The sequence below is a fragment of the Euleptes europaea genome, chromosome 8 (assembly GCF_029931775.1).
Source record: "Euleptes europaea isolate rEulEur1 chromosome 8, rEulEur1.hap1, whole genome shotgun sequence".
Taxonomy (NCBI): domain Eukaryota; kingdom Metazoa; phylum Chordata; class Lepidosauria; order Squamata; family Sphaerodactylidae; genus Euleptes; species Euleptes europaea.
This window is the reverse complement of record NC_079319.1, coordinates 2,387,364-2,857,220: the sequence shown is the minus strand read 5'-3', so window position 1 is coordinate 2,857,220 and position 469,857 is coordinate 2,387,364. Positions and strand designations below refer to the sequence as shown.

Genomic DNA, 469,857 nt, shown 5'->3' with positions numbered 1-469,857 from the left:
CCCCCTCCCCTTCAGTAACTTTCCCTTCGCCCTGCAAGGGAACACTCTGAACTGCTCAATAAGATAGGCTCCATTCATTAATGTAGCAAGGCTCACGCAGGCGCTGTAGAAACTAATGACGTTGCATTGACAAGCTAACATCGGATGTTAAGAAAATGTATCATTGTTGTATTGGAATGTCAAATGTCTATAAAACCTCTTGCATTTGCCCTGCTTCGGTGTGACAGGATTGCAGAGCTGTTTGTCTGGATCCTGACTCACCCGGTTATGACTCCTTGGCCAATAAAGCAAGCCGTAAGCTCAAACCAACCTCCTTGCCCTCATTGTTGCTCATTGGACTCTACGATAATGGGGGGAGCACTTCACTTCCTTCTTTAAATATATTGATTGATAGATATAGATAGAAAGGTCTGTCTGTCTATTGGGAATTTATTGCAGGTTCCAAGGAATGTTGCCCAATGATGCACTCCAAACAAAACGGAGCCGTTAAAGCAATCCTTTATTAAAAGCTCGAGCTGAGATCACCTAGTCTAAGTCACTTAAAAACAGGGAAGTTCTAATGAGCTCATTATGCATACAACTTTTATAGTTTTTAATGACATCACAGCGTTACTAGGGCAGAACTGCAAAAAAAAAAAAATCCCATCCAATTAGACAGAAGCAAGTACTGATGCATTCATGCAGCTTAAAAATTGTTTCTAGCTTCTTGTAGCTACGGGAAGAGTGAGTTCAAAATTCTCCTCTGTATCATCTTATCAGCACTCAAGGCCAGATGCCTGGTCTTCTTAGACAATTAGTCTTTTTAGCAAAGCAAGCAGGAAAACCTGCCAGAGTACAGAGGTTCATTTTTTTAGGCAGAGAGAAGAAGAGTTGGTTTTTATACGCCGACTTTCTTTTCCACTTAAGGAAGATTCAAACCGGCTTACAATCACCTTCCCCTCCCCACAACAGACACCCTGTGAGGTAAGTGGGGCTGAGAGAGTTGTGACTAGCCCAAGGTCACCCAGCTGGCTTCTTGTGTAGGAATGGGGAAACAAATCCAGTTCACCAGATTAGAGTCCGCCGCTCACGTGGAGGAGTGGGGAATCAAACCCAGCTCTCCAGATCAGACTCCACCGCACCAAACCACCACTCTTAACAGGGTTGCCAACCTCCAGGTACTAGCTGGAGATCTGCTATTACAACTGGTCTCCAGCCGATAGAGATCAGTTCGCCTGGAGAAAATGGCCGCTTGGGCCATTGGACTCTATGGCATTGAAGCCCCTCCCCTCCCCAAACCCCGCCCTCCGCAGGCTCCGCCCCAAAAACCTCCCGCTGGTGGCGAAGAGGGACCTGGCAACCCCAGCTCTTAACCACTACACCACGCTGGCTCTAGCAGAACCTAGCAGAAAACAAAGATGGCTCCACTTATGCCAAGTTAAAATTCACGCTGTCTGTCTGTCTGTCGTGCCACAGGAGCCTCTGTTTGCCCCCTCGATCTCTTTCTTTCTTTCTTTCTTTCTTTCTTTCTTTCTTTCTTTCTTTCTTTCTTTCTTTCTTTCTTTCTTTCTTTCTTTCTTTCTTTCTTTCTTTCTTTCTTTCTTTCTTTCTTTCCCCCTGAGCTCCCCACAGGGTAGCAGCGCGACGGGCTGGAAGGCGCACGCGCGGGCCGCGGCTCCAAAGCGGCGCCTCTCTCCGGGCTGGCTCTATGGTTCTCCTCGGCGACGCGCGCGGGGTGATGACGTTTACGGAAGAGGAGCCGCTCGGTGCTGCAGGGGCGCCCCTCTCTGGTGGCGGGCGCGCGGCTGATGCCGTCAGGAAGGGGCCGGTGGGCAGGCGAGCGCCGGCTGAGGAGGAGGAGGAGGGATGGAGGAGAACGAGCAGCTGCGGCGCCAGATCCGCCTGCTGCAAGGTGAGCGGGACCCAGGCGTCCGGGGGGGGGGGAGTCTGGCTGAGGGACCCAGGCGTCCGGGGGGGGGGGAGTCTGGCTGAGGGACCCAGGTGTCCGGGGGGGGGTCTGGCTGAGGGACCTCAGCAAGCCAGACTCCCCCCCCCGGACGCCTGGGTCCCTCAGCCAGACTCCCCCCCCCCTCCGGACGCCTGGGTCCCTCAGCAAGCCCTCCCCCCGGACGTCTGGCTGAGGGACCCAGGCCTCTGGGGGGGGGGGGTCTGGCTGAGGGACCCAGGCGTCCAGGGGGGGGAGCTGGCTGAGGGACCCAGGTGTCCGGGGGGGGTCTGGCTGAGGAACCCAGGCCTCTGGGGGGGGGTCTGGCTGAGGAACCCAGGACTCTGGGGGGGGGGGTCTGGCTGAGGGACCCAGGCGTCCAGGGGGGGAGCTGGCTGAGGGACCCAGGTGTCCGGGGGGGGGGTCTGGCTGAGGGACCCAGGCCTCTGGGGGGGGGTCTGGCTGAGGGACCCAGGCGTCCAGGGGGGGGAGCTGGCTGAGGGACCCAGGTGTCCGGGGGGGGTCTGGCTGAGGAACCCAGGCCTCTGGGGGGGGGTCTGGCTGAGGAACCCAGGACTCTGGGGGGGGGGGTCTGGCTGAGGGACCCAGGCGTCCAGGGGGGGAGCTGGCTGAGGGACCCAGGTGTCCGGGGGGGGGGTCTGGCTGAGGGACCCAGGCCTCTGGGGGGGGGTCTGGCTGAGGGACCCAGGCGTCCGGGGGGGGGTCTGGCTGAGGGACCCAGGCGTCCAGGGGGGGGGTCTGGCTGAGGGACCCAGGCCTCTGGGGGAGGGGTCTGGCTGAGGGACCCAGGCGTCCAGGGGAGGGGAGCTGGCTGAGGGACCCAGGTGTCCGGCGAGGGGAATTGGCTGAGGGACCTAGGCGTCCGGGGGGAGGGCTGGCTGAGGGACCCAGGCGTCCGTTTCCCCTTTGTATGAGGCTCGTTTTGGCCCCGGGGCGCAAACCTGGGCTGTTGAAGGGTTGCAACTTTTGAGGTGTCGAGTACGGATTTTGGATGCATATTTATTTATTTAGGGGGGAAAACGTCTGCTGCCTCTCCAGGAACCTGCTTGAGGTTGTTTGCAACCTCAAGCAAAATAGAATAAAAGCAAAACTATTCTTGATAGGTTTTTATTACCTCACCGCCCCCCCCTTTCCTTCCAGAGTTATGGGTTGTTGCAATGACCCTGTGAAATAAGGGTTGCCAACTCTGTCTTGGGAAATTCCTGAGGATTTGGGGATGGAGCCTGCGAAGGACAGAGTTTTGGGAGGGGGAGAGAGTGCAATGGGGTATAGAGCCCCACCCTCCAAAGTGGTCAGTTTCTCCAGGGAAACTGGTTTATGTTGCCGAGAGATCAGCTGGAAATCTGGGAGATCTCCAGGCCCCACCTGGAGGTTGGCAACCCTAGCTGAGCATTGCTGTTTAAGCCTGCCCTGTGATTTTTATGGCTGCATAAAGGGTTCGAACCTATGTGCTTCTAGTCCTAGTCTGCTATTATAGCTGCTGCCGACTCTGCATTTGTTTAGTATGTTTTTATCCTGACCCCACTTCCATCATGGAGCTCAGGGTGGTGTACGTTAGTCTCCCCTCCTCTCTTTTATTCTCATAACAACCCTGTGAGTTTTATCAGCGCTGAGGGTGAATTGCTCAAAATCACTCTAGGACAGGGGTTTCAAAACTGCGGCTCCAGAGCCGCATGCGGCTCTTTGGCCTGTTGAGTGCGGCTCTCCGAACTTGGTTCGGAGCCCCTGGTCTTGCGCCCGCTCGCGCCGGCAGCCGGGCTGCAGAGAGAGCAGGCGCGCTGTCTCTCCCCACCCCCTGCCGAGAATGGCCGGGTCCCCCTTTTCCTTGCCCTTAATGGTTGGGACGCTAAAGCCTCCCCTCCCCTCTAGCCGCGCGATTGCTGGGCGGGCGGCTCGGCGGTTCCTGGCTCCCCCCCCCGCCTATCAGCTGTTGGGCGGGGCGGGCTTCCTTTGGTAGACCTCCGGCTGAGTCCCATTGGGAGACCATGTCTACTCACTGGCTTTCTTGGAGGTAGACCTGGACTCCGAGGAGGGGGAAAAGTCCCCCTTCAGAGGCCAGGTCTACCAATAGGCTTTTATGGCTGTAGACCAGGCCTCCAGACGAGGACTCCGGACGGGGAGGGGGAAATGGCAGGGACTTACAATTTAATTTTTATCAATAAATAAGATCACTATTAAGTATGATATCAAGTTTTATTCTGTGTACCTATAGTTTAATTAAGACTTAAAACTTTAATTAAAGTTTATTAAGTTAATAAACAGTGTAACTACCTATATAGTTTAAGAAATTTGGCTCTCAAAAGAAATCTCAATCGTTGTATTGTTGATATTTGGCTCTTTTGACTAATGAGTTTGCCGACCCCTGCTCTAGGAGGAAGAGATTAGTGCCCAAAATTGTTTGGAATTACTATTCCTTGAGACATTTATCAAAATCATTCTGTGAGTTTTCACAGGAGAGGGCAAACCCTGCTTAGTTTGCAAGATCTGATGAGATTGGGCTAGCCTGGGCCATCCAGATCAGGGAAAGAGGTAGGGGCTGTTTAGTTGTAATGTAAGCTGATGGGATGTTATTTGGCTCTGAGTGGAATATTTTAATGACATTTTGTATGTTCTTAGGGACAGAGCAAGCTATACATTTCAATGAACAGGATCACATTCCATATGGTGTTAAAATATGCATATTCTATTGATCTATGTAAGATATGTCATAAGATGAAGAAAAAGCTGAGTTTACTTCTCGAATGGTGTTTGAATGTATGACTAACAGAAGCCCTTTCCCCCATTCATTTTAGGGCTTATCGATGACCATAAAAATGTCCATGGGAATGCACCAGCAGCCTCCCAGCCTGCTCCAACACCCAGGTGGAGGAATCCCCGGCCTCCTTCTTTTAGCAGCCAAACTGTTTTCTCTGCTAGGTATTCCCAGCAAGCCCAAAGGGATTTTCAGCCTCACCAGCATAATGCCTGGAGGAAGAAATACTCTCTTGTCAATGTACCACCTCGACCCCTGCTCAATCCTGGTGGCAGCGTTTCAGCCAGCGATTCTCAGACTGTCCCAAGCTACGGGACCAGCGAAGCAGTTGAGCCACGGCCAGTGCTTTCAGAAAGAAGAGTGGGCGTGGCTACAGATGGTAACATAACTGTTGGGTTGCAGACAAGCTCAGTCGTAAGAACTGTTGCTATCCCTTCATCCCAGGGTGGCTCCTCTGAAGCAGCAGAGGGCCCTTCTACTTCCAGGATCTCTGCTTTGACTCCACGTGTTGCCTCAAAAGAGAGCAAACAAAAGCATCTCTCAGCCGTGCCGCACTTGTTGCAAACCCGGACTGTTGCTAGGGGTAGGGATGACTCTCTTTCGGTGTCTTTCAAGGGGTCTGCGCCCTCGCGAGTAGTTCAGGGTGCATCATCTGACTTGGCCCCGGATTTGGGGAGGACGATCAGTGAGCGGGCCATTGCATTGAAAACTGAGCCTCAGCAGCCGCTGACCTTGCCTGCTCGTGAATTGGGGTGCCTTTCCGCAAAGAAGAAACCAGCATTGCAGGTGCCTGTTTGGCACACTCCGCAACAGGTCCCTGTGGCAATCAGCAAACTGAACCCAGTGCGGAAGACTGAGGCACCCAGTTTGCGTGCTAGTTCAGCTCGGGAAGCTTCTTCACCAGGTGGAATGAGCCTCTCTAAGGACAAATTTTCAGCACCTGCTCTCCAGACAGCCCCTACCTTGCCAGCCTCCACCAAATCTCCCAAGTTCAGGAAAACCAACTACACCTGGGTAGCCAACCCAGGTAAATGTCTCCGTGCTTCAAAAAGATGGTCTGCTTCCAGAGCCTCTGAAAGCAGCCAGAAGCTTGCCGTTGGGGCAGAGAGACCCTCCAAGTCAGTACCGAGGGGGGACTTGGGAGCAAAGCAAAAGAAGTCCAGCCCGCATTCGAAGTTGGGGGTGTCTTCCAGCAAGTACAAGTGGAAGGCATCCAGCCTCCGGCTTTCTCCCTCCACATCTGCTTCGGCATTTACGTGGCACTGCGAAGCACGTGGTGGGCCTGGCGCCCCCCACTTCTCAGGAGCCAGTTCTTCCCTTCCATCTGTGAGCCGAGTGCCCCTTGGTCATGGCGGTCTGAAACCAACCTTGGGGAATACCAGCTTTCTAAATTACAAGTTGAAGAGCCGGACCAAAATCATCAGAAGGAAGGGAAGTTCCAGGTAAGTGGAACTCCCTGCCCCAGGATGTGGTGATGACTGCCAGCTTGGAAGGCTTGAAGAGGGGAGTGGACATGTTCATGGAGGAGAGGCGTATTCATGGCTACTAGTCAAAATGGATAGTAGTCATGATGCATGCCTATTCTCTTGAGGATCAGAGGAGCATGCCTATTCTGTTAGGTGCTGTGGAACACAGGCAGGATAATGCTGCTGCTGCAGTGGTCTTGTTTGTGGGCTTCCTGGAGGCACCTGGTTGGCCACTGTGTAAACATACTGCTGGACTTGTTGGGCCTTGGTCTGATCCAGCAGGGCTTTTCTTATGTTCTTATGAAGAAAGGGTGATTCATGGCTACTAGTAAAAGTGGATACTAATGATGCATACCTGTTCTCTCCAGGGTTGGAAGAGCATGCCTAATATATTAGGTGATGTGGGACACAGGCAGGAGAATGCAGCTGCAGTCGTCTTGTTTTTGGGCTTCCTGGAGGCACCTGGTTGGCCGCTGTGTGAACAGACTGCTGGACTTGATGGGCCTTGGTCTGATCCAGCAGGGCTTTTCTTATGTTTTTAAGGCTTTTAGAGGGGAGTGGACATGTTCATGGAGGAAAGGGCTATCCATGGCTACTAGTCAAAATGGACGCTAGTCATGATGCATACCCATTCTCTCTAGGCTCAGAGGAGCAGGCCTATTATATTAGGTGCTGTGGAAGACAGGCAGGATAATGTTGCTGCTGCAGTTGTCTTGTTTGTGGGCTTCCTAGAGGCAGCTGGTTGGCCCCTGTGTGAACAGACTGCTGGACATGATGGACCTTGGTCTGATCCAGCAGGGCCTTTCTTATGTTTGTTGCCTGGAGTAAACACTGCCTCTTTTCTAAGTCTTTACTTAGAATTACATTGACTGCCCCAGTTTGGCATCTGGAATAAACAATGTGCTTCACCTTTCCTGAAGTTGCAAAGAGATACTTCATCTGCCTTGTAAAATGCAGCTTCAGGATGAGCAAAAGGAAATACTTCTTTACACAATGAGTGATTATAATGTGGAATTTGCTGCCAGAGGATGTAGTGAGAGCCGGCATGGTGTTGTGGTTAAGAGTGGCGGACTCTAATCTGGTGAACCGGGTTTGATTCCCCACCCCTCCACGTAAAGCCTGCTGGGTGATTTTGGGCTAGTTACAGTTCTTTCCAAACTCTCTCAGCCCCACCTACCTGACAAGAAGAAGCAGAGTTGGTGTCTGTCGTGGGGAGAGGAAGGCAAGGCAATTGTAAGCCAGTTTGAGACTCTTTACAGGTAGAGAAAACAAGGGTATAAAAACCAACTCTTCTTCTACAGGTACAGATGGCTTTAAAAGGGGATTAGACAGATACATGGAGAGTTCTATCAGCAGTCACTAGCCATGGGGACAAAAGGGAACCACCATGTTCAGAGGCAGTCAACCTCTGAACCCCAGTGCCAGGTGGCAACATCAGGGGAAGGCCTCTATACTCTGCTGTTGGATCTCCAGAGGAACTGATTGGCCACTTAGGCTTTTATCAGAAGAAGAGTTGGTTTTTATACCCTGCTTTTCTCTACCTTAAGGAGTCTCAAAGCATCTTACAATTACAATCCCTTCCTCTCCCCACAACAGGTATCTTGTGAGGTAGGTGAGGCTGAGAGAGTTCAGAGAGAACTGCGACTGGCCCAAGGTCACCCAGCTGGCTTCATGTGGAGGACTGGGGAGTCAAACCTGGTTCTCCAGATTAGAGTCCACCGCTCTTAAATATTTTACTATGCTGGCTCTCAGGGAAGGCCTCAGTCGCTGTGCCCTGTTGTTGGATCTCCAGAGAAACTGGTTGGCCGCTGTATGAGAAAGGAACATGAGAAAGGTCTGATCCAGCAGGGCTCTTCTGATGTTCTTAATGTGACTTCGTGGCAGTCAGATATCTGTGGTTGTCATAGCTGCTAATTCTTCCCTGTGCCTCTCAGACCCTTCCTTGACCGCCAGGCCCTTCTCTCCCTGGCTGGATCTTCTCCAATTCCAACTGTAGAGCATTAAAACGTAAATCAGGGTTTGCTCTGTTGGCTTTTGCCCTGGAAAGCAAGCTGCCTTTGGTCGCCTGACGCAAATTGGCTTAATCTCTTGCAAGCTGCAGAGTTACGAGGGTTTCTTTTTCATCCAGCCTTGTAGAGAGATGGCAAGATCCGGGCTGCTTGTTGCTATGCCGTTTATCGCTTAGCACCAAGAGAGTGCTGCTCAGAATGGGCAGAATGGCCTGTGCTTCTGTCTGACCAGGTTTGCTTACAGGATTAGAAGAAGAGTTGGTTTTTATATGCCGACTGTCTCTACCTTTTAAGGAGAATCAAACCGGTTTACAATTGCCTTCCCTTCCTCTCCCCACAACAGACTCCTTGTGAGGTAGGTGGTGCTGAGAGAGTTCGGAGAGAACTGTGACTGGACCAAAGTCACCCAGCTGACTTCATGTGGAAGAGCGGGGGACCCAACCCAGTTCAACAGATTAGAGTCTGCCTTGTGGTGTAGTGGTTAAGAGTGGTGGTTTGGAGCGATGGACTCTGATCTGGAGAACCGGGTTTGATTCCCAACTCCTCCACGTGAGTGGCGGAGGCTAATCTGGTGAACTGGGTTGGTTTCCCCACTCTTACACATGAAGCCAGCTGGGTAACCTTGGGCTAGTTGCAGCTCTTAGAGCTCTCTCAGTCCCACCTACCTCACAGGGTGTCTTGTGGGGAGGGGGAGGGAAGGAGGTTGTAAGCCGGTTTGAGTCTCCCTTAAGTGGTAGAGAAAGTCGGTATACAAAAACAAGCTCTTCTTCTAATCACTACACCACGCTGGCTGGAGAAGAAGGTGGGTGGGGGTCAAAGAGGGGCAGGTGGGGCAGCTTAGAGGAGGAAGATGACAAATAAAGAGGGCACGTTCCTTTTGAAGAACTGTGTTTCTTGGTATCAGAGAGCGAGAGGTACTTCTTCGTCTTAGTTCAGTGTGGCTTCGGGATTGTTTGAACCTGCTTTCCGCACAGGGCTTCCAGCTGCGTGGACTTTGTGGCCGTGACTGTTCATGCAGTTGTGGGCTTGTATAAATTGGCTCCCGGGGCAGATGTTTTATGGCGAAGGTCTGTGGTTCTACCTCTAGTGAGCATCTGTCTTGTGTCCTTCCAGCTCTCCTGCCGAGAAGAAGAGCCCCCCCTTCTCTACCTTGCTTCTGAAAAGCCGTTACTGTCTCAGGAAAAGGAACTCCCCCCGGGGAAAGTCCCCCTCTCCCGCCGCCAGGAAGGCTGGTGCCAAGGGCCTGGTCCAAATCGGCAAGCACAGGCTCCGCAGGCTGCCGGCGTCCAGGTGCCAAGTCGCTGCCAAAGAAGGTAAGTGCCGACCTGGACATGTACGCTTGGGTGGTGCATGAGCAGTGGCCTCTAGCCCTTTAAGGGAGATCCTCACACGCTGGTCTAGGTATATATCATTTTTAAAAATATGGAGATGAAATGTTTAAAAATAATTTGATTTGTTTTCTGTAATTTTGTTTGAAAGAAGTTTGAGAATGTTCTGAGGAAGTTAACCTTTATGAATCAAGTGAAACCTAGGAGCGAGTTAACACGGAATTAACCTGCTACACAGAGGAGGCAACTTGGTGCGCATAATACATGAAGAAGTGTTGTATAAAAGGAAGAAAAAGCAATATAGCCTCCATTTATTTTGTATTTAGTCTGGATTAAAAGGTGTTAATTTCTAAGACTTGTGTGACAAATGTGATATGTCCCTTTGTTCCTGTTGAATTGAATTTCATACATACAAATACATGAATACATTGTGAGTCTTTAATATAATTTCATACCATAGGTTGGGAGCAGTGGATAAACTGTTGGTCTGAGAAGGAGGAGAGGCACTCTTAAGAGGGCGAGGTAGCGTGGTAGAGTAGTCAGAGTGTCAGACGAGAATCCAGGTTCAAATCCCCACACTGTATGGTTTAACCTTGGCCCAGCCGCTGTGTCTCAATCTCGCCTACCTCAGAGGGTAGCTGTGAGGTTAAAATAGAAGCAGGGAGGCTCTTGTCTGCACCTCTGAGCTTACTGGAGGAACAGCAGGTTACAGAATGCGCCAGACAGGCAGAGAGTCTCCTTTTTTACTAGAGCCGCTCCACTCATTCTCAAGCTTTAAATTAAATTGTGGAACTCCCTGCCCCAGGATTTGGTGATGGCTTGAAGAGGGGAGTGGACACGTACATGGAGGATAGGGCTATACATGGCTACTAGTCGAAATGAATACTAGTCATGACGCATACCTATTCTCTCCAGTATCAGAGGAGCATGCCTATTATCTTTGGTGCTGTGTAACACAGGGCGGAGAATGCTGCTGCAGTCGTCTTGTTTGTGGGCTTCCTAAAGGCCCCTGGTTGGCCACTGTGTGAACAGACTGCTGGACTTTCTGGGCCTGGGTCTGATCCAGCAGGGCTTTTCTTATTTTCTTATGTCCATGCCTATTCTCTCCAGGATAAGAGGAGCATGCCTATCATATTAGGTGCCATGGAACACAGGCAGGATGGTGCTGCTGCAGCCGTCTTGTTTGTGGGCTTCCTAGAGGCACCTGGTTGGCCACTGTGTGGACAGATTGCTGGACTTGATGGGCCTTGGTCTGATCTGGTATGGCTTTTCTTATGTTCTTATGTTGTAATGTTCTTACGCTCACAAGGTTCTTTCTCTAGCCAAGGTTTCCCAATGGGTCACGTTCATACCTATCTATATCTGTACCTATACCTACCTACCTGGTGGCCTGGCCCACAGAAGCTGAGGAAGGTCTGCCCTCTAAGCAGGAGACAGGCCCTGAAAATCTTGCCACCCGAGCCCCTTCTGCTCTAACTGAGCTGAAGCTAGTGAAAGTGTTTGCCTCATCGATGTATTATTTTGGCAAGCCTGGAGGGTCCGTGTTTATGTTGCTCTGACTTTGGCCGTGGAAAGAGGACACTTGGGTCTCTTTGTTAGGGATTTTCCAAGGAACCTGCTGATCCATGTGGTTGGATGTGCCGCTAACTAGGTGCAAGCAGGCCAATTGCACAGGATGGGGGCTCAGCAGGCTCTGGGCAGAACCTCCGTACGTCCCCCTCACATGAACACATGAAGCTGCCTTAGGAGAGCCATAGTATTTTTCTATTTGATTCTTCCTTCAGTGGTTGAGGAAGTTGGCATGTAAAATCCGACTCTTCTTCTTCAGGTGGTGGCCAGGCCATATCCCCAGAGTGCATAACTGGCCTGGTGGAGTTGGTGGGAGGTGCCTGACGTGCCCCCACCTGACTGTTAAGGAGGGTCCACAGCTCAGTGGTAGAGCATCTGCTTGGCATGCAGAAGATCCCAGGTTCAATCCCCGACATCTCCAGTTAGGGATTAGATAGTAGGTGATGTGGAAGACCTCCTCCTGAGACCCTAGAGAGCCATTGCCAGTCTGAGTAAGACAAGACCGACCTTGATGGACCGAGGGTCTGATTCAGTATAAGGCAGCTTCATGTGTGTTGGATCACAAGCATCCTGCTGAAAATGGTCAGTAATTGCCGGCCGCAAAAAGTGGGCATGAGGCCCATACTCCGTTGCATCGTTCTGAGTTATAATCAGCCGTGAGCACTGATGTGTAAAGTAATAAACCGAATCCACTAATAATAAATACGGAGCCTGATTGGGGGGGGAGGACATTTTGTTGTCTCCCTCTTGTCATGCCATCCCCGACACTATACCGGTTTGTCTGCTAGTGGGGAGGGCTAGGGAACATTCTCGATGCCCCAGGAAAGAGGGAACCCTCTTTGTGTTTGCATTAACCCTTGCAAAGCTGTGAAGCCCCAGCATGTCCCCTCTTTTCGAAAGCAAGTCAACGTCATTCGTTACCGAAGCCAAGGCAATTGGAGCATGATTTGGTGTGCTTCATGTCCTATTTAATAATAACACTTAATATTAATACAGATAATTATTAGCTGTAATAACAGGAAAGAATAATGATTAAAGCACCATCAGTGTCTTTATTAATTAATCAATAATTAAGTGCCATCCATCAAGCGGCCAATGGGTCTGCGTGGTAGGGTGGGAGGGTCATCTTTGAATCTCTCGGTAATGGAGTAGTTCTATTAATATTTCTTATTTATAAAGTTCTGCAGAAGTCGCTTTGTGCTTAAACGCTGGTCATCCGTCGGCAATTTCGTGTGCTGAATTGCTGATGGTAATACAGATCTGGAGCTGCCTCCCAGCCCCGCATTTTTGAAAACATGCTTAGGCACAGCTCACGTGTGTGAATGTTGGGTCATGAAGGTGAAGAACGCTGCCCCCCCTTTCCCCATTTCTTTCCCCATTTTTCCAAGGACTTTTTGCCATGGAAAAATGGGAACTTTGGGTGTGCATCAGGGGGCAAAAACCTCTATGAAACCTTTTGTGTTTGGGAATCAGTCAAATGTGAGTTTTACTCGCAACATTTATTTATTTTATTTATTTACGTTATTTATAGTCTGCCGTTGTCTCTGAGCCTCAAGGCAGATTACACAGTATAGGCAGATGACCGTGTTTCTGATATTTATTATTTTCCATGTTCCAGTTTTAGTCTTTCCTTCCCTTAGAGTTTCCAAACTGAAGTACAGGTAGCTCGCTGACTAGTGCTGGCTGCTTTCACAGTTCTGCTTGCAGCAAATGAAGCCGTTTATGTTCTTCAATATCATAAACTTGTCAAATAGTGCAATTCCATATGCTAAATAAGCTATAAATGATCCATTTTATAATGCTAAAGCAGTACTTAAGGTTAGGCTTGATAAGAAATATATAATGTCCCCCTGCCCCTGGTTTTTTCCCATGGCTTCAAAACTGGTCCCCTAACCCGGTTTGAGGAGCCCCGTGGCTCAGAGTGGTAAGCTGCAGTACTGCAGTCCCAAGCTCTGTTTATGACCTGAGTTCGATCCCGACGGAAGTCAGTTTCAGGTAGCCGGCTCAAGGTTGACTCAGCCTTCTATCCTTCCGAGGTCGGTGAAATGAGTACCCAGCTTACTAGGGGTAAAGGGAAGATGACTGGGGAAGGCACTGGCAAACCACCCCGCAAACAAATTCTGCCTAGAAAACGTCGGGATGTGACGTCACCCCATGGGTCAGGAATGACCCAGTGCTTGCACAGGGGGGACCTTTACCTTTACCTAACCCGGTTTGAATTGGTCCCCTAACCCAGCGGTTGCCAACCTTTTTTTCACTTGCATACCCCTTGGAAGCCCATTTCCATAAATGATACCCCTCATATTACCAAAATGTTTGTAATTAATGTAGTCGCTGTTATTTCAAATGCCTTTTCCCGCCATTATTAATTCCCCCCCTGTGTACCCATAAATGTCCTGGTTTGTACTCCGGGGGTACCCCAGGTTGGGAACCGCTGCCCTAATCGGTCTTTGGTGATTTGGGCTTTGCTGTTGGACAGTGGGTGAGAAGCCAGCGTTGTCTGACTCGTGCTCTAGACCTTCCGAATCTGGGTAATTTCCGTATCTTTCCCAGGCTGCCCCTGATGGTTAAAGGCATAGTTAAATTGTGGAACTCCCTGCCCCAGGATGTGGTGATGGCTGCCAACTTGGAAGGCTTTAAGAGGGCAGTGGACATGTTCATGGAGGAGAGGGCTATTCATGGTTTCTAGTACAAAATGGATGCTAGTCACGATGCATACCTATTCTCTCCAGTATCAGAGGAGCATGCCTATTACATTAGGTGCTGTGGAACACAGGCAGGATAATGCTGCTGCAGTTGTCTTACTTGTGGGCTTCCTAGAGGCACCTGGTTGGCCACTGTGTGAACAGACTGCTGGACTTGATGGACCTTGGTCTGATCCAGCATGGCCTTATGTTCTTACAGCTGACCACCTGCAGTATAAGTGGCTGCCTCAGCATGGAGGGTCAGCAGCTCTGTCGTGTTCAGGGGTGGGGGGGTCAAATGTTTAATGCCTCCCTCCCTCCCTTCCTCTTGCCATTCTCCACCAGCTGCCAAAATGAGACATCAGGAGGCACCGCTAAGAGCAGATTGTTCCAGCGCTGCCAACAAGCTGTGTTCTTATTGGCTCTAGGAAGACATGTTTGGGTCTTCCACAAACTGGACATCTGCTTCCTCTTAAGCGTTGAGTGAGCTTGATAGCAAGCCCTAACTTCATATACGATCTCTAAAGAAACTTTAAGCTATCTGAACATTTGAGGGCAAGGTCTGGTGAGCGTTCTTAGAGAACTGTTTACGGGTTCCATCTTGCATGTCGGTTGCATGAGAGTTGAATTCGGGGTGGTGCTCAATCCCGCAGAGGGAGTCCTGGGGCAAAGGGGCTTCTATGCTGGATGGAAGGCAGATCATAGAGAGCCATATCTCGCATGGTGCTGAACACCCTCTCTGGCAGCTAAGGATTCAGGCCCTGTGAGGTGTTTTGTGCCTTAACGAAGGGGGGGGGAGAAAGGGAGGGTGATCAGGGACCTGGAGACCGAGCCCTGAAAGGAAAGGCTGAGGGAGCTGGGAATGTTTAGTCTGGAGAAGAGGAGGTTGAGGGGGGACATGATGCTCTCTTGAAGTATATGAAGGGCTGTCACTTAGAAAAGGGCAGGGAGCTGTTCCTGTTGGCAGCAGAGGATAGGACTCTCAATAATGGGTATTAATTATCGTAGGAAAGGTACCCGCTGGATATCAGGATTTTTTTTTTTACAGTAAGATTTGTTTGACAGTGGAATTGGCTACCTGGGGAGGTGGTGAGCTCCCTCTCACTGGCAGTCTTTAAGCAGCAGCCGGACGAACACTTGTCAGGGATGCTCTAGGCTGATCCTGCATTGAGCAGGGGGTTGGACTAGATGGCCTATATGGCCCCTTCCAACTCTATGATTCTATAAGGGAGGGAGGGTGAATGTTCACGCGGCCAGGAATTGTGTACCTTCCCTCACCCCTGTGAAATCAGTGCTGTTACATTCCCTCAGCTTCCCCGAGCAGCTGTGACCCCTATGCTTGCTGCATCCGCTCGGTAGGGTAGCCATGCCCGAATCTGCAGGATTCGCTTTTAATACCAGGTAGAACGCGTTGTTCGACCCTGCGTTCACCCTCCTTTCTCCAGCAGCTAATGCCAAGGGTGTCCCGACTGGCTGCCGCTCAGATTTGTTTCCCCAGCAGCCGTGTGCCACGTGGGTGCGGCCCCCCACATGGCACGATTCCAGACGCTAGGCCGGCGGCCAGCAAAAGCGGGGCTGCCCCGTTGTTCCCTCGGAGGCTCACGTGATGCCGCCTCCCGTCTGACCTGTAGAGGGCAGTCTTGCCCCTCGCATCCCTCCCCGGTTTACCTTTTTCTGGTAATTGATTGCCTAATTTCCTCTTTATGTGAAAGAAAGCAGATATCAAGTAATTTGCAGCAATAACCTGCTAATGCTAGGCCAGTATCAAAACTCCCATGTTCATTTCAAGTGGCAGATAAAACACTAATATATAATTATCCTTGCAAATTGGATTGTTTTAAATAACCAAAAGACTATGGCCAGGAGAAAACCATCCCATTTCCCTTGAGTTAGTATTGCGGCATAATTGCTGCGTTCAATCAATTTCCTTGGCATTAGAAATTCCATCACAATCAACATTAAGCTATATTCATTGTGATGGCTTAAGAGCTGGGCCATTTCTCCTCTTTTCCTTAACTGGCAAAATTAATCAGGGAAAAGATTTTAAACATTTACCCGTGCGAAAGAGGTCAGCTCTGCCACTATATTGCTCAGCAGATAAGGGGGCTAATAAAAAGAAAATTGAATTACTAATGATCGCCAGGAACCGAGTATATAAAACCTGGCAATCGCCCGCTTCAGGAGAAAAGGAGAATCAATTTTCTTCGGACAAGGTGCGCTCATTTTTTATTTTGGCGCATATTATCAGCAATTTAATTTGAAAGCGCATAAACAGGAGGAAACAGTTAGGAAATAATGAGCCTGAAGGTGTAAAGTGCTACAGGATATATGCTGTACACAATTTATTTGGCACAACAGATAATCACTTTAATTGAATTCAAAAGTGCATTGTTCAGCACTGTGGCCTGCCTCTCCATAGCCCGTGGGGATTGCGGAATATTACAAAAGGTGCGGAAAGAGCAGCCCGTTTGTGTCGGTGCGTGAGCGTCCTTCCTCGGTAATGTCCCCCCGCAAGGCACGGCTTGCTCCGCTCCGTTCATGCGTGGACGCGGGCCATCGGTGGTATAATATTTAAAAGGCAATAGGACTCTCCATTTCTTCCTTCAGGAACCCAGTTCCCTGCTTCAAAAGCAGGTGGGGTGTGGGGTGTCACCGAACAGGAGCAAAGTATCCGTTTTTTGCCTTGATTGATAACTTTGGTCCAACGCGGGGAAGCTTTCCGGCGGTGCAGCGGGACCAATTTCTGCCCTCCTCCCACCCACCCTGCGTGGCATGAAGAATGCTGAACTGGCTATCTTTCCAGCTGGGTGATGCGTAATGACTGGCAGCTTTCTGTCCTCATTGTGTTGTTTAAAACTGGCATGCAGCTATTGTGTCACCATTTCCTGAAGCCCAGGCATCATTCTTCCCCTTCCCCCTGCCCTGTTGCCAGTGGACGTTCTAGTCGAAGCAAATGGGATAACAGGAGGGGGAGGGCAGAGGATGCGTCAGCGTAGGAACCTTTCAGGATGGCTCTGTGGCCCTTCTGTTCCAAATAAATCTAAGATGTCTCACTGCATTTCCTGGCTTTTCTGTGTAGTGTAGGGTGGGGCTTCTTAAACTTTTTTCCACTCGCGACCCCTTTATGCCAGAGAAATTTTTTCGCAACTCCATGGGTTATAGATCAAGTCAAGCCTGAACGGACCCTAGAAGTTAAAATGTCTAAACTGAGGCTGTCGTACTTTGGTCACACTATGAGAAGACGAGAGTCACTGGGAAAGACAATCATGCTAGGAAAAGTTGAAGGCGGCAGGAAAAGAGGAAGACCCAGCAAGAGATGGATGGACTCCATAAAGGAAGCCACGGCCCTCAATTTGCAAGATCTGAGCAAGGCTGTCAAAGATAGGACATTTTGGAGGATGTTGATTCATAGGGTTGCCATGAGTCGGAAGTGACTTGATGGCACTTAACACACACATAACACATACAAATGAAACATTTACTGATAATAAATCATAAAAAAATGTATGCTGGTGGCAAATTTTTCGCCACCCCCACATTGAATTTTGCGACCCCATATGGGGTCGCAACCCACTTTGGTCTAGGGTAATCCTGGGCAAACCATGCTCCGACTTCAGCAATTTAAGCGGTTGCCTTTTCTCCTCCACGCACCTCTCTCCAACCTGCCTGCATAAAACTAGATTGCTGTGGCTGGATGGAAGTGTGTCTACACGTACACATAAAATAAAATGCTGTGTCTTGTGTACAGTTTTTTATTTGCGCTGCGCTCCAAAGAGTTCCCAGCCAGGCACTGAGCTGCCATTTGATGGGCTGGAGGTGGAAATACCACAGGAGAGCGAGGGAAAAGGAGAATTGTTCATGGGAGTCTTTATCCGAGCTGATGGCCAGATGTTTGCAACTCCGAGGGAGGCGGAGGAGGTTGGATCATGACCTGCGTGCGACCCATGGCTGTCTTCGTTTGGAGAGGCGTTCTTAAGGAAAGGCTCAGTTGAGGATGGAGGGGCAACCCGGCAGGAACATCTGCTGCTCAAATCTCACCAGACTGAAGGGGTATTGTGGCGGAGTACAGCTGTGTGTGTCTCTCTTTCCCTTTTTTTTGTTTTGTTTCGGTGGGCCTTGCAGGGAAGATGAATTGTGCCCCGTGTCTCAGTATTGTTAATTTCTGAAGTGAGCGCTTCCTCTCTGGAGATAGGTAGTAAAGTGAGGGCTGCAGTGCTTAGGTAATTACATTTTCACGCTCGTGTTTCTAAACCTGGGGGACGGAATGGCAAGATGGCTGGGATAATTTCTTAAAGTGGTGAGGCTCGCTTGTGTGCATCTGTTGGAAGGGAGCATATGAAGTGAAATATATAAAAGTGCGTGCTGCTGGTTTGCTCAGGAAGCGAATGGCGAGTCTGAATTCTACGCCCAATATTAAAAAAACCCCAACCTGTTTTATTATTCTTAGCCGAGTTTCAAGATTTGAATTCTGATCTGTGCTGACTTACCTGCAAAGATTTGTTTGATGATAGAAGGTATTCCTTCATCTCTGCTAGGATTTCTGTTGTCCAGATCCAGATAAAGAGATTTGCATGCTGGGCAGCTTATTTCACTAGGTCGGGGTGTTCGAGTGTACAGTTTGATCAAATCTAATGCACTTCCTCTTTCCCTTCTAACACAAGAAGTCGTGTATCAATGCCTTTTTTAATGAATATCCAGAGCTAGATCCAGGCATGTGTCTCCCTTGAAACTTTGAGAAGTCCAATTGCTTTGTCAAAAACCACCTTAAGCAGTAATTTTTTTTTTTTGTAGTGGAGAGGTGGGACATACATATTCATACTGAATTGGAAAACTTTATTTAGAACACAACTTAAAATATATTTGAAGAGCTGTTATATTAACCGGCAAGCCTTTAAATATGGCGTGTGCTTAGCTTTTAATTATTTTTGCCTATTCTAAAACTCTGTATGCACGTACGCACACAAAATATTTCTCTTCCTGAATCTTTCCAGCATTTAATTGTAGGCTAATGATTGTCAGTGTGTGTGTGTGTGTGTGTGTGTACACACACACACACACACATATATACACACTCATGTATAACACACACACACTGACAATCATTAGCCTACAATTAAATGCTGGAAAGATTCAGGAAGAGAAATGTGTGTGTGTGTGTGTGTGTGTGTGTGTGTGTGTGTGTATATTAGATCAATGTTGAGACTATGTTCTTTGCCAGAGGGTCTCAAATGGTAATGTTTCAGAGGGCAGTTGTGTTGTTCTTCCGCTAGATTAATTTTTTATTATTTATTATCAGAGAAAACACAAAACAAAACAAACACAACATACCCACATTTAACCATACATACAGTATATCTGACCTTCCAAGAAGTGCCATATGTTAACTGCCTTCTGTATCGGCTAGGATAGTAAAAATATCAAACTTGGAAAACCCCATTATAGAAAACTTCTGAATCTCCTAATTGAAACATCGTAAACAGCCTAATGGTTTATAGGATTGATCCTACTTATTTTGCTAGTCCTCAACCTGTAGTCTACATCTTCTTTAAATAACCGACTAGTATTTTAAGTGATATTTTTAACATCACTACCTGCTAAGGTCTGCCGCTAGATTTGATTCCAGTAGCACCTCAGAGAACAACAAGATATTTGGGATATAAACTTTTAAGATTCAAGGCTTTGACTCTTGAAAGTTAATACCCTAACAATTTTGGAGGTCTGTCAGGTACTGCTGGACTCCAATCTAGCTGTTCAAAGTGATTTATCTCCCCCACTTCAATAACTCAGCTTTCTGTAACCAAGCAGTAGTTGCAAGGAGACACACTTTAGGAAACTGTAAGACTTAATTGTGTGTATGTCTGTTCATTGGTTTGGAAGACTTGTTTGGAAGCTTTCTACCTGCATCCTGCCCCCCCCCCACAGTTTGGGAAGTCCTGCCTTAGGCAAGCCTGCTGTGTCAGGTGTAAAACGTGATAAAGATCCCCACGTATATGTCTGATCCCTCTCTTTCCTGTCCTGCTCTGTTCTTAGTCTCCTTTTCGGCTGCCTCGGAGCGTTTATGGAGGCTGTGGTCCTAATGCGCCCTACCAGCCGTGGCTGTCACATATTATGTCGATGGCCCCGGCTCATAAATCATTATGTTCTCAAGTCGCTCCTCTCACTTTCGTTGGTGATTTGGGGTGGGGGGAGGTGTGTGCGCTCATGTGCACGGGGAGATATCCAAAGTCAGTGAAACGGCTCCTTGGACTCCTCCGTAATTTTTGCAAAAGTTCACATACTTGGCCGTGGTCCCAAGACATTGCTGAGTGACGTCAGTCTTCAGAAGTAACAGTGTTCTATTTCCCTTTCGTTCTCAAGGCCCCTCCCGGTGGCGATGTCTCCGAAATCCTTCGCCCCAGGGGGGCTGGTATCTGATGGCCCCTTTAGGAAAAAACATCTCTCCCCGTTCTCTACCTCCTCCCCCTGCAGACTTTTCTCCCCCCTGCCCCGGTAATTCTAATATACCTGGGCATAGAGTTTAAAATGGAAAAAAGGTTAACATTTTTTGCTTTGAAATGTTTTCCACCACCCCCCCCTTTGCATTTATTTATCTATATGTATAGTCAGCCTTTCTGACTGAGGCCCAAGTAGGCTACCACCCTGTAAGTCACTGCAATTAATAGGAAGAGGAGGTATGTAATAAGCAATGTAATAGGACTGGGATTAGGGAAATTGGAAAGCAAAGTATTCGACGAGAGACGTTAACCAATGCAGGAAACGATGGTATGCAAATAGGAAGCAAAGCAATAACAGCAGGGTAATGCAGACGACAAACAGATAATGCATACTATGCACAGTGGTCTAGTCCACAGTAACATTCCCTTTAGAAGTGCACCTTCCTGAACCATTCTGTTATAATATGGCCCTTTTACCTTTGTGAAAATGACTTCCAAAAACGTTAAAAAAATAATTGGTTCTTGTAGGTTATCCGGGCTGTGTGACCGTGGTCTTGGTATTTTCTTTCCTGACGTTTCGCCAGCAGCTGTGGCAGGCATCTTCAGAGGAGTAACACTGAAGGACAGTGTCTCTCAGTGTCAAGGGTGTAGGAAGAGTAATATATAGTCAGAAAGGGGTTGGGTTTGAGCTGAATCATTGTCCTGCAAAAAGTATCAAAGGTAATGTGCTAATCATTGTCCTGTAAGTATCAAGATAATGTGCCAATGAGGGTGTGGTATGTTAATATGGAACCATTGTATCCTGAAGTGATCTGTTAATGTGTGAAATCCAAAGCTAATCTGCATGGCTATTGTGGACTGTAGTCTTTGTTAGTCTGGAGTTTTTCAGGACAGGAAGCCAAGCCTTATTCATTCTTAAACTCTCTTCTGTCAAAGTTGTGCTGATGTTTATGAATTTCAATGGCTTCTCTGTGCAATCTGACAAAATAGTTGGTAGAATTATTGTCGAAGGCTTTCACGGTCAGAGTTCATTGGTTCTCGTAGGTTATCCGGGCTGTGTAACCGTGGTCTTGGTATTTTCTTTCCTGACGTTTCGCCAGCAGCTGTGGCCGGCATCTTCAGATGGTGTCTGTTGTAGGGAGGGGAAGGGAAGGCGATTGTAAGCTGGTTTGATTCTTCCTTAATTGGTAGAGAAAGTTGGCATATAAAAACCAACTCTTCTGCTCACTTTCCAAAGTTGGTTTCGGAGGGTAGCTGTGTTGGTCTGCAGTAGAAGAACTGGATTTGAGTCCAGTAGCACCTTGGTGACCAACATGTTTTTCAGAGTCTAAGTTTTCGAGAGTTAAAGCTCCCTTTGTCAGATTTGACGAAGGGAGCTTGGACTGTCGAAAATGTAGACCCTGAAAATCTTGTTGATCACTAACTTGCTAGTGGGCTCGAATCTAGCTCTTCCTAAAGTTCTTGACTCTTGTTCTATTTCCCTGTGCCGCTCCGTACCTGAAGGAAATAATTTGGAAGCACCTCAAAGGCCCGACTGGGCTAAGCATTCGCTGTTAACGTAAGGTTGTTTCGGATGCAGAACTTGGATAATTTTGGGGTGTGTGTTTGTGCAGAATTCAATGCCTCTTAGACGTAGGCATGAAATACAGTGGGATGCCAGAAGCAGAATGCATCGAGACAACAGTTGGCATGAGTTTCTATCGGCATTAGAATTACACTTTCATGATTAGCTCAATTCGAGCCCAGTAGCACCTTAGAGGCCAACAAGGTTTTTGGAGCATGAGCATTCAAGAGTCAAAGTTCCCGTCGTCGGTTACGAAGAGAGCTTTGGCTCTCGAAAGCACACACCCTGAAAATCTTATTGGCCTCTGAGGTGTGACTGGACTTGAATCTGGCTGTTCTACTGCAGACCAACGTGGCTACCCTCTGAAACTTTAGTGTTTAGTTTTTCATGTTTGCGTGCATGTGTATGGGAGGGGGAGCGGGGGAGCAGTTATCAGCGAGATGAAACACACCTGAGAAAATGTGCGGAAATAATTTGCCATCTCCAGGTTTTGACTTCCTAAATTATTTACCGGGCTCAAAGTTAGGCTTTGTAATCAAAGAACCTGGCAGACGCAGGGGGCCAATAATACAGGCTGTTTCCCCAGCCTAGCCCGAAACATAATTTTCTCTTGGCTGGGTTTCACCATTGATTGGTGGTCTTAATTTAGTGACAGGCTCTAAAGTGGCTTCCGTGTAATGCAGCTGTTTAGGAAGATATTAGGGAGAAAGAAATGCCCCTGTGTTTTATGTGAAAGGAGCCGGTGTTATCAGCGAGAAATCAAGCGTGCAGGACGCGGCCTGGCGGGTGAGCTATGGGGGACATCATGGAGAGCTCAGGATTTACACCTCCATCTCCGTATTAACTGGGGTGTTTTACCATTTCTCCCCCTCTCGGTGGGCCGAGGGTGGGGTGGGGAGCCCAGCTCTCCATCCATCATCCCCTTCCCAGTGCCGTGGTGTCTGTTACGTTTTACTACCCCAAACACCGTAAAAGGGCATTAGAGCAGTTAAATCCCAGAGTCTTGCTTTCCTAAGGAGAAAAGAAAATGCTGAATTAGGCAACGGGGGGAAAAAGGCAACCACAGCGATACTTTAATCTTGCATAAATTATCAGAAGAGTCAGGGGCTAGCTGTTTTATGTATTGTTAGAGCTGTGCTAATTAATTATTCCCGAATAATCAATGTTTTTTGACTCTTCTCTCTTTTTTGGAGTGGTAATGGACCGTGGTATATTTACTTCCAAAATGGCAGCTGTACACGTATATAATTTTTCCCCCTTTGGTGGAACATGACTGTGTTTTAATCGTGCCCCACATGACTGTGGGTCTAATGAGCTCATTACATAGCTTATAAAACGGGCGAGCAGGAGAGAGCAAAACAGTCCACAAATTAGATGGAGTTTGTCTATGTTCACCCGGTTATGTGGAGTAAATACATCAGGTTTCTTGGGACTCTGCATGCTGCGGGCGGCCATTCGCAAAGTAGAAAATGGAAAGAACCCAGTGATAGTAGGCAGCGGCCTGATGCAGAGTCCGACAGTTGATCCTGTTATCTCTGTCTTGTCTCCTATAATGGCCCAGAGAGTCTGTAGGGAGCCTTTGCGTTCAGAGGCAGTCGACCTATGAATCTATGACTTCTGAATCCCAGTGCCAGGAAGGCAACATCAGGGGAAGGCCTCATCCTCTAGGCCCTGTTGTTGGACCTCCAGAGGAACTGGTTGGCTGCTGTGTGAGACAGGAGGCTGGACTAGATGGACCCTCACTGGGCTCATCCAGCAGGGCTCTTCTGATGTTCTTATCAGGGGAAGGCCTCGTCCTCTAGGCCCTGTTGACCGGTCTGATCCAGGAGGGCTCTTCTAACATTCTTATGAACTGGTTGGCTGCTGTGTGAGACAGGATGCTGGATTAGATGGACCCTCACTGGTCTGATCCAGCAGGGCTCTTCTGATGTTCCTGGATCTTTCTCAACACCTGGTACCTGTGACCCTTTCACTGAAGGTGCCAGGGATGAAGCCCAGAACTTTCTGAATGCAAATCATGAGCTCTAACCCTGAGCCCACACGGTAAAGGTTTTTTTTAATCCTTCCACAAAGGCGCATGGGGCAACACCATCAGATATAGCAAAGAGGAAAGAATCATGTTGGGATTTGTGAGCAAATGAAGCGCCCTTGTATGGTCCATCTAGCTCACTGTTGTCTTAGCTAGCAGCAGCTCTCCAGGGTCTTAGGAGGAGGTCTTTCATGTCATCTGTTTCCTGATCCTTTTGAAATTTGGAGATGCTTGTGGCCTACAGCCATTTCTCTTTGAGGTTAAATCGGATGACCATTCTGTCAAACTCCACGGGCTCATGAGCGATCCTGTTTATTGTTTGTTTATTTGTCTGCAGCAGCTCATTCAAATGGATTGGAATATCTGCTTGGTCGATGCATGCGTGCTGAGCAAGCAAGGAAAGCGAAAATCTAGTCCAACCACACTTAACCACTACACCACGCTGGCTCTCCCTCTACCTCCCACTGTGGTTGGGAAGAGAAAATGGAGCAGGCAAGAAGCCAGTATACCACACTGAAGTCTTTGGAGGAAGAGAGGGATAACAGTATACTAAAATTATTATTAATGCAATTATGTTTGACAAAACATTCTCCCTTGTTGGATCCATAGCACTTCTTACCCTTCTCCGGGTCCCGCTACTTTTCTCCTGCTCAGGGACTGGCTGGTGGCTCTGTGTGACCAGGGAGAATGAGAGTGCCTAAGGTAGTTATTTGATTCTCTACTAGAATTTTTATCTTGCATTTTGTGGTGTGGCTGTGGATGTGCACCTCTCTAAGATCAGATACAGCTATCTTAGGGTGTATGCGCACGTGCGCATTCACGCATGAGAATTGGTCGGCGGGCTGCTAACGTTTGCAATAGTCTTCCATTCTAGCAGAAGTGCAATAAAGGGCAAATGACACCTGTAGAACAGGCCGGTCTAAAAATGCGTGGAAGAAATAAAAATAGGGCGGCCCATTGTCATGTAAATACATCCCACACAGCCAAAGGTATTTCTATTAACTGTGCTCATTGTGGAGAATAACTAGGATGCGAGGATAACAGTGTGCTCTTTGCACACTGGAGAATGTATGTAATCTCTCTGTGTGTTTTAAAAAAAAGAACTCTGACTCAGGACAGCATACGCTTGACTTAAGTTTGACACCCCCCCCAACGTGCATGTTTATCTAAATTTAGAGGTCACTTAAGTCTTTAAAAAAACCTTTTAGAATAAGTGCTTTATCACAAAATCAATCATAAGATTTTAGGTCAGACCTAGAGGCCCATTTTACTTGGCAAATACAGTCTGTGGGTCGTGGCTGGCTGTTTGGAAGCTGTATCAGCTGCCCCCGTTTCCAGCAACTGGTGGTTTGAAGCGTACATGAGAGCCAGCGTGGTGTAGTGGTTAAGAGCGGTGGTTTGGAGTGGCGGACTCTAATCTGGAGAACCAGGTTTGATTCCCCACTCCTGCACTTCTATAGCTTCTATAGCTGGAGTGGCTGGGGTCGGACCTTAGGAGGAAGAAGAAGAGTTGGTTTTTATATGCCATTTTCTCTGTTTTAAGGAACATCAAACCTGCTTACCATCGCCTTCCCTTCCCCTCCCCACCTTGTGATGTAGGTGGGGCTGAGAGAGTTTGGAGAGAACTGTGAGTAGCCCAAGGTCACCCAGCAGGCTTCATGTGGAGGAGTGGGGAAACAAGCCTGGTTCTCCAGATTAGAGTCCGCCACACTTAACCACTACACTTTGTTCATTCAAGGCCAGTGCACACTCACTGAGTTATTGTTTCTGGCCGTGCTTCTTGGAAGGCCCTGTGGCTCTCTTGCGGTATAACTCCTGTCCCTGGAGTCTTCACTCCTGATGGCCGTGTAGACTCCCCTGCCAGTGCCTCTTGCCTTCTCATCAATCTTAATTATGCAGACTCTCGCTCGCAGCTCCAGGAAAGCGCTTCACATTCTGTGTACCTTTGGGATTGCAGCCTCTGGTCACTCGGTGCTTGTTTTGAAGTGTTGCTCATGATATTGCGTTCTCCCCCTTTCCCCACCATGTTCTCTCCTTCCTCTCCTTGCTTTGGAAGCGTGTTAGTGAAAGACCACGAAACATGCTTTGTCTGAATGTGTCTGCCTCAGTGGAGCTCACTCCAGGGGTGATGCGTTGCGAGAGCTCCCGGGACTGGTTTTGTGATGTGTGAAGCCTGTAGACTCAAACTTGTGCCGAGTTTTGGGCAGCAATCAGGTATGTTACTGTGTTTGCTACATAGAATCATAGAGTTGGAAGGGATCTCCAGGGTCATCTAGTCCAACCCCCTGCACAATGCAGGAAATTCACACACAAAACCCCCCCCCGCACCCCCAGTGACCGCTACTCCATACCCAGAAGATGGCAAAAAAACACAACCCCCCCACTCCGGGATCCTTGGCCTATCTGGCCTGGAGGAAAATCACTACCTGACCCTAAAGTGGCGAGATTGGAGAGAACTGTTTGTTCTCTACAGAAACATTGGGCTGGATCCGGCAAATCCATTCCACTAATGGTAGTTTTTTGGTTTTAGATAATTTTCACCATCCTGCCCGGCCTCAGTAGTGGGGAGGGGGAAGCAAGCATGTTTCTGTGATTTTAGACAGATCATGAGAGGAAGGGCATCTTGGCCATCTTCTGGGCATGGAGTAGGGGGTCACTGGGGGTGTGGTGGGGGGGTAGTTGTGAATTACCTGCATTGTGCAGGGGGTTGGACTAGATGACCCTGGCGGTCCCTTCCAACATTGTAATTCTATGTTGGCTCTAACACCTCTTCACACCCACCCCTCCGCCTCCAATTTCTGTCAGGGACCGGGAGGGAGGGGGCGTTGTGGCCTGCAGTGACTTGGGTGCCCCAGTGATGAGGCAGCTTTGTTGAAAAGCAGTTTAAACTCGATATCTTTGTTTATCGCTTTATGGCCCCGGGGCCGGCTGTCCTTAAGGGCAAAGGCAGCTGCCGGATGCCGTTCCCTGCAGTTGCTTCATCCCTCGCTGGTCGGGATCGCGGGGCCGGGCGCGAGCCTCCGTTGTTGCTGAAAGGTCAGGCGTCGCTCTGACACGGACAGAACCCGCCGGACTCCCCGAGGAGCTCCTCAAGTGGGCCTTCCAAAAAGGCGCTGAGCCTCTCTCGTCTGCCGGATAATTTTTACCCAGAGGGAAAGTTGCCTTTGCTCGATGAGCGAGGTCCAGTCTCTACTTCCTTTGCTGTTGCATCTAACTCTGTACATTAGTACTTCTTAAGTTGGCCATAGGCGGCCTTTGTGGGGTTGGCCCTGTTCTAGAAGAAGAAGAAGAGCTGGTTTTTATATGCTGACTTTCTCTACCACTTTAAAGGAGACTCAGACCGGCCTACAATCACCTCCCCTTCCCTTCGCCACAACAGACACCCTATGAAATAGGTGGAGCTGAGAGTATGTGACTAGCCCAAGGTCACCCAGCTGGCTTCATGTGGAGGAGTGGGGGAACCAACCCGGTTCACCAGATTAGCCTTCACCGCTCATGTGGAGGAGTGGGGAATGAAACCCGGTTCTCCAGATCAGAATCCACCACTCCAAACTACCGCTCTTAACCACTATACCACGCTGGTTGGTTTTTACACCATGCTTTTCTGTACTGTCTCAAAGCAGCTTACAATCACCTTCCCCTCCCCACAACAGATACCATGTGAGGTAATTGAGGCTGAGAGAGCTCCAAGAGAGCTGTGACTAGCCCAAGGTCACCCAGCTGGGTTCATGTGGAGGAGTGGGGAAACTAACCTGATTCTCCAGATCAGAGTCTACAGCTCCAAACCACCGCTCTTAACCACTACACCACCCTGGCTCTCTAGGGGGTGGCCGTCCTTCTCTCAACTCTGTAGCTTCTTCCTCATCAGCAAAGATGGTCACGGTCTGCCAGACAAGTCCTACGAAGAAAGGCCGACTGGCCCGCATTTGGCCTGGGAAAGGGAAGACTCAGGGCAAAGTGTTCGAAGGGCGGTGACATGAAGAGGGCGAAGAAGGCCTTTCCAGCTGATGGGGGTGGGGGCTGGGGCTGGGCCCCTCTGCCCTGCTCCTGCCCCCTTTTTGCACCTGCCTTTGAAGACGGAGCTTGTCTCAGGGTGTGAACCAAAGGCCTTTGGCTATTAGCCTGCAGCTCTGCCAGCTGGGATATGGAGTGTCCGAAGTTATATTGGAGAACCAGATGCCTGGGACAGACTTTCACCTGTAGGGTCTGCTTAAACTGTTTTGCCCGAACTCCTTGGGTCCATTTATCTATTTATTTATTTCATTAGTTTTTATACCCCACCCTCACTCCCCGACCAAGTCCGGTCTCAGGGCGGCTCACATCACAGTGATCGTACAATGATTACAAACACAATAAACCACCATAAAATCACAAAATAAGATAAAAACAATAATTTCCAGCCCCGTTAATATCCAATATAAAATTTACAAGATTAACACAGTGGTGCCCATTTTGGAGGACAGGGCTGCACAGGCTTGTGGACAGCCAGAGGCCCCCCAAAAAAACAATTAATACCAATCCAAAACTGAAGGTGGGGGAGAGAAATAGGGAGGCCAGTGCAGATGGAAAACTAAGGCTGTCCTAACTGTAGGCCTGGTGGAACAGTTCCGTTTTGCAGGCCCTGCAGAAAGCTCCAACGTCTCGCAGGGCCCTGATCATACCAGGAAGGTGCTGTTACTCGCAGAGAGTCAAGGAAGACTATAATAATTAACAACTGATGTAGACAATAAAAACTCAAAATACCAAATTAGAGGCCCCAAATTATTTTTGCTAGTACTGCACCTGGATCACATGGCTAACATACGGCTATACTATTTTGTATACTTCTATGTGTGTAAAGTGCTGTCAAGTCACAGCTGACTTATGGCGACCCCTTATGGGGTTTTCAAGGCAAGAGACGCTGACACTAACAGAGGTGGTTTGCCAGTGCCTTCGTCTGTATAGCAACCCTGGTATTCCTTGGTGGTCTCCCATCCAGTTACTAACCAGAGCTGACGTCCGTACTGTCCACTCTGACTGGCAGCCTCTCTCCGGAGTTTCAGGCAGAGAAAGATATTTCACGTTACTTACTGCCTGATCTTTCTAGCTGGAGATGCTGGGGATTGAACCTGGGACCTTCTGTATACCAAGCAGAGGCTCTTCCGCTGAGCTACGGCCCCTCCCCTGCTGAAACTTGTTCCCGAAGAACAAATCTTCCTAATGTAATCTCTCTCTCCCTTGAAGGATACATTTGCATTGTGTTTGGCTTTTCCCATTTGCTTCTTTATTTTAAATTGTGTTTTGCTTATTTAAATTGTAATTTTGTAAACTGCTTTGAGTCCCCACTGGGGAGGAAAGCGGGGTAAAAACACCAAACAAAATAAAACAAATGATACTCTCCTGTTCTGAGGGCCCGATGAGATCTGACGGGCTTAGGAGGCACTCCCAGACTATAAGAACAGCTCGACAATGGAACTAATTACCTTGCTGGAGGTGTTCTGGCATAAGAACATAAAGGCCCTGCTGAATCAGACCCAGGCCCATCAAGTCCAGCTGCCTGTTCACGCAGTGGCCAACCAGGGGCCTCTGAGAAGCCCACAAACAAGTCGACTGCAGCAGCATTGTCCTGTCAGCGTTCCACAGCACCTGATATAACAGGCCCGCTCCTCTGATCCTGGAGAGAACACAAGAAAGGCCCTGCTGGATCAGACCAAGGTCCATCAAGTCCAGCAGTCTGCTCACACAGGAGCTGACCAGGCGCCTCTAGGAAGCCCACAAGCAAGATGACTGCAGCAACATTATCCTGCCTGTGTTCCACAGCACCTAAGATAATAGGCATGCTCCTCTGATCCTGGAGAGAGTAGGTATGCATCATGACTGGTATCCATTTTTATTAGTAGCCATAAATACTCCCTCTCCTCCATGAACATGTCCACTGCCCTCTTAAAGCCTTCCAAGTTAGCAGCCATCACCACATCCTGGGGCAGGGAGTTCCCCAATTTAACTATGTGTTGTGTGAAGAAATACTTCCTTTTATCTGTTTTAAATCTCTCGCCCTCCAGCTTCATCAGATGACCCCCAGGTTCTAGTATAAAAAAGAGAGGGAGAAAAGTCATCTGTCATGGATGAAGCCATCTATCATGGATGGATGGCTTGAAGCCATCTTATCACGGAAGCTGTAGCTGTGGGGTCCCCAACCTTTTTGAGCCTGTGGTCACCTCAGGAATTCTGACATGGTGTAGTAGGTGCTACCACATAATGTCTACTGCAGGAGGCGGAGGCGGCCACGAAACAGCTGATGCAGCTTGCCTTTGGTCACACAGTGAAGATCCTTGTGTGGTGGTGGCAGCTGATGCCAAAGCAACGTTTTTGAAAACCTGCACAGCCAACCAGATCTCTAATAGTCAGTTAGAAGCCTTGTTGGGCAGAAGCTCCACCCACTCTCTAAAAGCTCTTGACAGCAGCCAGGAAAGGTGTCGGCAGGCACCAGGGTGCCCATGGGAACCACATTGGGGTCGTCTGCTGAAGCTGGAGGGCGAGAGATTCAAAACTGATAAAAGAAAGTATTTCTTCACACAACACATAGTTAAATTGGGGAACTCCCTGCCCCAGGATGTGGGGGATCGTTGCCAATTTGGAAGGCTTTAAGAGGGGAGTGGGCATGTTCATGGAGGAGATGGGTATTCATGGCTACTAGAAAAAATGGATACTAGTCATGATGCATACCTGTTCTCTCTGGGATCCGAAGAGCATGCCTATTAGGTGCTATGGAATACAGGCAGGGCAATGCTGCAGAGGCACTAGGTTGGCCACTGTGTGAACAGACTGCTGGACTTGATGGACCTTGGTCTGACCCAGCATGGCCTTTCTTATGTTCTTATGACCCTTGTTTTAGCTCTTCCATGCAGTGAGTGGGGTGGGGTTTGGGCCAGGTGGCATCTCTTATTTCAAATGTTCTTTTTGTGGGTTTATTTGTCTCTGGCACCAGCAGTTGCCTGGAATGGCATGGTGAAGAGGTCTGTGCTTGACTGACAGGAAAAGCTTTGGGGAAAGCGGTTGGATCTTGGGCATTTTGGCTCTTTCCTCTGCTTGCCCCATCTTGCTTGCTGGGGCTTTTGTGAGCAATGGCCACCCTCGGCTACTGGAGAAAGCAGCACCCCCACTCTTCCCTCTTCGTAACAGCCCCGTTTGGAGTGAGTTTTGAATGAAGCCGCCTTAATCCACGCCTGAATGCCGCAGTGGTCACATAAACAAGAGAGCCCTGGCTATAAAATGCAATGAAGAATATCAGTGTGAAATCAAGATGTTAAACTCCCACTCACTACAGGCTGTAAATTCCCAGTCCACTGCCTTCCGTTTAAGTGTGTGTGTGTAAGCAGACAGCTTGTTTTATGTTCTGTGTTTCACAGCTTCGTGGAGAGAAGAAATTCTCTCTCTTGGCTTTTGTTCTCTTCCCACCTTTTAGTCTGCGCTCAGAAGCTATCAAGACATTTTTGTTCTAGTCTTGATGATGGGTCCTGTAGGATTGCTGCAGGCGTGATCTGTGGCAAAGTTCTTTTCATCTCTCGCTGCAGTGAGAGAAGTGTAGAGAGCATGTGCCCTTGCACGTCTGCCCTGCCCTGGATGCTCCAGGCTAGACTCATAGAGCTTAGAGCATCCCTAACAAGTGTTGGTCCAGCTGCTGCTTGAAAACTCCCAGAGCTCACCACCTCCCTAGGCTGGTGATTCCAGTGCTGAACTACCCCCAGTGTAATGTCCAGCTGGTACCTTTCCTCCTGCAATTTAAACCCATTATTGCAAGTCCTAGCCTCTGCTGCCAACAGGAACAGCTCCCTGCCCTCCTCTAAGTGACAGCCCTTCAAATACTTCAAGAGAGCATCATGTCCCCCCTCGACCTCCTCTTCTGAAGACTGAACATTCCCACCTCTCTCAGCCTTTCCTCGCAGGGCTCGGTCTCCAGGCCCCTGATCATCCTTGTCACTCTCCTCTGTACCCGCTCCATTCTGTCCACATCCTGTCCATATCCTTTTTCCTTCCCCTTCCCTTCCCTTCTTCTCTTCCCTTCTCTCCCCTCCTCTGGCAGAATGGTACTTTTGGTGGGGACGTGGCTTGTGGGGACGTAGAGCATCTGCTTGGCATGCCGAAGGTCCCAGGTTCAATCCCCGGCATCTTTGGTTAAAAGGACTAGGCAGCAGGTGATGGGAAAGACCTCTGCCAAGGATCTTGGTGAGAAAGGCAGGCTAAAAATAAATACATTTTCACTTTGGCAGGTGTTTTCATAGGGGAGAGGCCACTTTGTCTGAATATGTATGGAAGAGATTTGCATTTAAGAACATAAGAAGAGCCCTGCTGGATCAGACTGATCTAATCCAGCATCCTTTATCACATAGTGGCCCACCAGTTCCTGGTGCCTCATGTGTGGCATAGCATCTACCATGTGGGGGTAAAACATGTAGAGGAGAGCATTTGCGTAAATTCAGCACTTGGTGGGTTTTTTTGTGTAGTGGGGGAGGGTAGATCATTTCTACCATTCTTGGGCACAGAGTCTTGCCCGTCGTTGATTGAATCCCCACTGTATCCTGTTCTGGTTTCCTTAAAAAAAAAAAAAAAAGCCCCCCCCCCCCGGCCATTTGCGTTGAACAAATAAAAACGCCCATAACCAGCATTTTTAAAGCTCAGCTGCCATGTTCTATTAGAGTCCACAGCTACATGTCAAGTCCCCTCTCGTACATCTCCAGCTCTTTCACTACCAAGCCTGTCCGGCTTCCGAGCCTCTCCTGTTCAGTGACCCAAATGCAGAGGGGAGGGGATGGTTTAGCAAATCGGTGAGAAGTAAACCAGGCGATGGAGATGTTGCCAGGGGGAAAACGACAGCCCTGGGCCCTCTTCAGTGCTGCTTTAGCATGGTGTGTTGTTCTCTTGCTGCCCTGTGTTGCGCTGTGATATGATGCTTGTTCCTCTGATCTGAGAATATCTTTTCCCTGAGAAGAAGGAGAGTTGGTTTTTATTTACTAGAAACCAGAACACCTTTATGGATCTCTACTCAAGAAATGCTGACACTGCGACCATTGAGGCCATCTCAATTTGTAACTTATCATGACCTTTTGGTATGGGAAGGTAATAAATGTGCCCTAAAAGATCAAGAAGAGCTCAAAGAACACCTGACTTGGTTTCAATATCATCAGATAAAATCTGTATATATACAGGATATGAAAATAGGATTTGTTAAGGATAAAACTATTTTACAACAAGTGTTACTGGATAATAATGATCATTTAATTTCAAAGATGTATAAGGTGTTGTTAATGCTATATACAGGACAAGATCAAATTAAATCAATGATGATAACTTGGGCACAGACATTGGGTTTTAATATTTCATTGAATAAATGGGAAAGACTTTGGTCAAGGGATATGAAATGTATATTATCACAATCTTTAAGAGAAAATATTTACAAAATGATTTACAGATGGTGCTTGACACCCAAAAAGTTAGCCAAAATGATTAAGACAATGTCACCAAAATGCTGGATATGTCAAGAAGAAATTGGTTCTTTTCATCATATATGGTGGCTTTGTGAAAAAGCTAAGAACTTTTGGGATATGATCTATAATGAATTAAGACTGAACATACAACAGAATATCCCGAAAATGCCGGAAATGATGTTGTTAAGTGTTATACCGGAAACAATATTAACCCAGAGATCATTTTTGATACATGCCACTACTGCTGCAAGACTGGCTTATGCAGCAAAATGGAAGCTTTCGGAGATACCGGACAAGACGGTTGGATAAACAAAATGCTGGAACTAGCAGAAATGGCTAAACTTACAGCATTAGTAAATCTAAAAGAGAACACAGAATTTGTGGCAGAATGGGAGGCATGGACAATATATTGTGAAAATGAATTAAAGCTGGGAAGGCTTAAAGGTTATATTTTGATCTAATTCAAATGAGAGAAGTAGAAATATTAAGGATATTGATTTAGATTAAAAGAATTGTAATTAGATTGATATAAGAAATATATAATGAATTAGAATTTAAATGCAAAGGGGATAATTAAGTTATCAAATAGATAGAGGAGGGGAGAGGGGAAGTCAATGAAATACTAGCATTAATTAGTTATTTGGTTAAGAAAAATAATGTTTATATCATATAACAATGTTATTGAATGATGCAAATTATTGAGATATAAAAAACTATTTTTTTATAAAAAAGAGTTGGTTTTTATATGCCGTCTTTCTCTACCTTTTAAGGAGAATCAAACTGGCTTACAATCTCCTTCCCCTGCCCTTCCTCTCCCCACAAGAGACACCTTGTGAAGTAGGTGGGGCTGAGACAGTTTGGAGAGAACCCTCCTAAGCAAATATTTCAGTCAAACTACTGAAATATCAGTTAAAATATTTCAGTTATCTACTCCTAAGCAAGTATTTCAGTTCAACTACTCACTATTGGAAGAAGACTCTTAAGGTTCTTGTGTAGTATGTATAACTTAGAAAGTTTTGTTTAATCAGTGTAAGTGAAAGATTCAAAGTGAGTTGTCAGTGACTTAGGGCATGACCAAACCTCTTTGCGGTTTTCCAGAAAGCCCATGTCGTTGGGCCCAAGGTTCTTGCCCAGAGGGGCCCTATTCTTAGTTTTGCTTGAGTCTCCCCACCACAGTTTTTTTTTTGGGGGGGGGGCTCTTTGTGATAAACTTTTTTTTGTCCCCCTTTGTTTTGCTTCTTTTAAAGCTTTTGGACTTGGAAGATTCCCCTATTCCATTAAGCAACGCAGCCACTCTCCTCCTATGAATATTTCAGAGAAAAAGCAAAAGTGCAGCATTAGTCATCCATTCAGGCTGGAATGGGCATTGATCCCTCCGAGCGAAGATACGGTTCTCATGCGAGTAATAGCAGCACTTACAACGGGTAGGCGGCTTCTTTTCCGGGGCTGCAACAGGCTGTGCTTCCTCCCTTCGCTTGTCTTTGCTGTAGCCGAGAATTCTCCGAGCATCTGGGTTCACAGGCTGTCATTGGAAGGTGGGTGGCCTAGGCTTGCTTGCTGAACGTATGAAACCGTCTTCTCAGAGGGAGACACAAGAACATAAGAAAGGCCCTGCTGGATCGGACCAAGGCCCATCAAGTCCAGCAGTCTGTTCACACAGTGGCCAACCCAGTGCCTCTAGGAAGCCCACAAACAAGACAACTGCAGCAGCATTGTCCTCCCTGTGTTCCACAGCACCTAATATAATAGACATGCTCCTCTGATCCTGAAGATAATAGGTATGCATCATGATTAATAGCCATGGCTAGCCATATCCTCCATAAGAAAGGCCATGCTGGATCAAACCAAGGTCCATCAAGTCCAGCAGTCTGTTCATACAGCGGCCAGCTAGGTTCCTCTAGGAAGCCCACAAAGAAGACGGCTGCAGCAGCATTATCCTGCTGGTGTTTTACATCACCTAATACAGTAGGCATGCTCTTCTGATACTTGAGAGAACGAGTATGCTTCGGGACCAGTATCGATAAGAACATAAGAAAGGCCCTGCTGGATCAGGCCAAGATCCATCAAGTGCAGCAGTCTGTTCACACAGTGGCCAACCAGGTACCTCTAGGAAGCCCTTAAGCAAGACGACTGCAGCAGCATTTATCCTGCCTGTGTTCCACAGCACCTAATATAATAGGCATGCTTCTCTGATACCCTGTTACTGTGGAGAGACTTGGTTCATCTCGCTCAGCATTGTCTGCCTTTCTCTGTAGGCAGAAAAGTGTCTTCCCCAGCGCCTGCTTACTAACATCCTTTGTAGGTAGAGCCTGATCTCACGACCTATGGCATGCAAAAGAAGTTGCTCTGCTGTGAATTTCCTGCACTGTGCAGTGGGTTAGGCTAGATGACCCTTGGGTACCTTCCATCTCAATGTATCCCTGATTCTATTTACAGTTGTCTCCTCAAAGGTTCCCGGGGTCTTGCAGACTGTTAAAAATGTTTGTTGTTGTGGAGCTTTCAGCTAGGGAATTGCAGACTGAGTTGTAGTGGCTTTGAAACCATTTCTTCCCAAATAGCAGAATGTGAAACAGAGGTTGTATGGCTCTTTTGGGGTGGGGGCGGGGGTGGAGAGAGGAATAGGAAGGACTGTGGGCAGAAGGAGGACAATCAGAGCTGCAAGCGAGTTTCAGAGGTTAGCCGTGTTGGTCTGCAGTAGCTCGATTGGAGTCCAGTAGCACCTTAGAGACCTACAAGATTTTCGGGGTATGATCTTTCGAGAGTCAGAGCTCTGAAGAGCTCTCTATCTGAAGAAGGGAGCTATGGCTCTTGAAGTCTTATACTCTGAAAATGTTTTTGGTTGCTAAGGTGCTACATGGGGCTTGAATCTAGCAGAGCAAGCAGAAGAACCCTAACTTCTGGCTGGAACCCCAGTTGAGGTCAAGCGTGCTCTCCATTGGAGCACGCAGGCTTTTGACAGGTTTTTTTGTCAAGCAAGGACTGCGTTCCTGACGGCTCTTCTTCCAGCGAGCTGAAGCCTTTGGATTTTGTTCTGGGTTGGATGATTTCAAAGTGATTTTCTCAGCCACCCCTTTAAAAGCTCTTCACGTTTGTCCCTCTCTCTCTCCCCCCCCCCCAATTGAGGGAAACTTGCTTAGCCAGCAGATTGTAGGAGTTGTTCAGATGCCGCTGCGAAGGGTAATTGTTTTTGGTCTGAAATATTTACTGGGTGGGAGCATCTCTGTGTCTCTCCTGTTGTCCTGCGAAACACGATCAGGGCACAGAGCCCGGTTTGTGCATCTGTGTGGGGAACCAGTCTTACACAACCGAGAACCTTTTGCTGCTCGCTCAGGATTAGGTTTTACACATTTCCTGGTGAAATGGTAGCAGCAGCAGCAGCAGCAAAGATTGGGTTTCCTTCTTTTGCAATCTGCATTCAGTAGAAATCTCCCCCCCCCCCCACAATTATGTTTTAGCAGAGCTCCCTGCAGGTCCTTCTGGCTGTGTAGGTAAGAAGGTCTCATGGATCAAGCCGCGTACAGCAAATGTTAGGATGCCTTGATTTAACTCCTGCAGTGTTGAAAAGGCCAGGAGGAATCTCTGGAGTTGCCAGGCAAAAAGATTTCGGCGCATCAGTGCTGGCGGCAGAAATGAAACATAAGAAGATAAGGAAAGCCCTGCTGGATCAGACCAAGGCCCTCCTTGCTCTCACACGCACATCCTGCTTGCGGAGATGGAGGACAGAAAGAAGCAGAAGAAGAGTTGGTTTTTATATGCTGACTTTCTCTCCCTTTTAAAAAGAGGATCAAACCAGCTTACAAATGTCTTCCTTTCCCCTCCCCACAACAGGCACCTTGCAAGGTCGGTGGGGCTGAGAAAGTTCAGAGAGAACTGTGACTGGGCCAAGGTCACCCAGTTGGCTTCATGTGGAGGAGCTGGGAAACCAACCCGGTTCTCCAGATTAGAGTCTACCGCTCACGTGGAGGAGTGGGGGAATCAAACCCGGTTCTCCAGATTAGACTCCACTGCTCTTAACCACTACACCACACTGGCTCCAGCACAACCACTTCTCATGGCAGCATGCACTTATATATGCCATGCATGGGGGGGGGGGGGCATGCGCAATGCTTCACTTCCAGCACCCCAGCTGACCCTGTTGGCAAAGCCCCCTTAGGCTTGCCCGGCTGTTCTGCGCTCTTCTTGCACCATGTTGGATGCCCTGAGTCAAAGCTGCAGAGCAGCTGGGAATGCTTCCGGGCCATCGCTTGGGCGTGCGCCTCCCCTCTCGCCTGTTTTGCCTGCTCTGCGATGCCCGGGGCTCCGCGGTCCTTTGGCTAGTTGGAACGAGAGTGTCCTGTTTCCTGGGAATGTGCCCGCTCCATTCCTTGGGAATACAGTTTGAGCGGTGATCTAATCCCCTGTAGCAAGTGAAGAGTCATTAGCAGGTTCTTTCTTACTGCAGTTGGTGGGTGGGGGGAGAGTTGCCCAGCTTGAGATTCTGCTCATTCCTGGGTATTTTCTCATGCTCCAAAATGCCAACAGGTGGCACCCTTGGCCACTGTGGGGCGGGTCACAGGGGGCGGGCAGAGGGTGTCTTAAATCATTCACCATTGCAGCGCTGGTCTCCCTGCCGTGCCTCCGAGACGTTAGAAACCGGCAGCCTCGTACACAAAACATTGTGCACAAAGAGAGGAACTGGGTGAGCTGCGGCCATGGAAGATTAGGGTCACGTTGTTACTGGTTTCATCTGCTCGCCTGGGACGTTCTAGGGTGTCGTTTCTAAAATTACTTGTTCTGCAATGCAAACCCGCCTAGAAGTTATGTACTCATGTGCTCTTAGCCCTCAGACCAGATCCAGTGAAGTTCCAGCGCATAGCCATGTTGGTCTTCGGTAGAAGAGCAAGATTCGGGTCCAGGATTACCTTAGAGACCAACGAGGTTTCCAGGGAATTAGCTTTTCGAGAGCCAAAGCTTCATTAAATCTGAGGAGGGAAGCTTTGACTCTCGGAAGCGCATACCCCGAAAATCTTGTTGGTCTCTCAGGTGCTCCTGGACTCGAATCTAGCAGATCCAGTGAAGTTTGTTAGAGTTCCTGGTTGGCTAGAAGATGCTCCTTTTAGGATTGTAAAGCAGTAAAATGCCATGATAGGGGGGGGATTGCAGGGGACCCCTGGGATAACAGCGTGTCATGGATAACCCAGAGACCGATGGTGGCCCCAACAGTGTGATCCTGTTAATGGAAGTTCGGCTTGACTCAAAATGGATAACAAGGCCTTGCTGATATTATACCAGTTTACTTTCGTCTTTTGGGGCCATTTTTATAATTATAGAATCATAGACTTAGAAGGGACCTCCAGGGTCATCTGGTCCAACCCCCTGCACAATGCAGGAAATTCACAACTACCTCCCACCTCACACCCCCAGTGACCCCTACTCCACACCCAGAAGATGGCCACGATGCCCTCCTCCTCATGGCCTGCCTAAGTTCACTGAATCAGCATTGCTGACAGATGGCCATCTAGCCTCTGCTTAAAAACCTCCAGGGAAGGAGTGCTTACCACCTCCCGAGGAAGCTTGTTCCACTGAGGAACCACTCTAACTGTTAGAAAGTTCTTCCTAATGTCTAGACAGAAACTCTTTTGATTTAATTTCAACCTTTTGGTTCTGCTCCGACCTTCTAGGGCAACAGAAAACAACTCAGCACCATCCTCTATATGACAGCCCTTCAGGTACTTGAAGATGGTTATCCTCTCAGTCTTCTCCTCTTCATCTGATTTATCACTGCAATCCCGTAGACAGCTGTTTTATATATAATCTGCCTCTCTCTTCCATTCAAATTTTGCAGTTTTGGTTAGCTGTGCGGATTGGAAAGTCCCAGGGCTGCCTTTTTTGGGTTTTGGTGACCCTTGGCAAGATCCATTTGGCAGGCTCCCTTTCATCTCTGCCTGTGGCGGGTCATAGATCGGCCCTGTTGCTTCAGCAGCTGGCCAGGGTACCGAGTCCGTGTTGCTGGCCATGTGTCACCCCTTCTCCTATGCAAGGGTCCCCAGACTTTTTAAGCCTAGGGGCACCTTTGGAATTCTGACATAGGGTGGTGGACACAAGAGGCAGAGCCAACGACATAATGGGCTCCACGGGAGGGAGAGCCACACACACACAGGAAGTCCAAGGGCAGGGTATAAGAATAGCATTTTTTAAAAAATGCAATGGGAAAGAGGAATGTGTGAGACAATAAAACCAGTGCTGTCTTGGCAGCTGCTACTGAAACATTGTCATTGTCCCAACGCTGCTTTCTGTCCCTGTCTGTTCCTGGCTGCCCCCAGCCCAGCCTTAACACCAACCTTCCTTGTCGTCTTTTCACACCCTGTATACACACGCGCACGCGCGCACACACACACACACACAGCAAATCCTTGTAGTGAGAGTGATGAAAATGACCCATTAACTGCCTGTGAGAAAGTGGAATGGGTGGCAGCTATGAGCCTGCTCTTCCTTGCCTCTGCCGTCACCCAGAGTAATCTTATCCCTCTCCAATTTGCCCTGCAAACTTTCCATTTTGGTGTAACAAGACAAAAATGCCAAGCAGGTTTTGTGTGTGTGTGTCTGTGCGGGCCCATGTGTGTCTTTGGGGGCCCGGAGGGAGGGCCGAGGAGGAAACCTTAGCTGCAGGTTTATTCTTGTGCTCGAGAGCTATCTTTGCGTCTCCTTTCGGTCGCGGGGAGCGCTGGCGTTCTCGGATCGCCGGCCGAAGCGTCCGGCTCGGCATCCGAGGCCCGACAGGCATGTCTCCTTCTGCTCGGGGCAGCCTGTGGGGGTGGGGGAGAGAAGGTTCTTTCTTGGCACACAGATGCCATTCCAATTTTAAGGGTTGATGCGTGTGGTTGGAATTCACAAATTAGATCTCTGCAGCCACTCGTAGTCACCATAAATCAGCTCATGGGATGGCAGCGGATCTTGGGTGGAGGGCAGGTTGGCTTGTTGTGGGAATAGCTTTGCGGGCCAGAGGGGAGCAGCTCATGCGCAGGTTGTTACGGCCCGGGCATTTCCGACACCCAGCAAATGTGCATGACTAGGAAGAATAAGATGAAACTTTTAAGGAGAGATGCCTGGTAGTTTTGCCCTTTTATTTATCTGTTTTATTTAAAAAAAATTATGCTGCCTTTCCACTCGATCAGGGTCCCCCTAGGCAGTGTGCATAAAAACATTAAATCAGGGGTGTTGAACTCAATTGTTATGAGGGCCGGATATGACATAAATGTCGCTTGGTCGGGCTGGTCCATGCCCTCCAGCTCAAATTGAGAAAGGGGGGTGGCTGGTTGGCTTGTGGGCCGGATAAGGGCTCTCAAGGGGCTAGATCCTGCCCTCAGGTCTTATGCTTGACACCCCTGCATTAAATCATTTGAACAATTAAAAACAACGTTGTAAATTATAAAATAATTCAATAAAAACACATAAACAATACCAGAACCAGGGAGGAGGGCCAATAACTGTTATTGGGGTGGTGGTGGTATGCTAAAGGCAAGTCTTCATCCCATGGCAGAGGACACCAATAGAGGGAGACCGGGGGAGGGGGGGAAGTTCCAAAGTGCTCCCCAAAATTTTCACCCCCGGTCCTCCACATCTCTAACAGTGATCCTTTTCTGTTGGAGCCGTATCTGTCGGTCAGAGTGTGAAAGATCTGCGTTTGAGCCTTCCAGAGCTCATCTTTTAGGAAAGAAAGAGCTGCGAGGGAACTTGTTGGCATGCTCACAATATTGGGAAATCCCCCCCCCCCCGTCCCAAAAAAATATCTCTGGGGTCTTCCTTGTCCCGGACCCTCTCAGTTATGTTAAGCCACAGGGGTCAGCAGGAACAGATGAAGCTGCCCTCTACTGAATCAGACTCTCGGTCCATCAAGGTCCGTATTGTCTACTCAGCCTGGCAGGGTCTCAGGCAGGGGTCTTTCACATCACCTACTTGCCTAGTCCCTTTAACTGGAGATGCTGGGGATTGAACCTGGGACCTTTTGCATGCCAAGCAGATGCTCTACCACCGAGCCACAGCTCCTCCCCTATGTCTTTAACTTCGTCCTGTCTGTCCACAGCCGCGTGCTGGATGTGTAAAGTGTTGCTTGTGCCACGGTCGCACCCTGGCTCCCAAACCAGAGAGCTGTGGCTCGAAGTGGCCATATCTTCCAAACGGAAAAAGAAACCCGGGACATGGAAACATCGAATTAACATGGCCAAGAGCCTCAGGATACCTGCCAACTCACAGAATTGTTTTCTGTTGCCCCAGAAGCAACAGCTTGAAATTAAATCAAAAGGGATCCGACTAAACATTAGGAAGAATTTTCTGACAGTCAGAGCGATTCCTCAGAGGAACAGGCTTCCTCAGGAGGTGGTGGGCTCTCCTTCCCTGGAGGTTTTTAAGCAGAGGCTTGATGGCCATCTGTCAGCAATGCTGATCCTATGACCTTAGTCAGATGATGAGAGGGAGGGCATCTTGGGCATCCTCTGGGCATGGAGTAGGGGTCACTGGGGGTGGGTGGGTGAGATAGTTGTGAATTTCCTGCATTGTGCTGGGGGTTGGACTAGATGACCCTGGCTGTCCCTTCCAACTCTAAGATTCTATGAGTCGGCAAGTATCTTGAGGCTCTTGGCCCCGGCCCGTGCCCGAGGGTCTTTGCGTTGCTTCGGGAGACAAGGTCTTAGCCCAAAGCTCACTGAATCCCGAGCTGCTCTCACAGCATGCCCAGCTGTGCGGGCCGTCCCAGCCGAGCAGTGTGGATTGTAACCGGCTGCAGCTTGAGAGGAAAGGAAGCAATAATTTTCTTCCTGTCCTGGGGGAATTGGGCGGACAAAGGGGGGTGAGTCGGCTGTGGAAGCGCAGGCATCCGATTAGCTACAGTTGGTTAAGAAGCAAATATTTCGGCATGCTTCTGATTAACTGTTGGCCAGCTTTCCCTGCTCCCCCCAACCGAGACCCAGGCATGTACTGCCAGCAGTTGGAAGAGCTGATGGGCTCTCGCACCTCCCTGGGAGCAGCTGCGTTGCTCGTCTTAACTGTGCATGCTCGATTGCATTTGGTCACTTTCAGAACTTGGCTCTGTAATTTTAATCAGTTATTTTAATAATGTTATTCTATTCTTCTGCCTGTGGCCATTTGGATCTGTGCATCTGTTTTGCTGCTACAGACAAACATGGGTAGCCACCAGGAATGATCGTATCATTGAAATATCATTGGGTTGACCAAGGGGGCTGGAAACCTGGAGGTAGGGTTGCCAACTCCAGCCTGGGAAATTCTTGCAGATTAGGCAACTCTTGTAGACTAGTTGGCCCCTTTTTTCCCCAGACCTCATTTGGAACAATCTTTTTGGAATGAGCTCAGTCAAAACACCTTCAGATGCCATTCGGGTGGGAAGACATGCATTTTTGTGCAGGTCCTTACCCATGTTGGTGCCATTTTCCTGACCTATGTGCTTTCGGCAGCCATCCCCACATACACACACCAGAAGGCTTAAAAAAGAGAGAGCTGGCAATAGCTAGATTGCTACAGCACCGTGATACTCAGTGACTCAGGAACCGCATCTTAATCTTTGACGTGCCGTCCACGGCTCTTCTGAGCACCATTTCCCATGGTACCTGCCCCACGTTCCAGGAAAATGTGCCTTTTCTTTAGAAATTGGGATGATGTCGTCATTACTGTGAGCCCAAGATAAAACTATTTTATTTTTATGGCACCCCACAAACGGGTCTGTGATTATATCCAGGTTGTGGATCTGTAGGGGTTCTGTGTTTGAGAATGGGTCAACACTTGTGGCCGAATGAAGTGGTGAAATTAGGCATGTGGCTGCAGAGTGCCAGTCCATAAAACAAAACTTGCAAGTAGAAAACTTAGCAGAGAGAGAGAGAGGAAGAAGTTCTCACCACTCTTTCTGCTGTAGAACCAAAGTAAAGCTTGAAAGGAGGCTTTAACACAGAGAAGTGTTTTTTTTGTTTTGTTAACATGCAGCCTACTTCAGTTCTGGAGATTTTGAGCACTGTTTCGTGTCATAACTCCAACTTGCAAGCCCTTCTCCTGACTCAAGATGCACACGGGCTGGCTGGGGGTCAACAGCTGTAAGGAGAGACAGCCCTACATGCTCAGAGGTGCTCCAGGAATTAAAAGGGTTCTATTTTAGTTACATATTATTGTTTGTGTGTGTTTGGGGTTCGGTGTGGGTCACATAGTGATCACGAGGCTATTTTAGTTGACAGGAATTGCAGGCTTGTTTCTTTTTGAACCACGGAGTAGGTACCACTGTTATTGCCTTACGGAAACCTATTGCAAGTCTCTAACCCTTTTCCTTGTGGAGTTGTAAATGGGAAGGTACAAGCTGCCTGTTTCTCTTTATAACTCTGCAACTAAAAGGGCCAGAGACTTAAAGAAAGAAATCTGGCAACTAGGAAATTGTTGCAACTGATGGTTATAATGTTCCAATGGTATTAGCCGTCTAGTGATTACTGATTTGGAAAAACACACACCAAAAACCATGACCTCGCGGGGGTGGGGGGGATGGAAGTCATGGAGGACTGAGGCAAGGAAAATATGGGGAAAACTTCCTTGTGGATCCTCCATTGCCACTGTGAATGCCTCTTCATTTGCCGCATCAGTGAGGGCTACACAGAGAATTATTTCCATGTGGGAGCAGACCTGGTGTCTGTAGAGGCCTCTGGCTCAGGCACCCTGTCTTGTAACCAGTGTGGTGTAGTGGTTAAGAGCGGTGAACTGTAATCTGGAGAATTGAGTTCGATTCCCCACTCCTCCACCTAAAGCTTGCTGGGTGACCTTGGGCTAGTCACAGTTTTCTCTCAGCCCCCCCTACCTCACAAGGTGTACTGTTGTGGGGAGAGGAAGGGAAGGCGATTGTCAGCCAGTTTGAGTCTCCTTATAAGCCAGAGAAGATCAACTGTAATTCCGGGAGATCTCCAGGCTGCACCTGGAGGTTGGCAGCCCTAGGAAGGGGGCATGAACCACCTGGCTCCCAGGGAATGCTGGGGTGGGGGGCGGTTGATTTCCTGGTTAGGCCGGCAGAATTAACCGGCTCCTATTCTGTGTTAGGATTCTCTCCCCCCCCCCCCACAGCTGGCTTAAAGCAGCAGCTGTGGGGAAGACCTGTAGGGGGCACAGCCTGCCTGCGTTTCTGCTGGAATGATGAACTTTGCAACGGATGTCGCCTTGAGTCTTTGCAGTGGGGTTGAAGGGGTGGGCTCACAAGAAAGTGGTTGGAACTGACTTTGAGGAAGACTGAGCCACAATAACCACAGCACGACACAGCTGGCCAAGAACGGTGGCTTCCCAGAGCCAGTCCTCTTGCGACACGGTCCGTCTTCACGCCTCTCCGTTTGTATTTTTGCTCGGTATATGTGGGTGCCAGCGTGTCGTAGCGGAGAAGAAGAAGAAGAAGAGTTGGTTTTCTATGCCGTCTTTCTCTACCACTTAAGGGAGACTCAAACCGGCTTACAGTCACCTTCCCTTCCCCTCCCCACAACAGGCACCCTGTGAGGTGTGTGAGGCTGAGAGAATGTGACTTGCCCAAGGTCACCCAGCTGGCTTCATGTGTAGGAGAGGGGAAACAAATCCAGTTCACCAGATTAGCCTCCGCCGCTCATGTGGAGGGGTGGGGAATCAAACCCGGTTCTCCATATCAGACTCCACCGCTCCAAACTACTGCTCTTAACCACTACACCATGCTGGCCATTAGAGCTGGCGAACTCTAATCTGGAGAACCGGGTTCGATCCCCTGCTCTTCCACATGAAGCCTGCTGGGTGACCTTGGGCCAGTCACAGTTCTCTTGGAACTCTCTCAGCCCATGTGGAGGCAGGCAATGGCAAACCACCTCCGAATGTCTCTTGCCTTGAAAACCCTACGGGGTCGCCATAAGTCAGCTGTGACCATGGCAAAAACAACCAAAGATACATGCATGCGCTTGATCATAAGAACATAAGAAAGGCCCTGCTGGATCAGACCAAGGCCCATCAAGTCCAGCCGTCTGTTCACACAGTCGCCAACCAGGTGCCTCTAGGAAGCCCACAAACAAGACGACTGCAGCAGCACCGTCCTGCCTGCACCTCATAGAATAGGCCTGCTCCTCTGATCCTGGATAGAATAGGCATGCATCATGACTAGTATTCATTTTCACTAATAGCCATGAATACCCCTCTCCTCCATGAATATGTCCACTCCCCTCTTAAAGCCCTCCAAGCTGGCAGCCATCACCACATCCTGGGGCAGGGAGTTCCACAATTTAACTATGCGTTGTGTGAAAAAATACTTTTTTGTATTTATTTATTTATTTATTTATTTATTATTATTATTATTATATTTTTTGTATTTTGTGTTTATTTTTTGTATTTTTTCATGTCTTGGATCCTTGATGGGTGGCCCCAAGCGTTGTCCTTGTGACTGTCAGATGTGTGTGTTGATGACAGCAAGGGACATGTAGTCTGCACATGCTCAGAGCCCCTACATCTCCTGCACTCACTACTAAATTTGCTCACCGCAAATGGCTTTTGGGATCCCTGACCCAACCTTGGGCTTCCCTGGCTGAACTTTTGGCAAATGCTTCCGTTTGCTTTCAGGGCGCTTCTTGGCTGCTGGAAGGAACTACATTTCCGAATACTCGCTTTTAAAAAATTTAAAACATTTTTAGCTGCCTTTCTACCTTGCAGGATTCAAAACTGAAAGTGTGTGGGGGGGTGCACCTGCCCAGGGGAGTTGTGAACTCGTTGGAGGGATGAAATCCTCTTGCTTCCACCTTCCACCACAACTGTTGCTCCTGGATTCATGTGTCAGGTTTTTTTATGTTATGTAGTCGCCTCTTCTCGCTCATTTTTTTTGTTTTTAATAACTATTCTAATTCCTCCCCCCCAATTCCCTTTCTAGTGTTGTGAATACAACAAAGACAAATGTTTATTAATACTAATTCAACGTAGAAGAAGAAGAAGAGTTGGTTTTTATATGCCGACTTTCTCTACCATTTAAGGAAGACTCAAACCGGCTTACAATCACCTTCCTTTCCCCTCCCCACAACAGATACCCTGTGAGGTGGGTGGGACTGAGAGAGTGTGACTGGCCCAAGGTAGCTCTCTAATTGATCAAAACAGATTAAATATGTAATTTGCGGAATTTTTGAATGCCCAGATGTCATTGTTCTGAATGCTAAACACAGAAAGGGCGTCGTTTCAGTTTTATAGCTTTCCTCAAAGTTCAGTAGCTGGCAGTGTTTCTGGCCATATTTTCTCCTGATTTGGAAGTCTCCCAGTTCTGGCAAGGTGCCTGCTCTTCTCCCCCCTCCATTTCCAAGATCCTGGAATAGGCAGTTCACTACTGTGCTTAGCACCCCTGAGCTTCCCTGGTGGCCTCCCATCCGAATACTAACCAGGACCCTGCTTAGCTTCCGAGATCGGGCTAGCTTTTGAAATACCCGGGTTGGCTTTAGGGTCGCTCTCCTCCAGTGACAATTCAGGGTTTAATCACATAGTAGCAGTTCATGCTTTCCTCAGTAGGAAAACTGTAAAGTGACACATTTTGTTGGCATCCATCCCCACATCCTGGGGCAGGGAGTTCCACAATTTAACTCTGCGTTTTGTGAAGAAACACTTTCTTTTATCTGTTTTGAATCTCTCACCCTCTAGCTTCAGCAGATGACCCCGCGTTCTAGTATTATGAGAGAGGGAGAAAAGCTTCTCCCTGTCCACTCTCTCCATACCGTGCATAATTTTATAGACCTCTATCATGTCTCCGCTTAACTGCCTTCTTTCCAAGCTAAACAGCCCTAAGCGTCTTAACCGCTCCCCATAGGGCAGTTGCTCTAGTCCCCTGGTCATTTTGGTTGCTAGTTTCTGCACCTTCTCAAGCTCTGCAATATCCTTTTTCAGGTGTGGTGTCCTAAAAAAGGATATTCCAAGTTGGCAGCCATCACCACATCCTGGGGCAGGGAGTTCCACAATTTAAGAAGAAGAAGAAGAGTTGGTTTTTATATGCCGACTTTCTCTGCCACTTAAGGGAGAATCAAACCGGCTTACAATTACCTTCCCTCCCCCTCCCCACAACACCCTGTGAGGTAGGTGAGGCTGAGAGAGCTGTGACTAGCCCAAGGTCACCCAGCTGGCTTCGTGTATAGGAGTGGGGAAACAAATCCAGTTCACCAGATTAGCCTCTTCCGCTCATGAGGAGTGGGGAATCAAACCCGGTTCTCCAGATCAAACTCCACCGCTCCAAACCACTGCTCTTAACCGCTACACCATGCTGGCTCTTCCTTAACTATGCGTTGTGTGAAGAAATACTTCCTTTTATCAGTTTTGAATCTCTCACCCTCCAGCATCAGCAGATAACCCCGTTTTCTAGTATGGTGAGAGAGGGAGAAAACCTCCCTGTCCACTCTCTCCAAACCGTGCATTATTTTATAGACCTCTCTCATGTCTCCCCTTAACTGCCTTCTTTCCAAGCTAAGCAGCCCTAAGCCCGAAGATTCCTCGAGCAGCCAGCAGAGAGAACTGGACAGTTCCTCCTTGTGTCGTGCAGGCCCAGCTGCCGGTTCAGCGCTGCACCCGAGTTGGAGGCAGCCCTGTTGCCTTTGCCATGGCACCCTGCGCAGCCCTCGGTGAAGGCGAGGGTGAGCTCTTCCGCAGCTGCTCGAAGCTTGCTCGCCGTTCGTCTGTTGGCACAGTAAATAATGCGGTGCGCGCCCGGGCTGCAAAGCTGGTAGCGAAGACGCTCGCCCAGTTCACTACATTGTGAAGTAATGAAGTGGAAATGAACTGCCTGCCTCGGGAGGAGAGCAGGGGAGGGGATTATCCTCTCCGACAGTCGCTCTCTGCGGCCGAGATTGATGGGATGTGCTGACGTCGGGCGCCAAACATGACCGCCTCACTTTGGGGAGCAATTAATCTGAGGGTTTGGTAATCTGTCATCCTCTTGAGCTCCCTAATAGGTGGAAGCTGAGAATGGGTGAGGGTTTTTTGGAAAAAGGACCATGGGTGCCCCCCTCCCGACGTTTGCTCTCCCCCCTTCTGTGGCTGAAACCTCTCTCAGGAGTTGCAATCTTTTTTAACGCATCCTCTCTTCCCAATTGCTTTTTGCCTTCCTGGGAAAGCCTGTTGCCGGTTCTGATCATATTGAAAAAGCACTTTCTGTACCCAGCTAAATGTTGTGTAAATAAGAACAGGAATTCTCATTGTAATCTCAGTAATAAATAGATTCAGAGGAAGTTAGGGTACCTAAGGGCATTTAGTTACCTGATTATTTCAGAAGAATTCATATTTGGCTCAGTGGCAGAGCATCTGCTTGGCATGCAGAAAGTCCCAAGTTCAGTCCCTGGCATCTCCTCTTAAAAAGGACCAGGCAGTAGGAGATGTGAAAGACCCCTGCCTGATATCCCAGAGAATCTCTGCCAGTCTGAGTAGACAATACTTACCTTGATGGACTGATGGTCTGACTCATTATAAGGCAGCTTCGTGTGTGTTCATGTATACTTTTTTGTCTTCCAATTGGAACTGTTGAAGCTGCTTTTGGTGATTTTTTTTTCCTCCAGTGGTGGGGGAAAGGGGCTTTTCTTTTCCGGCAGAAAAGCAAGAAGGGAGGAAAGAGTTTAACCCCTCCCCCATCATACCAGGAGATTGCGTTTAGAACAAGTACCACTGAAATCGGAAGGACTTGCACGGCCAACTTGTTTTGCTGAAAGTCTGTCACATGAACACATGAAGCTGCCTTTATACTGAATCAGACCCTTGGTCCATCCAAGTCAGTATTGTCTACTCAGACCGGCAGCGGCTCTCCAGGGTCTCAGGCAGAGGTCTTTCACATCACCTACTTGCCTAGTCCCTTTAACTGGAGATGCCGGGAATTGAACCTGGGACCTTCTGCATGCCAAGCAGAGGCTCTACCACTGAGCCACGACCCCTCCCCTGTCCTGTGGCCTTTACTTGCGCAAGGGCTTGCATAAGGAGATCTTGTGAGGGCCCTGTGTGTGTTTGTGTGTGTGATAGGGACAGAGTTTTAGCTGTGCAGAATGTTAATGGAGATCTTACCAGAGCCCTTCTCTTTCTGCCGCTTGTCTCCTGCTTTACTTTGGCATGTTTGCGATGATATATGGGTCTGTGGGTATGTGTGTGTTTTTTAAACTTTGTTTTTATAGTGGGATTACTCTGCCGCTTGCTAGTTTTATTTATCGATCTGATCTTAATTGCTGGCTGTTTTATTATTGATGCTTTTATTCGAGAAGCTGCCTGGGAAACTGTTGGCTGAGAGGCGGGGTGTTTTTTTTTAGTAGTTATAAAACTTTGAAACAAGAATGTCTGTTGCATTCACCTCCTTTGCACAGAGGGAGAAAGGGATGTGGAGGTCAAACATTTATTAACTAGGGCCAGACTGTGTTTAGTACAATGCACAATTTACGGAATTTGCTGCCACAAGATGTGGTAATTGCCTCAGGATGACTTTAAAAGGACAAATTCATGGAGGAAGGCCTATCAGTGGCTTCTAGGGAGTAGAACCTCCAGCTTCAGAAGCAGTCTGTTTGTGAGTACCAGATTCTTGGAGGCAATAATAGGAGGAGGGTTCTGCTTTTTATATTCTTCGTATGGGCTTCCAGATTCTCTTAGCTGGCCATGATGTCCCAGGAGCAATTTCAGCCAAGTAGCCCCGGGGGAATGCATGAAGCTGCCTTCTACTGAATCAGACCCTTGGTCCATCAAAGTCAGTATTGTCTACTCAGACCGGCAGCGGCTCTCCAGGGTCTCAGGCTGAGGTCTTTCCCATCACCTGCTTGCCTGGTCCTTTCAACTGGAGATGCCGGGGATTGAACCTGGGACCTTCTGCATGCCAAACAGATGCTCTACCACTGAGCTACAGCTTCTCCCCAAAGCTGGCCATTGGGGGTGGAGAAAAGTCTAGGCCTGCCTGTTGCCTTCTTCCATGCTGTTGCTGCCCAGTCTGAGCCCAGCAGCCCTCTGGGAACTTTCTGGATAAATTAAAGGGCCAATCCCCCACCCCTCCCTTGTGGCCACAACTGGAAATACTCTTGGTACAATCCAGCTGGGCTCCTCTTAAGTCAGAATTGTCAGGCAAACTGGCATAGAGGATCTAACAGTCACTGCCAGAGGATGCAGTGACGGCCACAGGCAGAGACCTCTTTCAAAAGGGACTGGGACAGATTTATGGAGGAGAGGTTCGTCAGTGGCAACTAGCTGTGGTGACTAAAGGGAACCTCCGTGTTCAGAGGCAGTAAACCTCTGAATACCTGTACCAGGAGGCCACATCAGAGGAAGGCCTCGTCCTCTTTGCCCTGCTGTTGGTTCTCCAGAGAAACAAGTTGGGCACTGTGCAGTACAGCATGCTGGACTCGATGGACCCTCACTGGTCTGATCCAGCAGGGCTCCTCTGATGTTCTTGGCATGCTGAAACACTGCTTCAGGAGCCCACAGGACGCTTTTGCATTCTGCGTGCATTTTGTCAGTTTGCTTTGCAGCGGTTTCACAGCAGTCTACAACATTGTGAGTTTGCAGCAACAGTTTTGGCTGGCTTGCTGCAATAATCTAAAACACTGATGAGTGACCCCCCCCCAACACACACGCTTTGTCTGCCCTAGATCTTAGAAGTAACTTTATTTTGGTTAAGCCCTGAAGTTATTTGTCATGCTGTTCTGAAAAGCCAGAGACTCTTATTCCTTCTCTCCCATCCCCAGCGTGGTGTAGTGGTTAAGAGCGGTAGTTTGGAGTGGTGGACTCTAATCTGGAGAACTAAGCTAAGTGTGGGTATCCTCGGCCCAGCGACAGGAAGGCAGGTTTCTCCCCCCACCCCCGGAAAGGGAGCCACCGTTCCCCCGAGCCAAGTTGTCGCTGTGCCCAGCTGTTTTTACAAGGGAGCAGCAGGGATGCTAGATCTCTGGAGCCCCACCCTGGAAAAGCCTCCAGACCCCAGAGGCTCGTTCCTACCCTTGATGCTTGGCGGGTTTGTGAGAGGGTGAATGGTAAGGCGGGCCTCTGAGACGAAGTCTGTGGCTGTCCCCCCCCCCCGACAGCCACAGGTGACGGGGCCGCATCCCTGCTTTGCCCAGGGGCCTGCGTGCATTTTGGGAGTGCAAGTGGCGCGACATGCTAATGTTCCGGCACGGACCCCTCTTGACAGCAGCGGATGCCTGAGATGATTAACCATTCTCCGCTTGGGGAGTTGACGGGGCCGCGGGGAGAGCTGCGGCCAGCTGCTTTCCCACATGCGGCCCTGCAGATGGACAGAATTATTTCGGTAAGCCACCAGAAAGGGAGAAATGGGAGGGGGGGCTCTCAGCTTGGCAGCCGCGCTCCCCAGGCTGAAGCTCCCTTCTTCTTCTTTTTTTAAATGTGTTTATTATTTTTTAATATAACACATTCAACTCTCATACAATACACACTACTCTTACTTCATGTCTATAACAAGATCCTTAGGGCTGTTTAGCTTGGAAAGAAGGTGGCTGAGGGGACACATGATAGAGGTCTTTTAAATTAGGCATGGCTTGGAGAGAGTGGCCAGGGAGAAGCTTTTCTCTCTCGCTCATAATACTAGAACGCAGGGTCATCGTCTGAAGCTGGAGGGTGAGAGATTCAAAACAGGTAAAAGGAAGTATTTTTTTCACACAACGCAGAGTTAAATTGTGGAACTCCCTGCCCCAGGATGTGGTGATGGCTGCCAGCTTGGAGGGCTTTAAGAGGGGAGTGGACATGTTCATGGAGGAGAGGGCTATCCATGGCTACTAGTCAAAATTGATACTAGCCATGATGCAAACCTGTTCTCTCCAGGATCAGAGGAGCATGCCTATTATATTAGGTGCTTTGGAACGCAGGCAGGATAATGCTGCCGTAGTCGTCTTGTTTGGGGGCTTCCTAGAGGCACCTGGTTGGCCGCTGTGTGAACAGACTACGGGACTTGACGGACCTTGGTCCGATCCAGCATGGCTTTTGTTATGGTCTTATGTTATGTTGATCCTCCTTAAATAAACAATAGAACGGTCCTCACACATTCTATACCATCTAATATTATTCCTTAGCTCCTTACAGACACTTCATTTAATTAATTTGCCGGCCTATATTTAGTCTGAATTAGTAATCGTATCTAAGCTTAAAATATTAATACCAACAATCAATATTTTTCTACTATCATTAAAACCAGATATTTCTTCCTCTCAGATCTACAGTCTAATATTGTATCTATTCATTGCAGCCTACACATCACAATCTCTAATAATAATCACGATGTATATGAGTATATAATTTTTTTTATTAATATAACATCTAGCATTATTTTTGATAATAAACATTTTTCTGTGTGCTCCTCCAAAGCTCCCTTCTGGATTCTGCCACCCTTTGAGGTCCGCTGGCTCCTGAGGAAATGAAGGGTGAGCAGGTTTGATACGAGGGAGGGGCCCGTGCTGAGCTCTTGCCAGCAGAGGACTGTTTCTGGGCCGTTGGTCCCTTCTGCAGAGCCTTAGTTATTAGACCGATTCTCTGCTGCTCCTGGTTCCTTGGCTGTAGGGTATACGATGGTTTTATGTCTGTTAATTGTTGGCTTCTGGTTGTGAAATGATCTGAAAGTTTAGCTACATAGCAATGTAAAACGTCTTGCAACATTTTAAAAAAGCCATTGAATCGGCAATCCTGCTTGTCCTCAGGCTGGAAATCAAAGGCTGGGCGAGCAATTCCCAGCTTCCACAAAAGCTGGTACCATGTCCAGTCTGAGCTGAGAATCCCCTGTGTCTGCCGCACCTCAGTAGGTGGCTTTTGGTGGGTTTGATCCCCCACTCCTCCCCATGAGCAGCAGGAGCTAATCTGGAGAACCGGGTTTGATTCCCCACTCCTACACATGAAGCCAGCTGGGTGACCTTGGGCTAGTCAAAGCTCTCTCAGCCCCACCCACCTCACAGGGTATCTGTTGTGGGGAGAGGAGGGGAAGGCGATTGTAAGCCGGTTTGATTCTTCCTTAAGTGGTAGAGAAAGTTAGCATATAATAACCAACACATCTTCTTTCTCCTCCTCCTCCTCTTCTTCTTCCTCCTCTTCCTCCTCCTCCAGCTCAGCCTCTGCAAATGGCAGGAGTTTCTTCCCAGCTGCCCTTCAACAGGCATCGGGGCTCAGCCGCAGACTCTGCTTTCAGGGCGAGATTGTTGCCCTTGAACATGTGATAACACAAGTGCTTCCCTTAACTGCAGCTTGCTTCGCCCAGCTACACCAAAGGGAAACTGCATCCACTTCCTTTTTAGGGGAGAGACAGAACTCCAGACCTTGGAGAGGAGGTCATGCTTGACCGGTGCCCCCGGTGATACGTTGCCTTGCTCACAGCGCTGCCATGACTGTGGACATTGTGGGCTGCTGCCAAGCTAGGTCAGTGTGGGCATCACGTGGAGTCAGGCTCAGTCAGGGAGTGCGATCTTGGGAACCACAAATGGAGCAGAATCCGCACAGGGAGCCAATTGCTGCCTCTCCCTTCCCACTGAAGCCCTCTGAGCCTGTCCAAAGGCCAGGGGAACAAATCCAGCTTCTTTGTAAAGAGGACATATTTTCAGTAGTTCACCTTGGGATAAGACTGACTTTGTACTAACTTGTATGCACTGATAGCATCTGGGAATTGTTGTGCAAATGTAACCCAGAAGCCATATTTCCTGTTCCTCATATTTCAAGTGTCAGCTACCAAAAGTATGTGCATGATGGTTGGGATCTTGGCTCGGATTGAAGAGGCTAATTTTTTTCTACCATTTTTTCTACCATTCTATCAGATGTCCTCCCTTCCCTTCGTTTCCCTTCCCTTCCCTCTTTGTTCTTCCCTTCCTTTTCCCCCTTCCCTTCTTTGTCTTTTCCCCTTATTCCTTGTTCCCCTTCCCTGCCCTTATTCCTTGGAGAAACTGGGACTTTCTGGTTCGATGTTGGTCTCCTGAGTATCACCTTAGACCATCCTCACTATCGAGGATATTCTTGTTATTTCTAAGAAGCGGTTATGGAGTTAGGAAGCCATCTTGTTAATCTAAACTGGACAATTGGTTTAAAATTGTGTGTTTTAATCTTACATTTATTGTAATACACTGAGAGTTGTTATTGTTATTAAGGAATTAAGAGAATTCCTCTTAACAGAGCTAATTAGAAGTTTGCACATATTCCCACAGCCCACGTTCTGTGTTTTTGTATCTGTTCTTTATTGCTTTTAATGTTACTTTATTTGCTGTGCATTGTGCTTAATAAAAATTCTTTTAAAAAAAACAAAGGCCAGGGGAACATGGGGAACGGTGCCACCATCACCTCTGTGAGCAGATTAAGGAGGCGGTTCTTCCTGTGGGACGTCTCCTGCCCTTCCTCGTAGCCCCACCCTCTGCACTCCCGGGACGTGTCCCATGCGCTTGAAGCAGAAGGCTGTTGTATTATTTCAAGTTCTTAAAAAATTAACTGCAAGAAACATATTGGAATGGTGCTAAAGCTTTCTTCAATGGTACAAATTTCTATTGTTTAACACCGAATATAGTGCAAATTACCCGACAGTACATTAGGAATGGCTCCCTGGATTGCTGTAAATTTCCATGTAGCTAAATATTGATATTCTGCTTGGGTTTTATTGATATGCATTCTCCTGGGCTGCCATATTGTTCCACTTTTTTAATGAATATGAAAAATAAAAGGCGTTTTATTATTTTAAATAGACCCCAGTTCAATTGTATTGTTTTATGTCCGAAATCCGTGGCGTTAATCAATGAGGGAGGGCTTGGTTGAATTTCTGCTGTCTTCCGGCGGGTTTTTCAAAATTAGGTAGAAGTAGGCTAGTTTAGCACATCTGAAAATTCGTGGGGAAGGGCGGTGCCTTGTTTTCAGTGCTGCCAAACGTCAGCTCAGGCAGAGAAGGATGTAATGTCAGAATGGACCGGATCTATGGAATCTGGAGAACTTCCACCTTTAAAAGAAGGACACACAGTTTCTGATGAATCCATAGAACTGCGAGATGTGTGGATTGAGAATCTGCTTCTGGGATATACATGTATTTAGGATTCCTTGGGACCAGAAGTGTTTTCTGTCTTCCCATCCCCTATTTTTCGGTGCAGCTGCTATCCATTTGTAATGTCTTATTGGTCACAATCTTTCTCCGTAATGTTTGGGAACCCTGTCTCTTACTGATGTTCATGCCCCAATTTCCTCTCCACCCCCCACCAAAATCCAGAGGATTTTTTGGGAGGCAGAGAAGCAAGTGGTGGTTCTCTGTTTTATGTGGAAAGGGTTGTTTGCAGGAAGAAAAACGGCAGTCGGGACTTGCTGGGAGGAAAATAAGTGGTTTGGGCTAGCTAAGTATCCCCTTTCCCTGGCATATACTATGGGACGAAAAGAACCATAATGAAGGGAAGTGCCCAAATTGTGGGTGTGAGCACGAGGGTATGGCTGCATTGGCCAGATTTAGCATGATTTAATCAAATTGCTAGTAATATAGTATTCATTGCTAGTAGTATTCATTGCTGGCAATATTCCTAGTAATTTAGTATTCATTTGTGCTTCTTCCAACATGGTGAAAATCCCACTGAAAATACATCCCAACCACCCTGTATTTATTATTTATTTATTGTACATTATAGGATCCCCGTGGCGCAGAGTGGTCAGCTGCAGTGCTGCAGTCAAAAGCTCTGCTCATGTCCTGAGTTCAATCCCGACAGAAGTCAGTTTCAGGTAGCCGGCTCAAGGTTGACTCAGCCTTCCATCCTTCCGAGGTCGGTAAAATGAGCAGCCAGCTTGCTGGGTGTAAAGGGAAAACGACTGGGGAAGGCAATGGCAAACCACCCCATAAAACATAGTCTGCCTAGTTAACGTCGGGATGTGATGTCACCCCATCGGTCAGGAATGACCCGGTGCTTGCACAGGGGACTACCTTTACCTTTATTGTACATTATCCAACAAGTACCATGTGGCATACATCTTCCATGTTATCCTCTCAACAACCCTGCGAGGTAGGCTAGGCTGAGATGGTGGGTTGGATCCTGTGGGAAGAGGTCATGGAAGGGGCTGGTGAAATTCTTGTTTCCCCCACCTTCTCCCAGCAGCCCCAAACTCCACTCTGAGGGTTGGGAGACAAGCAAAATGTGCCACATGATGGGGTTACCGCTGTGACAACGGGGAACGGTGTACAATTGTGCCTTTCTCTTCCATTTGAGACTTGCATCAGAGGAGAAGGGAGGGAGACAATTGTCCCGTATTTTTGCTCTAGTGTCCCATCCTATGGCATATGTTCTTGCAAGGCTATTCTCCCTTTTGGGACCAATGGTGAGGTGTTTGGGGGAAAGTGGGGGATGATCCGCTTTGCCAACAGCTTCTGTACACTTGGCGCCTGGATCTAACCCTGGGACTGGCCTGAGGTTACCCAGTGAGCTTTGTGGCAGAGTGGGGATTTGAACCTGGCTCTCCCAGAGAGCCAGCGTGGTGTAGTGGTTAAGAGCGTTGGTTTGGAGCAGTGGAGTCTGATCTGGAGAACCAGGTTTGATTCCCCACTCCTCCACATGAGCGGCAGAGGCAAATCTGGTGAACCGGATTTGTTTTCCCACTCCTCCACATGAAGCTAGCTGAGTGACCTTGGGCTAGTCACAGCTCTCTCAGCCCCACCTACCTCACAGGGTGTCTGTTGTGGGCAGGGAGAGGGAAGGTGATTGTAAGCTGGTTTGATTCTTCCTTAAGTTGTAGAGAAAGTCGGCATATAAAAACTAACTCTTCTTCGTCTTCTTCAAACCTGCCCCTGTATTCCTGAAGCGCCTTAGAGACCAACAACATTTTTGAGTCGTTGACTCTCAAAAGCTTAAACCCTGATAATCTTGTCAGTCTCTAAGGTGCTTTGGGACTTGAATCTAGCTGTTCTACCACCGGCTAACACAGCTGCCCTCTGGAATCAGCCTGATCCCGAAACTGCTACCCCTGACGGAACTAAAAAGTTCTGGTTTTAAACTTCTTCCTTGTGTCATCTCCAAGTGGGGCACATCTCATCTTCCAGACAGAGAGAGAGAGATGGAGAAAGAAACTTCTCCTTGCCTTGGGGATGAGAGCTGGAAAGTGAGGAGAAGAGCCAAGTAACTTCTGACGAGGACACCTCCCTGGTTCCCTCTAGAGGGTGGCTTTGATGGCAGCCCCGTGCCCAAGAGCTCTGCTTCGCAAAGTCCCTTTTGGGGGATTGCCAGTCCCAGATGTGCGGCGGTCTGTCCTGCGCTCCGCTGTCTTCCCTCACTGAATTTTCTTGGCCCCTCTAGCAGCTCAGTCTTGCTAGCGCTACGGGGCACCTGTCTTTTGTAGCACCCTCCTGCATGAACAGCATTCATGCGGAGACTTTTTTTTGGGGGGGGGAGTTAGAAGAGGAAACTGTCTCTTGAGCTTCCAAGCACCCCCTTTCCCCCTAGCCCTGGTTCTGTCAGTTCTCTCTGGCTGTCATGTTCCTTCTTCCTCCCTGGAGGGCAGAGAAGCATAGAGGGAACTCTGGCGGGGACTTCTGGGAGTTAGGAGCATGCATATGAAGCAGGAGCGGCTCACTTGCCCTTCTTCTGGCAAACGTAGAAGCTGTGTTTTTGCTGAATTTGCAAGAATTCAACTCTCTTCTCTAACTTCCCCCAATTCTTTCCCCATGCAGTTGGTGCTCTCTGCCAGCCCCCAGATCTTCAGAAAAAAGTTATTTTAAAAGTCCTGTACCTGGGATTTTCCCAGCCCTTCTCTAGCCAACTCTCCATTGTCTGTGCCTGCAGAACAAAATATATTCAGACCCAAAGACAGATTGTGCAACTACAAGCAAATTAGGTAAATTTGTTTGCACTGTTTGAAATTGGTTGTGGAATTTAAAACATTTCATATTCTCGTAGTCCCTTGTGAACCATTATTATTGAACATTTCCTGCAGCCATGAATGACACTGTGTAGATGGTAGTTTGTCCCTCCCCCTTTAAAAACCACAAAACCACTACTCTTGTTTGTTATTAAGAGTGGGAGTGAAGACTGCCTGCCTCTGAATGCTTCAGCAGCCAAGGGCAGATCTCACAAACTTCCCTTTTGGGGAGACTAGTCAGCGTGGTGTAGTGGTTAAGGAATTGGACTAGGAGCTGGAAAACTCTTCCACAAGCGCTTGATGGGTGACCTTGGGCCAGTCACACATTTCCAGTCCTGACTCTGGCTGATATTTGGATGGGAGACCTCCGAGGAATACCAGGGTCGTGACACAAAGGCAGGCAATGGCAAACCACCTCCAAACGCCTCTTGCCTTGAAAACCCTACAGTGGCCTCGTACGTCAGGTGTGACTTGACAGCAAAAAAAAAGGGGGGGGGAGGGAAAGTCAGGCTAGGATCTAGGAAGCCACAAAAACTATCCAGTTACCTTTGCTTGCCAGCCTTGGTCCACCAGAAAAGGAGGAGAATCCATTAGGATTATTCCTACAGAATAATAAAACCCCACCCATACTCCACATTCATCACTCAACACATGACCCCAAAATAGGGTTTCTGACCTCCAGGTGGCACCAGGAGATCTCTCTCATAATACTAGAATGTGGCTAACAATCAAACCGGCTTGCAATCACCTTCCCCTCCCCACAACAGACACCCTGTGAGGAAGGTGGGACTGAGAGAGTGTGACTAGTTCTCCAGATTAGCCTCCGCCGCTCATGTGGAGGAGTGGGGAATCGAACCCGGTTCTCCAGGTCAGAGTCCACCACTCCAAACCACCGCTCTTAACCACTACACCATGCTGGCTCCCAACTGTAACAGCGAGAGATCTCCTGGTGCCGCCTGGAGGTTGGCAACCCTAATTTGGGGGCATGTGTTGAGTGATGTGGAGTATGGGTAGGTTTTTTGGGGGGTGGGTGGTTGTGGTTGTTGACTGGCAAGATTCTTTATTTAAAAGAATTTTTTTTTTGGTTTAATAACAAGCTGAAGTGTGAACCTGCTCCTAGAAACCTGTAGAAATATCTCTGTAGCGCTGTCAATAAAAAGATTACTTGACAGCCTAGAAGGGAAAATTAGAATTTATCAAATATTGCGAAGCGTTGTCAAGAATTGCTTGTCAAACCGGGCGTCTCTTCCTCTCCCCCCCCTCCTCCCCGGACATCATTTTGGTAATCCCAAGGAACAGGTACAAGGGAAACCGTTCTGCCGACCTGTCACTCACGGTTTAGAAAATTAGAGGTTTATTGGTAACAGAATCGTGGAGCCTCCGAAGGTTCTGGTCTCAAAAACGAGGGAAGCTTTCTTTGCATCAAGGTTTGGGGGGGGGGAATGGTGGGGGGGGGAGTAAAAGGAACACGAGCAGATTGGACTTTGAAGATGCCCAAATATTAAGCAAAGCCCTTCTGACTGCAGTGGAAAGATCGGATTATTGGCTGGTTGGATAAAACGGCGTCATCTGCCTGGTGGAAACTTCTTTTTCTCTGGCTTGTTTGGGGGTTGTCACATGCAGGCTGGCTGGCTGGGGGTGTGGATTGTAATATCTGCCGGCTGGCATTTGCCCATCTCACTTGGAGAGCCAACGTGGTGCGGTGGTTAAGAGCGGCAGACTCTAATCTGGAGAACCGGGTTAGTTTCCCCACTCCTCCCCATGAAGCCTGCTGGGTGACCTTGGGCCAGCCACAGTTCTCGCTGAACTCTCTCAGCCCCACCTACCTCACAAGGTGACTGTTGTGGAGAGAGGAAGGGAAGGCGATTGCAGTCTGGTTTGATTCTCCTTAAAAGGTAGAGAAAGTCAGCATATAAAAAACAACTCTTCTTTCTTCTTGGTCCCACCCCCCCACTCCTGTCTCCTTGTCCTCAAAACAACGATCAAATATTAGCAAATCAAGCATTTGCAGGCAACAATAATTAAACCTATAGAACACACCCTACTAATTCAATAAATGGATTATCTGAAGGCTACTCCAAAACCAAAATGCATTACACACATCTAAATCTGGGGGGGGGGGGTTAGCTTTCCTAACCTCCTCTAGCAAAGCATCCTAAAAGGGAGGAAACCACGTAGAAAAAGTCCTGTTGTGAGCTCCTCCAAACCAGATCCCATGAGAGGAAGAGGGGATACTCAGCAATGCCTACTGACTTGACTTTCGTTGGCTACCCAATCCTTCAGAGGTAATCAGTAGCAGCCTGAGCTCCCCCTCCCTGGCAGTCTTTAAGCAGCGGCTAGACAAGCACTCGTCAGGGATGCTCTAGGCTGATCCTGCATTAAGCAGGGGGTTGGACTAGATGGCCCCCTTCCAACTCTTTGATTCTATGATTCTATGAATTAGTCTTCTGTCGTTGCCCTTTGGAAAATTGTTTCTTCTGCACTTGAATGTTTTATATATGTGAATATGCATTTTACTGCTCAAGGACCGTAACAATGATAAAAGTAAGTAAACTCCTTTAGCCTGGAAATGTCCCAGTGCTGAATGGTAAAACTTAAAATTGGGTAGGAGCTTCATACCCTCCCAGGGAGGTTTGCCCCTTAAAAACCCCTGAATAGCCTTTTTTGTATATGGGCTTTGGAGTTCCAGGCAGAGGTGGTTCTGGAGTATGTACTTCAGGGACACCCCCCCCCCCCTCTGGTTAACTGTCTCAGAGTCAGAGAGATCTGCTCTGTTATCCTGGGCTGGATACTTAAAAAAGAAAAGATTACTTTCCTAATAATTCCAAGTGCTTGTCAGTACTCTGCCATACGATGCTTGTATTTCTCCCACTCAGATAGCTAGATTTGCAATAGCTGCAGTTTGTGCCTCATAGAATAAAGTTTTGTTTAACTGTGAAAGAGTCTGTACAGAGACTGTGACGTGGCTGGATTTTGCCTAAAGTGGTGGAAGTGGCCAAAAAGGGGGGGGGATGGCTACTCTTGCCCCACAACTTGACAGAGACCACAACATGGTTGTTGAAAGCTCAGGCCCTGAAAATCTTGTTGGTCTCTAAGGTGCTCCTGGACTCAAATCTAGAAGAAGAAGATATGCCGATTTTCTCTCCCATTTAAGGAAGAATTGAACTGGCTTACAATCACCTTCCCTTCCCCTCCCCACAACAGACACCCTGTGAGGAAGGTGGGGCGGAGAGAATGTGACTAGCCCAAGGACACCCAGCTGGCTTCATGTGGAGGAGTGGGGAAACCAACCTGGTTCACCAGATTAGCCTCCGCTGCTCATGTGGAGGAGTGGGGAATCGAACCCGGTTCTCCAGATCAGAGTCCACCACTCGAAACCACCCCTCTTAACCACTACACCAATCTAGCAGTTCTACTGCAGACCAATATGGCCACCCTCTGGAACTATCTTCACTGGATCAGTTAGACAGAAGTCTGTTTTTAGGTTTGGGAGGGACTTGTGAGAACTTTCATCTTAGCAGTTCCAAGGGCAGCCGGGGCGGCTCTTGTTTTGTGGGGTTTTGCTTGTTTGTCGGAGGTTTGGATCACTGCACGTCTGAGAGTGTGCGGGCCTGAAAATATCGGTGCTCTCTCATGCACCTTTTTTTTGCTTCGTTTTAAACTTTGCAGTGCACGAGGGGGGGGGGTTGGAGAAAGGGGGGACCCCCACCTCCCGTAATCTATAGCAACTGTCACCCAGCAAACTACTCCCATTTCATACAGATAGGTTAGATGTCAGCCCGCGATCGATGGCTCTCGAACAATAATTATAAAAACTAGCAGGTTGTGTTGCTTGAGTGAGTTTAAGAAGAGTAGGGTCTCAATCTTCTCTCTAATAGGGCGTTGACAGTCCGCAGACGCAGAGGGCTCTGTCTTCGTCTGACAGCGCTGTCATTAAACACTAGGTAGCGTGGAACAAGGGAGAACAAGGATTCCACACTCGAGGGGAACATGCGGTGTTGACAGGAGTTATTTGTCATCGCGGGGCTGCCCAAACTCTTCAGACTCGCGGTCCGGGCGGTTGCTTAAAGTGACTTATTGCCCTTGTCTGCGGCTGCTGTTGTGATTTGATAATCGGTAAATGTTTGTCAAAGATGAATTCCCTCCCTGATTCAGTGCAGTGCAGGGGAAGCAAATGAAAAGTGGTGGGACGGGAAAAACACGTTGGATGGATTTACAGGGCTGGTCCAGTGGGCGCCCAAACCAGGCGTCTCGTGGGGACGTTGGTCAGCTCCAAGCTCCAAGCCTGCTGGGAAACAGCTGGAGCTGGAGCAGGGGAGGTCTACCACACGTGCTCAGGAAAGAGGGCGCCAAGGAGGCATTGTTCTCTGGGGCGCTCTGCTCATTCAGGGCTCGCAGTGGGGCCTGGGTATCTGGAGCAGACCTACCTTGATTCCAGAGACATGCTCAGGAGAAAGATGGGCATATAAATATTTTAAATTAAAAAGCACACATTTTGGGGGTCGCGTACAAAAAATTAAACCTTTTTTTAAAATGGGTAACTCAGCTTGTTAATAAAATGTTGCAAAAATATTTTCTTGCATACACACAAAATAAGAACGCATATTGAGCTAGCAAAGACACCCTCACTGGGCAGCAGGTTTTCATTTTGTAGGCATCTAAGGCACTCGCGCTTAAGGGAAAGGAAAACAAACCTATTTTCTCCTGTTTTTTAACGAGAACGGTTTCTTGTAAGAAGGACTTTTGGTGCTGAAGGGCTGTTGAGAGCTCCTTGCACATGTGTACAGTAAGAAAGAGAGATTCTGGCCAGATTTTGATAGGAACATCACTGATTTTTTAAAAAGTGAACAAAATCTGATGTTGTGATTATCAACTTCCACCAGAATTAAGACATGAAGCTGCCTTATATTGAATCAGACCCTTGATCCATCAAAGTCAGTAATGTCTACTCAGACTGGCAGTGGCTCTCCAGGGTCTCAGGCTGGGGTCTTTCACATCACCTACTTGCCTGGTCGCTTTAACTGGAGATGCCGGGGATTGAACCTGGGACCTTCTGCATTCCAAGCAGATGCTCTACCACTGAGCGATCAAAACCAGGAAGATCTGTTGACTTCACTAGAAGTTCTAGTTCGGTGCATTAAACATTATATATTTTTTTGTAAGCCGCCCTGAGCTCTGTAAGGAAGAACGATGGCTAATAAGTGTTTTAAATAAATAAAATAAAATTTTATCCATCCAGCCTAATCATAGAATAGAATCATAGAGTTGGAAGGGACCACCAGGGTCATCTAGTCCAACCCTCTGCACAATGCAGGAAAATATTTAGTCATAATCCAGTCCCACTGTGTTTTTAGAATATTGTTCTGCTGTTTGCACAGGCAAAGTGCGTCACATAAAGCCACTGTCTGTATTATACCGTAAACATCAAAAATTCCCCAAAGCCTTGCCTGGCCTTACCTTCTTTCTAAAAACACATCGAAGGTGCCAGAAAAGGTGCCAGCGAGTGCCCATGGGCACCATGCTGGGGACCCCCGTCCTAGTCTGATGCTCTTAACTGCAACACTGTGTTACATTTACCTTCTCTGCCCTCTGAGCCCTTTCTTTTTACCCACTCTGTCAAAACCTAGCTGTAAGCTTCATGGGGCAGTCACCTATTCTGTCAAGCACAGAGATGACACTCGGTAAATAATAATAGCAGCGTGGGTTTGCTTGTGTCATGGGAGGGCTTGTGTGCCCAAGCCCTGGTAGATTTAGGGAAATAAGGAAATGAAATGTTTGTTTGCAAATGATACAGGTTGTTTCCAAGGTAGCTTACAGCAAAAAAACCAAACAAGCAAAAATTTTAAAGCCTAAAAATATATATTTTTACCTAGTACCTGAAGTTTGGCAACCCTAATCTAACACTCCATTGTTATGGTCTCCCCCCGCCCAATCTGTATTCACTGTGCATCTGAACACCCCACAGCACGCTTGAACTCTTAGCAATGAACTTTTGGTAGTGTTTCTGCCACCTCTCTCAGTAGGGCTGCCAACCTCCAGGTGCTAGCTGCTATTACAACTGATCTCAGGCCGATAGAGATGAGTTCACCTGGAGAAAATGGCCCCTTTGGCTATTGGACTCTATGGAAGCCCCTCCCCTCTCCAGACCCCGCCCTCCTCAGGCTCCGCCCCTAAACCTGCCGCCGATGGCGAAGAAGGACATGGCAACCCTAGCTCTGAGGTTTGTGAACCTGGGACGAGTCTGTCCAAAATGGACCGCTTTGTTGCTTGCCCGTGGAAAAGTCGCCTGGTCTTCAACAGGAGGGGGTGCAGAATCTTCCGAAAAGTCCATTTCCCCCTCTCATTATTAATGAAAGAAGGATGCGTCTCCGTCCCTCCCTCCGCTGAAACTCCACTCTCCCTTTCAGGCCTGACGCGAGGAGAAAGGGCTGCTCCTGGCCGCTGTCTACCCGCGGCCGGTCTTCTGTACGAGATCCACGAGGCCGTTTGATTACAGCCCTGTTTTTTCTCTCCCCCCGCTGGTGTTTGAAGTGCTGAAAACGATGAAGAGCAGGAAAAGTGGAGTGATTTATTAGACTCATAAAAATTCATACTTTGTTATTCCAGTCATCTTACATCTGAAGCTTGTTAGAATGAAAACCCCTGGCGGCTCCCGCCGAGCGAGCGGGGAGGGGGCCGGGTTGCATTTATCACGTTTCCTCCTTGCTTGGGCTGCCGTGGCGGGTCTCATTTAGAGAAATGGACTGGGCGCCTGGAAATGCATTAATAATCATCCACCGGAGTTGGGGGGGGGGAGAGAAACCCCTTTCGTTATCATAAGGGTTATGTTTGAACAAGGCCCAATACGCTGGGGACCCATTTGCTCTCTTTAACTGGGGCTCGAGCGAGGAAATGTCTTCTCCGTGTGCAAACGGAAGCCACCTCTCCGGTGATCCCCGCGGAGAGGGAAAGAGCCTTGATCGGCCCTCATCCATCTGTGCCCTGCCGGCATCTCTGGTTTCTCCCCGTCGCCTTAGACTGGAGGCTCTCAGGGTCTGTAATCGTGAGGTTTTGTAAGCCTAGGAAAAAAGCGATACCAAGAAGAAGAAGAGTTGGTTTTTATATGCTGACTTTCTCTACCACTTCAGGGAGAATCGAACTGGCTTACAATCACCTTCCCTTCCCCTCCCCACAACAGGCACCTTGTGAGTTAGGTGGGGCTAAAAGAGTTTGGAGAGAACTGTGACTAGTCCAAGATTACCCAGCCGGCTTCACATAGAGGACTTGTGAAACCAACCAGATTAGCATCCGCCGCTCATGAGGAGGAGTGGGGAATCAAACCGGGTTCTCCAGATCACAGTCCACTGCTCCAAACCACCGCTTTTAACCACTACACTATGCTGGAGTAGGTGGAAACGGTGTTGCTATGCTGGCTGGTGGTGGAGCGTGCCGTCAAGTCAGTGCAAGCCAGTGCGGTGTAGTGGTTAGAGCAGGAGTGTCAAACATAAGGCCCAGGGGCCGGATCCATTCCCTTGAGAGCTCTTATCTGGCCTGCGAGGCAGCCACCCCTCCGCTCCCAATCTTAACACTGTGGCCTGTAAGACCGAGATGTTGCACCGGGCCTATGGCTAAGGGCAGCAACGGTTTCCATCAGGGCTGGCCCCCCTTCCCCTTCTCTCCACCTGATGTGAATTTTCTGCTTACTTTGTTGGGATCCTGATTACAGAATTAACTTCCCAAAGGTCAAGAAAAAATAAACATCCAAGGCCAAAAGTTATACGATCTAAAAGTTACGTCCGTACAAAATATGTATGTATTTATTACAGGCTAAAATCTAATAACACGCATAAAGGCCCTGCAAAAGCCTACCAAATAAACAGGCTCACGTAACACAATTAGACATAAAATCACACAATTAGACTCTGACCATACGCGCTTTGGCTACACAGTCTCCCTCAGTGGTCTAAACGATCTCCATTCCAGACTACAAATTGCATACATAAATTTCTAAAATTCTCCATGACTATATGTGCGTTGTGTTTGCAGGAAAACAAATAATATATAACTGCGAAACCTCTTCCTCTGTTTTAGGCTTCCATACAGATGGGAAACCAATCCCCCCGTGTGTGTTTCCCTTTTAAATGAGGGGATGTTCTATTTCAGCCTGCTATAAATAAAGTTGTCAACATCTCAGTCACAAAATAGTCTTAAAGTCTGAAGTAGTTACTTCTCCCCGGGCTTGCCATAGACCTGTGTGTCGATAAAGGGGCACCAATTTGATTTTATGTCAGAAATACTTGAACTATTTGTATATTGTTGTATCATGTTTTAATGGGTGTTACCCGCTCTGAGCCCAACTTCGGCCGGGATAGAGAGCGGGATATAAAAATTAAATAATATTAATAATATTATTATTATTAATAATAATAAAAAAACAGCAAGATGTCCAGAAGCATCTCACATTTTGTGGCCTTCCCCTCTTCTCCCATAGTAATAGGCGCCATAGACTTTCTGCTCAGAGAGCCGTAGAGGTGGTGTTGGTTGCTAAGAGAGAGTATAAAGTCCCCAGACACCCCCCAGAACCAGTTTGCACCGTTATTGCGGCCCAGGGGTTTTTCCTCTGGGCTCCGTTTTGCTTTTGTTAATTAACTGCTTAATCAGTTTGGTCCGTGCCTTCCGTGGGATTTCCGTTTCCCTCAGGCCTGCGCTCTCGGCAGTTTTAGGTTGTTTATGCATGGGAGTCTTACCTGAGGTTGGGAATCACTGCGCCAGCAGTCTCCAAACTCAAACCAAGTCCCCGCCTTTTGAAATGCTGCTTTGTAAAAGGCTTACTTTGTAGTGTTTAATGTGAGAGAAAAGCCCTCCCCCCCAAACCCAGTGGCAGCATAAAAAAAGCATTTTAAGAACAAAAAACAAAACATGGAGCAATCTGAAAGGGGGAGGGGAGAAATCCAAGCCTTATTTTTTAAAAGCCTTCCTTCTGCTCAGAAAGACCTTCAAGGAAGCAGAAAGCATTTGAATCCCTGCCTCTTTACACGCTGCTTTGTAATTGGCTGTGAGAGAAACGAAGCTTGTATGTCCCGCGCTTTGCCGTATGCACAGGGATTTCACCTGGGCTGAGCTCAGGGGAAAGGGAAGAATTGGATTAATAGAAGGACGGGAAGACCTGGGATTTTGTGAGGGCTGGTCGCGAGGTCATCTCTAATGGACAGAAAACTCATGCATAACTCCAAGGAACAACCGAGACAGACCGGGGGCGAACGTGAGTGAAAGTACCCATGCATAAATGACCCCAAACTATGCTTGTGGCCCTCGTTATTCCAGTTTTGATTTTTTCCTCCCCTGTTTCCCAAGCTAGGGGAAGAAGCGGGCGTAATGGGCCAGGTTGTGCCTTAGAAAGAGATTCAAAGCCTCTATTTTTGCCTAGCTGTGACATTGGCCTGGTGGTTGGGGCTGTAGCCTGGGGCTCATATGCTGTTCTTTCTAATAGCTGGCATGACTGCTCCTTGCCCCAGCAGGGTTCTCGGCAACACCAGCGAAGTTTAAAGGGCCAAGTTGCCTCCACTGGATCTTGTGAATATCAAAACACGCTGGCATGAGCGCTAAAAGCCACAGTGTGAGCGAGGTTAGGAGCTCACGCTGCACGCTCGGTAATCTGCTGACGATGGGAGCGTAATGGGCTACCAATCATCAGTAAGGATCTCGGGGTCTTAAATCAGCGTTAGCCTTCCTGGGCCTCAAAGCCAGATCTCGTGAATCTTTGGGAAAGGGAGGGAGATTTACATGCGTAATTTAATACTGTGGAAAGATTTCTGCAACAGAGTGTTTCTGTGGCCCGAGAGTAATTTATGGGTATGTTTTAGGGAAATCGGATGCAGCTGCTGCTGCCTCCTGCCTTTGCAGCCTTTGGGAAACACTGATGAACACATGAGGACATGAAGCTGCCTTCATGAACACACAAATCAGACCCTTGGTCCATCAAAGTCAGTATTGTGGGCTCTGATGTGGAGAACCGGGTTGGTTTCCCCACTCCTCCACAGGAAGCCAGCTGGGTGACCTTGGGCTAGTCACAGCTCTCTTCGAACTCTCTCAGCCCCACCTACCTCACAGGGTGTCTGTTGTGGGGAAGGGAAGGTGATTGTAAGCCAGTTTGATTCTTCCTTAAGTGATAATGTCAGCATATAAAATTCTCCTTCTCCTTCTCCTCCTCCTCCTCCTCCTCCTCCTCCTCTTCCTCCTTCTCCTTCTCCTCCTCCTCCTCCTCCTCCTCTTCCTCCTTCTCCTTCTCCCTCTCCTTCTCCTCCTCCTCCTCCTCCTCCTCCTCCTCCTCCTCCTCCTCCTCCTCCTCCTCCTCCTCCTCACTGGTCTGATCCAGCAGGGCTCTCCTTATGTCCTTGCATATTTTTTATTTGAAGAATATTATTATTTTTCTCCACCCCCTTTGTCTTTATCCGGGGTTGTTCCGCTGAACAGTACAAATGCAGATAAATAATTTAAAGGGAGCTGCTGGAAGCACCGGAACCCACTCTTTTCCCCGGGTCCGGGTGAACGCGTGTCCTGCTGCACATCATTAACTTGCCATAATGCCAGAGCTTGCGTGTTGTGTTAAGAGTTCCAGTGGCAGACAAATTTGAAATGACAGATTCTATAGACAGATGCCTGGATTGTACTATACATGTAGACAGGGCCCAGACAGATGGGTGCGGGAAAGTGCAGAGGGAGGTTGAATAGATTAAACAGATGGGCGGATTGATCAGAAAGACAGATAGGTGGGCCTGAGAGACTGACGGATGGGGCTTGGCTGTCCTCTCGCCTGGTGGTTAAAAGCACGAGGTCTTACAGGAAGGGCTGTGTATTTGTGAGGCTGGGTGTTTTAGGTGCCAGCTGACCCTTCTGGCGGGGCACCCTGTAGAGCCCCTGTGTTTTCTTCCTAGTTTTCAAAATGGGTTTCCAGATGGCGGAGAAGAGCTCGGGTGCCCCAGATCGGCCCGGGCAGAGCTTATGGGGATCTGGGACCCTAAATTCCCCATCTCACAGCTCCTCCTCCTCGATCTCCGTTGTAACTTTTGCTAAAGCTTGAATTGCATTTATTGAACACATGAAGCTGCCTTATACTGAATCAGACCCTTGGTCCATATAAAACCCTTCCCCTTCTTCCCCTTCCCCTTCCTCCTCCTCCTGGCACTGTTTCCCACGAAGCGTGGCCACAGCATTGTAGGAGGCATTCCTCTGTTGCCCTGATCTAGTCTGAACAGTGGGAGGGGGGCAGCGGCCAGGCTTGGGGGCCTTGTCACGCCGCACTGCCCAGAACTCTGTCACTGTCTAACGATCCGGCGCTGCCTTTAATAGTCTGGATGCTGAAGCCCAGTAATCACGTTCTTTTGCATTCGGCTCCTGAGCGTTATTCCATTAGCCTGGATTACAGCTGCGATTTCTTATATTGATGGCTGGAAATGCGTCGGCTCTGCTGTAGAGCTTCATTTTTGCATTATGGATCTTCGAGGCTTGCCGGCTGCTGGGCAGATGACTGATTTTTAGGCTAAACTGCAAATGATGTATACAACCGAGGCTTGATTTGCGCTGTGATTTCCCCCCCAACACGCTGTCTTTTTTTTTTTTTAATAAGGAAGAGAAGGGTGTAAAATTCAAAACGGAAAATATCAACGCTTTGGGTAATGAGGGCAGCTGAAGTGCCCGGGTGTGATCAAAATTCGTGGCCTAGCAATCAACGCCTCTGTTCCGGGGTGTGGGGTAGGGTTGCCAACCTCCAGGTGGGGCCAGGAGACCTTCCAGGATTACAACTGATCTCCAGACTACAGAGATCAGTTCCCTTGGAGGAAATGGCTGCTTTGGAGGGTGGACTCTATGGCATTAGACCCTGTGGTCCTTCCCCAAACCCTGCCCTTGGCTCCACCCACTCCAGGAATTTCCCATCCCCGAGGTAGCAACCCTAGTGTAAGGAGGTGTTTTTGGGGGGCCTCTCCCCAGCTCCGGGACCTTGTTTCTCCTTTGAAAAAGCTGCTTCCTCATGGCTGTGGAAACAAAAGAATTCTTAGAACCATAGAGTTGGAAGGGACCACCAGGGTCATCTAATGCAACCCCCAGCACAATTCAGGAAATTCACAACTACTGCCCCCACATACCCCCAGTGACCCCTACTCCATGCCCAGAAGATGGCCAAGATGCCAATCACCCACATAAAAGACAAGGGGTCTGTACATATTCTGGGAATCCCCAGAATATGCAGAGACACCCCCCCATCTTATCTGTGGGTGACTGGCATTGCTACGTTCATTACTGGCATAAAGAGCAGCCAGTTTACTATTAGATACAGTGATAAAGGGAAGAGAAAATAGCAGTGATTTACTGAATTATCATTAAGCTGCCTTCGAACACTTCAAGCTAGCTAATAAAACGAAATGGAGAACAAATCTCAGTAATGCAACAGAACCCCAGCTAGTAAGAGGGCGAGCAGATTGTTGTGTTCAACTATTAACATCTGTAATGTTTTTATCCTCCCCTCCCGCTTTCCTGCTAAGGTGGGTTAGCTAAAGTCAGAGGAACCAGTTTGATTCTGTATCAGAAGGGCCGGTCTACGTGCCAGACACCTTAGTGAAACATTTTTGTCCCTTTTGTCCAGTGGGAATAGGCTCATTAGTAGCTGCAATATCAATAGCAATGTGTTGCTTTGAAAATGGACTAGGGAGCTGCTTGCCATGGTAGACAACTGAGACCTGATAGTGGCTAATAGTGGTGTAGTGGTTAAGAGCGGTGGTTTGGAACTGTGGACTCTGATCTGGAGAACTGAGTTTGATTCTCCACTCCTCCTCCACATGAGCAGCGGAGGCTAACCTGGTGGACTGGGTTGGTTTCCCCACTCCTCCACACGAAGCCAGCTGGGTGACCTTGGGCTAGTCACAGCTCTCTTAGAGCTCTCTCAGCCCCATCTACCTCTGTTGTGGGGAGGGGAAGGTGATTGTAAGCTGGTTTGAGTCTCCCTTAAGTGGTAGAGAAAGTCAGCATATAAAAACCTCCTTCTCCTCCTTCCTCTCCTTCTTCTCTGCCCAAGAGTCTTTGTAACAGGACAGTCAAGAAGAAGAGTTGGTTTTTATATGCCGACTTTCTCTACCACTTAAGGGAGACTCAAACTGGCTCACAATCACCTTACCTTCCCCTCCCCACAACAGACACCCCGTGAGGTAGGTGGGGCTGAGACAGTGTGACTAGCCCAAGGTCAACCAGCTGGCTTCATGTGTAGGAGCAGGGAAACTAATCCAGTTCACCGGATCAGCCTCCACCGCTCATGTGGAGGAGTGGGGAATCAAACCCGGTTCTCCAGATCAGACTCCACCGCTCCAAACCACTGCTCTTAACCACTACACCATGCTGGCTCTGGTGTAGAGGCTGAATGGGGTGGGGTGGGGGTTGTAAGTAAAGAGGGTTGCTGAGTGTTTTGGGGGATCCCTTGGTCTGGGTGGCAGAGAACGGCTGGGTGAAGGAAAGGGCGGTCTGGTCAAGAGAGAGCTGCTTGAAAGGGGAGGGCAGGAGAGCTCCTCCTGGCTGCCCTGCCCCCCCCCCCGGGTTCCGCGCCTGCAGACTTTAATCACTGCCGTGCTACTCAGAGCATTTCTCGGGTGTAATTGGTGAATTACAGCTTTCATAAAGCTCCTGCGCTCTGCCCTGCGGGCCTGTTCCAGCCACTCCTTCCGCCACCTGCGCGGTCCCGAGTGTCGAATTGATTGGGTGCCTGGAAGACAACCCGTTCCGTGGTCGTAAGATGTTCTGTAACTTAATGGAGGTATTTAATAAGGAAAGCCCAAGTAGCCGGAAGCATTTCAGAGGGTCAGATTAAATTCTGGCATCGCCCAAATGGTGTAAAAACTAGTCCCGGGTGGTTCATAGGCTGGGAAACTGGAGCTTCAGAGAAGAGGTCATTCCAACGACTGTCTGTGGTCCTGGGGCCAAATTATTTTATATGTGTGAGATCAGAGATCTCGGTGTTTACTTTAAGGCTGAAAAGCACCCAGGGAGGGAAGGAGGGGGGTCAGGGATTTATCCTTCCCCACTGCCATTTCTGTAGTAGCAGTCTTCCATCTCCCTGCCAAGCTCCTGTTTGCCCTCCAGAGAGGGGAGAGTCTTTCTTATCACCGACTACCTGATCCTTTTTTAGTGGGAGATGCAGGGGATTGAAGCTAGGACCTCCTGCACACAAAGCAGATGCTAGGGGGAAAGACAAGCATGTATATTATTTCCTGACCTGGATGGCCCAGGCTAGCTTGATCTTGCCAGATCTGAGAAGCTAAGCAGGGTCAACCCTGGTTAGTACTTGGATGGGAGACCACCAAGGAAGTCCAGGGTTGCTCTGCAGAGGCAGGCAATGGCAAACTACCTCTGTTCATCTGCCCTGACCTGGATACCCCAGGCTAGCCCGATCTCATCAGATCTCAGCTGCTAAGCAGGGTCAGCCCTGGTTAGTGCTTGGACTAAAATTCAGGTTTGGGTTTATTGGCCATTTTTTTATTTGGGAAAACCCGAATACTGAATTTTCTATACCAGTAAAGTTAGGAATTCGGGTTTAAATTCGGGTTTCCCAAATAATTCGGCCATTTAAACCATTTAAACCCATTTGCTGCTTTTTGCTGCTCCAGGGGGGGCATTTTTGCAGGTAGAGGTCCCAGATTTTCAGAGCAACCCCCAAGGAATTCCAGGGTTGCTCTGCAGAGGCTGGCAATGGTAAGCCAACACTGTTAGTCTCTTGCCTTGAAAATCCTCTGGTGTTTCCATAAGTCGGCTGTGACTTGACGGCACTTTACACAGACAGATGTGTGTTGTACTTCTTTCCCACCCTTTTGCGTCTAACAGAGGGTCAAAGGGCTCCGGTTTCTATCAGAGGAAATGGCATGGAGGGAAAGGGTTAACTCCCACATCCCCAACCCAGCTCGCTCCCCTGTGGGTGGCATCACAGATCTCCCACATCACATGCCATTTATCTGTCTATTAAGCGCTGTGATTTTAAACTGCTGCAATAGAAACTTGCGTCCTGCCCATGTACAGTGGCTCAAGAGAAGATCAATAAACCTGTTTTGGCTACAAGGCTGCAGAGACAAGGGTGGTCATGTTGCCAACTGTCACGCACTGATTGTGTCACCGGTTGCCCAGGCCTGCTGTGGAAGCTGTCGCCAGCATCTGCGTTCTCTTTATTTAGAAGTCCAGCCTGCTTCCTTCCCGAAGACTGTGTGCGTGTGTGTGCATGTGTGTAATAAAAACCCTAAAGCTGTAAAATAAAATGTCACGGAAGCCAGTTGTATCTCCCCACTGTTTCTGGACTTAATTCTGATGCTCCCCAGACCATCTCAGACAGGTAGATCATTTCACAAACGTCTTCTGGTTTGAGCTTTGTAGAGCAGAAATTCAAAAACCTTGGGTGCTGGAAAGTACCAGGAATGCCTGTCTTTGTTGCCTGGGCCTGACCATTGTATTACGTAAGAAGGGATCCTCATTGGCGCATCTTGTGCAGAACCTCCCAGCTCAATATTTATGGTTCTCCAAGCCCTGGAGATGTCTATCTTTGAACCCACGGCCCCTTTCCCTGGATAATTGCTGCTAAGGACAGCTTGATTGAGCTCCTTGGTTGGCAAACGGCCCCTTGGCACTGCCTAATAGCAACTTGAACAATCAATTTAATATAAGAAGCTGTGGAGCGTGAGTTTCTCCTTGGATGCAGAATCCAGGAGTTCACCAGGCCTTCTCTTCCTTCTCTTGTGCAAGTCAGTGGAGTAATTTTGCTCCGGGGCAATTGACAAAGGCCTTGAGGAGGGGCTTGCCACCAGCTGCTATCAGTCACCCGCCCAGATATAGGGGGTGCATTCACTTTCTTTGGGGAGGGGCCGTGGCTCAGTGATAGAGCATGTGCTTTGCATGCAGGAGGTCCCAGCTTCAATCCCCAGGATCTCCAGCTAAAAAAGGATCGGGTAGTAGGTGATATAAAAGAGCCCTGTGGCGCAGAGTGGTAAGCTGCAGTACTGCAGTCCAAGCTCTGCTCATGACCTGAGTTCGATCCCGACGGAAGTTGGTTTCAGGTAGCCAGCTCACAGTTGACTCAGTCTTCCATCCTTCCGAGGTCGGTAAAATGAGTACCCAGCTTGCTGGGGGTAAAGGGAAGATGACTGGGGAAGGCAATGGCAAACTACCCTGTAAACAAAGTCTGCCTAGGAAACGTCGGGATATGACATCACCCCATCGGTCAGGAATGACCCGGTGCTTGCACAGGGGACCTTTACTTTTACCTTAGTAGGTGATATGAAAGACCTCTGCCCGAGACTCAGGAGAGTCACTGCTAGTCAGAATAGACAGTACTGACTTTGATGGACCAAGGGTGTGATTCAGTATAAGGCAGCTTCATGTGCATGTTGGAAAAAGAAGAAGAGTTGGTTTTTATATGCTGACTTTCTCTAACACTTAAGGCAGAATCAAACCAGCTTACAATCACCTTCCTTTCCCCTCCCCACAACAGACACCCTGTGAGGTAGGTGAGGCTGAGAGAGCGTGACTTGCCCAAGGTCACCCAGCTGGCTTTGCGTGGAGGAGTGGGGAAACAAATGCAGTTGGCCAGATTAGCATCCGCCACTCATGCGGAGGAGTGGGGAATCAAACCTGGTTCTCCAGATCAGACTCCACTACAACAAACCACCGCTCTTAACCACTACACCATACTGGCTCAGTGGTAGAGCATCTGCTTGGCATGCAGGCGGTCCCAGGTTCAATTCCCATCATCAGTTGAAAGGGATTAGGTAGAAAGTAATGTGAAAAACTTCTGCCTGAGACCCTGAAGAGCTGCTGCCAGTCCTAGTAGACAATGCTGACCCTGATGGACCAATGGTCTGATTCGGTAGAAGGCAGCTTCATGTGTGTGCTTGTCCTCATTTTTATCAGGAAGGGCTGTGGCTTAGTGATAGAGCATCTGCTTTGTTTGCAAAAGCTCCCAGGTTCAATCCCTGGCATCTCCAGTTAAAAGGACCAGGCAGTAGGTGATGTGAAAGACCTTAACCCGAGACCCCGGAGAGGTACTGCCTGAGTAGACAATACTGACCTTGATTAACTGATGCTGTCGAACACACCTCACCACCAGGAAGTTCTTCCTCAAATTTAGACGAATCTTCCTTTTCGTTAGTTTAAATCCATTAGTCCAAGTCCGGCCTTCCAACACAGATGAAAACATGCCTGCCCCATTCTCCGTATGGCATCCCTTTAAGTATCAGAAAGTGGCAACTGTATCCCCTTGCAAGCGTCTCTTCTCCAATGTAGAGATTCCCAACTCCTTCATTGCATAAAACAGATATTAAAACATGACCCCCACCCCCCCACTCCGATGTTGCTTTGCACAAGTAACAGCCCACCCTGTTTCCACCAGAGGATGCCTGACTGCACCATCCCTGGGGAGGAGGCTCTTCTGTCAGCCGGTGTCGCCTCTAAATCACGCCTCAGTTGTGGCCCTTTAGCTCCCTGCCCCTGTCCAATTTTTTGTTTACAAGAAAGCCCCTAATTGAAGAGGTTTCTGAGATGGCCCTCTTCCTTAGCATGTGCCCTGTAGCTAGGAAAATGTGATTATTTTGCTTAAACTTGGCAATAAATACTTTAAGAACATGGTGCTTTTATTTCAGGAAGATATCTTTTATGGCTTCTGTAAAATAAAATAGGACCGCTGGCACATTATTATTTTTTCCTTTAAGAAAGAAATTGTCACATTGACATTACAGTTTTTAAAAAGCAAGTAATGTCTGTACAGACAATTTGAGGTGTATTCTCTTTAACGTGTGTATCATGCATTAGTAAAATCACACGGTCGAAAGAATCTTGAGCTTGGTGGTAAAAATATTTGTGGGCCAGAGCCCAGCTGATCATGAGAACATAAGAAAGGCCATGCTGGATCAGACCAAGGCCCATCAAGTCATAGAATCATAGAGTTGGAAGGGACCACCAGGGTCATCCAATCCAACCCCCTGCACAGTGGAGGAAATTCACAACTACCTCCCCCCCCAGTGACCCCTACTCCATGCCCAGAAGATGGCCAAGATGCCCTCCCTCTCATGATCTGTCGAAGGTCATAAAATCAGCCTTGCTGACAGACGGCCCTCTTGCCTCTGCTTAAAAACCTCCAGGGAAGGAGAGCTCACCACCTCCCAAGGAAGCCTGTTCCACTGAGGAACCACTCTAACTGTTAGAAAGTTCTTCCTAATGTCTAGACGGAAGCTCTTTGGATTTAATTTCAACCCGCTGGTTCTGGTCCAACCTTCTGGGGCAACAGAAAACAAATCGGCACCATCCTCTCTATGACAGCCCTTCAAGTTCTTGAAGATGCTGATCATATCACCTCTCAGTCTTCTCTTCTTCTTCAAGGCTGCTCTTGGCTGTTTCGACCTCTGCCCCTTCTGGGTCACCAGGAAGGACATGCCCAGGTAAGGCTTCAGCATGAACCGGGGAGGGAGGCCTCAGTCTGGAGTTCTCGCCAGACCCCAACTGCTAAGAAATTCTGGCCATGACACCAATAGAACATCTCCTCCTCCCAATGCATTCTGTCAAGAGTTGTGGCTCATAAGTACTGTGGTGCCCAACCTTTTTGGGATGGTGACCCAGAAGTCCAAATTTTCTTGGTAGGGTGACTCACTTTAAAAAACAACCAACAACAGAGCATGCACAATTTTTTTTTTTAAGCCGCAAAAGTCTGGGGTCCACTTCCACTGGCTGCGACCCACAGGTTGGAAGACGCTGCAGAAACAGAACCCGTGTTTGACTCTTTTTGAGAAAAAGCGGATTATAATAGCTCTAAGATAGATAAATAGTGTTAAAAATGCTTTGCATGCAGAAATGCCTGGCATCTTGAATTAAAGGATCAGGGAATAGATGATATGTAAGACCTCCATCTGAATTCCTGGAGAGACACTGACGGTCAGGGTAGGCAGAAGTTGGCTCTGTATATGTGAGGCTGTTTCATTTAGATCTAGTTCAGTTGTGTGGTATGTGTGTCTTTGTGGCTGCCCCAGCCTCAGCAAGTGCCACTGGTGATGAATTGGTGTATCAGGATGGATAGAACCAACAAACAGCTTAAGGGGGACAATTGCTTACTCTGCGGAACCGTCTTCTCCCAGTCTCCGTTGAGCCCAAACTTTGGCTCAGCAGTTTTCATGCTGGAGTCTCCTGATGAACTTTTCAGGTGTGTTGCAGAATCTCCAGAAAGATAGTTTCAGAGGGTAGCTGTTTAGTTCTACAGTAGAACAGCAAGATATGAACTCAGGCTAAGAGCTGTAGGGCTTACACCTCTGCCCAGGCCTTACATATCTGGGAACAGAGGAGAGCAAACTCTGCCGGATCTTATTCATCTACTGCTTGCCAGCAGGCAGGCTCTTCCCTGCTTCCTTCTCCCACCATGATTGATGCAAGCCATGGTTTGGAAACCTGCTTCAGATCATGGTTTGAGATCCCAGTTTACAGCCACCCCGTGGTTCCAGGCATTCAGATTTTAGGCGTTAAACATAATTATCCAATCACGCCTGCTGATGTAATTTACTTGCTTTTGACATTTACATTGCCATTGGGTGTCTAATTCACTCTCCCTTACTTAAGGATAGATGGACTCACATTCTAGTTGTATCTGAAGAAGTGAGCCATGGCTCATGAAAGCGCCTACCCTGCTAGAAATTGAGTTAGTCTTTAAGGTGCTGCTGGACTTTTCTACTAAACGTAATTATAGTTATGGAAAGCAAGCCAGGGTTGGTATAATCTCTACCTCGGGCCAGAGCAAGTGATACGTGTTAGCCCAGTATTTCTTTCCCCTCCCTCCCAAATTGCATGTTGTGTGACTTCCTCTTGGCACTGCAGAGAGAGGTGGGGGTCTCCCAGTGTTAGTGGAGAACCGTCTCCCCCCACCCAGCAGTGCTGGTCTCAGCTAGCAGACTAAAGCTTGCCATGGAAAACTCCGCAGCTCCTTTTAAGAACGCAGAAGGTGCTTTGTGCCCACAAATGGCTGTCTCTGCCCCTTAACTTGCTTTAACGGAGTCCGGGGATTTAACGTCCTCGGCCAGAAAATTCTCTCGCTGGAGATGGAGCTGCTTTTTCCGCCGCAATTATGATCCGCGCTAAGCCCTGCTAGCTTCCATTTGGAAGTTCATTCTGCACATGGAATTAGCAGAGCTGATTGGAGACTAATTCCCCTCCAAACGGAATTTCCCCAGCGGACAGTGATTGCGCTCAGAGGCAAATATCCGTGCGCACTTGAAGCCCAATAAAGATGTTATTAGAAGTTTCCGGGCTCGGTGTTCGGTCATCTTCCGAAGGGAGCTGCCAAGTATCGGGGGCGGGTTGCAGGTAAAGTGTGTTTGATCCTGTGGATTTATTGCCTCTTAAGCAGAAGCTCATGATCATCAGGCATTGTTTAAATTCTGGCATAAGTAGATCTTTCTCCCTCTCCTCTTCCCTCTCTCCAAAGAGCCCTGAACTGAATAAGAGTGAAAATTAAATTCTCCTCTTAAACCAAAGGAAAGGCCGCCTTAGAAGCCGATTCTGGGAGCAATATAATTAACCTCTTGCTGTGCCATTCTGCGGGAACATATTGAGCAGCCTCTCTGCGCTAATCGCCCCATAATACGCGGGTCTGCTTTCACACTGGAATTGGTAACAGCATTAGAGTAATCCCGACTCCTTTGTGCTGGCTCTCGGGACCGGAGCCAAATGGGAATGCCGGAACACGAGCCTTGGAGTGGAGTGGCAGCACAGAGGCATCTGGCAAACGCTGCTGAGATTCCACCCGTGTCAGGGTTGTCCAGGGTGGGTTGGGAGCTCTGGCAGCCCCCCAAGAAATTAAGGTAAGTGGTAGAGAAAGTCAGCATATAAAAACCAACCCCTCCTCCTCCTCTTCCTCTTCTTCTTCTTCTTCCTCTTCCTCCTCCTCCCACCCCCACACCCCCAGTGACCCCTACTCTATGCCCAAAAGATGGCAAAAACAAACAAACAAAAAACCCTCCAGGATCTCTGGCCGATCTGGCCAGGAGGAAAATTGCTTCCTGACCCTATAGTGGCGATCGGCACTACCCTGGGTAACCTAGCCCTACCCACTTTCTAAAAACACTTGGGGGGCACCATGAAAGGTGTTGGTGGGCACCATGGCATCCACGGGCACCAAGTGGGGGACCCCCTGTGTTAAAGTTTGCTGTTTAACATACCCCTGGAGAATTCAAGGGTCAGAAATGGGAGCCTAATGCTGGATACTTTTAACTGATTTCCGAAATAGACTCCGTCATGTTAATAGAGACAAGTTAGGGGATTCTTAAACGGAAACCTTATAAGTGATCCAGTTGCTTGATCATGCCTCCTAACTCTTGTCAGGGAGAGTTTCCTCAGCCAGTGTTTCTCTGACCGCCAGTGGGCTGCCATGGGGTATCAGACGTAGCAGAGATTCCTTGCATTGAGGGCTAGGATAGCGCTTTCAGTGGTGGAATCCCTTCAACTTTCACTTCAGATACGTGCTTATAGGCGGACTTTAGAACTATGCCCCCCGCCCCGGTAATAGGATATAATAGTATTACAGGCTACCTTACAGGGCCGTTCTGTGGATAGAACATGAAGCATTTTGAGCAGTTAGGAAAAGTGATTAATAGACACTAACTGTATTCCATTATCCTAGGTATCTTTTTCTAGGTGGCTCATCAAATTAATAGGAAGGAGTGAGAGAAAAGATGTTGCCACCCCTTTTTTACAAGGCAGCAAAAAGATGAAGTAACTTCTGAATGAAATCTGCAGACCTATTCTTAGGATCGAGTCTATAGATGAATCCTGCTAGTCCATTGTCCAGAACATTTTTGAGACATAAACTGGGAATTCATTCTCCCCAGTATATAGAAAATATGGTGGAAAAATTGCCCCTCTGAGACTGTGGGGATAATTGAGTGTAGCTCTTTGCCGTAGCTCTTCAGGACCACTTGCCGGAATTGCCATGTTGTGCACACCGTTTGCTGGCTCAGCATGAAGTCTGATGCGCTGGATCGGATTGTGGTATCAAAACATCCCAGGGGGAATGTAGATGGTTCTGGGCTTTGCTTGGTGCAGTTGGTGTTTTGCGGTGGTAGAGGATGGGGAGAATGCATCTTTAGGACCTTCTGTGAACTTGATGACTGGAAGATGGTTGCAGTGTGAAGGTCTTGGCTCTGGGTCATTGATGATCATTTGATGATTTGTTCAAAAACCTTTCCCTGAGGACTTTTTTCATTTAAAGAAACTAGGTGTTTGTGCAATACCCCAATGCCAAATCTAGGCTGCAACTCCCTTCCCTCATCATGTGTTCTGTTTATGCCATGTTGAGCACCGTTTCCCTCGCAAGAAAATACTGAGGAAAAGTAGGAATTGAGCAGTTCTGCCCTCTTTTCATCTCCTGTTACAATTTCACTTTCTGGTCCCCGCAATGGGCTTATCTTGTCCTTGTTCTTATTCTTACTCTGCACATAGGAAAAGAACCCTTTTTTGTTAGGTTTAGCATCTCTCGCTAGCCTAAGCTCATACTGAGCGTTAGGTTTCCTAACACTCTCATTGTGTCTTCAATTGGAAAGTGCTGGTACAATTTCTTTAAGGGAGGGGCTGTGGCTCCATGGTAGAGCATCTGCTTGGCATGCAGAAGGTCCCAGGTTCAATCCCCGGCATCTCCAGTTAAAGGGAATGGGCAAGCAGGTGATGTGAAAGACCTCTGTCTGAGACCCTGGAGAGCTGCTGCCTGTCTGAGTAGACAATACTGACTTTGATGGACCAAGGCTCAGAGTCAGTAGAAGGCAGCTTCATGTGTTCACGTGTACAGCTGGCACGGCATCGGTCCCAGTGGAGGGTTGGCACGGCCTGCACTTCTCTATGGTGCTTTACTCAATGCTATTTTGAGAGCTGCTGGCAAAACGTTCCTTTCCTTTGCCAGACCCGCTGCGTGTTCTAGGATGCTCACATGTGCTGGCCTTTAAAAGCATCCTGGGGCCCCTCGAACGGTCGATGTGAAGGTCTCTGATTCTTCCACACCCTCCTCTCCCCCGTTCCCACTTTCCCCCTTGTCTTGAGTGTGGTTGGTAGGAATTGTTCATGGGGGAAGCATGCCTGGGAGCGAAAGCCCCCTCTCAGCAATGTGCCGAGCACTCCGATGCGCCCAAGCCGTGAGCCTTGGGCTGATAAATGGTGCTCATATCCCATTCAAATATGACGCAAGCAGTTTCTTTGTAGTTTGTCTTCCATTGCGGTAGTAAAGTTTTTAATTAGGAAAGCTAATGAGATCGATTAGTCATTAGAACTGACCTCTGGATCTCTGCGAGGAGCGTGCATGTGTGTGCTGGGCTGATAACGGGGGACGCTGGGGCATTGTTTGTAATAAAAGCGTAAAGTGTTTGATTTGAGTGAAATGTGCCACGGGGAATACATCATGCGGAGAAAAAAAATTACAACCCTGGGAGCCTGTAATGAAGGGAATTAAACCAACATCCTATCTAAATAACATGATTATCTACACAAAACCCCTCAGCTAGCAAGTAATAATAGAAAACCGAGCTGCTTCGGAGAGTCCCTTTCAGAATGCGGCTAATGCTGAGGGCTCGTGCACGGAGCCCTATCAGAGGAGAAGCCCCCTGTATGAATGCAACATCCAATTACCGCCGGCGAATAGAGTTTTAACCGGGCTGTCGCTCGTCTGTTTTCGGAGGGGAGACTGAAAGACCTCAATCATGTGGGATCTCTGCTGGTGCGCGTCTGGGTTGGCTGGGCTGTTTGTACCAGGAGCAGGGGGCGGGGGAAGAGTTTGATTGGGTTTCTGATTGATTAGCGGGTGACTAGCGCGGGTAAAAAGGCTGCAAATGGATGGGGAGGCGTTCCTAAATTAATAATTTTCTAAGGTCAAATGCAGGGAGCCAGAGTTGGATGGGAGTGCGTGGCTGCTATTCAGGGAGAAAATAGCCAGTTTGCGGGAATGCTCAAACACCCAGAGATGAATAAATGCGTAGCTGAGGCCAATTGGCGAGTGAATGTAAGCTACTTTGGGTCCCCACCGCAGGGAAAGGTGGGTATAAATGAAGTAAATCTGGGGAGGGACTGTGGCTCAATAGTAGAGCATCTGCTTGGCATGCAGAAGGTCCCAGGTTCAATCCCCGGCATCTCTAGCTAAAGGGACTAGGCTAGTAGGTGATGTGAAAGACCTCTGCCTGAGACCCTGGAGAGCTGCTGCCGGTCTGAGTAGACAGTACTGACTGATGGACCAAGGGTCTGATTCAGTATAAGGCAGCTTCATGTGTCCATGTGAAATCTTTGAGGGGCCGTGGCTCAGTGGTAGAGCATCTGCTTGGCATGCAGAAGGTCCCAGGTTCAATCCCCTGGCATCTCCAATGAAAGGGACTAGGCAAGTAGGTGATGTGAAAGAACTCCGCCTGAGACCCTGGAGAGCCGCTGCCGGTCTGAGTAGACAACACAGACTTTGATGGACCAAGGGTCCGATTCAGTATAAGGCAGCTTCATGTGTATGTCGAGGCTCTGCTTCTGGACTTCAGCCAAGAGATGTCTGGGCTGCTTCGTTGCTCTGCTGCGTAATCACCCCAGTGGGTCCCCTGCAGAGCTGGATGTCCTCTGGTGCCCTTTCTTTGGGCTTTTGCCCTGGCCTGGGTGGCCCAGGCTAGCCTGATCTCGTCAGATCCTGGAAGCTAAGCATGGTTGGCACTGGTTAGCGTTTGGATTGACAAAAAAACTAATAACAGACAGAATACCAATGGGTTACATACAAAAAAAATGAACAAAGCGTTAATATATTGTCAGTCATTAAAAAATTCCATTAAAACCAGGCGTGTTTTGGCCAGTAGGGCTTCCTCTGAAACGCATCTGGCTTTAATGTTAATTTAATGGAAATTTTTGATTGACAATGTATTAAAGCTTTGTTAATTTTTTTTGTATGTAGCCCATTGTTAGTCTGTCTGTTATTAGGTTTTTTTTTTTTTTTTTGTCAACCTTCTTGGTTACCTGTAGTTTCTAGGTTGAAGTTCGTTCTTCTCCTTTCGGTTTGGGTATAGTTAAATCGTGGAACTCCCTGCCGCAGGATGTGGTGATGGCTGCCAACTTGGAAGGCTTTAAGTGGGAAGTGGACATGTTTACAAAGTCACTTGAATAAAATGATTAGGGACTGTGGTCTATACTACTGTGTATAGCTTGCTGTAAGTAGGATCCTACTATGTAATTTTTGCATCGTTTAATGCGTCATGTTAATACTTAGGCTTTACTTCAGTTCTATTGTTTAGATTTCTGGTTGGCTCCAGACTTCTACAATCCTAATCCTATTTCATTGTTTATTGAATGTCCCAGGTTCAATCCTCAGCATCTCCAGTTAAAGGGACTAGTCAGGTAGGTGATGTGAAAGACCCCTGCCTGAGACCCTGGAGAGCCGTTGCTGGTCTAAGTAGACAATACTGATTTTGATGGACCAAGGCTCTGATTCAGTGTAAGGCAGCTTCATGTGTTCCCTGGGAGAACGTCTCTATGCATCATGTCCTAAAGATATAACATAAGAGGCAAAGTACAATGAGAAACATGGTAGGAAGCAGCCTGTAAGACATGTTGAATCTTAGCCATTTCTTTCCTCCTGTGTTAATTCCAGTACTTTGAGCTGTGAGTAGAAAATAGCAAGGGGTGGGGGTCAGTGCAGATGCTGGAGGCTCAGTTTTGTTGTGAGATCGGCTTTACCAGTTGGAGCTTGTGAACTGCCTGAAAGGGCTGCCCATGACACCTCACTGTGCAGTAGTCTAGTAGTTGCTGGGTGCTGGGCGGAGCTCCTGGCCACCCCTGCAGCCTGGTTTTGTGGATTCTGCGGTGGCCTCAGGAGCGCTTCAGGGTTGTGAACCTGAATGACAAGGAAGGACTGGACTTCTATGTCAAATCTCCAGATGTTCTCCTTCTCCATTGCATGACCAGCCAACCATCCGAGCTTTGGACTTCAAAGTAAATTGTAAAAATTATAGCTTTTACCCTGCCTTTCTCCCTCCCAACCAACCAGGACCCAGGATGGCTTTTCGTAAGTCACACCACACTTTATTACAGTGTGTGGGATTGTAACCTGCCCAGAGAAATAAATAGCACTTCACTGTTTCTTGGAGTTACGTCACACGTTAGAGGTGCTCCAACGCCTGGCTTTCATTCAGTCAGTAAGATAGATCAGAATCCTTTGCAAACAATCCTTAATTAACAGGGGAGGAAAAAGAGAAACGCGGCCGAGGGTTGATTAATTCCAGTTTTCTCCCTCGCCAGTGTGTGTTTTATTAGGAGGCAGCAGAAGGTCTTTAAGCCCAGGCTTACAGCTCCGACTTCCTGCCTTTTGTGGGAATTATGAGACTTAACATTACCTTAATGTACCCTTTTTTGTCTTTTAATATACTTTATAGCAGTTCTGCCTTTTATTAGTGCTTACTGGCAATGGCTCGGTAAAATTACGGCTATAGGCCGGCCGGCTGGGGAACTGGAAAGTGCGCACTCTTCTTGAACGCACTGTCGTGTCGATGGGTGAGCAGTGCAGGGAGCGTTCAGGACACATTGCGCAAGCCGGTGCATCCATTTGCAGACCTGGATCACAAGGAGCTTTCAAGATGAGCTCTACTTAAAAAAAACAAAAAGTAAAAATCCTAGCCCCTCCAGTTTGCAAACCTCAGGTTGAAAACATGGTGTTTCTTTCCTTGGTGGCCAACAGTTGTTTCTGAAATTTTTGAAACCTCCTTGATCCGTTTCTCTTAACTAATTGGTGCAACAATTTCATCTGTCTTTTTGGTGGCTTACTTTAATTGAAGTGTGATCCTAGCGGTTTTGAGCAACTGTTGGAGTTCTTATTTAGCTTTGTAGTTTTGAGTTGATGATGCTCAACCGGCATAAGGAAAGCAGGTGGCACTTTTTAAAACGAGCCACTTTTGAACAACTAGAAAAGAAGGGTAGAAATTATTTTTAATAAATGAACTGTTTATATAAGTGTCTGCAGTATTCTAAGCTCTGCACAGAAATCAAATCTAGCAGTTCCTTGTCTGCAGGGTCACAAAGGAAAGGGGGCTTGGAGGGGAAAGGGAGATCACATAGATGCCTTGCACATGTTTTAATGAAACGAGTAGAGCACATATATTTTAATTACAAATAAAATATTATTGGGCTTCTGTCTCATCTGAAAACAGTGGGCTGGGCAGAAATTGTCTTTGTCCCTGACCCCTCGAAGCCTGTTTGAATTAAAAATACTTTCTTGTAGAGTTTTTGGTATATCTAGATAGACAGGCTTCTGCAAATCTAGCCGTGAGCAAATTTCCAGCAGAAAAGCATTTGAGAGCTCAAGAGTGGCTCCTCAGAAGGAAAATGTGTGCAGATTGCTGGAGGAAATCACAGCATTATTGATTATGCCAATAGTTTCCCACTGCCTGGAGTTAGGGAGGTATGGGAACGTTAAAAAAAAAACCTTCCAGTCCAGGAGTGTTTGCTGGTTACTGTAAAGGCAGTCTGGGAATTATGATGCCTCCTCTTGGTCTGCTACCCCTGCTAATCTTCTGGAAAGAGAAGACAGGTCTTCTGTTCACTGCACAACTGAAGAATTCTCAGGTTGGATCGCATGAATCTGTTCCAGAAACGGTGGAACTTTCCTCTGGGAGAAGGAGCCTTCCAGTGATGCAAGATGGCAGAGTAATTCTCCTTGTGCTGGAGGAAAGCACTCCCGTTGGCAGAAGGGATCTCTCAGATGCAACCCCCCCTTTTTTTCCATTTCAGCATCATTAGTTGCTTGGTGGGTGAGATTGGTTTTCTGTTCCACATGTAAAGTGTAATTTAGTTCCAGTGTAAAAGTTCCACATGGAGCTCTGAAGGCCTGGTCAAAAGCTGGGAAGAAGAAGAATTGTTTTTTTATACCCTACTTTTCTCTACCGTTAAGGAGTCTCAGAGCAGCTTCCAATCACCTTCCCTCCCCCTCCCCACAACAGACACCTTGTGAGGTAGGTGGGGCTGAGAGAACTGTGAGTAGCCCAAGGTCACCCAGCAGTTTTCATGTGGAGGAGTGTGGAAACCAACCCGGTTCACCAGATTAGAGTTCGCTGCTCATGTGGAGGACCAGGGAATCGAACCTGGTTATGCAGATCAGAGTCCATTGCTCTTAACCACTACACCACGGTGGCATTTTTATTTCTGTTTTTTTCCCCTGGAGACATTTCAGTTTTTCCGATGGAAAAATTGGAAATGTTGCAAAGCCCCTTTGAAACATTTTATTTTTATTTTTTCCTACAAGTTCTCATTCATTTGTTTTCAGATAAACGACCCTAACTCTGGGGCAGGTTGCTGCCATCCAGTGGACTACCAAAACCTGGAGTGAGTCCATCCTGGTTCTGAACTTGGCCAGCGCTACCACCATCTTTGTAGCTGCCACCACCTAAGTTAGAACCTTACCAGTCCCCTCGAACCAGCTCTGTTTAAATAAGCGTTAAGCTCCTTGATACAATATGAGGCAGGTGAAAAAGGGCTGTCTCTCAGCCAGTTTGAGTTGCTGCCAAAAAGATTCCTACTCAGTACTGAAGTGACCAGCTAATCCTATACAGTAAGCAACCTAATACTTACATGTGCTAATATCCAAACCATTGCACAAGCCAAACGTCATGATATTTCAGATTTGTTTCTTGTCTAGTAAAGTCAGCTGTTTCTTTAAGGTCTAATACGGCTTCGGTCCATATTTCAAAGTGTGCTGTAGTTTTTGCTTTCCGCTTTTGAAGAATTGTTTGTTTAGGGCCTTACTAGAGCTCGTAAGATCCAGAGCCTTTATCCTTTTGAGATGTTCCAGGAAGAAGGAATGTACCTCAATATGACAGTGAGTGGATTCACATCCACTGAACATTCTCGTGTAAAATTATTAATTTCTAATCAAAATGTCATGATAATCAGACATAACCATTCGGTGTGTCAAATTTGCTCTCCAATACCTGTCCCTGTCTGATAAATCCCAGTTTAAGGAATGTCCTCAGTGTCCAGCAATTGGAAAAAATAATCTTTTTCGTTTTGCATTAATTGTAATCTAAAGTCTAAAGAAGTTTGCTTAATATTGTACAGTATTTTTGCCTTTCTCTCTCTCTCTCTCTTTTTTTGTGCTGAATTTGGATGTTGCATATCCCACTTCTGCCATAACTCTGTAGTTATAGGTTCGTGATCAGGTTTCAAGTAGGCATATTTGCGTTCTTTTGGTGATGAGGTATGAAACTGCAAGTGCGTTTGTTCCAAATTTGGTATGAAAGCAATAGGTTAATTGCATACTGCCTATGATTTGAGGGGGGGGGGGTTGTATTGAAATTATATGTCTCTAAAGGGTTTCACAACCACTTCCTTGCTAAACAGCTGTTTTAATGAAATGATACAAGATCCAGCTCATAAGAGCCATATGCAGATTTGCCTGCAATTTTAATCTTAGGGTTGCCCCATAGTGGCAGTTGTGCATGTGTAAATGGGTCAAAGTTCTAGGCTAGCCCAGTTTATTTCCAGGTACTTCTGGTTGCCAGAATTGTGGGGCAGTGCATGTTTGGGTTACGTAGATTGTGTGTGCCCAATGCCTATCCTATCCAGAGATAGGATAAAATAAAGCTTTTCCCTTTTGTGCAGTATAGGGTAAACAGAGTCTGGAGGGGGTTCTTGCCAGTTTTTAGCTTGACAAAGAAGAGTTGGTTTTTATATGCCGACTTTCTCTACCACTTAAGGGAGACTCAAACCGGCTTACAATCTCCTTCCCTTCCCCTCCCCACAACAGGCACCCTGTGAGGTAGGTGGGGCTGAGAGAGCTCTAAGAGAGCTGTGACTAGCCCAAGGTCACCCAGCTGGCTTCATGTGGAGGAGTGGGGAATCAAACCCAGTGATCCCGAGTCCACCGCTCCAAACCACTGCTTTATCCATGACCACACTGGCTCTCAACTATTACACTCTGGCTCTGAACTATTACAAAGGTCATATAACACATCCTTAAATTAGAGAGTCTAAGCCCTTCTTTTTCAGTTGGTAGATGCAAATTTTGTTTGGAGCTTTGAATCAAATATTTTCTCTTATGTAATGTGTGAATGCCCTGACCTGGATGGCCCAGGCTAGTCCTATCTAAGCAGGGTCGGCCCTGGTTAGTACTTGGATGAGAGACCACCAGGGCAGTCCACGCTTGCTATGCTATGTAGAGGTGGGCAATTGGAAACCACCTCTGAAGTCTCTCGCCTTGAAAACCCTACGGGGTCACCATAAGTCTGTTATGGCTTGATGGCACTTTCCACCACCCGTGTGTGCAGTGCTTTTTAAAGACAAGGTTTTACGCACAGAGAATGTGTAGTATGAAGATTTTTGCATAAAACAATCTACTGCATCCCTGGAGCATGATAGCTTGCAGTTATTGTAGATTTCCCCCTATGTTGCTTCGCAGGAGTGTAGCCGGAGGCAGAACCTCTGACTGCCAACACAGGCACAGAGTGCGAGACATACTCCCCCAGTTAGCAGGAGATAGCCTCAGAGTTGTTGGTGGCAGTAGGCAATACCAGCCTGGTTTTGGTCTCATCGGGGAGCCAGGGGAAGGAGTGGCGTCACTGAGTGGGGACTTGGGGTTGGCCGGGGAGGGGGGTTTCTATCTTCCCTGGGGCCAACGAGAAGGCATAGGAAGGGCTAGCGAGTCTGTTCCTTTGCAGTGGTAACCAGCTTTGAGATGTCTGCCACTTCCTCGTGGGCTATAAATAATAATAAACATAGGATGACCAAACAATATTAGAAAACACACCCAAGATATAACAAATAGGATATGCCAGTCCAGGTCATAAATAGGATATTTTATGTCAATCCTTTAGCTTCCATGTCCTTATAAGGTACAACCAAAACGAACCAAACAAATTATACAAACAAGAACTTCTGTAGCGTATGTATACAATGGTCACTACTTGCATGAAACTTCAAGCGGCATGGAGCCGGCACAGAGTTAACCAACCGAGTCAGCACACAACAAGTTCAAAGAAGACGCATAACACAGAGCCGCATCTTTCCCCAGCTTCTCGCATGGAGTATAAGCCGACAAGGAGCCAAGCAGGAAAACGCCTCTCTAGAGATAATTCGTTTCGTCCTTGGACTTCATCAGTTCCATACAGCTATAAATTCACATGTAAATCAGCTCCATATATACATTGTAACATACAAACATTTACAAAAATAAATACTCGGTTGGTTCACTCTTTGCTGGCTCCATGCCGGCTGAGGTTTCATGCAAGTAGTGACCATTGTATATATACGCTACAGAAGCTCTTGTTTGTATAATTTGTTTGGTTCGTTTTGGTTGTACCTTATAAGGACATGGAAGCTAAAGGACTGATATAAAATATGCTATTTATGACCTTGACTGGCATATCCTAGTTGTTATATCTTGGGTGTGTTTTCTAATATTGTTTGGTCATCTTATGCTTATTTTTATTTATAGTCTAACTTATCCATAGGAATGCTAATTTTGTATTCACTTCCTCGTGGGCAGCGTTTGGCCCTGGCCCTAAGCAGACGGGATTGTGTCCACTTCTGATCTATGGCCTTTAGAAGTTGTCCAACTTCGCTAGCAGGGGATATTACGGCTGCCTTCCCTAAGGCAAATGGGAAAAAAAAGAATCCAACAAAAATATGGGCCTTCCCTTTTCCACTTCCCACCTTGCAATAATTTTAATTAGAGGATTCCCAAGGGGGGGGGGAAGTCATCTCTTCAAATCAATTATAAAACCCGCAGACTTAGTCTCAGCATGTCGTGTCAGCTTTAATTATCTGGGCAGTTATAGCTGTATGTTATAAAAGTCAGGCAATTAGATGCATTCCTTAAAGCTGTGTGGAAAAAAAAATTGCTGGCTATCAAGAAGGGGAAGAAACAGAATCAAACATATAGCTGTTAATTGCGTGGAGCGTTCAGCAGAAAAAATGATGTGTATATCACATTGCAAAATATTGTGAAAGTAGAAATGATTAAATACATAAATCTGTTCAGGGAGTGTAGATGTCTCAGACAAAGGTATTCTTTCTAAATGAGTTCAGAATCTGTCCAAAGGCGCCGGCAGCTTCAGTAGGAAGGAAGGATCTGTAATATTCAAGGAGAAGCTTAGACCCCCCTCCCCACCCCCAGGGGTACTTTAAGGGTAGAATCACGGAGTTGCAGGAGTGCAGAAGGTCACCGTTTCTAGCCCCACGAGAACGGAGATGGCCTTCCACTGGCTGTCCCACACTATCCTGCAGTGTGCTGAAGTCCGCAAGCAGGAGAGGCATGGTACACCGCAGTTGCATGCTTGCAGCGCAGATTGCGGCAGGTGTCTCGAGCAAAGGAGCCAAGCTGTATTGTGTACTGCCAGGGAAGAAGAAGCTGATCTGAAGGAAGAGAGGTGAGGCTCAGTGCTCATTCCAGATTTTTTTTTGGGGGGGGGGGCTGGTCAGAGAGTGCCCAGCCTTCCCTCCTCTGCCCAGGCTCCTACTCATGCCACCCTTTGCACCCGACGACACAGATCTTTGTTCGTCCTTCCCCTCCTCCTCATAACCCTCTTACTGCCCATGATTGCAGATGCCTCCTCCACCCACATGCCCATTCCCTGACACGAACACTGCCTTATCCTGAATCAGACCCTTGGTCCATCAGTACTGACTACTCAGACTGGCAGTGGCTCTCTGGGGTCTCAGGCAGAGGTCTTTTGCATCACCAGCTGCCTGGTCCTTTAACCGGTACATTCATCAATAGTATCACATATCCCAGTATCAAAAGTATCATGAAAGCTGGTGTTGTGTAGTGGTTAGAGTGTCAGACTAGGATCTGGGAGACCCGGGATTGAATCCCCACCCTGCTATGAAAGCTCACTGGGTTTACCTTGGGCCAGTCACATACACTATAAAGCCCTGGCAAACAGGCAGGCCTTGCGGTGCCTCCTGAAGATCTCCAAGGAGGGACCCCTCTCACCTCTTTAGGGAGCCCATTCCATATAGCCGGAGCCACCATGGAAAAGGCCCTGGCTCTGGTCGATATCAGACAGGCCACCCTAAGCGGTGGGAAAGCCAACTGTTGGCTGCCTGATGTCCACAGTCGGCACACAAAGATGTGGGTTGAGATCCAGGGATATCGTAATCCTGTGCTGGTTATAAACACCTGCAGCGAGGTGATGGCCAAATTGACCAGTATTGTGAGCAGAAGACCGATGGGAGAATTCCAGAAGAATTGGTAGATGTATTTTGATTATATATCAGAATAATTCATAATTAGAAAAATTATTAATATACTAATTATGATAACAGCTTCAACAATAACAAAAAGTAATAACAACAGAAATATATATATATATAAAAATAAAAATATATAAAACAATAGAAATAGATACATATAAACAGAAATACCTAGAGTTTGATGATAATGTAGGTTACTATACATAGATATTGGAACAGACAGTAGATTTGATATGGAAAAATGTTTGGTTTGGAAAAAAGTAAATTATTAGTTATATTTAAGAGCACTAATGTTTTAAGTTAATATAATTATAGATTACAAATAAGATAAATAATATAGATTTAATGTAAGTTAGAGAAGAAAGGTTTATGTGTTTGTTTTAGCATAGAATATAATGGGCGAAAACGCACGGTCGCTTTATCCTCCTTTAATCCCGGTTTCAACCAGGTTCGAACGCATGCGTTTCGCCTAATGTGCGTTCGATCCTGGCTAAAACAGGGATTAAAGGAGGATAAAGTGACCGTGCGTTTTCGCCCAATGTGAGTTCAGAGGAATACAGAAACATATTAACTGTTATAGAATGTATTAGTTTGTTTCTCATTTGAGGAGGATCTTATCGTGGTTATGGAGTTGAAAGGGATGTATGAAGTGCATGGCTTGTATATGTTCTATAAAAAATAATAAAATTTTATTTTTTTAAAAATAAACACCTGCAGCGCGTTGCTCTGTGTGCGTTCGGGAGGCACTCTTGACTTCAGGCCGTTTTCTTCTCTGAAACGTGGAGTGGCCCAAAGACTGCAGTGGGGGCGTCACCCTCGTGTTCCTTGGGCCAGTTTTAATTCACCCCCTCCCTTTCTGTTCCAGGCTCCAGCTTCCTCCGCTTCACGAGCCCGCCAGCCAATAAAGTGGTCAACACTCGCTACAGGATAGTGAAGAGGGCTGCGACCGCTCCTTTGGGAGCCACAGCATCGTTGGGCAGCCCTGCTCTCGTCTGGAAAGCCAGGCGGCTCTCGGCATCCCGGTGAGTTTTTCTAAGGTGCTGGAAATAATTACTCTGGCGGCAGTGGGGATGGTGGTGGTGGTTGGTTAACTTCCTTCCACGAAAGCAGGGCCTGGCTTTCAAAGTTACTGCCATTCTCTGAGGCACAGGGAAGCCTTCCTGGGTGAGGGCAGCATTTTATCTTTGGCCATGAAGAAGGAATGCCCAGGAGGACCTCAGGGCAGTTCTTTGGCTCCTGTTGACCATCTTCCCCAGATGTTGTGGGAGTTCCATGCTCAGATCTTCATACATCCTTTTCTTACTTCAAAGCAGCCATGGTGGTGGTGGTGGGGCCTGCTAGTTTGTGGGTGTGCAGAACTCTGGGAGGATGTGTGTAAACCTTTTGTTGTGGGAGTTCTACTGGGGGGGTACAGATACCTGTTTTAAAAAGATACTTCTAGCCTGATCTTGCACAATTTTTCACAGAAGTAAATCCCACAGAGTTTCATGGTCCTAACTCTGCATGGAGTTGTAGCATTCAGTATCATCCACTTCCTCATCCGGTAGCATCCATTTCTTCATCTGGTAGCATTCATTTCAGTTCCTGACCTTGCAGCTGGTAAACCACGTGAGTGGGGAGGAGATGGGCTACATTAACCTTTTAGGACAGCAGCGGCTGAGCAGGCTGGCAGAGCCGAAGACGGGCAGTTGATCCCTGAGCAATTAGATGAAAAGCTGGTGGAATAAGCACTGCAGTCTCAGAAGCAATATTTATTTACTTCATTTATATCCCACTTTTCTCACCAATAAAACAATCCTGGTATAAGAGAGAAAAGACCAAACACTTTTCGACAAAGCTGTCTTGTGCTCAGCGGTCAGACATATATATTTTTAAAGATAAACTTATTTCTGTGTTGAAAAATACATATGAAACATGCAAACTATTGCACATACTATACCCCAGATTAAAACATCAATATTACAATGTTTTACATGTTACAATTAGTGTGTAACATTCACATGTTATAATAATTCTGTTATGCTTATTTATTAAATGAAGGATATTATTTATATCCCTCCTTTTCCCCAATGGGGACCCAAAGCTGCTTACATCATTCTACTCTGCTCAGTTCTATCCCCACAACAATCTTGTGAGGTAGTTCAGGCTGAGGGTGTGTGACTGGCCCTAGATCACCCAGCTGGTTTCCTTGGCAGAGTGGGGATTTGAACCTGGGTCTTCCAGATCCTAGACTGACACTGTAACTAACCACTACACCACACTGCTTCTCATGATGCTTTTGACACTGAGATATATGATACTATTGATACTGGTACTGGGAAACGCCCTCCTTCCTCTCTCTAAGCAAAAAAAAAAAAAAGGTTTGTAAAATAATTAGTACTGGCATCCATTTCCCCCCCTGCTGTCCCCTTTAGACTTCCCCAATTCCAGTCTCAATGCTGCATATTTTTCTGATGCTTTGTCAGGTGTTTCACGCCCCTTTAAGTTACAAGAAGCTCCCCCTCCGAGTGACTATTTGCAAATCGCGAGTAGCTTTAAGGGTCTTGAACTGTATTGTGAAATAGGGTTTGGCAGCTCGCTTGAAAGAGGGGAGGAGTGAATTTTGAAATCAAATAGAATAAAGTTCTTCAATTACTCGGCGAAATAAAAGAAAATGCTGATATTCTGTTTTAAAGCTGATTATTCAGTATTTGTTTCAGTTTGAAAACAGTTTAAAAATTAAGAACCAGATGCTTTATCTGGAAGCTTCTGTCACCAGCAATTTAGTAGCTATTGACTGTGTCAAAACAGTTGCTATTTGGGAATTTAAGAATGTGTGTGTGTTTACTACCTCCCTAAAACAATTGATTATGTTTTCTCTCCCCTCCCCCTGAAAAAAAGTAATTACTTTATCAAAATGAAGTCAGCATCTCTTTATGTTGGGTACAGACTCTGTTTATGAAGTCACAGGAAGGAAGACATGGTGCGCGTTGAGATAATGCGTACGTAACTATAAAATAGGTTTGGCTGTTACTTATACAATCATAGAGTTGGAAGGGACCACCAGGGTCATCTAGTACAACACAATGCAGGGAATTCACCACGATCTCCCCTACTCCATGCCCAGAAGATGGCCAAGATACCCTCCCTCTCATCGTCTGCTTAAGGTCATAGAATCAGCATTGCTGACAGATGGCCATCTAGCCTCTGCTTAAAAACCTCCAGGGAAGGAGCACTTACCACCTCCTGAGGAAGCCTGTTCCACTGAGGAACTGCTCTAACTGTTAGAAAATTCTTCCAAATGTCTAGACGGAAATTCTTTTGATTTAATTTCAACCCGTTGGTTCTGGTCCGACCTTCTGGGGCAACAGAAAACAACTCGGCACCATCCTCTCTATGACAGCCCTTCAGGTACTTGAAGATGGTTATCCTATCCCCTCTCAGTCTTCTCCTCTTTAGGCTAAACATACCCAGCTCCTTCAACCTTTCCTCATAGGACTTGGTCTCCAGACCCCTCACCATCTTTGTTGCTTTCCTCTGGACACGTTCCAGCTTGTCTACACCATTCTTAAATTGCGGTGTCCAAAACTGAACACAGTAGTCTAGCTGAGGTCTAACCAGAGCAGAGTAAAGCGATACCATCACTTCGCGTGATCTGGACGCTATAATTCGGTTGATACTTCCTGGAGGTCATCACATGCAGATTGCCGGCAGCTCTGAACACCCTCTGAAACTGGAATCTCTGACTTCCTGCGAAGAGGGCTGTCGACTGACTCTGGTTTAGTTTTAAAAACATGGCTTGGGTGTGAGTGCGATTTGTCGCTGGATGCATGAACTTCCTCCCTTGGTGACCACATATCCCACAGGTGCTGCCCATTTATTGGAGCACCAGAGAGGGGACTGGGTTTGTGTGTGTGTGTGTGTGTGGCCTTATTGTGGATGTGTGTGAGAGACTACAAATGTTCTGTGAGAGGCCTGGACATAAAGTGAGACAGGAGTGTCTCTTAGCAATGAAACAGAGGCTATGAAGAGAATAGCTTTCCACCCGTGGCTTGCCTTGGCTTCATCAGAAGAAACTGCTCCCATGCTGGTGAAAATCACATCATGTGCAAAAGGGGCCCATATTGGCAGCTGTGTGTGAAACCCTGAGTAACCAGTGAAGCTCTCCATAGCGCGCACGGTGGGTTTAGTTCTAGTTGAGTAGACGTCAAATGTGTCTCAACGTGTGGCTTTGCTTCTGCAATCATGCTGTTTTGGGACTCCAATCCGGATCCTTTGACTATAGTCAGCCTGTCTGTTTCTCCCTGTGTTGAAGCAGCTGCCTTTCTGCCCTTCCTTTGCTGTTGCCGCTGCCATGTGACCTCTCAGTGGTTCAGAGGGTTGCCAGCTCTGGGTTGGGAAATTCCTGGAGATTTTTGGGGTGAAATCTGAGGAGGGCAGGGTTTGGGGAGGGAAACAGGCCTCAGGGTATAAAGGCATAGGGTCCACCCTTCAAAGCAGCTATTTCCTCCAGGGGGGCTGATCTCTTTTTTCTGGACCACCATGTCCCACCTGAAGGTTGGCAACCTAGTGGATTGTGCTTGTGCAGATTTGGGAGGCCAGTCTTAAAATGAAGAAGAAGAAGAGTTGGTTTTTATATGCCGACTTTCTCTACCACTTAAGGCAGAATCAAACCGACTTACAATCACCTTCCCTTCCTCTCCCCAAAACAGGTAGTGGGGCTGAGAGAGCTGTGACTAGCCTAAGGTCACAGCTCTCTCGTGTAGGAGTGGGGAAGCCCACCTGGTTCACCAGATTAGTGTCTGCCGCTCATGTGGAGGAGTGGGGAATCAAACCTGGCCCTCTAGATCAGCTTCCACCACTCCAAACCACCGCTCTGAACCACTACACCACGCTGGCTGCTGTGGATTCCTTCAATGGTCTTCCAGCTCTTCTCTCCCTCTGCGTCTGCTACCTGTCCAATGGCCTGAGCTGTATCTGTCACTTGCATTTTCTATGGAATTTTCTCAGCAATCAATTCCAGCTTCTGCAGCTGCACCTTAATTCTGCTGGTGCTCAGCATGCGCACTCAGAGTGTGTCAGTGGTGACTTTGGATGCTTTTTGCTGTACTTCTTGCTGAGATGCAGAGAGACTAGTTGACGTTTTCTTTTACGTTCTGTCTGGATTAGCACCAGATCATTGTATGGCGCACAGGCTACTGGTGGGAAGAAGCCCTGAGTATCGCACTGTTTGCAGCCATCTTCGTATGAACACATGAAGCTGCCTTATACTGAATCAGACCCTTGGTCCATCAAAGTCAGTATTGTCTACTCAGACCAGCAGCGGTTCTCCAGGGTCTCAGGCAGACGTCTTTCACATCACCTACTTGCCTTGTCCCTTTAACTGGAGATGCCGGGATTGAACCTGGGACCTTCTGCATGCCAAGCAGATGCTCTACCACAGAGCCTCAGCCCCTCCCCTAAAAGGGACACATGAGCATATGAAGCTGCCTTACACTGATTCAGACCTTCGGTCCATCAGAGTCAGTATTGTCTATTCTGACCGGCAGCGGCTCTTCTGGGTCTCAGGCGGAGGTCTTTCACATCATCTACTTGCCTAGTCCCTTTAACTGGAGATACCAGGGATTGAACCTGGGATCTTCTGCATGCCAAGCAGATGCTCTACCATTGAGCGACAGCCCCTCCCCTAAGGAGTTCTCACCAACAGAGCTCTGAGGTCTGTGATGGATGACAGAGGTCTTTCATAAGATTTATGGGCTATCTTAATGGACTCCAGGTGGAAGATGGAGGAGTTTACCTTCCTGGTGGGGAGATCCTACAACGAGGACACTGTGGATGTTCTGTTTCTGTGTGGGAATCTCTTTTTGCCCCCCACCCTATTAAAGCAGAGTTTGGGCCGGGTCCCCAATATCAGTTTGAAAGGACGTCTTTCCCCATAAGACAGTTGTTTGGATACTGGGGTGGGGGGAAGCAAGGAACCTTCAGCAGCCTGTGTTCCTGTGTCCCCCCCTCCCTTGCCCGGTGTCTAATCCCATGGTGATGAGTTGCTTTCTCCCCTTATTGCTAGATTGCATTAAACCTCACCCTGGCACTGACTCTTCTGGAGGCGACAGATGGGAGTATATTTTAAATTAATTTTACTGCACTTTTGTAATATTTTTGTTTTAAATAGATTTATAAGCGACTTGGGGGCCATTTCTACAAATTTATGAAGATAATTTTCACTCTCTTGATAAGGTTAAATTTACACCTGCTATTTCCATATTAATTCGCATTGCTAAGTGGATCTAATTTTCTTCCGTTCCTCTATCTAGTGCACAAGGCCTTTCCTAATGCAATTTCCCCCCTCACTAAATCACTGTGATCAGGAGTCATGATCGAGTTAAATTAACTTAAATTAATTTACTTAATAAGAGCTCCAATGAGGTTAAGATTTATTGATTGTGCTCCGTTCTCACTCCTCCCCTTTTATCTCTTCAGAGAGGTCTCTCTCTCTCTCTCTCTCTCTCTCTCTCTCTCTCTCTCTCTCTCTCTCTCTCTCTCTCTCTCTCTCTCTCTCTCTCTCCCCCCCTCTCCCTTTTTGCATCCCTCTGTGGGGTCTCTGGGGATTCAGGTTTCCGAGGTTAGCCAGTGGTTAAAGAAACATGTGGCTTTCTCTCAGATGCTGGCATAGCCCTGGTGTTTGTGGTCAGTAATGACGGAATCATTGGGTGTGTGGGTGGGCGGGGTGGTGGTGGTTTGGCTGAAGAAGTAGAAGACTTGGTTTTTATATGCCGACTTCCTCTACCACTTAAGGAAGAATCAAACTGGCTTACAATCACCTTCCCTTCCCCTCCCCATAACAGACACCCTGTGAGGTAGGTGGGGCTGAGAGAGTGTGACTAGCCCAAGGTCTCCCAGCTGGCTTCGTGTGTAGGAGTGGGGAAACAAACCTGGTTCTCCAGATCAGAGTCCACCGCTCCAAACAACACATAGTTAAATTGTGAAACTCCCTGCCCCAGGATGTGGTGATGGCTGCCAACTTGGAAGGCTTTAAGAGGGGAGTGGACATGTTCATGGAGGAGAGGGGTATTTATGGCTACTAGTTAAAATGGATACTAGTCATGATGCATACCTGTTCTCTCCAGGATCAGAGGAGCATACCTATTATATTACGTGCTTAGGAACACAGACAGGGTAATGCTGCTGCAGTCGTCTTGTTTGGGGGCTTCCTGGAGGCAACTGGTTGGCCACTGTGTGAACAGACTGCTGGACTTGATGGGCCTTTCTTTGATCCAGCAGGGCTTTTCTTATGTTCTTATGTAAACCACTGCTCTTAACCACTACACCACGCTGGCTGACTCATCCGGTCTTTCCCTTGTAACCCCCTTCTTTTCATCGGGTTTGGTAGCTCTTTGGGAAGCAGACTGAGAGTTAGGTCAGTCTTGCGGTTGCGAGTTCTTGCTCTTTGGGGCAAGACCACCAGAGTACAAGCGGAGGAGCTTTGTATCAAACGGACAGCGGTGAGATCATTTCTTTCTCTTGCCATAATCCTCCACAAGGTGATTAGGATAAGTGACAAAATACTAGAACTCGAGGTCGTCCAATGAAGCTGAGGGGCAGTAGATTCAGGACCGACAAAAGGAAATGCTTCTTTACACAGAGAGGGGTTAAAACTGGGAATCCGCTGCCAGAGGATGCAGTGATGGCCACAGGCATAGATGGCTTTAAAAAGGGGATTAGTTACGAGTCATGGAGGAGAGGGCTGTCAATGGCTACTAGCCATGTTGACTAAATGGAACCTCCACGTTCAGAGGCAGTCAACCTCTGAGCCCCAGTGCCAGGAGGCAGCATTAAGGGAAGGCCCCCACCTCTGTGCCCTGTTTATGGCCCTCCAGAGCAACTCGTCCACTGTGTGAGTCAGGATGTTGGGCTAGATGGGTTGCTGGTCGGATCCAACAAGGCTCTTCTGATATTCTTCTTATGCTTATGTGTGCTGTAGCCTGATCGATTCCCCACTCCTCCACATTAGTGGCAGAGGCTAATCTGGTGAACCAGGTTGGTTTCCCCACTCCTCCACATGAAGCCAACTGGGTGACCTTGGGCCAGTCACAGTTCTCTCTGAACTCTCTCAGCCCCATCTAACCCACCAGGTGTCTGTTGTGAGGAGGGGAAGGGAAGGGAAAGCAATTGTAAGCCACTTTGATTCTCCTTAGGTTTGATTCTTCTTAGAAGGTAGAGAAAGTCAGCATATAAAAACCAACTCTCCTCCTCCTCCTCCTCCTCCTCCTCCTCCTCCGAGTTGCTCAGAGAAGCAACATGGCCAGTGTCTCTTCTTGTGGGCACCAGGATGCTAGGGGGCAATAACAGCCTGTGTCTGGGGCTCTTTCCTGAATAAAAGTGTACGGCTTCTCTCGCCACACTGATGCACGGCTGCGAAGGACGCTGGGCTTTTCTTTTGCTCTTGAGCAGGAGTTAGCAGCCCGTTAACATTTGGTGCCTTGGCTGCTTTGCTGCCCGAGGGGAGCGGGATGGGAAAAGAGAAGTCTTGCTGCGAGGCACAGAGGCTGAGGGTGGCCGGGGGTTAGGCCTATTAAATCACATTAGGATTTACGAGCAGGAGAGTTGGATCTTGGGGTGCTGGCTAGCCAGGAAGTGCTGAGAGCGCGTGATTCCAGCGTGCAATGCATCACTGAGACGTGGCGATCTATATTTCACCGGGGCAGCAACAGCAAATGCTCCTATTTGAAGAATATTGGGGGGTGGGGGCGGGTTCCTGAAAGGGCCTTCTTTTGGTGATGTCATTGAGCTTTCCGGTGGAGAAGAGCCGTCGGTGAACTCCGAGCCCCGTTTCGGCCATTTAGAAAAGGCTGGCCACCCCCCAACCCCTTCCCATTTTTCTTGCGCGGTGGCTAAAAGTCTTGTCATGTTTGGCCTCCTACATGCGGGCTTGTAGAATCATAGAATCATAGAGGTGGAAGGTACCCGCAGGGTCATCTAGTCCAACCCCCTCCACAATGCAGGAAATTCAAAACTACCTCCCCCCCCCAGCCCCAGCGACCCCTACTCTCTGCCCAGAAGATGGTCAAGATGCCCTCCCTCTAATAAACTGCCTAAGGTCATAGAATCAGCATTGGTGACAGATGGCCATCTAGCCTCTGCTTAAAAACCTCCAGGGAAGGAGAGCTTACCACCTCCCGAGGAAGCCTGTTCCACTGAGGAACCGGTCTGTTAGAAAATTCTTCCTAATGTCTAGATGGAAACTCTTTTAATTTAATTTCAACCCGTTGGTTCTGGTCCGATCTTTTGGGGCAACAGAAAACAACTCGGCACCGTCCTCTATGTGACAGCCCTTCAAGTACTTGAAGATGTTTATCATATCACCCCCTCAGTCTTTTCTTTCTGCAGGCTAAACATACCCAACTCCTTCAACCTTTCCTCTTAGGACTTGGTCTCCAGACCTCTCACCATATTTGTTGCCCTCCTCTCGACCCGTTCCAGCTTCACAGCTGCAAAAATGTTGTGTGTGTGTGTGTGTGTGTGTGTGTCCTGATTGGGGTGTGCGTTTCCTTGCCGCATTCTTGCCCCTCTTCCCAAGTCCTCTGCTTCCGGTGCCTTAATCTGGCAAAGCATTTAAATGTGACTAATGTCTTTAAAAAGTTCCTGTCAGTTGCTTTTCTCTCCAAATTCATTTGATAAGAAAGTGAAAAGTAAACAGAAACCTTGTGCTTAAGCAGATAACTTGGAAAGCCCTTTCCTTCAAATTTTTAAAAACGGCCGTGTCAAGGATTCTGCAGAAATTACTAGTTTTCATGGTTAGGGGGCTTGTAATTTTTATTACAAAAAATACATATATATTTTTGTCTGTGTGGAAAATGTTGTTTTAATAATCTTGACGTGCTTTTATAAGGTTTAGGAATAAGAATATATATATTTTTGAAGGGATGTAAAAACCATTCTCTAAAAATGACATCTCATTAAAGTGAAATTTATCTGCTGGGATTGGAAACGTTACAGACAAGAAGAAAACAGTGGGTTGTAGCTTTTAAAAATGTGTATTTTTCTATAGGAAGTACTTTTTAATCTTTTTAATGAGGATGGTGTGAAAAGCACAACCCGATATTGTTTCTGAGAAGTCCTGACACCGGGCCTAACATAATCCATTTTTCTGTTAGCTAGTTGGGGGGGGAAACCCAAAAAGCATAGCTGCTTTTTTGGCAAAGCTGTGGATTAATCTCTCAAATGCTCAATGCATTCTCTTTCCTCCCAGAGGAATGAAAGATACTTTATAATGCACACTCGCCTTTTTTTCCAATTGAAGCTGACATCTGGGTGCTTGTTTTGACCCATCCAAATGTACTGCCAAGGTACAGAAATGGGATTGTGGACCTCTGCTCTAGGCATACCTGACAGAGCTGTTCTCCAGCCCCTCTCCTCTCCCCCTGGCTGATGTCTTATTGCTATCATCACCAGAAATTGCCACCGGTAGAGGGCTGCTCTGGACAGGAGGGGCTGGGTTTGGGCCACATGGTCCACGCTTCCGAGGGGCTTGGATGCTACTCTGGGGAATGGCAGAGATGCTCAATTTCACCCAGGTGGCAACTGATTGTCACTGAGTTCCCCCATCCCACACCTCCACTCATTTCTTGTCTCTGCTAAGAGAAAAAGAAGCTTTGTAAGGTAACTGTCTTACTAATGGACTGGGTTCCAATAGCACCTTACAGATGTAATGGTATCGCTTTACTCTGCTCTGTGTACACCTCACCTAGAGTACTGTGTTCAGTTTTGGGCACCTCCATTTAAGAAAGATGTAGACAAGCTGGAACGTGTCCAGAGGAGGGCAACAAGGGTGGTGAGGGGTCTGGAGACCAAGTCCTATGAGGAAAGGTTGAAGGAGCTGGGTATGTTAAGCCTGAAGAGGAGAAGGCTGAGGGGATATGATAACCATCTTCAAGTACTTGAAGGGCTGTCATAAAGAGGATTGTGCCAAGTTGTTTTCTGTTGCTCCAGAAGGTCAGACCAGAACCAACGGGTTGAAATTCAATTAAAAGAGTTTCCATCTAGACATTAGGAAGAATTTTCTAACAGAGCAGTTCCACAGTGGAACAGGCTTCCTCGAGAGTTGGTGAGCTCCCCTTCCCTGGAGGTTTTTAAGAAGAGGCTAGGTGGCCATCTGTCAGCAATGCTGATTCTATGACCTTAGGCAGATGATGAGAGGGAGGGCATCTTGGCCATCTTCTGGGCATGGAGTAAGAGTCACTGGAGGTGTGGGGGGGGGGAGGTAGTTGTGAATTTCCTGCATTGTGGAGGGGGTTGGAGTAGATGACCCTGCGGGTCCCTTCCAATTTATGATTCTGTGATTCTATGACCAACCAGACAGAGACCAAGGAGCTCTAAGGTGCTGTGTGTGAGTGTGTGTGCCATCAAGTCACAGATGACTTATGGCGACCCCGTAGGGTTTTCAAGGCAAGAGACATTCAGAGGCCTGCCTCCATGTCATGACCCTGGTGTTCCTTGGAGGTCTCCCATCCAAATACTAACCAGGGCCAACCCTGCTTAGCTTCTGAGATCTGAGATCAGGCCAGCCTGGGTCTATCCAGGTGAGAGCTCTAACGTGCTGCTGGACTCAAATCTTGCTGTTCTACGGCAGACCGACATGGCCGCCCTCTGAAACTGTCTCAGTAATGATATAATTGATAGGAAGGATTTTTGAAACTCCATTACCCTTGTTGTTGGCCGACAGGAGATTCTGTTGTCAGGAGCTTGGGGGAAATGCTAGATTTATCCTCCCCCCCCCCATCCCGGTCTCTGACTTTCCCATAAAAAACAAAAGTGAAACACGTCCCCCAATCTCAGGCATCTCAAGAAGTGACCTGTGACTCACGAAAGCTCCTATCCTGCCAGAAATTTTGTTCGTCTTTAAGGTACTACTGGACTCTTGCTCTTTTCTGCTGCTACAGACAGACTAACATGGTTACCCATCGTGATCCGTCTCCAAAGCTCTGGTTATAGCATGCAGCTCTGGGTACCCCAACCACATCCGTTCACACTTGGTTCCAAATTCCTGGGACAAAACGGATTTGGGGAATGTTTAACCTCCCCCTCCCCATTCCTCCAACCGGCCGCTATTTCTTCCTGCTGCTTCTCCATCACCTTTGGTTTCAGGTAAGTGGTGGGGGCAGCCAGGCCAGGTACCAGGCTGGGGCAAGGTTCCTGGCGCGCCCCTCCCTCGTCCTTATTCCTGCCCCTTTTCAGTAATTCTGGTTTCAGACCGGAGGTGGCGGCAACCATTCGGCTGAGGCGGCTGAACCTTGCTGGCTCCAAGGGGAAAGGATCGCCTGGGGGCTCTCCAAAGAGACAGGGATAAATCCTGCCCAGGTTTCCGGGTCCGTCGGGGAGCAGCTACAGTAAATGAGCTCTACTTTGGAGGAACTAATGAAAACAAAATAAAACCGGGACTCAGAGGTTAACGACCAGCTTTAAATGCATATGAAAATACTTAAGAATAATGGGATTTTCTTTTTTTAATTTTGGTTAATGGAGTAGTAGATTTCTGAATTGATCCTATTAAAAATAAAACTGTCACTTCCAAACCTGGGGAAGCAATTATGGGTTATTTAGTTGACAGGACGTTTGGTGTTAATCTTGGGCCGCTCCTTCTCGGCGCATCTTTCTCCGGTGCGCGTTCCCCACTGCAGGGAGTGTGCAGAAGGGCTTCTTGGAGAGCGCCCTTGGAGAAGCAGATGTTTTCACTGCAGGCCTAATTCCAAAGGGTACGTGCGAGGTTGTTATTCTCCTGGTGTGGGAAAACCCAACCACTTGACCATGCCAGGCTACCTTATGCTAAATCAGACCAAGAAAATATGTATATAGCCAAGCACTGGCTACTCTGACCAGTCACAGATCTTCAGGGTCTCAGGCAGGGTCTCAGGCAGAATAGCCAGTGTGGTGTAGTGGTTAAGAGCGGCAGACTCTGATCTGGAATACTGGGCTTGATTCCTGACTCTTCCACATGAGCGGTGGACTCTAATACGGAGAACTGGGTTTGATCTCCCAGACCTTCATTTGAGTGGCAGACTCTAATCTGGAGAGTCCGGTTTGATTCCCCACTCCTCCACATGGGCGGCGGACTCTAACCTGGAGGACTAGGTTTGATTCCCCACTCCTCCACCGACCATATGGAGGAGTAGGGAATCAAACCTGGTTCACCAGATTAGCATCCATCACTCATGTGTACACATGAGTGCTGCCTTATACTGAATCAGACCCTTGGTCCATCAAAGTCATATAGTCTACTCAGACCGGCAGCGTTTCTTCAGGGTCTCAGGCAGAGATCTGTCATATCACCTACTTGGAGGAGTAGGGAAACCAACACGTTTCTCCAGATTAGCGTCCACTGCTTGTGTGGAGGAGTGGGGAATGAAACCTGGTTCTCCAGATTAGAGTCCTCCGCTCCAAACCACTGCTTTCAACCACTACAACACACTGTCTCTGGCTCAGTGGAGTGGTTGAATAAGGGTAGGGGCCACCCCAACGCCTCAGTAACAGCTGGGTTGGATTCCTAGCCTTTACTTCCACACTGTCATAAGGAAGCCTGGTGCTGGGAGTGAGAGGCAGAAGCCCTGCGAGCTGCGCAGATTAAAGTGAGGGAAGGGAGGGAAAGAGGTGGGGACCCCAAGGGCACCCAGACAGAGGTGGCCTGCTGACCTCTCCTGAAAGCAAGTTAGTCTGGTGGGCACACAAGAGAGGGCCTTTTCGGTGGCAGCCCTGCAATTCTGGAACAACCGGGATTTCAAAGGGAGATTAGAAAGAGAGACAGCTGAATTGCAACTAATAATGAAGCTCAAGACTATGCATTCTCCAGGACTTAATAGAGATCTGGAATTCCTGTCTCATTACCAATTCTGATTTCTCCACGCATACTACCTAATCCAGTCACACCTGCTAATGTCATTTAATTGCTTTTGTTATTTACATTGCTAATTCACTCCTCTCTACTTAAGGCTAGATGGACTCACACTCTAGCTGTATCTGAAGAAGTGAGCTGTAGCTCACGAAAGCTCACGCCCTGCCAGAAATTTTGTTAGTCTTTGAAGAGCTCCTGGACTCTTGCTCTTTTCTACTACTTTGGTTTTTATTTAGGACTGCATTTGACAGTCCTAATTGGGGAGGGGGGCAGTCATAATTGAAATTTTATATTGGGGTCTTTTAGGGGTTCTTTTTTTAAATTTTACATTGTAAAATTTAAAAGCCTTCGACAATATTTACATTGTAAGCTTCCTGAGGTTCCATAAAGTAGAAGGTTGGCTGATAAATGTTTTAAATAAATAAAATAAATAATGAAATAAATATGCTTTTAAATATTGGGGACTCAAAAATAAATGGATGAGATCCCCCGGCCCATTGAGTTCTATGTAATGAACTTCTGGAGGTTTTAGAAATTAACTCTCTTCCCCACCCCCCCACCAGCCTCTCTTCTTCTGGCCTGCTTTTCACCTGCTTCCCAGAGGGATTTAACTCCCATTACTGGAGCCCCAAGCTGCAAACAGGGCTGGAGAGAGCCTTCATCAGCCTCCCAGCGAGGCTGGCTTTCTTTTTGTTTGAACACACATGAACACATGAAGCTGCCTTATACTGAATCAGACCCTTGGTCCATCAAAGGCAGTATTGTCCACTCAGACCGGCAGCGGGTCTCCAGGGTCTCAGGCAGAGGTCTTTCACATCACCGACCTGCCTGGTCCCTTTAACTGGAGATGCTGGGGATTGAACCTGGGACCTTCTGCATGCCAAGTAGATGCTCTACCACTGAGCCACGGCCCCTCCCGTAAAACGGTGCTTCATACATGAATGCACATGAAGCTGCCTTATACTGAATCAGACCCTCGGTCCATCAAAGTCAGTATTGTCCACTCAGACCAGCAGCGGCTCTCCAGGGTCTCAGGCAGGGGTCTTTCACATCACCTACTTGCCTGGTTTCTTTAACTGGAGATGCCGGGGATTGAACCTGGGACCTTCTGCATGCCAAGCAGATGCTCTACCACTGAGCCATGGCCCCTCTCCATGGCTCTCCAGGGTCTCAGGGTCTTTCACATCACCTGCTTCCCTAACTGGAGATGCTGGGGATTGAACCTGGGACCTCCTGCATGCCAAGCAGATGCTCTACTGCTGAGCCATGGTCCCTCCCCTGAATAATGGGTGGGGGGATCAGATGATTGCATAAAGAGAGAGCCTGAAGCCTTGAAAACCAGCACGGGGGGCCTTGGAGGCTCATGACGCTTTGGGTGGCGCAGCGGTGTTTGTGCGCTTCTGTGGGCCCTGTGTGCCAACACAAATCTGGTGCAAATGAATGCTCTCTTACAGGCCTTTCCCAGCCATCCTGCTTTGCCGATTGAGGGGGGAGCAAGATACCTCCCCCAGCCTCTGAGAATTTATGGTCTCTGTGCAAAATCCCCTTCTGGCCCTTGATGGGCCTTGGCCTTATTTCTCCAGCTAGGCTGGGAGAGTCCCTTGGCGAAAGGAACGAGAAGGAATGAGCAGCCCAGAAGAGGATCCTAGTGAAAATGCTCTCTTTTGCTTTTTGTTCTTGTTTTGAGCTGGTGCTGGAAAGGAGGGCACGGGGGAGGGTGGAAGACGAGGCCCCCTCTGCCCTAGGAGACCGAAATTGCTCGAATGAGAGGCGTCGAGTTGAAATGGATTTGTTCTTTTCTGGGTTTGGGAATATCAACTCCCCTTGGGTCTGCAAGCACCCAAAAGGTTGGGTGAAATAAAATCCAATTAAACAATGAAACATATTTATTACAAAGAAGAAGAGTCGGGTTTTATATGCCGACTTTACCACTTAAGGAAGAATCAAACCGGCTTACAATCACCTTCCCTTCCCCTCCCCACAACAGACACCCCCAGAGGTAGATGGGGCTGAGAGAGTGTGACTAGCCCAAGATCACCCAGCTGACTTCATGTGGAGGAGAGGGGAAACATCCAGTTCATCAGATCAGCCTCCGCCACTCATATGGAGGAGTGGGGAATCAAACCCGGTTCTCCAGATCAAACTCCACTGCTCCAAGCCACTGCTCTTAACCACTACACCACGCTGGCCCCCTTTCCACTTCCCAACTCACTCAGGTAGTAGCAGTGGCTCATCCCAGGCATCCAATTGAAACAGCCAGCCTTCCTTGGAATCCTGGGAATTTCCCCACAAGCACTTGCTGCTCCCAGGAATTATACAATCATAGAGTTGAAAGGGCCCACCAGGGTCATCTAGTCCAACCCCCTGCACAATGCAGGAAATTCACAACTACCTCCCCCCCAGTGACCCCCCTCTACATGCCCAGAAGATGGCCAAGATGCGTTCCCTCTCATCATCTGCTTAAGGTTATAGAATCAGCATTGCTGACAGAGGAGAACACCTTAGGGCTGTTTAGCTTAGAAAGAAGGTGGTTAAGGGGAGAGATGATAGAGGTCTATAAAATTATGCATTGTATGGAGAGAGTGGACAAGCTTTTCTCCCTCTCATAATACTAGAATGCGGGGTCATTCTTCACACAACGCAGAGTTAAATTGTGTAACTCCCTGCCCCCGGATATGGTGATGGCTGCCAACTTGGAAGTCTTTAAGAGGGCAGTGGACATGTTCATGGAGGAGAGGGCTATCCGTGGCTACTAGTCAAAATGGACGCTAGTCATGCATGCCTATTCTGTCCAGGATCAGAGGAGCATGCCTATTCTATTAGGGCTTTGGAGCACAGGCAGGACAATGCTGCCGCAGTCATCTTGTTTGTGGGCTTCCTGGAGGCACCTGGTTGGCAATGGTGTGAACAGACTGCTGGACTTGATGCGCCTTGGTCTGATCCAGCAGGACTTTCCTTATGTACATGCCTATTCTCTCCAGGATCAGAGGAGCAGGCCTATTATCTTAGGTGTCGTGGAATACAGGCAGGACAATGCTGCTGCAGTCGTCTTGTTTGTGGGCTTCCTAGAGGCACCTGGTTGGCCACTGTGTGAACAGACTGCTGGACTTGATGGAACTTGGTCTGATCCAGCAGGGCCTTTCTTATGTACATGCCTATGCTCTCCAAGATCAGAGGAGCATGCCTATTAGGTGCCGTGGAATACAGGCAGGACATTGCTGCTGCAGTCATCTTGTTTGTGGGCTTCCTAGAGGCACCTGGTTGGCCACTGTGGGAACAGAATGCTGTACTTGATGGGCCCGGGTCTGATCCAGCAGGGCCTTTCTTATGTTCTTAAGATTTGTGTGTGATGTGCTTGAAATGTGCTTGACTATCGCGGTGGGGCAGTATATAAAAGTCTGTACATGTGGTTCATCTCATTTGTTTGTGACACCAGCATGGCCTTCCCAGAAAAAAATAAGGTAATTTTCCGTGGCTGGGGCTCCTTTATTTTACGTTCCTCTTCAGCTTCTGCTGTCTGCTGTCTGTCGAGCCCATCCATATCCTCTTGTCTCATTTTTGCCGTGTTGACTCATGGCCCGCGTCTCAGATATATTGGGGAATATCACTTAATTTGAATAGATGTTCGTCCTGCGGAGCATTTGCAGCTGTCAGTGAAGTTTTGGCTCGACTTTGTTTTTGGCTTTTTGCATTTATAAACGGTCATTTCCCAGGACTCCCATCCTTCTGTTGGATCTCCCGTTTGGGGTGTGTGTCCCTGGATCACGGGCATCTTGGGTGGTGTGTGTGTGTATGGCAGTTGGATGGATGCTCCAAATACTGCCTGTTCAGAAAAGTTTTATGGAGGTGCCCACCGAGTTTATTCTAGCAGCTTGGTTACCCGGCTGGCTTCGTGTGTAGGAGCAGGGAAACAAATCCAGTTCACCAGATTATCCCCCGCCGCTCATGTGGAGGAGTGGGGAATCAAACCCGGTTCTCCAGAACAGATTCCACCACTCCAAACCACTTCTCTAAACCACTACACCACACTGGCTCCCCTGTCACTGATAATTGGGCAATTTGTGGGGAGGTATTTTGGACTCATAGCTACTTTTAAATAGTTCAAATAAGCCCATCCTTGTATGAAAACATGCTCTCACTGTTATGCTGTGTGTGTGTGTGTGGGGGGTTGTTATTGATCTCCCCCCATCAGCAGCCCCCATACCCCTTTCTGCAGAACTCCCCCCACCCTCTGGACCTTACCTGATACAAGCAAAATGAATGAAATAAAAGTGCTAGCACTGAATGAAATAAAGCAATGAAATAAAGCAATGAATGAAATAAAGATGCCAGCAGTGAATGAAATAAAGCAGTGAATGAAATAAAGATGCAAGTGAATGAGTTGAATAAAGAGTTCCTTTCCCCCTCTTCCAGCCTTTCGTCTCCTCCCCATCTTTGCTGCACTAATTCTTCCCCGCTTTAATGTCTGGCTGTAAAATTTCTGTTCCACTTTTTGCCAATTTAAGAGGCATTTTGCGAAAATGCCAGCGTGGTGAGGGTGGGCGGGGGGAGATCTGGGCAGTGAGTGGCAGGGAGATGCCCTCTGAAAATGACCCTGGCGGCCGCTTCTTACCCGCCACAACATGCAGCCTGCCCAAGCCGTGTTGCGCTGGGCTTCCTCCAACTGCTGCTGGCATCTGGGCGGCCTCCCCACGAATCGCCCGCGTGCCACGGTTGACTGACAGGGTGCGTCTCTCAAGGCCGCGGTAAAAGAATGAGCCCCTTTCCGGGGGGCAGGAAGGTCAGCCCGCCTAGCAAATGTTTGGGCTGGATTTAAAATTGATTAATTCTTCCTTTCCCTGGCTAAAACAAACAGGTGGTCCTTTTCTGGGCTGAGGGGATGGATCCACCTGTTCCCTTCCTTGCGTGAGAAATATGCATGTGGAGAAAGCTTCCGTCCTCCTCGGGCCAGGCCTGGAATTGAAGTTAAGCAAGCCTTTTGGTGGAAGCAGCTGGCTTTTGGCATGTGGGATGGGGCCAGAGGCCGTAAATGTTACAGAGGAAGACCTTTGCGCTCTGCAAATCCCAAAGTTTCATCAGAGAGAATTAGGGAGCTTTTGATTTACTCTAAAAGAAATGAAAGTAGAAGGTACAAAGTCTGTTTTGGACATCTTAATAATTATTGGCACCCCTCCCTGTTTCTTGTATTGTTTGTTTATATGTTTTGATTGAATTATTTTTAAATTTTTAAATGTTGTTTTTAGTTGTTCTAGTGTTTTAATGTTTTTATGTGTGCTGCCTAGGGGTCCCTGATCGTGTGGAAAAGGCAGAATTACAATGTTTTTACATAATAATAATAATCTTATTTATTTGTTTTATTTATTTAAAGCATTTATTTTCCGCCTTTCTACCTTGCAGAACTTAAGGCGGCTTACAATGTAATTAAAACAATTATAAAATGCATAAAAGGCCACAAATTAAAATTGCAGTTAGGAGTATAAATACATAAATAAAAATTAAAGTAGCCAAATGCAATCTTGTTGCTGTTTTAATAACAGAAGATAGTGTGTGGGCACACATTTGTGTATGCATGCACGCACACGCATGCTGCATCTTAGCAATGCAAAGGTTCTTTGTAATTTTTTAAGTGGGTGGAATGTGACCCCCGCCCCTAGGTACATATGTAGCTCTCAGGCACCTGAGATCTCTGGGGATCTCTGCCCCAAGGAGTTTGCTTTCTACTTTTATCTACAGTCAAGAGAGGGAATGGAAGCAGGGGTGTATGGAACAGTGAACATGATCCATGGCTCCTGCATGCACTTAGGCCTTGCTGCAGTTGGGGATGAGGGCCTGGATCCTGCAGATCCCTTCTGCTAGCATCCCCCCCCCCCCCCAGCATAAGGAACATCTCCCTCATGCAAGAAGCTCAGCCTAGCTCAGGGGCCTCCAACCTTTTTGAGTCTGTGGACACCTTTGGAATTCTGACATGGTGGTGGTAGATGCAACCACAAAATGGCCACCACAATAGGCGGACCTGCACACACACCCGTAGTAGGGTTGCCAGGTGCCCGGTGGTGGCGGGCAAACCCCTGGCAATTTGCCCCTCTTTATCACTTAAACTAAGAGGAAAAGGCCCCTCCGAGGTGGCACTTCCGGTTTTAAACCGGACGTGCCATGCGCACGGTGTGTGCATGCACGTTTGCCCGCGCGCAGTCCCAGCCACAGCCCCAGAGCCTCCCGCCAGAGGAGAGAGGGGACCTGGCAGCCCTAACCTGTAGGCACTTCCACACATGCCAAATCGTGCACTTTCAATCCACTTTCAGTGCACTTTGAAGCTGGATTTTACTGTGTGAAATGGCAAAATCCACTGGCAAACTATTGTTAAAGTGCATTGAAAGGGGATTGGAACTGCATTATTCAGCATGTGTGAAAGCACCCATACAGAGGAAGGCCAGCTGCAGAGAACAGGAGGAATGTTTTTTTTTTTTTAAATACACTGGGAAAAAGTGACAGAGAGAATAAAACCCCACTGTGAGGTAGCTGCCACCCAAGCAAAATGGTTTTTAATCTGTACAGCTGATCAGATCTCCAGTGGCTTAATCAGAAGTCTTGCTGGGCAAAAGGCTCACCTGACCCCGCCCACTTTCTTAAAACACTTGGTGGGCACCAGGAAAGGTGTTGGTGGGCACCATGTAAGGTTGCCAACCTCTAGGTAGTGGCTGGAGATCTGTAATTACAACTGATCTCCCGCTGATAGAGATGAGTTCACCTGGAGAAAAATAGCCGCTTCGGCAATTGGACTCTATGGCATTGAAGTCCCTCCCCTTTCCAAACCCCACCCTCATCAGGCTCCGCCCCAAAAATATCCCGCCGGTGGCGAATAGGGACCTGGCAACCCTAGCACCATGTTGGGGACCCCTGGACTAGATGCTCATGCCGGAGGAAAGCGCCGCTTACGGATCGGCAGGATCCACCTTGGGGATTGCAGGGTTGTTGTGGCATGCATTTGGCATTCAGGAAGGGTTTGGAGGAGGAGGAGAGAAGCGGCTCCCTGCTGGCGATGGGGGGGGGGAGATCCAGGCATAAGGGGAAGGCAAGGGGGAGAGCACAAGGAAAGACCCCCCCTGCCCAGCTGCACTGAAGGAATGTTATCCGGGTGCCCTCGATCAATCACAGGCATAGTGGTGATTCTGCATTGGCACCGCACTTGGGCTGTTAATTGTCTTGCCCTGTCTCTCAGGTGCCAGTTGCGTGAGAAATGGAAGCCCTCCTGCTGTTCGAGAGCAGAGGCTCCTTGACGGAAACGGCCGTCCCATGAGCATGAGGTTGCTGAGTGTGCAGGGGTGTGTGGGGGGAAACGGGGGGCCTCTTCCCCGAATCAGCACTCTTTGAGCTCCGCTGACAGTTGAGCCCAAACCCGGCAAGCTGTTTCCTTTTAGTTTGGCGAGCGGCCTGACTTTCTGGAGCGAGCACCGGGGCCCCCTCGAAGTCCCTGCATTGCCACAAACATCTGTGGCTTATGCGTCTCTTCGACTGCCTTTGCATTGCAGTCAGCGGGCAGGAGAGGCTGGGTTGCTCAGCTGACCCTGGGAGCATCTGCCCGATGGCAGCGTCCACTCCGCATTGCTAGACGAGGCAGGAGGAGGTGGACGCAGGGGTCTCAGAGGTCACAGCTGCTGGACATGGAGAAGCGGCAAAGGGCAAGAGAGTCACGGAATTTGGCACAAGACTGGCTGGTTGCCGCTTGTGTAAAAGCATCTGGGGTTTCTGGGTTCTGAGTCTGTGTTCGGTGCCAGTTTTTGCTATGCTAGGAATTCCGGAAGGCTTGCTTCTGGCAGAAGAGGTTTGCAAGAATGTGCTCGTAAACTTCTTATCATTCTGTAGAGAAAGCTGGCAAAAGGAAGTGCCTCCTGTCATGCGCCGTCAACTTTTGAAATCTCAGGGTGGGCAACCGCGCACTTTACAGACAAATCTAAATGTAAGTTTATTTAACCTAGAAGAAGAAAAAGAGTTGGTGTTTTGGTTACATTATGAGAAGACAAGAGTCACTGGAAAAGACAGTCATGCTAGGGAAAGTTGAGGGCAGCAGGAAAAGAGGAAGACCCATCAAGAGATGGGTTGTCTCTCTAAAGGAAGCCATGGCCTTCAATTTGCAAGATCTGAGCAAGGCTGTCAAAAGATAGGACATTTTGGAGGACATTGATCCATCGGGCCACCATGAGTCGGAAGCAACTTGACGACCCTTAACACACACACTGGGCCAGCTCTGTGCCCTACTGACTAAAGAGAACCTCTGAGGGGCCAGAAGTGTTGCTGTGGCTGGCGACGTGTGGCTTATGCCCATCGTTGCCCCCAGTACCCCCAGTGGCTTATGCCCATCATTGCCCCCAGTACCCGCACAGTGAGGTGTGGCAAAGGTAGCATTGCTGGGACTCAGTGCGGTCTGGCCAGTTGCATCCCTTGTCCCCCTCCCTTTGCTTGGCGCCTCAATATTGTCACAGGCAGATGTCATTTTTTTTTGCAAGTCAGGCCAGGACGTTTGTCATCACCTGTCACGGGCAGAGAGTTGGCTATACTTGACCACTCGGTTGACTGGCAGGCCAGTCCCCTGAGGCAATCGAGCTGAGCAGAACAAATCAATGAGATTGCAAAGCATTTTGTGGAAAGCGCTGTTTTTTTTTTTTTTTGACTTTTTAGCGATCAGGTGCACTGAAGGGGCTTTCACAGATCTGGTCCGCTAACGGCAGAGCTCTCTTCCCAGAGCAAGGAGCCTTCCTCTGGCCCAGGAAGAAAGCGCTAGTTAGCAGAAGAGATCCACAGGATCCGGCACACAAAGCGCTGGTGGCGCTGAATTGCGGGCACTGCTGAGATGCGTGGTGAATGCATGCCTTGTACACTGTACTTAGTGTTCATAAAAGCACTTTAGAGAATCCCCAATTGCAATTTTGGCGATTTTAATGCGTCTAATATTTTAGCATCCAAAACAGGTTGGCTGCGTTCCCTAAAACTGTGTTTATGCGGTATCTATTAGATTTTTACTGGCTAACCAGCAAGTGCGCCCGTGGCTGTTTCGAAGCCCCAGAAGCACAATGGAAGTGTTTTAGATGGTGGGGACTGATAACTATGCTCTGGAGGATGCACATCTTATCTTCCTCTTGCCTTGTTGAAACCACACAGCGTGTTAGTGGGTGCTTCTGCCTGGCCTCTGGTTTCCCTCCCCCTTCTGCCATTCTGAAGAGGGGTGTGTGAGAAGGCTCTCGTTTGAATGTTGTTTTTATATTTGCACCTCCAGGTTCGTAGTCTGCAGCCTTCTCCTTAAAGTGGCTCTCTCTAAATTGAGCATTAAACCAGAGGGTTCAGATGGCAGTGGTATGCGCCCCATCGTCTGGAATGAGCAACTTGATGTGGCATAGTTCCGCTGTATACCGCATTGGTCAGGCCGCCCCTGGAGTATTGTGTGCAGTTCTGGGGGCCTTACTTCAAAAAGGCTGTGGACAGAATGGAGCAGGTGCAGAGGAGAGCGACGAGGATGATCCGGGGCCTGGAGGAATGGCCCTGTGAGGAAAGGCTGAGGGACTTGGGAATGCTTAGTCTGGAGAAGAGGAGGTTGAGGGGGGACAGGATCGCTCTCTTCAAGTATTTGAAGAGCTGTCACTTAGAGGAGGACAGGGAGCTGTTCCTGTTGGCAGCAGAGGATCATAGGACTTGCAATAATGGATTTAAATTGTGGGCGGAGAGGTACTGGCTGGATATTAGGTGTTTTTTTTTACAGTAAGAGTTGTTCAATGGTGGAATCAGCTGCCTAGGGAGGTGGTGAGCTCCCCCTCACTGGCAATCCTTAAGCAGAGGCTGGACAAGCACTTGTCAGGGATGCTCTAGGGCAGTGGTCGGCAAACTCATTAGTCAACAGAGCCAAATATCAACAGTACAACGATTGAGATTTCTTTTGAGAGCCAAAACACCTTTTAACAACCATTCATGCACGGGAGGTTTTGCCTTGGATTTGCCGCTCTCTAGATGCACATTTTCCCCATCTGCATTCTCAAAACTCTGCAGGGGGGCTTATTGTTGAGTTTTGAGAATCTGGATGGGGAAAATGTGCATCTGAGTGGCAAATCCAAGGCAAAACCTCCCATTCATAAATGGCCAATAACCCCCCATGCAGAGTTTTGAGAATCTGGATGGGGAAAATGTGCATGTAGAGAGTACAAATCCCAAATGAATCAAACATGGCTTCGGCCCCCGGGCCCCGACTTCCTCCTCCTCGCCGCCGCCTGGGCTCCTTCCTTCCTTCCCTCCCCGGCCAGCGTGCCATCTGCCCGTCTGTCCCTCCTCAGCGCCTCGGCCTCGGCCTCCTCCGCCAGCCAAAACCAGCGCGAAAAAACCTGCCCACTGATTGGCTGCTGCCGTCCGCCTTGTCGCCGCCGCCCCTCGAGCACCGCGTGCAAAACCCGGCCGCGCTGTGAGGGGAGGGAAAGGAGGGGAGGAGGAGGAGGGCGCTTTCCAGAGCCGCACTCAAGGGGCCAGAGAGCCGCATGCGGCTCGCGAGCCGCGGTTTGCCGACCACTGCTCTAGGGTGATCCTGCATTAAGTAGCGCTTTAAACTAGATGGCCTGTATGGCCCCTTCCAACTCTACGATTCTATGATACTCCAAAGGGAGGAGTTGTTTTGGAAAGATCCGAGCCGGAGGCACAGCTCCTGCCTTTGGAGAATGCAAAGTGCAAGAGGAGGAGATCTTGCTCCTGAAAGCCCTCCAAGCTGGCAGCCATCACCACATCCTGGGGTAGGGAGTTCCACAATTTAAGTGTGCATTGTGTGAAGAAATACTTCCTTTTATCTGTTTTCCTTTAATCTGTTTTAGTCCTGTCACTAGCCAAGAGGATGGACGCCAGCCTTGGCTATCCTTGGGAAGGGGACTGATGGGATGTAAGCACTTGGTCCATAAAAACCCAAAAACCACACCAGGAGACTTAGTAGTCAAAAAGAGTAGGTTTACTGGTAACAGAGGCAAGCAGAGCTTAGAAGTCCAAAGGCAGGAATGGAGGGGAAATGGCAAGCATTTGATTATATGGGAAACCAGAAAAGCAGCAGCAATACAGTCTCAGGACATAACTCCAAACAGTCTAGAAGCACCAAGGCTCCCACGGGCGCCTACTAGCTTCAAAGGGAATAGGAATGTGAGCGGTTAGATAAACAGTCCTTGAACGAGAGTCTGTGAGAAAACGAAACCATCTCAGATACAGCGAGCAGGCCTGACATGGGATGATTCAGTATAAGGCAGCTTGATATGTTCATGTATTCATACGTTCACATGATCCGCACTACATTGGGCCACATACTGAGAGCTGGAATAAGGAGGTCAGCCGCTTTATGGAGCCTGTAGAAGGAGGCCTCTCTGGGTGATTCAAAACTAGGAAGAAAAGGTAGGAAAGAAAATGGGGGCGAGGGGGGGGGAGGAGGAGGAAAGGACTGCCAGCCCAGTTAGTTGCTGTGGGAGGTGGGCACAGAATCATAGAATCATAGAGTTGGAAGGTAACCCCCAGGGTCATCTAGTCCAACCCTCTGCACAATGCAGGAAATTCATAACTACCTCCCCCCCACCCCAGAAGATGGCCAAGATGCCCTTCCTCTCATGATCTGCCTAAGGTAATAGAATCAGCATTGCTGACAGATGGCCATCTAGCTGCTGCTTAAAAACCTCCAGGGAAGGAGAGCCCACCACCTCCTGAGGAAGCCTCTTCCACTGAATCATACAATCATAGAGTTGGAAGGGACCACCAGGGTCATCTAGTCCAACCCCCTCCCCCCAATACCCCCAGAGACCCTTACTCCATGCCCAGAAGATGGCCTGTGTTGATGGCCTAGTGGAGGGACTTTGGACCTTTGAGAACCAGCGTAGTGTAGTGGTTAAGAGTGGTAGACTCTAATCTGAAGAACCAGGTTCAATTCCCCACTCCTCCACATGAAGCCTACTGGGTGACCTTGGGCTGGTCACAGTTCTTGCTGAACTCTCTCAGCCTCACCTACCTCACATGGTGTCTGTTGTGGGGAGAGGAAGGGAAGGACTCTGTAAACCCCTTTGAGATTCCTTAAAAGGTAGAGAAAGTGGGCATAACCCCCCCCCTCCTCCTCCTCCTCCTCCTCCCAAGAAAAGTGGGAGTGAGATCGAAGGCTGTACCACCAGTACTTGCTGGGAGACCCTTGCTTGCGGGAAAGCTCTCCCCTGTCCACAGTGTGTACGTTGCCCCCCCACCCCCAGACAGACACGTTGGCTTTGCCCGCGCTAAGCTTGCCGGGGCAGGTTTTTTGAAATTTTATTTTATGAGAACAGTCGGTTACGACTCCCCAAGTGCTGTAAAAGTTAATGTGATAGTCTCCTTGCGCCTGTGCTCATTTTTATAATTTTTTATTTTATGAAACAGGACAGGGAGCTTAGTGACTTATTACTATTCATTTCGTTTCAATGCAGTAAATATTGATTCAGTTGGGGGTTTTCAATTTAAACCACTCGGCGATTATATAAAATATTACTCGCCTCTGAAATTATGCTTACCGATCCCTTCGGCTGCTCATTAAGAAAGGAGAGCAATTTTTAGATCTCCCGGCTTTCATCATTCTAATAAATGGGCCCGGCCGCGGGTTTCGCACGCAAGGTACAGCGGAGACACAGCTAGCGGGAGCCTGACAGCTCGGCTGCGGCTCTTAATTTGGCACCGCTTTCAAAGGGTTGTGTGCGGGCGTGCACATTTATTTATTTATTTGGCGACGTGGAGGCTCCTCTCTGGCTCTTTTTTGCACGGCAGAGGAGGCTTGATAGACGTCTGGGATAAGTCGAGACGGCCTGCCACGGCTGAGTTGAAAGTGGGAGAAGCAGCCCAGCGTCTCTTTCCGCCGGGGCCTCAGCCGAAGGGCCCTGTTTACTGGTGGGGAGGGAGGGGGGGGACCCACGACACCTGACTGGCGTAATTAGCAACTGTATAATGACATCTTTAGCAGCGTCGCTACCGCTAGCAGCAGGCCACATGCCAGTGATCAAGATTTTGGTGACAAATCGCTACGTGAAACCACTTCAATCAACTCCAGAGGCGCTCTTCGGCGTTGTACTGAAACTGTTCTAAACAGTAGAGAGGAGAGTTCCGCTATGCTTTGCAGAGTCCCATGTGGCCGTGGGGCAATCCTGTTAGAAGAAGAAGAAGAAGAGTTGGTTTTTATATGCCGACTTTATCACATAAGGCAGAATCAAACCGGCTTACAATCACCTTCCCTCCCCTTCCCCACAACAGACACCCTGTGAGGTAGGCAGGGCTGAGAGAGCTGTGACTAGCCCAAGGTCACCCAGCTGGCTTCGTGTGTAGGAGTGGGGAAACAAATCCAGTTCACCAGATTAGCCTCCACCGCTCATGTGGAGGAGTGGGGAATCAAACCCGGTTCTCCAGATCAGAGTCCACTGCTCCAAACCACCGCTCTTAACCACTACACCATGGTTATGGGGGGGGGGGACTTGGCTCAGTGGTAGAGCATCTGCTTGGCATGCAGAAGGTCCCAGGTTCAATCCCCAGCAGCGTCTCCAGTTAAAGGGACTAGGCAAGTAGGTGATGTGAATAGACCTCTGCCTGAGACCCTGGAGAGCCGCTGCTGGTCCGAGTAGACGATATTGACTTCGATGGACCAAGGGTCTAATTCAGTATAAGGCAGTTTCATGTGTTCATGTGTTAGCTCTTTGCTTGTAAGAGCAGGTGGGGAGGGTGTTGAGGGGCTTTGCCAGTAGACCTTAAGTGCAAGAAGCATGTGACTTTCTCCTACTCCACGGGTCTCCACCATGACACCCGCCAACACCTTTCCTGGAACCTGCCGAGTGTTTTTAGAAAGTGGGTGGTTTTTTTAGAAAGTATAACAGCACCCCCTTCTGAAGCAGCACCTGTGTCCCTAGCTGGGGCCATAACATTTGCTTCATCTGAGTGGCCTCTGTGCAGTCCCACATGGGAACTTCGCATGCGCAGGGCAGCTGGTTCCCATGTGGGACAGCTGGTTCCCATGTGTGCCTGCACAGAGGACCACTGGATGAACAACAGTTACAGGTAAGTGCAACATTGTTTTTCATCTATGTGGCCTCTGTGCAGTCCCACATGGGAACTGCGCATGCGCAGGCCAGCTGGTTCCCATGTGGGACAGCTGGTTCCCATATGTGCCTGCTCAGAGGACCACTAAATGAACAGCAGTTACAGGTAAATGCAACATTGTTTTTCGTCTGTGTAGCATCTGCGCAGTCCCACATGGGAACTACGCATGCGCAGGGAAGCTGGCCTGCGCATGCGCAGTTCCCATGTGTGTCTGCACAGAGGACCATTGGATGAACAACAATTACAGGTAAGTGCAACATTGTTTTTCATTGTTTAACACAGAGGGCATCTAGGGCAACTCTGTTGAATACTCTAATGCGGTTCTGTTCGTTCTGCAAGCCACGTGGGTGTCAGGACCATGGGCATCGTTGAAGTGCGGCGCCATCCATTGGGGAGTCGGGGGTGTTTGGGCACAAGCCTGCCTGGAAACTCCGTGCACTAGACTGCAAAGCCCCACTAAAGGTTTTGCGATGATCTTACTGTATCCTTGAGGCCCCCTTCGAGAATGAACCCACATGAAGCTGCCTTATACTGAATCAGACAATCGATCCCTCTGGGTCAGTATTGTCTGCTCAGACTGGCAGCGGCTCTCCAGGGTCTCAGGCAGAGGTCTTTCATGTCACCTGCAGCTAGATCTTTTAACTGGAGGTGCCAGGGATTGAACCTGGGACCTTCTGCAGGCCAAGCAGAGGCTCTTCCCCTGAGCCACTGCCCCTTCCCATGACTGGAGCATGGGGTGCCGTTGACTGTCCCAAACTATCCGATGGGGGAGCCTTGGCAATGAGCAAATGTGTGATTCCCTTGCTAATTTCTCCTTAGCTGACTTTCATCATTAGACACTGTTTTAAATAGCACTTTGACTCTTATTTTAAAGAGAGCAGTAAACTTTCTGTAAGGTGATCAATAGAATATTAGGCTAGTGGCATATTTTAGAAGGCAGCCCCTAATCTCATCCAAACTGGGATTCCCTTCCTGTTGTCCACATGGTTCAGCCCAGGGGAACGCAGGCCTGCCCACTGCGTGGGGGGTGACCCACAAATCGGAGCCTCCCACAGCGAGGGTGGGAGGCCAGAAACCGCAGCAAAGATTCACGCTGGGGGTTTCTGTGAATTAATAGCACACTATCGGACGCATTTACACCCTGGGGGTCGGTGTGGTGTAGTGAATAGACTAGGACCCTGGGCGACCTGGGTTCAAATCCCCACTTCTTCCATGGAAGCTTGCTGGGTGACCTTGGGCTCATCACAAATTCTCATCCTGGCCTACCTCGCAGGGCTGTTGTTGTGAGAAAATGGAGGAGGGGAGAACGCAGGTCTGAAAGCTTCCGTGAGTCCCAGCTGGGGAGAAAAGCAGGATATAAATAAATAAAGTGCACCATCAGATGCAAATGCATTCTTGCAACAGCCCTATGAGGTCGGTGAGGCCGAGGGGGAATGACGGGGCCTGACATCTTTGGCAAATGAGGACCTGGACCCAGGTCTTTCTTTCCACTTGTATATTTTTGGAAGTGTACTTGTTTGATAAAGGTCTCATTATGCAAAGGTACACAAATAAAATGCCCGTGGAGCGGTTGTGAAGAGGGTACTTAAAGTCAGGATACTTTGGCAGCATGCTGAGGTGCACGGAAGAATTGATTCTCTGCCCACTCCCCCCTCCAGCCACTATATTTCATTTATTTATTTATTTCAAACATTAATTAGTTAGCTGGTGGAACTCAAGGCTTACAATGGTAACTAAAATGGAAATAATAAAAAAATGCATAGGAGACCACAATTTAAAATCTTCATTTGGACTTCCAATAAAAATAAAAATAAAAAACACCTAAATTAGTCAAATGCAGTCCTAAATAAAACTGCCTTCAGTAGCCTCCTAAAGATTGAAAGTGAGGGGGCCAGGCGCACCTCCAGGGGGAGATTGTTCCAGAATCGTGGGGCTGCCTCGGAAAAGTACCCACCAAACAAAGTTCTTTGATTGATGCTATGGTCAGGAGGGCCTCTTCCTCTGATCTTAATTCCCCAGCTGGGACTTAAGGGAGAAGACTCAGGTCTTTTAATGCATGGCTGTTTCACTCACCATCACCCCCCCCCCCATGGCTTCGGGTCTTTGTGTTGATTATGCATGCTGTTTCTGACCGTCAGAGGACGCCTCGCTCTCCCCCAGCGTTTCCTCGCGTTTTGCCCGTGTTTTCAGAGATCTGATTTATCTTGAGTATGAAAACGCAGCAAAACGTGTGGAAACACAGGGGGAGAGCGAGGCGACCTCTGACGGTCGGAAACGGCATGCATAATCAACACAAAAACCCGAAGTCGTCAGAGGGGTGACGGCGAGGGAAACAGCCATGCATAAAAGACCTCAGATGTATTCAGATACCCCAGTCCACAGCAATGTCCGACTTTCTGCTCACCTCAAATTGGTGCAGAGTTGTTTGCTGCTGCCCCAGAAGGTCAGACCAGAACCAACGGATTGAAATTAAATCAAACATTAGGAAGAACTTTCTAACAGAGCGGTTCCTCAGTGGAACGGGCTTCCTCGGAGGTGGTGAGCTCTCCTTCCCTGGAGGTTTTTAAGCAGAGGCTAGATGGCCATCTGTCAGCAATTGTCAGCCCTTGCCCTAGTCAGAACCAATAACCACGACAGGAGACACACTGGTCCAAGGAAGATGGCTTACTGGCAGCATAGGTAAACAGAGCATACAGGATCTAAGACAACAATGGAGGGTACTGGGGTACACTTGACTATATAAAAGCATAGAAAAAAGCATTCAGAAAAAAGCATTCAGCATTCAGCAGCCCAGGACAGGCTCAAGAGATTACTATTTCAACCAAGAACCAAGAACCACGACAGGAGACACACTGGTCCAAGGAAGATGGTTTACTGGCAGCATAGGTAAACAGAGCATACAGGATCTAAGACAGCAATGGAGGGTACTGGGGTACACTTGACTATATAAAAGCATAGAAAAAAGCATTCAGAAAAAAGCATTCAGCATTCAGCATTCAGCAGCCCAGGACAGGCTCAAGAGATTACTATTTCAAAACAGTCTAGAGATGCCTCCGTTCTCACGGAGTACTGTCTACTTCAAAGAGTTCAAGAATGCAAAACAATCCTTGGGCAAGTTGGTGGAAAAGCGAAACTGAGACACAGGCCTGACAGCAATGCTGATTCTATGAGCTTAAGCAGATGATGAGAGGGAGGGCATCTTGGCCATCTTCTGGGCACGGAGTAGGGGTCACTGGGGGTGTGTGGGGGGAGGTAGTTGTGAATTTCTTGCATTGTGAAGGGGGTTGGACTAGATGATCTTGGTGGTCTCTTCCAACTCTATGATTCTGTGATTCTATGAAATCATTTTGCAAGTGGTGTCAGCCATGTGTGCCAGGAAGGTGAGGAAAAGAAGCCCCCCCCCCCGACTTCTAAGGAAGCCTAACCAGTTTTCATGAGACAATGGAAGTACCATCTGCCCTTCTGTTGGCGGAAGAAGACTCATCTGGTGGAATGTTCTACAGCTTCCCTCTTCTGCCCAGAACCAGCAGGGGACACGCAGGCTTGATCCGTGGGTCTCCAGTCCAGGATTCACTGTGGGTTCAAGGCCTGGCACTGTCCAAGCGTCAAAATCACAAAAAATCACACAATCACACAAGGTTGGAAGAGACCACAAGGGCCATCAAGTCCAACCCCCTGCCATATGGGATCCCACAATCAAAGCACTCCCAACAGATGGCCATCCAGCCTCTGCTTAAAGACCTCCAAAGGCGGGGACTACCCCCCCCCCGAGGCAGCGCATTCCAACGTCGAACAGCCCTCACCGTTAGAAAGTTCTTCCCAATGTTTAGGTGGAATCGCTTTTCTCTTAATTTAAATCCATTACTCCGTGTCCTAGTCTCTGGAGCAACAGAGAACAAGCTAGTTCCCTCATTAACATGGCATCCCTTCAAATATTTAAACATGGCTATCATGTCACCCCTCAACCTTCTCTTCTCCAGACTAAACAAACCCAGCTTCTTAAGTCTCTCCTCGTAGGGCATGGATTTCAGACCTTTGACCATTCTGGTCTCCCTCCTCTGGACACGCTCCAACTTGTCAACATCCTTCTTAAATTGTGGAGCCCAAAACTGGACACAGTATTCCAAGTGAGGTCTGACCAATGCAGCATACAGTGGTAGTATTACTTCCCTTGATCTAGACACAATACTCCTATTGATGCAGCCCAGAATTGCATTGGCCTTCTTAGCCGCCATATCACACTGTTGACTCATGTTCAGTTTGTGGTCCACTAAGACTCCCAGATCTCTTTCACGTGTACTATTGTCAAGCCAACTCTCTCCCATCCTGTACCTGTGTCTTATGTAGTTTCTGCCTAAGTGACGTACCTTACACTTCTCCCTATTGAAATCCATTTTATTGCTTATGGCCCAGCTCTCCAGTCTATCAAGTTCATTCTGAACTCTGACCCTGTCCTCTGGGGTATTAACTACCCCTCCTAACTTGGTGTCATCTGCAAATTTGATTAGCAAGTCCTCTATTCCCTCATCCAAGTCATTTATAAAAATATTAAATAGTACCAGTCCCAGGACAGACCCCTGTGGCACCCCATCTGCATTGTGCCATCTGCATCGGAAGACCATGTTGCCTGGAAGTGTTGTCCTCAAAAACATTAAAGTGCCTTTTATTGCATTAAAATGCCTTTAAGTCCTTGGCGATAGAACACAGGCCCTGTTCTTCATAGGTATGTGAGGTCCCTGCCATACAAGGCTTTAAAGGCCCATCGAAAGGTGAATCAAGCCTGGGAGCAAATGGGAAGCCAGGTGTGGTCGTTCACACCTCCTCCTGAACTCCACCTTCCTCTTGGATTCTGTTGGAAGTGGCAGCAGAGTCCAAAACCCTGTTTCGGCCAAAAAGCCAATGGGTGAAAGGCAATATCAAAATGCTGCTGCCGCCTATAAGCCAGCTTGGTGCGCGTCATTCTCGCTCCGATCCCTTTCAGCCCAATTTAGAACCATGCTCTGCTTCTCACTAAGAACAGATTCATGATCTTACTGGGGACTTTGTCCCTGTTCTTGGAAAGCGCTCCCCCCTCCCCCTCGGTCTGACCTGAACATTTCCCCATAAGGCCGTTCTCTGAGGATCCCCTCCTGTTCCGTGAACACTCAGGTACAAAGCCCTGGCTCATGTGCTAATCTGTTTGACAGAGCCACAGAAATTCCTGGTTGCTTTAATTTCCTATATTGAGCATCACAGGGCATCGGGACATTCAAAGCATATTTTGCATTTTGGTTTAAAAATAAGCCTGCTCCAAAAACAGTCTATATCCTTCATCATGGGGAATTTCATAATGGCTTTTTCACATGCCAGCTTTGGAGGTGCTTTCCAAATCAGTGCAAAGGGTCACCGGGGACAAAAGGACTTGGGGAGGGGGACGCAGAAGCAGGCTCCCCTCCAAGAAAACCCCAGGGGTTCCTCAAGTTGCAGTTTGTCTGGGAAGGCTTGTGTGGCAGAGAACTGGCTCGCAGCCTGTCAGACTGGCATCCCCAGCAGGCCCTGGGGCAGCTGGGACTTTGTGAGCAAAGGTCTTCAGAAGAGGCAGTCACTGTGTCACCTGCTGCTGCAGGAAGGAGCTGAACTGATTGCTGACAGGTGCTCGAAATGGAAACCAGCGACGTTGGCTGGCAGAACCAGCGCAATGGCCGAGAGATGGCGTTGCCGTTGCACCCAGCTGTGGCTTGAGCCCCCTTGTTCCAGTTGGCGCATGGCTGCCTTCACATGAACTCATAAAGCTGCCCTATACTGAATCAGACCCTTGATCCCATCGAAGTCAATATCGTCTACTCAGACCGGCAGTGGCTCTTCAGGGTCTCAGGCAGGGGTCGTTCACATCACGTACTTGCCTAGTTCCTTTAACTGGAGTAGACAGGGAATGAACCTGGGACCTTCTCCATGCCAAGCAGATGCTCTACCACTGAGCCAAGGCCCCTCCTTTGGAAACAGGTGAAGGAAGGGGGCTCTGGGCTGTTATCAACAGGAGAGGCTCAGATGCTTGGCTGCTGAGACATCTGTGGGCCCGCAACCTCCGTTCTCCCCACTCCCGGAGTCCTTTCCTTTTTGTTTTCTGTTGGTTCCGCCCCACCCCCCACTCCCAAACCAGCAAGGTTCATCCTTCGGGCCCCGTAATACCACCAAGTGCAAGACCCCCCCTCCCCTGCCCCAGTTTAATTTGTGGTTAGATATCTGTTAAGATTGCCTCCACTTCCCCCCAGTCAGCACTTAATTGGCAAGTCACTTGATTTAACAGCGTGGGAGCCGGCACCGGAAAAATGGCTCGAATAAATCACCGCCTGACGCCAGAAAATAGATATAATCTCAACATTAACTACATTAATAGTAGCAGGAGCCGAATTAAGAAAGCCATAAAGTATAGGCAGGAGAGTATAAATTATCGCCACCTCTCTGTCTGCATGGCTCCCTCCTCCTGCCCACCCGTTTCCCCTCAGAGGTGGCTTTTGGGACCCGGACGCCGGGCTTGGAAGGACCCAGGCGAGCTGCGGAAACCAGACTTGCTCGTTAGATCACGGCGGAGCACGAGGAGAGAGGGGCCCGGCCCTTCCATCTCTAATGGCTCGGTATCGATTTCAGGAGCAAGAGTGGAAAGTGCTCTCGTCACACTTCTCGCTCCATCCCTCTTTCAGTGCATGCTGAGGTCACATCCCAGTGGTTCTGGTGGCCAAAGGGGGTTGGGGGGGCATTTGAGCTACTGTCAAATGTGGCTCAGTTTGTAGAGCATCCGCATGCTTGGCATGCAGAAGGTCCCAGGTTCAATCTCCGGCATCTCCAGTTAAAGGGACTAGGCGAGGAGGTGATGTGAAAGACCCCTGCCTGAGACCCTGGAGAGCCTTAGGGAGGGGCCATGGCTCAGTGGCAGAGCATGTGCTTGGCATGCAGAAGGTCCCAGGTTCAATGCCCGGCATCCCAGTTAAGGATCTGGCAGTAAGTGATGTGAAAGACTTCCGCCTGAGACCCTGGAGAACTGCTGCCCGTCTGAGTAGACAATACTGACTTGGATGGACCAAGGGTCTGACTCAGTATAAAGCAGCCTCATGTGTTCACGTGTTCACTTGACCCATAATACTAGAACACGGGGTCATCTGCTAAAGCTGGAGGGTGAGAGATTCAAAACAGATAAAAGGAAGTATTTTTTCATACAACGCATAGTTAAATTGTGGAACTCCCTGCCCCAGGATGTGGTGATGGCTGCCAGCTTGGAGGGCTTTAAGAGGGGAGTGGACATGTTCATGGAGGAAAGGGGTATTCATTGCTGTTAGTTGGAATGGAGCCTGGTCATGCGGCATACCTGTTCTCTCTAGTATCAGAGGAGCAGGCCTGTTATTTTGGGTGCATTGGAACACGGGCAGGATGGTGCTGCTGCAGTCGTCTTGTTTGTGGGCTTCCTGGAGGCCCCTGGTTGGCCACTGTGTGAGCAGACTGCTGGACCTGATGGGCCTTGGTCTGATCCAGCAGGGCCTTTCTTATGTTCTTACGTAGCAAGGTGGTATGTCAGTGTTAACAATAAACAGCCTTGTAAGTAAGCTCACAGTATTCAAGTCTATTAGATTGCTTACCAGCTCTATTTTATTTTATTTTATTTTATTTTTGCCATCAAGTTGCATCTGACTTTTGGCGACCCCATAAGGTTTTCAAGGCAAGAGTCGAACAGAGGTGGTTTGCCATTGCCTGCCTCTGCGTAGCAGCCCTGTATGGCCTTGGTGGTCTCCCATCCATCTACTAACCAAGGCTGACCCTGCTTAGCTTTCAAGATCTGACGAGATCGGGCTATCCTGGGCCATACTGGGCAAAGCAGAGATGAGCAGAGGTGGTTTGCCATTGCTTGGCTCTGCCCAGCAACCCTGGACTTCCCCGGTGGTCTCCCAGCCAAGTATTAACCAGGGCTGACCTTGCTTAGCTTCTGAGATTGGACAAGTTCAGGCTAGCCTGGGTGATAATTAAGTGCTATCAAGTCACAACTCAGGGTGACCCCCTCATGTGGTTTTCAAGGCAAGAGTGGAACAGAGAACAGGTGAGGTGCCAGAAGATTGGAGGCGGGCAAATGTTGTCCCCATCTTCAAGAAGGGGAAAAAGGAGGACCCAGGTAACTACCAACCCATCAGCTTGACGTCTATACTCAATTCAATAAAACAATTCAATAAAAACATATAAGCCCATAAACATGCAGGGAGTTCCAGGGGCTTCACAGACATTATTTCCTTGTGGGTGGGTCACTATTATCATCATCCCTGTAACTGGAGATGAGTGGCTGAAAGGAAAATGGCTGACGGCTGCCTAATGAGTGATATCTAAATGCTAATGTCTTATTAAAGATAATGACAATGTTAATTGTTATGAAGATACTTGTCGATGAGTTCACTAAGCTTTCCCCAGAGCGAAAGGCTACCCTGAGAACTTCTTTTGAGATGGTGTTTACCAGACATGGGTTTGGCTTCCTGGGCTCAGCTAACTTTGCCATGTGGATCCATGCTGCCATAGCCTCAAGGCTGGGCTACGGCAATGGGCACTTTGTGGGGCTGCCCTTGAAGATGACTTGGAAAATTCAACTGCTGCAGAAGGAAGCAGCCCATTTTGTAACTGGGGCCTGCAGATTTTAGCATGTAATACCAGCACATGTACACTGGATTCCTATTTATTTTTAGGTCCAAATTGAGGTTCTGGGATTGTCCTTGAGAGCCAGTATGGTGTAGTGGTTAAGAATCTAATCTGGAGAACCGGGTTTGATTTCCCCCTCCCCCACATGAAGCCTGCTGTGTGACCTTGGGCCAGTCACAGTTCTCTCTGAGCTCTCTCAGCCCCACCTATCTCACAAGGTGTCTGTTGTGGGGAGAGAAAAGGAAGACGATTTTAAGCTGGTTTGATTCTCCTTAAAAACCTGCTCTTCTTCTCCCACCACCTATGACCACATGCCTTTTTCCCTCCTCTCCCTGTTTCTCACCCAAAAGTATTGAGTTCAAATCCCTGCTTAGTGATTGAAGCACACTCTATTATGGCCTTGGGAAAGGCCATAGCAAAAAGGCAGATCACAATAGGCTGGCCTCTGAGAAGGAGCTGGAAAGAGAGCTTCTGGAGTGCTAATTGTACCTAATCGTGGAAGGAGATGGCACCTGACTGTTGTTGTTTGAGGAGGGTCTGCTTTGCCTGCGGGCTGACTTCTGGCTCCACCTTCTGCTGGGTGAGCCTTGAACTGGGTAAGGCCAAAGGCCTCCAGGCCAGATTGGCCAGTGATTTGCCATCTTGACATGGAGCAAGGGTCACTGGGTGTGTGTGAGGGGGGGAGGTAGTTGTGAATTTCCTGCATTGTGCAGGGCGTTGGACTAGATGACCCTGGTGGTCCCTTCCAACTCTCTGATTCCATGAAAGTCTCTGTTTCCCAGTCCACCCTACCTTGCAGGGGCTTTGTTACAGTAGAATTTTGTACATGTTTGCCAGAGCTCCTACTAATGAACAGCTCCTACTAATGGATAGGGGAATGGACATGTTCATGGAGGAGAGGGCTATCCATGGCTACTAGTCAAAATGGATACTACTCATGATGCATGTGTATTCTCTCCAGGATCTGGTGAGCATGCCTATTACATTAGGTGCCGTGGAACACAGGCAGGAGAATGCTGCTGCAGTTGTCTTGTTTGTGGGCTTCCTAGAGGCACCTGGTTGGCCACTGTGCGAACAGACTGCTAAACTTGATGGACCTCGGTCTGATCCAGCAGGGCCTTTCTTATGTTCTTATGAAGAGTCAGCAAAGTGGTTTCATTATAGTCATCCCAGAAGAAAGCATAAACATTGAACTCTGCCCTTGGAGGGATCTGAAACTCAGCAAGGTCTTCCTTGCCCTGAGATAAAAGGTCAAATGGACTTCGCGCACGCCTGGACCCAAATGCCAGCATCCTGAACATCTTTCTAGCAGAGGGAAGTTGGCTTGGATAAGGCTTTCTAAATCCTGGTGTGTGTGTGTGTACCGCGCCTCACTTTCAGGGAGCAGGTGGGTTGGGCTTCAGGGCTCTCTGTTGCCTCGTCTTTCTCCGTGGGTAGCAGAATCAACATCAGCCATGTAAAACAGGAGGATCTGCTGACTTTGCAACGTAGCTTTTGGTCGCCCGGACTTGGAACTTGGATCCTGTCACACAGAATGTGCATCTTGGTGTCTGTGAGTCCCCCAGGGGGGACTCCGCAATATTTTGTTCTCGTTGATGTCTGCTCTGCTTTCATTAGTGGGGGGTGAAAAATTGCCCCCGACATGGATGTGACAGGTTTTTTTTGTGTGGAAGATTCTGTGGGCAACACATCCCACGTGGAAGAACTGCTATCTGTTGTGGGTTTTCGGCGGCATTAACGTGCATCTTCCTTTCATGGTTTTGATACTGGCCAGCTTGGCTGGGTGGCTTTAAGCCAGTCTCACACTCTCAGCCTTGCCTACCTCACAGGGTTGCTGTGAGGATACGATGGAGGAGAGGAGAAGGCGATTTGGGTCCCCAACGGGTAGAAAAGGGGTATAAATGAAGTAAAATAAATAAAGGGCCAGTCTGCCCCTGAGCACAAGGCAGGCTGCAAAAGGTATTTCGTTGAAATTCTTCCTGTGTTATATGCCATTAAAGGTTTATGAATGAATGAATGAATGAATGAATGAATTCTTCCTGTGTTCCACGGGATCCACTGCCATTTCTAGCTTGGGCCGGTGGCCATTAAGTCTTCTCCTTGATCAGAGCAGGGGGTCTTTTGAACACACGAACATATGACACTGTCTTATACTAAATCAGACCCTTGGTCCATCAAAGTCAGTATTGTCTACTCAGACCGGCAGCGGCTCTCCAGGGTCTCAGGCAGAGGTCTTTCACATCACCTACCTGCCCGGTCCCTTTAACTGGAGACGCTGCTGGGGATTGAACCTGGGACCTTCTGCATGCCAAGCAGATGCTCTGCCACTGAGCCACGGCCCCTCCCCAAGAGTGTGTTTCATGTCTGGATAGGAGATTGTGTGGCCTTCTAGCCCCTGTGTCACCCCGAGAGAGAAGAAGAAGAAGTAGAGTTGGTTTTTATATGCCAACTTTCTCTACCACTTAAGGAGGAATCAAACTGGCTTACAATCGCCTTCCCCTCCCCACAACAGATACCCTATGAGGCAGGTGGGGCTGAAGAGCTCTAAGAGAACTGTGACTAGATCAGAGTCATCCGCTCCAAACCACTGCTCTTAACCACTACACCACGCTGGAGGAAACGTTTGCTTTCCATGCCTGCCCTCTTTCGCATGGCTTGCCTTGCACCTGTCCAGTTACGGGAGCAAATCTTAACGTCACTGTCTGCCCTTGTGGACGGTAGTCTAAGCAAAGATGGGGCTTGGGTCAGGGACAGGAAGGCTGCCGGCAAGCAAGCCCTCCGTTCGATTAGCGTGGTGTGCGCAATGTGGCGCAGCCCCGCGTGGTTGCGCACGTCCTCTCCCAGGGATCTCTCTCTGGAGGCAGCCGTGATGGATTCACCGCCCCGTTCAGCTGACTGTTCATCCTTCCTGGCTGGTCTCCCTTGGGTGCCTCCCTGGCAGCCCCAATTTCAGCGGCCTCGTGTGCTGCTGATTGCCAGCTCAGTGACTAACGCTGTCACAGATGCGACTCCTACCCAATTTTATGGTCCTGTTAATTTAGAGTTCCCAGGGACCGGGTGGGCACATTTGGCAGGGACTCTAGTGGAGTGTGCAAGATCGGGGGCGGGGGGAGGAGGGGAGTTGGCTGCTAATTCACTTTGGTTTTGAAATGCCTGGAATGCCCTTTGGGAAGAGTTGCCAGATTCAAAGCCTTCCCTCCCCCATTCCGCCATTTTTTATATGTGTGTTGTGTACACTAGCACCTTCCTTAGAGGGGCCGTGGCTCACTTGGTAGAGCATCTGCTCCGCATGCAGAAGGTCCCAGGTTCAGTCCCCGGCATCCCCAGTTAAAAAGCACCAGGCTGGTAGGTGATGTGGAAGACCTCCACCTGAGACCCTGGAGAGCCGCTGCCAGTCTACTCATTGTCTACTCAGACAATGCTGACCTTGGTAGACCAAGAGCTCTGATACACTATAAGGCAGCTTCATGTGTGCGCATGTTCTTTGAATGAATGCTCGCTGGCTGGCTGATACAGTGGATATTAGGAAAAAGTTTTTTACAGTAAGAGTTGTTCAACAGTGGAATCGGCTACCTGGGGAGGTGGTGAGCTCCCCCTCACTGGTGGTCTTTAAACAGAGGCTGGACAAGCACTTGTCAGGGATACTCTAAGCTGATCCTGCATTGAGCAGGGGTTGGACTAGATGGCCTGTATGACCCCATCCAACTCTATGATTCTGTGATTTTATGATTCTTCTTATTGGATGTCACAGCAGTGGGACTGTCCTTTTATGGATGGAATTCCCTTTGCCCTGCCCCACATTGTCTTTAGCTTGGCATCCCCCTTTATCAGGAGCACTCCTGCAGTGTCAGGACGAGCTGGATTCTGCCCCCTGTGCAAATGCTCACGTCTGAGCTTATTTCTGAATTCCATTTCTGGTAGACATGGAGAGTGGCACAGAGTCATGCCACATGCCACAAACGGATCCCGACCATAGGAAGACCTGGTTAGCGCACCTTCGGCTTACTGGGCAGCGCCTGCATGCTCTGAAATGCTTGGAAATCTGAAGTTTAAGGTGGGTGGCCATGTTGGTCTGCAGTGGAGCAGGTAGATTTGAGTCCAGGAGCAGCTTAGAGGCCAACAAGGTTTCTGGGGTGTGAGCTTTCGAGAGCCAAAGAAAGCTTCCTTCATCAGTATCTCATAAGCTACACCCTGGAAATCTTGTTAGTCTCTAAGGTGCTCCTGGACTCGAATCTAACCATTCCTGCTTGTATCTGATGAAGGCTGTTGTGGCTCAGTGGTAGAGCATCTGCTTGACATGCAGAAGGTCCCAGGTTCAATCCCCAGCTTCTCCCGTTAAAGGGACCAGGCAAGTAGATGATGGGAAAGACCCTTTTCAGCCTGAGACCCTGGAGAGCCACTGCTGGTCTGAGTAGACAATACTGACTTTGATGGACCAAGGGTCCGATTCAGTATAAGGCAGGTTCATGTGTTCATGTGTCTTTAAGGTGATATTGAAATCTTAAGGCTTCAGTCGTTTTCCCCCAGGCAGTTTGCCCCAATTTCAGTGCTTGCTTTTCCTGACTCCCCACGGCATTGTGGTGCTTCCGTGTCCCTCCTGGGGGTTTCCTTGGCTTTCCCCCTGATATTTCTGAAGTCTGCTTTGCTGTGATGCTTTAGGAAACAACACAGTGAAACTCCGGGGGGCTGGTTGTTGTGAAGATGGAAAAGTCTGGATTCTCCTGGCCCCGTCCACACAACAGCCATTTTTCCTACCTGTATCGCCACACAGTGGCTGCTCCCCACCCCATGTGCCTCCTGGGGGCGTTTTCGAGGTGGTTTTTTAAAAAAAACTAGCAATTAGCACTGTGATATATCACTATATCCATTACTTTAAAACACGCATACACAAACTTGGAAAATCCCAGGAATGGCAAGCCAGCCAAAAATCCTGTATTTCTCTCCTTACAATATTAAAATCTGGGTGCAAGGAAGGGGCATCAGGGATGGCTGCCACCGTCATACTCTCTCAGGAACATCTCAGAGGGGCATCTGGATGGCTGCGCTGAAAACAGGATGCTGGCACAGATGGGCACCTGGTGTAATGGTGGTGGAACGTGCCATCAAGTTGCAGTTGGGCTGACCCTGCTTAGCTTTCGAGATCTGACGAAATTGAACTAGCTTGGGGACGGGCTATGGCTCAGTGGCAGAGCATCTGCTTGGCATGCAGAAGGTCCCAGGTTCAGTCCCCGGCATCTCCAGTTAAAGGGACTAGGCAAGTAGGTGATGTGAAAGACCTCTGCCTGAGACCCTGGAGAGCTGCTGATTCAGTGTAAGGCAGCTGCTGATTCAGTGTAAGGCAGCTTCATGTGTTCATCCAGGTCAGGGCCAATCCATTATTTTGTGTGTAAAGTGCTGTCGAATTGCCGCCAACTTATGGTGACCCCATATGGTGACCCCCATAGGGTTTTCAAGACAAGTGACATACCAAGGTGGTTTGCCATTGCCTGCCTCTGCTTAGCAACCCTGGCCTTCTTCGGTGGTCTCCCATCCAGGTGCTAACCAGGGATGATTCTACTTGGCTTCTGAGATCTGATGAGATTGAGCCATCCTGGGCCATCCAGATCAGGGCACCGAAAGGGTACCAAGTGCTAATCAGCACATTTTTATCCTGTCCTTCCCCTGGGCAGCTGAGGATGGCATATATGATTCTCCTGCCCCTCATTCAGTCTTAACAACCGCCCCGTGAGGTAGGTTAAGCTTATGGAGACTGATTGGCATAAGGGCATGCTGGGAGGGGCCATGTTTCAGTGGTTGAGCTCCTCCTTTGCACACAAAAGGTCCCAGGTTCAATCTCCGGCATCTCCAGTTAAGAGGATCAAATAGTAGCTGATGCCGAATGCTCTTCTCTGCTCAAGACTCTGGAGAGCTAGTCTGAGTAGGCAGTACTGAGCTAGAGGGACTGGTGGTCTGACCTGGTATATGGCTGGGAGGGGATTTGAACCCAGGTGTGAGAGATCCCCTCTCTCTGAGTTTGCTTCTCCAAATCAAATGTTCAGACGGTGGTAAAGAAACAAAGGATTTATTGAAGACATCAGGAGATGAGACAGGCACAGGTAGAAAGTTGCAAGTGAGGGGCTATTCGGGTTTACAGAATATATTGACTCCAGGGCACTGGGGCACTGGGGTTCACACTTATTGTTATGGGAAGTTACAAGCTTGGCATAATACAAAACATCAGACGAGTCCCAGGAAGTCTGGTGAAGCTATCACACTTCCAAGGCCGCATCGGCCTGAGGGAGTACTGACAGGAAGAACAGCGGGGGGGAAGATACTTGGGGCAATCAGGCCTGGCGCCTGAGACCAGAAGGTGTGAACTGCTTTTACGAGTTCACTGATAACAAAGCAGGTGATGGGAAGCAGAGACACATAGACAGAGACCCTCACATTCTGCCCCCCTTAAGGCCCCCCTCCAGGGTCCTCGAGAGGGCGAGGCTTATCGGGATAAGCGAGGTGGAATTCTCGGATCAAGCGAGGGGCCGCCATGTGGGGTGCGGCCACCCACTCGTCGTGAGCGGACCCAAGGTTTTTCCAACGAACAAAGTAAAACAGTTTCCCTTTCTTCCATTTGGAATCTAAAACCTTGGATATTTCCAAATGGGTATCCCCCCCTACCACGGTAGGAATCTCGTGTGCGGGAGGGGGGTGGAACTGGGGAGCTGGCACATAAGGTTTGAGGAGGCTTATATGAAAGACTGGATGGACCCCCTTGAGGGTTTTTGGGAGTTCCAGTTCCACGGTAACCTCGTTGATTACTCTGGTAATGGGGAAAGGTCCCACATAACGGTCGCTCAGTTTTTTGCAGGGACGAAGAGAGCGGAGGTTTTTTGTGGACAGATAGACTTGCTCCCCCACCTTAAGTTCCCATCCCGGAGACCGGTGTTTGTCTGCCTGTTCCTTGTACTTGCTTTTTGCCCTCTCAAGATTCTTGAGCAGCCATGGCCAGGTAGATTTGACTACCTGAATCCACTCCTGAAGATCAGGGGTGGACTGGAGATCTGGCGTGACGGGAGCGGAACCGAAAGGACCGAATTCCGTCCCGTATATTACTTGGAAGGGACTAAAGCTGGTAGAGGAATGAGGCGCATTGTTGTACGCATATTCGGCAAATGGCAGCAGGTCGACCCAGTCGTCCTGGTGGAAATTTACATAGCAACGCAAATAACATTCTACCACCGCGTTTACTCGTTCAGTTTGACCATCCGTTTGGGGGTGATAGGCGGAAGAAAGGCCCTGTTCCTCCACCCCCATTAGCTTTAGGAAGGCTCGCCAAAATTTGGCAACAAACTGGACCCCCCGGTCGGAGAGGACCTTCCTCGGGATCGAGTGTAGCCTGAGGACGTGTGTGACGAACAGTTTAGCCAAGCCCTGGGCTGAAGGAAGACCTGCACATGGAACGAAATGGACCTGTTTGGAAAAGAGGTCCGTGATTACCCAGAGAACCGTCTTTCCCCGACTTGGAGGTAGGTCGGTGATAAAATCCATGGCGATGACTTCCCAGGGACGGGAGGGGTTCTCAAGCGGTTTGAGAAGCCCTGGGGGTTTTCCCATCCGTCTTTTAGCTGTGGCGCAAGTGGGGCAGCTGCGCACATACAGCTCTACATCGGATCTCATACCGGGCCACCAGAACTGCCTCCGTACCAGGTGAAGAGTTTTTATGAAACCGAAATGACCCGCCAACCTGGCACCATGTACAAGTCCCAATACCTCTTTACGAAGGGAGGATGGGACATATAGTTTTCCCCCTTGCACCCACCAGGTGTTGGTTCGTTCCAAGCCAGTGGGGAGGAGATGGTGCTCCTCCTCCTGTAAGGAGGCGTCCCGGAGTCGCTGTTGGAAGGCTTCCGGGATACCTTTGAGCGTAGGGGGGGTCTCTGGTTGTTGGGCTTGGGACCGGGTAGTGACGGCTAAGCTAGGAACCTCCCCTCGCTGCTCGGGAGTGAACAGGGAGTCGATTGGGCGATCGAAATCGTTGCGATACTGGGGAAGTCGTGACAAAGCGTCGGCTAGGGCATTTTCTTTGCCAGGGACATGCTTGAGGGTGAACCGGAACTTTGCGAAGAATTGGGCCCACCGAATTTGTTTGGCGTTGAGCTTTCTAGCTCCCTTGAGAGCCTCGAGATTCTTGTGATCGGTACACACTTCAAACGGCAGTTCGGCACCTTCTAAAAAGTGCCTCCATATGGTGAGGGCATGTTTGACCGCCGCCGCCTCCTTCTCCCAAATAGCCCAGTTGATTTCGGACTGGGAAAACTTCTTGGAGAAGTAGGCGCCTGGCCTCAACCGCCCCCCTTCATCCCTCTGCAATAGGGCCCCGCCCATGGCCACATCCGAGGCATCCACTTGCACCACAAAAGGCTTGGTGCAATCCGGGTGAGCCAAAACGGGTTCGGATGAAAAAAGCAGCTTTAAACGTTCAAAAGCTTGTTGGCACTGGGGGGACCATTGCAAACGGGCTGAGGGAAGCGCGGCGCTAGCCCCCTTGTCCTTGGTACGCAACAGGGCAGTGAGAGGAAGCGCAACTTGGGCAAAGTTGGGAATGAAGTTTCGGTAAAAGTTAGCGAATCCCAAAAACTGCTGAAGCTGGCGGCGGGTAGTGGGGGGTTCCCAATCTCGCACCGCCTGGACCTTTGCGGGGTCCATTTCTAACCCTTGGTGGGAAATCACGTACCCAAGAAATGTAATGGAAGGTTGGTGGAACTCACATTTGGATACCTTAGCATACAGTTTGTGCTCCCGCAGCCGCTGGAGCACTTCTCGCACTAGGCGCACATGTTCTTCCATGGTTTCAGAGTAAATAAGGATGTCATCGAGAAATACCACCACCCCCCGAAACAGCAAATCATGTAAAACCTCATTAATCAATTGCATAAACACACTGGGAGCCCCCGAAAGTCCGAACGGCATGACTAGGTATTCAAACATTCCAAAACAGCTGGAAAAGGCCGTTTTGGGTTCGTCTCCTTCTTTAATGCGAATGCGGTGGTATGCTTCCACCAAGTCCAGTTTGGTGAAGATTCGGCCCTCCTTTAATTGTGCTAGAAGGTCGGGAATAAGAGGGAGAGGGTAAGCGTTAGACTGGGTGACCGCGTTTAGCCTACGAAAGTCAATACACAGTCTTAGATCTCCCGTTTTTTTCTTCACAAAGAAGGCTGGGGCCGAATAAGGAGCTTTGGAAGGGCGTATGAAACCCCTCGCCAAGTTGGCATCCAGATAGTCCCGTAACACCGCCTTCTCACTAGGGCTCATGGGATAGACCTTCCCTTTAGACAGCTTGCCTTCCCCCACAATTTCGATGGCACAGTCCGTCTCTCTGTGGGGAGGTAGTTCGTCACATTCTCTAACATCAAAGACATCCGCAAACTGCGAGTATTCTGTGGGCAGTTGAGGAGGAACGGAGGTTGGGGTGGGGGACCCTACCAATGCGGCGGCCGGAGTCCTGAGTACCCGTTCCTTGTCATGCAACCCACAGGGGCTTTCGGGAAACGAGAGCACCCGTTTAACCCAGTCGATGGAGGGGTTGTGTCCCCGTAGCCAGTTCATCCCTAACACCACTGGGGTTACAATAGGGGCGATGGTAAAATACAAGCGTTCCCAATGTTCCCCCACAGACATAATCACGGCTGCAGTTCTGTGGGTCACTGGGCCCCGTTTAAAATCGCTCCCGTCCATTTGGGAAAAGCGGAGGGGTCCCGGAAGCCGCTTGCGCCGGACTCCCAGTTTCTTGGCAGCTTCCTCACTAATCATGGTGCGGGCACACCCCGAGTCAACCAAAGCGGGGAATTCTAAACTGGGACCCCCTTTGGGTAGGGACAGGTGAACACGCACATACACATTGTCCTCTTGGGCGCTTACCATCGGTGGAGCTCCTTGCACAACGACAGGGGCGGTCTGCTGCGGAGCCCCCTCTACAGCAGACCGACGGCGTTTTTTGCCGGCTGTTCCCACTCTTCCTCCTCGCTGGAAGAGGGGGACGGAGTGGTGGCGTTCGGGGATCCGTCCGAATCAAAAGTAGTATTTGTAATCCGGGACCCCGTTGGGCCTGTAGAGGTGGAGATCACATCCTGGGGGCGCGCATGGAGAGCGGAGGGTGCGCCGGAACGCCGGCCCGGTGGTCCGCTCCTGCGGCGGGGCTGGTCCTCAGCGGCCGCCTTCTGCGGTTCGGTCGGGGCTTGGCGAGGGGGGTTGGGACGACCCGAACGAGAGGGGCATTGCGACGCAAAGTGTCCCTTTCCCCCGCAGGTCAGGCAGACACCGGTCTCAAAACGCTTGCGGCGTTCAGCGGCCGAGGGACCCCCGCTCCCTCCCGGTCGGAAGTCTCGGCCCCGGTCACTCCGGGGTCTCGGGTCTCGTCCAACGCGTTGTTTGGACAAGGTCAGGAGTTGTTTGCGATTCTCGATGTCGGCAGCGTGGCGAACCCAACCTTCCACATCCGGGGGGTTCCCTTGCATAAAGGCCCAATGTTGGAGGTCCGGGTTGAGGCCCTCCCTGAAACACTGTACCAAAGTGGCCTCACTCCAGTCCAGGATTCGGCTGGCCAGTGACTGGAACTCACTTGCATACTGCGCCACCGACTTGGTCCCTTGGCGCAGTTGCATCAGGGAGGCTTTAGCCCGCTCACCCAGAGTCGGGTCCTCAAAGCGGTTTCGGAGTGCTACCATAAACTCGTCCAGGGTTCGCAGCACCGGCGAGCGGAGTTCATACTGCAACACCATCCAGGCGGCCGCCTCCCCTTGCAGTAAGGAAGCCACGTACTGCACCCGGGACTCCTCGGAAGTAAAGGTTCGGCCTTGTTCTCGCATAAAAATGTCCACTTGGACCATGAAAAAGGTCAACTGGTCCCCTGAACCATCATACGTGACTTTCAGGTCCCGACGGGACGGGAGGCTAGGAGGTGCGGGAGGGGCTGTCGGTGCCCCGTCCGGGAGATTGCCGGCGGGCGGTTGCACTTTCAGTGCGTCAAGGGCCGCTGCCATCTCACCCATCACACGCTGCATGGTCTCCATCTGCTCCTGCATAGCTTGGCGATCCTCCTGCCACTGCTTGCGTTCTTCCTCCATCAGGGCCTCCTTGCGTGCCGGGTCCCCTTCGAGTCCCGTGCTGGGGAAGGCTAATCGGCGATCCTTCGCCGCGGTTCGGGAGAGAGACCAACCCTTGGGGGAGTCCAGCCAATTGTTGAAAAGTCCTCGGGGACGTCCGTCCCGGCCTTGGTCGGGGATGGGATCCCTAGGTTTCTTTGGCTTGGCACCCTCCTCCTTGGGGTCCGGTTTCTCCGGCACCACCGGTTCCTTCGGTGCCACAGGGGTAGTAGGGGTGTTTTCCTCGTCGCCTTGCATTCTGTCCCAAAAGGTACAGCAGCAGTCCGAGAGGCAAGGACTTGCAACTTAATGTGAGAGATCCCCTCTCTCTGAGTTTGCTTCTCCAAATCAAATGTTCAGACGGTGGTAAAGAAACAAAGGATTTATTGAAGACATCAGGAGATGAGACAGGCACAGGTAGAAAGTTGCAAGTGAGGGGCTATTCGGGTTTACAGAATATATTGACTCCAGGGCACTGGGGCACTGGGGTTCACACTTATTGTTATGGGAAGTTACAAGCTTGGCATAATACAAAACATCAGACGAGTCCCAGGAAGTCTGGTGAAGCTATCACACTTCCAAGGCCGCATCGGCCTGAGGGAGTACTGACAGGAAGAACAGCGGGGGGGAAGATACTTGGGGCAATCAGGCCTGGCGCCTGAGACCAGAAGGTGTGAACTGCTTTTACGAGTTCACTGATAACAAAGCAGGTGATGGGAAGCAGAGACACATAGACAGAGACCCTCGCACCAGGTCTGCTCATTCCATACCAGTGTGGTGTAGTGGTTAAGAGCGGTGGTTTGGAGTGAGGGACTCTGATCTGGAGAACCGGGTTTGATTCCCCACTCCTCCACATGAGCGGCGGAGGCTAATCTGGTGAACCAGATTTGTTTCCCCACTTCTACACACGGAGCCAGCTGGGTGACCTTGGGCAAATTATATTTATTTATTTATTTGCATTTGTTACCCCGCTCTTCCCAGCCAAAGCCAGGTTCAGAGCGGCTTACAGAATATAAAAGTCATATTAATCAATAAAAGCATTAAAACATTTAAAAATAGCCCTATAAAATAATAATCATTATACTAATTTACCTAGATGCCTCTGACAAACGAGTCACAATACAACAACCCAGCTAGGTGAGCAGATGGAAGGCACCAGATGGAATAAAAGGTGAAAGGTGTTAACCACAATGGGAAGGTTAGGGAGGCCAGTCTTTATATATAGAAACCCTAACTGGCCTCAACCATAAGCCTGGCAGAATAGCTCTGTTTTACAGGCCCTGCGGAACTCTTTGAGGTCCCACAGGGCCCTGGTCTCGCTAGCAAGGCTATTCCACCAGGCAGGGGCCAGAGCAGAGAAAGCCCTGGCCCTGGTCGAGGCCAGCCGGACACTCCTCGAGCCGGGGACCACAAAATTACAGCTCTGTTAGAGCTCTCTGAGCTCTCTCACAGGGTGTCATCTTCTTCTTTTTCTCCTCCTCCTCCTCCTCCTCCTCCTGCTGACTGGCATCTTTAGAGATGGAGATAGAATCCCAGCTGACAAGACCTTGCTTTTTTCTCAAGGGGGCTGTCCAGGAAAATTGACTATTTGATCATTTTCAGGTATATTTGAGCCTCCCCCCCACAATTCTATAAGTCTGTGGGGTAAAAAAGAAATGGAAAAGAGAAGATTTAAAGACCAGACACTCTCAGAACTTCATTATTGCCGCCTTGTCCTGGCTGGCTACTTAAAGCCAAGTTAAGGCTGCTCAATTTCTGTGTACACCGTCATGTATAAAAATGATTCAGGGGCGCCCATCAAGGGCCAGGGGATTGGCTCGGCCATACTTATGGCGCTGCCGGCATTACAAAAGGATATCGCGCCGTTATTAAAGGGTCGGGGCTATTTTATGGGCTCACATCTATTCAATTGGTATTTCGATCAATGAACGCGTTACAAGCTTTCCCTTTAAGAGCCCTAATAAACAACAAGATGGAAAGTAAAATTCTCCATAAAATGACACTTTTAAAAATCCATTTCAGCCAGGGCTATTGGTTCTTTGCAAAGCAGGCTGAAAAACCAACAAGAAAGGGGAGCTCGGGAGGGGAGGGCGGAAGCGAGACATCGCTCTTCTCCTGAAGTTTAAAAGTTCACTGGAGAACTCTCTCTGCGCCTTCCAAAGGTTCGACCAGAGCAGGAAGTCCCTGTTTTTCATTCTTTCGGGGTTTCCTGCATTGCACAGGGGGTTGGACTAGATGACCCTGGTGGTCCCTTCCAACTCTATGATTCTATTCTACGACTAGCCCCATTTGACAGGGTGCCAAGAGTGGTTCCTCCCAAGTTCTAGTGTGTACCAAACACACATGCACATACACATGCAAAGGTGGCAAACTGCAAGGCATCGACCAGGAGTCCCCTGCCTTTTTGAGCCTGCGGGTCCCTTTGGAAATCTGACACAGCCTGGTGGGCGCAGCAACACAACGGCTACCGCAGAATGGCTCCTACAGGAGGTGGAGCCAGCCACGCATTGATTGCCACAGCTTAACTTCAGTCACACAGTGAAGATCCGGAACGATCAGGGGACTGGAGTAACTGCCCTATGAGGAGCAGTTAAAACAGGGCTGTTTAGCTCGGAAAGAAGGTGGTTAAGGGGAGAGAGGATAGAGGTCTATAAAATTATGCATGGTATGGAGAGAAGCTTTTCTCCCTCTCTCATAATACCAGAACGCGGGGTCATCTGCTGAAGCTGGAGGGTGAGAGATTCAAAACTGATAAAAGGAAGTATTTCTTCACACAACGTGTAGTTAAATTGTGGAACTCCCTGCCCCAGGATGTGGTGATGGCTGCCAACTTGGAAGGCTTGAAGAAAGGATTGGACATGTTCATGGAAGAGAGAACTATCCATGGCTACTAGTCAAAATGGATACTAGTCATGACGCATACCTGTTCTCTCCAGGATCAGAGGAGCAGGCCTATTATATTAGGTGCTGTGGAACACAGGCAGGATAAATGCTGCTGCAATCTTGTTTGTGGGCTTCCTAGAGGCTGCTGGTTAGCCCCTGTGTGAACTGACTGCTGGGCTTGATAGACCTGGGTCTGATCCAGCATGGCCTTTCTTAAGTTCTTAAGTTACAGTTATGTCCAATAATATAACTCTTTTGGAGTATAACTTTTTTTGGGGGAGTGAGCTTTTTACATCCATGTTCGTCTTCCTTTTGAGTAAATATGGTAGCTGTTTCACATGTGGAGCCATTCAGCTTAAACCAGATGCTGGGCCTGTGTACAGACAAGTGGTTGAGTTCTTTAGGATCACAAACATCAAGTTTAAATTGGACCCCAGACGGGTGAGTGGGAGGAAACCTGAGAATTATGGAGCAGCCATCGGTAAAATCCCCCTTCGTCTTTTCTTGCGGTCTGGAGGTGATGCGGAAGGGCTTTCGCGGCCTTTGCACAGACTTCTGGCATTTCTTTCTCCCTCTTCATGACGATCGGGTCAATCAGTAAATTGTTTCTCTTGTCACTGCAGTTTAGTTAACCAGTCCAGGCTATATTAGAAAAGGCGATTGCCATTAAGCAACTTGACATTAACAGCACTTTCAAATTAGCAGGGAAACTCTTCTTTGTTTTATCTCCCCAAATAATTAAGCTTTTGGTCAATATAGCTTTCTAAAATAACTCGCTCGAACGCAGTTCTTGGCTCAGGCAGATTGGGGAGGGGGCCGTGGCTCAGTGTTAGAGCATTCGCTTGGCACACAGAAGATCCCAAGTTCAATCCCCGGCATCTCCAGTTAAAGAGACTAGCCAAGTAGGTGATGTGAAAGACCTCTGCCTGAGACCCTGGAGAGCCGCTGCTGGTCTGAGTAGACAATACTGACTTTGATGGACCAAGGGTCTGGTTCAGTATAAGGCAGCTTCATGTGTGTCCATTTTCATATGTTCAGAAGCTGCAGCAAGAATCAGCTGACGTTCTCAAGGATTGTGGGTACCTGGAGAAGTGTTTAGAAGAAGAGTTGGTTTTTATATGCCGACTTTCTCTACCGCTTAAGGGAGAATCAACTTACAATCACCTTCCCTCTCCCACAACAGACACCCTGTGAGGTAGGTAGGGCTGAGAGAAGTGTGACTAGCCCAAGGTCACCCAGCTGGCTACATGTGTAGAAGTGGGGAAACAAATCCAGTTCACCAGAATTAGCCTCCGCCGCTCATGTGGAGGAGTGGGGAATCAAACCGGGTTCTCCGGATCAGAGTCCACTGCTCCAGACCACCGCTCTTAACCACTGCACCACGCTGGCTCTCAGCTTAATACTGGGGGAACCCCACAGTTTCTTCCCATGGGCTCACAGGCCTTTTGGAAGTGGCAGTGTTCACAGGCGGGGAGGGAATGAGAAGTGTCTGTTGCAGAGGCTTGGTGGGAGGGGAGATAAAGTCATTAGCGGAATGGTTACCAGGGGAGAACTTTGTGCTGAGAAGTGCTGGATTGTTCCAGAGGTGAGTGCTGAATAGGCTCGACTCTTCTGCAGCGGTTCAGGGGAATTGCCGAGAAGGGGGACGCTGCCGGGGAGTCCTTAATGGGGCTCCGTTTCATGTTCCGCTGCTAATGGCAGGTCTTTGGGGGCAACGAGAGGAAGGCTCCCTCCAATCATCTTCCCGAGCATCTGTTCTCGAAATCAAGCCAGATGCCTGGTGCAAGGAGCCAGAAAGCTGAGGAGGCCGTCTCTTTCTGTGGACGCCCTGCCAGCTGCTGAGCCTGTGGGGCAGTCCTGGAAGGCCGGTAGCTTCGCACCTAGGGGCTAGATTGGCCTGTGCCCACTTAGACACTGGTGGGGGTCTCTAGATTTCTAGGCCCAAGTGCAAAAGCCTGAGGTTTCGAAGGCCACATTCTGTGACCTGAAGCCTCAAATGCTGGAAACAGCTGTTTCTCTTTTAATCACCTGTAAGTACTTTGCACAGTAGAGCAGTTTTGTGTAGGCTTTATTATCCCCGAGTTTGGGATCCTGGGGACGGGGAAACAGGGGACAGAGTTGATTTGGGAAAGGGACAAATGGGGAGGAGGGATGCGTTAGGTTTGTAAGAAGAAAAGGCCAGAAGGGGAAGGAGATGATCTGAGAGAACCACCCCACGTTCTCGGTGAACTGCTTGGCCGCTTTTAGTAAATGTGCAGTAGATGCAGGAGGGACAAAAGGAAATACTTCTTTGTACAGGGAGAGATTAAAAGGTGGAATTCGCTGCCAGAGGAGGTAGTGATGGCCACAAGCAGAGATGGCTTTGAAAGGACTTTATGCAGATTCATGGAGGAGAGTTCTATCAGTGGCTACTAGCCATGGTAGCTCAAGAGAACCTCCATGTTCAGAGACAGTCAACCTCTGAATCCCAGTGCCAGGAGGCAACATCAAGGGAAGGCCTTGGCCGCTATGTCCTGTTTGTTGGACCTCCAGGGAAACTGTGAGAGACAGGATGCTGGACTAGATGGACCACTGGTCTGATCCAGCAGGGCTGCTCTGATGTTCTTATAGGGAACCTCCATGTTCTAAGGCAGTCAAACTCTGAATCCCAGTGCCAGGAGGCAACATCAGGGGAAGGCCTCGTCCTCTATGCCCTGTTGCGGGACCTCCTGGGGAACTGGTTGGCTGCTGTGTGAGACAGGATGCTGGACCAGGTGAACCCAACAGGGCTCTTCTTATGTTCTTAAACTAGCAGGGATTGTTCCCCCCTCTAAAACCTTGTGTGCTAGAAACATGAAAGCTATTTAAAAAAGAAAAGAAAAACTGAACCAGAAATGTGTTGGAATCCGGGACCTTAAGTTATGTCTCAAGATTGTAGCCCTGAGTCTTGGCTTTTGTTCCAGTGACGTGAAAGTCTCCTTCAGAAGTTAGCTGTGGCTCACGAAAGCTCCTACCCTGCCAGAAATTGTGTTAGTCTTTCAGGTGCTACTGGACTCTTGTTCTTTTCTACTGCTAGTGACAGACCAACACGGCTACACATGAACACATGAAGCTGCCTCATTCTGAATCAGACCCTTTGGTCCATCAAAGTCAGTATTGTCTACTCAGACCGGCAGCGGCTCTCCAGGGTCTCAGGCTACCCATCGTGATCCTTCAGCCTCAGTTTTTGCCAGCGGACGTCGCTTCTGGCAGCGAGTTTCACAGTCAGCTGCCGCGTTTTGTGTGCCGCGGCTGCCTTTAGGGCTGAATTTTCTCTGCCGTTCTGCCATCAGACTTGCTTGTGGCAGGAAAGGAGCAGACGGGGAGTGCAGTTGTGCTCCGGTGTTGAAAACGGAGAAGACCCCTCATCCCTCTTCATTCAGCCGGAGTGAAGAAGAAGAGTTGGTTTTTATATGCTGACTTTCTCTACCACTTAAGGGAGAATCGAACCAGCTTACATTCACGTTCCTTTCCCTTCCCCACAACAGACACCCTGTGAGGTAGGTGGGGCTGAGAGTGTGTGACTTGCCCAAGGTCACCCAGCTGGCTTCATGTGTAGGAGCTGGGAAACAAATCCAGTTCTCCAGATTAGAGTCTGCTGCTCATGTGGAGGGGTGGGGAATCAAACCCGGTTCTCCAGATCAGAGTCCACCGCTCCAAAACCACCGCTGTTAACCACTACACCATGCTGGCTCTCTTGAGTTCTTCATGATGATCTTGCAGTGCTCCAACAGTTAGTGGATCTAAGAGTGGATCTCCAGCAGGGGCCGTCAGCACTGCTGTTATTAACCTTCCTTTCAAGTTGTCAAATTTTCCTCCCAAAACAAAAGCTTGGACTTTGTGCCATGGGTTGCGTGGATGCAGCCGTTCCATGTTCTCCCGCACCATTCGATGTTGGCACTTAGAGGGACACAACACACTCACACACACACACACACACGTGTCTTGAGAAACTATTTCCTTCGCTCTTTTTTCCTTCCCTACCCTCCTTTATAAAAAAAATCATTTGAAATTTGCTTTCTGTCCCCACTTTGGGGGTGAGGGAAAGCCAACCCTCAACCTTGCGTAGTCAAGGTTATGGCGATAACTTCTGTTCCATTGTCACTTCCATTCGGAGTAAATTGGCTGGCCGCTTTCGGGCTGAAGGGAAGATAATTTGCTGTAGTATTTCAAATGGATTAGAAATGGATTTGAAGGGAAAGTTCATGCCTCCCATTACAAAGGCTAGAAAGAAGACTATCTTAAGGCACTGTTCACTCGCTGGCCTTCATTATCCACGCTTAATACCTTTCCTATTTTCCAGCATTAATGAAATTTCCTGTCGGAGCAGGGGCTTGCTGGACGGATGGGAGAAGCCTTTAGATTGGAGGGTTTGTGTTGTAGAAAAGGAATTACAAGCCCCTCGTGTGGAGGGCAGACGTATTCTTCTGGTCCTTGGCCCGGCTATTATCTCATTAATTTTATCCTCCCTTCTCAATACAGTTCATTTCCAAAGGCCGTCCTTTCCATTAGGATAACAATTTGGTGGAGTGCTGTGACACCACGCCGAATGAAAAGCTACAAGCTGTTTTTAGAGGCACCCCTGCCCTCCTTTTTAGAGGTGTCCTTCCCTCGCCTCCCCCCCCCCCCGGCCTTTCTTGGAGTTGAATGTCGCTCAGAGCAGTCTTAGGCGAGGATCGCCGAGCGTCACTGTGGCTGTTAGATAACCGTTCGGCGGCCAAGTGAACTGGGCTGAGATCTTTTAGAGTCGTCCGGAGAGGATAACGAGGCCTTTAGAAGGATACGACGGGGACAATTCAGTCCCAGGCAAACCCCCTCTTCCTTTTGTAGGGAAATGGCTTTGTGCACAGCCATGCGTAGGGTTTTCGCCGCCACCGCTCGATTGAGTACCAAGCATGACTGATCTTTTGCAGCCGGTTATTCAGACTCTTTTCTCCCATCTGGGGAAAGCTGCATTTAAATCTCCTTCCCTTTCACTGGAATAATTAATCCGGTTTGACTTTGGTTGTAACTGCTTTGTTTTGTCTCCTCGTTGTGATTGCTTCTCATTTGCACCATTTCCTTTAATTTTTGTGTTTCATGCTGAGAAAAACTGTCCTTTACTGCTTGTGAAGAGTCCATGAGAACAGTGTTAACCGGGTGTGCTATACCAGGTCGTCTCAGGTTACTGCTGGCTACTGGTCTTGAGAGCAGACTGTTAGTAGTTCAGGAATGCAGGAATGGGGGGGGGGTCCTGCCAGGAGCTGGAAATCAAGATAAAGTCGGCGTGCAGAGGCGAAGTCAAAAGTCCGGTCCACAGGGTCAGAAGTCCGTTTATCAATGTCTAGTAGCGTCAGCAACAAAAGTCAGAGATCTTTCTGCAACAATTGCTTTCGCAACATCTGTCTGTTCCAAGCATGGTTTTAAGCTGTTTCTCTTTGCCTTAGTTCTTATTCTCAGACAACTCACAGTCTTGGAGCTGTCTTCTTAGTGCCTGTAGGCGCGCACTTCTCCTTTTACTTTGCAACTTCATTCTCCCTTTTTGCCTGTTCTGTTGAGTGGCTTCAGGTGAGCTGGGTGGATCTTGCTTCTGTGGAGTTACAGCTGCATCCGGTTGTGCCAAAGGAGGTGATTCTGTGTTTACTTCCAAATCCTCAGCAGGGCTGGTGTTTACTCCTACCTGTTGTCCTTCCCCCTGCCCTGCATTCTCAGCTGCCTGAGGTGCAATGCAGGTTATTTCTCCCTGCTCTGGCTCTTCCTCTGATGATGCTTCGCCTGTTGATGTCTGGGCCATGACACCGGGGCCTGATTCACAAAAGCAGCACTCCCCCATAGCTGTTTCTGATGCAACTAGGGGAGCGTTGTACCATGTGGAAAAACATCAATGGGAAATGGTCTGCCTTGTGGTTTGGCTTGATTTATCTATTTGGTCATAAGTTGCAAGCGCATGGCTGAAACAGGCTTCACATGGGAAGCAGCTTCCACATAGCTGCGGATGCACAGTCCCACTGATCTGTGAGCCCCATCCCTGTCCACCCTTTGAGGGATCTGGGCACTCAACGGATGTCCTGAGTCTCTTCTCAGTGATCTGGCCATTTTTCAGAGCCTGCCTGACTCCAGAAGGGTCCCACCTCCACCAGCTGGTCAATTTCAGAAACTGCCCTCCAAGAGGACCTCCACTCTGGGCTTTCTTCCCTCACTCAATTTCAGGCTCTGCCTAGTCAGTTACAGGCTGGGTCTGACTCTGGCTGCCGCAGCATTATCCTGCCTGTGTTCCACAGCACCTAATAGAATAGACATGCTCCTCTGATCCTGGAGAGCGTAGGTATGCATCATGACTAGTATCCATTTGGACTAGTAGCCATGGATACTCCTCCATGAACATGTCTACCTCCCCTCTTCCAAGAAGGCAGCCATCCCCACATCCTGGGGCAGGGAGTTCCACAATTTAACTACTAACTGTGAAATATTGGGATGTGCGCCCAAGCATGTTGCTCTGCAGTAGAAGAGCTAGATCAGAGTCAGTATCGCTTTAGTGACTAACAAGATATTGAGTGGGTGAGCTTTCCGGAGTCAAAGCTCCCTTAGTCAGACAAAGGGTATCTGAAGAAGGGACGCTGAAAGCTTATACCCTAAAAATGTTTTTGGTCTTTAAGGTGCTCCTGGACTCAAATCTAGCACTTGTGTGGGCTTTGCCCACCACCACTTTAGCACCACAGAAGGAAGGGAGTCAGTCTTCCAGCAGTAACTTCTCATGATGCAGTTTATTAATCTTTTCAACAGAGCTTTCCTGTGTCCCTGTTTATTGATCCAGCGGTGTAAACCCAGCTGTGAGACATAGCCCAGCTCAATGCCTGGTGTGTGTGTGTGTGTGTGTGTGTGTGTGTGTGTGTGTGTGTGTGTGTAGGGAACGGCACTCTGCTTTGCCCTCTTCCGCCTGGGGGTGCCATTTCCAATCTTTAGTAGGGGTACAAAGAGTTTTTCTTTGGTTAGAAAATGTATAAAGGGCCTCCCCAGAGACTTGTCCAAGGCGAACACATGAAGCTGCCTTCTACTGAATCAGACCCTCGGTCCATCAAAGTCACTATTGTCTACTCTGACCGGCAGCGGCTCTCCAGGGTCTCAGGCAGAGGTCTTTCACTATTTGCCTAGTCCCTTTCACTGGAGAACCTTGGACCTTCTGCATGCCAAACAGGTGCTCTACCTCTGAGCCATGGCCCCTCCCCCTAACTTGTGAGGTGGCTCACAAGTTACAAGTGATACAGTAAAAATCCTAAAATTAACAGCATGAAACATCACCCAGCAGCTTAAAATGATGTTCATAATTCGGCCTCAGGCTAGCAGCAGACACACATAAAAAGTGCATAAAAAGTTGGAACCTCCTAAGTTACGAAGCCTGGCTAAAATGACATGTTTTGGCCGTCTGCCTGAAAAACACTGGCGTAACTGCTGTGCCCGCCTCAAGGGGAAGGGCATTCCTTAGGCATGGTGCCAGCACAAAGAATGTCCTGTCCCTGATCACCACCCACCTCACCTCTGCAGGCAGGGGCACAGGGAATGGGGTGTGGGATAGATTTAGATGAAGACAGAGCGAAAACTGGTGGAAGGAACATTAACAGATGGCACCACATGACTGACAGAAAATAGTGAAGACTTGAAACGACTGCTGGTGAAGGTTAAAGCAGAAAGTGCCAAAGCAGGATTGCAGCGGTTGAACCTGGGACCTTCTGCATGCCAAGCAGATGCGCTACCACTGAGCCACAGCCCCTCCCCTCCAGACAATACCAGATATAGAAGAAGAAGAATTGGTTTTTATGTGCCAACTTTCTCTACCACTTAAAGGAGACTCAAACCGGCCTACAATCATCTTCCTTCCCCACAACAGACACCCTGTGAGGTAGGTGGGGCTGAGGGAGCTCTAAGAGAGCTGTGACTGGCCCAAGGTCACCCAGCTGGCCTAATGTGGAGGAGTGGGGAATCAAACCCGGTTCTCCAGATCAGAGTCCTCCGCTCCTAACCACTACACCACGCTGGCTCCAGTATAAGGTACTACTTTCATTTTTCTTACTTTTGGCTTAGTAATCTCAGAGAGTTGTTTTTTTTTTATATAATTTTTTATTAAATTTTTAATGAAACATACAAAAAAGAAAAAAAAACATAAAATACAAACAAAACAACCAAACAAAAATACAAAGAGCACTAATTATCTAATAATTAAAAGATACATTCTCTTAATATATATCTCCATAGTGCCCTGAGTCCCAACCCCCACCTCAGTGCCCATCACCATTGGACTTCCGTTGGGGTGTTATGACACTACATAAAAAAAATTCTCATCTTATAGTTAATTAAGAATCACATAATACTACAATTCGTTAAGTACAGTTTCAAAATCCGTTTTTGCCGATTTATCCCAATATGCGGCGGCCTTTGACCATATAGATTTAAAATCCTCCATATCTTTATCATGTAGAAAAGCTGTAAGGTTGGCCATCCGCATATACAACCATAGTTTTTCTCTCCACTCTTTAATTGAAGGTTTATTTATTTGCTTCCATTTTTTAGCACTTGTGATTCTTGCCGCAGCAAAACTATATTGACATATGACTCTGTCACCTAGATCTAAATCTTGTTTTGAAATACCCAATAAACAAAAAGCAGGATCTCTCTTAATTTTGGACTTAATCAAATTATTTGTTTCATTCAAAACTAATCTCCAAAACCTCCTAATTTTTTTACAAAACCACCAAACATGCATAAATGTACCTATATCCGTACCACATTTCCAACAAGAGGCCTTACCATCTTTTTTCATTTTGCTTAATAATACTGGAGTTATATACCATCTATAAAACATTTTATATAAATTTTCTCTTATTTCATTTGAGATGGTAAACTTAAACTCTTTTTTCCATAACTTTTCCCATATTTCCAGATCTATATTATGCCCCAAATCTCGCATCCATTTCAACATCACTGGTTTAATCCTTTCCTGTTCTAAGTTTATTTCTATAAGTAATTTATAAACCCTACCTATCAATCCCTTGTTGCCCTTAGCTAATATAATCTCAACGTTAGATTTATTTTGATTATAACCCAACCTGTTGTCCTTATTAAAAACATCCTTTAATTTATAATACATAAACCAGTCTTTAATTTGAAGTTCTTCTCTCGATTTCAGTAACCACTTCCCATCTTTAAATTCTATCATTTCCCTATAAACCTTACCATCCAAATTTAAGTGTGCACCTCTTCTCAAAAATGCTTCTATAGGATTAATCCAACCAGGAGTTTTACTTTCAAAAGCTACTTTATATTTATTCCATATTTTTAATAATTTTTTTCTAATAATATGAAAATTAAAATCTTTATTTACTTTCTCCTTCTCATACGATAAGTAGGCGTGCCACCCGAATCGCAAATTGAATCCTTCTAATTCTAATAACTTCGGATTCTCTAAGAAGATCCAGTTTTTGATCCAGGTGAAACACGCCGCTTGGTAATACATTCTCAAGTCTGGTAATCCCAATCCTCCTTTTTCCTTTAATTCTATTAATTTATTTTATGCAATCCTATGTCTCTCTTTACCCCACAAAAATCTAATAATATCTTTTTTCCAATCTTCAAATATCTGTACACCTTTCAATATTGGTAGGTTTTGAAACAGAAAAAGCATTTTGGGTAGTAACATCATTTTGATTACCGAAATTCTTCCCCACAATGATAATGGCAATTTTCCCCAACTTATCAAGTCTTTCTTTATCTTTTGCCATTGATTTACATAATTGTCTTGAAATAAATTGAGATTGTTATTCGATATCCATATACCTAAATATTTAATTTTGTTTTCAATATTAAACCCCGTCTTTTTGATTAATAATCGTTGTTGTGAGAGAGTCATATTTTTGGTTAAAATCTTTGTTTTAGTTTTATTAATTTTAAAACCTGAAAGCTTTCCATAAACCTCCAAAATTTCCTTCCATCTGTCAATTTGTTCAATTGGATCAGTCAAAACTAAATTCTAACTAATTTTGCAAGTGGCGTTCTGTACACCTTTGCATCCTCAAAGGTCTTTAAAAATACTCCCCCGCCTCCCCTGCGCTGCTGGGGCTCCCTTGTGACTCCCCTTGCCCGTCAGGACCCTCTTTAGGCTTCTACTCCACCGTCCGCTCTCTGCTTCACCATCCTGGGGTGTGTGTGGGGTTTTGTTTTGCAAGCAGGCTGGAAAGAGCAAGAGCACCGAGAGAGAATGAAAACTGCTGAAGCAGGACTGCAACTTCCTGGCGCCGCTCCCCTCCGTCTTTCTGTCTCCAGCAGGGGAAACAGCTCTAAAGGTTACTGGAGCAGATTACAGGGACAGTTTGGGAGTGTGCCCCCCTCTCTGACTTTGACTCTTCCAGAGACCAGCATGTTCCAGGCAATAAGGCCTGGCTGGGGGTGGCAGTGGAAACTCCTGGGGTTTTTGGTGCTCTGAGCATGGGAGTGGGATGTCCTGAGCATTTGCAGGGAGGGGGATTCCAGGATACCTGAAGCCCCTTCCTTGTCATCTTGGAAAGGGTTTCTTGTGTTTTTGTTTTGGATCGGTTTCAGTCAAGAGAATGGCAATTCACGTTAGGATAATGGCAAAAGCTGACAACGGTGGGGATATCAGAACACAGTAGGACAGAACCACTTCCCCTTGGATAATATAGAAGAAGAAGAGTGAGTTTTTATATGCCGACTTTTTCTATCACTTAAGGGAGAATCAAACCAGCTTACAATCACCTTTCCCTTCCCCTCCCCAGACACCCTGTGAGATAGGTGGGGTGAGAGAGCTGTGACTAGCCCAAGGTCACCCAGCAGGCTTCATGTATAGGAGTGGGGAAACGAATCCAGTTCACCAGATTAGCATCTGCCTCTCATGTGGAGGAGTGGGGAGTCAAACCCAGTTCTCCAGATCAGACTCCACTGCTCCAAACCACTTCTCTTAACCAGTACACCACACTGGCTCATCAGTTAAGCAGCGGCCTCTCCCGCACTAACTGGACCCCCCCACCCCCGGTCCCTTGAAAGGCCAAGGGTAGAAGAGAAATGCAGCTGCCCTTATATTAATTTAGCTGGGAATAAATTTTAGGTGGTGCTCCCTGTAGAGAGTCAGTAGAAGCCCAGCTGGGTAATTGTGCCTGGTGGTCAGAGGGCAGGCTACAGAGGAGACTGATTTAAATCAAAGGCAACTCAAATCATCAAGAGAGAATGAGCCTGGCAGAAATAATTGATTTTCATCAGAACTTTCCATTATTACTTCCTAAATAAACATGCATACTTATTTTGTTGCTATAACCATAAAAACACACATTGATTTAGCTTCTTTATACAGCCCCAGAGTGCCATCCTATGCAGTCAGATTGGTGTAACTATGCATAGGAATGCACCGTTTGTTTCTTAAATGTTTAACGTAATGTTTCTACTCTTGGGGAGGGGCTCTGGCTCAGTGGTAGAGCCTCTGCTTGGTTCAATCCCAGGTTCAATCCCTGGCATCTCCAGTTAAAGGGGCTGGCCAAGTAGGTGATGTGAAATACCTCTGCCTGAGACCCTGGAGAGCCGCTGCTGGTCTGGGTAGACAATACTGACTTCAATGGACCAAGGTTCTGATTCAGTATAAGGCATCTTCATGTGTTTATATGTATGCATGTTTGGGGAGGGGCCATGGCTCAGTGGTAGAGTCTCTGCTTGGCATGCAGAAGGTGCCAGGTTCAATCCCCGGCATCTCCAGTTAAAGGGACTAGGCAGGTAGGCGATGTGAAAGACTTCTGGCTGAGACCCTGGAGAGCCGCTGCCGGTCTGAGTAGACAATACTGACTTTGATGGACCTTGATGGTCTGATTCAGTATAAGACAGCTTCATGTGTTCATGTGCTCTTTTAGGAAACTCTATACAATTCATTGTTGGTTTTAGATAACATAATGCTTCTGACACTAGAGAGGGTCTCTCTTTGTAACCTGCAGCCATGAAAGTTTTTTGAATGTGGGGGAGAGAGATGCTATCTGGAAGGTGCTTTTCTTTCCTACCTGCTTATGCCTGCCCCCACCCTTCTCCTTTGTCAGGAAATTGCCTTGGTCTGCCTTACCCCCCACCCCACCCCAAAGTAAATGGTCTCCACCAGCAGGAAGGGCAGGGAGCCCCTTACTTTGGCCAGTCAGGAGTCGGAGGTCTCCCAGGGGGGATCAGCGGGTAATGCCAGTTGTGACTTGCCACCAAACCATCATACATTGCTGTGTTGTGTGAAGATGGACAAGGACGTTTTTCTCACCGTTCTTCTTCTAAAAATAAAAGCAGCTTATTATGAATGCATAATAGTGTCATAGATTTTGAAGAGACTACATCTTTGGGTTAATTTCAGCATCCATTTTAAACCAGCTTGTTCCAGAACCAGCATTGTGGAGTGGTTAAGAGCAGTGGTTTGGAGCTGTGGAGTCTGATCTGGAGAACCGGGTTTGATTCCCCACTCCTACACATGAAGCCAGCTGGGTGACCTTGGGCCAGTCACAGTTCTCTTAGAGCTCTCTCAGCCCCACCTACCTCACAAAGTGTCTGTTGTGGGGGGGGGGAGGGAAGGTGATTGTAAGCCAGTTTGATTTTCCCTTAAGTGGTAGAGAAGGTCGGCATATAAAAACCAACTCTTCTTCTTTTTCTTTTTCTTCTTCTTCTTCTTCTTCTTCTTCTTCTTCTTCTTCTTCTTCTTCTTCTTCTTCTTCTACTACTACTACTACTACTACTACTACTACTACTACTACTACTACTACTACTACTACTACTACTACTACTACTAAAAAGATTCCTTGTGTGTTATGTGCTGTCAAGTTGCTTCTGACTTATTAAAACCCTATGAATCAATGTCCTCCAAAACGTCTGGTCATTTTCAGCCTTCGACAATATTTTCAGCCTTGCTCAGGTCTTGCAAACGGAGGGTCGTGGCTTCCTTCGTTGAGCCTATCCATCTCCTGTTGGGTCTTTCCTGCTGCCTTAGTGCCTTCTACTTTTCTTAGCATTATTGTCTTTTCCAGTTACTCTGGTCTTATCATAACGTGACCATAGTACGATAGCCTCAGTTTGGTCATTTTAGCTTTGAGGGAGAGTTCAGGCTTGATTTGATCTAGAGTCTCTTTGGAAGTTCACAGTATCTGTAAAACTCCCTTCCAACACCACATTTCAAAGGAATCTACTTTCTTCCTGTCAGCTTTCTGCACTGTCCAACTTTCACACCCATATATAGTAAGGAGGAATACTGTAGTTTTGCGAGGTGAGGTTTGTGGCTTCCTCGATTGAGTCCACCCATCTCATGTTGTCTTCCTCTTTTCCTGCATTCTTGTCTTTTCCAGTGAGTCTAGAGAAACCATAGCTGTAACTTTATTTTTTTTAAATCTGACTTAAGTTTTTTTTAATCTGCTTTATTAAAACACCCACACACACATAAAACATATTTTTAATTTTCCCAGGAAGCAGTACCATATGCAAAGGATGAGCTTTATCCTCTTCCAGTTGATGAATTTCTCTCTTTGACGGCTAAATTTGGTATCTTACCCAAACTGCTGGGCGCTGACCTGGATGGCCCAGGCTAGCCTGATCTCAGAAGCTAAGCAGAGTCGGCCCTGGTTAGTATTTGGATGGGAGACCACCAAGGAATGTCAGGGTTGCTGTACAGAGGAAGGCACTGGCAAACCATCTCTGTTAGTCTCTTGCCATGAAAACCCCCAAAAGGGATCACCATAAGTTGGCTGCGACTTGACGGCACTTTACACACACACACACACACCCAAACTGGCAATAATAGTAGTAGGTAGCCATCTTGGCTCACAGAAAAAAATAAGAGTTTTGGATAGGTAGACATATTAGTCTGTAGTGGCAGCACAAAATTCTAGTTCAGTAGCACCTGAAGAGACCAACAAAATCCCCCCAGGTATTAGCTTTTGTGAGTTAATCAGGAGGCAAGGAGGTCTCCTGGGCTGGGCCAGCTGCAGAAGGCTAATCGAAGTAAAGAAGAGAGGCTCGGCAGTATGAGATGCAGAACCGAGGACAGCTCCCAAGTAGCAGAGCGCTCTGTCTGGGCTCCCCAGTGGGGACCCAAAGCAGCTGACAACAGTGTTCTCCTCTCCTCTATTTTATCATGGCAACAATCCTTGGAGGTCCTTGAGGCTGATTGCGTGTGACTGGGCCAAGGTAACCCAGCAAACCTTTGTGGCAGAGTGGGGATTTGAACCTGGGTCTCCCAGATCCTAGTTCGACACTTTAACCACTACACTAATGATTCATACAGTGGAACTCATATAATCATAGAGCTGGAAGGGGCCGTAGAGGCCATCTAGTCCAACCCCCTGCTCAATGCAGGATCAGCCTAGAGCATCCCTGACAAGTGTTTGTCCAGCCTCTTCTTAAAGACTGCCAGTGAGGGGGAGCTCACCACCTCCCTAGGTAGATGATTCCATTGTCCAACAACTCCTACTGTAAAAAAATGTTTCCTAATATCCAGCCAGTACCTTTCCACCCTCAATTTAAGCCCATTATTGCAAGTCCTATGATCCTCTGCTGCCAACAGGATCAGCTCCCTGCCCTCCTCTAAGTGACAGCCCTTCAAATACTTCAAGAGAGCATCATGTCCCCCCTCGATCTCCTCTTTTGCAGACTGAACATTCCCACCTCCCTCAGCCTTTCCTCGCAGGACTTGGTCTCCGGGCCCCTGATCATCCTGGTCACTCTCCTCTGGACCCGCTTGATTCTGTCCACATCCACATGTAACCTACCTTAATAAAATAAGAAGAGCCTTGCTCGATCAGACCAGTGATGGTCCCTCTAGTCCAGCATCCTGTCTTATGCAGGCCCCAGATTCAACCCACGGCATCTCCAGTTAAGGATCAGGTATGAGGTAATGAGGAAGACTTTCTACCTGCGACCCTGGAGAAATGCTTCCGGTCTGAGTTGGCAATCCGGACCTTGATGGACCAAGAGTCTGATTCAGGATAAGGCAGCTTCATGTGTGTGAGAGTGAGCGAACACAGTTAAATGTGGTTCTGTTGAGGGCCTGATGCCATTAAGCTAAAGGCTTGCTTGGAGGGAGGATTTGGGGGAGGAGGAAGAGAGAGAGGGCTCAATGCCAGTCTTCTGGGAGGGGGTTCTGTCCACAAGGGCCAGCGGGTACGGTCATTTGATTACTGACATGCTTTTCTTTATGGCAGTGTATGTCTGGGATCAGTTAATTCATGCCATCATATTCCCTATTACTATGTATGGGTGTGAAAGCTGGACAATGAAGAAAGCTGACAGGAAAAAAGTAGATTCCTTTGAAATGGGGTGTTGGAGGAGAGCGTTACGGATACCGTGGACTGCCCAAAAAACAAATCAATGGGTTCTAGATCAAATCAAGCCTGAACTGACCCTAGAAGCTAAAATGACTCAACTGAGGCTGTCGTACTTTGGCCACATTTTGAGAAGACAAGAGTCACTGGAAAAGACAGTCATGCTAGGAAAAGTTGAGGGCATCAGGAAAAGAGGAAGACCCAACAAGAGATTTATGGACTCTATAAAGAAAGCCACGCCCCCCAATTTGCAAGACCTGAGCAAGGCTGTCAAAGATAGGACGTTTTGGAAGACATTGATCCATAGGGTGGCCATGAGTCGGAAGTGACTTGACGGCACTTCACACACACACATTTCTGGGCATGAGGGGATTGATCCACATGCAGAAGAACACCTCCTGGGCAGAAGAGCTGCCTGCTACCCTGAACATGGCATTTCCATCAAGTACCTCTGATAAAACAGACAACCCTCTTCTGTCATTGGTTTGCCTAATCCCTTTTTATCACCCCCAGGCACTTTCCACCATCCTTATTTCTCTTCCTGCTAGTGCGAAATCCTCTTTGCAAAACCCACATTTTTAAAAGTTCCCAATTCCAGGAAGGCTCAGCTAATGAGGTCCGACCACAGACGGACAGCGGAATGCAACCCATGCCGATTTTGCAAACATTTATAATTTGCTGTGTGTAATTTTGCATGCAATAGTCTTTACGGTTGGGGGGCCTTGTTGACTCTAGTTCCTGACTAGAGCTGTTGGCAAAGGTCTAAGAATTAAAATGTGTAATTAGTATTCATTTGTGTACTGTGACTAGGGAGGGGGGAGGCTGTCTGACTGTAACAAACTAGTCACCTGGTTTACGGGATTTCCTAAAATAGTTCTTTGTAGTGCTAAAACAAAACAAAACAGCCCTTCTGCATCAATAATACTAAGCAAGCTGAAAGCCAGCATGGTGTTGTGGTTAAGAGTGATGGACTCTAACCTGGAAAATCGGGTTTGATTCCCCGCTCCTCCACATAAGCGGCGGAGGCTAATCTGGTGAACTGGGTTGGTTTCCCCACTCCTCCACATGAGCGGTGGACTCTAATCTGGAGAACCAGGTTGAAACTGGTGGACTCTAATCTGAAGAACCTACACACACGAAGCCAGCTGGGTGACCTTGGGCTAGTCACAGTTCTCTCAGAACAGTCTCAGCCCCACCTACTTCACACGGTGTCTGTTGTGGGGAGAGGAAGGGAAGGAGATTATAAAGAAGAAGAGTTGGTTTTTATATGCCGATTTTCTTTACCACTTAAGGAAGAATCAAACTGGCTTACCATCGCCTTCCCTTCCCCTACCCACAACAGACACCCTGTGAGGTAGGTGGGGCTGAGAGAGCTGTGACTAGCCCAAGGTCATCCAACTAGCTTCATGTGTTGGAGTGGGGAAACTAACCCAGTTCACCAGATTAGCCTCCGCCACTCATGCGGAGGAGTGGGGAATCAAACCCGGGTCTCCAGTTCAGAGTCCACTGCTTCAAACCACCACTCTTAACCACTACACCATGCTGGTAAACTGCTTTGAAACTCCTTGAAGGCAGAGTAAAGCAGGGTATGAAAACCAACTCTCCTTCTCCTTCTCCATTGTTTTTCCAGGCTGGCTCAGAGCAGGAGTGTTTCCTTCACTTGCTCACCCTTGCAATGGGGTGGGTGGGCCACGGGTGGCCCGCTGTGGTTTCCCTCTTGAGATGGAGCCCGTGAAGGGCTGCTCCCGTGCCCAGACTCCAGGCCCACCTCCTCCGCCAGCTGCTCTCCATTGTGACTTTGCTTTTGGTACCTGCTTCTCGGGCATTAAATATTTATCTCTCACTCCCATGATTTCCATGCGGGAGATTCAGCAGTCCTAAGCACTTATTTCCTGCCGCTTGGTACAGGAAGAGGCCGCGGTGTCGGAAGGTATCCATTTTGGGGGATCGCTTTCGCCTCTTTGAGGTGTGGGTGGGTGAGTTTAGTTTAGATTTGCTGTTTCTGAATGAGGCCCCTGGAATTTGCCAAGACTCCATGCGTTACAGGAGGAAACCTCGATGGGGAAGTCAAGCCTGTGCAGACCATAGCTTAAACCAGAGGGAAATAATGCCTGTGGCAGGAAATCGAGGGGCTCCTTTCAGCAACCACAGAGCGTTCCTCCAAATTATTCACTTTGTGCTTCTAAATCAACTGACATGTTTTCTTGGGAGAGACCAAGCTATCACTTTACCAGTGTACCCGTGGTTAAAGGTTCAGATCCTTGCATCAGGTTCAAGAAATCAAGTGCAGCATTTATGCACGATTCCAGATGGATCGTCGTGTTCGTCTGCAGTAGCAAAATAAAATAGCAGTCCAAAGGTAACGGAGAAACTAACAAAATTTATTCCAGCCTGTGTGTGCATGTGTGGATATTGGGTTTTAAATATGTACGCACATACACACACATACATAGATATGTTTTTTCTTTCTCCAGATTCTTTTGCATCACGTTACATGCTAAAATGCTCCTCAAATTCTTCATTGAGCATAATTACACAGATCAATAAAATGCATCAAAATGAACACAAGAAGAGCCCTACTATCTCAGACCAGTGAGGGTCCATCCAGTCCAGCCTCCTGTCTCACACAGTGGTCAAACAGTTCCTCTGGAGGTCCATCCACAGGGCACAGAGGCCGAGGCCTTCCCCTGATGTTGCCTCAGGTTCCCAGGTGACAAAAGGTGACAAAAGAATTAATCTGTGGCTACCGGGGTGGGGTAGTGAGAATCTGGAAATCTATTCTGATTCCAATGGTTTTTGCAACCCGGGAGGAACTGGAAAAATCTCTGCTGAAGTGATTACTGTTCTGGAGCAATGGGTGTGTCCACTGCAAATGTCCGGGGATCGCTGCTGCATAACTGGAAGAGCGACTCATCTGATATCAGGATTACTGCTGATTGCCCATTAAGCTGCTGATGTTGCAATGGGGGGGGGGTGTTGGCACTGACTACGTGACTGTCTGCTTTCCATGACATGGCTGCGGCTGGAACAGGCTTTGCACAGGAACATGGAGTCACACAGGTTCGCTGGAGGTTGCCCCTTGCTTCTGTTTCCAAGCTGCTGGCTGCACGGAGCTCGCAGGAGCGGCCGTGTCAGTTTCAAAAGGCGCACGCAGTGGCCCTCCAGTAGCGTTTGGGGCGCGTGCGCAGCTGGAGCAGTAGTCGAGTGCCTGCATGTCGGCTGCCAGGTCCAGTCTGGGAGGTTTAGGCAGGCCGTATGCTATCAATGTGGTGATGGCTGCCAACTTGGAAGGCTTTAAGAGGAGAGTGGGCATGTTCATGGAGGAGTATTCATGGCTACTAGTCACAATGGATACTAGTCATGATGCAACCCTATTCTCTCTAGGATCAGAGGAGCATGCCTATTATCTTAGGTCCCGTGGAACAAAGGCAAGAGAATGCTGCTGCAGTTGTCTTGCTTGTGGGCTTCCTAGAGGCACCTGGTTGGACCACTGTGTGTGCAGACTGCTGGACTTGATGGGCCTTGGTCTGATCCAGCATGGCCTTTCTTATGTTCATGTTGGACCAACTGAAGTTTACAGGAAGTCTTCAAAGGCAGCCCCATATAGAGCGCATTGCAGTAATCAAACCTGGAGGTGGTCTGAGCATGGCTCAATTAACCTGTGTATACACATTTGACCTTCCACTAGGAGCCACAAAGCAGGGATTAGGAAAACCCAGCTGGAGCTCTTACCGAACCTTGTTGGTGTGTTTTGGTCCTCTCTGTCATATAATGAGGGTTAGAAGCTTTCTTTCCTGCAACAGTTCCCCTGTTTCACATGTAGTTTTGTGCAGCCGAGTTCAGAAGAGGATCGCTTCATGCCCTGTTCAACTCAAGCCCCCCCCCCCACATTGTATAAAACCGTCATCCTCCCCGTCACTTACACGCGAAGACGGACACGCAGCGTGGAACAGATTGTGCTCTGGGCGGCTCGGAGCACAGCCGAGCGCTTCTCGATCTGGTAAATTAACCCCAGTCACTTGCCAGAAAAGCTGAGCTGGGGACCGCAAGTGTTTTTCACTTAGATTAATGTGCTTTAAGCATTTCCGTTCCAGCTGGGAGGATGTGGCAAAGGGCGTGTGTGTGTGTATGTGTGTGTGCGTGTGCTTGTGCATATTTTTAAAAATCCAGTTGGGAATTGCCTGGTTCCCTGTCATTGGCTACTTCACCAGGGAGCTTTCATGCAATTTGCTGCCAGTGTAGGGGGAAAACTTCCCTCCAGCATTGCAGTGACTTTTCCGTATCTTTGCTGGCCATATCGGAGGCGAAAGGTCAGCTACGCACCCTTCTTTCAGAAGAGGAAAGGACCCCAGAGAGCCGGAGCGTGGGCAGGGGAGAGGAGGGTGTGGATCTGGGAAGTGCTTGGGAAGTGCTTCTGCCCACCCAACAGTACGGGCAAATGGCCGCAGGAGCCGTTTGGGGTGTGGCTCCACCTCTCGTGGAAGCCGTTTTTTGGGTGCTTCTCACCGCCCCCTCTGAAAATCCCAGATGTGCCCACAGGCTCAAAAAGGGTTTTTGGGGGGTGATCTAGTTGAATGAAGATCTTTCTAAACAACTTTATAAACAACTTTATAAACAAGGGCCTTAAATATTGGGAGATCAGGAAATCAGGTAAGAGAACAGCTGGGGAAGTGATCGGTACCATCCACCAAGTCTCTGGGGAGACGGTTGCAGCCACCTATTTGATGAACACATGAAGCTGCCTTATACTGAATCAGACTCTTGGTCCACCAAAGTCAGTATTGTCTACTCAGACCGGCAGCAACTCTCCCAGGTCTCAGGCAAAGGTCTTTCACATCACCTACCTGCCTAGTCCCTTTAACTGGAGATGCCAGGGATTGAACCTGGGACCTTCTGCATGCCAAGCAGATGCTCTACCACTGAGCCATGGCCCCTCCCTATGGCTCTCCAGGGTCTCAGGCAGGGGTCTTTCACATCACCTACCTGCCTCGTCCCTTTAACTGGAGATGCTGGGGATTGAACCTAGGACCTTCTGCATGCCAAGCAGATGCTCTACTTCTGAGCCACAGCCTCTCAGTGGTGGTTGGGAAGGGAGGTGTGTGAGGCAGAGGGGCTCCCTGGGGCACTCTCTGCCCAGGCCCCCCAAAACCTACAACCGGCCCTGCCCTGTATGATAACACTCTGGACAAGCTTCAGCATTACAGGGGAGAGTGTGAATCCTGACCAGGAGAGGGTCAGAAGAGCCTTCCGAGGTACCTGAAAAGGTGGATCTTTTGTGTCTCATCTTAAATCTGTTTAAATCCATGACATTGGAATCCCAGGGGAGCCTCTGTTTCTCCAGCTCAGATCAGCCGCTTGATCGAACGGCAATGTCCTCCCCCCTCCACCCATTTTCTCTCTCCCACTTTTCAGTTTCTTCGAGTTTCCGCTCTCCACATCTGTGGAAACTTTCAGGCACCAATACATCAAGGCTGGTAGCCAACGGCAACAACCATATTAGAATAAACTTGTCACGGCTAAGCACTAATAAATGTAATGATTACATTTCTACAATTCCCTTTTTCTTCCCCACACATCTTCATTGAAAGGTAACGGCTCCCGGGGCTTGCGTTCTGCTGATAGGAGTGCAGCCCCCTAATTTCCACCCATTCTTCAGTAAATGCTGCGTACTTTTCCGCTAATAGCATTATGAACAGAGTTTTTGAACTAATTCAAAATTAGATATCTCATTTGCATAAACAAATTACTGTTTGGATTAGAGCTAAATAGTTAAAGACTGCTGATATCGGAGCAGATTTGATGTGGTTGGAATGGTTGTGCGCATTATGGCGGGCGTGCAGAATTTGGAAGTGAGCAGGGATCGTGACATATGCCTAGCAAGCTGGGTGCTGTGAGGCCCATAGCGAAATCTTAACTGTTGAGTGAAAAGGAAAGAGTTACTCCTTGGATGGGAGACCCCCAAGGAAGTCCAGGGTTGGTCCGCACAGGCAGGCAATAGCAAGCCACCTCCGAATGTCTCTTGCCTTGAAAACCCTACAGCAGGGGGGTCAAACTCATTTGTTACGAAAGTGTCAGGAGCAAGCCAGGGGGATGGTATGCAGTAGTGCGATTGTGCTGCTCCCAGGTGCTGTTGTGCTGTTCTGTTCAAGGCCAATCTGTGCCCCGTGTTTAGCCTTCATAAATTCCCATACTGTGGGAATTGCCAAGTGCTCTTTCCTGCCTCTGGGAGGGGGGTTGTCTAGGTTACCAGTTATCTCCTGTTGCTTTTCCATATATGCTCTGCACCTTGCCTTTGCCCCTTACTAGTGTCCTTTTGAATATGGCTTCTGAAACCTGTCGATTCTACCAAATAAAACTGCTTTCGTGGACTTGCCGTCTGCTGGAATCTGTTTATGGTTTTGCCGCAGGGCTAGAGCTTACAGAAAGTTGGACATGATGCCGCTTCATCGGGCCGGGCCATGTGTATCATAAAATTTAATACTAGGTACTGGAGATACAAACTTTATAGAAGACACAGGCAAAGCCAATTAATGATGGGGAGGGGCTGTGGCTCCGTGGTAGAGCCTCTGCGTGGCATGCAGAAGGTCCCAGGTCCAATCCCCGGCATCTCCAGTTAAAGCGACTAGGCAAGTAGTAAAGTGATGGTATCACTTTGCTCTTGTTAGACCTCACCTAAAGGACTGTGTTCAGTTTTGGGCACCACAATTTAAGAAAGATGTAGACAAGCGGGAATGTGTTCAGAGGAGGGCAACAAAGATGATGAGAGGTCTGGAGACCAAGTCCTATGAGGAAAGGTTGAAGGAGCTGGGTATGTTTAGCCTGGAGAGGAGAAGACTGAGAGGGGACATGATAACCATCTTCAAGTACTTGAAGGGCTGTCATGTAGAGGAGGGTGCCGAGTTGTTTCCTGTTGCCCCAGAAGGTCAGACTAGAACCAACGGGTTGAAATTAAATCAAAAGAGTTTCCATCTAGATATTAGGAAGAATTTTCTAACAGTTAGTGCTGTTCCTCATTGGAACAGTCTTCCTTGGGACGTGGTGGGCTCTCCTTTCTTGGAGGTTTTAAAGCAGAGGCTAGATGGCCATCTGTCAGCAATGCTGATTCTATGACCTTATGCAGGTAATGAGAGGGAGGTCATCGTGGCCATCTTCTGGGCATGGAGTAGAGGTCACTGGGTGTGTGTGGGGGGAGGTAGTTGTGATTTTCCTGCATTGTGCAGGTGGTTGGGCTAGATGATCCTGGTGGTCCCTTCCAACCTTTATGATTCTATGATTCTAGGAACCCTGCCCCAACTGGCTTTTAAGTCTGACATCCGTGTTTACAAGTCCCTAAATAGCTTGGCTGGCTGTGAACGGTGTCTGACCATGGCCATGGTTCTTTGTCATTGCAGATCTCTAGTACTGAATCGTACCCGCCAGTCACCGCCGGGGAGCAAGTCCCCTGCTCTGCAGCAGCGATGGAGGAGCAAAGGCCTGCGCTGGATCGGAGGCATCATGTACCGGGTGTCGGCAAACAAGCTCGCCAAAACCTCCAGCTCTCCGGACAGGGGCAGTGAACCGGCCAGCAGGACCCCTGGCCGAGCAGGTAGGACAAAGGGCAGCTCAGTGGCTGGTTAGAGGTCTGCTCTTCTGAAGGTGGTTCTGCCAGTGTTCTCGGTGGGTGTGGGATGCTTCTGGAATGGAGGGCGGCCATGCTTTCGTTGGGAAAACTGGTCTCCCAGCTGTGTTGTTGTGGTCCTCTGGGCCTCTTTGGTGGCCGTGGCCACAATTAAAGCCAACACTTTCCGTTTCGCTGGCCCTTGGCTCATGGGCAGGATAGAGCAGGCTCTGCCAATCAACCTCGTGGTGCAGGAGGGGGGCACGGAGGACATTCACGCCCAGTTCCTAGTTAAATTGTGGGACTCCCTGCCCCAGGATGTGGTGATGGCTGCCAACTTGGAAGGCTTTAAGAGGGAGTGGCCATGTTCATAGCGAAGCGGGCTATCCATGGCTACTAGGCAAAATGGATACTTGTCATGATGCTGACCTGTTCTCTCCAGGATCAGATGAGCATGCTTATTCTATGAGGTGCTGTGGAACACATGCAGGATGGTGCTGCTGCAGTCGTCTTGTTTGTGGGCTTCCTAGAGGCTGCTGGTTGGCCACTGTATGAACAGACTGCTGGACTTAATGGGCCTTGGTCTGATCCAGCTTGGCCTTTCTTAAGTTCTTACGTTCTTTTGTAGGGCCAACAACAGGGCATAGAGGCCGAAGACTTCATAAGAACATCAGAAGAGCCCTGCTGGATCAGACCAGGGATCCATCTAGTCCAGCACCCCGTCACACCCAGTGGCCAACCAGTTCCTCTGGAGGGCCAACAATGGGGCACAGAGGCCGAGGCCTTCTTCTGATGTTGCCTCCTGGCACTGGATTCAGAGGTTGACTGCTTCTGAATGTGGTGGTTCCCTTTAGTCACCATGGCTAGTGGCTGCCGATAGACCCATCTTTCATGAATCTGTCTAATCCCCTTTTAAATCTGCCTCTGCCTGTGGCCGTCACTACATTCTCTGGCAGCAAATTCCACATTTTAATCAGTCGTTTTGCAAAGGAGTATTTTCTTTTTTTCCTGTCCTGAATTTGCTGCCCAAAAGCTTCATTGGATGCCCTCAAGTTCCTAGTATTTTGGGAAACGGAGAAAAAGTTCTCTTTGTCAACTCTCTCCACCCAGTACATAATCTCTCTCCACCCAGTACATAATCTTACAAACCTCTGTCATGTCCCCCCACCCCCAGTCGTCTCTTTTCTAAGCTGAAAAGTCCCAGACTCTTTAGCCTTTCCTCATAGGGAAGGTGCTCCAACCCCCTGATCATCTCGGTTGCCCTTTTCTGTCCTTTTTTCAGCTCTGCCGTTTGAGAGACAGTGACCAGAACAGCACACGGTATCCCAGAGCCCCCAGGGCTCAGCTCGGCTTGCACCTGGCCACCAGCGGACCTCCAGGGCAATGGCCGATGGGGACGGTTCCCCAGTAAATTAAGGGCCCCCTCTCCGCCCCTGCCTAGGCTTCCCCCCCTTTCAAATAAGCAAGCATCCTGCCTCAAGTTTCCTCCTCAAATTCTCAACCAGGTTTCTTTTTTCCAATGCTCTTGGGAGGCAGATTACCCGGAAAGGGCATTCCATCCACTTCACGGCCTCCCCGACCTCCCCGCCACCACATTCCCTGTCTCCACTATTATCTGCACACTTTTTAATTTCCCATCTGCAGCGCCTGGCAAGTTAATCCACGGTTTAAGCTAAATCTCCACCCTCCTCACCTGCTGCGATGAGGTGCCGTAAGCATTTCTTGCCGCTCCTCTTCCTTCTCCGTCTTGCCCCTAATTTCTCCCTCTCGGTTTCCTCTCTCATGCCTTTTACCAGCGATTTGGGGGGCGGGGGAGAGAAGGGCAGCTGAGGAGAATGTCAGGGACCGCTTGTTCTTCCATGAGATGTTGCTTAAAAAAATTTTTTGCTCTTAATTTCTGGCCAAGATTTCGAAAACTTCTCGAGCCCCCCTTTCCATGCCTTCTGCTGACTGGAGGTTTGCGTCCATCTCAGCCTCTTCCTAATCCCATTCTTTATGGTCCTGTTTAGCAGCGGTTTGGGCCACTCACATTCCTGTTAAATATTTTATTCGCTTTGGGGTTTTTAAAATTTTATTTTCTGTTTTCATTTGAGTTGGGGGTTTTTTTTTGAGGAAGTGTGGGCGATTGAGGAAATTAGATGCAGATTGATTTTTCTTCATCGTTAATTTGGACGAGAATCGATCCCAGGGCCTGCCTTCACCTCTTCTGCTGTGAAATTGGGGTGTTTTTTCCCCTTTTTCCAGGATCCTTACCGAAGCGTCTCAAATCTGATTAGGCCACAATTGATGGGCCCCAGGTGCGTGCACCAGCCTCTCTCTTGTTTATCACACCTGGCTTATTTCCTCTGAGCGGGCAGGCGGGAGAGGGCCGTCTGAGGGGAATCGCCACCTCCGGTTCTGGCATGGGCCCTCAGCAGGCTGGGAAGGCGTCTGTCTTCCTCCCTGTGGATTCTGCTGTGATGGAGGAAACTGCTCGGCCCTCCTCGTCCTTGGATTTCGGAATCTTTTCAGCAGTTTGCCACGGCTTGTACTCTTTTCAGCATCTCACTGCCTTTGCCTGCATTTGGTCTCTGAAACTTTTCCAGACCCAGGGCAGAGGCTGATGAACACGAATCTGCCAGCCATGAATCTGGGAGGGGCCGTGGCTCAGTGGTAGAGCATCTGCTTGGCATGCAGACAGTCTCAGGTTCAATCCTCCGCATGTCCGGTTAAAAGGGCAGTAGGTGATGGGAAAGACTTGGACTCTGGAGAGGAATTCTGGGGAGAGGCTATGGCTCAGTGGTAGAGCATCTGCTTGGTATGCAGAAGGACCCGAATTGAATTCCCAGCATCTCCAGTTAAAAGGACCAGGCAGTAGGTGATGTGAGAGACCTCCACCTGAGACCCTGGAGAGCTGCTGCCAGTCTGAGTCGACAAGACTGACCTTGATGGACCAGTGGTGTGGTTCAATATAAGGCATCTTCATGTGTGTGTTCGGGTGTGCACTTGTCCTCATTTTTGTTGGGAGGGCCGTGGCTCAGTGGCAGAGCATCTGCTTTGCATGTAGAAGGTCCCAGGTTCAATCCCCAGCGGCATCTCCTGTTGAAAGGATGAAGTAAGGAGGTAATGTGAAAGACCTTCAGTCTGAGAGCCAGTATGGTGTAGTGGTTAAGAGAGGTGGTTTGGAGTGGTGGACTCTGATCTGGGAGAGGCCATGGCTCAGTGGCAGAGAGTCTGCTTGGTCATGCAGAAGGTCCCAGGTTCAATCCCCGGCAGCAGTTGAAAGGATCAAGTAAGGAGGTGATGTGAAAGAACTCCACCGGAGACCCTGGAGAGCCACTACCAGTCTGAGTCTTGAGTAGAAAAGACTGACCTTGATGGACCAATGGTGTGGTTCAGTATAAGGCAACTTACGTGTGTGTTCAGGTGTGCACTTGTCCTCACTCGGGAGGTGGTGAGCTCTCCTTCCCTGGGGGTTTTTAAGCAGAGGCTAGATTGTCATCTGTCAGCAATGCTGATTCTATGACCTTAGGCAGGTGAGGAGAGGGAGGGCATCTTGGCCATCTTCTGGGCATGGAGTAGGGGGTCACTGTGTGTGTGTGGGGGAGGTAGTTATGAATGTCCTGCATTGTGCAGGGGGTTGGACTAGACGACCCTGGTGGTCCCTTCCAACTCTGTGATTCTATGATTCTAGGTTATTTTTTGCATTTTGGAGGTCCCCTTTTACCACAAGGCTGTTGCTTGACCCTCCTGCTAAGATGAGGGCAATCACCTGAGCGACTAGTCATCTCTTTTGGAAGGCTGGCAGGTTCCCCTTCTGACTCTTGAATCTGCCACAGCTGCCTAACAGGGGCCCTAATCCCCTTAGGGTCAGTAAAAGTACAAACGGCACTAAATGTGCCGGGGGGGGGGGAGGGAGAAACACTGGCAGCCTTTATTTCTCCCCACGTTTAAGTAATCTTCTAGGGCATAACCACTTTAAAAGTTTCTTTTGAGAGAGAGCTCTCCAGCCACTGTGTGTTTGGGGCTAGCGAAGAGACAGGAGATGCTCTTGACAGCTTAATTGCTTGGCATTTAACCAGAGCTGGTTATAATTTCACCAGGCGATGGTGCTCTCCCTCCGGATCTATTGGGTCAATATTTTGTCTTCCTCTGTCGTGACTTCAATTTAGAGCCCGGATGAAAGTCTAGGGCTTTGCCTCTCTTCCCGGGGGTGGGGGGAGCTGGGCCGCTTTGGCATGCCTTTAACCAGTAAGATCCTTGATCTAAAGCAGTGGTTCCCAAAGTGGGCAGTAGCATCCTCTGGGGGACAGTGGGATTACCTTAGGGGGGCACTAAGAGGCAAGAGGGCAGCAGGGGGGGCGCTAGAGGTGGGCCCCTTCAACTGTGTTGTTCACTAATTTACAGTAGCTCAAGCTTTATGGCATAGTTAAAAGACAGTTACATCAAATAGCTCTGTTTGTGATACTGCCATCTAATTAACTGTTTGGCGGGCTTTTAAAACAAACTTTAAAAACTGTTCCACCGTCTCCAATATATGGGGTGAACGATTGTTCAATAAATAGGAAACGTTAAAAGAACCTGAGACTTTCTGTCTATTAACCAACAGGGGACTTAAAAGTTCGTTGCGAGATTCTGTGTAGAAACTACAATAAAATAAGACATGAGCAACCGTCTCAATACAATTGTTGCCACAAGGGCAACAGACAGAGGGATTTTCCAAAATCTGCCTTCGAGTAGTGCAGATGGCAAAACATTAAATCTGGCCAGAGAAATGGCTCTACGCTGAGAAGGATCACACAGGTGAGATAAGTATGGGGAGGGCTGATAAACATCAAAAGGTACCCCTAAATTTGATGGGGAGCGTGTTTTATTAGCAGTGCTGTATAGGTCTTGAAGTCCTACTGTATATCTAAGAGCCTGCATTTTATCCTTTGAAAAGCTTCTGCCTCAGTAAGCTTAAGCAGGGAGTCGAGGTTAAAGCCAGTAGATTTAATTTTGCTCTCAATATGTTGAAGCCACATAGAAGCTTGTGACTCCATGAGCATATAGTAGATAAGGGAAGAGGGATCTGCCTTAAAATGGAGGCGTAACCAGAATTTTAGTCATGAGCCATGCTCTTGTTTCAAGTAGCATTTGGCCAGTTTCCAAGCACAATGCAGCATATGGGACACAACATGGTATAGCCATTATTTTTCTGAGGAATTTGGCTTGGGTGCGTTCCAGTGGATAACCTAGTGCACTAATCCAGACAGGAATACCATACAGCAATTGCGTGTTGACTTTGGTGTTAAAAGACCTTAAGGGCAGCAGGAATATATTGATTTCCACTATTGAAAAAAAAACCCGAATGATTGCTAATGAGCTGAGTTCTGCTGATTTAGTTGCAAATTGATAATGGGTTTTCCAAGATGCATTATGATGGAAATAAATGCCTACCGTATATACTCGCGTATAAGCCGAGTTTTTCAGCCCAAAAAAAAGGGCTGAAAAAAGCCAACTCGGCTAATACGCGGGTCAATACGGTAGGCGAGGGGAGGGGGGAGAGAGGGGGAACTTACCGCCGCCGCCATCCCGCACGCCTTCTCTGCGGCCTGGGAGAGGCCAGCGGGGCCTGCCTGAGCGCAGGAAGGCCGTGCCGCCCCCCCCCGCCGCCCCCCCACGCCTTCTCTGCAGCCTGGGAGAGGCCAGTGGGGCCTGCCTGCGCTCAGGCAGGGCCCCGCTGCCGCCTCCGGCCTGCGTGCCTTCCCTGCCGCCGCCTCCAGCTGATCAGCGGGCCTCGTCCTCCCGGTGAGTAAGGGGTTCAGGGGCTCTTCTCCCTCCCCCCTAGGGTGGCGCTGGGGTCAGGGTGGGTGTGGAGGGCCCGGGAGGGGGTGGCACTGGGGTCGGGGTGGGTCTGGAGGGCCCGGGAGGCCGGGCGGGAGGGCGACCTTGGGCAGGGGCATTGTGTAAGCCGACCCTTGGCTTATACACGGGTGCCTAATTTTTCCCCATTTTTGGGGTAAAATTAGGCACCTCGGCTTATACGCGGGTCGGCTTATACATGAGTATATACGGTAAATATTTAAAATATTTGACCTGCTCAAGTGAGTTGCCACCAATTATCCATTTAAGTGGTTTCCAGGACTTTGAGAATACCAGGACCTTGGATTTTTCATAGTTCTACACCAGACCATTTGCAGTACAATACTCATGGCACCGGTTTAGTAATCTCTTTAAGCCAACCCTTGAACATGACAATAGCACAGCATCGTCAGCGTAAAGTAACAGGGGAGTATGTATGGAGCTGAGGTTGGGACAATGGCCATCAACCTCTCTTAACGCAGTAGCCAGATCATTTAGGAAGAGGTTGAAAAGAGTCGGAGCCAGGAATTGAAATTTTATTGTTCTTCTTTAGTGCGTCATGCAAACCCCTATTTTGAATAATGCTTTTTATAGGATAGGGCAGGGGGCGCTGGGGTTGAGTTCATGGAACCAAGGGGGCGGTGGCCCGAAAGGTTTGGGAACTACTGATCTAAAGATTCGATGTGGACACTGAGTCAGCCAGTCCTAAAATGTGGAATTTGCTGCCAGAGGATGCAGTGACGGCCACAGGCATAGACGGCTTTACAAGGGGATTTGGCAGACTCATGGGGGATAAGTCTATCAGTGGCCACTAGCCATGGGGAATAAAGGAAACCTCCACATTCAGAGGCAGTCAACCTCTAAATGCCAGTGCCAGGAGGCAACATCAGGGGACGGCCTCAGCCTCTATCTATGCTCTGTGGCTGGACCTACAGCGGAACTGGTTGGCCACTGCGTGAGACAGGATGCTGGTCTAGAAGGACCACCGGTCCGATCCAGCAGGGCTCTTCCGATGTATTTCTTCACACAGTGCATAGTTAAATTGTGGAACTCCCTGCCCCAGGATGTGGTGGTGGCTGCCAACTTGGAAGGCTTGAAGAGGGGAGTGGACATGTTCATAGAGGAGAGGGGTATCCATGGCTACTAGTCAAAATGGATACTAGTCATGATGCATCCCTATTCTCTCCAGAATCAGAGAAGCATTCTGAATATATTATGTGGTGTGGAACACAGGCATGATGGTGCTGCTGCAGTCATCTTGTTTGTGGGCTTCCTAGAGGCACCTGGTTGGCCGCTGTGTGAAAGGATTGCTGGACTTGATGGGCCTGGGTCTGATCCAGCAGGGCTTTTCTTATGTTCTTAAGTCCAGTGCAGGCTGTGCTGAACACATGGAGCTGCCTTATACTGAATCAGACCCTTGGTCCATCAAGGTCAGTATTGTCTATTCAGACCGGCAGTGGCTTTCCAGGGTCTTGGGCAGAGGTCTTTCACATCACCTACTTGCCTAGTCCCTTTAACTGGAGATGCCGGGGATTGAACCTGGGATCTTCTGCATGCCAAGCAGATGCTCTACCACTGAGCCACAGCCTCTCCCTGTGGTGGTCACAGCGGTCAACAGAACACCAGGGGCTGACTTCAGAATTCTGGCTTTGGAGCGCGGCTCCTTCGCCTCCGTCAAGGCAGAAACCAGAGATGGAATTCCAGGTGCTTCTAAGCGTGCAGCCCGTGGAGCCAGGTGTTTTAACAGGGCCTCTCTGTGTGCAGGAGGCTTTCAGATTGTAGGCCTTCAGCCCTACCAACCGGTCAGCCTTTGACATCTCTCCAGAATTGACAAATGTGCCTGTTAATTACGCCACTGGCTTGCCTTGGCCTGGCCGCCTGCGAATATTCTGCCGGAGGCCCCCCTCGTAGACAGCTGGGGTCCAACCTGATTTCCTTTCCTCCACCGGCCCCAGCAACCTGCTCGCTGCCCGCCGGCTCAACTGAAAGGATTTTGGTCTCGGGGTTGCGTGTGACTCCCGGCCCTGTGCAATATCAGTGGCCAATCACGAGGCTGCCAGAAGCGATCAAGCAAGTCATCCATCTCTGTAAGAGAGAAGGAAACGAGCCGTTTCCCTGTGGCTTGTCCACAATCCACTTTGTTATCACAAACACAAAGAACAGGAGCACTTTGCTGCGGGCACTTTTCAGTTAGGGGGTGGGTGGGTGGGAGCCGATCGGCTGTGTGGCTTTATTTAAGATGTGCCTCCAACGGGATGTGCTTTGGGGTCGGCCCGCGTTTCCAGCCGGTTCCCAAACTTGATTAAAGTGTGCACAAAATGGGGCGGGGTTTGGGGAGGGGAGGAACCTCAGAGGTGTCTAATGCCCTAGAGTCCACCCTCCAAAGCAGCCATTTTCTCCAGGTGAACTGATCTCTGTCGCCTAGAGCAGGGGTGTCAAACTCAATTGTTACGAGGGCCGGATATGAAATAAATGCCACTGGGTCGGGTCGGGCCGGGCCATGCCTTGCCAGCCCAGAACAGGAACAAGGGGTGGATGGCTGGCTTGTGGGCCAGATAAAAGTGTTCATGGGGCTTGATTAGGGTTGCCAACCTCCAGGTACTAGCTGGAGATCTCCCGCTATTACAACTGATCTCCAGCCGATAGAGATCAGTTCATCTGGAGAAAATGGCCGCTTTGGCCATTGGACTCTATGGCATTGAAGTCCCTCCCCTCCCCAAACCCTGATAAGCATGTCTTATTGTATCAATACCCAATTACAATAAAACAGTAGGAGGTTGAGGATTCAAAGCAGTTTGTTTTATTGGCCAATACACAAAACGCCTGGTGAAAATTGCCTAAAGCACAGGACAATTCACACACACATCAAAGGATTGCAAACACGAATATAAACTTCGATAATGGGTGGTTACAGAGGCGTAATACACACGTAAGACCCAAATGCCCAATACTCGGGACCCCCAATTTAGCATAACCTATTACAGACTTGAAGGCAGTTACAGAGAAAGTGATGATCTCATGCTCACTAATAAGCAAGAAGACCACAGTGTCAGGTGCTGCTCTGTTTGATCCTAGGTTACTGCAGTTCTTATCTTGGACCCTGGCAGCTGCCAAGGCCAACTAAGGGAGTCTTCCTAGCTGGCCCTTATGAGTGGGGAGCCAGCTTATGAAATCATACTTGGGTTTTCTATGGATTCTCTAATTAGCTTCTAACTAGCAAAGCTGGGCCTCTTATACTCAAGGCCTTTAACATATATGTGCTTGGTGTAACTTTAATCATAGATGCCAACTCTCATACACTGAGTATGGCATATTCATAAGTGCAGATTATACTTTATTGAGTACAAAGAATATATTTCAAATCAAAGAATACATTTTTCATAGCATATAATGATTTCAAGCATTTCAACCCCACCCCTTCAGGCTCCACCCCAAAAACCTCCCGCCGGTTGCAAAGAGGGACCTGGCAACCCTAGGCTGGATCCAGCCCGCAGGCCTTATGTTTGACACCCCTGGTCTAGAGGTTCGTTGTAATCCTGAGAGATCTCCAGCCCCCACCTGGAGGTTGGCAACCCTATCAAGAGCTGTAGGGTGGAAACAGTGCTTTTGCTGAACTCCGTGCAAGCTCCCCCCCCGGCCAAGGTGGCTCACAGAATGCCCCCTCCCCAGACTGGGGGTTGCCCCCCCCAACGTGTCACATGCGTGGCGGATCTTCCCGCCCTGACCTTTTGATCCTGATCTTTTCCTGTTTCTCTCGCCAGCCGCCAGCCAAATGCACAAAGTACAGGCAAGGTGAAGTCCTGGGGGGTGGGGGTAGGGGCAGGGATGGTGAAAAAAAACCTTGTTCAAAAATAAATTCTCCAGAGACGTTTTTGGGGGGAGGGGAGGGGGTCAAAAGGCAACTTCGAGTACAAGATTGAAAACAGCAGGAACAAAATGAAGGGTTGACATTGTCCGGAAAGCAGGCCTGACCCCAATCTATTAGCGAGCCGCCGCTGGTGGCGCTTAACACTCTTGGAGCTGTGCTGGAACTGGGGGGGGGGGGAATTCTGCAGTGCCAGGACCCGGGGAGAGGGGATATCAGAGCAAAAACAAACAAATAAATAAAAGTAAGCATGCACCCAATTGCAGCCTTAGCTTTTGTCTGGCGTACCCCCAATAGTGGTTATTGGGGGCCCCTTCTAGCATTGTTTGTTGATGTGTTTTTAACTGGATTTTTTCTTTGTAACTGTATTTTAATTGTTTCAGTGTATTAATGTTTTTGTGTTCGCTGCATTGTGGACCCTGATCGGGTGGAAAGCAGCATCAAAATGTTATAAACAAACAAACAAACAATCAAGCCAAGTGTTACCGGTGCTGAAAAAACATTGAAATTAATTGTGGTTTGAAGTAAAGCAAAGTGGAAAATGCTGCCAGGCTATGCAAATCCCTCCCAGGGCAGAATTTTCACACGGCAACCACCGGCAAATCAACATTGGCCCAAGACATCGCACTAATTCATCGCACTATAGAACGTTGCAGGTGGGCCCTGGGAGCTGCCGCACACCTGTCGTGCTCAGAGATGCAGCTCCCAACTACTTCCCGTCCACTCGATAAGCTGGCCTCCTAAGTGGATGTTGTTAAGGAACATCTCCGGCCTCATAGCCGTCTGTTTTCTTGCTACACCTGCTTTGGTCACTAAAAACAGACGCTTGGGAAGGGCCAGCCTCAAAACAAGGGGCTTTGCAAAGGCCCCTAAGCCCTGACCCTTAAGCAGGATCCTGAATCAGAATTCTGCCTTGGGAGGTCTTGCTGAAAGAGGAATTGCTCTCCTGTGTGCGGGGGTCAGAGAATAATCCCTTTGAAAAGGGCGTTCTTTGGCAGGTGTCGTGTACAAAAGAAGGCTCTTTCCCAGTCTTACCACTTTTATACTTTGAGGTTGAGGGGGGACAGGGTTGCTCCCTTGAAGTATTTGAAGGGCTGCCACTTAGAGGAGGGCAGGGAGCTCTTCCTGTTGGCAGCAGAGGATCATAGGACTCGCAAGAATGGGTTTTAATTGCGGGCAGAGAGATATTGGCTGGATATTAGGAAAAATTTTTTTACAGTTGTTCGACAGTGGAATCGGCTACCTAGGGAGGTGGTGAGCTCCCCCTCACTGGCAGTCTTTAAGCAGCAGCTGGACAATCACTTGTCAGGGAGGCTCTAGGCTGATCCTGCATTAAGCAGGGGGTTGGACTAGATAGCCTCTGTGTCTCCTTCCAACTCGATGATTCTATGATTCTATACCGCTTGCTCAAGAACTATTATCTCTGCAAAAGCCAGAGTAAAAAAGTTTGACAGGTTTTTGTTTGTTTGTTTGTCTTCTCAAATACCCTATATTTGTTGGTGATTTTGTTTCTCCACACTTTCTATTATAATTATTTATACGTTTAGAAAAATTATCTGCTGCCTCTCCAGGGACCCACTTGAAGCTGCTAACGGGTGTTTTGTTTCAAATGGCTTTCATTTGCAAAGCTGCTCAAAGATCCGTAACAACCAGTGTGGTGTAGAGAGTTAAGAGTGGCAGATGAGGACTGAGGATCTGGGAGACCCAGGGTCAGATCCCCGTTCTGTTATTGCAGCTCACTTTGAGCTGTTATTGCAGAATTTGGAGCCCGTCACTATCTCTCTCTGTCTCAGCCTAACCTACCTCGCAGGGTGATTGCTGTGAGGCTAACATGGAGGAGGGAAGAATGATGTTGGAAGCCTCTTTGGGGTTCCCACTATGGAGAAAAGCAGAGTATAATATATAAAATGAATTAATTTGTCCACAGAATATGTAGTCAAGTAAGAGAGGAAACGGGAAATCCTGAGTCCAGAGAGTGGAAGGCCCTAGATCTGCTCCTAAACTAGGACTTTGATAGACATTTCTCATTTGTATATGTGTTGAGATAGCCCAGTGCCAGGCAAGAATTAAACGTGGAAGCTCAGGTACTACAAGGCAAACATTCAGCGAACCCTGTGACTCCAGGCTGCCCCTAAGCAAAATATGGGGGAGAAAATAGACACCACTGTACTAGTATCTAGGGATAAGGAAATCAGTACAGGAGCGAAAACAACATGTAGGTGCAAAGAAAATTTATATGCTACTGTGTCTAAGATATAATACGCACTCATAACACTCGTAACACATTCACAAATGTAACCATGTATGCAATGTGAAACCAGCGGATAGGTATTTAGAAAGCTGGTTTCACATTGCATACATGGTTACATTTGTGAATGTTACCCTTCGTGGGAACTACAGCACTTTGAAATTTATTACTAAAGATGTGCAATATAAGAGGAACATGCGTGTAAGTATTTTTGTATGTATTTATTATATAAAGTATTTTTGTAAATTATTATTGTAAATATAACAAAATTGCTTTTTAAAAAATTATTACTGTATATTATAATAGGAAGGACTGATGAAGAATTCAATTGTAAAGAATTTGAAACGGCCGTACCCTCCATGAAGCATTCCTTCTTGAATATTTAATAATGATTACTGTTGCCTACTTACCTGCATGAGATGAATACAGAAGATTGATGTACAAACTTTGAGAGACATTTGCACTTTTGAATTGAACTGTTCCTGGTTACCACCATCCTTGAGATGGTTTTGTATGGTTGTGCATGAGACTATTGTTTGTTTGGTTCTTTCCATGTATTTGTGAGTGCGTATTATATCTTAGACACAGTAGCATATAAATTTTCTTTGCACCTACATGTTGTTTTCGCTCCTGTACTGATTTCCTTATCCCTAAGCAAAATATGGCATGTCTTTAGGGTTGCTAACTCCAGGTTGGGAAATTCCTGGAGTTATGGAAGTCGTGCTTTTGGGACAGTGGAGTTTGGAGAGGGGAGGGACCTCAGTGGGTTATAATGTCATAGAGTCCACCATCCAAACCTGCCATTTTCTCCAGGGGAACAGATGATGAAGAAGAAGAGCTGGTTTTTATATGCCGACTTTCTCTGCCACTTAAGGAATCAAACCAGCTTACAATCACCTTACCTTCCCCTCAACACAACAGACACCCTGTGATGAAGGTGGGGCTTACAGAGTGTGACTAGCCCAAGGTCCCCCAGCTGGCTTCATGTGGAGGAGTGGGGATCCCTTGTAATTCCAGGAGATTCCCCAGGCTCCCACCTGGAGGTTGGCAACCCTACGTGTCCTGATGGGCAGTGGTAATGGGAGGGGAGTTGTGAGTGTGCACAAATGGAGGATTTGCAGAGGATTGGCATTCAACCAGGTCCGGCATGCCGCAGCTTTTTAGCAGCGCGAGAGGAGCAGAGCCAGCAAGAGCCCCCCCCACGTGACGTTTTGTGCTGATAAACCTTGTTCAGAAGGCAGCCCGGGGAAACACCGTGCACAAGTGGGGGCGGGGGGGTCTGGCCACTGACCAGGAGCCAAGCTGTCAAGGGCCAGGACGCGTTTGAAGAAAGTGCTCTCTCGGCTGGTTGTTTACCATCTAATTTTAGAAGTGCTGAACGTCACGGAAACACGGTTTCTGCATTTGCGCAGGAGATAAAAGGGCTCAGCACGTGCGCACACAAGCCCCCCCCTTAACCCCCAAGCAGGATTTCGATCATTGCAGGTGCTTCGTGAATAATCCAGTGTTTAGACTCATGCCTTGGCTTGAGGCCTCCTCTTTGAGTTGCGCCAGCAGTGCGCATCGCTAGGAATGGGGAGTGTGCCATCATTGGCATGTTGGATTCAGGCTACTGTTAAACAACTCAGTTTGAGTCCAGTAGCACCTTAGAGAACAACAAGATTTTGGCGGTGGGAGGGATGAGCATTCAGGAGTCAAAGCTCCCTTTGTCAGATGCATTAGAGAACTTTTGACTCAAAAACTCATACCCCCCAAAATCTTGTTGGCCTCTAAGGTGCTCCTGGACTCGAATCAAGTTCTTGAGAGCCAGCGCGGTGTAGTGGTTAAGAGAAGTGATTTGGAGTGGTGGACTCTGATCTGAAGAACCGGGTTCGATTCCCCACTTCTCCATATGAGCTGCGGAGGCTAATTTGGTGAACTGGATTTGTTTCCCCACTCCTCCACATGAAGCCAGCTGGGTGACCTTGGGCTAGTCACCACTCTCTCAGCCACGCCTACCTCACACGGTGTCTGTTGTGGGGAGGGGAAGAGAAGGTGATTGTAAGCCAGTTTGATTCTTTCTTAAGTGGCACAGAAAGTCAGATTATAAAAACCAACTGCCTTATACTGAATCAGACCATTGGTTCATCAAGGTCAGTATTGTCTACTCAGACTGGCAGTTGCTTTCCAGGGTCTCAGGTGGAAGTCTTTCAAATTATTATTTTTCATTTGTTAGATGTTTAGGCCACCCATTTCTGAGCAGGTCAGGCTCAGAGCGGCTTACAGCCATATAAAAACCAAGGCAGTTGGTTTTTATATGCCAACCTTCTCTACCCCTTAAGGAAGAATCAGAACGGCTTACAATCACCTTCCCTTCCCCTCCCCATAACAAAACAGAGGTAGGTGGGGCTGAGAGAGCAGTGACTAGCCCAAGGTCACCCAGCTTGCCTCATGTGTAGGAGAGGGGAAACAAATCCAGTTCATCAGATTAGCTTCCGCTGCTCATGTGGAGGGGTGGGGAATCAAACCCGGTTCTCCAGATCAGAGTCCACCGTGCCAAACCACCGCTCTTAACCACTACACCACACTGGATACCCTTCCACCATGCTTTTCCCTCCCCAGGGTGGGTGGGGGGCTGTGGCTCAGTAGTAGACCATCTACTTGGTACGCTGAAGGTCCCAGGTTCAAGCCCCAGCATCACCAGCTAAAAAAAATAATAATCACATAGCAAGTACTGTGAAAGACCTCAGGCTGAGACCCTAATGCACCACTGCCAGTCTGACTAGACAATATTGACTCTGCTCTGGTTAGACCTCACCTAGAGGATTGTGTTCAGTTTTGGGCACCGCAATTTAAGAAAGATGTAGACAAGCTGGGACGTGTCCAGAGGAGGGGAACAAAGACGGTGAGAGGTCTGGAGACCAAGTCCTATGAGGAAAGATTGAAGGAGCTGGGTATGTTTAGCCGGAGAGGAGAAGGCTGAGAGGGGATATGATAAACATCTTCAAGTACTTGAAGGGCTGTCATAGAGAGCGTCAGGATCAGGCGTCCATCCCTAGCATCCCTTAAGCAAATTCATCCAGGCAAGTAGCTCTGAAGCAGTAATACTTTATTAGGAGCAAAAAGACAGTTTAAGGACTGACTGCCTACAGGCAGGTGAGGCTGGTAATGGCGAAACATAGGCAGGTTACATGTTTAAAAGCACTACAGGCTGTGAAGGTAAACATGGCTAAGCAACCCCAAGATAAGCAATTCCCAGGAAGGAAGACTAAACGTCAGAGCACAGCTGTGGAAAACAGCATGAGCGAAACTGTACACAGAGTTTACAGGCATGAGAACCAAGGACTTGACGTGTAGCCAGAAACTGGCCTACTCATGTCAAGAGCCTTTACTCCTGCTACCAGCAAAGGCCTGACAGAGAGGATGGTGCAGTGTTGTTTTCTGTTGCCCTAGAAGGTCGGACCAGAACCAACGGGTTGAAATTAAATCAAAAGAGTTTCCGTCTAGACATTAGGAAGAATTTTCTAACCGAGCAGTTTCTCAGTGAAACAGGCTTCCTCGGGAGGTGGCAAGCGCTCCTTCCCTGGAGGTTTTTAAGCAGAGGTTAGATGGCCATCTGTCAGCAATGCTGATTCTATGACCTTAGGCAGGTGAGGAGAGGGAGGGCATCTTGGCCATCTTCTGGGCATGGAGTAGGGGTCACTGGAGGTGTGTATGGGGGAGGTAGTTGTGAATTTCCTGCATTGTGCAGGGGGTTGGACTAGATGACCCTGGTAACCCCTTCCAACCCTATGATTCTATTATTTTGATGGGCCAAGGGTCCATTCAGTATGAGGCGGCTTCATGTGTTCATGTGTGTGTGTTCAGTTTGCACTGAATTCTGTCATTGGTATTAGATCGCGATTCCCCTGAGCTGCTTTCTGAGCCAATTTTGGAATGAAAAGCAGGCTAAAAACAGAGTCAGTAAATCAGCTGTGCCCAAAGTGCGTTGCATTGAACGTCTTGTCGCTTTTTGCTGATGGATGTATGTGGATCGGACTGCAGTTCTGTGCTGTGGCAGCTTGGTCTATATATCTGCAGCAAAAAACCCGCGTGTCGCACTTTATACTTTACAAACAGAGCCCTTCCACCTTCGCCAAGATGAATTTCCATGTGGGAAATTTGAATGGATGGCGGGGCCAGTACTTCAGGTAGAACTTTTTATGTGTCAAACACAAGGAATAATTGAGTGCGTGGATGGGGAGACTTTGCATTGCTGGCTGCAGAGCCCAAGATCTCTGCTCTCCCGGCTTCACTGGGTAGCCCTTGAGGTTATGGCCACAATCTCGCCAACGAAGCGATTAATTCCGCCTCCCCAGCAGGGCCTTCGACTCTCTGATTTCAATTCTCGGTTGCCGTGCCAAATGTCAGGCAATTTGTGGGGTGGCGTAGCAAAGGGGAGGAGGGGGAAGGAGTAGAAAATCCTGCGGGGTTCATTTAAGCCTTTGAGCGGTTCCTAAGTGGAGCCTTCTAGGTTGTGGGGCCGTGACATCCCAGAATGAAGGGTGTGTGCATGGGGGAGGGGGCTGCGTGCTGTTGGTGGGAAGGGAGGGCCAAACCGCACATTAGGATTGAAAAAAACCGGCCAAATACTTCACTGGCAGGTCTCTGGGATCAACGGGATCACTTTACTCTGCTCTGGTTAGACCTCACCTAGAGGATTGTGTTCGGTTTTGGGCACCGCAATTTAAGAAAGATGTAGACAAGCTGGAACGTGTCCAGAGGAGGGCAACAAAGACGGTGAGGGGTCTGGAGAACAAGTCCTATGAGGAAAGGTTGAAGGAGCTGGGTATGTTTAGCCTGAAGAGGAGAAGACTGAGAGAGGATATGAGAACCTTCTTCAAGTACCTGAAGGGCTGTCATATAGAGGAGGGTGCTGAGTTGGTTTCTGTAGCCCCAGAAAGTCAGGCCAGAACCAACGGGTTGAAATTAAATCAAAAGAGTTTCCGTCTAGACATTAGGAAGAATTTTCTAACAGTTAGAGCAGTTCCATCCTATCAGTGACTCCTTTAATAAATGGCAAGAATACCTTTCCTATGGGAGACTGTTTTTCTTGAGTTTTCTGATTTTTGTTTGTTTTAATGGCCCTTCTGATTTCATTCTTGGAGTAGCCGTTTGCTAGCAGTGCGTGATTTAGATGATTAGTTTCTTCCTTGAGAAACATAACCTACAAACAGTGTTTAAACCCACCAAGAAAATACAACAAATGCTACGATCAGCAAAAGACAAAAGAGACCCCCTCACCTCTGCAGGAGTATATCGTATACCTTGCAGCTGTGGAGAAGTTTACATCGGGACCACAAAACGCAGCATACAAACAAGGATAAAAGAACATGAAAGATACTGCAGACTTGGCCAACCTGAGAAATCAGCAGTGGCTGAACATGGACTGACACAAACAGGACACAGGGTCTTATTCCAAGACACTGAAAGACTGGACAATTCTACCAACTATTTTGTCAGATTGCACAGAGAAGCCATTGAAATTCATAAACATCAGCACAACTTTAACAGAAAAGAGGAGAGTTTAAGAATGAATAAGGCTTGGCTTCCTGCCCTGAAAAACCTCCAGACAAAGACAGCATTCAACAATAGCCATACAGATTAGCTTTGGATTACACACATTAACAGATCACTTCAGGATACAATGGTTCCATATTAACATACCATACCCTCATTAGCACATTATCTTGATACTTACAGGACAATACTTTTGCAGGACAATACTCAGCTCAAACCCAACCCCTTTCTGACTATATATTACTCTTCCTACACCCTTGACACTGAGAGACACTGTCCTTCAGTGTTACTACTCTGAAGATGCCTGCCACAGTTGCTGGCGAAACGTCAGGAAAGAAAATTCCAAGACCACGGTTACACAGCCCGGATAACCTACAAGAACCAATGAACTCTGACCGTGAAAGCCTTCGACAATATTTTCAATACCTTTATTGGCATACCATACCATCAAGCAGTCGATGTGATGAATTTTTCTCCTGGAAAGTGCTTCATGACTCAAAAGGTTTGGGAACTGCTGCTCTAGGCTGATCCGGCATTGAGCAGGGGGTTGGACTAGATGGCCTCTATGGCCCCTTCCAACTCTATGATTCTGTGGTTCCAGACCATATAGGACTAGTCTTTAAGATGTTAGTCTGAACTTTTTTGGATGTTGTTATAACAGACTAGCACGGCCATCCCTTTGCTATTGTTTAAGGCCCCCCCAAGATTTGAGTTTTCACATGCATGTTTGTTATGCAGTGACAGCAAGTTCAAGCAACATGTGCTCTTTGCCAGATGCTTGGCACATGCAGAGCCCTGCAGTCAGGTGTGCGTGTATTCATGTCATCCAGCGTCACCTCTGCCCCAGTTCCTCTTGAGCGGAGGCACTGTGGACGATGACAACTAGGCTTCAAACCAGATCGTGGGTGTTGAGATGTGTGCGGTGTGTGTGCATTCGAATTGGCCCACAGGGAAATGGCAGAGGATTCTGGATCAACCTTACAACACTGGAGGAATGGGAAGCGAAGGGGAGGGTCCAATTTATTTATCCTCTGAGCTACCACGCCGAGCTCTTCTTTCCCTTAATTCCTCAGAAGTGAAAGTATCGCAAAATGTTAAACACCTTCTGCTCTTTAGGGTTTGCTGCAGAGTTGCTGGGAACTTTTTTTAGCATCTTCTCTGCCTCCCCAGCAAGTCTCTGGATTTAGTACCTCTTTCCAAGCAAGCTAGTTTATGTGCATTTTTTAACACTAGAAAGTACTTGTCGTAGGTGCCTGGCTGTTCTTGCCAAGATTCCTGCAGCGGGTGGGCCTTCGTTGATGGGGGTGGTGGTGGTGGAAGAAAGCACAGAGCACAGCTCCAGACAAACAACAGCTCACCTTAAGAGAGCCAGTGTGGTGTAGAGATTAAGAGCGGTGGTTTGGAGCAGTGGACTCTGATCTGGAGAACTGGGTTTGATTCTCCTCCACATGAGTGGAGTAGGCTAATCTGGTGAACTGGATTTGTTTTCCCACTCCTCCACCTGAAGCCAGCTGGGTAACCTTGGACTAGTCATGCTTTCTCAGCCCTACCTACCTCACAGGGTATCTGTTGTGGGGAGGGGAAGGGGAGGTGATTGTAAGCTGGTTTGATTCTTCCTTAAGTGGTAGAGAAAGTCGGCATATAAAAACCAACTCTTCTTCCTCCTTTTCCTCCTCCGCCTCCTCTTTCTCTTCTTCCTCTTCTACTTCTTCTTCCTCATCTTCTTCTGCTGCTGCTTCACCAGTTGGACAGTTGGCCTTCCCCGCCTTCAGCCCATTGTCTCAGTCTGGGAGCCCTCCAGATGTTTTGCCCTGATCGAGCCCTTCCATTTTTTGCCCCGTGGCTGGTCTGACAGACAGCCCTCCCTACGCCTCCTCCAAAGGATGCTGTGGTGCCAGCGTTTTCTCTGCACGCGGAACAGATGGGGCGGTGCCGTCACCAGTGGGCCGCGTGACAGCTCGGGTGAAGGGGTTGTTCATTGACACGCTATCAAATTCCACTCGCTCACTCAGGGACACACTTGGGTTGGCGGGTGAGTGACTGAATGACGCCGTCCCCACCTGGAAAGCTCTGGCATGTGGCACGGCTGGCAGTGAGGGGCCGCCATTCTCCGTGCAGTGAAGAATCCCTCTGGAATCAGGGGTACATGTCAAATGTAATATAGATAAGCAATGACAACTGCAAAATCTCCTTTTTTCAGCTTTATGGGTGCTTAGAGCATGCCCCAGTAGAGCCATCATTTGGGAAAACGTTGAGGAACAGAATGGCCGTTGTGTGATACAGGATGCTGAACTGGATGGACCACCGGTCTGATCCAGCTGGGCTCTTCTAAGGTTCTTATCAGGGGAAGGCCTCGGCCTCTGTGCCCTGTTGTTGGCCCTCCAGAGGAACTGGTTGGCCATTGTGTGAGACCGGATGCTGGACTAGATGGACCCTCACTCTTCTGATCCAGCAGGGCTCTTCTACTGTTCATAGAATCATAGAGTTGGAAGGGACCACCAGGGTCATCTAGTCCAACCCCCTGCACAATGCAAGAAATTCACAACTACCTCCCCCACACACCCCGTGACCCCTACTCCATGCCCAGAAGATGGCCAAGATGCCCTCCCTCTCATCATTTGCCTAAGGTCATAGAATCAGCATTGCTGACAGATGGCCATCTAGCCTCTGCTTAAAAACTTCAAGGGAAAGAGAGCTCACCACCTCCCGAGGAAACCTGTTCCACTGAGAAACCGCTCTAACTGTTAAAAAAATCTTCCTAATGTCTGGAGTCTAGACGGAAACTCTTTTGATTTAATTTCGACCCGTTGGTTCTGGTCCGACCTTCTGGGGCAACAGAAAACAACTCAGCACCATCCTCTGTATGACAGCCCTTCAAGTACTTGAAGATGGTTATCATATCCCTTCTCAGTCTTCTTGTGAATGTCTCAGAAGTGGCACCAGATGGCCACAATTACCCCATTTCTTAGAGGTGCCCCCATCCACGCTTGGTTCGTTTGCAAAGTTTGGGTCACTTTTGCCTCTCTCTCCTTTGCCGAGGGCCGTGAGCAGCAGGTTGCTGGAAGCCTGCCCGTGTCAGCCAGTCTAATTTATTCGGCTCCCCAGCCAGGCGTGTGACAGTTTCTCCCCTTACTTGTTTGCTCGCTTCTCCCAAAGCAGGGACAACACCTCGGCCCTCTGGAGAAAAGCTGATTTACCCTGTGTGAACTTTGCACAATGCCTCATGTCGTGTGTGAATCAATAGGAGGCTCGGCTCCTGGCATATTCCCTCTCTGAATGAGCTCTAATTAACGTTTGCTTTGTTTCTCTCCCCCCCCCCCCTTGTTCCTGAACAGCGCGACTAGATTTTGCACACAGCAGCCCTGGCTATACTCCACCCGGGTGCCCCAGCCGGTCGGCCACCAGCCGATACATCGCAAGGTCAGTATTTCTTCGAAAGAGAGCTGGCACTTCTTCCCCTAAGAAAGGAGGCGAATGCCACATTTGCCAGGTCACTGGGGAGTCCGATACACAACTGGCTCACTGGGCATTTGCCTATCACTGGGCATCTGAAGCTGGCAAGTTCCCTTTCTTTGTAATGTCCAGTAGAATCTGAGAAGGCCAAGCATGGTGTAGTGGTTAAGAGCGGCTGACTCTAACCTGGAGAACCGGGATTGATTCCCCACTCCTCCACATGAGCAGCAGATTCTAATCTGGAGAACCGGGTTTGATTCCTCACTCCTTCACATGAGTGGCGGAGGCCAATCTGGTGAACCAGGTTGGTTTCCCCACTCCTACACACGGAGCCAGCTGGGTGGCCTTGGACCAGTCGCAGCTCTCTGATACGTTGAACACCTGAGCGGCAACCCACTCCTTAAGCTACATTTTCCAGCCTTGTCTTGCCAATAAGGAAATGACAATTCCTGAGTGCTGAGTCAAGGGATCCTTGAGTCAGCAAGCAAAAGCAGATTTTCTTTTCTTGCACAACTCTGCATCAGAATTTTTCTGGTCCAGAAGTACCGGTAGAAGGCTACGAATTGCTCTGTTTGAATGAAGACACTTTTCCTTCACAAGACACCTCAGGTTGTTTTCTGCCTCCAGAATTATGAGAATCTCCCCCCACCCCCAAGTATGGAAGTATTTTGGGGCAAGGCAACATTATCCCTGGGATAGGAGGGTAGTGAGACCAAGGGCTCTGGGGTGCAGAGGGTTTCGGAGGGAACAATGGGAACATGATCCTGTTTGACAGAAGGGGACTCGCCCGTTTCTCTCTGACTGATGCAGTCTGTTGGCTTCTCTTCCGCTGTGTAGCCGAGCCGTCCAGCGCAGCTTGGCCATCATTCGGCAGGCCAAGCAGAAGAAGGAGAAGAAGAAAGAGTACTGCATGTATTACAACCGCTTTGGCAAATGCAACCGTGGCGAGAGCTGCCCCTACATCCACGATCCGGAAAAAGTGGCCGTCTGCACGAGGTACCTTTTTTGCCCCTTCCCAGTCCTCCTGTGCTGCCTATTTTCCAGGTTCAGTGCTGGTCCCTTTTCAGCCTGTAGGAAGGCATCTTCCTTTCGGGATTATCAATTCCCCCACCCCTTTTCGTCATAGCCTACAAAGTCAGCATGGGGTGGAGGATGGCCCACGGGGGAAGGGTTCTGTGAAACAGTACAAAACGGCGCTGCTGCTTCCCACTAAGGCTCTATCGCATGCACGCATTCTCGATTTCTACGAATACGCAAGCACCACCGGCAAGTGAGAGCAACACCATGCCGAGCTGCAAATTGGCGGAGAACGCAGCTCGCGTGGGTGTGTTCCCTGAGCTTCTCCAACAGATTATTTATTTATTTACTTATTTTATTAAATTTATATCCCGCCATTTCCCCGCCAGAGCTGGGCTCAGGGTGGCTCACATCAAACAACAAGACCACAGAATTTAATTTAATAATATACAATATAATATACAATACAATAAGTGGTAAGCTGCATTACTGCAGTCCAAAGCTCTGCTCACAACCTGAGTTCGATCCCAATGGAAGTTGGTTTCAGGTAGCCAGCTCAAGGTTCACTCAGCCTTCCATCCTTCCGAGGTCGGTCAAATGAGTACCCAGCTTGCTGGGGGTAAAGGGAAGATGACTGGGGAAGGCACTGGCAAACCACACCGTAAACAAAGTCTGCCTAGAAAATGTCGGGATGTGACATCATCCCATGGGTCAAGAATGACCCGGTGCTTGCACAAGGGACCTTTACCTTTTTTTTAATACTCAATCTAACAATCAAAATCTCATATCAGGATGAACTCCAAATGTCTTCCATATCAGTAGTGTTGGAATCTTCAGGTCGGAAGCGAGTGTTATGCCCCCCCGCTGTGGACGGAGCTGGGAGAGGTAGGGAACGGGCTAAAAGCGCACGTGCCCCAAAAGTGACTTGATAGTACAGTGCCTTTAATACTAAAGAAATAAAACTAGAGGGCGTGGGGGTCTTGACTGGATCGTTACAGCCTGTTTTAAGGGGCAACTACAGCAGCACCTGCCCCTGATTCAGATCAGGTTTGTGAAGTAGGGTTGCCAACCTCCAGGTGGAGCCTGGAGATCTTCTGGAATTACAGCTCATCTCCATACTACAGATATCCATTCCCCTGGGGGAAATGGCTGCTTTGGAGGGTAGACTCTGTGGCATAAATACCCTCCTGAGATCCCTGCCATCCCCCAAATCTTCTCTCCCTAGGCTCCACCCTCCAAATCTCCAGGAATTTCCTAACCCAGAGCTGGCAACCCCACTGTTCAGGGAGGGGAATGGGGGGATGTCCTGCCTTACACAGTTCAGTTTATTGAAACTGCTCTCCCCATGCAGTGCTGCAAATCTAGCTTTAAAAATGTGATGAAGATCCAATCACACGTCTCCCAGGATCCTGCCTAGCTTAATCTACAGATCCATTGTGGCTTAAGGTGTCAGTGGCATATATGAAGCTCTCTTATGCCAAGGCAGGCCTTTGCGACATCTACGACGGTATTGCCTGCTCTGAAGCCAGTGTGGTGTAGTGGTTAAGAGCGGTGGTTTGGAGCAGTGGACTCTGATCTGGAGAACCGAGTTTGATTGCCCACTCCTCCACATGAGTGGCGGACTCTAATCTGGTGAACCGGCTTGGTTTCCCCACTCCTCCACATGAAGCCAGCTGGGTGACCTTGGGCAAGTTACAGTTCTCTTTGAGCTCTCTCAGCCCCATCTACCTCACAGGGTGTCTGTTGTGGGGAGGGGAAGGGAAGGTGATTGTAAGCCGGTTTGAGTCTCCCTTAAGAGGTAGAGAAAGTCGGCATATAAAAACCAACTCCTCTTCTTCTTCTGACTTGCAACGGCTGCCTGGCATCTCATTATCCAAGATCTTTTAACTGGAGGTTCTGGGGAGTGAATCTGAGAACACTGAGCCACAGATACTCTGCATAAAAAGCTACCTTCCCTGTAGCTCAGAGCAGCTAAGCTGCTTAACAGTAAATTTTGGAGCCAGCATGGTGTAGCGGTTAGACTGTCGGTCTAGGATCTGGGAGACCCAGGTTCGAATCCCCACTCTGCCACGAGAGCTCGCTGGATAACCCTGGGGCCATTCACACGCTCTCAGCCTAACCTACTTCACAGGGTTGTTGTAAGGATAAAACAGAGGAGAGGAAAACCATGTAAGCTGCTTTGGGTCCCTATTTGAGGGAAAGGCGGGATACAAATTAAGCAAATAAAGATATGTGAAGGCTTTTCCTCCTTTTTTGCAGATACATGAACACCCCCAGGAAGTAATTGTAAACAGTGCAGGTCAACCCCCTCCCCCTCCACAAAATATTATTTCTGTTTCAGTGTATTCAAGATAAGACTGCCGACTGTCCTTAGCGGCAGTAATTTGTGACAGTTATTTGGGCTTCAATAGTCGTTCAGGTGCTGCAAATCTCACGCCTGCTTTTTGCTGCAGCGGGCTGACTCCGCTGCCCTCTGGAACGTGTTTGCTTTTATTTACTCTGCATATAAAAGCTGCCTTTCCTGTAGCTCCGAGCAGCTGTTGTTGAACAATGCGTACAAAATGCAGGGCGCAAGACAAACCTGGAAAACGACACATTTAACTGGAAGCCTCTAAATGTCACTGAAATATCCCGAAGCACCGGGCTGCTAACCAGAGCAAGGGGCAGGGAAACCGAATTAGCCGGTCTCACCAGCAATGCGAGAGGGAGGGGCCGTGGCTCAGTGGTAGAGCATCTGCTCGGCATGCAAGAAGGTCCCAGGTTCAGTCCCCGGCACCTCCAGTTAAAGGGACTAAGCAAGTAGGTGATGTGAAAGACCCCTGCCTGAGACCCTGGAGAGCCACTGCCGGTCTGAGTAGACAGTACTGACTTTGATGGGCCAAGGGTCTGATTCAGTATAAGCATCTTCATGTGTTTGGGGAGGGGCCGTGGCTCAGTTTGTAGATCATCTGCTTGTCATGCAGAAGGTCCCTGGTTCAATCCCCGGCATCTCCAGTTAAAGGGACCAGGCAAGTAGGGGATGTGAAAGACCTCTGCCTGAGCCCCTGGAGAGCTGCTGCCAGAGTAGACAATACTGACTTTGATGGGCCTAGGGTCTGATTCAGTACAAGGTAGCTTCATGTGTAATGCATTTCACTTGACTCCTAAAGCCAAGGTTGTTTTCTTAGCATTAAAAAAAAGGATTCTGCAAAACCATAAAAATTCTAATTATCACAGCAATCTTATTTCTTATAACAAATTGAATTATGGGGAAACAGTTCTATCCATCAGTATTGGAAACAAGGTGTTGTTTTTTTTCCGTTTGCTTAAGCATTTCTGTCTTCTTTTCTCCTCTCTGGAGACTCAAAGTAACTTGCAGAGAGAAAGAAAATACAGTTTAAATGAACAAAGGATATATAGGACAACTGCAGCATCCTGGGCTGGTCCTGAATCCACTGTCCTGGCTTACTCAAGGCCACAGGCTGCTTGCAAAGAGCCAAGGGCCCTTTGACACTCACTCTTCTGCTGGTGCCCCTGGCCACGCTCCGGCTTGAACACTTGTAATGTCGGAGGGAGCAGAAGCACAGCTGGCAGAGAGGGGCCTGAGACACCCTCCCCTGCTTCCAAAAGTCAGTGAAGATTTCCAGCTCTGTGTTACCACAGGCCTTGGTTTTATTTATTTATTAATTATTTAAAACATTTTTATGCCGCCTTTAAACCCAATCAGGGTACCCAAGGTGGCAAACATAAAAAAAATTAAAACATTTGAACAATTTAAAATGTATTTAACATTATAAAGTAATTCAATAAGAAACAATACCAAAACCAGGAAGGAGGACCATTTATTGGGGGTGTGCCAAATGAAACCAAAAAGTCTTCACCCACTGGCTGAAGCCACTGATAGAGGGAGACAAGATGAATCTCCCTGGGAAGGGAGTTCCAAAGTTTTGGTGCCATGACTGAGAAGGCCCTGTCTTGGGCTGCCACCCATCTAGCAACCAAAGCAGGTTCTCTGAAGATGATTGGAGTGCACAGGTAGGGTCACATGGGAGGAAGGTGGTTTGGTTGGTCTGTGGCCGGTTTTTTAGAGCGGAGGCTCTGTGGCTCAGATTCACCCCTGCCTTCACGGATGATCCTGTGCCAAAAGAGAAAACTCACAGTTGGGTCTTGTTGTGAGATGTCAAAAGGTAGTGGGTTCTTAGGATGGTAGAAATGACCCCCCCCCCTCCAAAAAGACTATGTTAAGTTCAGGCTCTGTGGGGCTTTATAATAGCCCATGGTATATTTAATTGGGCCCAGAAGTGAATGCATCACAACTAGAGCTCTTGCTAATCTATTAATCCACCCAGTTAATTGATTAACATTCTTGGGCTCAATTGTGCAGGTACACACACACACACACACACACACACAAAAGTGCCTTATACTGAGTCAGACCATCAGTTCATCAAGTTCCGTATTTTCTACTTGGACTGGCAGCAACTCCCCAAGGTCTCAAGATGAGGTCTTTCTCATCACCTATTACCTGGACCTTTTAACTGGAGATGCCCGGGATTGAACCTGGCACCTTCTATGTGCAAAGCATATGCTCTTCCACTGAGCTGCAGCAGTGGTGAGTGTGTGTGTGTGTGCTGTTTCCAGATCAATAATGAATCAAGTAGACTGTAGAAATCTTTCAGAACTCTCAGGGGAATCAAGATTATTAGGGGAAGGGAATAGAAGTCCAAAAGTGTCAAGGTATTTTGAAGGCTTGAGATGATGAACTTGGTGTGACCTTGGGCTAGTCACAGTTCTCTTAGAGCTCTCTCAGCCCTACCTACCTCACAGGGTGTCTGTTGTGGGGAGGGGAAGGGAAGGTGATTGTAAGATTCTCTATTAACCTCCTTCTTTTCGGTCCTTTCAACAGGTTTCTTCGGGGCACTTGCAAGAAGACCGATGGGACGTGTCCATTTTCGCACAAAGTTTCGAAAGACAAGGTTGGTGTGGCTTTTAACTCGCGCCGCTGCAGGGGGAGCATCTTTCCGGTGGCTGCCAGGGCGGGCTGTGGGCCTTAGCGTCCTAAATCGAATTCATTCTGAAATTTGCTTGACAAGCTGTTCAGGCTTGTACGTGGTCGCTTCTCATAATGAGTGCAGAGTGTGCCTCCAAAACCCACTTGACGCATCAATACTTTAGCACACTAAGCAAGCCCCCAAGTTCACAGCCACATCCCTGATACCTCGCAGGCGCGAGGGGAAGAACCCCAGAGGGCAGCCAGCCTGCCACCATCACACTGGGAAGTGTGTGCAGACAATGCCATGGGAAAACTCAGAAGCCAGAGAGACGGGTCAGCTTATGACTTCTCATGGCTGAGGATGAGACTGGCCCGTCCCTGGAGCTGACAAAAATGGAATGAAGTATGCAGAATGCTAGGATTCTGTGCCTTTTGCAAATAGAATTCCTTTGCAAAATTCTGTTTTCCTTGGACCGTGGATTTACTGGGCATGGAACTTTAATTTTCAGCATGTACATGGCCCCTGCTTGCTTGCTTTCTTTCTTTCTTTTTCTTTCTTTCTTTCTTTCTTTCTTTCTTTCTTTCTTTCTTTCTTTCTTTCTTTCTTTCTTTCTTTCTTTCTTTCTTTCTTTCTTTCTTTCTTTCTTTCTTTCTTTCTTTCTTTCTAACACTTACCGTATATACTTGCGTATAAGCCGAGTTTTTCAGCCCAAAAAAAGGGCTGAAAAAGCCGGCCTTGGCTTATATGCGGTTCAATACGGTAGGGGAGGGAGGGAGGAGATTCGCCGGGCCTGGAGCGGCCTAGGAGCGGCCTGCGGGGCCCCCTGGGCCGCGGGGGCCCCCCCGCCGCCGCCTGCCTGCGCACCAGGTAAGCCTGCTGGGGGGGAGGGGTTAAAAGCCGACCCTCGGCTTATACGCGGGTGCCTAATTTTCCCCCCATTTTTGGGGAGAAATTAGGCACCTCGGCTTATACGCGGGTCGGCTTATACACGGGTATATACGGTACTAGCTGCCATTCTACCTTGCAGAACTCAACGCGGTCTGCAGCGTAAATAAAACAACAGTTATAACAAACAGATAAAAGACCACAATTTAGAAGAAGAAGAGGAGGAGTTGGTTTTTATATGCCGACTTTCTCTACCACTTAAGGAAGAATCAAACCGACTTACAATCACCTTCCCTCCCCTCCCCACAACAGACACCCTGGGAGGTAGGTGGGGCTGAGAGAGCTCTAAGAGAGCTGTGACTAGAGCAAGGTCACCCAGCTGGCCTTATGTGTAGGAGTGGGGAAACCAACCCAGTTCTTCAGATTAGCCTCGGCCGCTCATGTGGAGGAGTGGGGGAATCAAACTCGGTTCTCCAGATCAGAGTCCACCGCTCCAAACCACCACTCTTAACCACTACTCAACGCCAATCTCCAATTAAGACGGCCAATACATAAAAGCCCTGACCTGGATGGCCCATGCTAGCCTGATCTCATCAGATCTCAAAAGCTAAGCAGGGTCAGCCCTGGTTAGTATTTGGATGGGAGACCACGAAGGAATGCCAGGGTTGCTGTGCAGAGGAAGGCAATGACAAACCACCTCTGTTGCCTCCTGAAGATTAAAAGTGAGGCGGTCACCTCTCTGTGGAAGTTGTTCCGTAAACATGGGGCTGCCACCGAAAAGGCCCTCTCTTGTGTGCCCCCCCAAACAAGTCATTGCAGAACATCTCTTGCCCTGAAACCCCTGTGAGAGGTCGCCCTAAGTTGGCTGCGACTTCATGATTCTTTCCACCAGCGAAAGGCTGGCTGGCGAGTGAATTTTAGGCATCTCCTTTGCTTCCTGTACGGAGTCTGGAGATTCTGCCCGAGCTGCTGCACCTCCGCCAGCCCTGTGGAAGTTTCTGCCGCTGCCTGTGCTGAGCGCAGAGTCCTTTGGCCATGATTTATAGCTGCGGGGGAGCCGCCTGCCCAGCGCCGAGCCGAGGGGGCAATGGTGACACTTGCTCCTGTAGCTTCCTGTTAACCCGGCGATTACCAGGAAAGGTGACGCTGGCCTCATTTATCAAAGCGCAGACCCAAAGAGAGTGGCCTGTGAGTTGATTCCTGCACCGCAAATGGTTTTTCCGCCGCTCTCAGACTTTGCTGTAAATTGGCCGCGCGGGTTCTGCTGTCTTCAGAGGAGCCCTGGCTTTTAAAGGCTGCTTTCTTGTCGCATGTGTGTGAGTGCAGAATCCGATTCCTTGCCCAGAGGTGCTAAGACCCTGCCCCCTTGCTGTTCTGGAGTCGGGAGTTTGCTCACCTCCAGCTGGGCATGCAGTATGGTCATGCTTTCTGTGGTTTTACTGTCCTGTCTCGGTCAGCAGGGCATAAACAAAGCACTGTCTTCCCCACTGACTCGGCAATGGCTGTTCTTTGACAGTAGCCCGAGGGGTCCGCGCCACACAACACCACACTCAAGGAGAGGATGAAAGCTACATTAGATTGAACTACTTGGCAAACGTTTTATTGCCTGTAGCTCCTTTGAGCTTGGTGTACGATAGAATCATAGAATCATAAAATTGGAAGGGACCACCAGGGTCATCTAGTCCAACCCCCTGCACAATGCAGGAAATTCACAACTACCTCCTCCCCCACCACCAGTGACCCCAGAAGATGGCCCAGATGCCCTTCCCAAAGCAACTATCTACAAATTGTGTAGTAAAAGTGGATACTAATCATGATGCATACCTGTTCTCTCCAGGATCAGAGGAGCATGACAATTATATTAGGTGCTGTGGAACACAGGCAGGATGGTGTTGCTTCAGTGGTCTTGTTTGTGGGCTTCCTAGAGGCACTTGGTTGGCTGCTGTGTGAACAGACTGCTGGACATGATGGACCTTGGTCTGATTCAGCATAGCCTTTCTTATGTTCTTAACTCCCTGCCGAAATTCACTTTGTGGATTCTTGCTCTTTTAAAAGCCTGGAAGAAGAAGCGTCTTCCTAGAATTCTGATTCACCTGGTATTGCCTACCTGAAAAGTTTCTCTCATTGAGGGGCTGGGAAAGGCCTTCAGTCCCCCTGAAGAGAACCGCTTTGCCCCAGGGGACCATCTGATTCTGGCGGGCCGGGGCATGGAGTGTCGAGAGCAGGCGTTGAGTCCCCTGTGTGTGAACGGCTGGGTCTGTGGATGAAGGTTAGCAAGAGGCTAGGACTCGGGCCGAGGCAGGCTGCTGTTCCAACAGCTTTTCCCCTTGAGGGACTTGACAAGAATCAGCATTTTTCTCCCTAATAGAGCTTCAAAACTCTGTTGTGAGCAATTTGGAAATTCACGTTGAGTTTCGGGTTCATTAGCCGCCGCTCTCGGAAAGACGTGCGCATATTCGGAGCGGCCTAATATGGCCACGGCGCACTGGCGCCTTGCATTAATGTTATTGTTATTTGCGTGGACATAGCGGGGTGCAAACAAGGTTAATTGAAATGAGAACGGCGCTTCCTCTTGGTAATGGCTCTGGCTTGACAGCTGGGAGGAGTTGAGTTTTGCATAAGAGCTGCCTTTATTATCCCTTTTTATTAGAGCTAATTTGATCTCTATATCAAAACCTACATTAAGGGAATCGTTTGCGGTCATGCCACCGCCGACAGAACGGCAGCCCCAGAGCCCTGTCCTTTATTTTAATGTCTGCAGTTAAAAGACAATTAAAAATAAACTCTTTTGCTTTTCCAAGCACCCTTTGTTTCCTTTTCTGTGGGTGGCATCCAGCTTTCTCTCTTCCGGTCCTCTCTCTCCCTCCCTCCCCAGCTTCTCACTCTAGTGAACTAATTCAGTTAAAGCTTTAACATGTCCTTTGGGGGGAAAGTCAACTCCCTCCCCCCCCCCCCGGCTGCCCCATATAGCATTATCTGTGCTTATTGTGCATTTGTAAAAATTGGCTGGAGGATCTCTGAACCTGCAGGAATCGAGATGCCACCGCTGCTGATGGGCAGAGTGGCTTTTCTGCTGGGCGATAAATTACTTTGGTGTGGAGGTGCGGAGCCGGAAGGAAAAGGGGCCCCAGGGAGGGAACCCCGGAGGCAAAGGGGAGGGAGCCAAGCAACCAGAACATCCACTTTGCAAACCATCTGGTTGCTCGGGGAGTTGGCTCTCATCTGAGAAGCTTGGATGCATTTCTTAGTCCTCCAGGGGTGAACACAATTTGTAGATATTTGCTTTGGGAAGAACATAAGAAAAGCTATGCTGGATCAGACCAAGACCCATCAAGTCCAGCAGTCTGTTCATCCAGTGGCCAACCAGGGGCTTCTAGGAAGCCCACAAAGAAGGCAACTGCAGCAGCAGCATCCTGCCTGTGTCCCACAGCACCTAATATATTCTGCCTGATCCTCTGATCCTGGAGAGAAAAGGTATGCATCATGACTAGTATCATTTTGACTAGTAGCCATGGAGAGCCCTCTCCTCCATGAATATGTCCACTCCCCTCTTCAAGCCTTCCAAGTTGGCAGCCATCACCACATCCTGAGGCAGGGAGTTCCACAATTTAACTATGCGTCATATGAAGAAATACTTCCTTTTCTCTGTTTTGACTCTCTCTCTCCAGCTTCAGCAGATGGCCCCACGTTCTGGCATTAAGAGAGAGAGAGAAAAGCTTCTCCCTCTCACTCTCTCCATACCATGCATCATTTTATAGATAATAAAATCATCTTCCCTTAACCGCCTTCTTTCCAAGCTAAGCCCTAAGCGTTTTAACCATTCCTCATAGGGCAGTTGCTCTAGTCCCCTAGAAGGTGGTATAAGGAATGGCCTTACGTTGAGGGCAGGGGTCTGTCTACTCCCATATCATTAGTTTGGACGGGGAGCAGAAGTGTTTCCCGGACCAGTTGCATTTCAGACGGAGGCGGGAGGAACTGATCCTAGAGTTTTATATGTGCCAAGCATGTCCTCGGCTGCTGGGCTGTAGACTTTCCCCAGCCGGCGGTCGTTAAGGTGCAGAAGTGGAATTGTCCCAGCAGGCCGGTAATTTCTTTTTAATTATAACAGCTGGCTGAAGGTAAAGTTTTGAGGTTTGCGGCCTGATTGCCAGTGGGGGGGAGGGGGGCGGCGGTGTGCCCCGCATCTGTGTTTGCACACAGTTAGTTGCACTCGGCTTGCTCGTGGTGGCAGTGCGTGCACCTCTCGAGGTCTGGCATTTGGGTTCTGGTGTGAGCTGCCCACAGATCCGTGGCAGCTGCATTTCAGCTTCTGTCTTAAAACCTTGGTTGGGGGGGTCCAGAGAGAGGAAAAAAGCATCCCTCTGGCCTGTTGCATTCACTTGTGGCCAGAATTGATGCCAGAGTTAAGAGAGCCAGAGGCAAAAATGGCACTCGGCCTCACGCACAGTAGAAAAGAGCCAGAGTCCAGCAGCACCTTAAAGACTAACACAATTTCTGGCAGGGTAGGAGCTTTTGTGAGTCACAGCTCACTTCTTCAGATACAGGTAGAATGTGACTCTGAAGAAGTGAGCTGTGGCTCACAAAAGCTCCTACCCTGCCAGAAATTGTATTAGTCTTTAAGGTGCTACTGGACTCTGGCTCTTTTCTACTGATATTGACAGACTTAACACGGCTACCCATCGTGATTTGCCTCACACAGAGTTGCTGTTTAAAATGGGGCAGAATCCCATTGGGAGGTTCTTTGCAGTCCTTGTGGAAATAATCTGAAAGGAGGGAGGGCGCGGTTGGGTGGGGGAAAGATCCGCATGGTGGGCCCATCTCACACAGACACAATATTCTGTCTCACACACTCACCTGTGCTTTGCGGAGGAATGCAGTGTCAAAAAATAAGCCAAAACAACCCTTTTAAAAACATATTCCTCCTTACCACATTAAGGGTGGTAAGGCACACTTTCCCTTACAGGAGGGGTGGGGGGGCATACAGAATCCCCAAAAGGAAGCTGGAATTACCCCCCTGCCTTATTTCTGACTCTCCTTCCAGATGCCAGTTTGCTCCTATTTCCTGAAAGGGATCTGCAACAATAGTGATTGTCCATACAGCCACGTCTACGTCTCCAGGAAAGCAGAAGTGTGCTCAGATTTCCTCAAGGGCTACTGTCCACTGGGAGAGAAGGTAAGGCCAAGGCAGGCTTCACCGTTAATGCCAGGTACGCTGTGCCAATTTGATTGATCGATTGGTTTACGTTATTTATAGTCCGCCTTTCTCACGGAGACTCAAGGAGATTACACAGAGTAAGTCAATACAGTCAGCAGGATTGGACACCCAGTAAGCAACACATTAGGATTCAAAAAAGATGTCGATAGAACGGAGCGGGTGCAGAGGAGAGTGATGAGGATGATCAGGGGCCTGGAGACCAAGCCCAGTGAGGAAAGGCTGAGGGAGCTGGGAGTGTTTCGTCTGGAGAAGAGGAGGTTGAGGGGGGACAGGATTGCTCTCTTGAAGTATTTGAAGGGCTGTTATTAAAGTGTGTTCCTAAACTATTTTGTTATAGTATAGCCCTCATATAGAAGCACCCTCTGGAATAATTCAGTTTTGCATAATCTGGAAAGCCAGGAGAGCAGGGCCTTCCTGACCTCCTCAGGCAGGCCGTTCCATAAGGTCGGGCCCCCACAGTACGGGGGGTTATTGATTTTGCGCACTTCCAGGATGCCACCTGCAGGGGGCCATGCTCAGATGAGCAAAGCTGGCATAGTGGGGCAGAGGGAGAAAAGCGGTCCTGCAGATCTGGGGGACAAAGGCCATGAAGGGCTTTGTCTGTGACAGCCGACACCTTGAACTGAATCCGTTATCTGATGGGCAGCCAGTGGAGAGACTGCGGAACGGGAGTAATGTGCGCGCACCGTCTGGCTCCCGATAATACCCGAGCTGCAGCATTCTGTACCAACTGGGATCTCCAAGTTGACTGTGAATGTAGGCAGATCATGAGATGGAGGGCAGGAAGGGTTGAGTCAGTGCTTGGCTGTCATGGCAGAGCTTGCCAAAGGGTAGTTTCCCCACACCCTACGGGACGCTGTTTTTCTGTCCCAGCCTGATTTTTATCCCACCCTTCTCCAAGGAGCTCAGTGCAATGTGGTTTCCTTTCCTGAGGAAGGAGTTGTTTCCACTTTCCCATCCCATGAAAAAGATGTACGGCGTGAAGCTTTCGTGCCCTATAGCTGCTTCTGGAAAACAAGGTGGTGGTTCCAGTTTGAAAACTGAGAACTTTGTAATGAGGGGCAGTTGGGAATGGGAATGGCTTATCTTTAGTCCAAGATGGAATGAAGAGCTTTCGGTGCAAGATGTGGTCGTCTTTGGGGGAACTAGGAAATGGTCAGAGTTCGTGTATTGGTTCCTGGAACATTTGTGGCACTGTGGGTATCTGTCCAGTGGGAAAGGAATCTTCTGAAATGAGGTGTTCTGCCCAGATAGAAGAAAAAGAAGAGTTGGTTTATATACCCCGCTTTTCTCTACCTTTAAGGAGTCTCAAAGTGGCTTACAATAACCTTCCCTTCCTGTTCCCACAACAGACATCTTGTGAGGTAGGTGGGGCTGAGAGTGTTCTGAGAAAACTGTGATTAGCCCAAGGTTACTGTTTTAGATTGTAATGGCCTATGGCCTTATACAGTAAACTTGACTTGACTTGACTAGCCCAAGGTCACCCCACAAGCTTCATGTGGAGGAGTGGGGAATAGAACCCAGTTCTCCACAATAGAGTCCGCCCCTCTTAACCACTCCACCACTATCTGTAGTTGTTCTGCAGTTGGAACCACATTATTTCATTTCATGTGCAGTGCTGTTTTAAAATCATACCTAAAAAGGTAAGGTGTTAATAATATGACAACCAGGTGCTGGCAAAGACAAATATTTTGTTTACTTCATTTATTTCTCTTATACTCCGCCTTTCTACCCAATGTAGACCCAAAACAGTTTACATAGTTCTCCTACACTGTTTTCCTCTCCTCCTTTTTATCCTCACAACAACAACCCTGTGAGGTAAGTTAGGCTGAGAGTGCGCGACTGGCCCAAGGACACCCAGCAGGTATTGTGCAAGTGCTGTCACAGTGGAGCTTTAGCGGATGCCAGCGCCTTCCCGACTAAACACTCAGTGGCAGAACTGTGCTGGCTTCTGCGTAACATTAAGTGGCTTTCGGTTTGGCAAGCATCACAAAGATTTTGGTGGGCGTGACTGCAAGGATATCCAGAAGAAGGCGCCTGGTGGTGGAACGTGCCGTCATGTTGCAGCCAATTTAGGCGACCCCATAGGGTTTTCAGTGCAAGAAAACAAACCAACTCTACATATCAACCCTGGACTTCTTTCGTGGTCTCCCATCCAAGTACTAACCAGGGCCGACCCGGCTTAGCTCCTGAGATCTGATGAGATCCAGCTGGCCTGGGTCATCCAGGTCAGGGCAATAGAATTATTTGTAGTATTGTGTGGAAAGTGCTGTCAGGTTGCAGCTGACTTATGGCAACCCCATAGGGTTTTCAAGGCAAGAGATTAACAGAGGTGGTTTGCCATTGCCTACCTCCGCGTAGCAACCCTGGACTTCCTTGGTGGTCTCCCATCCAAAGACTGACCAAGGCTGACCCTGCTTAGTTTCTGAGATGTGATGAAATCAGGCTAGCCTGGACCATCCAGGTCAGGGTGTAAGAATTGTGTGCTGTTAAGTCAAAGCTGGCTTATGGCGAGCCCTCATTAGGTTTTCAAGGCAAGAGAAGGACAGAAGTGGTTTGGCATTGCCTGTCTCCAAGTAGCCGTGCTGGACTTCCTTGGTTGGCTCCTGTCCAAGTACTAACCAGGGCCAACTCTGCTTAACTTCCAAGATCTGACGAGATCAGGCTAGCCTAGGCCATCCAGGTCAGGGAAAGGGCACTTAGGGGCTGCTTAAAATTAACTCCAGCGAGGGATATCTCTGAAAATCAGATCAATTTGGAAGGTTCTGCTGTTTCAAGGCGTGATGTCGGAAGAGTCAGGATTGATTGACTGAAGTCTTCATAAACATGCATATGAATAAAACAGGAATTCTGAAAGAAAGGGGCTCTTCCTTTCTGGGCTTTGCACACACTGTGGGCAGCAGCCCCCCACCCCACCCCCAGAAGGGGCATTCTCTCACCTTGTGTCGGGAAAGAGGACGAGGAACGTCTCTTCTACCTGCTTCCATGGTTCGTGTAAGCGCTCATATTAAGAGTAATGAATGCGTTTTAGATCTGTCGCCTGATTAATGGGGGCACCTTTTTATATCGATTGATCTAACCAATTAATTGCCTAAAAAACTGCAACCCTGCAAATACGGTGGAGACCCAGCTGGTAAGTGACGGTGGTGGGGAAGAGGGAAAAATTCTGGGGCCGAGCGACCGGGCCCCTGCAGGCCTTCCAGGGGCTTCTGAGCGGCTTTCTGTGGGTTGCATGACTCATTCCTGCCTGGTGCCCATCTGCTAGCCATGGCTGTCCTGTTCCTGGACCGACCCATCAGAACACCTTGCTGTGAGAAGCAGCAGTAAGAGCATAAGAAAGGCCCATCAAGTCCAGCAGTCTGTTCATACAGTGGCCAACCAGGTGCCTCTAGGAAGCCCACAAACAAGACGACTGCAGCAGCATTGTCCTGCCTGTGTTCCATGGCTCCTAAGATAATAGGCGTGCTCCTCTGATCCTGGAGAGAATAGGTATGCATCATGACTGGTATCCATTTTTACTAGTAGCCATGGATAGCCCTCTCCTCCATGAACATGTCCGCTCCCCTCTTACAGCCTTCCAAGTTGGCAGCCATCACCACATCCTGGGGCAGGGAGTTCCACATTTTCAGGATGCGTTGTGTGAAGAAAGACTTCCGTTTATCTGTTTTGAATCTCTCACCCTCCAGCTTCAGCAGATGACCCCGTGTTCTAGTATTATGGGAGAGGGAGAAAAGCTTCTCCCTGTCCACTCTCTCCATCCTATCCATAATTTTATAGCCCTCTATCATGTCTCCCCCCTTTTTTTTGCAAACCTTGCAAAGGGTTTCTGGGCTTGCTCGCTTTGTTTTTTGGAAAGGAAGATGCTGAGAACAGAGAGAGTACCTCAGGAGTGGCGGTTTGCTGTCCTGCAGAAAAGTTCTGGGACTCCCTTACCTCGAGAGGTCACGTTAAGCCGTCTTTGGCTAGCCTCAGGGCCACTGTCTATAAAATGGGACTAAGAACCGTGTTGCCCAGGAAAGATTGCCGCCAGAGTGGCTGGCAAGCTGGGAGAGTATTGCAAATTAAAAGCAATGGAGACATTATTATCCAAGTTAGTGTCAGAGTGCAGCCGTGTTTGTGTACAGTAGAAGAGCTAGATTTGAATCCAGGAGCGTCTTAAAGACCAAATGAGATTTTTGGGGTATGAGCTTTCGATAGTCAAGGCGCTTTTTGTCACATATCTGACAAAGGGATCATAGAATCATAGTTAGAAGGGACCACCAGGGTCATCTAATCCAACCCCTTGCTTTATGCAGGAAATTCACAACTACCTCCCCCACACACACCCCCAGTGACCCCTACTCCATGCCCAGAAGATGGCCAAGAGGCCCTCCCTCTCATCATCTGCCTGAGGTCATTGAATAAGCATTGCTGACAGATGGCCATCTAGCCTCTGCTTAAACACCTCCAGGGAAGGACAGCTCCCCACCTCTTGAGGAAGCCTGTTCCACTGAGGAACCGCTCTAACTGTTAGAAAGTTCTTCCTAATGTCTAGATGGAAACTCTTTTGATTTAATTTCAATCCCTTGGTTCTGGTCCGAACTTCTGGGGCAACAGAAAACCACTCGGCAACATCCTCCATATGACAGCCCTTCAAGTACTTGAAGATGGTTATCGTATCCCCTCTCAGCCTTCTCCTCTGCAGGGAGCTTTGACTCTCGAAAGTTCACACCTCGAAAATCTCGTTGGTCTCCGAGGCACTCCTGGACTCAAATCTAATAATTATTTCATTAACCAAACTGAAACAGACTGGCTGCTTTTGTTCATAATAGTAATACTGTGCTTTGGAGGGGGGTCCAAAATACGTTTGATTTTTCCGGCAGTCCTAACCACCACCTTGGAAGGTAGGCACGTTGTTATAGATCCCATCTGGCAGGAGGAAAAGCCACAGCTGTATGAGTTCCCAGCTGAGGCAGAATTTGTACACAGCTCTTTGCAGCTCCCGGTCTTAATCCCCACTTTTACTCACCCTTGGCTGGTGCTTGTCTCAGTGCTTCTTGCGAAAATTCGCACTTTTTTCTTGCCTGGCGTTCCTAAGAGCCATATTTAAATGATCAGCGAGGAGCTCTCCAAACTGGGCACCCAGTCAAGCGGACCACTATTAATGACGCCATAACCTTGTTTACACAGAACCTTGTTCTGGCAGATTCTCAGGGCACCGTCCCAAACAGGTCCCGCTGGAGCCTAGAGGATGGAATTATTTCTTTGTGTTGAGCAGAAATGGCTGAGTGGAAAGTATTCCATCTCCATAAACTCTCACATTTCTGCAGCTCTGTGAAGGCTCACCTCCCCCTTTCATCCCAGCAAGCCCCCAGGATCTTGGCCTCTGATTGGTCCCTTTCCGGCCTCCCTCCTCTCTTGGGATCCTTTGCCTGCTTACACTTTCCTAAATGGCATTTGAAACTTTTGCCATCTCCCCATTGCAAATTCTGTGCGGCTGAGACCCACACGCCAAGGTGGCATAGAATCATAGAGTTGGAAGGTGCCATAGAGGCCATCTAGTCCAACCCCCTGATCAATGCAGGGTCAGCCTCGAGCATCCATGTCAAGTGCTTGTCTAGCCTCTGCTTAAAGACTGCCAGTGAGGGGGAGCTCACCACTTCCTAGGTAGCTGATACCACTGTTGAACACACTGTTGAAATTTTTTTCCTAATATCCAGCCGGTACCTTTCCTCCCGCAATTTAAACCCAGTATTGCAAGTCTTACCCTGTGCTGCCGACAGGAACAGCTCCCTGCCCTCCTCGAAGGGCAGTCCTTCAAATACCTCAAGAGAGCAGTCATGCCCCCCGCAACCTCCTCTTCTCCAGATTAAACATTCCCAACTCCCTCAGCCTTTCCTCGCAGGGCTCGGTCTCCAGGCCCCTGATCATCCTCTCGCCCTCCTCTGCACCCGCTCCATTCTGTCCACATCCTTTTTGAAGCGAGGCCTCGAGAACTGCACACAATACTCCAGGTGCGGCCTAATGCAGTGTACAGCGCAACACTGTATAGTGGAACTGGTGACAAGTCCTACCCAACCGTGCCCCGCTTCATTCAGCACATGCCAAAATTGTCCTCCTCGGAAGCAGCAGCCAGCCCTTCCATGTAGATTCCAACCCTGTCCCTGTTCACAGCCTCCTTCAAGTGGCGTCTCCTCAAAAGCATTTATTTATTTACAATATTTATTAGCCGCCTTTCTCCCTTATAGAAACTCAAAACTGCTGTCTATATAAATAATAATAAAAGACAATAAAAGACATAAAAACCACTATTTAAGACTAATAATTTAAAGCTACTGGTAGGCAGAAGAACTATCCCAACCGAAGAGGTTGAGCTAGAAAACGCTAAAATTACAAATAAATAAATTTTAATATGGTGCGCAGTAAAGTTAAAAACATAAGGCCTATAACATAGGCGAGTCATTCAGTCAATAAGTACATGAAACTTACACATTCTATGTAAAATCTTACAGTGACCAAAGTAGAACCAAATAAGGATTTTACATCGAATGTGTATGAGTTTCATGTATTTATTGACTGTGAATGACTCGCCTGTGTTATAGGTCTTACGTTTTTAACTTTACTGCGCACCATATTAAAATTTATTTATTTGTAATTTTAGCATTTTCTAGCTCCTCCTCTTCAGTTTGGATTCAGCATTTTGGTTGAGTTTAATTTGCCCCCCCTTTTGTTGTTGTTGAGGCAGAAGAACAAATCAACACATGAAGCTGCCTTAAACTGAATCAGACCCTTGGTCCATTGAAGTCAGTATTGTCTACTCAGGCTGGCAGCAGCTCTCCAGGGTCTCAGGCTGAGGTCTTTCACATCACTTACTGCCTGGTCCTTTTAACTGGAGATGCCTGGGATTGGACCTGGGACCTTCTGTATGCCAAGCAGATGCTGTACCACTGAGTCATAGCCCCTCCCCAAATCAAATGCCATCATGAATAAAATTGTCTTCAGCTGCCTCCTAAAAACTAAGAGTGAGGGGGTCAGGCGTACCTTCCTGGGAAGCTTGTTCCATAATCGTGGGTCTGCCACTGAAAAGGTCCTCTCTTGTGTACCCACCCCACAAGCTTCTTTGGTCGATGGGGCAGTTAGGAGGGCCTTCCCCTGTGATCTTAGTTCCCAGGCAGAAACTTGGCATATAGACATGCATGGCTGGCATCCTCTCTGGTTAACATAAAGGATAGCAATTTGGTTGCAAAGGTGAGAAGGGTCATAGAATCATAGAGTTGGAAGGGGCCATACAGGCCATCTAGTCCCACCCCCTGCTTGAGACTTCCGCTAGGGCAGCTGAGCGAAGCACTCGTCTCCCTGGGGGCTCCCGGAGGGGAACCAAGAAACGTCTTAAATAGGGGTGTCAACGCGCCCCTCCCGATTCCTAAATAGTGGAACGGGTATCAGGAAATCTCCTGCAGCTGATGAAGAGCGGTTGGACTCCTGAACTCTCCAAGTTTTACGACTTCGGAGACTCAGTAGCAGTCCCGCCAGCTTGAAGGGTAATAAATCGCCGCAGGCGTCTCTTTGGAATTTAGGCTTGGCTCTCCCCTATCTACAACCATCTAGCAACTATACAAAGCAAGAATACCTACTCTCCTAAAATCTGAGTAAGTAAAAGAACTCTTTTGTTTTACCTGGATTTGGAAGTCCCAGGATACTGCTAAATACATCTGTTGAATCTGTATCTCCCCACTCAATGTTTAAATGACTCTTTAAAAACAAGAAAAGATCAGATAACCCGGCAGGAATCTTATCAATTTGATTAGTGGGAAGACATAACAACTAAGATTTTTGAAAGACGCTTCAGTTACCAATCGGGAACTACTACGTATAAAGGGGAGGGAGGAGTGGAAATCCCCCCCACCCTGAAGAGTAGTCTTTCTAACTAAACAAAGCCTTCCTGCCACGTCCTTCCCAGAAACAATCTATCATCGCGAGAGAGCCAGAGAACTTGGAATCGGAAGTGTGGTATTAGTGTGTAACTGGCAAATATTTCCCAAGTTCCTGACTACAAAGAAGACGGAAGGTCTACGACCCTGATCCCTGCAGCACCTTCTTGTTATTTACTACACTGGAATTTGCCTGGATTTTATTAACTGAAATTCAACAGGAATTTTCAGAAGTAGCAACCATGGAATATCTGATTAAACCGATGGAACAACTCTCTGCTTTGATGAACATTTCATTTCAATCTATTAATCAAAAACTGGACATTATCTTAGACGATCTTAAAGACATAAAAACCCAAACTATCACAACGAGATCAGAGGAGATACTAGAGGGCCCTCTAGTTGACAAGAGAGATGAAGAACAGAAGAACCCTGCAAAGGAAATGAGGAATTACAATAAACAATCTGCAATAGCCCATCTGACAACAATGGATTTGAATGTGAGTGATTTTGACCTCTGTCTCCTTAATCTGCCTGATGAACTTTTCAACACCTATTTGGAGGACTTAATGAGTAGAAAAACTGGGGCTGTCAGGATCTTTTTCTTTGAATTTGGGATGGAAGATATTGCAACGTGGATCTACTATGAAAATTATCTATCTGCAGAAGAGACTTTACCAACAATCTCCAAGAATGCTCTTCGACGATCACTGCTAATGTGGAAAAGAAAGAAATGCTGGAAATTCCAGACAAAGGGACTAATTTAAAAGAGTCTAGTTTTTTTCTGGATAAGATTGAAAAGGAACTGGTTAAAAGGATTGGTTATAATGGAAATAGAACTATATATGATATCAATTTACTAGAAAAACAATATGTATTAAATGAGTGTTAGGAAGAAAAGGAGGACTTATAAAATAATTAATTTTTAATGGAAATAATCAAATGCTTTTTATTATACCAATCCATTTATTATTAGTGAGATTTACTATTTCACTTCTTCCTTTTTTAATCTCCTTTCTCTTTTTCTTTCCTTTATATGATATTACTAACTATTAATCTTTTTCTTTTTTTTTCTTTGAAAAATATAAATGTCAAAGAGATCAATAAATATTAACAATAGTATCAGGATTAGAATTTTATGCAAAAGAGATTACTAATTTATCACAAGATGAAGGGAGGTGTAGGGGAAGTCAACAATTTTTGATTATATATAAATATTTTTAACAATGTTACCTATTTGGTTTTACTTTTTATTGTTTATGTTATTGTTAAACTATCTGATTAATAATTTTGGAAAAATAATAAAAAATATTTAAAAAATAGTCCCACCTGCTGCTTAATGCAGGATCAGCCTAGAGCATCCGTGACAAGGGCTTGTCCAGCCTCTGCTTAAAGACTGCCAGCCCCCCCCCCAACCCTAAGAGAGAACCTCTCTGCATGTGCTGGTTGAAGAAGGACCTTTACAGACAGCGAACGGTGGCAGGTGTCCACGAAGAGAAAGTGTTTCTGGGACCTGGGAGGATCCCAGCGGCCAGACTTGGACCCTGGGGTTCTAGCAGGTCAGTTTCAGAATGTCATCCCTTTGATCTGGATGGTCTAGCCTAACCCAATCTATTCAGATCTCAGACTCTAAGCAGGGTCACCTCTGGTTGGTACTTGGATTGGAGACCACCAAGGAATGTCAGAGGTTGCTATGCAGAGGCAGGCAATGGCAAACTACCGCTGTTCATCTGCCCTGACCTGGATGGCCCAGGCTAGCCTGACCTTGTCAGACTCAGCCCTGGTTAGTAATTGGAGGGGAGACCACCAAGGAATACCAGGGTTGCTACACAGAGGCAGGCAGTGGCAAACCATGTCTGAATGTCTCTTGCCTTGAAAAACCGATGGGGTCGCTGTAAGTCAGCTGCGACTTGACAGTACTTTATCCCCATGCCACCCTGAGTGATGACCTTCTGGTGGAAAGGCAAGAGATGTTTTGATCTTGCTGATTCTCCCGGACCTTTTGTTTCCTTTTTGATACCATTTACCCTGGTATCCTTCAGGGTTAATCATCCAAATTGGGGTAGTTCCATTCCTACCTGGCTCATCGGTTCCAGAAGGTGATGTTGAAGGACACCTTCTCAACCCCGTGGAATCTAAAATATGGAGTCCTGCAGGGTTCTGCCTCGTCCCGCTTGCTGTTCAGTGTCCACGTGGAAGTGCTGGACGAGGTTGTCTGAGCTCTGGACGGACAGGTCATCGATACGCAGATGGCTCCTGGCTGTTTCTCTTTTTCAGCTGAGTCAGATGAGAGAGCAGATGTCTCAGACTGGTACCTGGAGGTAAAAATGGGCTGGGTGAAGGTTACTGCTCAGTCCAGATAAGACTGGTTTTGCTTTGTAGAGCCTGCTTGTTCTAGACGGGTTGCACACCCCCTTAAGCAAAAAGTGTACAGCTTGGGGTACTTGAACACATGAACACACAAAGCTGCCTTCTACTGAATCAGACCCTCGGTCCTTCAAAGTCAGAATTGTCTACTCAGACCGGCAGCAGCTCTCCAGGGTCTCAGGCGGAGGTCTTTCACATCACCTACTTGCCTTTAACTGGAGATGCTGGGGATTGAACCTGGGACCTTCTGCATGCCAAGCAGAGGCTCTGCCACTGAGCCACGGCCCCTCCATTCAAGGGTAAAGATGGTGGTGCAGATCTCTTCTGTAACATGTAGCATCTCTAGCCAGCTTTGGCTGGTTCTCCAGGTGTTACCATTCCTTGAGAGGTATGATTTGACTCTGATCTTGGTTGGCTACTGCAATGTGCTCTACGTGGGGCTGCCCTTGATAACTGTTCAGAAGCTTCAGCTGCTTCAAAACGTAGTGACTGGGCTGCTGGCAGGTGTGAGTCACAGGGACCATACCTTGGCCATTTGCAAACTTGCCACTGGCTGCTGGTGCTGGTTATTACAGATAAAGTTCTTCTCGGTCTGGCACCTCATCCCATAGGAGCCTGCCCCCCCTAGTTAAGAACTTCTCCAGAGGCCCTGCACTGTGTGCCCCCAGTTTCACAGGCTCAGGGGTGAGCATCAGAGGCAGGGCCTTTTCTGTAATGGCACCCAAGTTTTGGAACTCCCTCCCCTGGTGCTGAACTGACGAGCTAGGGTGCCAGGTGAAGATATTCCCCCCCAGGCCTTTTAGATCGCATCCTCTGATGGCATTTTATCAACTGTCCTACTTCACAGCACCTAATATATTCGGCATGCTCCGCTGATCCTGGAATAGGGATGCATCATGACTCACATCCATTTTTACTAATAGCCATGAATAGCCCTCTCCTCCATGAACATGTCCACTCCCCTTTTAAAGCCCTCCAAGCTGGCAGCCATCACCACATCCTGGGGCAGGGAGTTCCACAATTTAACTATGTGAAATGTGAAGAAATACTTCCTTTCATCCGTTTTGAATCTGTCACCCTCTAGCTTCAGCAGATGACCCCATGTTCTGATATTATGAGAGAGGGAGAAAAGCTTCTCCCTGTCCACTCTCTTCATACCATGCATAATTTTATAGACCTCTATCATGTCTTCCCTTAACCTCCTTCTTTCCAAGCTAAACAGCCCTAAGCGTTTTAACCGCTTCTCATAGGGCCATTGCTCTAGTCCCCTGATCATTTCGGTTGCCCTTTTCTGCACCTTCTCAAGCTCTGCAATATCCTTTTTTAGGTGTGGCGACCAGAACTGTACACAGTATTCCAAGTGTGGTCTTACCAGAGATTTGTACAAGGGCAGTATGACAGCAGCATACTGAGACCCATGGAAGCACATGCGAAATATTGGAAGGGGATGTGGGCCTTGACAGCGGCAACCACGGGAAGTGGCGGAGAAGAGTGTAAAGGCAACGCTGGCAAGAGGCGGACGCGTCCAATATTTGTCGGGTTGGGAGATGGCTGCGGCCCGCCTCTTGAAGAGGGCTCTCTAACTCATCCCAAGACTGGTTCAATGCACCACCTTTCTAGAGAAGAGATGACTCACGATCAAAGTTGGGGGGAGACATCCCGAAGGGGCGGGTAAGAGCACTAATGGATTGACCTTTGCAAACAGGAGCCTAAAATATCACTGGCCATGCAGCGGGAGATGTTCCCTTCCCTTTGGAGCAGTGGACTCTGATTTGGAGAACCGGGCTCGATTCCATGCTCCTCCACATGAGCGGCGGAGGCTAATCTGGTGAATCGGGTTGGTTTCCCCACTTCTGCACACGAAGCCAGCTGGGTGACCTTAGGCTAGTCACAGCTCTCTGAGAGCTCTCTCAGCCCCACCTACCTCATAGGGTGTGTGTTGTGGGGAGGGGAAGGGAAGGTGATTGTTAGCTGGTTTGAGTCTCCCTTAAGTGGTAGAGAAAGTCGGCAAATAAAAACCAACTTCTTCTTCTCAAAGGGAGCTCAAAGCAATCGGGTGGTCGCCTCTCTGCAGTCACCCAGCCAGCATGTGTACAATTATTTTAAAATATTCCAATTTAAATGAAAATATAAAAGGAGATATTTAGAATATTTATTCTATTAGCGAAGGTGCTTACTGCATCACTTTTCGAGTGTCAGAAAAGCATTCTCCTACAGATGATGGATAGCAGCCCATAATTATATAGGGGAGGAAATTGCTGAGCGTGCCATATTTAGCCGGGGAGAGGAAATACCCGGGCCGGGCCATCGAGGGTTAATTTTATTCTCTAAATAATATAAAAAGCGCTGAGTCCGTTCCTTTCGCACAAAGTAGAAAGTCCTCAAATGGACCCCGGAGAGTTTATAATATTCTACTGAATCAAGTAAAAATGTTAACCTTGCCTTCATAAAACGATGGCTTGTTAAAGATGCGCGGTCCCTTTTCTTGTGAATAATTTAGAAAGGGAGTAAATCTCTTCCCATTCTGCTTTCTTCTTCTCCCCCCCTCCCATGTCCGAGATGCGGCACAGCCCAGCTGCCGGCAGTTTTTGCTTTTAAAGGACGAGGGGAAAGAGGGGGGGCGGCGTGTCTCCGAGTCAGCACTGCATGGAAGCCAAGGGTGCAAAATCCTTGGCCTGCAACTCCCAAACTGTGTCCTTCCGCACACGACCATCTCCTCGGGCGGGCCTCAGGGGGTTCCCTCCTTCAGCTAAACATGGAGGGCTTTCTTCTTTCCTCGGAAAAGGGACGGTACGGTGATCCTGTCTAGCGAGCACTTCCAGTCTGCCTGGCTTCCTGCAGGCCAGCCAGCGCCTTGATGTCAAGAGCATATTTCAGGGTGGTGTAGTGGTTAAGAGGGGTGGTTTGGAGCAGTGGACTCTGATCTGGAGAACCAAGTTTGATTCCCCACTCCTCCACATGAGCGGCGGAAGCTAATCTGGTGAACCGGGTTGGTTTCCCCACTCCTCTGCATGAATCCAGCTGGGTGACCTGGGGCAAGTCACAGCTCTATTAGAGCTCTCTCAGCCCCACCTACCTCACAAGGTGTCTGTTGTAGGGAGGGGAAGGGAAGGAGATTGTAAGCCAGTCTGATTCTTCCTTAAGTGGTAGAGAAAGTCGGCATATAAAAACAAACTCTTCTTCCTCCTCTTCTTCTTTGTCGTCTTCCTCCTCTTCCTCTTCTTCTTCTTCCTTTTCTTCCTCCTCCTAGCAGAACTTCTGTGGCAGGGGCAACTGCCAGGGCCTGGGGTTTCTAGCAGTGCCTGCTCCCGCAGAAACCTCCCCTCAACCACGTGCTGCCAGGGTAGGATGTTCTGGTGGTATACAAGGGTGGTCATCCACACACCACTCAGCACCATGAGGGAAAGGATGCAGGCCAGTGAGAAGGACACATGGTCCGGTTGGGATGCGGATGGGCTGGAAGGAAGGCATGAGTGGAGGTCCTGGTGGTGGTCAGAGGAGGAGAGGGGGGACCAGAGTCCTCTGCCTCCCGCCCACCAGCTGGCTGGCGGCGTCCCAGCCGGCTCCCTGGGCGGCCCGGCTCTGTGCCCCGCTGCCGCTGCGCTGGGCGGCTGGGAGGGGCCTCCCGCCCCCCAGCTGGCTGGCGGCTTCCTAGCCGACTCCCGGGGCCCTGGCTCTGCGCTGGGCTGCCACGGCCGGGGGTCAGCCGTGGCTCCCAGGGCCTCTCGCAGCTTTGCCCTTCTCCCCGGGGGCCGGATTCACACACATTCGCTCCATAAGACGCACAGACATTTCCCCTCACTTTTGAGGAGGAAAAAAGTGCGTCTTATGGAGCGAAAAATACGGTGGTCATTTTAGCTTCTAGGGTCAGTTCAGGCTTGATTTGATCTAGAACCAACTGATTTGTCTTTTTGGCGGTCCAGGGTGTCCGTAACACTCTCCTCCAACACCACATTTCAAAGGAATCTACTTTCTTCCTATCAGCTTTCTTCAATGTCCAGCTTTCACACCCATACTTAGTAATAGGGAATACAATGGCATGAATTAACTTAATCTTGGTTGCCAGTGACACATCCTTACACTTAAACAATCTTTTCTAGCTCCTTCATGGCTATGAGTCTAGTTTGATTCAAGGGTTCAGCTAAAATGTTGTTTTTGATTGCTGAGAAGGGGTGACTTCCCTATGAGTTTGTGGCAGAAGTAGGATTCGAACTGGGAACCTTCCGATTCATATCTTAGTCTCTTATCCTCTAGGGTTTGAGCAGCTTGTCAGTGGAGTCATTTATCTGTGTGTTTGATGATAACCATCTTCAAGTACTTGAAGGGCTGTCATATAGAGGATGGTGCCGAGTGGTTTTCTGAGCAGGGATTTGGCAGCCTTGGGGCTGCAGAATTGCAGCACTCCTCAGGGCACAGATTAATAACATCAGAAGTGTCCTGCTGGATCAGACCAGCGCAGGTCCACCTAGTCCTGCATGCCCTGGAGGGCCAGCAGACAGGGAACAGAGGCCAAGGCCTTCCCCTGATGTTGTCTAGAGTGTGTACAGAGGAGAGCGATAAGGATGGTCAGGGGCCTGGAGACCAAGCCCTACGAGGAAAGGCTGAGGGAGCTGGGAATGTTTAGTCTGGAGAAGAAGAGGTTGAGGGGGGACATGATAGCTCTCTTTAAGTATTTGAAGGGCTGTCACTTAGAGGAGGGCAGGGAGCTGTTCCTGTTGGCAGCAGAGGATAGGACTTGCAATACTGGGTTTAAACTGTGGGCTGAAAGGTACTGGCTGGATATTAGGGAAAAATTTTTTACAGTAAGAGTTGTTGGACAGTGGAGTCATCTACCTAGGGAGATGGCGAGCTCCCCCTCACTGGCAGTCTTTGAGCAGAGGCTGGACAAGCACTTGTCAGGGATGCGCTAGGCTGATCCTGCATTGAGCAGGGGGTTGGACTAGATGGCCTCTATAGCACCTTCCAACTCTATGGTTCTATGATTCTATATCTCCTGGCACTGGGAATCAGAGGTTTATTGCCTCTGACCGTGGAGGTTCCATTTAGTCCCCATGGCTATTAGCCACTGATAGACCTCTCCTCCATGTCTCTGTCTGATCCCCTTTCAAAGCCATCTATGCCTGTTTGCAAGACCTGAGCGAGGCTGTTAACTTTGAGACGTTTTGGAGGTCGTTACTTCATAGGGCTGCCGTAAGTTGGAAGTGACTTGGCAGCACTTCACGCCTGAACGTGCCTGTGGCCGTCACCACATCCTCTGGCTGCAAATTCCACTTTTTATCACTGGTTGTGTAAAGAAGTATTTCCTTTTACATCTCTGAGGCAGTGGAGATCCTAGAATTCCTCGGGGGCAGCTTTCTTTGTTTTGGCAGAAGAGATTTAGAGACATGTGAAGTATGTTTCTGGAAACTGCTATAAAAATGCTGTTTATCAGGCCAACTGTGTTGAACGGGGTAACTGCTCCCGAGCTATAGAGAGCGTTCCTTTGGTCAGGAAACCAGAAGAGGCATGCTCAGGAAGGGCCTAAAATACCCTGCCTGAAGCAGAGTTCTGTGCTGCTAGGAAGCTTGCTAGGAAGCCTGAATTCTCCCTAGAAGCTAAAATGTCCAAACTGAAGCTATTGTACTTTGGTCACACTATGAGAACGTAAGAACATAAATAAAGCATTGCTGGGTTTATTTATTATTTATTTATTTTATCAAGTTTCTACCTCACACAGTGGCCAACCAGGTGCCTCTAGGAAGCCCACAAACAAGACAACTGCAGCAGCATTATCCTGTCTGTGTTCCAAGGCACCTAATATAATAGGCATGCTCCTCTGATCCTGGAGAGAATAGGGATGCATCATGACTCGGAATGCCAATAAAGGTATTGAAATTGAAACTGACTAGTATCCATTTTGACTAGTAGCCACGGATACCCTTCTCCTCCATAAGAACATAAGAAAGGCCCTGCTGGATCAGACCAAGGTCTATCAAGTCCAGCAGTCTGTTCACACAGTGGCCAACCAGGTGCCTCTAGGAAGCCCACAAGCAAGACAACGGCAGCAGCACCATCCTGCCTGTGTTCCACAGCACCTAATAGGCATGCTCCTCTGATCCTGGAGAGAACAGATATGCATCATGACTAGCATCCATTTTGACTAGTAGCCATGGATAGCCCTCACCTCCATGAACATGCCCACTCTCTTACAGCCTTCCAAGTTGGCAGCCATCACTACATCCTGGGGCAGGGAGTTCCACAGTTTAACTATTATGAGAAGAGTCACCGGAAAAGACCATCATGCTACGAAAAGTTGAGGGCAGCAGGAAAAGAGGAAGACCCAACATGAGATGGATTGACTCAGTCAAGGAGGCCGGGCCCTCGGTCTGCACAAGGCAGTTAAGGATAGGAAGTTTTGGAAGACATTAATTCATAGGGTCGCCATAGCTTGGAAACGACTTTGACAGCACTTAGCACAACACACACTCACGGGAAGATTTCTCCCTTGCCTTCGCAGATGGTCCGCCCTCCTCCCCCAGGCCTATTCCAAGCTTTTCCAGAGCCCGTCCCTCTGCTTTTGGGGATCGTGCCGTGTGGGGCCTCCCTTCCTCTCCAGCAGCGAAAGGGCACTGCTCTCCCAGTCTCTGCATTCAATCACTGGTGCTGCTCCCCCTTTGGTTCCTCTTCCTGCCTTGTTCCACAACTGCGTCGGAACGCAAAGAGCAGCAGCCAACCTGATTGTGATAAAGCCCGGCGTTAGAAATTGAAGCGTTTAATTTTAAAAGGCTTATTGAGCTGTAGAAGAGTCCGAAACTTCGCCAGATTCCTCCCGCGGCCGGCCCCCGTCTCTTTGATTTTAACCTCCAAAGATTCCTGCCGCGATACCTCTTATTTACCCTCCACCATAATGATCTAATGAGGGCTCCCACTGGTTCCTTAATATAACTGCTGCGTCTTCTGTGACTTTCAGACAGTTATGCTGTAAATGTTGCTTATCGGTACAAATGGGAACCGTTTAATAGCTTGGCCGAGTTTGATAAAAAAAAAGAAAGAAAGCAAAGAAAATCTTCCCCGTTGATAATGGTCCGTGATTATCTTCTCACTGGCAAAGGCCTCATAGGCACAACAGCTTCTCTGATAGGCGTAATCACTGGTTGTCATGTCCCATCCGTGTTATTAACTCCTGTCTAGGATAGACGGGCACCCAAGTAGCGGGCGAGTTCTGAGAGCAGCCTGCAATTAGACAAGGCCCCCTGCTGAGGCTCTTGTTTGCAGGAGAGAGATGGATCCTGCAAGCGTTCTTGCTGCTTCCAATGCAATAGTGTAGTGGTTAAGAGCGGTGGACTCTAATCCGGTTCCCCAACCAACCAACCCCATTCTCCAGATCAGAGTCGGCCGCTCACGTAAAGGGGTGGGGAATCAAACCCAGTTCTCCAGATTAGAGTCTGCTGTTCATGTGGAGGAGTGGGGAATCGAACCCGGTTCTCCAGATTAGAGTCCATCGCTCATGTAAAGGGGTGGGGAATCAAACCCGGTTCCCCAGATTAGAGTCGGCCGCTCATGTAAAGGGGTGGGGAATCAAACCCGGTTCTCCAGATTAGAATCCACCGCTCATGTGGAGGAGTGGGGAATCAAACCTGGTTCTCCAGACTAGAGTCCGCTACTCTTTAACCACTACACCAAGCTAGCTCCACAGGAGCCTGATGGATGGTTGGTATGGTGGGAGGGGATTATATAAAGAGTCTCCCTCCTTCAACTGCATTTGATATAGCTTTAATTACAGAACTATACCAAATTTTGCAGCTAATCACAGAGTATATCCCACCACGGCCAGCCCTGAAACTTCCACCTTATTGAATAGAGAGTGATTTGGTGCCCCTCACTTTGTGGATATCTCTTTCTAGTGCCCCCTCCCCCGCCCCCATCTCATGTTTGGGCTTTGTCAGGGCCTGAAATTTGGCTGGCGACAGGAGTGGTTTTCTTCAAGAATTTCACCGTTGGCGTGGCAGAACAAATTCTCCAGGAAAGCCGATGCAGATCAATAGCTGAAAGCTGACGCTCAGGCAACCGGGCGTGAGGTCTGTTCCTCAGTAAAAGAATAGAACGAGGACACCGTGCCCTATAAATATCTGGCCGAATCAGCAAAACCGAGCCACAAGCTGTCTATACTGAGGAGTGAGCAGCGGGGCAAAGAACTTTGCAAGGTGCATTTTAAAGAGTATAAAATGATGCTCGCACCTAAGGGAAATCTCTTTGGGGAAAATATTCATCAACGAATCCTGCACGAAGCCACAGCTGCTGGATGCGACTCCCAATGAGAAGATATTTTCGAAAGATGGGTGGGTAGTGGTGGAGCTCCAGAGAAAAGGAACTCCGTCGCTTGGGAAACAGCCGCCCAGAACGCCTCTGTCTGTGCCCTTGGTGTTCACAGGTGCCGTCTCAATGCCACCACCAAAAGGCCAGACTTGGGAATCCGTGACGGTTGTTCCTCAGCTCCGAGGCTAAAGGCGAGTCGCTAGACTTCCTCTTTGAGCAAAGCAGATCTGATTTGATGTCTTTTTGTTCACCTTTCACATAAATTGCGGCACAAAGTTTGTGAGAATGAAGTCAACAGAAGCCTTTGTCTGACTGCCTCGGTACAAACCCGAAATGCCAGCAGCTGCATTTCCTGCCACGGCTTCCACGTTGCCCTTCTCTGCCCACCTCCACTCGCGTCATCTCCCTCACTGGGCAAGGAAGCTCCGTCTTTGCTCACACTGGTTCTGCTGAGTGCCACGGGCATTGATGGCGCCATATGCGAACAGAGATGTAAAATGTCCAGTGATTTGGAAGGACATTTTTTTTCAGAACAAAATGGAAATTTGTGGGGAAATTGAAATGCATGCAATACCCATCAAAAGTCCTCAGACCTTTTTGCGTGATACACTTTCGGTGTTAAAAATCTTTCCTTAAAAAGCATTGCTCATTCTAAAAGAAATTTTTCAAATGAGATTTAACGTCACCCCCCCCCCAATTGCTTCCCCAAATTTTCCAATTCTTCCATTGGGAAAATTGAAAAAGGGCTCCAGACGAGTGGTTCCCAAACTTTCAGGCCACCGCCCCCTTGGTTCCACAAACTCAACCCCAGCACCCCCTGCCCTATCCTATAAAAAGCATTATTCAAAACGGGTTTGTATGACTCACTAAAGAAGATAATAACAAGAAAATTTCAAAACAAGAACAATTAATTGCACATCTATTCAAAATCAAATTAAAACTTTTTAGTTGAAATTTGTTCAACAAAACTGATGACCTTGATCCAGCAGCACCAGCTCCTCAAAGTCTAGGGGGAAATTCTGATAGTTTCCACCAAATTTGTCAGCATGGTGCCATAGCTTGATCTAATGTAAATTAGTGAACAACACAATTGAAGGGGCCCACCTCTAGCGCCCCCCTGCTGCCCCCTTGCCTCTTAGTGCCCCCCAGGTAATACCACCGCCCCCCAGGGGGTGGTACTGCCCACTTTGGGACCCACTGCTCCAGAAGAAAACCTGACACACACACACACGCCCCAATTTTTCCCTTTTTTCCTGGGCCTTCCCATCCCTTTTTGTAAGCCAGCTTCTGGGTTCCTGTAGTTTGCACTGACTTTGAAGGGTGTTGTCTGCTGAGCAGACACTGCCCCCCCCCTCCCCACCAGTCAGAGCTGACCAGGCATTTCTGCACATCAAGGTGTCTTCTGAACGTTGCACACCAGCTGCAGTGTGAGAGGCAGCACGGTATAGTGGTGCGGCTAGCGTGTCAGACTGGGATCTGGGAGACCCAGGTTTTAATCTCCGCTCTGCCATGGAAGTTTGCTGGGTGGCCTCTCAGTCTAACCAGCCTCGCAGGGTCGTTGTGAGCATAAAACAGAGGATGGGAGAATGATGTAAGCCGCTTTGGGTGTCCACTGGAGGGGAAGGCAGGATATTAAATGAAGTAAATAAATAAATAAAAACTACAGGAGGAAGAGCCTTTTCCTGTCATGTTCATCATATTCAGGAAGGCCGTTTGAAAACAAAGGAGCTGCTGCCCCCCAAAAAACAAGGCTCTGGAACCAAGAGAAGGTGGCATGGATTCTTCTGGTCAGATGCTCTCCTCCTGTATGCAGGAGGCCGGGCCGTGGAGAGAAAAAGCAAGACACCGTCCAGCCTATGATAGCCTCATACTTCTCCATGCCAGCCAGCTGCTAAAAAGGAGCTTAACAGGTGCTTTCCAGCTATTTGGGCAGACCAGTGTCAGGAGCCTCGACTGCCAGGCTGCGATTGGACAGCTGGCGGGCCCCTGCATGCGCATGCGGGTGGAGGCAGTCGCTGGCCTGGTCACGCGCGCGCATGAAGCTGCCTTCTACTGAATCAGACCATCATGGAATCATAGAGTTTCCCCGATCCTCCACATGAAGCCAGCTGGGTGACCTTGGGCTAGTCACAGCTCTCTCAGCCCCACCTACCTCGCAGGGTATCTGTTGCGGGGAGGAGAAGGGAAGGTGATTGTAAGCCGGTTTGGTTCTCCCTTAAGTGGTAGAGAAAGCCGGCATATAAAAACCAATTCTTCTTCTTCTTCAATGCTAGACCAGATGTGTTTTGTCCTGAATAGGCCTTCCTCATGGTCATAAATACAGGAAGTTATTTTAAAAAAAACACATCTGGAAATAAACCTTGTGAGATTTTTTTAAATCTAATATCTTGTGTGGTTTGATGTAAACACAACCCAAATTATGGGTCATGCCACATGGGCAGTTGCTCACATAATCTGATACAGAATGAACAATGTTCTATTTCTCACACATCTATCCAGCTGCTCACCCGAGGTGGGGAGAAGCCATTGATCATCCTCTGTTGGTTATGAAGTTTGTCTGAAACGCGTTTGGGAGTGGCCTGTGAGACCACATGTCTAAAACCAAAAGTGACCCTGAATCTAGGGACTGAGCAGGATGCGTAATTGCCAACCTGATCAAGTATAGAAAAAGACTAGTCCTGTACGTAGAATCTTTTCTAAAATTTATTCATTTGTTTATGTTATTTATAGTCCGCCTGAGACTCAAGGCGGATTATGCAGTGTAAATGAAGGCAGTCAACAGGACGAGACAGCTGATAAGCAATGTAATAGAACTAGGAATTGCAGAAATTTGAAACTGAGCAATTGTCAGAACAAAGCATAAGTATTATTTATTTATTTAAAACACATATTCGCTGCCTTTCTACCTTGCGGAACTCAACACAGCCTACATTGTAAATAAAACAACAGTTATAACAAACATATAAAAGACCACAATATAACATCTCCAATTAGGACTGCCAATAAGTAACAACTAAATTAGTGAAGTGCAGTTCTAAATAAAACTGTCTTCGACTGCCTCCTGAAAATCGAAAGTGGGGGTGGGGGGCAGCACACCTCCTTGGGGAGCTTGATCCATAATCATGGGGCTTCCACCGAAAAGCCCCTCTCTCATTTGCCCACCAGACAAGCTTCTTTGATTGGTGAGACAGTCCGAAGGGCCTCTCCCCATGATCTCAAATGTGTGGTCTTAAATGTGATCTGTTCAACAATGCAGAACGTGGTATTAAATCAGTAGAAACACTGGGGGGGGGAGTCCTAATGTAGTGTTTATTTTGTGGGTCTCATTGAATGGATATCGTTCCAACGTGGTGGAAAATTTTGCATTGGAGAAGGCCCTCATGGTGGATAACTTCCCTCTGGACACTACTGGCTGGGTTTCTAACCCCATAGCTGATTCCTGGGTTGCAGATCTCCATGGATCAGTCCCCATCTCAAGGGTGACTTTAGCAGCCCATGTTTTTCTCCTCGTTTCATGGCCCAGTGGATTCTTTCTCGAGCTTTCTTCTGGAATCTCGGTGCAGATCTTCCGGGAGCGTGCAGACGCTCCCCCCCCCCTTTATGTTACAACCTGCTGGCTCGCCTGGATCCTGCTGGGGGTGATAAAATTAGCCACGCCAACAGGTGGAGAGGATCGGATGGCCAAGGAATGAGGTTGCTCCCTTACCATTCTAAACCCAGCACTGCCTTTCTTCACCTTAGCTGACATGTGTGGCGCTTACAGTAACCGAATCCTCATGTTTTGTTGGGTGTTAACACAGGAGGCCAGGATGGAACATAAGCCCATAACTACTGCGCTGAAGCCACCGGGCTAAAGGCTGGGGCGTGGCAGGGGGATTGCAGAACAAAAGCCAGGCGTCTCTGGCTTGGACAATCGCGATCCCTTTTGATCCCCCAACCAACCAACCTGGGTTCAGTCTGATTGACATTCTTGCCTGAGGGGAGGTCATTGCGCTGGGTGCCCAGAGGATGTTGCCGTGGGCTCAGCCCAAGCCAAGGGAAAGAACGGTGTGGAAAAGTCATTAGGAACCTGAGAGGGGGATGCAGCCTGGGAATTAATTACCCACCAAGTTTGTTTTCTTTGTAGAAGCCTAGACTTGAAAAGAAGCCGGTAAATGGATCCTAATGCAATTATTAGTTTGGAGGTGATGTCTTTTTTCTTTAAATGGAGAACTAAGAATGGGAGCAGAGGGCGAGGATGAAGTCGGAGGGGGGATAAAAGCCCTCTCAGATGGACGAAGGCGAGTTCCCGGATTTTGCAGGAAGGGGAACGGAAGTATAGACGAGCACCTTGGAAACGCCCCCCCCCCCAGCACAAGTCAGCCCCTCCTTCCAGGAGGCGTGTGTTGTTAGCATTGCTTTGATACACACAGGGTGCCTGGTGCATTCCCATGTGCTTTGGGAAGAAATGCTTGTATTTCTTTACCTTTTTACTGAAAATTTAAAAAGTCAGAGGCTGTTTGTTTATTTACTTAATGAAGCCTGAAGAGGGGAAGACTGAGAGGGGACATGATAACCACCTTCAAGTACTTGAAGGGCTGTCATATAGAGGATGGTGCAGTGTTGTTTTCTGTTGCCCCAGAAGATTGGACCAGAACCAACAGGTTGAAATTAAATCAAAAGAGTTTCCGCCTAGACATTAGGAAGAACTTTCTAACAGTGAGAGCGGTTCCTCATTGGAACAGGCTTCCTCGGGAGGTGGTGAGCTCTCCTTCCCTGGAGGTTTTGAAGCAGAGGCTAGATGGCCATCTGTCGGCAATGCTGATTCTATGACTTTGGGCAGGTGATGAGAGGGAGGGCATCTTGGCCATCTTCTGGGCATGGAGTAGGGGTCACTGGGGGTGTGTGGGGGGAGGTAGTTGTGATTTTCCTGCATTGTGCAGGGGGTTGGGCTAGATGACCCTGATGGTCCCTTCCAACTCTATGATTCTATTATTCTATGAAAAGTCCATCTTCCTTCCAGAGACTTTAGCAGAGATTTTGTGCAAGATTTTTTTTTACTTTTTAAAAATGCATCTGAAAGACCTCTCTAAGTTCCAGTGTAAAAGTAATAAAAATAACCTGAAACAACTCTTGCTGTATTGTGTCATGTGGACACAGCACTCCAGGTGCTCTGAGGATGTCATATATGTTATGCCTGCAGTCCGTACAACAGCCTTGCAAGGAAGGTGGATGCAAGAGAGAGAGAGAGAGCTGAGGGAGGGGGAAGGCAGGGGGGTTCTTTGCATTCCATGCAGGGGGTCGCTGGGCTGGATGTAGCCCCACCTGCCTTGGGAGGCAAGGAGGTGCCAGGCTGGGCTCGGGAGCAGAAGGTGGGCGACGAACTTGGCACACGGCACTCGTGGGAAAGGAAATCATAGAGGTGCCGTTCTCCCTGCCCCAGGGCTACGTTCTCCCTGCATTGTGGCAAAGGTCGAAGTTCTCTTTAAAATCTCTTTGGCGGTCAGTTTCTGCCCCCGAAAGAACCAGTTTGCACACTGTCCTTTTGCCACCCAAAGGTCACCATTCAAACCTGAGGCCGGAAAGCCGTCTTCAAGGGTGCAAATTTTGTAACATGCGTGCCGTCGTTCCCTCTGCAAACCCCGTTCCTTTCTGGCGTCTGCCTTCCATCTTGCCTGCTCCGTTATCTTAGAGCGACTCTCCTGCGTCTCATCCCCTCTGGTCCGGTGGTCTCTCCTGCCCCCTTGGGACCCAGGGAGGCTACAGGAGGGGCCTCTGAGGTGCCAGAGCGCACAGCTTCTCCCCGGCCCCATCCCTCGGCTAAATCAAAGCATCTACTAAAGGTCAGAGCTCAGGCCTGGCTTAACACTTCAGGGCCTGGAGTGAGTGGAAAGGGCAGAGAGTGTGTGGCTGGCAGCTGGAGAGTGGAAGAGCACATTACTGGGTGAAGAAGGGACTGGAACCAGGTCCATTCCGCCCCTCTGCTCCCATACCTCATATTACAACATTCTGGCCTTATGATAGAAGAAGAAGAACTGGTTTTTATATGCCGACTTTCTCTACCACTTAAGGAAGAATCAGACTGGCTTACAATCACCTTCCCTGCCCCTCCCCACAACAGACACCATGTGAGGTAGGTGGGGCTGAGAGAGCTCTTAAGAGAGCTGTGACAAGCCCCAGGTCACCCAGCTGGCTTCATGTGTAGGAGTGGGGAAACAAATCCAGTTCACCAGATTAGCCTCCACCGCTCATCTGGAGGAGTGGGGAATCAAACCCGGTTCTCCAGATCAGAGTCAACCGCTCCAAACCACCACTCTTAACCACTACACCACGCTGGCTCTCCACATTAATCTACTGGGAATATTTCAGACATGCGCGCGTGTGCGCACACACACACACACAAACCCATTCTGTGCTTGCAGCCGCTAGCTGTGATTCCCCATCTCCAGACTCCAGTTTAGTCGTAAGGATGTGTTGGAAAAGTCACTTTTCAGCTTCTTGTTCCCCCTCCCTCCCTAACCCTGGCCCCAGGCAGGTTTGGCAACTAGGTGGTCAAAATGCTTTAAGAGGCAGCTCACAACACCCAATGACGATTCTACAATTCTTGCAGATCAGGGGGAGGAAGCCCGCCTCTTCTCTTTGCTATGCAAGATGTCTCCTTTCTGGATCTTTTCAAAAACAGGCTTCTAGTCCTCTTAACCACCTCTAGTGTGGTATAGTGGTTAAGAGTGGTGGTTTGGAGTGGTGGACTCTGATCTGGAGAACTGGGTTCAATTTCCCCACTCCTCCATATGAGTGGTGGAGGCTATTCTGGTGAACTGGATTTGTTTCCCCACTCCTACACATGAAGCCAGCTGGGTGGCCTTGGGCTAGTCACAGCTCTCTTGGAGCTCTCTCAGCCCCACCTAACTCACACGGTGTCTGTTGTGGGGAGGGGGAGGGAGAGGAAGGTGATTGCAAGCCGGTTTGAGTGGTACAGAAAGCCGGCATATAAAAACCAGCTCTTCTTCTTTTTCTAAAAACAATGTCAATGGGAAACCACCTCTGACCATCTTTTACCTTGAAAACCCTAAGTCACGATACATCAGCTGTGACTTGATGGCACTTTCCACCACTGGACATAAATTGAAGGCTGAACCTGGGAACTGTTTTGGCACAGGGGCTAAGCCTGTTCCTGTCCTTGGCCTGAGTCACACACGACGACCACTGCAGGGGGTGGATTCCAGCTGTGAATGTTCCTTCCTGCTAAATGCTCCCGGCAAATGGAAAGCTGCTGCCTCTCCCCTTTGCTTTCTGTGCTGGTTTCTATTTTCAGGGCATTTTAAACACAAGGGAGCCAGACCCAGAGGGGGGAACTGTGTCCGGTTCTGGTCACTACACCTAAAAAAGGATATTGTAGAGCTTGAGAAGGTGCAGAAAAAAGAGCAACCAAAATGATCAGGGGACGAGAGCAACAGCCCTATGAGGAGGGATTAAAACGCTTAGGGCTGTTTGGCTTGGAAAGAAGGCGGTTAAGGGGAGACATGATAGAGGTCTATAAAATTATGCATGGTATGGAGAGAGTGGACAGGGAGAATATTTTCTCCCTCTCTCATAATACTAGAATGCGGGGTCATCTGCTGAAGCTGGAGGGTGAGAGATTCAAAACTAATAAAAGGAGATATTTCTTCACACAACGCATAGTAAAATTGTGGAACTCCCTGCCCCAGGATGTAGTGATGGCTGCCAACTTGGAAGGCTTTAAGATGGGAGTGGACATGTTCATGGAGGAGAGGGGTATTCATGGCTACTAGTTAAAATGGATACTGGTCATGACGCATACCTGTTCTCTCCGGGATCAGAGGAGCATGCCTATTCTATTAGGTGCTGAGAAACACAGGCAGGATGGTGCTGCTGCAATTGTCTTGTTTGTGGGCTTCCTAGAGGCACCTGGTTGGCCACTGTGTGAACAGACTGCTGGACTTGATGGGCCTGGGTCTGATCCAGCAGGGCCTTTCTTATGTTCTTATGTTTTTATGAACAATCTGCTTACAGCCTGGTGGCTGGAGATCTCCCGCTATTACATCTTTGGCAGTTAGAATCATAGAATCATAGAGTTGGAAGGGACCACCATGGTCATCTAGTCCAACCCCCTGCCAAACAAAGTGCGAACAGTATTTTTTATAACAGTTTCAAACAATACATCGATGGGAATACATAGAAAGTGCGAACACTATTTTTTATAACATTTTCAAACTCTTAATACATCACTGGGAATACATAATGCGGTAACCCCCTGAGACTGGGAAGGGCAGCCATGAAGGAGCTAGAAAAGATTCTTAAGTGTAAGGGTGTGTCACCGCCAACCAAGATCAAGTTAATTCATGCCATCGTATTCCCTATGACTATGTATGGGTATGAAATTTGGACATTGAAGAAAGCCGATAGGAAGATTCTTTTGAAATGTGGTGTTGGAGGAGAGTGTTATGGATACCATGGACAGCCAAAAAAACAAATCAATGGGTTCTAGATCAAATCAAGCCTGAACTGACCCTAGAAGCTAAAATGACTAAACTGAGGCTATCATAGTTTGGTCACATTCTGAGAAGATCAGAGTCACTGGAAAAGACAATCATGCTAGGAAAAGTGGAAGGCAGCAGGAAAAGAGGAAGACCCAACAAGAGATGGATTGACTCTATCAAGGAAGCCTCAGCCCTCAGTCTGCAAGACCTGAGCAAGGCTGTCAGAGACAGGACATTTTGCATGACATTGATTCATGAGTCAGAAGCGACTTGATGGCACTTAATACACACACACACACACACACACACACACACACACACACACACACACACAAGTCTCGGAAATCTTAGCAGAGTTGGCCAGGACTTACAGAAGAGGGGTTTGCAAAAGCAGAAGAAAAGGCCAGATTGTGCAGATGTACTGAACCTGCGGGATTTCTTTGTGTCGTGGCATTCCCTACTCCTCGTGTGCAATGTCAGATCCATTCCAACAGAGGAGATGGTTGCAGAGTGGGGGATTCACACGGGGTGGGCGGCTGCTCCGTTGACCTCTTGCTAAGAGGCCAGCTGAAATCCCAACTCCCCCCCCCCCTTTCAGGCCTTGGTGACCCAATTTTACCCTTTGAATTCGGAGACTGCCGGGTCCAGGCTTGTCAGTCCTTCATGATGTTTCGGTTTGGTCATGACGGCCATCTGTCAGCAATGCTGATCCTATGACCTTAGGCAGCTCATGAGAGGGAGGGCATCTTGGCCATCTTCTGGGCATGGAGTAGGGGCCACTGGGGGTGTGGGGGGGAGAGGAAGTTGTGAATTTCCTGCATTGTGTAGTGGGTTGGACTAGATGACCCTGGGGATCCCTTCTAACTCTATGATTCTGTGATTCTATGTTTAAATGCCATACAAGCCAGGGAGGCCTCTGGAGGTCGTCCACAGAGCATCAGAGATGTACTCAATGTGGGCTGTTAATGAAAGCAGGGCCTGCCTGCAGGTTTACAGTCCAAATAAGACAAAAAGGGGATCAGGGATGGGGTTACCATATGACTATGTCCTGCAGAGGATGGCTTGGGTCCTGCGGAGGATTTCCACAGATAAAAGGGGTGGCAGTTTACGTTAGTTCCTCTCTCCGCCTGCAGACTTCCGACTGCCCCTCAATTTATTTATTTACTTTGTTTGTATCCCACTTCTCTCTCCAACGGGGGCTCAAGGTGGGTCACATCATTCTCCTCTCCTCCATTTTATCCTCACAACAACCCTGTGAAGAAGGTTAGGGGGAGACTGGCCCAAGGTCACTCAGCAAGCTTCCATGGCAGAGAGAGAATTTGAACCTGGGTCTCCTAGGTCCTTTGACCCTGTAACCGCTACACCACACTCTTCCCTGCCCCCCAGCAGCAGCGTCTGGGAGGGGTATTTTGGGCTACAGGGGGAGGTGGGAAACAGGGAAATTGTGCTCTGTGGTCAGAAGCCTCATCCCCCACCCCCATGGAAATCTCTGGTGGATTCAAGCTTATGGCACAATAGTATAATTAATTTTAGACCATAAGCTCCTCGGGGCAGGAGCCAGCTTCCATGTTTGTGTGTTCGGTAAAGGGTGGTGCACGTTGCTGGCTACTTGTGGTTCCTGTGCAACCCCCCTCCCCCACTGTAAGGTAGAGAAAGCAGCCCCTATTGCAAAGAACGTACAGCCCTTGCGCTTTGCATATGCCCCGCTTGTCTGCGGAAACTCAGTCTCGAAGCCAGTTTCTTCGTCTTTCAGCAAAATGGTTCAAACCTGCTGCTTCTAACCCAGACGTCAGACCAACCCAGAGCAGGAGTGGGGCAGCGACCAGGCCCAGCGAAAGGCCGAGGCGCTTGCGATGTCTCTCCGGCAGCCGTCAGGTTTGACACCCTCTTGACAGGTTTTCATGGAGCATCTCAGCAAAGGGAAGCTGTTAAGAGAGGGTTTGGTTGCAAGCTATTTTGGGTTGGCCTGCTCCAGTCGCTTCAGGTCAGGCACTGAAACACAAGCCTTTCCAAAAGCGCAGTCATGAATGACGTACGCGGCTCACGCAACCTCTCCACGGGAGGCCGTTCAGGCAGCGGGGCTTTGTAAACACGGGTGGCCGGCAGTTCGCAGTAGTAGCTCCTGTGGTCAGCTGTGAGTCCGTGAGTGGTCCTTTCAAGTCAGTGTTGGAATTCACTCTTGAGGAGAGCCAGGATTGACTATTAGCTTTGGGGAAGAGATACGTTGGAGAAGAACAAAGTGGGCACCAGGAAATATATATTGCAAAAATGGCTGCTTTAGAGGATGGACTCTGTTGACATCACATCTAGGCTGAGGTTCCCCCTTCCCAAACCCCACCCTTCCCAGGCTCTACCTCCAAATCTCCAGGAATTTCCCGCCCTGGAGTTGGTAGCCCTACAAAACTTAGTTGAGTCAAGTGGTAGAATGTACTGGTTGGATGTACGGCCGTGGTTCTCAGGGGCTGGATCTACTGAATCAGAATTAGACCATCGGTCCATCACGTTAGTATTGTCTAATCAAACCGGCAGCCCCTCTCCAGGATCTCGGGCAGAGGTCTTTCACATCACCTGCTAGGAGATCTTTTAACTGGAGATCCCAGGGATTGAACCTGGGGCCTCCTGCATGCAAACCAGAGACTATTCTATTGAACTGTGGCCCCTCTCCATAAAGAATGGAGCACCTATGTGCTGTCAACTCAAAACTGACTCCTGGCAACCCCAGCAAGGGGCTTTCAAGGCAAGTGAGGAGCAGAGGTGGTTTGCCATCACCTTCCTCTGCAGATCCTTCCTTGGGGAGCCAGCGTGGTGTAAGGGTTAAGAACGGTAGTTTGGAGCTGTGGACTCTGATCTGGAGAACCAGGTTTGATTCCCCACTCCTCCTCATGAAGCCAGCTGGGTGATCTTTGGTTAGTCACTCTCTCAGCCCCACCTACCTCACAGGGTGTCTGTTGTGGGGAGGGGAAGGGAAGGTGATTGTCAGTCGGTTTGAGTCTCCCTTAAATAGTAGAGAAAGTCAGCATATAAAAACCAACTCTTCTTCTTCTCTTCTTCTACTCAGACTGGCATAGCCAGAGGCAGCCAACCTCTGAATACCAGGGCAAGGGGGTGACCTGAAGGCTCTGTGCCTACTTGTTGGCCCTTGTTGCCCACCGTGAGAAATACTGGGACTAGGTGGACCGCTGGCCTGATCCAGTCAGGCATCTCTTGCGTTCTTATGAGCGCATCCAAAAGATGCCCATGCTCATGCTTTGGAGCATCCCCAGAGGAAGGCATTCCGGAGAACAAGCATTTATCGGCCTGCATGATGTGCTCACTTATAGCTGACGCATCTGGGATTTTTGTCTTTCAGTGCAAGAAGAAACACACCCTGGTGTGTCCGGACTTCTCCAAGAATGGCGTCTGTCCCAAAGGGGCCCAGTGCAAACTGCAGCACCCTCGGCGGAAGCGCCGCACCCAGCAGCCCGGTCCCCCAGACTCTTGCCAACCTGAGTGCTCAACGCCGAAGTGGGCACACCTGAAGAAGCAGAGAGTTGGGTAAGGAGGTGCTGCAGCCTGTGGGACTGCCATATTTTCTCTTTTATATGTTTTATATGTTTATAAGTTTTATACTTTTTGTGGAATATCTTGTCTTGGCAGGGTGAGGCTGAGGCTGAACAGTCTCTTTTCTCCCTGCATGGCTTTGTTACCTCCTCAATCTGCCAAGGGGAGCCCTGCAGCTTGGCTCGGGCCTGGCCGCCATCAGCACTGGCAGTCTTTAAGCCAGTCTTTAAGTCTTTCTTCTTTCCAGCCTCTTCATGAAGCGCTAGGAGATTTTTGGGAACCGCTGCTCTAGGCTGATCATGCATCGACCGGGGGGTTGGACTAGATTGCCTCTATGGACACTTCCATAGAATCATTGAGTTGGAAGCAACCACTAGGGTCATCTAGTCCAACCGCCTGCACAATGCAGGAAATTCTGAACTACCTCCCCCCCACGCCCCCAGTGACCCATACTTCGTGCCCAGAAGATGGCCAAGGTGCCCGCCCTCTCATAGAATCAGCATTGCTGACAGATGGCCATCTAGCCTCTTCTTTAAAACCTCCAGGGAAGAAGAGCTCACCACTTCCCAAGGAAGCTTGTTCCACTGAGGAACCGCTCTAACTGTTAGAAAATTCTTCCTAATGTCTAGACGGAAACTCTTTTGATTTAATTTCAACCCGTGGGTTCTGGTCTGACCTTCTGGAGCAACAGAAAACAACTCGGCACCCTCCTCTATGTGACAGCCCTTCAAGTACTTGAAGATGGTTATCATATCCCCGCTCAGTCTTCTCCTCTTCAGGCTAAACATACCCAGCTCTTTCAACCTTTCCTCATAGGACTTGGTCTCCAGACCCCTCACCATCTTTGTTGCCCTCCTCTGGACCCGTTCCAGCTTGTCTAGATCCTTCTTAAATTGCGGTGCCCAAAACTGAACACAATACTCTAGGTTAGGTCTAACCAGAGCAGAGTAAAGTGATACCATCACTTCGTGTGATCTGGACAGTAGACTTCTGTTGATACAACCGCTCTATGATTCTATGAAATCCTTGCTGGGGTGACAAGATACCTTGAACGGCAGTGGAGGGAGGCAGAACGTCCTCTGCTCCCTCTCTGGGGTGGCTGAACCCAGAGGTTCAGCTCTGCAGTGCCAGGGCCTCCCTTGGAGCGCAATCGGCAAACACTCCAACTGTCACCAGAGCATTTTTGAAGGTGGGTTAAGGGTGACAAATTGCCACCCGGCTCTCCCCTTATCTGCTCTCCCTCGATGCCTTGAGGTGGGCATCACACCGTGTTCTGTCCACTACAAGCTGCTAAGTTGTTGCCACCTCGGGAGGAGTGGCAGAATGGGGAGGGAGGGGGGTTCATCGGTGTCCAGCTAATCTGCTTCTGGAGCTCCGGGGCAGCCGGCAGGCTGTGCTTGGCAGGGCCGCCATAAATCTTCTCATCCTGAGGACGACTCTTGCCAAACCGGAGAAGGGCGCCTTAGTCACGTACCTCCTTTGGAATTCGGCCCTGGGGAGCTGCCGGGCCGGAGGGTGGGCCCTGTCTGGGTGGACAGCTGAGCTTTCCTAGATGAGGACCCATTTGGACGGATGGGCATGTGGGCAGGGCTTTTTGTTTCAATAGGGAAAAAACCTCCCGGTTTTATGCACCAGGGTAATTCCAGCAAAAAAATGTGTCCGTCTATAATTTTGTGTCTTGTATAAATGCTCCATGGACACATGAACACCTGAAGCTGCCTTCTGCTGAATCAGACTATCAGTCTGTCAAGGTCAGAGAGCCAGCGTGATGTCGTGGTTAAGAGCGGTGGTTTGGAGAGGTGGACTCTGATCTGGAGAACCGGGTTGGTTTCCCCACTCCTACACATGAAGCCAGCTGGGTGACCTTGGGCTGGTCACACTCTCTCAGCCCCACCTACCTCTGTTGTGGGGAGGGGAAGGTGATTGTAAAGCCAGTTTGATTCTTCCTTAAGTGGTAGAGAAAGTCAGCATATAAAAAACCAACTCTTCTTCTCCTCTTTCTTCTACTTAGACTAGCAACTGCTCTCCAGGGTCTCAGGTGGAGGTCTTTCACATCACCTATTACCTGATCCTTTAAAAAAAATCCTGGAGATGTCAGGGATTGAGTCTTCGGACCTTGTGCGTGACAAGCAGATGCTCTGCCACAGATCCATGACCGTTCCCCTCCGTTTGCGCAAACTCTTTTGCAAATGGCACTGTTTTGATTAATTCTCTCCTGGTCATGGAGAAGATTGGGGGAATTGTGTTAGGTGCTGAAGTTCTACTCCCCACCACCCAAAATCTTATCCAGATTGTGAAGCTTTACCACATGTTGTCCACATGTGCCTTTTGAAGAGTACCTCTGAAGCCATGAGAACAATAAACCTGTTGTAAGCAAGAACCCTAAAATACTTCAGAAACAGAATTCTGTGCCCCAGGCCACATCCCAAAGTTTTTTCTGTGGTTGCAAAGAACAATGGCATATATTTCCAAAGTGGGGGGGGGGCAGTTGACCTTGATGTGAAGCGAAGAACAAGAAGAAGAGTTGATTTTTATATGCCAACTTTCTCTACCTTTTAAGGGGAATCAAACTGGCTTACCATCTCCTTCCTTTCCCCACAACAGACACCTTGTGAGGTAGGTGCGGCTGAGAGAGTTCACAGAGAACTGTGACTAGACAAAGGTCCCCCAGCTGGCTTCATATGGAGGAGTGGGGAATCGAATCCGGTTCTCCAGTTTAGTGTCCGCCACTCCTAACCACTACACTACGCTGGAAGATAGCCAGAAATGGCAAGTTCTCTTTTCTCCTGCCGCTTGGTCTCGAATTGTCTAGCGAGGTCGTTTGCTCCTGAAGGTTGTTCCATAGAGTCCACCTGTGGTGTCTCTCCTGTGCTGACCAATCCGCAAGGCGAGGAAGGCCAGGGAAGCGGGCTGGTGTGTGGAGGGTTCAGACCGATGCAGCTCCATAGGTGGCCATCACACTTCCGAGGTTGCACATGTCAGCAGCTGTCAGCATAAAATGATAGCGGTGCGGAGACGCTTGTCCCAGGTGCCCTTGGGGGCTATTGATCACTTTGTTATCCTAACACGACAGGCTCCTGTCTCCCAGAGGAAACCCTCACCCTCAATTTCTACCAACGACTCTATGAAAAGGGTCTCAGGAGATTTTAATTCCACAAGGACCAGGCCTCGAGCATCCCTGCTGAGTATTGAAGACTCACCTCTGCATCGTCCGTGGCTGAAAAGTGGGCCCTGCTTCATCCTGGGCTTTTAGAATAGCTTTCTAGTGTGCTGCGATTCACAAACAGCTTGAGCAGAGACAGAAGTGCCATAGGGGATTAATGGGAGATTTTGTAGCTTTAAAAAAAAATACTGTCCATTCCTTGGACAACCCGCATTCAGCTGCAGAGAGCAAGATCAGATTGCCAAGGCTAGAACTCTCGGGCTTTTAGAATAGCTTTCTAGTGTGCTGCGATTCACAAACAGCTCGAGCAGAGACATAACCGCAGTAGGGAATTTATAGGAGGTTTTGTTGTTTGGAGCTTTAAAAAAAATACAGTCCATTCCTTGGACAGCTGGCATTCAATTGCAGAGAGCAAGATCAGATTGCCAAGGCCAGAAGCCGAATGCATGTTTCTGCTTGGATTTATTTCTGCAGGTCTGTGTGCCGTGGCTACCAGGTGCCTGGACTTCCTCAGCCCTTGCTGCTCAGATCATCTGGGCCAGGATGGTTGGGATGGCTTTGAATGTCCAAGTCAGGACAGCCAGCAGGTCTCTCTGTTGCTCAGGCCAAAGTAACGATTCTAGCCTATGCCTCATCCCATGACTTGCTCCGACCTTTCATTGGCTAGCTTTGCCATGTTGGAATTTGGCCATACTATGATTTAGGAAATTTGTTGTAAATCTTTCTGGGGTAATTCTTTAAGCTTAAAAATAAGAACTTGCGTGCTTTTTGGTGTTGGATTATGGAAGGGACTGTGGCTCAGTGGTAGAGCATCTGCTTGGCATGCAGAAGGTCCCAGGTTCAATCCCCGGCATCTCCAGTTAAAGGGACTAGGCAAGTAGGTGATGGGAAAGACCTCTACCTGAGACCCTGGAGAGCCGCTGCTCGTCTGAGTAGACAATACTGACTTGGATGGACCGAGGGTCTGATTCAGCAGAAGGCAGCTTCATGTGTTCATGTGTTGATTGCTAGATTAATCCACTGCAATTGGTTAATCAGTAGGTTTTCATCAGCAAGGGGGAATTTTAATGGATGAATTGCAAACTAAAGAGGAGGGGAAGGGTTTTTAAAAATATATATTTTCACAGTTTCTCTGGGTGTTGGTGTGCTACCGAAAGAGGAGACTGCAAAAGAATTTTGAACTTGCTTTTTAAACTGTAAGCCAACACTCACCTTTTTTATAGACAGGACATATAGTTGATTCTGATTGAATAATCAGCTGGGTAGTTAATCAGCCAGAAATTCTGTCTAACCCTTATAAAGACATTTTTTTAAATAAAGAAGTGCATTGCATTATTCCCTCAGAGGGTCAAAGGTCTAAATGCTTTGCAGTTTGCAAATGGTATTAATTGTGTAGCTTTAAGCTATTTAAATGAGCTGGATCCCTGTTGTTCAGGGATCCAGCTGGATCAGACCCAGGCCCATCAAGTCCAGCAGTCTGTTCATACAGCGGCCAACCAGGGGCCTCTAGGAAGCCCACAAGCAAGACGACTGCAGCAGCATTGTCCTGCCTGTGTTCCACAGCACCTAAGATAATAGGCATGCTCCTCTGATCCCGGAGAGAACAGGTATGCATCATGACTAGCATCCATTTTGACTAGTAGCCATGAATATCCCTTTCCTCCATGAACATGTCCACTCCCCTCTTCAAGCCTTCCCAGTTGGCAGCCATCACCACATCCTGGGGCAGGGAGTTCCACAATTTAACTATGTGTTGTGTGAAGAAATACTTCCTTTTATCTGATTTGAATCTGTCACCCTCCAGCTTCAGCAGATGACCCTGCGTTCTAGTATTATGAAAGAGGAAGAAAAGCTTTGATGGGGATTCGTCTTGTCCCCCCACCATGCTGAGCAAGTGACCCCCCCTTTGCCTTACCGAAGAGAGCAGATATATTTATATGGGCCCAGAATAGAAGAGGGCAAGGGGCTGCTAATTCTGTCTGGGGCTGCTCTGCCAGGCCTCTCCACCGTTCCTTAATGGCATCCCAGCGTCCAAATCTGTCTGCACCAGGCCACCGGCTCCTTTCCCAGCCGCATGTCCACGTCACCTTCCTTGGTTGGCTTGCAGTGGCAGCTTGGCAGTTTCCTGACGGTGTGCTTCATTCCTGGCTGTTGGGGGAAGCAATGTTTGCAAGAGAGCCAGCGAAGCAGCCTGGGCTCAAATGGAGTACCCCCCCCACACACACACACACAAGATACAGCAGAATTCAGTGGGGAGTGCGGGGTGAAGCCTTAGAGAGGCAGGGGAAAGCTGAATGAAGATCCAAATCTTCTCCTCCTCCTCTCCACTGGCATTAAAAGGGGATTAGAGAGATTCATGGATGATAGCTCTGTCGGTGTCTGTCAGTGGCTCCTAGACGTGGTGACTAAAGGGAACCTCCATGTTCCTTCTGAATCCCACTCCCTGGAGGTTTTTAAGAAGAGGCTAGATGGCCGTCTGTCAGCAATGCTGATTCTACGACCTTAGGCAGATCATGAGAGGGAGGACACCTTGGCCATCTTCTGGGCATGAAGTGTGGGTCACTGGGGGTGTGGAGGAGGGAGGTAGTTGTGAAATTCCTGTATTGTGCAGGGGGTTGGACTAGATGACCCTGATGGTCCCTTCCAACTCTATGATTCCATGAGGCAACATCAGGAGAAGGCCTTGGCCTCTGTGGCCTGTTGTTGGGCCTCCAGAGGAACTGGTTGGTCTCTGTGTGAGACAGGATGCTGGACTAGATGGACCCTCACTGGTCTGTTCCAGAGGGGCTTTTTTTAGGTTCTTCTCATGGGAAGGCCTCAGCCCTCTGCCCTGTTGTTGGACCTTCAGAGGAACTGGTTGGCCACTGTGTGAGACCGGATGCTGGACTAGATGGACCACCGGTCTGATCCAGCAGGGCTCCTCTTAGATTCCTGGGCTAATCACAGCTCTCTTAGAGCTCCCTCAGCCCCACCAACCTCACAAGGTGTCTGTTGTGGGGAGGGGAAGGGAAGGTGATTGTAAGCCGGTTTGAGTCTCTCTTAAGTGGTAGAGAAAGTTGGCATATAAAAACCAACTCTTCTTCTTCCTCTTCTTCCTTCTTCCTTCTCCTCCTCCTCCTCACACACACTCTCTAAATTGGGCCCTTCTTGGAACCGCTGGCCGGCCCTTCCTTGTATGGCCGCGCTCAAAGCTATGTGGACTCTCCAGAGTTATCCAGGGTGACAGAATAAACTTGGAATGGCACCCAGCTCACATCCCCTGAGTCGATGAGGTGTAAAATACCTTCCTGGCCCCTTTTGGGTAAGAATGCAAGAGGAGGGAGGGGGCCAGGCAAGAGAAGTGCCCCGCAGGCCCCGCTTCGCCATCCCCTTTCATGGGAAGGATGGGGGACACGCAGACAAGAGCGGCTTTTAAATAGCGCAGTCCCTCTCTCTTTATTAGCGCTGCCGACAGGGATGTCAAACATGATAAAACATCACATTAGCCAGGTTTACTCAGAGGAGTGAGGCTGTGGGATGGGCGAGGGCTTCAGCCAAGGTGAGGAAGGAGCAGGCGCTCAGGCCGGAGCTGGTCCCTGGTCCCTTCTTCTGATGCCAGGGTGCCGTCGAGGAAGGTGCAAAGGCGTCGCCCAGAAGAAGTTGCCTCTGAGAAAGTACAGAGTGTCTCCCCAGGGTAGGAAGCGACGCCAGCTCTTCTTGCACACCTGAGGTTAGGTGGATGAACTTCTAGGATAGCTGACGTTACATTACAGTTGCCAACCTCCAGGTGGTGGCTGGGGATCTCCTGCTATTGCAACTGATCTCCAGCCGATAGAGATCCGTTCACCTGGAGAAAATGACCGCTTTGGCAATTGGACTCTAAGGCATTGAAGTCCCTCCCCTCTCCAAACCCATCCTCCTCAGGCTCCGCCCACAAAATATCCAGGTATTTCCCAAGCTGGAGCAGGCAACCCTACATGATGTGCAGAAACACACGAGCTGTGGAACCTTTTCTTTTAGACATCTGGCACCGAAATTATTCCGCTGCGTTTGGTTTCAACAAGATTTTCGGGGAGTGAGCTCCCTTCATCTGACTCTTGAAAGCAGATATCCCCCAAATCTTTTTGGTCTTTAAGGTGCTTAAGGACTCAATTCAAGCTCTTCTGCTGCAGGCTGAGACAGGTACCCTCTGAAACTCCATTTGGTTTATGACCCAATGGAGTAGGTAGGGAAACAGCCTTCCTTAAGTAATATTAAGGAATAAAGAGATCCAATTTAAGCATATTACAATAGAATCATAGAGTTGGAAGGGTCCTTAGAGGCCATCTAGTCCAACTCCCTGCTCAATACAGGATCAGCCTTGAGAGCCAATGTGGTGTAGTGGTTAAGAGCAGTGGTTTGGAGCGGTGGACTCTGATCTGGAGAACCGGGTTTGATTCCCCACTCCTCCACATGAGTGGAGGAGGCTAATCTGGTGAGCTGGATTTGATTCCCCACCCCTACACATGAAGCCAGCTGGGTGACCTTGGGCCAGTCACACTCTCTCAGCCCCACCTACCTCACAGGGTGTCTGTTGTGGGCAGGGGATGGGAAGGTGATTGTAAGGCGATTTGATTCTTCCTTAAGTGGTAGAGAAAGTCAGCATATAAAAAGCAGCTCTTCTTCTTCTTGAGCATCCCTGTTTAGTGTGCTTGTCCAGCCTCTGCTTAAAGACCACCAGTGAAGGGGAGCTCACCACCTCCCTATGCAGCCAATTCCACTGTTGAACAACTCTTACTGTAAAAAACTTTCCCCCTAATATCCAGCCGGTACCTCTCCTCCCACAATTTAAACCCATTATTGTGAGTCCTGTCCTCTGCTGCCAACAGGAACAGCTCCCTGCCCTCCTCTAAGTGACAGCTCTATGTTTTATTTTGTTTTGTTTTAAACCCCGAAATGGCTCTGCTTAGCCCTAACCTCTAGACGCCTGTCCAAATAAGGAAGGTCCTGTGTCACATCCGGAAGGTGCTTGGACTAGAGCTTTGGCTCACCTCCGCAGGAAGAGGGCTGCCTGCAATTAGACAGTTGCCAAGGCTGGGTGCCCTCGTTTGGCACGATAGCCCAGTGGCATCCTTAAGGTGGCGCTCTTGCAGTGCCTTAGAAATCATGGTGGAGGGAGTGGGAAGGGCAGAGGCCATCTGGATTGCGCTGACATGTCTGCAGTTCAGTTTTCGCCTCCAAATGAATGATTTCAGGCAGGCGAGGGCCTTCTCACCCCCACTCACCCCCAGCCCTCAATCCTGCCTTTTCTCATAACTGGTCGCTGTTCCCCCTCGGTTGCTGCTTCAGCAGTTGTTTGCTGTCTTTTTCATTTCTTCTTGAGCAATCCCACCTAATAAGGGATCGTGTGAAAGTCGGGCTGCAAACCTCCAGGCGGGGCCTGGAAGTCTCCTGGAATTACATCTCCAGATGATAGAGATCAGTCCCCCTGGAGAAACACGGCCCCTTTGGAAGGTTCATTCTCTGGCATCCTTAAAGACTAGCACAATTTCTGGCAGGGGATGAGCTTTCGTGAGCCATAGCTCACTTCTTCAGATACAGCTGGAATGTGAGTCCATCTGTCCTTAAGTAGAGAGGAGTGAATTCAGATGAAGAATTTTTTGTTTCATTTGGTGTATCCCCAATAAGTTACTGGCCCCCCTTCTGGTGTTGTGCACATGTTTTAATTGAATTGTTTTATAATTTTTAATGTATTTTTAATTGCTCAAATGTTTTAACATTTTTTTATGGTCACCACCTTGTAGACCTGAATCTGGTAGAAAGATGACATTAAAATGTTTTTAAAACAACAATAACAAAATAATAATAACAGCAATACCAATAATAATAACAACAACAATCTGTTGCCAGTAGGGGGTATGGGGTGAGGGGAGGTCCCTGAACCCCTCCCTGGTATCATGTGACCCATGATCACTAGGGTTGCCAGGTCCCTCTTCGCCACCGGGAGCAGAATGTGAGGAGGGCAGGGTTTGCGGGGGGACTTCAATGCCATAGAGTCCAATTGCCAAAGGGGCCATTTTCTCAAGGGGAACCAATCTCTGTCAGCTGGAGATCAGTTGTAATAGCAGGAGATCTCCAGCTGGTACCTGGAGGTTGGCAAACCTAATGATCACTGCAGAGCATGTGATCTGCTGCAGTTCTCCATGAGCATTTTTTCCTTTCTTTTTTAGGAAAGAGGAGGAAATTGCTGGGCCTTCGGGCACAGAGCAGAAGGGGAGCGCCTGGAGCCGCCAGGCCCTCCCACAGACCAGCAAACTAAGCAAGCTGCCCTCCTTCATCTCTCTCCAATCGCCTTCCACCTCTCCAATGGAGGAAGACCGTAAGCCGGAGCGAGAGAAGCCCAGGGAAGAAGCAGGTACCAAGGCAGTCGGTTGCCTGGGCATATATATGGGTGGGGGGATGACAATGACTCCCTCTTCTCTGGCAGCTCTCTGGGAAGAAACAGCAGAAGTTCAGAGTTGCAAATGTGATTACTTTTCCAGACTTTGGTGGATCACACATCCTTGACCTAAGGGGAGGGACTGTGGCTCAGTGGTAGAGCATCTGCTTTGCACACAAAAGGCCCCTGGTTCAGTCCCTGGCATCTCCAGTCAAGTCTCAGTGTGAGCACTTGTCCCGTGATAATCCCATAAACAAACATCCGCAGACAAGTAGTCCAAAAGAGATCTGAAAAACCTCCAGACAAAGACAGCATTCAACAATAGCCATACAGATTAGCTTTGGATTACACACATTAACAGATCACTTCAGGATACAATGGTTCCATATTAACATACCATACCCTCATTAGCACATTATCTTGATACTTACAGGACAATACTTTTGCAGGACAATACTCAGCTCAAACCCAACCCCTTTCTGACTATATATTACTCTTCCTACACCCTTGACACTGAGAGACACTGTCCTTCAGTGTTACTACTCTGAAGATGCCTGCCACAGTTGCTGGCGAAACGTCAGGAAAGAAAATTCCAAGACCACGGTTACACAGCCCGGATAACCTACAAGAACCAATGAACTCTGACCGTGAAAGCCTTCGACAATATTTAGTCCAAAAGAGAGTTGATTTATTGGAAGATCTACAGGTTAACAGCAGCTAAGAGTCAAGTTGGCACTAACAGAAACTAAAAGCATGGTGCAGGGCCTATATCAGAAGGCATGGAACAATTCAGGATGCCATGGCAACCCCCCTCCCACTGAGGTTAGATTCCCACAGAGTCCTGAGTCAAAACAAATACTTGGCAGTAGAGCCGACCTTGGCCGGCACCTGGTGATAGCACAACATCCTCTGTCAGACCATGCCTGGCAGTTTCTGTACACTGCCCAGGCTGGGCCTGACACTCAGGCAGTAGGTGATGTGAAAGACCTCTGCCTGAGACCCTGGAGAGCTGTTGCCAGTCAGAGTAGACAATCCTGACTTTGATGGACTGATATATAGTATAGCATAGTATAGTGTAGGGCAACTTCATGTCTGTTCAATAGTGGAAAACATTTCAGGGAAGTGATTAGTCGAAAGTTGAAACGCAGCGTGGAGAGGGCAGGGGAGCATTTGCAGGAGGTTTGACTGTTGTGGGAATGAAGGCAGGATACCTACGCGGGGTGTGTGTGTGTGAGGCGAAGGTGTCACATTGCATCCCATAAGGGGGCATTTGCTCTCTTCCAGGGGCCCAGACCCTCGATTAAAAACACAGCTTTCACCACAAAACCTTTAGGTGAAAAATATATATTTAGGATAGCAAATGGAATTTTGTAGAATCTTCTTTTCTCTTCTTTTATTTCATCATTCAGTGTCACAGTGAGACTTGGAAATATGAGCTTCTTACTGAAGAAGACATTCAGGGGTGAGGACGTGGCATCTGGTTTGCAAGTGAGCAAAAAATTTACATGGGACGGCCACGATTCCTCTGCCCTCCGTGTTCCTTTAGGATCAGGTGTAGCTACACTCCTCCCACACTGGCTAGGGACAGGGGTTTTTTTGGGCAGGGGGGAGAGGCATCTCTGCCACCCTGAGTCCTTGGGGTATGGCAGGCTATCAATCCCAGTGAAGAAAATGGAAATCTCCTTTGAGGCAGGACGGTTCTGCGTCCGCCGATTAGCCCCTTGTCTTTTCCTCTCTCTGTTTTTCTTCAGCCCTTTTTCTTAAAATGCACACACGGCAGCCCCAGGTACGACAGGCTTTATGACAGGCGTCCCCAGCATTGTGCCCGTGGCCGCCATGGTGCCCGCCAACCCAATCCCTGGTGCCCACCAAGTGTTTTTAGAAAGTGGGTGGGGCTTTTCCCCAGCAAGGCTTCTGATTGGCCATTGGAGATTTGATCGGCTGTGCACATTTTCAAACACGTTGCTTTGGCAGCAGCTGCCACCACAGCATAAAGAACTTCCCTGTGACTTACGGGTAAACTATGGCAGCCATGGCTGGCTCCGCCTCCTGCAGCAGCCATTTTGGGGCTGCTCTCAGCATCCTCTGTCAGAATCCCAAAGCTGCCCGCAGGCTCAGAGAGCTTGGGGGACCCCTGCTGCATGGTCTATGCTGGGCAGAGGGAATGGAGGGGTGAGGTCAGGGATTGGCCAACGGATTAAATAGTTGGGAGAAAGATCATGGTGGCACAGGAAGGGCTGTGTTAAGGTGAAGCCGGGGTGCCTTGGGCCAAGCTTTGCCCATGAAAGCCAGCCTGGGAGGAGGAGGAGGAGGAGGAAAAGAAGAAGAAGAGGAGGAAGAAGAGTTGGTTTTTATATGCCGACTTTTTCTACCACTTAAGGAAGAATCAAACCAGTTTACAATCACGTTCCCTTCCCCTCCCCACGACAGACACCCTGTGAGATAGGTGGGGCTGAGAGAGCTCTAAGAGAGCTGTGACTAGCCCAAGGGCACCCAGCTGGCTTCATGTGTAGGAGTGGGGAAACCAACCCAGTTCACCCGATTAGCATCCGCTGCTCATGTGGAGGAGTGGGGAATCAAACCCGGTTCTCCAGATTAGCATTCGCTGCTCATGTGGAGGAGTGGGGAATCAAACCCGGTTCTCCAGATTAGAGTCTGCTGCTCTTAACCAACCTGGATCTGTTTGCACAAGCTTCCCACGACTGGGAGATGGTTCCAAGCAGGTCTCATTGCTCCAGGATAGCTGCTGTGCTCTACTCTGACACACACACATGGCCCATGTGCTCTGTCCTCTTTTTCACGGGGATGGTCAAAGTGTTCCTGTAGGCTGTGGCGTGGGCAGACGAAAGGCTTCCGTCGCTCCGGTAATCGTCCGCAGGTAATGTGCCTCTCCATATTTCACCTTCCAGTTAAATAGCTTGCGCCGGAGTGAACGGTCCTCCCTGTGCTAATTGTAACGGAGTGCACCAACGCGGGGCCCTTCCAATCGAGTGCTAATTTAATTAGAAAGCACCCATTTTAGTTAATTTGTTCGAGAAGATCACTGCGGGCTCCTGGAGAGAACAGATGTTCCCCTCTCCCCCGATGAACATTCTGGGGTTTGTAAATGACTCCGCTCAGCCTTGTTTAGGAGAGAAAAGAGGATTTTATGGTGGCAAACGACCCTTTCTGTAAACATTTTACAGCTCTCTGCACGTTTGAGTGAGGATAAACCCCTGGCAACTCGGCGGGCTGCAAATTTGCGACCATACGGCTATCATTTTATTGTCATATTTCACGGTCGTAACGTTAATGGAAGATGCTCGCTCCAGCCTTTTTTAACGGCTCCGCTGAGCACGCTCAAAACACTTTCGCTTTGGAAAATTCATGGAGGTACAGCACTTCTGTTTTTGTCCAGGGCTACCTTTGCTGCAGGGGTAATGTTGCAAGAGCCCCTTCCTCGTCCCGCAGGTGCACACCTGGGCGCCCCACCTTGCACGCACGCTGGTGTCGTTCCGGGACCCTCCCAGCCAGTGCCCTCACTCTGTGAGCCATTAGCCACCAGACAGGCTAGCCAGAAGGCACATGAACACATGAAGCTGCCTTGTACTGAATCAGCACATCACCTACTTGCCTAGTCCCTTTAACTGGAGATGCTGGGGATTGAATCTGGGACCTTCTGCATGCCAAGCAGATGCTCTACCACTGAGCCACAGCCCCTCCCAACTACAAGGCTGTTGTAGCCTGGTTGAGTTGCCCCTTGCAACATGAGACTGAGGCCATTTATGCATGGCTTTTTCCTTGAGGTCGCTCCGTCGACTACTTTGGGGCTTTGCCTTGATTATGCGTGCATTTTCCGACCATCAGAGGTCACCTCGCTCTCCCCTTGCGTTTCTGCGCATTTTGCCCGCATTTTCTGGATTTGTGTTTAGCCAGCAACCAGAAGACCCGGACCAAACACTCAGGGAGAGAGAGGCAACCTCTGACGGCTGGAAAATGCATGCATAATCAAGGCAAAGCCCCAAAGTAGTCGACGGGGTGACCGCGAGGAAACAGCTGTGAAGAAGAAGAAAAGAAGAAGAGTTGGATTTTATATGGAGACTTTCTCTACCACTTAAGGAAGACTCAAACCGGCTTACAATCAACTTCCCTTCCCCTCCCCACAACAGACACCCTGCGAGGTAGGTGGGGCTGAGAGAGCTCTAAGAGAGCTGTGACTAGCCCAAGGTCACCCAGCTCGCTTCATGTGGAGGAGTGGGGAAACAAATCCAGTTCCCCAGATTAGCCTTTGCCGCTCATGTGGAGGAGTGGGAAATCCAACCCAGTTCTCCAGATCAGAGTCCACTGCTCCAAACCACCGCTCCTAACAACTACACCACACTGCCTCCCAATGCCAGCCTCAACCACTTCTTGGGCACAGAACCCCCAATCGAGGGCAGAGAAACTTGGCTGAGGGTGTGCCTATGAAGCGGCTACTGGCACATGGAGCGACGTTCTAGCTGCGGCCTATGAAGCGATGCCAGCATCGCCTGGAAGTGGTTGGAGATGAAGGCAGCGTGCTTCATGGGTTGAGATGCCAAGGGCAGGGGGGTGATCTGCTGCCAAGAGCCCAGTTTCTCAGGCATTTGGAGTCATGCTTTGGGGTAGGAGAGATGAATGAAGAAGGGAAGAGGCCTCTAAGCCAGGGAGGGGGGGGCAGTGAGCTCTAGCGAGGACCCTGAAGCACACCCTCTCCCTGGCCATTGTAAACATTAAGTGATTGATTCTTCAAGATGTACTGCCCCTGGTCTGTGTCCTAGGGTAGGGGCTGTGGCTCAGTGGGAAAACCTCTGCTTGGCATGCCAAAGGTCCCCAGGTTCAATCCCTGGCATCTCCAGTTAAAAGGTCCAGGCAGTAGGTGCTGAGAAAACCCCTGGATAGCAGCTGCCATTCTGAGGTTAATCATTGACTCCGCATTGTCATTGAGTTAAGGGGCCCCTGCCTGGTTACAGCCTTTCAGCAAGAGCCAGCATGGTGTAGTGGTTAAGAGTGGTGGTTTGGATCAGAGGACTCTGATCTGGTCAACCGGGTTTGATTCCCCACCCCTCCACGTGAGCGGCAGAGGCTAATCTGGTGAACTGGATTCGTTTCCCCACTCTTACACATGAAGCCAGCTGGGTGACCTTGGGCTAGTCACAGCTGTCTTAGAGCTCTCTCAGCCTCACCAACCTCACAGGGGAGGGGCAGGGAAGGCGATTGTAAGCCAGTTTGATTCTTCCTTAAGTAGTAGAGAAAGTTGGCGAATAAAAACCAACTCTTCTTCTTCTGTGGTGTTGCGTGCCATCTATGGTTTTAACAATTAGAAAATTATTGTAGCGTGTTTTTATAGCTTTTAATTGTTTTGTTGATACATTCATATTGAACTTATGTTAGATTTTATGGTTGTTACCCGCCCTGAGCCTGGCCTTGGCTGGGGAGGGAGGGCTATAAATTGAAATAATTAATAAACAAATAAATGAATAAATAAATACTGGTCCGGATGGGCCAATGGTCTGATTCAGTATAAGGTAGCTTTGTGTGTACCCATGTTGTACTTCATGTGGGGTTCATGTGTGTTCTTTGACAATAAGGGCTAAAAACCTATTGAGTTACAAAATGAAAACAGCTTCAATTTTTTTTAAAAGTCTTTGGGCTGTGAAGTAAAGCTCTGTGTCCCTGCTTCAAGTAACTGCAGTTTTCTGTCTCTCAGTCAAACTTGACACATCGTGAATGTACAGTTTACTCCCAGCGCAAGAGCCGAAGGTTTTGCTTGCTCTCCGCACTGGGCTGTTGCATCTCTTGCGCCATCTGCGTCAGGTATTTGGGAGGAAAGCAAGCTGGTCTCTCTTCGGTTACCGAGGCGAAGATCTGCTGAAGCAGATGCTGCCGAGGAACATAAAACTGAACAGGGGAAACCAGTGGGTCGAGGGGAGGGGGGCGGCGCTCATTCCTGTTGGCATCTGCAGGAATTTTGCAGCTGCCGCTCGAAGGGGGAATGCCCCCCTCCTCGACCTTTGTGCTCTGAAACCTTCCCAAAGTCCAAGGAGGAATCGCCACATAACACATTTCTAGAGGCAGCTAAGCGGTCAGGTTTTTGAGTTCAACTGAGCTCTTCTTCACGCTGGATGCTGAACCAAAGGATTTGAGGGGAGGATAAAAATACTGTTCTAAGCAGCAAACCGGGGCTTTTAACTTGCAGAACCAAATACCTGTGTGTGTATTTTGTTGTGTGTGTTTTATTGTGTGGCTTGTCACCTAGCCTGCAGAAGAATTCTGGGAAGCTTCCACACGGACATTTTGCTCTGGTGTCCAAACCAGAGTGGGGCTTTTCCAGGAAGGACCACCGCAGAATGTCCCCCTAACCATCTACCTTCCATGTTTTCTTCCACTTTGTGGCAGTCTTTCCCAACCTGGTTTGGGACAATTGTTTTGGAATGATTGCGGTTAAAGTGTGATTGTTACGCCAAGCGGATGGAAAGCCATACATTTTTGCAGGTCTCAACCGCATTGTCTCCGTTTTCCTTTCCGTGCGCTCCTCTTGTCCACTATTTCACCCCACAACTTCGAGGACGGGGGCTTTAAAAAAAAAGACAATTAACATATAAACTGTAGCAGTAAGCTAACTAAAATAGTATTCCAAGCTTTCTTTCTTTTTTAAGTAAGTCTCTAACCCTTTTCTTTGTGAATGTATGCCTTTCCCCTTATATCTCTGTAACAAAAGGGCTAGAGCAGGGGTCCCCAAGCATTTTGAACCTGCGGACACTTTTGGAACTCTGATGGAGGGTGGTGAGCACAGCCAGAAAATGGGGGCCATATAGGGTTGCCAACCACCAGGTGGTGGCTGCTGTAGTCACTGCTGTTAGGTCTATTTGTCTCACACTGCTGTCTTTGATGTTTTGCACTTATTAACATTTGCATTTTTGCTACTTGGCTCTGTGCTAATTTCCAAACCATATGGTATAGGCACGGGAGTGCTTTTGTTTTGTTTATATTGAACCACCAGGTGGTGGCTGGAGATCTCCTGCTATTACTGCTCCAGATCTCCAGATGATAGAGATCAGTTCCCCTGGAGAAAATGGCTGCTTTGGCAATTGGACTCTATGGCATTGAAGTCCCTCCCCTCCCCAAACCCCGCCCTCCTCAGGCTCTGTCCCCAAAATCTCCAGGTATTTTCCAACCCGGAGCTGGCAACCCTAGTGCCCGTGCCATACTACTGGCTGTTGTGGTTTATACCGGCTGCAAACGCATCTGCTCTTATGCAGGTCCGGCAGGCAGAGTTTCCGGGAAAGCTCCCTGCTGAGAGCGGGGCCGGGGAAAGGCTTGCAGAGAAAAGGCATCCAGTCCCCAAAGCCCTTCCCTGTTTTCTTTCCTCATGCTCTCTCCTCATCTTGCACAGTTCTCATTTTGTTCCACTGAGGCTTGTGCCAGATTAAGTCCCGGTGGATTGCGCTCTCCCGTCTCCACCTCCGCCTCTCCCCCCCCCTCCAATATCCCAATTTCACACCACGGCGCCGTCCCCCCTTTTTGAGCGTCTCATCTGGCATATGCTGGCAAATCCATGGTCCATCAGGCATACAGAACAAGTTAATTAAAAAGCATCACAAACTACGTTCATAATTGAGTTAACAAACCTCTAATATAATTGCTTTCCTCGTACGGGGCCTATCGAGTCGCAGGTAGCGAGAGCCCTTTCCCAGAGCAGAGAATGGCCACCTTTGCCCACTGAGCCCAAAATGCCGCTCCAAGAGAGCTCCGTTCTTTGCCTTAGAATAAACCTTACAATGTGTCATAAGTTAGATTCGCGTCCAGTAGCACCTTAGAGACCAATAAGATTTTGGGGGTATAAGCTTTCGAGAGTCAAAGCTCCCGTCCTCAGACATCAAGCTGTGGCTTACTGTCTGCCTGGAAGGTCTTTGAAAAGGTGCTTTCTGATCTCTTCATTTGTATGCCCCCCACCCCTTGCTTGCTCCATATTGATTCGCAGGCAACTTTCAGACCTGCCAAGCCCCTCCCTTCTTCGGCGGGCCTGTGATCCTCACTGACTGCAGATTAATCATTGCTCGGCTATTGGAGTCTCCTTCCTCTCGTAATGCTGAGAGTCCTGACCAACGTGTGCGCAGTGAGGGGGCATTAAAATCTCACTCGAGATATCTGGAAATACTTCTTGTTCCAATGGTTGCCTCTGACAGCCCGTACTTTACCATCCAGCCGCACCAATTATTTAGCATCACAGTTGCTGGAACCGGAAAAAATGCACTGGATCATCCCCTCTTCCCCAAGTCCAGCTCTGGCCACGAAGGAGAAGGAGAAGAAGAGGAGAAGGAGTTGGTTTGTATCTACCGACTTTCTCTACCACTTAAGGAAGAATCAAAGCAGCTGACAATCGCCTTCCCTTTCCCCTCCTCACAACAGCCACCCTTGAGGCAGCACGGTTGCTTTGCCGAGAGCCCCACAACCTCTGGCCCATCCTTCCTGCCAAGAGGCTCCAAAGCATTTTCTGAAAGGCACTGTGAGACCTCCACCAGGAGGTCTGTGGTACAAGGAGTTGTCCCTGTGTGGGGTGGAAAGCGCCATCAAGTCACAGCCACCTCATGGCAACTCTGTTGGGTTTTTAAGGCACAAGAGGCACAGAGGTGGTTTGCCATTGCCTGCCTCTGTAGGGGGACAGGACTGCTCTCTTGCAGTATTTGAAGGGCTGTCACTTCGAGGAGGGCAGGGAGCAGTTCCTGTTGGCAGCAGAGGATCATAGGACTCGCATTAATGGGTTTAAATTGCAGGCAGAGAGGTACCGGCTGGATATAAGGATTTTTTTTTAACAGTAAGAGTGGAATCGGCTACCTACGGAGGTGGTGAGCTCCCCCTCTCTAGCAGTCTTCAAGCAGAGGTCAAACACTTGTCAGGGATGCTCCAGGCTGATGCAGCATTGAGCAGGGGGTTGGACTAGATGGCCTGTCTGGCCCCTTCCAACTCTATGATTCCATGACCCAACCCCGGACCTACTCGGTGGTCTCCCATCCACGAACAAACCAGGGCTTTTTATTCTTAAAATATTACTAATTATTACAATTATCTGATGAAGAGAGCAAGATATAACTCTGTATGTGAGAACTGAAGCTTGCCTTTTGCACATGGGGTGGCGGTAAGGAAGCTCATTGGAGCGAACTTTGGTCCAGCCATTTCGTCTGACAGTTTCCGCACGAGGTTTCGAGACGGTGGAGAGACGGTGTGAGATGGTCGCTCTGTACTTGAGAACTGAAGCTTTTGCCTTTTGCTTTGAGATGGACCTGGAGATTCTCAGCTGGCCTCTTTATGTTGCCATTTGACCTGAAGAGGTCAGGACTGCTCTTTGGGAACCTCTAAAATAATGGGGAAAGCTGGAGAAGTGGGGAGGGGGCTCCATGTCTTTGCATGACCTCTTTGAGCTTGGGTGCTCCCTCTCACCCCCTTCCTGTTGTTCTGGGCGGCTTCCAGTGCTGTGGTCAGAAGGTCTATTGCGGTGGACCACTGGTCAGTTTCCATTCACTGTTTAGAGCAGGGATCCCCAACCTTGGAATCATAGAATCATAGAGTTGGAAGGTACCACCAGGGTCATCTAGTCCAGCCCCCTGCACTATGCAGGAAATTCACAACTACCTCCCCCCCACTACCCCCAGTGACCCCTACTCCATGTCCAGAAGATGGCCAAGATGCCCTCCCTCTCATGATCTTCCTAAGGTCATAGAATCAGCATGGCTGACAGCCCTTCAAGTACTTGAAGATAGTTCTCCTATCCCCTCTCAGTCTTCTCCTCTTCAGGCTAAACATACCCAGCTCCTTTCCTCACAGGACTTGGAGCCCACTGGCCAAAGCTGGAACCTCCAAGTCCTGAGGAGCAGCAGGTGCGCAGATGAGTCCAAGATGGCATTAGGAAGTGGCTTTAGAGGCGACATCAGCACTGGCCGGGGCTGAAGGGTCCGGAGCCGCGAAGGCAGGCGAGCAGCCGTCCCACACCTGCCGCCCGCCGAGGCCCGTCCCCCCCCCCCCCCGTCATAACGGATAACTCCTGCACGCTTCATGTTCGGCTGCGTTTTTGTCAGATAACAGGGAGCTCATCTGCCGGGTTTTATGGTCAGTGAATCGCGAAACGGAAGCATTGCGTTTGTGAATGACTTGACAAGTGGGATTGAGAGGGGCCGCCAAAGGCGACCGCCAGCGTCACAGGGAGATTTGTGCGGGCCCCCTCGGCCCCCGCACACAAACAACCGGCGAAATGTTTTTAGTATTCCATCACCCTGCCTGCCGGATTACCCTCCGCGGCCTGTGTCGCCACCTCGGAGCCAGGAGACAGCCTCAGACAATGGAGCCTGCCCTGTGGTGGGCGTGGGCATCCAGGAGGGACGCCTGAGCCAGGGTGAGGCTGGGACCTCCGTTCCGTCTTCACATGGAGCTTAAAGCTTCAGTAAAGGTGCCTGGTCAGCAGCCTTTGGCCAGAGCCGATGTTCCCATGGAATACACATGAACAGATGAAGCTGCCTTACACTGAATCAGTCCCTTGGTCCATCAAAGTCAGTCTTGTCTACTCAGACCGGCAGTGGTTCTCCAGGGTCTCAGGCGGAGGTCTTTCACATCACCTACCTGCCTAGTCCCTTTAACTGGAGATGCTGGGGATTAAACCTGGGACCTTCTGCATGCCAAGCAGATGCTTTACCACTGAGCCATGGCCCCTCCCAGAATGATCACTGTGTTCAGGGAGAGAACCGGTGAGTCTTCTCGAAACGTTCTTCTCACTGGTAGAGCACCTGCTGTGACACCCTGCCAGAAATGTTGTCAATCTATAAGTTGCTACTGGACTCTTGCTCTTTTCTACTGCTAGTGACAGACTAACAATGCTGCCCATCAGTATCTATCCACAAGGGGAAGGGGGATTCCTTATTGACCCCCCCCCCAAAAAAAACACCTCATGCTGCAGACCTTCCTGGGGGTGCAACTTGCTCTTTCTCAATATATTTTTCTTTAGGAGTGTGTTCTTTTGGGGCTTGTCAGTCCCTATCTCTGAAAATATTTCATTCATTCATTCATTCATTCATTCATTCATTCATTTGGAACATTTTCATGCTGCCTCTCCTGCCTTTGGTGGCTTAAAGAATAAAAAAATCATAAAAACAAAACATTAAAACATATTAACTAACATCCAACAGGATGAAAAGCCCCAACCCAGGATAAAAACATAAATCATAAAGTGTAATTCCTGGAGCTGTAATTCCTGGAGATCTCCAGCCATGACCTGGAGGCTGGCAACCCTAGCAGGGGGCTCTTTTGGCGGTGCACAAACATTGTTGGACAGGTGGGGCTGGACTCTAAATCTGGCTCTGTCAGGTCTTTAGCATTTGAGGGATGTTTGGATCGCTGGCTTTTGACATGGAAATACAATAGGGCAGGTTAGGACTTGAGCCGGCGTGACTCTTCCGGGGGTTGCAATTAGAACTCTTCGGCTCGCTTTCCGTTTCAAGGCATCCCTCGGTCCTGAGCTGTTGCTTTGTCTGGTCAAAAGAGTTTTAATGCATTCCTTGTATGAAAAGGAAGCGCTGCTGGATGCGTATAAAGAGAGCCATGCACTGCAAAAATTAAAAACCCGGCACTTGGCAGACGGTTGCACCCCCCCACCTCCTTTGGGATTGTGTTACCACCCAAGCGTGGTGTAGTGGTTAAGAGCGGTGGTTTGGAACGGTGGACTCTGATCTGGAGAACCGGGTTTGATTCCCCACTCCTCCACACGAGCGGCGGAGACTAATCTAGCGAACCGGGTTGGTTTCCCCACTCCTACACATGAAGCCAGCTGGGTGACCTTGGGCAAGTTACAGCTCTGTTAGAGCTCTCTCAGCCCCACCTACCTCACCGGGTGCCTGTGGTGGGGAGGGGAAGGGAAGGCGATTGTAAGCCGGTTTGAGTCTCCCTTAAGTGGTAGAGAAAGTCGGCATATAAAAACCAACTCCTCCTCTTCCTCTTCTTCTTCTTCCAAAATGTGACAAGATAGGGCTAGCCTGGGTCATCCAGGTCTGGGCTTGGAGGAGTACCTGCCCAGTTTAAACAAGGCCCTGTGCATGTTGAAGGCCCCCCCCCCCAGATTAGAGCTTTTGTCTTTAAATCAAGTTCTAGCCCAACAGATCTGTAGGTTTTCATCCAGCGTCAGAGCGCATGTCGGAAGTCCCGGTTCTCTCCAAGCTCAGCAAAAGCAGCTCGACTTTCCACCAGGCCAACTCTGCCGCCTTCCCAGCCGCGTTCTTCTCGCTCGAAGCTATTCAATCATCATAATGAAAAAGGGGCTTCTTAGTCAAAGCTCTGCTAACTAGAAATTATATACCTGGTTCTGAGAAGATGGATGGCGCCACTCCCGAAGTACAGAGGGGTGGCGGAAAAAAGTGAGCAGTGGTTTCACGCGCCGCAAGATTGATCGCACAATTTGAACGGACTACCAGCGACAACATTTTTTTAAAGGATGCGTGTGTTTGTGTCAGGCAGCTGGCCGGGGGTGGGGGGAATGAATGGGTGAGATATTTTGGTTTGATGCATCTTTGTAGGTCCATGGCGAAGAGGGGCTAGTAGAAATCCTTCCCTCCTGTTCAGCTCCAAGCAGGATATTTATTGGGCTCCCCAGAAATGAATCCCCAATCTGCGAAACTCTTTGATAAACGACTGCAAACCTTGAAGCTTGTGCATCCAACCATCGCCGGGGTTCTGCTCCCTGGATGTTCCTTTATTCTCTGTCCTCAAGTGTAATGGATTATGTTGTGCTTCAAAATGATTACTCATTCAGGGATTTTTTTTGCATATCCTTTATTGATTCTGAGATCATTAATACAAGTTGGTTTTCTTCTTCGGAGGTGGAATATTTTCCTAGCATCTTTTTGATTATTCCAAGAACAGGAATGAGGAAGCTGGGAGACGTGGGCTGCAGATACATTTTCCGTGAAATTTGGCAATGGGGTGGTGAGATTCAGGGCAGGCAAAAAGAGGCGCTTCTTTCAGACGGTGCACAATTAACTTGTGGGACTCACTGCCACAAGGTGTGGTGATGCCCACTACTTTGGATGGCTTTGGGAGCCAGCGTGGTATAGTGGTTAAGAGCGGTGGTTAGGAGTGGTGGACACTGATCTGGAGAATTGGGTTTGATTCCCCGTTTCTCCACATGAGTGGGGGAGGCTAAACTGGTGAACCGGGTTGGTTTCCCCACTCCAACACATGAAGCCAGCTAGGTGACCTTGGACTAGTCACAGCTCTTAGAGCTCTCTCAGCCCCACCTACCTCACAGGGTGTCTGTTGTGTGGGAGAGGAAGGGAAGGTGATTGTAAGCCTGTTTGATTCTTCCTTAAGTAGAGAAAGTCAACATATAAAAATGAACTCTTCTTCTTCTTCCCTGTTCCCTCTCCCTTTTTGCCCTGATGTTCAAAACGTTTCTCATTGCTGAGTTCCTCATTGCTGAGTTCCGGTGAACCGTCTTTGTGTGTCAACAGAAAAGATGCTCCTTACCCATCAGAAACGGAGTCATAACATTGCAGGCATTTAAAATGTGTGCACAGAGGGGTCGTGGCGCGTGGCACTCTTTGGGAGGAAAGGAGTGTAGTAGAGTGTAACAAATTAAAAGGTTTTTAAAACTACAGCATGTTTTATAGGCTCTCCCCACAGGAGGGTTCCTGTGTTTGAGGCAGCCCTGGGTCACCAGTAAAACTGCTCACCTGCATCTCGGCAGATGGGACGGGGCAGTTTTTTGACGGCTCAGCAGTACGAGCAACGGAGTAGAGAAGGCCAGGCGGAGCATTCACATCTTGGCTTCGGAGAATTCTGTGCTTTTGTAGATTTGCTTGCAGCCAAAATGGCTGTGAACTAAAAGCACAACAGACATTTGTGCCTTTTTTGGTATTTCTCTGGCCAATAGGGGAGGGGCTGTGGCTCAATGGTAGAGCATCTGCTTGGCAGGCAGAAGGTCCCAGGTTCAATCCCCAGCATCTCCAGTTAAAGGGACCAGACAAGTAGATGATGTGAAAGACCTCTGCCTGAGACCCTGGAGAGCCGCTGTCGGACTGAGTAGACAATACTTACTTTGATGGACCGAGGGTCTGATTCAGTAGAAGGCAGCTTCATGTGTTCATGTGTTCAATCTCGTCAGGTCTTGGAAGCTAAGCAGGGTCAGCTCTGATTAGTATTTGGATGGGAGACCACCCCGGACGTCCAGAGTGGCAGAGGCAGAAGCAGACAATGGGAAACTACCACTGCATGACTCTGCCCTGACCTGGATGGCCCAGGCTCCCCCAATCTCATCAGATCTCAAAAACTAAACAGGGTCGGCTCGGGTTAGTACTTGGATGGGAGACCACCCAGGAAGTCCAGGGTCGCTACGCAGAGGCAGGCAATGGCAAACCACCTCTGCTCATCTCTTGGATGGGAGACCACCAAGGAAGACCATGGCTGCTATACGGAGGCAGGCAGTGGCAAACCACCTCTGAACATCTCTTGCTTTGAAAACCCTGTGGGGTTGCCATAGGTCGGCTGCCACTCGAGGGCACTTTCCATCCCCAGACTGTGCCTGCTTTGATTGTTTCTCAGCAACACTTTGACTTGTGAACTTTAAGACAGGCTCCAGCTATGCAACTATTGAGAGAAGCTGCTGTTCATTTTATAGTCTTTTGTGTAAGCATGGAGTTCTGGGTATGGTGCCTGGCCGCTGAAGGCAGAAATATTTCCCGCTCCTCCACATGAGTGGTGGAGGCTAATCTGGTGAACTGGATTTGTTTCCCCACTCCTGCACATGAAGCCAGCTGGGTGACCTTGGGCTAGTCACACTCTCTCAGCCCCCACTACCTCACAGGGTGTCTGTTGTGGGGAGGGGAAGGGAAGGTGATTGTAAGCCAGGTTGATTCTTCCTTAAGTGGTAGAGAAAGTCAGCATATTAAAACTAATTCTTCTTCACAAATGTTCAGTCTGGCCTACCATTCTGTGAAAATGTTCTAAAGTCGCTTTTCAGTCCTAACTGGGGAGAAATAACAGGATATAAATGAATAAATGCAAATGCAGTAAGCTTACATGGTAGACTGGGGATTCGAACCTGGATCTCCCGGATTGCAATCCAACACTTGGACCACTACCCCATACTGCCTCTCAATCTTTTATGGGGAAGGTCTCAAAAAGAAGGTTGATTCTTGTTCTCTATCAGAGGGTGTGGTTTTTTTAGGGCAGTGAAGATTGCTATTCTAAAGGTAAAAGGTTAGAATCCAATGAACTCTTATTAGAATTCCCAACATACCATCCACAAGCACTTCTCTTGGGTTTTTTTCCCTCCCTGTGGTTTGTTTTAAAAATGCTTCCCTCTCCTTACTGTTTGCAATTCCATAATTAAGATGAGCGAGGATGTAGATGAGGGTTCGAGCTGTTAATGTCTCCATCAGAGCCTCCTGGGGAAAGTGACAATTTTACGAGGAGCCCATAAGAATTTGATAGCGCCTCATAAATAAATAAATAAAAGACACACACACACACACACACACACACACACAGAGCTCTCCCCTCTTGGCTGGAAGAAGGAAGGAAACCGGCAACGTGTTTAACCAGCCCTCTGCTACCAGGGCTGACCGGAATAGCAATGAACACCCCCACCCCCCCGCCTCTTGGTGGGGAATCTTCCAGGGACTTCGCCCTTCTTTACTTGGGCTGAGTGAAAATCCCCTCCCTCTTTCCAAACTCTTCTTATTTTATTCCATACCATCTTCCAGAATAAACTAAAAACTGTCAATATTATAACTCAGAAAATATTGCCAGTCTTGTCTTTGCAGCCGTAAATCATTCTTTTTTTAAAAAAAAATCTATTTAAAATCTGTCCTTAATGCTGGGCCCTGAGGGGGTATCATGTTGCATATTTATCATGTTCTGGAGTTTTAATCTGTGATTTTAGTCTGTTTTATATTGTGAGAGTTTTTCAAATTGTCCACCTTATGTCCAAAGGAAAAAATGGGTTAGAAGATTTAAAGGGAGATCAGCCCACCCTGTCCGTTGCCCCCAACTTTGGCATGTGTGGAGTTGGCTGGCGTGACAGTAAATGTTTCTGACTGTATTTGTGTGGTTTCACACCCGGTTTTTATTTATTTGTGGCACTTTTGACCCAGAATACAGACTGGTAGCATCTTACATCACTTTTTTTTTTTAACAACCCTCTCGTATCACAGATATTTAATACACCAATTTCCTTTGTAAGGATGTGTCACTGGCCACCAAGATCAAGTAAATTCATGTCATCGTATTCCCTATTACTATGTATGGGTGTGAAAATTGGACAGTGAAGAAAGCTGATAGGAAGAAAGATTCCTTTGAAATGTGGTGTTGGAGGAGAGTTTTGCGGATACCCTGGACTGCCAAAAAGACAAATCAGTGGGTTCTAGATCAAATCAAGCCTGAACTGACCCTAGAAGCTAAAATGACTACACTGAGGCTATCGTATTTTGGTCACATTACGAGAAGACAAGAGTCACTAGAAAAGACCGTCACGCTAGGAAAAGTTGAAGGCAGCAGGAAAAGAGGAAGACCCAACAAGAGATGGATTGACTCAATAAAGGAAGCCACGGCCCTTCAGTGTTACTCCTCTGAAGATGCCTGCCACAGCTGCTGGCGAAACGTCAGGAAAGAAAATACCAAGACCACGGTCACACAGCCCGGATAACCTACAAGAACCACGGCCCTCAATTTGCAAGATCTGAGCAAGGCTGTCAAAGATAAGACATTTTGGAGGACTTTGATTCATAGGGTTGCCATGAGTCGGAAGCGACTTGACTGCCCTTAACACAGAGACAGTTTCCTATGGATTGAGTCCATCATGATTGCCCTGGGGGTCTCCCTGTCCTGGGAGGCAGATGCGGAAGAGTGTCCCAGTAGTTTTCAAAAGCATCAACCCAGGTAACCTCCCATGAGGTTTCAGAGGAGGTGGCCGTGTTGGTCTGTAGTAGAACAGCTGGATTCAAATCTAGTAGCACCTCAGAGATCAAGAAGATTTTCAGAGTATATGCTTGTGAGAGTCAAAGCACCCTTTGTCAGATAGGAGTTGCAATGGAGATCACTGAGTCCTTTTATCCCAGTCTTAAGGTGGGAAGGGTGTTGCAAAGAAGATGGGCCTTGGTCTGATCCAGCATGGCCTTTCTTATATTTTTATGGTTCTCTCCAGGATCAGATGAGCATGCCTATTATCTTAGGTGCTGTGGAACACAGGCAGGATAAATGCTGCTGCAGCCGTCTTGTTTGTGGGCTTCCTGGAGGCACCTGGTTGGCCACTGTGTGAACAGCCTGCTGGACTTGATGGGCCTTGGTCTGATCCAGCATGGCTGTTCTTATGTTCTAATCAACTCGTCTTGTTCTTCTTGTTGTTGTTCTTCTTCTACTACCAGTCAGAATAGACAACGCTGACCTTGATAAACTGATGGTCTGATCCAGTATAAGGCAGCTTCATAACGGCTCCAGTATAAGGCAGGTTCATAACAGCTCAATAACGGCCTCCTCTGGAGGCTTGTGATGCTGCTTGAAAAGGATGCCCTCTGCAGTGGAGAAGAGCTGCAAGGAGAAGAGCGGTTTTTTGAAAACCTCCTCTATGGAGGGTTGAGGGCCAGCTTGGTTCATCCGCTGTGTTTCAACGAAAGGAGCTTTGACTCTCAAAAGCTCGTACCCTGAAATTCTCGATGGTCTCTAAGGTGCTGCTGGACTCGAATCGAGCTCCTGTACTGCAGATCAGCACAGCTACCCTCTCAAACTATTTCCGTGAACCAGAATGTTTTAATTTCAAGTCTTGGAACCTCAGACATTGGTTGGTTGCTTCCAACCCAATAACGATTCTACGATTCTTGCAAATCAGGGGGAGGAAGCCACGCCTCTTCTCTTTGCTATGCAAGATGTCTCCTTTCTGGATCTTTTCAAAAACAGGCTTCTAGTCCTCTTAACCACCTGTAGTGTGGTGTAGTGGTTAAGAGTGGTGGTTTGGAGTGGTGGACTCTAATCTGGTGAACCGGGTTGGTTTCCCCACTCCTCCACATGAAGTCAGTTGGGTGACCTTTGGCCAGTCACATCTCTCTTAGAGCTCTCTCAGCCCCACTGGTTTGATTCTTCTTTAAGTGGTAGAGAAAGTCAACATGTAAAAATCAACTGCTCTTCTGAGCGGGAGCTTAGGTCCTGGTGAATAGTTTAAAGTCACATACTACTAGGGTTGCCAGGTCACTCTTTGCCACTGGCAGGAGATTTGGGGGGCGGGGAGGAGGGCAGAGTTTGGGGTGGGGAGGGACTTCAATGCTACAGAGTCCAGTTGCCCAAGCGGCCATTTTCGCCAGGTGAACTGATCTCTATTGGCTGGAGATCAGTTGTAATAGCAGGAGATCAGCTAGTACCTGGAAGTTGGCAACCATATGTGCTACCGTCCCCTTGCCAGTGCAAGTATGTTGCCAGCACACAACCTTCCTTCCCCTGCCACTTGTGTCCGAGGGTCGCACCAAGCACTGCCTCCCAGCTCCTGACTAGGGTTACCAGATTCAGGTTGGGGGAGAATCAGGGCGGAGCCTAGGCGTGACCTCAGCAGGGATGTGATGCCAGAGTCCGCCCTCCAAAGCCACCATTTTCTCTACAGGAACTGATCTTTGTAGTCTGGAGATCCGCTAGAACTCCAGGAGCTCTCCGGGCCCCACCTGGAGGTTGGCAACCCCAGCGTCCCATCTCTTTAAAGCACATTATCCGCGTCTGTCGCAGGTGACTAATTGCCAGGTCTTCAGTGACTGCTGGGCCCCCCTCTGATGTATCGGTGTTATATTAAGGGCGGAAAGGTGCTAAATGAGCCCTCTTTATTTTACATAAATTAGCTCAAAAGCCATGAATCACTGCCACCGGCTGCTTACACTTCCGCCCGAAGTTTGTTTAAGCAAGTTTAAAGAAGGGAAGCGGGGTGGAGGGCAGACCCTCACCTATCCTCACCTACGGAGGGGCCGTGGCTCAGTGGTAGAGCATCTGCTTGGCATGCAGAAGGTCCCAGGCTCAATCCCCGGCATCTCCAGTTAAAGGGACTAGGCAAGTAGGTGATGGGAAAGATCTCCGGCTGAGACCCTGGAGAGCCGCTGCCGGTCTGAGTAGACAATACTGACTTTGATGGACTGAGGGTCTGATTCAGTAGAAGTCAGCTGCATGTGTTCATATGTACCCTCTCGGGAGGGGCCACAGCAGAAGTGTCCCGTAATCTCCTGCAGAGAGCCCCCGCGGGGGCCAAGTTGTGAATTTTCTGCACAAAGAGCCGTTCCCACTATAAAACTCGGATGCTTCTTGGAACCATCTCAGGCACTCAAACAGCAGGATTCTGCCAGGGGGGCGTGACACACACTTAAGTGTGTGTGTGGGGGGCTTACTCATCGGGGAAGGGGGGGCAGTTTGGAAACCTGAAGCCGAGAGCTTCTGCAGGCAACGTAACCTAAAACGTAACCCACCCTTGGCTTCCCAGGCCTCAGAGATGTCAGGCCCCGATCTAGGGAATGTGCAAGCCGCCAAGGCTCCGGTCTGTGCTGCTCCCCCCTTTCCAAAGACTCTCCCCAGCCTCTTCTGTGCATTTGACCAGTGTGGCCTGTGTACAAATCTCTGGTGAGACCACACTAGGAATACTGTGTACAGTTCTGGTCACCACACCTAAAAAAGGATATTGGAGAGCTTGAGAAGGTGTGGAAAAAAGCAACCAAAATGATCAGGGGCTAGAGCAACTGCCCCATGAAGAGCGGTTAAAACGCTTAGGGCTGTTTAGCCTGGAAAGAAGGTGGTTAAGGGGAGACATGATGGAGGTCTATAAAATTATGCACGGTTTGGAGAGAATGGATAGGGAGAAGCTTTTCTCCCTCTGTCATAATACTAGAACGTGGGGTCATCTGCTGAAGCTGGAGGGTGACAGATTCAAAACACAAAAGGCGGTGTGTGTGTGGGGGAGTTGTGCAAGGAAGCAAGAAGGGGGGCGGTGCGTTTGTCAGTGGGAGTTGGCCTAGGGGGAGAGGGACAGTGCAAGCAGGGAAGCAGCCGGCCCCACCCACCCTCCTTCCATCCCAGCAGGCTTTCTACGTGCTCAGGGTGGAGCCCTGCAGGAGCGTGCTGTTGCTGCAGTGCACTTGCTCTGCACGAGCCCCCTGTTCTACCCCCATTCCCACCTGAATAAATTACTCGTTTTGAGCACATCTGCATGCGGTCCATGGCATCTTGCATTCTGGCCCCACCAGCTGTGGAGTGGGAATGGGCAGACCCGTGAAGCCCCACTCGCTCACCTGATCCGCTGAAGTCGCGATTGGCCCGAGCTAAACTTCTGATATTTCACCTGCCCTTTCCCATATAGGCCATGTCCACAAGAGTTATATGCCCTACTTTCAGTGATGTAGGGAAGGGTTCCCCTCCCCTTGCTTCCCCATAGAATCACGGGGTTTCCCTCGCCTTTCTCCAATCTTTCTGAAACCCGCTTCACTGCAAAATTTCGGGAAAGAGCGTACTGAAGCCTAGATGGCTGCCATGTTGGTGGGAAAGTTCAGGTTTTCTCTCCTGCACGACAGACATTTTCCTGGACCCTGACCCTGTGATGGCAGTTTCCTTCCCTCACCAAGGGGTGGGGGCTCTTTGGGTTTTTTTAATCAATCGAATACCATCATATCAATATAACATTACAACAATGTCTCAGGTTCTTAGAATTCTCAGCTTTCATTTTGTTAAAAAAAGTTGCAGAGATATACCTTTCCTCTTATATCCCTGCAATAAAAAGGGCCGGTCACTTTCCTTTAAAAAATGAAAGGTGAGAATTGAGAAAACACGTTACACATTTTGTTATAACATTATATTGATGTAATGATATTCAGTTGCCAATAAAAAGAAAACAACTAAAAAAGCCCCAGTGGCTGGGGGAAAGTGGATGACTGTTGCCAGGGAACCTGGGCAGGGAATCTGCAGGGAAGGCCCTGCCCATGCGGGAGCCTCATTGCTGCTGTGCTATACTTCCCCCCCCAAAAAAATAATAATAATATGGAAACCACTATAATCAGATCGGGCCCACCTTTGCAACCAGTAAAGATATAGAAACTTTCTCCTCTTTTAAAAATGGAAACACTTACAATGCTGGTTTCCGCACCTGATCCAGATTCCACGCATGTGCAGCACATGCTCACAATACATCCAGCTGTGACTGCCGATCCCTATCAGTGGAAGGCTGGCTTCTGCAATGGCTGTGCTCATCTCACAGCGCCACTCTATGGCAGCATTGGGAATTGCCCCCCACCCCAAAAGTGCTCCCCACCCCAAAGGGGAGGCTGCAGGAGTTATGCATGCGCTCTCTACTTTGGTGGGGGGAGAGCAGGATATAAAACAAACAAATAAACAAACAAACAAATAAATGAAATGCCTGACTGCCTGCCATGTTGGAAACAAAATTCACCTTGGGATTCTAGATCAGGACTCAGTGTGGTATAGTGAAATAATCCCATTCAAATACCCCCCCTGTGTTCTTGGAGGAAGGGGGGATATAATTGTGAAGGCCGTAGCTCAGTGGTAGAGCTATCTGCTTGGCATGCAGAAGGTCCCAGGTTCAATCCCCGGCATCTCCAGTTAAAGGGACCAGGCAAGTAGGTGATGTGAAAGACCTCTCTGCCTGAGACCCTGGAGAGCCACTGCCGGTCTCAGTAGACAATACTGACTTTGATGGATCAAGGGTCTGATTCAGTAGAAGGCAGCTTCATGTGTTAATGTGTTCAAAGCCAACTGTATCAGCATAGCACCCCTTAATTTTTACAATGGGCTTTTGTGGTTCCCACACTTCATGTGAGGTTGTGGGTTTTTAAAAAATTGGTTATTGAAAAGTAATATTTTTTTGTTTTGTTCCGGTTTGATGCAATTTCGATCACTTCCATTCTCCACCCTCCCCTCCTTTTCTCTGCTAATACAATGTTCGTAAATTTGAAAATTCCTCAAGTGAAACTTTTATCTCTCTGATGGAGCTCTTCAAAGGGCATTCTTATTATTGCATTTCTCCCACTCCCCCCACACCACCCCATCTTCCTGCAAAGAATTCGGGGTGGCATGCATTCAATTCTCTCTTCTGCTCACCTCCTATGTGGTCTTCACAATAGCAAGTGGGGCCCGAGGGTACTGAGGAATGGGAAAGATAGACAGCAGACTAAGTCGATCCAGAAAGCAGTTATTCAAAAAACTGAGTCAGTTTGCCGAACGGGCATTATTTTATTTTGCAATTTCTTTAAATGTAAAATTTAATTCTTTTGTTAAGACAATTGCCTTCACATGAAGCCATAAGAACACGTGAAGCTGCCTTCTACTGAATCAGACTATCGGCCCCTCAAGTTCAGTATTGTCGACTCAGACTGGCAGCAGCTCTCCAGGGTCTGCCTGATCCTTTTAAGTGGAGATGTCGGGGATTGAACCTGGGGCCTTGTGCATGCCAAGCAGACGCCCTGCCACTGAGCAGCAGTCCCTCCCCTTTCGTAGAGTTAAAAATAAATAAATAAAATAACTCTAAGCTTAATAAAAAAAACGAAAAGGGATTTGGTGGGAGGTTATTTGGTTGTTGTTTTTTACCAACCTGTGTGAAAATTCACCGTTGTCTTCCTTCTCTCTCCCCCCCCCCCCCCCCGCTCTCTTCCCAGGGAAGCCCTTGCAGATTAAGCCTCGGCTGTGAGTCTTCCGCGTGGCGAGCCGGCCTCCTTGGCTACCAGACCTCCGGGCACCCATCTCAGGAACTTGAAGCGGCTGCGCTTGCCGGGCGACTACCTCAGGGAGCCTCGCTGAGGCAGATGGGCGACTGCCTTGTGCCGTTTGTCCCCCTTGCGGACGAGAGGAGCAAAGTCCATCCCGGGCTCCAGCGGGTGGCTTTGTGGTTTTAGTTTTTCCCCCCTCTTCCTTCGAAATAAAGGAACATTTTAAAAAGCTCGGGCTTTTGCCAGCATCAGAGTTTCCCCGGTGCCAGGGCTTTGTTCTGGGGGGTGCCCATGGGGCCCTGTGTCCTGCAGCATGGCTGCTGTGGTCATTCTGGCCTCCCCTTGGGTCAGCAGCGGGCCCTGGCTTTGGATTAGCAGCTGGAGGGCAAGGAAGTCACCGCAGGTCTTTGCATACATACCGTGACCGAAACGTGAGTCTGTCTCTCTGTGTCTTGGGCTGGCCAGCCTCAGTTTGCCGAATGTGATCAGAGTTGTGCCCCTACTGCCCAGCATTGTGTGGGATCCGGTCTGGCCTCCCCAGGATCCTTAGATCTTGTTCAGTTAGCTGGTCCTGGTTCAGTTTTACCTGCAGCAGATCCTAGGTTGTTATAGCTGCTCTGTGGATGCTGTGGGGAGGGGGGAAGCACCCTTATTGCCTTTATCGTTGATGGGCGAGGGGTGGGGCTTATGCCTCATTTCTGCCCTGAGAGATGTCCCGTTTCTGGGAATTACGGTTTGGAACTGAAATGTTTGCGAACTTCGAACTTAGTGGTTGTGTTTGGGCTCCCAAATAATTCGTAAAGGAGTCCTCGAAGGTAGAGGGGGAAAAAACTGTGGTTTTTGAAGGGACAAGTGGCAAAGCTGATCTAAAGTCTTCATTGTGAGAGGGGAGCCTCCAGTTTTCTCTGCAGGTTTCCCATTTTTACTTAACAAGCCATTGGGGTAGTGGGAAGTCACGGAGCCGGTCCCGTGGGCATGGACTGTGGGGCAGATGTTGTGCAGGTGGGCCTGCTTAAGAGAAGGGGCTGGCAGTTGCCAAGGGTGCTCCCGGCTCCCGAGTTTTCTAATTATTGTTGTTATTTAGTCAGCTGGCACCCTGACCGTGTCCAGCACTTTACGCAGGACCAGAAGACAGGTCTCTGCCCCAAGTGGCTTCCAGTCTTGAAAAGACACGAAAAAGAGGTGGCGGTGGGGAGGGGTGTGAAACAGGTTGCAGGTGTGCACTGGAGCTACCTGTGCTCAGGATTCGTTTCCATCAGGGAGGGGACTGATGGGTGGTGACTAAATTAGGGTTTAGGGGGGGCATTGGGGGAAGCGAGAAAAGGGGGCGTGGTGCCAAGGGGGCAGAGCGGAAGGGCTATATTTTTTCAGGGTTGAAATGGAAAAAGCAACAGCGACCGGATTGATCTGAGAAACTGAGCTCTCTCCTGCCTCTCCCAATCAGAGTAGTGGTTAAGAGCGGTGGTTTGGAGTGGTAGACTCTGATCTGGAGAACCGGGTTTGATTCCTCTCCACGTAAGCAGCAGAAGCTAATCTGGTGAACCGGGTTGGTTTCCCCGCTCCTCCACATGAAGCCAGCTGGGTGTCTGTGGGCTAGTCACAGCTCTCTTTAGAGCTCTCTCAGCCCCACCTACCTCGCAGGGTGTCTGTTGTGGGGAGGGGAAGGTGACTGTAGGCTGGTTTGATTCTTCCTTAAGTGGTAGAGAAAGTCGGTATATAAAAACCAACTCTTCTCCTCCTCGGGCTGCATTGACAAATGGTCTTCAGGCTGTAGGGAGGAATGCTTCTGCCTCCCACTTGGGGTAAGACTGCCCCTTGTCAGTGCAGGCTTTTGTCTTGCTGCCCTCAGGCGGTAGAACGGTGTCATTTTTCAAGGGCAGGAGCAGGTCTGGCCAAGGGCCTCCCTCCCACCCAAATCTCAGGGCAAGTCAGCATCTCCGGTAATGGCCAGGACTGGACGCTGGGTCCTGCACATGACCCTGTCAGCTGGGAGGACCAACATGGGCTGAGAAAGGGCCAGTTTGGGGCATTTTGTTACCCCTAGACGAAGGACACCCGTGACCTCCTCAGTCTGCGCTGCCACCAGCTAGGTTCAGATTCGCACAGGCCCAGGCGGTGATGCCAGCCCCTCTGGGTGGGAGTGAGCCAAGGGACTGCCGTGCATTGGTCTCCCCCCCACCCCGTGCTCACCATGCCCCCCTAGGCACTTTCCTGGGTGGCTTGGCCCAAGAACTCAGCCTGCAGGTGGGGGGGCTCAGTGAGGACCCCAGCTCAGAAAAGCAAGCAGGGGCTTGGAGTTCCCACCTGCGTGGTTTGTTGGGGCTTGCAGATGTCCTCTGAAAGGGCAGCTCACAGAGAGCCAAGTCCTATGAGGAAAGGTTGAAGGAGTTGGGTATGTTGAGCCTGAAGAGGAGAAGACTGAGAGGGGATATGATGACCATCTTCAAGCACTTGAAGGGCTGTCATACGGAGGAGGGTGCCGAGTTGTTTTCTGTTGCCCCAAAAGGTCGGACCAGAACCAATGGGTTGAAATTAAATTAAAAGAGTTTCCATCTAGACATTAGGAAGAATTTTCTAACAGTTCGAGCAGTTCCTCGGTGGAACAGGCTTCCTTGGGAGGTGGTGAGCTCTCCTTCCCTGGAGGTTTTTAAGAAGAGGTTAGATGGCCATCTGTCAGCAATGCTGATTCTGTGACCTTAGGCAGATGAGAGGGAGGGCATCTTGGCCATCTTCTGGTCACTAGGGGTGTGCGGGGGGGGAGGTAGTTGTGAATTTCCTGCATTGTGCAGGGGGTTGGACTTGATGGCCCTGGTGGTCCCTTCCAACTCTATGATTCTATGTAGACGTTACAAGCGGCTGTAGCTGCTAGTTCCTTGTGGCAACTAGGAAGGAGTCATGGCTCAGTGGTAGAAAAGTTGCTTTGTATGCAGAAGGTCCCGGGTTCAATTCCCGCTACCTTCAGTTAAGCGATCTCTCGTAACATTTTCTTTCTTGAGACCCGTTGTGGCGTAGTGGTTAGAGTGCTGGACTAGGGTATGTGAGACCCCGGTTCAAATCCCCACTCTGCCATGGAAGCTCACTGGGTGACCTTGGGCCAGTCACAGGCTCTCAGACTAACCTACCTCAAAGGGTTGTTGTGAAAATAAAGTGGAGGAGAGGAGAAGGGTGTAAGCCAACTTGGGTCCCCCACTGGGGAGAAAAGGGGAGTACAAATTAAGTAAACGAAAAAAACAAAACAAAATGAGCTCATGAGTAATCATGCAGCAGGGCCCAATTCGGATCACGACTGCTGCGAGGGAGAAGGAGGAATTCCTACCTTCTCCCTTGTACGGCTTTCGTGGGCAGAAACATGCTGTGGGGCTGCAGGGTGGGGTGTTATTTGCTCCATTGGGAACACTTGCATATGCTTCCTCCCCACAGAGCAAATAACTCCCCACACACACACACTCACTCACAGTCCTCAGGCTCTTTCAGCCACCGAAAAGAGCGCAGGAGAGAAGGCAGGAATGCCTCCTTCTCCCATGCATCGGTGCCAGTCTGAACCGGGCTCTGCTGCATGCTTACTCACAACTTAACATAAGAACATAAGGTCCATCAAGTCCAGCAGTCTGTTCACACAGTGGCCAACCAGGTGCCTCCAGGAAGCCCACAAACCAGATGGCTGCAGCAGCATTTATCCTGCCTGTGATCCACAGTGCTTAATAGAATAGGCATGCTCCTCTGATCCTGGAGAGAACTAGCCATTCGGAACTAGCAGCTGCAGTGTAGCTGGCGACCTCATGCAATTTGTAACGTCTGGTTACGCTCTGCCCAGTCTTCTCCACGAGGGGGCAGCATGGAGACGGCCCTGCCCCTTTGGCCACTGGGCTTTCTGTGTGAGGTGGACCCCGTGGGGTGGCGCAGAATCGCCCCTGTGCCACCTCCTTTCCCGGGAGGCCCGATCCCTACGTCCCCCGGTGGCGTCTCTTCGGTCTGCTCCAGGCTCCCGTCTGCGACAGAAATGGCTGCAACCGGGCGCTGACAGACAGCGCGACTTCACAGTACAAGGGTCCCCGCTGAGCCGCAGACCACAAGAAAGCTGGAACCCCGTGGCAAAAGGTACATATGACTCAGCCTTCTGGTTTTGAGCCCAGCCAGAGCTATAGACCCATTACCCCTTGTCTCCTCCCCGTCTTTCACTGTTTGAACCCGCTCTGTATCTGGAAAGTGCCAGGTCATCCCCAGCAGGTCACATTGGCCACCCTGGCTTCTTCCTGGCCTCCGTGCAGTTAGCAGGAACCCGCCCCCCCACCGCTGGCGAGGGGGGGGGGAATCGGCCCACCTCATCCCCATAGAGCAACAAGCTAATAAAAGATTGATTGGGGAGAGAGCTGCAATCTGCCGCGGTCGGCACTTCCTCCCCCAACTTCTCTCTCTTCCAGGGGGATGGAGGCGGTGGCCGGGGGGCCATTTGCAAACACCCCTTTGATTGGGCTGCTTTTATTTCCCCCTCTCCGTTGCTTTATCTCCGTGATTTAACGGCCTGTCGGCAGCCGTTCCCACAAGAGCCCAGGAGTGCTGGCCAGGCAGCTCTGTGAGGGGAGGCAAGGGCAGGGGGAGAACTTTTTGCTCTCTCTCTCTCTCCAACTCGCTTTTCGTGGAGGAATAATGAGGGAGGCAAAGCAGGTAAGGGCCCTGACCTGGATGGCCCAGGATGGCCCGATCTCCTCGGAGCTGGGATGGCCCAGGCTAGCCCGGTTTCCTTGGATCTGGGAAGCAAAGCAGGGTCAGCCCTGAATAGTAGTTGGATGAGACACCACCAAGAAAGTCCTGGGTTGCTCCGCAGAGGCAGGGAATGGCAAATCATGCCTGATCGCCTGTTGCCTTGAAAACCCTATGGGGTCACCATTAAATTGGCTGCTACTTGATAACAATTATTGCCCTGGCCTGGATGGCCCAGGCTAGGTGAATCTCATAAGCTCTTGCAAGCTAAGCAGGGTCAGTCCTGATTGGATGAGAAGCCACCAAGGAAGTCCAGGGTTGCTACACAGAAGCAGGCAATGGCAAACCACCTCTAAACACCTCTTGCCTTGGAAACTTGTCCACGGCTCTCTGGCCGAACAGAGAGATTTTGGCCTGTGGGGCACTTCAGGTTTATCCCTGACCTCACGGGAATGTGCAAAGCTGGCTTCTACCAAGTCAGGTCCTTGGTCCGTCGAGCTCAGTATCATCCATTCTGAGAGGCAGCAGCTCCTCTGGGGCTCAAGCAGAGAAGCACCTTTCCCAGTCTTCAAGTGGAGATGAACCTGAGCCCTTGTGCATGAAAAGGAAGGGCTCTGCAATGGAGCCATGGCCCCTTCCCACAAAAACACCTCCTCCTGAGCCCATGGAGCACGGCACTGGAAGCTGCTCGCCAGGGTCCAAGACCCCAGACCCACTCTCCAGTGCTGGGAGCCCCTGATAAATGATGTCACTTCCTCTCCTCCCCCCCCCCATTTGGCCCCCCAAGTGGTCTCCAGTGGAGGTTATGGAGGGAGTCCCTAGCTTAGTCCTGCTTCCTTCAGGCAGCCAAACAGAATGCTGGACTTGACTGGCCTTTGGGCTGATCCAGCGGGGCTCCTCCTGCGTTCTTATATTCTCAGTGGTCGAGCATCCGCTTTGTCATGCCCGACTCCCTCAAAGACCCTCTGCTGGTGTTGCTGGCTATCGCAGGCTCCACCCCTGAGGCCGCAGAGCGGAGGATGGAGAGAAGAAGAGCTGGTTTTTATATCCCGTAGGCTGGGATTCCCAGCGCTGGCTCAGAGAATCCACTCCAAGTGACGAGGCTGATGCCAGCAAACCTGCACAAAGCCGAATGCGCTTGGGGCCCCCACCCTCCCGTGGAAGCTGAGCAGCAAACATGGCCTTTTGACTTGGGGTCACAAAGCTGTCCGTCTCCTAGACCCTACCCCCTTTCTCACGTTCCCTTCATACGAAGGTGTTGAATGTAGCCTCACAGGAGACTGTACAGCAGGGGTGTTGAACTCATTTGTTACAAGGGGATATAAATATATATGATATAAATGTCACTTGTTCGGGCCAGGCCATGTGTGCCATAAAATTAAATGCCAGGTACTGGAGATACAAACTTTATAGAAGACATAGGCAAATCCAATTAAGAGAGCCAGCGTGGTGTAGTGGTTAAGAGCGGTGGACTCTGATCTGGAGAATCGGGTTTGATTCCCCACTCCGCCACATGAGCAGTGGAGGCTAATCTGGTAACTGGATTTGTTTCCCCACTCCTCCACATGAAGCCAGCTGGGTGACCTTGGGCTAGTCACAGCTCTCTTAGAGCTCTCTCAGCCCGGCCTACCTCACAGGGTGTCAGTTGGGAGGGGAAGGGAAGGTGATTGTAAGCTGGTTGGAGTCATCCTTCAGTAATAAAGTCGGCATATAAAAACCAACTCTTCTTCTTCCATTATTTTTACTTTATTTTTTACCTAACATACAAACATGCTTAAAACAATAACTCTCTTACAGTATGTTATTTTATTTAATCGACTATGATAACTGACACCTTAGGACCTGGGGGGGGCGGTGGCTGCCTTGGTTGGCTCGCAAGCCAGATTAGAGCCCTCAAGGGGCTGGATTTGGCCCCGGGCCTTATGTTTGACGCCCTTAGTGTGTGCACATTTCAAAATAAGCTAGCTGGTAGAACACAAAATAAGGGGGAAAGGACCAAATCCACATGTGCAGAGTGTCAGGAAAGGGGTGCAGCACCAAGGTGCAAATCACAAAAAAAGTTGCAACTCCACCAGCTGCCAGAAACAACATCTGCAAATTTGCCGAAGTGCCCCATATTCATCTTTCATGATGGAAGGATTCTGTTAAAGACCCAAAGAGATGTCAGAGCTCAGAGAGCAGCCAGCCCAGGAAGCACTAGACCTCTGCATCGAGCAAGGCACCGCGGTCTCTGGCCCCTGGGGGAGGTTCTCTGCCTCTTCTTCGGGTGGCTCAGGCTCACAGCTGCCCGTTCGCTCGACAACTGTGTGCAAACGAACCACGTGGAACCGTCCCGGAATATTTGTTCCATGCGGAGTCCGCTGCTTCTCTGCCGAATCAGTTTGGACTCTCGCTGGAACACCAGGACAGAGAGGTGAGGGCTGAGGGGCAGAAATCCAGGGGTTGTCCGTGCATCTGTGAACTGGCCATCGGAAGTTGCAGCAATGTGTTAACCAGCTGCTGAGACTGCCAAACTCATCCGAATTCCAGGGATTGCTTATAACTGCCATGTTTGGATGCCGTCTGGGCTGTCTTGAAGCTTTGGACGTGGTTTCTGTTGCCTTGGACTGTACAGAAGCCATAGCTAGGGATGGATTCTGAGCCTTTGTGTGTGAGAGAGAGTGTGTAAATACTTTGGGCACAATCCATCAGGAAGTTCTCCTGGACGGGTCCTCTTGTAACTGCTAGGAACTATGCATTGTGTCCACATTTCTATATTAAATGAAACTATTTTAAATACAGATAGCTGTCACTACTCTTGATAAGCCAAGCAGACATCTTTTGTTCACTGATGCTTTCCATATGTTGAACTCAAGGCCAATAAAGTTGGTGTGTGCTCAACCCGAATGTCTCTTTTGTGGGGTTTATGAGGTGTGTGTGTTTGTGCGTTCCCTTTTTGCCATTGCAGTTTCTTGTTTGTAAGGTTTCCTTAATTGGCAGTGATATTAAGAAGCCCATGTAGCCTAGTGGTTAGAGTGTCTGATTAGGATCTGGGATAGCCAGGCTCAAATCCCCACGCTGCCATGGAAGCTTGAACACATACATGAACACATAAAGCTGCCTTATACTGAATCAAGCCCTTGGTCCATCAAAGTCAGTATTGTCTACTCAGAGTGGCAGCAGCCCTCTAGGGTATCAGGCAGAGGTCTTTCGCATCACCTACTTGCCTGGTCCCTTCAACTGGAGATGCCAGGGATTGAACCTGGGACCTTCTGCATGCCAAGCAGATGCTCTGCCAATGAGCCACGGCCCCTCCCCAAGCTTGCTTCCCTTCATCAGATAGCTGATGAAGTGACCAACCAGTTCCTCTGGAGGTCCAACAACAGGGCATAGAGGACGAGGCCTTCCCCTTATGTTGCCTTCGGGCACTGGACTTCAACGGTTGACTGCCTCTGAATATGGAGGTTCCCTTTAGTCGCCCTTGCTAGTAGCTACTGATAGACGTCTCCACCAGGCATCTGTCGAATCCCCTTTTAAAGCCGTCTCTGCCTGCAGCCATTTCTACACCCTCTGGCAGCAGAATTCCACATTTTAATCACTCGCCATGTAAAGAAGTATTTACGTTTGTCCATCCTAAATCTGCTGCCCATCAGCTTCACTGGATCCCTGCGAGTGCTAGTATCTTGGGAGAGGGAGGAAAAGCCCCCTTTGTCAACTCTCTCCGCCTTGTGCATAACTTTATAAACCTCCTCTCGTGCCACCTCCAGCTGGCTTGGAGCCAGGGGGTTAGCCGCTTGGCTCAGGCTCAGGGGGCAGTGGCGAGGGAGGAGGAGACAGCCGAAACGACTGTCTGAACCCAACATTGTCCCAGGGGCTGCTTAGCCGGCTTCTGCAACCATTTAACATCCCCGTCCCTCTACCCACCCCCTGTGGGCATCTTTGGACAGAACAAAGTTCACTCTGGGAGCAGAGCTGGGGAGGGAATTCTCTGGGGCAGTTCAGGGAAAGTCCTGCTCGAAATCCCCCCCCTGCTCTGAGAAGAAGTCACCTTAGGGGATGCCCCACCTGCTTCTGCTCGAAATGTGATCCCACCCCGCCGCCCTTCCCCCTGTCACGGCCCGCATCTCCAGGTGCTGCTTTCTCCCGTCCCCCGGGGTCCTTGGTCTGGGATTAGGGGTGGTTTCCTTTTCAGTCAGGGTGTTGGATGTCCAACGCAGGCTGCCATGACATTTGGGGCGCTTCCTGGGGCCGCGCAGCCGTCCCTGGCCAACCACGCGGACAATGCCGCGGGCCATGGATCCCCCTTACTGGAGGCTTCTTGGGATGAAACCCGACCCTGCAGCTCGGGGTCAGGATTCACATCGGAGGCGTATAAACAAGTTCGGGCAGCCCATGTTAGGTCAGTGCCTGCAGCTGTCGGACCCCCCCCCCCGCTCCAGCCTTCCTCCCTGTGCCTCTCCTCTTGAGATTCATGCTCCTTCCAGACTGAAGGACGTCCAGCGACTCGCAAGCAGAGTTTGAGAACTTCTCCATCTGCTGTTCCAGAGCAAGAGGAGAGAGAGAGAGAGAGAGAATGTGGAGTGTTTCCGTCAGGTTGGGAAAGAACAGCTCGTGCGTTGATGGAAATGCATTTTAATGGTTTTTTTTCCTGGGTTTGATGCTGAGCTGTGAGAGGCTTTGGGACAGCAGAGGTTTGAAAACAAGATGCTTTAAATATCATATTCCCAGACTACACAGAGTGCCCAACTAACCTGAACCACCAGCCTGTATAGCTTAGCACTTGAACCCTAGCCAGGAAAATGTCTGGGGGTGGGGGAACACCTACTGCGGAGGGCATGAGGATTACCTCCACCACCATCCCAACACTAGCGTTTTGCTTCTCAGAGCTGTGAACATCAGAAGGGTCCTGCTGGATCAGACCAGTGAGGGTCCATCTAGGCCAGTGATGGCGAACCTTTTAGAGACCGAGTGCCCAAACTGCAACGCAAAACCCACTTATTTATCGCCAAGTGCCAATACGGCAATTTAACCTGAATACTTAGGTTTTAGTTTAGAAAAAACAACTCATACATTCACATATTTTGCTTTAAAAGAAAAACACAGTAACAGAGCTTTCAATGATACAAACAACTTTTTATTGAAAGGTAAAAGTTTGCATTTGGCATGCATCTCTCCAGGACTCGTCCTCTGCTCAGCCACCGGACATTATTGTACATAAGTAAACAATTATACTGTGCCTGAACCTCCTCAAGAAGAGCTTGAAACTGTTGGCAATTCAGAGTACGAGCCATGATGTCATTCACAATTTTTGTGACATCTTTGAGGACATCGTCAAATTTTTTGAAAAATTAATGTGATTTTTGCTGTTGTGTGCATGCTGATAATTTGTCTACCCTTGGCTCATACTTTGTAAGTTTGAGAGCAACACATGCAGCACTCAGGTCATCTGTTAGCCTGTTTCTGGTGTCAGATTTGATATAATTCAAAGCTGAAAACAGCTGCTCACAAGCATAAGATGATCCAAACAAAGTAAGGAAAGCAATCCCAAGTGCTTTGGTTGACTTAAAATTATTTGGCAGAGAATTCCACACTTTAAGGATTTCATTTTCAGAACTAACTGTGCTGTCCTTTGGCATCCCTTCTATCTTCTCAAGTGTTTCACTCAGGTCATAGAATTTATTTTTCCAGATAGAGCGTTCTTGAAATTTGATTAGCTCCATTTCCAGATTTTCTAAATCTAACCAGTGTAGGCAGGAAAGATCAAGTTCTTCAAATTTGGCTTTATCTGGAGAAGTAAGAAAACACAGGGTTGTCTCCATCTTACGGAACTGTAAAAATCTGTTACTAAAATTCACCTTTGCAGCTGCTACAATGCTAGAAAATTCCTTGTAGATTTCCTTTTTTTTTTTTGAAAATTTTATTGGTTTTTATAATATAAATTTTCCATGTTAACAAACAACAATAAAAGTAATATAAAAAATTAAGTCATAAGTAATGTTGTTACAATTATTTAAGTACTTAATAAAATAAAAAAAAAACAAAGGAAAATTTGTTGACTTCCCCATCACCTCCGTCCGCCTCTTAATAAAGTATTCTATCCCATCGTGATATAGTCTGATCTTAAATGTTCTTATATCTCAGTTAAATTTCAATCACAATATTCTGTTAATATAATTAATTACACTTCTTTATATTAGCAATGTCATCTAGATCAGATTAAAAGGTACTCTTCCATTTTCCCCAGTCCTAGTTCATATTCACAATATTTCATCCAAGCCTCCCATTCCCCCATAAATTGAACATTGTCCTTTTGGTTTAAAGTAGCTGTACGTTTTGCCATTTCCACCAGTTCAAACATTTTCATAATCCAGTCTTCTTTCCCAGGGGTGTCTGCCCCTTTCCATTTTGCTGCATAGAGCAATCTTGCAGCTGTTGTCGCATAGATCAAAAAAGTCCTTTGTATTAACAAGTCATCAGGTATCATGCTTGAAAATTCCTTGTAGATTTCCTGATGGCTTGTAGGATTGTCTGCAAATGTAGAATTTTCTAAATGCTTTTTTAGACGGGCGGGGCCCAAGACAAACTGAAGACGGGCGGGGCCTCCGACAAACAGCTCAGCTGAGAGGGGTGTGTGGCAAGGTGCTCGGCCACAGCCTCCCGGTCCAAACTGAAGACGGGCGGGGCGCCCCGACAAACAGCTGAGGGGTGCAAGGAGAGGGAGGGCGCCAGCGCAGGCTTGGGGAGCATGGGCTTGGGGAGAAGGAGAACCGCCCTCAGCGCCCTCACCACGGCAACACGGCACATCCCTAGGCAGACGCGATGGGTACGCGCGTGCCCACAGAGAGGGCTCGGTGTGCCGGTTGCGGCACGCGTGCCATAGGTTCGCCAACATGGATCTAGGCCACCATCCTGTCTCACACAGTGGCCTAACCAGTTCTTCTGGAAGGCCAACAACAGTGCAGATTGGACCAAAAATTTTGCAGGCTTCCCAAATATTCCCAAATCCCCATACCAGTATGAGTTTTTTTTCCCAGGAATCTGAAAAAAGTCAAGTTCATTATATCCTATGGGGAATCTTTCCGGGGCGCTGGGGGATGTTTCTTAAAGATAGAGTCACTGAATTTTCATCATAGCTACTGGTGCCTCTCCTTACAAGAACCTCCAAGTTTGATAAAAATTGGGTCGGGGGGTCCAATTTTATGGACCCCCAAATGGAGGAGAATGTGGCCCCATAAAATTGGACCCCTTGACCCAGTATTTAACAAACTTGGGAGTTCTTGTAAGGTGGGCCATCAGCAGCTATGCTGAAAATTTGGTTCCTCTACCTTAAAAAGCAGCTCCCCCAGAGCCCCAGAAACATTCCCCATAGGCTATAACGGAGCAGAAGGGGGAAGCACTGAGGAGTTTGGTGCGAATGTGCTGAAGCGGTTTTTTTCTTTTAAAAGCGGTTTCTACTGCTGTAGCCAGTGATCCCAAAAAGATCCTGGAAAAAAAGCCAGTTTCCCCCCAGCTTTTTCAAGATCAGGATTACTGGCCACAGTTTTAACAAGTGGGGTTGCCAACCTCCAGGTGGTCGCTGGAGATCTCCCGTTATTACAACTGATCTCCAACTGATAGAGATCAGTTCGACTGGAGAAAATTGCCACTTTGCCAATTGGTCTCTATGGCATTGAAGTCCCTCTCCTTCCCAAACCCTGCCCTCCTCAAGCTCCACCCCCAAAATCTCCAGGTATTTCCCAACCTGGAGCTGGCAACCCTATTAAAAAGAATCTGTCTAATTGCCCTGTGGAATTTCTACAGATTGCATGCTGCGTAAGGACCCAATTTTACACCCCGGTTAAATACTAATAGGGTAGATTTGCATGCGCTGGCTTTTTGTGCATGATTTATTTTCTTGCTCGAGTCACGTGAAGGCCCGTGCAGCAGCTGGGTGAGTGAGAACCCCATTCAGAGTAGCCCTGCTGCTCTCTGCCTACCAACTCTGGCTATTGAGGGATTGCTAGATGCCACTCAGACTTGCCACGAGGATTAGAAACTTGCATTCTTCTCATCTAAATGATACCTGGAGATTCTTAAGATGTTGCCTTTGGTACCAAGGACAGAAGAGTCTTGCCTGAAGGGTTGCCAACTGCCAACTGCTCGTGCATTTTCTCAACGCCTCGACTTCTAGTATTACTACTGGCTGTTGACACTTATTGAACTGAGACAGTTGATCTTATTGAGGCTCATCAGCCCACCTTAAGAGATGTCCTATCCCCTACGTGGGATTTTATATGTATTGTGTCGTCCTTGTTGATTTTGTTCGTTTGTATACACACTTCACTTGTATAAAGAATTGCACTTTGGTGGAGTCACTTTATTGTTGTTATAATAGAGATATTGTCATCATAGAAATTTTGTCTGTTGATTTCTTATCAGTTGGCCGTGTACTGATTTTTCATAGCAACTGCCAGGTACTAGCTGGAGATCTCCCACCATTACAACTGATCTCCAGGCAACAGAGATCAGTTCCCCTGGAGAAAATGGCCACCTTGGCAATTGAACCCAATGGCATTAAAGTCCCTCCCCTCCCTAAACCCCGCCACCCTCAGGCTCCACCCCAAAAACTTCCCGCTGGTGGTGAAGAGGGACCTTCCTTGCCTGGTGGTTAGCTTCAGAGGGTCACCATGTTGGTCTGCAGTAGAACAGCTAGACTTGAGTCCAGGAGCACCTAGGGTTGCCAGGCCCCTCTTTGCCACCAGCGGCAGGTTTTTGGGGTGGAGCCTGAGGAGGGCGTGGTTTGGGGAGGGGCTTCAATAGCCAAAGCGGCCATTTTCTCCAGGTGAGCTGATCTCTATCGGCTGGAGATCAGTCGTAATAGCAGGAGATCTGCAGCTATTACCTGGAGGTTGGCAACCCTAGGAGCACCTTAGAGACCAATGAGGTTATCCGGGTGTGAGCTTTCGAGAGCCAAAGCTCCCTTTGTCAGGTCAGGCATCTGATGAAGGGAGCTTCGATTCTTGAAAGCTCCAACCCTGAAAATCTTGTCGGTCTCTAAAGTGCTCCAGGGCTCAAATAGCTTGCCCGGTAGCCAGCTGTAGGCCTCTCCCCTCCCTCTTGGGTTTATGTAATTTTTATTTTTTTTAATGCTCCAGCTCTCCCCTCTGGGAAAAGCTACCCCTCCCCTCCCCAACGCCAGTCCCTTCCACCCATCCCGGCCTGTCTCGGCAAGGCCTCGGACGCTTCTCTTGCACCTGCTTCTAAAACGGGCGGGGTGACGTGGAACTCCGGCTCTCCGGGGCCTCCAACTGGTTATGTCACACTACCTGCCGAGCTTGGTCTTGGATGACCAAGCTTGGCTCCCAGGGCGGCCGGGCTAGGTGGGAGGGGTGGGGGCGGAGGTGCCAGCAGCCGCTCCATGGCTGTGGGATCCCGGGAGCCTCCTCCGCTGCACCTCGGGCACACTGACTAAAAATAGAGGACCCCCGCCTCCTGCCCCGGCCCATCCTCCCAGTCCCAGGGAGAAGATGGAGAAGAGCGGCCCTTGGAGTCGTTCCCGCTCCTAATCCTTTAATGTCTCATTTCCATGCATGGAGGCAGCTGTTAATACAGATCGGAGGGGGTGGGGGTGGGGGGGGGTGACGTGTGTTCCTTGCCCTGTTCAAGGGAGCTGCTAATCTTCTGGCATTGCTGTGGCACTAAGAAAAGACATGCTGGAGTGAGATCCCCCAGCCTGGGGGATGTTTGTGGCATGTCTTTAATCCATCTGCATCCCGCCTCCCTCCCCAGTGGAGACCCGAAGTGGCTGACGTCGTTCTCATCTCCATTTTATCCTTCCAACAACCCTGTGAGGTAGGCTAGACTGAGAGTGTGTGATCGGCCCAAGGGCACCCAGTGAGCTTCCGTGGCAGAGGGGGGATTCAAATACTAGTCCGACACTCTTAACCAATTCTCTGAAGAAGTGAGCTGTGGCTCACGAAACCTCGTACCCTGCCAGAAATGTTGTTAGTCTTTAAGGTGCGACTGGACTCTTGCTAAAGTTCAATATGAGCAGCCAGTGTGATGAAGTGACAAAAAAGGCTAATGTGATATTAGGGTGCATCAATAGAGGCATAACATCCAAACGCACAAGATGTTATAGTTCTGCTGCACATGAGGAGAGCGGCGAGGATGATCCGGGGCCTGGAGACCAAGCCCTAGGAGGAAAGGTTGAAGGACTTGGGAATGTTTAGTCTGTAGAAGAAGAAGATGAGTGGGACAGGATTGCTCTCTTGAAGTATCTGAAGGGCTGTCACTTAGAGGAGGGCAGGGGGCTGTTCCTGTTGACAGCAGAGGACAGGACTCGCAATAATGGAGTTAAATTGCAGGCGGAAAAGTACAGGCTGGATGTTAGGGGAATTTTTTTTACAGTAAGGGTTGTTCAACAGTGGAATCAGCTACCTAGGAAGGTGGTGAGCTCCCCCTCCGCCGTTCATGTGGAGGAGTGGGGAATCAAACCCGGTCCTCCAGATAAGAGTCCACCAGTCCAACCCACCGCTCTTAACCACTACACCACCACACCAAAAAGAGTCCGGGGAGGGCAATCAGACCCCCACCATAATCAGTAAGATGGAAACAACAAGGGAGGATGAGAAACGGAGACCTTTGCCCAGTGGCAGGCTGGCACGGGCTCTGCTGACATGAGCGAGGTTGTCATGGGGGAAACATAGGGAGAGAGGCGGTCCTGTAAATAAAAGGAAGAGATTTTTTAGCTCTTGAAAGCTTATACCATGAAAATCTTGTTGGTCTCTAGCTGTTCTACTGCAGACAAACACAGCTACCCTCTGAAACGGCCTTTCCAAATATATTTATTGGCTTTGTTTACTGTAATATATTAAGCTGATGTTTGTGCCGCCATACATTGGATTGAGAAATTGCTGGGTGTGTGTGTGTGTGTGTGTGTGTGTGTGTGTGTGTGTGTGTGTGTGTGTGTGGTTAGCCTCCCAGGACCAACAAGTATCCCCTTTTTTCTGATGGATCCCCGTGAGTATACTTTTTGTGTCAAGAAAGCGGAGCCTGGGGTGGTCCAAGAGGTAATACTGGTAGGGTTGCCTGCTCCAGGTTGGGAAATACCTGGAGATTTTTGGGGTGGAGCCTGAGGAGGGAGGGGTTTGGGGAAGGGAGGGACTTCAATGCCATAGAGTTTATTGGCCAAAGTGGCCATTTTCTCCAGCTGAACTGATCTCGATCGACTGGAGAGCAGTTGTAATAGCAGGAGATCTCCAGCTACTACCTGGATGTTGGCAACCGTAGAAACTGGCTGTGTAGAAGATCTGATGGGCAGCATGTCTGGTGCTAAGGTGGAGTGAGTAATGCCCGCTGGTGTTGGTTTTGAGGTGCATCCTCTTCCATTTACTGTATTCAGTAGGGATGCTTGAACACCAGCCAGTTCAACTCACTTCCTGTTTGCCAGTAGTGATCAGCCCGCCAATTAATCAATGAGCTGTTTAGCTGTTCACAGTAGTGCTGTTGGGGGGGGGGAAATTCGGTAAAATTCGGATTTGGCAAAATTCAGCTCGTTTTGATTCGGGAAATGCCAAAGTCCGAACTCCCCCGATTCGGATCCGTGGAATATGGCGCCAAGTTCTGAGTTCGGGAAAAATTCGGCTGAATAAAGCCATTAAAAACACATTCACGCTTTTCCATGGCTCCGGGGGGGCATTTTTGGAGGTAGAGGTCCAAAACTATCAGCATAGCTTGAGGGGACCCTTCTTGCAAGAACCCCCAAGTTTTGTAAAGATTGGGTAAGGGGGTCCCGAGATATGGGGCCTGGAAGGGGTCCCCCCAAATCGCCCACAGGAATAAAGGCATTAAAAACACATTCACACCTTTCCGCGGCTCTGGGGCGGCATGTTTGGAGGTAGAGATCCCAAAATTTCAGCGTAGCTTGAGGGGACCCTTCTTGGAAGAACCCCCATGATTTGTAAAGATTGCTTCAGGGGGTTCTGAGATATGGGGCCCGGAAGGGGTCCCCCCAAAAAACGCCCACAGGAATAAAGGCATTGAAAACACATTTGCGCCTTTCCACGGCTCTGGGGGGCATGTTTGTAGAGATCCCAAAATCTCAGCATACCTTAAGGGGACCCTTCTTGCAAGAACCCCCAAGTTTTGTGATGATTGAGTCAGGGGCCTCCGGGTTATGGGGCCCGGAAGGGGTCCCCCCATCTGCCCATTGGAATAAAGCCATTAAAAGGGATGTACTAAAAGGAATGACAAGTCAGCCTATTGGAAGCAATGGGAGAGGCTGCCCAGCCCATTGAAGATAATGGGAGAGGGGAATGTCAGTTGACTTGCATTGACTCCACTGAAAAACATTACAGGGGATGTACTAAAACGAATGACAGGCTAGCCCATTCGAAACAACAGGAGAGGCTGCACAGCCCATTGGAAACAATAGGAACCACCCAGAGAGAGACTCACTGACCCACAGTTAACTCCACACGAAGTTGGCAACCGGTGAAAACAGTAGAAAGCACAGTCCCACACAGAGGCAATCAAGCCCACCCCCCAGCAGAACAGGTAAACCTACCCCCCTTTGGCTTCCCCCCTGACACACACACACACACACACACACACACAATCCCCCCCAATACACACACACAGGGAAAAAATTATAGAGAATTATAGAGAAAAGCCCCCAAATAGGTCTTACTGTGGATGTCTTCTTCTCTTCTATCAGGAGCAGGGACTGGGAGGACTCAGGAGTAATCCAATACGATTCTAGCAGACTCACACACACATATTCTCTGGCACGGGAGGTTTGGCCTCGGATTTGCCGCTCTCTAGATGCACATTAAGGATTGCCTGCTCCCATTCATTCCAATGGGTGGATGGGGGGGCATAACTCGGGATTAATTGCCTTTTAGTCAGACCCCCAGGCCGGGGTAATGGTACGGCCCAACTGCCGAGGCAACCAGAAGGGTCCCCTGAAGCTACACTAAATTTTGGGACCTCTACTTTTAAACATGCCCCCCCCCCCAGAGCCGCGGAAAGGCGCAAATGTGTTTTTAATGCCTTTATGGTTATGCTGCTGATTCGGAGCCCCCGAATTTGCTGAATCTACTCGGCGATTGCCCCGAACTCGCCGAATTCGGCTCTCCCCCCCCCCCGCCTTTTTTGAATTCTGTTCCATCCGAACTAGAAACCGCCGAATCGGGAAAATTCAGCTGTTTTTCGGTTCGGGGCGAACCGAATCGACAGTCCTAGTTCACAGCCCGTTCATGTGTGTTGGCAGAAACAGGCTGCCTGCAGCCATCAGAATCTGACTCCCAGTTAGGGTTGCCAACTCCAGGTTGGGAAACTCCTGTAGATTTTGTGGGTGGAGCCTGGGGAGGGTGGGGTTAGCAGAGGGGAGGGACCTCAGAAGGTGGACTCTATTATACTATAGAGTCTACCTTCCAAAGCGGCCCTTTCCTCCAGGGGAACTGATCTCTGTAGTCTGGAGATTAATTTTAATTTCAGGAGATCTCCAGCCTCTACCTGGAAGTTGGCACGGCTACTCCCAGTTGGTAAGGGGTCTGCTGGGAATTGGCTTCTGATCCCTTGCTGGGGAAATTTTGCTCTGTACCCAGGAAAGGGTTTTTTTAGGCCAGGGAAGAATCAGGAGCCAATTCTTAGCTGTTTTTCCACCCTGGAAACTGTTGCATCCCAGACTTGCTGAGATACAGCAAATAGAAGAGTTGGTTTTTATATGCTGACTTTCTCTACCACTTAAGAGAGCCTGTGGTTAAGAGCGGTGGTTTGGAGCGGTGGACTCTGTTCTGGAGAACTGGGTTCGATTCTCCACTCCTGAGCGGCGGACTCTAATCTGGTGAACTGGGTTGGTTTCCCCACTCCTACACATGAAGCCTGCCGGGTGACATTGGGCTAGTTCTATTAAGAGCTCTCTCAGCCCCACCTATCTCACAGGCTGTCTGTTGTGGGAGGGGAAGGGAAGGTGATTGTAAGCCGGATTGAGTCTCCCTTAAGTGGTAGAGAAAGTCAGCATATAAAAACCAACTCTTCTTCTTCTTAAGGAAGACTCAAGACGGCTTACAATCATCTTCCCTTCCCTCCCCACAACAGACACCCTGTGAGGTAGGTGGGGCTGAGAGAGTGTGACTAGCCCAAGGTCACCCAACTGACTTTGTGTGCAGGAGTGGGGAAACGAATCCAGTTCACCAGATTAGCCTCCGCTGCTCATGTGGAGGAACAGGAAACTATATATCAAACCTGGTTCTCCAGGTCAGAGTCCACCGCTCCAAACCACCACTCTTAAACAGTACACCACGGGGGAGGATGTTCAGAAACTCTGCTGGTTTCACCACTCCAAGCTATTGGCTTAAGCTGCTGTGAAAAGCAGAAAAACAAACCCTTTCTCCCCTCCACTTTTCCAACGGGGAGCTCAGAAGCCCCGTTTCTGTCCCCACACAGATTGATGCTCACAGTCGTTGAGGGCTGAACGAGCTCAATTCAACATCTGAACGCACTCCATGAGAAATTTGTAGCATCCCTAGTATTCAAAATGCCAGTTGCTGTGGGGGCAAAGATCAGGGAGGAGGGCTGACCAGGCCTTGCTTGTGAAAACATCTGGCTGTGGGAGGCAGGAACTGGGTCTAGATGGACCTGTTCTAGCCAGGTAATTCTTATGCTCAGTTTGGGGCCCAGACTGTCTGCTTACAAATAGGGTGCACAGAACCCATCCAAATGACATATCTACATCAATATTACTATTACTGAACAAATGTACAGATGATTATATTGAAGACCTTTTAGTCTTTGCTTTATAAATCCCACATCTCTCACCTGCCCTGCTGCTTGTTTTTTCTTTTTCTTATTTCTTCTTCTTCTTAGAAAGACAGAGCTGGAAGGGACCCCAAGGGGTCATCTAGTGGGAGGGAGGGTTGTGAATTTCCTGCATTGTGCAGGGGGTTGGACTAGATGACCCTGGAGGACCCTTCCAACTCTATGATTCTAGTCTGAACCCCTGCACTATGCAGGAAATTCATGACTACATCCCCCCACTCCCCCAGTGACCCCTGCTCTATGCCCAGAGGAAGGCAAAAAACCTCTTTCTTGCTCTAATTTTACAAGAGACGCGGCTAGTCTCTGTTTCTCGAGTATCAGACTGTGCGTTTCCGCAGCCAGCTGTTGGACTCGGGCATTAAGTTGTTCTGCTTCATCGTATGCTCCTCTAGTTTCCTGTAGCATGGCCACACAGTCTTGGAGGGCTGTGAAAATCCCCCATGCCATGTATCTATCTTTGGTCGAAGAGGAGGGTTTATTCTTGTTGCAAAATACCTGTAATGCTCTTTTCAAAGTGGCTCTGGAGGGTTGACCTGGCCTCCACTCCTTGACTGCCGGCTTGTGGGATGACAGAACGCTCCTCTCCAGGTGGCTCTAGGCTGGCCGCTTGCTTTGGAGAGGTGGGGGCACGCATCGATTGGGGTTGCCGTGACCAGTCTGGGAAACAAGCAGTCCATATCGTAACACTCCATATGACAGCCCTTCAGGTACTTGAAGATGGATCTCATATCCCCTCTCAGTCTTCTCCTCTTCAGGCTAAACATACCCACCTCCTTCAACCTTTCCTCATAGGACTCTAATCTGGTGAACTGGGTCAGTTCCCCACTCTTCCACATGAAGCCTGTGGGTGACCTTGGGCCGGTCACAGTTCTCTCAGAACTCTCTCAGCTTCACCTACCTCTCAAGGTGTCTGTTGTGGGGAGAGGAGGGGAAGGCGATTGTAAGCCAGTTTGATTCTTGTTACAAGGTAGAGAAAGTCAGCCTATAAAAACCAACTCCTACTCCTCCTCTTCTTTGTCTTCTTCTTTTTTAAGATTGCTGTTCCAGACATAGGATTAATACAGATCATGGTGTCATTAGTGAATGCAAACACAAGCAGAGGACCTAGGACCGAGGTGGCTCAACAAGGTGTGTTAATGAGCTAGCACAATGCATCGATTAACTTCAGTGACTCTGTTCCGGAAACTGCATGCTGCAAAATTCCAAAGAAAGCAAAAGTTGTGAATGTGAAGGGCTGTGCCTATAGTTTTGTCCATCGCACAGATGAGCAAAAACACTTGGTTAGAGCATTATGTCGGGTCCCCTTGTTGATTCAATGTACATGTACGAGGGAGACTTGCAAATTAACCCTTTCGATGTAAACTGTATTAGCTGGAAACTGGATTTCACAATGGGCACCCGTGGGTCATACAAGCACATAGGGCTGTTGCATCAAAGTGACTCTCCATCTGGTCAGTCCTTTCCCCTGTTTCCATGAGTGGCCATTCAGATGCATCCAGTAAATCCACTACCAAGGCATGGAGGCCCAAGGCCTCCACTTCCCGGTTACAGCATTTGGCATTCATAGAACCGTAGAATCATAGAGTTGGAAGGGGCCATAGAGGCCATCTAGTCCAACCCCCTGCTCAATGCAGGATCAGCCTAGAGCATCCCTGACAAATGCTTGTCCAGCCTCTTCTTAAAGACCGCCAGGGAGGTGGAGCTCACCACCTCCCAAGGTAGCTGATTGCACTGTCGAACAACTCTGTAAAAAATGTTTCCTAATATCCAGCCAGGAGCCCCGTGGTGCAGAGTGTTGAGCTGCAGTACTGCAGTCAAAAGCTCTGCTCACGACCTGAGTTCGATCCCGACGGAAGTCGGTTTCAGGTAGCCGGCTCAAGGTTGACTCAGCCTTCCATCCTTCCGAGGTCGGTCAAATGAGTACCCAGCTTGCTGGGGGTAAAGGGAAGATGACTGGGGAAGGCACTGGCAAAACCACCCCGTAAACAAAGTCTGCCTAGAAAACGTCAAGATGTGACGTCTCCCCATGGGTCAGGAATGACCTGGTGCTTGCACAGGGGACCTTTACCTTTTAATATCCAGCCGGTACCTTTCTGCCTGCAGTTTAAACCCCTTATTGTGAGTCCTATGATCCTCTGCTGCCAACAGGATCAGCTCCCTGCCCTCCTCTAAGTGACAGCCCTTCAAATACTTCAAGAGAGCAATCCTGTCCCCCCCCCCCTCAACCTTCTCTTCTCCAGGGTAAACATTCCCAGCTCCCTCAGCCTTTCCTCGTAGGGCTTGAATGAATGCTGGTTCCATTCGACAGTCCTCATATGTGACCCCCAACCCTACCACCCAATGCAACCTCTCTCAGGCTCCGAGGGGCAGGTAGGCTAGGCAGCCACAGGTTCACCACCCGTCCGGTGCCTATTTATTTTTCCAAGAGCCCTGACCCTTTGACACACCAGGTCCCCACTCGCTTGCCCAGAGACACCGCCAGATGGGGCAGCCCTGTTCCCGTTTCAACCACCTTTCATCCAGGTATTTCCCTGAGCTACTGAGTTCAGCAGCTCAATACTGATTCCCTTTCATACTGCCACAATATCATCTCTCTCTTTCTTGTTTATGCATGGGTACTTTCACTCACGTTTGCCCCTGGTCTGTCTCGGTTGTTCCTTGGAGTTTGCATGAGTTTTCCCTCCATTAGAGATGACCTCATGCCCAGCCCTGGCAAATCTGGGAATTCCTGTCCCTCTGTTAACCTGATTCTTCCCTCTCCCTTGAGCTCAGCCCGGGTGAAACCCCCGGCATAAGGCAAAGTGCGGGACATGAGAGCTTGGTTTCTCTCACAGCCAATTACAAAGCAGCATGTCCAGAGGTGGGGATTCAAATGCTTCCTGCTTCCTCGGAGCTCTTTCTGAAGGAAGGCTTTTTAAAACTGAGGCTTGGATTCCCCACCCCTCCTTTCACAGAATCATAGAGTTGGAAGGGACCACCATCTAGTCCAACCCCCTGCACAATGCAGGAAATTCACAACTAGCTCCCCCCCCCAAACCCCCAGTGACACCTACTCCCTGCCCAGAAGATGGCCAAGATGCCCTTCCTCTCATGCTAAGGTCATAGAATTAGCATTGCTGACAGATGGCCATCTAGCCTCTGCTTAAAAACCTCCAGGGAAGGAGAGCTTACCACCTCCCGAGGAAGCCTGATCCACTGGGGAACAGCTCTAACTGTTAGAAAATTGTTCCTAGTGTCTAGACGGAAACTCTTTTGATTTTATTTCAACCCGTTGGTTCTGGTCCAACTTTCTGGGGCAACAGAAAACAACTCGGCACCATCCTCTCTATGACAGCCCTTCAAGTACTTGAAGATGGCTATCGTATCCCCTCTCAGTCTTCTACTCTTCAGGCTAAACACACCCAGTTCCTGCAAACTTTCCTCATAAGACTTGGTATCCAGACCCCTCACCATCTTTGTTGCCCTCCTCTGGACACGTTCCAGCTTGTCTACATCTTTACCAGACTTTTGTGGGATCACCTGGGCCCATTTTGGTAAACCAGATCAACTTCAGTTTGTCCTTGGGGATCAGAGACGATCAAACGAAGCAGCTGTCCATGCTGACAAGAGTGACTCAGATAGGGAGATGCCATTCAAGGTGTGTGCCCCAAGAGTTGCCCCCTAGCTTTTTCTGCAATGGGTCCCCCTCCTGTATCCGAGACTAGGTTCCATGATGCCCTTGGTGGGGGGCAACCCAGTATCTTGCACCAGCCCTGTCTCTGTGGGCACAGGTTGGGCGGAGGGTCAGGAGACAAAATGCAGGCTAAAAACGCAGCGAATCATGAGATCAGAATTGGAAATGAGGCCCTGAAATGAAGTGAGATAAGAATTCTAAAGCAGTTTGAGCTCTTTTGAGAGCCGACTGGGAAGTGCCGGAGAAGTTCAGAGCGGAGCAAAGTAGGGAAATGATGACAAACGGGCTGAGCCACAGAGATCCTCTGCCTCTGCCACGACCACCTTCAGCTCCCAGGTTTGGATGAGCTTGACTACCAGGCCTAGGGTTGCCAACCTCCAGGTACTGTGCAATCCTAAGAAAAAAATCTCAGTACACTGCCAACCTCCAGGTACTAGCTGAAAATCTCCAGGCGATAGAGATCAGTTCCCCTGGAGAAAATGGCCGCTTTGGCAATTGGACTCTATGGTATTGAAGTCCCTCCCTTCCCCAAACCCCACCCTCCTCAGGCTCCGCCCCAAAAACTTCCAGCCAGTTACAAAGAGGGACCTGGCAACCCTAACCAGGCCCTGGCAAGCCAAGCGGTCTCCAGGGCAGGGTTGCCAGGTCCCTCTTCGCTACCGGTGGGAGGTTTTGGGGGCGGAGCCTCAGGTGGGTGGGGTTTGAGGGGAGGGACTTCAATGTCATAAAGTCCAATTGCCAAAGTGGCCCTTTTCTCCTGGTGAACTGATCTCTATCAGCTGGAGATCAGTTGTAATAGCAGGAGATCTCCAGCTAGTACCTGGAGGTTGGCAACCCAAGCCATGACCACCTTTAGTTCCCAGGTTTGGACAAGCTTGGCTACCAGGCCGGTGCAGCCCTAGCAAGCCAAGCAGCCTCCAGGGATGGCTGAATCTTCAGTGGTACCCAACTGGGTGCCCTTTGCAATGTCAGACAATGCCAGCAGGGAGGAGGAGGGGTCGCTCTCAGATCACATGGAAGCTGGATGTGATTTTGCATGGGAATTTAAATGTACCATTACCGCCTTCTCTGACTGTTGGAAAAGTTTGCCAACATAGATAAATCTTTCACTTTTAAAAACCTGCCTTCCTCCAATTTATTCATTTATCTCTTTCTTTTAAGCATTGATTAGCTGCCTTTCACTATTCACATGAACACACATGAACACATGAAGCCGCCTTCTACTGAATTAGACCCTCAGTCCATCAAAGTCAGTAATGGTTCCACATTAACATACCACGCCCTCATTAACACATTACCTTGATACTTACCGGTCAATGATTAGCACGTTACCTTTGATTCTTTTGCAGGACAATGATTCAGCTCAAACCCAACCCCTTTCTGACTATATATTACTCTTCCTACACACTTGACACTGTCCTTCAGTGTTACTCCTTGGAAGATGCCGGCCACAGCTGCTGGCGAAACGTCAGGAAAGAAAATACCAAGACCACGGTCACACAGCCCGGATAACCTACAAGAACCAAAAGTCAGTATTGTCTACTCAAACCGGCAGCGGCTCTCCAGGGTCTCAGGCAGAGGTCTTTCCCATCACCTACCTGCCTAGTCCTTTTAGCTGGAGATGCCGGGGATGGAACCTGGGACCTTCTGCAGGCCAAGCAGAGGCTCTACCACTGAGCCACAGCCCCTCAATGTTAACTTGGAAAGTTACAATTCCAATGTGTCATGAACAAAATCTCTTTTAACAAAGTTGTCTTCTTGGGATTCTTGGCTGTGTCACCGCAGTTCAGAATGGTCCTTTTGGACATTTTTTTTTACTTGAAGGAAGCTACTTAGTGCATCTTTTGATAGAAAAGAAACGTGTCAACGTTCTAAATTTTCTAACAGAGCGGTTCCTCAGTGGAACAGGCTTCCTCGGGAGGTGGTAGGCTCTCCTTCCCTGGAGGTTTTTAAGCAGAGGCTAGATGGCCATCTGTCAGCAATGCTGATTCTATGACCTTAGGGAGATCGTGAGAAGGAAGGCATCTTGGCCATCTTCTGGGCATGGAGTAGGGGTCACTGGGGGTTTGGGGGGGGAGGTAGTTGTGAATTTCCTGCATTGTACAGGAATGATGACCCTGGTGGTCCCTTCCAACTCTATCATTCTATGATTCTATGACATTTTTTTTTACTCGAAGGAAGCTACTTAGTGCCTCGTTTTGATAGAAAAGAAACATGGCAACGTTCTAAATAAATGCATTTTTATTTTAACTCTCCTCCACAGTTTCCTTTTCTGATGTGTGATTATTGGGATGGCGGGGATATGTGAACTCCCTATGAATGGAGAGCGCATCCCTCATATTCCCCTCCCCAGACTGCCTGTCGTTCAGCCTTCCATTTGTAGCTGCTAAATGAAGCCAACCTGGAATTTCTGCCTCTGCTGAGCCAGCAAGAAACCGTGCGGAGCCGAGCCCGTCTGAGCTGGAAGCTCTTTGATTTCCAGCGGTAAAGGAGTGTGCACCAGCCACCCTGAGGAAGGGAGGCGTGGTCTCCAGCAGGCTCCTTTCCCCAGCCATTTAGAGGGGCAGCGGGGCTCATGTGCCGGCTCCTGACGGTTCAGACAATGGCAGTGAAAAGCAACGGGAAGGTAAGTGCCTAGAAATGTCAGTGGTGCAGTGCTGGATCGCGCCAGAAGTCCGTGCGTCAATGCTGCTCCCTCATAATGCCCAGCCAGACTTCCCTGAGATGATCACAAGCCAGGCACGGAGAGCAATTCCCTCACCCTGGGAAAAACCAAAGGTAGACTGCCTCTGACTTTGGAAGTTGGGTTCCTAGCAATCAGAGGTGGTAGCTTTTGTTAGACTTCCCCATCTCTGGATTCATGTCATTCATTTTCCTGAGGACAGCTCCCCTCAGGCAAGAGGCAGCTGCAGTATCCTGTGGTGGTGAGTTCCACAGCTGAATGGTGCATCACCAGACTTTGGGCTGCCTTTGGCCTCCCCTGTCCTTGTCACCAATCAATTTCGTGTGAGGATCCCGACTTCCTGGCAGAGAGGGAAAGAGTGGCTAATGCCTACCTCTGATTTCATGAAGGGCAGCATGGAGCAGGGATAGTTTCTTGCTGTCTGTGTCTGGGTTGCTATTGGGTGCTGGGTGGGACTCGACGAAACTGGGAAAGTGAGCCGAGCTGCGCAGAATCTCAGATGGAGAGAGCTTTCTGCAGCAGTGCCTGTCCTAGAAGAGGGGCGGGGGAAGGAACATTTTGCTGGAAGGGGCCGGGCTCCATCTGGCCTAAGATACTCAGAGTCCAGGCAGGGCTGGAGGATCCAGCCCAAGGGCTCTTGGCTGGCAGGAGGGCAACAAAGATGGTGAGGGGTCTGGAGACCAAGTCCTATGAGGAAAGGTTGAAGGAGCTGGGTATGTTTGGCCTGAAGAGGAGAAGACTGAGAGGGGATAGGATAACCATCTTCAAGTACTTGAAGGGCTGTCATATGGAGGAGGGTGCCGAGTGTAGTTTTCTGTTGCCCCAGAAGGGCGGACCAGAACCAACGGGTTGAAATTAAATCAAAAGAGTTTCCGTCTGGACATTTGGAAGAATTTTCTAACAGTTAGATCAGTTCCTCAGTGGAACAGGCTTCCTCGGGAGGTGGTAAGCTCTTCTTCCCTGGAGGTATTTAAGCAGAGGCTAGATGGCCATCTGTCAGCAGTGCTGATCCCATGACCTTACGCAGATGATGAGAGGGAGGGCATCTTGCTCATCTTCTGGGCATGGAGTAGGGGTCACCGTGTGTGTGTGTGGAGGAGGTAGCTGTGAATTTCCTGCATTGTGCAGGGGGTTGGACTAGATGACCCTGGTGGTCCCTTCCAACCCTATGATTCTATGATTTTGTGGGAGTCTTTGCAAGGCTCAAGTCCTTTTGCCTGGAGACACCAAGGGTTGAATGTGGGGCCCTCCATCTGCTAAATGAGCACTCCTCCCCCCAGCCGAGATCTCTGGAGTGGGAGGAAGGATGGAACCCTTCCCCCCCCCCCCATGCTATGCTCATATTCATTCTCTCTCTCAGGGTGGAGAGAGCTGACAAAGAGAACTTTTTTTCTCCCTCTTCCAAAAGACTAGAACTTGAAGACAGCCAAGGGAGCTGATGGGCAGCAAATTCAGGATGGACAAAAGGAAATATTTATTTACAGACAGATTGATTAACATGTGGAATTCGCTGCCGGAGGATGTAGTGATGCCCACGGGCACAGATGGGTTTAAAAGGGGATTAGACAGACGCATGGAGAAGGCCATCAGTGGTGACAAAAAGGGAACCTCCAGTCAACCTCTGAATCCCAGTGCCAGGAGGCAACATCAGGGGAAGGCCTCGGCCTCTGTGCCCCCATTGTTGGCCTTCCAGAGGAACTGGTTAGCTGCTTTGTGAGGCAGGATGCTGGACTAGATGGACCACTGGTCTGATCTAGCAGGGCTTTCCTTATGTTCTCTTCTCTCTCTTTCTCTCTCTCTCCCCCCCCCTCTCTTTCTCACACACACACACTTGCCAAATTTCTGTGCTCACCTGTTGTCAAGACCTCTGGGTCTAGAGTCATAAAACACCAAAATTGTCTCCGTGCTAGTGGGGTATTTATTTATTTAAATTTCTAACCTGCCCTCCCCGATCTTAAGGCCAGGCTCAGGGCGGGTAACATCATGTAAGCCATACATCAATAACAGTTAAAATCAATAAACATTTAACAATAAAACCCCAAAACTTAAAATCCTCCAATACCTTTGCTCTGTGACCTGTTGTTATGGGGTATGAAAAATAATCTGCCGGTGTCCCTCTACTTCCCTGCCCGCTTGCATTTCCATCCCAAAGTGGGCCTTTACATTTTGCTGAGATCCTCCTCCACTAAATCCCCCCCCTCGCAGCAACCCAGCTCACGGTCTTCACCAGTGCGCCAAACAATGGCTTCAGGGCACACTGGCAGTGCTGGGTGCTGCTTGGCACCGTGTCTAGTGCTGAGGGAGTTGTCCTATGGGGAGGGGGTGCTGCTTGCAGAGGGGGTCACATTTATGCGGCCTCTCTGGTCTAATTCTCTGGTGGCTGACCTGGGGTTTGGGCTGTACCACTTTAGCCTGCAGGTGGGGCTCACATGACAGAATGGTCTTGCATGCAACAACAAATTATCCCTGCACCTAGTAAGCTAGCGTGTAAGGGGGCATGGCTAGAACTCTCCAATCTGACACAGGAGTTCTTTGTATGGAAGGAATTCTTGCTGCATGAGGGAACTCATTTGAGTCCTCCATGTAGTTACAAACCCCAGTGATCAGGGAGAATGAGACTCAGCTTCCGTTTGGCACAACTGGTATTGAGGGACAGGTTTTTCCCACCTTACCCGCTGCACGTTCTTCTTCTGAACCTGGAGACGGTGATGTATTGTGGTAAAAATGTACGTGCTTACGCAAAAAGCCGGTTTATGTTTGTGCAGCTTTTTGAATTATTGTGGGGAAGAAAACAGCCTGTTGCTTTTGTTTGGATATGCTTTGCGGTTTTGCCTCTATGTGCAGGCTCCAGGGCTGGAGTTCAATCTGCGTATTTCAACAATTTAAAAATGTCCGTGGTGTGCGCGGGTGGGTGGGGGAGGTTTGCATAATTCCAAAATGACTTGCAAAGGGGCACGCAGTCAGGGAAGTGGCCCACGCATCGGAAGCCTTCGCCCCGAGAAGAGTGTACAGAGCCAGGATTCAGCCTCTGACTAGATGAAGCTGTAAGAACAGTTTCAGAGGGTGTCCGACCGTGTCGGTCTGCAGAGCAACAGCTAGACTGGAGTCCAGTTAACCTTAAAGATTTTCAGGAAGGGAGCTGTGACTCTCGAAAGCTCAGATCATCCAAATCAGGTTGATCTCTAAAGTGCTACCGGACTCGAACCTAGCTGCAAAAACAGTGTGTTGCTGGGCATGTGCAAAATGCATTACCTTTGCTTTTTAACCAGCGTCAAGCCTCCAACAGAGCAAGGGGGAGAGAAAGGAGGATGCCAGATGGGAGTGGCTGGTGCAATTTTGTGGGCAAAGGGGGACTAGGAAAAACAGGACTGGCTGATAGAAGAAGAAGGGTTGCTTTTTATATGCCAGTTTTCTCTACCATTTAAGGAGAATTAAAATGGCTTACAATCCCCTTCCCTTCCTCTTCCCACCACAGGCATCTTGTGAGGTAGGTGGGGCTGAGAGAGCTCTGAGAGAGCTGTGACTGGCAAAAGGTCACCCAGCTGGCTTCATGTGGAGGAGTGGGGAAACCAACCCAGTCCACCAGATTAGAGTCCGCTGCTCATGTGGAGGAGTGGGGAATCAAACCCGGTTCTTCAGATTAGAGTCCACAGCTCTTAACCACCACACCACCCTGGCTCTCATAGGGACATCCTGGAGCAGACTGGCCTGCCCCCAAAGGCTTGAGTGACACTTTTCATTGGGTGGGAAAGCTCAGGGGCAGCTTGTGGAGCTCCCCTTCCTATTGGAGGGGCAGTCTGGTGCTGCCTCCCCCACGGCCTTCCTTCGTCTGTGCCTGGACAGTAGGCTGTGCTTTTTTCTAGACTCAGTTGACTTGACCGTACTGATCTACGGCCCTTTTAATATCCAGGCTGGGCTACTGTAATATTCCCCCTCTGGGGCTACCCTTGGACATCTTGGACGCTCCATTTTGTGCAAATGTGCCCACTTGCCTTTCAGCTAGCGTTGGATGGCGTGCAGGTATTCAACGGATTTTGAAGTTAATTGGCAGGCTGCCAGTTTGCTTCCGGGTTCCGTTGAAGCGGGAGGTGGTCCTTCATACCCCTCCGTGTTTAGGATGCTACCTGAAGGTCCACCTCTCCCCATACAACCCCACGGGTCAATCCAGGGGTGTCTCACAGGCCCTGCCTTCCATTTGCTATGGTCAACATCATGATGAGAGCCCAGGTCTTCTCAGTGGTGGCCCCTGTCTTTTCAAACAGACCGCCAGAGGAGGCCGTGTATAAAGCAGCCACCAAACTTTTCTTTTTAGTGGACTTCTAAAACTCTCTTGTTTCATAGGGCTTTCTGTTTACTGTTCAGTAGGGCCGTTGATTTTAAATGGGCGTTCGGTATTCTCGCCTTTTCTCTTTGTTGCGGGGTTTTACAAAGGATGGCATGGGTTCACTTCTGATTGTTCCTAAGCGGCTCTGAATTGTGGCCAGGTGGGGGTAACTGATCATTTTGAAAGAACCAAGCAATGCCTCTGAGTGACCCAAGGGTGAGAAAAGGGCAGGCCATCCCGGCTTCCTTGTGAGAAAGGAAGCCATTCTGGAGAGGGGCTGTGGCTCAGTGGTAGAGCATCTGCTTGGCATGCTGAAGGTCCCAGGTTCAATCCCTGGAATCTCCAGTTAAAGGGACTAGGCACGTAGGTGATGTGAAAGGCCTCTACCTGAGACCTTGGAGAGCCGCTTCCGGTCTTAGACAATACTGACTCGGATGGACCAAGGGTCTGATTCAGTATAAGGCATCTTCATGTGTTCATGTGCTCCTCTCCTTTCCTTTCCAGCGTGGTGTAGTGGTTAAGAGCAGTGGTTTGGAACTGTAGACTCTAATCTGGAGAACCAGGTTCGATTCCCCACTCCTCCACATGAGCGGCAGAGGCTAATCTGGTGAACTGGATTTCCCCCCCACTCCTATACACAAAGCCAGCTGGGTGACCTTGGGCTAGTCACAGGTCTCTCTCCGCCCCACCTACCTCACAGGTTGTCTATTGTGGGGAAGGGAAGGTGATTGCAAGCCAGTTTGAGTCTCCCTTAAGTGGTAGGCCATTTATGCACGGGAGGTTTTGCCTTGGATTTGCCGCTCTCTTGATGCCCATTTTCCCATTCCAAATTCTCAAAACTCAACAACAAGCCCCCATGCAGAGTTTTAAGAATTCGGATGGGGAAAATGTGCATCTAGCGAGCGGCAAATCCAAGGCAAAACCTCCCGTGCATAAATGGCTGTAGAGAAAGTCGGCATATAAAAACCAGCTCTTCTTCTTCTTCTTCCCTCGGCCGCCTCCATCACCCCAACCTCCTCGGGGCCTTTTTCCAGCTTTATCCTTTTCTTGCCCTGGCTCCGCAAAGCTCCACCGCCAGGGGCTATAATAACAGCATCCTTAAGCGCATCTATTACTATTTAACACAATGGCCATTCATGCATGGTGGGGGTTTTTTTGCCTTGGGTTTGCCGCTCTCTAGATGCACATTTTCCCCATCCCAATTCTCAGGACTCAACAATAAGCTCCCGTGCAGAGTTTTGAGGATTGGGATGGAGAAAATGTGCATCCAGAGAGGGGCCAATCCAAGGCAAAACCTCCCGTGCGTCAAGGGCCATTGAAAGCGGGCAATAGTTGGAGTTCCTTTAGGCACGCTTGGGGGGGATAGAGAAGAAGAAAGGCGCAAAAGTGCTGGCCCGCCCACCGGTCGTTTCAGCCACGCTGGCCGACCCTCCTCGCCCGCGGCGCGCCTGCGGCCGATCCGGTGCCCACCGCGGCCGGCGTGCGCTCCCGGCGCGCGGCCACCAGAGGGCGCTCGCCCCCGCCCCCCCCCCAGTAGCCGTCCGGCTCCCAGCTGTTGCGGCCCGAGAGTGACAGCTGGGCCCCGGGGTTGCCATGGGGATAGGCAAATGGCCCCGCCAGCCCGGGCTGGCTATAGGCGGGGAGGAGGCGGCCCCCGCCCCCGAGGGCGTGGCCTGGCGCCGCTCCCTATAAGAGGCAGAAGGCTCCATTCAGCACTTCAGTCTCGGGCCGAGGGGGCGGCGGCGGGTGCAGCAGCTGCAGCTGCGACGGGGCGGGGCGGGCGCAGCCGGGCCGGGAGCCTCCAGCGGCGGCTGCAGGAGGGCAGCGAGAGCCGGGGGGCGTCCTCGCGGGGCCTTGCAACTGGACCCCCCCCCCGGCGGCAGGAGAGGGGGGCGTCCGCGCCGTCGGGGCGCCAGCCGGGACTTCTTTGCAGCGGTTGTCGGTCGGGGCGGCCGGAGGGGGGCCGGCCGGCCGGCCAGCAGGCCCCCCGCGCCCCCTCCAGCGGGACTGTGGCGTGAGTGCGACTTTGCTCTGCAGGCTCCCCGCCCCGTCTCATCCCCTCCTCTTCCCCTCTTGCGCTTTCTTTCTTTCTTTCTCTCCCTCCCCCCCCCCCTCCAAGCGCGCTCGCTCGGCTGGGCGCCGCCGCTGTCCCCCGCCGCGGGGCCGCCTTAGCCGTCGGAAGTCGCGCCCGGGAGGAGGAGGAGGGGGGAGGCCGGGCGCGGGCCCCCCCTGCGCGGTGCGATGGCCTCGGAGCTGGCCATGAGCGCGGCCGACCTGCCCACCAGCCCGCTGGCCATCGAGTACGTCAACGACTTCGACCTGATGAAGTTCGAGGTGAAGAAGGAGCCGGCCGAGGCGGAGCGCTTCTGCCACCGCCTGCCGCCGCCCGGCTCGCTCTCCTCGACGCCCCTCAGCACCCCCTGCTCGTCGGTGCCTTCCTCGCCCAGCTTCGGCGCCCCCAGCCCCGGCGGCCCGCCCCCGCCCGGCCTGGGCCACCCGGCGGCCGGCCACCCGACGGGCGCCGCCGGCAAGGCCCAGCTGGAGGACCTCTACTGGATGTCCAACTACCAGCACCACCTCAACCCCGAGGCGCTCAACCTCACCCCCGAGGACGCCGTCGAGGCCCTCATCGGCAACCCCCACCACCCCGGCCACCACCACCACCACCACCACCAGGGCGCCTACGAGGGCTTCCGCGGCCAGCCCTTCCCGCCCGAGGAGCTGGCCCCGACGGCGGCCCACCACCACCACCACCACCACCACCACCACCACCTGCGCCTGGAGGAGCGCTTCTCCGACGACCAGCTGGTGTCCATGTCGGTGCGCGAGCTCAACCGGCAGCTGCGCGGCTTCAGCAAGGAGGAGGTGATCCGCCTCAAGCAGAAGCGCCGCACGCTCAAGAACCGCGGCTACGCGCAGTCCTGCCGCTACAAGCGCGTCCAGCAGCGGCACATCCTCGAGAGCGAGAAGTGCCAGCTGCAGGGCCAGGTGGAGCAGCTCAAGGCCGACGTGGCCCGCCTCGCCAAGGAGCGCGACCTCTACAAGGAGAAGTACGAGAAGCTGGCCAGCGCCCCCCGCCCCCCCTTCCCCCCCGCCCCCCAGGCCCCCAACCCGCCCAAGAGCGCCCCAGACTTCTTCATGTGAGGCGGGCGGCCGGGGGCAGGGGGGCAGCCCGCCCCGTCCAAGGAGGACCCCGCAGGGGGGGGGCAGCCCGCCCCGTCGCGCCTCCGCCGGCTCTGTACATACCCGTCGGAGGAGGACCCGAGGGGACCCCCCGGACGCCCCCCCTCCCCCGTCCGTCCGTCGGTCGCCGCGCCTCCTCTTTGCCTCCGGACAGAAGCGCGCCCAGCTCCGTCCGACGTTTCCCCGGCGGGGCGGACGAGCCCCGGACAGACGCGTTTCCTCCCGCCCGGACGAGCCCGGCCCCGCAGCAGCGCCCGAGGACAGCCCCGGCCCGGGACGCGCCTTCGGGGGGCCGGACAGCTCCGCCGCACCGCCGGCCGCCAGTCCTGCATGCCGGACATGTAGGGGATTGCAGCGCGCGCTCGCTGCCCGTCTCTTGTTCTACTCGACCCGACGAAGAAACGCAAGGACCCGCATGAGCCAGGGGGGTTCTCCCCCCCCCGCACCCCCCACCCCCTTTGTACATTTCTCTCGCCTTTTTTGCCCGCATCCCCCCCGACGGTCGCTTCGGGGCTCGCTGCAAAAGTTTCAACAGGCAGCGGGACCACCAACCGGTCGGCGGACCCTCTTAGGCGTTGCTGCCGCGCAACAAAGGTGATGCTTCCCCCCCCCTTCTTCTCTCTCAGTGGAACAAGCCCCCCGTGAGCCCCGGAACCTCTCGGCTGAGCGCTTCAGCCTCCAAGAGGCTGCCGTTGACTCCCGTCTTTTTTAACCCCCCCCCTTCTTAATTCCTTTTCTCTCCGTGTGTGCGTTGAGCCAGACTAACTCATTGAAGGTGTCCACGTTGTACATACATAGGGGTTAGTTTCCTCCCCCCTCCCCGTTTCCTTAATTTGCTTGGTGACTTTAAAAGGAAAAAAAAAGAACTTTTAAGAAAAAATCAAACACTGAGTCTTAAACGAAAGTTTGTATGTAACGGCATGCAAATAATGTAAGAATTAATTTACTGATGTTGACAAAGCCGAATGCACTATATACAGTAATCGATTGGATTAAATGACGCTGTTTTGTTTTATAGAGATTTAAAATTATCTATGCTGTTTAAAAAAAAATATCGGGGGGGGGGAAGGAAGAACACGCTCTCTCGAAGACAATTTGAAAGGCAATAGAGTAATATATGAACTGCAATCTGTTGGCTGCTATATAATAATATTACTGATACTATGCACCAGAATTATTTATTAAATTCCGAGGAAGCAAAGTATGGTTTGAACCGTGATTTATAAAATGCACATTTTATTTATTGCAAAAAAAAAAAAGAAGATGCGAGAATAATCTTGCAATGTATGCTTTGGGTGACGACAAATATTGTAGAGCTGGGTTTTGTTTAAAAGCTGTTTATATATTAAAATTCTTAAAGGAATAAGGATGTTAAAACATGGGGGTGTTTCTTAAAAAAAAAAAACCCAGCACAATTTGTGAAATTTTGGAAACTGGTGCATTTTTAGGTGCAAAGGCGTTTTCAATGACCTCTCAATTTTCTGTGTTTTTAACACTGTTGCATCCAGAGACAACTGATTTCATCTAGAAATTCGATACAGTGCTTAATTTTTTTTTTAATTTTTTTTTTCACATCCTGCTCTTGAGCCATGCAGGCTGTTGCAACCTCAAACCAACTTAATATTTATATATATATATAGATATATTTTTTTGTTTGTCATGAATTGTTTCTCCTTGTGTTCAGGCATCAGCGAAAGACTCCTTTTAGCTTTCATTTGCTACAAAACAAAAATAAATCTCTTTAGACAGATCATCTTTTGTCTTGACTTTCTAGTTTATTTATTCTCCCAAGCATTTTGAAAATTTTTTGCACGCTCCTGATTGTGGCTTGATTGTTTGGGGTTAGAGTAACGGAAATTAACGCCCCTTTCCTAATTTCTTCATGATGCAAGAAAATCGAATGTGTTTTCTTATTAAAAGTGGCAAATGTGCCAATCCAAGAATCTAGAGGGCTGTTAATAGATGCATTTCACAGACTCTCCATTTTAATAATGGGTTCATTAATATAGTGGCCAAAATAAATAACTCTTCCAGTGACTGTATCTTATTTCAGTTTTAACCATTAGATTTCCTTTTTCTTTCATTTGTTCGTTGCAATACAGTTTTTTACCTTTTAGGCAAATATAGTTCTTCTAATATACTTTCTGTGGCTTTCAGAACTTGGGTGTGGGGGGGGGAAAGGGGGGGCATTATAATTCTCTGTGTGTGTGGGGGGTTGTTTTTGGAAATATGTTAATTGAACAATTAAAGCACCCCCACACACACACATTTGGAATGCTGGCAGCGTTGGAGCCTGGGGTTTTAACAGTGGGATATTTTATATTTCTAATTTTTTTCATTTTAAATTGTGCGCTACTGTACATTTTATAGGGCTTTGTGGTGTAATACAATATACAAATTGTGTTGCTTTATTGAGTGTTGGCATGGTTTGATTTTTTCCACTCTTTTTAATTTTGGGGGGGAAGGGCGCAATCTGTTCATGCTGGATTTGAAAATATATATTCTGAGTTTTCTGAGTTTCTTTTTCTGAGTTTGCCCTGCCCCTTGCAAGGTTTTAAGTGAGAACATTTGTTTAGAAGAATGGGAGAACGCTTTGTCCTATCAAACCTACTAGGAAAAAAATTACTTTCCTGAAAAATAACTCTTTTTTTAACAGCTTTCCCGGCTGTCTGCTTTTATAACCATATCCATTCAATTTGGCTTTTATTTTAAACAGGTTTATTATTTTGCCACCTGCATTTTCTCACCACAGGGGTCGTTTTTGCTTTTAAATCGTCCCCATATATCTTCAGAAGAAATTCTAGAGAGAGAGGAAAATTGAAAAATTCTTCTTGCCTCTCCCACATTTAAGAACAGGAACCCAGCCAGGAAGTTAGAGAGGTAAGAATGATCGAAGTTGAACCTTTTTGTTTTATTGCTTTTGTTTAGCAAGAAAAAATATTTTCATATATAAATATATATATTTTTAAAAATGAAGAATTTTTAAATGTAATACCCCTACAGGGTTTATAATTTTCCCACCTCTTTCTGTACAAACCCTCCTGAAGTTAATGGGTGCTGAGTTTCTCAATGTGGGTATGTTTAAAAACCGGGGCTTTTAACAATGGGACGTTGGAAGAATTTCTCTGTTTATGGTCTGCAAATTGCTATGTCCAACTGGTCCCAATCCTAAATCATTACTCTGTCTCTCATGGGCGGGGGGGTGAGGCTGGGACTTCGTGGCCTTTCTCATCACCCCCCCCCAATAGTTTGGAATGGCTTCTTTGTATATGCCCCGAATAATTAAAAATTCAGAATGATAAAGAGGGGGAGGGATGAAATGTCCCTGTTATGTGGCCAAGCAGTGTGACTGTAGTAGGAGAGCCAGCCAGGAGTGTGTGGGCTGCTGTGTTGATAAATGGGGAAATGTTGAGGTCTTGAAACTGCTTTCCTTGGGCCAGAGTTTCTGCCCGTCTCGAACTGGGTTGTCCCATCTTCTTTTAGGTACTGCCTGCCATGAGACCTCTTTGTCCGGGGACAAGGCGTTTCCCCAGTCGAAATGGCCTCTTCTCCTTAAAGTTCCTCTCTCCTTGGGTTACTTAGTTCTTCTGTCTGCTGACCAAATCTCAGCTTCTGTCCCTACCCTTTTTGCCATATTTTGCCAATTTTTTCTTGAAGCAGAGTTCTGTTCAGCTTGGTGGGAATGAAAGGAAAGTTGTGCTTGAGAATGTTGCTTGGAATTTTTTACTGGACACTCGGGCTTCAGCCCCTGGGTCCCCAAAGAGTGTCAAGGTGTTGTATCGGCTGAGTACGGTTCTGTGTTCTTTCAGAAGCCGGTGTGAACAGTCACGGGCTTCCATGGGTTAGAGCTCACCAGGTCATTTTTGTGGAGCCAGACGCAAGAACGTCTTTTCCAGATATCTGACAAAGGGAGCTTTGACCCTCGAAAGGTTACACCCTGAACGTTCTCCAAGGTGCTACTGGACTCTAATCTATCTTCTCCAGGTAGTTACAGAATCCCACTTCACATTTGACCTGCCTTTGTTAGCACTTTGTTAGCTTGCTTATTTTTCAGTGCGCGCCCTTCTGCGCCACTCATACCTTTGGCGTTCCTTCAGTGATAGAGCGATGTTGTCAGTAATGTTTTTTAACAGTTTTCTAACAGTTAGAATTTTCTAACAGTTCGAGCGGATCCTCAGTGGAACAGGCTTCCTCGGGAGGTAGTGGGCTCTCCTCCTTTGGAGGTTTTTAAGCAGTGGCTAGATGGCCATTTGTCAGCAATGCTGATTCTATGACCTTAGGCAGATGATGAGAGGGAGGGCATCTTGGCCATCTTCTGGGCATGGAGTAGGGGGGAGTTAGGTGTGGGTAAGGGGGAGTTAGGTGTGAATTTCCTGCATTGCGGAGGGGGTTGGACGCTGGTGGCCCCAAGTTTGAGTCTATGATTCTATTCTATGATTCTACGTTACGGCTGGTTTTTTGCAAAGTCTTCTCTGAGTAAGCCAAAGAGAAGCGGTTTCTTTGGCAGCGCACACAGGGCGGCTTGTGTTTGACCTCTACTGTGGAAGACTTTCTGGATGAACCTCTAAATATGTTGCAAGACAAGCAAAGGATACACATGAAACTGGACAATGTAAATTGGACTGAATGAATAGGGAAGGGGTTGCGCTGATAGTTTTGGAGAGAATATAGTCCTCCTCCAACAGGAATTGAAGACTTTCTTTGTCTGAAAAATTTGCCGGTTTGTCCACCCCCCATCACCATTCCCATTTTTTACTTCAAAACCCATTTCCGCTTTTCTCCTGCCTTGCTGCCTGTGAGATGGTGGTTTCTGAACTGCTTTGGCCTTCTTCCCTCCCGCCCGGCTGTCTCCAGAAGTTGCTCTGAAGCCGTACAGCTAATTGCTTATTTACCTTTATTCACCTCCCCTCCCCCCCAAAAAAAACCCTTCTCCAATTTCCCCACCTCTGTGCATTTTGAGACAGCGGCACCAGACTGATGCATCTGTGGAGATTACAAAATAAGGCCCGGGGCTGCCTTGGAGCACCAAACAATTTTCACTCCCAGTATAGTGACCTAAGAATTTCCAAGGCAGAGAGGTCCTTGTTGCCCCAATTTGAGGACTTTGGTGTTGGGTTGTTGTGAGCAAAAGCAGTTTTCCAAAGATGCCCTCCCAATAGCTTTAGGGTTGTCCTTTTTGCACACGGAATCGTCTCTTGCGGTGCAGAGCGTATATTTGGGCATTTTTTTTTGCTTCTGGGTCCTTGACCATTTTCCTAATCCAAGGTGGAGGAATAGATTCGGCTTGCTGAACCACCTTTATTTATTCTGTTTGTTCCAGAACATGATTGTATTTTTTTTTAAAAGCCCTTATCCCAAGTATTGCTTGCACAAAAGCTTCCAGGCAGGTTCCTGGTCAGTTTGTCTACTTTTGGGCACAGTAGCTAGTGGGATGTCTCTGGGACGTTTGCCATATAGGGGTCCCGAGGAAACTAATCCTTTGTTTGCTCCCGGCTTCTAGAAGTTAGAGAGGTATGTTGCCTGAAAATGCGATTTACATGTATGTATTTGTTTTGGCTACTTTACTTTATAGTTCTACAGGCTGACCATCCTGGGCTTATTCAAAAAGTATTGTGTGTTAGCTGCAGTCTGGTGACAACGATTTTTGTCGGTTTTGTATGTTGAAGGACTTCTTTTTTTCATCGTGTAAAACCCGCTGCCGAATCATGGGTAGCTGTCCCCCTAGGTTTTATGTTTAGAGAGTAACTAATTGTCCTTTATTAATTCTCTCTTCACTGTGCAAGGCGGTATAATTCCATTTTGTAGTTCCAGCCGTTTCTTTTTTCCTAACCTTCACATCTCTGGCTACTTAAGATTTAAAACAAATAAGGAAAATAGCAAATCTCTCAATTCCTCATTTTTGAAATGTGAGAATTCCACAGACTGTTTGATCAGTGTCCCCGTGACGTGTTTATATGTCCTGCATTGTGAACAATTAATATTGCCTTTTTTTTGTTCCTCTTGGGGTGTTTTTTTTTGGGGGGGGGGTCTGTAAAGCCCACAGAAAATGCTACTGTATTTTCATAATTCCTTCAGTTCTGTGTGCAACTGGGGTGGGTTTCTTTTTTAACGTATTTGTTTTTTTTATTTCTCCCCCACCCTTCTGACGGTCAGATAAACTGACAACCGTGAAAGTCATAATATCTTGTTTTAAAGGTGGGGAATCTACCTTCTCTAAAACATTGGAACCAAATTATAAAAAAGCAAGGCTTTAACCTGGTGCTTTTTTGGCTTTTCTATTTGTTCCTCTCTCACTTTCATTGTATCGAACAATTTCTGCCGACTGTTCCCAGCCTAGCCTTGAAAGAAGTTGCATTTCTTTTACATTGCTTATACATTTCTTTTGGAGTTACATTTCTTTTAGAGCTATACAGCGTAGTACTGGGCAAGCGAACAGACATACAGTTTATCTTTCAGGACCCATACAATAATGGGTCAATGCAATTTTTTTTTAAAAAAAAAACTTTTAATCCTCTGAAGAGCTCTCTGGGTCCCTTATTAAATAACTAGCCCAAGGTAAGTGCGCTTTGTGTCTCCCAAAGGGTTTGCATCTGAGCCGCCCTAGTAGATGCCCAGTATGCCGAACTAACCTGGGTCTTGGCTATCGGAATTGGATATTTCCAGTCCAGTGGTCACCTGCATCCCGACATGGTGCCTGTTTTTCCGAGCAAGGGGAAATTCCGATGAGATCTCTTGCTGCCCCAGAGCTCAGCACCACTGTCAAAGGGAACGGGGGCATCCTTATTTGGCTGTCTGTCTCGGGCTGGATCCCACACTGTGCTCCAGCGCACTGTGCCGTGCGCCGGCCAAAGAGGCAGATTCCATTGGGTCAAGGCTCTTTGGGATGCTGGTGGATCGGGCCTTTTCTGCCAACGTACATCTTCTTGTGCCACAGGAAGGCTTTGTGGGGGTCGCTGAAGGGAGCCAAGGGGTCTAACCTATGGAGGGCTGGCCACGGGCTTCTCTACAGAGACATTTCCCGAGTAAAATCTGGAAACTGCCAGGGCAGGCCTGGTGCTGGAGGGGCACCTTGGGCTCTGAGATGGAGTGTGTGTTTCACATGCAGAAGGTCCCTGGTTTAGTACCTGGTATCTTAATTAAAAAAGAGAGAGAGATACAAGGATGACAATTTACTTGTTTTTATGTTTTGTGTGCGCATTTGAGCTGGGTTTCTGTTGTTTTCACATGTCTTTGGTTTTAATGGTTTTTAGGGCGTGCTTTTATAATGTATATTTTTAATCTGTTAGCTGCCTCAGTGTCCCTGATGAGGGCAGAAAGGCGGGGTATAAATTCTGTAAATTAACTGTCAAGGCCTGAGATCCTGAAGGGCTGCTTTCAATCAGAAGAGCCGGACAGGCCGATGATTGGGCTACACATAAGGCAATTTTGCGTAATGCTCCTGTCTCTTGCATAAGTCCTTTCCTGAAGTGGAGATCTGCTTCCTAACCGGTCTCTTCTTTGAGCATCTGTAATACCCCCTGGTCCTTCTGGGAGAAGGTCCTCTGCCTTTTTCACCGGGGTGGGGGTGCAATCTCCATGTCCTGCACAGAGTGACGCAGTTCAGAACAGTCTCCAAGCTTTTTCTCTAAATAGTCTTTTAACTACAAAGGGGGGGGGAAGGTTATGACCCAGTGCTTGCACAGGGGACTACCTTTACCTTTTTTTACATGGTTAAAAGAGATCAACGAAATCCATAACGTTCTGCCATGTTCTAACGGTAGGCTGTCCAAAAAATTCTGCTGGCTTTACTTCCAAATAACTGTATTAAAGACTGCAGCTATGAGATTTTTAACCATGAAATCAATGGAGCTTGATCGACCAAGGGTCTGATTCAGTATAAGGCAGCATCATGTGCCTTTATTTTCAATGCTTGGCTCTACCTGTGGTTTCAGGGTGCAGTGCATCCGTCTTGGAAGATCTATAAATTCTTCCAGGTTTTTGTTGGATGGGTGGGGGGACATCTGGGTAACCAGTGGTATGTTTGTCCTTTTCTGCATTTGTGCATTTCACATTGCCCCCGACTCTCCTGCCTTTGTAGAGCAGTAGGCCTTTTCCCGCTTCAGGCAAACTCTCCCATCCCTATTTTGCCACTTGATTCTCTTTAGCAGAGCGGGCCTCCCCCCCCCCCCAAAAAGCGTCTCTTTTAGATCCTTTCTCAGGTTCTTTGCTTTGCAGTTGACCCGTGCGGCGCTTCGGGGGCATGGAGTCAAGTTGTCAGAACAGGGTGGGTGCCAGATGGAATGGGCACTCAAAGACTCTCTGCTGAAAATGGCCGTTGTTTATGGCGAGGGGCATTCAGGAAATCGAGGGCAGAAATCCCTGCCACGCTGCTCTCCAGGTGGCATTGCTTCCTCTCCCCTGCTTCTTGTAAGATTGGGGTTTGTCTCCGTGGCTGGAGTGCGTTCTGTGTGGCAAGACAGCCCCAAGCATGTCTCTGTCAGTGCCGCAGTGCTGCCATGTTAGAGGCGCTCGGGCCGATGCTTTGTTGGCGTCGAGCCACACAAGCCAGAATTTTAAAAATCCCTTGTGCAAATTCGCAATGCTAAATGTGCACACCGGTTGTCTCCGGTACTTCCACGTTTACCGATGCGGCAGAGGCTCCGAGAGGCCCACAAGGGACATGTGCAGAGAGGAGCTGCGATTTCTGTGGCTTCTAAGCATATATGTAAAGGTGTGCATTTCCTTTATACCAGTGTGCCCTGCAGGGAGCAAATAAACATCTGAACGGGGGCAACTATGCACCTCTGCCATCAAATGTTCTAGTCCTTACTCTGGTTGGCATTTGAGTTGCTGTCTCTTGGCTGGAGCTCTCTTGTATGAGCATTGACTGAATAAACAGTGCTCGGAGTTGCGTGCGCGCCGCACACCCAGTTCTGAAGCAGGGTCTTTTCTGAGCTGAAGGGAATAGCCTCTCCTTAGCTGTGGGGCATGTTGGATCTCTGGATTACAGCCTGTGTAGGATCTTGGTTGGTTTGCCAAATCTTTATTTCTGAGCACATTCCATCATCCGGCACCTTCTGGGATCCAAGAATCTTGCATTTTGCGCTCTTTTCTGGGTGCCTGCTCAATTTTGTCTTGATGGTCATATCTCCTAATCCGAGTGATAATGTGTGGAACTGAAGGTGCTTCTGACCCATCCTCCCTTCTCTTCACTGCATCTGAATTCAGGACAGAACTCAGAAATGGAAGAGCTTTTAACTCAGTTTAGGTGAACGTATGCAATATTCCTGCATGATGTGCTATGATAACCATTTCCAAGTACTTGAAGGGCTGTCATATACAGGATGGTGCAGAGTTGTTTTCTGTTGTTCCAGAAGGTCGGACCAGAACCAACGGGTTGAAATTAAATCAAAAGAGTTTCCATCTAGACATTAAGAATTTTCTGACAGAGCAGTTCCTCAGTGGAACAGGCTTCCTCGGGAGGTGGTGAGCGCTCCTTCCCTGGAAGTTTTCAAGCAGAGGCTAGATGGCCATCTGTCAGCAATGCTGATTCTATGACCTTAAGCAGATGATGAGAGAGAGGTAGGGTTGCCAGGTCCTCCTTCGCCACCGGCGGGAGGGTTTTGGGGCGTAGCCTGAGGAGGGTGGGGTTTGGGGAGGGGAGGGACTTCAGTGCCAATTGCCAAAGCAGCCATTTTCTCCAGGTGAACTGATCACAATTGGCTGGAGATCAGTTGTAATAGCAGGAGAGCTCCAGCTACTACCTGGAAGTTGGCAACCTTAGAGAGAGGGCATCTTGACCATCTTCTGGGCATGGAGTAGGGGTCACTGGGGGTATGTGGGAAGGGGAGGTAATTGTGCATTTCCTGCATTGTGCAGGGAGTTGGACTAGATGACCCTGGTAGTCCCTTCCAACTTCTATGATTCTATATGATTTAATAAAAAGCCGATTTAAACTTCATGTGTAAAATTATACTAAACCCTCTACTATGCATTTAAGAATTAATCCGGAACACCTTTGTTTGCAAAAATTAAATATGGCATCCATAAATTAAATATGGCATTCATATAGACGTCTTTTTAAATCTTACATTTCACATTCTTATCTCTTTGGCTAGGGAGCTCAGGAAGTGTCCAATCCAAGTAAGTTGCGGGGTCAAAAACCTGCTTAGTTTCCACAGCAGAACAGAGTTCCATGTGAACGCAGCAGCATCCTGCCCGGGCACAGACAGCGGAGGAAAGGGAAGACGGCCCCAGCCCGAAGGAGAGGGCACCTAGTTAGGAACGTCGCAGTGTTTCAAGCAGTCTCTGTTCTCAGGGACATCTTTGGCAACGCAGGCCTCAGGGTTTCATGTTTCTGTTCTGGGAAGACGTTGCTCGTGCCCTATGCAGAACGCAGATGCAGTTATTCTATTTATTTGTTAATTAAAATTTTTGCACCTCATCTTTCCTTTTGGCTCAAGGTGGCTTGCACGTAATAACTAAAGCATGACAGATTAAAACCAGATAAACGAAGCTCCCCCCTGCCGCCCAGTAATTCTGCCTCTGCAGCAAAGCTGCCAGGAAGATTGTTTAAACTGGGACCACACAGTCCTGTATTCTAATTCCTTCTCAGCCACGAGAGTCTTTGGGGGATTTTAGGCCAGTTTCTTTGGCTAACCTACCTCACAGTGCTGATACAATGGTTATATGAAGGGAGAGAGGGTTAGGGGTGGGGATAGGGTTGCTAACTGGGAGCTTGTCAGGAAGGATGTGCCGAAACTGCGTTGGAAAATATTACCGTCAAAGCCTGCTGCTTGGCAGCTGGAGACGTACTGCCCCGAATCTACTGATCAGCAATTTGGTAGGGTTCCCTGGAGTCTATGTCTGTTCCTCTACACCTTGCATGATGTAATAATATTTAGCTTTGCAGAGAGATCACGACTGGGAGCGGTGTTAGTCTGTCTTTACCAGGAGAAAAGAGCAAGAGTCCTTTGGGAGCCAGCGTGGTGTAGTGGTTAAGAGTGGTGGTTTGGAGCAGTGGAGTCTGACCTGGAGAGCTGGGTTTGATTCCCCACTCCTCCACATGAGCGGCGGAGGCTAATCTGGTGAACTGGATTTGTTTCCCCACTCCTACACATGAAACCAGCTGGGTGACCTTGAGCTAGTCACAGCTGTGTTAGAGCTCTCTCAGCCCCACCTACCTCACAGGGTGTCTGTTGTGGGGAGGGGAAGGGAAGGTGGTCGTAAGCCAGTTTGATTCTCCCTTAAGTGGTAGAGTAAGTTGGCATATAAAAACCAACTCCTCTTCTATAGCACCTTAAAGACTTAACAAAATTTCTGGCAGGGTATGAGCTTTCATGAGTCACTTCTCACGAAAGCTCACACCCTGCCAGATTTTTTTTTTATCTTTGCAGAGTGTGGCTGATCCTGTTCTGCTGTGGTGGGGTGGGGGTGGGTTGCCCAGGGCTGGTCCAAGACTTCTTGTTGCCCCAAGGAAGGAACCCATCCCCTCCTCGGCCTGCATCAGTGACAATTGGGAGCGGCTTGGCTTGGCTGGAGAACAGACCCTCCTTGGGTCCCTGCTGTCTGTGACCAAAAGGAGAACAGAGAGTCCCATTCCCATGGCCCCTGAGGAACTAACCTTCTTTGTTATGCTACTGGGGGAGACAGTAAAAGGGAGGGGAATAGGATTGCCAGGTCCCCGGGTGATAAGGTTGCCAACCTCCAGGTACTAGCTGAAAATCTGCTATTGCAACTGATCTCCAGCCAATAGAGATCAGTTCACCTGGAGAAAATGGCCGCTTTGACCATTGGACTCTATGGCATTGAAGTCCCTCCCCTCCCCAAACCCAGACCTCCTCAGGCTCTGCCCCAGAAACCTACCACAGGTGGCGAAGAGGGACTTGGCGACCCTACTGGGTTGCCAGATCCGGGCTAGGATATTCCTGGAGATTTGGGAATGGAGCCTGTGGAGGACAGCGCCCTCGGTGGGGTACAATGCCACAGAGTCCACCCTCCAAAGCTGCCATTTTCTCTAGGGGAACTAATCTCCGTCCTCTGGAGATGAGCTGTAATTCCAGGGGATCCCCAGGTCCCACCTGGAGGCTGGCATCCCTAGCGGGGGAGGAAGAAGAGGAGCTGGTTTTTATATGCCAACTTTCTCTACCACTTAAGGAAGAATCACACCAGTTTACAATCCCCGTCTCTTCCCCTCCCCTCCCCACAACAGATACCCTGTGAGGTTGGTGGGGCTGAGAGAGCTCTAAGAGAGCTGTGACTAGCCCAAGGACACCCAGCAGGCTTCGTGTGTAGGAGAGGGGAAACCAACCCGGTTCACCAGATTAGAGTCTGCTGCTCATGAGGAGGAGCTGGGAATCAAACCCGGTTCTCCAGATCAGAGTCCACCGCTCTTAACCACTACACCGCGCTGGCTAAGGGGTGCAATTCTATAGCCAGAGGCTTTGGTTTGTGGGTTTGGGCTGAGGAAAGCCCTGTAAGGAGCAGAGCTTCGTTTGTTTCTAGGGTTGCCAGGTCCCTCTTTGCAACTGGCGGGAGATTTTGGGGGGAGGTGGAGCCTGAGGCGGGCGGGGGTTTGGGGAGGGGCTTCAAGGCCATTGAGTTCAATTGCCAAAGTGGCCCTTTTTCTCCAGGTGATCTGATCTCTATCAGCTGGAGATCAGTTGAATTAGCAGGAGATCTCCTGCCGCTAGCTGGCAGTTGGCAACCCTATTTGTTTCTAAGGAAGGGTTTGAATGAAGACAGATGAGGCAGTCTGTTCGTATTCTGCCCCGTGTGCTGCTGTGTGCTCTCTGTGTGTAACTGAGTCCGTGTCTTAAGCTGAGCAGCTTTATGAAGTGTGCAATCAAATATTGTTGGAACTTTCTATCCAAGGTGGCTGGCTGGTTCTAGGGGGCTGATGGTCCGGATTTAGCGCTCCCTTTCTTTGCTTCTGTGTGCCAACAGCGGCTCCCTTAGGGTTGCCAACTCTGGGTTTTGAAACACCTGGAGATTTTGGGGGTGGAGCCTGGGGAGAGCAGGTTTTGGGGAGGGGGAGGGACCTCGTTGCGGAATAATGCCCCAGGTCACCCTCCAGAACATCCATTTTATCCTGGGGAACGGATCTCAGTAGTCTGGAAACCAGTTGTAATTCCGGGGGAGTCTCCAGTCCCCACCTGGAGGTTGGCAACCCAGAGGGGTGTCTGTTTCACCATCTGGAAAATTCTACCAGTCCCAAGTCAGTACCTTGACAAACACTGAACAGGCCCAATTGTAGCTCATGCAGCTGAATTTCTGGCCTGTTTTGATGACTGTGATTTTCCTTTTTTCATCACTTGAATCCCTCATTTCCCCCTCCCCCCACTTTGTAACCTGGTACCTCTGTTCTTGGGGTAGGCAGGCGGCCCCGGGGTTGGCAAGAGGGGCAGGCTCAGTGGATCAGAGGTCCCTCCTGTTGCAAACTGCCCAAGTTCAAAAGGCTGGCAGAGGAGACTCGTCTCCAGCCAAATGGCTCTTCCCACTTGAGCAGCTGTCCGTCTTAATTGCCTGGGCTATTTTCTCCCAGTGAGTATCTCTGGAGCCACACGTCCCCAAAAGGAAAGTGTGAAACACAATGTGTTCAGTGCCTTCGCTCAGGGAGGGGGGCCGTAGCTCATGGGTAGAGCATCAGCTTGGCATGCAGAAGGTCCCAGGTTCAATCCCCAGAGACATCTCCAGTTAAAGGGACCAGGCAAGTAGGTGATGTGAATGACCTCTGCCTGAGATCCCGGAGAGCCGTTGTCAGTCTGAGTAGACAATACTGATTCAGTCTGATTCAGCAGAAGGCAGCTTCATGTGTGTCCATGCGTGATACACGCTCCTGTTAACTATTGAAATCTTGGAGGGCGAGGATAGAAGATATTTCACCCTAAAACGGTTGGCATGCATTTTTAGGATCTTAGAGAAGCGCCCGCTCTATGGCTTCCCAAAGCAGGGTAGTTATTTTTGAAGTCCACTTTACCGCTCAAGATACCAACTGACTTCTTAAATCGCGTCATCTTAATGGCAGGATGTTGCCTTCTCCTTAACAGGCCAGACATGTCGGTCTCTTCTCTGTCTCCGTGACTAAGCGGCCACATCAACAGCATCACCTTCAGAACCTTTTCCTTGCCCAAAGTCGATTGTGGAATTACATTTTTGCGTACTATGTGCCCATATTTTTAAAGCAAAATAAGGAACTGTTAGGATTTATTAGGTGGCTGGATTACTACAATTTCAGATGTCATTTCAAACATTTTTAAGAACTGGTAATAGTTTTTGAAAGCCATTTCAATGTTTGCTGTTCACATTTTGAGTGGAAAATTGGAAATCTGAACTTTGTTAAAAAAAAGAAAAAAGTAGTCCAATATTTCAGTGCTTTGGAATTCCAAATTGTTCTTGATCCTTTTAATTTTGACATGGTCCAAAACCAAAACCTTTTCAGCTTACTAAATAACATTGCCCATCAAATACTGGAAATTGTTTAATATTAACAATTGTTGCATGGCAGCGTTTGCTCTTAAATAATGCTAAATATTGAGCCTGAATATTCAAATTGCATCAGATCTTGAAATTAAAAGCCAATTTTGCATATTGGGTGAATATTTGGTACCAAAATACACAGAACAATTTCATGGCGGATTTTTGAATTGCACTTATTTCAGCTCTCGGCTCTTTATTTTTAATCTCCTATAATTTACCATCTACCCAACACCTCCTGGTTTCATGCATTAGGGTTACATTTTGCCATATCGCTCTGTTTCCATGTAGTAGCTGAGAAAGCGCCTCGTGTCCTGGGCTGGCATGGATGGGCCTCCAACGCCAGCCTCTCGGTGCCGAGATCTGATCTCCGTTGGGCTATGCCTCAGACTCCGCTTTTCTTCAACAAATGGATTCTTAGAATCATAGAGTTGGAAGGGACCACCAGGGTCATCTAGTCCAACCCCCTGCACAATGCTGGAAATTCGCAACTACCTCCCCCCCACACCCTCAGTGGCCCCTACTCCATGCCCAAAAGATGGTCAAGATGCCCTCCCTCTCATGATCTGCCTAGCTGGCTAGGAGACCACATAGCAGTTAGGATCTTCTTGAATGCCTTTGGGGTGGGTTGTAGAAGCAATTAGCTTGATAAATGTTTTGATAGTTTGACAGACACAATCTGCATTCACAGTCTCAGCCGGTGGAGGTGGGTCACAATCCCAACGCTACATTTTCGGCGTGGAATTTGAGGCAGGCTGGAATCTGGTTTTATTTTTTTCTTGCAGTCTGGGAGGGTTGTATAGTTGCATTCTCCCTTGGACTTCCTTTGCTAGCCTGTAAATTACATGGTGAGGACAGACTTTTCTGGGTCCCGTCTATTTATGTGTTATTTAACTTGCACATCAGAAGCTGCCTCCTTGCATTTTTCTTTTCTAAAATTTTCTGGACACCCCCGGATTTTAATGGAGATGCAGGCCAAATTCTAAAACCTCTCTAGAGGGGATTCTGGTGTTATGTGGTTCAAAACAAAGTCTCCGGTTTTTAAACCCAAAGCATTGTTTTCCTCTGTCTCTCTCTTTCCACCTTTTAAGGGATAGCCATCGGAGCGTCTTCTGAATGGATGTCCTTGTTTTTTTCTAAACAAAAAAAATTGTCTGTGGTTTCATTGTGGAGTCTTACCCTTTCAGGTTTTTAAAAGCCGTCAGATGATCACGGGGTGGGGGGCTGGATCACGTCATAGTGCTTTGTTACTTTAAATTTCTTGACAGTGTGGCCCATTCATCCGTTTGGGTTTTTCTGCCAAAGGCAGTTTACTGCAGCCCTCTTGAATGTGGCTCCCAAAATGCTGGGCTTGCCCCCAGGGTGCTGTGGGGCAGGGTCTGCCTGCATCCATCCCAAGGCAGGGCACATGACTGGGCATCCCACAGCCTGACAGTTCTTGCCCAGAACCCTTTCTCTTCTACTGCAGCTGACAAAACCAGAGTGTATTTCCCACACTCTTGTGTGGCAATGTCTCCATCACTTTAGCGAACCTTTCCCGCTCTTTCCCCTACAAACAAGTTTCCAAACGGTGGCGGGGAAAGAGAAGGCTGAACTTCTTTAGCCCCTCGAAAGCCTAACATCTTTATACCAGCGGCAGCTTTCATCGTCTAGACTCAAGTCCATTTGCGGGAGATGAGACGCTGCGGCTCCTCGCGGTGCATCTTGCAAAATGAGCTCTAGTCTGATTCCAGTGAGAGCTTTTGCGATATGTGTTGGTCTTCAAGGTGCCTCTATCCTTTTGCTGTGACAGGCTAAACACGGCTGCTGCTCCCTAGCATGGTTGCATCTTGGCACAATTATGGAAGAAGAAGAACACCACACCTAAAAAGGGATATTGCAAAGCTTGAGAAGGTGCAGAAAAGAGCAACCAAAAGGATCAGGGGACTAGAGCAACTGCCCTGTGAGGAGCGGTTAAAACGCTTAGGGCTGTTTCGCTTGGAAAGAAGGCAGTTAAGGGGGAGACAGGATAGAGGTCTATAAAATTATGCATGGTATGGAGAGAGTGGACAGGGAGAAGAAGCTTTTCTCCCTCTCATAATACTAGAACACGGGGTCATCTGCTGGAGGGTGAGAGAGTCAAAACAGATAAAAGGAAGTATTTCTTCACACAATGCATAGTGAAACTCCCTGCCCCAGGATGTGGGGATGGCTGCCAACTTGGAAGGCTTGAAGAGGGGAGTGGACATGTTCATGGAGGAGAGGGCTGTTCATGGCTACTAGTCAAAATGGATACTAGTCAAGATGCATACCTCTCCAGGATCAGAGGAGCATGCCTATTATCTTAGGTGACGTGGAATACAGGCAGGACAATGCTATTGCAGTCGTCTTGTTTGTGGGGTTCCTGGAGGCACCTGGTTGGCCACTATGTGAACAGACTGCTGGACTTGATGGACCTTGGTCTGATCCAGCATGGCCTTTCTTATGTTCTTAAGAAAAGTTGGTTTTTATACCCCACTTTTCTCTACTTTTAAGGAGTCTCAAAGCGGCTTGCAAACTCCTTCCCCTCCCCACAATGGACACCTTGTGAGGTTGGTGGGGCTGAGAGAGTTCAGAGAGAACTGTGACTGGCCCAAGGTTACCCAGCAGGCTTCATGTGCAGGAGTGGGGAAACCAACCCTGTTCACCAGATAAGAGTCCACTGCTCTTACCCACTGTACCAAGCTGGAAGGAGTTGTGTTCTTCACTCTAGATGGGCAGCATCTTGAAATCTCTTCTAACAGCAAAGTTTTGTTTCCTCCAAAAGAGCTGTCGAAATTATTCTCTGTGAATGGACCTCTTTGGATGGGGAGGGCTGCAGTCTTCCTGCCTTGGCTCTGGCTAGCCACTTTGGGAAACCGCAGGATCTTTACATTCTCAGTTGGGTGTTTAGGATCACATATAGGAGATCATTTAGGGAGATCATGATGGAACAATCCCCTTATGCTCCAAACTGTCTGGCTTGGTTTCAGCCAGCGAGGCTAGGAAAGACGCCATTTTGAAGTGCCAGGAAGCTGCAGCAATCGGCATAGAAGAGTGTGATCCTCTGAGAATGCTTCTTATGCCAGCTCTTTTTAAGTGTGTGTGATCTGTGTGCAGCCCTGCTTGCTCTCATGCGCAGTTCCCAGCCTTTTAATGATGCTTTCACAGGGCATCTCCCTGGGGACGTGTCCAGAGGTTTGTTTCTGAAAAGGGTTTTCTTTGGATTGGGTGCTAATGCAGATGCATTAAAATTAATATACTAATACTTGGGGACTAAATTTCCCACAGCCGTACTTTCAAAGGCTACCAAGTTAGGCAGGAGCTGGCTGCTTTCATGCGCAACCCTCCACGCTAGGTGTTGTGAAGTGGAATAATTTCTGCTTTCTAATATTTTTGAGTGACTTTGGCACTGTCTGTACCGTTGGCAAACTTGGAGAAAGTAATTGATTCCTTTCCCCGCTGTGTAAAATTGCCCGTTGCATAATTTTAGTATTGCGTCGGCCTGTGCTCTAGCTTACCCAAGCCCTATTAACGCACCTGCTGTTTCTCTTTTTCAAATGCCAAATGCTACTCTGAAGTGCTATAGAACGCTAAGTTTTATTATTATTTTTACGGCAGAGCTGCGGTTTCTGATCAGTTTGTCCCCCCTCCCTTCCCTCTTTTGCTGAGTGCATGCATTTGAGCATGTTTGGCTTTGCGTAACGCCGCTTCTGAATTTCGGGTGAAATGGCTGGGAAGGGGGGGGGGGGAGAATAAGATGATTTAATGCATACGGGCAGTTCTACAGGTGACTGCTGTGGGGCTGTTTCGTTTGGTTGCAAAACCTTTCGTAAGCCGACTACCCTAGCTCCAGGCAATCCTAACTGCCTGCGACTTGGTTCGTGCCGCAAACACCTCCCTTTTGGCCGTACAGACTTACCCATCTTGGAACTGAATCAGTATCCTTGAAAGCTCTCTTGGCAATGGAACCCTTTGGTGTTGAACTGAGAGATCTGCGGATCTGCACCCATCCTGTGCCCCGCCTGGATTCCAGGCTCTTCCTTCTCTGCTTGAACTCAGCCAGCTTCCAGAATTTGAACAGGGAAGGCAATTCTTTAGCTGGAGCTGCTCGCAGTTCTTTCTCTGTCCCTGCAGTTATCCTGCCCTTCTTGCAAGGTGGTGAAAGAAATCCCTTGAGGAAGGTGGGGGCCCTCTTTTGTATATTCAGAACTGCTGGCTTTTTCTGTCTCTGGATGACTTACTCGTTCTTTTGTTTTTGGGAGCTACTGGGTGCATCTCAGCACTGCCCATGTTGTGTCCTAAATAACTAGATTGCTATAGCCTTATAAAGATCTCCTGCAACATTATGCAAGCTCTTGGCTTTCATTTTTACAGATGTCTCTAGCCCTTTTTGTTGTATAGTAAAAGGGGAAATGTACAACTTGCACCTTTCTCCTTATAATTCTGCAAGGCAAAGGGGTAAAAACTTATTAAAAATGAATAAAAACTTTTTTAAAATGACAGCTGGGAACTAGTGCATTTCTGCAATAGATTGTTACAATGTGATCTGTCAGTTACCAATGTGTATATATATTTTAAAAGCCCTCCATTGTGTGTGTATGGATGGGTGTGGAGGAAACGGTGGCTACTGAGGTATGTAAAATGGCACCTATGCAGAAGGGATCTGAAGCCATGTGCATCTTCTCACCAACAGAAGTTCTGACTGTTACCTTCTTTATTTTATTTTATTTTTGCAATTTATAGCCCACCCTCCCCAGCCAAGGCCAGGCTCAGAAAGGTCATACCAAACCAGGTTTGGAAAAGAGGGCAGCAAAGTGTGGGGGGGACACACCACAAAATGCAGGACCACTCAGAGACAGCATCATGTGGATACTCTTGAAAACAGTGCTGTGGTAAAGAAGCCAAGACCAAGCAAAACATCCCTGTGGAAACCATCATTGTTATACAATGATGGTGTGATGTGATCCCGCTGACATCTACAGACTCTAGGCCCAGGGAATCAGCCCTTCCTTTTTTAAAAAATACACATTTTATTAAGAATTTTTTTAAAAAAGAAAAACACTCATTGCATACACAATCATTCACTTGCATACAGTATAGTCAGTCTTCCAGAGAGTTCGTTTTGAGTTAATCTTCATATCTAGCTGGATATTTGTTTAAATAATAATCTATTTAAAACCTAGATCAATATTTCCACTGCTCTCAGACTACTCATCAATACAAAATGCAATTAATATTACCCATTCTATGTGTCACTTTTATTGTTGATCTGCTTTGGCTATTGGACTCTATGGCATTGAAGTCCCTTCCCCAAACCCCGTCCTTCTCAGGCTCCACCCTCAAAACCTCCCACCAGTGGCAAGGAGGGACCTGGCAACCCTACCAGGGAGTAAGTCTCATAGAAGTTGTTGGGTCTACATATGAGTAAATGATCAGTGAGGACTGGACTTTTTAACACTGAATATATTTGCAACTCTGGAATGGAAAAAGACATTGATGCTTTTAAATGTGACAAACAGATCCAATGGTTAACTTTCATGTGTTCATATATTTCACATTCTTAATCTAAGAAAGGAAGCTTCGGTTTGATAAGAAATGTTATTTACTTCATTTATGCCCTGCTTTTCTCTCCAGTTCTCTCTTTAATCTTCACATCAGCTCTATGAGGGAAACCATGTTTTTTTTTTCTCTTGAACATTTCTAGAAATGTTACATCTCTACGCATGAGAAAAGCAAATCCCTTGCAAAGAGTCATATATGTTCCTGATTCCTTGCCACAATGCCGTTCGCAGAGAAACATCTGGCACATCAGAAACATCTGCTTTTGTCTATCCACTTTTAATGAATTTGAAAAATTCAAAAACAGAGCACCATCCAGTCAAAATTAAGTGTTTGTAAGATTCTGTTGGTTTCTCATTAGGAAATCAAGCACAGGCTGAAATCTCTGGGACTCAAATGGGGCTTGCAAGAGCTTAATTTCTACTGAATCAGGCTTCCCAAGTTTTTTCCCCCTATCCTGCATTACTGAATCATTAACTTAAAACAGATTACAAAGTAAATTAGGAATTGGGGAAGTGTTATGAATTTTCCGAAGTGTGGAACCAAGCAAAGAAGGATGTTGTCTGCAGAAGAACACTGTACCTAGTTGAAGAAACCTCTGCCCATAAAATGGAGCATCTACTTCATACTTGGTTTATGTTCGAATCTTGCTTGCTTGCATTTGATGACCTAAATGCAACGTTTGATTTTCTGAAATTGACTTCTTTCACGGAGCTTTTCCTTTGGAAAGATGCTGTTAGATTTTTCATTTTTGGTGCGGTAAGTCTGGAAACAGAGCCATGTATACACACACATTCTTAAGTGAAAACAGTGGAGTTGTGATTTATTCGCAAGCCGGTTCTACTACTTTTCAGCACAGCTCCTAGGCAGTGAATGGATGCAAAACAGTAATTCAGATCATGAAAAATGCCCCTAAGGCAGCATCCTAAAATCACCAATCATAGTCTGTTGACTATATAATGAGCAAGATTCGAGTCCAGTAGCACATAAGAACATAAGAAAAGGCCATGCTGGATTAGACCAGGGTCCATCAAGTCCAGCAGTCTGTTCACACTCTGGCCAACCAGGGGCCTCTAGGAAGCCCCAAAACAAGACGACTGCAGCACCATCCTGCCTGTGTTCCAAAGCACCTCATAGAATAGGCCTGCTCCTCAGATCCTGGGAGAATAAATATGCATCATGACTAGTATCCATTTTGACTAGTAGCCATGAAAGCCCTCTCCTCCATGAACATGTCCACTCCTCTTTTAAAGCCTTCTAAGTTGGCAGCCACCACCACATCCTGGGGCAGGGAGTTCCACACTTTAACTAGGTGTTAAAGGGCAACACGATTTCCAGGGTAATGAGCTTCCAAGAGTCAAAGCTCTCAAAAGCTTATATCCTGGAAACCTTGTTGATCTCTTAAGATGATTCTGGGCTACTGGACTTGAATCTTGCTCTTTGGTTGCATGCCAGCATGTCTGCCCACCTGAAACTATATAATGCTGTCTCCAGGTGCCTGTTCATTTCAATGAGAGTGTGAACTGGGCTCTCTCTTTTTCTGCACATTTGCCTTCGTCTACATGGGTACATTTGTAGATAAAGCCCTTAAAAGAAAAAAAAGAATGAAGAAGAAGAGATGGTTTTTATAAGCCGACTTTTTCTACCATTTAAGATTCAAACCGGCTTACAATCACCTTCCCTTCCCCTCCCCACAACAGAAGCCCCGTGAAGTCAGTGGGGCTGAGGGAGATCTAACAGATAGGGTTGCCAGGTCCTTTTTCACAACCGGCAGGAGGTTTTTAGGGCGGAGCCCTAAGGGGGGTGGGGTTTGGGGAGGGGAGGGACTTCAATGCCATGGAGCCCAGTTGCTAAAGTGGCCATTTTCTCCAGGGGAACTGATCTCTATCGGCTGGAGATCAGTTGTAATAGCAGGAGATCTCCAGCTAGGACCTGGAGGCTGGCAACCCTACTAAGAGCGCTGTGACTAGCCCAAGGTTTCCCAACAGGCTTCATGTGGAGAAGTGGGTTCATCAGATTAGAGTCCGCCGCTCATGTGGAGGAGTAGGGAATCAATCCCAGTTCTCCAGATTGGAGTCAACCACTCCAAACCACTACACCACACTGGCTTCGAGCCTCCTTAAAAGGTAGAGAAAGTCAGCATATAAAAACCAGCTGCTCTTCTTGAGGTGCTGCTCTGCTTTGGAATCAGGTGGGGAGTAAAACAATGATGTGGGTTTCAGCGCAGGCTGAATGCCAACTCCCACCCACGCACACCTGTGATAGCTAGTTTTCTGGATAAAATTTAAGTGAACAACCTCACTTCTGTGCCCACTTCCAAATTTCAACGGGGGGGATTTGAGACAGCTCATTAGACAATCAGAAATCCCCCTGGGACCCTTTTTTGGGGAGCTCTTTCAGGCTTGGCTTCTTGCTCTTGGAGAGGTGGAGGGCACTTTTTAGGATCTGTGACCGAGGTGGATGTTGTTCACTGTCCCGCCAGCAGTGGGCAGCGCTCTGAACGCAGATTCTCTCACCTGTCCGCAGAGGAATTTTCATTGCTCGGGAAAACCAGGGGAGGTAGTCAGAATTTTCTATGTTCGTGTTTTTTAATCCCCTTCCCGCCCCTTAAAACCTCTGAAAAGAAAAGAAAAACTCAAGGGTGGAAATGGTTCCTTGCGTTGTCAGAGGTACTGAACTATTTAATTTGGATGACAGTATATGATGTCTGCATCAGGTCATGGCTAATTCTTCACAAAAGTGAGTACGCTAAAAGACCCCATATGGTCTGAGCTCCATTAACTGAACCCATCCATCTTCTTCCTGGCTAGTTGCCAACCTCCAGGTGTAGCCTTGACTTCTCCTGCAATTACAATGGGTCTCCACACTGCAGAGGTCAGTTCCCCTGGAGGAAATGACAGCTTCAGAAGGGAGACTCTGGTGCATACCTTAGATTCTAGGTGAAATCCCTGCCCCCCCCCCAACAGGCATCACTTCTAAATCTCCAGGAATTCCCCAGGCTAGAGTTGGCAACCCTATGAATCCTGGCTCAGGACCCTGCAGTTGTCATTTTTTGAGTAGAAAAATCTGGCTGTCATTTCTGACACCATGTGGAATGGACGGTGGTGTTAAGATGTGACTTAAGCGGAAAAGACCCTACTTTTAAATTACTCCTTTGCTAATTAATGGCCAAACAAGTGGGTAATACCCTCTGCAAAACCCCCCCCCCCATTTTATCTTTATTTTAGTGCATTTTTATGTTGCCCTTCCTTCCAAGAGCTCAGGGTGCCATTCATAACTCCCTCCTCCTCCATTTTACCTCACAACAATCCTTGGAGGTAGGTTAGGCTGACAGAGTGTGATTGGCCCATGGTCACGTGGGCTCTTTTCCACAAAAAGGAAGGCATAGCCTGCCTCCCCAGCCCCACACCCCTGGCTTTTCACGTCCCGAGAAGCTGGAACTGCAAAATCCAGAGTGAAGTGTTACAGCTTAAACTAGTCTCCATCATATATTTTTGTATGCGTTGTAATTACTATAAGGTATTTTTTCTTGACTAGGTTTTATATTTTGGGCCAACCTCTTGGGGAGTGAACTGAGAGAGGGTGGGGGGGGGAGTAGAGGATTCTAGTAGTCAGTGGTGCTGCTAATCTCACTGAACAGAAAAGACATTTATGCTTGGTAATTAGCAGCGTGTTCCAGGCTGAAGTGCCCTGCATATCTTTTTTTATTTGTTCACGCTGAACCGTCATTCCAGACGTCGCTGAGAAGCTGGCGTACACCAGCTTCGCATTTCTTAAGAATGCCTTTAACACGACCTTTTGTATTTGCTCTGCACACACACCCCCACCCCCGCATTGAAGCATTCACTGAAGGAAGCATGCAGAATCCCAGCCATGGTTTAGCTATGCAAACGACTTGCTAATGGCTTTGCAAATTTCTGGAATTTGTGGAATTTGTTTGACTTTCTCCTCTTGCATCGGGACTGTGAACAGTCATTTTAAAGGTTGGATTTAAAAAATCAGCATTGAGCGAGGAGCAGAATCAACCCTGCATAAATGGCCAAAGAAACAAAAATATTAAAGAACACCATGCTCTATAACTGTAATACACAGGACACGGCAACCAATAAAGAAATTACTGAGGACAGTATTGTAAAAATGAGGATAATGATTATTGGGTCAGAATTAAACCCATTTGCTCTAAAAACATGTACAACAAGGCTCTCTCAAAAGGCACACATGACTATTGATTAGCATGTGCTACATGCAACTCCACAGAAAATCCATCCTAAGTTCCTCCAGAGGACAGGTAGATGGGCCTCCGGTATATAGGCCTGTTTTGAAAAGTATCTTCACCAGAAGGGCACAGATTCAGATGCAATATATATATATATATATATATATATATATATATATATATATATATATATATATATATATATATATATATATATATTTGAAAAAAATAATTTGAAAAGAAAAAAAAGTGGAGGGGAAAAGTAAAAAGGAATAATATACAATACATCCAAAATTTCTTCTTCTCCCCCCCTCCCCCTTCCTTGGCACCCAGAATATGTTGTGGTAAACTCACTAATACATTAAAAACTGCCTATTAAAAGTATCAGATGTTTTCAACATTTCTTGTCCTGTCTTTTCTTCTCTTCATTTCTTCTTAATGCACAGACTCAGTTGTAACCCAAACTGGGTTGTGATAAACATAATAACGCAGTGAGACATACCTATATATGTAAAATCGCAAGTGGATCTTTACAATACGATTTAAGACTAAGCTCTAATATCATTTTAAGATAAACATAATGAAATCAATAGTATTGACCGAACAGCTTCCATCTCTCTTGGAATAAGAGAAAGTTTCATGTTTACTTGATTTGTAAGCTTGGCCATTAAAGCGAATTCATAAAGTTTGTCCTTTCCTTAACATTACTTTTAAAAAGCATTATCTACTGCAGGCGTTCCCAATCGAACTGCCTTCAGGGCCATCGTCCAGGGTTCTACAAAGCCTTCCACGACACAGTGTAGTGAGACATGAGCCCCCCTTCCATGTTTGTTGTTGTTCCCCATTAATTTGTAGACCATCTAACAGTAATTTTAGAACTGGCCTATACACAGTGGGCTGCAGGTTCCTGTTCACATCTCTTTCTCCTCTTTCAAGTGACTGATGTACTTGGGTTAAAACACTGCACAAAAAGGAACGGGGGGGGGAGGAGAGAATATGGCACAGTGGGGGGATGTACAGTGGGGAATGCAGCACAAAGAAAGCTGAACATATGAACACATGAAGCTGCCTTGTACTGAATCAGACCCTTGGTCCATCAAAGTCAATATTGTCTACTCAGACCGGCAGCGGCTCTCCAGGGTCTCAGGCAGAGGTCTTTCACATCATAGAATCATAGAGTTGGAAGGGGCTGTGCAGGCCATCTAGTCCAACTCCTTGCTCAATGCAGGATCAGCCTAGAGCATCCCTGACAAGTGCTTGTCCAGCCTCTGCTTAAAGACTGCCAGAGAGGGGGAGCTCACCACCTCCCTAGGTAGATGATTCCACTGTCAAACAACTCTTACTGTAAAAATTCTTTTCCTAATATCCAGCCGGTACCTTTCCACCCGCAATTTAATCACATTACTGAAAGTCCTATCCTCTGCTGCCAACAGGAACAGCTCCCTGCCCCCCTCTAAGTGACATCACCTACTTGCCCAGTTCCTTTAATGGGAGATGCCGGGGATTGAACCTGGGACCTTCTGCATGCCAAGCAGATGCTCTACCACTGACCCACAGCCCCTCCCCACCTGGACCTACATGGCTGCCTGAATAAAGTCAATCAAAATGGAAGCACTGTGGATCGCCAACAGGTTGGGGCTGGCTTGCAAGGATCGCGCAATTCAGAACCTCCCAAATCCAGCTAGAAATATGGACGGGAAACATTCTGTAAGCATCCCGAGAGGTTACACAGCCGTATGGCTCTAATGGGAGCCAGAACTTGAATTCCTTTCCCCTGTTTGGTGACTCTTCATAATCATGCAGTGATCCCTTTTTATTTATTTTTTTGGCAATTCAGGAGTAATTAAACCAAATGCAACCAGCCAAGATAGTTAAGCAGCACAAGGGAAGGCACTAACTAAAAAGGTGTTAATTACCCTGCTTATGAGGCGGCTGCATTATTAGCATAACCCTGACATGATTAACTCAAGACCCACCAATATTAATGGCCTAAAACTTCTCCCTAACTCGAATGTATTAATAATGCTAGTAATTATGTATAGATTGGGTGGCGGAGAGTTAATGACATGGGAATTTGATTTGTCCCTCCGAAACGCGATAAAACTCGAAGTATTCTCCAAACAATCAATTGATATTTAATTAACAAACACATGCTTTTGGAGAGAACCTAAATTAAAAGTCCGCGATGTCTAATCTAAAAAAAGTATTATGGTGCAACTCCTTGTGGCTCTTTGAGGATGCACAGATATCCCCACCGATAGGATGGGGGAGTTTGCAAAGGTCACGGTGCGAAGGCGGCTGAGAATTAGTGCAATAAAGCTCGCCCTTTGCTGATTAACTAATTTAACAAAACCCATTTTGCCAACCCAGAATCCCACGTTGTAACTGAAGTACAGACGGGAACAATGAAGTACTGTTTTTTTAAAAAAGCCGCTTGCATAGATGGTGACTGGATTGCAGAGGAAAGCGTCAGAGGGACAGTTGCCAAGAGTTTCAGCTGGTCTGAAGGCATTAGCACAGGGGACCCCAATGTGGCACCCATCACCGTTCCTAGCACCTGCCAAGTGTTTTTAGTAAGTGGGTGGGGCTTATGCCTCGCAGGGCTTCCGATGGGACATTTGAGATCTAACTGGCTGTGCAGATTTTTTTTAAAAAATTGCTCCGGCAGTAGCTGCCACCACAGCTCAAGGAGCACAGAATTATAGAATCATAGAGCTGAAAGGGGCCATAAAGGCCATCTAGTCCAACCCCTTGCTTAATGCAGGATCAGCCTAGAGCATCCCTGAGAAGTGCTTGTCCGGCCTCTGCTCAAAGACTGCCAGTGAGGGGGAGCTCATCACCCTCCCTAGGGAGCTGAGTCCACTGTCCAACAACTCTTACTGTAAAACTTTTTCCCTAATTTCCAGCCGGTACCTTTCCGCCCGCAATTTAAACCCATTATTGCGAGTCCTATGATCCTCTGCTGCCAACAGGAACAGCTCCCTGCCCTCCTCGAAGCGACAGCCCTTCAAATACTTCAAGAGAGCAGTCATGTCCCCCCTCAACCTCCTCTTCTCCAGTTCCCTCAGCCTTTCCTCGTAGGGCTTTGTCTCCAGGCCCCTGATCATCCTCTTCGCTTTTCACTGCATATCAGTAGGTAAGCTGTGTGTAGGCAAAAAAAAAACTTTTTAAACAGTATGTTCATGTATAAGGCATCCTGTAAAACAGCTGTTCAGTCTGAAATATTGAAGAGTTACTATGAGAAAGAGATGCATGATCCCACTTCTTGACTTTTTGTGGTTGGCTCCGCCTCCTGTGGCAGCCATTTTTGTTGCTGCGCCCACCAGCTTGTCTCCGAATTCCAAAGGTGCCCGCAGGCTCAGAAAGGTTGGAGACCCCTGTTTAGCATCATCTAGCGGGCAGAACTGCAAAACTCCAAACAACTGTCAGTTGCCGCAAATTTGTAGAAGTCCAATCCCAAAGCTAGGGAGGAAGGCGATGGCAAAGCACCTCTGTTAGTCTCTTGCCTTGAAAACCCTGTGGGGTCAACATTATTCAGCGGTGACAATGGCACTGTACACACACACCACACGCACACAATGCAAACCCCTAGGAAAATCGAATCTACTGGGCCCAGGGGGTAATACTGACCATAGCCAGGTGGTGGGGGATTTTCCATTGGTGAAAATCAATCTCCGGGTGAGTCTTGGAAAGGCCTGGAAGACCAGTGAGCTGCCAACAGCCACTGTAGACCACCAGGGAGTAAATGATGGCTCAGGTCCTCCATCTGGCCCACTGGAACGTCTCATCCTGCCCTGAAAATTCTTGGCCGTCCTTCAGGATCGTCAGCCCAATAGCCGATGCGGCAGTCAAATCGGTGACCGGCTCCTGAGAAATTGTGAAGCAGGTTGAGGCTCCGGGGTGGAGTTTGCGTGGGCCAGCTGTGGCCTCAGGGCCATAATTTGCCCACCCCTATGAACACACACACATGCACACAGGCCTCATATTGAATCAATCCCTTGGTCCAACAAGGTCAGTATTGCAGCAGCATTCCAGGGTCTCAGGCTGGGGCCTTTCACATCACCTTCTGCCTGGTCCTTTTAACAGGAGAGGCTGCCAAGGATTGAACCTGGGACCTTCTGCATGCCAAGGAGATTCACTTTCAAGATCTGATGAGACCAGGCTAGCCTGGTCCATTGGAGTCAGGGCCCCAAATTATGTCTTGTTGCAGAATATTTGCTGTATTCAAGTATTTTGCATTAGTTTCTCCTCTGTGGATTCAAGAGCCAAGTCGTGGTGGTTCTTTTACTTTGAGATATGCAATATAGCCTTACTTGTCCTACACTATCAGTTGTTCAAAACAGACCTGCGTTCAGGAGCTGCCATGTCTGGAATGAGGTGTGGCTGAATCGCATGTATTTCCCCCCAAGGGACCGTACCTATTTTGCTAGTGTGAATAGCCACGGGGCAGGGCTCTGCTCTCTCTCAAGGGTTTCCCTGGGTGGGAGCATCTTCTCTGTCACGCATGCACATGCATGTGCCTGACCTCTAAGCCACGCAGCCACACCTCATTCCAGACACCTGGAGGCTGGCAACCCAGCCCTTGGCAGATCTCTGTGTATGCTCCCTGTGTTTGCACACGTGTGTCTCTCTTTGTTTCTTCTAGTGGGTCGTAAATAAGAGATACTCCCTGTCCACCTGGCCCGTTTGTCGTTGTGAAATATTCATTAGCCGCCAAGTAAGGGCTCGTCTGACCAGGTGGGCTTCCGATGCTCCAGCTGCTGGGGGAAAAGCAGCCGAACTGACGTGCGCAGCCGCTCTCTCCGTCTCTCTCTCCCTCCTGATTTCTCTTTCTCTCTGAATGCAAAGAGGAGCATTTAGTAGATTTGCTAAGGGTCAAAGACACCATGTGCTCCTGAGTTCTTGACAATAGCTCAGTTTTAGCTTTGGGCTTTCCCACAGTCCTAAGCTGGCAGGGAAGGTGGTAAACAGGGACAGTCTCTGACCAAGCTGTGGCATAATGAAAGTGGGGCAGAGACATATCACATACGGCAGTTGCTCAGCTCACTGCTGGCAAGGGTTGCCCACCTCCAGGTAGCAGAAGAAGAAGAGTTGGTTTTTATATGCTGACTTTCTCTACCACTTAAGGGAGAATCAAACCAGCTTACAATCACCTTTCCTTCCCCTCCCCACAACAGACACCCTGTGAAGTAGGTGGGGCTGAGAGAGCTCTAAGAGAGCTGTGACTAGCCCAACGTCACCCTGCTGGCTTCATATGTAGGAGTGGGGAAACCAACCCGGTTCACCACAGAAGAGTCCGCCACTCATGTGGAGGAGTGGGGAATCAAACCCGGTTCTCCAGACTGGGACCTGGAGTCCACCACTTTAAACCACCGCTCTTAACCACTACCCAACGGTGAATCTTCAGGTAGGGCCTGAAGATCTCCTGGAGTTATAACTGATCTCCAGACTACAGAGATCAGCTCCCTGGAGAAAAAGTCTGCTTTGGATGATGGACTTTATGGCATTATACTCTCCAAATCCTGCATCCCCAGACTCCATCCCTAAATTTCCAGGAATTTCCCAGCCGAGAGTTGGCAAGCCTAGTGTGGTGTAGTGGTTAACACAGCAGTGGACTCTAATCTGGATTCCCCACTCCTCCACATGAAGCCAGCTAGGTGACCTTGGGCTAGTCACAGTTCTCCCTGAACTCAGCCCCACCTCCCTCACAAGGTGTCTGTTGTGGGGAGAGGAAGGGAAGATGATTGTAAGCCGGTTTGAGACTCCTTAAAGGTAGAGAAAATAGGGTATAAAAACCAAGTTTTCTTCTTCTTTTGGCCAACAGAGGTGGGGGAGTTGAGGGACCTCGCTTCCTGGGTCTGCTCTTCTGCCAGCCAGATCCAAGCCAAGCCCATGCCACCGGAGCTCAGCTCGGATCTGACCATCACCACAGGAGCAAGTATTGGGTGCATATTGCAGGGAAGGCGGGTGGGTGACAAAATATTTGAGCCAGCCCTGGGGGCAGAAGTTGTGAAGAGTCACCAGGCCTGTTTCTTGGTCGTTTATGCATGGGTACTTTCACTCACATTCGCTCTCAGTCTGTCTCGGTTGCTACTTGGAATTATGCATGAGTTTCCCCTCCATTAGAGATGACCTCGCTGCCAGCCCTCACAAATCCCGGGACTCCCCTTTCCTCTATTATCCTGATTCTTCCCCCTTCCCTGAGCTCAGCCCGGGTGAAATCCCCATGCATAAGGCAAAGCGCGGGACACACAAGTTTGGTTTCTTTCACAGCAAGCTGTACAACTAATTACAAAGCAGCATGTCAAGGGGCGGGGATTCAAATGCTTCCTACTTGGAGTTCATTCTCAGCAGAAGGCTTTTAAAAACGAGGCTAGGGTTTCTCCCCCTCTTCCTTTCAAATAGCTCTGTTTTTTGTTTTTGCTCTTAAAATGCTTTTTTATGAGGCAATTGGGTTTCGAGGGGGGGTACTTTCACTGCAGCCAATTACAAAGCAACATTTCAAGGGATTCAAATTAGGGTTCCTGCTCTGGGTTGGGAAATACCTGGAGATTTTTGTGGCAGAGCCTGAGGAGGGTGGGGTTTGGGGAGGGGAGGGACTTTAATGCCATAGAGTCCAATTACCGAAGCGGCCATTTTCTCCAGGTGAACTGATCACTATCGTCTGGAGATCAGTTGTAATAGTAGAAGATCTCCAGCTACTACTTGGAGATTGGCAACCTACTCGCCTGGTACCCATTTTCCTTTCCTTTAGGTACCAGGCCAAAACATGTCTCTTTACTCAGGACTTTAGGTAAGGGTTCCATGTTCTTTTATGGTCTCCTCCTAGCCTGAGGACTTTTACTATAATTTTGGTGTGCATTTATTGGCTATTTTTTAAATTGACATCTCTGTATTGACTTTGTTGGATTTATTTATGTTATTGACTGACACATTTTCATTGGTATGATTTGTTTTTATTGCCTGTTTGGTATTGTTTGGTTTGATCGTCGTGAGCTTCCTTGAGCAGATCTTCAGAGGCAGCACACACATTTTCTAAACAAGTCAAGAAACAAAACCAGTGCTTTCCAGGAGGCACAGAATTCACATACCACGGTTGAAAGAAGCAATATATCTGCTGAAAGAGAATTTAATTTATGTAGCAAAGATTTCTTCTTTTTTTTGCTGCCGTGATTCAAGTTGAAGAGTCGGGCTTTTCAAGAGCAGCTTGTTTCTTCAGCCATAGGGACTGCTGCCTGGAAGGATCATGAAAAGCCTGGTTGTCCATGCAGTTTGCTTACTGCATGTTTGGATCATAAGAGATTTTAGAAATCACTGGATCTAGAATATGACAACTGGTGGGCACACAAGAGAGCACATTTTTGGTGGCAGCCCCATGATTATGGGAAAACTTCCCAAGGGAGGTGTGCCTGGCCCTCTCACTTTCAATCTTCAGGAGGCAGCGGAAGACTAATTTCATTTTTATTTATTGGTAATCATTATTGAGATTTTATATTGTGGTCTTTTATGTGTGTGCAGTTTTTTATCATTGTTGGTTTATTTACAGTGTAAGCCGCCTTGAGTTCTGTAAGGTAGAAAGGTGAAAGCCAGCATGGTGTAGTGGTTAAAAGCAGTGGTTTGGAATGGTGGACTCTAATCTGGTGAACCAGGTTTGATTCCTCGCTGCTCCACATGAACGGGGGACACTAACCTGGTGAACCAGATTGGTTTCCCCACTCCGACACATGAAGCCAGCTGGGTGACATTGGGCTAGTCACACACTCTCAGCCCCACCTACCTCACAGGGTGTCTGTGGCGGGGAGGGGCAGGGAAGGTGATTGTAAGCTGGTTTGATTCTACCTTAAGTGGTAGAGAAAGTCGGCATATAAACACCAACTCTTCTCCTTCTTCTTCTCTTTCTCCTTCTCCTCAAAAATGTTTTAAATAAATAAATAAATACTGATCTTAAATCATTCATATCACTGAAATTTAAGGATGATTAATTTTTATAAAAGCAGTTTTATATTATCCAATGTGAAAGTCTAAATCTGAACGTTTCTCAGTTCAAGATGAAAATATGCTTTGGAATGTGCACAAAATGTCTGTTCATCAGTACCGCTCTTCTTAAAACAATGGAAAGATGCTACATGGTCCTTCCTACGTCGTGCTCTGCCAGCGTGGGAGCTCTAAAGTTGCCCGCCTGAAGGCCCAAGCTGTTAGCAGCGACTCTCAAGGCAACATATGCTGGAAGCCACGTGCGCGCAGTCTTCAAATGTTCAGGTCTCCATGCTAACTCCCAACACAGTATAACACTGACAACCATATGCTGAAATTTATGGCCATATGTAAATGCAAGTATGCAAATCACCCCCGTGGTCATTTGCGTGCTGTGTCACGCATGGGGGCCCTGCGAGCATGCAGGATGTGCTGTCTTAGCTCTGCTGGTACATCCACCGCGCAGGGGTTTTCTCCTCCAACACACCTCTTATTCATGCAAATGCAATGGAAGGGGGGCACATTGGTCGAGCACAAAATGCAAAGCAATATGTGTGTGTGTAAAGTGCCATCAAGTTGAGGCCGAGGGGATGGGCCATGGCTTAGTGGTAGAGCCTCTGCTTGGCATGCAGAAGGTCCCAGTTTCAATCCCCGGCATCTCCAGTTAAAGGGACTAGGCAAGTAAGGTGATGTGAAAGACATCTGCCTGAGACCCTGGAGAGCCGCTGCCGGTCTGAGTAGACAATACTGACCTTGATGGACCAAAGGTCTGATTCAGTACAAGGCAGCTTCATGTGCTCACTCCTTATGGGGTTTTCAAGGCAAGAGACTAACAGAGGTGGTTTGCCATGCTGGGAAATACCTGGAGATTTTAGGGGTGGAGCCTGAGGAGGGCCGGGTTTGGGGAGGGGAGGGACTTCAACGGGGTATAATGCCATAGAGTCCACCTTCCATAGCAGCCATTTTCTCCAGGTGAACTGATCTCTGTCGCCTGGAGATCCGTTGTAATAGCAGGAGATCCCAGGCCACTACCTGGAGTTTGGCAACCCTAGTTCAGGTGCCAGCAGAAGACATTTTTATTCGCCCAACTCTTGGGTTGAATTTGGTGTTTCATTTTTGGTCCATTGGGGGGTTGTGGTGTTTGAGTTTTCTACTGACTATTGTCTTTCCTTTATTTTGATCTTTTTTTTCCAGCTGTGTTTGCTGTTGTCCTTTTATGTCTTAAATGGATGTTTTGGTAAATATTATATAAACTCCCTTGAAAGCTTGGATTGGAGAGTTCCCGGAATGAAAGCTGTTACCGCACTAGGTATTCCCAGCGATGTATTACGAGTTTGAAAATGTTATTAAAAATACTGTTCGCACTTTCTATGTATTCCCACCGATGTATTAAGAGTTTGAAACTGTTATAAAAAATACTGTTCACACTTTGTTTGGCCCCTTTAGCTGTGAAGACGTCTTCCAACCATTTTTTAGCAGTGGCATCCAAAAACTCTTTTAAAGCGATTGATAGATTGCAGGGAATACCTAGTGCGGTAACAGCCATAGTTTTCCAGTAAAAGATGACACCAGGGCAGACCGGCTTTTGACTGGCCAGGAATGTCACCAGAGGTCTGCTGCCCTGGAGCAGGGTAGCCAGGTCCCTGAGCTGGGCGGGATTTGGGGAGGGACATCAATGCCATAGAGTCCAATTTCCAAAGCAGCCATTTTCTCCAGGTGAGCTGATGTCTATCAGCTGGAGATCAGTTGTAATACCAGGAGATCTCCAGCCACCATCTGGAGGTTGGCAACACTACCCTGGAAGGATGCTGGCTGCCAAGAGGAAACTCAGCCCAGTGAGCCCTGCAGTGCGGGCACACCCTCCAGAGCTGCTCAGTTCGCACCTGGGCTACCATCTCCTTGTGCCAAACTGGAAAGCAGGGTGTAAATATTTTAACAAATAAATGAATAAAAGCAATGAGGAGAAGTGGCTGTAGATCTGCCCACCAGGCAAGCCTATGCTAGGGTTGCCAGGTCCCCCCTCTCCACCGGCGAAAGGTTTTGGGGCAGGGATGAGGGCATGGTTGTGCATGATGTGATAACATGACTTCTGGATTTACCCTGGAAATACCACATGTCGACGGGATGCTCTAGCACTTGAACCTCCCAAACACTACGTGTTTTGTGGGTTTGCGTGCTAAAGTGTCCCGTCGCGATGTAAACCCAGAAGTGACGTGATCATGCCGCACGCAGCCATGCGCTTGTGAATGCCATTCCTTTTAGCCGGGTGGACAATTGCCCGCCGAAACCAGCCACCTGGCAAGCCTAGCCAATGCCCATCTCATCACTACACTCCAAGCCTGCACTGAGCGGCCCCTGTGAGTCTGGCAGCCCCACAGGGGTAGAGATACCTCCCGCTATCCCGTTTCCAAGGCCCAATGGGAGCAAATGGGTCAGGGAAAGAAGAGGAGAAGAAAAAGAAGAAGAAGAAGAGTTGGCTTTAATATGCTGACTCTACCACTTAAGGGAGAATCAAACTGGCTTAACATCACCTTCCTTTCCCCACAACAGACACCCTGTGAGGTAGGTGGGCCTGAGAGACGTCTAAGAGAACTGTGACTAGCCCAAGGACACCCAGCTGGCTTCATGTGTAGGAGTGGGGAAACAAATCCAGTTCACCAGATTAGCCTCCACCGCTCATGTAGAAGAGCGGGAATCAAACCCGGTTCTCCAGATCAGAGTCCACCGCTCCAAACCACCGCTCTTAACCACTACACCACGCTGGCTCTCAAAGGAACAGCAGTGCCCTCAAGCCACTTCTGATGAAAACTGGAATCAACATGGCAGACACCCTAGCATTTTGCTTAAAACTCTATGGATCTGGAGATCAGTTGTCATTCCAGGAGATCTCCAGACCCCACCTGAAGGTTAACAATTTATCAACTGGTACCCAACTTATGGTATGAGATTATATCCAAGACTCACAATGTGTTCATGTATTTGTATATATCAAAATCAATTCAATAGTTACAAAGGTACATATCACATTTGTCATACAAATCTTACAAATTAACACCTTTTAATCCAGACTAAATACAAAAATAAATGGAGGCTATATTGCCTTTTATTTCTTTTATACAACACTTCTTCATTTATTTGGAGACTAAATGTTTAAAAAGAATTTGATTTGCTTTCTGTAATTTTGTTAGAAAGAAGTTTGAGAATGTTCTGAGGAAGTTAACCTCTAGGAAACAAGTGAAACCTAGGAGCTGTGGAGGGGAGGGGCTGTGGCTCAGTGGCAGAGCATCTGCTTGGCATGCAGAGGGTCCCAGGTTCAATCCCCGGCATCTCCTGTTAAAGGGACCAGGCAAGTAGGTGACTTGAAAGACCTCTGCCTGAGACCCTGGAGAGCCGCTGCTGGTCTGAGTAGACAACACTGACTTTGATGGACCAAGGGCCTGATTCAGTATAAGGCAGATTCATGTATTCATGTGAACTGGTTAACATGGAATTAACCTGCTACACGAAAGAGGCAACTTGCTGCACATAATAGATGAAGAAGTGTTGTGTAAAAGAAAGAAAAAGCAATATAGCCTCCATTTATTTCCTACCATAAGTTGGGTACCAGTTGATAAATTGTTTGTCTTGCACATTTAGTACCTGACTCTCCCCATTATTATTATTCAGCCCACCTGGAGATTGGCAGCCCTAGGTATGATGGAAACAAAACTAGGTGGGCGGTCCAAAGCTGCCCTCCTCTTCTTCTCTCCTGAGCCTTTGGTGAGCAGCCTCCGTAGCTCCCTCCCACCTTCCGACGCCTTCAACAGCAAGACGGAGAAGAGGTAACAGATGGGATGAGCATGCTCCAAAAATAGGGTCATGCATCTTTAACCACGTCCCAAAGGGTGTCAGGCGGCACTGCATTTTTGATGCCTGGTGTAACTGGGGGGCAGGGGGATGCGAGGGAGAGGAGGCCTCTTTGCCCAGGTTCACTGACTCCCTTACCTGCCGGCAGCTGCAAGGCCAGGATGAATATTTCATGGCCGCCCTTGCGGTTTTTGGCAGCCAAGGGCTGGTTGGTTGTCGCAGCAGCCGCTGTTCCCCCTCTGCTGCTTGTCCGGTGCTACCTCAGCCTGAGCTAATGCCCCTGCCCCGAGAGACCACCCTCTTCCGCTCCTGAAAGATTGATAGGACGGGAGGCGTTGCCAAGCCTGTCTCCTCTGGGGGAGGCACAGAGGCCGGGCAGGAAGGATGGAGGAACAAGGATGGATGAACACCCCCCACCCCCCCACACACATATACACACACTGATCCATTCCCATCTTCCATGCCTAGGTGTGGCACTGCCCGAGGAGAAAACAGGTCTTTACAGACCTTGGCCTGCGGTGAAAGAGGTAACTTACAGGTTCAAGCCTGTATAGGAAATGGAGTCTGATGCCTGGACACCGGGGGGGGGGGGGGGAGGTCCTCGCTGCTTCTGTGCCAGCTCTTTGCTAGGAACAGCATTCCACATAAAACTAGGGTTGCCAACCTCCAGGTGGTGGCTGGAGATCTTATAGAATCATAGAGTTGGGAGGGGTCATAGAGGCCATCTAGTTCCACCCCCTGCTCAATGCAGGATCAGCCTAGAGCATCCCTGACAAGTGCTTGTTCAGCCTCTGCTTCAAGACTGCTTAAAGATCTCCCGCTATTACAACTGATCTCCAGCCGATAGAGATCCGTTCACCTGGAGAAAACAAATGGCAATTGGGGGGGGGGGCTCTAAGGTATTGAAGTCCCTCCCCTCTCCAAACCCCATCCTCCTCAGGCTCCACCCCAGAAACCTCCTGCCGGTGGTACAGAGGGACCTGGCAACCCTACCAATCTTCCCCTTGCTCCAACCAGGGCTGGAGGCACACCGCTGGCATGAAACATGCTTGGCTTCTCTCCTCCCAAAGGAGGTGCACATAGGGTTGCCAACCTCCACATTCTAGCTGGAGATCTCCTGCTATTACAGCTGATCTCCAGCCAATAGAAATCAGTTCAGCTGGAGAAAATGGCCCCTTTGGCAATAGGACTCTATGGCACTGAAGTCCCTCCCCTCCCCAAACCCCGCCCTCCTCAGGCTCCGCTCCAAAAACCTCCCGCTGGTGGCAAAGAGGGACCTGGCAACACTACGCAGAATGGGAAGGCTACAACTACTGAGCTGAGGATGTGCTACTGTGTCAACTGTGCTACACTTGGGCTATGTTATGTTGTGCCAAAATGGGGCAAATTACACCCCTGGAGCCATTCTGGTGCAGAAAATGGTGTGTGGGGGGAGGCAGGAATGCCATGGTCCTGAGCAGATCTGAGCCCCTGTGGTCACAAGATCTAGTTTCAGCCTAAAGCTCTGACATTACAGGGGAACACCTTTTGGCATTGCTGGGCATCAAAAACCTGAGAGGCACCTCTGTTTGCTGCTACAGACTAAGGGCTCAGCTGCACCTTAGGGTATCTTCTGTACCTCTTTTAAAGGATGCTGCATTCCTTTTGCAGAGTTTCCTGCCAGAACTGCATTTTGGAGCAGGAGAATTGTACCGGGGGAGGGGAGAACTGTAACCCTTTCCTGTTTCCTTACTGGGAAAACCTCCTTCTAAGGTGCTTGTCAGCGATGTATTAAGAGTTTGAAAATGTTAGAAAAAGCATTGCTTTAAAAGGGTTTTTGGATACCATGGCTTATAAATGGTTGGAAGACGTCTTCACAGCTAAAGGGGCCAAACAAAGTGTGAACGGTATTTTTTATAACGTTTCCAAACACTTAATACATTGGTGGGAATACATAGAAAGTGCGAACAGTATTTTTTATAACATTTTCAAACTCTTAATACATCATATTGTCGAAGGCTTTAATACATCGCTGGGAATACAAGTGCGGTAACCCCCAGGTACCTACAATTTCTCCACAGCAGAGGTAGAAGAAGAAGAATTTGGTTTTATACCCTGATTTTCTTTCCCTTTAAGGGCTCTCAAAGCAGCTTTCAATTGCCTTCCCTTCCCCTCCCCACAACAGACCCCCTGTGATGTAGGTGGGGCTGAGACAGCTCTGTCAGAACTGGGACTAGCCCAGGATCACCCAGCAAGCTTCATGTGGAGGAGTGGGGAAACCAACCTGGTCCACCAGATTAGAGTTTGCCGCTCCTGTGGAAGAGCAGGGAATCAAACCTGGTTCTTCAGATTAGAGTCCGCCGCACCAAACCACCACTCTTGAGCACTGCACCACGCTGGCAGATTGGGGTGGTGGCGGCTTTTCCAGCATGACAACAGAAGGGAAGAAAGGTTAAAGATGCTCTTCTCTTCTCCCCCCGCCCCATTATCCTCCTTGTTAAAACCTCCCAGGCAGCTCAGTTTGCTAAAGGAATAACACAGCTGTTTAAAATGAACACCAAAGAAACGGTAAAGTTTCCTGCCGCTCTGTCCTTTATTTATTTATTTATTCAAATTTATAACCCGCCCTCCTCCCCAGCGAGCCAGGCTTTCTGATCAAGAGCATCGGTGAGGTTTGCTGGGCTAAGCCCTTCCCACCGATGCTTCATTCGGGATTCAGGCCTCTCTGTCAGCATCTCTGCAGACCCGCTCCTTGCCCGTGTAACAAGGTGCTAAGAGCTTGGAACATGGTCCAATTTCAGTGATTTTCTTTTGCTGTACAAACCAGATGGTTGTCATTCCTGGATGACAGCAGAAAAATCAATAAAAAGCAAGATGCAAGAATGGGACGGGAGGGGGGGTTGCTCATCATCTACCTCATTTGGAGGTCCATGCCTGAGCTAGAGTTGCCATCCTCCAGGGGGGGGGGGGGGCTGGAGGTCTCCTGGAATTACAATGGATCTCCAAACTAAAGAGATCAGTTTCCCCAGAGAAGAAGGTGGCTTTGGAGTCTGAACTCCTTGGCATTATACCCTGCTGAGGTCCCTCTCCTCCATCCCCAGGCTCCACCCACAAATCTCCAGGGATTTCGCAACCCTGAGTTGGCAACCCTAGCCTGAGCCCACATGACACAGCTAGCTACCAGAAACAAAAGTCTTCGCTGCTTCAGATATCTTTGCTTTTCAGAATGAAATAAGAAATATTAGTAGTAGTTTTTCTCCTGATATGTTCATAGAATCATAGAGTTGGAAGGCACCACCAGGGTCCAACCCCCTGCACAATGCAGGATATTCACAACTACCCCCTCACACCCCCAGTGACCCCTACATGCCCAGAAGATGGCCAAGATGCCCTCCTTCTCATGATCTGCCTAAGGTCATAGAGTCAGCATTGCTGACAGATGGCCATCTAGCTTCTGCTTAAAAACTTCCAGGGAAGGAGAGCTTACCACCTCCCGAGGAAGTCTGTTCCACTGAGGAACCGCTCTAACTGTTAGGAAATTCTTCTTAATGTCTAAACGGAAACTCTTTTAATTTCAACCCGGTTCTGGTCTGACCTTCTGGGGCAACAGAAAACAACTTGGCACCCTCCTCTATATGACAGCTCTTCAAGTACTTGAAGATGGTTATCATATCCCCTCTCAGTCTTCTCCTCTTCAGGCTAAACATCCCCAGCTCCTTCAACCTGAAACTATCTCCACACTTTGGCCATTTATGCATGGCTGTTTCCTCTGACTACTTCAGGGCTTTGCTTTGATTGTGCTTGCATTTTCTGAGCATCAGAGGTTGCCTTGCTCTCCCCGCGTGTTTCCTCACCTTTCCCCCGCATTTTCTGGATTCATGTTTAGTCAGCATCCAGAAAAAGCAGGGGAAACGTGCAGGGAGAGCGAGGCGACCTCTGACGGTGGGAAAATGCAAGCATAATCCAAGCAAAGCCCCGAAGTAGTCAGTGGGTGACCGCGTGGAAAGAGCCGTGCATAAATGGCCAAAGAGTGATTCACTTGTGGAATTCTCCGTCACTGGAGGCATCGATGATCATAGCTCAGATGGCTTTCAAAGGGAATTAGCTGTATTTACTGAAGAGAGTCCATAAATGGCTATTAGCTCTAATGAGTAAATATTCCATATGCAGAGGAAGTGAACTGTTGAATCCCAGGGCATGGGGAGGGGGCGGCTCTGCGCTCTGCTTGCAGGTCTTCTGGGGGCATCTGGTGGTCTGCTGTGTGAAACAGAATGGTGGGTGAGACAGATGATTGGCCTGATGGAGCAGGACTGCTGTGACATTCTTCAGCTTGTGCTCCTAATGGTTCAAAACCCGGGCCACCCATTAAATTGGAACCCATGCTAGGAGTCCATGGTTTAGCCATGTACGACAGCGAAATGCAACCTCCATGTTCGGTGGCAGTTTATCTTGGAATACCAGATGCTGGACATAGCAAAAGCCTACTGACCTCATGCCTGGCTTGTGAGCTTCCTGTGGGCTAGGGTTGCTAGGTCCCTCTTCGCCACAGGCAGGAGATTTTGGGGCAGAGCCTGAGGAGAGCGGGGTTCGGGGAGGGGAAGGACTTCAACGTAGGGTTGCCAGGTTCCTCTTCGCCACAGGCAGGAGGTTTGGGGGGTGGAGCCTCAGAAGGGCAGGGCTTGCGGAGGGGAGGGTCTTCAATGCCATAGAATCCAATTGCCAAAGCGGCCTTTTTCTCCAGATGAACTGATCTCTTATCGGCTGGAGAGCAGTTGTAATAGCAGGAGATCTCCCACCACCACATAGAGGTTGGAGCCTTTTGTTGGCTGTAGGTCTGTCCTGTTAGAAGGTGCCGGGAACTGCTGGGTCAGCAGCAGCCCGCACATCTGCTGCACAGGATCCTTGCCCTGCTGAGATTAATCAGTCTTTTCCTACCAGGCGTCGGCAGCTGCCCTGGGCATGCAGCTGCAGCAGCATCTGGGGAGAGGAAGGGCTGGCTGTCTTGCCGTGGGGTCTCCAGGCCCCCTCCCCTCCCAGCCACAGTCAGCACGATTTCTCACAAACACACAGCAATAGCACATGTATTATTGCTCAGTTTACTGCCGGCAAACCTTTTCTTTTTGGTGCCCGTCCCTGGTAAATCACATCCCATGTTTTGTTTTGTTTTTGTGGTTGCTTTTGGGGGTTGTAAGAACATCAGAATGGCCCTGCTGGATCAGACCCAGGCCCATCAAGTCCAGCAGTCTGTTCACACAGTGGCCAACCAGGTGCTTCTAGGAAGCAGCATTGTCCTGCCTGGGTTCCACAGCACCTAATAGAATAGGCCTGCTCCTCTGATTCTGGAGAGAATAGGTATGCGTCATGACTAGTATCCATTTTTACTAGTAGCCATGGATAGTCCTCTTCTCCATCAATATGTCCACTCCCCTCTTAAAGCCTTCCAAATTGGCAGCCATCATCACATCCTGGGGCAGGGAGTCCCACAATTTAACACTGCGTTGTGTGAAGAAATACTCCCTTTTACCTGTTTTGAATCTCTCGGCCTCCAGCTTCAGCAGATGACCCCGCTTTCTAGTATTATGAGAGAGGAGAAAAGCTTCTCGCTGTCCCCACTCTCCGTACCAGGCATAATTTTATAGACCTCTGTCATGTCAGGTTCAAAGTCGACTGAGCTGGTATCTGATGAAGGGAGCTTTGACTCTCAAAAGCTCATACCCTGGAAAACGTGTTGGTCTGTAAGGTGCTACTGGACTCGAATCTTGCTCTAGTGTGAGCTAGTAGAGTTTTCATCCTTCAGGGACAGGGTCTTTTATGCATGGCTGTTTCACTCACCATCACCCTGCCGATGACTTCATGCCTCGCTCTCCCCCTGCATTTCCCTGCGTTTTGCCAGCGTTTTCAAATTTGAGATAAAACAGGTCCCTCAAAACTTGGGCAAAATGTGGGGAAACGCTGGGGGAGAGCGAGGCGACCTCAGATGGTTGGAAACGGCATGCAGAATCAACACGAAGGCCCAAAGTCGTCGGAGGGGTGATGGTGAGTAAAACAGCCATGCATTCAAGACCAGGGTTTAGATCCTACCACAACATAAATCTATGAGCTGAATCAAACCTGATGCAGGAAGCTCTGCGCTCCCAAGAGGTTTTCTTCTTTCAAAAGCCAATTTGTATTGGGACTCTGACACAGAGGGGGTGTGTGGGTCTCATCACACCCCCCCCCAACCATTTTCTTGTCCTGAGATGGATTGTTTGGTCTGTTTGAGGAAATGTATTCAAGTAGGACCGCTAAAGGGAGGGCAGGCAGCGGCCAAGCACTGACCCATCATGCTTGGCTCCTGCCCTAGGGGAGGACTCCTTTTGCACTCAGTTTTCACCCTTGCATGGGATCTTGTTTTCTGTGAGCCTCCTTTTGGCTGATAAAGATCTCAGAAATAAGGACTTTTGAAAACACCTGGCAGTGCCCACGCTGCAGCTGTTCCCATCCCAGAGGAGAAAATTCTGATTTTCTAGTATGTCTCTCTATTATGGTTTATTTCTCTCATTTTCCAGCCTATCTTTAACAATGTGCTCTGTTGCATTTGGCTTTTAAAGCTGTTTCAGTGTACGTGAACTGGAGATCTCCCGGAATTACAACTGATATCCAGACTCTGTCTGCTCCCCTGGAGAAAAAAGTCTGCTTTGGAGGGTGGACGCTATGGAATTATACCTCGCTGAAGCCCCTCCCCTCCCCAAACCCTGCCCTCCCCAGCCCCCCCCAATCACCAGGGGGTCGCCATAGTAGGGTTGCCAGGTTCCTCCTTGCAACCAACGGGAGGTTTTTGGGGCGGAGCCTGAGGAGGGCGGGGTTTGAGGAGGGGAGGGACTTCAATGCCATAGAGCCCAATTGCCAAAGCGGCCATTTTCTCCTGGTGAACTGATCCCTATTGGCTGGAGATCAGTTGTAATAGCAGGAGATCTCCTGCTACTACCTGGAGGTTGGCAACCATAATTGGACTCTATGTCATTTATGTCCTTCCCAGCACTTTACACATGCACAGTGGCCAGCTGAGTTCAGAATTCTCCCCTTCAGGTGGAGCCTAACACAGCTGGAGGAAAGGAGGGGATGGGACCTGTCTCTCCTGCCACACAGAGTTCCCATTCCAGGAATTTCCTTGGGTCACTCATGACTGTTTGGGGAAGAGAGCGGGGGCATGCATGCACATTGAGCATCTACCCTGGGAGGGTTGAAGTTTAAGCCTTTCTCTCACTTTTCTGTAGCAGAGCCATCGGCGCTCACAAATGCAGCTTGGTGGCTTTCCCCTTTGTGCTGTCGGTATCTTTTCACGTTTCCACCGTGTCTGCAAATTTTCCTCTCTTCCTGCTTTACAAAAAGAAACTTAAAACCGGAGCCGACCTTGAGGTCCGGAGGCCACCTCTGGGGTTCTGTGTCTGTCAGCATTCCTGCCCCCTTTCCGTTCCGTGAGCCTAGGGATGCCAACTTTGGGTTGGGAAATTCCTGGAGATTTTGGAGATGGAGCCTGGGGAAGGCACAGAGCCCCACCCTCCAAAGCAACCATTTTGTCCAGGGGGAGCTGATCTCTCTAGTCTGGAGATCAGCTGTAATTCCAGGAGAACTCCAGGCCCCACCTGGAGGTTGGCAACCCTGGTAAGGCACCCTTCTCCCCACCCAAAGCAGATCACAAAAATGATCCAATTCATTTCCTCCAAACCAGAGCCCAAACTGAGGAGTCTTTGATCTCTGTTTGGTGGAAATAATTTGGGGGATATTCTTTGTTGATCAAAATAGTTTGGGGGAACAAAATAGTTTGGGGAACAGTCTGAACATACCGAAACTGTTCTAAGCAGATTTTAACACCTTCCGCAGTCAGCTGCAAAACTCTACAGGGTGCAAAAAATGGTGCAGAAACCAACTATTGTTTCTTTTGCAGAGCAAAGTGCCTGCAAAACTGGGAACCACAATGATCCTGGTTTTAGAGCCAGTGTGGTGCAGTGGTTAGAGTTTCAGACTAGGATCTGGGAGACACGACTTCAAATCCCCACACCCCCATGGACATTTGCTGGGTGACTTTAGGTCAACCATGCAATTAGGGATCTCAGGCCTCCTGTTGTAGAGTTTTTGCAATATGCTAGAACTTCCCCAATGTCACTTCTGGTTTTAACTGGAAGTGACAGAAGCATGCCGCCATGATGCTGGTGTGCAGGCCACGCCCCTAATTCCTTCTAGGGTTTTGGGACTGGACTGGCAACCCTAGCCTAACCTCCCTCACAGGGTTGTTGTGAGAAGGAAAAAGAGGAAGGGAAACCCTTGAATGCACCTTGGGGAGGATAAAAACATACTAGAGAGATAGAAATTAGCCTTGTTCTGAAATTCACTAGGCGGCCTAAGGTAAACCAGAGATGGATTTATGCACAGGTTGAGCAAACTACAGTTTAGCACCTCAAATTATGAATCATCTTTGAAAACAGGGAAAAAAACAACTTAATTAACATTTGGGGAGGTAATGCTACGGGGTAAAATAATCTTGACATGGCCTCAGTCTGGCCTTAGGAAAGCCATGCTTTCCCCACCTGAACTCCCTCTTGCATTATGGGAACCATTGTTAAATTGCGTGGGCGATACACGAAGAACGGAGACGAAGTTCCAACAGCAAATGCTTTACTCAGAACAGGCAGAACAGAACTAACTACTGTGATCAGACCCCTGCTTTTATGCCCGCTTGGCCGCCTGCTGCCACCCCCCTCAAGTCCGTGATTGGGGAGGGTAACCCCAGTAGCCAATACAAGCATGGAGTCCAGGAACCCGGGAATTGTTTCCCTTTAAACAATACAGTAGGAATTGTTTCCCTTTAACCCACTGGTTCCCAACCAGGGGTCCGTGGACCCCCAGGGGTCCGCGAGAACTAAATTAAGGTCTGCAAAACAAAGTTATAAACCCATAATAAATTAATATTTTCAATTAAAAGTTCAATATTATAAAAATTTATATTCAAATATTATTCTAAGTTTAATGTTTAACTAACAGTTATGATTAAAGTTTATTTTCAAATTCTCAGAATTTTTATTTTGAACCTTGGGGTCCCTGCACCGAACAAAAAAGTCCTAGTGGTCCCTGGTCAAAAAAAGGTTGGGAACCACTGCTTTAACCCAATCAGTACATACACAACAATCACAATAATACTGACCTGCCTCACTAGGCTGTTGTGAGGCTTACGAGGAAGGAGATGATGTATGGGAAGTGTGTCGAGCGCTCGAGGAGGTTATTAAATAATAGTTCCATCTAGTACGCCTCTCTCTCTTGTTCAGTTGCCAAGGCCCTACTCCTAATAGAATGGAATCTTTGAAACTGAACTTGTTCTCCTCCTCGTGCTGGGCCAAACCTCCTCTCCTTGGATCGCGTCCGGGCTCCAGCTTATGGGCTGCCTCTCCAAGTGATTGAAAGCAGATCACTCCCCCTTCCCGAGAGGTCCAACTTGGCTTGCAAATGTCTCGGCACACATTCTTGCAGTGCTGTCAGGGAATTGTAGGGGGTGGGCTGGCCGTGGGACGTTGCTGAAGCAAGGGTGGGGTACTTCCGTGATGAAGAGGAGAACAGCCATCGTTCCGTACACGATAGGGTTGCCAGGTCCCTCTTCACCACCGGCGAAGATCTCCTGCTACTACCTGGAGGTTGGCAACCCAGGTACATGACAGTGCCATTTGGAAAACTGCGAGGCGGTGCTGGCTATCAAGAAGGAAGGACGGGTTTCTTCTCAGAGCAAGTGATCAGGTTCCACGGGTGCTTTGGAACACCTACTGGCCTCCACTGCCTCACCCAATGAATGAGGGGTATACACAGATCTCCTGCTATTACAACAGATCTCCAGCCGATAGAGATCAGTTCCCCTGGAGAAAATGGCCGCTTTGCCAACTGGACTCTATGACATTGAAGTCCCTCCCCAAACCCTGCCCTCCTCAGGCTCCGCCCCGAAAACCTCCTGTTGGTGGCAAAGGGGGACCTGGCAACCATAGGTATACAAGAGTCAAAGGAGAACATGAGCTTGAAATACATCTCAGTATTAATCATGACACCTATAGCTAGGGTTGCCAGCTCCGGGTTGGGAAATACCTGGAGATTTTTGGGGCGGAGCCTGAGGAGGGCGAGGTTTGGGGAGGGAGGGACTTCAATGCCATAGAGTCCAATTGTCAAAGCGGCCATATTCTCCAGGGGAACTGACCTCTATTGTCTGGAGATCAGTTGTAATAGCAGGAGATCTCCAGCTAGTACCTGGAGGTTGGCACCCCTACCTGCACTGCTCCCATTCATTTCCCCCAGGCTTGTGCAGGAGACTGCCTGGACGGATTGGGGCCCGAGCTCCTGAGTCCTGTTTTCTCCACCCCAAACAGCAGCATATCTGGAGTCGGTTCTGTTCAAAATCTTTGGGTTGAGGCCGGTGTTCTCTTTCATCCTTGTTGGGGCTGAGACAGTTGCCAGCCTGCGGAGGGGTCTTGCCCAAGAGGGCAGAGGAGCGAAAGACCCCCAAAGGCTTCAAGGAGCAAGGCAGGGAGCCGGATTCCAAACCCCCCTTTCCCCCTCTTCCTCCATAGGAGACACCGTCTTTCTGGCTGGCTCAGAGAAGCAGCCCCTATTAAAGCTGCGCTTCCGTTACAAATAAGCAGGACTCCCGGTGGAGTTTTGAGAGCTTGCTGACTTGGGCACTTTCATTTCTAAACGCCTCACTTTTAACAGTTGTTGAGGGCTTTGACAGGCGCTTCCTTTAAGAAAAGCCGGGGTGGGGTGGAAATGCAGCGGGGAGGGAGAGTGGCTGGGAAGAAGCAGAGAAGGAAGCCATGCCAAGAACAATCTTAATTATTTGATGAAGGGAATGGGGAGAAAGACTTGCCAGGTTCGAGATGAGGGAGGCCTGGTGGCTGCGGTTCAAGTGTTTCAAGGCAGAGAGGCGGCATCCTGAGGCTAATGCCAGGGCGGAGCGTAGGGTGGCCAGCCTCCCAGCTGGGGTCTGGAGGTCACCCAGTATTAAAACTGATCTCCCGAATACAGAGATCAGCTTGCCTGGAGAAAACAGCGGCTTCAGCGAGTGGGCTGTAGGGTATCATACCCTGCTGAGGTCCTTCCCTAAACCCCTCCCTCCCTAGGCTCCACTCCCAAAATATCCAGGGATTTCCCAACCCAGAGCTGGCAACGCTAAGGTCCAAAATCAAAGTCAGCATTGTCTACTCAGACCGGCAGCAGCTCTCAGGTAGGGGTCTCTCCCATCACCTACTCGCCTAGTCCCTTTAACTGGAGAAGCCGGGGATTGAACCTGGGGCCTTATGCATGCCAAGCAGATGCTCTACCACTGAGCCACGGCCCCTCCCCAATGGACATCCTTTAAAGCAAAGATGGGGATGGGGGATGTGAAGCGGGAAGGGGAGGGGGGGGCGGGGGGTAGAAGGACAGCATGGCTCATTTGCTGGCAAATTGATGGCGGGATGCCTCTGAAAGCCCTTTTGCCGACCCTTTCCTCCCGAGTGCCTTTGAAGGGCCTGCCCGGGCTGCTAACTGTCTCCACGTCCTGATTATTTCATAAGGGACAGGCCTTTTCGAAACGCTTCAGCAGGGCAACTAAGGGCCTGTGAAGCATTAACATGGCCGAGAGCTTTGTCTTGATTAATTCTTTATTATTCGGTTCCAGGCTGGCGCTGGCCCTGCGGAGACATCACGGGCGGAGGGGCGGTGGGGGGAGAGGAGATGTATTAAACGCTGCTGCACTGGGTGAGAGGTGCCAAACCGACAGTCCCCCCTGGAGCCTCACCTTTGCCAGAGAGAATCTGCTTGTGAAAAGCAAGGTGCGTAGGGTTGCCAACCTCCAGGTACTTAGCTAGAGAAGGTAAACACCAATACTATAGGGCTAGGCTGTATAAAGTAATAGTATGAGGCTCTCAATGCTTATCAAAATGCTATATTATAGTTGTTACAAACATGTGGGGAATACGTACAGCGTGTCCAAAATTATACAATTCTATACAGTGTAACAACTAAGACAATACAAAACATGAAGACAGAGAAACGAAGTAGCGATGTCTCTTTGCTACAATGAATTATATTTCAGTTCAGTTAATAACTTTTTTAAATAAAAATTTTCTTTTTATAACTTTTGTTCAGTTAAATTTATAAAAGAAAAGAAAAAGATAAGCATTGAGAGCCGCATACTATTACTTTATACCACCTCCAGGTACTAGCTGGAGAGCCAGAGTGGTGTAGTGGTTAAGAGCGGTGGTTTGGAGGGGTGGACTCTGATCTGGAGAACTGGGTTTGATTCCCCACCTCTCCACATGAGCCGTGGAGGCTGATCTGGTGAACTGGATTTGTTTCCCCACTCCTCCACATGAAGCCAGCTGGGTGACCTTGGGCAAGTCACAGCTCTCTTATAGCTCTCTCAGCCCCACCTACCTCACAGGGTGTCTGTTGTGGAGAGGGGAAGGGAAAGTGATTGTAAGCCAGCTTAAGTCTCCCTTAAGTGGTAGAGAAAGCATACAAAACCAACTCTTCTTCTTCTTCTAGCTGGAGATGTCCTGCTATTACGACTGATCTCCAGCCGATAGAGATCAGTTCACCTGGAGGAAATGGCCGCTTTGGCAACTGGACTCCATGGCGTTGAAGTCCCGCCCCCCCTCTCCAAATCCTGCCCTCCTCAGGCTCCACCCCAAAATCCTCCTGCTGATGTTGAAGAAGGACCTGGCAACTCTAAAAGTGTGCCCAGGTAGCTGGTTTCCAAGATCTCCTGGAATTACAGCTGAGCTCTAGATGATGGAGATCAGCTCCCCTGGAGAAAAGGGCTGCTTTGGAGGGTGGACTCCAGGGCAGTATACTAGGGTTGCCAGGTCCCTCTTTGCCACCGGTGGGAGATTTTTGGGGCGGAGCCTGAGGAGGGCGGGTTTGGGGAGGGGAGGGACTTCAATGCCAGAGAGTTCTTTATTCCACCCCTGCCACCTTTGGGAGGGGTGACAGGCAATTAGACTCCGGCTGGGGAATCCTCTGCCCCATCAGAGGCTGGGTAGCCCTGCCGTTCACACGCTTTCTCAGTGATGGTTTTCTGGCTTGTAGAATGGCCTTTCTGAGCAGCTCAGGAAGACCCCTATGCTTCTATCAGTCCACAGAATGTGCAAAACAGACATTTTCAGGAGGGTACTTTTATAAAGGGACCAGAACTGTTGTATAATGGAATGGTCAGGTGAATGCTTTTATTAAAGGAATAAGATTGCAGTCTATTGCTTTGAGTCTCATTGAGAGAGGCAGATGACAAATGCATAGGGTTGCCAGGTCCCCCTTTGCCACCGGCGGGAGGTTTTTTGGGCAGAGGCCGAGGAGGGCTGGGTTTGGGGAGGGGAAGGACTTTGATGCCATAGAGTCCAATAACCAAACCGGCCATTTTCTTCAGGGTAACTGCTCTCTATTGGCTGGAGATCAATTGTAATAGCGGGAGATCTCCAGCTAGTACCTGGAGGTTGGCAACCCTACAAATGCAGTAAATAAATATTGTGATGCCGATTGTATGATGTTAGCATGGGGAGACACCTCACACATGTATGTTGATGTTGTTATTTGGATCACAGGTGTGGAAATATTTGCAGGCTCGTTTTATATGAGTATTTAATTCACTCAAATAAATTAATTTGGCTATTTTGCTGGTTCTTGTGATTTGTTATGTCTTCTACAGTGTGAGTTAGATACAATTGTGCGAATTATGGTCATAAGCCGTCAATGAAGGCTTTATGCCGAAATGCGTTTGGCGTTCGGTTTTATTGTATTTGGCAGTGTGTGTTATTCTATTGTCTGTGCACAATTGTTTCCTGTTTTGGATTTGTTTATGAATTAAATTACTGGTGTTATGTTTTGCGCACATAATTGAATTTGCTCATTTATATATTGCATCGGCCCGCTTTTTTCTGTTTCTTTGTGCTCTCAACCATTTTTGGTTTACTCTATTGTATGTATCACTTTGCTTTTACTGCATTGCCTTCTAGATGTGGAATCCGCTTTCTGCATTATGGTATGTAATACCTGAGGCAGGTTTGGTTTGTACCATTTTCTAATTCTGTAATCCTAGTCCTGTTGATTTTTTTAATTGGATGTCTCATACTGGCTCGTTGCATTTTTTAAAATATATTGTAATCTGCCTGGAGTCCCCATGAGAAAGGTGGGCTATAAATAAAGAAAATAAATAAATACATTTTCCTGCTCTGTCTTTAAGTTTCTGTGTTGCACCTAGCACTCTTTTCCACGGATGGGAGGGGTTTCCGTCCAGAAGGGACCTTTCTTGCTTCCCTTCACTTGCTGGAGCCTGGAACACTCCTCCCCAGGCACCCCAAGAATAGCACGAGGGCTGAACTGGGCATCAGCAATAAGGGGAGGGGGAATAATATAAATTTACAGCAGGATACAACCCTCTGTTTCCCAGGGTGGGTGGGGGAAGCAGCAAGGGGAGAATGACTCCGCAGATGTGTGCCTGACAGGCATGCTACCCACCCAGAAAATCCATGTTCACACACCACACAGGATCAGCTGATCCCAAACAGGAGTGGCTGTGCTCGTCTCTTCAGTTCTTTGGGTAACAGGCATGGATAGACCCTCCTCTGTGAATCCATCAAATCTCTTTTTGAGAACCGTATAAGCAGGTGACCATCATCACAACTTGTAGCAGTGAACCCCACAATTACATCCTGTGTAAAGAAGGACTCCTTTTTGTCCTGTTGTGGATCTATTGCGAGTTGGCTTAGTAAGGGTCTAATATTATGTGTGAAAGATGGAGGGGAAAAAATCCACTTTCCCTGAGGATCAATCAACATTTCTCAAGAGCTGATGAAGAGAGCGAGAGAGATTCATGCTATTTGGTTGGTCCTAATAAAAAGTATTACACTAATAAAAGGTATTTTGTTTTGGGATTCATTATTTTACTTGACCCTTTCACACCTTATTTGGGTTCTTTGGTAACCCATGGGCAAAATGAATGCTTCAGGCTGCACATGTGTTTCAGTGTACGACTGAATACATGAAAAGTAGGGTTGCCAGGTCCCTCTTTGCCATCAGCGGGAGGTTTTGGGGTGGAGCCTGAGAAGGGCGGGGTTTGGGGAGGGGAGGACTTCAATGCCATAGAGTCCAATTGCCAAAGCGGTCATTTTCTCCAAGTGAACTGATCTCTGTCGGCTGGAGATCAGTTGTAATAGCAGGAGATCTCCAGCTACTACCTGGAGGTTGGCAACCCTAATGAAAAGCCACAACCTCGACACTCTGGGAATTTCATTTTAACTCCTTTAATTTTTAAGCAATTTCACTCATGTTTAAAATTGTCAGCCATTCCCACTTGCAGTTTCTTCAACTAGGGATGCTCAAACACTCACCGGTTCAGCTCGCATGCTGTTCGTTGGTTGTGAACAGATACCTGATTTTTCGACAAACAGTTTGATCGGTTGTCTATCTGTTCAGAAGGTTGTTTCATGGATCATGGGATTCCGTACTTACCAGGCAAAGCAGTGAAACTGCGTGTGCATTCTCAGCAGCCCAATTAAGTTCCACCCTCCCATCCTTGCTGCGTAAACGCTGTGCAGAGCAGGCAGCTGTTCAAATAGATGATTAATTCCCTTATTAAATCACTCACAAATCATATAGATCAGTTGTCAATGAATGTAGTGTTTCAATAAAATCTGTTCACAGCTCCTCAGCATGAACTGAATGGAGTGAGTGGACACATAGAATCATAGAAGGGACCACCAGGGTCATCTAGACCAACCCAATACACAATGCAGGAGTTTCACAACTACCTCCCCACACACACACACACACCGTGACCCCTGCTCCATGCCCAGAAAGATGGCCAAGATACCCTCCCTCTCATGAACTGCCTAAGGTCATAGAATCAGCCTTGCTGACAAATGGCCATCTAGCCTCTGCTTAAAAACCTCCAGGGAAGGAGAGCTTACTACCTCCCGAGGAAGCCTGTTCCACTGAGGAACCGCTCTAACTGTTAGAAAATTCTTCTAGATGGAAACTCTTTTGATTTCATTTAAACCCGTTGGTTCTGGTCCGACCTTCTGGGGCAACAGGAAACAACTCGGCACCCTCCTCTCTATGACAGCCCTTCAGGTACTTGAAGATGGTTATCCTATCCCCTCTCAGTCTTCTCCTCTTCAGGCTAAACACACCCAGCTCCTTCAACCTTTCCTCATAGGACTTGGTCTCCAGACCCCTCACCATCTTTGTTGCCCTCCTCTGCCTTGTACTGCATCAGACCCTTGTAGGGTTGCCAACTGCCCGGTTATGTCAGGCAATCTACCGCCCATCGCTGCTGTTGCCTGCTGACTCTCAGCTGGTTGGTGGGTGGAAGTAGGTGGGGGAAGAGAGGGGGAGTGACGGGTGTAATCTACGCGATGACGTTGCTTACAGTTTAAGCGGAAGTGCCGGTGTGAGGCTTTACCTGCCCCCTCCTGTTCCTATCTGAGGAGGGCGGGGTTGGAGAGGGGAGGGACCATAGAGTCAATGCCATAGAGTCCAATTGCCAAAGCGGCCATTTTCTCCAGGTGAACTGATCTCTATAGACTGGAGATCAGTTGTATTAGCAGGAGATCTCCAGCTGGTACCTGGAGGTTGGCAACCTCACCCCTGGGTCATCACTGGCCCACTCTGACATAGCTCTTTGAAACCCTATGTCCTGTGGGAGTTTGTTCCCACAGCCCCCTTTAGAAGGGTTGCCAACCTCCAGGTACTAGCTGGAGATCTCATGCTATTACAACTGATCTCAAGCCAATAGAGATCAGTTCACCTGGAGAAACTGGCCGCTTTGGCAATTGGACTCTATGGCATTGAAGTCCCTCCCCAAACCCCGCCCTCCTCAGGCTCCACCCCAAAAACGTCCCGTTGGTGGTGAAGAGGGACCTGGCAGCCCTACCCTTTAGTCCTTGGCCCTGTCTCCCTCTTCCACTTGCTGCCCCCTTCCTTCCCGTGCCCTCATCCTACTCTACATCAGTCCCCCATGCCAGCAAAGTAGACCCTCCGTTCCCTTTGCAACAGCCACACTGCTACCTTCCAACATTGAACATTTCCCTTCAGCGTTTAGAATGTGTATAAATATTCTATAACATTGCAGGAGTTCAGCCAATGCCTGCTCAACATGGGGCATACAGCAGCCAGGCGACAGGCCATTTGGGGAAGGGCTGTGGCTCAGTGGTAGTGCTTCCGCTTGGCGTGCAGAAGGTCCCAGGTTCAATCCCCATCATCTCCAGTTAAAGGGACGAGGCAGGTAGGTGATGGGAAACACCCTTTTCTGCCTGAGACCCTGGAGAGCCGCTGCCGGTCTGATTGGATAATACTGACTTTGATGGACCAAGGGGCTGAGTCATGTGTTCATGTGACCTCTTGTTTGTGTCAGATGGTTGGGTCTCACCTGCTCCTTTTGGAACTCTGTCTGGAAAAGCCTGGGCTGGGTTGCTCCTGCGTCGTTCACCTGACGCCTGCCCCTCCTTCCCACTTGCCCCCTCTTCTTCTGCGCCTCTTTAGCAGAAGCCCGAACTTCTCTTTCAGGCTGGCTCACAGCTTTAATTGAAAGCAACCGAAAACTGCACACAAACACGCGAAGACCCGGGAAGCACTTTGATGCCAGCATACGGCTGGGTTACCTGCCGGCATGTTGAGGGGCCGCTGGATAATTAAAGTGACAGCCAATCACACGGCAGGTGGAGGGGGGGGAGGAAAACGGTGGCGAAGCAAATAAGAAAAAGTAACAAAGCCAAACAAACCACAAAGAGAAAAACCTCCCAGCCATCACTTTTGACGGACAAGCGGGGTGGCAGAGCCCCATGGCGTCGGGGGGCCTGCTCCGGCCCTCCTCCTGGCCGGCCCAGGCTCGCCTGGGATCCGGGAGCCCCTCGAAAGTCGTCCAGAAATTATTGATGTCACTACAAAAAAGCCGTGTCTGATAGACAAAGTGTCGTGCAGTCTTAAAAAGAAGGGCGGCGGGGAGGGAGAGGCGGAGGGGAGAACCGACAGCTGGGCTAAAGTTTTACGACGGCTCATGAAAGATTCAGAGACGTCTCTTGTTAAATTTAATTGGGAGAAGCTCCACTCAGTGGTGGCTGCGCTGTTTGTGGGGCTTTTTCTTAAGAAGGCGGCTGACAAACCTGTCTCCTGTTTACTCCTTCCTCCTTCTCGCCTTCCTCCTCATAACCCGTACAAGGGGCGACATGGCAAATAATGTGCTCTCTGTCACCTGTGAACGCTGCCTTTCTCGGGGTCTTTGCTTGATAGTCTATAGCTTGGAAAACCTTCCCCTGTTACAGAGTGTGTTGCTAGAAAGGATGGGGGGTAGCTTCAGATCCAAGGGCAGCCTGTCAACGAGCATGCCTCCTGTTTAGTCTCCCCATCTTTGTCAGGGGTTCAAGCTTGGCTTGCTCCTGACTGGCGGTTCCTGACATGTTTTGAATGGTGACCCACAAGTCCAAACTCGGTATGGTGACTTGAACACATGAAATGGCCTTATGCAGAATCAGACCCTTGGTCCATCAAAGTCAGTAATGTCTACTCAGACTGGCAGTGGCTTTCCAGGGTCTCAGGCAGAGGTCTTTCCCTTCACCTCCTGCCTGAGCCTTTTTAACTGGAGATGCTGGGGATTGAACCTGGTGCCTTCTGCAGGCCAAGCAGATGCTCTACCACTGAGCCACAACCCCTCCACAAATAAGCTTTAGACAGACCACTGAACACATGAAGCTGCCTTATGCTGAATCAGACCCTTGGTCCATCAAAGTCAGCATTGCCTATTCAGACCAGCAGCGGCTCTCCAGGGTCTCAGGCAGAAGTCTTTCACATCACCTACTTGCCTAGTTCCTTTAAATGGAGATGCTGGGGACTGAACCTGGGACCTTCTGCATGCCAAGCAGATGCTCTACCATTGAGCCATGGCCCCTGCCCAACCTTGGGTCTGACTTATCCAAGGCTGACCCAAGATATTTTGGGGCACCATGGCAAACTATGACCTTGGCACCCATCTACTTCAGCATTCCATTTTCTGCAGTGGCTAGCCAGATGTTTGTGAGAAACCAACAAGCATCGCACAATGGCCACAGCTGCCCCCACTATGAACTCCAAGCAAGTGGCTTTCCGATATACCCAGCCTTGCATGTGGAGTGTACGTTGTGTACGTTGTGTACTTTGACCTCCTTCTCCATGACTCCCTCTAATCCCTCCTAAGAGTCTATCATGACACATTTTACTTGATCAACATGTACAAAAATACTGACTGATGTATAACATGGAAGATACTGTTTCCAGGATGAGAACTTGGTTTCCAAAATACAAAAGAGATCAGTGGGGAGAGCGGGGTGCCCTTTAAAGAGTGCTGGCCTGTGACTGTGGAGAGCCAGCGTGGTGTAGTGGTTAAGAGCAGTGGTTTGGAGCAGCAAACTCTGATCTGAAGATCCAGGTTTGATTCCCCACTCCTCCCCATGAGTGGCGGACTCTAATCTGGTGAACGAAATTTGTTTCCCCACTCCTACACATGAAGCCATCTGGGTGACCTTGGGCTCGTCACACTCTCTTAGCCCCACCTACCTCACAGGGTGTCTGTTGTGGGGAGGAGAAGGGAAGGTAATTGTCAGCCGGTTTGATTCTCCCTTAAGAGGAAGAGAAAGTCAGCATATAAAAACCAACTCTTCTGCTGCTGCTGCTTCTTCTGCTTCTAGGGTTGCCAGGTGGCTGATTCTGGTAGGCAATTGCCTGCCAATCCACCCAGCTGCAACTGCACATGTGCGCGGCGGCACATGACATAATTATGTCCCTTCTAAGTTTACCCCCAGAAGTGCCGCATCGCAACGAGACACTTTAGCACTCAAAACCCCAAAACCCATTGTTTGAGTGAGGTGCTAATTTTGGGGTGGTGTGCCGCTTCAATTGGTTCTCCTCAAAATGTTTCCATGCAAAGCAGCTCCATGTGTCATGAGGTGACCTCTGCTCTGAACAGATCCATAAAGGACGGGAACAGCAATCCATTGAGCTTTGTGGGTTTCTGACCTGAAGACCTCCCGTTGTTCTCTGTGATGCATCCTTGTCCCCTTCTGAGACCTGTGATGATAACTTTGTTTAATGCAGACGCCACTTTCAATTAGCTCAATTAATTTGACTCGTCCATTTCAAATCAAGCTAATGACAGTCAAGAGTTTGTCTCTGATTAAAATGTGAATGAAGAAAATTAAATGAAGGCCAAGCTAAGCAATTATTGACTTTGGAGGGTCTCTGGGCTTTACCTGGATAGGCTATATCTCAGAAAACCCACTGGGGTTTTTGGTAAGTGATACTACGTGGCTGTGGGTTCTCTGATGTGGAAATTCTCCATCCATTGAAAGCTGCTGGCCTTCTTAACTGACTCCAGAACATTTTTCTGAATTATCCCCATGGCAATGGAAACCTGAGTCAGATATGATGGATTCCATTTGCATTGAAATCAAGCCTGAGTCCCAGTGGCATAAATATTAAACTGACCTATTTTGAATTTTAAAAAATACTTGGTCACTCTCTCTTTCCACCTAATTTACCTTGCAGGGCTGTTGTGAGGATGAAATGATGGATGGGAGCGCCTGGAAGACCATTGCAAACATTATTACTTCTCTAGAAAGTCAAAGGATTTTCTGTTGTTGGCTTTCTTGATTGATAACAAGTGACTGGCTGCAGGTCTATAGGCTGTCTGTCCAGTGTCCTTTTCTGGCAAATTAACAGTGCAATTCTAAACAGAGTTACACCCTTCTAAGTCCATTGATTTAAACTGGAGGAACTGCACAGGGCCCTGACCTGGATACCCCAGGCTAGCCTGATCTTGTCAGATCTTGAAAGCTAAGCAGGGTCGGCCATGGTTAGTACTTGGAAAGGAGACCAGCAAGGAAGTCCAGAGTTGCTAAACAGAGTCAGGCGTTGGCAAGCCACCTCTGAACGTCTCTTGCTTTGAAAACCCTATGGGGCCACCATACGTTGGCGGTGACTTGAGGGCTCTTAGCACACACAACTGCACAGGATCACACATTTAGTACCTTGCAATGAGAGGATGGCAGTACCAGTTTCTGCAGCCACATAGAGTTCCTGCCACATAGAGCAGTAGCAACAACATTCCTAAAGTTGACAGCTCTGAGATGGGAAATACCTGGTGATTTTGGGGTCTGAGGAGGGCAGGGGAAGAAGAAGTTGGTTTTTATATGCTGACTTTCTCCACCACTTAGGTGAGGCAGATAGAGCTGTGACTAGCCCAAGGTCACCCAGCTGGCTTCATTTGGAGGAGTGGGGAAAGAAATCCAGTTCACCAGATTAACCTCCGCCACTCATGTGGAGGAGTGGGGAATCCAACCCGGTTCTCCAGATCAGAGTCCACCGCTCCAAACCAATGCTCTTAATCACTACACCACACTGCCTATCTAGGGGAGGGGAGGGACTTCAATGGGGTATAATGCCATAGATTCCACCTTCCAAAGTGGCCATTTTCTCCAGGTGATCTCTGCTGCCTGGAGATCAGTTGTAATCCCAGGAGATCTCCAGCCATCATCAGGAGGCTGGTGACTCTACATGTTCCCCACATATCAAGAAGTGGGACTAAATATCCATTGTACTAAATTGGCCCGAAGTTGGCCAACCCAAGGCTCGTTTTTGGCCATATGAAAAATGCAGCTGTCTTAAAAAAAAAAAAAAAGCCTTTCCACAAAGAGGTTAAATTTCTGAATAATGCTTCCTTGACCTCTAAAAGAGGCTCAGTCACAGCTACATCTCAGAGCATCGCATCCTGCTCACTGTAAGCGGAGTGTGTGACCCTCTTCAGATTAAAAAGTGCTGTGGTCGGCTCCTTTGGATATCGGGACGGGATAAGCACCCAGATGGATCCTTTGTAAGAAATGAGGGAGTCTGCAAGATATTTTGAAAGATGAATACCGCAGGTATGAGAGAATGCCACAGACGCCCAAAGTAATCACAAATTTTGCAAGCAGAGGGGCTCTTGGCTAAAGCCACCACCTGGGAAAGGAGAGAAAGAGAAACAGCCATCGACAAGAAAGTGGGTTGGTTAAAAATAGCAGCACAAACTTCAGTGGACATCGAAAGGGTGTATTCAGATCCACTGGCCCACAGTATTTCTGGGGAACTGAGGTCTTTTATGCATGGCTGTTATGCACTCGCGGTCACCCCTTCGACGACTTTGTTTCTATTATGTTTTGATTATGCATGCTATTTCTGACCATTAGAAGAAGAAGAAGGAGTAGGAGTAGGAGTAGGAGTTGGTTTTTATATGCAGACTTTCTCTACCACTTAAGGGAGACTCCTCCCCGCAACAGACACCCTGTGAGGTAGGTGAGCTGAGAGAGCTCTAAGAAAGCTGTGACTAGCCCAAGGTCACCCAGCTGGCTTCGTGTGGAGGAGTGGGGAATCCAACCCGGTTCTCCAGGTCAGAGTCCAACGCTATAAACCACCACTCTTAACCACTACACTATGCTGGCTCTCTGAGGTATTTTATGCATGGCTGCTTCACTCGTGGTCACCCCTTCAATGACTTTGTTTCGATTTTGCATGCCTTTTCTGACTGTTAGAGGTCGCCATGCTCTCCCCCTGCATTTCCCCACGTTTTGCCCGCATTTTCAAATTCTAGATAGAACAGGTCTCTGAATAGGAGGAGAGCGAGGCGGCCTCTGATTATGGGAAACGGCATGCATAATCCATGGATGCGCCTTCCAATAAGTAGTATAATCCAGCTACAACAGAAGAATCCTGCTCCTAATTGGTGAATTCAGCCTAACATTTTTTTATTTTGATATTTAAGGGACCGATGTTTCTTGATGCACTGTATGCCATTACCAGGGTGTATCACAGAGGCTGCCTCAGGCAAAGGATTATGGATGCCTGGAAGAGTGGGAGACAGACAGATCTGATAGGTGGGGCCGATCCGCCAGGAGGAGTTGGCACTTGAGATAAGGCAGAGTACACGAACACACACCCAGGTAAACCCAGTTTGCATCCCACACACGAGTCATTCATTCGATCACAAGAAATTTACATCATTAGAATCTGCTAAATACTATTAAATAGTACATCTTCGTTTTACATTTGAGTAGGTATGGGTTTGTAGCCCTGACCTGAGTGGCCCAGACTAGCCCGTTCTTGTCAGATCTCAGAAGCTAAGCAGGGTCAGCCCTGGTTAGTACTTGGATGGGAGACCACCGAGGAAGTCGAGGGTCACTCCACAGAGGTAGGCAATGGCAAACAGCCATCGACCAGAAAATGGGTTGGTTAAAAATAGCAGCACAAACTTCAGTGGACGTCCAAAGGGTGTATTATGCAGACATGATGGCTCTCTTTAAGTATTTGAAGGGCTGTCACTTAGAGGAGGGCAGGGAGCTGTTGGCAGCAGAGGAGTTGGGGCAGAAAGATACCGGCTGGATATTAGGGAAAAGTTTTTTACAGTAAGAGTTGTTTGACAGTGGAATCCGCTCCCTAGGGAGGTGGTGAGCTCCCCATCATTGGCAGAGGCTGGACAAGCACTGGTCAGGGATGCTCTAGGCTGATCCTGCATTGAGCAGGGGGTTGGACTAGGGGGCCACTATGGCCCCTTCCAATTCTATGATTCTATGAAATCATTTCTGATCGCCTGTTCCTTGAAAACCCTACGGGGTCACCATTAGTTGGCTGCTCTTTGATGACACTTAATTATTGCCCTGACCTGGATGGCCCAGGCTAGGTGACTCTCGTAAGCTCTTGCAAGCTAAGCAGTGTCAGCCCTGATTAGTAGTTGGTTGAGAAGCCACCAAGGAATTCTAGGGTTGCTATGCAGAGGCAGGCAATGGCAAACCACCTCTGAATGAACATCTCTTGCCTGGTAAACCCCTGTGGGGTCACCATAAGTCAGCTGCAGCTTTCTATCACATTGATTTGTCTCATTTCCCCATGGGGCAAAAGTGCTATCACACAGGAGACCTGTGACCAGGATCTCACATAGATTTCTCTGGCTTCTAGAGAAATGTGGGAAGGAGTAGGGTGAGGGAGGGAACTGGGTCAGGGCATGGGGAGAGGGCATTTAATTCTCTCCCGGTGTTCTTTCTCTCAGGGAGGGCAGAGAGCTTTTGTTGCAACTAGTCAACTTTGAACACCTGCCGGTTCAGTTCATGCTTGCCAGTCCCAAGCAAGGAGCTAGTTGTTCGGTGAGCTGTTCGGATGTGTCCAAATGAATTAAGTTATATCAGTGTTCATGCTCCCACCTATTTTCTCACATGACTAGACTTTGTCAGCCGTGCCACTGTACCCTGTTCTCCATCTGCTGCTGCTGCATCCAATTTTTAAAAGACACATAGTACAGTGGGGAGAAAAAATTCACTTTGATTCTTTTGAAATGAGACTTATTACTTAGAGTCTCTGTGTGCCTTCTGAGTCTGCCCATAAACCCAGTCAATCTGGCATTCAGTTCTTGAATAGATGGTCCTGAATCCACTGGTGCTCAAAGCAGGTGATCAAGCAGATGTTTTACAGGATTATTCAACTGCTCACACAAGTTGGTCAGTTTAATGATTTTATATCTCAGTTTTCTCTACCTTTAAGGAGACCCAAACTGGCTTACTATCACCTTCCGTTCCTCTCCCCACAACAGGCACCTTGTGAAGTAGGTGGGGCTGAGAAAGTTCGGAGAGAACTGTGAGTAGCCCAAGGTCAGGGGTGTATGAGTGGGGAAACCAACTGGATTCACCAGATTAGAGTGGAGTGGGGGAATCAAACCTGGTTCTCCAGATTAGAGTCCACCGCTCTCAACCACTACACCACACTGGCTCCCTCAGAGGCAGCCCAGAGAGAGGGAGCCAAGAAGAAGCCAGTCCTGGGAACAAAGAGGACTCGGGTGGCATAGTCCCCTCTCCTTCCCATCCTGAGGCCTCACAAGAGGGGGCCTGACCTCAAACAGAGCGGCACAGTGTGGAAAGCCCATGGCAGGGCGTGAGGAGGATCACTGATGGATTTTTTCCTTGAACCGGAAAAAAGAAAGTGCAAGTTAAAATAGCAAGTTAACCAAATAGCTCAGCGCTGTACCTGTGCTGAAGATGAGCGTCACCATGGAACATCAAGACGATCCGATCAGGCATTCACTTCCCATATGATCAAGAGTTTGAACAGTATATGTTTGCCTGGTGACCACGTTCAGCATGACATTCTCAGCCTAGTGAGACTGTAAAGGGAAGACAGCTCATAGAAACATAGAGTTGGAAGGAACCAGCAGGGTCATCTAGCCCAACCCCCTCCACAATGCAGGAAATTCACAACTACTTCTCCCCCAGTGACCCCTACTCCATGCCCAGAAGATGGCCAAGATGCCCTCCTTCTCACGATCTGCCTAAGGTCACAGAATCAGCAATGCTGACAGATGTCCATTTAGCCTCTTCTTAAAAACCTCCTCGGAAGGAGAGCTGACTACGTCCCAAAGAAGCCTGTTCCACTGAGGAACCGCTCTAACTGTTAGAAAGTTCTTCCTAATGTCCAGACGGAAACTGTTTTGATCTAACTTCAACCCGTTGCTTCAGGTCCAGCTTTCTGGAACAACAGAAAGCAACTCGGCACCCTCCTCTCTATGACAGCCCTTCAAGTACTTGAAGATGGTGATCGTACCCCCTCTCAGTCTTCCTGTTTCCACTCACCCAGCCTTCTCCCAGTGGCCATGAGTTCCATCGGCCTGTGATGCATTCTCTATGAGAGATAATCTGCCTTCGCGTCACTCCAGTGTCAATTTCTTTTGCTTCCGCCAGGCCTGGCTCTTTCCTCTGGTGGAGGAGGCAGCCGTGCCATTAAGTCGAGAAGCTCTTGAATCTTTCCTTTCCTTTTTCCCCCCCGTCGGAGTCATTTTTTTCTCACTTCCGCACAGTGTGTGGAGTGAATTTTAGCACCCGTAAACAGTTTGCGCTCCTAGCTTCCGGCTAATTGACTCTGACAGTTAGTACAGTCAGCAGCTGAGCAGTGTCACTGGAAATTAGACAGCCGTGATAGACTGCCAGAAGGAAATTACTTTGTCACTACTCAGCTGACTTGGAAATGTGGGACTCTCTCTTTTTATAATATAAATCCTTCTCTCTTTTTTTAAAGTTTTGTATTTAGAAGGTTTTCTCTTGCTCCCCCCCCCCTCACTCACCTCCCATGTGTGTTTGAAGCCCAGATAAAGCTGTGCTTGGTTTGTTTAAGGACCACGCTGCTCCCCCGCCCTGCACAATTCTTTTCAGCCCCGGCAAGTTTAGCGAAGAATCTCTTTCCCTTTCAGTTATGTTTGTGAAGCAGGTTTTGGAAAATGTGCTTTTCAAAAGGGCCCTGGGGTCCGGTGTAAAAGCGTGAGCAGGAGGGAAAGAGGATGATCTTAACGGCTGACAGAGGTTTCTTTCTGTGTGCAGCAATCTGCTCTTCCTACAAACTCTATCAATCTCCTGCCCGCAAAATGTACCTGCCACTCACCAATTCATCTGCTGCATGTATCTTCCTTTTGCCTGTGTGTGTAACTGACATCCATCTCTTTTTAGCTACAGTGTCTATCACAGCCGTTCACCGCCTGTACAAGCCCGGCTGTCAATCACTGGGCTGCCAACCTCCCTCTTCCACATTCTGCCCGGCTGCTTTCTCTCAACGTGCCAGCTCTCTTGCTTCAGCCACCTGCCCCCTCCCTGGCAGTGAATCATAGAATCATGGAAGGGGCCATACAGGTCATCTAGTCTAACCCCCTGCGCAATGCAGGATCAGCCTAGAGCATCCAGATCATGTGAAGTGATGGTATCACTTTGCTCTGCTTAGACCTCACCTAGAGCATTGTGTTTCTTTTTGGCCACAGCAATTTAAGAAGGACATAGACAAGCTGGAACGTGTCCAGAGGAGGGCAACAAAGATGGCCGTTTGGGCAATTGAACTCTATGGCATTGAGGTCCCTCCCCCTCCCCAAACCCCACCCTCCTCAGGCTCCACCCCAAAAATCTCCCGCCGGTGGTGAAGAGGGACCTGGTAACCCTAGGAAGGGAGACCTGCCAGGATGGGGGGAGGGTTGTCGTGGGCTGGTTCAGGCCGAGGTCATAGATAGAATCATAGAGTTGGAAGGGACCACCAGGGTCATCTAGTCCAATCCCCTGCACAATGCAGGAAATTCACAACGACCTCCTCCCCAAACCCCCAGTGACCCCTACTACATGCCCAGAAGATGGCCAAGATGCCCTCCCTCTCATGATCTGCCTAAGGTCACAGAGTCAGCACTGCTGACAGATGGCCATCTAGCCTCTGCTTAAAAACCTCCAGGGAAGGAGAGCCCACCACCTCCCGAGGAAGCCTGTTCCACCGAGGAACTGCTCTAACTGTTAGAAAACCCAGTGCAGGAGTTCCCCCCTGGGAGAGGGGGGGGCTCCCCTCATGAGTTGACTGGCTGTGTGCATTTCGGTTCGTAGCCGTCGCAGCAGTGGTGCGCAATCCCGCCATATAACGAGGCCGTCGCTGCTGCTTTCCTGACAGTGTGTCATAATTACCACTGCTGGTTGCTTCTCCTGGAGAGATCGAGGAGAGCATTTGCAGAGCTGTCACCCAAATGTGTACACTCACACACACACAACTCTTACTTGTTCTGTCTCGTGGCCAGGATTTTGATCTGAATCCTGATTCCAATACCTGCTGTGGTTGCCAGCTTCTCCACTGGCCTCTGTTGCTGTGCTCTGGACTGCTTAATAGATAAAAATAAAATTAATGAAATAAAATAAAATAATATAGAGGAGGGTGCCGGGTTGTTTCCTGTAGTTCCAGAAGGTCGGACCAGAACCAACAGGTTGAAATTAAATCAACAGATTTTCTGTCTAGACATTAAGAAAAACTTTTTAACAGTTAGAGCGGTTCCTCAGTGAAACAGGCTTCCTCGGGAGGTGGTGAGCTCTCCTTCCCTGGAGGTTTTGAAGCAGAGGCTAGATGGCCACCTGTCAGCAGTGCTGATTCTATGAACTTAGGCAGATCCTGAGAGGGAGGGCATCTTGGCCATCATCTTGGCATGGAGTATGGGTCACTGTGTGTGTGTGGGGGGGGGTAGTTGTGAATTTCCTGCACTGTGTAGGTGGTTGGACTAGATGACCCTGGCGGTCCCTTCCAACTCTATGATTCTATGAACAACAACAATAATAATAACCATCAACAGGCGATAACGTTGCTGTCCACACCAGGGAGAACCTGACCATTTCTACAGACCCTAAAAATTAGCCTTATTGTTCATTGGTAACCTTAATGCTGAGGGTTGGTATAGGTTGGAATTTAAAGATCTAAGAAGTGCCCTGCTGGATTGGACCCAGAGTCTATCTAGTCCAGCAGCTTCCTTTCCTTTTTAAACTTTAGAATTTAAAGTCATAACACAGATTTGGTAGGACTTACTACGTACAATAGCTGCAACTCTAACACACACACATCATTTACTATCGGGAGAGAGTGTCATGGAGGAACAGTGTAAGGAAAGAAGGACATTGGCATTTGTCAATGGGGAGGGGCCATGGCTCAGTGGTAGAGCATCTGTTTTGCTTGCAGAAAGTCCCAGGTTCAATCCCCGCCAAAGCCAATTAAAAGGAACAGGCAGTAGGTGATGCGAGCGATCATCCCCACGAGACCCTGGAGAGCCACTGCCAGTCTCAGTAGACAATAGTGACCTTGATGGATCATTGGTCTGATTCAGTGTAAGGCAGCTTCACGCATGTGTACAACCACAAATCAATCAGTTTAGCCACACCCTGGATTAGCCATCCTTGAGAGACCCATTGGTCTGACTCAGGAAATGGATTCATGTGTACATGTATAGCGATCGAAAAACCAGTGGGGGAACCTTTTAACCTTCCAGGACATTCAGTTGCTGATTTAAGAGTAGCACTTCTCTTACAAAGGTATTTCAAAGGGAGATTAGAAAGAGCGACTGCTGAATTACAACTAATAATGAAGCTCAAGACAATGCATTCTCCTGAATTGAATAGGGACCAGGGATTCCTGTCTCACTGTGTGTGTAAAGTGCCGTCAAGTCACAGCTGACTTATGGCGACCCCTTTTTGGGGGTTTTCATGGCAAGAGACTAACAGAGGTGGTTTGCCAGTGCCTTCCTCTGCACAGCAATCCTGGTATTCCTTGGTGGTCTCCCATCCAAATACTAACCAGGGCTGACCCTGCTTAGCTTCTGAGATCTGACGAGATCAGGCTAGCAATGCTGATTTCTCCCTGCCTACTACCCGTCTGCATATCACATCTCATCCAATCATGCCTGGTAATGTCATTTACCTGCTATTGACATTTACATCCTATTGTCATTGGGTGTTTGAATTCACTCTTCTCTACTTAAGGATAGATGGACTCACATTGTAGCTGTATCTGAGGAAGCGAAAGCCAGCGTGGTGTAGTGGTTAAGACTAGTGGTGGTTTGGAGTGCTGGAGTCTGATCTGGAGAACCGGTTTGATTCCCCACTCCTCCACATGAGCGGCGGAGGCTAATCTGGTGAACTGGGTTGGTTTCCCCACTCCTACACACGAAGCCAGCTGGGTGACCTTGGGCTAGTCACACTCTCTCAGCCCCACCTAGCTCACAGAGTGTCTGTTGTGGGGAGAGGAAGGGAAGGTGATTGTAAGCCAGTTTGATTCTTCCGTAAGTGGTAGAGAAAGTCAGCATATAAAAACCAACTCTTCTTCTTCTTCGTCTCATACCCTGCCAGAAATTTTGTTAGTCTTTAAGGTACTACTGGGCTCTGGCTCTTTTCTACAGCGATCGATTTTGTTGTGCTTTTCTGGGTTTTCTCATGTCTGCTCCAGCAAAGCTGCAACATATTTCATGAGAGAGAGCCGCCGCTTGGTTAGGTCGTGGGACTCTTAAAATCCTGATAACAAGGGAAGTGTTTGCTCTAAGGAGCCGGGGCATTGCTATAACACCCCCTCCCACTCCAACCTCCAGCCCCTGAAATGCAATCTCTTTATTTCTGCAGTTGAAAGGAAGAGATGCGTACAGCTGATGCATGGCTTGTGTCTATGCCAGAAGTTGGCAGCACAATTCATCAACCTCTTTGAGGATTAAATACACTCTGGTTTATTGCAGGATGTGTATGGAATTACTGGCTCCTAGAACATGAGTGTTATTCACAGGTGCTATTTCTCTCTCGCTCTCGGGAGAGGAGGGAAGAACAGGACTGGAAGGTGACTTCCTTCTTCCCAGAAATGCTGTCAGGGCTCTGCCAGCTAAGAGTACCTAGTTGGTTTCAAGGAGACACCTGCAACCCAAAGTTAGCATACTTTGCAAGGCAGACAAGGCACAAGGGTCTAGCAGGTTGGGTTATTTAAGTAAATTCTGCTTTCCCTAGGTAGAACAAGGTGGTTTACCACGTGGTCCATCTAGCTCAGCATTACCTGCTCCAGTGTTTTCCGGTCACATTTATGGTTGGAACTTCACTCTTATACTTGAAAAGTCTGACTAAAAGAATAGTAAGAATTTCCAGAACTAAGAGCTGACTTTTTCATTAAACTGTCCACTGTGACCCCAAGATCCTTTTCCTGGTCAGTCCCATAGAATAATAGAACCATCAGGGTCATCTAGTCCAACCCCCTGCACAATGCAGGAATGGCCATCTAGCCTCTGCTTAAAAACCTCCAAGGAAGGAGAGCTTACCACCTCCCGAAGAAGCCTGTTCCACTGAGGAACTGCTCTAACTGTTAGAAAAAACCCTGCCAATTCTGATCCCATAAGCATATAGTATAAGGATTTTTTGTGCCAGTTGGTTCTTCCCCTCCAGAATAATTTGGTATCATCTGCATATTTGGCCACCTCACTGGCAATCACCCCCAAATCACCCCAATTCTACATCATTCTTGGACAATCCACATTCTTGTGCATGGCTACTGCTTATTTCTCTCCATTGCAAGGGCAGTCTATTTTCTGCTACTCTCTGCTTCCTGTGATGATTCAGTTAAGTGTCTGGGGGTCATAATTGACCTAGCATTATTGCTGGAGAAGCAATCTGATACAGAAATGGATTCAGGGGGTATCTTTGTTGGTCTGCAGTAGAACAGCTAGATTTGAGTCCAGTAGCATCTTGGAGACCGACAAGATTTTGGGGGTATGAACTTTCGAGAATCAACACTCCCTTCATCAGATACCTGAAAAGGGGAGCTTTTGAAAGAGCATACCCCAAAATCTTGTTGGCCTCCAAGGTGCTACCGGACTCAAATCTAGCTGCCAACAATGCTTCCTTCCACACAGGACTGCTCTCTACCTCAGGCCAGATGGTCTGGCTGGCTATGTGGATGCAAGCCACAGTAACATTGAGGCTAGACTATTGGGACATGCTGTACGTGGGACTGCCCTTGAAGACAACTGAAAAACTCTGCATGGAATGGGGCAGTTCAATTACCAACAGGAGCTCAGCACAGTGACCATATTATAGCTATTCTGAAGTTACTCCATTGGTTACCTGTCAATTTCCAAGGTGCTGGTCATTGCCTATAAAGTCCTTCATGGCCTGGGACCCACCTATCTGCAGGGTCGCTTCTCCCAGTATGCTTCACTGTGACAGCTTAACTCATGTGAGCCAGGCCTTTGGAAGGGGCCACTTTGCAAACAGGAGAGGAGGAGAAGAAGAAGAAGAGTTGGTTTTTATATCCCAATCCCACTTTTCTCTACCTTTAAGGAGTCTCAAAGTGGCTTACAATCACCTTCCTTCCCTGCACCCCACAATAGGCTCCTTGTGAGATAGGTGGGGCTGAGAGAGTTCGGAGAGAACAGTGACTAGCCCAAGGTCACCCAGCAGGCTGCATGTTGAGGAGTGGGGAAACCAACCCAGATCACCAGATTAGAGACTGCTACTCATGTGGAGGAGTGGGGAATCAAACCCAAATCTGTAGATTAGAGTCCACCGCTCTTAACCACTACACCACGCTGGCCTGCCACACTGTCTTTAAAGACCACCCGAAGAAGGCCGTGGCCTTCCCCTGGAGTTGTGACATGCACTGGAACCATCTCTTGGGCAAGTTTTCTTAAAAGGCATGGGGCATGTTCTCATGGAAGCATTCCATTCATTTCAATGGGACATATGCGGGCATTGTCATACTTAGGATTTGATAGCTGTGGGTTGTGCCACGGTGGTAACACATTATAAGGTAAGCAGCTCTGAAGAGGCATGAAAAGTCAGCTGTGAGCAGTGGTAACAGAGTCTTTGTCTCAGGAATCCATTACAACGAGGCCCGCCTTTTCACTCACTCCTCTTAAGGAACTCTATTGATTTAATTTCCTGGATGAGCCGAAAAGGCCAATAAAAGAAATTGGTCAATAATGAAAGACAGCCCATTGGGCTCCATTAAGTAGCAGAAATGGCTGCCGATTTGAATGCATTCCGGATGCCGGGCTCAAAAGGGGAAAGGGACGTCTGGGGGCGTGGGGGTGTGCAGACCTCAGAGCAAATCTAATGCCGGTAGGATCGCCCCACCTCCTCACAACTTCCAATCAAACAAATTTAATAGCTTGCTAATAAGGCATTTAAAGGGTAACTGATCTGTGTTAAGTGATCTTGAAAATGTTCCAATGATGAGGAAAAAAATATGTTGTTACCAACTTCATACTAAAAGATGTGGAGGAGTCAGGAACCTCAAATAAGTCCCACTGGACCAGAAGAAGATAAGAGCACTATGTTAGATCATACTGATGGTCCATCTAATCCAGCATCCTGTTTCACACAGTAACCAAGCAGATGCCCCAGAAAACCTATGTATTTAGCTATTCATTTAAACGTATTTAAAATATTTATTAGCCACCTTTCTTCCTTGCAGAGTTCAAGGCAGCTCAAAATATAAAGAAAATACATAAAATATAATACATTAAAAAACATAAAACTAAAATTTAAAATCACAATTTAGGTCTGTTTAAACAAATGCAATCCTAAATAAAACGGCTGCCTCCTAAAAGCTGTGATTTTTTTTGTTTGTTCCAGTGTGCATCACTTTGCACTCACCTACACTGAACTTCATTTGCAACCACTCACCCAATCGGGACAGATCCTCCAGGAGCTCTTCACAGTCGGCCTTTGTTTTCACCATCCTGAATAATTTCATCTGCCATTTTGGCTCCTCAGCTGCTCCCCCCCACCCAGTTCCAGATCATTTATGAACAAATTAAATAGCCCCAACCCCAATACTGATCCTTGGGGGACCCCACGGCTTCCTTCCCTCCGTTGCAACAGCTGTCCATTTATGTCTTTTAAAGTGCTTGATAATGTGAAGATATTTCATTTTATTAACCAAGTGATATTTAAAATGCTGCTTAAATTTTTTAGCATCATTTCACAGTTTTACAGATACATTAATTAACTAAGTTAAGGTTGTGTGTGTGTGTGTGTGAAGTCACTTCCGACCCATGGCGACTCTATGAATGAAAGTCCTCCAACTTGTCCTATCTTTGACAACCTTGCTCAGATCTTGCGAATTGAGGGCTGTGGCTTCCTTTATTGAGTCAGTCCATCTCTTGTTGGGTCTTCCTCTTTTCCTGCTGCCCTCAACTTTTCCTAGCATGACTGTCTTTTCCAGCGACTCTTGCCGTCTCATGATGTGACCAAAATACGATAGCCTCAGTTTAATCATTTAAGCTTCTAGGGTCAGTTAGGCTTGATTTGATCTATAACCCACTGATTTGTTTTTTTGGCCGTCCACGGTATCCGTAACACTTTCCTCCAACACCCAATTTCAAAGGAATCTATTTTCTTCCCCTTCTGGATGTACACCCTAACATGGTGAGGGGGTTTGTGTGTGTCAGGGAAGCTGAGAGCCATACCGTAAGGTCTCTCAAGAGACCAAACTCCTAGCAGAGTCACTCAAGACAGGATGGTCACAGCTGAGACACCAGAGGAAGATGCATCCAACCCCTTCAGGGATCAATGGCCACATCCGCAGAAGAGAACAGGCAGTTCCAATGTTGACGGGGGCAGAGGAATCCCTGAAGGTTAGCTACTGGGCGGCAGCAGTAGTGGAAGGTGACACTGGCGGAGGATCTGGCGTAGACAACGGCAGTGCCACTACGGCTAACCCTGGTTAGCAATGCACAGAAGAAGGCACTGGTAAACCATTTCTGACCAACCCTTACCTTGAAAACCCTATGATGAGACAATCCAAAATGAAAAAGTTAAGGTTAGTACAACAATTTTAGGTTGGTAAATATCTTTTATAAAAACTGGCTTTTTTTAGGCTATTGGAAAGTGGTGTGCAAAATGAATGTTGGATATGCCAGGATCAACAAGATGGCCAATGTTTATGTTTGAAATTTTATTTTCTGGGTACTGCATAAAGGATGTATTGAGTCTATATGATACCTGTCTGTGTGTCAGTCTGTTTGTCTTTCATTTCTGCACATTTTCTTCCATAGGAGTATGTTGGAGAAAATGGACCACTTGTCAAAATGTGTTTGGTCCTTTGTTCTGTAACGAGGGGTGTTTTATGTGTCATGCTCACTTTTTGCTACTGTTGTTTATAAAAATTTATATTTTATTGCTCTTTAAAGAATAGATCTGCTCATATCCTTTCCCCCTTGGGCTTCTCCAATCTAAGGTCAACCACTGAGCATGGAAAGGGTTACTGCACAAAGCGCAAAGTGTCTTTCCTGGCTTTTCCACGGTGCGCCGTGCCTGAAGGAGAGGTTCTGCCTCCTCAGCCTGCTGCCCCTGCTGCCCCTTCCAGCCACTACGAAACACAACAAAATACAACTACCATATTACACCTCTAACTGTGCGTTCCTGAGAGGAATGCCTGCGCCGGGCTTAGGAGGCAACACGGCTCTGCTGCCTCCAAAGGAGGTTTCAGCCCTACTGAAACCTTCTCCTGGCACCAAAACTCTATGCCACCTAAAAGGTGGCGTATCCCACCAAAAATAAAAAGGGGCATTCCCGGGCCGAAAGGGCCCCCAGCCCAGCGCCATAACGCCCCGGGAATGCCTCCCAGGACACTGTAAAGCCCTGGGAACGCCTCCCGGGACGCCAGTGTGGCCTTTGACGGCGTTCAGACGCCGCCAGAAAGCCCTGTCCGCGTCCCGGGCCAGTGCTGCCGCGGCAGTGCCCTACAACCGGCGTCCGGTCCTTCCCACCAGCATTCTGGCCACTAACGCCGGCATTAGCTGCCCAGACTCCAAACTTATAACAATATAACACTGAAATAAACAATTGCAAACCAGTTCAATGGCCCTCATTGGGCCAAAACCATCCCAAGTCCAAAATCCAAATCAACGACAGGGAATAGAGTCGATCAATGTGAAGATTTTTTCTTCTTCAAATGAAATATCTTTTCTTTTCATCCACTGGTATATAGTCCTGGGAGACCAACTTGGAATCACCGGTATGTATGGATAACAAAAATCAGGAGACGGATTTCCCAGATATTAATTCCTCCGTTTGCGCATAAAGCTTCATCAGTCTACAGGTACGGTCAACAGCAGTATAAACAGCAATATAAACAATGCAAATAAATTACTTTATATACAGAAAAAAATGTTTTGTCCTTACCAATGGTGTGCAAACAATTTTAACACATCGCCTTAGCGTAAGGAACTGTCTGAAGGTAAGAGTCTTGGGGACTGATCTTAATAAGACACAGCAGGTATAAGTAATCTTCAAGTACTTGAAGGGTTGTCATATAAAGGAGGGTGCCGAGTTGTTTTCTGTTGCTCCAGAAGGTCGGACCAGAACCAACGGGTTGAAATTAAATCCAAGGAGTTTCCGTCTAGACATTTGGAAGAACTTTCTAACAGTTAGAGCAGTTCCTTGGTGGAACAGGCTTCCTCAGGAGGTGGTGAGCACTCCTTCCCTGGAGGTTTTTAAGAAGAGGGTAGATGGCCATCTGTCAGCAATGCTGATTCTATAACCTTAGGCAGATGATGAGAAGGAGGGTATCTTGGCCATCTTCTGGGCATGGAGTGTTATGTATGCATGTGAGTGTGTGATTTAATCAAGGGAATGAAGCTCCTTGTAATTGCATCAGGGGAAACATTGGGCAGCTTGGAGTTCCCCAAGGCTCCTGAACTGTATGTTCCCATTGGCTACTGGGGTTTCCCCCCCGCCCCGTCATGGTCATGGGGGGGGAGTGGCAGCAGGCGGCCAAGCGGGAATATAAGCAGGGGTCTGGTCACTGTAGTTAGTTCTGTTCTTGCTCGTACAATAAAGTGGTTGCTGTTGGAACTCCGTCTCCAACCTCGTGTGTTCCCCCACGTGGACTTAACATGGAGTATGGGTCACTGGGGGTGTGGGTGGTCCCTTCCAACTCTATGATTCTCTAATGACTATGTTTGCTGCTTATAATTTTTTATATTTTATTGCTATTTAAAGAATAGATCTACTCATATCCTTTTTCCCTTGGGCTTCTCCAATCTAAGGTCAAGCATGGGGCATGGAAAGGGTTACTGCACAAAGCGCAAAGTGTCTTTCCTGGCTTTTCCATGGTGCGCCGTGCCTGAAGGAGAGGTTCCGCCTCCTCAGCCTGCTGCCCCTTCCGGCCATGCCAGCTGCTCCCTGTTCCTCTTTTGCTGGCCTGGTCGGGCCTGGGGCACCCGCAGAAGGGGGGCAGCTGCCTTGATTGATGATAGCGGTGGAACTTGCTGACTGGGATGCTTCGGCTCGGGAGGAGCGTGGTGCTGAATGAGCAGGGAGGGGGCTCTGGACCAGGTCTCAGCGCACAAAAGGGCTGATTCCAGGGCATAGGGACATGTGAAAATGGCTTATACTGACTCACAGTCTTGGTCCATCAAGGTCGGTATTGTCTGACTGGCAGCAGCTCTGCAGGGTCTCAGACTGGGGTCTTGCCCATCCCCTACTGCCTGATCCCTTTCGATGGAGATTTATTTATTTATTATTTTCTGTTCATATCCCGCCCTCCCCAGCCGAAACCATGCTCAGGGTGGGTAAAAACATTAAAATCTCCATTTTATAAGCCCTCTGGAACTCTTTACGGTCCCACTGTGCTCTGATGTTGCATGGGAGTAGGATTGCCAGGTCCCTCTTCACCACCGGTGGGAGGTTTTTGGGGTGGAGCCGGAGGAGGGCGGGGTTTGGGGAGGGGAGGGACTTCAGTGCCATAGAGTCCAGTTGCCAAAGCGGCTGTTTTCTCCATGCGAACTGATCTCTGTCGGCTGGAGATCAGTTGTAATAGCAGGAGATCTCAAGCTATTACCTGGAAGTTGGCAACCCTACACAGAAGGGAGTTCCACCAGGCCGGAGCCAGCGCCGAAAAGGCCCTGGCTCTTGTTAAGGACAGCTGCACACTCTTAGGTAGGGTTGCCAACCTCCAGTTACTACCACAGAGGTGTGATTTGTTCTATAACCTCCAGTTACTAGCAGGAGATCTCCTGCTATTACAACTGATCTGCCAATAGAGATCAGTTCCCCTGGAGAAAATGGTCGCTTTGGCATTGAAGTCCCTCCCCAAACCCTGCCCTCCTCTGGCTTCACCCCAAAAACCTCCCACTGGTGGCAAAGAGGGACCTGTAGGGTTGCCAGGTCCCTCTTTGCCACCGGCGGGAGGTTTTTGGGGTGGAGTCTGAGGAAGGTGGGATTTGGGGAGGGACTTCAATGCCATAGAGTCCAATTGCCAAAGCGACTATTTTCTCCAGGCAAACTGATCTCTATTGGCTGGAGATCCATTGTAATAGCAGGAGATCTCCAGCTACTACCTGGAGGTTGGCAACCCTACTCTTAGGGCCAGGGACCACCAGTAAGTTGTTATCAGATGAACGTAATGATCTTTGGGGATATACCAGGAGAGGCGGTCCCGAAGATACGGGGGTCCCAGACCATGTAAGGCTTTAAAGTTCCAAACCAGCACCTTGAACCTGATCCTATATTCCAGCTGGAGCCAGTGCAGCTGACGAAGCACCGGCTGAATATGTTCCCACAGTGAGGTCCCCGTAAGAAGCCTCACCGCAGCGTTCTGTACCAGCTGGAATCAGTCTCAAGGGCAACCCTACCTAGATGCTGGGGATTGAACCTGGGACCTTCTGCATGGCAAGCAGAGGCTCTACCACAGAGCCATAGCCCCTCCCCCCCAAAAATGAGGACAAGTGCACACAATTTGGGGAAGGATGTAATTTTATAATCTCTGTAATCTGGAGATCAGTTGCAATTCCAGGAGAAGTCCAGGTCTCACCTGGAGGTTGGCAACCCTAATTGTGCTTGGCTCAACCCCCCCTCCACCTACCCTACCCTCTCTCTGCCCTTGTACATTTTATACCTCCCCTCCCCACAGCTTCTCTGCCTTGAAGATTTGAGAAGCTACCCAATTAAATCCTGAAATATTGCACTCCAAATTACCCATGCAAATGAAGCAGTGTTATGCAAATGTGCCCATCCTGGGAATTTTACTGTGATCACAGAATTTGGGTGTTTGTCCAAATGGGGATTTATTTAGCACTGAAAACAGGCCAAAAAAAGAGAGAAGAAATCCCATTCAGGGGTGGCATTTCTACCCTGCCAGCACTTGGAGCTGTGCCTGGTGGTAGGGTCGCCACTGATCCCTCATTGCCACCGGTGGGAGGTTTTTGGGGCGAAGCATGAGGAGGGCGGGGTTTGGGGTGGGGAGGGGAGGGACTTCAATGCCTATAGGGTCCAATTGCCAAACCGGCCATTTTCTCCAGGTGAACTGACCTCTATCGGCAGGAGATCAATTGTAGTGGCAGGAGATCTCCAGCTAGTACCTGGAGTTTAGGAAAACAGTACAGGATGACATATATACACAAAGTGCAAATTTTATAAGCTACTGAGATGAAACAAGGACCATATACATGACATATACAAAGCACAAATATATACAATATGTACAATCTGCATAAAGCAGAAATGATTCCAAAGGTCTCAACAGAGTACCAGGTAAGTATTAGTATTGTAATCTTTGTGTATAAAGTCCATATAAAGCCACAATCATCAATGGATACGGCCGTTTCAGATCCACAGCAGTGGAAATCTTTCTTCAGTCCTTCCTAAAATTAATATTATACAATCATTATATAACTATATAAAGATTATGACTATTAAAATATAATTAGATTTGATACAATATACTCACAAAAAAGTGCTGTTATACATTCATAATTCCTTCCCATGCAGGGTAAGTACAAATTGATTCAATCAGACATCAGCAAAGTACATCACATAGTGCAGCAAGTAAAGTCAAACACAGCCTTACTCAATTACATAGGAAAACCCAGGTGTGCACGGTTGCTGGTGATGCATACCAAAGGCAAGTTAGAAATCTTAGTGACCATGTGCATTTAAACAGAAGCCAACTCAGACTTATAAAAAACATGTCAGATCATTATCTAGATTTAACCCATTTGGAGACATCGTATTCAGGAGGTGAATGAAAAAAGCCTCCTTCTGTCTTAACAATCTTTCATTGTCACCTCTATTGAAACGTTTCCTTTGAAGTCACCAAATTACAAAATAGCGGAGCTCATTTTCATTATGATGCTGCTCAAGAAAATGTTCTACTACCAGGGCAGAAGCTATTTTCGCCCGTATTCTAGATTTGTGTTCTAATATGCGCATTTTAATCAGTCTAATTGATGAACCTATGTAAAATTTGCCACACGGGCAGCACAAGCAGTAAACACAGAAGCGTGTGTCACAGTTGGTATTGGACTGCAGTTTGAAAATGAAGTTACTGTCAGTTCTCCTAAACTCTTTAACTTCAAGACATAGGTCACATGCCATGCATTTGTGACACTTATAGTGTCCAACAACAGATTTGTTAGAAACATCCCTATATATATCCGAGTGTACTACCTTATCCTTAATGGACTGGGTTTTGCGAAAGCCTATTCTGGGAGGAGTTCCGCAACCTGGAATGTCCTTTAAGAGGTGCCAATGTCTTTTCACAATGCTTGCAATATGTCCTGATAAGTGGGTATACTGTAAAGCAAAAGTAATAGACTGTACTTCATTCCTACTTCTGGATTCCCTATATAGTAAATCCTGTCTATCAACTCCACTGATTCTAGATTGAGCATTGATGATAACTTTGGGGGGGGGGTAACCTCTATTGGCCAGGGCTTGTGATAGCTCCCCAACTGTCTGTAAGTAATCCCTGGTTTCAGTAGTATTTCTTTTAGCTCTTACAAATTGCCCATAAGGCAAATTATGTCTGAGATGTTTCGGGTGATGGGAGGAGAAATGCAGCAATGCATTTCTATCAGTGGGTTTGTGATATAATTGAACAGCAAGTTTACCCTCACTGCCATGATAGACCAAGGTGTCCAAAAAAGGAATTCTCTGTGGGTGTATATTTCCTGTAAATTTGATGAATGAACAAGAATTCAGCCACTTCATAAAGTCATCAAAATCAATATCAGGGGGAAAAAGAAAAAACAAATCATCAATGTACCTCCTAAAGCCCAACATATATTTTTTAAAGGGATGGTTGCAGGAAATAAACTGACGTTCGAAATTTACCATAAATATGTTGCCAATGGTGGGAGCCACAGCGGAGCCCATAGCTATTCCATTAACTTGCAAGTACAATTGGTCATTGAAACGAAAAAAATTGTTCTTGAAAACTAATTCAACCAATTTAATCAAAAAAATAGAAGAGGGAACAGGGTCTGGTACTCTGTTGAGACCTGTGGAATCATTTCTGCTTTATGCAGATTGTACATATTGTATATATTTGTGCTTGGTATATGTCATGTATATGGTCCTTGTTTCATCTCAGTAGCTTATAAAATTTGCACTTTGTGTATATATATCATCCTGTACTGTTTTCCTAACCTCGTGGTATTAGTACAGAGGTGCCTTTTTTCTCCCCAGTACCTGGAGTTTGGCAACCCTACCCAGGGAACTTGGGCTGGGATCGAGCTTTTCCCTTTCCACACGCAGACTTGGTGCCTCCACAGATCCAGGTGTCTGTTTCCAGATTTCTGCTCAGCGCAGTTGCCCCCGAGTGCGGATGCCGCTGACCCACAGCTGAGTTTCAGCTGCTTCCTTAGAATAATTCCTTCTACTATGGGTAAACGTAGGAATATTATTTGGTTGAATAATACATCGTAAAAACTAATATAGGAAGAGTAAACTTATGATATGAACTTTGTTTTGTATAGAAAACAGGGATAAGAATCAGTAAGACTTCTAAGGAGGCAGCTAAGAGTCACCCGTGAAATTTAAAGAGACTTCTGAAGAAGCGGCAGTGAAACAAGGAGAATTCGCGAAACCTCGTCTTGTCTAATGTTATCTGCATTATATCATTTGTACACTAGCTCAAGTTTTGTGTTACAATTTTTGTATAAAAGTTCATAAATGAAAGAATATACCATTAATGAACACATACAAAACTGCTATATGTTTGCACAGTGGTACTTTTTCCAAGTCATTTGGTTAGTGGGTATCAGCAGCTGCAGTATTCCAAAGTATCCTGTTCAGATACAATTTTTTAAATTCATTTGCACACGTGACTCTGTTGTACCTGAACCTATGACCCATCCTGCGTATCATAAGCCATTGCTGTTCTGGCCAGATTCAAAGTGGTTTTCTTCACCTAGCCCTTAACAATTTGTGTCAATTTGTGACGTCAGTCCCAGTGGCTTCCTTCCAGTACCTTCCTGCATCAGCTTTTGATCAAGGCTTCAGGGCAAGTAAGGAGCACCCAGCTGCTCCCCTCAGCCAACTTGGAAGGCTTGAAGAGGGGAATGGACATGTTCATGGAGGAGAGGGCTATTCATGGCTACTAGTCAAAATGGCTACTAGTCATGATGCACCCCTATTCTATCCAGGATCAGAGGAGCATGCCCATTATATGAGGTGCTGTGGAGCATGGGTAGGATGGTGCTGCTGCAGTTGCCTTGTTTGTGGGCTTCCTAGAGGCACCTGGTTGAACAGACTCCTGGACTTGATGGGCCTGGGTCTGATCCAGCAGGGCTCTTCTCATGTTCTTATCAATGCTTAGAAAGAGAGCCAAACTCCATCTCTCTCTCCTGGCACAAAAGACTAGCTTGGTCTGTAAAACAAACTCCTCCTTATAAATCTGCTTTCTTGCTTCTGTCCAGAAATATAATAGGGTGTACACTGCATGCACATAGAGGGGAGGAGGATCACTCCTACTGGCCATGCTTCCACACACGTACACATTCAGTGCACGGATGGCACAAGCCCTGTGCATGCTGAAGCATTCACAGCACATGGCCTTTTCATTCAGCCAGAACCCTACAAAAAAACACAGCCGCGGGTTGCCTGTGTGGATCAGCACGGTCACCCTGGATGCCCGCTGCCATGCAGCCTTCTGTCCAGCAGGGGGAGCATGCGCTCATAGGCCAGCCTAGCTAAGGGAAAGATGGCATTGGACGTGGGTTGTTTTGCCAGCCTAATTCCCTTGCAGCCCTTATCTGGATGACCCAGGCAAGACTGATCTCGTCAGATCACAGAAGCTGAGCAGGGTTGGCCTTGGCTAGTACTTGGATGGGAGACCACAACAGCGGTCCAGGGTCACTACACAGAGGCAGACAATAGCAAACCACCAGGGAGGTCTCAGAGGCAGAGGAGAGCGGTCAAGAGTAGTTTGAGTTCAAAGCCAAGGGTCAGAAGCAGGTAAACACAGTGCAAGAGAATCGTCAAACTCCAGTCCTAGATACACAAAGGTTTTCAAGCAAGAACATAAAAACATAAGTAAAGTCATGCTGGATCAGACCAAGGCCCATCAAGTTCAGCAGTCTGTTCATATAGTGGCCAACCAGAGGCCTCTAGGAAGCTCACAAACTAGATGAAAGCAGCAGCATTGTCCTGCCTGTGTTCCACAGCACCTAATATATTCGGCATGCTCCTCTGATCCTGGAAAGAATAGGTATGCATCATGACTAGCATCCATTTTGACAAGTAGCCATGAATACTCCTCTTCCATGAACATGTCCACTCTCCTCTTAAAGCCTTCCAAGTTGGCAGCCATCACCATAACCTGGGGCAGGGAGTTCCACAATTTAGCTATGCATTGTGTGAAGAAATACTTCCTTTTATCTGTTTTGAATCTCTCACCCTCCAGATTCAGATGACCCCACGTTCTGGTATTATGAGAGAGGGAGAAAAGCTTCTCCCTGTCCACTCTCTTCATACCATGCATAATTTTATAGACCTCTATCATGTCTCCCCTTAACTGCCTTCTTTCTCAGCTAAACAGCCCTAAGCGTTTTAACCACTCCTCATAGGGCAGTTACTCTAGTCCCCTGATCATTTTGGTTGCAGCAAGTACCTCACCGGTAACACAGAGTGAAAACACACGTTGTTCCCACATCAGCCTGGCTGCTGACTTTGTTTAAATAAGCCTAAGAGGACCCAGCTGTTGCTGGTTCCTCTGACTCAGAAGTCCTTGCCAGAGGGAGCTCATCATTCTCATCACTGTCAGCTGCCAGGGATCTCAGTAGTGCTTGTAATCTGGCACTTCTCCTACTCTGGAGGAGGAGGGCTCTGCACCTTGGGCATCACTGCTGCGGTGGTGGCAGTGGGCTGCTGCTGGGCCCTGGTGAGTCTTCTGCCCTGGGTGTGCATGGGGCACAGTCATCTGCCTGCTCTGACTGCTGTGGTTCCTCCCTGTCACATTGTTTGAATAGGTTGATACTTGCACATAACTTATGTGGGAGACATATACAGCCCAGCATAAAAACCTAAGACAGTCCTACCAGATGTTGATGTAATTGGTAATATATATACAACCAATTACATGCCTGGTCTGTTGTATATTGCCTGTATATGTAAATATATTTGTAATGTGTGTGCATGTTTTATATATGATTTAAACAGACCACTGAGAAAGGCCATATAGGCCAAAATGCGTTTGGCTTGTGGTGACAGACATCAACTTTAAGAAATGCCATTGTGCTATTTTAACGGGTTTTAAATAATTTTAATTCTTATATAGCGCTTCTAATAAATTATACATTTTCATTATTTATATATATTTTTTATCCCTCCCAACCTTGGGTACCCAACTTCCTCCCTGTCACTGGCAGCAGTTTCCAGATCTTCTACTCCTGAGGAGTCCTCAGCCGACTGCTCCTTGGCAGAAGCTTCAGCAGGCTGACCCATGACACCACCTCTGTTCCTCTCTTGCCTTGAAAATACTACTAGGGAGGTGGTGAGCGCCCCCTCGCTGGCAGTCTTTAAGCAGAGGCTGGACAAGCACTTGTCAGGGATGCTCTAGGTGGATCTTGCATTGAGCAGGGGGCTGGACTTGATGGCCTCTGTGACCCCTTCCAACTCTATGATTCTATGGCTACAGGGTCACCATAAGTCAGCTGCAACTTGACAGCACTTTACACGCAATACTGCAAGTACTCTATTGCCCTGACCTGGATAGCCCAGCCTAGCTTGAACTTATCAGATCTTGGAAGCTAAGCAGGGTCTGACCCTGGTTAGTACTTGGATGGGAGACCACAATGGCACTCCAGGGTCATGACACAGAGGCAGGCAATGGCCAACCATCTCTGTTCCTCCCTTGCCTTGAAAACACTACAGGGTCACCATAAGTCAGCTGCCACTTGACGGCCCTTTCCACAATTCCCTTCCAAGCAAAACAGCTGGAATGGGCAGGAGAGGCGTGCCCTGGAACCGAAGAGGATGCTTCATCTGACTCAGGTGATCTGACTTTCCAGAGCCTGTGGAGTCAGTTCCAAAACCCAGTATGGTATAATGGTTAGATTGTAGAGAGGGGAGTGGCTGTGGCTCAGTGGTAGAGCGTCTGCTTGGCATGCAGAAGGTCCCAGGTTCAATCCCCGGCATCTCCAGTTAAAGGGACTAGGCGAGTAGGTGATGGGAGAGACCCCTACCTGAGACCCTGGAGAGCTGCTGCCGGTCAGAGTAGACAATACTGACTTTAATGGACCAAGCATCTGATTCGGTATAAAGCAGCTTCATGTGTAAGTCTGGACTCGGAAGTTCTGGATTCAAATCCCCATTCTGCTATGAAGTTCAGAATTTCAGCCTCGCTCTCTTGAGAAGAAGTAAAACCTCAGGCTGCAGACAGTCTATTGTCTGCTGGGCTTGAAAGTTTTTGATGTTAGCCACTCGCCCCCAAATGCCTCTGGAAGACTTGAGTTGTGCCAAAACTGGGTGAGCCTTGACTTCGCAGCAAAGAGAAGAGCATCCTTTGAGCTGAAATTCTGGATGTTTCAATGTGCCCCTTAAAAGAGTCAGGGCACCCAGAATTCTACCTGATGGGAAGGACCTGGAAGAAGATCCGTGTGTGTGTGTGAGTGTGTGTGTGCAGGTGGAGAGGTGGTGGAGAGCAGGTTAAAATTCTTGTTTCTTTACGGCCAGCACAAATGACACAGCGATTAGGCCCGGAGCGGCTGCCAGCCAGGGCTGAGTGCTGAATTAGCAGTGTGCTCCAAAGAGATAAAAGGGAAAGGTTTACCCCACCGTACCGGCTGTGCTAATCCCACTACAGCTGTGAAATGAATAGCAGCTGACTTTCTTAGCTATCCTAAATTGGGGTTGTTGTTGTTAAAAAACTGAATTTGAGACGGGTGCTGCAGGCCTTGGCTACTGGTCCCAGGTTTGCAGCGTTTCCGCAGCTGTGCTCTTTCTAGCAAAGGAAGCTTTCAAAGTTTTTTTTTCCTGCAACTGCTTCCAGGGCCGCCCACATCCTTTGCCACACCATGTGGCTGCTCTTGAGAGATGTGCTCGTGCAATGGCAGAGAACATGCAGGGGTGCGACTCCCAGAATCTCTGCAACTATGTGGAATTCCTCCCTTTTTCTTGGCAGAGCCCTCGCTAAATATTCCCAGCCAAAGAGATTGCTTATTTTGCAGATCACAGTCTGGAGTGGACTCTAGTCCACATAACTCATGGAATCATAGAGCTGGAAGGGACCATAAAGGTCATCTAGTCCAACCCCCTGGACAATGCAGGATCAGCCTAGAGCATCCCTGTCAAGTGCTTGTCCAGCCTCTGCTTAAAGGCTGCCAGTGCGGGGGAGCTCACCCACCTCCCTAGGGAGCCGATTCCACTGTCGAACAACTCTTACTGTAAAAAAATGTTTCCTAATATCCAGCTGGTACCTTTCCTCCCGCAATTTCAACCCATTATTGCGAGTCCTATCCTTTGCTGCTAACAGGATCAGCTCCCTGCCTTCCTCTAAGTGACAGCCCTTCAAATACTCCTCATGTGTTTCTTTGTATTTGTGTGCGTTTAGTGCCGTCGAGTAGCTTCCAACTCACAGCTACCCTATGAATCAATGTCCTCCAAAACATCCTATCCTTAACAACCTTGCTCAGATGTTGCAAATTGAGGGCCATAATGTTTTAATTGTTTTAATGCCTTGACACTCGCTGTCTTGGGGACCCTTTTTGGATGACATGTAAATGTTTTAAATAAATACTTAAGTGCATCATGTTGCCACAAGGGCCTTTAAAGGTAAGTGAGGCAAGGTGGTTGGCCATGGCCTACCTCTGCGGAGTCTTCCTTGGTGGCCTCCCAAGCACTGGCCCTGCTTAGCTGCGGAAATCTAATGAGACAGGGCTAGTCTGGGCCAACCAGGTAGGGTTGCCAGGTCCCTCTTTGCCACCAGCAGGAGGTTTTGGGGATAGAGCCTGAGGGAGCAGGGTTTGGAGAGGGGGTACTTCAATGCCATAGAGTCCAATTGCCAAAGTGGCCATTTTCTCCAGGTGATCTGATCTCTATCGGCTGGAGATCAGTTGTAATAGCAGGAGATCTCTGGCTATTACCTGGAAGTTGGCAACCCTACATCCTGGTCAGGGCAAAAGACATACAGATGGTTTGCCATTGCCTTCCTCTGCAGAGTCTTCCTTGGTGGCCTCCCATCCAAGCACCAGCCCTGCTTAGCTGCAGAAATCTAATGGGATAAGGCTAGCCTGGGCCATCCAGGTCAGGGCAAAAGACATACAGAGGTGGTTTGCCATCATCTTTCTTCGCAGTGTCTTCCTTGGCACTAATCCTTCCAAGCACTAATCTTGCTTTGTTTCTGAGATTGGGCTGAGATTGGGATTCGTACCTTGCTGCCCTCCCTCAACTTTAAATAAACAAACATAACAACTTGTGCTGCCATAAACATTCAGGGTGGCATGGCTGTTTGAGAGAGACAGACAGACAGACAGACAGACAGACAATTTCACCACATGGGACATAGTAAACCTGCCCCAAATGCTACCCAATATTTGGTTCTCCCTTGTCTCTGCAGTGCTGCTGGGCCATTTTCTCTGGCACTCTCATTTCGGGCTGATTTGTCACCAAATGCCTCCGCTGTGTTCAAGGCAGCTTCAGTAGCTCCTTGGTAGAGAACAGCAGCTCCAAGTCAAGGCTCTCCAATTGATTAACCTGTCTGTGAAGTCAATGGAGGCGCTCAGCCAGGAATAGATAACTTCTCTTTTTGTTTCATTATTTAGTTACTCGATGAACGTACCACTTTGCAGTTCCAAGAGCCTCCAAAGTGGTTTACAAAGCAAACGGAACCCGATATCAGTGTTAAGGGATAGAATCAAATTGAACTAAGAAGTGAAAAAAATCTAGGAGGGAAAAAACAGAACAAACTGCATTATTAAAATGACAAGCTACCCAAGGGCCTAGTGTAATAAAAGCATCTTTGAAAGGCAAGTCACAGCTGACCTGTAGCGTTTTCAAGGCAAGGGGTTGAAAATGACCTAAAGACTAAACCTATACTTTGAATCTTCAGTCTGGTTTGTTCCAGCCAGATTGTTGTAATATACATTGTATATAGTAGGATAGATTGTTTAGGTTGTTTGTTTCAGTAAGTGAATAGTTGTGACCCTATGTTATATGTTGTAGTGATTTATATAAATATTTGCACTTGGTAATATTCATTTGCTCCTGTGCTAATTTCCAAACCCTCCAGGTACATGCACAGTGGTGTCTTTTTTCTTTCCAACCTCCAGGTAGTAGCTGGAGATCTGCAATTACAACTGATCCCCAACCGATAGAGATCAGTTCCCCTGGAGAAAATGGCTGCTTTGGTAATTGGACTCTATGGCATTGAAGTCCCTCCCCTCCCCAAACCCCACCCGCCTCAGGCTCCACCCCAAAAACCTCCCGCCGGTAGCAAAGAGGGACCTGGCAACCCTATTGGCAACCCTAATCATGGGCCTGGTAGGCTTCTGCAGAATTCTTAGAGAGGTGCAGAATTTTGCACAAGAAACAGACTCCATCATGATTTCTCGCCCCCCACCACAAGTGACTTTCCTGGCTGCTCCCGCCTTTCTGGACACGTTTGGCCCTGGCCAGAGAAGCAGTCTCTTTTTTTCTTCTCTGCCCTGGGCGGCAGCGGAGCTTCAGCAGTGAGGGCAGCAGCGTCAGGGGCCTGTCGCATTTCCCCCCCCCCCCATTATCAATTTCAGAGATGCCTCTATTAACAGGACAATGGGAGAATAAGCACTTTCCTTTATTCATTTAACCACTGTCTGATAATATCATATTGATGATAATTTTCCTTTAATGGACCATTTGCAGTAATTATGATGCAGCGGGTGAGTAATTGTATCTGACGCCTGATGCCTGAGATGTAACTCGGCAAACTTAATTCCCTGATTCTCAGACAGGGGAAGGGGGCACGAGACTGTGCCCCGCCTGCGTCCCTCCACCCAAATTCATACCCTTGCTCTGTGACCTACGTCTTCCTTGAATTCCTTGCTGACTTCCTTTCTCCCTTGCTTGGTTTTTCCTTGTATCTCTGCCCCCGCCCCCTGCTTTCTGCATTCCTGGTTTACATTTATATCAAATACATTATTCTTTTAATTTATTTATTGCAATGAATTTCCTGTTTACCCTGCCAGAAATTTCGTAAATCTCAAGTAGGGTTGCCAGCTCCAGGTTGGGAAATTCTTGGAGATTTGGGGAAGGAGCCAGGGGGGGGCAGGGTTTGGGGAGGGGAGGGACCTCAGTGGGGTATAATTGGGGTTGCCAGGTCCCTCTTTGCCACCGGCTGGAGGTTTTTGGGGCAGAGCCTGAGGTTGTGTCAAAACAAAACAGGGTCGGCTCAATTATCAAAAGCTATATTCAAAGTTAACAACTACAAAACACAAACAAGTGTAAAAAAATTGTGCAACTATATACATAGATACAAACATATATAAAACTACAGTTGGGTAGCAAATACAGCAAAAGCTCAATGGCAGTCTCCAAAGGGGAACGAAGAGCAAGTCAAAATTGGAACAGGTCGAATATAAAGTCCAAAGGTGGAAACCACGATCTTGCCACTGTCAAATACAAGCAAGGTGACGCAACGAGATGGAGGGAATGCTTTCCCGGGTAGTTGAGGCGCTTTCACTTACGAGAGCTTCATCAGCCTAAGGAACAAATAATATGTTATGTACAAATTCTAATCATTTTACAATCATGTCGCAAGCTTACCTAGAGAGAAAAAGCCTCCTGCTTACCTCCCAAAAAGAAGGAGTATCTGCACTCAGCCAAAGAAAGTCATGATTAAACAAGTAGGATTGACTGAACGTCTTCAGTTCTGTTTTGCTATTTTTAATTTTCTTAGAAGGATTTCGTGCTCCCACGAAAAGTGGGCTGCAAATTAAAGTTGGCGCTGTCGACTGTAAGGGCGTATAAGAAGTTTTTTGTTTCAGATCACGTGATGGTATGTGCATGGATCGTCAGAGATTTAAAGGGGACGAGTCGAATTAAACTATGAGCTATAAAAAGCAAGATAGATCTATTTCATTATTCAAACCATGGGAGGTCATAGTGTTGAATAGATGAATAAAGCGCATCTCATGTTGTAAGACAGTTTTCTGTATATCGGTGGCGTTATGCGGATGATCTTTAAAGGTCCACAGTACAAAAAACCTCAAGTCATTTTCAGAGTGCTTCTGTTCTAAAAAATGGCTTGTCAACGGGGCTTCTAAATTCCATGCGCATATGCGGGACCTGTGCTCGCTTATGCGCAACCGAATTTGGCGGATCGTACTGCCCTTTGGAGGTTTCTAAGCCCTGTGTGCCCTTTAAGTTTACCTGTGAAAGAGTTTAGCTCTACCACTTCCAACTTCAGATTTAAGTTGCACCACTTTTCTAATTGCGCAATGAGCCGCGTGGTTTACATGGTCACATGAAAATGCGCAAAACTTTATATTGGCAGTACGATCCGCCAAATTCAGTCTCCAAAGCAGCCATTTAGTCCAGGGGCGCTAACCTCTGTCGCTTGAAATTCAGTTCTAAGGTCCTGGAGATCTCTCTATGTCTCACCTGTAGGTTGGCAACCCTATTTTCAAGCCACAAAAAGACCAAGCCAGAACCCTGTTTGTTGCACAGGTATAGATGCAGGCTGTTTTTTTAGCAATGCCTCTCCAACCTTTGAGGTATCCATCCTGACTACCAGTCCTGAATGGAGTCACAGGTTACACTTTGTTCTGGGTTTTCCCTTGAAAGCACTACGCCAGTGCTGCAAGAAAGCCATCTAAATATTTGGGACTAATTTTATTTTTCAGAGGTCAATTAAGGGTAGCCTCTTCCATCTGCCTGCTTACCTTCCTTTAGATCACATGCATATTGTATAAGCCATTTATTCTATGGAAACCTTCAAATAATTGCTTGATTCGAGTCCAGTAGCATCATAGAGACCAACAAGATTTCCGGGGTATCAGCTTTTGAGAGCCAAAGCTCCCTTTCTCAAGATGTCTGACAAATGGAGCATTGACTCTCAAAAGTTCATGCCCTGAAAAGCTTGCTGTTCTCTAAGGTGCTTTTGCATGTAGCCCCTGTTCTAGCCTCTATACATCTGTGCTGAACATGCCAAATAAACATAAAAGCACAAAATTACAACAGTGTGACAATATACCCAAGCAATATCACAGCTCAGACCATACGCGTTTCTTCGGTGGGTGGTCCGAATAATACAAATCTTTGCCATTTTGAAAGTGCATGAATGTATAAGAAAATTGCAGTCTTTAGACTGAGTAAGCTGACATTTGTAAATTGTAAAGTCTAAAATTTGTTTATGTATATTTCATCCAGAGTTGCCTTTATAATCCTAGGCTCCTATAGAAGTATTCCTTTCACAGCCATCAAGAGAAGAAGAAGAAGAAAAAGAAGAAGAAGAAGAATATATGCCGACTTTCTCTACCACTTAAGGGAGACTCAAACCGGCTTACAATTACCTTCCCTTCCCCTCCCCACAACAGACACCCTGTGAGGTAGGTGGGGGCTGAGAGAGCTCTAACAGAGCTGTGACTAGCCCAAGGTCACCCAGCTGGCTTCGAGTGGAGGAGTGGGGAAACAAATCCAGTTCACCAGATTAGAGTCTGCCGCTCATGTGGAGGAGTGGGGAATCAAACCTGGTTCTCCTGATCAGAGTCCGCCGCTCCAAATGGTTGTTTATATTAATTTTGTGTTTGTATTAAATTTATTATATATTATTCACAAAATCACTTGTATCAATATTAGCCCATGATTTCATGTTGATTCCTTACCTTTTGGGTACCTTGTTCTAGTGGTATAGGGTTAAAATTCCCCCCCTTTTGTTGTTGCTTGGTTTCTAAGGTGCTATTGGATAGGAATCTAGCTCTTCTCCTGCAGATCAACAGTGTTTCCCTCTGAAACAATTGCTTGTGACTCTTTCCCACATGGAAGGAGCAGTTTACAAATACTTAAAAAAAAGATGACCTTGAATTTATATCACAGAATGTTTTTCTTATGGAAGAACTCTGCATGCGTATGTTCTGGAGATATGTGAAACCTTTTCTTTTTGTTTCCTAGCATACCTATACAAGTGGTTGTGCAATTTTGGCAAAGTAGATTTCAATCATTTTTGTGCTTTTCATGCATAATATTATCCACCTCATTGTACACCATATTTCCCATTCAATGTATGGAGAGCAGCATAATACAGACCTAGAACTTCATATGCATAATCCGCTAAACTGCGCAGTTCTTTGGGCATCTCCCTCTGCCAATCAAAACCAAAATAAAATTATTATAAGATGCATTATAGGTGGTATTTGACGCCTTTTAAAATATCAAAGATGAAGAAGAATGAAAGGGGAATAGAAAAATGTTGGAAATGTCAAAATGAGGTGGGAACATTTTTCCACCAATGGTGGAGTAGTAGGAAAGCGAAATTTTTTGGGAAAGGTATTCATGAGGAAATTTCTAAAGTTATTGGAGTAAAAATTCCACTCAAACCGAAAATATATTTACTGGGTATCTTGGATAGGACATAAGAAAAACAGCTGGGAGATATCTTTAGATATTTAACAACAGAGGCAAGAATCATATGGGCGAAAAAGTGAAGAATAGAAGAAGTACCAACATTGCATTAATGGCAGCAGAAAGTTATGGAGTTGGCCAAGATGGCCAAGTTAAGTAAATATATAGAAGATAGCTGGATTTCCGACTTTGCTATATACTGGAAAGTATGGTCAATATATATAAATCAGTATTTTAGGGATAGAAAAATGACCTTAGGTTTTAGAACCTAAACTTACTAAATTGTAGACTAAGATGAAAATAACTAAGCAATAATTAAAGTAAAAACAGTTAAGATCAAAGTTATTCATAAAATAAATAATATATATAATATTCTGTTCTGTATGAGGAGAGTTAAAAGTCGGAAAAATTGATGCTTTTGGTTTCTTTATTGTTTTATTTTTCTTTTTTTATTTTCTTTCTTTCTTCACTTCTTTTCTTTTTTGTGTACTATGTTCTTTTGTATATTTTGGCATATTCTGTAATATTTTGTATATTTCAATAAAACTAATAAAAAAAACACATTTGGTTTTTAGCTGGGAGCCCAAAATTGTGCATCTTCAAGGTAACAATTGGGAACTGGTTTTAAATGTTTAAGATCTATTTATTGTATATGGTTTTATATTGTTGTGTGTTTTAATGATGTTAGCCATCCTGAGCTGGGCCTTGGCTGGGATACAGGACAGGATAAAAATCAAAATTAACAACAACAATAATATCGTTTGTGTCTTCAGCTGGGCGTCTGATGAATCATTCCATGTATGAACAGAAGCAATTTGCAAGGATGAATTTCGGACCAGCTCATGGTTGAAAAGAACTGTTTCATCTAAATATTTGCTCCAACTGATCCCATATAACATAATAAACTGAGCCACTGTGCTAGTGAGAATGATATTTTATTTTATTGACTTGTCAGCCGGAACTGATGTGTCCCTTAATAAATTTTACCTCTAATAGAACCGACCGACACCCACAGATGCTCCTTGAAAGCACACATTGTTGAAACACTCTTGAGCGGCTGATTACGCCTTCCGCTCGTGCCTTCCGCAGTTTTCCTCCTCCTAACAGTTGCGTGCCCCCAGAAGCCATTAGGCACCTATGAGTAAGCAATGGGCTGTAGCAGCTACCTTGAGATTGGCACTAGTGGAAATTTTGGTTGATGCATAAATCTTTCAAGTATAAAGGGTTAAGCGTGTGAGCGGACTCTGGAATCAGTGAGGTCTTAATGGGGTGTTAGATGCTGTCCGATTGGTGGCCCTGTTGCTAGGAGAAACGATCCTGCCTTCTAGATTTGGTGGTCCTGGCTGTGCTGACTAGCGTTGCCAACCTCCAGGTGGGGGCTGGAGATCTCCCGCTATTACAACTGATCTCCAGGTGACAGAGATCAGTCCCCCTGGGGGGAAAAATTGATGCTTTGGCCATTGGACTTTATGGCATTGAACTCTCTCCCTTCTCCAAACACCACCCTCCCTAGGCTCCGCGCCCCGAAATCTCCAGGTTAATTTCCAAACCAGAGCTGGCAACCCTAGAGCTGACCCATGCTGTTCTAACTTCCTGGTTGGATTACTGTCACATTCTGTTTGTGGGAATGCCCTTGAAGATACAGATGGTTCAAAATGCAGCCACCAACCTTCTTGCAGGTGTTGGGTGTTGTGAATGAATGGGTTCGCAGGGTTGTCAGCTGTGGCTTAGGAAATTCCTGGAGATTTGGAGGCAGTGTCTGGGGAGAGAAGAGGGATCTCAGCAGGGATGTGATTAGGGTTGCCGGGTCCCTTTTTGCCACCAGAGGGAGGTTTTTGGGACAGAGCTTGGGGAGGGTGGGGTTTGGGGAGGGGAGGGATTTCAATGCCCATTGAGTCCCATTGCCAAAGCGGCCATTTTCTCCAGTTGAACTGATCTATCTCGGCTGGAGAACAGTTGCAGTAGCAGATCTCCAGCTAATACCTGGAGGTTGGCAACCCTAGATGTTATGCTATATAGCCTCCCCTCTGAAGCTGCCATTTTCTCCAAGGAAAGTGATCTCAGTAGTCTGGAGATTGGTTGTAACTCCTGGAGGTTGGCAATCTAAGTTTTGGAACAGTTGCCCTGCTGGGCTGCTTCTTTGAATTAAAGGCCTTCACCCAGAGGCCACATAGCTAAAGGACTGCCTCTGTATGAATTTGTGCATCAACTTGGGTTAGGGTTGCCAGCCCCCAGCTCTTGTTTCACATAGAATCATGGAGTTGGAAGGGACCACCAGGGCCATTTAGTCCAACCCCCTGCACAATGTGGGAAATTCACAACTGCCTCCCACCCCATCCCCCACACACCCAGTGACCCCTACTCCATGCCCAGAAGATGGCAAAAAAACCCTCCAGGATCCCTGGCCAATCTGGCCTGGAGGAAAATTGCTCCCTAACCCCAAAGTGGTGAGCAGCATTTCCCTGGGCATGTAAGAAAGGGCCACAAGAACCAAGCACTGACTTCCTGCCCTCCCTCTCATGACCTGCCTAAGGTCATAGAATCAGCATTGCTGACAGATGGCCATCTAGCCTCTGCTTAGAAACCTCCAAAGAAGGAGAGCCCACCACCTCCCGAGAAAGCCTGTTCAACTGAGGAACCGCTCTGTTAGAAAATTCTTCCAAATGTCTAGACGGAAACTCTTTTGATTTAATTTCAACCCGTTGGTTCTGGGCTGACCTTCTGGGGCAACAGAAACAACTTGGCACCATTCTCTCTATGACAGCCCTTCAAGTACTTGAAGATGGTTCTCATATCCCCTCTCAGTCTTCTCCTCTCCAGGCTAAACATACCCAGCCCCTTCAACATTTCCTCATAGGACTTGGTCTGCAGACCTCTCGCAGTCTTTGTTGCCCTCCTCTGGACCCAAGCAGCAGAGGGAGAAAATGTTTAAAATGACCTTCAGACTAATGTTGTGGCATGACTTCTGGGGAAAACCAGTCCATTCTGGGAATCACCCAACGTTCTATGGTTATACCATAGAGTTTCCAGTGATTCTTAGAGAGGCATGACATCACTTCTGGGTTTTTCTTGAATGTGATATTATGCTGATGCCCCATGTCCACGTTCCCCCTAGTCTCCTACTGGCTGCCAGGCCAAGTCAGTTGGCCTTCCCAAAGGTAAGTGGTTTCCTTCTGTAGGGTATTTGGAGAGAAGTGTAGTCATTCATCAGAGTTAAAACTTCAGAGGTTCCTTTTTCTTTGCCTGGCAGTTTATTATCTTTTTAAAAAGTGTTTTGATAATTTGTTGTTATGTATTGTGTGTATATTTTTAGCTGATACGTTATGGGAATGGAGAGAGTGGAAAGGGAGAAGCTTTTCTCCCTCTCTCATACCAGAACACGGGGCCATCTGCTGAAGCTGGAGGGTGAGAGACTCCAAACAGATAAAACAAAGAATTTCTTCACACAGTGCGTAGTTAAATTGTGGAACTCTCTGCCCCAGGATGGGGTGATGGCTGCCAACTTGGAAGGCTTTAAGAGGGGAGTGGACATCTTCATGGAAGGTAGAGCTATCTATGCCAATAAAGGTTTATGTATGTGTGTGACTACTAGTCAAAATGGATACTAGTCATGATGCACACCTATTCTCCCCAGATCAGAGGAGCATGCCTATTCAATGAGGTGCTGTGGAGCACAGGCAGGATGGTGCTGCTGCAGTCGTCTTGTTCGTGGGCTTCCTAGAGGCACCTGGTTGTCCACTGTGTGAACAGACTGCTGGACTTGATGGGCCTTGGCTTTTCAGCCATGGCTTTTCAGCATGGCTTTTCTTATGAACATATAATGCTGCCTTACACCGAATCAGACCCTTGGTCCATCGAAGTCAGTACTGTCTACTCTGACTGGCAGCAGGTCTCCAGGGTCTCAGGCAGAGAAAGGTCTTTCAGATCACCTACTTGCCTGGTTCCTTTAACAGGAGATGCCGGGGATTGAACCTGGGACCTTCTGCATGCCAAGCAGATGCTCTACCACTGAGCCACAGCCCCTCCCCTGTTCTTATGGAAGCTGCCTAGAGAGCTGGAACAGGTGGAGTAGATAAAAATAATTATAAACAAAGAAAAATGATGTTGTATTTTTTTAAAATCACTTTTGAATAGTAAATTTCCCAGGGTGCACCAAGACATGGAAGGCACCAGAGAAGAAAGATTCTCTTCCTGCCCACCTGCCCACTGACTGGAAGTCTTTCCCAGTTCACTTTAAAAAGTTGTTTTGTCATCAATTTTGTGATCTCACCTGCCGCTCCTTCAGTTACCTTAGAGATCTGACGAAAAAAGAAGCAGATGTTCATGGGTAACTAGGGTTGCCAGGTCCGTCTTTACCACGTGCAGGAGCTTTTTGAGGCGGAACCTGAGGAGGGCAGGGTTTGAAAGGGGAGGGACTTCAGTGCCATAGAGTCCAATTGCAAAAGCAGCCATTTTCTCCAGGTGAACTGATCTCTATTGGCTGGAGATCAGTTGTAATAGCAGGAGATCTCCAGCCACTACCTGGAGGTTGGCTACCCTATGGGTAACAGCAAATTAATTCTCAAGACACCGTAGTATTAAAAATAATTTTTATTGAATTTTTAGGGAGTACAGAAATGAAAAAAGGAAGGGGAAAGAGAAAAGCAAAAGGTAATTGCCAAAACATTGAGACATTAAAGCATTAATTCAAAGCTGGGCCCATGTCTGGACTGAACTATCTGTTACATCTCTTTACCACTTAAAATCTAATGTTTATATCTTATTTTTGGTGGTCTAGCTGTATGAGCTTTCAAAATTAGATATTTCCCCCCCCTACCAACCAAATACAGAATGTTTATCTTTCCCATACTATCTATAACTATAAAATTCCAGTTATACAAATTGATATAACCTCATTGGACTAAATCTATCACAAAACCTACAACTTTTTCATTTATCAAAGGTATTTAAACAACATGAATTTAAACAATATGAATTAAGCACATCTGTCATACAAAGGTTTTCATTTCTGCATATGGTCATCTATCATTTTTCTTTGTAGCAAATTGTTTAGTTTCGCCATAGATGCATACTCATACATTTTTGTAGTCCAGTCATTTAGAGTTGGGGTCTTTCTTTCTTTCCAGTTCTTTGCAAACAAAGTCCTTTCAGACACTGTAGTATTCTGAGTAGGAATTAGGCATTTTATAGATTAGGAAGAGAATTTTGGGTCTTTCTTGCTGCCGGTATGCATTGCAATATTGTGGAATATTCCTAAGCACACCCAGCTCAGTTTCCGAGGTCCCGTCCTACATAATATTGTGGAGATCACAATTTATGTAGGATCTGTGCTGTTTATACTGAACCCCGGCCAATTTATTGAACCTGTTTTAATCCTCTGATTGAGGTAATAATAATAAATGATTAATAATATAATTTTTATCGAGCAAAATGCAATTATAGCGGATGCACTTACAATACACAACGAAATGTCAAATTGATCGACACAGATTTTTAAAAGGGAGATGAAGAAGAAGAAGACGAGTTGCTTTTTATATGCCAACTTTCTCTTCCACTTAAGGAAGAATCAAACCAGCTTACAATCACCTTCCCTCCCCCTCCCCACAACAGACACCCTGTGAAGTAGTTGCAGCTGGAAGAACTCTAAGGTCAATTATTCACTCAAAAAATTGCTGCTCTCTTGCGGTGGAGCAAAAAAACCCCGAACTTAAAAGGTTATTCATGGATGCGAATCTAATATATAAAGCCTGATGTAGCTTGGATTACTCATGAGAAAAAGGCCGCAGTATTTGACAGCGGTTGTGTCTGCCCCTGGCGTTTCACCCCTCCCCCTGCCGACAAGCCCACTGTTGAAGTCCGGCCCCCACCTCTATCACAACTCCGCCCATCGCAGCTCCGTAGATGGGAGGCATCCGAAGGAGAGGGGGAAAGAGAAGTCCTATCGGGCTCCAAACCGCTCGACTCCACTTTCATGCAACCGAATGCATGGGGAGTTCTGCCTTGGATTTGCCGCTCTCTGGATGCACATTTTTCCCATCCAAATTCTCAAAACTCAACAATAAGCCCCCAATGCAGAGTTTTGAGAATTTGGATGGGGAAAATGTGCATCTAGAGAGAGTAGCAAATCCAAGGCAAAACCTCCCCTGCGTAAACGGCCCTTGTCTCCCTTTCTGCTTTGGCACGGTCCCCCCCCCCCCCCATTTCAGCTTTGGATTCGTTTTCCCGTTGACTTCTGTTTTCTGCTTCTGTCCGCTTTCCTTGTTTCTCTTTTAGTCCCCCCCCCCTTTTTGATGGTGTGTCCTGACTTGTTGCTTCGTCCCCCTTTGGAATAGTTCTTTTCACTTCTCCCCTCCAGTGATTTACACTCGCGCACCTTTTTTTTCTTCACCCCCCCTCTTCGTTTCCCCTTTATTTTTGCTTTCTTCATTAGGGCAGCAGCCAAAGCTCCCAGGGCCATTTATGCATGGGAGGTTTTGCCTTGGGTTTGCCCCTCTTTAGATGCACATTTACCCCCTCCAAATTCTCAAAACTCAACACTAAGCTCCCATTCAGAGTTTTGAGAATTTGGATGCAGAAAATGTGCATCTAAAGAGTGGCAAACCCAAGGCAAAACCTCCCATGCATAAATGGCCAAACACTCTCCCTTCCCTTCGCAGCATGCCCCCCCCCAACACACACACAGGATCGCACCGGCAGGGAAAGCATGCGTAGGATGGAAAACAATGGAGGGAAACAAACAGGGAGGGGAAGCCGGTGGGGCGCCTGGTGAGCAGTGGCTCGAAAAACCAGGCATCTCGATGGAAACTACCATGGGGGTGGGGGGGCGGCCCCATTGGGGACGACGGCCGCAGAGCAACCAGCGAAGGGCCATCTCCAGCCTGAAGAGTTCTGTGGAGGTGGAATGGCAGCCTGTGATACTTGTCGGAGCGCAAAACTCCCCTTGTCTAATCACCATTCACGTGGGTGGGGAGTCATGGGAAAGGGAGGGGACATTTGCCTGCATGGGTGGGTAGAAGAAATCTGAAGCCAGGGAGTTTTTCATGGAGCTCCCGTAATGGAAAAGGTGCAGAAAAAGCAAAGATCGCGTCAACAGAGGTTTGAGATGCTTCGGGGATGCTGCGACTTTTTAGCCCAAATCCACAGCAGCAGTGAAAAATCAAAAATTAGCTGTGATGCAACACAACTTGGAAGCCGCGGCAAACAGCTGTGAATAAATGACCTAAGAGAGCTGTGACTGGCCCAAGGTCACCCAGCTGGCTTCATGTGTAGGAGTGGGGATTAGCCTCTGCCGCTCATGTGGAGGAGTGGGGAATCAAACTCGGTTCTTCAGATCAGAGTCCACCGCTCCAACTGAACTGCTCTAAAACCAACAAGATGCCGTTTGTCTCTCCCATTGCTGTTCTTCAGACTGGCAGTGTCTCCCAATGGTCTGAGGCCTTCCCCAACACCTGCTTCATAAGATCCTTTAGCTGGAGATGGCAGGAACTGAACTTTGCGGGGCAGAGTCTGGAAAGAGCAGAGTTGAGGGCGCCGGGGGGGGGGGGGAAGCTCAGCAGGGGTGTGATGTTGTAGAACTAGGGTTGGTTTCTGGGGATCAGTTGTAATAGTAGGAGATCTCCAGCCACCACCTGGAGGTTGGCAATCTTATGTACAGGCCATCCTCCAAAGCTGCCATTTCTCACAGGGGAACTGGACTTTGTAGTCTGGAGATCAGCTGAAATTCTAGGAAGTCTCCAGGCCCCACCTGGAGGTTAGCAAGCCTAGCTTTTTTGCAGTTGGGATACAGCATTCAGGAACCCGCTTTCTGAAAAGGCCTATCTTGGAATACCCTCCGTTTGATGCTTTGTACAGTTTCTCCAATTGCCAACCACTAGAAGTCTTGTTTTCTTGATACATTATTATTGTTGTTGTTGCTGTTTAGGGTTGCCAGGTTCCTCTTTGTCACCGGCAGGAGGTTTTTTGGGTGGAGCCTGAGGAGGGCAGGGTTTGAGGAGGGGAGGGACATCAATGCCATAGAGTCCAATTACCAAAGCAGCCGTTTTCTCCAGGTGGACTGACCTCTATCAGCTGGAGATCAGTTGTAATAGTAGGAGATCTCCAGCTAGTACCTGGAGGTTGTTGTTGTTGTCGTCATCAATAATAATAATACTTTATGTAGCGTGTTCATGTAAAATTGTGATCTTTAATGTGTTTTTATTATTGTTATTTTATTTATATTGTTTTATTGGGTTTTTTTGTAATTGTTTTAATTATATTGTAAAAGTGGGAAAATTCCTGGAGATTTGGCAGGTGTCGCTTGGGGAGTGAGGGGTTTGGGGAGGGCCTAAGCAGAGTATATTGTGATAGGGCCCACTCTTCAAAGCAGCCATTTTCTCCAGGGCCACTGGGTTGCCAACCTCCAGGTGGGGCTTGGAGGTCTCCTGGAATTACATTGGATTTCCAGATGACAGAGATTCATTCCCCTGGAGAAAATGGCCGGAGTGGAAGGTGGACTCTATGGTATTATACCCTGCTGAGATCCCTCCCCAAACCCCACTCTCCCCAGCCTCCACCCCTACATTTCCAGGAATTTCCCAGTCCAGATTTGGCATCTCTACTCTGTTGTCTGTTGATCAGTTATAATTCTGGGAGATCTCCAGGCTCCACCTGGACTTTTGCAATCCTAGTAACCACCCACCTTTCTTCGGGAAGGGGCTGAGGCTCAGTTTGTAGAGCGTCTGCTTAGCATGCAGAAGCTCCCAGGTTCCATCCCCGGCATCTCCAGTTAAAGGGACCAGGCAAGTAGGTGATGTGAAAGACCTCTGCCTGAGACCCTGGAGAGCCGCTGCCGGTCTGACTGTGGTGGACCTTGATGGTCTGATTCAGTATAAGGCAGCTTTATGTGTTCATGCGTTCATTAGCGGGAAGCACCTTCTGGTGTCTTAAGTGTCTGAGTAGGTTCCTATGGGAGAAGATGGTCGTTGAGTTCCCTGATCTGTAACCCTTTTATAAAATATCACTTTGCCTTTGGCCTGAAGTCCAACTGGAGGCTATTTCAACGTTGGATTTAGAGAGGCATTTTCATAAGCAGCCATGCTGTGATGGGCCAGTCATACTTTCTGATCTCCTCTCAAAAGTAGCCCCATGTAGTTTACTTCTCTGACTTTTACCCTTAGATTATGCCCAGGGGCAGACGGGTACCTTAAAGGTGCCTTGGAGCAAGCTGAGCCAAGGGGCTCTTGGGCCAAGATGGATGTAGATGACAAAGCCAAACTCCGGGGTGCCCACCCTCCTCCTGGGCCATCTTTGAAACCCCCCCCCCCTTGTTCAGCTGCCCCTGCCTCCCTTCTCCTCCGTTTACGCAGGGCCTCTTAATGAGAACGAAGCAGCTAATTTGATCAGCCTCCCTCCCTTTATAACCCGAGCCCTCGGCTATGACAAGCCGATAGCACTGCGCGAGTTCTACTGATTATTTTAATCTCATCATATGTCTTTTCTGGTCAATAAACTCCCTCTCAAATCAAATTGTTACCGAACATAACCCAACGCTAATGTCCATTGGACTCAGGGCTATATCGGATAATGTAGTTTGTCATAATTAAGTGTACTGCCTAATTAATTGAGTGGTCAGGATGCTAATTAGCCAGGTTTATTGAGACTGCGGGAGGATGAAGGGCAACACAGCGGCTCATGAAAAGCCAGCGGGCCTGGGAGGAGAGGGCCTCTCCCCTTCCCCGTTTCCTGACCGGAGAATGGAGCTGAGCCTGATGGACGCCCCGTCAGCTTGGCAGGAGGGGGCAGCGGCTGTGGTGGGAACGGTTGGGCTGCCTTTGTTCTAAACTTGCAGCTCACCGTAGGGTTGCCAGCCTTCCGGTGGACTCTGCAGATCACCCAGAATTACAACTGATCTCTGTACAAAAGAGATCAGTTCCTTGGGAGAAAATGGATGCTTTGGAGGGTGGACTGTATGGCACTATACCCCGCTGAGGGCACTCCTCCAAATCCTACCCTCCCCCAATGCACCACCCCCAAGCTGGCAACCTTTGCTCAACTCTTAGATTCATCTGGCAATTAGAAGAAAAAGAGTTGGTTTTGATAACCCAATATTATCTACCTTTTTCAGGAGACTCAAACCGGATTAAAATTGCCTTCCCTCCCTCTCCCCACCACTGGCACCTCGTCCAGCTCTCTCAGCCCCACCTCCTGCTATTACAACTGATCTCCAGCCAATAGAGATCAGTTCACCTGGAGAAAATGGCTGCTTTGGCAATTGGACTCTATGGCATTGAAGCCCCTCCCCAAACCCCCGCCCTCCTCATGCTCCGCCCCCAAATCTCCAGGACTGACACAGGATTCTCTACTTCACTGGCGTGCATTTTGCGCTAGTTTATGGTTTTTGGTGGAAGACCACAACCAGGAGCGAAGAAACCTTGGTGAAAAGGGACTTTTACTGGAACCCCTTCCCTTCGCTAGTTGGTCTCACTACGATTTTCTCTATGGCCATTTATGCATGGTCAGTTTTGATGCTCACTCACAGCTCTTTTTTAAAATGTGACTTTAAAAATGCCTATTCACAGTCCCAACACAAAAGGAGAAATTCCACCCCCCTTGCCTGCTCCTTCGTTCCTGTTTGCATAGCCATTAGCATGTGCATAGCTAACGCGCTGCTATATGCTTTGCATGGTTCCTTCAGGGGATTCTTCTCGGCTGCGGCAGAGCAAACACAAAAGGTCGCGTTATAGGGGCTCTTAAGTAATGCGACACAGGTATGCGCCGGCTTCGCAGTCACTTCCGGAATGACGGTTCAGTGTGAAAAATTAAAAAAAATATGCGGGGCAATTCAGCCTGGAACGCGCTGCTAATTACCAGGCAAAAATGGCCCATGTGCTTCTATTTCCAATTTAGGATGTTTGTTTAGCACTGGAACCTATTGGGTTACCATTTGTACGCTTTGGGACTTTGTCAGTGTCAATTGCAGTTTGCAAAGTTGTGGCTATGTTGCTGTTGGTAATTTTTGTATACTTGTGTGTTATTTGTTGTAACCTTGCATTAACAGCAAATGTGTTTCTCTAAGAGCATATATAAAATCTATATACATAATTGTGGTTTGGTTATGTATTAATTGTAATAAGCATTGTTTGAACAGTTTCAATTTAGTAATTAGTGCTACTTTTCCGTTTACTCTTCAACGTCTCCAGCACGAGCTCTTGTATTTATGAACCTCCAGGTACTAGCTGGAGATCTCCTGCTATTACAACTGATCTCCTTAGGGTTGCCAGGTCCCTCTTCGCTACCGGTGGGAGGTTTTGGGGGTGGAGCCTCAGGAGGGTGGGGTTTGAGGAGGGGAGGGATTTCAATGCCATAGAGTCCAATTGCCAAAGCAGCCATTTTCTCCAGGGGAACTGATCTCTATTGGCTGGAGATCAGTTGTAATAGCAGGAGATCTCCAGCTAGTACCTGGAGGCTGGCAACCCTAGATCTTCTGCCAATAGCGATCAATTCATCTGGAGAAAATGGCTGCTTTGGCAATTGGACTCTATGGCATTGAAGTCCCTCCCCTCCCTAAACCCAACCCTCCTCAGGCTCTGCCCCCAAAATCTCCGGGTCTTTCCCAGCCTGGAGCGGGCAACCCTACCGAAGAAGCATGTTTATTTTGTGAGCAGAAATTAAAAAGGCGATGGATGCCTTGAATGATGCACTGTGAGGTTTTGAGTTCTGTTCGTGATGTGGTTGTAGATTAAGTGCCTCCTTCACATGCCAAAATGGGTGGTGGGAGGCCCTGAATCCCCGGGAGGAGACTGGCTGTGGTTTTGTGGCTTTGTTTTGCTTTTGTAGTTGCTTCTGCCAGGTAGTGAGCTTTGAGTCAATTGTGCTTGTTGTAGAATTGCATTGGAAGTGACCACAAACTGATAGCTCAGGGAGGCAGGGAGGTCTGTGTTTGTCAAATCCAGATGTCCCTCCATATTCAGAGGGAGGAACCTAGTTTGACTGGCACTGGGAATTTAATTCTGTCTTAAGGATGAGCTATATTTGTGGCTTCCCTGGAAACTCTCCAGATGTTTAGCTTGAAGAACTTCCAAACTCTATTTCAGTTTTATTTCAGGGGACGTTCCAATGCTAACTAAAACTGAAGGCAGCTCACAGGAATTTCAGGGATTAGGGGAGAGGGAGGAAAAGGGGGGCAGCAAGGAAGAGGCCTGGCATGAACCAGCCACCTGCCTGAATCTTGATGACTTCCATGGATGCACAGCTGGAAGGCTCAAGAGTAGGGTTGCCAACCTCCAGGTAGGGCCTGGAGATCACCTGGAATTACAACTGATCTCCAGAATATGGAGAACAGTTCCCCTCGAGAAAATGGCTGCTTTGGAGGGTGTACTCTATGGCATTGTACAATGCTGACATCCCTTCCCCTCATCAAGCCCCACACTCCTCAGACTCCACCCCCAAAATCTCCAAGATATTTCCCACTGGGAGGTGGTAACCCTATGAGGTCCACCGTCATCCCAGCGCTGAATCTTGGTAAGGGGTTGTTCAGGGACACTCGGAGATGTGTTGGTGTTCGCATTTCACTTCCCTTCTCTGTCTCCATGAAAAATACTGTTATCTGTCCCAGTGCCCACCAGAATACAGTTTTGGAATAATCTCATTCGATTGCCTTCTCTCTCCCTCAACTTGGAGGGAACAGCAGATTAAAAATATTTTAACAAATATAAATAATTAATATATACTCATTGGCAACATTACGGAGTAGCAGATTTCCCCCATTATGTTCCTTTATCATTCCAAAGTTCCTGTTTGTGCTGAGTTCTGCTACTCCTGAATTCCAGCTAACATAAGAGAATTTCCAAAATTAATTCCAGAATTGGAGTCAGGGCCCCTTTGCTGCAGCTTTTGTTTCGCTGGAACCTTTTCTCTGCAATCCTTGCACACACACAAAAAAAGTCTCAGTGTGATCATGCCTGTGGTTGCATCATGTTTATTCTGAGCTGCACTTTCCTGATGCTCACATGTGCAACTTGCAAACTGCTAGTGCACAACATAGGCAACAATAACAGAACCTCAAAGCTAGCAAGATTCAATGCATCTTTGTGCATCGGAAAGCACACACAAATTGTTAATCTTTCAAGCGCCGCGAGATTCTTTGTTTATTTTTGCTGCAGCAGAGGAAGGCAGCCACCCCCTCAGAATTTGCATATGTACATAATTCAGAAATAAAACACGACGAAATGAAGAATTCCAAATTCATCAGTTCAACTTTGGGAAACCGGACCAGGCAAAGTGGATCTCCAAAACCAGGGGAGAAATTTAGATGAGGAGAATTTCGGAGCTCTGTCCTTTCCGTCCTACTGCTAAAGTCCCTGGGTCAAGATCCGCTATGCAGGTGGTGCCACAAGTGCCATCACAACACAAGATGAGATTGTCATCTGCAAGGAGCAAGAAAGGCCCCTTCTACGGTGGCCCCACAACTAGGGGAAGGGTGATGGATTATGGGCTAGGGTTGCCGACCTCCAGGTGAACACATGAACACACATGAACACATGAAGCTGCCTTATACTGAATCAGACCCTTGGTCCATCAAGGTCAGTATTGTCTATTCTGACTGGCGGCTCTCCAGGGTCTCAGGCAGATGTCTTTCCCATCACCTACTTGCCTAGTCCCTTTAACTGGAGATGCCAGGGATTGAACCTGGGACCTTCTGCATGCCAAGCAGATGCTCTACCACTGAGCTAGGGCCCTTCCAAAGTGGGGGCTTGAGATCTTCCAGAATTACAACCGATTTCCAGAGGACAGAGATCCATTCCCCTGGAGAAAGTGGCAGCTTTGCTCCCTCCTCTCCCCTCCTCCACCTCCTGTCTGAACTCCCTCCCCAAACCCCACCCTCCCCAGGCTCCACTCCTAAATATCCAGGAAGTTCCCATCTCGGAGTTCGCAACCCTATTTTGGGCTGTTGACCTTAGCTAGGCCTTGTGAAGGCAGAGGGACATTTCCCCAAGCTGGAAGCATTACCTTCACAAACGTTTTCCCCTCCTGAGCCAGAGCATATTAAATAGCTGTGTGGGATCTGCCATCGTCCTCAAATCCATCTTCTTTCCATTCGCAGCTTTACAACCAAATGGGATTTGTTCCACTTCAATCTGTCAAGGCTGGACAAGGCCTTCCAGCCGGCCGAGGCTCTTCGGGTGCCAGGAATTGGAGCCAGCCAGGCAATTTACCTAGGTGTGCTCTGAGACCTGCCGCCTTGGCTCTGCTTACAGCCTGGCCACACAGGAGGGCTGGCTGGCTGGCTTCTGAATAAATCGAAATAAAAATCCAGACTCACCACAAAAGTAAAAATTGCAGTCTTAAAAGCAGCACAACTTATCTTGCCTTGAGCACCTGTTTCCTCATTCTGGCTGATAGAGATGCCCCAAAATCACCAGGAATTTCCTAATCCAGAGCTGGCAACCCTCGCCTGGGTAGAGCAAACGTCTAACTTGGTAGAAGGCAACTTCATCTTTAGGATCTCCCCCTCGTTTTATTAGTTTAAGAGCTGGTGGTCTATCAGGGGACAAACCCTGCAGAATTGATCTTTCTTCTACTCTGGGGTAATTTCTGGGTATGCAGCGGTGTCTATTAGGCTCTTACGTTGTCTCTGCCCTGACCTGGATGGTCTTGGCAAACCCAATCTCATCAGATCTCAGAAGCTAAGCAGGGTCAGCCCTGGTTTGTATTTGGATGGCAAATGCCATATTTGCATAGATGAAAGGAGACACAGAAGCATCTTTTGCTGCAAAAACTAAGGAAAACCTTTAAACACTATCTGGGCACAGGGAAAGGGCTGGTGATGCACAAGTGCTGTCCAATAGGAGCCTGCAACACACATGCTTAATTCTGCCAGTACTGTGGCCAAGATGCGATGAGCTTGTTCTGCCTGGGCTCAGGTACTTCTTGAATGGCAAACAGTACCAGCAAAGCCACTTTGTCCAGAGACCAAGGTTTGCCAGTAAAAAATCACCACCACCACCCCTGAAATCCATCCCCAGGCTGAATATTAGGCTGAAGACAAAGAATAGCTGTTACAAAGTAGTAGCTATGTCTGTTCAAATGTAGAAGTAGTAGTAGTAGTAGTAGTAGAAGAAGAAGAAGAAGAAGAAGAAGAAGAAGAAGAAGAAGAGAAGAAGAAGAAGAAGAAGAAGAGGAGTAGTAGTAGTAGTAGTAGTAGTAGTTGGTTTTTATATGCCGACTTTCTCTACCACTTAAGGATAAAACCAGCTAACAACCACCTTCCATTCCCCTCCCCACAACAGACACCCTGTGAGGTTGGTGGGGCTGGGAGAACTCTAAGAGAGCTGTGACTAGCCCAAGGTCACCCAGGTGTCTTCATGTGTAGGAGTGGGGAAACCAACCTGGTCCACCAGATTAGCCAGAGTCCACCGCTCCAAACCACCGCTCTTAACCACTACACCATGCTGGCTCAGCTCGCTTGTCTGCCTTTCTCTTTTGAGCCTGCTGCATTCCCATCCTGCTGCCACTGGTTGGGCACCTGAGTGAACGGGTCACATGCCAATTTGCCCACTTTTGTTCAGCTGCCTACCTGCCCGAACCAATCCTGAGCTCCCAGCTCCCCTGAAATGACCATCGGGCTTCTGTCCCTCGAGCCGCCAGAACCAAACCCCTTCCCTCATCAAATCCCTAACTGGCTGGAACTGCACAGTCAGGCGTGCGAAATTGAGTCCTCTCGGCTCCCCGAGCTGACCACTGCCCTTCAATGAGGGCAACATCTTTTCTAATTATGGAGGACTGGGGATTTCTCCCCCCCACCCCATCTTTCAGTTCCTCTCAGGCGTCTGGACAGGACACAGGTATTGGCAAGGGAGGATTAGAAGACACTGCTGTTGAGTTGCAGCGCAACGTGTGAAACAAGAAGAGAAATTATGAGGCACTTTGGGAGCAGATGTCTTGGTATATGCAATTCAGATGAGATATAGGGGTGCCAACATCCAGGTAAGGCCAGGAGATCTCCTGGAATTACAGCTGATCTCCAGGCAACAAAGATCAGTTCCCCTGGAGAAAATAGTAGGAGTCCAGTAGCAATTTAAAGACTAAAGAAATTTCTGGTAGGGTATGAGTTTTCGTGAGTAGGGTTGCCAACCTCCAGGTACTAGCTGGAGATCTCCAGCTATTACAGCTGATCTCCAGCCAATAGAGATCAGTTCCCCTGGGGAAGTTGTGGCTTCCAGGGAGTTCAGATGCTGTACTGGATTTTCCATTCCTGGTGGAGTCCACAAAACCCATTCCTTCCTTGTCCCACTCGGCTTCTTCACCTTCAAATCCTCAACTAAACGGTCTCAAACCCCTGCATGGGAAGGGCAACTGTGTGAAAGAACATTCAGGTGCCTGACTGTTCCAAGCAGAGAAAGGTACCAGTGAATGGATGAGCAAAAAATTTGTAGTGTGAATCTCTCAGTATTTAACTGCTCATCCATTCTGGCATTTCCCTAATTGTTCTACGATGAAAAATGCTGGGGAAAATGCAGTTTTTCATTTTATGAGCTATTTTGCCAGTGGTTTGCAACCCTTATTGAAATTTATACACGCACGCTTGTTTTATTTCCCTTTTTAGAACAATAGTAGTAAGTTCCAACCCATATAGTTTTATGAAGAATAATAAAATAAAAATGTTGTCCTCCATCCTTCCAAGTTGTTTAAGATGCCGTTATAAGGATGCCTCGTTTGTCTCCTTAAAGAGACCATTTTTTTTCTTTAGTAAAAGAATCTGAGGCCAAGAGAAGGAAAGAGTAGAGTTGCCAGCTCCTGGCTGGGAAACACCTGGAGGTTTTGGGGGCAGAGCCTGAGGAGGGCAGGATTTGGAGAGGGGAGGGACTTCGATGCCATAGAGTCCAATTGCCAAAGCGGCCGTTTTCTCCAGGCATGTCAACGCATGAAAATCCAGGTGCCATTTAGCACACAAGGTTTAGACTTACAAGGTTCCTTTTGCTCCACTGAGATTAAGAGGCTGAACGGTGTCTTTTCAAGCACATCCTTAACCTACAGAGCAAGCTCTGAGCCTTCTGCAGAAGTTTTGTGCATACACTGGACATGCATCAAGGGGTATGGGATTGTACCCACTGGCACTGTCTCAGAAATCTGCCCATTTAGCATGTGCCTGTGTGTGCATAGGTTCTCTCATGGGATCAAGGGCTTCTCAAAAAGCAGAATCCCCAGCTGCACATGCAGCATCTATGCACATGCTGCTCTGTGTAGATCTTCTGCTGAATGTGGGGAGGTGGGGGTAGCAGGCATGATACTCCCATGTGCATTCAGTGGACCTGTGATCAAAAACGTCTGGACATAGCTCATCTTGGCCTTTAAAACAGTGCAGGATAGGTCTTGTAGAGTAAACAAACGGAACACCCTACAGATGGAGTAGGTCACAAAGAAGCGTTCAATGAGGAGGAGAGCTTGGGCAGTAAACCTTGGTATATATGAGCATGGGAGTATCAAAGTAGCAAGTCTGTCCTTATTTTCATCTGGGGAAAGTTGGTGAAAAGTTGCCCCGAGAGATTCCCTCTGTTGTTTGACCAACCTTGTAGGATTATAATACTGACCTGCCTTGTAAGGTTATTGTAACTGGAGATAAAGCAGGAATGGAGAAATATTCTTCGCTTTAATTTTTTTTTTTAGATGATTACTGGTCCCCAGAATGTTTAGATGTTATGTTGGCCTTATTAGCTGATCTTTCCGATTACTGTGTAATTGTGTTGTGGTTTTAATTTTTAATGCATACTTTAAAAATAATTTTGTTTGCCATTTTGTGGATTTACAAATCAAAAGGGGGTATGATCTTATAATAAATAAAATTAATTAATTAAAGTAGCTAATGGCTGCCACCACTCTGGCGGCAGGCAGGAGGAGAAAAAATTGGGGTTGGGAGCCAGCGTTGCGTCACTTCTGGGAAAACCCCAGAAGTGACATTACATCTCTCTAGGAATCACTGGAAACTCTATGGCTCTTCCTTTCACATGACTGTGATGACATATGACAGGAAATCATGGATGTGCAGCTCATTGAGTTGTATGCTGCTACCTGGGCGTTAAAGATCTGAGTCTGGAAAGGTTGAAGGCGGTTGCTGTTGTACATGATGAGCGCATGAATCCTGCACCGGCTGCCCATTGCACAATCTCCCCCCCACACACACACAAATGCACACCAAATCCCCTCCGCAGTCCATTCTCTTCTCAATAGCACTAAAGAGTCCTCTGGATGGAACTAATGTGAGCACTTGGCAGAATTTGTGTGGCTAATGGGCTGTGGATGGCATGGGTAGTTAACTGTTCGAAAACTGCCGGGTGGTACCGATTGCATGATTATTATATCAGGAGAGAGATTAAGGCTCCAATTAAAGAGAGACAGGGGAATTCGTGCAGAGGCTGCCCAGAGACTGCCCGTATTTCAAGCCAGCCATTTAGAGGACTCGCTGATGGAGAAAGGGGCCGGGACGGAGGCAGCTTCCAGGCACCACAAAGGCCCTTTTCTGCTCCTGGTCTCGGTGGCCAAGCAGACAAGCGCAGACGCCTCCTGAAATCAGGAATCTCACACGTTTCTCCTGAGAGTGCAACTGAGAATCCTGGAAGCCTGGAAGCCTAAATATACCCCCTCTGTGGAAACGAGGTGCTCGACGTCCTGCTGGATGTCTCGAAAGCCAGGTGTGCCCTGTCAGAGATCCATCGTTTTCCTACTAGCTGAAGGACCAGGGCAAGGATTCGGGAACCGCATTTCGGTTGGGCTGCTGAGAACGTCTCGCTTGAGAAGTCCAGCCCACCGCATGGACCTACAGTTCCAGGGAGAGGGGAAGGACCCCCGAATCAGGCGCTGGCGGTAGAGCAGACTAGGGTCTAAAACGCATGGTCACTTAGCCCAGTTCCAGCCCAGTTCCATCACCGTTCCACCCAGGATCAAATGAACCCACATTACCTGGAATGAGCAGGGACTAAACTGTGTGCAAATGCATCCATGTAAATAGAAAATGCGGGGTCCTGCTGAGTAAGCCCTCCTCCCCCCCACCCCAGCTCCTGGTGATTGGTCCTTTCAAACTGACTAATGGAGACTCCCCCCCCCGCTTGTAATTTTAAAAGCATTTTAAGAACTAAAAAACAAAAAACGGAGTTACCTGAAAGAAGGGGGGGGGAATCCAAGCCTCTTTTTAAAAAAAGACTTTCTTTTTCTCAGAAAAAGCTCCCAAGTAGCAGCAGGCGGGAAGCATTTGAATTCCTGCCTCTTCACAAACTGCCTCGTGATTGGCTGTGAGTGATGCCAATCATCTGTGTTTCCCCTATTTCTGTTTCTGTTTCTCCCAGAAGAGGAATGGGAAAAGGCGGGTTCATTTCGCTTCGATACACGGCTGGAAGAAGAGTAAATAAGGTATCGTCCGTTTGCGAAGATTTGATCCTGGGTGAAACTGGGAGGGAAATGGGCTGGAACGGGGCTGGAACTGGGCTAACTGACCATGCGTTTTAGACCTAGGACGATCCCCCTCCTGCCTCCCCGTTTGTGCTGAGGGAGAGTGAGGGACCCCTTGATGACACTAATTTTGTATATCTTATTAATACCAGATCTTTTTATCAATTTTTGTAATTTGTAACAGTTTTTACAGTTTTATCAAGTTGGCAATATGATAAACTAACTTCTGGCTGGTCAAATAGACCTTATTAATAAACTTGACTTGAGTTGACTTGACTTGACTTGACTGCTTGATCGTTTGCCAGACTGTGTATTTGTGAGTTTTAAAATATCCCCCTTCTTAGTCCCCCTTCCCTTCTTTTACCTCAAAAGGAAATGAGTTACCAGAGGCTTTTTTTTTAGGTTAACAAACAAGAAACAGAAATTTGTTGAACAATGTACAAAGGAAGGATTTGAAGGGGAAACTGTATGTAGGAAAGGGCATAAAATCAGAGTTAAGTTTATAAGTGTCGCTTCAGAGAAGGCATAGGTCTTAGATGGTACAGAATGACCGTTCTTAGTTTCGGTCCACAGCTTCAGTACAGTTTACAAACTCTTCTTACTGATGTTACTGTCCAGACTCTGCCGCCAGCTATCAGGAAAGGTAGAGATTATCCAACCTCTCTTTCCAAGAGAGCCCGGAAGGATGGAGATTCTTCCTTGATTCTTCCTTCCTGTTCTCACTATAGAAGTACCCCACTCCAGTGGCAGTAATCCCCAAACAACACCCTGTATTTGGAATATCTCCTTCCCAGAGCTTATTCCCTCTTAGGGTGAAAACGCACGGTCACTTGAGCCTCCTTTCTTCCCTGTTCCAGCCAGGATCCAGCCAGGATCGAACGCACCTTTGTGCGTTCAATCCTGGCTGGATCCTGGCTGGAACAGGGAAGAAAGGAGGCTCAAGCGACCGTGCGTTTTTGCCCTTAGTGACCCAAGAAAGGGCCCTTTTCCTCCCAGTCTCTTCCTGACACTCCACAGGATTTGTTTTCCACCAGCTTAAGCCAAACTGAACCCTCAGGTTCTCAGAGTCAATCACAGCTTCTACACACGCCGGTTACCCAAGCCAGAATCCCTTCTTTCTCCTCCAAACTGAGAGGGTGAGCTCCTGAGCTCCACCTACTCCCTGTCTCTGAGCTTCTCTTAGAGATTTACCCTTTGTCCGTCACACAGACGACGGCAGAAGATGTGTCTGCAACACTCCATGCCCGGGACGGCCAACAAAAGAGGTCCCACTTTCTCCCTCACCGTTAGGGTTGGCAACCTCCAGGTACTAGCTGGAGATCTCCTGCTATTACAACTGATCTCTAGATGACAGAGATGAGTTCCCCTGAAGAAAATGGCTGCTTTGGCCATTGGACTCTATGGCATCGAAGTCCCTCCCCTCCCCAAACCCCGCCCTCCTCAGGCTCTGCCCCAAAAACCTCCCACCACTGGTGAAGAGGGACCTGGCAACCCTACTGATGGAACATTCTTGTGCTGTTCTTTGCAGCTCACATCTGCACAGAGCAGGGCAAAGTGGGATGTGGCAGAGAGTGGCCGCTGCTTGAAGGGGCTCCTGGCTCCCTTTGCTGCTTGAAAGGGTGGTGGTGTTCTTCTCACTATCACAGAAGTGCTCCAACCCTCCAGTAGGAGCGGCTCATAAGAACCTAAGACAAGCCCTGCTGGATCAGACCAGTGGCCATCTAGGCCAGCATCCCGTCTCTCACAGTGGCCAACCAGTTCCTCTGGAGATCCAACAACAGGACCTAGAGGACGAATCCTTCCCCTGATATTGCTTCATAGCACTGGGATTTAGAGGGTGACTGCTTCTGAATATGAGGGTTTCCTTTACTCCACATGGCTAGTAGCCACTGATGGATTTGTCCTCCATGAATCTGTCTAATCCCCTTTTAAAGCCGCCTATGCCTGTGGCCGCCACTGCATCCTCTGGCAGTGAATTCCACAATTTAATTACTTGCCAAGTAAAGGGTTTCCTTTTGTCCGTCCTGCGTCTTCTGCCCATCAACTTCACTGGGTCCCCCGAGTTCTAGTATTCTGGGGGAGGGAGGAAAAGTTCTCTCTGTCCACCCTCTCCACCCTGTGCATAAATTTAGAAATCCCTCTCATGTCCCCCTTTACTCGTCTCTTTCCTAAACTGAAAAGTTGGAGTCAAGGCCTTACTTCAGCGCCCTGTCCAAAATGTAACAAAGCTGTCATCCCTGTCAAGGAAGAAATTTGCTGACTGGTTGAATCCACAGCAGATTTACGAAATGGATGTGTGTGGCTCTCCTGTTGTAAATCAGGGTCTTGACGGGAGAATGGGACCATTGTATTGAAAGGACCAGATGAATCACTCTGGCTGATAGACAGGCCTGCGGAGCACTGCAGTTTTGCTTTATCGATAGATATGATTTTCCCTGAGAAATGATGTCTGTCTCTGCTGGAACCCTTTGGCCCCGGGGTGTTCTGAAGGACAGGCAAGTTACTGAAGGGCAGCAGGGGGTGGGATTATTGCTGTGTTGCTCTCCCATAAGGAGAGACAGAGAGTGACATGTTACAACTAGCCTTTCTAGGCCTCCAAAGATTTCCAGATTGACCTCTGACAGACTCGCTCCAGCCTTCTGCTTGATTCAGCCTGGAAGAAATATGCCTGCGTTCTTGAGGAACAGATAGCTGTGTAAAATCCGGATGCCCTTTTGTGAGAACCATCCTGGTTGCCTAAAACTCTATTGCCAGTTTGGAAGACAAAACAACTTTTGCTTTTTCTTAGAAAAAGAGACTGTTTTTGGAGGGAAACACAGAGCCTGAAATAGGGTTGCCAGGTGGCCTGGAATGGCGGACAATCGCCCGCCAATCCATCTGCTGGCTGACAGCAAGGATCATGTGCACATGCAGCTGCAAGCAACGCGTTCCCGGCACTTCCGGTCTACTTCCGGAAAGCTGCAGCACGATGGGATGACATCCTATTCAAATGGGGTTTTGAGTGGTAAATCATCCCGCTGTGCTGCGGTGCTTCCGGAAGTAAATGGGAGGTGACCGGATCACATTGCTTGCAGCTGCGTGCTTGCGATCCCAGCCCCCATAATTTCCCGCCAGAGGAGAGGGGGGACCTGGCAACCCTAGCCTGAAATGATGCCAAAGAGACTACTCTAAGCCATGCTTGTTCACGCTTGTTCCTTATCTTGATGTTTTTGTTTACTTTTTAACAAAAAAATTAAGAGGACACTTTGCATCAATCCCTCCTTATTTCTCTGTTAGGAGAAATAGCCTGTCCAGGTATTGTCCCACTTTTTTTGGACAAAAGACTGGTCAGCTCTTCTAACTGGGCAGCTACCAGTGCATAGTTGCCCTAAGTCAAGAGTGGCCAGATCTCCCCCAGAAGGTATGTCTGCGGACGAGGGAAAACGGTCCAGTCTTCTCTTGTGCCAGATTCTTCTGGGGAGGTTTATAGGAAGAACAGGGGCCGTGGCTCAGTGGTAGAACATCTGCTTGGCACGCAGAAGGTCCCAGGTTCAATCTCTAGTTGAAAGAACCAGGTAGAATGTGATGTGAAAGGCCTCTGTCTGAGTCCCTAGAGAGCTGCTGCCAGCCTGATGCAGGAGTCCATTGCCATGTTGCCAGAGTGTGCAAAATGGCACCCAGTCATTCTCACTCCAGTACAACAATTGGTGCTGTTGATCCATGACCCAACAGAAGCCCTTGCAGTGCAAAAGGAAGACACTTTCGGTATACTACTGCACTCGTGGTTTCTTCTAGTCCGTCCATCTAGAGGGTTTGAAGAGATAACAGTCGAGGAATCTTCCACAGCCATTGGGGAGACATTTCAAGTCATTTTGGGTCCTCCTGAGCGCCTACAATTCTCGGTATGTCTGTTTTTACAAACAAGCATAGACATCTAGCCAAAAACATAAATGGCCTGTTTCTTCAATCATACACTCACTTACTTGGCTTATTTCCCAGCTTAAAATATTACCCTTGGATCTAAAATAAAAGAAATCCAAGTTTTAATCAACTACTGAAATCACCACCATGGCTAACGGGTAAGGTGAAGGAAGCAATTAGAGAAAAAAAGTCTTCCTTCACAGACTGGAAGGTTTGCCCAAATGAGGCAAACAGAAGCAAACACAAACTTGCACAAAGGAAATGCAAGCAGATAATCAGAGATGCAAAAAAAGATTTTGAGGGGCATATTGCTAAACACATCAAAAGTATATTAGGAGTAGGAAACCAGCTAGGGAAGCGGTTGGACCATTGGATGACAATGGGAGTAAAGGAACTGTAAGGGAGGATAAAGCGATTGCTGAAAAACTAAATGAATTCTTCTCATCTGTCTTCACTGTTGAAGATACAGGGCAGATTCATTCTCCTGAACAGAGATTTTGGAGAGGGGAAAATGAGGAACTGAGGCAAATAGTGGTAACAAGGCAGGAAGTCCTAGAACGTCTAGACAAACTGCAAACTAACAAGTCACAGGGACCAGACGGTATTCATCCTAGAGTTCTTCAAGAACTCAAATGGGAAATTGCTGAACTTCTAACAAAGATATGTAATATGTCCCTTCGATCAGCCTCCGTACCAGAGGACTGGAGAATGGCCAATGTAACACCCGTTTATAAAAAAGGTTCCAGGGGGGACCCAGGAAATTACAGGCCAGTTAGCTTAACGTCTGTTCCGGGTAAATTAGTGGAAAGCATTATTAAAGATAGAATTGTCAAGCATATAGAAGGGCAAGGTCTGCTGGGCAAAACCCAACATGGCATCTGTAAGGGTAGGTCCTGTCTCACTAACCTATTAGAGTTTTTTGAAAGCGTCAGTAAGCATGTGGACAGGAATGAGCCTGTGGATATTGTGTACCGGTATTTGGATTTCCAAAAAGCTTTTGACAAAGTCCCCCATCTAAGACTGCTAAGCAAACTTCATTGTCACGGGATAAGAGGACAAGTCCTCTTATGGATTGAGAGCTGGCTGAAAAATAGGAAGCAGAGAGTAGGAATCAATGGTCAGTTCTCCCAATGGCGGGATGTGAGCAGTGGGGTGCCTCAGGGATCTGTGTTGGGACCGGTGCTTTTCAACCTGTTCATCAATGACCTGGAGTTGGGGTTAAACAGTGAAGTAGCCAAGTTTGCAGATGACACCAAATTATTTAGGGTGGTTAAAACAAAATCGGACTGTGAAGAGCTCCAGAAGGATCTCTGCATACTGGAAGAATGGGCATTAAAATGGCAAATGAGATTCAATGTAAGTGTAAAGTGATGCATATTGGGACAAAAAATCCCAACTTCACATATACACTGATGGGATCTGTGCTGGCAGCGACAGACCAAGAAAGGGATCTTGGGGTGGTAGTGGATAGCTCAATGAAGATGTCAACCCAGGGTGCGGCTGCTGTAAAAAAGGCAAATTCCATGCTGGCCATAATTAGACAAGGAATAGAGAATAAAACTGCTGATATCATACTGCCCTTGCACAAATCTATGGTGGGACCACACTTGGAATACTGTGTCCAGTTCTGGTCACCACACCTAAAAAAGGATATTACAGAGCTTGAGAAGGTGCAGAAAAGAGCAACCAAAATGATTAGGGGACTAGAGCAACTGTCCTATGGGGAGCGGTTAAGACACTTAGGGCTGTTTATCTTGGAAAGAAGGCGGATAAGGGGAGACATGATAGAGGTCTATAAAATTATGCATGGTTTGGAGAGAGTGGACAGGGAGAACTTTTTCTCCCTCTCCCATAATACTAGAACACGGGGTCATCAGCTAAAGCTGGAGGGTGAGAGATTCAAAACAGATAAAAGGAAGTATTTTTTCACACAACACATAGTTAAATTGTGGAACTCCCTGCCCCAGGATGTGGTGATGGCTGCCAGCTTGGAGGGCTTTAAGAGGGGAGTGGACATATTCATGGAAGAGAGGGGTATTCATGGCTGTTAGTTAGAATGGATACTAGTCATGCTGCATACCTATTCTCTCTAGTAGAGGAGCATGCCTATTATTTTGGGTGCAGTGGAACACAGGCAGGATGGTGCTGCTGCACTCCTCTTGTTAGTGGCTTCCTAGAGGCACCTGGTTGGCCACTGTATGAACAGACTGCTGGACTTGATGGGCCTTGGTCTGATCCAGCAGGGCCTTGCTTATGTTCTTATGATGGATGCTATTGTACTCATTGACAATCTTAGGGTGGTATAATGTGGATCCTTCCAGAGAGTTTTAGAAGACCCTTAATAAACTTTTCATTGTTAGGACACAGAAGTATGTTGGGGAAAGTCTCATTGTCCTTTGTCCTCTTATTTATTCATTTATTAAAATATTTATATCCTGCCTTTCCTTGTGGCTTGAGGTGGCTTAGAAGTCAAAATTAAAACATTACAGTTTAAAACAGATAGAATAAAATCTCAGATACCCCCTTCCTCTCTTAATACAATATACACCATCAACCTGAAGTTTGTCCTAAGTAATCAGATGCTTTCTCAGGAAATAGGCTTTTCTGTGCCAGCTATATCTTCCATCAAGACATCTGGCTTACCAAAGGGTGGTTCACTGTTGGGAACTGAAGGGGCATTTGTTTGGGTCCAGCAGGACATTCATTACACACACAAGGATAATCGAATATGAATTATGGTAGCATCTCATTGTGATGAAGCTATGGAGGGTGACCACCAAAACAAACAGCCTTTGCATGTAATGAAGCTGATGAAAAATAACATTTCTGAGCACTATTGTAATCTGGAAACAGTCTGGGATGTATCTGTCTACCCAAACGTATGGCTCATCCATTCCCTAGCAGGCTGAATTGGGCAGGTGAACATTAAGCGGTGTGTAAAGCTGGACATTCCGTTACTTCTTTCTAATACTGGAAGACTTCCTGGTACGCTTTTTCTTCTTCTTGAATAACACATTGAATGAGTAAATATGGAACTAGGGGAAAGGAGATGGACTGTGAGGTCCAGAAGAAAGAAGAAGTTCTATGAATTATTTTTTGGAGGATCGATTATTTCATTCATTCTCCAGTAATGACTTCCATATTTCTCAGGTGAGATCAGCTTCTTCCTTGCATTTCATTCCTCCCTGTTTTGTTCGTTGGGGATTCCAGGGGTTAACCAGTGATGTGGACACACAGTGAAATTGCCTAGGGAAGAAGGGCATGCATTGAGAAAGACAGGGAACCCTAGGCTTTCTATTGGGAGCTTATCTTTTCTCAGTTCCATCAGCAAAGGGTCTACATATCTGCATTGTTTGTGAGGTGCAGCTAAAGATTTGTGCCTAATTTGTAGAGCACTATATTATTCCATTTTTGTCACTAACTGCTGAATGTGGTCAGCCATAAAGCAGACATTTCCAAACATCAGGAAGCGGAGAAAGATGACTTGAATTGGTTCTGCGGATAGAGTGTATATAGTCTTGTGCCAAACAGCATGGGTGGCCCAGGCTAGCTCGATATCGTCAGATTTCAGAAGCTAAGCAGGACAGACCCTGGTTAGTACTTGGATGAGAGACTACCAAGGAAGACCAAGGTGGTTACGCAGTGGCAGGCAGTGGCAAACCACCTCTGAACATCTCTTGCCTTGAAAACCCTATGGGGTCACCATAAGTCAGCTGTGACTTGAAAGCGCTTTCCACTACCACCACTCCTTGGCATGTGTGAGAAACATAGACCCTTTCTCCAGCAGGGTCTTTATGGTGTGAAGATTGAAGACCTTCAGAAGACGATGTGGCAAGGAGGACGGGACCTTGTCTTTTGCCCCGGAATTACCCCAGGTAACATCATGGCTATAGCATGATTCAACTCTTCTTTGGCTGTACTGTTCAACTGGCTTTCAAGTCTCCTTTGAGAAGGAGAAGAGCCCCATTCACTGGGACAACAACCAAGCTGTATGAATCACATAACGAGACCCTTGAGTCAAGGCACCAGTTTGTCCACCTGATGGTGGACATGGAGCACACCAACAGCCAAGCTAGGGGTCCAACTGGCCTATGTCATGGTGTTGCACATACCAAGGCCAAGGTTGGGTGATGAAGCATTCTGAGCACAGTAGGACCATGGCGGATGGAGAAACAGGGTCTTTGGAATCAACAGCACCCCCTGGAGAGCTTCTCGCCCATTCTGCAGGCCAGCCACCGTCCTTCGCCCTCTCCCCCCACCCTCCTCGCTGTTATGCTCTAAACAAAAAAGTAGACAAGCGAACAGATGTTGGAACGTGTTTTTTTTCCACCTTGCTCTCCTCCTGCTGGAGCGACCTCACCTCCCCATGTGGGAAAAGCCCGAAGCAACCTTCCTAGCAACTCTGCCGACTCTCTGTCACCTCACCTGTCACACAAGCTGGTGACAAGAGAGTAACGGCACCAACCGCCACCATGGGCTGAAGGGGAAGTGGGGTGGGGGGAGGGAGGGGGGAGGGGGGAGTCGGAGGCAAGCAGATGTACCGTGAGTCACCCCCAAGAGCGTTTTCGCATCAGGGAGGTGCGAAGCCGAGCATGTGACTTCCACTTCGAACTGCGGCACCGTAGCAGCTGATAGTGGCTACAGGCCTACCACTTCAGCATGGCTTGCTATTTCTGGGAGATGTCAAACATTCAGTGCTAAGCAGTCAACTCTGTTACCATCTGCCAAAGAAGCAAACGTGGTTTGTGGATTGTTAGATCAGATATCTTGACAGCAATTCATCTTTTTTCTCCACACATCCCCCCTCCTCCCCTTGTTTCTTTAAGTTTTAAAGAGAGAGTAGAACAAACCACCAAGCAGGCAGTTGTTCAACTTGGGAGTGTCACAGACTTTACCAGCAGGTGTGGAAGAAAGGAAGTGAAGGATGCATCATCTCTCATGGCCCAAAGACAGAGAAATAGATCAAAACATTCACCGCCTTTTTAGAAATTAAAAAAGAACCAAACAACTCAAAACACTCCAGGGGTAGCCAACCTTTGGTAAACACATTCTTTAAATTCCAGGGTTACATCCACTGAACAAAGACATGTGCCTGAAGAAACCACACCCTGTTATGTGCATGTGGGATGCCTTTAAGGTCATTAAACAACTAGTGCGGGAACTGTCCCTTTAATTTGGCAAAGTTGGAGAAGACCTTGGAGACTGAGCATCTTTTCTTGTTTCAGATCAAGATTATTCTTCATTTCCATAGTGGAACATCAGGTGGGACAGGCTTAGCGACTCCCATAAACATGTCCTTCTTTGATCAAAAGAAGGGGGTTGGGGTGTTCATTGTGGTATGAGGTCAACCTAAGGGTTTCCTGTTGCTATTGTAACTTGTAACTTTGGTCACATTATGAGAAGACAAGGGTCACTGGAAAACACAATCCTGCTAGGAAAAGTTGAAGGCAGCAGGAAAAAAAGAAGACCCAACAAGAGATGGATTGACTGTATAAAGGAAGCCACGGCCCTCAATTTGCAAGACCTGAGTAAGGCTGTTCAAGATAGGAAGTTTTGGAGGACATTGATTCATAGGATCGCCATGAGTCAGAAGCGACTTGACGGCATTTAACACACACACACATTGTAACTTGTGAATGATGGGTGATCTAGGCAGTTTTTCACAATCAGAATGAGTTTGTCGTTTCTCGTAAGAAGGGCAATATCCACATGTCTAAAAAATGGGACCCCTAAAAGTGCCTAATCAATTCAAAAAAATGTCCATAGAAACAAAATGTCCTGAAACGATAAAGGCTGCTTTAGTTTGGAGTAGTCCAAATCTAAGGAATCTATTAAATAAGAATGTTTGGTTATCTTAGAGTTTTTTCATTGGCATGCTGAGAATTCTTGGGTGGAAATACTTCAAGGTTTCCAATAAAAGAAGAATGACATTTCATGTCATTTCATGGTATCTCTTCTCCTGATGCCTCATCATTTGTGTAGGACTGTACCATGACCCCATCGGACTAATTTCACATTTGACAGGCTTCTTATCATTTTTCCTCCATCATGAGTCTCTGCAATATCATTGCCATGAATGAAGCCTATGTGGTTTTGTTGGATTGAAGGCCAGAGAAAGACATAACACTCCAACCCTGTAAGTGTAAATAGAAGTCCAACTTGTTTCAGTGGAACTTACTTCCATACAACATACAAAAATGGACTACAAAATGTATCTGCCTATCAGCCATTTGAGAGGGACTGTGACTTAGTGGGGGACCATCTGCTTTTCATGCAGAAGGTCCTGGGTTTCATCCCTGACGCACTCCATTAACATACCTTAAATAGCAGGTGTTGGCAAAGACACTAGAGGACCGTTGCTGGCTATTAATAATAATGAATTGGATGAAGCAATGACTTGACTTTGTAGAATGAAGTGTCCTATGTTCCACGGTTCTTTTATCATATAGCTGAGGCTGTATAAAGGAATCAGAAACTATTCTTCAGTTTCCATCACATTTTTATCTCACCGTTCCTCCAAGGAGCTCAGAGCAACATACATACCTCCATTTTATCATTTATATTTAGACCCAGCTTTCCTCCTGATCAACGGGACTCTGAGTGGCTTATAACAACCCCTCCATGAAGATAATTCCAGAGGGTAGCCATGTTGGTCTGACAGTACAACAGCTAGATTTGAGTCCAGTAGCGCCTTAGAAACCAACAAGATTTTGGGGGTATAAGCTCTCTGGAGTCAATGCTCCCTTCGTCAGATATGAGATAAAGTGGAGTTGGATCTCTCAGAGATGGGAGCTCCATGGATGTCAGGCAGCTATTAAAAACAGCCCGTCAAAAGCATGGCAGTTTCATATTTATGTAGGGCTTTCTGAGTATTCTGAGTGTTTCACATCAATTTCCTCAAAAATCACATCAAAAAATCCCACAAGGAAGGTTGGAATTATGATAACATTGTGATTTGACAGATGGGGGAGCTGAGGGAGAGCACCCAGGTTATCCTAAGGCCGCTGGCCTCCAGGTTCATGGCTGAGATGGTCATTCTTCTAACCACAAGGCTACACCAACCATTTCCACTTGGGTGCCATAATAAAGAGCAATGGTGGCTTTAAAAGGGGGAGGATAGCTCAGTGGAAGAGCCCCTGCTTGACATGCAGAAAATCCCAGGTTCAATCTCTGGTAGCATCCCCAGATAAAAGAACCAAGTAGAAGGTGATAAGAAAGAACTCTCTACCTAAGACCACGTGAAGCTGCCTTATACTGAATCAGACCATCAGTCCATCAAGGCCAGTGTTGTCTACTCAGACTGGCAGCGGCTCTCCAGGGTCTCAGGCAGAGGACTTTCACATCACCTACTGCCTGGTCCTTCTTTCAAACTGGAGATGCCAAGGGATTGTACCTGAGACCTTCTGCATGCCAAGCAGAGGCTCTACCACTGACCCACAGCCCCTCCCCATCTACCTCCAGCATCTACTAGCCCTGAAGGAGGAGAGTATCTATTCTCCCTTTCTGGGTGGTTCTTAAGTGGGCTTTTCCCAGGGGCCATGAAAACCAATTCCTGGTGGGGGCGGAAGCACCAGCAAGAAATTCCGTTCCATGAAAAAGAAACCACCGCTCATCTGTTTTGTCTCCCTTAAGCAGAAACCCAAACAGGGGACTGGACTGCTATCTACGCCTGGGACTATGCATTACGCATAGTTGGTTTGCACAGGTCACAGTCCAGTTTCAATGAGATGTTGTTCGCGTGCCAAATCCCTTAGGTGAGTTCTTCTGCCCCCACCAGCATCATGCTTAAACCAAGCTCAAGTTTCCTTAAATGGCCGTTGGTATTATTCCACAACCTAAGGACACCCGAGTCTCCCCCTCCCTCTCTCCCCCAGCCACCAGCCTACAAAAAAACAATGGCTGCTTGCAACCATGTCAGTCCAGGGAAAATCACTGCAGGAGGAGTGACTCAAGATGCGGTGTCGCCGGAGATGACATGGAGAGGCGTGCCCCTGACTCAGCACCCACAGCCTGCGGTCTGCGTTCCTCCAGAGCCAAACCTCCAGGGATCGTGCCCTCACTGCTGTGTGGGATGTTCACGGGAACAGTTCAGATGAAGAAGCCGAGCCTTCTCTCCACTGGCAGCCAGGGTGTTTTCATGGGACTGGCAGGCGAACCACCAGGATGCCAAAGATTTAAATCTCGATTCTGTCATGAACTCGCTGAGGGGCTGTAAGCCCCCCTCCCTCATTAAGCCCCCATGCCTGCAATACAGGGATAATACCACAGACCTACTTTACAAGGTTTTTGTGAGGCTTACTGAGATAATGGCTCTGAGTTACTTTCGACACACTAAAGATCCATGCACCTGCCAAGAGAGATTCTGATCTCCGATGCTTTCGTCTGCAGCTACAGATTCTGATTTATTTTCCATTAAGGCTGCAATGAATGTTCTCATGTGAGAAGGTGTGCTTCTAAGGGGGCTGCAATGTGCCTCCGGCCCCTTCCCTTGAGGGCACATTCACGTTTTTTCCCGCTTGTCTGCAAGGTTCCCGGTCACTTCCCATTCGTTTGGAATGTTTTTCTCTCCGCTCCTGTGTGATCCCAGCCAATCGGAGAGCATATGTGACGGATGCGAGCCTGTCCTGAGCAAATCAGATCCGACTGCGTGATGAGGTCACAAAGGACAAACAACATTAATTGGATTGTGCTCACTCTGAATGGAGAGGGGAGGGGAAGGGGGGGTGAGCCCCTTAAGGTCTCTGGACCAACGTGGACTGTGCGTGGCTGCATGGCAGGAGTTTCATTCCCGGTGCTGGCTGCGGCTGTCTCAGCACAGCGTTGCAGGCAGAGCTTGTCTGTTCCCTGCCCCGAAACATTCAGCGAAAGGGATTTGGGGGGGACAAAACCACCCACCCTTTATCAAAACCCCTGTGAAGAATCACTATGGGGAGGCTTTGTGCAGGAGACAAAATCTGCAGAAGCGCCACCTTCTTTATTTTTATTTCTATAATTTTATTAAAATATGTATATCCTGCATGCTGTAGTGGTTAAGAGCGGTGGTTTGGAGGGGTGGACTCTGATCTGGAGAACCGGGTTTGATTCCCAGCTCCTCCACATGAGTGGCGGAGGCTAATCTGGTGAACTGGATTTGTTTCCCTCCTCCTACACACAAAGCCAGCTGGGTGACCTTGGGCTAGTCACAGCTCTATTAGAGCTCTCTCAGCCCCACCTATCTCCCAGGGTGTCCGTTGTGGGGAGGGGAAGGGGATTGTGAGCCAGTTTGAGTCTCCCTTGAGTGGTAGAGAAAGTCGGCATATAAAAACCAACTCTTCTTCTTCTTCTGCCTTTCCTCATAGTTCAAGATGGCTTACAATAATATTTTAAAACTTTTTCAGGTAAAACCAAAAAATAAAAGGGCAAACCCCAAATCTCTCCATGCCTGCCTTTTTAAACCCCCTCAAAAGCCCAGGCAAACAGGCACGGCTGGCAGCGCGTGCTGAAGATCTCCAAGGAGGGGGCCCTCCTCATCTCTTCAGGAAGCCTGTTCCACAGAGCTGGGGCCACAACGGAAAAAGCCCTGTCTCTGGTTGATGCAGATGGGCCACCCTGCGTGGTGGGTAGGGTTGCCAGCCTCCAGCTGGTGGCTGGAGATCTCCTGCTATTACAACTGATCTCCAGCTGATAGAGATCAGTTCACCTGAAGAAAATGGCCAATTTGGCAATTGGACTCTATGGCATTGAAGTCCCTCCCCTCTCCAAACCCCACCCTCTTCAGACTCCACCCTCAAAATCTCCAGGAATTTTCCAACTCGGAGTTGGCAGCCCTAGTGGTGGGAGAGCCAGCAGATGGCTGCCTGATAATGGTGGTTGGAGCATAGGGACATATGAGATGGTCCTTTTCACCCAGCATGACATCGGCATGTTTTTACAACAGACACGTTGTTTTGTAACAACTGGGGCTGCTTCAACACTAGGGTGGTTTTCTTTGGTAGTCAGGTTGATGGTCTGATCATGTGTGAAATCACCCCTTGCGAAGGAGCTTCCAGACAGCAGAGGTTAATCCGTTTTGTCTCCATTGTTGGCCACGGTTTCACTCCTGCTGCACATCGATACCTTCCCCTCCCGGAGGCTAATTTCAGAGAATAGCCCTGCTGGTCTGCAGTAGAAGAGCAAGATTCAAGTCTAGAAGCACCTTCGAGACCAACAAGATTTCCGGGGTATGAGCTTTCGAGCGTCAAAGCTCAGATGAAGGACATTTATGATGGGCTGTTTCCCTCGGGGTCACCCTGCTGCTCCGGTGCTTCGTTTTTGATTATGCATGCCTTCCCCGACCATCAGAGGTTGCCTCACTCTCCCTGTGCATTTCTGCACCTTTTGCCCATGTTTTCCGGATGCTGTTTTAGCGAGAATCTGGAAAGCTTGAGCAAAACATGCAGAAATGCGCAGGGGGAGCGAGGCAAACGGTCGGGGAAGGCCACGACGGAAAAGGCCCTGGCTCTGGTCAGTGCAGATGGGTCACCCTGAGTCGTGGGTAGGGTAATCAAAACGAAGCACTGGAGCATTCGGAGAGGGTGACCGCAAGTAAACAGCCCTGCATGGGGTTGCCAGGTCCCTCTTTGCCACCGGCTGGAGGTTTTTGGGGAGAAGCCTGAGGAGGGCGGGGTTTGGGGAGGGGAGGGACTTCAATGCCATAGAGTCCAATGGCCAAAGTGGCCATTTTCTCTAGGCAGGGTTGCCAACCTCCAGGTAGTGAGAGAACAAAGTAGACACCACTGTACAAGTATCAAGGGATTTGGAAATCAGTACAGGAGAGTAGTACAGGTACAGTACAGTACAGGTAGTAGCTGGAGATCTCCTGCTTTTACAACTGATCTCCAGCCAATAGAGATCAGCTCCCCTGGAGAAAATGGCCGCTTTGGCAACTGGACTCTATGGCATTGCAGTCCCTCCCCAAGCCCGACCCTACTCAGGCCCTGCCCCTAAAACCTCCCACTGGTTGCCAAGAGGAACCAGGCAACCCTATCTCCAGGTGAACTGATCTCTATTGGCTGGAAGTCAGTTGTAATAGCAGGAGATCATCAGATAGTATCTGGAGGTTGGCAACCCTATTGCATGCCCTTACCCCAATAGCGCTGAGCAGCACATGTGGTTAAAGAACTAGACCGGGCCCCTCTTCCTCTGGGGGTGCCAGCATCTCTGTCCAGGAGACCCTCTAGAGAGGAAGATGGCAGACAGCTCTTTTCATGGCCTTTTCGGCATGTTTCCTCTTTTGTCATGCAAAAATATCAAGGCCTCTCTCGAATATTCTGTATAGTTTTTGTTTTTGCTCCAGTTTTGAGTTTGCTAATTTATTGTCTGGTCCCGAGCGCCTGTTTCCTCACAGCCATTCTTGTGGGTACTCATTAATATCCCTGTTTATCCCCCCCCAAAAAAAATTATGATTGCTTTATTTATTTTCCTCTTTGTGTCTTCTCCCATCCCCTCCTCCTCCTCAGCCTCAATCTCCCCATTAGTCCCGCAGGTCAAAAAGGCCTGTACACCCCCCATATCTCCCCCCTCCCCGTTTGGTTATTATCAAGGTTCCTTAGCAATTTGTGAGGCACTCCAAAGCGAATCAATTATGCATCAAATAACTTTTTGATTCCTTACCTTGAGAGAAGCAGAGGAGAGATCTTTTTTTTTTAAGCCTCCTTCTTTGCTATTATTGTTATTATTTTGGTTATCGTTCTCCTTTTCCCCTGTGCACTTTTAAAGGTCTGCCTCCTGGTGCCAAGATTACGAAGCCATCAAACACCTCCTCCTTAATTGGCAGGAGCTCGGGAAAGGAAAAAATGAAATAAAAGGAGTTTAAAATTGCGAGAGTCACAGCTTTTGTGTGCAACTCTTAATAGCTTTGGGGGAGAGAGGCAATCGGCACAGGCTTGTTGGAAGGTGGAGCAATCTCTTTAACCTTGAATTAAGATACCAGTGCAAAAGTGCGCTCCCTCTCTTGCCCCTCAAACAAACAAAGCTTCTTGATACAGAGTCAGACGATTGGTCTCTCTAGCATAGTTAGGGTTGCCAACCTCCAGGTGGTGGCTGTAGATCTCCCGCTATTACAACTGATCTTCAGCCGATAGAGATCAGTTCCCCTAGAGAAAATGCCCGCTTTGGCAATTGGACTCTACAGCATTGAAGTCCCTCCCCTCCTCAAACCCTGCCCTCCTCAGGCTCTGCCCCTAAAACCTCCCACCGGTGGCGAAGAGGGGCCTGACAACCCTATTCTCACCACTTGCTAGTGAGATTTGCGCATGGGACTTTGTTTCGTTTCTTTAGTTGTTGTTGTTAATTCCAAAAGGGACAGTTTCACTATTGGGTTCTTTGGTATGGTGCGGTCTCTTATTGTTTCTTTCATGGCCGCTGTTCTATTTTCATCATTCTATTTCATGACGCTTGCCCATTAGTTTCAATGGAAGACCCTCCCTTTTTTCTCTCGTGTCTGTACCTTCATGGTTTTCAATCCAAATTGTACAAAACTCAGAGGGAGGGGGTTGCAGTATTCCCCAAAGACACCCATACTGCCAAATTTCAGTCTGGTAGAATAACCTCCAACCCTTTTGAGGCAATGAAAGGCGCTCATGTTTAACATTAAAATCTATGGAAGAATTGATTGCAAAGATGTCGAACAGTAACGCGGACAGCACTGCAGCCAGTGAGCATGAAGGACCGTAGCACCTGGAAGAGGCAAGTTGACAGGGCAAGGGCATTTGGTGGCACAAGGAAGGAAAGGCGTCTGGGCAGGCAGGTAGGCAGCAGGAAGACCTTGAGGGAAATTTGATTAGATGGGGGGGGGGGGGGTTGGAGAGCAGGAGGCAAGAAAGGGTGTGGAAACTGCAAGTGAAAACTTGGCACAGCCGGTCAGGGAATTTGGAGGAGAGAGGAAGGCAAATCCCACACCATACCTGTCAGAACTGGAATACTGAGGGTTGCCAGGTTCCTCTTCGCCACTGGCGGGAGGTTTTGGAGGTAGAGCCTGAGGAGGGCGGAGTTTGGGCAGGGGAGGGACTTCAATGCCATAGAGTCCAATTGCCAAAGCGGCCATTTTCTCCAGGTGAACTGATCTCTATCGGCCGGAGGTCAGTTGTAATAGCAGGAGATTGCCCGCTAGTACCTGGAGGTTGGCAACCCTAGGAATACCTCACACATGTAGGTAATCCTAGTGGCTACAACAGTCACAAAAGAAAGCCCTGACCTTCTCCCCCTCCCCCAAAGGAACACTGTGCTCTCTCTATGCCTTTATTAGGAAATGCTGGCTGCCTTGTGAAAGCGAAACCAATATAGGTCAGAGGCTGCAATAATGAAAGAACCCTGAACATAAGAAAATCATGGTTTCCCCCCATTGTAGATTTTTTAGATAGGAAATTTGTTTCATTTTCCTATTAAGTATGATAATTACAAAACACTCAATTTTTATAGTGATCAACACCTAGGGTTGCCAAACTCCAGGTGATCCTAATGACCATATACAGTATAAATCTTCTCATATAGTTTATGTCAGCATACATTTGCTTCCCATGTCAAAATGAATAATAAAGTGTTACAATCACACGTAAACCAGATAAATTACACTGGATAGAAGATAAGGAACCAAAATACACAAAATTAACCATCCAGTAAACTGCAACCCCTTGGCAGTCTGTGGGCTTCCAAAAGTTCCAAGCCCCTTAAGTTCAAATAAGAGAAACCACAAAAAATAAGAACTAAATCCAGAGTTAAAGAGAAAAGGATTTGGTAAGTATACTTTCCGCAGCGTAATGAACTCCAACGAGTCCTTCCAAAGAAGTGAGATGCACTTTCAGAAGGATTCCTTGCCAGATTCAAACAATGTACAAAGATTACAAGGACGTGTTGCTTGAGTATGTATCACGTTTCATATATATTTTTCTTCAGCTTGTAAATCTTCTTTTAAGTATGTTTTGTTTTATTCTGCAGCATCCACACTGCTTCTTACTGTTAGTTGGGCCTCTGTGAGTTCATCCAAGTCATATGAAACGTGAAAAATCTGAAATCTTAAAAAAAAAAACCACATTGGTGGGTTAAAAAGCCAACAATATTAGAAACAGTGTGTCTCACTTTAAGAAATAAATGTGCTCTGTAGCAGCCCCCATATCCTCACCAACCAACCTACCATTTATCTAGGGCTGGCATCAACATACTTTGAGGTGGTGCTTCTGCCAGGCCAAGGTTGCCAACCTCCAGGTTGTAGCTGGAGATCTCCCACTATTACAACTGGTGTTCACTATTACAACTGGGACTTCAATGGGGTATAAAGCCATAGATTCCACCCTTCAGAGTTGTCATTTTCTCCAGGTTGACTGGAGATCAGTTATAATCTCAGGAGATCTCCAGCCTGGAGGTCGGCAACCCTAAATATGGAGTTTGCTGCCATGCCTAATACCTAGTGATAGCTGTGAATTTGGCCTCTTAGCCATACATGACCTTTAGCTCTTATGTCAGAGAGAAAAGACAATTTATATCCGCCTGACTGAATGAACAACTGACTGAAGAACAGCCCTCCGGAAAGTGTATTTAGCCCCTTCTTCCTCTGGTTCCAGCTGAGAATAGACTGGACACAAAGATCAATATTTATTTTAGCATTTAAGTGAGGGCATGACATAAAACAGAACTGCCTTTCCCTGTGATATGATGTTTACTTAGCAGGGTCATGTTTTTATACTTCATTAGCGGGGTGTCAAGAGGTTAGGCTTCCAGCCGGATAAATTCATGCCATTCATGCTTTCCAAGTATAGAACTCCCTTCAACACTTGAAAAGGAAAGGTGGGGGGGAGAGAGAAAAAAGGACAGAAGTCTGCTGATGTGAGCAGCTGTCGAAGCTGGTTCTTTTTAGTTGGAGGGTATATCCCTCCAAACAGGAGTGAACAAGACTGCTCATCTGCATGGGTGAGGAAGTCTCCTTCAGAAGGCTGGTGATGTGAGCAGTTGTAGAAGCTGGCGTTTTTAGTATATCCCTCCGGACGGGACTTGGTGAGCCCCATCTTTTAAAATGAACCTTCCAGATTAGTTTGGTCTGACCAAACTGGCTCCGATTACACAACCCCTATCTCAAAAGGGCCCCAACTATGGGCCCCTAACAAAACCAGTCAAAGATAGAAAAACGGGAGAAAACACAGAGCTGTGCATCTGAGCAAAGGCGAACAGCCGAAACCTTGAAAAGCCAAATGTCTATTAGACTGTTTTCGGGAATCGCCTATTCGGCTTTGGGCAGATTCCAGGGTTTTGGTTTTCGGTCGACCCAAAACCCAATTATTGCTGAAACGGCTAATTTCGGGTTTATTTTCGGTTTGGGTATATCGATATGCACAACCCTACTTGCTACTGTCATGGCAGAGACAGGTAATTCGCTACTAGGGATGCTTGATACCTGTTGGTTCGGCTCACACCCTGTTCACCAGTTGTGAAGAGGGAACGGTTTTTTGATGGACTGTCCGTCCGATTGTTGACCCATTTGTAGCTGTTCAGCAGATTGCTTCACTCTGTTCTTTCCTAACAGAGCTGTGCAGTGCAAACATCTTTTCATGCAAGCATGTTCTCACACAGTTCAATGGATTCTGCTCCCGGCCCCCCCTTGCTGTGCCACTGCTATGCTCAATGGGCAGTTGCTTAAACCAATAATTAAATCCGTCACAATCCATACAAATCACTCATAAATAAATGTGGGGTTTTTCTTTTAAAAAAACACACCCTACAATTCTGTGTTGTCTAAGTAACCCTTAGCAACTTTAATGGCTGCCAATATTTTTGAATTAGCAACATGTTGGTGCATGCACAATTTGGGGAGGGGGAATGCAAACCTTTTTGGCTGGTGTTCAAGTTGTTCAGTGCCTTACAAGGCAAGTTAGAATTCAGAACCTGTTTGAAGGGAAGGTAACAGTATCCCTGTCAACAGGGATTCTTCAACACCCGCTGGTTCAGCTCACACCCTGTTTGCCAGTTGCAAACAGGATGCCGAATGTTCGATGCTGGTTTGGGGCTTTTTGGCAGGTGGCTTTTTTTGTGCATGTGCATTCTCTTACAGCCTGACTGAGCTATGCTCTCTCCCGTCCTTGCACATCTGCCTCACTCAGCCAGCATCTGTTAGTGGACAATTAAATCAGCCACGAATCATATTCCTCAGTCATAAATAAATGCTGTGTTTTAATAATATTGTACCCTTTGGTGTTTGTCTCCTAGTGATACTAATGGCTGCCAATCAGTTTGAATCAGCACTGTCTTTGTACACATGCTGTTTGGCACAAACCTGAGGCAAACCTGTTCGGCGGTTGGCATTTGCAGCCATTCAGCAGGAACCAAGCATGCTCATGTCTGATACCTTCGAACACAGGGAGTTCAACTGTCGAACACAGTCATGGAGAAATCTGTGGCATATAAACGCATGAAGCGGTCTTACACTGCATCAGCCTGATGTACCATCAAGGTCAGTAATGTCTACTCAGACTGGCAGTTGCTCTCCAGGGACTCAGGCAGGAGTCTTTAACATCACCTACGTGCCTAGTCCCTTTAACTAGAAATGCCAGGGATTGAACCTGGGACCTTCTGCATGCCAAGTGGATGCTCTAATACTGAGCCACGGCCCCTCTCTATGGCTCTCCAGGGACTCAGGCAGTGGTCTTTCACCTGCTACCTGATCCCTTTAACTGGAGATGCCAGGGATTGAACCTGGGACCTTCTACATGCCAAGCAGATGCTCTACCACTGAGCCATGGCCCCTCCCTATGGCTCTCCAGGGTCTCAGGCAGAGGTCTTTCAGATCACCTACAACCTGATCCCTTTAACTGGAGATACCGGGGATTGAACCTGGGACCTTCTGCATGGCAAATAGATGCTCTACCACTGAGCTATGGTCCAACCACAGGAGCTCCAGATGAGTAATTTGGAGGGAGTGAGAGAAAAGAACAGATAGGAATGTTTGAAACTGTGAAGGGCTTCAAGAAAGTCAAAGGGAAGGGAAGTCTCAGCTGACAGAATGTGACGGGAAAATTCAACATATGATATATTTTCAACGTTTGATTCTGAAAATGAAATTTGGTCTCAACATTGGATGTCAGTGTGCTTCAGACTTCTTGCGAGTATCTGAGGGTTTTTTTTGGGGGGGGGGCTTTTGTTAGGTGTCAAATATCAAATGCTATCAATGTCAATTCTCCAATATTCCTGGCGTTCCCACACGAGACATCAAATGTTAAACATGATTGCGTGTGATCAGCAGTCTAACATCAACTACTTATCGCATGTCCAATACTCTGACAAACAGCAAATATCACAGCATGTCAACTATAAAATACCGCAAATACAATTGTCAGCTTTCAATTAATGCTGTTAAATATAACCTGTCAACTGCTATTACATAACCTTCAGTGGAATAAAGTGTTGTTGACTGACAAATACTCATGTTCAATTACAAATGTTCAGCAAAATTTCAGAGAATATTTGACAGCAGTTTGCGGAAGACGATTTTGAAAAAGAAAAAAATTACGGGGAGTGGAATCAGTTGGTTTCAGCTCCCCCTACAGAATTATAACCCTCAATTGACAGGCTGTGTTACTTGGAAAACTGTACCTGTATATGCATTTATATAACTATATATAACTAATTCCCAGCACTTCCAAAATAAGCAGTTTGGTGACATATAAACCAGAGTGAAGACTTAAAGTTATAGAGGTTGGGGGATGTAACTGCCAAAGAGCAAATGGAGCAACTTCTGACCTGGAAGACCTTGCAAGAGGTTATCATGACATCCTCAGCCATTGCAAACACTTTTTTCCTTGGCAGGAAAGTTTAGGTTCATGTTATTTATACTACAGGAGCAATGCATTCTTGCTTGTTCCATGTTGCTGCTAAGGTGGGGCTTGGAGATCCCCCAGAATTACAACCAATCTCCAGAGGGCAGAGATCATTTCCCTGAAGAAAATGGCTGCTTTGGAGGGTGGACTCTATGGCATTATATTCGGCTGAAGTCCCTCCACTCCCCAAACCTGTCCTGCCCAAGTTCTGTCCCCAATTCTCCAGGAATTTCCCAAACCAGAGTTGGCAACCCTTTTGAGACAGTTGTTTCCCTGGGGGCAACCACCTCTATTTCGCTGGGGGGGTAAGGCCTCTATTGCTGGACTGGAGTTTTCTAAAAGAGACTGCTGTATCAACTTTTCCCTGAAGCTGGTCAGATGGCTGACCACCTGGCCCTGCCTAACTCAGCATCTGCTGTTGACCGGAGCCTCTCCTTCCTAGCACCTGACGCAGCAGAAGACCTTCTGTGGATAGGATTCCCCTGAGGAAGGTCGGCCACTACTCACCTTGGTCCCTCTGGAGTCTTGCGTTGGTGAGTGAATCCCCGGGAGGCTTCATGTCTCCCAGGTGTTCTCACCTTCATAGAAAGGGCACAGGGATTGTGTGCCAGGCCGGGCCAGAGCCGAGGAAACTTGCTGCCTTGTTCATACGGAAGAGATTTCTTCCGAGAGCCTCTGATCCCTTTCGCAGGGCAGGTGTGAAGACAGAAGAACCATCTTGTTCTTAACATAAGCTCGACATCAGTTTGTTCTCCATTTGGTGTGCCCAGAATTTGCTTTGTAGTTCACAGAGTCCCAGCTTGAGCTAGTGGCTAACAAGCAACACCTACAGATAGTTACCCCAGCAGATAACTGTGCTCAAGGACCGTGCGGCATACCAGTTTAATTGGGTGATTGGAAGGGGGCAATGATCTCACTCCTTGTTCCTGAGAACCTAATTCTGGCCTAGACCCAGGGTTGCCAACCTCCAGGTACTCAACAACACGAATAACCTGTGCTGTTGTAAACTTAGTTACTATTTAAAGAGACCGCATGTATGCTCACTTTTGTTCAATATGCATTTACTAGTATAACTAAACAATCAGCTTGTACAATCACTCTACAAATAACACAAAAACTATTTCTATATATGTCTATACTAATCAAATCTATGGGAAACAAGTCCACTACACAGCTTATGAGTCCTCAGTAACCCCCAACTAGGGATAAGTCAACAGACCTCAGCAGATCAGAAAATGCAACTCATAAGGCTAATGACACTGGTCCAATGAAGCCATGGAAAATGTGTAGAATTTGACCCGAAGGAAAGTCTCTTTCGTCCACCATTAGGCTGGAAAAACCACAGACCAGTGCAAAGGGTGAAGCCAGCAAGTACGTGTTTTCCAGATATTCACACATTTCGCATGCTTTTTCAGCTTGCCAGTCTTCATCAAGAACAAATATCACTCTCACCAATCACTTTGTGATGATTTCTATAGGCATACCTTGCTTCTGACAAGAAAACGACAGAAGACCTCAGAGGCATGTGTTTTGTTATTTTTCTTGCCAGTGTGCCTTAAGAATTCTGTAAACCTGTGTTTTAACCATTTTGAACTTTTATTCTTTAATAAAGCCTTTAACTTTTAAAGGTGGTTTGAGTTTACTGACCTGGCTCAGTGTCTTTACAAACAGGGATGAAGCTCAGGTGGGGGCTCAGTCTTGACAGCAGGTTACGCTGTTTTTGTGACCCCTCTTCCCAGGCAGTGAGAAGCCCGGGGAACCTTCTACAAGGTCAGCTGTATACAAGAAGAGAGTGTTCCAGAGATGTGGTTGCCAGACTCCAGGTGGGGCCTGGAGATCTCCTGGAATTAAAACTGATCTCCAAACTAGAGAGGTCAGTTTCCCTGGTGAAAATGGCTGCTTTTTGAGGGGGTGGATTCTATGGCATTACATCCTGCTGAGGCTGCAACCGTCACCAAACCCCATCCTCTCCCAGGTTCTACCCACATATCTAAAAGTTGAACTGCAAATGTATACAAAATACTGGTATTGTTTATTATATAGTGTACACCCAATTAAAAACACTAGGCCCAAATATTAGGCTGATCAATTAAAAGACTCTAAAAAGGCAATTGCTACTTTAAAACATGGTTGATGATCATAAATGTATGTAAATGACCAATAGAAGGCCTATGGGGCTTTCTTCAGTGGTCATGCATACATTTCCATATTTTAAAAACACATCTCGAAATACATAGAAAGGTGTGCTGAAAGGTAATTGTCTTCTATATTGTGTGGCCTGTTGTCACTTATTGGTGTAAAGTCTGGAATAATCTCCATTTAAATTGGCTCACACTGAGGTCTTGTAATGTATTTCCTATTTCATCAGGATATGTCTATCATCAATCAATGATAAAGCATATTGGCCATAATTAGCAGCTCAACTTTTAGGTTCTCTGTCTGTCTTGCTAAGGTTGAGTTCCCCCCCCCCTCTTCATTAATTCTACCCACAAATCTCCAGGAATTTCGCAAAAAGGAGTTGGCAACCCTACTGGGAACTTTTGGCATCTTAATGTTTATTCACAAACAAAAAGAGAAGGACTTTCTGGCACAGCAGATCAAATCTCCTCCGCTTCTCTGTTTTCAGGGTGCATTTGGTTGGCCTCCCCACTTTGGCCTTAACTCTTGCCAGTATTACTCCAGGACATCAATCTCACCAGGACTGTTCCTGGTGGCTTTCCCTGGGCAAGTGGTTTTCAAATCTCTGAAATTGAGCCCCAGGGAGTTTGCCGCAGGAAAAATCTAGGGTTGCCAGATGCCCACTAGTAGCGGAGAATCCCCTGCTGGTGCTCCCAGGGCTTTTCCACAGGTTTATTTTCATCATTTGTGTACCTGTATCATGCTGAGGTTTTTTTCCTTTTCTGCACTGGTTTTGCTCCCTCTAGTGGTCTCTTCAATATTACATCGTTGTATCTTCCGCTAATTTCCCTACACTTAAAGCTGGAGGTACAGCAACATAAAATGCAGGGAAATAAGCCAGAGATACAATGATATAGTAGTTGTTAATTTCCTGCATTGGGCAGGGGGTTGGACTAGATGACCCTGGTGGTCCCTTCCAACTTTATGATTCTATGATGTAATATCAAAGTAACCACTAGAGGGAGAAAAAACACGTATGGAAAATAAAAAATACACAATACGGGCACACAAACAATGAAAATCCGAGTGCAGAAAAGCCCCCAGTCCCTCAATGGAGCAGCAGGAGGACAAATGGGGGGAGGGGGAATAGCATGCCACAGTGCTGCAACATCACTTTCAGCTAGGAATCCATAAGTGACATTGCCATATCATGTGGGGATCTAGGAATTTTCCTGATCTTTGTGGTTTTACCATAGAGTTTTGGGGAAATGTTAGATCGTCGCTTGTCCTGAAGTGATGCTGTGGCATCATGCAATGCAGTTTCACTAGGTTTCTGCTCCTCTCACCCCCACCACCCGGTCCAGTCTTCCAATAGTTGCCAGCACTGGGCTGGTAACCCTTATTATGCCGCAAGAGCTTCATGGCTGCAGTGCACAACATCAATGCTGACGAGTCACAGGCAGCTGTTTGCATCTAACACCCGATGGCCCTGGATTGAGACTCTGTCCTCACTTTGCTTTCAAAAACACCCATCAAATCTGATCAGTGGGGGGCTGGCTGGACATCAAATGACATCAGAAACAAACAAACATGGTGTAGTAGTTCAGCACTGGTTTGGAGCAGTGGACTTTAATCTGGAGAACTGGGTTTGATTCCCCACTCCTCCACATGAGCTGTGGATGCTAATCTGGTGAACCAGGTTGGTTTCCCCACTCCTACACATGAAGCCAGCAGGGTGACCTTGGGCTAGTCACAGCTCTCTTAGAGCTTTCTCAGCCCCACCAACCTCACAGGGTGTCTGTTGTGGGGAGGGGAAGAGAAGGTGATCGTAAACCAGTTTGATTCTCCCTTAAGTGGTAGAGAAAGTCGGCATATAAAAACCAACTCTTCTTCTTCTTCTTCTTCGTAAGCTTTAGAAAATATGTAAAAGTTGCATGTTTATACGTGCTCCGGTCTTGCTTTTTTCATGACACGCATCCAGCCCAACATGGCCCCCAAAGGGCCAAAGCCAGCGGCTAAGGGATCGATAGAGGTTCGGTTTGGCCCGCTGCCTGCCAGCTGATCTTCCCACACATTGTGGGGAGAGGCTGCACTCCTTTCTCACATTAGCCTATAAAGACGATTCATAATTCATGGGGCTCTTTTCGCACACTTATGCAGAGCGCCGCTTCCTTCTCCATCCCGGCTGGATTCCTAAGCTCTGCAAAAGATCTTGTTAAAATTCAGACAGCCCCAATCTGTCTGTATGTGAAGGCTGCTCTCAAAAGGGGGGGGGACTAATAATTGGACCCCAGTCGGGATGCGTGTGACCTTGTTGTAGCTGTGCACACCCTACAGAGGGGGAATGAAGGCTGAGCCAAGGAGAATGAAAGAGAAGAGTGACCCCCTTTGGGAAAGGAAGCCAAGGGAGGAGGCCCTCTGTCAATGGTGGGGCAAGGCTATGCTATGGCAGCCACGCAGGCGCCAAGGGACGTTCGGGAGGGATTGTAAGTAACCAGAGGGCCGATACCGTGGAGATCAAGGAGAGATGACAGCCCCCGAGATGGCCGAGGTTTGAAAAGAGAACACAGGCGAGTGGAAACCTGCAGCGAAAAAACTCTTTGACAAGACAAGAGGGGATTTTTTCAAACGCTTGAAATCCTTTCTTTTAACAGGAGAAGGGATTTGTTCTGCAATGACAAAACACGCCTTATTTCCAGGCCAGAGGAATGGAGACGCAAAGAGGGGGCTGTTGCCTGGCTGGTTTTCAGCTCAGCTCCAGTACAAGACAATAAAATGAACATGGGTGGTGGTAGTAATTAAAACACATTTGTCTGTCTAGCTGGCACATTTTTATCCTGCCCATCTTCCAAGAATCTCCAGAGAAAAGCAAAACGGGGAAAGTCCTTCCCACAAAACTTTTTGCCCATTGACAAGAAAAGGGGTCCCTTTTCGCTGGAGCTTTGTGGGGGGCTACACAAGCAGGGTCAAAAACATTCACCTCCTTTCCAATAGAACATGGGGGGGGGGGCAATCATCAGTGACCCAACATGTGATGGTGGGCCCCTGGATCCCATTTCCCCACCATTGGGTTACTACAGCCTCCTAGAGCCCCCCTAGGGTTGCCAACCTCCAGGTAATAGTTGGAGATCTCCCACTATTACAACTGATCTCCAGCCAATCAACCCCCCAGCAGGTCACAAACCCAGAAGCTACCGGACTGAGAACCTGAAGGACTGTGTGACTTTGGACTGCACCGTTATCGCTGCTTGGAGCAGCAAAACATCATGGGTCAGCCCTGCATGTGAGCATCCCCTTTTCCAACAGCTAGATTCGAGTCCAATAGCCCCTTACAGGTAGAGTTGCCTACCTCCAGGTGGTGGCTGGAGATCTCCCACTATTACAACTGATCTCCAGCCAAAAGAGATCAGGTCCCCTGGAGAAAATGGCCGCTTTGGCAATTGGACTCTATGGCATCGAAGTCCCTCTCCTCCCCAAACCCTGCCCTCCTCAGGCCCCACCCCCCAAATCTCCAGGTATTTCCCAACCCAGAGCTGGCATCGCTACTTACAGGCCAACAAGATGGGGGGGGGGAAATATGAGCTTTCAAGAGTCAAAGCTACCTTCATCAGATACAAGTAGGAATGGAGGAGGAGGAGTTGGTTTTTATACCCCGCTTTTTCTCTGCCTTTAAGGAGTCTCAAAGTGGCTTACAATTGCCTTCCCTTCCTCTTCCCACAACTGACATCTTGTGAGGTAGGTGGGGCTGAGAGAGTTCAGACAAAACTGTGACTAGCCCAAGGTCACCCAGCAGGCTTCATGTGGAGGAGCAGGGAAACCAACCCGGTTCGCCAGATTAGAGTCCGCCGCTCATGTAGAGGAGTGGGGAATCAAACCTGGGGAATCAAACCCAGTTCTCCAGATTAGAGTCCGCCGCTCTTGACCACTGCCTCGAAGGGTGGTGGAGTCCCCGAATGCGCTGCCTCGAAGGGTGGTGGAGTCCCCGTCTTTGGAGGTCTTGAAGCAGAGGCTGGATGGCCATCTGTCAGGAGTGCTTTGATTGTGGGATCCTGCATGGCAGGGGGTCGGACTGGATGGCCCTTGTGGTCTCTTCCAACCTTGTGAACTTGTGAACTACGCTACGCACTGCCCCACGCTGGAGACCCCAGAGTCCTTATATCCCAGTCTGAAGGTGGGAGGGGCACTGGAAAGAAAGGAGTCTGGACACAGAGGTACAATGCCAAATGTCATCAGCTTGACTAGAGCAGGGGAAAAATACTTAGGTTCAACATCCCTCCCAACTTCTGACTGGGATATGAGGACTCAGAGACCTCCATTCCGACTTGAACTTGACAAAGGGAGATTTAACTCTCAAAAGCTGAAACCCTGAAAAAAATGCTGGGCTCTAAGGTGCTGTTGGACTGAAATCAGACTCTCCAAAGCTCATTCTCCGAAACTCCTCTTGGTTTCTAAGGACATTTATGCATTGCTGTTTCATTGTGGTCACCCTGCGGACTTCCTCGGGGCTTTGCTTTGATTATGCATACATTTTTCAGCCGTCAGAGGTCGCCTTGCTCTCCCCCACACGCTTCCCAGCATTTTCTGGATGCTGTCTAAACACGAATCCAGAAAAAAAAACCTGGGCAAAACGCGCGGAAATGCACGGGGAGAGCGAGGCGACCTCCGACGGTGAGAAAACGCAAACATAATCAAAGCGAAGTCCCAAAGTAGTCGGCAGGGTGACCACGAGGAAACAGCCAATGCATAAACAGCCTAAGGTCTGGACTCGAATCTAGCTGTTCTGTTGCAGAGACCAACACGACGACCCTGCGAAACTCTCTTTTCCAACAGAGTGAGACAAGCACAGCATCTCTTCAGCAGAGGCCCCTTCCTAGACTGGAGGAGTGTTGCAGAGCCCTCCGTGCCCCTGGTGCCAGGCTCTCTGCCCGTCACGCTCCTAGACCTGGCCCCTGCCTCTTGACGGTGCCCAGCCTTGGCAGCAGCTCCTGACTTTGCAGAACAAGGCGGGCCTTGCGCTTCCCCCCCTTAGGGCCTGGCTACGTCTCCCCAGGGAAGAGGCGACACAGATGCGATTAACTAACTAAACCAGCCGTTGCTCAGCCCTGACAGGGGCCGGTGCTCATCTCCAGCGCCCGCTGTCTGCTGAAACAGCAGCTTTTCCACCAGCTCCACACACGGAGGGGAAAATATTGCAAGCCGCGGGTCAGGAATTCTAGCTGTTCAGCTGAAATTGGGAGGGAAGGGAGGAGAAGGAGGGAGGGAGGGAGGGAGAGAAGGAGGGGCAGTTGGATCCAGACAGCCAAAGCACACCAGCAGCTGGCAGAAGAGGGGAGCTCCAAAGAGAAGGCCCAGACAAGGGGCACAAACTAGCTGGTGATGCAGGTGTGAATCCCAGGACTTGGCTCACATGAATACATGAAGCTGCCTTGTACTGAATCAGACCCTTGGTCCATCAAAGTCAGTATTGTCTGCTCAGACCGGCAGCGGCTCTCCAGGGTCTCAGGCAGGGGTCTTTCACATCACCTACTTCCCTAATCCTTTTAACTGGAGATGCCAGGGACTGAACCTGGGACCTTCTGTATGCCGAGCAGATGCTCTACCACTGAGCCACAGCCCCTCCCTAACCTCTCCTCTGAAGGCCGGTTCTCACAACCAATTCTGCTTCTGCCTGGGATACTTCCTTTAAGGCCAGGACAAACTTTTAGGAGCGGGAAGTTTGGAAAGTCACAAGCAAGACAGACCACAAGTCGTCTTGTTTGGGGGCTTCCTAGAGGCCCCTGGTTGGCCACTGAGTGAACAGACTGCCGGACTGGATGGGCCTGGGTCTGATCCAGCAGGGCTCTTCTCATGTTCTTCTGTTCTTAAGCTTTTGAATGCCAGCCATACTTGGCAGCTGAGCACACAGGGACCAAAAGGATCCTATAGGTCTGAGAGCAGAGACAATAACAGGGGGTTAGTACTAAAGTTGCCAACTCCAGGTTGGGCAATTCCTGGAGATTTGTGGGTGGAGCCTGGGGAAGGCATGGTTTGGAGAGGGAAAGGAACTCAGCAGGGTATAGGGTTGCCAGTTCCGGGTTGGGAAATACCTGGAGACTGGGGCCGGAGCCTGAGGAGGGCGGAGTTTGGAGAAGGGAGGGACTTCAATGCCATAGAACAGGGATGGGGAACCTTTTTTCTGCCAAGGGCCATTTGGATATTTGCGGGCCATACAAAATTAACAACTTAAAAATTAGCCGACCAAGCCCCAAGCAGGCAGCTGCCCCGATGACCCCCCCTGGCACGTGCAAGCAGGCAGGCATCCAACCGGTGGCGCACTCAGCCACCTGGTGGCACAGGATGGTCTCTTGCACCAGCCGGGCGTAGCCGTCCAGCCGCACGCCGGAGTTGCTCCTGCTCCGCATGGTCGGGGCCGGATTCTACAGCCGGCTCCTGCTACCTCCGCCGGCAGGGATGAAATGAGGACACACTGGCTAAGAACTCCCCCTCCCCACGCGCAATCTGGCCCTGCTCCCTTTAACCCCTCCATTGTTGCCACTTCCGCCCCCAGCCCTCTTGTAGTACAGAGGGAATACGTTTCTCCACGGCCCAGGTGGGAAAGGGTTAATACAGTTTCTTGGACGGTCCTAGCAGCTCCATCACTAATGACTCTTCTGCGCCTTGAATAGAGGCTATTCCTGACGGCGGGAGGGAGTGGATCACCAGTCTTAGATCCTTCTGAACAAGATATCTGCCAGGACCCACAAAGGGCCAGACCAAATGATTTTGCGGGGCCTTAAACGGCCCCCGGGCCTGACGTTCCCCACCCCTGCCATAGAGCCCACCTTCCAAAGAGGCCATTTTCTCCAGCTGAACTGATCTTTATCGGCTGGAGATCAGTTGTAAAGCAGATCTCCAGCCACCACCTGGAGGTTGGCAACACTAGCAGGGTATAATGCCATAGAGTCCACTCCCCCACTCCGAAGCAGCCCTTTTCTCCAGGGGAACTGATCTTTGTCATCCAGAGATCAGAAGAAGAGTTGGTTTTTGTCCCCCGCATTTCTCTACCTTTGAGGCTTCTCAAACCAGTTAACAATCACCTTCCCTTCCCCTTCCCACAAGAAACACTTTGTGAGGTAGGTGGGGCTGAGAGAGTTCTGAGAGAATCGAGACTGGCCCAAGGTCACCCAGCTGGCTTCATGTGGAGGAGTGGGGGAATCAAACCCGGCTCTCCAGATTAGAGTCCATCGCCCCTAACCACTACACCACGCTGGCTCTCAGTAATTCTAGGAGATCTCCAGGCCCCACCTGGAGGTCGGCAACCCTTGTTAGTGCAGAGGCAGAGAGGGTGACAACATGGCAAGGCTGAGCAATGATGCCGGCAGGGTGGTAGGCAAGCCGACACAGACCACAACAGGAGCCCAGGAGAGGCACAGACAGGGAAACAGAAGGCAGGCTGGCGGAGAGGCCTGGAGCCAGGGTTGCCAGCTCCAGGTTGGGAAATACCTGGAGATTTTGGGGGTGGAGCCTGAGGAGGCACCATGGCACCTGCCAGCACCTTTCCTGGTGTTTACCATTTTAGATCTGATTGGTAGGGTTGCCAACCTCCAGGTACTAGCTGGAGATCTCCCGCTATTACAACTGATCTCCAGCCGATAGAGATCAGTTCACCTGGAGAAAATGGCCACTTTGGTCATTGGACTCTATGGCCTTGAAGTCCCTCCCCTCCCCAAACCCCGCCCTCCGCAGGCTTCGCCCCGAAAATCTCCTGCCGGTTGCCAAGAGGTACCTGGCAACCCTACTGATTGGCTGTGCAGATTTTTAAAAAGTTGCTTCGGCAGCAGCTGCCACCACAACACAAGGATCCTCCCTGCGTGACTGAAGAGAAGCTGTGTGCCTGCCGGATAATATTTTTAAACAATAAGTTAATTGCAAAAGACACTCAGTTAAACGGAGCTTCTGCCTGAAATGATGAAGCATGACTGTTCGAGTTATGCCTGGCCTCACTCCCTGACATTCGGGTTGGCCCCTCTTTGGTGGCAGCCATTCTGCGATTGTGTCCAGCCCACCATCCTGGGCCCGAATTCCAAAGGTGCCCACAGGCTGGAAAAGGTTGGCGACCCTTGAGCCAAACTGCTGCGACGGGCTGCAAAGGGAGGATCTTTGGAATCAAAACAATTTTTTAAAAATACACTCAGATTTACTTTTCTGAACGTTGCTCCTGACCTGACATAATAGCTTTAAAGGGGTCCCCAAGAGAACAATAACCAGGCAGGCCAGTCCCACAAGGGACTGCCTTGAATTCCACCCCTGTTTTTGTCTTTCTCCTTTCCCTGTGGCCATTTATGCATGGGAGTGGACAGCGAGAAGCTTTTCTCCCTCTCTCATAATACCAGAACGTGGGGTCATCTGCTGAAGCTGGAGGGTGAGAGATTCAAAACTGATAAAAGGAAGTATTTCTTCACACAACACATAGTGAAATTGAGGAACTCCCTGCCCCAGGATGGGGGGATGGCTGCCAACTTGGAAGGCTTGAAGAGGGGAGTGGACATATTCATGGCTACTAGTTAAAATGGATACTAGTCATGATGCATACCAATTCTCTCCATGATCAGAGGAGCATGCCAAATATATGAGGTGCTGTGGAACACAGGCAGGATGGTGCTGCTGCAGTTGTCTTGTTTGTGGGCTTCCTAGAGGCCCCTGGTTGGCTCCTGTGTGAACAGACTGCTGGACTTGATGGGCCTTGGTCTGATCCAGCAGGGCTTTTCTTATGTTCTTATGGAGGTTTTGCCTTGGGTTTGCAGCTCTCTAGATGCACGTTTTCCCCGTCCAAATTCTCAAAACTCTGCATGGGGGCTTATTGTTGAGTTCTGAGAATTTGGAATGGGAAAATGTGCATCTAGAGAGCGGCAAATCCAAGGCAAAGCCTCCCATTCATCTAAGGTGCTCGTCTCTTTATGCTATGTGTACACCATCTGGGACTAAAGACATCTGGGCCTTTTGACAATGCATGCACTTTTCATGTTATTTGCAGCAGCGGTTTCTGGGGGCCTGGAAAAGTGTGTGTGGGGGGGCAATTCCTCTTCTCCCCCCGCCCACATGTGTCTCCTGTAAATGGCTGGCCTGCAGCATGACTGCCCCCGACTGGCAAAGCCCCTCCACGGACCTTTCCACGGCACGTTTGAGGTTCCCCGCTGTGTTTTCTTTCCAATAAGAAGAAAGAACTGTCAGCATTAAGCAAATCAGACGCGCGTCTCGCCTCCCCCGAGTCGTATGTCACACATGAATATCTGAGAGCCTATATAGATCTCCCCCCCCCCCACCTGCCTTACGGTTCCTACTTATGTCCTCCCTGTATTCCTTAACAAAAGAAAAGTTTAATGCGCTCACCAAAGGAGGAGAGAAATATCCATAAAACTCCAATTTAAACTCTGCCAGCCTGCTTCTCTGCTTTGCCTTTAAACTTCCTTGGTTCCTTTTCTTCTTCTTAATAGGAAGAGGATTTCATTTGGTCCTTTTTTATTGGCAGCCCGAGAGAGAGAAGCGTAAGAAAGAGAGCAGGTGAGGATTGAGGGGAGACAGAGGTGGAAGCCAAAGACCCTTCCTTGAAGAGCCAAAGGGGAGAACTGCTGGATCTGACCAGGGGTTGCCAACCTCCAGGCGGGGTCTGGCGATCCCCTGGAATTACAATTAATCTCCAGATGATAGGGATCAGTTCCCCAGATGAAATTAATGCTTTAAAGGGTGGACTCTATGGCATTATGCCCCACTGAGGTCCCTCCCCTCCCCAAATCTGGCCCTTGCCAGGGTCTACCCCAATTTCTCCAGGAATTTCCCAACCCAGAGATGCATGGGGAGAGCGAGGCGACCTCTGACGGTCGGAAAGGGCATGCATAATCCAAACCAAGACCCGAAGTCGTTGGAGGGGTGACGGCGAGGGAAACAGCCATGCATAAAAGATAGGATTGCAAACTTCCATGTACTAGCTGGAGATCTCCTGCTATAACAACTGATCTCCAGCTAATAGAGATCAGTTCCCCTGGAGAAAATGGCTGCTTTGGCAATTGGACTCTATGGCATGGAAGTCCCTCCCCGAACGCTGCCCTCCTCAGATTCCGTCCCCAAAACCTCCTGCTCCTAAACAGGCTCCCAAACAATCCAAGGGCTGAAGAAGGAGCCCATCAGGGCCTGAGGAAGAACCTATGAAGGACCAGAGAAGGAGGGGTGATCTTCCACACTGGCTGAACAGTGCAGGGTTCGCCCTGAAAGGCCCCAAGAGAATCCAGTGCCTGGTTTTCAATGGAGCCGTCACAGTCGTGTTTATTTATCCGCTTCATTTATTTACTTCATTAATTGGCAAAGCTAGAGAAGCAAATGTGATACGCATTCAAGCTTAGCGCAGTCGAATTGCTCCAACTCCTCACCAGATCGATATTTCGCTCAGAGTTCGAATCAAACAGCCAGGCAGCAGCGGCTTCTGCAAGCCAACTGGGCGCCAGCGAGAATTGCTGAATGTTGTGTCTGATCCAGGAAATCGGGCTATTTCTTCACTTGAATTCTACTGCAAATATATGTATTTCTCTAGAAGAAACTTGGGTTTCCTGCACAAAAAGAATCTCGACACAATCCTTGTTGCGGTGGCTTTCCCCCCAGTGTTTTATCAGGCCTTGTGCGCGATCCATAACAGAGAGGGAATAAAGCTTAAATGATGTGGATGAACCGTGAGCAAAGACACCAACTCCAGTTCCCAAAATCATCCTAGACATTCCTCATCAAACCAGAAACGCAGCAGGAGTTGGATGTAGTGCAGGGGAATCCGCAGAGCAAGGAAAGAAAAAGGAAACCCTCAGTTTTCCACAGGGGGACAGACTTGTGCAGTTTCCCCCTGGCGGCTGCGGCTGCCAACGAGTAAAAATTTACCCTCCTGTCTGAATTTGGAAGATTGTTGAAAAAAGTGTAGCTGCTATTTGCTGACTTGTTTTTAATCCTTCCCACGTGTGTTTTTGGTTGCTTTTACTGCATATTTTTGATTAGTTCTGAGACACCAAAAATACAGACTTCCCTTCTGTAGCTAGACAGACTAATTATTTCAGTAAATTAATCGAATACTAATATAGAAATCACTGGGAGGGAAGGAAGGAAGGAAGGAAGGAAGGGAGGGAGGGAGGGAGGGAGAGAGAGAGAGAGAAAAAAGAAAGAGAAAGAAAGAAAGAAAGAAAGAAAGAAAGAAAGAAAGAAAGAAAGAAAGAAAGAAAGAAAGAAAGAAAGAAAGAAAGAAAGAAAGAAAGAAAGCTTTAATCTTTTTGATTGTTTACCTCCTTGAGAACCCTATGCTGGGTGGAAAGGCAGCATAAAAGTTTTTTAAAGAAACAAAAAAATAAATACATCCCCCACGCCCACAAAAATGAAACTGATGGGAGACTGGTGGATTTCCAGTTGCTCTGATATTTTAACAATAATATGTTCAGATTCAGAGAACTGGAAGGAATCATGAAGAGGCAGGGGTTGGGTCGGATCTAAATTAATACATTTCTGTCCGCCTGTCGCTAGGATGGACGACTGTCAAGTGATTAATGGAGGCAGAATTATGTCTGCACAACTCCTGGTCTGAAAGACCTGGACTGAGATTACCATTGCGTTTCTAGGCATCATGGAAGGCTCTGGGTTTCACCTTTATTTACTTATTTTAAACAATTCTGTGCCACCTCTCCAAAGATCCTGCCTAAAGCAGCTTACAAGGTAAAAATAGTAAAAAAAATTAAAACCCCAGCATTAAAAACTCTAAAGGGCGCTTTCACCAGGGCCGGTGCCAGTCATTTTTGTGCCCTAGGCAAGGCTAACTACTTGTGTCCTCCCCCCCCCCCACCGCATTGCTAACCAATTTTCAAAAACAGATGTCTTGTAGAAAAAATAAAAGCACAAAACTTTTTATATAAAGACATTATGATTAATTATATTCCAGAGCAAGGGTAAAAGACGCACCACTTGTATCCCATTTCCTTGAAAAGGGACATGGAGACAGTGATTTCAACTTTCTGTGGCAATTCAGACCCCACCCTTATAATCACACCAATATGAAACGTATATTGTTGCAGCATGAATGCAAATTTATACATATGTTCAAAACTATGAGTCCATTTGGTTTAAATACCGAATTTGACTTGTCATGCTTTCTTTAATTATTGTTTGGTCCCTTTAAATAGCTAGTATATAACTAAGGTTGGCCATTTTAGTTTAGAGATGTCATGATTGAAACATGAACCTGCGGGTCTCTTAATTGCTGCATTGACTGTCTGATATTTTCTACTATTGGTAAATTCAAATCACAATCTTACTTTCTCAGGTTGGCATTTATATGGAACTCTTAACTTTTGTAATTACATTTTTGTAACTATATTTATATATGTTGATATAGACACATTAAGTAACTCCTCCCCACTTTCCCCTCCCCAGGCTGACGAAGCCCCCAGCGAAACGTGATTTACAATCTAGAGACCACGTTCCATTCATCTTGTCTTCTGCACCGAGACTACAGCTTGAATTTTTTTCACACAGCTATTAATTGTTAGAAATTTTGAAAGTTGCGCTACTTCTGTCCTGCCAAATTTGCGTATTGCGCATGTCCATTCCTTCCAGCGGTTGCTTACCTTCAATTTCTTCACTGCGCATGACCAACTTCGCTTCGATCACCGCTGCTCTGCGCATGACCACCAGCTCCCATTTTTGATCGGCTCCAACGGGACCGGCTGCTGCGGTTGCCAACTTTGGGATTGAACTTTGCGGCTATTACTTGCCTAGTTGAATTCATCTAATTGTGTTTGAAAGTGTTGTTTTTTGTATGCCTTTGGTACAGTTTGTTTCTTTATGTTTGTGGTAGTGTGTTGATCTTATGCATTTTGCCTAGAATATAGCATTCGCCTTTTGCTAATTTAGAGCTTGTGCTGTTTTTTTGTGTTGACTTGTCTCTCATACAGTGCTAATCGTTTTTGTATGTACCCCCTGGAGGTTGGCAACCCTAGTGTCATGGCACTCTAGGCAAGCAAAAGACCCTGGAAAAACCGCCTGCAAAGCCTCCCCCGCCCCAGCCTGTCCTGGTGAGCAGCTTTGGAGGCACGTGGTTCATGTTTAAGAAGGACTTTGATGGGCAGCAGCAGGGAGGGGGCACAGCCTTCCGAGGCTTCCCGAGAAGGCCTTAATGTGCCTCAGAGAGGGAAGAGTTCACCCCCCCCACCCCGAGCCTTGTCAGGATGTCATTTCCTGGGAGAAGGAAGAGCCCCGGTGGCAAGGCAGCTGGAGGCGGCCGGCTTTCAGAGGCTTTTATTGCGAGGTTGTGGGGAGCTGGGCTGTCATTAGAGTGACACTAAAAGTGTCCAACGATTAGCAGGAGAGGAGGGGGTGACTGGCTGGGCCATCTCTGTCAGAGGAAGCATTGGGGGTGAGAATGGGGAAGAAGCTATGCCAGCTCCCCTCCCTGAATGGCATTCCCTCTTGAGGGTGGCCAGACAGATGAAGACACAAACATGAATGTGTGTGTGCCTTTATAGAATCGGAAGGGACCACCAGGGTCATCTAGTCCAACCCCCTGCACAATGCAGGAAATTCACAACTACTTCCTCCCCACACCCCCAGTGACCCCTACCCCACACCCAGAAGATGGCCACGATGCCCTCCCTCTCATCATCTGCCTAAGGTCATAGAATCAGCATTGCTGACAGATGGCCATCTAGCCTCTTCTTAAAAACCTCCAGGGAAGGAGAGCTCACCACCTCCCGAGGAAGCCTGCTCCACTGAGGAACTGCTCTGTTAGGAAATTCTTCCTAACGTCTAGACGGAAACTCTTTTGACTTAATTTCAACCTGTTGGTTCTGATCCGACCTTCTTGGGCAACAGAAAACAACTCGGCACCCTCCTCTCTATGAACTGCCCTTCAAGTACTTGGAGATGGTTCTCCTATCCCCTCTCAGTTTTCTCCTCTTCAGGCCAAACCTACCCAGCTCCTTCAACCTTTCCTCATAGGACTTGGTCTCCAGACCTCTCCCTCCCCCGTGGCTCCTATCTCCAGCTACTGTGCTTGTCTAGAGCCTTCAACGACACAGAGAAATCCAGGGCAAGATGCAAGTCAGCTTATGGGGCTCTTTTCTCTAAGCACCCTGACCGAAGTCTGGCCTGACCCTGCTTCACAAGGCGGGTTAAACTACAGCTCAGTGAGCTGTGTAGAGGCAGCCAGCTGGAAAACAGCTCTCTTGGCGGCTGCCTCGCCTGCTGGTATTAACCCCTCTTGACTTCACCTCCACCACAGCCTGCTCTGCTTGCCTGGGGAGGAAATAATTCTCAAACAGGCAAGTTGTAGAGACCTGCGAGGTCACATAGCCCTGGCTGGAGAACACCAAGGCATCTTTAGTTGGTTGAGCCCCCTGCCAATGTGGATGATCAGGGGCCTGGAGACCAAGCCCTGGTTGAGGGAGTTGGGAATGTTTAGTATGGAGAAGAGGAGGTTGAGGGGGGGGGGGGACATGATCGCTCTCTTTAAATATTTGAAGGGCTGGGTGGGGTCCTGTTGAGTGGTAACCAGGGGAATTGTGTTCGGTGGGTGGGCAATGCAAATGTGTTTTTGGGATGCTCAAACACCTTTTCTCACGCAGCCCCACTGAGAACTACTCTCTCCCCCACCCACCCCCCGCCGCTCCAGTATTGCTTTGCCACCGCTATGCATGCCAGGCAATTGTTTAAATGAACTGTTAAATCCGTCACAAATCATATAAATCAGTCATAAATAAGCGCTGTGTTTTTACAAAGTCCCATTGCTGAGTGCTTGTCCAAGTAGTCCTTAGAGATGTGAACGGCTGCCACTCTCTTTTTAATCAGCTGAGTTTTCACGCAAATGCCATTTTGGAAAGAAAAAAAAAGTACAAAGCTGATCAACGGGTATCTGAGTAATTTGATGCCAAAATAAAACAGAAGCAGTGATTGGCTGATGTCTTATCACCACACTTTTATTTATTTGTTTATTTTATTAGTATATTTTACCAAGCTTTTTCTCCCCAATGGGGACTCAAAGTAGCTTACAAATGTGTTCTTACTTCCTCCATTTTATTCTCGCAACAACAACCCTGCGAGGTAGGGATGCGCTCAAAGTAACTGGCCTAAGGTCAGCCAGTAAGCTTCCACGGCAAAGTGAGGATTTGCTTGCCACTAAGGCCAAGACAGACAAAAGGAACGCTTTCCTATGTGTGCACATTTATGTCACTGCGTTAAACCACAAGGAAAGGTGGGATACAAATGTTTTAATACATTAATATGGAACTTGTTGCCATAATCCATGTCTCTCAGATCCTAGTCCGACACCCAAACCACTACTAGTAGGTAAGTTCAACTGCTGCTTGTGTGCGGAGCGAAATCTGTGGAAGCCTTAATGTGCATCTGTGTCAGGTGTGTGATGGGTTTACTGTGACCGGAGGTATTGCAGATATGAGATCAGAAACCATGTGCACAGGTGAAAACCTCCTGGTGTTTCCCAACCCAGAGCAGGCAACCCTACCCTGCCCACTTTCTAAGGATGCTTGACGGGCACCAAGAAAGGTGTCAGGAGGCACCACTGGGGATCCCAGACATAGATGTTCAGTGCTGCAAGAGCCAGCCAGTCACCAATAAAGGGCCTTTGGATTGCATGGTTAAATTGTGGAACTCCCTGCCCCAGGGTGTGGTGATGGCTGCCAACTTGGAAGGCTTGAAGAGGGAAGTGGACATGTTCATGGAGGAGAGGGCTATTCATAACTACTAGTAAAAATGGCTACTAGTCATGATGCGTACCTGTTCTCTCTAGTATCAGAGGAGCATGCCTATTGTATGAGGTGCTGTGGAACACAAGCCGGGCAATGCTGCTGCAGTCGACTTATTTGGGTGCTTCCTAGAGGCACCCGGTTGGCCACTGTGTGAACAGACTGCTGGACTTGATGGGCCTGGGTCTGATCCAGCAGGGCCTTTCTCATGTTCTTATGTTCATGCAGATAATCCCAGGTTCAATCTCCCATTCAGTGGCACAGCTGGGGAAAGTCCTCTCTCATTCCTCATCATGGAAGAATTTGTGTGTTTTGTCAGGAATGTTAATGCTGGTCTTTATTAGATTAACTCATGGCTGCTGCTGTGTTGTGCACATTGGGATTTCCCCCTATTTTTGGACCATCCCGTTGAGCAATTTTATCAAAACTTCAGTGTCAACAAAGCTCTTCCTTTCCTGCACTATCTTGTCTCCCCCCCCCTTCCATCCGTCCCCCCTTTCCAATCTCAATTTCCTCTGGCGCTAAGGGGCCCCATCCGTCTGACAGATGCCTCCTGAGTCCTGACACTCTGCGCAGCTAAAGATCACATGCCAATAGTGTTATAATAAGGCGAATTGAGCCCTCATGAGCCCTGCCCGATAGTTATCTGAAATCAATGGCCAATAGGCCGGAAAGAATGAAGACGTGGGAGTGTTTGCAGCTGCCAAGGCACGTCTCCGCAAGCATCTTCCGGGCTGGGCCTTTCCTGCTGGCTGAAAAGGACAAAGATTAACACATTAGCCATGGAGCTTTGCCTCTGCGGCACCAGCCGGGACTCCAGTGACCTCGGGGAGGGGCTGTGGCTCAGCAGTAGAGAGTTTGGTTGGCATGCAGAAGGTCCCAGGTTCAATCCCTGGCGTCTCCAGCTAAAAGGATCAGGTAGGAGGTGATGTGAAAGACCTCCGCCTGAGTACCCGGAGTACTGCAGCCAGTCTGAGTAGACAATACTGGCCTTGATAGACCAATCACCAGGTTCAATATAAAGCAGCTTCATGTGTGTGTTCATGTGTATACGTGGGGGCTGTTCAGGAGTCAATGAATCAGCTGAGGCAAAAGAGCAGACCCTGCTGCTGCTGCTGCCACTGAGTAGGAGAGGTGAGAAGGGGCATCCCTCCTCCCTCTGGCAGACAGATCCACCTGAAGCTTTGAGCAGGTGCCTTTCATTTAGGGTTGCCAACCTCCAGGTGGGGCCTGGAGATCTCCCAAAATTACAACTGACAACAGAGATCAATTTCCCCTGGAGAAAATGGTTGCTTTGGAGGACCTTAGGTCTCTCCCCTTACTCTGCCCTTCCCAGGCTCCGCCCCCAAATCTCCAAGAATTTCTCAACCTGGAGCAGGCAACCCTAGCTTGGCCGCACCAAGTTAGTGGAAATGTGAAAGGAGGTTGAAGAACAATCCTGTTTTGGTTGAAGATAGAATTGTTTGTTGGCAACCAAGCTAAGAAGTAGGGTTGCCAACTCTACCCTGGGAAATGTGTGAAGTTTTGGGGGCAGAGCCCATGGAGAGGGGAATTTTGGGAGGGATTTCCAAATCGAAGTAGCCTATATTCCTGAAGTCTCTTTACCCTCCTCCTCCTGAAATTTGGAGGTGGAATCCCTGTGCTGGAATCTGCTAGAAGAGGCTTCACAAGAAAGAAAAATGCTAAAGATGATCTATTAACCAAGTCTGAATTTATACTAAGTATGCCTCTGTTACAATAACACAGTAACCAGATTTGTCTAGAAAGATCTTCTTTGCAAAAAATAAAATAAAAGATAATCTAATAGAAGGCTCTTCCTTGTAAAAAGAAGTGAAGGGGTGCCATTTGCCTACAGAAGATGTCAGGTTTGGCCAAGCTTTTGGACAGATGTATCTGGCGAGTCAGCTTTTCCATCAACGCACATTAAATCCCAACCTTTCATTCAGCTGTTAATTGCGCAGCGGCGCTGCCAGATGAGGCAGAGACTCTGGATTTGTGGGAGGGGGGAGAGCATGAATCACCCCAACCCCCCCGGACAGGCTTCAGTTGTTTGTTTATTAATTAATGTGAAGATTCATAACCAGCTATTCAACCAAGTACGTCCCTAAAACACGAGAAACAATCAACGTATTTCTAAAATGAGCTCTATGATGCACCTACATATCTAGAGACCGTCCCAGTCAGCTGAACAGGGTCCCCAACCTTTTTAAGACGGCGGGCACCTGTGCAATTCTGACACAGCGTGATGGGCACAGACACAAAAGGGCCACTGCAAAGCCACAAAATGCCTTCAGTCACACTGTGAAAGGGTTGCCAGGGCCCTCTTCGCCACCGGTGGGAGGTTTTTTGGGCAGAGCCTGAGGAGGGCGGGGTTTGGGGAGGGGAGGGACTTCAATGCCATAGAGTCCAGTGGCCAAAGCGGCCATTTTCTCCAGGGGAACTGATCTCTATTGGCTGGAGATCAGTTGTAATAGCGGGAGATCTCCAGCTAGTACGTGGAAGTGGGCAACCCTACACTGTGAAGATTCTTGTGCTGTGGTAAAACTACCACCACTAGTGGTGGTTTTAACTATTTTCACTATATTGTCGAAGGCTTTCGCTATGTTTTTAACTATAATTGTAAGCAGCCTTGAACCATGAGGAAAGAAGGTTTATAAATGTTTTAATAATTAAGTTATATATATACATGCACACATCTCATGTGTAACATCAAAAAATCAATCTGGCTCCAACTTTCTAAACCAATTTCAGCTTTAGTACTGCTTTCTAGGGAAGCTCCTCAGAAAATGTCTTACAGTAGTCCCACTGGGAGGCTACTAAGGCACACACCATAGTGGCTCCAGGAATTGACATAGTTGATGCCCCAGCCCAAGGTGAACACATGAAGCTGCTTTACACTGAATCAGACCCTCTGTCCATCAAAGTCAGTATTGTCTATTCAGACCAGCAGCAGCTCTCCAGGGTCTCAGGCGGAGGTCTTTCACATCACCTACTTGCCTGGTCCCTTTAACAGGAGATGCTGGGGATTGAACCTGGGACCTCCTGCATGCCAAGCGGATGCTCTACCACTGAGCCACAGCCCAGCCCATGGAACATATGATGGAACATGCTTTTCACCCCTGCCTCTACCTGAGCATTCAAGAGGACATCTTTACCAAAGAACTCCCCAACACTATGAACCTGATCTTTTGGAAGGGGTGATCTCTTCTAGGACAAGCATTTCTATTGCTTCACCAGTAGGGTCGTGCAAAAATTTTTGGTAAATTTCGGGATCAGTTCTATTGGGCCTGATTTTTTTCAGCAAACCTGGAATAAGCTGAATACCCATACCAGTAAAGGTTTATTTCAGCTTTATTTCTGGGTTTAGAGAAAAAAAATGGGTCCATTATAGTCTATGGGGATTTTTTCAACGCTCCTGTAGGAGCATTTTTGGAGGTAAATTCACCAAATTTGCAACGTGGCTGCAAGGGACTCTCCTTAGACGGTCACCGAAGTTTGGCGAACTTTGAGACAGGGGGTCCAATTTTATGGGCCAGTAAAGGGTCACCCCCATCCTCCAGTCATTTGTAAGCCGAGCTGTCCATTGGTTTTCAGGTTCAGAAGTTCAGCATTGCCGGCGACTGGCAGAAAGAGCCAATGGGCAGGCTGGCACCTCAAAGTCTGGGGCTCCCTTCGTATCTGGGGCACATAGCATGATGTCCATACACATTAGCTTCCAAATTGAGGGAAATGGCTTAAATGCAAGAAAATAAGGCATGGAAAACATTTCTTTTGGTAGCAAATGACATCCTGTGTACAGTCCTTTATTATGGTAATCATAAATCTGATTTCAAGAGATGGTCACGGTGTGGGGAATAAAGCCACTGCTTGGGAGCGACCTTCTTTTTGAAAGCAGGTTTTCTTGGGGGGAGCTGATATCGGAGCCAGCTGAAGTCTTGACCACGGGGGGCTGTTCTGAAGGAGACTGCTCATCCATGCAGGTGAGGAAGTCTCCTTTGGAAGCCTGGTGGTGGGAGCAGCTGTTGAAGCCGGTGCTTTTTAGTTGGAGGGTATCTCCCTCCGGATGGGACTGGGTGAGACCCGTCTTTTAAATAACCCTTATGCTTGATCCAGATTAACCCACTGGATAGTGATGGTTGGTCAGACCAAGTTGGCTCCAATTACACAACCCCTAACAAAACCAGTCAAAGCTAGAACGATGGGAGAAAGCACAGAGCCCTGCATCTGAGCAAAGGCGAATAGGCGAACCCGAAAAAGCTGAATAATTATTTGGCTTTTTCGGGAATCGCCTATTCGGCTTCGGGGAGATTCCCAGGTTTTGGTATTCAATTGACCTGAAACCCGAATATTGCCAAAATGGCTAATTATTTTTGGTTCGGGTATATCGATATCTACAACCCTATTCACCAGTCCTAGATGTGGCTTTATCATACCCCACATAGCTGTGTTTAACCTCAACTATTAGTGAGGCCAAAGGCTTGAAGAATTTTGGCCAGGCCTTCGTCTCCTCTAATATGCCTGTTTTAAATCCCTGAAAGAATTAAGAGCTCCATTCAAAGTCCTGGATGGTCTCCCCAGCCCCCACCGCCTGGTTTTCTCTCAGACCTGTCAGGACCTGACAGCTTCTTTCTCTGGTGGGGAGTCTATTGTGTGGTGTAATTGGACAACCATTGATTGCCACAAAGCTATTCTTTTGTGCCTGGGATTAATGGGAAGAGAAGAGATAAATTTTGCTGCCTCTAATTAACCCCAATTACAGAACCATACCGAGCTGAGCTGAGGGTTACCCCACCTATCTAGTCAAAGCTATCCTCACCTTTAGGGTTGCCACCTCTAGGTGGAATCTGGAGATCTCCCACTATTACAACTGATCTCCAGATGACCAAGATCAGTTCCCCTGCTGAAAATTATTGCTTTGGAAGGTGAGCTCTATGGCATTATACCCTGCTGAGGTCCCTCCCCTACCCAAATCCCGCCCTCCTCAGGCTCCATCCCCTAAATCTCCAGGTATTTCCCCACCCAGAGCTGGCAACCCTAGGTGGAAGGACGACACTGCAGCTTCTTCCCCATGCAGCAGCTTTGGGTGGCTGAGCTAGGGTTGCCAACTCCAGGCTGGGAAATTCCAGGAGATTTAGGGGCGGGACATAGGGAGGGCAAGGCCTCGGGAAGGGAGGGACCTCAGTAGGGTATAATACCATTGAGTCGACCCTTCAAGGCAGCCGTTTTCTCCAAAGGAACTGAACTCTGTAGTCTGCAGATAAATTGTAATTCCAGGAGATCTGCAGACTACCCATGGAGGTTGTCAACCATACGCTCACCCCAAGCGCAGGGAACCAATGTGTATCTACATGCCCACCAGCATTGAGACCATGGATGCTGGCAAGAAAAGGCCTTAAAATCATGGTCTGAAATATCTATTCTCCCCTTCCACCTCCACGCTTCTTTTTTAGTTTGTCACATCCAGCCTGGCCTGGATGGCCCAGTCTAGCCCGAACTCATCTGATCTCAGAAGCTAAGCAGGGTTGGCCCTGGACAGTACATGGAGGAGAGTCCGCCAAGGAAGTCCAGGGTCACTACACAGAGGCAGGTGATGGCAAAACCACCTCTGAACCTCTCTTGCCTTGAAAACCCCATGATGGGTCATCGTAAATCAGCTGTGATTTGACGGCACTTTGTATGTAAGTGCCGTCAACTTGCTTCCAACTCATGGTGACCCTATGAATTAATGACCTCCAAAACATCCTGTCGTTTTCAGCCTTACTCAGGTCTTGCAAATGGAGGGCCGTGGCTTCCTGGATTGAGTCGATCCATCTCATGCTGAGTTTTCCTCTTTTCCTGCTGCCTCTTATTTTTCCTAGCAGAGTTAAATTGTGGAACTCCCTGCCCCAGGATGTGGTGATGGCTGCCAACTTGGAAGGCTTGAAGAGGGGAGTGGACATGTTCATGGAGGAGAGGGCTACCCATTGCTATTAGTCAAAATGGATACTAGTCATGATGCATGCCTATTCTCTCCAGGATCAGAGGAGCATGCCTATTATATTTAGGTGCTGTGGAACACAGGCAGGACAATGCTGCTGCAGTTGTCTTGTTTGTGGGCTTCCTAGAGGCACCTGGTTGGCCACTGTGTGAACAGGCTGCTGGATGTGATGGCCTGATCCAGCATGGCCTTTCTTACGTTCTTATGCACTGTCTTTTCCAGTGACCGCACTTTACACACACAGTAAAAGCTATTACATAGATGGTGGTTTCGATTTGGATTTGGGGCCAGGAAAGCTGCAGGAAGGAAAGGACTTTGAGAAGGGGCAGGTTTAATCTCTGCAGTCTGTGTGTCTCTCCTTCCTCCCCCTGTAACCCAGATGAATTTATGCTTGGATAACGCAGTGGGTACTACGCAGCCTTCCCCTCCCTGTGGTCTCGATGCCATCAATCTGTGGGATTATTGAGTCCGGTTTCGGAGTTAGCAGGCGTGTTGAAAACGTAGCTGCCTTTCTCTTTATCACTTTGAGATCGGGCCATCGGATGGGAATCCATCAGGGCAAGTAATGGGGGAGGCGGCTCTGATGGATGGCCGGCTGGCAGGTGGATCGATCTCTCTCCAGCCGAGCAAGGCAACCGAGTCCGGAGAATGCCGGCTACCCTCCGTTTGGGCCCAGGGCCCTGCCTGTTCTCGCTCCTGCTGTTACCAACGGCAAGCTAGGCTCTCCCCTGTTCAATTCTGGTGTGGCCACACTGGGGGTTTCCTGACAGACGGTTCATTGATCTCTTTCATATACTTTTTGCTGTGTACAAGTGAAAACCAGTTCAAACCATCAGCTGCAAGAATGCCAGTTCGATAAATTCCTCCTGACGCTGAAGCCCTGAGGCAAAAATAATACATAAGCAGCAGCGCACTGCAAAGGCTAAAAATCATACAAACCAACAGTAAGCAGCGGCACAGGAGAAACAAAATGGGTAAAGGGCCTGGGCCAAATGGTTATAGTCTGGTGCTGGGAGGATAGAGTGGTTTCAGGGAAGGGGAAGGGGAAGGGGAAGAAGAAGAAGAAGAAGAAGAAGAAGAAGAAGAAGAAGTAGTTGGTTTTTATATGCCGACTTTCTCTACCACTTAAGGAGGAATCAAACCGGCTTACAGTAATCTTCCCTTCCCCTCCCCACAACAGACACCCTGTGAGGTAGGTGGGGCTGAGAGAGTGTGACTAGCCCAAGATCACCCATCTGGCTTCATGTGTAGGAGTGGGGAAACCAACCCAGTTCACCAAATTAGCCTTCGCCGCTCATGTGGAGGAGCTGGAAATCAAACCCAGTTCTCCAGATCAGAGTCCACTGCTCCAAACCACCGCTCTTAACCACTACACCACGCATAGAGTTGCCAGCCTCCATCTGGAGCCTGGAGATCTCCTGGAATTACAGCTGATCTCCAGACTACGGAGAGCAATTCCTCTGAAGAAAATAGCCACTTTTAGAGGGTGGTCTCCATGGCATTATATCCGCGGAGGTCCTCTGGAAACCCCACCCTCCCCACCCCCAAATCTCCAGGATTTCCTAACTTGGAGTTGGCAACCCTAGAAGCGGGCCCCCAGCCTGCGTGTCTTCTTCATGCCCTTCCTTTCAAGGGGCTTCTGGTTGCAGAACCCTCTTTGTTCCTTCCCACCTTCGTTCTATCTCCTCTAGGTCAGGTTGAAATATGGGGGGTTTTATTCCCTGGGTGGAGAAAAGAAATGATAGTAAATAAATGAACGTTTGCCAGAAAGGTAATAACGGGCCGGGCGCTTGGAAAGAGAATGGACTGCTGAGGAAGCAGATCTCGCCAAAGAGACAGAAAAACTCTGAAAAGTCCTTCCTTCCAGTAATTCCCAGTGAGGGGAGACAGCCGCGGTTTGCCTTTGCGGCGCACAGCAAAAAAGCCGGGGGGTGACCGGCAACGCTAATGAAGTTACCACCATCGGGCGATTAGGTTAGGGGGTCCTCCGGGACTGGCCGGGGAGGTGATGGACTGAAAACAGAACGGGAACGAAATTGCATTTCATTTCAATTTGGCCCTAAATGTGATGATTTCGTCAGATAAGCACCAGGGAGGAGGGGGGAGCAGGGGAGAGCAGGGGCTGGGGAGAGGGCCGTAGGGGTTGCCAATCTCCAGTGCGGCCGGGAGATCTCCTGGAACCACAACTTGAGTTGCCATCCGCCAGGTAGTAGCTGGAGATCTCCTGCTATTACAACTGATCTCCAGCCAATAGAGATCCGTTCCCCTGGAGTAAATGGCTGCTTTGGCAATTGGACTCATAGACTAGAATAATAGAATCATAGAGTTGGAAGGGACCACCAGGATCATCTAGTCCAACCCCCTGCTGCTCCTGCAAATCCCTAGAAAGCAGGTGATCCAGGAGGGGGGACTCTTAACCACTACATTGGGGGAGGCTGAATCCTAATCTGTAAAATGGTTAATTCCTACTCAGAATACTGCAGTTTCTTGAGAATTAATTTGGTGTCACCCATAGGGTTGCCAACCTCCAAATAGTAATCAAACAGCGGCTTACAAGTGCTAGTCAGGAGTGTGGAATTCAAAATATAGCACAAGACAATTCTTTCCAAAATAAGGAAAACAAACAATTGCAACACTTGCTATTAAAGACATATATTAGAAGCAATTATAATGATCACAATACTTGAGCAAAAAAATGTATATCAGGAATGGTCTAATTGAGACCCCAACTCCTAGCATAAGTCTTTACAATACAAAATATAAGCCCAAATGCTCAATCCTTATTCAGTCCATAACAATGAATCCATAAAAGTGCATCAGTAGGCAACGGAAACAAGACGTAATACAATGGAGATCCGGTATAAGTCCATTTCGTGTAAACTTTTTCAAGCCTTCAGTCTTTCCGTGCACTATTCATTCAATGCATGAAGGAGTGTACCTTTCCTATGTATTTGGACGGCCCCAAAAACCTCCCACCAGTGGCAAAGGGGGACCTGGCAACCCTAAGCTAGATGCTTACTTTTGGAAAACACCTACCAAAACAATCTCCTGCCCAAACCCCATTGAAATGAAATTCCCATTCATTTCAGTGGGGCTTGTGCTTTCCAGTGGGTGGGACCCAGAGTAGGAGACAGCAGAACCCAGATCTTGGGAAACAATTGGCCCTCACTAGCCACAGTGGAACCAAAGACGGCTGCAGTATTTGACCATGGCGTTAATTTATTTTTAAGGCCATAAAGAGGAGAAAACGATACGTTTCGCATAATTTCAACACGTTGGAAATGAGAGATTAAAAATGTTCAGGAAGTAATGATAGGGCGGGTACATGAAAAAAATATGCCAAAATCCATCTCTTCTGGACAATAATTTACTTTTACATATGCAATAAAGTTTTTATAAGTGTCATAATTTACATTTAAGGTATGCGATGGTATCTTTTCACTTGTAATAATTTACTTTTATATCCCAGAACTGACCAGTAAAAACACTGGATACTAAAACTCTCCAGCGGTCAGGCTGAATTTCCATTACTTTAAAAATACAGAACAATTCAAAACAGGATATTTTCTTTGTTGGTGGTAGAGGGTAGTGTTGCCAGCTTTTCTTTTCTGGCACTGCTCCTATGTCTTAAAAAGAAATGTGGACAGAATGGAGTGGGTATAGAGGAGAGTGACGAGGAGGATCAGGGCCTGGAGACCCGAGGATCAGGTCCTACGAGGAAAGGCTGAGGGACTTGGGAATGTTCAGTCTGGAGAAGAGGAGGTCGAGGGGGGGACAGGATTGCTCTCTTTAAGTATTTGAAGGGCTGTCACTTAGAGGAGGGCAGGGAGCTGATCCTGTTGGTAGCAGAGGATAGGACTTGCAATAATGGGTTTAAATTGCAGGCGGAGAGTTACCGGCTGGATATTAGGGGAGGGGAATTTACAGTAAGGCCATTTATGCTTAGTAATTAACAGCGCGTTCCTGCGTATTTATTTTTTCACACTGAACAGTCATTCCGGAAGTGACTGCGAAGCCGGCGCATACCTGCTTCGCATTACTTAAGAGCCCCTTTAACGCAACCTTTGGTGTTTGCTCTGCCCTCGCCGTGAAGAATCCCCTGAAGGAACCATGCAAAATAACAGTGGCACATTAGCTATGCACATGCTAATGGCTATGCAAACAGGAGTGAAGGAGCAGGCGAGTGGAGAGGTGGAATTTTTCCTTTTGCGTCGGGACCGTGAGTAGGCATTTTTAAAGTCACATTTAAAAAAAGAGCTTTGAGCGAGCATCAAAATTGACCATGCATAAATGGCCTAAGAGTTGCTGGACAGAGGAATCAGCTACCTAGGGAGGTGGTGAGCTCCCCCTCACTGGCAGCCTTTAAGCAGAGGCTGGACAAGCACTTGTCAGGGATGCTCTAGGCTGTTCCTGCATTGAGCAGGGGGTTGGACTAGATGGCCTGGATGGCCCCTTCCCACTCTATGATTCTAAATGTAGCTGGTAAGCCTTTCTTCATCCTTAACTTCATGACAAAAATGTTGGGTGCCATTTCAGATCTCACAAGGATGGAAGGATAAGATTTCAGTGTTGATTTTTTTTTGGGGGGGGGGGGAGTTGTACGCATGGGTTCCAAGCATGGTTTTAAGTCTTGCTCATGGATACAAGAATGGAGTATTGGGTCTCAGCGATGGCAGCTGTTCTGTCACATGCGGAAGGCCCTCAGATTCAGTCCCTGGCATCTCTAACAAGGACTGTTGAAGGTACCACAGGCGACAGTTTCCAGCTGCAGGTTGGGAAATTCCTGGAGATTTGGGGGTGGTTCCTGGACAGGATGCTTATCAGGGGTCTGATGCCACAGAGCCCACCCTCCAAAGCAGCCATTTTCTCCAGGGGAACTGATCTCTTTTGCTAGAGATCAGTTGTAACAGCGGTAGGGTTGCCATGTCCCTCTTTGCCACTGGCAGGAGGTTTTTCGGAGGGCGGGGTTTGGGGAGGGGAGGGACTTCAATGCCATAGAGCCCAATTTCCAAAGTGGCCATTTTCTCCAGGTGAACTGATCTCTATTGGCTGGAGATCAATTGTAATAGAAGGAGATCTGCAGCTAGTACCTGGAAGTTGGTAACCCTAAATAGCGGGAGATCTCTAGCCACCTCCTGAAGTTTGGCCACCCTGGTTGTGAGGATAACATGGCCAAGAGGAGAATGATAAAAGCTGCTTTGGGTCTCCACGAGAGAGAAAGGCAGGGTATTAATGAAGCAAATACATAAATAAATTTCTCTCTCTCTCACACACACACACACACACACACAGCTGGCGGCATCTTTTCCCTCCACAGTCCATTAAACCATGGCCCTCCAGGTTGAAGAACTCACTGAAACACTTTTAATTTGTCTTGTTTGGATATGGGGCATAATTTTGGTTGTGTTTTATGGGGGGACTGGTTCATTTTACTTCCTGTAAATTGTCGCGTTAGTTATGAGGGCTTCTGGGAAGTTGTAAATCCACCCTCCTATCTCCATCGCACAGTTTATGTTGGTTTTACAGTCTCATTAATAGGTTCTCTCCTGGCTGGGTTGATGAAAGTTATTGACCTAATCATAACCTATTAATTATGACAGTAAATTCCCACACCGGTTGGAGAAGTTTCCCTGAGCAAACGTTACTTGGGGGAAATGGCACAGTTTAGGCCAGAGTGCCAAGAACATTCGGTGTAACCTCAGCCACTCTCATGGATCCAACCTCAATGGATCCAACCCCAGGCTGCTGTTCTGGCGGGAGATACCCAACACCCTTCAAGTACGATTCTACGGATGGAGGAATGAACCTTCCACATGTTGGGCTCATTTGGATGGGCCATACTGGACAGGGGCTGTGGCTCAATGATAGAGCAACCTCTTGGCATGCAGAAGGTCCCAGGTTCAGTCCCCACATCTGTTTTACCAGGCTGATATTAGCATGCACACTCTTTCAAAAAATCATAGAATCATAGAATTGGAAAGAACCACCAGTGTCATCTAGTCCAACCCCCTGCACAATGCAGGAAATTCACAACTACCTCCCCCACACACCCAGTGACCCCTACTCCATGCCCCGAAGATGGCCAAGGTGCCCTCCCTCTCATGATCTGCTTAAGGTCATAGAATCAGCATTGCTGACAGATGGCCATCTAATCTCCTTTAAAAACCTCCAGGGAAGGAGAGCTCACCACCTCCCGAGGAAGCCTGTTCCACTGAGGAACCGCTCTGTTAGAAAATTCTTCTTAATGTCTAGACGGAAATTTTATGAGAGACTAATACAGCCCAGAGTAGAACAACTTACAGGTATTCCACCTAGAGTGCTTTCTAATTTGAAATCTATTATACACCCCACATGCATGTCTGGGTTTGTATAAAGTTATCTATATACGGTGATACATATGTATATTACTTGTGTGTGCATTGTATGGGCTTTTCTTTGACCACTAATGAAGGCCTGTTGGCCGAAACACGTATGGTGTGTGGTTTAAATCTATCAACCCTAAGAGTTGCCATTGCGCCTTGTTTTATCATATTTAATGTTTTTAACCCTGATATAAGCGCTTTAAAATAAAAATATTTCACTATCATTTTACCTTCTCCACCCATCCTTGGGTACCCAGCTTTTGGTTTTTTAGGTTGAGTTTCTTTCCCTTCTTCTTTTTTATTTTAATTGATCAATCCCCAGCATCTCCAGTTAAAAGGGTCAAGTAGGAGGTGATATGGGAGACCTCAACCTGAGACCCTGGAGAGCTGCTGCCAGTTTGAGTAGACAGTACTGACTTGCTGGACCAGTGGTCTGATGCAGAATAAGGCAGCTTTGTGTGTGTTTATGTGAAAGGATTCTAAAAATTCACAGGGCAGTTTTTGGGTCTAACATGGCACAGCAGGGGCCAAGTGCCCCCCCCCCAAATCCTGTATATCTTCCTCCAAATTTTCGTTTGGAACCTGTTTCTGGGTTTGGAGGGCATCTCTAAATGATGTATATGTGTTTATTCCACTCCTCAGTTAACTTTTCCAACCCAGCGAGTGCTTAGAATAATACCCCCAAACAATTTAAAAGCCAATAAAAATTTAAAAGCACATAGAAATATGAGAAGAGCAATAACTCAGAGAGCTCTGTTAAAAGAAGATTAATACTAGGCCAGCTGCAAATTTCTTCGAGATCAGCCCATGCCTTAGAGAAAATATGTTGTTTAAACTGGCAAAAGAAGATGTTTAGGGAGGGGCCATACTAAGCTGCCAGAGAGTTAGTTCCTGGGGATGCTGGGCGGCCGTCACAGAAAAATCTCTGTTCACAAACCACCTGAGATGGTGGTTAAGAGCGGGGGTTTGGAGCAGCAAACTCTGATCTGGAGAACCTCCACTCCTCCACATGAGTGGCGGAGGCTAATCTGGTGAACTGGGTTTGTTTCCCCATTTGCCATTGCCTGCCTCTGCACTGGCTGAGGGAGTTCGGAAAGAGCTGCGACTAGCCCAGGGTCACGCAGCAGGGTTCATGTGTAGGAGTGGGGAATCGAACCCAGTTCTCCAGATTAGAGTCCGCCGTCCCTAACCACTACACCACGCTGGCTCCATGCCGGCTCTCTCAAAGCTTCCTGTGTCAGATACTGATGAGGGAAGATTTCACTCTCCTGTTTATACTCTAAAACTCTTGTTGGCCTCTAAGGTGTGACTGGGATCAAATATAGTTGATCCACTGCTAGGGTTGCCAGGTCCCTCTTCACCACCGGCGGGAGGTATTTGGGGTGGAGCCTGAGGAGGGAGGGGAGGGACTTCAATACCTTGGAGCCCAATTGCCAATGTGGCCATTTTCTCCAGGGGATCTGATCTCTGTCAGCTGGAGATCAATTGTAATTAGGGTTGCCAGGTCCCTCTTTGCGGGAGGCTTTTGGGGTAAGGAATTCAGCAGACATCTGCTTGGGAAGGTCACGATCCAGTACCTCCGCAAAATTGCTTTGGCATTGAGTGCCTGTCACTTGCCGAGCAACAACATTGCTCCGAAAGGACACTTACACAAGGAGCTTTTCGGGTCAGTTTCATCTCGGCGCTTTCAAACGCTGCGACTGATGAAGACGTCGGAAAAGGATTAGAAACCGGTCTTTCCTTTTCGCGTTTATAAGTGTGGAAATTGGCTACTCACGTGATTGTTGTTCTATGACTTTAGTCCACATCTGCGCCTGCATGTACCACTTTGTAATCGGTCGTTGTTACTGAGCTACTAGATTGCTTTCAGTTTCCATGTCTATTTCACAGGTGTCTGCTAACTCCTGTTGTTGTTACTGGTCATCCTTCCAATATATTTTTGGGGTGTTACTTTCTACCCTTGGCCACTGTTTTCATTCTGTAGCTAAGCTTCTTACAGCACGATAACTGTTATTTAGTACCTGGAGGTTGGCAACCCTATCCACTACTGGAAGGAAGCAGCTGTTTTCCATCCAGGGGACCAGCAAAACTTTGCACCTGTCCAAATTATCAGCTGACGCAGCAGAAGAAGACACCCACCATGCTGAAGATAATAACGGATGAGGGATCTGATAGGATCCCTGGAGCTTCTTACAGCACGATAACTGTTATTTAGTACCTGGAGGTTGGCAACCCTAGTTGTAACAGCAGGAGATCCCCAGCTAGTACCTGGAGGTTGGCAGGAAGGAAGCAGCTGGGGAAAGTGGCTGGGGGGGGGCAGGGGGAAAGATTAAGCCCCTGCCCATGCATGGTTAAGAGCACACACACACCCATCCCCTGCTTTCTAGGAATTTGCAGGAGCAGCATGCAAACGCACACTCGGGGCTGATCCGCTCTTTAAATGTTAGTGCTGAAGTGACATTGGGAGTCTTAGCAAGGCAAATGAGTCTGCCACACACAGCAGGCCCCCTCGGAAGTGTCTGAGGCACCACCCTGAAAATATGCATGTTCTCACACAGAGATACCAGGGCGGAGTACATTTCTGGCTCTGGAACATCTCACTTCATAAATGCAGACATAAACTACATGCGGCAGCTCCCACACAAAGTTCAGCGTGAAGCGTTGCAGCAGGCTGCCTTTAGATTGATAGGGTTGCCAACCTCCAGGTATGAGCTGGCGATCTCCTGCTATGACAACTGATCTCCAGCTGAAAGAGATCCGTTCCCCTGGAGAAAATGGCCACTTTGACAATTGGACTCTACAGTATTGCAGTCCCTCCCCTCTCCAAACCTCAGGCTCCGCCCCAAAAACCTTCCACCAGTGGTGAAGAGGAACCGGGAAATCCTATTGATTGAGCTGCTGGGGTTGCCAGCCTCTAGGTTGGGCCTGGAGATCTCCCAGAATTACAACTGGTCTTTGAGTGACAGAGATCAGCTCCTCGGGACGAGCTGCTTTGGAGGGTGGACTCCATGGCATTACACTCTGCTAAGGTCCTAGGGAGGGGCCGTGGCTCAGTGGTAGCACATCTGCTTGGCATGCAGAAGGTCCCAGGTTCAATCCCCTGCATCTCCAGTTAAAGGGACTAGGCAAGTAGAAGAAGAAGAAGAGTTGGTTTTTATATGCCAACTTTCTCTGCCACTTAAGGAAGAATCAAACCAGCTTACAATCACCTTCCCTTCCCCTCCCCACAACAGACACCCTGTGAGGTAGGTGAGGCTGAGAGAGAATGACTTGCCCAAGGTCACCCAGCTGGCTTAATGTGTAGGAGTGGGGAAACAAATCCAGTTCACCAGATTAGCCTCTGCTGCTCATGTGGAGGAGTGGGGTATCAAACCTGGTTCTCCAGATCAGACTCCACCGCTCCAAACCACCATTCTTAACCACTACACCACGCTGGCAATGTGAAAGACCCCTGCCTGAGACCCTGGAGAGCTGCTGCCGGTTTGAGTAGACAATACTGACTTTGATGGGCCAAGGGTCTGATTCAGTATAAGGCAGCTTCATGTGTTCATGTGTGCCCCTCCCCAAGCCCTGCCCTCCCCAGGTTCTACCCCCCCCAAATCTCCAGCATAGCCTTTCTTATGTTCTTATGAATCAAAATATCTTGGGCAAGCCTTGGTAAATTGAATATGGAGAGGATAAGGATAACAAATCTCTGTTGCACTTTCAAAGCTAGGAGGGTATTTATGAGGGAGACAGCCGTGGGATGAACAACTGAGGCTCATAAAAACATAAGAAAAGCCCTGCTGGATCAGACCCAGGCCCATCAAGTCTAGCAGTCTGTTCACACAGTGGCCAACCAGGGGCCTCTAGGAAGCCCACAAACAAGACAACTGCAGCAGTATTGCCCGGCTTGTGTTCCACAGCACCTAAGATAATAGGCCTGCTCCTCTGATCCTGGAGAGAATAGGCATGCAGCATGACTAGTATCCATTTTGACTAGTATCCATGAATAGCCCTCTCCTCCATGAACATGTCCACTCCCCTCTTCAAGCCTTTCAAGTTGGTCGCCATCACCACATCCTGGGGCAGGGAGTTCCACAATTTAAGTCTGCATTGTGTGAAAAAATACTTCCTTTTATCTGTTTTGAATCTCTCACCTTCCAGCTTCAGCAGATGACCCCACTGTTTGGGGTCCTTGTTAAAAGACCCCCCACCCCGTCCTTTTCTTCTAGCACAAAGCTGCCTGAAATCCTTGTCATGACTTCTTTCTCCCTTGCAGGTGTTGTGCCAAGGGCAGAAGCAAGTGTGGAGAGGTGGGGGTAGCAAAGAGCACCGCACAAGGCCTGTATCCACCCTTATCCCCTGGGAGTATCTGCTCTCCCTCTGCTGCTTCCTGTCCCCTGGGTTCAAGATTCTTGTCAGCTGAAGCATGCCAGGCACATGATATACGGCTTGAGCACAGCCTGCGACAGCCCAGGTGAGACTTGCAAAAATGTTTTCAGCTGATGGTAAACAGCCAGGCAGCCCCATTAAAAATGCCTCACCAGGGACCACTCTTCACTTGCGTGTCACCCCAGAACAGCTGCAACCCACATCTGGAAACATCAGGGGAAAGTCACTTTCATTTGCCAACAGTCTTTCTGCAACCCTCTCAGAAAAAGAGATGAAGACCGGGAGCTACCCAAACACCTGGTTTGCAGTTTTGTGTGTGTGTTAAGTGCCATCAAGTCGCTTCCGACTCACGGTGACCCTATGAATCAATGTCCTCCAAAACGTCCTATCCTTAACAGCTTTGCTCAGATCTTGCAAACTGAGGACCATGGCTTCCTTGATAGAGTCAATCCATCTTTTGTTGGGTCTTCCTCTTTTCCTGCTGCCTTTAACTTTTCCTACCAGCTCAAAATTTTTCTAGGCAGATGAACTTGTTTGGCACAGGTTACCCTTTTGCTAAAATTTGGCAGTCTGAGAAGTGGAATTCCCGGAGATTTTAAAGACAAGAGGTTATTCCCAGAGACAGCTGGCTAGGCAGTCCAGAGGTCTGAATGTGCGAAAGCCCAGCCTCGGCTACTGGAGGAGTGATAGAGACTGGCCAGGAATACCTCAGGACCCTTTCCTGTTTGCTTTCTCCGAGACCCTTTTGCTTACAGAAAACCATTCAAGTCTGGATTCTACCCTATTAGGGTTGTCAGTCTCTCTTTGCCACCGGCGGGAGGTTTTTGGGGTGGAGCCTGAAGAGGGCAGGGTTTGGGGATGGGAGGGACTTCAGTGCCATAGAGTCCAATTGCCAAAGCGGCCATTTTCTTCAGGGGAACTGATCTCTATCAGCTGGAGATCAGTTGTAATAGCAGGAGATATCCAGCTAGTGCCTGGAGGTTGGCAACCCTATACCGTTCTGCTCCATCACTGTATCTTCATTTATTACCTTAAAGCCTGCGAGCCATTTCCTGGTCTAAGAAAATTAACCATGTTAACATTGGAAACTGCTTCACAATTTCTTTGCTTTCCCCATGCTCTCTCTCTCTCGCTCTCTCCCCCCTTCTGATTTATCCCCCTTCTAACCTTGAGTTTATTTCACGGTCAGGAATCTAACTGCTAACTGTTACCTTACCAGTTTAACCATCTGATTTATCTGCCCTTTCCTTGTGCATTACTTCATGGTCTGGGCTTTATATGTTAATTTTAATAATAAAATTTATATGTCTCTGGTGCTTTCTGTGTCTCTCTGTTTGTGTGTGCAGACATGCATGACCACAGGGACCATTATTTCACAGGATGAGGGTTTTAAAATTACATGTTATAATGCCAGCTTAATTGCCTGATTTATATATTGGAGTGTCCTGTGACTTAACCCCTGCGTGGATGGAGGGACGTTTAATACCCAGAGGATCTGCTTCAGGAGGTGCAGCAGAGGACACAGCTTTATACTCAAGCCATACATTGGTTGGGGCCTACAAGGGCCCCCCTCCCCAAGCCAAGCTGGCTCATGCACATACCAGAGAGATCCGCTGCCATGTGGGCTTTCTATCACTAAAATGCCTTGGGCTGGTCCTTATAAGCCACACACCAACTATGGTTGAGTCTACTCTGGTCTCTTCCCCTTGGAACTGACCTGAGTTTGCAGAGTGAAATTCCCATGAATTTGCATCAGAGGACAAAAACCCAGCATCATCCTAGCTGTCAGCTTTGGATAAACTTACAATACTGGTTGTCTGTCCGCTACTACAAGAGGAAGGACATGCCCTGTACTGCAACATATTTCAAGATTGGCACCTATGCAGTGGTACATGAATATGTTGTTGCACACGAACAACAGGGCATGGGAACATGCTGTTTGCATGTTCAGTGGAACAGAGCGTGAGGAAGTGGGCCAGCCCACAGAACCTGTTAAATGGGTACAGTGGAAATCAGAAGAAGAAGAAGAATTGGTTTTTATATGCTGACCTTCTCTACCATTTAAGGGAGAATCAAACTAGTTACACCTTTGCTTTCTGATGGTCAGTGTGCACAAAATTCTTAAAAATATTGTTTAAAATTCCATTCAGTCTATGTGTATAAAGTGTATATAAAACATAAATGAATTTGGGTCCCATCCCCGAGATATCTCATTATGTATACGCAAAAATTCCAAAAAAATCCAATATACAGAAAGATCCGAAATACGGACCACTTCTGGCCCCAAGCAGTCCGGATAACGGACACTCAACCTGTACAAGGTTTCAGGAGTCAAAGCTTAAGGGGTTAAGAGGTCTTTGGAATTCCTGGCTAAGAATTGAATCAAAAGAGTTTCCGTCTAGACCAGGGGTAGGCAAACTGCGGCTCGAGAGCCACATGCGGCTCTTTGGCCCCTTGAGTGCGGCTCTGGTCTGCAGGATCGCGGCCACCCACCTGAGAGAAGCCACCTTCCCCGGGCGCGGAGGGTGCGGGGGGGGGGCTGGCTTCCTTCAGTGGAGGATCGGGGCTGCACGTTGCGGCGGAGGAGAGCCTGGCATCCCTTCCCTGCCCTGGCGGGGTTCTGCTCGAACGCAGAAGTCCCGCAAAAGTTCTCCGCCTTTCCGCCAGCCCAGAGCCGCCGCGCCTGGGGGTGCGCAGATCTTTGCAACGTGCTGGCCCAAGCACCAGGGAGAAGGAGGGAGGCCCCGATCCAGCACACACACACCCTCCGCCGCCTTCCTCACCTGCAAGCTCCAGCACGTCCCCCTCGTGGCCTGCCCTTCCCTTCTGCCGCTGGAGAACACCAGCAAGAGGGGAGGGGGGAGAACACCCCTCCGCCTTCCTCCTTCTCTTCTTCCTCCTCCTCCTCCTCCTCGGAGGCCGAGGCGCTGAGGAGGGGCGGACAGGCAGACGGCAGGCCGGCCGGGGAGGGAAGGAAGGAAAGAGCCCAGGTGGCGGCGGCGAGGAGGAGGAGGCCGAGAGGCGAGCACGGGAGGCCGAGGCGGCCGGGATGCGCCAGGGTGGCCGGGATGCTCCAGGGCGGCCGCCGAGAGGTCAGTGGGGGTCAGGGAGATGCAAGGCCATTGTTCACATTAAGTGTTTTTCAGTCATTGTCATGATTTAATTTTATGGATACCTTACTTACAATTTAATTTTTATCAATAAATAAGATCATTATTAAGTATGATATCAAGTTTTATTCAGTGTACCTATAGTTTAATTAAGACTTAAAACTTTAATTAAAGTTTATTAAGTTAATAAACAGTGTACCTACCTATATAGTTCTTCACACAACGCATGGTTAAATGGTGGGACTCCCTGCCCCAGGAGGTGGTGATGGCTGCCAACTTGGAGGGCTTTAAGAGGGGAGAGGACCTGTTCATGGAGGAGAGGGCTATCCATGGCTACTAATCAAAATGGATACTAGTCATGATGCATGCCTATTCTATCCAGGATCAGAGGAGCAGGCCTATTATATCAGGTGCTATGGAATGCAGGCAGATGCTGCACTGGTCTTGCTGGTGGGCTTCCTGGAGGCACCTGGTTGGCCACTATGGGAACAGACTGCTGAACTTGAAGGGCCTTGGTCTGATCCAGCACGGCCTTTCTTACGTTCTCATGTGTTTACTGTGTCTGTGGCTCTAGAGAAAAGTTTGCTCACATTGTTCACATTAAGTGTTTGTCAGTCATTGTCATGATTTAATTTTATGGATACCTTACTTACTTTTTTCCCTCCTCAGAGGCCATGTCTACCCACTGGCTTTCTTGGCGGTAGACCTGGACTCCGAGGAGGGGGGAAAGTCCCCCTTCAGAGGCTTCTATGGGCCTCCAGAGGCCAGGTCTACTGCCAAGAAAGCCAATGGGTAGACCCAGGTCTACCAATAGGCTTTTATGGTGGTAGACCAGGCCTCCAGACAAGGACTCTGGACGGGGAGGGGGAAATGGCAGGGACTTACAATTTAATTTTTATCAATAAATAAGATCACTATTAAGTATGATATCAAGTTTTATTCAGTGTACCTATAGTTTAATTAAGACTTAAAACTTTAATTAAAGTTTATTAAGTTAATAAACAGTGTACCTACCTATATAGTTTAAGTTTAAGAAATTTGGCTCTCAAAAGAAATCTCAATCGTTGTACTGTTGATATTTGACTCTTTTGACTAATGAGTTTGCCGACCCCTGGTCTAGACATTAGGAAGAATTTTCGGACAGTCAGAGCAGTTCCTCAGTGGAACAGGCTTCCTCGGGAGGTGGTGGGCTCTCCTTCCCTGGAGGTGTTCAAGCAGAGGCTAGATGGTCATCTGTCAGCAATGCTGATTCTATGATCTTAGGCAGTTCATGAGAAGGAGGGCATCTTGGCCATCTACTGGCCGTGCAGTGGGGGTCACTAGGTGTGTGTGGGGGGGAGGTAGTTGCGAATTTCCTGCATTGTGCAGGGGGTTGGACTAGATGACTCTGGTGGTACCTTCCAACTCTACGATTCTACTGCAGTCCAACACGGCTATGCTTCGAAACTATCTTCATGTAAGGAAAAGGCCCACCAGCAGGGAGGGGGTTAAGAGGTCTTTGGATTTCCTGGCTAAGAAATAAAGTCAGTATCAGGAAGAATCAAAGAAAAAAAGTGGGGAGGGCTATGAGGTTGAAGTCCATCGGGACCTTTGCAAAAAAAAACAAAAAAAACCTTGTTCACTTTTTATGGGCTCTGAACGGCTGCCTGTTTGGCCCCAGAGAAATCTGCTCCTTTTTAATTGAAATGGACGGAGGCCATTGACTAGCTGTCAAAATTCATATCTATGCAGCAATTCATTCCCAGCACCTCAGCAGCCTTCCCCCCACCCACCTCCCTCTTATCCCCCCCCACATTTTTCAGTACAAAAAAGGCAAACGTAACCCCATAAATGGTCCCAGGAAGTTGAGGCAGATGCATCGGTTCCCAGGGCAAAAGTGGACCCAGCCAAAGCCCTTACAGAAACTGAGCTGGGGTGGGGGGGAGGAATAGCCTTGTGAAGGAAAGCCCCCTCCCCTCCTCTTAAATAACTGGAATGTTTTAAAATTAATTGATTGACTATTAAAGACTAATATAATTTTGATGATGTAGCCTATCTTTCTAGCCATTGATTTTTGAAGCCACCGTTTTATCTTTCTGTCTTCATCGCAGGAAGGCCGTGGCAAAAAGACATGGATGCCCAGTCCAGAACATAACAGAAATCCATCTGTTCTGTCAGGGATTCTTAGGCGGGAAGAGCTGATGCCAACCATTTCTATTATATTTTGGTCCCTCTCCTCTAGGGTTGCCAACCTCCAGGTACTAGCTGGAGATCTCCTGCTATTACAACTGATCTCCAGCCGATAGAGATCAGTTCCCCCGGAGAAAATGGCCGCTTTGGCAATTGGACTCCATGGCCTTGAAGTCCCTCCCCTCCCCAAACCCTGCCCTCTTCAGGCTCTGCCCCCAAAACCTCCAACTGCTGGTGAAGAGGGACCTGGCAACCCTACTCTCCTCTTCCAGGAAGCTGTACATGCTTCTCCCCATTTTCATTGTATCCTCACAACAACCCTGTGAAGAAGGCTGAGAGTGAGAATACCGGTCACCCAATGTCGGTACATAACGGGCCGTCAAGTTGCAACTGAGCTCCTTCGATGAGGGGCAGGACAAAAATGTACTAGACAGACAGTTCCCCCATTGGAAAGAAGGCTAGGTGATTCAAAAACCCCAATACAGGGAGGGAATCCAAATAGGAGGAATTTCAGAATCAGCTCTTGGGTTCCATCTTCAATAACCCCAAAGGAGCAGAGCCTACAAACAGTAACCCACTAACAATGGACCAGAAAGATGGCACCAAGGATGGTCTGCTAGATTCACACCCGGTCTATTTGGGGCTGGGGAGAATTCCACATGTGGAAGCGAAGGCTGATGTCCAAGGAGGAAAAGCCGGGGGAAAGCAGCCACCAGAGGATAGGAGCGAAAAGTTGGGGAAGACGAATGGGGAGAGATGATAGAAGTCCTGCCTCACCAACCTTTTGGAGATCAATGGTCGTTTATGCATGGGAGTTTTACCTGAGGTTCGTTGCTCGCTGGACCCACACATTCCTGTTGGGAGTCTATGCACCAGCAGTTTCCAAGCTCAAATCAGGAAATATTTGCATCCCCACCCCTTGAAATGCTGCTTCGTAATTGGCTGTAGGGAGAGAAAAGTTCTTCTGATGTTCCTATGTTCTTAAGTGTTTGCCAGGGAAAGAACAAGACTTGCGTGTCTTTGCAGTCTCAGCTAGATCTCCATGCTCATCTCTTGGACCCAGCACCCAAGACTACCACTTCAGCCCATCTCCCTGCCAGCTGAGCTCCTCCAACATAACCCTCAAGCCAGTGTGGTGTAGTGGTTAAGAGCAGTGGTTTAGAGCAGTGGACTCTAATCTGGAGAACTGGGTTTGATTCCCCACTCCTCCACATGAAGCCAGCTGGGTGACCTTGGGCTAGTCACAGCTCTCTTAGAGCTCTCTCACCTCACCTACCTCACAGGGTGTCTGTTGTGGGGAGGGGAAAGTGATTGTAAGCTGGTTTGATTCTTCCTTAAGTTGTAAAGTCAGCATATAAAAACAAACTACTACTACTACTACTACTCTTCCTCTTCCTTTTCCTCTTCTTCTTTGTAACCCTTTGTGTACCTGCTTATGTTTTGCAATTAAATAACCTAATCATACCTAAATGGGTCACGTGCTTTATTGGTGTCCAAACTACCGTTCTCCTTCCAGATACAGCCAAGATAAGTGGGGTTTCATCTGTGTCCTCTTTGGTGGCCGGTGGCCCCTACCCTCCAAGAAGTGCTGCATACAAAACTAATGTGCCCTTGTGTTGGCCACCGTGCACCCTAAACTGACCTGTAGTGGTTAATTCACAGTGGGTCGCCGTGTTAGTCTGTCTGCAGTAGTAGAAAAGAGCAAGAGTCCAGTAGCACCTTAAAGACTAACAAAAATATTTTCTGGCAGGGTATGAGCTTTCGTGAGCCACAGCTCACTTGAGCTTAGTGGTTAAGACGGCGGTTAAGGGGAGACATGATAGAGGTCTATAAAATTATGCATGGCATGGAGAGAGTGGACAGGGAGAAGCTTTTCTCCCTCTCTCATAATACCAGAACATGGGGTCATCTGCTGAAGCTGGAGGGTGAGAGATTCAAAACAGTTGAAAGGAAGTATTTCTTCACACAATTGTGGAACTCCCTGCCCCAGGATGTGGGGATGGCTGCCAACTTGGAAGGCTTGAAGAGGGGAGTGGACATGTTCATGGAGGAGAGGGCTATCCATGACTACTAGTCAAAATGAATACTAGTCATGCTGCAAGGTGCATACCTATCCTTTCCAGGATCAGAGGAGCATGCCTACTCCATGAGGTGCCGTGGAACACAGGCAGGATAATGCTGCTGCAGTGGTCTTGTTTGTGGGCTTTCTAGAGGCACATGGTTGGCCACTGTATGAGCAGACGGCTGGACTTGATGGGCCTTGGTCTGATCCAGCAGGGCCTTTCTTAAGTTCTCATATAGCCTGTTCAAATCACACCTCCTTTCTGAGATCCTTTTATCAGGGAGACCATCCTACAGCCTGACCCTGCCACGGGGGTCAATCTTAGCCATGATCCGTGGTCCAAGGCAGAAATCTTTCCCATCTCTGCAGTTTCTTAAATGGAGGCATTGGGGACTGAGCCAGCGAGCTCAGGAATGAGGAAGGCCAAAGCGCAGGCGTGCATTCAGCACCGAGGGTTACCTATGCAGCACGGAGAGCGATCCAATCAGTATAATGCAGTAAAGAGACCTTGTCAGGGAGCTCCTGGCCAACTGTCAAGTTCCATTGAAGGTTCCCCCTGGTTGTCAGATCTGCTCACGGGAGGGTTTTTCCCCCCTTCAGATTTCATTCCCTCTTGTAAAGGCCAGACTCTGCCAGCACCTCCTTACTGTAAAAGATCAATCAATTTTGAGTGTCTCGGTGGCAAATAGGGGCACGGAGAATATTTATACCTTTACTTAGCATTGGCTCGGAGGACACCAAATGATGAGACTGCAGCGGGGAGCCCTCCCCTCCCCCCACATCTGTTCTCTCCACAGTGCACAAGGAACACTCTTGCAAAGTCGAGAGAGCCAGCATGGCGTAGTGGTTAAGAGTGGTGGTTTGGAGCGGTGGACTCTGATCTGGAGAAACGGGTTTGATTCCCCCACCCCTCCACATGAGCGGCGGAGGCTCATCTGGTGAATCGGATTGGTTTCCCCACTCCTACACATGAAGCCAGCTGGGTGACATTGGGCAAGTCACACTCTCTCAGCCCCACCTACCTCACAGGGTGTCTCTTGCAGGGAGGGGAAGGTGATTGTAAGCCAGGTTGATTCTTCCTTAAGAGGTAGAGAAAGTTGGCATATAAAAACCAACACCTTCTTCTTCTCTTAATTATTGAATTCACACACACTGAATAATCCATGTTCAATCCACTCAGGCAATCGCTGGCAAGTGGATTTTTACAGTAAAGTCCGCATGAACACATGAAGCTGCCTTCTACTGAATCAGACCCTCGGTCCATCAAAGTATTGTCTATTCAGACCGACAGCGGCTCTCCAGGGTCTCAGGCAGGGGTCTTTCACATCACCTACTTGCCTAGTCCCTTTAACTGGAGATGCCGGGGATTGAACCTGGGACCTTCTGCATTCCAAGCGGATGCTCTACCCCTGAGCCACAGCCCCTCCTCTAAAAAGAACTTTTTTTAGTAACATGAACACATGAAACTGCCTCCTTCTGAATCAAATCCTTGGTCCATCAAAGTCAGTATTGTCTACTCAGACCGGCAGCAGCTCTCCAGGGTCTCAGGCAGAGATCTTTCACATTACCTACTTGCGTAGTCCCTTTAACTGGAGATGCAGGGGATTGAGCCTGGGACCTTCTGCATGCCAAGCAGATGCTCTACCACTGAGCTATGGCCCTTCCCTTAAGCCCAGTTGCAAGGTGCATCAAAAGTGGATTGCCAGTGGATTATTCAGCGTGTGTGTTGGATCCAGGGACACCACAAGGGCTTGGCTTGGGATCGGTCAATGGCGGTGCAGTGAGACAAAGTGGGTGTATCTCCATGCCCAGGCAAGAAAGTACCTTGAGCCATCCCTGGAGACCCACCTGAAGGCTGGGATTCTCCTGCCCTTCTCCAAAGGCCTTTTTGCAACGTCATTCGGACACCTGTCCTCTTTGCAGCCGCTTCTGTCCCCCCGCAACCCAGGCCGCATCTACTGGTGGAAGCCGCTGGACTGGATGGAGAATAAGAAGCCGATGAATCCAAGCGGGTCCCTGTGCTCCAGATGTCTGCGAGAGGCTAAGTGAGGTTAATAAAGGAACATGCCACTGAGGCATTGTGGGGAAACAGGCTCCGGCCAAACACTAATGATAAACGATTGACGAGGCGCTATTGGATTTATGCTCTCTCTGGTGGTCTCCAGAAGATCAGCTCCTGCGATTTGCTTTTCAGTAATGGAGCAGATTAGGTGTAGTAATCACTGAGAATTTAATAAAGATACAAAGAGCGAGAGCCTTGTCTGGGGAATAGACAGCAGGGCCAGAGCCGTGGGGAGGGGGCATAGATGCTCCCCCTGGGATGTCACAAGCCCCTTCCTTGAATTTTCACTTTCATTTTTTTTAAAGTCAGTCTTCAGCCTGTTTGCTTGCAGAGATGTGAGGCATAATGTGCAAGAAGAAGAACAAGAGTTGGTTTTTGTATGCCGACTTTCTCTACCACTTAAGGGAGACTCAAACCAGCTTACGATCACCTTCCCTTCCTCTCCTCACAACAGACACCCTGTGAGCTGGGGGGGCTGAGAGAGCTCTAAGAGAACTGTGACTTGCCAAGGTCACCCAGCTGGCTTCGCGTGGAGGAGTGGGGAAACAAATCTAGTTCACCAGATTAGCCTCCGCCGCTCATGTGGAGGAGTGGGGAATCAAACCCGTTCCCCAGATCAGACTCCACCACTCCAAACCACCGCTTTTAACCACTACACCACGCTGGTGTATTTGGCCTCAATTAATTGAGGTATTCTGTCTCAATTATTGGGTAAGATCAATAGTTACCCATTCCCCGCATGGCTTCCTCTGTGGAGTGGCTACAGTTGCCAACCTCCAGGTGGGGCCTGGAGATCTCCCGGAATTACAGCTGATCTCCAGGCAACAGAGATCAGTCCCCTTGGAAGAAATGGCTGCATTAGAGGGTGGACTCTATGGCACTGTACCCCGCTAGGGCCCTCCCTGCCCCCAAACCCTGCCCTCCCCAGGCTCCACCCCCAAAATCTCCAGGTATTTCACAACCAAGAGCTGGCAACCCTATTCAGGAGAGCTTTTTTACAAGGAGAGTAGGGGCCATTGCTAATGCCTTTGGCATTTTAAGGAGTTTTGATTGCTTTCTTTAGTGCATGAATTCTATTGTTGTACAGTTTCCCTAATTTTGTAATCCAGTTTCCTTGCTTGTTATATGTATTACGCTGTTTTGTTACATGTAGTCGGTTGTTTTTAGTGCGCTGCGCTCTAAATTTGCAGTCCCATTTTATGGCCTCGCTCATTGGATGCAATAAACTGTTCTGAATGCGCTGTTTTTAATTGTGTGATCTGCCTTTAGCCTATCTCAGAAATGGCGCCTATAAATGAAGTAAATAAATAAATGTTACTTACGGCGTGTAGTCTGAACCTGAGATATTTTATTTCTACAACTTGAGGGCAGGGATATGAACTAGGAAGAAATTGAGTGCATGACGACGTGTTTTTTTAAAGCATCCCCCAAATCTCTCAAAAAGGGCATCACAGGGGAAAATATCAGTGGTACAAAACTGGAATACCCTTATGCTACAAAAACAGCAAACTACAATTAAACAGCATAAGCCAAAAATGTGCAATGTATATACCAAAAAGTATCACAACCACAAAGTATATGTCAATAACACATATTCACAGACAGAGCAATACATAAATATACATCACATATTATAGAAATATTAAGACTGACACATGGTGTTTTCTTAATCTCTTGCAGGAGATATGAACAATGAATACATCACAAAAGAAAGGGAAGTGGAAAAATAGTGGTCATGGCTTGAAAATAGATTCCTTTGAAATAGATTCCTTTGAAATGCGGTGTTGGAGGAGAGGGTTACGGATACCGTGGACTGCCAAAAAAACAAATCAGAGGGTTCTAGATCAAATCAAGCCTAAACTGACCCTAGAAGCTAAAATGACTAAACTGAGGCTATCGTATTTTGGTCACGTCATGAGACGACAAGAGTCACTGGAAAAGACAGTCGTGCTAGGAAAAGTTGAATGAGGGCAGCAGGAAAAGAGATGGATTGGCTCAATAAAGGAAGCCACAGCCCTCAATCTGCAAGATCTGAGCAAGGCTGTCAAAGATAGGACATTTTGGAGGACTTTCATTCATGGGGTCGCCATGAGTCGGAAGCGACTTGACGGCACTTAACACACACACACACATATGGCTTGAAGCTCGTATTTTATTCTTTTCCTTTTCCAAAGGAGAAAACTTCAAAGAAGAGAAGAGAAGATGGCCGGGCTGCCTTTTTTAAAGACCCTTTCGCATTGCTCAGAATGAGCTAAGCTTTTTCAATTCTCCAACATAGTATTCTTATAGGCTCATCATATAGTCGCTATTGCTTCCATCCTGGTGAAGTGTTTTATCAGTGGTAGAAAGAAGAGATGGTTGGAATTTGCTCGTAACAGACCAGCTGTGTCCCCTGTTTCACATCCCAGAAACATAGCAACATAGAGCTGGAAGGGACCTCAAGAGTCATCTAGTCCAGCCCCCTGCACAACACAGGAAATTCACAGCTACCTCCCACCCCCACTCTCCCAGTGACCCCTGCTCTATGCATTCTTCAGGCC

At 48.3% G+C, this 469,857-nt stretch overlaps 2 protein-coding genes across 2 annotated transcripts; both read left to right on the top strand.

The window, feature by feature from the left end:
- The first annotated feature begins 1,830 nt into the window (after positions 1-1,830).
- Positions 1,831-241,483, top strand: ZC3H3 (zinc finger CCCH-type containing 3). The gene is made up of 13 exons (XM_056854620.1): positions 1,831-1,891; positions 4,738-6,139; positions 9,286-9,485; positions 92,115-92,271; positions 164,580-164,773; positions 185,595-185,679; positions 186,550-186,708; positions 191,615-191,684; positions 197,629-197,760; positions 228,204-228,388; positions 237,746-237,930; positions 240,781-240,832; positions 241,405-241,483. Exons 1-13 carry the CDS (start codon positions 1,846-1,848, stop codon positions 241,481-241,483), a joined length of 2,946 nt encoding a protein of 981 aa, XP_056710598.1. The 5' UTR covers positions 1,831-1,845.
- A 51,562-nt stretch (positions 241,484-293,045) lies between these two features.
- Positions 293,046-293,966, top strand: MAFA (MAF bZIP transcription factor A). The gene has a single exon (XM_056854562.1). The coding sequence runs from the start codon at positions 293,064-293,066 to the stop codon at positions 293,964-293,966; it is 903 nt and encodes a 300-aa protein (XP_056710540.1). The 5' UTR covers positions 293,046-293,063.
- Positions 293,967-469,857: the final 175,891 nt, after the last annotated feature.

Excerpts from the sequence above, each read along its gene's own strand:
- MAFA (XM_056854562.1), top strand. The coding sequence starts at position 293,064 with ATGGCCTCGGAGCTGGCCATGAGCGCGGCCGACCTGCCCACCAGCCCG.
- ZC3H3 (XM_056854620.1), top strand. The coding sequence starts at position 1,846 with ATGGAGGAGAACGAGCAGCTGCGGCGCCAGATCCGCCTGCTGCAAG. Across the intron at positions 1,892-4,737 it reads CCAGATCCGCCTGCTGCAAG|GGCTTATCGATGACCATAAA; the intron begins GTGAGCGGGACC and ends CATTCATTTTAG. Across the intron at positions 6,140-9,285 it reads AGAAGGAAGGGAAGTTCCAG|CTCTCCTGCCGAGAAGAAGA; the intron begins GTAAGTGGAACT and ends GTGTCCTTCCAG.